Below are 526,275 nucleotides of genomic sequence, written 5' to 3'. Positions count from 1 at the left end.
GGAAACATTTTGGACTTCCAGGCCTTTGTGGAAACTTCCCATGTTTAACACAGACTCAAAAATGTTTGGCACTTTCAGTCACACAGTACAGTGCCTTCAGTCACAAAATCTATTGCAAATAAAACACAATGAATAAGATTGCAAATCCTTCACATATAAGAATTGTATTCCTAATATAGCTATATAACTTTTAATATTTTTGAAGTGCTTCTACAGATATTCTTTCACTTTATGTAATTAGCATTTTTTAAACTCCACTAGGTGCCTGCATACTGTCTTTTGGAGTGTTCTTATCATACTGGTCAAAGTTGTGGCTTGACACCTCTACCCTAGCCCTAAAGTGTGATTCTAGCTTAGCATTTTTCACCTTTTGGTGCCAAAATGCTATTTACTTATATAAGTCATGCATTCGTTCTCTCATTCTCTCATTCAACATGTGATTATTGAATGCCTACTATACTCTAGGTCCTGGGGATAAGAAGTGAAGAAAATATACAAAGATCTCTGTATTCATAAAGATTAAGTTGTGAAATTAATAATAAAAACCCAGACTCATTTATGAAAACTTACTTTCAGAATAAGATTGGACACCAAGAGGAAAAAAAGAAAAAATGTTAAGTCCGTAGCTATTTTCTGGTTTTTCAGAAGAGTTAGAGCGCATTCTTTCCAGAAATTAGAGCTTCTATTATTATAATAAATTGTGAAACTGTAGTAGACGGGCATTGCAAAGAATCAGAGAAACTATAAGCAGTTTATGGCAGCTTGCTGGTCCCATACAGCTAACTGCTTACTTATTAAAATGTGGCTTTGTTTAAAAAAACAATGACAGTCAAATATACCAGAACCAGAAATAACACAAAGAGAACCTAATTAATCCAACCAGTTCCTCAGTGAAATTAGGTGACTATTTTTAGCTTTCAGTTCATTCTCTTTGATTTTAAGCCCACGGATTGTCTCAAACCGCTTAAAGAGGAAAAACATTCAGCAGATGCCTCGATAAAATCGGGGTAAATGATATCACAGTCTTTGTGTCTTCCTGAGATCTCCCACTCTCCCCACCCCCAGACGGAAAGAATCAGCTCGGAAAGGATTCTGCTGGCCCCGCCTTAGAGCATTCTGTGGGTTTACTACTTAGTAGGCAGATCTGACTGCAGCAAAATTGTGAGGGTAGTAAATTCGTCTTTGACAATTCTCACCCCCATTCCTACAATGTTTCCACCTTTCCTGCTTGTTCATCTTCACACCTTTCCTCCCTACCCTCAGCCTTTCCTAGTAAGTCCTCTACTCTGCCTTCTAGGACATGCTCACCCTTGGAAATACCATGGCGTGTTGGGAACTTTATTTCTGCCCGCACCTCCCACCTCTCAACTGCAGTGCCTACTCCCTGATGGCCCAGTTCTCCCAGAAGTAGAGGCACAAAGGCTGCAGAACACTAGTCTTACCAACCAACCATTCCATCACCCAGTAACCCCACGAGTGGTTAGGCCAGTGGGAAATTCAGTTCTAATTTCAGCAGACAGAATCACCCAGCAGAGTAAAAAAGTGCTAATGCTTCTCTGGAAGAAGCCAGCTCCTCCGCTAGCCTTCCAGCTGAAGGTAACAGGTTAACATGGACTATTAAAAAAAAATACCCGGACCTTCCCTGTCCAGTCTGGAAGCTCTTGTAGGGTACTTGGAATTTCTAGCATTCCGTGAGGTAGAAGGAGAGTGGCCAGCTGGGGCAAGGAAGAGTAACATTGTTTTGAAGATCCAAGACGTTGCAGTAGCTTTGATATCTGATACTGAGACCAGCACGGTCAATCTGAGTTGCTAATCCAGCTGGAAAAACTAGATCAACCGGTCACCACAATGTCTACTCCGCAAGTCCTAGAGCTAATGACGATATAGCAGCCACAGTTTGGTTCTTTCAGCTTTAAGCGACTGACTAGATCTGCAGCCAGGACCATCCTTACACATAGTGTGATTTGAGAGAAAAAATCCTTCAAAATAGCTCTGATCTGCAATAGTACTACCTTGCTCCATTCAGTGGATCACTCCACTTTTTGAATTCTGAGATGCTCTGGAAATCAAAAATGAATAAAACATTATTTCTCAGTTTCTGGAGAAACTGTGGTCAGATGACCTCTGTCAAATGCATCTGTGTTCCTGCAATGAAGGAAGGAAAGAAGATAGCAGCCTCTCCCGGGGATGGAAAAATGAAGCAATGTATTAGTGGAGATTCATTTCCTCATTAATTGTCATTAAAGAGGGCAGTTTTAATGGTTGGGAAGAGTGATAAGGTAAAGACCTTAGATCACAGTGAAGGGTGGGGAGACACTTCGCTTACTTCAAAATCATCCACTGCATGTTCCCTGAGGCCTAAGACGGTGTCCAGATCGTTGTTCTATCCCCAAGCTCAGCACTGGAGCCTCTGTAAACGCCCAACAAGGAGGTGCTTACACGACTGCTGAATTTCCAAACTTAAGAAAGGTTTAGAGATTTAGGAAGGAAGGGCCTTAAGAAACCCTGATTGCAGCTGAGCTCCCCATTTTATACACAGGAAATTAAAGCCTAGAAAAGGGAAAGGACTTGACTTGGGTCACTTGGGTAATTAATAGCAGAGTTGGAACTTGGTCTTATTACTTAGATTATTATGCCCCAAATCTTAATTGCAACTTTTCCTTCTTTCTCCACACATTTGTCACATTTCTGTCGGGAATTAAAATAGTTCACATTTATATAATGCTTTTATGGCCATTGTCTATCACCTGGTGTCGTCTGGGTATTGGGATCCACTGATTGGCTAGACCTCAGTCACATGACTACCTGGAGAGGTGGTGACAGAGAAGGGGGTCAGTGGGTGTGGGATAGTCCCTAAGAGAAAGTCACAGAGCTGTTATCAGAATAAGGTGACAGGATTGTGGGCAAGCCTATACAACAGAGGTCAACTAGACAGCCTGTTTATGACAGTTCGTTTTTTAATGATTGTATCCTCTTGGTTATAATTCTATGTCACATAACTATAGTGTACGTTGTTTTGTTTAATGCTAACAAAACTAGTGGTTTGACCCATTTGATAGTGAGAGTCAGAGGTCATTTAAGTTACCTTAAAAAAAAAAAAAAAAGGTTATATCAAGGCTCACATAGACTAAACTAGGACCAGAGACCTTCAGGAAGCTTTGGGACCAGTCTCTGTCTCTCTCTCCGTCTCTCTCTGAATCTCTGCTTCTCTCTACACTTTTGTTCTAGTGTCTTTTCTCCACCAACCAACTTCCTTTCCTTACCCGTAATTTCTGTTCCCTCATGACTTCAGCATGCACGTGACTCATGAGAGCCTCTCTGGTTCCATTTTCTGTTGTTTCTTTTAAGCTATAGCTCCCACCATTAACTAAATATTTTATCTAGGTATTTCTTTCCTATAATTCATGAGGCAAATTGGTTGGCCAACCTTACCTTTTTGTTCAAGAACCAGATTGTTGCCAGTCTATGACTGGCTGCCATTTGGCCGTATCACCAAGACACGGCAGCTATGTATATATGCATATTTTAGCTGATGATAATTTACAAATTCTCAATGAAGTTAATTTTTAATATAAAATTAGTCATTCTGAGAGTTGATCCATTACTTGGCCTTCAGGTCTCTACTAGCTGGGAAGTGTCTGAAGGCTCCCCTGTTTTCCATAAGCCAATCAGCCACATCAACAAAGGCAAAGGCTCTTTAATAGGGTGTATAGTTAATTGTGGGCTCTAACTATTATAAAATTGCCTCCTCATTCTTTTGAGAGATGAAGTTTTTTTCCTACAGCTATGCTGTTCTTTTGCCAATGACTCATTTGTCCGTTTTCTGTCTTGTTAAAAACACGAAGACCTCCACCATCAATAGGATTTCTTAAATCACCACAACTGCTGGTACTAAACATATAAATACAGGTAAAAGGCAGATTGGGACATTGAGATGAAGGTAACAGTAGTATTTTTTCTAAATTGTGCATGTGCCTATAACCCTAAATAGTTCTTTTTCTTTTCTTCCAATAGAAGAATACAATCTTTTTTCCTCCTAGGATAAGAATTAACATCAATTTCATTGATCTTTTAAAATAAAATATCTTTATTTGCACATGTATGTTTTTATGAAAGAAGATGGTTAACATTACACGGATTGTCTAACCTCAGACTTCTGGAAAAAATTGCATAGTTTCCTTTTCAGAATAAAACAACTCAGCTGTCTTTTTATATCTTATTTTTATTTTTTAATTTTTTTGGTGAGGAAGATTGTCACTGAGCTAATGTCTGTGCCAATCTTCTTCTATTTTGTATGTGGGACGCCTCCACAGCAAGGCTTGATGAATGGTGTATAGGTCCGTGCCTAGGATCTGAACCTGCAAACCCCAGGCCACCAAAGTGAGGCGTATGAACTTAACGATTATGCCACCGGGAGGCCCCTGTCTTTTTATTATGCAGACATCATTCTCATTAGAGAAATGCTATTTCTATCTTGAATCTCAAATCTTTAAAACATTTTTATGATGTGTTTGACTAAATGTCTTAAAAGAAAGGGGAACAGCTAAGCATCAATACTAACACAAAATAACAACTTTCCACCCAAACCCTCTAATTTATCACTTTATTTTAACCCTTTGCCTCTTGATGTCCAGCCTCTCCGAGCTTCCACACAAGATTACTGACCATAAAACAGAGTATGATCTGAAGACCACAGATCTTTGAAAAACTTTAGGTATAAAACATTAAGTGAAAAAAAGAACTTATTCGCTGTGCCAAAGGAGAAATATCAACGTTCAGATCACTTCATTCTCAAAGGATAAGCTTGAGAGTTGGCTTTTGAGCTACCTTTTATCAAAATTAAGAAAAAGGAAAAATGACTCAATCTTTATTTGTCCCCAAGGCTCTCAACACTCTCTCCACAGGCATTTATCGTTGAGGTTTCTCTTACAGAATGTATTGCCCTTGAATGATGTCTTTTATTCCTTCTATGAAATACAGCCCTTAAAAGGCGTTTTCATCATAAAATTGTACTGGTGAGAATTTTGCTTTTTTGTCACTTGTGATCCTCTTATAGACTGTGAAATGTAATCTTCCATAAAAAGGAATGTGTTAAATCACTCTGATTTCTATTTCAATGAAAATTACAGTTTGCTCTTAATGGGAATGACTCAGTCAATCAAACTGGAAGCTTAGACATTCTGTCCCTGAATGAAACCTTTTAGAGCATAATTTCTTCTTTCTTCTCTTATACAGAGCCAACCCTCACTTACCTAAAGAACACTGAAGTGGAAGGCACATACTGAAAACAAAAATAAACGTCTATTGAATGCATCCTTCTCTACAAAATGTGATTAACATGAAGTCTCGGTTAAGAAGCCTTTTGAAAGAAATCTATCTCAGACATGCCAATAAAAGATGGCAGAATTCTAGATAAAGATAGCTGATTAGTGGTTAAATGAACAGTGCTGTACTAGAGATTACATCTGATTAAATCAACTCTAACCATTTTTATGGCTGCAGTGGGGCCTCTTGAAGCTGGTGCTATATCGCATATAGGCTTTACCAGAACCTGGAGCAGATAACCACCTATATTGAAAGAAGTTTTTGTGTGTGTGAGACAAGAACCATCTTACAAATTTAAACCTCTCAATAATATTCCACCGGATGTTTAATTGTTTTTTTCTTTTGAGGGAGATTAGCGCTGAGCTAACATCTGCTGCCAATCCTCCTCTTTTTGCTGAGGAAGACTGGCCCTGAGCTAACATCCGTGCCCATCTTCCTCTACTTTGTATGTGAGACGCCTACCACAGCATGGCTTTTGCCAAGCAGCGCCATGCCCGCACCTGGGATCCGAACTGGCGAACCCCGGGCCGCCGAGAAGGGGAACGTGCGAATTTAACTGCTGCGTCACCGGGCCAGCCCCTGATGTTTAACTTTTAATCACACATATAAATCATCTTGATTAAAATTACAAAATACAGATAAGCAAAAAGAAAAGTCTGAATCTACAGGTATGTAGTGTGTTTTTCTTTTCAAGCAGAAATGAGTTCACACTACATGTCAACCTTTGTAACTTGCTTTTGTTGCATAATAATACTGTGAATACATCCCCAGACATTTTAAAATGTGCATTTATATCATTACTTGGATTGACTGCATATTATTTAATTATGTGATGTATAATTAATCATACACAATTATGGCAGGTAAGTATTTGCATCTTGCCATAATGATTTGTATCTGGAAAATATTATAAACAAATCTCTGATGAACATATTTCACCGTGTATCTTTGCACTTTTATCTAACCATTTTCTTAGTATAAACTCCCAGAAGTAGAGTTTCTGGGCCATCTAGAATGCACCTTTTTAATGTTCTTGATACACATTGGTAAATTACTCCCCGGCAACACTATATCCAATCTCTTCCACCAGCGGCACTGACAGCACCTGTCTCTCCACAGCCTCATGTAACAGGTTTGTACGAAAGGATCCTTCACTGGTTTTTTTGGGTGGAACGTAGTAATATGACTCTGCATTTTTATTACATTTTAGGGCTTTCAACAGACTTAAAACTTTTTTCCAAGATTAAAATTGTTTCATTTTTCAGATTATAAAAATAATAGATATTTATTATAAAAAAATGAACATGATAGAAAAGTGTAGGAGAGGAAGTAAAATTTCCCAAAATGTCACCACTTAGAAATAACGCTTGGCTGTTAGGTGAACACCTTTCCAAACATCAATCTGTGCATATTAATATATACAGACAAAGAGACCTTCTTTATTCCTGTGCCTAACTGCTATTTTGAGATAACATGGCTTTGCATCTGTATTCCAAGGGTTTCTTTGATGCTCGTTCCATATGCAGAGTTAAACTAAAGATCAGGACTGCAATTACGGCCTCTCTCTCTCATAGCGTGCAAGAACAGGTCTGGGTGGAGGGAGGAAATCTGTTTACGCTCCACTTTTTTTTATGCGTTCTTTACCTATAATTCAAATTTAGTTATTTATTTTAGGTGAGGAAGATTGTCCCTGAGCTAACATCCATGACAATCTTCCTCTATTTTGTATATGGGACTCTGCCTCCGCACGGCTTGACGAGTGGTGTGTAGGTCCAAGCCAGGGATCCGAACCAGCAAACCCCAGGCCACCAAAGTGGAGCACACGAATTTAACAACTAGGCTACTGGGCTGGTCCCCAGTGCTCCACTTTCTTACGTATGTGTAGACTAGGCCCTGAAAAAAGTTGTGATAATGTGTGAGAAGGTTGGTGATTACCTCAGCATCTTGCTCAAACTTGAAAGGGAAATGGAACAATGCGAATGACTCTAAATTTCCCCTTTTAAAAGAGACGTAGGGTTCCTATGTGAAGTTTGTGGTAAACTCTCCTCAGCAGCTGCCAACACAGACACAATGTTTCCCAAACAATGGCGGCCCAGGTGCGCTCAGCAGGAGGCTCACTTCCTAGCACAGCTGCTTCATGGTGTTTTGATGAATGGAATGTGTTTTGAAAACTGATGTCTTCTAGAACTTCTTTTTGCTGTTAAAAATACAGATATTTAATGCATTATGATCAGTTTTTCTCGTCAAACATGGTTTTGCCAAGACGGTGCTTTTATGGGAAATGCTCTCCGTCCATTGCTGAGGGATTACTATACGTGATATTCAGGGTGAACATTTGTCTTTTTGGCTGCTCATCATCTGGACTCTCTTCCTCTTCTCGAGAGAGTCCCTCAAATGGCAGCGGGGCTTTCTCAGCCAGGACTGACTCTCACTTAGCTCCTTGGTGCTGCTGATCCACCAAGGTATAGCTGGTTCCGCACCCAGCCCCGGAATCAACCACATCACGTCCTTCTCTTGAGACTTTCCCTTCTCTCAGTCACGGAAATATGTCCAGGCCTACCGGTAATTTTTATTCCCTACTGGTGATGGGCGGGGTGGAGAAAGGGAAGACAGAAATTTCTGGACTCTTCTCTGCCCCTCCTACTTAGGAGGTTAGCCGTCTCAAGGCAGACATAACACAGCTCCAGTTCCGGCTTCCAGCTGCTTCAACATTACGGTGTGTGTCTGTGTTAAAGAGGAGGTGATAGGAAGCAGGGTGAGGTGGTTTCTCATTGACGCATAGCGTGTCACTTGCACGAGAGACCCCGGTCCTCTTGACTGTTATATCTTAAACTTATAGCAGAAACCCTGCTGTCATGACACTCCCCAAGACTCAAACTGAGGAAGCTGTGGGGGCAAGACAATTTATGTGTGTGTGTGTGTATAGCTATATTCCGCATATTACATGGTTCGTATTTATTGAGCATGAACTATGTGCCAAGGCCATATATATTATTTCATTTAATCCTCACAGCAACCCTATGAGGTAGTGATCGAATATACTATTTTTGAACTCCATGCTATGGATGAGGAAACCCACTTAGAAAAAGATAAAGTAACTTGACCGAAGTCATGCAATAGGAAGTGGTAGAGTCAAAATTCAAAACCAGGGAGCCTAAACCCAGGCTGAACTCTTAATCATACACTACTTCTTTCCTATAAATATTGCATATTATTGCTGTTATTTTATATTATAGTCTCAATATTATTGGCTCAACAAACTTTTTTAAGTGATGGAATTATTTTTAGATCATCTTTGGTGTACAAGGGACTTTTAAGTACTTTGTATGCAGATAGTCAGGGTTCTAAAACAATAAAATGATAGAATGGAAATACGGTGCAGCTACTCTCTCCAAGGTTTTTTCAGCAGAGAGCTGTTGAACACAGCTAAAAATCTCGTGTAGACTCTGGTCTTCAGTTCTTTCCCTCATTTTTATTCACATTTCCACCAAGAACCTTAGACTCCATGTTTTCATTGGTCTTCCTTTGCTCTCATTTGAAAATGACAGCATTTGTGTATGTCAGTGGTTCTCAAATTTCAGTGTGCCAAAACCACCTGGAGGGCTTGTTAAAAGGGATTGCTGGACCCCCAGCCCCAGAATTTCTGATTCCACGGGTGTGTTTGAGGCCTGAAAATGTGCATTTCCAACAAGTTCCTAGGTGATGTTGATGCTGTTGATCCGGGGACCATACTTCCAGGAACCACTGGGACAGATCAAAGAAGGGTGCTTCAGCTGGAGGCTATCTTTTTAGACAGGCCATGGATTTACTTAAATACTTGTATGGGATCTAGGTATCGGCCTTCAGCTCTGGATTAATTTATCCCTTGACACCAGACTGTGATTTAATGAAATGATCTAAACTTACCTCTCAGTTTTACATTGGGCCTCCAATTACCTTTGTGATCCTGTATTCACTTGTTGGACTCTTCTTATAACCACTAATTGTTAGTGAACACCTATTTGATGCCTGGCATTGTGCTAGATGCTGGGAATGTATGTTGAAGAAAATCAAACACTCTTTGCACCCTCAAGAAGCTTACAGTAAGTAGGAATCAAATCTTAATCAATGAGTAAAATAAACATAAAATTCAACTCTGATAAGTGCTAAGAATGAGAATGCCAGGTCAGCCCGGTGGCGCAGTTGTTAAGTGCGCACATTCCACTTGGGCAGCCTGGGGTTCACCAGTTCGGATCCTGGATGCGGACATGGCACTGCTTGGCAAGCCATGCTGTGGTAGGCATCCCACATATAAAGTAGAGGAAGATGGGCATGGATGTTAGCTCAGGGCCAGTCTTCCTCAGCAAAAAAAAACAAAAAAAAAATGAGGAGGCTTGGCAGCAGATGTTAGCTCAGGGCTAAACTTCCTCAAAAAAAAAAAAAAAAAAAAAAAAGAAGAATGAGAAGGCCATGTGCTCTGTGATCTTAAAGTTGTAGGTTTGGCTTAGTCATAGTCATCAGTGTTTCTTGAGTTGACTCTTAAGCTGAGAGCCGAAGCATGAGAAAAACCCACTAAACCCAATGAAAGATGGTTCAAATGTTGTTTATTTCAAATACTAAATAAACATTACATAGAAAATAATTTTAGCAAGGGGAGAAATGTTCAACTGCAGTACTAAAAGCTCAGGAAGCCCCTGTGGATTGTCGGATGAACTAGAATGTGCGGTACTTTAGTAAACTACGAACCCCCTGATGCTTGTCTTCCAGCCGCCAAATCAAGTTTTAAACAATCATATGAAACTAGTAAAAATTAGTCAGGGTCTTTTTTTTCTAAATGGATATTTGGGAAAATTATTCTCTAGAGTCCGAAAAATGCGCACGCTCTCAGGTCTTCTGGCAGAGATTACTAGTGCAAATGATTCTTATTACTTTCCTCCTCCATTGAGGGAATAAAGAAAATACAAAGCTGAAATACCTTTGACTCACCTGAGCAAACCTGATGTGCTCCTCTGAAGCAGGCCAGCTCTGTTCAAAGTGTCAGTTGAAGACACCGAACACTTTCTCAAGAAAATAATCTTCACTCCCCAAGGCTTATTAAAGAAATCTAAAGAGATTCCCTAGTGTCTGGTAGTAAAATACAGCCTTTAATTTTGATTCCCTTTCTCTTCTATTCCTAGGTATAAACTAAGAAGAATCTGAAAAGTTGAGTTGAAACAATTCCCGTGGCAGCAGGGTGGAAGAGGAAAAAGACCCCAGGGGCATGTGTCATAACAGAGGGAAGGCCCGTTTGCTCAGCAGATCAGATGACTTCTCTGGTGACCCAGCCTTCTATGATTTTTCCCTAGGTCAATTTCAGGAAGAGGTTAGTCATGTGACACTTAGACATATGGGAGTTATTAGGAAAGACCTTTGATAATGACATCATGGAGAAGCTACATTAGCTGCCACGTAGCCAGCCAAATGCCTCTTGCTGTCTCTGAAAGTCGGAAGAATGGCTGAATTTGGCAATTTTTATAAAATGAATATAAAATACTAAAAATGCAAATATCTTTTGAATTTGCAGAATTCAAAATCTCATTTTATAAGAATCTCATTTATAGGAATTTATCTTACACGTATATTTGTATATGTGCCGAAGATGAATACATAGGTGTTTTACTGCAGCATCATTTGTATTGAAGCACAAAGATTGAAAAAAACAAATTCTCCTTTCAACAAAAGATACGCTATATAAATTGTGCTACATCCTTATAAATGGTATACATCACAACTTTTAAAGCATGAGGCCCTTCTACATGTGTATTTGCTATGAAATGAATTTATATAAAATACAAGTAAAAAAAGCAAATTCAGAACAGTATATGTAGAATGTTCTCATTCATATAAGAAAAGGGGGTCTAGAGATAGCCATCCATCTGTCTATATTCTAGCATATTAGTGGCAACAGTTTTCAGTGGTTGCCTCCAGGAAAGGAGGACTGCAGGAGTGAGCATCTGGGATGAGAAGCATTGAAACTTCTTCAAATATGAGCATTTTACTACGTCCATGTGTGTTTCCTATACAATTAATAAGAAAGTTTTGGGGCTGGCCCCGTGGCCGAGTGGTTAAGTTCACACACTCTGCTTTGGTGGCCCAGGGTTTCACTGATTTGGATCCTGGGCATGGACCTGATACTGCTGATCAGAGCCATGCTGAGGTGGCGTCCCACATAGCAGAACCAGTAGGACCTACAACTAGAATATACAACTACCTACTAGGGTGCTTTTGGGAAAAGAAGAAAAAAAAAAGAAAGATTTTTATTTTTGTTTGTTTCGGGGAAAAAAGCCTGACTGTGTGTATAGTTATGCATGGCATAAAGCCGTTTCAGTTAACGATGAACCACATATGCAATGGCTATCCCATAAGATTAATACCATGTAGCCCAGGTGCATAGTAGGCTATACCATCTAGGTTTGTGCAAGTATGCTCTGTGATGTTGGCACAAAGACAAGATCACCTAAGAGCTCATTTCTTAGAACGTATCCCCGTTGTTCAGCAGCACATGGGTGTACTCTCGGTCTACTCCAGCGTGAGCCAGGCTCTTAGAATTCTGCAAGACAGAGGTTACATTAAATGTATCGATAACCCTGGGGTGTTAGTCTCAGGCTGCCATAACAAAATACCACAGACGGGGTGACTGAAACAACAGAAATTTATTTTCTCATAGTTCTGGGGGCTAGATGTCCAAGATGGGGGTGCCAGCAGGGTTGCTTTCTGGTGAGACAGCCATCTTCTTATTGTGTCTTCACCTGGCCTTTCCTCCGTGCATGTGTGGAGAGAGAGAGAGAACTCTTTGGTGTCTCTTCCTCTTCTTATAAGGACACCAGTCCTGTTGGATGAGGGCTCCACCCTTGTGACCTCATTTAAAGTTAGCTACCTCCTCAAAACTCGATCTCCAAATATAGTCATTTGGGGGATTAGGGCTTCAACATATGAATTTTGAGGAGACACACTTCAGTCCATAACACCTGGTAAGTGAATTTTAGAGCACCCACATATTTTCAAATCTGCCTGACCTTTCATGCATCCAAGAGCCCTTGGTCTGTGCTCCTTTCAGCACCAATAGAAGCAGGTGAGGAGGTAAGAACTGGGGCAAGAGATTGTTGGGGAAGAAGTTGGCAGTTAACTCTGGAGCTGACATTGCTTGTGGCCTTCAAGTCCTATCACCAACCCCCATCCCTGCTCCTGCCATCCTAGGTACAAGCACAATCAACTGAAGACATGTGACCACAAACCACCTCTGATTTCACTGCTTCCAGAATGTGCAAGATTATCTACAACAAAGTAATTGAAGAAATAAAGCAACGTCCTGAAAGAGTTCATTGTCTCAATTTTTGAGTGAACTTCCTTTTCCTTTCTCCACTCTGGATCTTTTCTCCACTAAGTGGATCTTAATCCACTTTGGGATTAAGTCAGTAGTTAAGCATACAGTTTGAATATAATGGTTGAGGTCTTTGGCGTCTTCCATTTGAAGATCCTTGGTTTTATCAGAGCATTCTAGCCTGTGAACCATAATGCACTGGAAGTGATCTTGTCCCATATGGTGATGTACAAAGTCTCTGGGGGAGAAAACTTGATCGTCTAAACTGGCCATGTTTTTGCTTACAGTGGTTTCTGAAGCATGCTAAGGATCCCCAGCATGCGTAAGAAATACAAGGAGGTGAAGGATGAGGAAAAAGAGAGGTCAAAGGGAGAGTCAGAGGTCACATGGCAACTCAAGTGGGTGCAATTGGTCCATATAACCCTATGGTGGTTCACCACAGTTTTCCAAATAGAGTCTCAGTGTAGTCTACAAGGGCGCCTGTCTCCCTCTCAGCCTCATGCCCCACATTTCCGCCTCACATTCATGCTCTGGCAATAATTTGCTGCTCTGGTTGCCAAGATCCACCCCTTTCAAACTGACTGGAGAGTCTTTGCCACTTATCAAGCTGTATCTCCAGCCTGAAATTTCTTTTCTGCATGTCTTTGCTTTGATGAGTCTGTCTCATCTTTCGACCCTCAGGGCAAGAGCCGTCACCTCCAGGAAGCCTCTTTTCAGTCCATAGGCTAAATACCTCTCTTATATGCTTCCTCAGCTCTGACCACTTACTCTCTCCTTCTCTCTCGCTTTCTCTCTCTTTCTCTCTTCTCTCTCTCCTCCTCTTTCCTCTCTCTCTCTCCATCTCCTTCTCTCTCTCATATAACTTACTTTTCTATCCTAACCAGCTGGCACAGGGCCTGGCACACAGCAGGTGTTTAAAAAGTGCATATTGAATTGAAAAGTTCAAATTTAATAACACATTTCTTGATGAGTCTGATATCTATTCAGATTGGTCAGAGCTTCTCCTAGGTAAACTGGTGATTGGAGAAGTTTAGATTTGGGACCGCAGGTGGACTTTCTACCTATGACATTATTACTAACTAGGAGTTCAGTGCACAAAGGCGCCTGCCGGCTTGCCTGTCTGCTTTCTGGAAGTAAAACTAAAGAGATGCTTCACACTATGAGCAGGAAGAGAGCAGCTGGAAAGTCAAGAGGTCTTTACCCTGGCATCTGGGTAAACATCCCCTCACTCAATCATTTATTACAGCCTTACCTTGAGGCAGGGCCAGTACTACATGTGGGGGAAACAAGACACAGGCTCTGCTCTCCTGGAATTCAGTCTTGTTTGGCTGATAGATGTGTAAACAAACACAGCTGATCCTTCTCCTCCAGCGTTTAAAGTTTACTGCCTTGCCCAGAAGGCAAATGATAGGTAGTGATTTGCCTTTCTGCTGAGGCCCACGTGTCAGAGCAAATTAACTCTTAGCAGTGAGGGAGCTTAACCAACAATCTAAATCCAACCTATATTGGCTTTAATCTTCTTTATTATTCTCTTCTCAGAATTGAGATTGTAATAACACTTTGTATGTTCCTGAGGGTAGTAAGTTAACGTTTCTACTATACTGCATTTTATAAGGAAATTATGTTCTATCATAATTTTTGAGAATTTGGACATTTGCAAAAGAGAACCATCTCCCTGTAATTATTGTGCATGGTGATAAGCACATATTTAATATGTGAAGGCTGGTCCTAGGGAAGGGGTAGACAGTTAGCTGAGGTTTGTGAGAAAAATAACAAAATAAAGATCCCATTTTCAGCCTGAAAACCATTTCCTCTGTTTTTCCCAAGAAAACTCAGACTCCTAACAAGACTTGGGAATGCAAATATTGGCTCCTAAAGAGATCTTTTTCTCCAGGGTGTGATTTAGGACTAGTCATCCAGCTTTAAAATCTAGGGCACACCTCCTCTCAAGAAATGTATTCTCGACTCTAGAGAATACAAAATGTAACCCAACCTGGCTATTCTAGCAGGCTCTGGTCCCTGGAAGGCTCCATGGTGCAGCTGGGGGAAAAAATATAGGCCAGTTGGCAGCCAGGGCTGAGGGTGGTGAGATTAGGAAGAAGGTACCTGGACCAAGTCCCCAGGCCTTTTCTCTGTTTGAAATGGTTCCTGGTGACAAGGACAGAACAATGGCCTTTAATGACGTCTTACTTTAAGCAAAGCATATATGAGAACATTGTATTTAAATAAAGCACAGATAAGAACATTGTTCTGCACCTTACCAAAAATGCTATTTGACCTAGTGGTTAAGTTCAACATGCTCTGCTTTGTTGGCCTGGAGTTTGGTTCCCAGGTGTGGACCTATACCACTTGTCAGCGGCCATGCTGTGGTGGCGACCCACATACAAAATACAGGAAGATTGGCAAAGGATGTTAGCTCAGGGTGAATCTTACTCAGCAAAAAAAATTTAAAAATTGCCATTTGACCTACTATATCATAGGAACACAAGGAAAATACTTTGTTTTGAATTGTTTCAACTAGGCAATTTGTGAGTATACAGCAAATTGAATATTGAACTTGAGTTATGCAAATTTGGAAAATCTTGCATAAATTGTGGAAGTTAGAATTTTTTCCCTTGACAAATGTAATTTTGTGTATGGCAGCATTCTTCAGTATATGTAACATTTTTAGTGTTTGAGAACTGGCAAACTTGCATAGTTTGATAAAGAATAAGAAAGGGCACCACGAACTTTGGTAAATTCTACTGTTTATAATTAAATCAGTAATCGTTGTTTTCCTTGTGGAACATCCTGTGAACTTGAATAGTCTGAATTCGGTCTAATATGATCTCCTGGCTTAAAAAAAAATTCTCTGTCAATAGTCATTGCATTCAATAGAAGCTAAAGGTTAGATGGATCAAATGAAATGTTGTCTGGGTATTCAGAGTCCATGAATAATTCAAATGGTAAATCTGGTTTTCTTTTTAAAAATTAATACTTTTTAAAATAAAATTTTATTCCTAAAACTGAATGGAGTCAACTTCATGCCTTTTAATGAAGCTTAAAGTGTACATGTTAACAGCCCTGTATTTACCCTGAAAATATGTCAACAACTTATGGAAGTGCTTTGGCTATGAATGAGATTATCTTTTTCAAACAATTTTTGAGTTTACATGTGGATCAGCTGTTTTGACATGATTGATATTTTTCATTGAGTTGACTAATTGCTTAAACCATTTGGCCAAATTGACTTCCTGTTTTGGTATCTAGTAGTTACAACTAAAGAATTCATTAATTAAGTTAACATTTTTTAAAGGGTCTATTAAATACTTAAATATTAGTACCTTTCTAGGCACCATGGGGCACTTCTAATCAACTAGGAAATTGGTCAGTTTGACTAACAATTTCAGAGCATTTCAGAGGTTTATTCAGCAAGCATACCATGACTAATTTTCCCATTTTCTCCCATTGGTACAGAGAGAACAAATAACTCTTTACTGAGACGATGTCTTCCATTGCTAACATGATGGTATTCTACTTCTGAAGAGATGTTAATCCATGTTAAAGTGAATTAATGGGGTAAAAGGGTACATTCAGTATTCAAGTGAGCAGGTACACTGTAGAATAGCACACAAAATCCTGGAGGATTAATTGTATTTGAGAACTCAAGAAATATTTGCTGAGCGTTGAGCATAATAAGACACAATCTGTAACTTTAGTTTCAGTTTAGTAGAGAGAGTTAGAATAAGCATGCCAGTGGGATGGAGACCACAAGGGCCATAGTACAGAAGAAAGGACATTTGATGTAAGGGTATGACTTTGGGCACATTAACTTAAACTCTATGACTTTGTTCTCTTTTAGCTAAAATTGGCTATTAATATCAAATTTACCTTGTTTTAAGACTTCAAAGAAAAAGTATATATGAAAGAATTTTGTATATAATTGAGACCTACAAAAACTTGCTATCATATATACTGCATGCACATGTGTAGGTATCATACCTATATATACATTGCACATATGCATATGTATCATACTATGTATGAACGTAAAGGGAAGGAGAATGTGATGGGATTTGAAAGAGAAGAGAATACCTGATTCCTGGTTGGGGGGATCTGGTAAATTTTCATGGAGGAGGTATGATATGAATTGGACTCAGAAAATTAGACTTCTAAAGATGAAGATGAAGGGCAAAGTTAAGGGAAGATGCTTGAGGCAGGAAGAAAAGCACTTGCAAGTAGAAAGTTTGAGCAGTGGGCATTTGCTTGGGTTTTTGATGCTCAGAAGTATTATAGATTGGTGGAGAAAGCAGACGGTTTGAGTTATTATTTCATGTATCAACATCTTGTTGGAAAATAGTCAAGTGGGAGTCACAGAAAGTGCAGAACATGAAAGAATTAAGGAAACTATAAGTAGAATATTGACCCCTCAAAGGCGTTCTTGTCTTAATCCCCAGAATCTGTGTAACTATGACCTTACATGATAAAAGGCACTTTACAGATGTGATTAATTCAAAAGTCTCGAGGTAGTAAAATTATCCTGGATTACATGGGTGGGTCCAATATAATCATAAGAGTCCTTAAAAAAGTCAAAGAGGGAGGCAGGAATGTCTGAGTCAGAGAGAGATTTGAAGATGCTACCTGCTGGTTTTGAAGATGGAAGAAAAGGCCATGAAGCAAGGAATGCAGGCAGGTTCTAGAGGCTAGAAGAGGCAAGGAAACAAATTCTCCCCTAGACCTTCCAGAAGGAATATAGTCATGCTGATGACTTGATTTTAGCCCATTAAGAGCCATTTTGAAATTCTGACCTCCAACAATAGTTGTTTAAGTCACTAAATTTGTGGTAATCTGTTATGGCAGTGATAGGAAACTAATACAGAAACTAGCAAAAAAAAAGTAGAAGAATGTTGATGGGAGGTTTATGCAGATGAACAAAGCTGCAGATGAGAAAGGCTGATCTCTCATGAGAAAAATTCTGGTAAGAGTTGGTGTTTGGGGCTGGCCCCGGGGCCGAGTGGTTAAGTCTGTGCGCTCTGCTGCAGGCGGCCCAGTGTTTCGTTGGTTCGAATCCTGGGTGCGGACATGACACTGCTCATCAAACCACGCTGAGGCAGCATCCCACATGCTACAACCAGAAGGACCCACAACGAAAAATATACAGCTATGTACTGGGGGGCTTTGGGGAGAAAAAGGAAAAAACAAAATCTTTAAAAAAAAAAGATAAAGAGTTGGTGTTTGAACACCTTTTCTTTAATTTTTACATCCCCTCATTTTCTCTCTTTAAAACACACACACATATTTTTTTTAACCATAAAATTCTTTCATTTTTAACTCCATACCTAAGGCCTTACAAGTTCCCAGCATACTACTACTTATCATTTTTTCCCAGACCCAAAAAGAGGCAAAATAAAGCCCTTTTCTTACTTCCCCTTAGGCCAGTTAAAATACACTGGGATTTTCAAATATAAATTTACAGAAATCTAAGAGAACCCAAAAGAAAAAATATCACCCCATGAAAATACTTGAAAAAGCATAAAAGTGGTGATGCTTTCCTGCATAGTCCTTAGACTTTATATTACCTAATATACTGTTAAATATTAATTCTGAGACCTGGAGACTTCATACCACCTGTCCTCACCTACTACCAGGCTCAAAATATTATTTCTAGATTCTTAGGATGTCCCTCATTCCCTCATTTCATTCTACTCCAAAGACAAAAATAACTTGGTGTTGATTTTGTGGTAATAACTCCAGTTCAACAAAAACTCAGAGTGGAGTGTGCAAGTAGGAGCTAACTGGAGACAACAGTCCATTTGTTGATGAACAAAGGAGTCCTTTTTTGTTGGTAATATTTATATAGAATCCAATATGTCAGAACCAATTTAAACTGTCCTGCCTTCAGAAGTGTTCTTTTTGGGGAGGATTTAAGAAGCATTTTCTCCCCCAAGGAAATATAAAAGAGATACGCATTGATAAAAGTTTCAGAAGAGTCATTTGCCGGATTTGAAGCTGTTGAACACAGCCATGGGCAAACACACAACAACGTCTTCCTTATTGGTTATAGAGATCGACGATTCATCTCCCTTCCTCTCCCCCTCCTGCTTATTTAATTGATGGTCAAATTTTTTATTGCTAAAACTGTGATGGGATAAAATTATGAAGATAGGAGTGTTTGCATATTTCCCCTCTTCTCCAGGCTCCTAATCAGAATCCTATCATTTTTAACCCAGTTTCCCTGCCCTGGGAAGGACTTCTTCCTTGTCCGAGGATTTCTTCTTGCTAATTCAGAAGCTAAATCCATCTATATAATAAGTTATTGAGGAAGAAAAAGAGAAGGAAAAGGAAAGGGAAAAAGTTTGATACTTTGAGGATGGAGAGAGTGTTTTTCTTCCGGAGAGGGGCTTAAGGAGGGCTGAGCTGGAGCAGTTGTGAGGGTGAAAAAGTGAATAAGAGAAGAATTGGGGTTTTAGTAGGTGTTGCTGTGGATGATATGTTTGGATTTCTTTTCATATCGTTCAAGATATTTGAGCAAAGTATGCAATTTATTTTTCATTATTTCTGCCAGTTGAACTGTGTTTTGTAAACATAATACCAATACTAAGCCACATGGGCTCTGGATATATAATTTATTATTCAAAACTATTTCATATGTGTTTACTATGTGCTGGGCCAGGGCAGGATCTGTGTATGCCAAGAGGAGTACGATGGACTCCACTCTCAAGAAGTCAAGTGGTCTACAATAGAGATAGATATATATGCAATGAGTGAAAGAAAGTGCTTCAGGTACCAGATATACCAGTAAAAGATTTTATGTTAGATCCATGTTTTCAAAATATAGCAGCAAGGCGTTTTCAGGGTTGCTGGGAATTGTGGACACCAGGAAGATCCTTACAATTTCAGAGCTGTTTCCTGACTGATCTAGGGAGGTGGCAGTGGAAGAGAGAAGAGAGACAAGAGAGTGGTGAAGAATGGAACCCTGTGCTATTTTCCCCCTGGAAAGACTCTGAGCTGCTAAAAATTTCCTCAGGATATAGTTAAGGTTTGATTTGCAATCTGCATCAGCCAAGAAGGCCAGAGTGATCTCATGATTTTAAAGATGACTCCATCACAGCGAGAGAATCAGAGGACAGTCAGGAGACTTTCCTGCAATACGTAGAGTACAAGATTTCTTAAGGGGAAAAACCTGGAAGTGCGCTATTACATTGCTAAAGACTTACCAGGTGGTTGCTAACTTCCTTCAAAACTGAAACTTGAATGCTCATGCTGACTGCAGATGCTGTCATTGCACAATTAAATGCGCAACGTGCCTACCGTAGCCTACAAGTCTGTGAGTCAGCGAAGCATTCTGTTTGACATGAGGCAGATGATGCAGCACGACTGACGAGGGATGCATTCCATCCCCGTAGATTTAATACAATGGACCAAGATGATCATGGGGAAGGAAGATGAAGCCAAATACATGATCTATTTTTAAAAATTCTGTCTTCTATTTAACATACTTTACTTTTTGTCTTATATATAAGCATGAGAAAGGAAGTATGAGGCGGAATTTGAATCAGGCTTCTCTTTTCAAAGTTGGTCATTACTTTTAAATAAGAGTGTTTCCGTGCCTTGCTTTGCCTGTCAGTGAGGAGAAGGAGAGAGATGTGAGAGGAACAAGACTGATGTTTCCTGAGTGTTCCTTCTGTGCCAGGCACGGTGCTGGGCACTTCACCTGTGATGTCACTGCCTCAGGGCAGCAGGACAGGTAGGGTCAGGAAAGGACTCCAGGAGCAGGCTCCCTGGTTGCTCCTATGACTCTGGGGAAGTGTACTATTCCTAGCAGCCAACGCTCATTGAGCTTTCACCCTGTACTAGACACTGTGTCAAGTGTTTTGCTGATTTTTTTTTTGATCCTCACAACATCCTTACGATAAGGTACTATTATCGCTATTTTGAAGACATAGAGGTAAAGAGAAGTTAAGGGAGGGAGAATGGTGTAAAGATGAAAAGCATCTGGTTCTAGAGTAATACTGCTGGAGTTCGCATCCCAGCTAGACCACTAGTCAGTGCAGGCAAATTATTTAACCTCTCTTGAGACACTTAGAGCAGACTTTGCACGGTGCTTGGCACATAGGAAAAGCTCAGTAAATGTCAGCTTTTATTGTGATTCGGTGAAATGGCAGGTCCCTGTTTGTGAGTTACATTTACTGCTTGGTCTTGAGTAACCAAGAGAGGGAACAGATATCTTGTCTCAAATCAGCCAGTCGCTGTACAGCACCCATTGATATTTCTACATGGCTATTTAGGGCTGTGCGTACCCTCTCTGTTCTGTCTCCACTCCACCAGAGTGTGTGTTCCTCTTTCAGTTCCCCTTTGAGGCTGGGTGAGGATGAGTGGGAAGGGGAGGGGTGCCATGCCCTTTTGATGGCTCTGAAGAGAAAATCAAGGCTGCGGTAATGGGTGTCATGGAGTGCTCCGGCTTGCCCAAGTTAAAGGCCACCAGCATCCTGACAAGGGGAGTGTCACTGACATGCAGCACACCCAACAGAAATAAACCTCATTAACTCAGAATTCTGTTTGGGAGACTCTTTATTTGTGCTGCAGAACTCTGAAGCCCAATGGTAGGGCCCACTAAATAAAGACATCTCTATTTTATAGTACTTACAGGATTCTTTAACTCAAGGTTTGTGAACAGGGCAAAAAGACTGGTTTAAAAAGATGAAACTCTCTCATAATGAAGAATTCATGAAGTATTTATTGATCCCAATAAAGTGATGAATTGGGTTTGTGCTTAAGCTCATTGTCAACACTAGTTCTTAGACTTTTAAAAATTACATTTAATTATCAAACCATCGAAGATTCATAAGAGAAGAAAGCCAGTACAAGGGCAGTTATCTTTCCTTTTTTTTTAAAAAAAAAGAATAGAACATAGAGAAATTCATTCATGCTTCTCCTTATGAATTGCTACTCTTTGTAAGACTCGAATTTTGAAGGAGCTGTCGGTTATGAGGGCTGTGGATGCCAGAGACCTCTTCCAGAACCAGCCCAGGTCCCCGGTCTCTTTGACAGTCTGAAGAGTGAAGTCCCTGGCTTGGCCGCCTCCAGAGCCAGTGAGCTGTGAGAGACCCATCGTCAGTGCACTTCCCCATTTCTGTTTGAAGTTGCTGCTTGTTGCTTTTCCTCAGCCACCGCTTCTCTGAGTCTGACCTCCAGCCTATTGTGATATAGGTTTGGCCTGGCTACATAGAACAGTTCCCATATGGAGACTTAATGATGTTGGGAGGAAAATAGCAACATCGTTGGAGTGGCTTCCATGGATCTTCTTTGGGGATATTTGATTGAGCATCTCCTAGCAACCTGAATGGCTCACAACACAGCATTCGGTGTTTCCTATGTGACTATAGTTAGGTCTGTGTTGAGATCACCATGGTAATCTGTTTAGAAGTATGAAAAGGGCCTGCTTAAGGCCAACTAGTATAAAGAAGGCATATCTCCAGGTTTGGAGCCTATACTGGTATCTGCTCCTTTCTGTTCCCAGTGTGAAAATAAATAAACAAAAATTTTAAATGAGCTGACAAGGATAATCAAATAGTGTCTGCAAAAGTTAAAGAATGACAATTACCCAATAAGTTAGGCTATAAATAATAAAGATTACCTTAATTGCATGTTCTAACATAAAAGATTAGCTTAAAGAATCCTATAAATATAAAAATAATAAAACGAAGTTATATAAAATAGGGTGAGATTACTCCCCAAAGGTCAGAAAAAACATAAATAAAGGATGAAACTAAATGGCTTCTGGACACTGCTGGCAGTGGCTCGTTTGTTTCTAGTACACGGGTGTCCTGGAAGGGATGGAGCATAAGAATGGCTCTTTTCTCTGACTCAGTGTTCCCTCCCTGGGTCCCCTACCCACCTCTGCAACAGACAGGAGGGATTTGAGGAGCATCAGTTTCACTTGTGAGCCAGAGTGAGACAGGAGAGGGATACTCCTGTTCTGTGTGAACAGCAGCGGCAGAGGAGGCCCCCCTGGTGCCCCTTCTCCTCCTACCAGGCTGGTGGAGTCTCGAGAGAGAGACGGCAGGCTGGGAGCGGCCTTTCCCCTCCCTGGGATAATACTGTGGTGTGTGCATGCAGCTCAAGTGGAAGCTCTGCCTTTTCTCCACACTTCTCTGTGCACTCCAGGGCCTCATCCTGCAGGTTGGCAGGAGTTGGAAAAAGCTTACTTCTGCAGGTGCCTTGAGCATTTGCAGAAGCTCCATTGACAGATCTGTCACCTGTGGCATTGAGGCAACTGCCGTCCATTCTTGGAAAAGACAAGAAGATTATCAGTGTGTCAAGGTGAAAAAAGAAACCCAAGTGTATTTACAGCATCACCCTCCCTCCTCCCTCTGGCCTACCGAAGATCCTCTGCTTGTTGCTTGGCTAACACACCGTCAGAATCCTAAGTGGAGATGCCCGAAGGAGCCCAGGTAGGGGATAGATCTCTCTCCCTAGGAGAAGGTATGGGAAGAAAAATCCAGGAAGGAGGAGGAGGTTGGAGGAAAGAATGAAACGTATCAAACATGGAGAGGATTGACAGTCTTGCTGTGTAATGTGTTGTGATGTCCTATTCCTTCCCCAAAGACTGTCTCCCAATGACTTTGTCAACAAACCCCGTAATATTTATTTTTCTTTAAGTCTCAGAAAATAGTCATATTTTAAAACCTATCATTCTAAACATTTTTAAAATAACTAGCAAACATGCTTACTGTGCACCAGGTACTTTCCAAGTGATTTAACAATAATTGAATCCCCATAATTACCCTATGAGGTAGGCACAATTATTTTCCTTACTTTATTATTGAAGAAACAGAGGTATAGAGCAGATAAATTGCTCAAGGTCACTTGGGTAGAAAGTGACAAATCCGAGCCTTAAACTCACAGTCTGGCCCCTGAGTCTGTGCTTGTAGTCATTGTATTATGCTGGTTCTCTTCCTTTTTTACATTGGATTGTTATTAAACATATAAAAATGAATATAGTCTCCTTGCTAAAAAATTTAAATCACTACGAATGAGCCAAACCATCCCTAAACTACTCCCCATCCTCAAATTCTGATTCTTTTCTGCCTCAGAGATAATCATAGCCTTCCAGATCTTTTATCTCCTGTACATTTATATGCATGTGTGTATATGCGTGAGCATATATATGCAGGTAGTGTATATAGGGATATATATGGCTATATATATATGTATGTACGGGTGTATATATATATATACACCCACACATACATGCACATATATATACATACGTATATTTACAATTGTAGAAAATATAGAACATTGTGTGTGTGTGTTTTGTTTTTGTTTCATTTTACTCAACAATGTGTCTTGGAGATCCTCCTAGGTCTACATATATTGCTGCTGCATTTAAACAAATTTTTGCATAATATTCCAGGGTGTAGATATACTGTATTTTATTTAAGCACCTCCCCAGTGGGAGTTGAACTTTTGACCGCCCCCCATCCATTTTATACTCTTTCAAACACAGCTGCAATGGCCATCTCTGTACTTATCGCCTGTGCAAACATATGAGTATTTTTCAAAGATAGATTCTGAAAAATAGACACGCTGGGTCATACACAAAGTATGACTAAAATTTTAGTTGAGTTGCCATTTTTGTGAATAGTAGTAGATACAGGCATTCCTGAGAAATCTATTTTCTGAAAAATCATGCTCCCAAAATAATAGCATTTATGGGAAAATGCACTGGGCCAGACCACTCAAAATCTATGCAGCTTTGTAACCAGAGCACTAACAAAGCCGATAACCTTCTTCTCCTCAGCCAGCCCTGCTCCAGGCCTGACCTTCAACTATTATGATGTAGGTTTGGCTCAGCTGCAGAGAATAATGTCCACCTGAAGACAACTTGGACTACCAGCAAAGGCAGCTCATTGAGGCTAGACGCTGCCCAAAGGAAAAAAAAAATGCACCAAAACACTAGACTGGAAATGCTGGATTATAAGCACTAAGACAATACAGCTGGAAGTGAAGCGCTGAGCCCATGGGGGTGGGATGCCATTAGGGTAGGCACAGGAAGTACGACCTGTCACAAGCCCTAAGCTACCCAAAGATGGAGATGTACCTCTCCAGGAAAGAAGGGGGGATGCGGGAGCTGACTTTAGTTGTTTGCTTGAATAGAGCTGAATAGACTCAGGTCTATGTGCAACAGCTGATCTGAGAACTTTTGTCCTTCTAGAAGGCTATTAATTCTATTTCCACTGTTCCAGGTTTCCTTGCCCAGGAAAAACTATGAATGATGCAACATAACTCCCTCATTATACCGACATTGTTACTCTATTTATCTGTCATGTAGGAGCTAATTTGTGTTATAAAAACATATACTGTAGCTGAACAGATTATTGTTAATCTGCTTTCAAAAGCGTTTATGCCAATGACACTCGCACCAGCCGTGTACCACCTTCACTTTGGGAGTTGGATTATGTTGTTCTTGGACGCATCACTTACGGTACAGGCTCAAGTGGACCTGCTCTAATCAGGCAGCTCTATAGCAACAGGATGATTTATTCGGCCTGTTCTCTCAGAATGATGAAACTTAATTCCTTTGGCCCATCAGATTAATTTAGAGGTCTTAAGGTTTTCTCTTAAATTATCTCCTTTTTTTTAGGTTAAAATTTTCTCTAACTTTCCAAGCTGAAGATGAATCTCTTTAAAAGAAAAGACAAAACAAAGTAAGAACTGAATATTCCTGCCTTTTTTGTGATATTGACTTTATATCGCCAGTGACAGTCTTGATTTATAATAAGATACCATACATTGGCAAAAAATAGGAAAGATATTCCAAATGCCCAATTTTTTTCAAGAAATAATAGAAAGTACAATGCAAGGGGGAAAGCATTATCAGCGTATTTCTAGAGAGGTAGAATTTAATGTATTACAGAGTACATAATACATTATTATATTACAATACATTATTACACTAGAAACTGTTAGTTGTTCCTCAGTGTTATGGGTTGAATTGTGCCCTCTCAAAATTCATATGTTGGAGTCCTACCCCCAGTACCTCAGAATGTAACCTTATTTGGAGATAGGGTTTTTACAGAGACAATCAAGTTAAAGTGAGGTCATTAAAGTGGGCCCTAATCCGATATAACTGGTGTCCTTATAGAAAAGAGACATTTTGGACACAGAGCTGTGCATAAAGGGAAGAAGTTATGAAGAGACTTAGAGAGAAGATGGTTGTCTACAAGCCAAGGAGAGAGGCCTCGAGCAGATTCTTTCCCTCAGCTCTCAGAAAGAACCAAGATTGCTGACATCTTGATTTTGGACTCTAGCCTCCAGAACTGTGAAACAGTAAGTTTTTATTGGTTAAGCCATGCAGTTTGTCATACTTTATCATGGCAGTCATAGAAAACCAACAGATTCAAGAATTAGTTCCAGTGGCGACCTCCAACTAACCATGCCTCCTGGCATCCACACCCTTATCAGTCCCCTCTCCTTAAAGCTGTACTAGACCCGTGACTTGTTTTAATCTGTAGAATGTGATTGAAGTGACATGGGCCAGAGCCCTAGGAAGGTCTGGCACTTAAAGTTTTGCACTTTGGGGAGCCTTAAGTGGCTATTTACGAAGTCTGACTACTGTGCTAGAGGGACACATAGAAAGGCCTTATAGAAAGGGAGAGATCTTTAGTCTACATGGAGAGAGAAAGGTGCAGATGTCCAAACATGTCAGCTGAAGCCAACCTTCCAGCTGTCCCCGCCAAAGTGCCACAGATGTGAGTAAGTCATCTTGGACGTTATAGCTGCAGCCATTGTCTAACTGCAGTTGCATGGGAGATGAGCAGAACTGCCCACTCAATTCACAGAATTGTAAGCGATAATAAAAAGTTCTTGTGTTTAAGCCTCTGAGTATTGGAGTAGTTTGTTACATAGCAATAGATAATTGAAATGTTCCCTTATTCTACAGCAATAGACCCTCCATGAGACCAAGTACTGGCCAATGGGATGTTAGGAAAAATAGTGTGTCCTACTTGTAGAACATGTCCTTAAATCCCTTCCCTCCAATCTGCTCTCTAGAATGTGGACATGGTGGCCATCTTAGACAATAAGTGAGTAGTGTCCTAGAGATAGCTGAACAACAGGATAGCCTCGGCCCCTATCATGTCAGCTCCAGACTATTACATGAGAGAGAAACAAACTCCTTGTTTACTGTTATTTTGAGCTTTAATTACAGCAACTAAACCCATATCTGTGTCAACCTACAGAAACAGAAACCAGTGTAAGAGTCAAAGCATTTATTTGGGATCACAGAATTGCAATTCAGGGAGCATAGATTCAGGTAGAAACTCAAATAGTGCTGATTGCAGGAGAGGGGCTCAGAGTTTTTATGGGAAAAAGGGACAAAGGTGAAGCAGGTTGTATTAAAGAAGAGTTCCCTGGTGCTAGATGAGGTAAGGCTAGAATTGTACTTCATAGATTGGCTTGAGATTCAGTCATGAAGCAAAGGCTAGACTTGTACTTCATTGACTGGTTGAGATTCAGTCATCAACAAAGTCCAATTTCATCGGTCCTTACAAGCAGGATATACTGATTTGTCTATACTGATTTCTTGGAATGTTGGCAGTTTGGTCCAGTTTGGAAGATAAAGAAAACAAGACATGCAAGGCAATTCCTCTGAAACAGCTGCTCTGGCTCTATTTTAATATGGCTCTGCTTATGTCATTTTTCCCGCCTAATTACTACATAAAGGATAATTTATTGATGAAAACACTTTACAATCTTTTCCTCAAAAAGTTTCTCAGTATGTTTTATAGCCTTTTTCTCAGGAGGCTATTTCTCCACACTGCAGTGAATTAGGACAGTGCCTTAAATGAAAAAAAAGGAAAGAAAACACAGGATGAGTACATGGGATCATATACGCATATGTATGACAACATTTCTTCAGATATGACCCTTGGAATATTAGTTCTATATACTCAGGACTTAGTTCTTAGTGTGCCTCGGAAGGAGTTTAGGAAATATGGCAGACCATGTCCACCTTCTATCTAGAGATTTGCAATGCACGTGGACCTTTTAAAATTCTGCAGTACCTAGATGTGTTCAACTCAACTAGAATCCCGTAGAACTCAGTTTGGGAAACAGTCTGATCTGCAAGTAACTAGAGTGGTTTGTGTTGACACCATGTATATTTTAGTGAGGACGAAAACTGGAATCAGTACCCAGAGTCAAAAGAAAAAATCCATACAGGACTAAGTTGTCACTCAGAATGTTTACTGGGTATCTTTGCTTTTCCTTTTAATAGGTCTTTTGGGTTTTCATTTGCTGATTGTGCTTACTTGAAGAATCGGCTAGGCACCTTGAAAGGCGCTCTTCCCAGCCTCTGGACTCTACTGCAAGTCAGCTTCCTCCACTTCCAACACAATAGTCCCAAGGAGATCTTTCCCATTTCCTCAGCTGTCTGTTCCTTCTTCCTTACTTTTTTTCACCTGGAGTTTGTTTTGAAGGAAATTTTTGCTCACTCCCTTCTTTCACGTAATCTAGAAGCCTTGGGCCGACTCCAGTCCACTGCCACACTCTGCCCTGGCTTCTGGTGCCTTAGCCTCGGTGGTGCCATGACCATCTGTGAGCTTATGGAGGGAATTTGATATTCACTGAGTTCTCTTAGCTGTGAGAAGGAACTAAAGCTACCTAGGAGAAACACTGCTGAACGCCCAGATTGGGTTCACCAACCAGGTCTTTGGATCACTGTGTCATCTTGTCTGAACTACACTCTGTACCTTTGCAGAATGAAAGATCAAAAGAGTTACAAGGGCATCTCAGACCTGGAAAGGCTGCAAAGAGGAGTCAAAGATTGATAGCTTAGTCAGAACTGAATTCACATTCCCCGCAGAGCCAGCCAGTTATTCCAGGGTCTTTTTGTTCCTTCCTCTTCGTCTCACTTCTCATTTCCCCTTTTTGATTAATTCCTTCCTTCTGCTTAATGCCTGTTTATGTCTTCCTCATAAAACCACCGAATACAATTATAGGCCTAAGGAAATAAAATCAAGGCCTTTGGAAACTTTCTGTAGCTGGGTCACAACAAAGACTCTCTCCTTGACCAAACTCTAGTCAGGCTTGTCAAAAAGAAAACCACAAGCCCAAAATAGCATCGTGCTAAAGTCCATGATACCAAACCTAGACTTAATGCCTGATCTAGTTACAATTTCAACCTCTGCCAGAAATGGGGTCTTAATTGACCAGTCTAGAATTTTCTGGCCAAGCACTAGTAAGGTAATCTGTTACAGAGGCTCTCTCCATCCCCCAGAGGAAGAAGATGCTAAACTTCTGGCTTTGAAGTGTCACTTTCCTTTCCCCAAAAAGGAAGATGTCCTGGCTCAAAATAACCCTTTCTTTTCTTTTGCTAATGGCTCCATTACCCACCCTTCTTCCTGTAAAACCCTTCCATTTTGCACAACCCATTCTGAGCGCCCTTCTACTTGCTGAATGGGGATGCAACCCAATTCATGAATTGTTTAATAAAGTCAAATGGATCTTCAAATTTACTTGGTTGAACATTGTGTTTTTTAACAGGCTCCTCTGAGCCCTCTTCTCAAGTAAGCCTCAAACTCAGCCTATAAAAACTGCACAGTTCCTGCTCCCACCTCCTCGTCCCCCAGCCCAGCCCCCCAGGCACACACACACTTAGAGACTTGGACAAACACTAGCGCAGTTTCTAACAGCTCAAGGCCACATCCTTAGGATCACTCCTTCCTGCCTTAAAATGCCTGCTTGAGAAAGCTCAAGGCTGCCAGGAGAATTTACTGTTTGTTCCAGCCCAAACTGGTAATATGCAGACAGGCCACCGAACCCTCCATAGAGCAGTTCTGTAGAAAGCTTGCAAAAATAAATCCTTTCTCTGACCCTTTGAGATGTAAATCTTCCACCACCCTGAACTGTCTTCTCAAAGACCTGACAGCCGTCTCTTTGAAGAGCAAACATTCAAGAAGATCATCTCACTCACTCCCAGCCTGGCGGGCACCTTGCTCTGATTTATGTCACTGCCTCCTGTCATAAACATTCAAGAAGTTTGTTTCTCTTCTGGATAAGAGCCACTGAACAAACCCAGATGGCCTCGTCACATAGACCAACCCCCTTCACACCCCACAGTGTCTTTCCTTAGAACATCAGAGCCTTTAAAAGGCCATCTGCCTTTTGTTTCAGCCATGTTGAGTTCAGTTCACACTGGACGCTTCTCCCCAGTGCAGTGGTTATTATTAGATAAAATCCATGCTTCCCGCTCTGACTGGAGTCCAGCTTTCCTTCTCCTTCACAGTCAGTGTTGTTTGCATTTGGCTTTTCCTGATCTCCCCAGGCCCTTAACTTATTCTCATGCCTCCCACGTTTTCATCTTTCTTTTCCACTGAATATTGGAAGTGCAATTGTCAGCCTCTCCTGACAAAGGGCAAACCTGGTTCACACTGATGCACAATAGAAAGTGTGTGGTGGCACCTTGGAGAGGTTATAGCCATCAGCATATTATCCATTTTTTTCTGAATGATTGACTCAAGTGTTGGGTAAGACTTAATAAAAATTCATTTTCTCTGGGCTCTTTTCTTTCTCCTTTCCTCAACCCTTTCTCTTCTTCCTGCTTATCCTTTTTGCATCAGGGCATACCCAGAATGTTACACTGAGGGTCTTAAATTATATTTGATGTATGAAATGAGATGCATTTTCATAACATAGCTCTACTTGTCTAGAGCAAAGCTTCTAACTTTTCCCTGTCCACATCAGTTCAGGAGAGTTGAGGGAAGGCCCAGGGTAGGAACTTCCAGGGACCCTGCTCCATTTGAGATTCAGGGTGAAGCCTAATGTCGTCAGCGGAGGCCAGAGGTGACTGGGTTTCTTGCTGAGTGCTGAGTGAGAACCAGTGACTAGATGTCTTGCCAGCCCTGACGTGGCCCCCTGTGGGAGGGAAGCCCACCGTGATTGCTGAGAACCTGGAGGGTTTGGGTGAGTATCCAGTCACTCCACCTGTAACTCAAGTCAGTGATTGTGGCTCTTGCAGATTTCCTGTCCACACTAACGTGCCCAGGAGTGGCTGTGGTTGTCAAGGACAAGCTACCAGACAGCTACATTCACCAACCAGATCAGCAAAACAGAGATTGAAGAGTGAAGCACCAAGGACAAAATCCAAACTTCCAGGTGGCACAAAGTTCTCCATCCAGAAACCATAAGAACCTCCAGAAAATACTGTGGGACGTTTAACAAAAGTATGTAGTAAACACCGGTAAATGTTAACTATGCTGCAGGTACTGTGTTCAGCACTTCACAAACGTTACCTCATTTAATCCTCTCAGGATCCTCTGTGGGGAGGTTCCATTACTACCTCTATTTATAAAGAAAATGGAGCTGAGGGAAAGTGAGCAACCTGCCCAAGGGCAAACACTTAACAAGTGGCACAGCAAGAACTTGACCTCAGGATATGATCCCTCCCCACCTCTCTGATTTTCTATCTTTACCATGTGGTCCCCTGGTCTCCACCTGAGCTTCTGGCTCTTGCTCCAAAAGCCAAGCACACTCTCCTCTAAGACCTGAGCATATGCTCTTCCCTCTGCCTGGACTCCCCTTCCCTCAGGTAGCACAGTGGGTTTCTCTTTCCCTTTACCCAAGTCTCAGTTCAACTATCACCTTCTCAGCAAGGTCTTCTTTACTCTCCCATCTAGAACGGCATCCCTTGCCCTTATCTATCTTTATCTCCAATATCCTGCCTTATTTTTCCTTTTAGAGATTGTTTTTTGAGCCTGGACCACTGCCCTGAACTCCATGCTGTGATAACCAATTCCATCGCGACATCTCCACTGGGCTGTCGATCAGCCTCCTCAAACTCAATGGAGCCGTGTCCAAAAGCGAGATCAGATCCCCTCCTGCCTTCCCCCAGTTGGTTATTCCTGCAATCTCCCTCATTTCCATTAATGTCAGCTCCATTCTTCCAATCCCTCAGAACAGAACCTTAGAGGCATTTTCACGCCTTTCCTTTTCTCACACCTCCTGCCCAATCAGTCAGCAAATCCTGTGATCTACCTTCAACGTAAATCCTGGCCCCAACCACTTCTCACGCTCTCTACGGCTGCCTCCTGGCCTAGTTACCACTGCTTCTCAGCCAGATTATTGCAATAATCTCCTAACTGATTTCTGCCCTAGGTCTCTTTGGTTTATTGTTAACGGGGCTGTCAGGGCAGGAAAAATCCTCTTTCTTCTGTACTTGTATTCTTATGACTGAACTAATAATAAAATTGACACAAGACCAGATTAACAGGAGAAAAACCCAGTTCAATACATACATATTGGAGATCATAGAGAAATGATGCTTAGAGAGTGAACAGAGCAGGCAGTATATATATCTTTTAAACAAAGAAACAATAAATTTGTGAAGAATTGACAGGACAAAGAAACTTAGGTTTGGGGTATGTAAATAGTGAGGAATTTAAGCAGAGTTTAGGCTTGAGGGTGTAAATTAGCGAGGTTTGTTCCTGCAGGCTTCTCAGCCCTGAATCCCCAGCTCTGGGGATAAGGATGTGGGCAGAGCACCTTTCACAGCAAAGATTGATTTCCTGCTTTCAGAGGGAAGAGAACAGGAGGGTCAGAAAGCCCTTTTTGCTTCTCAAGTAACTTTAATCCAAAATAATCAATACACTATTGTGGGATATTTAGGGGTGGGCCGCCCTAGGCCCTGATGCAGCCAAAGTTATCCTCTTAAAATATTAGTCAGATCATGTTGCTCCTCTGCTCAAAACCTACCAGTAGGTTCCTATCTCACGCAGAGTAAGAGCCAGAGCCCTCACAATGGGCTAGCAGACCCTATACTCCCTGTGTTCCACTGCCTTTCTGACCTCATCTCCTAGAAAACTGGAATAGATAATTACAGTATTTATTGGAAGAATGAATGAATCAAAGGCAGTCATGACAGATCTGCTTGTTCATCTATTTATCAGTCTTTCTCCATGTGAATGTAAACACCACGAGCAGAGACTGGCTCGTATTAGGTACCCAGTAAATATTGATAGGATGGATGATCATCTAGGTGGACTCAGACTATCTGACTTGGAAGCTCATGTGCTTAACCCACTATACAGCACACCAAAAGCACACAGACCTCAGGCTGTCCGATTTCATATACACTCTGAATCCCCTGACCTTTCTCAACCACCGTTTTTTGTCTCTCTGCAGCAATTTGACACTCTATTTGCCTGCTGTTCTCTCTTAAAGGAGATTTCAGAGTTTTATTTTTTTCTTCTATGCTGATGGTTACCAAACCCAGTATTTCAAGTTCCAGACTTGAATTTTCACACAGCTCTGTGATGAGACCTGGTCCTTGAGAACAAAGTAAAAAAACTCATGCCAAATGCAGCCGGTAAATGTTAGTTCCCTTTCCTTTCTCACGACAAAGAAAAGACACACAACGGTTCGGCTTTAAGCCGGGTACAGATGGGGGAGGCGGGAACCCAGGAGTGGGGATGGTTCTCTGGCCAGCGGAACATTTCCGTTTTGTTTTACGCCTGCTCTGTAGGCTTCCTCTTATTTGCATCAACCCTCAGAATGTGGAAGTGAAAATCCCTGCCCTGCCACCCTGTTCCTGCTCAGACGTTCCTACCTCCTATCTCTTCACTGTAGGATTCGGTGCACTTCCTCACTGTAAAGGATCCTCACATGCGCGTTTCGGGGGCTTGTCCTTCTTGAGTGTTTCAGCAGAAGGAGACTTCCAGCCACACTCCTTGCTGGCTCTGTGATGCTGAGCAAGTCACATCATGTTTTTCCTTTTGGTAAAACTGGGTTCCTCATCTGTAGAATGGGTACCTTATTTGCTCTGTCTAGTGTCATGAGGCTCAAGTGATATAATAGGATGAAAGAGTACTTTAAAGATATTGGATGTGTATAATTTTTATCCTATTATAATAAAAGCATTATATAAGAAAATAGAAAAGTGGTTGCCAGTGGCTGGGGGTGGAGGAAACAAGGGGAGGTTAGTAAGAGTGTGCCAACTTTCAGCTATAAGATGAATAAGGCCTGAGGATCTAATGTAAAACATGGTGGCTACGGGTGAAAAAACTGTATTGTATAATTGAAATTTGCTAAGCGAGCGTTCTCTCACACACACAAAAGATAAATATGTGAGGTGATGGATGTGTTAATTAACTAGATGGGGGAATCCTGTCCAATGTAGGCATACATCAAATCACCACTGTGGACACTTTAAACATCTTACAATTTTACGTGTCAATTATACCTCAATAAAGCTAAATTAAAAAATAAAATAAAATAAAGAAAGAAAATATAACAGTTCTAATCCATCACTGTAAATCCTTCTACAGTGTGTGGGACAGTTTGATCTCAGAGATGCAAGTACCTGCCTTGGAGTAAGAAGTTGCACTCTCCCCTCCACCTCAGCCCCTCCAAAGGGCAGATACTATAATTTGAGACTTTTTCCCAAGAGATTTTTAGGACCTTTCTAGAGAAAGAGAAAGGAGTAGCAGTTTTTTCCAATTTGAGCCCTGTTCTGAACTTTCTTTCCACAGCTCAATCTTGCCTCCATTAATTTTTAAAAGTTCTGTGGTGGTCACTGATAAGATGTAATACAATATAGCAACTTTTACAAAATATAATTCAAGGGCCTGCCCTATGGCTGAGTGGTTAAAGTTCCGTGCATGGAAGTGGCCCGGGGTTTGTGGGTTCGGATCCTGGGTGTGGACCTACTCCACTCATCAGCCACGCTGTGGAGTCATCCCACATACAAAATAGAGGAAGACTGGCACAGATGTTAGCTCAGGGCTAATCTTCCCCAAGAGAAAAAAGAGGAGGATTTGCAACAGATGTTAGCTCAGGGTGAATCTTCCTCACACACACAAAAAATAATAATCATAATTCAAAGAAAGAAAAGAACATATCTTAGTTTTTCCTATGCCTGCTGTAACAAATTACCACAAACTTGGTTGTTGAAAATGTCACACGTTTATTCTCTTACAGTTCTGAAGGCCGGAAGTCCAAAATCAGTATCTCTGGGCTTAAGTGACGGTGTCATAGGGCTGTGCTCCTTATGGAAACTCAAAGGGAGAATCCATTTCCTGGCCTTTTCCAGCTTCTGGTGGCTGCTGGCATTTCTTGGCTCAGCACTCCTTCCTCTCTCTTCAAAGCCAGCAATTTAGCATCTTCAAACCTCCTTCTGCTTCTGTCATCATCACACCTCCGTCTTTCTCTTCTATGTCAGATCCTCCTCTGCCTCCCTCTTAGAAGTACACTTGTGATTGCATTTAGAGCCCACTTGGAAATCCAGGATAATCTCCCCATCACAAGATCCTTGATTTAATCACATCTACAAAGACCCCTGTTCAATATAAATATTCACAAGCTCTAGGGATTACGACCTTTGGGTCATAATCAGCTTACCACAGATAGGGTTCCATTGCTTTAAGAAAAAACTTAAAAAACAATTGCACAAAATACTAATAATAGTAATAATAATCATAACAATTACATAGTATATCCTATGTGCCAGACGCTGTGTTTTGGTACCAATGTGTTTGATATGCAGTAGATTCTCTAACTACCTGCAGGTTAGACCAGGTAAGTGAAATGGGGGCCACTGTGTGTTTAAGGCCAAGAATGGAGCTGAGAGCTATTAGCAAAGTGGCAAAGGCTGAAGATGGAACATTGTTTGGTATAGCCAAAGGGAAGGTCATCAAGAGAAAACAGAGTTCCCTATTACTCAAGTGTAGCTGGTGGCAGTTAAATTAAATTCACTGGGAATAAGCAATCACTTAGATAACCAATGATAGAACAGAATTGCCTCTCCAAAACTTGAAGGTTATTTTCCTGAAAACTTCAGTCAAGTTTTCCTAAAACGTAGCCTAAAAATAGTAAGAAATTCTGTGGTTGAGTCACTTAAGGCCTTCTGGGAAAAATAGGACAGAAGAAGCAACCTTGCAGGAACGTATGAATATTATCACATTTTCTAAACTCAAGCAATGGAGGACACGCTAACTAAAGAGACCATTGGTGACATTAAGTACAGCCTAAGTTAAAGAACACTGGAAAATTAACTGCCACGTAGCATCTCCTTCTTGCTAGATACTTTTCAGGATTTCTCCCCCATTTAATTGAGATGGTTATAACTTCATTTTGCATTATTGCAGATAAGGTTCATTTGCATTTCAAGATATGTTTCCTTTCTTTCTGGGTCTGGTTTCCTGCTCAAGTATCCCGTCCCTTCTGATCTGGAGTTGTTTTCTTCTTCTTCTTCGAATAACTCAGATGTTTGTGAAGGAACATTTGCATAATTGAGGAGGTTATTTCTCATACCCCTCTATGCACAAGGTCATGAAAACTTTATCAGAAGAGAGCAGAACATTGCATTCTCGCTCTGTCAGTTCCCCTTAGAAGTTTCAGTTCTTTTCTTTCTGCAGATACAATACAGTCGACATTCATTGAACATTTCCTTGCACCGAGTGTGGGGCTCAGTATTTTCCACAAGTTGTGCTATTTACCCTCACAGTAACACTGTGAGATAGATACTATTATCGCCATTTTAGAGACGGGGACACTAAACCTTAGCCTAAAAAATTTGGTCAAGGTAATACCACCAGTTAGTGGTAGACATAGATTTGAATCCAGGTTGGGCTGACCCTAAATCTTAATTTTATTATTCTGGTAAAATATATATAACATAAATTTACCATTTGAATCACTTTTAAGTGTACAGTTCAGTGGCATTAAGTAAACTCATATTCTTGTGCTTCTCTAGGACTTTTTCATCTTTGCAAACTGGCACTCTGTACCCACTAAAGAATAACTCCCATTTCCCTCTCTCTCCCAGCCCTGGGAAGCCACCGTTCTACTTTGTGTCTCTAAGAGTTTGACTATTCTAAGTACCTCGTGTAAGTGGAGTCATATGGTATTTGTCCTTTTGTATCTGGCTTATTTCATTTCACATAATGTTTTCAAGGCTCACTCACGTTGTGGCATGTGTCAGGATTTCCTTTCTTTTTATGGCTTAGTAATATCCATTGTATGTATATATACACTTTGTTTATCCATTCATCTGTTGACGGACATTTGGGTTGCTTCTCACTTGGCTATTGTGAATAATGCTGCTATTTGTTGCCAATTTTTTTCTTCTTTTTTTTCTTCTCCCTTACGCCCCCCAGTACATAGTCGTGCATTCTAGCTGCAGGTCCTTCTAGTTGTGGCATGTGGGACGCCGCCTCAGCATGGCCTGATGAGTGGTGCCATGTCCACGCCCAGGATCTGACCCGAGAAACCCTGGGCCGCTGAAGCAGAGTGCGTGAACTTAACCACTTGGCCACGGGGCTGGCCCCAATACTGCTGTTGACAAAGTTCCTTCTTTCAATTTAGGGTCCTAAATCTTAAGCACCACCCCAAAAAGCAGCAAGATCAGTGCTCTGAGACTGAAGTTTCCTTTATATAATCTAGAACAAGCCTAACATCACGGGAAAGGAAAGGAAGGAGTGCAGGAAATTTGTTGCCCTCCCCAACAACTTCCCAGTAGAAAAATGGATTCCACTATTATTGACCTGATCATAACCGGAATTAACTGCAGAAATTGTGAAGCAGAAGTCACAGTTCTATTTCCTCTCTTTCACAGTTAAAACAGTTTTCACAGTTTTCATCATTACGGAAAATGCCTCTTTTTAAAAACTGCTCTTTGGTGTAACTTATATGACAATGCTGTGTCAACCACACCAGCTTCCCTTCCTGGCTTTCTCCCTGTCTACCCATGGGAGCTTTTGTTCATGCTGATATCGGCCCAGCTCTGTATCACTGGGAAGGCACGTTGTTCACTCTTCTTCAAGTCATTTTCTATCTTGACAGATCTTAGATCTTCTCAGTAATTAATTAAGAAAATGTAAAAACAAAATTTTCTCTTCTGATTCTTCTCGGTAATGTCTCAGTGTCAAACCTATTCAACATCCCCTCTCTCTCCTTCCTACCTTCAGTGTCTCTTGATGCTACTGGTTCATGATCCCTTGAAGAGGTTGGACAGGAGTCACCAGTGTGTCAGGGTTTGGGGAACCCTCAGGTCTTCAGGGAAAGAACTCTGAAGCCACATCTCCCAAAGCTGCAGTGACAGTGTCTCCAACTCCACCATCCACCTCACCCTCATTGCTTTCCGTCCTGCACCCAGCCCCTTGGTTTTCTGATGACCTGTCACAGGAATGACTCAAAATCCACAGGAATGTGCACCAAAATTCTCATGGTTGAGGGAAAGGTATGCAGAACCTAGAGACGCTAGATGTTCCCAGCTCCTGTCTGCCAGCAGGTAGGTAGTTGTCCCTTATTCAGAACTGTAAGGATAAAAAATCAGGAAATCTGAAACTGAGCTGGAGGAGAGGCAGGGAGTGACGTCGGTAGACCAGAAGAAGAGAACATGAGGCAGATTTTATATCAGGAGTCAGAGTACAAAGCCAGGAGATGGAGGAATCCTGTAGGGAAGGTCGCATAATGAGGGAACTGAGCTATGGCCTTGGCCTGTGATGCCTGAGCCATGGACTAAGGGTCCGGGACAGAACCCAGAACATTACTCCTAGAGTTTTGAAGGGCAGGTGGGAGAAGCTATGGGGGTGCACCTGAAGGTCTCCCCTACGGTAGTTTCAATGTGCCTTTTTAAGCATAAACTCTCTGTGAAGAGAAAAGCCTTCTTAGAAGGATGGGTATTTATTATTCAGTCACTTTTTGTTCTTAAGGAGAACACCTACTGTGGTCAAAATTCATGTATTTACGTACTACGGAATCCATGTTTTGGTATTAGGATCAATGTCCCTCTGAGTTGTCTAGGCAGCAGGAGGAATACCTTGTTATGTGATTCACAGACTAGGAAATTGGAATCTATGTGGATAGACAATTTGGAAATCAAATAAACTTTAAAGGCAGGCTTACCTGACACTTTGGCTGCCTGGTAGGCAGGTATTCTAAAAGCTCCCCCTCCTCCACCCTCCCCGACCAAGCAAAGACCCTCTCCTAACTCTCCTCCACGCATACGAACCTGGCCCATGGTGCAAGGGCAGCTCGGTGCCAACTCTTCTCAGAAAGCAACCTCTGCTGCTCTGGCCCTGGGGGCTTCTCCCCCCCTTTCTCCAAACTCTTGTATGACTGTGGTCTCTCCCACAAGGACACATTCTCATAACTTGTCTTAGACCCATTAGATACCACACATGGAGAAGGATCCTTTTGCTTACTATACTCTTCACACGTTTCAGGTGGTAAGTCTCGTTCCTTGAGAAGACTTCAGTGAAACAGGTTCCTCGTACTGTGTACGCCATGGGTAGGTCCAGTCCAGTGCTGGGCTCAAAACTGGTTCTCAGAAATGACTTGTTGACTTGGAGCTGCATCAGGAAATCAGGAAGTCGTCTCTCGTCATGTCTCGGGGCCATGGTTTGTGGAACCATTCAGAGGGAGGCCACTGCGCGGGCTCAGCAGACCTTGTTTCCCACACTTTCACTTAAGTCCCTCAGTGGTGATTTTCTAAACCTCATAACCGGAAGGGGACATTCAGAACAGGGAAATGTGGGTGTATTAAGGTTTTCCAGAGAAACAGAACCAACAGGATGTATGTGTGTGTGTGGAGACAGAGAGACAGAGAGAGAGAGAGAGAGACTGATTTTAAGGAAATGGCTCACACCATTGTGGAGACTAAATCTCTAGAGCAGGCAGGCTGGAGACTCAGGGAAGAGCGGCAGCCCCAGTCTGAGGGCAGTCTGCTAGCAGGATTCCTTCTTACTCAGGGAGATCAGTCTTTGTTCTGTTCAGGTCTTCAACGGATCCGATGAGGCCCCCTCATGTAATAGAGGGGAATTTACTTTACTCAAAGTCCATGAATTTAAATTTTAGTCTCATCCCCAAAAAATACCCTCACAGAAATATCCAGAATAATGTTTGACCAAATATCTGGGCTCTGTGGCCACAAAATTATCCATCACAGTGGGGATGAGGTGAAGACATTTCCTCTCAAATAGGGGAGCTTCACCACCTGCTGGATTGGTGAGCAAATAGAGGATTTAGTGGACAGATTTCTTAGCAATATTTCCTAAGGAGACTAGAAAACAAATAAAACTAGTTCTTTAAGTGGGAAAAGGTCCAAAGGGAGAGGCGCCGTGCAGGTCCAGGCTGTCGATTTTCACAGGAAGGTGAACAGATGGGAGAACCTTCTGGTGAGAACATAAGGCACCTCTCTCTGGGAGGCCAGAGGCAGCTGTTGAGAGAGCCTCAGAGTCCCCAGGACTCCCCTGGACCCAGCCGCTGGGCTCCTCTGTGGGCCTGCTGCTGCCCCTGGCAGGTCCCCCTGCAGTACCCCTTCCCTCTGGGCATCCAGCCAGAGAAGCAGCCTTGGGCAGAGGTGCCTTGCACCCTGGAGAGCCCAGCTGTCCCACCCCTGCCGCTGAGACGCCGTCCTCCTGGGCTTTCCATCTCCACCCTGGCAGATCCCGTATTTCTCTTTCTCATTCTGAGGACACTCCTACGCTTCTACAAGGCACTGCTCAGTTGCCACCTCCACCATGAGGCTGTGCTGAAGCCTCCAGCTTGCATTCATTTCTCCTCCATGGAATTATCACAGGGCTTACTCTGAACTACAGAAGCCTTACTTCACCAGGCATTATCTACGTACTTGCTGTGTGACTAACGAAATACCACACACTGAGGGACTCACCCACCAGAAATGTACTTTGTCACAACCCTGGGGGCTAGAAGTCCAAGATTAAGTTGCAGGCAGGGATGGTTCTTTCCGAGGCCTCTGTCCAGGCTTGTAGGTGGCCATCTTCTCCCTGTGGCTCCACATCGTCTTCTCTCCGTACACGTCTGTGTCCAAACTTCCTCTTCCTATAAGGACATTAGTCACATTGGCTTAGGTCGACGCTAACGATTTCACCTTAATTTAATCATCTCAGTGATCACCTGTTTCCCAAATCACCTATCTCCCACATAAGGTCTCATTCTGAGGTTAGCAGATTAGGACAACTTCAACGTATGAATTTTTGAGGGCAACACAATTCAGCCCATAACAGTGTGCTTGGGTGACTTGCTCAACAGCCCAGTTTTTTCACCTGCAAAATGGGGATAATAATAATGACTATCCCATAGTGCTTTTGTAAAGATGCAATGAGTTAGCATAGAGCCTGACAGATATTATCATTCAATAAACAGCAGTTACTTTAATAATAATACTTAATGATTATTATTGGTTAAATAAGCCATTTAATAATTTTAAAAATTTCTAAAAATTGAACACTTAGAATCTTCTTCTTAATCATAAGAACATTAGGTTAAAATTGCTGGCTTTGGAATTACACAGACGTGGATTCCTGGCTTCAGTACCTGCTGGCTTTTTGATCAAGAGCAAGGTATTCAATCTGTTTGTCTGTGTCTCGGTTTTTTGATCTGTAAAGTGGGACTATGAAATAATTACCTCATAAAATTGTGTGAAGATCTGTTGAGCTAATGTATAGAAAACATATTAATCATTCAATAAATGGTAGCTCCATCAGTTACATCAAAAGTTAACACACAATGGAATACTACTCAGCCATAAAAAAAGATGAAATCTTGCCATTTGTGACAACATGGGTGGACCTTGAGGGTATTATGCTAACAAAATAAGTCAGATGGAGAAAGCTAAATATCATATGATTGACTAATATGTGGAAGATAACAACAACAAACATATGGTTACAGAGAACAGACTGATGGTTACCAGAGTGGGAGGGGCTTTGAGGGAGGGTAAAGGAGTAAAAGGGGACATTTGTATGGTGATGAATGGAAACTAGACTTTTGAGGGTGAACAGAATGTAGTCTATACACAAATCGAAATGCAATAACATACGCTTGAAATTTATATGATTTTATAAACCAATGTTACCTCAATAAAAAATTGAAAGGAAAAAAAAAGCTAACACAGATGCTAAAAACACAGTGCTTAAAAAAGAGAGAGGCAGGGCTGGCCCCGTGGTGCAGCGGTTAAGTTCGCACATTCTGCTTCAGCAACCCAGGGTTCACTGGTTTAGATCCAGGGTGTGGACCTATGCACTGCTGGGCAAGCCATGCTGTGGCAGGCGTCCCACGTTTAAAGTAGAGGAAATGGGCACAGATGTTAGCTCAGGGCCAGTCTTCCTCAGCAAAAAGATGAGGATTGGCGGCAGATGTTAGCTCAGGGCTAATCTTCCTCAAAAAAAAAAAAAAAAAAAAAAGAGAGAGAGAGGCTTACTACTCCCTCATGTAACAGTCCAAGGTGAGTGAGCCAGACTGGGAAGGAAGGCAACTCTGCATCACAAGGTCATGGTGTCCTAGGTCCCTCCTCCTTTGTTCTCTACCATCTTAGAGTGTTGTCCTCATCTGCACAGCTGAAGTGGGATTGCTGTGGGGTCCATGTTCCAGCCAGTGGGCAGGGGAAAGAAAATCTAGGATAAGTGACTTTCCTTTAAGCAAGTGACACACACATAACTTTTCTCACCTTTGGTAAGAACTTGATCTCATGGCCATAGCTAACTTCCAGGGAAGTTAAGACGTGCAGTCTCTAGCTTGGCAGCCTGTGCTGAGCCAGAGTTACTCTGTTACTATGGAAAAAGGAGAAAATGGATTTGGCGGGGGCAGTGGGGGGCAGGGAGGTGGGAGGTGTGGCAACAAAAGCAATCTGCCACTGTAGCTTACGTATTATTACTGTGTGGCTTACAAACAAAACTGACATACTTTCCAATATCTTAGCACTATGATTATACTATGTGATCCTTGAAGGCAGGGATGTCCCCTATTACTTCAATTCCTCTCATTCCATCTAAAAAGCCAAGCCATCAAGGCATTTTGCTAGTTGTTTTAATAAATACTTGGATTTGGTTGTATGCATCAAGCAACATAGCACTAACGTAGTTATATCTCACACTCAGGTATCCCTCAATTTTTGAAAATGATGTCTTCTAACCATGTTGTCTATAAAGTAAATATTTTTCTAGGTTATTTTCATTACAAACTCTTAAAGGTGTTCCTGAGAGAAGAAACCAATCTAATTAGTAAAGAAAATCTTAGGTCTGTGAAACACTTTGGAAAAGGCTGTGATGTGAAAACTGTGCATTCCTTAATTGAGAACAAGAATGTAAAAACTCACATTTTATATAAAATCATTTTAAAAAGCATTCAGCAATAAAATTTAACAAGTATTCCCCTCTGTCCCCACACAGAGCTGGTATTTTCCATAAGTTTATGCACCTCCTGTTTCTGGCTATGTCTCTGATCACAATTTGTCGGTTTCTTTAACTCTTATTTTTCTGTACACCTCTCCACCAAACTTATTCTGTAGTCACCAACATTGTACCACTCATCCCCTCCTTTTCCTAGTCTACTCTTTTCAGGTGAGTTCATTCATTCTCATACATTTTCTATACGCAGACTCATCTTTTGTATTGAATTCCAGCTTAAAATTTCCAAGTGCCTATCAGACGTCTGAATGTTCTACAGCCAGCTCCAACACAAAAGACATAAAATTGAGTTAACATCTGACCTGTCAGTCTGCTCCTTCTTCTATATTATCTACCTCAGTTAAGAACGTTACCATCCACCCTACACTCCAAGCCAGAAAGTCTGGACTTACGTCTACTCATTCCTACCCTTTGCCCTCCTCCAGCCCCCTCTCTAGAATCTAATGGGTTACCAATGCCAGTCATTTCTAACTTTACAATGTTTTTTGAATTCCTTCCTTTTTCTCCACCTTTCTTATCACTGCCATATGCTTTTTTAAAGTCATTTCTGGCAGTATTATGTTATTGGTTTTAGTCTTTACCTAGCCGCTTTTTAAAATATACATCTGAGCTTGTAACTTCCCTAAAGAAAATTTTTTAATAGTTTTCCAAGGCCATTAGAGGACTGAATAAGTTCTTTGGCAAGAGATTCAGTAGTCCTCACACTCTGGCTTGTCCTTTGCAATCTTATCTCCTTTGTTACCTACTATGCTACCCACAGTCTGATCGTTTGCCTATTTGGCATTTCCCCAAAGTGCTTTTTAAGGTCCTATCTCTGTATCTTTGTTCATACTAGTCCCTCTACTTGGAATATATAGAAAACCTGTAAGTGGAGGGAAACAGGGGTGATCACCATTGTCATCCACAGAACATTCCTTTGGAGGGATGCGTCTGCATTTGGGAATAACGAGGCACAAAACGTTGAATCTTCATGGTGGCGAAAGATATAGATGACGCTGAATATCAGGCGGAGTTTGCAAATCCACACTTTACCATTTTGAACCTTTTAACTTTGGGCAAACTCCTTTATCTCATAGAACCTCAACCAACTAAAATCTGGGAATAGAGAGCATCATTTCAGCTAACAATAATAATGTCCTTCTGGAAGAGATACCATATTAGGTTCTCTGAAGGTTGATGCTAAATGGAAAACAACACAACACAAAACCAAACAAAACCCTCATCCCTACCATGGAGGAGCTTAAAGTTACCCAAATCAGTGTTGGAAGCAGACGGGACTGGTGCTGAGGACACTAACAGCTACAAGGAGCAGCACGGTGTCAGATGACAAAGCAGAAATCAAGCCGGTTCTTGTGCTAATTCTTCCTCTCCATATGCCTCCCTCTTCTTTACAGTAACTAGTTCTTCTGGAAGGCGGCAGAGTGAGCATTTCCCCAGGCAGCAGATGGCTCCCACAGAGCCTCCTTGCTAATGATGAGCAGCATGGGGACATGAGGATGGAGCACTTGGCAGATATCCAGTGAATGATGAAAGCAGCTTCTGTTACACACACTCACAGTATCCTTTAGATATCTGGATGCTATGGAATGGGCTCCAGGGCCAATGAGATCTTTCCCCACATCTGCTCTTCTCCCTAATGCTTAATTTATCTTTTGGTTATAATAAAATGCCTGCTCTAAATTTTTGTCACAAAAGAATTTGTTCACATTAGTCAGAGCATTATTCTAGGGCCTGGAGTATTTGATCAGCCTGAGCATTTTGCAGAACTTAACAAATATATTTGATTGAGGAAATAGATGGAATTGGAATGAGCTCTGGCTAAGTGTGTGCAGAGAAATGTTTTCAGAACATCTGTGAAACTGTGGCTCATGGGCATGGTTCAGATGTTAGCACTAGGAGAAGAAAATTTGGAAGAAATCCTACAAAGGATGGAAATCTTACATATATGGTAGAATTGTCCCAATTTTGCTAGGACTCAGGCTAGGGCTACCTCCACCACTTAACATGCCTCTGGTAACACAGCCTCTGCCCTCAGGCTGCTGCCTGGGTGTACCAGATGTAGAATGCTAGTAATGAATGAGTGACTAAATATTTACCACTATCACTTAGTGAAAACTTCATAGTGAAACTCAAAACTTCATTCGAACGAGCTGATGGTGGAGCAGGGGTGGAAACAAGACCTTGATACAGCTGGTCAGGAGGCTTGAGAAAGCAATCACAAGAGCAGGAAGGGGACGGGAATTCGGAGGATAGTATTTGTGCCTGAGTCTCAGGTGGGAGCCATGGTGAGCAGAAAGGCAAGGGATGGTTTTCACACACAGATTACTGTAGGGCCTTGGGAACCCAGGGCAAGTCTCCTCTGTGATCATGATGACAGAGGGTGGCAGAGGAAGGCATTTTCCCCACATGGGTAGGGCTATTTTAAAGCAGATCATTGCTGGCTCAGTGTGACTTTGGTGGCCAACCTCCGTGATAGAGGAGTGGCATCCTCATTTGACTTTGCCAGCAAAATTGTGGAAGAGAGCCAAGGCAGAGGGAAAGGAAAGAACAAATGATGAGGAGTGGTATACAGTGTTTGTCTGGCGGGTTCTCCCCCTGCCCCAGAGAGGCTTGATGGAGGGGTACAGGAGGCCCCAACCAAATGGATGGGAGTGAACCAGATACACGTGTTATATCAAATTACTAAAATAAAGTGTCCCAAATACCATCAACTTATGTCAAATCCCAAGTCATGACATCACTAGAGAGACTGCTTGCTGGTTTTTTTCCAATTTAATTTGAATGCTGGGAGATTTCATTTGACACAATCCTGTTAGATATCAACAAAGCTTCCACATGCCACTGTAAATATGCTCGTCCAAGAAAAGACTGCAAAGATGCATCTTGTTTTTCTCCTGGATGTTCTTCCAAAGAAAAACCTTTTAAAAGATGAACTTCATATTTTCAGGATTCCGCTTTATATACATATATATGCATATATATTTCTGTCTTATTAGGAAGGATCTTGAGATTAGCTAGATGGATTTTATGTGTGTATCTGCTACCATTTGGACTTCTCAGCGATCCTTGTCAGCAATTTCTAAGCATCCTTTCTTGGTATTATTAAAAATTGTACATTTTTGTAATGCTCTCAAACTCACAGAGCATCTTGACCTAACATCTGAATGTATTTTCTTCTCAGAAGAACATATGGGCTATATTTTATGGAAGGAGAAACTAAGACTCAAGCATCTTCTCAAGGACTAGCTGCTAATGAGACAGCTGCTGCCTAAGCCCAGATCTCCTGGATTTGAGCCTGTATTCTTTCTTCTACACAGAGGGATATTATGCTACCAGTAAACGTTATTCATGAATCATTTCTAAAATGAAATTTTATCCAGATCCTATCAACCAAGTGCATGAGCTGGAAAAAATGATACAGTTCCCTCTCTTTGACATAATTGGGAAAATAGACCAAAAGGCAACCAGCAGGAAGGAAAAACATTCTGAGAATCCTCCGGCTGTAATTTTGGTGTATGTTTCTCAGATAGAAGTTTGCCAATACGTGGCTGGCCGTGTGCAGTCCTGCTCACCGTACTTCGTGTTCTGGCAGCCCAAAGAGAGTGCACGGCACAGGGCTGGCTCTCTCTTTCCATAAACGAGCTGTCTTCTTTTGTCTTTGTCCTCCTCCTCTGAAAGCTGGGCGTGGTGCAGCAAAGCCCAGCTTCCCTGCTGCTACAACAGCAGCATGCCTGATGCTGTTACAGCTATGAGCTGTCACTCTGTACAATGTCACAAGGCAAAGAGGGCATGGCCCACCCGTCCCTCTTAACCACCCCCCAAAACTCTGCCTTTTCTGATTTCTTTTCCCTTTCAGCACCGTTTGTGGTGTGCACTTTAAGTAGATGGCCCTCCTTTAAAAATGTTAGGGTAGCCCCATGATTTCATTTGCCCTCTTTAGACACAAACAACGACCTTTTCTCTTGTTGAATGACAGATTTTGCATGTTTCCCCTAGAATACATTGTCTTTAAAAAACTCTCTTAACTTCCATGTTGTCTTAAGGTGAAAATCTGATGTGGGTAAAAGTATTTGAAATCATGGAGCCTGGTCACTGATCACTTCTGGACTTTAGCAAGCTAACTTCTCCCTTGCTATTTTTGAAGGAATGACTCACTGTCGGTTTAGTAATATGTGAGAACTCCTTCAGGGTCAACAGTGCAGAGCGGGAGAGTTTCCTACCAGTTGGGTGGTTCCCAAGAATAATGCAAGACATTCACTAAGCAAGGCCAGATGCAATCTTCCTGAACACATCATTTCAGTATCAACTGTGCTGTTTCAGTTTCTAACATACAAAAGCAGGTGCCATGTATGTTTACTGGTTAGAGCACCTTTTGTTTTTCTGCCTGTGGATGGCTCGGTTCCCCTAATTTCGTTCCGGTTTATGTAGAGCAAGCCTCACAGTGAGCTCGAGGCCCAGACCTTGCAGTGATCTCCCTCATGGCTTTGGTCTCATGGGTAGGAACTGGGCTTGTCTTCCTCCTGGAGCTGCCGCCCATTTGCTTAAGAGGGGCTGGTCCCTTCGCACAAAGCTGGTGCTATGGAGAGACACACTCAGATGTAGGAAATGGGGGTCCTGTGAGCTTTCCAATCACTTACCTTATGTTAATAACATCTTCACATTTGTGTCTGAAATATATGTTACAAGGCACTTTCAAGTTGCAAAATCTTTTTGATTTCCATAAGAATCCTGTCACCAGCAAGGATTACTATCCAGAGTCCATCAATGGAGAAACTGAGGACCCTAGGAATAAATAATAAGATAAACAAGGACAGAAGTGACATCACTACCGTTTATTGAGTACCTGCTATGTGCTAGGCATGGTAGCAGCTGCTCTACTCACATTATCACTGATGTGGTATCAACCCTGCCAGGTAGTGTCCTTACCCCCATTTTACAGACAAAGAATCTGATGCTCAGGTACTCAGTTAGGTTGTTACTTGCCTCAGGCGACACAGAAAGCACCAGAGCTGGATATAAACCCAAGATCCTCTGGTTCCAAATCTCAGGGTCTTTCTACCACGTTATACTTAAGTGATTTCCTCAAAGTAACCAACGTCTTCCTAGTACAAATCTAGTTTGCCTTCCATTGCAACAAGATATCTCTTTGCAGTATAATTTACCTGTAGTGGTTTTTAAATTCACCCTTGATTGGTATTCTCTTCTGTTTTCCCTTTCTTATACACCTAGATTTTCCTCTCTAAAAGTGTCCAATAAAAAAAACAATGTTTCTTAAGATGGCTTGGTGGCACTTCAGGTTATAGCCTCTCTCTCTCTCTCTCTCTCTTTTTTTTTTTGCTGAGGAAGATTTGCCATGAGATAACATCCATGCCAATATTCCTCTACTTTTTAGTATGTGGGCTGTCAGCACAGCATGGCTGCAAACAGAGTAGTATAGATCTGTGCCCAGCAACTGAACCCATGTGGCCAAAGTGGAGTGCACTGAATTTAACCACTAGGCCATTGGGGCTGGGCCCCTCTTCTTTTTTTTTGAGGCGGAGGACTGGCCCTGAGCTGACATCTGTTGCCAATCTTCCTCTAATTTGTATGTGAGCCACCACCACAGCATGGCCACTGATAGACAAATAGTGTAGGTCTGCATTACGGACTCAAACCGAGGCTGCCGAAGCAAAGCACACTGAACTTAACCACTAGGCCACTGGGGCTGGCCCCATGATATTCTCAAAATAAAAGCAAGTTTAATTGCCTTTTTCAGAAAACAGAAATACTTACTGAACACTACTTATCAGAAATAAGGGGATTGTATTATGAAATATTGTTATCCTAGGCAGGTCTTGGGATTTGGAACACATGCACTGCTATTAATCAGGGCTCTTTCATTGTGACAGCAAATCAACTCAAGATGTCTTCAGCAAAAAGACATTTTTTAGTTCAGATTCCTGAAAGGTCATGAGTAGGTCTTAGGGTTCTGTCTTTCTCCATTTGTCACCTCGGTTTTTCTCTTCATTCTCAGTCAGGCTCTCTCTAATGGTGGTATATTAGTTTGCTAGCACTGTCATAACAAAGTACCACAGACTGGGTGGCTTAAACGACAGAAATTTACCATTTCACAGTTCTAGAGGCTAGAAGTCCAAGATCAAGGTGTTGGCAGGGTTGGTTCCTTCTGAGGGCTGTGAGGGAAGGATCTGTTCCAGGATGCTGTTCCATGCGAGGCCCTTCATTGAGTGAACAGCATGGAGAAAGCCGCGGAGTCATGGAAAAGCATGGCGTGTCTGAGAAGCAGCCAGCAGCCCAGTGCAGTTGGAACAGAGAGTATGTTGAGTCACTTCTCCTTCTCCAGGACTCTGTGGTAGCCTAAGAGGACACCTCCTGTCTTATTTCTGCTGGATCTGGATCTACAGTTCACTGGACTATTATTTACAGTTCTCTATTTTTTGGTTTAATGTAGTTATTGGTCCTCAAATACAGTAAGTGGTTCTCATGGGCCTGAGAATTCTCTAGTTCTGGGGAGAAGCAGAGACTTAAAAATGAGGAACAGAGAAAAATGAGGAGTTTGTGTTTGGGTCTAATTCCTTCTGTGGTCTAAGTTTGGATGTCATAGGGTTACCTTGAAATTTTATTGTGCAAAATTAACTTAATGCGATTGCCTTAATCAAGGCTAGAGTTCATCAATATCTTCACCTTACTCTGAAACAAATCAACACTGTTGAATACTTTAACTTTGATCACTCCCCTCCCAATTTACATCATTTTGTTGTCTTTAAAAGAGTTAACTTAGTGAGGATCTGTAGGTAGTAAATGCTCTCCATATTTATTTATTTGGAAAATGTCCTTATTTAGGCCACAGACTGGGGACCAGGAGGAGATGCTCAAATACAAATTCTGTCTCCCAGCTTGCTTAGAGCCTGATGACATTGCTTATTATCTGGTCTCTCAATACTTCCTTATTCTCTTTCACTAACCCTTTCCGTGAGACTATTATAAGTGCCTTCTATTCCTCCATGCCAAACCTGCTTTTGATCTAACATTTAAGTTAGGACTTTCTTGGAAAATCCTCAAAGAATTGTCCTTTACTTAAAGGATACACCCAAGAGATTGTGTATACAAGATGCTAAGAGTTGATTTACAAGTGATGAAGCCAATTGAAAAATTGGTTCATATAAGCCATAATTTAGATTTCACTACTGGCCTATCATTTTTAAAGTAAACTTTTTATTTTGGGATATTTTTAGATTTACGTAAAAATTGCAAAGATAATAAAAAGTAAGTTCTTATATGCCCCTCACCTGATGTTATCATCTTGCATTACCGAGGTCCATTTATCAAAACTAGGAAATGTACGTTGATATGTCACTGTTAACTAAACTTCACACTTTATTCAGATTTCACTAACTTTTCCATTAATGCCTTTTTCTATTCCAGGATCCCACTGAGAATATCACATTGCATTTAATCAAGTCTCCATACTGTCCTCTCATCTGTGACACCTTCTCAAAGACTGATTTCAGTTTTGCGGAGTACTAGTCAGGTATTTTGCAGAATTTTCCTCAACTTGTCAATTAGACAAATTGTCCAACAAATTATTAGAATGGGGTTATAGATTTTGGGGAAGATTGTTACAGGAATGAATTACCTTTCTTATTATATCATATCAGGAGGTACATTGGTCTTTCATTTTAAAGAATCTATTTTTTCTCGTAAAACCTTGAAGAATCTATTTCTTCTCTTAAAACCTTTAGTTTTTATCTTTCTTCACCTAATGTCTCCTATGCAAATCTGTCCTGATTTGGCTCTGTACAACCCACCTATAAAGATTCTCTAATCCGCTCCACACTTTAGATAATGTTTTTTTCAATCCTGCTCTTTCCTCAAGCTACTCATCTCCCTCTCCATCTTTCCCTCCCTTCCTCTCTCTCTCACGACCACCTCTTTCTCTCACTTCAGAACATCAGTTCACACCCTAACTTACTAGCCATTTGGCTTGAGCTCCTTTCCGGCTTCTGATTTGTTCTCCAGTAATCTATAGTGATCATTAAATCTCATGAAGGAGTAAGAGAAATCAGGAAAGGAGGGAGATTAGAAAAGACTGTATGACATCGTGGAAAAAGCATGGCGTTTAGGCCAGAAGAGTTGAGTCTGAAAGCCAGCTTGTTCTCGTGCCAATTTTCCTTCTTCTTTATATGCACCCTTCTCTCCACCAATACTGAATTAGTTTCTATAACAGACTATACTGTTCCAAACCTCATGCCATTGCATGTGTCCCCATCCCCTTTGCCTGAGATGCTCTTCTTCTTCATCCTTTCTATGATCCTATCATCTGGGAAACTCCAGCTCAACCTTCTGAAGATCTAATGGACAGCATGGTGACTATAGTTAACAATACCCTATTGTATACGTGAACTTTGCTCAGAGAATTGATCTTAAGTGTTCTCACCACACGCAAAGAAGTAACTATGTGAGATGATGGATGTATTAATTAGCTTGATTGTGGTAATCATTTCACAACACATATGTATGTCAAAACATCACATTGTATACCTTAAATATATGCAATTTTCTTTTACTTGTCAGTTATACCCCAATAAACCTGGGGGACAAAAGAATCAATTTTTGAGTATTTCTTAGACCCTCTGGAAGAGTTCATCATCCTCACCTTTGAGTTAGTGACTACCTTGTACGTACCTCTATTATGATATCTAATATATTGTACTGATAAGGTCTAGTTATCTATTTATTGTTTATTTAATGTATCTATACTATTTTGGGTTCTCTGAGGGCAGTTACTATGGCTTATCTCGGTTTCCTTTGTACCCATCACAGGCACATATTTGACACTTAACATTTTTACTCAATATTTAGAGTTGGGTAAGTCAAATAATATCATCCTTAGATAGGTTTATTGTAAAGATCAAATGAGAAAATTGTGGTGGAAGCACTCAGTAAATTTTAAGAAGCTGTGTAAATTTGAGTCATTATAGCCCCCAGTCATCCCACTCTTTCTCCTGTGAATTCCTCCACACCAAATACTTTGTTTTTATCACTCATATGCCACTTACCTTACCGTATCTTGTTTTGAGGGTTGATCACATGTATTAGTTATCTGTTGCCACATAACAAATTATCCTAATATTTAGTGGCTTAAAGCAACAAACATTTATTCTCTCACAGTTTCTGACAGTCAAAAATCCAGGCACGGTTTAGCTGGATCCTCTGCCTCAGGGCCTCTCAGAAGCTGTGATCAAGGTGTGGCTGGGACCGGGGTCTTCTCAAGACTCAGCTATGGGAGTATCCGCTTCCAAGCTCACTCGTTTGGCTGGTGGCAGCCTCAGGTATTTGCAGGCTATTGGGCAGAAACATCAGTTCCTTGCTGCGTGGACCTCTCCATAGGGCCACACACAACATGGCAGCTTGCTTGCCCCAGAGCAGGAGCTAGAGAGAGAGAGAGAGTAAAAGATGGCGAGCAAATATTTATTGGGCACCAAGTATGTGCCAGGCACTGTTCCAGGCTTTGGGGATACAGCAGAAAAGAAAAAAAGATCCCCACCCTGGTGGAACTTAGATTCAAGCTGAAGGGAGATAGACACTAGGGAGAAGAGGTGATGAGTAAACTGTCAGTGTGTTGGAAGATAATAAATAAGTGATTTGGGAGAAAAGAAAGAGCAGGAGAGGGCAGGGGAAGTGGGAGTTGGTGTTGGGGGATTCATTTGCATTATTAAGTAGGATGGTCAGGATAAGCCTTATCAAATCCATGAGTGAAGGCCTGAGGAAGATGAGAGAGTTAGGAAATTAGTGGCCCCCTGCTGTGAGCTACTATCTTTTCAGATATTTCCCCCAGGACCTTCATCACAGCCATGTGAGTGTAACAAAGTCTGGCTTCTTTTCCCCAAAACTAATAGAGAAACGATTTCAAGCCCAAAAGGCAAATACTTACAACAATGCAGGCTCCATAGGGCAGAGGTTTGTGTTCTTCACCACTGGATCCCTGGGGCCTGGCACATAGAAAGTGCTCAATTAACCTTTGTTGAGTAGATGACTAAATGCCCAAAAAATGAACTTTGAGGTCAGGCTTCCTTTCTGGCCCAAAATTTGTAGTTTGGGAAGATTTTCATGAAGGAATAGGGATGCAGAGAAAACAGGTGATGCTCTTAGCTGTGGCTATTGGTCCCCCAAAAGGGAATTAGATTTAATTTGTTCACAGGGCTAAGAAATGAGGTATGATTAGTAAATGTTAAATTGGTCAATGATGATGTGTGCCATCATTTTCTCCTGCTCACTCTTTCTTCCGTGTAGTCGATCCCACAGCTGTCTGGTTATTACTCTGTCTCAATGAGTCTTTGTGCATGCAGGCTGAGCAGGAGGGGTAGCGAAAGCCTGGGGTTGCCTGGTGACTTGGAGTGAGTTATGTCTAATTGGAAGAGAATCAGCAGTCCTACCCTTTATCCCCCAAAGAATGAGGCAATGCTGGGAAGCAATGATTGCCTTGCCCAAGCAGTTTAGAAAGTTCAATGCTGCAATGTTTCCAGGCCTTGCAGAATAGGAAGTGATTATGGGAAGTGAAGTTAAGCTGGCTGACCTCACCTTTTTGGTTTAATTTCGTTCTCACTTGTGTCTTCCCCCGCTTTGCTCTTAATGCTTGATGGTTTTGAATTAAGCATAATCCTTTACCTAAGCCCTTAACATTTCGATGGGTGGGGAGCCCATTACAAAGTTTTACTTCACAATTGAACGAAATTCACACATGTCCAGAGGAGGATTAAAAACAGATCTTGGCTTTGCTCCTGTGATCGCTTTAGTCCACACAGAGCCCACCTCAGAGGGGAGGAAAGAGTGGCCCACTTTTGCTTCCCCATCTTCTGTCTTCTCTGTCTACCTTCAAAGTCTCACTTCTGCTTCTTCCTGGCTGGCCTGGGTTGTCCTTCATTTATTTCAGTTCATCTGGTTTTCCTTTGGAAGTGCCGTCAAGTCACAGGTAGGTAATAAAGGAATGCAGGAAAGGACCTTGAGGTCCAGACTTGCTGCTGTGCAGTTAGCCACACCTTAGCTGAAGTCTAGGTGTTTCTTTGCCTTGTCAAGGATGCCTTTCTTTTATTATTATTATTATTATTTTAAGGAAGATTGTCCCTGAGCTAAGATCTGTTGCCCACCTTCCTCTTTTTGCTTGAGGAAGACTGTTGCTGAGCTAAGATCTGTGCCAATCTTCCTCTATTTTATGTGGGATGCCACCATAGTGTGGCTTGATGAGCAGTGCTAGGTCTGCGCTAGGATCCGAACCTGCAAACCTCAAACCACCTAAGCGAAGGGGGTGAACTTAACCACTATGCCATCAGCTGGCCCCTTTTATTTATTTTTTTAGAATGGGGCAGGGCCCAGGACTGAGGCAGATGTATATCCTTCCACAAGAAGAGGGTGAAAGGGGAGAAAGTCCCCTCCTGGCACACAAGTCTGAATGGATGTAAAATCTCCAACTCTAGTGGGTAGAAGCTCTCTTTAGGTTGCTGCAAGTGCTTGGAGAAAACACTATATTATGGTACAGAATCATACCCTTTGTGAAACCTGGGGCACTAGGTTTGAAGAAAAGCAGAGAAGTAGAGTGAGCACAGAGTTAAAAATCACATGTATTCCCCATCATGGAAAGAGACATAATGTTAACATTTTATTACACTTCCTTCTAGCCCCCTTTTAAATTTTATTTTCATATATTGTAACTGTATAGGACCTAATTCTGTATTCTCTTATTTTCCCAAGGCATAAAACATTTTTCCATTTTTTACAAACTCCACATGAAGTGTTTTTTCCCAAGAGTTGCAAAATAGTCTAGGAAGCATATGGGCCATAATTTACTAACCAATAGTCATAATCTCTGGGGATCAGCAAAATCTTTCTGTAAAGGGCCAGATAGTAAGTATTTTAGGCTTTGTGGGACATATATCTCTTTCTTAATTACTTAACTTTGCCATAGTAGTGCAAAGCAGCCAAAGACAATATATTTAAAAAATGAGTGTGGCTGTGTTCTAATAAAACTTTATTTAAAAAAACAAGCAGTGGGCCACATCTGGCCCACAGACCATAGTTCACTGACTCCTATTCTAAGCTATTACCTTGTGTTAAATTTTGCTATTTTAGATTCTATGATGAACATTGCACTTCCTCACCTAGAATCATTTCCTTAGAAAACATCTGTAGAAGAAAATTGAAGAGAAGGCCAAAGTCTTTGAAAAGACGTTAAAGCTCTTCATCCCTATTGCCAAATTTCTTCCTCAAAGCACACAGTCGTCAGTAAGTCCTGCCAACTTTATCACACTTTTTCCAGTATTTGTTTTATTCATTTCATTCAAAATCATGCTTGGATAAATCACTAAGTTGAAAAAAGGAGACTAAAAACATAACATGAGGAAAAAATTAAAAATTTTAAATAAAAAAATCTTTGTCATTTTGATGGGCAAAAAAAATCAAATTGCATTATTGTTTTAAGCTGCATTTCTTAGAGGCTGTTCCATTTAACTACGTTTAATAAGTTTTAAAGGCAACATTTGAAACTGCTCAAGTACATTGTAAGAGGAATATTTAAATAAATTTTGATATATAAATAACAATGGCATTTTCTGTGGTCATTACCATTTTTTTGTTTGCTTTGTTGTTCTTTTAGGACTGTAGGTGGACAGAATTTAGTGCCAGTTCACAGCAATCTCTAATCATACATTTATGTAAAGCAGCTTCTTTATTTTATTTTATCATATGATTTGCCCCCTTCATCTCTAGTTTCCTGTGGCTGCTGTGACAAGTTAGCACAAACTGAGTGGCTTAAAACAGCAGGAATTTATTCTCTTACAGTTCTGGAGGCCAGAAGTTGGAAACGAGGATCATTGGGCTGAAATCAAGGTGTCCTCAGAGCCACACACTCTCCAGAGGCTGTAAGGAAGCCTCTTCCAGCTTCTGCTGGCTATCTGCATTCCTTGGCTTATGGCCACATTACTCTAATCTTCAAGGCCAGTGTCTTCAAATCTCTCTCTACTCCGTGTGTGGAAAATCTCCCTCTGCCTCCTCTTATAAGGACACTGTGACTGCATTAAGGGTTCACCTGGAGAATCCAGGATAATCTCCCCATCTCAGGATCTTTAACTTAATCACACCTGCAAAGACCCCTTATTCAAAGAAGCTAACATTTACAGGTTCTAGGCACTGAACCTGATATCTTTGGCTGGAGCAGGGTGGGGTGGGGGGCATTTTCCAGCCAGCACAATCTCCCATTTACATTCCTATTCTTGTCCCTGGCTTAGGCACTTCTGCATATTTAATGCATTTTCTTCCAATCCACCTTTCAAACATTTATTTATGTATTTATAGCCTTAAGAAATGTATCATGTGGTTGTGTTTATATTTGTTAACATTTTAAAATTAATATTTTAAAAGTGGCATTGTGCCTTGAAAACCTTCCTGTTTCTTATTTTACCCTCCACCTCCTATTTTTGAGATCTCTCTGGTGTGCGATTGTAGCTCTCATTCTTTTTTGACTGCTGCATGAGTTTTTACCATATGTGCATTCTTCGACCTGTGGAAACGTGGATGACCTCTAACTCTAGCTCAGCTGTAAATTTCTTATATCATTAACTTGTTTGTTTTTACTGAGTGTTTACCATGTGCTGGGACTCACACGAAGCGTGATTTATCCGTTATCCATCCCATTTATCACTTCTAACAGGACTGTTAGATGGCTTTGTTTTTATCTTTTTTTTTTTTTTTTTTTTTTTTTGCGTTAGACAATATTTATTGAATTTTTAATCATAAGGCAAAAAATTGAAAACAGCCAAAATATTCATCGTCACTATATATCATGGAATGTTATGCAATTATAAAATAATATTTTTTTTTTTTTTTTTTTTTTTATTAATGTTATGATAGATTACAACCTTGTGAGATTTCAGTTGTACATTTTTGTTAGTCATGTTGTGGGTACACCACTTCCCCCTCCGTACCCTCCCCCCACCCCCCCTTTTCCCTGGTAACCACCAATCAGATCTGCTTCTCAATATACTAATTTCCACCTATGAGTGGAGTCATATAGAGTTCGTCTTTCTCTGACTGACTTATTTCGCTTAACATAATACCCTCGAGGTCCATCCACATTGTTGTGAATGGGCCAATTTCGTCTTTTTTTATGGCTGAGTAGTATTCCATTGTGTATATATACCACATCTTCTTTATCCAATCATTAGTTTCTGGGCATGTAGGCTGGTTCCACGTCTTGGCTATTGTAAATAATGCTGCAATGAACATAGGGGTGCAACGGACTCTTGAGATATCTGATATCAGGTTCTTAGGATAGATACCCAGTAATGGGATGGCTGGGTCATAGGGTATTTCTATTTTTAACTTTTTGAGAAATCTCCATACTGTTTTCCATAGTGGCTGTACCAGTTTGCATTCCCACCAACAGTGTATGAGGGTTCCTCTTTCTCCACAACCCCTCCAACATTTGTCGTTCTTGGTTTTGGATGTTTTTGCCAATCTAACGGGGGTAAGGTGATATCTTAGTGTAGTTTTGATTTGCATTTCCCTGATGATTAGCGATGATGAACATCTTTTCATGTGTCTATTGGCCATATTCATATCTTCTTTTGAGAAATGTCTGTTCATGTCCTCTGCCCATTTTTTGATCGGGTTGTTTGTTTTTTTGTTGTTAAGCAGTGTGAGTTCTTTGTATATTATGGAGATTAACCCTTTGTCGGATAAGTGGCTTGTAAATATTTTTTCCCAATTAGTGAGCTGTTTTTTTGTTTCAATCCTGTTTTCCCTTGCCTTGAAGAAGCTCTTTAGTCTGATGAAGTCCCATTTGTTTATTCTTTCTATTGTTTCCCTCAACTGAGGAGTTACAGTGTCCGAAAAGATTCTTTTGAAACTGATGTCAAAGAGTGTACTGCCTATATTCTCTTCCAAAAGACTTATTGTCTCAGGCCTAATCTTTAGGTCTTTGATCCATTTTGAGTTTATTTTGGTGTGTGGAGAAAAAGAATGGTCAATTTTCAATCTTTTGCATGTGGCTGTCCAGTTTTCCCAGCACCATTTGTTGAAGAGACTTTCTTTTCTCCATTGTAGGCCCTCTGCTCCTTTGTCGAAGATTAGCTGTCCATAGATGTGTGGTTTTATCTCTGGGCTTTCAATTCTGTTCCATTGATCTGTGGACCTGTTTTTGTACCAGTACCATGCTGTTTTGATCACTGTAGCTTTGTAGTATGTTTTGAAATCGGGGATTGTGATTCCGCCGGCTTTGTTTTTCTTGCTCAGGATTGCTTTAGCAATTCGCGGTCTTTTGTTGCCCCATATGAATTTTAGGATTGTTTGTTCAATTTCTGTGAAGAATGTTCTTGGGATTCTGATTGGGATAGCATTGAATCTGTATATTGCTTTAGGTAGTATGGACATTTTAACTATGTTTATTCTTCCGATCCATGTGCAAGGGATGTCTTTCCATCTCTTTATGTCATCGCCTATTTCTTTCAAGAGAGTCTTGTAGTTTTCATTGTATAGATCCTTCACTTCCTTGGTTAAGTTTATCCCAAGGTATTTTATTCTTTTCGTTGCTATTGTGAATGGGATAGAGTTCTTGAGTTCTTTTTCTGTTAGTTTATTGTTAGTGTATAGAAATGCTACTGATTTATGCACGTTAATTTTATACCCTGCTACTTTGCTGTAGTTGTTGATTATTTCTAATAGTTTTTCTGTGGATTCTTTGGGGTTTTCTATGTATAAGATCATGTCGTCTGCAAACAACGAGAGTTTTACTTCTTCGTTACCTATTTGGATTCCTTTTATTTCTTTTTCCTGCCGAATTGCTCTGGCCAGCACCTCCAGAACTATGTTGAATAGGAGTGGTGAAAGTGGGCACCCTTGTCTTGTTCCTGTCCTCAGAGGGATGGCTTTCAGCTTTTGTCCATTGAGTATGATGTTGGCTGTGGGTCTATCATATATGGCCTTTATTATGTTAAGGTACTTTCCTTCTATACCCATTTTACTGAGGGTTTTTATCATAAATGGGTGTTGGATCTTGTCGAATGCTTTCTCTGCATCTATTGAGATGATCATGTGGTTTTTGGTTTTCATTTTGTTAATGTAGTGTATCACGTTGATTGACTTGCGGATGTTGAACCATCCCTGTGTCCCTGGTATAAATCCCACTTGATCATGGTGTATAATCTTTTTGATGTATTGCTGTAATCGGTTTGCCAAAATTTTGTTGAGGATTTTTGCATCTATGTTCATCAGTGATATCGGCCTGTAGTTCTCCTTCTTTGTGTTGTCCTTGTCAGGTTTGGGGATCAGAGTGATGTTGGCTTCATAGAATGTGTTAGGGAGTTCTCCATCTTTCTCAATTTTCTGGAACAGTTTGAGGAGAATAGGTATTAAGTCTTCTTTGAATGTTTGGTAGAATTCTCCAGAGAAGCCGTCTGGTCCTGGACTCTTGTTTTTGGGGAGGTTTTTGATTACCGTTTCTATTTCCTTACTTGTGATTGGTCTATTCAGATTCTCCATTTCTTCCTGATTCAGTTTGGGGAGATTGTAGGAGTCTAGGAATTTGTCCATTTCTTCCAGGTTGTTCAATTTGTTGGCATATAGTTTTTCATAGTATTCTCTTATGATCTCTTGTATTTCATTGGTATCTGTTGTGATTTCTCCTCTGTCATTCCTGATTTTATTAATTTGCGATTTCTCTCTTCTTTTCTTGGTGAGTCTGGCTAGGGGTTTGTCAATTTTGTTAATTCTTTCGAAGAACCAACTCTTTGTTTCATTGATCCTTTCTATTGTCTTTTTTGTTTCAATATCGTTTATTTCTGCTCTTATTTTTATTATTTCCCTCCTTCTACTGACTCTGGGCCTTGTTTGTTCTTCTTTTTCTAGTTCTGTTAGGTGTCGTTTGAGGTTGCTTACGTGAGCTTTTTCTTGTTTAGTGAGGTGAGCCTGTATTGCGATGAATTTCCCTCTTAGGACTGCTTTTGCTGCATCCCAAATGATTTGGTATGTCGTGTTCTCATTTTCATTTGTCTCCAGATAATATTTGATTTCTTCTTTAATTTCTTCAATGATCCATTGTTTGTTGAGAAGCGTGTTGTTTAGTCTCCACATTTTTGCACCTTTCTCTGCTTTTTTCTTGTAGTTGATTTCTAGTTTAATAGCGTTATGATCAGAAAAGATGCTTGATATTATTTCAACTCTCTTGTATTTATTGATGTTTGCTTTGGTTCCCAAAATATGGTCAATCCTTGAGAATGTTCCATGTGCACTTGAGAAGAATGTGTAACCTGCTGTTTTTGGATGAAGTGTTCTATATATATCTATTAAGTCCATCTGGTCTAATTTTTCATTTAATTCTATTATTTCCTTGTTGATTTTCTGTCTGGATGTTCTGTCCATTGGTGTTAATGGTGTGTTGAGGTCCCCTACTATTATTGTATTGTTGTTGATGTCTTCTTTTAGTTCTATTAAGAGTTGCTTTACAAATTTTGGTGCTCCTGTGTTGGGTGCGTATATATTTATAAGTGTTATGTCTTCTTGGTGGAGAGTCCCTTTTATCATTATATACTGTCCCTCTTTGTCTTTCTTTATCTGTTTTGCTTTGAAATCTACCTTGTCTGATATTAGTATAGCGACACCTGCTTTCTTTTGTTCATTATTAGCTTGGAGTATTGTTCTCCATCCCTTCACTCTGAGTCTGTGTTTGTCTTTGGGGCTGAGGTGTGTTTCCTGGAGGCAGCATATTGTTGGATCTTGTTCTTTGATCCATCCTGCCACTCTGTGTCTTTTGATTGGGGAGTTCAATCCGTTTACATTTAGAGTGATTATTGAGACGTGGTGGCCTACCACTACCATTTTGTGTCTTGTTTTCCGGTTTTCTTCAGTTTCCTTTGTTTCTCGTCCCATGGTTTAATCTGTTCTGATGTAGAGCTGCTACTCTCTGTTGTTGTCCTTCTACTTATCTCCTCTGCTCTTGGTTTTGTAGTCCCTTTCCTTTTTTGGATTTTTCAGGAATGAGGGTTTTCCTGAGGATTTCCTGAAGAGGAGGTTTTGTGGCAATGAACTCCCTTAATTTTTGTTTATCTGGGAAAGTTTTTATTTCTCCATCGTATTTGAAGGATATTTTCGCTGGGTAGAGAATTCTCGGCTGTAGGTTTTTGTCCTTCAGATTATTGAATATATCATTCCACTCTCTTCTAGCCTGTAAAGTTTCTGCTGAGAAATCTGCTGATAGCCTGATGGGGGTTCCTTTGTAGGTTAGTTTCTTTTGCCTGGCTGTCCTTAATATTTTCTCCTTGTCGTTGACTTTTGCTAGCTTCACTACTATATGCCGTGGAGTTGGTCTTCTTGCATTGATAAAGTTTGGAGATCTATTGGCTTCTGTCACCTGAAGATCCATCTCCCTCACCAGATTTGGGAAGTTCTCAGCCATTATTTCTTTGAATAGGTTTTCTGCCCCTTTCTCCTTCTCTTCTCCCTCTGGTATACCTATAATCCTTACGTTGCATCTCCTAATTGTGTCTGATAATTCTCGGAGAGTTTCTTCATTTCTTTTAAGTCTTGCTTCTCTCTCCTCCTCTGCCTGCAACAATTCTATATTGCCATCTTCCAAATTGCTAATTCTTTCCTCCATATTATCGGCCCTACTGTTCAGAGCATCTAGATTTTTCTTAATCTCCTCTATTGTGTTCTTCATTTCCAGTATTTCTGTTTGGTTCTTCTTTATCGTATCAAACTCTTTTGTGACATAGCTCCTGAACTCGTTGAGTTGTCGGTCAGAATTCTCTCTTAACTCAGTGAGTATTTTAATGATGGCTGTTTTGAAGTCATCATCATTTAGGTTATATATCTCATTTTCTTTGGGATTGTTTTCTGTGTATTTGTTACTTTCTTTCTGTTCTGGAGATTTGATGTATTTTTTCATATTGCTTGATGATGTTGATTTGTGCCTCCGCATGGAGATAGAGTTTAGTTGCTCCTTTCACTTGTTTCAGCTGCTGCGGTGGGGGGAGCAGCTGTTTATACTTCACCAACCAGGAACCCTGTCCGTAGTTGCTAACTGGGCCTGGGCCCCTCTTCGTAGCCACAGTGGCCCTTTGGATTCCCTCCTCTGCCGTGGGGGCCGTCACGGGGGGCTTCAGACTGCAGGTGCCTACTGTTGTTGCCCACCTAGATGCGCTCTCTCCTTGGGGTCTGCACCGGTGTTATGGGCTTTTCCAGCGGCCAGGGGTGGGATCACTTTTATTTGTCGCTCGGTTGCTGTCGGCACCCACCAAATCTCACTTGTCCTCTATGGGTCGCAGGAGAGCTATTGGCATCTTCTACAGTCTGTGGTTAGTACACCTAGCTATGCTGCTTTTGCCCTGGGGTCTTCCAGCCTTGTGGCTGGCGGCTGGGTGCCTTCTACTGGTGCTGTGCAGAGGCTTTCCCTAAGGCTTCTGTGAGCCTGTAGGGTTTCCCCCTAGGCTACTAAGCTGGGTCTCTGGAACTCTCTCCAGCCCCAGTCCTCTCCGAGATCTCCGGCAATCCCTAGTCCCACGGGGCGGGCAACGGCAGCTGGGGGACGCCCCGCCCTCTGGGCTTCTGTCCGAGCCTCTGCCGGGAGCTCTGAATGCTCAGCGTGGCCCCTCTGCTACCGGCAGACAGAGAGTTTTGTCTGCTGCCCGGGCGGAGCTCCGGCGCTTCTCCACCGGATCGCCGGACCCGCCTTTGAAAGTTCCCCCGCCCCGGTCCTCTCCGAGATCTCCGGCAATCCCTAGTCCCACGGGGCGGGCAACGGCAGCTGGGGGTCGCCCCGCCCTCTGGGCTTCTGTCCGGGCCTCTGCCGGGAGCTCTGAATGCTCAGCGTGGCCCCTCTGCTACCGGCAGACAGAGAGTTTTGTCTGCTGCCTGGCGGAGCTCCGGCGCTTCCCCACCGGGTCGCCGGACCCGCCTTTGAAAGATCCCCCGCCCCGGTCCTCTCCGAGATCTCCGGCAATCCCTAGTCCCACGGGGCGGGCAACGGCAGCTGAGAGACCTCCGTGCCCACCGTGTCTCTCTCTGGGACCCTCCGGGCGCCCCGAGCACCAGGCCGGGTCTCCCCGCCAATGGCGGGGAGAGACTCTCCCCGCGGGCTCAGGTGTGCAACTCCAAAGTTTCCCTCTGCGTTTAGGAGTAATTGCGGGGGGTTTAAGTAGGGTTCTGGTCACCTGTTTCCACCGTCGCTCCTCTGTTGTGTTCTCGCTCCTGCCCTAGATGTGTGTGGATCCTCTGGGGGCGTCCGTTGGAAGAAAGCCGCTTGCGGGTACTAGGCTGCCCGTCGGGGTCGGAGAGTTTTCACCTATTTCCACATCCTCCCGGAGGAAAGTCCGTCCGCCTTCCGATGTATAGTCGCGTGGGTGTCTCAGACGTCCTGAGATGCTGTCTGGATATCCTTTGTCAAGCGATAAGTGTCCAAATAATTGTAGACTCGAAGGGCGAGAGACAAAGAGGACTACTCACGGCGCCATCTTGGAAGAATCTCCTGTTTTTATCTTTTTAAACGTATCGGGAAACTGAGCAAGAAGGCAGACAAACAACTTTGCTGAGGGTATACAGCTTGTGAGTGGGAATACAGTGTTGAAAAAGGCAGTCCCTATCCCCACGGAATTCCTGGTCAAGCGAGGGAGAAATAGACACATCCTGAAACTCCATGGCAGTGTGGGTGTATAGTCACACACACACACACACACACACATACAAACACACACACACACTGGAGAGCCCATGCCAAGGAATCTGCTTCCTCACGGCAGGCACGATCTGGCCGGAGGTTTGGGCTTCCCATTCCTTGCTCTGGTAGTTTCAGCCCCCTCTGCCCTGACTTTCTACTCTTCCCTCTGAACACATGGCATCAAAACAATTGTCAAGATCCACACATTGTAATCCCCAAACAGCTCTCAAATATACCTGCCCCTCTGTTCCCATACTTGCGCTATTTCCAGTCTTCTTGCCAATACTGTTGCCATGGCCTGGTTTAGCCAGAAAAGGTCACGTTCTTCAAAACCTGATGATGCTTCTGTGCTGCTGACATAACTGAGTAGTGGAGCATTCAAGGCCTTCCATGATCTGGCCCTGATTGACTACCTCTCCCACCCCTCGCTTGCAGATATTCGGTCTTCTTGTTATTTTCTGATTATGTCCTATAATATATTAACTCTAAGTGGCCTTTTTCTATCATCACTATTTATTTAATTCAAATCTATCTTTCAAGTAACAAGCAGTAGCTCTCCCAAAAATCATTTCCTAGTTTTCCCCAGTGAATATTTGCTCTCTTTATGATTTTGAAAATTTAAAGAATGTTTATTCAGTACTTATTCTGTCCAAACACTGTTCTAAAGCGACAATGTTAACTCAATTGTCTTTGTTCAACTCAATGAAGTAGGCATTATTATTTCCCCCATTTTCAGCATGAAGAGACAAAGGCACAGAGAGGTTGAGTAACTTGTCTGAGGCCACACAGCTATACTTAACAGATTTGGGGGTTAATTCTGGCAGTCTGTAGTTACAAAGCTTTTATCTGCTCTGTGTGCTGCTTTCCTCCCCTCTATTCTTGCTTTCTTTCTCTCCTTATTCCCTCCCTCTTTTTCTTTCTTCCTTTCAATAAGCAAATTTATGTGTTCTATATAAGGATAGATCAGTGAATAGAGCAGTTGCCTCACGCATCCATGGAGGGGAGGATGCACAGAAACAAACCAACATGCAAAGAAACAAACAAAACTAAGAGTCATGATTAATCAAGGAAACATCAGGGTGCCGTGATGTGCTTTTCCTTTAGCAAATCTTAGCATTTTAAAACTAAGTCCGTTGTAGAACTTACCACTCTCTTTTTTGAAATGTTCTGGAAGGATTTGCATACCAATCTTACCTGTCTTCATGTGGGTCAAATTCCAAGAAGTGTTGAATTTTTTTCTTCTTTTATATTCAGTATTTTAGGCACAGTGAACACCAAATAGGTATGAGTTAGATCAATGGATTAATGGCAAAGTTTCAGTCAGTGTAGAACCTGCTAGTGATGGCTGTTCATCCTCAGTCCTGGGGCCTGGAACATGGCTCACTCAGCACCTGGCTGGTTGGTCCGGGGGACGCACAGGGACCTCCATCCTCACAGTTGAGCATGAATCTATTGCATTTTGATACATATCTGAGCAAGGTCTAGTACTTGATGGTGAGGCCACGTGTAATGAATTCATGTCAGGATTTACATAAGGAAGGAAGGCTTCTCTGAGATACTGTTCTGGGTACACTTACCTTTTGGGCTTCTTCTAGGATTTTGTGAGTTCTTCAGCATGTCAGGCTGAGCTTAGAGAGAATCTGCAATAAGCAGCACATTTGTTTGAACCCCAGCAAAGCTGGATGGGGCTAAGAAATTATAGCAATTGGCAACATGGCAACAATTAAGTTTCCAGAAGAAAGTAGGCCCTCCTGAGGCCAGAAAGCCAAGTGGTCAAAACAAAGTTCTCCCAGGGTGTAGCATCGCCTTCTAAAATTGGGGGAAATTGCTGAAAAGGCATCAGTGCCCAATGGATGAGAGGCTAACTGAGAGACGTCATCTGCATTTAAAAACGAGATCTCGTGTTTTCAAAGTCTGGAAGCCAGGCCCACCTGAGCATTGTGGCTGCCCTTCTCCATTCGGCCAACTTCTCCCATGTCACCGTTTCAGGTAGTCGACATTCCCTAATGTCTCAGGAGGATGGCCAGTCTTGGCTTGGTTGCATCTTGAAGATTCTCTGCAGGCAAGTTCTGGAAAACTTCAGTTTTCTTCTTCTAGTAAACAGTTTGTGATTCTGTGCTTTGATGTGTGTATGAGAAAATCCATGTGTCAGTTGCACAGAGTTTGTGGAAAGGAAGAAAGCTTGTAAAAAAAAAGTTTATACTCATGTGAAATTGACTTAACTGTGTCCAGTAAATAACAAATCTTCCAGGAGAAAGAAATTGCTTCCCACTTCAAAGTCATCACACCTGCCTCTAAGCACCTCCACTTTAGCCTGAGAGACTGTCAAATTCTGTAAAAGTGTACTTGTCCTGGTCTAAGGCCAGAGACGTGGGTGCCAGGGTCCCTGAGCGCCAGAAAGGATGACCTAACCAGAAGGGATGATCTTTTTCTCCTCTTTTCTCCACTCTCAACCTCTTACTTACCCAAGCCTATGCAAGAATAGCAGATTATGTTTATAAAGACCTCAGCTGGTGAAGGATCTCAGAAATCCATCGAGTTCCAAGTGGATTATATATTTCATTTATAAGCATCATTTACTGGTGTATGTGCAAATCTAGCAAGGTCACAATTCTCTGGTTTTCCTCCTAGATTCTGGGAAATTTTTATTCATCTTGTCCTTCATTGTCCAGGAGAGAGCCCAGTAGAAGGCATGTCTTCAACGACAATTTGTTTAACGAGTATATCAATAAGGAATGCTTTGTTTAACAAGTGGAAATATCTTAGATGTATTTGTTGATTATGAAAGTATGAAAGTTCATTGTAAAAAAAGTCAGCAACTCATAAGTGTATAGAAATCTCTAGCACAATATCTTCTCCCAGAGATAACCACTAATAGGTTTGATGTATATACTTTCACGGTATGTAGTTCAGAAAGAAATGATGAAAGAAAGAAAGAGAGAGAGAGATAGAAAGAGAGAGAGAGAGAGAGAGAAAGATGGACGGGAAAGAAAGACAGAAAGGAAGGAAGGAAGGAAGGAAGGAAGGATTTTGTTCTATAATTGCTTTTTCATTCAATATGTGATGTAGAGAGCATATTTTCAAGCCATATCATTCTTAAAAAGCAGTCCTTAGAACCTTATTATACCTTTATATGTGTACAGCATAATTAAAGTTAACAAAGCCACTATTGTTGGACTCTAGATTGCTTCCAACTTTTACAATGATAAATAATGCTGTAATGAACATCTTTACAAACACATTTTTGCACACTTGCCTAGTTATCATCTTAGAATAAATTTCCAGAAGTAGAATTGCTAGGTCAAGGGTATTTATTTAAATCTTTGATAATTTCAGATTCTCCTCCAGAGAAGGATCCTCCAGAGAATCTGAAATTTCAACTAATTTTCTTTCTTTTTTTTTTGAGGAAGATTAGCCCTGAGCTGACATCTGACACCAATTCTCCTCTTTTTGGAGAGGAAGACTGGTCCTGAGCTAACATCCATGCCCATCATCCTCTACTTTATATGTGGGATGCCTGCAACAGCATGGCTTGCCAAGCAGTGTGTAGGTCTGCACCCAGGATCTGAACCAGTGAATCACGGGCTGCCAAAGTGGAACATGCGAAGTTAACCGCCGTGTCACTGGGCCAGCCCCAACAACTAATTTTACTTTTAACAAATACATATTTAATACATGGCTATTAATAATAAATAACACATTTATTAAAATAATAATTTTAACTTATTTAATGATTTCTGTCAAGGTGTTTCCTCACATCCTCATTAACATTGATAACGAGACATTATCAATCTTAAGACCTTGCCAAGACAGTAGACAAAAAATTATATACCATTGTTTTGATTTGCATTCCCATCATTATTTATGAGACTGAGCATATTTTCATCATTAGTCTTTAGCATTTTTTTCTTCTGTGACTTGCTTGTCTTATCCTTCATACATTTCAAATTTCTGGGTTATTTCTTTAAAAAGTTCTTGATATCACATTTTGCCCAAGAAGCTCCAGGCAGACTGAGTTTTATTAGTCCTAAGAGGTCTCTGTGAGAGATTTGATTTCCCAGGGTGAGGCTGGAACAGCGGCAAAGGGACCGAGGTGTTATCATGGGCATGGGAGTGAATATTGTTAGAGTCATTTGAGAGATGAGATATCTCATATGAGATATATAGTCACAGTATTCACGTTTTTATCCAGTAATTCCAATTCTAGCAAATTTGCCTAAGGAAAAGCTAGGGGGTCAGCCCAGTGGCGTAGTGGTTAAGGTTGCGTGCTCTGCTTCAGTGGCCCGGGGTTTGCCAGTTCAGATCCCAGGTGCAGACCTACACACTGCTCATCAAGCCATGCTGAGAAAGCGTCCCATATACAAAATAGAGGAGGATTGGCACAGATGTTAGCTCAGGAACAATCTTCCTTACCAAAAAAAAGAGAAAAATTAGAAAAGGATAGAAGGATTTATATTCAAGGATGTTCATCACATGCTCCTTTATAAAATAGTGCAAAATTTGAAACAACCCAGATGCCTAAAATATGAAAAGAATTAAGTAAATTTGGTCTGTGTTATTAACATGAGTTTAGCACAGGTTAAGAGATACACAGAATCCAGTCATATCAATTAACTATCAATAAGAATTGTGGTCTAAACAGATGGGAAGAATATGAACATAATTCAGAATAAAATCAGGTGTTGAATGGAGTGAGTAGTTGAATCCAGGTAAGAGGCAGAGAAATCTGGGAGAGAGGTGCAAATTTCTGTCTTTGCAAAGCAGGAAACAGTAATAAGTATGGTATGAACTGAACCAGGGACATGGACTACAAAGGATGAAGCCACTGTTGTGACAGTGACTATGAAAGGAGCTTGGCACGTCCATTGGAGACACCAGCAGTTTTGCTTGCATGTCTCCAGCCCTAGATCTGGTGACCCTGCCCAAACTTTTCGGCCAATGAACAATCTCAGGCTTCAGATATTGTCCTCTGCTCCCCCTCGTCATGGTAACTCCAGTAGGGTCTGCCACAAGATTTACCAAATTTAAGTCACTCATCGAATATGTCAGTTTCTAATCCATCATAATTTATTCACACACCAAGCACCTATTCTGAATTCCGCCCCTTACTCTTGTTCTCCACCTATTGTCTCTCTGCTTCCAAAAGTTAATCCTTTAAGTAAATACAAGATTGTATTAGTCATCAACTGCTGTATAACAAACTATACCCAAACTTAGTGACTTACGTTAATAACATTTAGTTTGCTTACAAATCTGCAAAGGTTTGGCAAGAATAGCTCATCTCTGCTGGGCAGCTTGAAGAATGGGAGCTGAAGTCATCTGAAATCTCGCTCACTTAGATGTCTGGTGCCTAGGCTGGGAAGATAGAACATCCGGGGGTAGATCAGCTGGGGCTCCCCGGGCATCCCCCTCTATCTCTATCCAGTCCCTCCACGTGAGGGCCTCAGGATAGCTTGCCTTCACACTCATTGACTCAGGGCTTCCAACCAGCATGTCCCCAAATAGAAAGCCCAGCAGAGGCTGTATTGTCTTTTATGACCTAGTTTCAGAAGTCATATTAACATCACTTCCAATGCATTTGATCAGTTGAAGCAATTCCAGAAGTTCTGGAGTGGCAAATATCACCTTGTAAATAGAACTGTGGGATAGGATATATATTGTTCCGGTCATCTTTGGAAAATACACTCTGCTCAAAAGTCAAGATAGGTTCATGGAATGGCCAGCATTTTAATTTTTTGATTTTAAAGCATCCCCGTGTATACCAAAGAGTGACAACAGGTTAGAAGCAGTTACTTCTACTAAAAAACTGTAGTCCTTCTACCACTGTGTTTTGGGATGCAGTCTTCTTAAACTGCCAGCAAAGAGCAGATGAACGGTGTGATCAGTCATTAGAGGAGGTTTTAAATGGGGGCTAACAGGTAGCTTTATGGGGGCATCTTCCTCATCCTCCAAATGTTCAAGAAAGGCTTTGCTGTGCATTATGATAAAATCAGCTAATTAGGGATTGTAATCGGTTTATGGAGCCCCAAGGAACTTTGCCTTCCTTGTCTTCCTTTTATGCTTGTCTGGATTGTCAATGCTGTCATTTGAAAGCAGAGGAAATTCAATGCCATCCATTCCTGGACAGCAAGGGCAGGGAAGGGACGCTGCCACATGTGGAGACAGGTTGACACTTAGAACCTGCTTCACCTTGGGCAAGTTACTGCATCTGAGTCTCTCTTTCCTTTGCAAGGATATTGTTAATATTTCTTGAGAGATATTTCTGATTTTTCCTATATATTGAAACAGGTGTACTTCTGAGCAATCGGTTAGGATTTATGTATGGACAATGTGAACTGCATGACTGACCAGGTTTTCCTTTCTTTATACATTAAAACCTAATTTGCATCTCCCCAGCAACTGTATGCGTGTTTTAGATACACTTTTAAATTTGAGTTTCATGCCTAGCTCCATTTTTTACCTTTGGAAAAACTATGAAAGAGTATTTTTTTCCATCCTTATTTTTCTTCTTTTCATTTATATCTTTGTTTCATTAATTACGACATTTTTCTTTCATTACGAAATAAATCACTTATTTATTGAAAGTGAGGCAATAAAAATCATAAAGAAACTATGAAAACCACCCACAATGTGACTAATCTTGATAACATTGTTAAGATTTTAATGTGTGTGTGGATAAATTGGGTTAGGGTGTTGTGTAATTTGCTTCTCTTATTGAGCAACATGTCACATCTCTTTTCCACCTATTTTCTGATCTCTTGTTGTAGTTTATGAGTCTCTTTAAATGCTCTTAAGTCCTTTCTGGAACAACACATGCTGTATACATAAGTAGATAAACAAGCAAACAAACATGTCTCGCCAATCTGCCTGGTAGGTTGTTACGAGGATCAGGGGAGACAAGGAAAACAAAAGTTGTATGTGAGCTGTGAGGCAGGGCACTCAAGAGATGATTTATTCTAGTATCTGCTGCAGTATTTGGTATAATTATATATTTCTATAATTAAATAAATGTTAGTGGTTTTAATTATAAGTGAGCTTTCTGTTCCCATTCCAGCAAAAAGTAAACATGATGGGGAGCCCCCACTTCCCTAGCAAGTCACTCCTTTACAACCACCCAGCTAAACTAAGGTGCTCATAGAGCAATGATTCTTATTGACCGTGGTTGCCAAGGTTACAACTGCTTGTGGTAGTTATATAAAGTAAACCTAGGCCTTAATCATGCGACTTAATGCTTCTGCTCCAAACCTCCCTGTTTGCTTTTTCATCTTCCCTCCATCTCCTGCTGGGTGACTTTGGCAAAAATTACAAAATGTGCTTCTCCTCCTTTCTGTGCTCTGTCCCTCTCTGTTGCTGTTCCCTTTCCTAGTACTCGATCTGTTAGCTATACCTCCCCATCCTAAGACGTAGTCCCACAGGGGCTTGCTTTCAGATTGAAAAAGATCTGCTAACCATATCTACCCCTTCCCTTCTTCCACTTCAGGTGATCAAATGGATTTTAATAGGAAATTACTAGAAATCTCGGGTTCCAAGACTCAAATGAGTGATTCTCTAATGGAGGAATTTCAGGCATAAAATTATATTTAGCTTGGTCACTGAGAAAAGTGTAGTGAAATCTTCCACTATGTTAGTGGAGTTTTATTTTTTCTTTGAAATCCTTCATAAATTTTCCCTTGTGGGCTATGTTGTAGGGTTGTGGCATAAACATTTCTAGCTAACCAAATATCCATTCGCCTACACTTTCCTGGCCTCCTTGCAATTAGGTAAGTTTTTGTTACAAGTTCCAATTAATGGGCTATGAGTCAAGCGCTATGTGTCACTTCTGGGATGAAGCATGTTAGAGCTGGTGTGTGATTCCCCCCAGCAGTTCTTCTTTATCTGACTGAAGATGCTACATGGTTCAGAAAGTGGAGCTACAAGATGGTGAGCCTCTATCACCTAGAGTCTCTGAGTGGTTATTGGAGCAGAGCTCCTCACGAACTCACACTGGACATGTAATGTGAATGAAAAATGAACTTGTGTTGAGCCACTGGAATTTTAGAATTGTTTGTTATTCAACACAGTCTAGTCTATCTTGACCAAAACAAGTGTTTCTTAGTTCATATCTTATATCTTTTGTTGGTTTCTTCTCTTTCTCAGTATGAAATGTTCCGCTTTGTCTTTTTTCCATGTGTCCATGTGTTCGTTGCCAACATATAGAAATACAAGTGATTTTTGTATGCTGATCTTGTATCTTGTGACCTTGCTGAACTCACTTATAAGTTCTACGATTTTTTTGTAGATGCGTTGAGATTTTCTACAGAATGACAGCATCTGCAAATAGAGAGTTTATTTCTTCCTTTTTTACCTCTATGCATTTTATTTCATTTTCTTGATTTATTGCACTGGCTAGAATTTCTAGCGTTATGTTCAAGTTAAATAAGAGTGATGGGAACAAACATTCTTACTTTGCTCCCAGTTTTATGGGGAAAGAATTCAGTTTTTCACCATTAAGTATAATGTTAGCTGTAAGTTCTCTGTAGATGTTTTATCAAGTTGAGGAAGTTCCTTCTGTTCCCATTTTTTTGAGAGTTTTATTTTTTTAATCATGATTGGGTATTAAATTTTGTTAAATCCTTTTTCTGTAGTAATTGATATGATCTCATACTTTTTCTTCTTTAGTCTATTAATATGATAGATCCACATTAATTAGTTGTGGAATGATGAATCATCTTTGCATTCCCAGAATAAATCCTACTTTGTCATAGCGTATAATTCTTTTTATATACTGCTAGATTCTATTTGCCAGTATTTTGTCAAAGACTTTTACAATTATATTCATGAGGGATATTGGTCCATAGTTTTCTTTTTTTGTGTTATTTTTGCCTGGTTTTGGTATCAGGGTAATACTAGCTTCAGAAAATGAATTGAGAGATATTCCTCCCTCTTCTATTTTCTGGAAGAGATTGTGTAGAATTGGTGTTAATTCTTTAAATGTTTCATAAAATTTTCTGCGACATCCTTTTGGCCTAGAGATTTCTTTTAGGGAGAGGTTTTTTTTTTAATTTACAAATTCAATTTCCTTAATAGATATAGTGTTATTCAAATTATCTATTTCATGTTGCTTGAGTTGTGGTAGTTTGTGTTTTTTGAGAAATTGGTTCATTTCATCTAAATTGTCAAATTGATGTGTGTATAGTTGTTGGTAGTATTCCCTTATTATCCTTTAGATGTCTGCAGCATCTGCACTGATAGCCTTCGTTTCATTCTTAATATTGGTAATTTATGTCTTCTTTTTTCTTTGTCTATCTTGCAGGAGTTTTGCTGATTTTATTGATCTTTTCAAAGAACCAAGTTTTTGTTTCATTGATTTTCTCTATTGTTTTTCTGTTTCCAGTTTCATTGATTTCTATTCTAAATTTTAATATTTCCTTCTACTTGCTTTTGGTTCATTTTACTTTTCTTTTTTAGATTATTGAGGTAAAAGCTTAGACTTTTCCTTTGCATGAGGAAGATTGTCTCTGAGCTAACATCTGTGCCAATCTTCTTCTAGTTTTTGTTGTATGTGGGATGCCACCACAGCATGGCTTGATGAGCGGTGTATAGGTCCACACACAGGATCCGAAACCGCAAACCCCAAGATGCCTAAGTGGAGTGCTCAAACTTAACCACTATGCCACTGGGCTGACCCAAGAGCTTAGACTTTTGATTTGAGACTTTTTCTCTTTCATTTTATTTTTTTAATGAAGTAAATTTGGTTTATAACATCATATAAATTTCAGGTGTACATCATTGTATTTCAATTTCTTTATAGACTACATCATATTTACCACCCAAAGACAAATTACCATCCATCACCATACACATGTGCCCAGTCACCCCTTTCACCCTCTTCCTTCCTCCCTTTCCCTCAGGTAACCACCAATCTAATCTCTGTATCTATGTGTTTGTTTGTCGTCGTTGTTGTTTTTAGCTTCTATTTATGAGTGAGATCAGATGGTATTTGACTTTCTTCCTCTGACTATTTCACTTAGCATAATACCCTCAGGGCCCATCCATGTTGTTGTAAATGACAAGATTTTATCTCTTTTTATAGCTGAGTAGTATTCCATTACATATATATACCACATCTTCTTTATCCATCCACCTACTGATGGGCACTTGGGTGGTTTCCAAGTCTTGGCTATCATGAATAATGCTGCAGTGAAGATAGGGGTGCATATATCTTTATGCATTCGTGTTTTCATGTTCTTTCGATAAATACTCAGCAGTGGAGTAGCTGGATCATATGGTAGTTCTATTCTTAACTTTTTGAGGAATCTCCATACTGTTTTCCATAGTGCACCAGTTTGCATTCCCACCAGCAGTGTTTGAGAGTTCCCTTCTCTCTACATCTTCTTCAACACTCGTTATTTCTTGTTTTATTAATTATAGCCATTCTGACAGGTTATATTTCCTTGTAGTTTTGATTTGCATTTCCCTAATAATTAGCAATGTTGAACATCTTTTCATGTGCCTATTGGCCATCTGTATTTATTCTTTGGAAAAATGTCTGTTGAGATCTTTTGCCCATTTTTTAATTGGGTTATTTGTTTTTCTGTTGTTGAGATGTATGAGTTCCTTATGTATCTTGGATATTAACCCCTTATCGGATATATGGTTTGCAAATATCTTCTCCCAATTGCTAGGTTGTCTTCTCATTTTGTTGATGGTTTCCATTGCTGTGCAGAAGCTTTTTAGTTTGATGTAGTCCCATTTGCTTATTTTTTCTATTTCCCCTGCTTGGTCAGACATGCTGTTTGAAAATATACTGCTAAGACTGATGTTGAAGAGTGTACTGCCTATGTTTTCTTCCAGAAGTTTTATGGTTTCAGGTCTTACATTCAAGTCTTTAATCCATTTTGACTTAATTTTTTGTGTATGGTATAAGACAATGGTTTACTTTCATTCTTTTGCATGTGGCTGTCCAGTTTTCCCAACACTATTTATTGAAGAGACCTTTCTTTCTCCATTGTATGTTCTTGGCTCCCTTGTTGAAAATGAGCTGTCCACAGATGTATGGGTTTATTTCTGGCCTCTTGATTCTGTTCCATTCATCTGTGTGTCTGTTTTTGTGCCAGTATCATGCTGTTTTGATTACTAGAGCTTTGTAGTATATTTTGAAATCAAGGAATGTGATACCTCTAGCTTTGTTCTTCTTTCTCAGGATTCCTTTTGCTATTCAGGGTCTTTTGTTGTTCCATGTAAATTTCAGGATTCTTTGTTCTATTTCTGTGAGAAACGTCATTGGAACTTTGATGGGGATTGCATTGAATCTGTTGATAGCTTTAGGAAGTATGGACACTTTAACCATGGTAATTCTTCCAATCTAAGAGCACAGAGTATGTTTCCGTTTCTTTGTGTCTTCAATTTCTTTGAACAATGTTTTGTAGTTTTTAGTGTACAGGTCTTTCACCTCTTTGTTAAATTTATCCCTAGGTATTTTATTCTTTTTTGTTGCAATTATAAATGGGATTGTATTCTTAACTTCTCTTTCTGCTACATCACTGTGAGTGTATAGAAACACAACTGATTTTTGTATGTTGATTTTGTATTCTGCAAATTTACTGTATTCATTTATTATTTCTAATAGTTTTTTGGTGGATTCTTTAGGGTTTTCTATATATAAAATCACATCATCTGCAAATAATGACAGTTTTTCTTCTTCCTTTCCGGTTTGGATCCCTTTTATTTCATTTTCTTGCCTGATTGCTCTGGCTAGGACTTCCAATACTATATTAAATCAGAGTGGTGACAGTGGGCATTCTTGTCTGGTTCCTGTTCTTAGAGGGACAGCTTTCAGTTTTTCTCCATTGAGAATGATATTAGCTGAAGGTTTGTCATATATGACCTTTATTATGTTGAGGTACTTTCCTTCTATACAGAGTTTTTATCATAAATGGATGTTGTATCTTGTCAAATGCTTTCTCTGCATCTATTGAGATGATCATGTGATTTTTCTTCTTCATTTTGTTAAAGTAGTGTATCATGTTGATTGATTTGTAGATGTTGAACTGTCCCTGCATCCCTGGAATGAATCCCACTTGATTATGGTGTATGATCTTTTTAATATATTGTTGCATTCAATTTGCTAGGATTTTGTTGAGGATTTTTGCACTGATGTTCATCAGTGATATTGGTCTGTAATTTTCTTTTTTTGTGTTGTCTTTGTCTGGTTTTGGTATCAGGGTGGTGTTGGCTTCACAGAATGAGGTAGAAAACTTCCCTCCTCTTCAATTTTTTGGAAAAGTTTGAGAAGGATAGGTATTAAGTTTTCTTTGCATGTTTGGTAGAATTCACCAGGGAAGCCATCTGGCCCTGGACTTTTATCTTTTGGGAGGTTTTTGACTACTGTTTTGATCTCCTTACTGGTGATTTGTCTATTCAAATTCTCTATTTCTTCTTGATTCTAGATTCTTCTTGAAGGTTGGATGATTCTAAGAATTTATCCATTTCTTCTAGAATATCCAATTTCTTGGCATATAGCTTTTCATAGTATTTTCTTATAATCTTTTGTATTTCTCAGGTGTCTGTTGTAATTTTCTCCTCTTTCATTTCTGATTTTACTTATTTGAAACTTCTCTCTTTTTTTCTTGGTGAATCTAAGGGTTTGTCCATTTTGTTTATCTTTCAAAGAACCAACTCAGTTTCATTGATTTTTTTCCTATGTTTTTTTAAGTCTCTATTTTGTTTATTTCTTCTCTGATTTTTATTATTTCCTTCCTTTTACTGATTTTGGGGTTTGTTTGTTCTTCTTGTTCTTTTTCTTTGGTGAGAAAGATTGGCCCTGAGCTAACATCTGTTACCAATCTTCCTCTTTTTGCTTGAGGAAGATTGTTGCTGAGCTAACATCCATGCCAATCTTCCTCTACTTTGTATGTGGCTTGTTGAGTGGTGTATTGTTCTGTGCCCAGGATCCAAACCCATGAACCCCAGGCCATCGAAATGGAGTGTGTGAACTCAACCGCTACAACACTGGGCCAGCCCCTGTTTGTTCTTCTTTTTCTAGCTCCTTTAGGTGCACTGTTAGATTGTTTATTTGAAATTTCTCTTGTTTGTTGAGGCAGGCCTGTACTGCTATAAACTTCCCTCTTAGAACCACTTTTGCTATATCCCATGAATTTTGGCATATCATATTTTCATTTTCATTTGTCTCCAGGTATTCTTTGATTTTTCCTTTGATTTATTTGTTTACCTAATATTTGTTCAGTAGCATTTTGTTTAATCTCCACATATTTGTGGCTTTTCCAATTTTCTTCTTGTAATTGATTTCTAGTTTCATACCGTTATGGTCAGAAAAGATGCTTGGCATTATTTCAACCTTCTTAAGTTTACTGAGACTTGTTGGTGACCTAGTATGTGATCTATCCTGGAGAATCTTCCATGTGCATTTGAAAAGAATGCACGTTCTGCAGTTTGGGGATGGAATGTTCTGTATGTATCTACTAAGTCCATCTGGTCTTATGTGTCATTTAAGGCCAATGTTTCCTTATTGATTTTCTGTTTGGATGATCTAGCCATTAGTGTAAGTGGAGTATTAAAGTCCCCTACTATTAGTGTGTTACTGTCTATTTCTCCTTTTATGTCTGTTAATAATTGCTTTATATATTTAGGTGCTCCTATGTCGGGTGTGTAGATATTTACAAGTGTTATATCCTCTTGTCGGATTGTTCCCTTTATCATTACATAGTGCCCTTCCTTGTTTCTTGTTATAGTTTTTGTTTTAAAGTCTATTTTGTCTGATATAAGTATTACTACCCCAGCTTTCCTTTCACTACCATTTGAGTGGAGTATCTTTTTCCATCCCTTCACTTTCAGTTTGTGAGTGTCTTCAGGTCTGAAGTGTGTCTCTTGTATGCAGCATATCTATGGGTCTTGTGTTTTTATTCAATTGTCCACCCTACGCCTTTTGATTGGAGCATTTAGTCCATTGACATTTAAATAGCTATTGATAAGAATGTACTTATTGCCATTTTGTTACTTCTTTCTGGATGTTTTAGTAGTTTTTCTCTGTTTCTTTCTTCTTCTCTTGCTCTCTTCCCTTGAGGTTTGATGGCTTTCTTTAGTATTATGTTTGAGTTCTTTTCTCTTAATTTTCTTATTCCTATTTTTGGTCTTTTCTTTTCTACTTAAAAGTCCTCTTATGGCCAGCCCTGGTGGCTTAGAGGTTAAGTTCAGCTCTGGTTCAGCAGCCTGGGGTTTGGTTCCTGGACACAGACCTACACCACTCATTTGTCAGTGGCCATGCTGTGGTGGCGGTTCACATATAAAAAGAGGAAGATTGGCAGTAGATGTTAGCTCAGGGCAAATCTTCCTCAGTGGAACAAAAAAATAAAAGTCCTTTTAGCATTCTTGTAAGGCTGGTTTTTTCATGCTAAAATTCTTTAGTTTTTGCTTGTCTGGAAAACTCGTTATCTCTCCTTCCATTCTGAATGATAACCTTGCCGGGTATAGTATTCTTGACTGTAGGTTTTTTCCTTTCAGCACTTTAAATATGTTGTGCCACTCCCTTCTAGCCTGTAAGGTTTCTGCTGAGTAGTCAGCTGATAGCCTTATGGGGTTTCCTTTGAATGTAACTGTTGCCTTTCTCTTATACCTTTTAGGATTCTCTCTTTGTCTTTAATTCTTGACATTTTAATTATAATGTTTCTTGGTGTGGGCCTCTTTGGATTTGTCTTGTTTGGAGCTCTCTGTGCTTCCTGTACCTGGATGTCTGTTTCCTTCCTTAGGTTAGGAAAGTTTTCAGCTACTGTTTCTTCAAATAGATTCTCTGTCCCTTTGTTTCTCTCTTCTCTCTCTGGGACACCTATAATACAGATGTTAGTGCACTTGATGTTGTCCCAGAGGTCCCTTAGACTGTCCTTGTTCTTTTTAATTCTGTTGTCTGTTCAGCTTGGGTGATTTCCTCTAGTCTTTCATCCAGCTTTCTGATCCATTCTTCTGTGTCATCTACTCTGCTGTTGATTCTCTCTAGTGAATTTTTCATTTCCGTTATTGTATTCTTCAGTTCTGATTGGTTCTTTTTTATATTTTCCAATTCTTTCTGGAAGTTCTCACTGAGTTCATCCATTCTTCTCCCAATATCAGTGAGCATCCTTATGACTATTAGTTTGTACTCTTTATCAGGTAGGTTATTTATCTCTGTTTTGCTTAGTTCTTTTGCTGAGAATTTGTCCTGTTCCCTTATTTGGAACATATTCCTTTGTCTCCTCATTTTGCCTATTTCTCTGTGCTTACATCTATGTTTTAGGTAGATAAGCTGCATCTCCCAATCTTGGAGAAGTGGCCTTATGTAGGAGATGCCTTATGAGGCCCAGCAATGTGCTTCCTTCTTGACACCAGTTCCAAATGTTCCAGGAGTGTCCCTTGTGTGGGCTACATGTGTCCTTCTGTTGTGGCAAGGTTGCTCTTACTGCAGGTTCATGGGAAGCTAGGTTGTCCCTCTGGCCAGCTAATTGTAAAGCTCAGCTGTGTGTGGCTGCTATGGTTCCTTCAGTCACTTTATTGGGAGGGAGGGGCCCAGGATGGTTGGCTGCAAGGTCTAATAGCATGTTCCTGCTGCAGTTTTTCTGTCAAGTGAGTAGGTCCCCAGTGTGGCTGGTTGCTAGGCTTAGGGGATTGTAATTGCTGTAGGCCTCCAGCCTGCAAGACTGTTGTCAGTCTCTCAGTAGTGCAGCTGGGTGAGGCTGGCCCCAGGTGTGGCAGCATACAATTGTTTAAGGTGTTGGAAGGTGGGGCAGATCCCCTGTATGGTCATTTGAGAAGCAAAGGTCTGCTGCAGCTGACAAACCCCACCACCCAGCAGCCCCACACACCCCATCCATGCAGTCCTGCCCCATGTGCATGCCCTGCCCCACTGAAGCAGACCCACTCGACCTGCTGCAGAGGCCCCACACACTCCACCAATGCAGGCCCAACCCTCATGCATGCCCTGCCCTGCAAAAGTGGATCTACTTGCCGCACTGCAGAGAGGTCCCACATACCCTGTCTATGCAGGCCCACCAGTTGCCTAAGGGCTTGTTGGTAGGTGGGGCCTGTCCCTAGGGCAGGCTGCCTGCTCTGGGTGAGCTGGATTAAATCAGTGCTCTAGTGGGTGGGGCAAACCCCTGTGCTAACATGCCAGGGGAAGAACTCCAATGGCCTCTGCTAGCACCTGTGTCAGCATGCCTGTTCTAGATCACAATAATGGCTGCTGCCAATGTCTCAGTCCCTGAGGAGGTGGTCCCAGCTGCCTTCTCCCTCCCTGAGATGTACCCAGAGCCTATCAAGTGAGTCTTTTTTCACCAAAGAGCTGTGTACCTTTCTTTCTGGTGATTTTGTGTTGCTTTCCAATATGGATGAATTCATGCATGGGCCCTTTAAGAGCAGGCTTTTTTTCCCTCTTACATTCTAGGGGTATTCCCTGTTGTTGTTAATAGCCAGAAAAGCCAGATATGACACTCGTCTCGGTTGTGCTGAGTTCAAAAGCTGCTTATTGTGGCATAGCTCTCCTGCTCAGATGCCCTGCTTCTCCAGGGAAAGCTTCATATCTTAAGATTGCTCCCGGCCATGAAGCACCATGGGTAGAATGTGGCTTTTTCCCTCCCCAGGAGGGTATTTCTGCCTTTTCCACCTCAGTCAGCACTGTCCCTTGTTGTAGTGGTTCTTTTTATCCAGTATCTGGTACTCTCTCAGGGGTAAATTGTTCCAAGGACAGTTGTAAATTTGTTGTGTCTGTGGGAGAAGGTGAATTCAGAGTCCTCCTGTGCTGCCATCTTCCCAGCCTTCTTTTCTAACGTATGCATTTAGTGGTATAAATTTATCTTGCTTTGGATTCATTGGGCTTCTTGACTCTGTGGAACAGTGTTTTCCATCAGCTTTGAAATTTTAATTAATTGTCTCTTCAAATACTGCCTCTGCCTCATTCTTTTCCTCCTTACCCTCTGAGACTCCAATTAAATGCATGCAGTATTCTTTACGTCTCTTACTTTTTCTTCTGTATCAGTAATCTTGTTGTCACTCCATCCTTCATTGTGAACAGTTATTTTCTATTTTCCACTTCACTTATTTTTTTCTTCATCTGCCTCTAATCTGCTGTTAGACCCACCTGCTGAGTTTAAAATTTGGTTATTTTATTTCTTATTTCTAAAAGTTCCATTTGATCCATTTAAAAAAATCTGTTTTGTACTTTAAACCATAGACCTATAAATCTGTTTGTAGTTTCTCTTTCTCTTCAGATGTTATTTTATAAACAAAACTTTAAATTTAGTAAATTTATATAATTCCAAGATTTGAAGTCTTTGCAAAGACTAGTAGTCTGTAGTCTCTGTTTCTGTAGTCTATAGTCTCCACTGGATATCACTTATGACATCTACATTCTTTATGTATCTGGTTATCTTTGACTTAATCTTAGATTTGAAAAATTTATTGGATAAATTATCTGAGGTCTAATAGGAAATTGTTTTTTTCCAGAAAGAATTTACATTTGATTCTGCCAGGTGCTTGGAGAGACTACCTGTTTAAGACAACATAAAAGCAAATTCAAGACTGGAACTTCCCTGGAAAATAAAGGAGATGCAGGAGAGCTTACCTGGGCTGCACTTCTGTGCCGGGACTAGTTGATGTGGGGGCGCAGCCCTTTGCAGTCTAGATTACTATGGCATGAATCTCCTATTAGATTTCCTATTTCATGATGTCTCTGGGCTTTGACTTCTTTCCTCCTCTCTCCAGAAGACCACTGACATGAAAATCCAAGAGTTTGAGGGTGGATAACTACTCTGACAGTGAAAAAAGCTTCTGTCTTTATACTTCTGGGGTCTCTATTACTCTTCTTTGTAGGCCTAGTAATTCCTGACTATCCTGTTAGTTCTTTGATTCTTTTAAGATGTATTATATATATACATATATATATGTGTGTATATATATATATATATAATCTATGTTTATTTATCTTTTATCCCATTTTAAAAATAAGTTTTTACCATAAGCATTGGTCTGAATAACCTAACTCAGTATTTCAGAAAACAGGATGGACTTTATTAAGAGAGTAAATGTCATAAAACCTACACATTGTGGGCAAAGATACTCTCTTTTATTGCTTGCCTTTCTGGCTTCACTTCCTCTGAGGTCAGCAGGAATGGGTTTTCATCTCATCGGAAGTAGTAAATTCTGAAATCCAAGTGTTTTTCTGAGACTATTGTGTGTGTGGTATGGGATAAATGAATAATCAATAGCTACTGTCATTCTATCATTCCTTGTGCCCTTGAGATTCAGAATTCTCATCACAGAAGAAAGGAAAAGCATAGAGGTGTAATAGAGAAGTGGTTAATTAAAAACCTTTGTAGTATTAAACTTGAATTGGAAGTGTCCATGTAAACACATTTTTGAAAAATATGTATATCACTGAAGAGGCACAGAAACAATAACCAAGCCAGTAGCAATAAGTATCATTAGTGCCCAGATTGTTCTTGACATATTATTTCTTAGAGATATGACTGATTCCATGTTTGGGGCAGGAAATGTACAAGATGATTCTGGAACATTTTGTTATACCAGACAGGGAGGAAGTTCTCAAAGACCAGCAATATCATGCAACAATGACTTAGGAGCCAACTCAGACTCTTATGTGTATCATATATTTCTGTCTTGAGGACCTTGCTCTGCTAAGGAGAGGCTGAACTGAGTCAGGAGCTGAGTTTTCCAGGTTCCCTGGTTTAAAGAGAGTACCCAGCTTTGCCAGAATCAACACATAGACATGGTAACCTGCTCTCCATCAGCACAGGAATACTGGAAGATATTTCTCTAGAAAATATGCCTCTCTGATGACCTGTCTCAAATATGTGAAAACTTTTGGTTTATGTCATTTTATCTCTTATTCTTTTCTATCATCTTTTTCTCCTTAGTTTACAGTTAACATTTAAGTGTTTTGCTTACTACATTATTTTTCCCAAATCTCCCAAACAGCCTGGTATATAATACCTAAATCTTAGTAGCTCTAATTCTTGGGTGAAGTGGTTTTCTCTTTTTAGATGAAAAGGGTAAAATAGGTAGGAGTGAGTCGGACAGCTGGCAGGTAGCTGGTCATAGCTTCAATCATTTTTTCTACCAATACATAGTGAAAGCCTACTCTTAGCCAGGTCCTATGCTAGACACTGGGATGCATAGAGAATAGAAATATGATCCCTAATTCCAAGGAACTTGCAAAGAGAATTGATATCAATCTAACAATCACATAAGTGAATCATTAATGCTAAACATTGTTTCGTGCTATGTTTAACACATGGAGTAGACCTAGCATTGGAGCTATGATGGCAAAGTACAAGGTGCTGTGTGAGCATTTAACAGGCTGCCTAACCAAACTGGGTGTGAGAGCTTTTCTCCAAGGGAAAGTGCCTGAGCTGAGAGCCGAATGATGAACAGGTATTAACTGGAAGGGAGAGGAGCTAGAGCACATGAGTGAATGGGAGAGTGATGTAAGATAATTCCGGAGATGTTGTCAGGGGCCAGATCATGCAGAACTTAGAGGTCATGTTAAGGATTCTGTCTTGTACTTGGACTTAATAGAAATGGGAGAGCATTAAAGTATTTTAATTGGGTCAGTGCCTGTGTGCGTGTGTGTGTGTGTGTGTGTGTGTGTAGAGGCTTGTTTTGCTGCTGCATTTAGGTAAAGAATGAAGTGCATGAGCTATCTTGTGAAATGCTATGTGGAGCACGACATTTGTGGTCAATCAATGAGTAGATGATAATCTAAGAACATTTCTTCCACATTACTTTTCAGGAACTCAAGTCGGAGCTAGGATAAGGTATTTCTAGTTTTGCCATTTCTAACCTGCTTTTCAATGGGGGAAATATGGTTTCAATGATACATAGGCCTAAGGGCTCTGTTTTCTGTTATAGTCCAATATACTTTCTCCCTTCTGTGAAACACCCCCTACCAAACCATGTTGGTTGTTGTTGTCTAATCCCCTTTTCCTACTGTACAAGTATTACTGGAGAGAATTCAGATCAGTTCTTCTTCAAAGTTACCCTACAAACAGTGTTCAAAGTGGAATCCAGGCATTTCTATTCTCCAAGGCCCGGGCATCTTTTCCATTTGCTGGTGAACTGAGCCCCCTACTGGGAGAAACAGTTCAATGACATCAATACCAACACAAAGGGCAAGCTTTCTGTAACATTTGGTGTGTGTGTATATATTTGTGGTTCATCCACTCAATGTTAAATATAATTACTGGACACCAGCTAAGAAACTTACTCATTACCTTTGCAATAACTCTGACGTATAGTTATAAATAATTAACTTCTCATTCGGTAACATTTTCCAATTACTCTGGATTAAAGAGTCGTGGTAACAATGAATACAAACCATAAATTTATAGTCTTAAAAAATCTGGAATTGATGTTGAGAAATAATTTGGTCCTGTCTCCTCTTTCAAGAAAAATACCTAATCTCTTCAGGATGCTGAGTTCTTTGTTCAGTTCTTAAAATTTCCAGGTAAGGACACTCCATAATATCACCAAAAATCAATTTCTATGTTTCTAATAATCCATTGGGTTCTTATATTTTATAAAAATAATCTCTTTTAAAATATACTTATTTTGGAATAGTTCTAGATTTACATAAAAGTTACAAAGATATTATAGAGGTCCTGTGTGTCCCTCACCTAGTTTTGCCTATTGTTACCCTCTGACATTACCAAGGTTGATTTGTCACAACTAAGGAATCAACATTGGTACATTACTATTAGCTGAACTCCAGACTTTATTCAGGTTTCACTAGTTCTCCCATAATGTCCTTTTCTGTCCCAGGATCCCATCCCGGGTTCCACGTTACTCTCATCATCACGTCTCCTTAGGCTCCTCTGGTCTCTGACAGTTTCTGTGACTTTGTTTTTGACGATCTTCACAGTCTTTAAGAATACTGATATTACTAGTATTAGCATTTAATAGAAAGTCCCTCCATGTGAATCTGTCTGATGTTTTTCTCATGGTTATAGTGGAGTTATGGGTTTTGGGAGGAAGACCACAGAGGTGGGGTACCACTCTCATCACATTATGTCAAGGGTGCACACCATCAACACGACTTACCGCTGTTGAGGTTAGTGTTGATCACTTGTGAGGTGGTGTTGATTAGATCTCTCCAGTACCCAGTTACTTTTTGTTGTTGTTCTTGGTTTCTTTTTTAAATTTAAATCTCTTTCCTCTCTCTCTCTCTCTCTTTTTTTTCTTGCTGAGGAAGATTAGCCCTGAGCTAACAACTGTGCCAATCCTCCTCCACTTTATATGTGGGTTGCTGCCACAGCATTGCTGACAAGTTGTGTATGTCCATGCCCAGGATCTGAACCCATGAACGCCAGCCGCTGAAGCAGAGTGCACAGAACTTAATTGCTATGCCACAGGGCCGGCCCTCTTTCACCTTATGTTATAGAGATAGAGAAACATGTCAGTTTTCCTTTCAGAAGAGGGAAGGCAGTGTGACATAGTGGTGAAAGACAGCTTTTAGGAGCCAGACAGACTTGGGTTTTTTTGAGCAGTTTTCCACTTACTAGCTGTGTGAGTTTGGGCAAGTTACTTCCTAAGCTTCACTATCAGAATTTGTAAAAATGGAGATAAGTACAGGTTTTCCTTCAACTGTTATGGTGAGGGCCCAATGACGTGATGCACAGAGAGCACTTACCAGGTGCCTGGGGCACTAACACGCAACTGACTCTGACACTCAAGGGTTTGCTATTACTGCTGACTTTAATATGACAGCAGTGATTATAAGCACTATATATTTATTTTAAAGTCAGTGTTGAGTTTATTCTTCAGAGTCGGTAGCAGCAATTCCTCACTATGCACTTCTTTCCATTAACATGCAGGCCTGGACTTGGGGCCTTTGGGCCAAAAGGCTGAGTCTGGGTGGTTCATTCAGTTATGAGTTGAACAATCTTCAGTGAGCAGCTCCTAGGTCCTGAGGATACAGCAGTGAACCAACAGACACAGTGTGGCTGTAGGCCTCCAGCTGGGAGGACAATGCTCAGAGAGAGGAAAATTGGAGAGGCAGGCAAGGCTAGATCACAGGCCAAGTGTAACCTTGCTTATTCCTTCCCGATCTGCAAGCCAAATAATCTCAAGCAACAAAACATTTTATGGATGAAATTCAGCCTCCTGCAAATCCACCATGATAAGGTCAAGGCAGCCCAACCAAAGTCATGATGTCACCTGTTCTCCCTTCCCTCTTTGCTCTTGGGGGCTCTCTATTGGGCTCTGAAATGACTAGAACTGTAGTTTTCAAACTTTAGGGTGCATTAGAATCACCCAGAGGGGTCCTTTCAATGTGTATTTTATATCCTGTACCTGATATTTCCCGTGTTCTGAATCTCTCTGCATCTGACTCTGCAGTCTCTTCCTCACGGTGGTTTGTTTCTTCATGTATTTTGAGATTTTTGATTGTGAGTTTATATTCCTTGGAACTTGGTTTGTGGGGATTTCTTTGTGGCTAGGTCTAAAGAGTATCCTCCAGGGGCTGGATAAAGTTCCATGCCCTCCTCTTCAGTGGCCTGGGTTCGCGGGTTCCGATGGGTGATGAGTGGTGTGTAGGACCAAACCTGGGATCCAAACCTGCAAACCCCGGGCCACTGAAGCAGAGCGTGCAAACGTAACCACTATGCCACCAGGCAGGCCTCTCCATTTTTGATGCTCATTTTCCTCTCTGGCACTTTCTTACAGTTTCTGGCTTCCAAGTATTTCTTTTACTTTTGCACCAGATTAGCTATCCATCTTGAGATTTCTTATATTTTATCCCCATATTTTTAAGTGCTCTGTAGTTTGGAAGGTTTCTCTGGACATCTAGTCTCCCAAAATATATGAAGAAGAAGTCTTTTCTCTATACTTCCTGTCAAGCAAGTCTCAGTAGCATGGCAGGGGCTAGAAGAAAGGCAGGCTGTTGCCTGTGAGCCAGTTTTGGAAAGCATAAAATAATAACTAGTTTTATTTTAAAGGAGTGAATCTAGAAAGTAATAACTCACACTGGGATCTCAAGGCAATGAGGTTTCTTGCATAGCTAAAATTAGACAGCATTCACTGGGGACTCACCTTGTAGGTAGTGTGTGTGTGTGTGTGTGTATTTTTGGACATGTCCCTGCTTCTATACTGTGGTTGCATCCATCCTATTGTGTTTCCAGATTAGAATTGTTCCTGCTCAGGGAGTGTTTCCTAACTATACCAAACTATAAATCAGTATAACAAAGTCCAACTTTCAGTTTTTCTTGCTTTCCATTCCTGAGGTTTCTGAGCAGTCCAGAGATGCCCACCCATTGATGGAAGGAGCACGGTGGAACCCAACAACCTCTAGCAATGGGGTCAGGAAACCGAAGTTCTAGCTCAACTTCTGCCCCTAATTAATGTCCTCCCTTTTCTCCTCCTTGTTTCAAACAAAAGAAAAAGAGGGAAAAAGAAAGTGGTAAGAGGCAAATGGACCACTTTTAATTTTCCCAATTGTAAAGGAAAGTGTATACGTTATTAGATTTACTGGGAGTTTTACTGTTGTAGAAAATATCAGGCCCAGGCCCATGGCAATGAGGTCTTATTCTCTGTTGTGTTTTTACATTCTGTAATTAACTTTTCTGCTCTCACATTTATTTATAGACATTGATGCCATTTCCAAAGCTCTGAATTTTTTTTTTTTTCTTAGAGATTTGAGACCCTTCACTCCCCTTAGATCCATAATATCAATGACAGCTGTGTTGTGTATGTTGCGTATACAGCTCTCATAGCAACCAAGGTCAGTTGCCCGCCAATGAAAGCTGGCTCTGGTTTCTCCTCTGACTATTTAGTAAATGATCCTTAAGAACAAAGACAGCAGGAATGCTAGTGGGAGGCATGGAGGGGGTGGGTGCTTCAGTTAGGGGGGTCATGGCTATGATCAGACCTTCGGAATGTTCCCAAAGGGACAGGATGGGGAATGTCTTCCACAGCAGAAAGGCCTGAGGGGTTTGGGGAGGTTAATTGTTACCTCCAGGGTGCCAGCAAATACATATTCCCACTGGTTGGAAACTTAGGGTGGCATCTGACTGTGGCAGGGCACTGTGACTGCAAATCAATGAAGGGAGATCTAACCACAGTGAGCAGAGGGCTCTCCTGGTCTTTGATGGCACAGTGGAAAGGTCGCTGTCCCTATTCTTCTCATAGCCAGGAACAAAGAATCACACTGAGACCTGAAGGGGAAACTATACCAATGAGTGTGATGAAATAAGAGGTAAACGAATTTCTGTTTTTGGATCACTAAGGATGATGGAACTATTGTTCTAAAACGTCTCATCTATATGAAACCTCTCAATCATCTGAATTTTTCGTCAGTTGGCACTCCCACTCTTCTATGTAATTATCTTAGAACAAAAATAATTCACATCTTCCCCCTTCATCCCTGTTCCACAATCTGGTGCAATGTCTTATTCAACCAAGGCAAGGAGATGAGCATTGGTTTAGAAGGAATTGTGAGACTTAGAAAAGAACTAAACACATTTTTGTCTTTTTTGAATAGCTCCTATACCCCAAACAGGTGTTAACAAAGAATCAGGTGGCCAAGCTGGCTTATTACAAAGCTCTGGTGAGTTTTAAATTTTCCATTCTCAAAGGGACGAATATGCTGCGTGGCTTCTCAAAAGTCCAGAAAGTGGACTGTGTAGGAGGGCAGTCAAAGTGGATGATAAGCCAGCTGGGTAGCCCCCAGTGCTCCCTGGCACATGTGTGACTCTGAGCAGCCCCGAGTGACCTGTTTCCCGGAACATCTCCACTCCAGGTGAAGCAGACACCAGGCTGGTAATGCAACTTGTGCACACTGACCTTTCCCTGATAGAGTAGGAACAGGGACTAGAGAGACAAGGGTCCACGGGGTAGGCAAGATAGAGAGATGGGAGACAAGGTCTAGCAGCTTTTTTTCTAGTTTGAACAGCAACACGTTCCACGCAAGCAGTCTTGTTCAGTGCAGTGTTGAAAAACATGACCCTTGAGAAAGAAGATTCTGTCATCAGTCAGCTTCAGGAAAAGCTGGGTTATATGAAGTTAAATTGGTGACTAAGAAAGGCCTTCTTGAAAGTTTTCAATAGCTAATATCTATTGTACAAAGCCTTATGCCAGCTGAGTTGACCCTGAGACTCTGTGCTGTGATTTCTAACACATCCCAGGATGTGTCCCACAGAACGTGTTTCCCAAATTGGGAAGCCCTGGTCTGGTGGAAGGACTGAGGATGCTGGAGTCAGAAGGGAAGGTTTCCAGATCCTGGATAATGGCTTCACACCCCTATTGTCATTATCAACAATAGGCAGATAAAAATTGCGATAAAGGAAGCATAAACAAAGTTTAACGTGTCTTCTAATGTGGCACAATCATTATTGTTACTAACAATCTGCTTAGATTATCTTCCTATCTACAAATTAAGCATGGACTGGTCCCAAGGGCAAAGTCTCCAGGGCGCAAATGTTTTTCCACTATCAACACAGCAGTTTGTCACTTGAGTAGGAAAGAGCTCCGGGAGGCCACAGCGCTCCACACAGTCTGACTCTTTGCCAGCCGACTGTGTGGAATCCACAGCTCCTGGAGGGGTGCATGGCCAGGTGGAAGGCTTCTGTCATAGGCTGAACTGCACTTGGCATGTCCAACCCCGCCTGCTTCTCCAGGGGACGCATCAGACACAGAGGCTCTCAGCCACACCAAGGGGCCTGCCAGTTTCAAGTAGGTGATAACACTGAATAGGGAGGGGCACCTCTCTCCTTTCCTACCTTCCCAGGCTGGCAGATCCCATCACGTTTATTTCCTTAGCATTCCCTTGCTAATTCAAAGAAATTGCTGTTTAAAATCCTTTAGAGATGTACAAGTAAATATAAAAAGGACCTGGCTGCCCAGCTCATCTGGTGGGCTCCATGGTGTAGCCCTGCTTAGGACAACCTGCCCAAGATGGCTGGGACCACAGTGCTCAGTTCCCACACAACAGCACCTCAAGCTAATTTAGCAACTATTTTTCTCTTGAATTGCTCAAAAGCTTTTAATCACCTCACTTAGAGGAACAAAGCTAAGAGGAGGTCTGGTTCCTGGCACTTGACTTACCTGAGAGAAATAAAGAAACTATCAAATTTCTCGTTCTTTTAACATAATCACGATTTAATGATAAATATCATTGTTTTAAAAATCCATAGTGCCACCTCTGGAACTCAAGATGAGGCAACACAGTTAGGAAATACCGATGACACAAACACAATCGTCCGGTTCCATTTTATTAAAAAAGAAAACCAAACAAAATTTTGCAATGAAATTTCCTGGAATTCACAATCCTTTTCAAATCTTTATAGTTGCAATTTTTTTGTTTAACCAGTACATAAGAACACAATTGCACTTATTTACATTATAGTCTTCTATATAACAAAAATAGCCATGTTGTACGATGGACTGTGTCCAACCATCATCCTTAATGCTTCATCACTAGCCCAGTGTGAGGCAGACCGCTTCTGCTCTCCAAGCACAAACAGAACAGAATAAAGCAAAATAAAAGTCTGGGTCTCCTAAAATAAGACAAATCCCTTTAAAGACAGTTTTTTTTAAACTTCTGTGTATTTCAAGAGAGATATAAAGTGCTTTGGAAGGAGTAAGGTAAGTGCCTGAGGCGAAGAAGAAGAGAAAGAGATTTATACGGGGGGAAAAAAAATAGCTACACAGCCTTAACGAATTATTTAAATAAGCCCGTGACTTTGTACAGATGACGATGTTTGGGTAAAACAGCTACATAATCCACCACTAAACTTTTCAGCAATTAAAAGCTAACCAAAGTCCAAATTAAACGTTACTCATGCAGATGCCCTCAGGAATAACTTTAGTGACTTCATGAGCCAAATAAATCAAGGAAGCTCAGTCTTCTGACCTGAATATGAAGAGGATGTGTAAAGCCATGATGGGACCATCATGTGTATGATCTGCAGACGGGTCGGAAAGACCTCGTCGGGGAGCTAAGTAAAATTCTACCTGTGACATTCATTTTATAATGAAAGCACACAATTCATGTTTAGGCAAGAAAAATAAATCCACCAGATTTTTTTCTTGCTAGTAAGGGAGGTACTGCAGATTGATGTATGACGCCACGTCTGACTATTTCGTAATGGTAGGTTCATTCTTTGTAGCAGAGGTTATTTCCCAATGGAAATAATAATGCACTCTAGACAAAGGGCTAAAATTAATTGGTTTTTTTCTTTTCACATTATTGAACTGGTAATTGCTGGTCATGGTCTGCCGTCTACAAAATCAGGTGCCACATAAATACTGCTTGGAAGGCTCCCCTGGAAACTAGAATAATCATCCTCCCACCTCATGGACATTTGAAAGAACAATATCCACTATTTTTCAGGAAATGAATGGAATGTAACTTTTCATAAGTACAAAATTACTTCAAGTTTTCTAAATACAAGGGACATCCCACTACAAAAATAACAGCCCCTCCCTCCTCCCCCACCCCTACATCTCTTTCTAATTATAAAATGGTACAACCATTTCAGATTACTAATGTGAAAGCAGGAAGTAAATATATTATTATGTACATGTACAAAACACATCAGTATTTCACACCATTTACATTCATATGAAAGAAGTCTGTTTATTGAAGTTCCTTTGCAATTTGACAAGAAGGAAGTTGAGATAAGTTCCAAAACAATCAGCCCTGGCCTCACAACTCTGCACACACATTCCAGCCAGAGGCATCTTCTTTGCAAACAGAGCAATTCAACATTTTGCAGAATAAAGGGCTGCTGACAGTGAGAAGATCTTCCGTGGGGCTCTACTTCAACTTTTCAGAGTTTGACATTCCTTCCTCTTTTGATAAACGTGGACCAAACTGTCAGCTACTGAGGAAATTGTACCATGAAAGGCAAAGAACTAGTTGTTGAGGAAATGGTGACTCCAGTCAAATTAATTGGCTGAAAGAATAATGGTGATTATTCCAGCAGAGGGCACCCTGTCCCCTTACAATAGATCCTGAACAGTAAGTACCATAGATGCCAACCGACGCAGAGTGAAAAGTCCATGTATTAGTGGTCCTTCCCCAAATGTTCTACTATCTATTAGTACAGGCAATAGTTTGGTATGTTCTTCAAAAGAGCAAGACGCAATGTAATTAACTAGTTCTTATACATGAAAATTCTTTGGCTATTTAAAATCTTCACATTCTCAGAACAATATTCAGAGTTCAATAAAGCACTAGATTTGCCTACAACTTTTTGAGGGAAAAGGAGACTAAACACTAGACTTTCAGAGATGGTGTGGTACTAAGGCGACATTTTTTTTTAGATTTCTGGATTTTTCCAGAATGGTAAGGTCAATCACCAGCCCGCAAGAGAAAACCCCTAAGGTTTTACAGTTTCATTTCGACCCGGCAATCCACCTTCACTTTCATTTGTGAGAACATTGGGAGAAAATTAAACTAGTCAAGGGAAGAGAGACGTGTCCACGTGGACAGCGGTCAGTCTTTGGTTTATACAGCACACATGGTCCCCGCATTTCCCTGCTTCTCCAAGCCCTTCGCTTCAGTAAGGACGGCAAGACTACAGACAATCTGCCGAGCAGCGACTCTGGGTGACCCAGGTGGAGCTACCTTCTCCCCAGATTTCCTCCCTCACTCTGTTCAGACCTGCAGACCTCTTAAGAGATGTATATGCTTGCCTTAGCATTATCAACAAATATTTATCAGGTGGCCATAGAGCGAACGGCTCTGAGGTCAGGGCAAACCTCAATAGTAGTGCAAGGATGAGAAGGTCTTTAATCACTGAGATTCCTGAAAAAGCCACTTGACCAGGAAGCACTTGAGGCAGGCATAGTCCAGAGAGTGATCAAGAGAGATGCGAATGACCTCAGAGGTTCTTTGCAGAACAAGCAGGATTTTCAATTAAAGGGCTTGAAAATTAAGGGTCCACATTTAGGATGTGGAATCACTTCTTTAACTTTGGGATGATAATTTAGTGCCATCAAAACATTCAAAGTAGGGGCTGGTCCGTGGCTGAGTGGTTAAGTTCATGTGTTCTGCTTTGGCGGCCCAGGGTTCTGTTGGTTTGGCTCCTGCGTGCGGACATGGCACCGCTCATCAGGCCATGCTGAGGTGGCATCCCACATCCCACAACCAGGGGCACTCACAACTAGAATATACAACTATGTACGGGGGGGGCTTTGGGGAGAAGAAGAGAACCAACAAACAAACAGGTTCAAAGTGGAAGAATATGGCTACTGATACAGGAGTCTTTACAAATTCTTGTTCCTATTACAAAGGGCCTGGAGGTGTGAGATGGGGAGAAAGGTGGGGAAAGGGAAGAGGTAAGTGATGATGAGAAACTCATACCTGCTTGTCAGAATTAATTTATTTTTCAAACAATCTCAACCTTCTTTGCAATCCTAAGTGTTTAACTCATGAGTGTTAAACTCCTTATCCTCCCACAGTGCCCCACCCCCGCCCCCAAAACACAGAAAACCCAGGTCAGCTCTAAACCCAGGGCATGATCATTTATTCGGGAAGAACATCCGTGTTCACATCCTGCCATCCTCTTTTCTGACTCCCTGCAGGTAGTATTCCCACCTCCTTATAACTGCCATCATCAAATGTACTCTGCACTCCCAGCCAGGTAATAGATGGATGAGGGACTTCCATGGCACAGAACAGTGCACAAGGAACCGTGTGTTCCTCACCTTAGAAGGATAGTTTTTTGTGCCTCTTTTACTTCTTAAGGGAGAAGTGGCTTCTCAGATCACTTACCAAGAACAAGCTCTCATGCTACGATGTTAAGAAGCACAGTGGACATTGGATACAGTACAGCCCACAAGTTTTTCCAAGAAATCCTAACCCTGGGGGCCTGTGGTAAACAAGGAAGGTCACACATGCTGTAGGTGGAAGATAAGAGATCTAGACTGTTACCTTGCCATTGTCTGCCTAGGAGACTTTTCTGGCAAGGAAGCCTGAAAAAAAAATAACAATAGCTAGAGGTGGTCGGAGATAAAATTAGTGATAGGAGAAGTGAAAACGAGGCTAGCTTCATTACAGAGGAAGTTAATTTGCCTTTATAGGAAACTGGTTTTCCTCACCAGAAGTGCAAATATAGATACTGCCACACAATAAGAAGAAAAACACCAACAGTAAAAATGATAATCACAATAATAACTCTATAGGTCCAGAGCCACCAACATCTTTTTGTCCTCAAAGATGGTAAAAGAATGTGTGTGTGGGTGCATGTACAAAGAAAGACACAGGTAATCAGAGAAAGCCAGAGATAGACAGAGACAAACACAGACAGAAAAGCAAAAGAAATTTAAGTGACAGCCTAAAAACAATGCTACCAGAAATTGCCTCAGGGGCTCCAGTACCACAGAGGGCTGGGTCCTTGCTCCATAGTGGGAGGGATTCTGTATCCCGGATTTTCTGAAAGAGTTTTGATTTAATGAGATTTCTTTGTTTTAAGTCAAGGTGATGTATTCAATGGATAACTAAATGCCATTTGTTTTTTATCCTCTGCAAGAATTTTCATCTAGACAAAACTCATACATAAGAAAGAATCTTCTATTAAGTGACCTGTCATTATTTCTGGTTCTGAAAGTATGGCAGCCACAAGGATGTCAGAGCACTAACTGAAAAGGCACTGGGTACCGTGGTTTTTGATATGACCAAATCCAGACCCATGAAGGTTCAGGGATGTTTCCAACAGAATGAGCAAAATGCTGAAAACAAAACAAAATAGACAAAAAAAATCTCTTGGATAGAGATTTGCCTCCATGGTTATGATCATTACTACGTGATGTCAGAATAGGTAGGTGCCTTTGTCACTATTAACTTTCTACCTTCTCCAAACTCTACACCTCTTCTTGCCTAGATGACGAGTTGACATTTCAGGGGTGACCAGACTCTAGAGACTAAATCAATCTTCAGATACCGTATTCACGATCAGGGCTCAGTTCCTCCCAAAGGGACCAGCCACACAGGAGGCAGCAATTCCTAGAGGTGACTCTAACTTATTCTGAGGGAATAGAAATGCTCCTTTTCTTGTCCACAGCCTTGGGATGAGGGGGATGCTCACTTCCGAGTTGCGAGGTGGCTGGTGCAGGTGGTCATAATTCACCAAGTAGAGGCCAGACAGTCACAAACTCCAAAGACTTTTTCTCCCTAAGGCCACACAAAGTCTTGTGTTTGGAGTCAATATGTAACTTCCCACTTTTTCCTCGTAAATCCATGTGTTTTAGCTACAGCTGTAGGGCAAGGGGCACTGGGACTGGGAAAAGACCTTCTGCCAACCAGGAAGAGGGACAAGTAGGGGTTGAGGTAAAGTTGACGACCACAGTCTGGAATTCTCTTTGGCTCCTGAGTGCCACATATCAGCCTAAGGGTTTATCACAGAAGCAGGGATAAAATTTTCTTTCAGCACCAAATCAACATGGTTTGTGTGACTTTTAAAAAACAACTGGTCGGAGAAGTAACAGTTAAACAGCAATGGACATCGGTGGTGTGGTGAGAAAGGTCAAGCCGAAATTTCAAAAAGGGTGGCCTGGATATTCACTCATTACAGAACAAAGGGATCTCTGGGCTCTCACTGGGCGACTTGGGTGGAGCCTAGTCCTCCCTGAAGGTAATTAGGTTTCAACCGTTTTTCTTTGTAAGGGTCAGGGAATTTTGAGCGAACACTGGAGAAGCTCTAGACCTGCGCTGTCCAATCGGCAGCCACGAGCCACCTGTGGCTATGAGTGCCGGAGACGCATCTAGTCCAAACTGAGATGTGCTGTGAGTGTAAAACACACGACGGATTTAGAAGACTTAGCACAAGAAAATTGTAAAGTACTTCATTAATACTTTTTACATTAATTACATGTTGAAACGATAATATTGGATTAATAGATCATTAAAATCACCTGTTTCTTTTTACTTTTTTTAACGTGGCCAGTAGAAAATTTAAAATTACTAGTGTGACGTGCATTATAGTTCTATTGGACAGTGCTGGTCTAGACAATCACTACAGAAAAATGCACAACTGCAAATACACATCAAGTCTGCAAATACTTCTAGAGAGCTCCCATACCCTTTGACATGCTCCGTAAACCGCCAGGTCCCCAGGTCAGAGATCTCTCTTTGGGGAGAGGTGGTGAAGAAGGCTATGAGAGAAAGGCTGTTTCCATTTCTTTTGACTCCTGCCATGCCAGTGAAAGCTTTTTTTTTTTTTTTAATTACCAAAGCCACAGGAAAATCCTCCAGAAACAAACCTTTGGTAAGTGAAGAACCTCCTAGGCTTAGGGAATTGCAGCAGAACCTCCTTGGGGTCAGGTCCACGGGCCTCAGATGGACCTCCTGGGCCCCTCATTATCAACGCAGCATCCAATAGGGGCTGCTGTGGCCACAGAGCACATATGCAACCAATTCCTGATTGATCTGGTCACTGGCAGGAAGAGTGAACACTCATCAAACAGAGGACTATGCAATCCAAAAGGCGTTTTCTCTCTGGGTAGGGAATACAATTTGTAGTTCTTTTCCTGTTGAATTATCCTTCTGATCCACTGGACTTAATACCAAAATTTGTTTTGGGCAAAGCTGACTGAAGGAGGAGTAGGCAGTGCAAGCCTATGCTGACGGAGGAAAAGAAACACCTTGAGATTAAGAATTCCACACTGAGAACTGGGATGTTAACGTGTCCAGAGATTGCAAACTCTGTGACTAACAGTGATTTTAAAACAAGGCAAAACTAAACTACTCCTCTTTGGCCTTAAAATTTCAATCATTTAGAGATTCATTCTCAGCAACAGACGAGTACCAAAGCTCAAAAGCAGTTATTATATGTTACATGTCAAGTAACCGCCTCCCCAAGGTATAAAGTCAGCTACATGTCATGGCTATCTGCAATAAGTGGATTCCCCTGGCAAAACGCTCATTAAGGTGGTAAGGGGAGAAGGCACCTTGGGCACCATCTTGTTAAACCCCTTCACTTTTACAGATGGAGCAGCGGAGGCCCAGCAAGCATGTGGCTCATCCAGGCCTCGTGACTCCTGGTTCAGCGCTCTCTTCATTCCTCCCTGGCTGCCTTCCCACGCCGAGACACTGGGTTTCACTACAGGAAGTGGTGGACTCCTAGAGAGATGTGACATTTCTGAAGGCGATAATCATTTTCCTTGCTTTGCTGACTATTTAGAAAGCATCAAATAGGAAACTGCTGAAAGAGGTGGAAAAAGAGCAGCCAGTGGTCTCCCTTGATGTACCTTCCAGGTTTCAGCGGGCCGCAAGGTTTTACGGCAGAACCAGACTCTGCTTTCTGGAGGAGTATTACCATAACAACATAGAAAAGCTTCATCAAATAGGTAAATAACTCAGTGAGAAAAGCTTTCTTTCCTGGTTACCCCCACGCAGCAACATGGCCTTCTCACAGAGGATGAGGTGATCCAAGATTGTCCAGAGAAAAGGATTCACCACCTTAGTCATCACTGCATCTGGAGAGTCTAAATGTATTACAAAATTGCCCACTGAAAAAATAGCACACCTCTGTCATAGTTACAAAAAAAGAATAAAAACATAAACAGGTAAAAACACCGGTGGGTTTTAGCATTCATCTCATACCTCTTTTCCTTTCCCTCTTTGTCTCTGTTGGTCAGGAGAAGCTTGATTTAGCAAATTTCCAGGCCATACCTTTTAGATCATATCATTTACCTCCCTCCTCACTTGGTATCCGGATGCACTTAAGGAGCCCTGGGAAGCAATTTTCTAAGGATTCACCTAAATCCTTCCTTGAGGTCTGGCGAGGTTTAACACAAGTGTGTTGGAATTAAGGTAAAACCTAGGTGGTGTTAACAGCAGCCCTAACTGTGTTGGACACTGGGCTCAAAGATGACTGGATCTTTTCTAAATCCTCCATCTCCTGCAGAAGCCACTTGTGGAGGTAACAAAGGACCGTTCTGGCCCTGGGGAAACCAATACAACAGACATTTCGCTTTCTGAAAGAACATGTGGTGTCTGGTCTTAAAACCAGGCTTGCAGTCCTGGTTACAAGCCCTACAGCCATGAAGAACGGCGTTAATGCTCTGGGGGGCACTTCTGAGTTCAGAATTTCAGCCAAAGACTGCAAGGTCCAGACGAATTGAAGTGCCTCCCTAGAGCTTCCTCTCAAGTCACGAGGGCCCTTAACAGAGCCTGGCAAGTGGAAGCCAGTGTGATGTAGCTGAAAATAACGAGCAGCGGCCTCGGCAGATTCAGAGCTTAGTGTTGGGGTCTCTGGTGGCTGGGATTTTCAAGATCCACTTAAAAGAATTTAGATTCTTAATGAAAGCTGGCCTTAGACTGTTTCAGGGCGCTGAGGCACATCCCAAAGCCATGCACACTTCATGCTGAGAGGTCAAGGCCATTAATCTCACAGATGGAATACAAACCGATCATAGCAGGAACTGGTGCTTCTAAACAGAACTCTATACAAAGCTGGAGGGAAGCAAAGGGAAAACAACAAAGTGGATCTAAAGTAAACTACACACAGTCTTTAAAAAGAAACTGCCAAAGAAATCAAACAACATTCCAAAAACAAGAGAACAAGAACTGGAAAAAAATGGAAATGAAAGCAAGAAGCCCTAAAAGTGTCCTTCAGTCTGTTTTAGGAGCTTCTGAAGTGTGGGTCTACAGGACATGGGAGGGAAAATCAGCTTTCAACTTCCAAGCTGCCAAGGCCGTGGACTGTTCAAAGATTGAGAAACTGCATCCTGATTCACGTGACTTTGGATATTGCTTTTCGTTACCATTCTTGAGCGGAGCACCCTTGGAGTCGCCAAGGTGTTCTAGAGGTGTGTGTGCCCGGTGCAAGTCTTGGGGGCACTCCTCCCTTCCTTCCCCTTGGGTCCTACCATCCCTTTTTCCTGCATTTGCCATTTCAAGATTTCACCTCTTCGCAGTCTTGGTCCGTGGAAAGTTCTACATCAGACAGTCCAACCTCCATTGCCATAATCAGCGAGATGTCAGAATCACTGCTTACGGCTGGCTCCTGCTCACCTGGGAGGAGAAAGCAAAGTTCATGGTGAACACTGAATTATGTCTTGGATGCTGGGTATTTCAATACAATTGTCTTTAATAACATTTCTTTGAAGTCCAAGAGAAGGCATTAGAAAAATTGGCTATTTTGGATAAAAAAATAAAAAATCTAGTTCGAGCTTCATCTCACATTACAGCCCCAAATAAATTCTAAATGGGTCAAAAAGCTAAATGTAAACACAAGACACCAATAAAACTAGAATAAAATATATCTTACAAGTATATATCGAAGTAAGAAAATATATATCTAACATATCTAAGTAGGGCAAGAAATTCTACATGGAAAAGAAATTGAGCAAATCACAGAAGAAAAGATTGATTAATGTGTGTAAAATTTAACAAGTGTTAAAAACATGAAAAATGAGATCAAACGGCATATATCACACTGGAAATATTTGTAAAAACTTCACAGATGCTTGTATTCTTAATATATAGAGAGCTTTTAAATCACTAAGTAAAACTAATAGTCCAACAGAAAAATTATTGTCACTGTTAAATAATTCACAGAAGAATGTAATATAAATGACCAATAAATTTAAAGTAAAAATGAGCTACCCCTTTTTGTTTATGAAATCTTCACTCTTTAAAAAAATAATATTACAGTTAAGGGTACACAGGGGTAGGTACTTTGATCTATTACACTGGGAACTATGAAATTTTCACCCAGTAATTTCATTTCCAGAGTGTATTATAGAGAAATAATCAAAGTTGCAAAAATATTCATTTAAGCATTTTTTATAGCAGTAAAATATTGCAAGTCACAAAGTCCAACCATAAAGAATATCTGAATAAACTATGTTACTTCCAAAGGACAATCTTCTTGTTATAACTTAAAGTGACATTTCCAAAGAATTTGTAGTTACATAAGAAAATGCTCATGGTATACTGTTAAGTGAAAACAGAAGTATTCAAAGCTTTATGTGCAGTGAGTTTGGCAGAGAAAGTTAACTAGAAGCAAGGAAGCCAAAAATTTTAATAAGAGTTTTCTCAAGTTTTGGGATTTATATTCATTTTCTTTTAAGAAGTTTTTTTCAGTTTTACTCCAACCATTCTGCAATGAACAAATATTCAGTCACTCAAGACATGAGTCCCCACTACGTGCTAAGGATTGTGCTAGATGCTAGTGATATAGGTGAGAGCAAGACAATTCCTATCCGCAAGGAGTTTGCTGTCCGGTAGGCAGGCAGACCATTAGCTGGTCAACTACAACACACTAGGATAAGCAATACGCTGGAAAATGTATCCGGTGTTATAGGAGCAGGTAAGAGGGCAATGTAACTATTTGCTGGGTCAAAGAAGATTTCCCATAGGGTGCGATGTTTAAATGGAGTCCTGAAGGATAACTTGTATTTTAGCCAGATGAATGAGAAGGAGGAATCCTTCAAGGACTAGCAATAGCATGTACAGACGTCTGGAGGTCATAGGGAGCCTTGTGCAGATGGACATCAGATTGTATTTAAATATGACTGGAATGTAGAGTCAAGTTAGGGAGTATGAACAGGAAGAATACAGCCTGAGGAGCTCAGCTGCATAAAAGGCAGCTTTAAACCCAAAAGAGCTTGTATGTTCCATTATCCTGCAGAAGAAACTCACAATTAAAAGACCAACAAAATTTCTAACTTCCTGAGGATGGTTATAATGCTAATGGTTCTAACACCTGCTCTGATAATCACTGATACAATTTATTTCATGTTGAGGTTCAGTTAAGGGAAATATATGAGCTTCATGAAGGGCAGTGAATTCTTAAGATGTTTAAAGAGAAACAGAGAACTAACAAAGAGTTATGGCGTTAAGAATCAGTTTTAGAGAAATTCAGTGTTTCACAGGGATATACCCAACCTAAAGACTCAGCTCTACTATATGTTTCCTGGGCCCTTAAGTGCCTGAGGTTCATAGTGATGTAGACAGATCCATGGCTAGAATAAAACTCTGGAAGTAGCTCTCTGAAGATAGCGGTATTTAGTATTTGAAAATGGTGGCATTTAACAAATATTCAATACAACTGGTCATTTAAAAAAAAAGGCTCTATCAAAAAACTGTCAGAACTAAAAACGGGATTCAGTAAAGTTGTAGGATGCAAAATCAATAGACAAAAATCTGTTGCATTTCTACACACTAATAATGAACTATCAGAAAGAGAGATTAAGAAAACAATACCACCTACAACTGCATCAAAAAAAATAAAATACCTAGGAATAAATTTAATCAAGGAGGTGAAAGACTTGCATACTAAAAATTACAAGACATTAATGAAAGAAATTGAAGACACATATAAATGGAAAGATATTCCATGTTCATGGATTGTAAGAATATTATTAAAATGTCCATACTACCCAAAGCAATCTACAGATTCAATGTAATTCTTATCAAACTTCCAATGGCATTCTTCACAGAAATAGAACAAACAATCCTAAAATTTGCATGGAACCACAAAAGATCTTGAGTGGTCAAAGCAACCTTGAGAAAGAAGAACAAAGCTGGAGGCATCACACTCCCTCATTTCAAACTATATTACAAAGCTGTAGTAATTAAAACAGTATGCTATTGGCATAAAAACAGACACACAGATCAATACAACAGAATAGAGACCTTGGAAATAAACCCACGCATATATGACCATTTACTTTATGACAAAGAATATATAATGAATATACAAGAATATACTGTGGGGAAAGGATAATCTCTTCAATAAATGGTGTTGGGAAAACTGGACAGACACATGCAAAAGAATGAAACTGGACTACCAGCTTACACCATAAACAAAAATGAACTCAAAATTGATTAAAGATTTGAACATAAGACTTGAAACCACAAAACTCCTAGAAGAAAACATAGGCAGTAAGCTCCCTGACATAGGTCTTGGTGATGATTTTCTCAATCTGACACCAAAAGCAAAGGAAATAAAAGCAAAAATAAGCAAATGGGACTACATCAAACTGAAGAGCTTCTGCACAGGAAAGAAAACCATCAACAATATGAAAAGGCAACCTACTGAATGGGAGAAAATATTTGCAAATCATATATCTGATAAGGGGTTAATATCTAAAATATATAAAGAACTCATATAACTCAAAGCAAAACAACAATCAGATTAAAAAATGGGCTGAAGATCTAAATAGACATTTTTCCAAAGAAGACACACAGATGGCCAACAGGTACATGAAAAGATGCTCAACACCATTAATCATCAGGAAATGCAAATCAAAACCACAATGAGATATCACCTCACACTTGTTAGAATGGCTATTATCAAAAAGACAAGACATAAGTGTTGGCAAGTAAGCAGAGAAAAGGGAACCCTCCTGCACTGTTGGTGGGAATGTAAATTGGTGCAGCCACTATGGAAAACAGTATGGCAATTCCTCAAAAAATTAAAAATAGAACTATCATATGATCCAGCAATTTCACTTCTGGGTACTTATTTGAAGAAAATGAAGATCTTAACTTGAAAAGATATATGCATCCCCATGTTCACTGCAGCATTATTTACAATAGCCAAGATATGAAAACAACCTAAGTGTCCATCGATGGATGAATGGATAAAGAAACTCTGGTATACATATACAATGGAATATTATTCAGCCATAAAAAGGAAGGACATCTTGCCATTTGCAAGAGCATGGATAGACTTCGAGGGCACTATGCTAAGTGAAATACGTCAGACAGAGAAAGACAAATACTGTATGATCTCACTTACACGTGGAATCTAATTCCCACCCCTGCATCCCACCCAAATAAGTTCATAGATACAGAGAACAGATTGGTGGTTTCCAGAGGTGGGTGGTAGGTGGGGGGGGGGGGAGAGAAATGGGTGAAGGGGATAGTAAAAATTAAAAAAAAAAAAAAGCCCATGGCATTCTTGAGATAGGCTGTGTACTCATAACAGATAGGGAGATAAAAACATCAGATACACTTATTTTTTAAAAAAAGAAATTGTTGATCTGAATCATGGAATCTTGTAATAATAAGGACCTAAATAATTATTGGGAAAATAGTACAAAATTACAGTAAGAAAAGAAAAAAGTGAAATTGGATCCCTGCCTCACACTTGACAACAAAATACATTCTAGGCTGGCTAAATCTCTCTCTCTCTACCTCTACCTGTAGCCCATCGTTATTTTGTGTCTGTGCACTTCTTTCTCATTTATTCTCTTCTCCAGAGCCACCCGCTACCTTCAATCCTTGACCTTGTGGAATTCTTTGATGCAGACTGCAACGGTTCTCCCTTTCCTCATGGCTGCTTTGCACTCGTTTTCTCAGCAGGGCCATGGCTGGCTGCTGTGCAGGCTGTGCTTGTCACCCCTCCAGAGGTGGGTGGACTCACTCTGGAGTCTGAGTGAGCACTGGCCGCTGGATTTGGTCAGGACACAACCTGCACAGCCAGACACAGGGCCTCAGTCTGTTTTTCTGGTCCACTAAGTCACTGATTCGTCATCTATTTTTTTCCAGTTGCCCAAATTTTGTTATTGTCTCTTCTTAGATCTCCCCTGTCCATGTTGGTCTATGCCTCACAAAAACCCCTTTGCTACAGTTTTTGTGGGGTTAATTTAGGGGCGACTCGAAGTAGTTTCATATGTTCAATCCACTCTTTACTCAGTGCTCTCCTTAAGCATCACTTTTACAATGAGAAATGTATTTACTTAAAATTATATTTAGGAGAACTGGGAACCTATCTTACGTTAGGAGATTGAATTCTAGTCTCAGCTATTAGTAACTACAGGTGTTACTTTGTGAGTCACTTTCTCCTCCAGGGCTACGGTTTAATCATCTATAAAATGAGAATTTGGACTAGATACCTTAGAGTCCTTTCCAGTTGTTATAATTTATACATTGATGTGTTGATGCCAAACTAGCACAGTGCCTCCTACATGGCGGGTTCTCAATAAATAATTAGTAGAATTACAACTCAGAAACAACGTTGTTTATCTTTTCTCATAACCCTTCAAGGTGTTGTTTTTTATTTTTGAAATTTTTTCTTAAGCAAAAAGAAGGTCCGCTTATTGCACATTTAGTACAAGTATGCACTTTTGGGAGATTCACTACTTTGGGGTGTAATCAAAGCTGAAATATTTCTATTCCCAGAGACAAAATATGAGGGTTATGTTATAGAGATATAATCTCCATTTCTTCTCTTTTTTTTCCCCCTGCAGCAGTCCATGAACTAATTCAGCTCATAAAAAGCCAAAATTTTCAGCTCACAATTAAACTGTAAGTCAACCAAAGAGCTCATCATGGAGTGATTTTATGACTTTCATAGAGATTTAGTTAAAAAATAGCACAGATAAAGAGCTAACTTAGAGTTCTACAGAGACAGCGCCCTGTACCCGCAGTGGCAGTTTCTCACCTCCACTCCTGGCTTTTCAGCCACCAGCCTCAGCAGATTTCATGGATTCATTCTCACCACGGTGTTTTCTAAACTGGAATGTGTGAATTGAAAGACAAAAGTGCCACGGGGTGGCCCTAACTATGGGCTGCTGTATTCGTGATGCTATTTTGGAAATTGGCTGTCCTACACAGCTCTAGGCAAAGATGAATTCAAACGAATAAAAACATAGATTTACAAAAAATGGTTCAATTTTATGTGACATTGCATCAACCACATCATCTAATCATTTTCCATATCAAAACTTAAAAAAAAAGATCTGAAGACATTTGAAATTATTCTTTACTCTGTCTTCTGTTTTTAATTGAACTTGGTTTGTTCCAGAATTTTTAAAATTCTTTAATCAAGGCAGATGTTTTACTCTGAGGCTACCATAATACAAATGAAAACGTTGTCACTAAAACATTTAGAAGGTTCTCTGTAGGTGGTACTAATTGGAGAGTGTAAAGTAGCTATTAACAATATAAATGTTCACTGAATTTTACCTCTTTCCCTGTAAAAGCTAATATAAAACTAATGCAAAAATAACATTGGCCTCTATTGAACTCTCATAACAACCCTTTGATGTAGGCATTATGATTCTCATTTTACGGATGAAAAAAAAAAAACACTCTTACTCCATTGGGCATAATACCTACTTGACACACTCTTCTCTTGGTCTCCATGCATTGTAAAGACATTGAGAGAATTTAAACAGGGAGTGATATGAGCCACTTAATATTTTAAAGATCATTCTTGCTGCTAAGCGAAGAATAAATTGGCAGGACGAGTGTGTAGGAAATCCAGAGGAAACTACTGCAGCAAAAGAGATGAAACCTGATGGTGGCTTGTGGCAACAGGAATGGAGATAAGGGGCCAAACTGAAGAAATATTTTAGAAGAAGAATATACAGAATAGTGATAGGCCAGACAAGGGTGGCAAAAGAGGAGAAAGTAGAGAATAACTTCCACATTTCTTGAGCAATACAGGTACCATTTACTGAGCTGAAGAAACTAGAAGATGAACAGGTGGGGCTAGATCAAGAATTCCATTTTGCAGATGCTATGTTTGAGATGTCTGTAAGACATCCAAGGGACACGTGGAGTTGGTAGCTAGATACAGGAGTCTGGAGTTTAAGAGAGGCCATGACTGTCAATAAATGTGTGAGGCTTCAGCATAGAGAAGGTTTCTTAAACCATGGGAGTCGATGAGTTTTTCTAGGAAGAGATTGTAGAGTGGGAAGATAACACCAGGGGCAGAGTTCCCAGGAACACCAAAACCTAGAGCCAAAGACTCAAACTGGTGCCCCTGACATGATTTGTTTGGCCCGCACAATGCTTTTTTAAAAATGTGAATTAGTTATCCATATTTAAAAGTCAGGATATTTTACATATAAATCTATATTTGAAATTCATCTTGGAAAAAGAAATATCTGGCAATATATGCCCAATTCCCCATGGAAATCATTGAGGACAGCTGAGGAAGGGCTGCCCCATGTAGCTCAAGGCAAACAGGCTCAAGGCCACCATGGTAGTCAAATAATCTGCTGTACTGGTCCACGTTACTTGGCCTGTGTAGACATTTGAGTTTGAAATCTCATATTTGGAGGGAGGGCATAAGAACAGCAGAGGAGGGTAAGGCCCAAAGAACCTGAAAATGGCCAGAGAATATCCTGTCATTGACTCAATTCTTTCTTTTCTTTTAAATAAATTCTGCTTTTTTATCTCCTTTATAAGCCCTGGCTCACAATTAACGACCCATACCTATTGCTATGAGATACTCACATAATCAACTACTGCGAGTATGACTGAATAGGTTGGGGTAGATTTAAAGACTGATTCCAAGTCATCTAATTCCTGGTCTTGAACCTCTTTATCACAGTAGGTTAAAGAACATCTGATTAGATGGTGAGCAGAAAATAGTGTATTAAATGGATCTTTGTGACCTATTTTGCTGACCTATAGCTACTGTTTTCATATATTCCCACATTTAATTCTAAGTAAAACCCATCAGCAGCATAAGTGTGGTTAGCCAAGAAATCCTAGTGGTGGGATTTGTTTTATTAATTCCATTTAGTTCATAAATTATTCATATCTTTGGTTTATCTCTTTCTTCTTTAATACATAAAATGTTTCCTAAAGAGTCACAGGTTTCCTTTCGTGAAACAGGCGTTGCCGTCGTCGCTCTGCTGTGGTTTGAAATAACTGTCTACAACAGAGGGCCTGGATGATTGTTCGAGTTCCTTCCAATCTGAGAATATAAGATCCTGAGATCTGCTCTGTCTGGTCTTGGGCACACCTGGCCTGTCTTTATCACTTCCCTGGCTCAGGCCATGCCACTGTCAACATTCCCATTTTGGAATCCCACCACACTCCTTCATAAATTGGAGGCACTTGGTAAATATGTGTAGCATTTAAGTTGCATTAAAGTTTCTCTCTGTCCATGTAGGGCTCAAGTTTTGTATTTTATTAGCTAATGACAATATTAATGCTTATTGAGTACTTACCACACACCAGGGACTATCTATGTGCTTGTCTGAGTTACTATTCACAATTAAGCAATGACATAGGAAGAATTATTATTTCTATTTCAGGTGCTAAAACTCAGGCTCAGAGAAAAGGGAACTCTTATACACTGCTGGTGGGAGTGCAAACCAGTGCAGCCACTATGGAAAGAAGTATGGAGATTCCTCAAAAAATTAAGAATAGAACAACCATACAATCCAGCTATTCCACTACTGAGTATCTATCCAAAGAACATGAAAACATGAATGCATGAAGATACACGTACCCCTATGCTCACTGCAGCATTATTCACAATAGCCAAGACTTGGAAGCAACCTAGGTGCCCATGAAGGGATGAATGGATAAAGAAGCTGTGGTATGCATACACAATGGAATACTACTCAGTCTCAAAAAAGCTGAAACCTTGCCATTTGTGACAACATGGATAGACCTTGAGAGCATTATGCTAAGCAAAATAAGTCAGAGGGAGAAAGTCAAATATTGTATGATTTCACTCATAAATAGAAGATAAAAACAGCAACAAACACATAGAGACAGAGATTGGATTGGTAATTACCAGAGGGGAAGGGGGGAAGGAGGAAGACAAAAGGGAAGATTAGGCATATGTATAGGGTGATGGATGGTAATTAGTCTTTGGGTGGTGAACATGATGTAATCTACACAGAAATCAAATGACATACATCCGAAATTTATATAACGTTATAAACCACTATTACCTCAATAAGAAAACAAAATCCAGGCTCAGAAAGGTTAAAAACTTCCTGGGGCTGCCTCATGACATAATGGTTAAGTTTGGCATGCTCTACTTTGGCAGCCTGTGTTCATGGGTTCAGATCCCAGGTGCAGACCTACACCACTCATCAGCCATGCTGTGGCTGCAACCCACATATGAAATGGACGAAGACTGGCACAGATGTTAGCTCAGGGCTAATCTTCCTCAGAAAAAAAAAAACAAATCTTCCTGAGCTTACATGGCAGTAAAATTTGGACCCAGAATTCGAATCTAGGTCTGTCTGACTCCAGAGTCCATGAACTTGACCATATCTATACTTTAGAGTTGAGATTCTTAACCTGAGGATTAGTGGACTTGGAGGGAAGTCCAGGTGCTTAAAATTATGTACATACACATTTGATAGCTATGTGCAGATACGCATTTTTCTGGTGAGAGGGTTGCTTTCATCAGATTCTCACAGGAACTGCAAAAGGCTAAAAACCATTCACTTAGAGATTTTGCATCCTGGATGAGTTGGAGAACACCTTACTGTATGCCACAAGAATGGCCTGGGTTTTTCTTTAATGGATATTTTGGTTTACATTCACTATGCGTTCTTCTAACTTCACATGACACTTTTCATAAGCAGTCACTGCTTTCCTACTTAATTGTTTCTTTATGATTGTCATTCAAAGCTAAAGTAGAAAATTATCCTTCCCAGAATGAGGTTTCATATTTACTCTACTGCCTGTCTTATGAAAGAAGGCACAGAGCAGTAGCAGGCTGGAATAAGTCCTCCTCTGTTAGGAATTAACAAACATTGCCCTCAGGATAAGTGTTCTCTGTGTTGAGAAAAAATAAGGTAGTGACGAATGTAATCCCCCGCTGTCCTGATTCCCCAGGAGGTTTGGTTCACATGCTGGGAGCTGCTCTGCATCCCATAAAAGCTTATTTTTCCCCATGTACTTAAAAAATAAGGTTTGAAAGAAAAACAGCATCCTTCCATCCACTGCTACCGATGCTTATCTTCTTGAAAATAGGACATCATTTCCAATCTCCCTTGTATTATACAAGAGCACCACAGGGGAGATGCTCAATCAGACTAGCTGACTTACGATGTTGTTGTCTTTTCATTTCTTCTCAGAATCGAGGTTTCTTAGGGCTGGGGCACTGCCTGTATAGTCCCTGTCATAATCTTAGTGGGAAAGTTAATTCGACTTCAAACGCTGAGTGTTTTCAATAAAGAAATGTGCTCCTTGCTTTTCTCTTTTTTGCTTAATAAGAATTTCGGAGGAGATAAACTTCTGATTTGGTTTATATTTTCTCTCTCATGAGTGGCTTCTGCTGCGAGAATGGCAGGCCTCTGGGTCACTGTCTTCAGAGGCTGTGCAATAATGTTAACAATAATAGCTAGAGTGTATTGACTCCTTCCTACATGCCAGGCATCGTGCTAAGCAACTTTATATGTTACGTATGTTATCTTCATAACGACGCTCTGAAGTAGGTGTATGATTACCCTAATGATTGCTTCATATTTTACAGGTAAAGTCAACTTGTCAAAGTGAAGAACATAGAAAGGGGCAGAAAGGGAGTCTCAACCCAAGCCAGTGCTGTTGACAGCTGTGCTATTCTGGAATGGCACAACTGCTAGATTTCTATTTGGCTTTTAAGCTGTTATCATAGACGACACTTGGCCAGTTTTGGGAACCAAGCATTCCAGGCTTATAATATACATTCATGTACCATATAACTACATTTCGGTCAATGACGGACCACATATATGATGCTGGTCCCATAAGATTAGTACCATATAGCCTAGGTGTGTAGTAGGCTATACCATCTAGGTTTGTGTAAGCACACTCTATGTTTGCGCAATGACAAAATCACCGAACAACACATTTCTCAGAATATATGCCCATTATTAAGCGATGCAGGACTGTAAATTCATCCATTTGGCCAAGCGATTCCTATAATCATTCAGATAGAACTGGCACTTTTGCCTTTTTAAATTCTTGATCCATAATTATACACATGATGAGCTCAAATCAGGAAAATCTTTTCTCACCTTTCAGATGGGGAAGTTTAAAGCATTGTTTTTATTTGGTTTTGGTAAAGGAGAATTCCCTGGAAGCCTGGATATTAAATTAGATCACTTAGTTATAATTTCACTTTTATTTCTTCATCATTTGTTTTCTTTCCCTGTGACATTTCACCCAGGATGAGAAAGATTTTCTCCAATTTCTCAAATTCTTTAGGATTTCATTAACAGTTCATTCATTAATTCCTTACTTAGTGTCAAAAGGAGAGACAATATGATTTTTGTATTAGTTTTACATTAGCTTTTGCAGGAAAGGAGGCAAAATCTAGTGAACATTTATGTTGTTAATAGCTATTTTACAATCCCCAATTAGTACCACCCACAGAAAACCCTAAGCAGTGAGCTTAATATCTGGTATATAGAAGGCTCTTGATGAACGTGAATATGGTTGAAGTGCAAAAAGAGGGAGAGAAAGCTGCCAGATGAATTTAGAGAGGTAGGCAGACATCTATTTTTGCAATTGTATAAAATTATCTATAGACTTCATTTATTCATTCATCAATTTCTTTAATTGTTCATTTATTTAACAGACATTTACTGAATATCTATTGGGTACACAGCACTGTGGAGGAAATTAAGAACTAAACACAGGTTCTGACTTTAAATTGAACTTGATCTAGCAAAAGAGCTCAGACTTGTATTTACATAGATTTAATGCAAGGTGACATGAAAAAAGAGAGGCATAAATAAAATGCCAAGGAAACAAAAGAGTGGGAAAAATTTCCCCTCCAAATGGGTAACCAAGAGGTTCATGAAGTAGGTTACATGCAAACCAGTGGTGAGATCTGATTAGTATTGGGAAGTATGGAGATGAGGGGAAATGGCATTCCTTTTAGGAGAATCAGCATGACTAGGTGTCATCAGAGAGCGAATGTCAAGACTGCAGATGGTTTGACTTGGTTGTAGCAAAGGATATGGAGAATGACAAGCCATGTGCCAGAGGTAGCCCACAGGTACTATTCCTGCTTCCTGCTCCCTGTGCTCTCCTGCTTCATAGGGAGCTAGAATGCTGGGTACTGCATTTCCCAGACTCCCTTGCCAGCCGGGTTCCTCTTGCCAGGTAGGTCTTGCCAAGGAGATTGGAAGGCAGGAGGAAGAGGGAAGCTATTATACTTCTGGTTCAGGCAGGTCACTGTGGGTTCCAGAAGTGTTGGCATCAGAAGGAGGAAGATCCTGAGTTCCTACTTAGCAGCAGAGCTGGTGGTTTCCCCAGCAGAAGCAAGACCGCTCCAGCTACATCAGAATAGTGGATGCACGCTCAGGAGCTTTGGGTAACACTCTTACTCTTCCAGTCTTCCAAACTTCTTTTTGGTACACCAAATTTATTGAAGCATAATTTACCTACAATAAATTACATCTATTTAAAGTATACGATTTGATAAGCTTTTATGGGTGTGATGGATACATGTACTTGCGCCACCACCACTATTATCCTGATGGTGCTGTTTTGAACTGTTGAAAGTTTGTGTTTCCCCCAAAAGTTTTCTTATGCCCCTTTGTAGTGAATCCTTCTCTCTATCCCTGGCCCCAGGTAACATCAGATCTGTTTTTTTTTTTCTTAAATAACTCTTTATCAGAGTTTTTTAAACATCAGTAGAATTGACATTTAGGGTTGGATAATTCGTTGTCGTGAGGGGAATGTGCTGTGAATTTCAGAATGTTTAGCAGCATTCTTGGTTTCTACCCACTGAATACCAGTAGTATCCCCGCTGTGACAATGAAAAACACCTCCACACGTTGCCGAATGTCCCGAGGGGGAAAATCACCTCCAGTGGAGAATCATGGCTGTAGATTAAGGTGCAGCATTTTCTATAATTTTACATAAATGCAATTCTCCAGTAGGTACTCTTTTGTGTCTGGTTTCTTTCTTTGAGTATACACATTTTGAGATCCTTTCATGATGTTGCATGTGTCAATAGTTCATTCCTTTTATTGCTGAATAGTATCCCAGTGTATGGATACATCACATTTTGCTTATCCATTCACAAGTAGATGAACATTTGAGTTATTTCTTGCATTTAGTTATTGTGAATAAAGCTGCTATGAACATTTGTGTGCAAGTCTTTTCAAGGGCATATGTTTTCATTTCTCTTGGGTAAATACCTAGAAGTGCATTGCTGGGTCCATATGGTAGGTACATGTAACTATATAAGAAACTGCCAAACTTTTTTTTTTGTAGCAAAAAACCACATCACATTAACTTCACTCTTAAAACCACTTCCAAGTGTACAGGATGATATTGTCAACCACAGGCACATTGTTGTACAACAGATCCCCAGAACCCCCACCCTGCATGACTCCTGCAAGATGAGGGTCTGACTTCTTTCTTTTGCATGTGGATTTCTAGTTTTTCCAACACCATTTGTTTAAGAAACTTTCCTCGCCTGTGGTGTAGTCTTGGCACTCTTATCACAGATCATTTGACCATATAAGCAAGGGCTGACTTCTGGGCTCTCTATTCTGTTTCATTGGTCCAGTACTATACTGTTTTGATTATTGTAGCTTTCTAATATATTTTGAAATCAGGAAGTGTGAGGTCTCTAGTTTTGTTCTTTCTCAGGATTTTTTGGCTATTCATGGTCCTTTGAGATCCCATATGAATTTTAAGATTGTATTTTCTATTTCTGCAAGAAATGCCATTGGGACTTTGATAGGAATTACATTGAATCTGTAGATTGCTTTGAGTAGTATGGATGATTTAACAATATTAAATTTTCTACTCCACAAAAATGGGATGTCTTTCCATTTATTTGGGTCTTTTAAATTTCTTCCAGCAATGGTTTTTAGTTTTTAGTGTACAAGTCTTTAATTTCCTTAATTAAGGTTATTCCTAAATATTTTATTATTTTTGATGCTATTGTAGATGAGATTGTTTTCTTAATTTCCTTTTCAGGTTGTTCATTGTTAGTGTATAGAAAAGCAACTTATTTCGTGTGTTGATTTTGTATCCTGCAACTTTGCTGAATTAATTTATTAGTTCTAGCAATTTTTGTTGGAATCTTTAGGATCTTCTACATATTAGATCATGTCATCTGCAAAAAGAGATATTCGAATTCTTTCCTTCTAATCTGGATACATTTATTTTCTTTTCTTGCCTAATTGCTCTGGCTAGGACTTCCACTACTATATTGAATAGAAATGGTGAGAGTGAGCATCCTTACCTTGTTTCTGATCTCAGAGGAAAAGCTTTCAGTTTTTCACTGTTGAAAATGATGTTAACTGCAGGCTTTTCACATATGGCTTTTGTTATACAGAGGTAATTTCCTTCTGTTTCTAGATTGTTGGGTGTTATTATTATGAAAGTGTGCTGAATTTTGTCAAATGCTTTTTCAGCATTGAGATGTTCTTGTTATTTTTGTTCTTTCTTCTATTAATGTGGCGTATTGAATGCTGAGATCTATGACCCATTTCAAGTTAATTTTATGTATGGTACAAGGTAAAGACTGGTTTTCATTTTCCCCCAGCATTTTTATGTCAATTTCTTGTATTAAATTCCCCTATTTAGAAATACCTAGAGTGATTTCCACTCTCCTGACTGGTCTTGCTGAATATAGGCAATAGGGCTGGGAAGATAGGCTGTACTAAAACTGAAGAGGAATTTGAGTCAGGCTAAAGTGTCATGACCTAATTTAACATACATGGATTATATTATGTTTGTGCATAAGAAGTACTTGCTTAGATACATTGCTGAATGATAAACAATCTCAGTTTCATTATCAGTAAAATAGTGATAATAATGCTTTTTTGGTAGCCTGTAGTAACAAAATTTGGTATGTGTGTGTATAGATACACAGACACACAGATACACACACACAGAGCTTCCCTTCACAGTGTGTCTGGTACATGTTACGCCAGGTAACATGCAGCTAGTATTGTATTTAATATATTTACTGGGAACCTGATTTATTCCTCTCCCATTAAACCTCTTGGCTTCCTTCCTTGTCCATTAACGTGCTGAAGAACAAGGGGTGCCCTTTCTTTCCCTGGCCACTACCCTACTGTTTCTGTTCTGTTCTATTTCCTCAGCGTTATTGAATGTAGGCTGATGCATTAACATTTCAGGAAGAGCTCATTTGCCGTGTGACAGCCTTATCCTTACTGCTTGTACAAGTATCACCCTGTTACAAGATAGTCCAACACAAGAGCCAGAAGAAACTAGAGAACAGGGCTCCGATGGAAACACAAAGTCTAGTTTTAAAGGTCAAGTTGCAGAACACAGCAAAGTAGGGAATCCTTTACTTTCCTCTGGAAGGCACTGGGGAGGGGAGGACAGAAGTAGGAACATACTTTCTTATACATACATTTGCAAAAGGAAGAAGCATTTTAAATAGTGAGTCTGCTGAAATGTAAATTCTTAAGAAGAGCATATGCAAATTATAAGGTAAATAACGCTCAACACTAAACTGGAGACTAACCACTGCCATGAATACATTTGGATCTCCATATGCAGGCATCATTTTACATCAACCTGTTCTACTACCATGGTTGATTTAAGATCTTTAATGCAGGGGGCTGGCCCCGTGGCCGAGTGGTTAAGTCTGCACGCTCCACTTTGGCGGCCCAGGGTTTCGCTGGTTTGGATCCTGGGTGCGGACACGGTACCACTTGTCAGGCCATGCTGAGGCGGCGTCCCACATGCCACAACTAGAAGGATTCACAACTAAAATATACAACTATGTACTGGGGGGATTTGGGGAGAAAAGGCAGAAAAAAAAGAGATCTTTAATACAGTTTTTGTTTCTGACCATTCTGACATTTACTTCCCCAGAAAGCACATGGAAAAGCCTGTTTATAAAGTTTCAAGACTTCAAGTCATTTTTAAAGAAGAATCCCTGTTTGCTTCCACCTCTTCCAGTAAGTACTGCATAATTCACCGTTAGCTGGTTTGAGAACAGGTCATGACCTGGTGTTTTGGGGGATGGGGCAGGAGGGGAGGGCTCAAAATGGTGGCATGAATGAGCCCTCAAAAACTGACAGACTCACTCTTAGCTAAAGAAGAGAGGCCTGATGTTTTGACCCAGAGCATAGTTTGATAGCCCCACAACAAATTACTGAAATTCACCTAGATGGATGTGTTAACATGCCTTCCTGGAAAACCTAATGGATTCTCTCTAAAGCATATAATAGCCAAGAGCAGTGCTCCAGTCATGCATGGCATAAAATCATAACCTAACCCATTCCTCTGGCTCACAGAATACAATTTCCAGCTCTTTGTGTTTAGAACAAAAAATGGAATTTGTAATCAGTATTTGGCCATGCAATGGGAATTCCTTGCCATGAGTTTAGGGTGAGAATAAAGCAGACACAAATGAGATAACCTGTTCAACAAGTTGAGGGAACATGGAAGGGCAAAGGGAAGAAGGAGGGACATTAGCCAGGTCAGACATTTGTCCTTCATTCTGCCCCTTGGGGATAGAAACTACTGGTCTTCTAGTCTCTTGTGACTTCTTCTGCTTTGTTTCATAACTAAGCGGATAAAGCTAGGAGAGCCTTACGGTTTACTTAATCACGCGCTCACTTGGTCAATCAAATAAAATGATGGATATAAAGTATTTAGCCCAGTTTCTGGTTCAGAGACACTCTTAATAGAATACAGGCTATCGCGGTGACAATGATAAAGCTGGAGCCACCGTTTATGTTGTTGTTCACAGTTAGATGAACCCATCCCACCCACTTTATAAGTGAGGAGGCAGACCAGGAACCCACAGTCATGTGGTCGAATAGCACATGCTTAATATGTCAGCGTACGAGATTAGGTCTTCTAACTCCTAAAACAGCTCTTTCCAACTGTTTATTTCCCCTTTGTGAGCACATTTTCAAACTTTTTACCAAAACACCATACTCCCTTTTGATAAACATAAAAATCTTATCCCTTCCCATGAAGGTTTTAAATCCACATCCCCTCACAACCTCGCCCTTGAAAATCACTGCTACCTTTCCTGGAGCCCCACCTGCAAGGAAGATTTTGTTGAACTTTAGAGTCAGTATCTTAAAAGATGATTTACATTTTGTTGTTTTCCAGATATAAAATTAAGTTATTACTTATGGGATGTTTTTCCAGATACACTATCCCCTACCATCAATCACCGGTTCAGAAGGTTGAAATCTTTAAATGCTTTATCTGGGTTTGGTAACTTTTTAAAAATCTCATGCTGTTTTGAAGCAGATTTTATTTTTGGTGGGGGTCAACATTAAAAAACACTACAAGAGTGCAGGGAATAATACAGTAAACTAAGCTACTGTGTCTCCATCACCAAGTGTTGGTGCTTATTAACATGTCACCTCCTCAGAGAAGCTGTCCTTGAGTGTCTCACCTAACAGTCTCTGGTCACTCTCTAACCCCTTACCTGACATTATTTTAATTTTATTTTTGATAGTCCCATCCTGACATTATATACCATACTTCTTTTTCTTCTGTCTTGTTTAATAGAAGGTAATCCCCATGAGGTCAGGGACTGACTGCATCACCACAAGCTTCCCCAGCACAGAAAGGAGGGTCTGAGTTATACCAGACTCTGAAGAAACACTCATTGAGTGAATCATGCTATATTCAAGCGTGTCTTTTCAGTAAAAGTAAAAACAACAAATAAAACTACATTAGTTGCCTTTGTACCTTACTTCTAGTTTTATGCCTCCAACAAAGCAATCAGTTTATGATTTGATATGAAGCTTTATAGTACATTTTATACAAACAGCTGTCTGTGCGTATGTATATATGTGTGTGCATGAGGTAATAAATAAATCCATGAACAAGTACTGCTTTGTCTAAGTATTAAATTTCTTTACATAAATGAAACTGCTGTACATGTTACTCTTCAACTTACTTTTTTCTCTCAATCTTGTTTTTCAGATTTAATTATACTCTGTATTTCATTCCTTTTAACCACTGTTAACTAGTCATCTAAAAATATGCTATATTTTATTTGTCTTTTTCCCAAATGAAAGACATTCAGGTTATTTATAGTTTTTTACTAGAATAACAATTTTTCCTTGTTCACATCTTGTGGCAGATTCTGCATAAATGTTAGATTCCTTCTCCTTTCTTCTTTTGTTTTCAGAGCTAAGACTACATGGTCACTTTATTCTCTAGAGAAGAAGCACTTTGAGGAGTTTAATGTAGCTCCTAGATGCTATCATTTGTTTTGGTTTTCCAGAGGATAAATATCAGAATAATAAAAGAAATGAAGAGGTGTCAAGTTTTGTTTTTTTTATTTGAGGAAGATTAGCCCTGAGCTAACATCTGCTGCCAGTCCTCCTCTTTTTGCTGAGGAAGACGGGTCCTGAGCTAACATCCATGCTCATCTTCCTCTACTTTATACGTGGGACGCCTGCCACAGCATGGCTTGCAAAGTGGTGCCATGTTTGCAACCGGGATCTGAACCAGTGAACCCCGGGCCGCCAAAGCGGAACGTGTGCACTTAACCACTGCGCCACTGGGCTGGCCCCTCAAGTATCATTTTTAATCACTGGTCCTAATAAAGATTAATTATAATAACAGCTGGTCACCTGCCTGCACCTACATTGTATTCCATGATTATGGCAGGGGGCAATAAAGGTGGGAGTAACAGCGCTGGTAGAAAATGGTAGACTTAACCCATAAGTCTTTTAACACATTTTCACAACTAAAATTACTGTTATTTTCCCATCATCATCATCCATTACATCTGCTTTCGTTTATAATATTCTTTTACACATGGAGCCTGTTTTACAGCAGGCTGCCTGAATCTCAGAAAGGCTAAGTTACTCTCTCAAGGTCTCCCATGGAGCCAGTAAGTGGCAGACCTGGGATTAGAACCCAGCTCTCCTATTCTGGCTCTGGCGGTTTTCACGGTGCTCCATGAAGTCCTAGAGGTCTGCAGAGGTACCCAGGGGTCCTAGCGGCCTGCTGTGGGAGGAATCCGAGAGGCTCAGCAGTGGTGGATAACGACAGTGATGACGATGAAGGTGACAACAGGAACTGGAACAAGGACACCTGAAACAGTTCTTCCCAAACCATCCATGCATCTCCTCCTCCAGCATTTAGTGTAGCAATATTCAGAGGCAGATGATTAATTAATAGCGCAATGAATCTTTGCTGAAGTCACTTAAACCCTCCCATTCACTTCACTAATCTGATCTTTATTTCCCTGAAAGACAAAACAAAACGGAGCATCTGGTAGAAAAAATTAACTTCATCAAATGCCTCTCCTTAAGGTGACACAACAAGGGAGGGGGAAGGACCTGTCCTTCACTAGATGCTGTGCTGGGCATCTTTCACTAATTAGCTCAAAAATCCAAAGAGTTTAAACTTATCTCTTTACTACATTTGACCTGTACACAAATAATTGGGTTTGAAAAAGGGTTTTGCTACTAAAACTCAAATTAAAGGAAGGATGTAGCCAATTCTGGCCTTCCACACAATGGCAGTTTGCAGCCTGCTCACTCGGTCTCTAGTAAGTGGGTAGGGGCTCTGGGTGACTTGTCCTCCTGGCCTCCGGCAGGTTCCTTCCCACTGGGTTAGGGGTGCGGCCAGACGTCAGAGGGTAGTGCTGCCCACCATGATCCCCCTTTTTCCGAAGAGCACCTGTAATCCACAATATTCCTGACACCTGGTTAACAGCACTGCCTTATTTCATTATTTAACATCCCACCCATGGACGCTTTTTCTCTTAACTAGTGTAGACTGTTAGCTCTCAGAGGGCAGGGGCTTATTTCGCATAGACACTGCCAAACCTCCATCCCCAGTGCTATACAAACAAAAGAAATACAACGGTTATCACTTGAATGTATTGAATAAACGAACAGGAAGATCTGAAGAAATGTTGGTCTTTTAATGGCTAAAAGCATTGGGGAGGGAGCCTCCTGCTCTTCCATTTCAGTGCCATGTGGAGAACACTACACTACGGCACGAGGCAAGCCCATAAAACAGGCCAAGAGAATCAAGATCTAGACCACGCAGTACATAAATTAAGAGATTCATTTATGTATATGGGCCAGGAAACTTATCCCTGCTCTTCCCAACCCCTCCACCTTAGTGGGTATCTCCTAAGACCATTTTTTGGTTTCTTATTTCTCTTTAATGGTTCCATAATTATGCTCAGCACCTCCCTGGGAAGAGGGGCCACTTGTGTGGAATTCTGTCCCTGTTGCTGGCACAGGGGAGGGTGTGGCTTGATAAACTTAAAAATGAGGAGATTTGAGGGGCTGGCCCCGTGGCCGAGTGGTTAAGTTCACGCGCTCCGCTGCAGGTGGCCCAGTGTTTCGTCAGTTCAAATCCTGGGCGCGGACATGGCACGGCTCATCGAGCCACACTGAGGCGGCATCCCACATGCCACAACTAGAAGGACCCATAACTAAGAATATACAACTATGTACCGGGGGGTTTTGGGGAGAAAAAGGAAAAAAAATCTTTAAAAAAAATGAGGAGATTGAAAAGGTACTATTTATACTTGGACTATCATGACAGGGTGAAGAAATACGATAAACACAGAATTAGAAAAATGACTTAAAAACTAGCAATTTTCCAGTATTAAGGATGGAAAATCTAAGACAGAGGCATTTCATCCTAATGTGCTCGAATATGTGTTCAAAAGACCAAACCCCCTGAACAAGCCCATGGGGAATTTCTGGAATTTAATGTTGGGGGTTACGGTCTTAGTATTTCCTGCACCAGTCCAAGAGTGATCACTCCTCTCTCTCGTTTGTAAACTAAGGAGAGCTATACAAATCCCTTATGTAGACAAAGCCTTTAGTAGATCTGGCAAATGAGACATATTTTTAAAAAAACAGCACTTGGCAAAGTAACTTCTACATTGTACGCATCTGTTTTGCATCTGTTAGAATCTAAATTTCTTCAGAGAAGGGGCAATTTCATCCTAGCTCAAAATGGGCACTAATAAATATTATACTAAGTCACTGACATCATTGGCAAAATGGCTTTAATTAATGAAACAGGCTTCTAGATTAACTTCCGGTGAGGTCTTCTAGATATTTGCAGAGTATTTTGCAATATCTTTTCTCCTTAGTTATTCTTCATATGTTTTGTGATCTTTGCATAACGGAAAGTCACTTCAACATGCGGCCCAATGTAGATTCTGAATTTTGATTTTTTAAAGGATCATGCTGCTATTTGGAATGACAATTGATGTTTATAATGAGTCCCCTCACCTCTCTCTCTTTTTTTTTTAACCCCACGGTTGGCCTAAATATTTGTCCAGGACAGAGCTCCTGCCTAGCCCCCGTCAATTACTGCATGCTGTGTTTATTGTTTTGCCAATGTTTCACAGTAGCACACAACCAAAGAACATTTTGAACTTGTATTTTTGAAGAATCTGCAGCCACAAGCATAGAACACATCCCAAATAGGAGATGCTCTATTGCTGGAGAGATCTTACCATGCAGTCTTCAATGTTTATTTTTTTCCTGCTTCTCCTGCTTGCAAATATTTTATATTACTTTGCCACAGAAGAACAGCCACCTGACACCATTTCTAAAGTCTCCTGTAATGTGGGATGCTTTGTCAATAATGGTAAATACGGTGCAGAGTGGTTAAAAATCCATAAATCCCCAAATCACATACAACCCACTCATCTGGTGGTGAGCTGTCTCCATGGATACCAAGGGAGTAGCTTCAATTCTGGGGAACCCCCAGGGAGAGCAGACTCCCTCACCCCCTGGGACCAGGCAAAAAGCAGCAAAGGTCCTCGAGAACTTTACCTTTATAGACCCTGTTCACTGGAGACTAAGTCCCAGGCTGACTTCGGCTTTCTTCCACTTCCCCAAAAAGAAAATCTTCTGGCAAGGGTAAGGGGTGTGGGCAGCATGAGAGCTGGTTGGGATTTCTGAGACTGTTCAAACATTTTCCCCCTCAAAACTTCGATCTAATTACAGAATCAGATGTGAGTATATTTTTCCATTTTATGGCTGCATTTTTTATTTTTTTGCTGCAGAAGATTGGTCCTGAGCTAACATCCGTTGCCAATCTTCATCTATTTTCTATGTGGGCTACTGCCACAGCATAGCTTGATAAGCAGTGTGTAGGTCCATGCCCGGGATCCAAACCCATGAACCCTGGGCCACTGAAGTAGAACACACGAACTTAACCACTAGGCCATTGGGTCAGCCTCTACGGCTGTGTTTTTAGAGATAGGGTTTCTCTAAGAGGGGGGATGCATATTTAGCTGCCGAGAGAACCCTGGAAGTAGAAGATGAGCATATCATAAGCATAGACATACATCAGTGTAGAGGCAAAGACCCAGCAATATGCCTAAGAGGATAAAAACATTATTTGACTCTAAGAAATTCGCTATATCCTTTATGGGAGCTAAGTCACGGCTCCACATGTTCCATAACTGTAACTGCTCGCAAAGATAGAAAAATAAAAACAAAGAAAGATAGAGTTCCAACCATTAGCACCTCCTTTCAAGTATTCAGCTCCCCAAACATATTTTCTACGCTGTATCTTTCGTGGCAGATTACGCCGCTTTGCCGTTGCCAGCTAATTAGTGCTGTGTGGCAGATCTTAGCTGCCAGGAAGCCCATGGAACCATAAAATGTAACCTTGTTGCCTTACCCTTTTTCATTTAGCAGTTCATTTTATGACACTAAAGACCTCTTTGCTCAGTAAAATTATATATCTGAGAAAACCAATGGTGATTCTTTGCAAATTCATCTTTTACTCTACTGGATCAAGGATCTATTTTAGTGTCTCAGGTTGTTAAAGCATTTTCTCTAGAGAAAGCACTTCCTTCTACCAGATGATGCTTCTGGAGTTACTGCTTATGCTCAAGATGTAAGTGAATGCTTACACCACAGGGTGTAGGTCACATACCAGGTCCACAATGTTTCCTGAGCAAAGGAGCAATTATTCTAACAATAAAAAGGCAGTGGCCTCTGCCCACCTAGCCATGTTGGCTGCCAGGATTAAACTCCATCAGGATCACAAACAAGGCAGGACTGAATAAAAATGGACTTGTATCCTCTATGGATTTTCTTTTGAGATTGGGATCCGTGTCACAGGGACCATGTATGCATGGATAGACAGTGTGGGGTCTATGAAGGATCTACCCAAGGACCAAACATGTAACATTGCACTCAAGTGTCCAGCTGGGAGATTCCCAAAGCTAAGGCAACAAGAAATAGGTGAAGTTAGTTGGGTTGAAGAGAATGTTCCAACTCCAGGGCCTCTGAATAAAATTACTATCAGGGATGCAGAGAAAATGTAAATGGCTGGTAGGGAGAAGACAACACTTAGGATGTGTGAGTCGTCTGGGGTCTGTTTTCCTTGGGCAGGCATCCTAGGGGCAGTGACACAAATTTTCAAACTCTGGTTTTAGAAAGAATTGGTAAGAATCTCAATTCTCAGCCCACCTGAAAATTGTGGTCTAGCAGACGTGGGGTGGGGCGCAGGGCTCTGCATTGCAATTACAGCCCCAGTGGGTATTCAGACCACACTCGAGAAACTCCAGTGTGTTGGAAAGAACGTGGACTTTGGAGGGGGTGACCGAGCTCTCACCCCAGCTGCCATTTACTCAAGGTGTGACTTCTGGTGAGGTTCCTTGACTGCTCTCCACTTCAGCATCTTATACATACAAGAGTGATAGTAATTGTAAAGGTTAAATAAAATATGTAAAGAAAGCTCTCTGCAAGGTCCTTGGCACATGGTGTTTGCTTACTAGTGTCTGAGTTCCCTCTACCATTTCCTCTGTAGTTAACAAGAAAGAACGTTTTTTGAATGCTTGTTACAAACTAGGCACTTTTCTAAAGAGTTTTCATTACCTTTAACCCATGAGGTAACTGTTCTTACTACTTCCACTTTACAGAGGAGGAAAGGGAGGCACAGAGAGGTTGAGTAGTTTGCCTAAGGTTACACAGGCAGCGGGTGGCAGGGCTGGGCCTTGACTTAGCTCTCCTGCTGTGAACTTACATTATTTTCAGGGGTATGAATGAGGGACAGGAAATTTCAAGACCTCTCTCTGCTGTCTAATAAAGACCCACCCTTTACTTCCCAGCACCTTTACCATCTGTCATGTCCCCTGATGCCTCACCAGCTGAAGATGATACTCTCATTCAGAGTGAACACAGACACGTACAACTGTGAATTGGCTGTAAAGTGTATTGTTCTGTCGAGGGCACGGGTGCTAGGAATACATGGTACCTAAAATGAGGGGCTGCCTAACTGCTAGAGGCACATTTCCTTTTCCCAGATATTAGAGATCCTTTAGGTCCATCAAAGAAACAAAATGATACATAAATTTGTTTGGGGAGTGGTTCTCTCCCTGATGAGCCAAGTTAGAACTAGAGTTTCATTTCCAGCAGCAATAAATGGAGAATCACAAGCAGAAACTTCAATTATCCCGCTGAAAATGGTTAACTACTGTGACATGAAGTTGATGGCATGAGTCATATGTATGTGTGCACACATGTATGTCATATCAATGTACAGATGTGTATGTGTGTAAAATACTGCTTGAGGTATGTACACATGCTACATATGATGCAGGTTTGAACATGTGTATATGCATATGCGTTTGTGCGTATATGCAGGTACAGTGTTCTTGGCACACGTGCACACACACATGCTTCCACATATGCATGCCTGTGTGTACACACATGTATGTGTTTACTTACCCAACTGCAAGAATCTTCCTCAACTGCATAACAGGGAAGACATGCTTTTTAGTCCACTGTGTTCCCGCTTGAACTTTGATTCCCAAATCCAATTTTCTAATTAACTTCTTATTTAAATAACAGTTGCAGTATTATTATGGTATTATTTTTCCTTAAAAAATTCAGTCCACTGTTCTGGTTGCACAGCAGGAGTTTAAGTGCAGCCAATACTTTCTTGTGCTGACAGCTCTGATGAAGGCATAAGTCTTTATTTATATATACGAATGATTTGACAAAAAAATTTTGATGGAACTTTAGTCCGTAAATCTACTCGTTGTTCCTTCCTGCTGTGAACATTAGTTACGGGTGGGAGTATTAATTGTGGATGCTGTCACTTAACAGGCACACACACACATACAGTGGCACTGCATGATTTTACCAATAGGGATTATTTTCATAAGACCTAACAGGAAATTTGAAACAGTGATCTTCCCTTAGACACCAGTGCATGTGGAGGAAGTACTGATGACCTGAACCTGTCCCTAGCTTTGGGGTCACGGAGCTGTGAACTGCAGAGGACATGCCTTGGCTCAATGGGCTGCCACGACTCAGGTCCTGCCAACTGCCGCCATGAAGGGAAAGAGGCCCAGGATTGCTGCTTCTTGCAACTTTTTCTAGCTAGAAATTCAGATTTGTATGTAAAACTTTACCATATTTAAGTGTTGGCTACTAGTTGAATGTATTTAGAAGCATTCTCAGGGCCAAACCCAACTCATCTGCAGGCATAAGGAGTCACATGTGACATCAGTTTGCTACCTCTGCCTAGAACAATTCCTGGGAATTCCTAGAGATTTAATTCCTAGTGGTTTTGGCTGATGAGCCAAGGCCCTGGGCATTGGTGGTGGTGTGTGCATGGACGTGGATGTGTACATGTGAGAGTGTAGGTACGCGTGTGTATGTGTGTGCATGTATGCATGCATGTGTGCGTGTAGGGAACCTGGCTTGATTCTCAGCCTGGTGTGCTCCACAGGAAGCCTCCAGAATGAGGAGGAAGGACAGTCTTCCTATCATCCTGGCATTCTCAGACTTACCCAGACCAAGTGGAATGTGACCTGACTGGTAATCACCACAGCTGTGTCCCAGATGGAACCATGAGGGAGAGTTTGGTGAAATCACTTAACCACAATATATTTTCTTTTCTCCAGAAGTTTCCCTGCAAATTCTTCCCCCAAAGGGCGGAAGGAAGTGCAGTAAGGACCACCACATAAGTGGTAAGTTAGGTACATCTGTATTTTAAAAGGTCTCCTAGCAGATTTTCTCTTTGGGGATGTGAGACTGAATTGCCACAAACTTGGAGGTTTCTATCAATGGGTACTCTTAAAATTTTTGCTCCAAACTGTTCCCTGAGGTTTAACTTACAAACACAAAAAGAACATCAAGACTTAGTAAATTTGAAATGAGTAATTTTTCCATGGGTATTCGTCTGTAGGTCTGTAAACTCAAAACGCTCTCTAAGATTATTGGTAAGGCCACTGTCTGTGGAGTATAACCAGTACAGAGCCACGTGTAGAAACACATAATTACGACTTTCTAGGAACTGACACTAATGGGTTGTTGACTGATGGATGGGCTGCCTAGTAGTGATGCTGCTAACCTGAGAGGTTTCTCTGTAAATGGTGTTATAAGGACAGCCATTATTTTATATGAGATCATGGTAATAAAGAGTGCAGTTTATAACTCAGTAGCACTCAAATGATCAATTAGTGAAAAAGATAAATAACTAGAAGCAAGCATGCAGTTCTGGCTCAGGAAGTAAAGTAATTACGGTAATTGAAGACGAGCAAGGTAATGTCAGTTTTCATCCCCACAGGCAGATGGTTTAGGATACAAGCTAGAGCTCTCAGGCCTTGGAATCTATCTGTGAAGGGGACTGTGTAGATATTTTTACAATATCAAGACATTTCAGTTGCACCAATGAGTACTTGGGACGTGTCAGTCCAATGTGTGTTCTCATGGGGAGGTGGTGTGTGGAGTGGGGAGAGAGATAACATTCATGATTTATTGAATGCCAGGCACTGAGCCAGCAGCTGCATAGACATCAATTGATTTCACCCTTACAATAAACCTGTGAGGTGGATTTTATTTGGACAATTTTAAAGACGAGGAAATCGAGGCCCAGGGAGGTTAAGTGAGTTGGCCACAGCTACTAAGTCAGTGTCCAGCCAGGACTTGAGCCCAGATCTGTCCAATGCCAAAGTCAGCCAGTTTCCCCCAGCCTATATTATCTCTCTGTAGGGTCACCTTCACTCATCATGGGTTAATATAAAATAATAAAAATAGTGCTGATGGTATAAAACAAAAATGAAGGGCTTCATTTAAGCTGCACTGGTTTCTGGGCTCTTGGTTTTATGATATTTCCCGGGCATCTGCAGAAATTGATGCACAGTCAGGCATTAGAGTCTTTCCCCATCACATTTCCCTTTGCTGTTGTTTCTGCCACTTCGTCTCTCTCCACTGCTTTTAATCCCCTGTTTCTGCTGTGGAGCACAATATCAATAATGATAAATAATAAATCATCAATCCATTTCTACAAGACATTAGTCTCCCTCTTTCCTCGTGATGGGGGACCAGGCTAGCCTTTGTGCTCCTGTCACATGGGAATAGGGTCACAGTGTTGTCCAGAGCAACTGGCTTCTAGGGAGGCTCATTTACTGGTGCCTCAGTTCAGTTTGAATATCCATGCAAGAATATATATATATTCTTTTCATTAGCAGACAAAGTGCAAATATATATTGCAACACAGTCTCTTCCATCTCCTAACTATTGCTATTGTTTGTTTCTTTTAAAATTCAGCATGTTCATTCATTCATTCAACTGATGTTTACTGTCTAACTGTATGCCACGAACTCTGCTGGATTTTGGAACATGAAGATGAAAAGCCAGAGTCCAAACCCTTTAAGGACCTATAAGTTTAGTGGGGTGATAGACAATTTCTTAAGAAATTGTAACAGAATTGAAAGGAGATAATTGCAGGTGAAGGGGCACCAGATTCTGCTTGGAGTAGCACAGAAGACATCTCAGAGAATACAGCAGATGAGATGTGCTTGAAGGGTACGCATGACTTGGAAGGTGGAGGAAGAGGCGTCAGGAACAGTGTGTCTGGAACCACTAGTGGCTTAGAAATGCTTCTGTGTAAAGTGTCAAGTGGGAGTGGTGTAAAATCTGGGAGAGATATGCAGAGGCCAAATGCTTCATGATTTGTTGAGATTAGTCAGCTTCAGATCTGAACTCAGAGGTGATAAAAATGTTTTGATCAAAATGGTGACAAAATCAGATTTCAACAGATGATTACCCAGGAAGCAAGATGAGGACAGACTGGAGGATGGTAAGACTAGAAACAGAGGGAGTGAAATGGCAAAAATCAAGGTTGGAGATGATAAGGTCTTGAATGATAGCAGTGGCAGAGAGAAATGGCACATGGAGACAGATTTAAAAGGCAGAATGAACACGGGTTGGTGACTGCCTTACTGTGGGGGGGCAATAGAGTGGAGTGAATATAGAGTAGCCCCAAGTTATCGGCTTGAGCACTGGGGAGTAATTTCACTATAAAAACTGAAGTCACTAGCTTATAAAGTAAGCCTCTGCATTAGTATATTGCATGTATAATACAAACATGCATGCAAAAAGGAAATAGTCTTAAAAGTTTGGTACTATACACATTTTCTGAAGTCAAGTATTCTGTGCAAGGCCAATATTTTCACTACAGGAAAAAGCACCTTTTTCTGGGGTAGGGGTGGATGCTAATACAAAATGTGTGTATACCGAGTGTAAATGTGTGTATATGTGATTCACATACACTGTGAATCCCGGAACTGGGGTCCAGTGAGAGGGGATTTCTTCTTCAATTTGGGACCAACAACTCTGAAAGTGGTACTTGTACCTTAGTACCTTTACTTGTAAAATGGAAGTAATACCAATTCCAAACAATGTCACAGAGTTTTGTTTTTTTACTACTTCCCTGAGAAAATGAGACAATATATGTGGTATTTACTATAAAAATAAAAAGCAGTATAAAAATGCAACATACATATGTATGTATAAACCTCGGGACTAAATAGCAAAGTGTATTCGCATACACGTAAGTACATAAACACAGCCTTCACACCTACACCACTATCTACTGAAGAAACACAGTGCTTTTTGCTAGTATTATTTGCTCATTGTCTAGCATCAGTATTAAAACATAATAAAGAAGAGCTGCTCTGCCTAGCATTTTGGTTTACATGACTTGCCACCACAGTTATTGTTAAAATCGACACTAAAGGCAGTATCAGAACCAGGTGGGGACTGTTTTAAGAGCCTCTGTGAGCAGAAGTCCATAACGTTCCGAGGACAGGGTCCACTGTGTGTCGGAATCCTAGAAGGAATCTGGGCTATGCTGTGCTGCTCTTCCAGCTGCCTACACCCACTGTCTTCTCAATCATTCATTTTATATGGAGCTGGGCAGATGCTACAGTCTCGTTGTGACCCTCTATAGTCTAAACAATGTGGCAGTAGGGAGAGAGCTCAGGGCAGAGTTCCTTGCTAGGTGGGCTTAGTGGTGCTGGAATAAAGGCAGGAAGGAGGGCTTGTAAGTGAGGATGCAAGAGCTTGATTGTACCTTTCCCAGTGAGACTGAGAAGGGTGCCAAGAGAGGGACTCTAACTTTAATCACAGAGTTATGGAACTGGAAAGGATCTCAGAAATCATCTGCCAGTACAGTGCCTTATTTGACAATTGAGGAAATGAAAGTGCAGAAGGGGTATGTGACTTGCCCAAGGTCACACAGCTAATTGGAGGCCACATCAGGACTCAGGCCCAAATTTCCTGCCTCTGGCTAGTGGTGTTTCCATTGTATCATCTTGCTTCATGTAGCTCCAGTAATGTTTTGGTAGTTATGCTGTTTTTTTTTTCTTTTTCTCTGAACCACTGAATTTCATTTCTGAAACATTTTGGCTTACAGAACCGAGACACTCAATTTTCAGAGCCAATTCTTATGTCATCCAAAAGGCATTTTTGGCTGTTCCTGTTTTCTTAATCTCTGAATGATGGGACTTCCCTATGATTTGCTTTAGAACTGAAATGCAAAGAGAAACATTATCTTATTGACACTGGATACTGCTCAAACTTTGAAAAAGTACTGACCCTCCAATTGTGCTTCCTGCCATCAGCTGTCACCTCCTGCTGAGCTCCATGTTCAGTGTGACAATGTCTGGTAAAATGCGGATCTGCTCAACAGCCCTTTCCTGAGCTCACTCTTGTAACAGCTGCTGAGCCTCAACACGTACAAAAAGTGAGACAGCCTTGGGAGGAATTAATCAAACTGGAGATGGTGCTATCTGTGAGCAACTCAGAGCATCTGAGACAATCTCCCAGCAATGGATGGATTTAGTCTGCTGGCTGAGTTACTTCATTTCAGGAAGACAAGTCTCTTCCGAGTGGATGGTGTGTGTCATGCCCAGGCTGAGTGCTCCAAGCAGCAATATATCTGTAGTCTAAACTGATTAATCCTCTCACAGGCTGTTTGTGAATCTGGATCCTCAATACTCCCTTTCAGAGGCACCAGATGCACAAGAGAGGGAAAAAAACCCTGGGAGTCTGGCCCTGAGTGGGCTCTGTTGGTTTGGCAAGGGCTTTTCATTGGGGAGCAGCATTATCATGGTAAACCTGGTGGCTTGTGGATTGGATAGTTGCCACCTGAGTCACTTGATGTTCAAGGCACGTGCTTATGGGAAAGACTTTTGCTCTTCATAACAGCTGTCCATCTGTTGAAGCTATCACTGAGCTGGTGAGCTGAGGGCTCAGAAACAAGGGAGAGATGTTGTTCCAGGGACCTGGCACATTATGAGGCATGGGAAGGACTGTGGGAGCAGTGTCACAATCTGCAAATGCTCCCTTTTGTATAGAAGTAGTCCGCTATGGCTTAACTATTTCCTGAAGGGGAGACGACAGTGGGGTCTAAAATCTTAAAGGGTTGGCTGATTCTGTTGTCTGCCGCAATGGAATATGCTCACAAATCAAAGCAATTATCTTTCCAGGGCTAATGTGAATCTTATGGGCACCAAGGGAGATCATTCTCTGCTGGTTCCAGCCAGCATATTTATCCACAGTCAAGGGTAGCTGCTTTGCCATTTCAGGCTTTGATGCAAGCCAAAAAAGCAGACGTGGCTACTTACTCTCGTCCTCCCTCATAAACAGTGGAATGCTTTATCTAGATATGTTTATTTCTGGAGGTACCAGTATATTTTGCAGTCACATAAAACCTGGAAATTGCTGCTTTGCACATGTAGCAAAGCGTCGTTGCACATTTGAAGCAGAAATGTGATGTTCGTGCCAACTCTCCCTTTTTCTCTCAGTTGTCTTGACTCAGAGGTTCAAAATCGGGTGCCCTGGGAAGGTCCTGAATACAAGCTCTTTTGTTTTCATGTCCAAGTTGTGGTTGGAGCAGGCCTAGGGGCATTTAAATCTTTTGAATATAAATGTTCTGACCACATCAGTTGCTCCCTAAATAATAAATATAGAACTTGAAAATTACAAGAGTGGATGTCACTTCTGGCCTCATTTTAAGAGAATGTGATTTAGGAATGAAGAATCTCCAGAGAGGTTTATACTGAGTTCCTCAAAGAAGAGAAAACGGGTCACTTCAGACACTACACACAAGTCTCTGAATGAACGCTTTGGAAGTTTGTTCCATAATCAGTCCAGAGCATGGGTCCCTGGAGAGCTCCTGATGAGCGGAGCGATAGCTGTTAACAGCTTTTTTTCTGAAAAGGACTTTTTTCTGGGCTGCAGTTTCAGCTGTGTTTTAATAATTATTTTTGTCTCGTGAGTGGATTTTGAAGAGTATGAGCATATTTTTTCTCAAAAAGGTTGACCTAGCTCTAGTTCTTTGAAAAAAGACCAAAGTTTAGTAGAGATATCAGCTAAGAATGTGGGCCTCCAGGGAAGGTCATCGAGACGTTCAGGAACTGAGTCTCTGGAACTCTCATGGGACTCTTCCTGCCTCAGTTTCCACTGAAGAGACGTGGACAGCAAAGAAGGATGAGACGGCATCTCCCACCTCCACCCGCTGCTCTTGCTCCCGCCCCACTGCCGGATATATAATGTTTATGAAGGGAAACCTGTTCTGTGATTCCTGACCCTATTACCCTTTTTGAGACAATAAAAAGGAGAAAGAGGAAGGTGGGGATATTGGTAAAGAGACTGACCGTGGATACAGTACTGTCATGCTGAATGCCACTCCTACAGCAAAAAGTGTGGGGATGCTCTGCCACCCACGCCCAGTGAGGGGTTACTGCAAGAGAACCCCAAGGGGATTCCGAACTGTGTTTCCTGTAGGTGGGACTCGGAGAGAATTGAGTCAAGCCTTAGAAAAGCTGCAGCTGACTGTGGACGCAGGTCTCCTTCATGCCTGGCTGGAGTCTGGAAATAGGAGAAGGATGGCCTGTGAGGGGTAAGAGGCTGGAGACAGCTGCTGTACTGGAAAGGACTGTCAAGGCAGGGGATGTGTGAGTGTCCCAGAGGTGGCCACAAGGGAGAGCGAGCAGGAGCAGGACTGGGCTCAACTTGGGCCCTATCCAAAAGGACCTCTTGGAGGGTAGGGGCACTTCAGACGACAGAGGCTACAAGTGGAGGGCTGGATGCACAGGGGCTGCAGGCGGCCTTGTGTGTAAGCGACAGAGAGCCCTCTGTCCTGAGTCACAGGAATTATAAGGGAAAGGGCCCTGCAGAAAAACAATTCTTTTGTCTGTGTTTGGAACCTAACGGGACTCAGAACTGTCAGTTAATTAAGTGTGAGCAGAAAATTCCTGCTGGAATTTTCATCCAGGGGCAGGGGAATATTACAACCACTTAACACAGTTGTGGCAGTGCAGCAAAAAGAAAGATGCATTTTGAATACATCAAAACTCATGTTTGCTCAACACATTAGATGCACTATACTTCCCTCAAGGATCAGAGTTGACAGGAAGTTTCCCAGAGGAAACCCACCCCACATTTCACTTCAACTGGCCAAGTTTTAGCCTACATACTAATTCACGTGTACCGCTTCCTTCTGTCAAGTTTGAAGACCAGATCTCCTGGCCGAACACATTATGCCATGTGCTCCTCAGAATGTATTGGGGCAGATTTGAGATATCATGATTCCATCCATCTCCACATCCCTTTCCGGCCCCCAGCTCACCGGATCCCTCCACCCTCTACCCTATGGGCCCACTGTTGGTTCCTTCTAGTTTGAGGTGGAAGGGGTGGCAAGTGGGTAATGATCTAGAGGCAGGACCGGAGGCCTTGCGTAATGATTCAACAAAGGAAATGGATGGTGGTGTCAACAACTTCCTTCAAAAAGAAAGGGGAGGTTTCAGACCCTCTTGAGAAGATGGAGAGTGGCACTGTATGTTTTTGTGAAGGAGTAACAGAATCTTCTTTTGTCTCTTTCTCTAGCTCCTGTCTGGAGTCTCTGAACACAAAAGACTGTTTGTTTAGCTGTATTTTCCTTTGGTCCCGAGGAACTTTTTTCCCTGCTGAAGCAAATCCAACCATCTGCAGCCCGGGCTTGGGGAGCCAGGAGACAAAGTGTATTTTTGGTGCAGTCAAGCATGCAGATAACAACTCGTGAGGGACGCTTGGACATTCTTACAAATGACCCCTCGCATGGAGGTGGAAGGCAAACACTGTGTGATTTGAGACTGCCAAGCGAGGTTATAAAAGGTGGAATGTCAGAAACATTAAAGATATGCAGACAAGAACGTCTTTCTCTCCAAATGTCAGACTTGCAACAAGTTTGGAGTTCCTTTGCTTTGTAAATGCTTTTCCTTTTTTTTTCCTCCTGGGAGCTGAAGATGATCCTTCAATGCCAGATTTTTCCATCTCCACTCTACAGGCAATCTGTTCTGCACCTTCCCCTTGAGTGCTGAAATGACTTTTATGTGCATTGGATCAACCATACACCAACATTATTTGACGGGAAAGAAAGAAGAGAGGTAGAGATGAGAATGCAAATAGGAATGAACAAATTTTTGATTTTTCAGAGATTTAGAAAAAACGAAAGAAAAGAATAAATAAAAAAATGAGAAGGGAGCGAGCAACTGTGTTCATTTTCTCCCCTTGTTCATCCTCTGAGCATAAGGAAGCTAAGTATGGGGCTCTGGAGAAAGACGGTCCTTTGAATTCCAGCACCACCTGTCACTAGCTTATGACCCTGGGTCAGTTACTTTTTTTTTTTGAGGAAGATTAGCCCTGAGCTAACTACTGCCAATCCTCCTCTCTCTTTTTGCTGAGGAAGACTGGTGCTGAGCTAACAACCATGCTCATCTTCCTCTACTTTATATGTGGGATGCCTACCACAGCATGGCTTTTGCCAAGCAGTGCCATGTCTGCACCTGGGATCTGAACCGGTGAACCCTGGGCCGCCAAGAAGTGGAACATGCAAACTTAACCACTGTGCCACTGGGCCGGACCCTGGGTCAGTTACTTTAATCTCTCTCTGCCTCTGTTTCTGCATCAGTAAAATGAGGATAAAAATAATATTTACCTCAGAGGGTTGTTGTGAGCTAATATATGTAAATGGCATAAAAAGGTGCCTGGTATATACTTGATACTATGTATTGGTTAACTATTATTATTTCCTCATTTTCTAGTAATTGTCTAGGTCTGTAGAGATGTGAGGCAGGAAAGGATAATGTAAAGAAAAGTCAGGTCCAACCTCCACTGGGTTATTTGTGATTTGTAGCAATATTGTATCCCAATGACACTTATTTCTCCATCCACATTCTTTTAGACGGCATCATCGAGTTGGTTACAATAACGTTGATGAGAACTTGAATCTTTCTCTTATTTATTCACGCATCTGTATTTGTTCATTTATTGATTATTTGAGTTAGGGCACTAGGCAATTTACAAACCTGTAGAGAGCAGAGAATTTTCCCCTTAAGGCATCTACAGCCATTTGGTTAATGGCATAAACCATTAACATCTAATCAGAATGATTATGTTCGGAATATTCTGTTAAATCCCAATAAATAAAGCTAATCAGAATTCAGAGGTCTAGGAAAAATATTTTGTGAGAAAAATTCAGTTTCTGTACTAAGAGACTGATATCTCTAGCCATATTCATACATGCCATCAGTCTTCAGACTACAGCTGTGGTCTCATGCCTCCCGCCTCTTCATCTTTATCAATATCTTCTTTTGAAATTACCTGGCATTTTCCCTTCTGTTGTAAACAGAAGCCCCTGCTTTGAGCTCCAACTGAACCCTTTCACTCAAGTCCTTCAGTAAACATCCCCATGACGCCTGCTATGACCTAAACACTCTGTCTATTTTAGGCAAAAAACAGTTTAGGGATTGTGAATTATATGGATACAGACCATAATTTTCTATTTCATTTTTAGATACATATATATATTTTCTTGGTGAGGAAGATTGGTCTTGAGCTAACATCTGTTGCCAATCTTCCTCTTTTTTGCTTGAGGAAGATTGTCACTGAGCTAATATCCATGCCAGTCTTCCTCTATTTTATGTGGGATGCCACCACAGTGTGGCTTGACGAGTGGTGCTATGTCTGCACCTGGGATCTGAACCTGCAAACCCTGGGACACTGAGGTGGAGCATGTGAACTTAACCACTATGCCACGGAGCAGGCCCCAAAAGCTATTATTAAAATGAACTTTACCCATTTACTTTTTTTTTAGTGTGGGTATAGAAAATTTTAAATTACATATGTGGCTTGCATTATATTAACATTAGACATAGACAGTACCACCCTAGACCTTTAAAACAAAGGGGTGGAAATCTATCTTTAAGGACTTTTAATGTCTAACGGTCAAAGTTTGAATATTGAGGTCCTTATGCCTCTGAAAGTCAAATTTTCAAAGTTAAAACTCTTACCTACCCAAAACTAATAAACCTTGCGCTGACAGACACTTACCTTACCAGCAAGTTCCACTTGAAGCTACTTTGTCGAGGTCCTATGAAAGTTCTATTGTTGCAATACTCAACTTCCAACCCCTATGGTATTGTTTCAACTATATCATAGAGGATTATCAGGAAATATACCAAAATGTTAAGATTGATTACTTCTAGAAGTGGGGTACTGAGCGATTTTTGAATTTTTTAATTCTTTTCTTCATCTTTCAATCTTTCAACAATGAGGACTGTTGTTTCATCATGAGAAAAATGCATATCTTTGAATTTCAGCATGAATAACTTTATAAATTCTATAACACAAATATGTAAAAAAAGAAAAAAAAGGAGGCCAACTTAAAAGGAAATATCCCAAAATGGTTTAATCTGCTTGTCTATATTTCCAAATTTTCTATAGTGAATAGGTTATGTGTATCAAGGGAAAAAATATACCTTAGTTAAAAATTGCAATATCCACCCACCCTTTGAACCTTCAACCTAAATTAATTTGTAGGCTGATTTTCTTAGAATTTTTGAAGCTTTTATCTCTACTGTATTAGACTGAAGAGAAGATGCTTTAGGATTTAGCTTCAATTTTGATGCCAATTTTAATATTTTTATTAAATTTTTTTAGTAACAATTTATTAATCAGTTTATTTAATAACAGCTATTTTAATATTTTTATAGCCACCATCAAACAGGACAGTATTTAGTTAGAGTCTATGCAGGAGAAGGCAGAGAACCCCAAAAGATATATTAATGTGCCAGTGTCAGGAGTTTAGGTTGTACTGCAAAGATGCCCATCCAAATGGGTGCCATTTACAGCCGAGACCTGCAGAAACAATGAGAGCACCCTCCTGCATGCAGCCCAGACCAGCTCACCCAGCCATGCACACACTCAAGAGGGCTCAAGGGCGTGCACGCACACACATGCACATGCAGGCACACACACACAGCACAGTGAGTGGCTTTGGACCCTATTCCCCTCCCGCTGAGAATACCTTGCAGTTGCTTTTCTCAGCTGCCCTCCCCTCTCAGAGGCCAAACCCACCACCTTACCCCCATCAAGTACCACGGGGTACCTGCAGTGCTGTGGCGGGTGTACCCCAGTCTCTGTGTGGGCAGGCAAGACAGAGCCAGGTCTGCTGGCTGCCCTGCTGGCTCTGGAAAGAGTTGGGCTTCTAAAGGCCTGTCAGGTATGACTGTTTAGCCTGGCAGTGTTAGACTCATTTAATTTCTTTTCTTCTTGAGGAAAAGTGTCTTTTTCCAATTGCCACGAGGCAACAGCCCTTTAGACTATGGCACTTAAAAGCTCAGCAGAACTTACTGTTGGTAGTATAGATGACTTCTCCCTCCTGTGGGGTGGAATCTGTATCCTGGACCACCTGCAAGGCTCCCACAGTCCGGACAGCAGGGTCCAAAGTGACCGAACTTTCATTTACGGTTGTGTCGCTGGCGCCTGTGATCTGGTTGGTTGGCGGACCTCCCAGAGATCCCTCGAAGTCGGTGGGCAAGTCGTCCATGCAGTCAGCATTGGGCTGCCAGAAGTAGAAAAGGATCTATTCTTAGTGTATGTCATCAAGTTAGAGATGAAGTGTCTACAGCCTAAATATTTTGTCTTGATGGAAAACCAAGTTATTTACTGTTTTCTTTCTGAACCACTTTATTTAAAAATATTCCACATGTAGTTTCTGTAATTAACATGAAAACATCTCCCCAAATTTTCTTTCCAAAGGTTCTGTTTCGATCTAATCCACAGTTTTAATTCCAGGAATAGCAATATCCAAATGTTAATATAATTACTCAAGGGGAATAACATTTATTTATAATGATAGTCCTTCCTTATATATAATGTCTACACCGCATATAGGAAGTAGTTGACAGCCTGATAATTATCCCCAAAGACCCATGCATTGTTTGCAAATACAGCGATGACATGAGATGTGGATAGAATCTGACTCATTGTGAACTGTTAATCAGAGATATACACATACACACAAACCCACATACACACAAGCACAGAATGAGGCTATTTAGTTGTTGTTAAACATAAGCCAGAAAAAAACAGCTGTAGAAGAAAGCCCTATTTACCTAACATGCAATTGATCACACAGTTGTCAACTCCTCTAAATTAAAAGCTTAGAATCATAAAACTAGGGTGAGACAATCTAGTTTAATTATCCACTCGTTGCAAGACTCTTTCCCTTCGATATCCCTGACAGCTCCATTTGAACAACATAGAAATGGGAGCTCTTTGCTTTGCAAGGCAGCCTGTGTTGACCAGCTTTGGTAGACTATTCTATCGTTGGCCAGTTTTGCAAGTTTTACTCTTTGTCTTAGTTCTGCTGTTTGAAGTGATACTGAATATATTTATACCTCTTCCACAAACAACTTTTAAAATGACTTTTAGTTGTTATGCCTCTGCCCAAACTCATAAAAATTATTTTTAAAAGTTGGCGGTAGAGAGATATGGTCTTGAGAAATACTCAAAATAGATATTAAATATTTTTGCTCGGGTCTGAACATCAACATTGCCTTGAGTGATAACAATTACTACATGGTTTTGTACTCCCAAGGGATAAGGAGGAGGATGGGGAGGATTAGATGAAGAGAATTTGGGCTGACACTGATTAACATCACAACGGCTAAAAAGTTCAAAGTTCACTAAAAGAGAGACTCTATAACTCGTGGACTCATTGGGATCGCAAAGCAAGAAATCCAAAGAGCTGGACTCGTGTCCTGGCTTTTCTGCTCTTAAACCAGTCTCCTGAGCTCCACACCTGTATTTGGAAATCTCCATCATCCCACAAATCCTCAAATTCAGCTCATTTCCTTTTCTCTGTATTGCTTCTTCTTTTGCCTTCTCTTTCTCTATAGGAAGAGTGCCAATTCATTGAAACTCAAGCTGTCAAAAGTCAATTCACTGAATGACCGATCCACCAAATTTACTGATTGTGATACTGGACATGAGCAGATGTGTTACTAACATTTCTCTCCCCATTACCAGACTCCCTTCAGTTTCTTCCCCCGTAATATTCCATTCTCTACTTTCTCACCAGAGCATTCTTTTGTCAAAACACAGGTATGATTCTCCTTTTCTCCTAAAGGACAAATTACAATCTCCTTAGCATAGCAAAACTGACACTCTACAGCCTCGCCCCAGCCGACTCTTTTGGCCTCACCTCGGCCTTTGGAAACACACAGAATACACCATCTATTCCCTATCTTAGTGCTTTAGCTTATGCTGTTTGCCTGCTCGGGATGACATTTGTCCCAATCATCCCTATCACCTTTCCCATCCCAGGTTCTCAATCCAACTCTGGTGAACTCCTAAGCACCCCACAATTCCCAAGCCAGATGTCACTTTTTCTAAGTAGCGGTCCCTCCCTGGTGGTCATCTTTGATACTCTAATACTTTATTTGTGCTTCTCCAGCTCTGTTATGGTTATTACTATTTGTCTCACTCTACTAGTCCACAAGCTTTTTTTTCTTTCCAGTTTTACTGAGAAATAATTGACATGCAAAATTATATTAATTTAAGGTATACAACATAATGGTTTGATATATGTGTATACTGCACATTAGTTAACATCCATCACTTAACATAATTACAATTTTTTTTCTTGATAAGAACTTGAAGATCTAATCTCTTGGCAATTCAAATATATAATTCAGTATTGTTAACTATACTTACCATGCTGTACATTACACCCCCAGGACTTGCTTATCTTATAATTGGAATTTTGTACCTTTTGACCCCCTTCACCCATTTTGTCCACCCCCAGCCTCCGCCTCTGGCAACCACCAATCTGTTCTCTGTTTCTCTGAGTTCAGTTTTAGATCCCACATATAAGTGAGACACGAGCTTTGTAAAGTGAAGCAACTACAGTCTATTGATCTTGAATTCCAAGCCCTCACACAGTACGTGACAATTATTAGGTGCTCAGTAAGTGTTGATATGAAAATTTCTATCTGAGTCTCAGTTTACTGCTTTGAAAACTTAGGAATGTTAGTATCTTCCCTAGACCAATTAAGGGAGGATTTGAGAAAACACTTTAAAAACTGTCAAGTTCTGTGCAAAGGTAAGGCATGCTATTCAAGGGTGGCAGAATATGCCACCCCAAAATATGCTACATTGGCATAAGGATTATTTGGAGCTGAAGACAACTGAGAAGAAGCAGATAAAGAAATGCTCTCTGCCCTCTTCTATTGGCCTAAAAGCAGGATATAAATTTGTAAAGGTCTCCCCCACTGCTTGTCCGAGGAAAAGGAGAACATTTTTATAACCAGAGACTGCAAGTTGATGCCGAAATGGATCCGTGCAAACAAACCTTACTAACATGCCCTTATCTGCCATTAGTTCCCCCCATATGCTTATCTTCCCATAATTTGCTGCCCTAGGAACTCCAAGCCCTTTTCTCCTCTCTTGACACTCTCTAAAACTTTATTGGTCTTTTCTTAAGATGCTATATAAGCCCAAGTCCTGACCACTCCTTTGAGTTACTCATTGTGAAGTGCTCCCATGTATATGTGCGATGCATGTGTTAATAAACTCCTGTTCGATTTTCTTTTGGTAATCTGTCTTTTATGAGTTTAATGTACAGGGCTCCAGCTGGACAACCCATGAAAGCAGAAGGAAAAATAATTTTTTTTCCCTCCTCTACACGATGTGAAGATGCTTATAAGCAAAACCAATTGCGTGTGAGCTATCAGGGGGAAGATTTCACAACGAGGATACTGTACTGCTTGTTCTTTCAGCCATAAGCATCTGAGCGCAATCAGAGATGCACTAATGATGGACACTTTTCCAAGTGTTAACTTTGCTTGTTGATATTGTTCCTTTCTTTCTTTTCTTTTTAAAAAAAGTATTTTATTAGTTTTGATGCAGGGTGTTTGCTTTTACTTTGCAGACTAGTAGGAACAGTATTCTATCTTTAACAGAGAGGGAAAGAGAAAGAACTATTAAGCTCAGGGAGACTGTGAATGGTAGCAGGAATGAATAATTTGGTTTAGATAGGATATTTAATAGACCATCCTTACAGAACCTCACAGTTTACATCCACTCTAAATAGTTCATCAAATAGAACAATATTTTGAAAAGAAACCCAATTTATATACCTCTAAGAGAAATTATAGTCATAATGTTTAGTAAAAGATGTCAAATATCATCTGCAAGTGCACACAGTATAGGTATTCAAATTCAAGTTAGCATGGGGAAGGTCCTCAAAAAAATCCAACCGCTAAATAGTTAGGGACTTGTGAATATACTAGTTACACTGGATATTCTATGCAGTAACAATCATCCTATTCATACTAGGATAAGAGCGACAGGAGCAGGTGTTTGCTGGGATATGAAAGGCCCCAGTCACATGGTGCCTTATAGGAGTACTCACTGAAACCTGTGTTCTGTCATCCTACAAAGAAACGTCTAGACTTGACTGCAGAGAAACAGGGTGAAGCACTGTAATGGAGATAAAGGGATGAAAACACTTCTGACAATAAAGGACTTTTTTCTCCCCTTTTAGTTCAGGATTTTATTTCTCTTGGCAAAATATAATGAAAAAAGATCCCACTGTATTGGGAATTTCATGATCCGTGAGCTGTGCTCTCATTCTTTAGCTCATTTTAGAGAAATCCACTTACAAAATGAAAACGTCCCCAGCTCTTAGCTTTCAACTTATATTTATTTGCCTTATAGCACAGGCAAGCACAAGGACACTCAGTTAAAAACAACAAAAACAAACAGAAAAACCTCACCACCTGTATTTGGACAATCTAGTGGATCAGGATTACCACTAAGTCGCTGGTGAGTGGACGCTGTTCAAAGGAGGATCAGGGTGAATTTCATAAATAGGATTCTGTGACTGCAGCCTTCAGCCTCTGAAGGCCTACAATGCCACCGACATTTATTGAGCACTTAGCGTGAGTAAGGGATATACACATAAGGACCAACAGGCACCAATTATCAGAGAGATTGACAGGCTCTTTTCAATTTTCTTTGATTAAGAAGAAATGGAATACAAGGAGTTTAGGAAAATTGTAAAATAATTTCTTTATGCTACACAAAAAAGGTCTCAGCTAGCTAGAGAAGTGTTTTGTAGTTGAGAAGCTGTGAGCTTGTCCAATGACATGGAAAGTTCTAAGAATGGAGTGAAGACTTCATCTCTCTGGTGTAATTTAGGCATGGTGCTACCCCACAGCAAAGGATGGAGTAGAAGAACATTCCATTCCTCTCAGATCCAGCCTTGAGTATCATACTCTAGGACAAAGCCAGAAAAGCCCCAGGAATGGATGGAGGGTAGCCATATGCCTTGGTGCTTCGTGAGAAGTAGCCCCCTCCGTATGCCTTCTCCTTTACAGAGGACGTTCTGTTCTCTGGGGTGAGCTTGGATGTATGTCATGTTCCTGTTTGGCTGGCCCTTAAGAATCCTTGACAAAATCCAGAAGATGCTACTGATGTTTATTTTTCTGGAAGTCAAGTGTGCTAAATAAAATCTTATCCAGACATAGTAGGCATCAATCCACGGCCAGAATGCCCAACTGCTAAAAGTCAGAATATTATTGGTTTTGGAAATAAATCAAAAGGCCACCCAATAATTCTATTTTAAAAACAATTAATAGCTGTATTCTCAACTCATTTACAACTAGCTTCTGGAGAAGTTATACCTCCCCAGGGAAAGTCTGGAGTCAAGTGCTATTAGGACAAAATTTAACCACTGGGGGTGGTTTGGTTTCATTGTCTTGACCAAGAAGCACCGGGATCGACACTTAGGAGCTTTGAAAATATCCTGAGCAATAGGAACTAGGTGAGATGATGTGACTGCCTACTTTTGAGTATTTTAAAGATTTTGGAGACCAAAGACACACATACACACATGCAGGCACACAAGTACATACATTTCCCCTTTCCCTTGTAAGAACCAATTACAGCCAGAAATGTGCAAAGTGCAAACAGTGAGTTCAATTTCCTAAGTCACCAGTATCTGGTAGAGATGTTGGGTCTTTACTAATGTTTCATGTTCACTGCAGTTGATTTTCACCTTGAATGCATCATGCATTTACAAGTCTGGTCTGAAAATTTAATGCATTGCCTTTCAAATCTAGCTCAGAGCTCTGCGTTGTCACACCAGTTGATCTGTGTTTTGTGTATCAACTGTGAAAATCAGCATACAGCTGGCATGGAGACAGCTGGTAAGGGTAGGTAATTCAGCCAATGCATGACCTTATAATGCTTCAGGTGTGCCCTCTCCAACAGAAACACTCTGATAGTCCTAGGACAATTAGCCTTTTGGCATTAAAGAAAACCTTTGATATCTGATCTGATCCTTCCTTCTTCAGTGACATCTTGGGATTATTAACATTCTCTTTACTCTCTGCCATTAGTAGCGAGGAGTGACAACAGGGAGGCTGCAACAAAGTGGTGGGGGAAGGAGAGAGGCTGCTCTCTGGATCCTCTTTGTCTAGCTTCTTTTAGACAGCGCCTGTGTTTTTCTCACATCTCTCTGTGTAGCCCTTGGATTCAGTGGCCTGGCTTACTTCCTGCCCTCCCCACAGCAGCTGGTGTCACACCAGCCACCAGTTTGTAGGCTTCACTTGATATGGTCCTGGGAAAGTCTTCCTGGGGCATCAAGCCAGACAGCTGGTGGGATTCTCTCTGCACTGGGGAAGAGACTAAATTTTATAAAACATATAACTAAGGGTATCAGCTTGATGGAAGCGCTAGAATTAAGTGGCTCTGGCTCTGGTTTCCCGCTCACTCAAGTTTTCCACAGAGATCTGAGTGCAGCAGAGGCTCTGAGCCAGATTCCCAGCAACTATCTTTCCCTCCCATTGTTGGGAAAAGCTCCTTTCCTCTGAGAGCTCGGTGATTTGGGGGCAACATCAGAAAGTGTGGCATGCACATCTCCTTGATGACAGTGCAGGGGTAATGACACGAGAGGTATCAATGTTGGTCAGAGGTAAACCACTGGTTGGTCAGGCCTCTGCTAGAGTCCCACCTGTACTCACAATCTGCAGCCCAGATGAGAAGCCCACGAGCTGCATAAGCAGCATGTCAACTCACAGACAAATAAAATGGATATGGTGAGAGGGTTATGATGTTCTCAGATTGAGAAAAAGTGAGAGAAGTGTTTTCAGACATGGGAATTCTCTTGGGGCCTCTTCAGATGACACCATTGCTTTGGGGTTGAGGGGACACAGAAAATCCAGGGTTGATGTTTTCTTCCTCCTTTGTGAGTAATGCAGAAAGACAGACATTACGATGCTGTAGGCTGTGCTGTGCTTACCGGGATCCCTAGGGCTTTAAGAATGTTCATCTTGCACATGGGACAGGTGCGATGATCTAGAAGCCAGGGGTCAACACAGGACTTGTGGAAAAGATGCCTGCAATGAGAACCATACATCTTAGAGCGGCGGTAACTGCAGAGACTACCTAGTCTACTACAGCCCAGAGACTTGTCCGAGGTCACTTGACTGCTCAATGGCAGAGCCGAGACTTGAACCTCTATCTCCTAACCTCCTGGGCCAACTTCCTGTTATACCCTGTGGTGATGTCAAAATTTGTCTGTATCCCAGGAGTGTCCTATAGGATACATAACTGAGTCTTCCAAGCTTCAGAAAATGGAGAGAATGTAGAAACTGGGAGATTTTTCTCTTTTCCAATAGGAAGAATGTTTAATGGAAAGAATGCAAGTAGAGACACCTGTATAGACTTTTCAGGATAACTTGACAGAAGCTACTTGTAAATAAATCCCAAGTGTCTTTTCCCACAGTCAGAAGACAACTGCAAAGTAAAGACTCATTTCCATTAATACTTGGGGGTCTAACACAAAAGGGCAGAAGAACTCCTGGAAGCATTTAACACTACAAATGACATTTTAAGTTGTTACGGCCGGAAGGTTGTCAAATCAGAAGCCAAGTGAAAGGTACTGTATCCTTTTCTGATGTGCTCCACTCTACTGCCATGCTCAAGTGCCAGCCATTAGGAGCCTTCATCTGAGGGGCAGGAGGAGGGGCCCATTTAGAAGGTGTAGGATGCCTCCTAACCGAACTTTCTCTCAAGTTGGCTCGCAAGATCCCCTTCAGTGGTATCAGGGAGTCAGAAGCTTTTCTTCTCACTCACAAGACTCCATACCACATGCAGAAGCAGCCAGAATTTCCTGCCTGGGGCAAGAAGAGAGAGAACTGTCTGTCTTCAGTATGAAGCCTTTTTTAGGACATTCCATCCATGCCTGACTCCTGCACTATTCCTGGAAAACTTCCACTCCCCTCTCACACTTTCGTCTTCTTTTGTTCTAACAGTTATCTTTGTCTTAGAGGGCTTTAGTCTCAAATGCTGAAAAAGGACCCCCAAATCAGAGAAGGGTACGGGAAGTGCCACCTTTTAAACTGAAATTGAAAAGAACTCATGTGCCAAGGATGGATTAGCTGTAAACAGGGTATGACCAGATCGGGGATTAGAAAAAGGAGAGGAGAAACCTGGGTGTGTCGTTATGTTTCCAGATTATGGTTTGGAAAGCCTGCAGATTTACTGCTTGGAAAGCATATATCGCATTCATTCATTCCTTCATCCACACATTCATCCAACAAGTAGTATATGCCAAAAGAATCCTGCTCGACACTGGGAATGAGCATGATAGTGAGTTGGCTCCTTCCTTAGGGAGTATAACAGGAGAGGTAGACATTAATAAAATAATATAAATAAACTACTTAATGTCAACAGTGCTAAGTACCACGTTAGAAGAACAGGGAGCTTGAGGGGGCTTGTAACTGGCAGATTTATCCTAGTTTGGGTACGCAGGGAAGGTTTCCCTGACGAAGTGCCAAAACTAAGGCCTGAGGGCTCCACAGACATTATCCACATGAAGGGGAGAGGAGAATAAGAAGGGTATTCTAGGCACAACGACTGGCTCGTACAAAAGCCCTCAGCTGAGCAGAAAGAAGGCCAGTCCCAGGGCAGCAGGCGGTGTGAAGGAGAGGCTGACAATGGATGAAGCCACCTCCTGCCGCTGCCAAAAGCAACATGGACCTCCCCATGCTCAGGCTCTACCCTCAGGAAACAAGTTCCTCATTTGAACTTGCTCACCAACTGGTATTCCTCCTGGGAAGGGAGTCAAATATTCGGGTCCCTTTGACCGTTCCTGGGAGGGAGGCCTCTGTTGTATTTCCTGCACATACGCTGGAGTCAGAATGACAGTAGACCCAACCATTAGCTGTTTTAGCTTAAATAAGTCACTTGATAGCCCCAAGTCTCAGTTGCCTCATCTGTAAGATGCAGCTGTTATCTACTCACGCAGATATGCCTTGCCTGAGTCTCCAACCCACAGAAGCCAGCGGTTAGTCACTAACACCCCCAGTTATTTCTATGCGCTGGTCATTCTGACATCTCCTCTATGATGGTTAATTTTATGTGTCAACTTGGCTAGGCTATAGCACCTAGTTATTCAATCAAACAGTAATCTAGGGGTATTTTGTAGAGGTAGTTAATATCTACAATCAGTTGACTTTAAATAAAGGAAATTATCCTAAATAATCTGGATGGGCCTTATCCAATCAGCTGAAAGACCTTCAGAGCAAACCAGGGATTTCACGGAGGAAGAAGAAATTCTACCTCAAGACAGCAGCATCAGCTCCTGCTCAGTTTCCAGCCTGTAAGCCTGCTCTACAGGTTTCAGTATTGCCAGCCCCTATAATCACATAAGCCAATTTCTTGAAAAATTGATGGCTTGAAAAATATATACATATACTTATATATATATATATATATATATAAATAGTGGGATGCATATATCCACTGGTTCTGTTTCTCTGGAGAACCCTGACTGATACCTCCTCCATTAGAATATAAGCTCCATGAAAGCAAAATCCTTGTTTGCCTAATTCACTGTTTGTATCCTATCACCTACTACAGTCCCTGGCACACAGATGATGCTCAAGAAATATCAGCTACATGAATGGAGAGTCATCAAATGACCTATACCCCTGACTGCCTGCACGTGGTCAAATCCCACAGACTCACTCTTTCTAAGTCTCTTTCACATTCATAGCTTCTTTTCATCTCCCAATGCCACCCCCTCATTCATACTCTCGTTAATTTTTTTTCTGTATTACTGTAATAACATCTAACTTCTCTCCAGCTACCAGTCTTTTCCTGTGCTTTTCATCCCACTCATCCTTGCCATATTTATCTTCCTAAAATAAAGTACTAGTTACGTCACCCCTTGTTCCATTCTGTTCTGTGCTAGGAGCTGGGTACAAAGATGAATAAGACAAGGTCCCTCTCTTCCAGGCAGTACCATAGTTCAGTCGTTCCTTGTGAAGGACAACGTAAAGGCCACTGAAAGGCCACACTCATGGATCCATCGTTTTCCAGCTGTTTGATCTTAGGCAAGTCTCAGTTTTCCAAGATTCAGTTCTTTATCTGTGAAATTTCATCTTTGCTAGTGAATGAGTCTGTGTGTGTGTGTGTGTGTGTGTGTGTGTGTGTGACTGAGAAAGAGAAAGAGAGAGAGAGAGACAGAATAAATAATGCCTACAGTTTAAGACATAAGCACTGGCCCTCCTTAATTATAAGCTACCACTAATTTTATTAACACCACTGTATTGCATCTTGGTTTTTTTGATGCAGGTTACTACTCTCATTTCTACTCTTTAGAATAACCTTTCTAATGTTGAAAGCAAAAAACTGCAAATTTAAAAAAATCAAAGGAAGAACTAAGGGCAAAAAAAAAAATAAAGTGTTGAAATGACATGTAGGGTGATCATGCTGATGATTAACTAACATTGATTTATTTCCAGCACCATATTTCTTGTGCTGATCATCGAACATGAAGACTATATCCATATAATTAGGATTGCGAAACAATTTTTCTCCTCCCAAATGGAAAGAAAAATAAAAGTCACTAGACTAAATAAATAAAGGAGTAGGGAAAAAATCTGGAGTTTAGTAAACATCTCTAAGGCAGAGTCAGTCTCAACGTATCCCATTTGTACAATTTGCGGCACAGCACTGTCCCTCCACGAGTTTGAAAAAAGGCTGCATGAGAAAGCACATCCAGATGAACAAGAGGACAACATCTCTCTCCTCACAAGCCTGGCAAGCTGGAAATACCACAGAGGGTCAACAAAACTCTTCTCCTTGCTTACTCACCAAAGGGAAGCAAACATTTTAGGAAGAGTTCTTCAAACACCCGACAAAAGATGACATCGACAATGGCATAATATTGCCAAGATGATTATAAATAATAATTCTCACATTTTTTAGCAGTAATGACAAAGCCAGTTAAATTCATTTCTGTATCTATTGATTCTTGTTTTCTGTTGTCCTTTCATCTACATGGGTGACTCTTTCCCCAATTAAATGACATTATTTTTCCTACCTGGAAGAGGAAGGGGCTATTTTGGCTTTTGCCTCTCACTCCCTTTTTCAGGCTTTCTCAGATCCTGCCACCCTGCCATTGACATTAGGATCCTGTGGCTTTCCTTTTGGCACCAATGCAAGCTGTTTCATTCTCCACGGTGAGACAGTTATCAAAGAATGTGAGTCACTCAGGGACCTAGAATGCCATTCTTCCAGGGAGCATTAACTATTGAAATAAGATATATCCTGTGCTTTGTTGGGTAGCTGAAATGTTTCTTCAGAGCCTCTGAATCTTATTTGCAAAGTTATCAAAGAAGTAAGACTGTGTTTTAAATTAATAAACACTAATTTCATTTAATTAATAAACATCTGCTGGTTATTGAATGACTACTATGTACCAGGCCTGTTATAAGCATTATTAATTCACGACCTATGAGGTAGGAATTATTATTCCTATTTTATGGAGGAGGAAGCAGAAACTCATTAAAGGAAATTATCCAAAGAGCTAGTAAGCTGCAGAGCTCAGACTCAAACGCAGTCCTACAGTCAGTGTTTTTACCCAATTCTACACTCCACCACCCTGCCTTCCCTCACAGAACTATCACGGACAAGGAGGGAAGGAGTTGGAGCAACTCAAATTTTTATTCTTTCCCAATGTATTTTTGTGCTCCAGCTTCAAGGAGGCAATATCTTAGGTACAGAGGTTGGGATCGGGCAAAACCAAAGGGAAAAGTGATCTCCCTTAAGCATATTCACTTGGCTACGGAAGGGAAAAGCATTCAAATATTGGCCTCGTCAGGCCTATACTTAGATATCAGCCTGCTTGATTTGTGTAGAGGATAACACTGGCCTCGAAATGCTTTGGACTCCCCCATTCTCCACTGCCCAACAGATCTGGGAAATGTTGAGTTGGCAGCTCCATCACCTTTCCACAAAATTTTCAAATTTGTATCACGAAGTGCCCCGAAATGTAATATTTACTTTTTTTCACAAGGCTCTTCTTTTTTTAAATTTTTTTTTTAATTTTCCTTTTTCTCCCCAAAGCCCCCCAATACATAGTTGTGCATTTTTAGTTGTGGGTCCTTCTAGTTCTGGCATGTGGGATGCCGCCGCAGCGTGGCCTGATGAGCGGTGCCATGTCTGCGCCCAGGATTCGAACTGGCGAAACCCTGGGCCGCAGAAGCGGAGCGTGCAAACTTATTAACTGCTTGGCCACGAGGCCGGCCCCTACAAGGCTCTTCTTGACTTGGTCTGGTTTCTCTTTCCTGCCTTGGCTTTCTAAAACACAATACGATATCGCTCCAGACTGGAAATGCTTCAGCTGCTCCCCACTGCCTAAAGCACAAAGTCAAAATGCCTGATCACAGCACACAAAGAAGGCCCCTTCATTCTTGCCCTTCTCACCTCATCTGCTATGCCCCTATGTCGACCCCACACTCTCACCATAACTCTGAACACCCTTCTCACATTTTTTTTTTTTGTCCTGGCAAATCTTGCTCATGTTTGAAGTCACAGTTCAGATGTCCCTTCTCTTCCCTAAACATCCCGTCCCTTTTCTCCAAACTCTGCCAAGGAGAGTGTCTTTTCATTTTCTTCCTACTGCGTTTCCCCACATGTGTCGCAGCAGCCTCCGGGTTTAGGGTCTGAAGACCGCTTCTTAGCTTTGTAACCTCAGGCAAGTAATTTAATTTGCCTGTGGCTTAGTTTTCTCTTCTGTAAGTATTTTACAGCAATGTCCTTTAATTGTCATGACAACCCTCTGAAGCAATACTGTTTGGGATAACCCTTCAGAGGGTTGTTATGACAATTTTAAAGGACAAAGGGCATAAAACACTTAGAATACTACCTGGCACATAAGAAGCTAGAGTTTCATGGTGGTGGTGTTTTTTTGTTTTGTATGGGTGAAATTAAAAGTATTTTAATAATTGGTACAGCCCAAGCACAGACCAATAAGAATGCATGCCAGCCATAAACAATGAGCACAGCCCCACAGGCTCAGTATTCACCTGGTTTACTGTTCTGGGTCCCGAGTGAGTTTGTGACACCTTGGAGGGCAGAGACAAATTGTTTCTATCTCCAAAACCTAGAAGAGTACCTGGAATAGGATATGCTCTCAGAAATGTTTGCTGAAAAAATGAATCCTGTAAGTCCATCTTCCCTAAATTATTATTTAATTAACCGTAATTTAGTTCCTCTTCCTTGCAAGTGAGCTGTCTATGGTAGAGATTACTCTGGAAGCATTTTTCTTAATTTTTTATAGACTCTAAGAAATGAAAGAATTCTGCCTTCTTCTGGAGGCCAACAGTTCCTAATGAGGAAAACCCATGCACTGCCTAGAATGCCTGGCAGACATCCCACAGGCTCACAAAACAGGGCCACTCCATCTATGCAAGTCTCACTTTGGGAACTTTGATTTATGGATACGAGCACAGGCATAACTTCGTTAGAATGACCAAAATGGGCAGTGGTGATGGCACTTACAAAATGTTGGTGGAGCCTGGACAGTGTAATGAATGTTGCGTAGGAAAAACATATTCCATTCCTACCCAGAGGACAAAAGAGATCTAAATTGCTCTTATTGATTTTCTTAAGTAGGATTCTATTTGTCTAGCTGCTCCTAAAATCAGGTGAATTCAATGAGAACTTCACCAGCATCTTGATTGCCATGGCTTTGAAAAACACCCGGAAATCATCAGCTTTTTCTGTGTATCATCTTTGTCTGGCCCAGATACCTTGCCTGTGGTCAGTAACGAGCAACCAGGCATTCAATGTGTCATGAAATTTCTCTACATTTTCTACTGTGCTGTATTATGCAAACCAGTGCCCATTAATGAGAAAAGTGGTCAGTGGTTGGTGTTGACATAGTGGTACTTTGGTATAGTAAGGAAGGTGATTTTCTTTGTTATACATGAGGAAGTCTGAAAAGGAGTATTTTGATATATTGTTAAAGATTCCAAAGTTGATACCACGATTTCTAACTACTAGAAATGCTAAGTTCTGAGGAAAAGTAGGAAAATTGACACAGAATAACAAGTTCATTAATATGTGGTAGTTACGTAGCACCACTCCATGCAGAGCATTGTGCTGGCATTGGGGTACAAAGATGAATCAGGCATGCATCCTGTTGGTGAGCTGTTTTTAACATAAAACTGACAGGCTGATAGGAAGATTCACAGTCCATACTGTGTAGAGATTAAAAGCTCCGGCTTGGCAATAAGGCAGCTTTCATTTTAAATCTTGGCTGCCACACCTGGGAAAACCTCTTAACCCCTCTGAACCTTAGTTCCTTCATTTATAAAATAAGGATAATAGTAGTATTTATCTGAGATGTTCATCACTATTGTTCATCCAATATGTCAGCTCTTTACGGAAAGATGGGAAGATCATGCGCTTTCCTGGTGGTAGCTATGGCCATGTGACTAATTCTGGCCAGTAAGTTATAAAGAGAAATAACTGATTTCACTTCAGACCATGGCATTTAAATCCTTGCCTGTCAATGAACAATGTTTGTGATGGCAACTGCTTTGTCAGCCTGACTGGCATGAGCAGACTCTCCCTGATGACACACAATGGACACAAAACATAGGTAAGAAATCTTTGTTGTAGTTAACCACTTAGAATTGGAGTTTTTTTTGTTACTGCAGCAAAGCCTAGCCTATCCTGACTAGTCAAGTACCTTACAGGATTGTTGTAAGGATTAAATACTTGTTTGTAAAGTGCTTAGTTAGTAAGTGTTCAGTGGATTAATAGTGACAGTGACTCTTTTAAATGATGTTAGTACAACATGTAAAGTGACAGATAAATAAATAGATATACAAAAAACAGCCACAGAAATCAGGGGAGGGAACAGCTACATTGTGAGGAAATTGGAAACTAGAGGACGGGAAGAACTTTGAAGTGTGGAGATTGGAGGAAAGAAATCCAAGGAGCAGGAATTTACTTGAGTAAAGGCATAGCTGCAATGTCATGAGATGTATAAGAAACTCAGTTGGGTTGAAATATAGACGATTTTAAAAGTAAAAGCAGGAAATAGAGCTGGAAAGCATGGGTCCAAATCAGCATTCTGAAACAATCTGGATGGACTGAGTAGAAAAGAGGTATGAACAGTGAGGAAAATAACCATGGACCTGAGCCAGGCTTTCCCTCATTCCTGGTGATGACGAATTTCTCGTCATTAAGTTATTTCCATCTATGCCGTCTCATCTTTCCACGTCTCCTATACAGAAAGTCCTTGCAGGGGTGAGGATGTGCTGTTTGGGGGTTTGGTGTGGATCAGGCCGGTTAAGCAGACACCAGCCCCTCCCTACCATAAACTATCCAAGCGGCCCAGTGCCTCACTGTCGGTGATTCTGCTATTCGGCTTCGTCTAAAGTGGCTGGACCAAGTGTAAGAAACTGCATTGCCCTGATTTCCCCTATTTAGATTATGTAAACATCATTTTTGAAAAAAAGAAAGAAGAAAAAGAAGAAAAGGAAAGGGAAAAAGAGCTGTCACACAGAACCAGTAGTAACCATATTCTGGCTATTGTTATAAACATAATTACTTTGTTTTGGCAAACTAATAGGCTATGCTAGCAGTTTTACCTGATGAAACAAAGAAAAAAAAAAGAATGCAATCAAGTAAAGTACTGCCCACCTTACTAGCACAAGCACTGCCTTTCTCTGAAAAAGACTGATCTGCTTTCAGGCCCACAATAATAAGCTTGGAATCGTTGAGGAGAAAGTACAATCCTTAAAGCTGGGCTAGATTTGATTTGGTTTCCTTGGAGTTCTTAGACATTTGCTTCAGAGCAAGATGGGGGTTTCTGAGGCAGATTTTTAGCCAAAATCATACTCTCAGAGAGTAGAATATACAGCAGAACACCCTCATGGGGCAGGGTGAAGGTACAGCTAAGGCCTCAAGTCCGTGGCCCGTGGTACAGTGGAAAAAGTGTTGGCTTAGAAATCAGAAAACCTGGCTTTGCTTTGGGCTCTGTGATCAACCTCTCTGAATTAAGGTTTTCTTTTAGTAAATAAAGGGATGATAACGGTCCTGCCCTACCTAGATTATAGGCTATTGTGAGATGCAAATTAGACATTATATGTAAAAGAGCTGTGTAAACAGTAAAGCGCTTTGCAAAGTTAAAGTATTATAATGAACAACCATTTTATTTCACCCAGTTGTCCACAGCATTGGGTTTAAATAGCATTAAAGAAAAATCAATAAAACTTAAGAAACTAAGAAACTGCATCAGATCCTCTCGCTACTAAACTCAATTGTTCTTTTTTAGCTACTGTGGAAGCAATCGACCCTTTGGGAATGCAAGTTACAAAGGAATTGCAGAATCCTCATTTGAGAGCGTGTCTCACTCCTTTGGGTTCTGGTAGCGGGAGGCTCTGTGCTTAAAACTTGACCCTGGTCTAATTATATCGTTTGGCTGGGGCAGCAAAGCTGGTTGGCATTTGTCCCGTGTGTCTAGTTGATTAATATAACTGGGGACCACGACATTTGCAATCAGAATGCCATATTTAACAAGGTTATTATAGTTCAAGATTTCTTTCCTAAGGCGGTATTGGCTCTGTTGAAAATATAACAGAAAATAAACACATCAGACATCATTGACCAGCAATGCAATCTCCTTTCATGTCTCCTTCCTTTAATCTCTTCGATTAAATGATCCCTAGTTTTTAGCAGTGCACACATACAAATCCAAAATAATCAAAGAAACATTAGAAAACACTGTCTGCAAACTCTGAACTTAAATTTTATATAATTTTGACTAATGTACAAAGTGAACTATTTTTTTAAAAAAGTCCACAGCATAGCTCCTTTGATACTTTAAATTTTTTTCTGTTATTTTAAATGAAGGTATAACATACAGTAAAAGGCACAAATCTTAAGCAAGCTAGATTTCTTGAGAATGTATGTATTTATGCACACGCTACCCAGATGAAGATATATACTGTTTCCATCCCCTCAAGGAGTTCTCTCCTGCTCCTTATTAGTCAACACCCACTCCCTGCCATGTATCCACCATTATGTCTTCTGTTCCCATAGATTAGCTTTGCCTGTGTTTGAACTTCATGTAAATGGAATCGTAAAGTATCTGTTCTTTTTCTGCCAGGCTTCTTTTGCTCAAACTAGTGTTTTGCAGATTCATCTGTGCTTGATGAATATCAATAGCTTGTTACTTTTTATTGCTGAGTAGTATTCCATTGTATAAATGTATCCCAATTTGTTTATAGATTTTTCTGTTGCTAGACATTTAGGTTGTTTTCAATTTTTTGATTGTTATGAATAAATGTGCTATGACCATTCTTGTACAAGTCTTTCTGTGAATGTATGCATTCATTTCTTGCGTATACACCCAAGAGTGGAATCACTAGGTTAGAGGAGAGTACGTGTTTAACTTTAGTAGAAACTGTCAAACAAATTTCTAAAGCAGTCATGCTATTTTAAACTCCTACCACACTACGTAACTTTTAATTTGGCAGATTGCATAAAATTATGTTCCTGAACGAAAGAGTTTTTAAAAGAATGATTTTCATAAACATTGACTATTGAGTGGGATGCCTTACACCAAAATAAATTTCAGATACATTTGAAAAAATGTACTTGATCAGTTATTTTATTTCTTGATAGGGAAGGATTAAAGAGGGAGAGAGAAAAATAAAAATATAAATTTTATAACAACGTTTTCCCATTAATCAAAATGCATCATAAAAACAAAAGCATTTAAATGAGAAAAAGCATTATTTAACAAAAATATGAAAACAAAATACTTAAAATAGTTAATATCACATTTTATGATTTCTAGGCCATACCATTTTCCCCCCACATTTTAACATCTCTGCAATTAGGAAGCACCTTACAACCAATGATAATTTATATTAGATATGATATATGAAGAGCTTATGTTAGCCAACAGTAATATCTCAGAGAAATCAAAGACATGGCGATTAAAATTAAGTGCTACCTTTATATTTGGCTATCAGATGGGAAAGATGTTCAAAATGGTACCACTTCATGGCTCCAAAAGGACACTAATATAAACACTCTCACATTCTGCAAGGGTAATGTAAATTGTTACCACCTCTCCTGAAAGCGGTTTGACAAAACTTATCAAGATCCTTTGAACTCACTTTTGACAAAGTAAGTTCACTTTTAGGAATATATCCTAAGGAATAAATACAGAAAAAAAAATAAACAATTAAGGTCATGACTTTATAATAATGAAAACTGGAAGCACACTAATTACTGAACAATAGGGATCAGTTAAGTAAACTCCAAGAATGGACTATTATGTAACCACCAAAATATTTTAAAATAATTTCTAAAGTTATAGGAAAATGCTTACCCTTTAATGTCAAATGAGAAAATAGAATAAAGATTGTACCAATGGCCTGACTCTACAATGTTTAACAATATACATGTGATGTTTATATACATGCATTATACAAATTAAGTATACCAATATCAACAATGACTATTTCTAGGTGGCGAGATTATTATTATTATTATTATTTATTGAGGTCATAATAGTTTAAAAAATTGTGAAATTTCAGTTGGACATTATTATTTGTCCATCACTATATAAGTGCACCTCTTCCCCCTGGTAACCACTGGACTGTTCTCTTTGTCTGTGTGTTTGTTTATCTTCTGCATATGAGTGAAACCATGTGTTGTTTGTCTAGCTTATTTCCCTTAACATAATACTCTCAAGGTCCATCCATGTTGTTGCAAATGGGACGATTTTGTCATTTTTTATGGCTGAGTAATTCTCTATAGTATATACATACCACATCTTCTTTATCCAATCATCAGTCAATGGGCACTTGAGTTGCTTCCACATCTTGGCTATTGTGGATAATGCGTCAATGAACACAGGGGTGCATAAGTCTCTTTGAATTGTTGATTTCAAGTTCTTTGGATAAATACCCAGCACTGGGATGGCTGGGTCATGGTTATTTCTATTTGTAATTTTTTGAGAAATCTCCATATTGTTTTCCATAGTGGCTGTACCAGTTTGCATTCCCACCAGCAGTGTATGAGTGTTCCCTTTTCTCCAAAACCTCTCCAACATTTGTTATTTTTTGTCTTGGTGATTATAGCCATTCTAATGGGTATAAGGTGATATCTTAGTCTAGTTTTGATTTGGATTTCCCTGATGATTACTGATGTTCAGCATCTTTTCATGGGCCTATTGGCCATCTGTATATCTTCTTTGGAGAGATGTCAATTCACATCCTCTGCCCATTTTTTTGGTTGGGTTGTTTGTTTTTTTTGTTGTTCAAGTATGTGAGTTCTTTATATATTATGGAGATTAACCCCTTGTTTGAAAATATTTTCTCCCAGTTGGTGGGTTGTCTTTTCATTTTGATTCTGGTTTCCTTTGCCTTGCAGAAGCTCTTCACTCTGATGAGGTCCCATTTGTTTATTTTTTTTTTGTTTCCCATGTCTGAGTAGACATGGTATTCAAAAAGATCCTTTTAAGATTGATGTCAAAGAGCGTACTGCCTATATTTTCTTCTAGAAGTTTTATGGTTTCATGTCTTACCATCAAGTCTTTGATCTATTTTCAGTTAATTTTTGTGTATGGTGAAAGATAATGGTGTGCTTTCATTCTTTTGCATGTGGTTGTCCAGTTTTCCCAACACCACTTATTGAAGAGACATTCCTTTCTCCATTGTGTGTTCGTAGCATCTTTGATGAAGATCAGCTGCCTGTAGATGTGTGGTTTTATTTCTGGGCTTTCAATTCCATTCCATTGATCTATGTGTCTGTTTTTGTACCAGTACCATGCTGTTTTGATTACCATAGCTTTGTAGTATATTTTGAATTCAGGGATTAAGATGGCTCCGGCTTTGTTCTTTTTTCTCAGTATTGCTTTAGCTATTCAGAATCTTTTGTTGCCCCCTATGAATTTTAGGATTCTTTGTTCTATTTCCATGAAGAATATCATTGGGATTCTAATTGGGATTGCATTGAACCTGTAGATTGCTTTACATAGTATGGACATTTTAACTAAGTTTATTCTTCCAATCCATGTGCAAGGAATATCTTTCCATTTCTTTATGTCATCATCAGTTTCTTTCAGCAACGTCTTATAGTTTTCACTGTATAGGTCTTTCACCTCCCTGGTTAAATTTATTCCTAGGTATTTTACTCTTTTTGTTGCCATTGTAAACAGGATCGTATTCTTGAGTTCTCTTTCTGTTAGTTATGAGAGTACAGAAACGCAACTGATTTTTGTAAGTTGATTTTGTACCCTGCAACTTTGCTGTAGTTCTTGATTATTTCTAATAGTTTTCCAATGGATTCTTTAGGGTTTTCTCTATATAGAATCATCTTGTCTGCAAACAGTGAGAGTTTCACTTCTTCATTGCCTATCTGGATTCCTTTTATTTCTTTTTCTTGTCTAATTGCTCTGGCCAAAGCCTCCAGTACTATGTTGAATAAGAGTTGTGAGAGTGGGCACTAGTGTCTTGTTCTTGTTCTTAGATGGACAGCTTTCAGCTTTTTCCCATTAAGTATGATGTCAGCTGTGGGTTTGCAATTTAAGGGCTTTATTATGTTGAGATACTTTCCTTTCATACACATTTTATTGAGAGTTTTTATCATAAATCGCTGTTGGATCTTGTCAAATGCTTTCTCTGCATCTATCGAGATGATCATGTGGTTTTTATTCCTCATCCTGTTGATGTGGTGTACCATATTGATTGATTTGCAGATGTTGAACCATCCCTGTGTCCCTGGTATAAATCCAACTTGATCATGGTGTACGATGTTTTTATTGTATTGCTGTATTTGGTTTGCCAATATTTCGTTGAGATTTTTGCCTCTATGTTCATCAGTGATCTTGACCTGTAATTTTCCTTCTTTGTGTTGTCCTTGTCTGACTTTGGTAGCAGGGTGATGTTGGCCTCATAGAATGTGTTAGGAAGTGCTCTGTCTTGCTCAATTTTTTTGAATACTTTGAGAGGCATAGATATTAAATCCTCTTGGAATGTTTGGTAGAATTCTCCAGAGAAGTTGTCTGGTCCTGGACTTTTATTTTTTGGGAAGTTTTTGATTACTGTTTCAATCTCTTTACTAGCGATTGGTGTATTCAGATTACCTATATCTTCTTGATTTAATTTTGGGAGGCTGTATGAGTCTAAGAATTTATCCACTTTTTCTAGATTGCCCAATCTGTTGGCATTAGTTTTTCATAGTATTCTCTTACAATCTTTTGTATTTCTGTAGTATTTGTTGTAATTTCTCCTCCTTCATCCCTAATTTTATTTTTTGAGGCTTCTCTCTTTTTTTCTTACTGAGCCTGGCTAAAGTTTTGTCAATATTGTTTATCTTCTCAAAGAATCAGCTCTGTTTCATTGATCCATTTTCCACTGTATTTTTCGTTTTAATTTCATTTATTTCTGCTCCAATTTTTATTATTTCCCTCCTTCTGCTGCCTTTGGGTTTTGTTTGTTCTTCTTTTTCTAGTTTTGTTAGGTGTAGTTTGAGACTACTTATTTGAGATTTCTCTTGTTTGTTAAGGTGGCAATGAATTTCCCTCTTAGAGCAATTTTGCTGCATCCCATATGAGTTGGTATGATGTGTTTTAATTTTCATTTGTCTCCAGATATTTTTTGATTTCTCCTTTAATTTCTTCAGTGATCCATTGCTTGTTCAGTACCATGTGGTTTAGTCTCCATATCTTTGTCCCTTTCCCAGCTTTTTTCTTACAGTTGATTTCTAGTTTCACTGCATTATGGTTGGAAAAGATGCTCAATATTATTTCAATCTTCTTAAATTTATTGAGGCTTGCCTTCTTTGCCAACATATGGTCTATCCTTGAGAATGTTCCATGCACACTTAAGAAGAATGCATAGTCTGTTGTTTTGCAATGGAGTATTCTACATTTATCTATTAAGTCCAACTGGTCTAGTTTTTCATTTAATTTCACTATTTCCTTGTTGACTTTCTGTCTGCATGATCTATCCATTGATGTAGGTGGGGTGTCAAGGTCCTTGACTATTATTGTGTTGTTGTTAATATCTCCTTTTAGGTTTGTTAATCGTTGCTTTATGTACTTTGGTGCTCCTATGTTGGGTACATAAGTATTTATAAGTCCTATGTCTTCCTGGTGGAGTGTCCATTTTATCATTATATACTTCCCCTCTTTGTCTCTCTTTACCTGTTTTATCTTGAAGCCTACTTTGTCAGATATAAGTAAGACAACACTTCCTTTCTTTTGTTTGCCATTAGCTTGGAGTATCATCTTCCATCCCTTCACTCTGTCCCCATGTTTGTCTTTAGAGCTGATATCTGTTTCCTGGAGGCAGCATTTTGTTTTATCTTGTTTTTTAATCCATCCCTCCACTTTATGTCTTTTGACTGGAGAATTCAGTCCATTTACACTTAGAGTGATTTTTGATGTATGAGGGCTTAATGCTGCCATTTTCTCGCTCATCTTCTGGTTCTTTGCATTTCCTTTGTTTGTCATCCTGTGTATTTCAGACTACCCATTCAATTAGGTAGTTTTCTATGATGGGTTTCTTAGTTTTCTCCTTAACATTTTTGTCTCTGTTGTAATTTTTGTTTAGTGGTTACCATGAGGTTTCTATAAAAAATCTTGTAGATGAGATAGTCCATTTTCTGATAGCCTCTTACTTCCTTAGACTAAGCAGATTCCATCCCTGCCCTCTCTCCCTTCTAAGTTGTTATTGTCACATCTTATTCCACCTTGTGTTGTGAGTTTGTGCTTAAAATGACAAGATTATATTTATTTTTGGTGTTTTCCTTCCCTGTATCTTTAATGTTATAATCAAGTGTTTGCTAACCTGTTCTGATGGCAAGACACAATTTTATGATTTTGTCTACCTATTTATTTCCTTGCTCACGGCTGTGTAACCCCTTTCCTTTTTTTTTCAGCTATCAGGGCCTTCTTGAGGATTTCTTGTAGGGGGGTTCTTGTGGCAATGAACTCTCTGAGCTTTTGTTTATCTGGGAAAGTTTTTATTTCTCAGTCATATCTGAAGGATTTTTTGCTGGATAGAGTATTCTTGGCTGTAAGTTTTTGCGTTTTAGAACTTTGAATGTATCATTTCATTCTCTCCTAGCTTGTAAGACTTCTGCTGAGAAATCTGCTGAAAGCCTGATAGGGGTTCCTTTGAAGGTTATTTTCTTCTGCCTTGCTGGGCTTAATATTTTTTCTTTGTCATTGACTTTTGACATCTTTACTACTATATGCCTTGCAGAAGGTCTTTTTACATTGATATAGTTAGAAGATCTATTGGCTTCTTTCACTCCTATTAACAGCTCCTTCTCCAGGTTTGGGAAGTTCTCAGCTATCATTTCTTTGGACAAGCTTTCTCTTCCATTCTCCTCTTCTCCCTCTGGAATACCTAAAATCATTATGTTGCATTTCCAAGTTGAGCTGGATATTTCTCAAAGAATTTCTTCATTTCTTTTTAGTCTTAGTTCTCTCTCTTCCTCCATGTGAACCAATTCTATATTTCTGTCCTCAAGATTACTGATACGTTCCTCCATAATATCAGCTCTATTGATCAGGGAATCCATACTTTTCTTAATCTCATCCATTTCATTTTTCATCCCTAATATTTCAGATTGGATCTTCTTTATAGTTTCAATCTCTTTTGTGAAGAAGTTCCTGATTTCATCAAACTATCTATCTATATTTTCTTGCAACTCATTGAGTATTTTTATGATAGTTATTTTGAATTCTCTGTCATTTAGATTATAGATTTCTGTGCCTTCAGGATTGATTTATGGGTACTTGCCATTTTTCTTCTGGGCTGGAGATTTAATGTATTTTTTCATATAGCTTAATGGTGTGTATTTGTGTCTCCACATAGTGGTAATGCATAGTCATCGCTTCCACCTGCCGCCACTGGGTGGGTGTCAAAGCTGTGTATTCTCAGCCTGCTGCAATCTGTGGCTCAGCTCTCAGCCACTGCTTTTCTGGATCAGCAGAATTGGGGCATCGGGTGGGGGGAGGGGCACTTTCTTTCATCTGCATGATCCTGGAGGCTTCTCACTCTGTCCTTGCTACCTGCTCTCCCAGGGTGCTAGCTTGCTGAAGACACTCTCGTGATAGCTAGTCACCTCTGTGTGGGGCTTTCCTTTGTGCTGTGAGGGACCTCAGAGAGCAATGGCATTCCCATGGAGGGCCACCTCCCTCCCCCCTTTCCTCTCTGAGCCACAGTCCTGGGGTTGCAGCTGTTAAGGATGTAGACGAGATTCCCTTGCCTCCTTCCACTTCCTCCAGGGGTGCAGCACCTCCACCTTCAGATGTATGGCTGCATGGGTCTCTCAGATGTCTTTTGTGTTGTGTGGATGTTCTCTGTTGGCATACGAATGTTCTTTTCATTGTATCTTAGAGGAGAGAGCTTAAGGGGAGAGCTCACTCTGCCATGATGCTGATGTCACTCTGAGATTATTATTTTTATTGACTTCATACGTTTCTCTATTTTCAAGATTTCCCACAATTAGTAATGAAACCTTGAAAGTTGTTTTTAAAATCACATCTATAAACAAACAGGCATAAACAGAATGCCCAATAATCTAATTCGCATAATGTTGGCATGAAAGAATATGTCAAACCTTAGGAGAATCAGCCAACATTCATCACTCTTTTTCAAAAAAAAAAAGGAACTTGGAAAAAAATCTGTTCCTAATCAAGCCTGTTCCATATAACAGGCACAGCAGGGTGAAGTCAGGACAGACCATTCCTGCCTGGCTGGAAAACAGCCCTTTGTTTTCTACTTCACAAGTTGCAGGACTCATAGTTGAATCTTGATCACATTACAGCGCTTTGTAAACTTTTTTACCTGTAAAGAGTTTAGAATTTTCTCTCCACACAGACATTCAGTTCATTTGACTCAGCTTAAAATCAGACTGGTCCCTAGGGTTACCAATCTTAAGGGGTTAGTGTCTATTTTTAGTGCTTTCAGTAAAACTTGTGATTCTTTGAGTTCGCAAACATTAAAACGGTGTCCATATTTATATCAGGTTATAATTCTTCATGTTATATTGTTTGTTATGATCATGTCATGTCTGGCAGGGAGAGTGAATGAGAGTCCCTTTTCCCCCCAAAAAGGGACTTCACAGATGAACATCAGAGTCCAAATGTGATGTTGCCTTGGGTTATCATTAAAGGATCCAAGACATGGATCCCACATCAGAGCTTCAGGAGAAGCTGAGGAGGCTATGAAATGCCCAGATGGGTTTGGTTGGAAACATCCAATGAGAACAAGAAATCTTCCTGGGACACATTAAACAATCAGCTTTCCAGGGTGGCACAAGGGATGCAAACCACTGTTAGGAAGGCATTTTTGGTGTAGGCGCTGTGTTCTCACCTACATTGCTCAGTAAATCCCATTAATACAATTTTAAGGAGTCTTGGCCTTGGCAGGCAAGCTACTCTGGAAGCCTTAAGCTATGTGCTTGTTCAGAGGGGTTTAAAACAGATCCCTCTACTGTTTGCCATGTATATAGTAGTATATGTATATATTTATAGTCGATGTCTCCCAGAACTGCTTCTGCAGTAGAGGAAAATGTCACCTGTCCTTGAGGACAAGAGTTTATGGATTGTAGTATTTGAGAAGTCAATTAATCATTAGGCCCATGTTAAAAATATACATCAGTCACATCAAGTAAGAAAGGAAAGTAGCTGGCTGACTGACTGGTGAGATGGACAGGGATGATTTATGAGCATCTAGTCAATTGTAGACACATGTTATAAAACAGACCTTCAAAGAATTCATCGAAATTAGTAGACCAAATTTAGACTCTGACTTTTCAACAGCCCGCAAAAAATTCCTTTTCCAAATCTCCAAGCCTATCCCTTTGAGGTTTTATCTGACTCAGATACTGAAATGTCATTATAAATTCCTTTGCCAGTTAGGGTATCTATTGTGCCAGTTTTCACAGGCACGCCTCATTTGTCCTTTCACTATTAATTTGTACTGTAAGAGTAACCACTTACTCTGTTTTTGATTTTTAGTCTGGCATATTATTGTGTTTAAATCTCCATTTCATCTCTTTCAACACAAATGCTATCAGTCATGGTCTGATCTTTGTGAAAGCATAGCCTTAAGTTTCAAAGGAAAAAAAAAAGGAAATGGTATGATATTTTCTAGGTCCTGAATTACAAAGGGGAGCTCTTAAATTGATACAATTGAAATTTAGCCTCATTCCTAAAACAGAGGGAAGAGAAAGAGGAAGGATAGCATAGTATTTACATATGGAATCAAACAATGATCTATCCAAAATGGAACTTTTCCTAAATGACCCAGTTATGAGAGTGTTCTGGGGCTGGATAACTCAGAAGAATGTCTTAAAAAGATAAGCCAAAGCAGGCCCTTAAGTGTTTTTTTGAGTGATAAAGAAAATCTATTACAGTGCTTGAGATTTGTTTCTTCTGTTATGGTTTTTGAGTGAAACCGTGTTCTAGCTGCTGGATTTTTTCTATTGTTTAGAATCCAAATGGAAAGATATGAGCACATTTTAAATGCAAACAAATACGCATGCATCCAACAATTACCAACTTATTCTGGCAGCCATTTTCAACTATTCCAAATGCTGACTCATCCTGGGTTTACCTCTTGAATCTCTCCTGACTAGGTCCATCTCTCTACATCCCCAGTGCCAACACTCCAATTCAGGTGGCCAGCATTTCTTATTTGGACTTTGCAATAGTTTTCTAACTCCAGTTAGACCCTTTGGAGCCATGCTTCACACCACTGCCAGCATGCTGTGCACGCAGCACAAGCCAAACCCCTCAAGAGGACCCTAGAACCTGGCTATAATCCAGGTTCCTCAGCCAGGCACTCAAGTCCTAAATGATCTGGGCCAGTTTACCTCTCCACCATTATCCTGACATGTGCATGACACTCGGACAACTCTGGGTTACTACTAGTTATCTCTGCTTCAGATATTCTTCTTAGCTCTGACTAGAAAACTCCTTCAGCACAACTTTATGGAAAATTAGGCAATTTGAATTCATAACCTTAGAAACAAGGAGACGATCTGCAAAGTGAACTAAGCTCTACATGCATAGCTATTCATCACAGCCTTACTTACAATAGCAAAAACAAGTGTGCATGGGGGAGGAAAAACATGAATGTGCAAAAATAGTCAAATAAATTACGGTATCTGGAATATTATATATCAATTGAAAATGATGTTGACAAAGTTTTAAAAACATGGAAGATGTCTATTCTAGAAAGGACTTAAGGTGCCTTAGGAGATGCAGATATCCAAAAAGGATGCCATCAAAGCAAAAGAAGAAAGAAAAATAAGAATGGAGACATAAAACAGAGTCAGGCATGAAGCTAAAAAATGCCTTTTGGCTATGAGTGGGCCAAAAATTTGTCTCTTAGCTTTCTATCAACAAACATAGAAGAAAATCTGGAGAGTATCACATTTCAGGATCCACAGTATAAAAACATTCCCTTGCTTGGAAGTCATGCAGTTGAATTGCATACATGAACTGCTCTGGGGAGACCCCATGAAGAAGTCAGAGTACAAAATCCTAACAAGGGACACAATGTCAAGTTCCCCAAATTGCGTCTTAGAGTAATCTCTGATAAAAGCCATGGCAGTTGCATTAGCCAACTCAATGCTCCTGCAGGGAAATAATATGACATAATGCAAATTTTTAGTTTTCTGTGAATTTACCTTGTTACTAAAGTATATTTTACAGAAATAGAAGGACTGAATTATATTTCAATTAATCTTCCCAAAGAATAATTTTTTTTAGTCATACTTCTCATACGCTTAATGAATTTAAAGTTGTACTTGCCGAAAAAGTACCTGGAGTCCAGCTAATCTAGCTGGATAATTAAAAATAGACTTATTAGAATGAATAATTAAGGAGCAGGAGTAGAAGCAGAGAGATTAGTGAGAAGGCCACTGCAGGAAGTCAGGAAAGAATTGATGGTGGTAATGATATTAGTGACGGTAACAGGAATAGTGATAGCTTTAATAATAAGAGTAATATCATACTAGTATCATAATTACAGCAATAATAATAATACTAGAAATAGGTAGAATTATCATTCTCTGTCAGGTTTTGAATTGAATACGTAAAAACCAATTTTTAGTTAGCCAACTTAAATTAGATTCTTGGATCACAATCTAAGTTCCTGCACTGACATTTTCTTCTGTTAATAAAAGTCAAGCTTAAACTAAAAACAAAACATACAAAAAACTCCAGACTGGGGGAATGGAGAGTTATTGTTTAATGGCTACAGAGTTTTAGCTTGGGAAGATGAAGTTCTGGAGATGGATGTTGGTGATGGTTGCACAACAATGCAAAGGCACTTCATGCCAGTGAATTGTCAACTTAAAAATGGTTCAAATGGTCAATTTTATGTACTGTATATTTTACCACACACACATAAACAGACTTCCAGAACTATCTGATCTAACAGATAACCTTGCTCAGGACAAAACTAGCATCCTGTTATGAAGAGTGAGGGGCCCAGCAAGCTGTGGATCTGCAGAACCGCTCACTGACCTCAACTCAGATGCTGCTCGGAGCAACCACGGCATCGTTCTCCTTCAAACATTGTTTGGAAGCTGCTTCAGAGCTTGGACACTAAATAGTTTGAGTGCAACACTTTGCAACCAGAGCTATTTCTGGTGTTACTTTTCTGATAGGTGTTATTAGTTGTTTCCTTTATCCAACCATCTTTGCCTGCTCCAAGATAGAAAGACCTCAGTAAAAGTACAGGCAGCCTTGACAATGATGCCTCCTACAGTATGCTCCAGGAAACACTGCTGACAAAATGTGACCACATGAGGCAATTTGTTGTGTGGGGATTTTATTTATGAACAAGTTAAGGGTTGGGGGCACATCTACCAAAGATACAAAGTTGAGTTTGAGAGGATGTTATTTGTAATCCAACTGTTGTGATAATAATAAGCTAGTAGGATACACTGCGTCTATGGCCACGATTACACAATCAAATTATATTGTCTATATATAAGAAACTGCTTTTCTCTGTCTGCTCTAGTGGGGGGCGGATAGTGAAATGCCAACAGCTCATGAATCCATTATAAAGAAATAAGCTGAAGGGAATCAGGACACATTCCTGTTTTACTTCAGCGGAAAATTCTGACTGGCTTGTGAAAAGACCCTGACTCTCGAGGAGTGGGTTCTACATAAGTGCAACATCCCAGGGTCTTTGGTTGGTTTATTCAACTTAGGCTTTGATGAGCTTCTGGCTACAGAGTCAGAGGCTGAAGGAGGGTCAAAATGAGCCACCAATAATCTACTGTTTCTAGCAAAATCTAACATTCTTATAATGTTAAATGAAAAGAGCAGGATATTAAATGTTGACAGCAGTATCTCAAACTTACAAAAATAGGCATAGAAAATAAAAGAAAGGAAATATATAAAAATGTTAGTAGTAGTTACCTGCTTGAGGAAGTTAGGTAGATAATTACATATTTATTCACTTTACAAATTTCCTATAACGAAGATAAAATGGGCAAAACAAACCATTGTTAGAAAATAATGAAGACCTTTCTTTTTTTCTCTGGAGCTTTTCTTAACTCTGTGCCTGGTACTAGTTCCTCCAAATTTTGCATTCATTTTGCTATTATTGTTGCACATGTCACTCTGTGTGGTGATTACTTATTTAAATTCTCGTCTCTCCTCCACTAGATCCATTTCCTTTAGAGCAAGGATCAAGCCATTTAGCTTTCATCTTTGGTACTTCACACTATTCTTGGCACACAGTTGCTATAAAATGAACATTTGTTGTTTCAAATGAAGCATTTAGTTACTAAAAAGTTTATGGCAAGGGTCTGCTTGTTACCAAGAAGCTTTTTAATTTTTCCTAAATTGTGGAGAAGAGTTTGCAAAATCAAAGGAAAAGACAATAGCAGAAACTAATATCCTCCCAAACAAGTAACAATGCTTTAGTGATAAAAGCACTTTTAGAGATAGGAAAGAATTTTACGTGTGCATAGGGAAAGGATGCATACATGGTTTTGTTTTAAAAGAAATGACAAATGAGGACTTTTGCCCTGCCCAAGGAATTCATATTTTTTGAGCATGAGCATTTGAAATTGGGTAGTTAAACAGACTGAAATGAATAACCATTGAAGAATAGGATGGATACCATAGGATAAAAGCCATGGAAGAATCAGAGAGCCCCACTTACTCTCTAGGCAAGAGAAGACAAGACAACCTCAATAAAATATCTTTTTGTGGCTGAATATCATAATCACAAATACTAACCTGAATCACAAAAATCAGCCTCAAAATATAGTATAATGTATATTTCAGCATATGTATGCTGTAGCAACAGCAAAGTTCCTTGGAAAATACCTTAGTGATATATTAGGATCAAATCCAAACCACGAAAGTTAGACCTGACTGACCCTGAGGTGTTTGGTGTCCTGCTGTGGGTCTCTCCCTCACGTTAAATGTGCAAGCCCAGCTCACTCCATGGGAAGCCCTGCCTGCATGTACTAGAGAAGGGCCCAGAGGAAGAAAGACTGAGCAGGAAGAAATGGTTGGTGTGTATGTGCATGACTGAACTTTCATAATCACCATGACTACAAATAAGGAGAGGAAATCATTTACTAATTCTTCTTAATTTGTGCAAAAAGAGATGAGCAAGAGAATGATTTTGAAAATGTCACGGTTCAAGAGTATCCCTGGGTGATTTGGAATGAAACCTTCAAAGGCAATAACAGGGAAGAGATGCACCCAGCATGTCAGGAGTTAGGAGGCCACAAAAAAGAGGATGAGAGAATGAAAACAATAAACTTGAACAGTTTTTGAAACAGTTTTTACTCAAAGGAGATGCAAAGAATTCTGAGGATGAGTCAGCCTGGAAATAATGGGAAACAGGGTCTATGAAGTTCACAGGAGCAAAGGCTTAATAATACCCCAGAGGAAATTAGCTAGCAAAAAGCAAATGCCAGTGGATTTGTTTGATAACATCCATTAGTGCAAACTGTCTGGCAGAAGCCAGCAACAGGCATACAAATATCTTGAATTCAAAGTCAGCATGGAACAAAATGTATGAGTCTTCAAAGACCAGATACGTGTGGCCAGTCTAAGATCAGACAGCCATTAACTGTAACCCTGTTTTGTAATGTTCAATGTCTTCTGTTATTTAAAGCAGGACCCACAATAAGGCATTAAATGCAGATGGACAGTAAGGAGTTTGAAGCCAAAAGAATCAGGGAATGAGCTGAGAACCAAATAATGATGCAAAAAGGAAGAGCTGGAGGTAAAATTGAACTGGCCTAGGGCAAGCGGTAGTATAAATAAAATTAAACTTCCTCAAGTTTTATTTTGTTGTGGTAAATATTAAAATGCTATTTTTTCTTGGTTACTATTGCCCAAAAATAATACTATAAAAGGAGAGCTGGAATAATATATCATGAAAAATCTAAATACAGCTAAAGCAATGCAATTTGTCATAATTAAGAATCGAAATCAGCCAAATGTTCCACAACAGAGGCATAGTGAATCAAATTGTGGTCCATCTACGGCCTGGATATTATGCAGCCTTTAACAATTATATGTAGTAACATGGAATAGACTCATGACAGATCTAAAGGAAGAAGCTATTTTATACAGCACGAATTACAGAGCTAAAGTAATGCTATACATAGTTTTAAAAACAGATTTTCTTAATTCATTTGGATTCTCAGGGAAAAGTTGCTACTTAACTTTAATTTGTATTGGATATTTTTTATTAGTAGCACCCTCATAGGGCTCTAAACAATCTCCAAGTAGCAAAGAAAAGGAAAGCACTTTCCTTGCTTATAACCATGAGGCTTTATAAAACCCTTAATAAAATACAACAGAGGTGAAAGATGCTACCCTGAGAGGCTCTCTGTGGCTCACATACTGCCATTCTTGGCCAGTGTTTCTAGAAGTCACTAAGTAAATACCAAGTGTAATGTCTAGAGATAAAGCTGGGTACCTGAGCCGTTACTGTAGATTTTCTTGTTTACCTAGAGGGGTGACTCAGGGGTCACTAGGATTTGTGAGCCTGTTTTGCAGAAGAAAGAGAATGCCTTCAGGAAGGCTGTAATCACTGGATAACTAGCCCCCAGCTGCCGTTGATGCCCAGAAGTCAGATTGTCCAAGGGCTTTTCTGGAGTGAATGATTACCCCTTTATTACTAGGAAACTCCTCCTGCCATGCCCCTTAGCTCTATAAAACTCCCCTGCTATCTGCTCTTGTTAAGGCAGATTTGAGAGAACCCATCCTCCTACCTTCTCATTTTGGCCAATTCGAATTAAACCTTTTTCCATCTCCAAGCACTCAGTGATTGGTTTACTGCACATTGGGCACGTGTACTTGAGTTAAGAGGCTTGGGATCAGAGAGAGAATTTATAAATAGTACCGCCATGTGAAGGACACTACCAAGCCTTTATGTGTCTTGACTTATAATTCTGTCTTAGAGACAGTCAAGCACCTGTAAAACAAGGAAAGCGAATTCTACCTGAAGCACTTTCCTCAGGCCCCTTTTCCTAATGATCAATTTGCCTAAGAGCATTTCAAGTAAGATCCATTCCCCTTGGGAGTTTCTTCATCCATTGGAGTATTTTTTTTGTCACTTCTTTGTCATTTTGGGCCTTTTAAACTAATACTTTATTTCTTTTGTATTTCCAATAAATAGTTCTTATAGTTGTATTGTTTTATAAATGAATGGATTGTTTTATATCTGTGTATTTTTTTCCACTTTATTGACTTAAACACTCTAGGAATTTTTGAAGCTAATCTTTCTAAGTCAAGCAACTTTCTGCAGGGATAATTTAAATTTTAAGATACTTCACAGATGCAAAAGCACCAGAAAAAAGGTTTTCAATGATAGGAGGACAGCTTTTATATGACTTTAAAATATTTGATTTTATTGCAGTATTTAAACTTAATTATATAAAAAGAATTCAGATGCCCTAACAGTGAATTTCATTAGGAAGAGGGATCAGGGTTATAAGAGATACCAAGGGAGTTTTTTCAACAGTTTTGGAGTGACTGTCTCTTCGTGTTAGTGGAAAAAAAAAAAAGGGAAATGGAATCTGCCTTTGGCTTCCTACGCACTCCTGACCATATTCTGATTGTCGATCCCTTCATGATTATTCATAAAATATTTTTAAGAGTTTACTAATTTAATTAAGACAGCACTTGTAAAAGTGAGAATGGATTCTGAATATCACAGATCTGTTGTTAAAGAAAACTCAGACTGGGAGCCACATCATCCAATTCTGTATCATGACGCTCCAGTTCACAGACGTATCCTTCCTTTGGTGCAAAGAGGATCCGAAAAATATTTCTCCTTTCACGAGACAAAATGCTTTCAAGGAGAAAGTTTACACCAGAAGAACCAGCTTTTCTGTCGTTTGATATTTAAACACGGAAACGTTTGGTCAGACTGACTGTGCAGGGCCAGGCTGAGCAGGTCTGAGCCGGCGAGACCAGCAGGCCCTCTCCACACGGGCCCCCTCAAAAGCAGGCAACCTAGTGACTCACCGGCAGGGCAAGATCCGGACAACGTCGTTGGGTTTGTACCCTTCAATGCAAACTGCACAGTTGTCAAAATCTGGCTCTGTTTCCTGCAACAGAGAAAGCACAATGAGCTTACTTTTATAGCTTTAATTCTGTGTAAATGCCCAAAGAACGGGCCAAAGGAGAGCTTGCCTGGAGCAAGGCTTTCAATAGTCTAGGTGCCAGTTTTCTTAATCAATAATTTAGCGCATATTGGCTTAATTTCCATTCCTTCCAACCTCTACTCTTTGTATTGGGTGCCACTGCTAGTACTTTTGTAAGGAAATAATTTTTTAATGTACCATGACTCATAATGCTATTTGTTATAATTAGAGGTTACATATCAAAATCTTGAGGATGAGAAATAATATTTATGGAGAATTGTCAGAATGATATTTAATCTATCCATTCCTCATGAATCTAGTGCATAGAACTCTAAAGTAGTAATTCTAATTTTTTTTTCAACTACAGAAATCTCTTTTAATCCCCCATAATGCACTATTTATGCAATAGTCCTCCTTCTTTTACTATTCTTTGAGGGGGAAAAAAGTAATGAAAACAATGTACTTTGAATTTAGTAATGCTTTTAAATGAATTTTATCCTATTTAGCTCAATAGTATTTTACATAGTTGAAAAAGAGCAGCACATAATTAGCAAGACGAATCAATTATTCAGACTACAGGCAACACCTGCTACGCATGTAGAGTTGAGAATCCCTTACAACGCCTCCAGAAGCCCCAAATCCATGCACTGTAATCCACTGCTCTAAAATTTCTCTTGGGGAAAAATTCTTTTTCCTAGGGAGAAGAGAGACCCTTACAGGCCTGCAGGCCTAGACTACATTGCTTTGTTGTTCCTCCTCAAGATATGCTTCTCCTTTTGGTTTTATGTCATCACTCTGCAGCCAGGGAGGCTGTTGCATTGACTTCAGGGTTGTAGACACTAGATTTTAGAGAGATCGAATATGCTTTTCGCATTTACTGTAGACTTATGTGGAGTATATCACTCAGAACATAACACTGTCTTCCTTGCAAGGATTCATGGAAAACCTTTCTCAGGTCATAATACCAGCAGCAACCATTTTATTTTTGTCTTGTGGGACACTGGAGTAAGGTAATTAGATATTGTTTGAATATTAACTATTGTTTCCTTCTTTGCATTGGCTGCTAGAAAGCCCTAATCTAAATTTGGGACCACTTTACGTTATTCACTTCAGGTGATGTATTTGCATATTAATTTCAGCCTGGCTTCATCTATGTCTTTTACACTTACTTCTCAATTTCTTATATTTTCTATCCAACTATTTAATTTTCCTACTGTATGCATTTTATAAACTTCTTTAAATTATAGTTAATGAAGACAGGTATAATAACAGATGCCTATAGGAGAACTTTTAGCATGCATTCCTCCTTTCCCATCCTTCCCTCTCTTTTATCCTAGAGCATCTACGAATAGCTCCTCACTAAAAAGAAAAGAGGCTGTTACCTTATCACCCTTCTTGATGGTCCTGACCTGGAGCTTGCTGATCGCTTTCTTGGCTGCATCTCCCAGGCGGCGCTGAAAAACCAAAAGCTGCTTGTTAGTGATAAAGCTGTATAATTCTTGACTTTGTTTCTGATGGCATTTAATACACTAGGAGAGTTACCTCTGAAATCATGCTCGAGTGGCATGAATGTTAAAGATGATGGCTGGGAGAGATGGGGCAGTGATATCTGCGCAAAGTGGCTCTATTATTTGAGGTCTGTTAAAGAGCTTTGCCACTGAGAGAAGCTTTTCATGTCCAATGTTAAGCAAGTGACATTATGACATGGAAAGATCCTGCCGGAGAGCAACTCCAGCACAAGTTAGTCTAAGCTGACTAGCAAAATACATAAATAAAAGGCTTAGTAATTTGCCACTCTAGCCACTTAATTTGTGCCACGGAGATAGCCAATATGGAGCAGTTGGAATAAACTTCATCTCCTCTTTTTCACAATCAGAGGTTAGTGCTGTGGATTCCTTTCAATTTGGAATTTTAAGCAATTTCCTTTGCTTACATAGACCCCACCTAGGTTTCTGTTTGATCTGTACTACTCTATTCTACCACATTCTTACATGCCAATTTCATCTCCTTTGTGTATGTTTGCATACACAAAGTGTGTGAGTGTGCATGTAGGAAAATACATAAAACACACATGTTCAGTTTAACAAATAATTATGAAGCAAACATTCAGGTAACCACCATCACTCATGTCAAGAGATAATATATTATGCACTCCTTTTTTTTTAATAGCGAAAATTACTACCATAATGAGCCCTGCAAGAAGGCAATGACAGAGCAATGAGGAAGAGTGGGAGAGGCAGAGGAGTGGGAGAGGGAGAGGATGGGGAGAGAAATAAGCTTTAATCTGTCAAGGAAAGAAATGGTATGCTTGTGAGTTTTCCACCTGTTGTATCTCCTTTTTAGGTACGTATACTTCAGGTCTGCAATAGATGTGTATTTGCAGCAGTGAAACATTTGAAGAACTAAGATAAATAGAACAAACATTTAAACAGACTAATCCTTTGCTTTCACTAAGTTTGTTCCTTTTGGAAATAACACTCAGGTTTCTTACTTTTCTTTAAAATTGTGAACATATGCTAGTGAACAGTTAGTATATCCTAGGTACTATGATAAAGCTTTATATGCAATATTACCTTCATCTTTACAACAACCCTATAGAAAAATACTATTTTATAGGATGAATTAAGACTTATAAAGCTAAAGTAAATCGTTTAATATCATCGGGGTAGTGACAGGTCAGTCAGAGTCTGAATACAATTAAGTCTGACTTTAAAGCCAAAGCTAAACTACCACTCTCATTATTCACCAATCACCCAATCAGCCAGTCAACTAACCAACCAGCATCTGCCCAGTCAGCCAGCCAACTAATCAATCACCCAGACAGCCAATCAACTACATTTGGCCACCCAGCCAATCGATCAGTATCTGGCCAGCCAGCCAGCCAGCCAACTAACAAGACAACCAACCAATCAACATCTGGCCAGCCAGATAACCAGTCAACCAGCCATTCAGCCAACACACTAACCAACCTGCTGGCCAACCAATCAAAATCTATTAAGTAGCTATCATGTGGTACTTCCCTAAGCATATAGCAGTGAAAATAAATAAGCAGAAGAGACGTCCTCCTTGTTAATTCATTTTTCTCTTTGCTAGTTCATCCTTAGTTTCTAAAATAATTACTGGCATTTTCCACAGAAGAGTAAGCTTTGGCTGTTTCCTAAAAGGAGACCTACATATGCTTGAGATTTACGCAGAATTCCATGAGTAGCTAGCAAACTAAGGTAGTAGGGAAAACGGGAAGAGTCTATAACGATAAATACCAAGAGGGAACATGAGACTGAGAAGGAGAGAAAAGACCTGAGGTGAACTAAACATGACGGAACTCTCTTTCTTCTCCTCTTCCTCCAGTTATTGCATAATCATCCTTTGGTCTCAACTCAAGCCACTTCTTCAAGGAGCCCTTCCTCCATGTCTCCCAGAAGAGAAGATCACACTAGTCTAGACTTTCCCAGCACCTTGTCCCCCGCTTCACAGCATCATCACAACAATTGCAATTTTATATTTGTTTTTACGATCAATCTGTTACATTTCTCTCATGTAAGCTCCCTGAGGGCAGGACTGTATTTCTGCTGTCCCACTGTGTCCCCAGCACCTAGAACAAAGCTGCCTTCACTGACACTCAATCATTCAACACACGTTTGGGATCACTTATTTTGTCCCAGGCCCAGCTCTAGGTTTCGAAGAAAATGACAGTGAAAAAACGCACAAAAATTCTTGCCCTCTGTAGCTTACTAACTAGCGGAAACTCCAAAACTGGTTGAGGAGTGAATAAAATCTTAAACCAAGAGAATTTTTTAAAAATCTAGCCAGTTAATGAGAAAATTTACGGACAAACTATAAGCAATATGTGTAGTGAGGCAGGCAAAGCTGCGGTCCTGGCCTTGGCAAAACCAGCCAGTCTCAACTAAGACCTGCTTTTCACTGAAGAAGCCTGGAGCAAGAATTGAAAGGCATTGAGAAAAGACTACTAGTGACCAGGAGTAAATGCAATAAACCTGCAGAATATCACATTTAGAATTAAAAATCTGGTCCCCAAATAAGGAAATGCTGATTGTTTTTATTTTTAAGTCAACAGTTCAGATATTTATGCAGTTGTATTTCAATAGTATTATATAAAATTTGGCCCCAATTCAATCACTTCAATTGTTCCCTACTCTCAAAGGCTAAGCAGAGCGATTAAGTGGCAAAAATAATTTTTAAACTATGATCATATATTACACTCAAAGGAAGACCAACATTTTTTTCTTAAGGAGGTGAACCAGAAATAATGTTTTCAAAAGTTAATTTCACTTTAAACAATTCTTTAGCAAACGAAATATGCCCTTCGTAAATGTGAGCATGTAAGGTAAGTTCAAAGACTACTTTAAATTTCTGCCACGTATTTAACTTTACTTTTGGTTATACCTGAATAAAAATGGAATGTCTTTTTAAAAAATCCCCTTTCTCTCTTTTGGAAAAAAGCCCTTTCCATGTTCTTTTAAAGGAAAATGCAAGCTGCCTTTATATATATATAAATGGTGTGTCTACTCAGGAAATATAAAGCAAGCTGATGTTAAGGTATCAGGGATTACGGCTAACAGCAGAGGTCATGGTTAGGGAATTAGAAAGAGGGATTCCATTACTGGCATTCTGCTGACTGAGGGCTGAGAGAGGTTAAAGGAGTTCAGTGGAGGATAAAGTCATTTGGGAGATGGGCTTCCCAAATTAGCAGAATTAACAGATGGAGAAATGGGAATAAAAAATAAGACGATAAATTACTCTTAACATCAAGTCTATGAGGGCTTCTTCCCTAGAAGCCCTGAGAAATCAAAGGATTCATGAAGGCAGGAAGACATGTTTTCCTTAATCATTCTGATAATTGGCATAATGGCATTCCAGCCCTTTCCCTTTCCTATGAGGTTCCTTGAGACAAACTTCCTTTTGCATGTTATTAAGAGAGAATGCACATATACCTCTTTCGAGGAAGAAAAGGATAGCATTTTGGCAGGGGCTGATGAAGGACACGAACGTCTCCCCTACCAGGGAAAGAACAGATGTTCTAAATACCTGGAGAATACAGAATAATCAGCTTCTGAGATATATATGATACATGTGGGTCCATGGAATACTGGATTTTTTTTTCTGCAGGAGTTCTGGATTAACAATAAAGGGAAAAGTAGTATAAAGTTTCCAAAAATGCTATGATCATTTGCATGTAGTCAAATTTTGGCAGTATATGCATGTCTCTGTTTTTAAGTGACATGAAAATCACATACAGAATTGTTGACCTTTGAATTTTAAAAAGTCCCACTTTCAACAATTTTCAAACTAGTATTATTGGATTTCCAAAACGCAAACTAAAGAGATAATGAGTAAAACATAAACATTCTTAATAAGATGGCCCAAATAAGGTAGTCGTTGCTTTTGTAGTTGATCTCTTCTGTCTTTAGGTTTTCAAAAGCACCAAGTATAAAAGAGAGGGAAAACTGAGTCTTGGATGTAGCCTGAATAGAGAATCTCGGGACTGGAACAAAACAGACTCTTTCCTTTGTAGTTCTCAGAAATGCAGAGTAATGTGACACTAGTGGAAGACACAGAACCCACCTCAGGTTTGTATAGGCCTTTTGTTTCACGCGGGGATTCCTCCCACTTCTCTAGGGTGCTCTTATGAATTTTCTCTAACCCAACCAGACCCAAACAATACTATACTTTTCACTAAAGATTGCCAGGAATTGGGCCATCTTGGTAATTAGATTCATCCATCAATTTTACCTAAACAGGTATAAGAAAATATTTACCAAGGTTACTGATTCCTTGACAACAGTGAAGATAAACAGCTTCATGGAAAATAAATACAGAGCCATTTATTAAAACAATAAAGTCCCTTATAAATGCCAACAAGGATGGCAAACAATGACAGACTCCAATTCAACCCAAGACTTATAAATGAGTTATCTCCTAAATATTTAAGAAACTGAGAAAAATAAGACACTTTCCTCTTCCCCTCCTCTGTGTTATAAAGAGAAATGCAGTGAAAGTGATAAAAAACTAGGAATAAGGATGCCAAAACACAGTATCAAAATTGAGTTTATGTTCCCCCTATGTCATTGGATTGGATAATTCTGTATCATATTTGCCCTTTTCCTGACAGCTGTATTTTATAATCATGATTATCATCATCACCACCACCAAGTGGGAAATAACTAAGTGTTCTTATGCTCTAGGTGAAGGGAGGACACTGTAACCATAAACAGAGTTGGTCCCAGTCGTCTGGAACCTCATGTGGCCAGGGATGACTCAGACACTCCCTCACTTGCTCTAATACATAATAATGATCCTTCCAGGCCTGGTTGATAAGTTGGAAATCATTGCACAGCCAGTCCAATCAATTTTTTTGACGTAGAGCACCACTCCATGAATCTAGAAAAATGGAGACAAGAATGAGAGTGACTATCCTGAAAACCATGGTGACCTCATAAAGTGAAGACTTGTGGTAGGGGAGAAGGCCATGGCTCGGAAGTTAGAAGATCCAACTTTTAGTCCTATTTCTGTCACTATCTAACTGTGTGAATTTGGCCAAGTCGCTTAAACATTCTGGGCCTTAGTTTCCCTTAATAGTAAAATCAGGGATGTAGGGTCATGTCATTTGAAGCTTTACCGGCTCATGATTTTCATGTACGCAGAACAGAACCAGGAGGCAAAGATTCTTTGAGACCTGAATTACCTAAAAAAAGCAAATCAATGGCTAATTACTTCACTGAATACTTCATGGATACAATGAACACTGTGCCTTTCTGTCCCCTTGAGGGCTTCGAACTTTCTCCAGAGCAACATCAGGGACCGTTTTGGTTCTTGCGCTTTAGGAGACAGAAGCATCTTTGCCTGCAGGCCTTCCCTTGATGGCTGACACTTGGTATATTCCTGTCCTTTCCCTTTCTCTTTCACTGTGAAGTTTAGGTTTGTTTTAAATTCCATTACTTCTCTTGTTTCAACATAACTTCAGCACCGATATGTGCAAATGAAATCAAATGGACATGGGCCATGTACATGCAAATAATCAGGAAAGGTATTCCCAGGGAAAGGCAACTCTTTCAAGAAACCTTGTTGAATGTCATTACCAGGCCTCACATAAAACAAAACAAAACAGGTCTGGTTTTCTCGGATTAGTCTCAAAGGTAATATTGTATATGAAAAACAGAACCTCACAATTTATCTGATCTGCCTATATTTGAAGTACCCACCATCTACTGGGTATCATGGTTTTCAGGACAGAGACCCAGTCCTTGTGTCTGAGAGAGGATGTCCTAGGAGACAGTGAGACAACATCCCAGAGCATCATCTGCCATGGCAGGAATGCTGCTTGCTGGCTTGGCTTTGCCATCCTGTAGGGCTTCTATAAGCAGGATAAGAATTAGTGAATGGTAGCAAACGTGGCACATCTGGGAAATGAGGGACACAGGGCTCTTTAACCTCTTGGTGAGGAGGGGAAGACTACCCATAGTGCCTATTGGTGTTCACGATCAGGAGTCTGTCATGTATCTGCCTCCCCCACAAAGTTCAAAAAGAGGTCACTAGATGAGAAGTCATTAAGTGGGTAGAGTGAATATGAATACTTAGCATCCTCTGTGAAGCCCCCTGAGGTGGGAAATCTTAAACTAGATACTGGAAAGGACTTAACAATCAATCCTTACTTCTAACGCAAAAAAGGGCCAACATTCCAATAGTAGAATGGTGTGGAGTTCCTGTGTTTACTGCTCTGACTGAGGTGGGGTTGGCGGCCCTCCCCAGGGGCTAGGTCTCCCCAGTATCTCAATACTCTTGAGGTGGATTGGCCTAGTGGAAACCACTTTGACTTGAAATCACCAACCTGGTTGTATGTCCTTGAAAAAAATCACTTAACATTTCTCTCTCTCAAACTTATTACATCTAAGGTCCCTTTAAGTTCCAAAAACTATGATTCCGAGTTCAGGAAGTCAGCATTCTCAAATGCATAAGTAGAATTATGGCCAGGTGTCTTCTACCTCCTAGTTCTTACAAGTGTGGTTTCCCACCCGCAGCCCTTCTGGGAACAGGGGTTCTCAGGGCTGAGAGGTATCCAGGTTCTGCAGTGTAGAAGTCCACCCTGGTGACATCAATGGGCTATTTTCTTAAAGTACTCATCCAGGGACATCATGAAGACTTGTGAGGAGAGAAAGAGAGATGTGTCATAGTATTTATAGGTCACCTTGACCTGTGTTAAATGGCCAGCAAAATGTTTTTCCTAATCATTATAGGGCCTTTCCATCTCAGAAAAGCGGGTTGTGGCTCGCAACTGCTCTTCCCATTCCATCTCGGTGCCTTTACTAGTGTCCTGCTGCCTTCACAGGTGTAAGTGTGATAGAAAAGCCTCCTTCACCTAAGTACCATTCCCTCAGCTTCCTCTCCTGACCCACCTTGCTCTGCTCTGGCTGCTCTGCTCCTATCTTTATGATTCAGATCTGGTTCCTGACTCCAAATGCTCATATGCTCTTACCACACTGGATTGTCCTCTTGCCTCATGACCCTGCCTTGCCCAAGACCCTGATTCTTCTTTGCTCCAAAATCACAGTTAGATACAAACCCTATTCACTTTTAAGTGGTCCCAGCTCTGACACCCCAGCTTTGACAGTATTCTAGACCCTCACCTACTAAGCTGCCTAGGGGAGTCAGATTTAGATCTCGGTTTATGTCTGATTATGCAACAGAATATTCTGGACTTGGTCAGAGGTGAGACTCCACTGGGCTGGAATGTGACATAAAAAGCAGCCCCCAAAAGGTCCTTTGTGTGCTCTGGGCCAACTTGTATCCTAACTGATATGAGATGCTTCACCAGGCTCTTACATGTCACAGAGCTTGCTCAGAAATGGGAAACAGGAGTCTAGCCACCTCCTTCAGCTCTGCAGAGAGATAGCTGGAAACAATCAATCGCTGGACTCAGGCACACACAGACTGGCTGACAGATAAGGGTCCCCAAAGGAGGCTGGCCTGGAAGATAAGATGACAGGACTATATGAAAGACAAGCATCACTAGTAAAGAAGGTTGCTGCAGAGCAGTGGATCCTGAGCAGAGGAGCAGTGGATCCAGATGGGCGAGAGGCTGTGCTTGGTCTCTGCAAACCAGCCTCCTTGTTTTACCTTCCTCAGAGTGCCTGCACACATGGGGAAGGTGAGGTCTGAGGCAAGGAGGGAACAGTTTCAAGTAGTGATAAGAACTGAGAAGAAAATAGAATACATAAAATGATGTGATAGAGGGAGACTGGGGCGTGAGGCCACATCAGCGCATCCCAGGCTGTCTTCAGACCTCTTCTGGGACACCTACTCTCTAGGGGAGCTCACCTTGTCCTGGCCATTTAAATGGCACCGCACATTGATGATTCCCATATTTCTATCTCTGGCTCTTCTCTCCTGTCCTCCAGACCTGCATACTGAAATACCTACCTGACATCTCTGTTTATATATCTAACAAGTTTCTAGAATTTATCATTTCCAGACCCAAATTCTGGATTCCCCAGCCCCTCAGGATCTCTTCTTCTGTCATTCCCATTTCAGTTAATGCTGTGAGAACTGACCTAATAGCATCCTTGATTCTTCTCCTTCTCTCACACATATGGTAACCATATGATTTATCCAAACTGGAACACTTGTGAGAGTAAAATAATGAGTTATTAATAATTTGGCTGGTATACCAGGTATAAACTAGGACATATTCTTTATATTCTATATTTAACCCACAAGATTTTAAAATACTGTCCTAATCTAATCCCTCCTGAGCTTCTCCACCTTACTTACTCTGGTCCATAGCCATCACCTGTCATGTGACCACTATATAGCTCTCCAACTGGGCTCCTATTTGTTTTATGTGCATTGCCTGCTGATGTCACTACAATAAAAGCTATGTGAAGGGAAAGTCCTTGTCTATGTTATAAATGTGGAAAATAACTTTTCTTATGCATAGACACAGAAACTTCTGGAAGCATGGAAAGGGAAGTGTTAAGAGTTGCTGCCTCTGCAGAGAGTTGGAGGAAGGGAAGTTGACAAAGGAAGTTTGAGGTGGGAAGAAAACTTACTTTTAAAGGCACACCCTTTTATTTTGTCTTTTTTTTTTCTGTGTGCATACACTATTGTTGTTAATTAAAAAACACTGCTGCATGAGAAATTATTCTCCAAGAAAGCCAATTTTTTCTCTGTAGTCTATTTATATGCCTTCCTTTTCCCAAAACTCTGGAGAAAAGATGAAAAAAAGATTCCATTTTGTTTCACACTGTGTCACCTGAGCTAAAAAGCCCATATCTAGACTTAACTCCGTATGAGTTATATAAGAAATGAGCTATTTAATTTTTTGGGGGAAATACAATTTTCTAAGAATTGTTTTATCCATTAAGGTTGTCTCTTTAACAACTCTCTAACTATCTGTCACACATATTTTCTCATTTGACCCTCACGTCAAGCCTGTGGAGCTGACACATGACCATTCTCACTTGACACGTGAGGAAATCTAGGCACAGAAAGGTGAAGTAACATAGTAACAGAGAAAAGTGAAGGTCACACCACTAGGAATTGCCAGAGCAAAGATTTGAATCCAGTCCTGCATGACTCCAGAGCTGGTGCCTGTAACTATTATCTTGCACTAGGTTTATCTTGGTGTAGTCGCTTTAGGACACACAGCACACCAGCCAAATCTCCTTCTCCACTTTCAGTTGCACCCCTTATTCTCCACGTCACCATCCAAAAGACCTTGCTGTGAGGTTACTAATGTAAAGAGCATCTAGCAAATCTTACTCCATGGGAAACTGCATTGGAATGATCTTCTCCAGGCATAGTGTGACATGAAAGGGCTGGTGATCATGTAAGATGATGGTGACCTTCCTTTAATTGTGATCTGCACAAAGCCAAGCAGAGACTGAGGTGCTCATCTGGCTAATTCAAGTTCAGTCACTCTTTTCCATACCTGAATGGTTGGATACTTCACCAATGTAACATTAGCACCTTTGATCGTCCATCGCTGTGAGCCTACATCTAACCTGAGATGTTCACTCTTTCTGAAGGACTGATAAGGCTTTAATAAAAATAAATGACTTATGTTAACCCGATGCTTATTATAGTTACAGCTTGCACAGCTGTAACTTTCTGTTGAATGGAATGGAGCATTGTCCATCAAAAGAGAAATATTTTTCTAAGAGAAATAATATGTTATTCCTCCCATCAGAGGGCTAAAAGTATAGTGTGTGTTTAGATCAGGAAACAGTGCTAACTTTTAACATGATCCTAATTCACTGAGTGACCCTGAGGGTAACATCTTTAATTCAAGGAAAGTTCATAAAATGGGAGCAGAATAAAAACTTAACTCTATGAACCACTTCTATACTATCCACTTCCAATTTGCTTTTCACATACATCACAGAGTATGCATGTGCTAGAGAGACATGCAAGCTACACCCACCTGCACAAAGGGAATTAGCAACTGAAATAATTACTCAACTAATTCAAGCTTAAAATTTCATTTTGCCTCAACTGCCCAATGATTGCTTGGATTGTCTACAGACTCAAAAACATAGGGATATCATTTCTATATATCATGATCAGACTAGCTGAGTATCTTAGCAATAACTGATATATATATGTATAGTTTCTTCATATGTAACCCTTAGGAACCAGTGGAACTCAACATATTACTTCTATATCTATCTTCACTGCTTTGTGTCTAACTGGTAGTAAGTATCCACTTAGGTTCCAGAATATTCAATGAAAGTGACAAAGTTGGATTTGTAAGTGGTCGTCAAGGGATATATATAATAGTAATAATGGATACCATTCATTGAGAGCTTAAAAAGAGTTCAGAGGCTTTAAAAAATAATATACATTAACCCATTTAATTCTCACTATAACCATAAGAGGAAGGTATGTTAGAGTCATCCTTTTAAAACAAACAACAACTCAGACCTTACTGGTTTATGGAAAATTTTTACTAATACTTTAACAATCAGCTAATTCCAGGGCTATTTATATTGCTCTAGAGCTGGGCCGTCCAATAGGACTTTCTGTGATGATGGAAATGTCCTATATATGCACTGCCATGTGGTAGCCTCTAGAAATGTGGCTAGTGTGACTGACGAACAGAATTTTAAATTTTGCTTTATTACAATTCATTTAAATGGAAATAGTCACACATGGTTAGTGATTATTATGATGGACACCACAGCTCTAGACTATAGAAAATGGAGGAAAATTTGTAAATTCTTCTTATAAAGCCAGTATAATGATTACCTAAAAATGATAAAAATGTAAGCTAAGTACAAATCTCACATGTGAATATTAAGGTAAAAAATAAATAATATACTAAATAAAGTACTAACAAATACAATCCAGCATATGTTAGAGGAATAATACATACTGGGAATTCAGGATGATTCAATATTGGGAAATCCATTAATATAATCCACTTTCATTAATAGATCAAAGGAGAAAACTCAGACCACAGCTCTTGAAAAGGTATTTGTTAAAATTAAACATTCATTCTTGATTAAAAACTCTGAATAAAATAGAACTCAGTTTACATTTACATAACATGATAAAATATATCTCTCAACCTAGAAGACTGCACGAGAAAAATAACGAAATGGAGAACTGAGAAAAACAACTCCATTAAATTCAGGATGTTCCCACTAAACAGTGAATGAAGGAGGATATGTGCACTATTACTTTAGTTGATCCTGGAGGTACAAGCCAATGAATTAGATAATAGGAAAAAATAGGAGGTTGAAAGTTTGGAAGAAGTAAATTATCACATTAATTTTACATTAATAATCCTGATAAACTAATATAAACAATCACAAATACTACAATGTGGTGGTTAAGATCATGGACTCTGAAGCCCTGCTGCCTGGTCCAATTGCTAGCTCTGTTAGTAACTAGCTATGTGACCTTGAGCAAGTTATTTAACCTCTGTTTCCTCCTCTGTAAAATGGGAACAATAAAATTATCTACTATAGGGTTACTAAGAGGATTAAGAATGGAAATAAATATAAAGCTCTTACAAAATGCCTACATATGACAAATACTATATAATATTACTATTATTAAAGTAATAATAACATTGCTCTTATTATTAAAGTAATAATAATAGGAATATTATAATAATTCAAATTATAAGCTATAAAATCCATAAATTATAAAATTACATATATAAATTATAAATATGTACAAAATTAACATACAAAAATCAAACCCCTTCCTATACGACAAAGGAGATTTCACGGGTCAGCCCCATGGCATAGTGGTTAAGTTTGCCATGCTCTGCTTCAGGGGCCTGGGTTTCCAGGTTCGGATTCCAGGTGTGAACCTACACGACTCGTTACACATACTGAGGCAGCAACCCATATACAAAATAGAGGAAGACTGGCACTATGTTAGCTCAGGGCAAAGCTTCCTTAACAACAACAACCAAAAAAAAAAAAAAAGAAAAGAAAAGAAAAAAGGAGATTTCATTTATAATAGCAACACAATGATTAAATACCTAGGAATAAACATAAGAAGAGTGTGCAAGATTAAATAATATTTCAAAATGCTACTAAGGGACCAAACGAATAGCTGAATAAAAGGAAAATATTGACCATATTTGGATAGGAAGATTCAACATGAAAAGGTTATAAATTCCTTCTACATTATTCTATAAATTAGAAAACTAGATACAAGTGATTCTAAATTTATATAAAAATAGACACACAAAAAAGTGAAGATAGAGCAATAAAGTAAGATTAGCACAGATACGAGACATATTACAGTGCTCAAGTACTCAAAATGGTATGTTACCAGAGTATGAATAGACAGGTTAAAGGTACAGTTTAGAGAGCACAGAAATAGAACCAAATACACATGGGTATTTAATATATTCTAAATGGGGCTACTGCATATGAGGGGGAAAAGATTACCCAATAAATACCAGTTACAAAAATAGGTAGGCCATCTGAAAAAGAAAATGTTGGCTCTCTACTTGGTTCTTTACACTGAAATAAACTCTGTATGGATTAAAGATTTAATCACAAAAGTGAAATAAAAAAAGTAGTGGATGAAAACATGAGAGAATGTTGTTCTGTAGTCTTAGGCTGTAGAAGATATTATTATTATATTAAACTCAGGAGCTATATAAAAAGATTGATAAATTCAGTTACAGAAAACTCCAGAATTTCTGCATGACAAAAAGCACCACACATAAATCAAACACAGTGAAAAGTTGGGAGGAAAAAATGGAATCCTTTATCACAAAACAGGTTACCTGCTTTAACTAATAAAGAACGATATACATCAATAAGAAAATGACCAACAACTCAACTGAAAAGTGGCCAAATAATGTAAGCAGATACTTTATAGAAAAAAATTTACGTTTTCTATTTAACTTGAAAAGATATTGAACATTACTCATGACAAGAAAAATGTGATACCATTTTTTACTTATCAAATTGCACACAACAAAAAGCTGTAACAATCTTTTGGTGAGAATTTGGGGAAACAGTAATTGCTTATTATTGTGTATATTATTGTGTATATTAGTATGAACAGTGTTATACTAATATACTGATGTTGTATACATTAGTATAAACAGTATTAGTATATTGTTGGTTAATGTATAAATTGGTTCAACCTTTTTGACAGACAATTTGCCAGTAAGTTTAAAATACACATACCATCGCCCTAGTTATTAAACCTCCAGAATTTACCTTATAGATATACTCACAAATGTGCTCAGTGTCACACACACACACACACATATATATATATATATTTTTTTTTTTTTGGTAAGAGAAAACATGTCCATTAATAGGAGCTGATTTCATAAGTGTGACATATGCCGAAAATGAAATGTTATACAGTCATTGGATTGAGGGTTGATATGAATTAATCTCCAAGATGAAGTGAGAAATAAGGGCACAGAGTTAAGTGTGCTATCACATCTGTTTAGAAACACACACACACACACACACATTTGTAAGCATATAAAATATCCCTGAAAGAAGATATTCTAGAGAGAGGAACTGAATAACTGAGGGACAGTCAGGAGAAGGCAATTACTTTTCACTGTATACCATTTTATACCATGTGTATACATTATCTGTTTCAAAATTAATTGCTTTTTAAAATAGCTTTTTTTTATCTCCTTTTCTTCTTCTGTTCACAAGGAGGAAATCCTGGCTCTTCCCAAATTATGTTGACACTGTTAGCATAAACTCAGCTCACTTATCTTTTCTCTCTTTATTATGTGCCTAAATAAATAACTGTCCAAAAAATGAGCAAAAGAAACATAGGACAAAGCACCTCTACTTTATAGAACAATACTAGTAAAACATTAAAATATGTGGATTTGGAAAAGATCTGAAAAACTATACAGCAAATGTTAAGAGCATTTATCTTGAGTGGGGATATAAGAGGTAATTTTGGTTTTATCTTGGTATTTTCTGTGATTTCCAAAGTTTATACAATAATATGTACTACTTTTGTAATAATTTTTTTTAAACTTGTTGCTACTCACCTGGTTCCTGTCCCTGGCATTTGCATATCGAAACCTCTGGATATAATAAAAGACCAGCCATGCGAGGGAAATGATCATCAGGACAATGAAGGAGATGGAGACAAACACAACCGAAGTGCGGCTCACGTATTTCTGCAAGTTCCGGGTTCCGATGGTGATGTACATCGTCACAGTGATGTTTCTCTCCAGCAAGCTTACTATCTCCTTCCCTTTTGGCTCAGGGATCATTATTGCCACGATGTCTTCTACACCTATTGTGAGAGCGGTAGGCAGGGTCAGGGGGTAAGAGAGAGGGAGAAAATCACAATGAAATGTCTGGACAAAGTAACATGCAAGCAAACAATGACACTACTTTTGACAATTCTATGCCAGATCTCATAGCCAGGTCTAATTCTAAGATCGAACAGCCAGAAATGGAGTTAGATTTTCTCTTTCTTTAGCTACCTTGGGTTGGTGCTGTCTTGTATATGAGAAAAGAGCCTAAACTGAACCCAGGATTTTGGTACCAGCAATGTCATGATCATGCTCTCACCAGCTCTCTTAGGGGTTGTTGACCCTGGTCTGGTAAACGCAGACCCTTCCCAACTAGCCCAGTTTACAGTTCTAGGTTGCATTTCACAGATCCCCAGAGGAGGAGAAAAGGCACTTTGTACCTCATGGCCAAAGGATAAAAATGCCCAGTTTTTTTGTTTGTTTGTTTGTTTTTAGAAGAAGATTAGCCCTGAGCTAACTGCTGCCAATCCTCCTCTTTCTTCTGAGGAAGACTGGCCCTGAGCTAACATCTGTGCCCATCTTCCTCTACTTTATATGTGGGATGCCTGCCACAGCACGGCTTGCCAAGTGGTGCCATGTGGGCATCCGAACTGGCGAACCCCTGGCCACCGAAGTGGAATGTGCGCACTTAACTGCTGTGCCACCGGGCCGGCCCCAAAATGTCCAGTTTTATGCCATCTGTCTGCGAGCTCTCTCTCTTTCCCCCACACAGACACTAGGAATATTCAATTACAGATCTCTACTTATTATTTCCAAGGCAATTTTCTCCCACAATGAGTATCCAAAGCAACCCCCCAAAAAGGTTTCTTAATGAGCTCTACTATTATTTGCCAACATAAAAAAGCTTACCTAACCTAATTCAAGGTAAACACCCTCACACACCTTGTGTATCCTCACACCAAACCAAGGGAAAATGGAGGCTGTACAGAGAATTCCAGGAGTGTTTTTCCTCCACTCTCCAATACTCTCACCACAATGCCCCTGTTACTGAATAGTTTGAAGCAAAAGTGGTAACTTTCTTGGGTCTGAGTTATCTAGGTCATTGCCCCTATTCTTCATGACACTATGTAAAGAACAGCCTCTCACTTCTAGGGCCTCTAAAGGGGATCTTTAGTAAGGATATGATACCAGGTGCAAATAAACCAAGTCGACACGTCATTGTGGCTGACACATGGACTAGAATACTGATTTCACTAGGAGAGGTTCTTAGGGGTCACCCCAATTCACGCCTGCAAAGCTCTTCATGGGCCAGCCTTCCACATGGAAACAGCCCACTACCTGGAGTCACTACAAATGAAAGAGAGTAAATTTGCAATTACTATGTTGTAGATTCAGGACAAAACTAAACACCACTATAGCTGCTTAAAGCTGGCTTTATTCACATGCTGAGGTCAGTCAGCTGGATGGAACTACCAGATTACATTTGCTCAGAGTGTTACAAGTCTCTTAGAAGCTACTTAGGGCCTTCACTTGAGATCAACCTTGATCTCTATGTAGGTTTTCAATCCTAAATTCCCTGATGGTACTTCACGTAGGCTGAATAAATACTTTAAAAGCTAACTACATACAAAGGTGTATGTGCTACCTCAATGACATACTTCTAAAAATCCCTAAAACCCTTGCATTGACTCAATTGTAAAATCATAAAGCCACGTGGTGTTTAGATGTGGCTGTTATTTCTGGGAATTACCGAAACTGATGGCTTGAATTTCAACTTTGCAGAATTTACTGACAATTCCAATGCTCCTTTTCTTTTCATGTTTACTTTGGCTAATGGCTGCATGTGGTCTGAGGTTTTGTGAGGGATTAAGGCTGCTGGCAGGTTTTTGTCTCTACAGAAATATGATCTTCTTTGTACTGGACTAATCTGGCCTGGTGAGGCTCAGCCCAGTACTGTAACCACTTTATAGATATTTAAGTACTGGTAGAATCATAATTTTTCATTTATTTCCTTATTTATATTTTTTAATCATATCTATTGAGGCTCTAATAAGATTTTTTTTAACGAGGGAATCTTGGGGTTATTTAAAGACTTTGTATGCACAGTCTTGCACAGGTTTTACATTTTTTAGTAGTCAAATTTTATTAATACACAGCTTTACGGCTTCCAGTTTTCATACTCTGCTTAGGAAGCTCTCCACCAAAGATGATAGAAATATTCCTCTAAAACTGCTTTTTAAACCTTATAGTTTTACTTTTTACATTTAAATCTTGAACAATTTAAATGTGATTTAACAACAACACAACATTTATGGAGCTCTTATAATGTGATGGACAGAGAGGAAACAGACAGGATGCAATTTATTTTTCCCCTAAATTCTAGACATATTTGGGGCTACTTTTGGATTTTGTTTGATTGTAAGGTTGGCCTATTTTTTGCTGAATCTATATCAAGCTATTTTAGCTGTGTAGCTTTTAACATACTTACTATCTGGTAGCCTAACTCTTCCCTTCCTCATTTCTCCCTACAATTTTCCATTTAACTACTTATATGGAGACCATGGAGCCTGTAGTGAAGGGTCTGGGACTGCCAAGTTTGTTTCAAACCCCAGCTCAACATTTTAAAAATAGGCAACCAAATTTTGGATATCCACAAAGTTTTCAAGTACTCATCATCCGTTTTCAGGGACCTGAGAAAACATTTTCTCTTCCCGTAGGGTAAAGCATAATTTAAAGCATTTATTTTAAACTTAAGTGCTTAGTTACACTACTTGTGTTGTTTGTAGCACTACTGTGCCTTCATGAGACATGACACCCACTTAGAAAGACACACAGTGAACACGGCAGTGGGCAAGTCTATTCATCCAGACTTAACTGTATTCTTCTTCAGTATTCATAATGAACTTCTTGGGCTGATGATGGTAAAAAATTGATGAGATTCTGGGATATTTCTCCATGCCCCTTAGGCTATGTATTGTGCATGGTGAAAAGAGATACTGAGGGTATGCATTCATCTCAATAGAAATAGTCATTGAGAACTTCGATACTTAATATGTCCAAAAATGGTACCAAGTGAAGTGGATTTGGGTGAATGATCTGACCAATCTGATCAATGCAGAAAATCCAGGGCAAAAGCTACTTATAGGATCTAATCTGTTCAAATGATACACGTGCCCCAATGTGAGTTATCAGACCATTCCCTGATCTTTGCTTCATGTCGGAACATGCAGCTACTGTCAGGAAGAAGCCAGCAGATTCTCCCCAGGTATATGGAGTGCAATTGCTTCTGAGGGTAACTGTGAGAGAGGGACGGGGGGAACAGGGCTGAGGATAGAGCACTGGAAGTCCAGCTGAGGAATCTCCTCAGAGTTAAATGCCGCCCTGAGTATCTAATCTATGATACACTAGAGGCTCTGAGACTCAGGGATAAGTTAACAAATAGCATGCTTTGTATGGGTAAAATCTACAAAGAGCCCCTGATATTTGGGCAATTTCATGCTTACTGTGATGCTTAGCCACTCTAATACTGAGTGCCTCTTTGCAAAATTATGTCAGCCTATCATCTCTTTTCCTCTGAAAGGTACTTTATATTTCTGAGTGATCACTGTTATATAATCATTGTATATTCTGGAAAAGCTCTTCAGCCCTGTGAGAGAATGTATGACCAGCACACACAAGACCCAGTTGCCAGACAAACAACAGGAGCACCCTTTATTTTCAGTGCTTCCTTTTCCCAGGAGATGCTCAATTGCCACTATTTAATTTGGCATATGCAGATAAGTAAGGAATCAAAACAAAGGTTCAGAAAGCCAAAGAACGCTTAATAACCAGGAAATTCTTTACTTACAAATTCAAAACCAGGTTTTGTAAGCATTGCATTAATAGAACGTCTAGATCACCAGCAGAATGCTACCCAGTTTACAGAGCTGGCAGCCCCATTCCTCCCTGTGCATCGTGGAGGGTGATAATGTGCCTCCTAGGTTCATGTGAACAAAAATCCTTTTTCAATTCTCTGCATCCTATTTCTCCCCTAATCTTTACTTTAGTCTCACTGATAGCCCTTTAGAATTTAGGCAATAATAAGAAAAGGCCACAGGTTCCATTTGCAGATAGTTTCTATTTATACACTTCATGTCTACTTTTTTCTCCCCACAGTCAGCTCCCGATTATCATCTACTTTCAAGTGAGATAATGTATGTGAAATCACTTTTAAAACTGCAAAGTATAAATGTAAAGTATTACCACTTTCTGCATTAATTTAGAACATTTTTAATAAATACAGATGCAAAAGTCCTAAATCATTCACAAATAGACTCCAACAATATAGTAAAAAAATCTTCATGACCAAGTGGGATGTATCCTAGGAAGGTAAGGGCGATGCAACATTAGAAAATATATTAATGCTTTTTAGTACATTAACAAATTAAAGGAATAAAGCATATGCTTATCTTGCGGAGCTAGCTGTCCTCCAACATCTGGTCTCTTCCATCTACACTATTAGTGTTTCAGCTGGGCACAAGCTGTCCAGCGAAAAATGCCAATCCTCAGCCTCCCTTGCAGCTAGATGTGGCTAAGTGATTAATATCTGGCCATGGAGATGTGAGTAGAGATGATGTTTGCCACTCTAGGGTCTTACCCATAAAAGCACTGAGCATGTGCACCCCAGATCCTGTTTCTTTTCTCCAACTTCAAATAGAGAGAGATGGAGCAGGCAGCTTCTTAGAGAAGTCATATGTTTAGGACGGCACCCCATTCCTGACTCTTATTAAGAGAAATATAAGGAAATTTCCTTAATGTGATGAAGAGTATCTTCCAGAAATAGTACACTAAATGGAGGGGAAAAAACATCAGAAATTTTCTAATTCAAATCATGAATAAGACAAGGATGAGCCAACATTTAAAGCAGATAATTCTAAATGCTGGTACAAAGAGACATAGAAATTAAAGAGAGTGGTAAATCTTGAAAGGAAGAGGGCAAACTGTCATTATTTGGGGGATCACACGGCCACCTAAAAAAGCCAAGACGACTTAGCTATTAAAATGAGAAGAATGTTCAGTAAAATACAAGATTCAAGATCAACATACAAAAATGAAGAGCTTTTCTATACACCAGTAATACCTAACCAGAATATGCAATGGAAAAAATGATCTTTACATATAGCAGCAGAAATCATAAAATATTAAGGATAAACCCAATAGACACTGGCCCTATGTGAAAAAAACTATACAATCAAGTTTCTCTGAAAGACATAAAAAATTTCTGAAGCAGGGGCTGGCCCCGTGGCCGAGTGGTTAAGTTCGCGCGCTCCGCTGCAGGCGGCCCAGTGTTTCCTTAGTTCGAATCCTGGGTGCGGACATGGCACTGCTCATCAGACCACGCTGAGGCAGCGTCCCACATGCCACAACTAGAAGAAACCACAACAAAGAATACACAACTATGTACCGGGGGGGCTTTGGGGAGAAAAAGGAAAAAATAAAATCTTAAAAAAAAAAAAAAAAATTTTCTGAAGCAAATTTCATTTTAACCCAAGGATTATTTACATATTATGTATTTAGTTTCCAAGCATACACGATTTTTAAAGTTACCCATTTGTAATTATTATTATTTTGTTGTTGCTGCATTATGTTCAAGGAACATAGCCTCTGGATATTGATACTTAATCATCTCATACATTTTTAAGGGGTAAATGTTCCATTTGTATCCAGAAACGTATTCAAAACCATTCATTGCTGGGTACACATCTCTCTTTAATTAAGCTTATTAATTGTATTCAGATCTTCCACATCTTGGCTTACTTTTGTTTGCTTGATTGCCTGAAAGGGATGTGTCAAAACGTCTCATCCAACTTTTGCTGTTTTCTCTGAAGTTCTGTCAGTTGCTGCTCCACATTTTGAGTTTGTATAGTTAACTGCATATGTCTTCACGATGCTTCTATCTGCTTACACTATTGTTGCTGTGGAGAGGTCTAATGTCATCATGATCCTTGTTCTCTGGAAGTGATCTGCTCTTTCTCTTTGTAAACTTTTGGAGTTATATTTGAGAATAATCTTTGATGTTCTCAAATGTCACTGTTTATTTATGAGTATTGATCAGTTTGGTAGCACACAAACACTTTCAATCTGAGGAATTTCATTTTTTAACTCTAAAACATTTGTCTTTATATTTATTCAAATATTTCCTTCTATATTTTTCTCTCCTGTGATTCCTATTATCCTGTTGGTGGTACTTACTCTTTCATTCACCATATTTTGCATACTTTTCCCCCTTCTCAATTAACAAACTTTATATTTTTAAATAATTTAGAGTAATAAGTGGCAAAAAGAGTACGTAGAAGTCCCATACACCTGTCTCCCAACTTCCTCCAACGGTGGCATCTTACATATTAAAGTGCATTATCAAAATAGGAAATTGATTGGCATAAAATAATTAACTAGATTACAGGACTTACTCAGCTTCACCAGTTTTGGCATGTACAGGTTTTTATAAAGTCTTTGCGTAAAATTCTATGACATTTTATCACACACAGAGAGTCATAGAACCACTACCACAATATGGAAATATTCCATCACCACAAAGGAATCCTCCTCTTCTCTCTTTCCCTAACCCATGATGTCCACTTGTCTATTCTCCATCTCTATAATTTTGTCATTTCTGGCATGTTATCTAAATGGAATCATACAGTATGCAACCCTTTGAAATTGGCTTTTTTCACTCAGCATAATGCCCTTGACATCCATCCAAGCTATTGTGTGTATTAGTAATTCACTCCCTTTTATTTCTGAGTAGTATTCTATGGTACGGAGTGTGGTATACCACAGTTTAACTATTCACCCATTGATGTACATATGGGTTGTTTCCAGTTTTTTGGCTATTAAGAATAAAGCTGCTATGAACATTACTGTACAACTTTTTGTGTGAATATAAATTTTCATCTCTCTGTGATCAATGCCAAAGAGTGCAATTGTCACAATGTATGGTAGCTGCATGTTTGGTTTTTAAAAGAAATTACCAAACTGTTTTCCAGAGCGGCTGTATCACTTACATTCCCATTGGCGATATATGAGTGATCCAGTTTCTCGACATCCTTGTCAGCATTTAGAATTATCACTATTTTTCACTTTAGTCATTCTAATAGGTATACAGTGGTATTTCGTTGTGTCTTTTATAATTTCTCTTTATCCATTATGTCTGACTTGTGGCAGAGTTTCTCAAGCTGACCTCCCAGCTCCTGAATTGATCTTTAGCTGTATACACTCTGTATTTTATCCCATTTATAGTGTTCTTTATTAAATGATATTTTTCATACTAAATGTCCCCACCCCCTTTTTTAACAACTCCTAGCTCCTGCTGCATAGACTCTTCCCTTACTTAATGTTTGTGGTCCACGTTTTCAGTTATTCTTTCTCCGCTGCTACCTACTCATACTGTACTTTCTTTGATAATGTAATACTCCTCAGTTGTCTCCTTACCTCCACCTGCGAGCTCATGTTTCCCTAGTGGAATCAGCTACTCTGCCTGGTCATGTTTTTGGGGAAAACCAAGGCGGGACCCCGGTTTTGTTCCTCCAGCAGATTAAGGAGAGATGTGAATAAGCTCAGTGGGCTCCAAGCACCACCGAACCACCAGCGACTCATCCCATTCAGACAGGGTCTCTGCAACATTACAGATGGCTTGCCCTCCTCCTAGATGGCCTCATCCCATTTACCTGAGGCACTGAAGTTCAGGCCTCCTAAGTCAAGAATTATCTCCCAGATCCTTAGAGCCACACTCCTTTGTGCATCATCTAATCCAACCCAACTTCCTACCCACATCCTGTTTCTCAAACTCTTCCTCTACGACTCTCAGAACTTTAAGTCTCTGGTCAACAAATTCCCTAGGAGATTCCATCTCTTCTTGGAACGAACACTTCACCCCTTTGATCCCTCACTTCCTTGGTTTGATTGATCTGGCTGCCCTATGAGGACACTACTCTCTCTGTACTATGGTTAAGGGGTAAATTTCTTTTCTTTTTAAATTTTTATTAAACCACACTCCGGATATCTCAGAGCCCGAAGGTGGTTTGGTGTCCATACTCCATATTGCTACTGCCAGACCATCACTCCTAGCCCCATCCCACCCTCCCTTAAAACCACTTATCTTTTGAGATTCTACCTGGATTTACAACCCTCTTTCTGCCCTCCTTGCTTCATCTACCAACCTCCTGTTCATCTCCTTTATCACCCTCTTTAGCTCCTAGCTCATAATATTCATCCTTCTTTGACTAAAACTTTAGTATTCACAAGGATAACACACCCAATACTCTGGCCTGTGGGTTGTGTGCTCTCTTTTTCTCCACTGACCTTTTCTTCCAGTCCTTCTCACACACACATTCCCACCGGCTTACCCTGGACCTGTCACAACCAGAAACTTCACCATCTCTGAAATCTCAATTTCAAGATGTCACTTTGCCAACAGCACTTCCTCTTCATCTAGCTCTCTTTGCTTTTCCTTCCCACCTAATAACCAAACCTCTACTTTCTTAACATCCTTCAGCCCTCTCCTGGCTCCACTTCTCTCCTTACCCAGCCGAGATCACATGCTCCATGGTTATAAGGACTCCTCTAAAAACACTCTTAGCTCTCTTGTTCTTCTATTTCTCCACAGAGCATGCCCTACAAAATTCATTTTTTTAAATGCCTCCAATTCTTGTGAACACTGCTGAGAGAAAAATCTCACAAGTCATCTGTTTTCACTTTAAATTTATGATCCCTTTCCTCAAATGAATACTGAATGTTGGCTGTTCTACTCTATTTTGGACCCACTCTCCCTGTGTCCAAATGATGACCTCATATCTTTACAGCTCTCCTCAAACCTCTGTACCCTCTTCCCACTCACATTCTCAATTAGTGATCTTACTGCAGGAGCCACTGAGAAAAATTACCCATCAGACGGCAATATCCTGACTATTACTAAATGAGGTAATTCACAGTGAAGCACTTAGCAAAAGCCATGATATAGATGTTCAGTTTCGTTAGTATCATTACGGTTTTACCACTGCCAAATATACAAATGGTACTGCCTCTGCCTCACCCTTCTCTTGGTACAATGCAGGACATGTGCCCTCTGCTACAGAGGCCTAATCCTATCAGTGAAATGTGCCCTCAATGTGTCACAGTCACTTGGGCAGGTGTGGGCAGGGCACACAGGACTTTTATTCAAATTATGATGAAAGTAAATGCCCTCTTTTCCTGCTGGTCTTAAACAGCTGGGAGGCAAAGCTGTGGCAGCCTAGTACTGTCTTAGTCTGGACAATAAACGTGGTTTCAGGGGACAAAAACAAATTCACAATAGGACTAATTTAGGAGTGTGAAAATTTATCATTCAGGAACCAAACTGATAACTTGCAGTGCAAACCGACCGACATGTTTCTCCAGAAGACCTCTAGACTCAAAATATTAAAGGCTCATCTGAACTGTCAGATAAAACTGATTAATCTGTGCTCCCCCAATGCTTTGCTGAAAACTGGAAGTATGTCCAATGCTAGTCAAGTGCATTTGAATTATACAACAGATCCCTTAAGTGGAGACTTGTCATTACAGTCAGAGGCAGACACTCAATAACAACTAAGTTTCATAAGGTCAAAAAACCTTTAAAGCACATGATAATGATAGCCAATTTTATTTTCCTTAGAATGGCTATAGTAACTTAGTTAACTTACTGATGCGGATTCGTCAGCTACACTTGAGATGATCAATGACACATTTTTTCCTAATTTACAAGTGTGTAGAATTTTCTATGAATTTGTGATAACTGTAGGGGGAGTTACAAATATAAAATAAGGTATTTTACTGATAGTCCCACCTGTAGCATTTTCTTAGAACATATTCAGTAAATTGGACTCAAAAATAGTTTTTGTAAGGATTTTAAATGGTTAAAAATATCATAGAATCCATGCTGAAACAAACAAATCATAGAATACTAAATTGATTTACAATAATTCAGCTTTTATTAGAGCAAATAAGCATGCCTAAAGAACCTTCTGGTTATATATAATATGCTTTAAATTCTAGTTTTAGTTTGGACAAAAGCCAATAAATATGTAAGTATAAGGAGCAGACTAACGGAATCACAGGGAGAGAAGACTAGGAGACACCAAAGTTCTCCAGCATTCCCTTCTTCCTAATAATCTAGTAAATGAAGTTCAACAGCAGAATCACTTATCATAACTTGTAGCTGAGTGACCTTGGAAGATTTACTAAAGCTTTAAGCTTCAGGTTCATTATCTCCAAAACTCTAATAGTAAATGTACTTAGTCAATTAAATGAGATAATGCATACAAAGAACTCAGAACACAGTAAGGGATCAATAAATACCAAGTTACTATTACCATTGACATCATCGAACAATTATTTAAAACAACCCAGACAGTATAAAACTTGCATTTAGACCAAAAAGGTAGGGTAGGGGTGGGAAGGAGTTCAAGAACCTTGGTTTCCACTGGGATCTGGGAACAGAGGCTGAGCTTCTGGACAATCGAGAGCACAGGCACCCCTCCACACAGCTGGGGACCATGAGGGCCATGCTGAGCAAGTTGCCATTTCTGCAACATGAAAGGGTTAACTTTCTACTCACATTGGTCAATTAAAGGAAACTCTGAGGCAGATAAATAGAAAATCAGTCTTCAAAGAAATAAACAAATGTAGCTGGGTTAGCAATTAACGGCCCAAATCACATTGCTATCTTAAGAAAAATAAAAACTGTATAATTTTTAGTTTGAAACAGTCACATAATCAAAGCAAACATGGATTCGTGTTTTGCTCTGCTTTGAACTACTGGGGGAAAAATCACATCAATTATTCTCCACTAAACTATTTTTAACAACGCATGGGAAGAATTTAGGATTACAATGAAAAACAATCACAATACCTTGGATCTAATGAACTTTTAGATATTTCTGGCGTACTATTCGGTATTGCATAGAACAGGGAAATATACGTGGAGCAACTCTTCTCACAAGTTTTGCTTATTTGTTTGGCAGAAGTGACCTGGAATTCCCAATTTACTGCATAATTATTAAATGCCTCATTACTTTACTTGATTCATCTCTATGTCTTTTTAGCATTCACCAAAGTTGTCTCTGATAGTCTTTGAAAACTAGAAATGAGATCTCCCTTTATTTCTTTTATATATATAGTTTTTTCATCAAGATAAAAGAAACCTTGTCCTTCTCTTATTGGGTAAATATTTATTAGATGCATTAAAATCTCTCAGCAGGTTCTCAAATGTCAGCTATTCATTATCTTTTCAACAAATATTTATTAAGCAATTACTATGCACTAGGCACTGTGCTAGGCAGTGGAGATATAAATATGAATAAGACATTCCTCTACTCACAGAACTCACCGACTAGTAGGGAAAGACAAACAAATAAACAAATAAATGATTTAAACTCAGTACTAACAGTATTCTGACACTGTCCACCATTTGTCACTAGAGCTAGTATATGGAAAGCACAATTATTGGGGCTAGGGGTCATGAGAAATGAGTTCAACATACAACTCATCTAATTCCTGTTTATTTGACCTTGGACAAGTTACACAACTTGACAGAAGAGTAGTTTGCTTCTCTATAAGGTACGTAATAATATATAAGCAAATAATTGACCTATCGGCTCTACAGGTAATCTGGTCCTAGGAATAAAATGTGCAGATACACACACTAAATGTTGCAAATGTAAAGTTCTGGTGTTAAGCCAGTTCCTAGCACAATGCCTCACACAGACTGGATTTGACAAACATTTGTTAATTCAAAGGGTACATTGTAACATCACCTATTCTCATATTTATCATCCTATTTTAGCACATTTTATTAAATTTTAATAACTACTTCATTCATAAGAGTATGTATGAATAAAGATAATAATAATAATAAAACACATAACAACTCAGCTTAGGAAAAAAAAGTGTGCAGTGGCTTTAAAGCTCCTGATATGGCCATGTACTTTCTCTCTCCCCACCCCCTCTGCTGCTAAAGTTTGTATTAATCATTCTCTTCTTTCTCTTTACAGCTTAACATATATTGTACCACTAGAAATATACATTGTTTAGTTTTGCATGTCTCAATCTTTATATAAATGAAAAATGTTGTATGGATTCTTACATGGCTTGCTCTTTTTTGGTAAAGCTTTATGATTTGGTATTCATTCATGTTAAAGCATACTGCTATAATTTACTCATTTTCATTCATTATAGTCTCAGTTCTCATTTTAAGGGGAATGGTTTTAATGACTCCAATGAGAGTATGAAGTTTACCGTAGAAACTTTTTGTCAAGTTAAGAAAATTCACTTCTGTTCCTAGCTTGCTAGACTTTTTAAATAATTTATATAGAATTTTTCTAATGTTTTCTGTATCCTCTGAGATTAAAATATAGTTTTTCTCTGTGGTAAATAACATCAGGAGATGATGAACTAAAATCACATTCCCAGAATAAATTCAACTTTATCACAATGAGTTCTTTATCTATTGCCAAATAGTTGGTGTATATTTTCTTTAGGATTTTTACATCCTTAGACTGGCATACAAATTTCCTTCCTTCTCTGACCTGTATAGTGTTGGTATTGGTTTCACCAGAACTCTGTTTATGAAAAGTCCAGAATGAAAAATCCCTTTCTTAAGGGCAATTAAAGTTTACTATTTTGGTTTCTAGAAGCTGGAAATCCCCACATAGCTTCTCTATGGTAAGATGACATGGATTATGAATTCAAGAAATAATATTAAGGTCAGTGAAAAGATCAACTATTAATATTTTGAGAGAATACAGCAAAAGTGGGATACAACTTGGTGATATACCTTGGTGGATAGTAAACAGTCTTCTCAAAGATCAGAGCTCAAGCTCCAGAGAAGTGGAAAACACTGCATATCCTTTGGCAGACTCAAATTCTAGTAACTAGTTGTGATGAACATTGTTATTAAATGTTTTTAAAGTAACATATAAGTGAACGAAGTCTCTAAGCCTCCTTGGTCTTTACGCTCTCCATCAGTAGTTCTCACAGCAGGGGGAATTGGGTGCATTTTATCAGGATCTCAGGTCCAGGAAGGAGAGAAGAGTTTGGCAATTGAGTGTGTATTTTGAAAAACTCCACAGATCTGAAATATCTCTGGACCTCTCTGTCCTTTGTTGGATACATTCTACACTACAAGTCAAAGAGTTTATAGCAGATGCTGTCCGTTACCCATCCACGTCCCCTAACTAGCTCAGACCATTTTAGGGCACACTGTCCTTTCAACTATTAGCATCTGGACTTCTTTGCTTAAATGGCCTTCCTTGACCACTAGATATTCCCATTTGTGTGAGAAGGGAGGAATTACTGCCACCTGAGAGCAGTCCTGAGGAAGCTGGTGCGCAAATACCTCAGCTCCCTCCTCCCTGTGCTGGTGTAATTCTGAGGCACTTCCCACACCATTTCCCAGAGCTCCCCAGTGGGATGACGCTTCAGTCACTCACAGTGGTACCTTGCTTAATAACGCACTCTTTATTGGCTCCTTTCCTTCCCTGTCACATTCTTCCATTCCCAAAATGGTATTTCCTGGAAAAATAAATGGCTTGAACTTGAATCCTTGTCTCATGCCTGCTTCTAGGGCAACCCAAACTAGGACTGTGCCAAAAATTATTTCTCTTCTTTTCTTTCTGTAGTTCTCTGATGTCCTAAATACTAGCTATAACAGCTCCTGCCTTAGTGACACACACTGCTTCTTAAATATCACTCTCTAATAGATTTACAAATAGAAGGAAAATATCAAAGGCAAAAACATGAACTTCTCCCCACAAATTTTTTATTTTTTAAAGATTGGCACCTGAGATAACAACCATTGCCAATTTTTTTTCTTTCTTTCTGCTTTTTCTCCCCAAATTCCCCCAGTACATAGTTGTATATTTTAGTTGTGGGTCCTTCTAGTTGTGGCACGTGGGACGCCACCTTAGCATGGCCTGATGAGTGGTGCCACGTCCACACCCAGGATCCGAACCAGAGAAACCCTGGGCCGCCGCAGTGGAGCATGCAAACTTAACCACTCAGCCATGGGGCCAGCCCTCCCACAAATTTTTTTAACTAAAAAAAAACATCACTCAGCAAATGTAGCTCTAGAATCTTTTCTTTTATGCCTTCTGATGCCCAACTGTCCTGAGGATAGTTGCAGTCACATATAGCTACTGCAAACCACCCAATGAAACCACCTATCTGAAGAGAGAGCCAAATATCTTTCTCTCCCATCTCTGCCTTTAGGGGAGAATATTCTTTGGATATTGAGATGATAGCACTCACTGAAATTACTGAACATATCAGTCATTCTATAAAGCTTGCTATCTAATATGGGAACCCTGAGCCACATGTTGCTATTGAGTACTTGAAAAGTAGCTAGTATGACTAAGGGACTGAATTTTTAACTGTAGTTAATTTAAATTTAAATTTTAAAACTGTTATTAGGTTCAATTATTAGAAAACTTTTAGGTATGTCTGAAACAACTTGGGTATGAGAATCTATCTTTCAAGGCTAAATTTTATAAAATCTAAATATAGATCAAGTATGTCTGATGAAAACTTAGCATCTGAACTGAGATGTGCTGAAGTGTAAAATACTCATGGGAATTTGAAGAACTAGCATAAAAAATGTGAGTGGTAATTATTAATATTTGACATTAATAAGATACTCTTACATTAATTAGACATTGAAATGACAATATTTGGATATATTGGGTTATATAAAAATATTAAATTTAATTTCTCTTCTTTTTCCTTTTTTAAAAAATGTGGCTACTAGAAAATTTAAAATTACATATGTGGTTCACATTATAATCCTATCAGAGAGCACTGTTCAGTCATTATATCCACAACTTTTATTTGCTAGCCTCGTGGGTAAAATCATTGCTGTATAAAAAGATTAAGACAAGGAAATAATACTCTCTGTTCTTAAGAGTTGACATTTTAAAAGGAATGTCACAGATTTGGTATTAATATTGAAGCCAAACTTAAGAGTAAAATAAAAAGCAAAGGCATATATAACTTGCTCTTGGAGAGTAGCTGTTCTCTTACATGAATAGGTTACTGATATTAAAGTAAATTACAGAACGTGATTTAAGAAACAATGTTACCCTCTTTAAAAGCCTACGAAACATGCTCTGCCAGAACAATGAAGTAAATACTCTGCCAATGTCAGCTTTCCAGACTTGAATGGAATAATAGAATCAGGCATTTAGGTCCTAGAAGGAGGTTTCATCATCTACCTGGACATCATATTCTCCTTTATTTTACAGGTAAGGAAATATGGTCTAGCCAGCTTAGGTGACTGGTTTAAGGTTAGAAACGATTTTGCTCTTTCTCAAAGACAAGATGCCATTAATTCTCAAATATAATTTATGCTGCTATTTAATCCAGCAAAAACATATTTAATGCAAATACTGTCCACTGTAGAGCCAGGTAGTGTGTTACAATCATGCATTTCTTTTTAAAGGAAGAGGATTTTTTTTTTTTTAAAGTGAGGAAGATCAGCCCTGAGCTAACATCTGTTGTCAATCATCCTTTTTCTTTTCCTCCCCAAAACCCCAGTACATAATTGTACATCCTAGTTGTAAATCATTCTAGTTCTTCTATGTGAGACACCACCACAGCAGGGCTTGATGAGCAGTGTGTAGATCCACACCTAGGATCTGAACCAGCGAACCCTGGGCCACCAAAGCAGAGCACATGAACTTAACCACTCAGCCATGGGACCGGCCCCACAATTAGGCATCTTTTCTTCATTTTTCCTGAGGTTAATAACTGCATCATTCTTCCATTTGCCTGGTTTTCCAAGTTTCCATTGTTATTTTCCCCCCAAATGCTACTATCTCTGCCATATGCTCACCAACAACACTTTCTATGTTCCCCAAACACATTAGTTCCACTTGTCTTTAGACTAGGACACTTCTATCCTGGAACCCACTGTTCTGCTCCCATATGGACTGAACTCCTTGAAACTCAATATGCGGCATCATCTAGGGGTTTACCTTACATGGTAATCCAATGATGGGGAAATTTTACTTTACTTCGCTCTTTTTCTTTAAAATCAACTTTAAGACTGTCTCTTACTCACATTTTGCAGACATATATTAAATAACAGCAAAACAGTACCGCCAACACCACAAGCAACCAAACACTCCACACACTGAAAATATCGATTGGTAGTATTTATGAATATTTACAATAGAAAAGAGTGTCCTTATTGAAGCATTTCGGTTGTCCCTCCAGCAAATGCTACCTCAAGCCACAGAGGTTTAGCCCCATTGTTGCCCAAACCTGGTTGTTTCCAAAATGGCCCTAGGGTCTGGAGTACACAGGTGCTGGCGTCAGCGATGTTTCCAGGGTTACTTTGTGTTTAACTCCTAACCATCTAGCTCATCATTGTTGGAAAATAGGATCGAGAGGTTTCTATGCCAAGGTAACGTGGATCCAGCTAGAATTTAAAGACAGAGCTTTATTACTGTGGTGGCGGTGATGGCATCTGTGTCTGCTTATCTCATCTGCTCATCCAAGGAAAGTATCAATTTTACACTGACCCCTGGAGAGATTCCTGGTGTGGACAGAGCTATGAAAAACTGTTGCAAAACCAGAGCACTCTCCTTCTGGGAGCCACCTAGAGCCCACCTGCCAAGTCCAATCCCCCTATTTTGCAAAAGAAAACTGAGGCCTAGAGACTTACCCAAGACAAAAGGAGGTTGGTGGCAGCTTATAGGTGGGTTTTAAAAACATTTAGAAAGATGAAGGTAACTGACTGCTAATAGTTAAATTATGATCTTACAGATGGATGTTGTCATTTTCTATAGGCTAAGCTTCCTAGAAGAAGCAAAATCATTTAAATATTCATATCAATAATTCTAACTCAGGCATTTAAACTGTAATATTATAACAACTAAAGGTGTAAATTGAAGCACCAAGTCACAACCTTACTACCTTTTTTTTTTTTACCACATGAAACACAAACCTTGAAGACTTATTAATTATTTACCATCTGGCTTTGGAGAGGATACTTTACTTTACTTCGCTCTTTTTCTTTAAAATCAACTTTAAGACTGTCTCTTACTCACATTTTGCAGACATATATTAAATAACAGCAAAACAGTACCGCCAACACCACAAGCAACCAAACACTCCACACACTGAAAATATCGATTGAAGCAAACTATAGGTAAATGCTGACAGTTAGGCTGGTTCCAGAAAGACCCAGTCAATCACAGGTTGCTAAACAGAGAAATTAAGCACATTTTTACTTCTTGTTCAGAGAAAGAGCCTTGCCAAAGTCCTTAGACACGGGACTGAAGTCGCTGACTTATTTGTTTAAAGGGACAGGGGCCAGTAACCACATCACTCCCCACCCCCACCAACCCCATAAAAAGTTAAGAACCAATGAAAAAATGAAAAAAATTGTTCTTCCTTTCTTTTGGACCTGGTTTTTAGCATTTGTTCAAATTTTCCAAATTATAGCTAGGTTATTCTAGACAACCCTGCTAATGCACAGTAATTCTATAATTTACATTCACTGGCTAACACATGCCCACAGACTGCATTCTAAACAACAAGGAGCTAAGGCCTCTTCTGACACCCATGGCAGGCTTTCCATGTGCTGCCTTCACAGCCAATGCAGAGTGTTCATTATATGGTGCTAATTGCTCCCCTTTGCTTATTCTAGAAATTACTACTTGTTTTCTCTTTTGTAAACAACTCCAAAGTGAAACAAAATGGTAGCTTTCTTTACCACATTAACATCTTTCATTTGGAAAATCATTTGCAAATATTAGTTTCTGAAGCCTCAGAATTATTCCAACAGATTGGAACCGTAAAACTTCATTTCCTCACTAGAAACATACCACTCTGAATGTCAAGATTTCACCCTTAAATAAGATTCTAATTAAGGCAAAAGACAGTTACATATTTGGGTTGCTGAGCAACCAATAAAGCATCCTTCCAAATTTGAAGCAAATAAGTATATTCTAACTGAAATTTAAGAACAATAATTTATATGGGAATAATATTAATTAAAGGATAAATTTAGAGAGCAAAGAAAAGCTTGGTTGATTTTTCCCAGCATAATGTTAGGGTAATTATGCAAAATGTGGGAAGACTGGAATCATGTTAATACTCTTATCTTCAGATAGTCCAATTAATGGGGTCATTCAAGAACTAAAATTATGTATTATTAATTATGCATTATTATTAATTAAACTATGCATTATTTCAAGAAGTAAAATTCCTAAAATAATACAAAATGTCTTCTGAAAATACATACAATATAGTAAACCTGGCTTCTTCGTAGGAAGAAGGAATTTTATTAATAATATGAAAAATTCTTCAAGTTCTCAATTCCTTGTCATAAAAGAATGTACAGTAATTATTCCAACTTGAGTTCTCGTTATTTAAAACTTTAGTTTACTTCAGTATAATTTTATGCACCTTATCCTCAGCCTGCAGAATTTCCATCTGAATACCTAGGAATTTTCAGACAAACTTGCTAGGAATAATGAGATGAGTTAACTAGGGACTGGAAAGAAAAAAAGGGAGGCAAAGCCAGAGGTTGAGCAGGAGAACCTGATCTTCAGGGCAAGCTTGGGAGACTAAAGGGGAGGCTACGGCAGGGTCAGCTTGGCCTTGGCCTGGTTCCTGAGGCTGTGAGCAGGAGAGGAGCTCAGGTCTGCACAAAGGCAGCCAAGGGAAGAGCCATAGTGTGCTCCACCTTCAACTCTGTGAGTGAAGCTTTACTGGGTGTGACAAGGCTCTCTGACCCTGGTACACCCTAGTGGGATGGAGACATTCAGAAATATCTGTTTCAAAAGGTGAGCTGGGCATGTGAATGAGCAAGCCTCCTCCTGCTCCCCGACTCCAGGGACAACCACGGAAGTTAGCCATCCTACATGGAGAGGGGGTCTGCTTCTTGTCTGGGAAAAGAGCTGGGCTATGGTGGAGCATCAAGGGTTCCGAGGCTGTCAGGGCTGGTGCAGAAGAGGCCAACTGAGATCTAACATCAATGACAGGAGTCAAGGGATGCCCCCTGGAGCAGAGCAGCAGGTGACCAGGAACAGTGGCATCCATCCTGCTCCCCAGGATCCCTGAGGGACAGAGAGAGCAGGGAGATGATGCTCTCAGGTGTGATGCGTCCCACTTCCGGGTGTCAAAATCAGTCTTGGTGGCTGTGTTAGTTTTCTATTGCTGCTGTGATAAGTTACCACAAACTCAATGGCTTAAAACAATATTAGTTTATCATCTTACAGTTTTGGAGATCAGAAGTTTTAAATGGTTGTCACTGGGCTAAAATCAAAGTCTCAGCAGGGCTGTGTTCTTTCTGGATGCTCTAAAGGAGAATCTGTTTCCCTGGCTTTTCCAGCTTCTAGAGGCTTGTGGCCACATCACTCCAACCTCTGCTTCCTTCATCACAACTTCTCTCTCTCTGACCCCCCGCGGCCTCCCTTTTATAGGGATCTTTATAATTATATTGGATAATCTAGGATAATTTCTTCATCTCACGATCATTAACTTAATCACGTCTGCAAAGTCCCTTTTGTCCTGTAGGACAACATATTTACAGGTTCTGGAGATTAGGACATGGACATCTTTGGGGGGGGGGGCTTTATTCTGCCCATCAGTGAAGGTGGCAGTAGGATGTATTTCTGGAACAGGTCTCTCAGGGGCACGCCACTGGAGTCAGATCTTCGCTGATCATAGTGAAAGCCCCTGATTTTCCCAGCTGTTTATATGGCCTGGAGAAGTAAGATTGTTTATAATTTCCCTAAGGTCTTCATCCTGCTTGAATAGATTGACTTCAGCCAGGGGCTGATTTCAAAAAATGTTCAAGTCACTATTTCTCAGAGCTGAGAAAGATAGTTACTCCCTGTCTCCCCTCTATCCCCTTTCCCTGCTAGCTCCTACCCTCCACCCCCTCTCCCCCAAACCCCAAATACCAGCACATGGGCAGGCATTCAGCCATTAGCAAGATCCTGGGGAGAGAATTCTAAGTAAGGCAACGACACTCATCGTAAAACACTGGCCAGAAAGGATACAGGCCTGGTCCATGTCGGCATAAAAAAAAAGTTGCATGTGAGGGTGTTGTTTGCATAACAGTGATAATTTGCCTCCTAGGGACTAAAAATAGCTGCCACGAGCATCTGAGTATGTAAGAGCTTTCCAAATTCTTACATACTCCATCTCAGCTCCCTCAAGACCTTTGCAAGCCACACGGAGACATGCATGCTTCCACTCCCTCTAAGAGAACTGCTCGTGGAAAGGATAAAAACAAGAGCCAGCAGATTAACTATGTTTGGAGTGGAAACCCAAGGTCATGCCTGCTTTGAAACAGCCCAGCCAAATCCTGAAAGATTTTGAAGAGGGTGAACTACTGAAAGCTGTAGCCAGATTAACATCTCCCGACACTAGGAGTTACCAGGTTGTTCTGAGAGCAAAGGCCCGAAGGATCTAACAGGGGAGGCTGCTTGAGGACCCGGTTGATCTGTATACAGATCAGACCAAGGGCACAAGCTGAAGGTGAGAATAAAACTGAGCAGGAGGGTTATTTATAATAAATACTGCTATTGGATGTGGGGCTGTTGCTCCAACATGCACACACTTGCGTGCGCGCGCGCACACACACACACACACTGATGCCACTGCCTATTTAACCAGCCCTAACCACCTGAAGCCAGAAGCTAATAATGAACAGTGAGTGACCTCATTGTGGTGGCTGGCCGCACAACACAAACCACACTTAGAAGGCATCAAGAGCAAAAGTAAGGTCTGAGAGTGAGGAAATCGAGGCTATGAAAAAAATGAAAAAGGTTTTCTGTATTTCCTGAAGACCGGCAGCCCTGAAGGGCAAAATGATTCATTTGCTGGGCTCACTGGAGCAGAAGGCAGGGGGATTTTTCACTCAAGGTTGTCACCCATCTGGTTTTTACCTGGATCATCTGGATGGAAGTTTATATTCAATCAATCTACAGCTCTTCACTGAGTGCTCAGCACTACCAAATGCGAAGAGAGAGCATGAGAGAGTGGAAAGTAAACTTGATTTGCAATAGTTAAAAGTGATTTAAAGCCCTGCCTTTACCATTTCATAGCTGTGTGACTTGGGTATTTAATCCCACTGTGTCTGTTTCTCCATCTCTATGATAAAATAATAATAATTATTACTACATAATATATATTAATTATATATTACAATTATACATTAATAATTTACATAAACTTGAGAAATTTTTATTATTATTGCTCTGGCTATTTCAAAAGGTTGATGAAAGAATAAAATATGAATGTAAAAATTCTTATTAATGTTATAAAACTTATATACTACTATTAAAGAAGCAAGGTAAATTTGGTTTCTGGTTAGTGAAATGATATGCATGGAAGAATTATTTCAAGAGAAAAATTGTATTTAGTCAAGTGTTACAGAGTCTTGTAGTCAATTAGATTTCCTGATTCCATGTACTAAATGTTCATTGTGTGGTACAGATCAAGAATAAAAGTGAGAAAGCAGTAGTCAGGAAAAATTTCATGGAAGAGAAGAGTTTGAGCTGGAATAAGGAGGCAGAAAGGAGCTGGAAGAACATTCCAGAATGTGAGACATTCATGAGCCAATACACAAAGTACAAAGTAAATCTGCATAGTTTCCCTGCTTCCAGCAAACTGTCACATTTCTGACACACTTAAAACCCTCTCCTACAAACCGTAATGGGGAACAATATGGTGATCTCCACCAAAACATAAAATGCATGTACCTTTCAACACAGCACTTGCGCTTTTAGGAACTTATCCTACAGATATATGTACAGACATATGTGAATAATATTTATGAAGATATTCGTTGCAGCCCATTATACACTTGATAGAAATATAATTTAAAATCTGGAAATATAACCTAAAAGACCATCAATAGGAGACTGGTTAGAAGACTGTGGTATATCCAAAACGAAAGGACCTGGGCGCCCACTTCTGAAAAAACTGGCCATGGAAACCCTATGAATAGCAGCTCAGCATTGTCTGATACCGTGCCGGAAGGTGAGAGGCCGGCACAGAAAGACTGGGCAGGGTTCCACTCTCCTGTGTACAGAGTCACTAGGAGTCAGAATCAGCATGATGACAACAATAACAAAAGTATGTAGTAGGCTCCATATGCACTGATTTTGAATAATTGTCAAGATTTACTGTTAAGTAAAAAAAAGTAAAGTCTAGAACTGTGCCTACAATATGCTACCATTTGTGTAAAAAGAAAAAAAAGGACTATGTACAGATTGCTGTCAATGCACTGACTACCTGTATAAAAGTAAAGAAGTGACTAGTAACCTATTAGGATAGAGGAGTGAGGGAGATGCACTTGTCACTATATAACCCTTTTGAATTCCGTTATCACACTCATTATTACCTATTCAAAAATTACTTTAGAAGTATCATCTGGTGGCCCTATGCTTTCAAAGACTCAAAATAAATTTGCACCCCCTGACTTCAATTTAGGAAGCCCTGATAAACAATGTTCCCTGAAGAGCCTCTAATTGAAATTGCTTCCAGGTAGATAAGAATGCAAAATAAAGTTGCCCAACATAGAGTCCAGTCCAGTTCCCTGTGGACTTTAATTAATGTTTGGGTACTGTTATGGACTGAACTGTGTCCCCTCAAAGTCATATGTTGAAGCCCTCACCCCCAATATGACTGTATTTGTAGAGAGAGCCTTTAAGGAGGTAATTAAGGTTAATGAGGTCATAAGGCAGCTAATTTTTGACAAGGAAGCCAAGAACATACAATGGAGAAAGGAAAGTCTCTTCAATAAACGGTGTTGGGACAGCCACATGCAAAAGTATGAAAGTAGACCATTATCTTATACTATATTCAAAAATTAACTCAAAATGGATTAAAGACTTGAATGTAAGACCTGAAACCATAAAATTTCTAGAATAAAACTCTTCTAGACTCTTTGACATTAGTCTTAGCAGCGTCTTTTTGAATACCATGTCTATGTCGAATACCATCTATGTCAAATACCAATTCCCTTGTCTCACCAGGCAAGGAAACAAAAGAAAAAAATAAACAAATGGGACTACATCAAACTAAAAAGCTTCTGCACAGCAAAGGAAACCATCCACAAAACGAAGAGACAATCTAGCAATTGGGAGAAGATATTTGCAAACCACATATCTGATAAGGCATTAATATCCAATATGCAAAGAACTCGTACATCTCAACAACAAAAAAAGTTAAACAACCCAACTAAAAAAATGGGCAAAAGATCCGAACAATTTTCCAAAGAAAAGATGGCCAATAGGCACATGAAAAGATGTTCAACATTACTTATTATTAGGGAAATGCAAATCAAAACTACAATGAGATATCACCTCATGCCCCTCAGACTGGCTATAATTAACAAGACAAGAAACAAGCGTTGGAGAGGATGTGGAGAAAGAGAACTCTCCTACATCGCTGGCAGGAATGTAAACTGGGGCAGCCAGTATGGAAAACAGTACAGAGACTCCCCAAAAAATTAAGAATAGAATTACCATACAATCCAGCTATTCTTCTTCTGAGTATTTATCCAAAGAACATAAAAACACGAATGTGTAAAGATATATGCACCCCTACATTCATTGCAGCATTATTCACAATAGCCAAGACTTGGAAACAATCTAAGAGCCCATCAAGGGACAAATGGATAAAGAAGATGTGGTATGTGTACATATATATATATATATATATGGAATACTACTCAGCTATAAAGAAATTTGAAATCTTGCCATTTGCAACAACATGGATGGACCTTGAGGGTACTATGCTAAGTGAAATAAGTCAGAGGGAGAAAGTCAAATACTGTACTATTTCACTCACAAGTAGAAGATAAAAACAACAGCAACAAATAAACACAAAGATACAGAAATTAGACTGGTGGTCACCAGAGGGGAAGAGAGGAGGGAGGAGGGCAAAAAGGGTGATAGGGCACATGTGTACGGTGATGGATGGTAATTGGTCTTTGGGTGGTGAACATGACGTAGTCTACACAGAAGTCAAAATATAATAATGTACATCTGAAATTTACATAATGTTATAAACCAATGTTAGCTCAATTTAAAAAAAATGGGGGCAGGCCCTGTGGTGTAGAGGTTAAGTTTGGAGTGCTCTGCTTCAGTGGCCTGGGTTCACAGGTTCAGATCCCAGGTGTGGACCTAACACTCCTGGAAGAGAGCTCTCACCAGAAACCAACCCTACTGGCACCTTGATCTTGGATTCCTAGCCTCCAGAGCCATGAGAAAATAAAATTCTGTTGTTTAAGCCACCCAGTCTGTGGTATTTTGTTATGACAGCCCCAGCTGACTCAGACAGGTAACATCATGGACTCCTGCGGAGGAGGGCAGTGCTCCAGCCTTTAAGTCTGTGCTAGCAGTCATCCAGCCAGCGGTAAGTTGAGCTCAAGCGGTAACTACAATGCATGGCCTCCAGAGGAGCACTGCCGGAACACGATAACACACCACGAGGTAAAACTGAAAGAACGTGTGCGAGTAGCCCAGGGTCCTGGTTCCTGGGCTGCCCCCCTGCCTGTGGCCTTGAACTATCAGCCTCTGTAGGATTTATCTCCAGAATCTCTAAGTTCCTTCCAGCCAGTGGGTTCCAGGATCTCTGACACACAGACAGCAAAATATGCCACTGCCAAGAGTCAAGTTCACTTCCAAAAATAGTGCAGCTCATATTTGTGACAGATAAACAGCAGCCTGTAACCTAGGACTTCCCAATCAGGGAGAGCACATCTACCTCAGATCTCAGAGGCTCCTGCAGCCGGCTGCTGCAGACACAGAATCTTCCTCACTCCCTCCGAGTTTTGCTGGCATTCTCAAGGTAGGGAAGGCAGAACACGTTCTACTCTGAGAATTCACTACTCTGAAAATCCACCTTTCAGAAACCCTCACACTCCAAAAAGGGGCAGTGAAGTAGCATTCCACCTCACAGACAAAACTATGACAATTCCTGTTGTTATCAAAGTAAGAGAGGTGGTGTTAAGCCAAACAACTAAAAGACACGTTTCTCAGGTATCATTCATACCAAAGAAGGAAGTGACTCTGCTGATGGGCTGATCCAACACTTGAAAGACCCAGGAATACTCTTGTGGTTGAAACTTAACATCACATCATTGTGAAATAGCAATATTGGGAAATATTCACCTCACTGAAGTGCTGATGTTTGTTTTGGTTTTTCTTTTTTTTTTTCCAGTCTAAGGTTTTAATTCCTATTATCAAGGGTATACATGATGCAGTACACCTAGGAACATATATCCTTACAGTTTGGGCATGGAATAACTCTTTAACAACAATGAGGTTAGGGGAACGGCGATGTTTGTTATAAACGCTTGGGACATGGTGTTTCAAGAGAAAATATGACCCAGGATTGTGGGTGACAATTTCACACTATTGAACTCATCCTGAACTTTGGACAGAACACATTTCCATTGTATTTATTCCCAGCAAAGCTGAATAAAGAGCTTTATCAGATCAGGAGTTGAAATGGACTTGAAACCCAGTTTTGAAAGGCAAGCAAACCTCTTCGAGGAATCAGTTTCGAGAAAGTCTGCCTCCAAATGTCTCCTAGTAGATAGTTCTGAAAGTATGGCAAAATTTTATCCACTTAAGTAGTTCAAAAACAAGAATGATATGATATTTAAGCACAAATTCATAAATATATTCTAGATTCCTTGGGTCAGTATATATAAAGAAGATTCCCGGTTATAGTTTTTAATCCTGGAAGATGTCTAGAACTCTAGATGTAAGAGCGGTTTTATCCCTTGAATTGTTATTACATACTGTAAGTACACAAGACATATTAGTTTACAAATAAATATATTCAATTTTGGGAAATATCCAACTGCCATGCAAATGGTAGACTAATAACTCAGAACATTAAAGTAAATGCAATTAAATTTTCATGCACAAATCAAAGATGTTAAAAAATATATCAACTTAAAGATAAAGATAATTACCTACATTGATTTAAAATTTTTGACTTTGTTCTTGCCACACACTTAGGTCAAGAAAAAGATAATGGGATTTGTTAAAAACTTGCCTCCTACATCCCAAATGAGTTGTTGCCTAAAAGCTTATATTTCAACATAGATTTTGTTTGGGAGGTTTCATAAATGTTAACTCCTTGAGACAGGCACCCTTATTCAAAAGTTATTTCAACTTGCCAGAATTACAGATGGTACCAAATATAAATAAGTATAACAACACGGAACCTTTTCACCTGAGTTTTACAAGTCTTATGTCATAATAACTATCAGAATGACTCATTCAGTACTAATTTATCCTGGCCTCTTGAAAATTGCTACATAGAAAAAGAACCAAATAAATTAGCCTAACTTAACTTGTAATTGAATAATTATGTTGGAAAAATATTTGAGATAAACAGACTTAAACCTTTAAGATACAGGACAGATATTTCTCATATCTGTATTTGATCAGGTTCACGGAAACCTTTCAAAACATTACAGTCCCACTATGCCTATGGTTGTAAAAATGCAACATATCTTTAAAAGTATAATTAGAAATCCCTCAAAATGAACTGAATTCTGTGTTACTCCACCAAAGCCTCTCTCTCTGAATATCTTTCTCTGTGTCTTTTCTCTAGATAACATTTTATTTATACTTGTCTCTTTGACCATCTTCTGTCTTCTCAAATTTCCCCAATTCTTGCCCATTCTTGTAATAATCCTTTTCATTTGTCTTCTCTACTCCCTGCTCACCTGTCTTTTCAGTTTCAGTAATTATTCAATAGAGAGTTGTGTTTCTATTCTTAATTGTAAAAGAAGATGAAAGGAATAGTTTATGTAATCTCCTAGGAGGATTAAAGATAAAACCAAATTTAATGATAGTTTTTCTTAGTTTCCTTTTTATAATCTTTCATCAATTCTTTTTCTTTACTTTACAGAATATATTTTCCTCCCTCTGGTTTAAGACAATATCCAAAGTCACTGAAAAGGTATTTATATTAAATGTAAGCAAAAGAGTAAATATATTGAATAGAAGAAATAAATATAGAGTTATCGGAATTAAAGAGTATTCTTTTCTTATTGGAAAAGACTTTCTTGAAAACTCAGGATGTTTTAAAGGCATGATTCAAAATTCTAAAGATAACATCAATAATTGAAATCTATTTGAATTTTGTTAAATAATTTATACATGCTTATTCTCAAAAAGAATTTTAATCAGTTTACAAAAAAACACACACAATTTTTCCTTCAATTCACTCATTTTTCTACTTTCATACTAATGAAAACATTTGTGAAATGATAGTTTTGATGTGACTGATGAGTTCATGTCTAAATCTATACGTGCACATGTCTCCATCTATAATATTGATCCACACATCACCTGAAATCATTTCATGGTATGAGATCCTACATTAGTTTGAGGAAATACAATATTTCAGTTCTCCTTAAAGAAAATAATTTTATTAAAGATTATTATACAGTCAAAGCAGCATTATTTGAAGAGTTATGAGTATTAGAAATGCTTTTCACCAGTGTTCCTTGAACTTTTTTATTGTCAAAGTCACATGCACAACTGTCTTTATTGTATATTTGATTAAGCTCACACCGGGACAGGTTATCTGACTCCTATCACAGTTCTATCAACAGCCTCTCATTCTAAGAACAGACCTATGATGTCAGCCCGTAATCCGTCTCCCACCCCCACCTTCTTCTTCTGTCTTAAACCATGCCACACTGAATGATTAAGAGCTTGGGTCAAAATGATGTGGTTACATAAACACCCACTATTTCTGTCTTATGGAAATGCTTCCCCTGTGAGTTACTCAATATGTTTCTTAGCTCAGAGAATGCATCTCCTCCCTGGGCTTCTATTGAAAATAATATCGTTGAGCCTAATCCCACTGACAAACTACTAAACCTTTTAAGCAGGACTGCTGCATGCACCATGTGACATAACCCCGATTGAAACAGTACTAGCAGCTTATAAGGAAGCCAGATGTAATGCAGAGGTGAAGAGCTGCAGAGGGAAGGCTGGGCAAAGAAACCTGAGTTCTTGTTCTAGTCCGAGCTCTGCCACCCTGGGCAACTTGGCTTCCTGCTCTGAGCCACCTTTTCTCAATGAGGAAATCAGCTTTCATTACTACAAAGGGCTTGACTTTTAAGCTCTGCAAGGAGCACTCTCTCAATTCTAAAAGGGAATTAGTATTCATCATTGTACACCTGATGCCTACAGCACTGCCTGACACAGAGTAGGTGCTTAAAAGATATTTGTTGAAAGAATGAACTAAGTGGCAGGCTTAACACCATTACTCTTAAGTGATTGTCACTAATTTAGAAGACTGAGGTTCTCTTTCTGCTGTGATAGAGATATATTCTTGAGCAGACACAAAATTACTGATTATTTATTGGGTCAAGTATAAGAAGTAAAAATGAACAATTAGGAAAGGACTGAATTTTGAGAGGCAACGAGAGAAAGGCCCATGGGAATATTTTTAGGGAGTAAATACACCATACCAAACAGTACTGCAACGGGTGCTGGCTTTCAGAATTAATTGATACCACAGAAAATTACTTGTACCATATGCTGTAACTCTCTCAGGAGACTTTGGAGAGGGACCTAGGCAGTACCCTCCACCCCCCCACACCCCTCCCCCCCAACACATTGATATTGGACTGAACTAAAACCCATGCAAACTCCAGGACCAACTGTTCACTGAAGTTTGCTGAGGGGAGTGATGGCATAGGGAGTGAGGGAAAGAAGGCAGATGACCTTGCCCATTGCCTTTTTCTACTTCAGTAACATCCGGCATATTCTAATCCCCAAAATTCCCTCAATCTCCAACACTCATGCACAGCCTGTCTGTTCTCCCTGTCTCTTCTCCCCACAACCCCTCAAACCTAAGAGATGGGGAGGAAGGTCATGAGTGCATCTGCTGACCACGTGGGGAAAAGAGAGGCGCTGCTAGATTGACTTTTCCTCCTTTCGGCAGAGTGGGGAGGCCTGCTGAGGACCACAGGTGATGGCAGTAAACGAGCGGTCAATCACTAGGGCCTTGAGACAGAAGGAAACCTGTCCTACAAGGTTCTTGGTGACCTTATGCAGCCTCTACAGGTAAGGATTTCAGCCCCACTTCTGTCCAGCGCTCTATTTCCTCTCTGTTCCCCTTCCAGGTCTTTCCTCACTCTCACTTTCCTTCTTCCCAGCCCTAGCTCTGAGTGAGGCCTTGATTTAGTCCATCAGAAAACCACGAGCTGCTTAGATCTCAGAAGGGCCTGCAAAGAAGGAAAGCCCAGCAATGTTAGGGGAGGAAAGAGTTCTTCTAGTGAGTGGAACGAGTGGGATTGTGTGGGTCCCAAACCAACTAGGATTCTGAATTCAGTTTCTCAAAGATCCTTATACCTGCAGCAGTTCTGTACTATTTTCAGTTCACTCAACAAATACCTATCGAATATTTATAATGTGCCGCTCTGGGGCTATAATGATGGTGAACAAAAAGATACATGTTCCCTACTTGAAGTTTAGTGAAAGAGACAGATAACTAATTTAAAAAAAATCTCTCCCCATAAACATGCAATTACAAACTGTGATAACTACCAAGAAGGAAAGGAGTACAATTCTCTGGAATGTTCGACAAAGGAGCTTGATGTAGGGCTAAGGGTCAGGAAAGGCTTTCCAGAAGAAGTGACGCTAAAGCTGAGCTCTGAAGAAGAGGAGATTTCTCAGCAGAAGTGGAGATGGGAGCAGAAGGAAAACGAGGAGGCAGGAAATTATAATCCCCTTGCACTTCAGAGTCTATAATTTTCTACATTATCTTATTCAGATGTGGCTAATAGAATTATGTCTGAAAACTTTCTAAAAGGCAGTTCTTCACGAGACTACTCTGTTAAGGTAAGAGGTTACAGACCTAGGTGAGTATGAAGACAGGATTCTGATCAGTGACCCTTGTGTCATCAGTTCTACGTCTTGTAATAACTCTTTTTTGTATTTTGTAAACACAAAATTGTCCTTGCTAGATTATTTTTTAAACAAGTTGTCTTTGAGACATATGGACTTGAAAAGTCATTGCCCTTGTAATATAACCATTAATCCCAGTTGTTACAAGAAATTGCTTTCTACCTGGTATTTAACAGAAGAGCTTCAAAATTCAACTCTTCTCCCTCTAGGCCTGAATGAATTGATAGATCAGTGACCACAACAGATGACTTCCTTTTTAAAAAAAATAAAAGCTCAAGTGAGGGGTCTTTGTTCCAAGAAACAGCATAGGCAAAGGCCCTGTGGCAAGAAAGAGCACAGAACTTTCAGAGTACTGGAGGGAAATGGGAAGATTAGGAGGTAACGTCGACAGGGCTTGTAGGGACATGAGGTATGAGGGAGGGGTTGGTACCAAGAATCACCCCAAGATTTCTGATCTACAAACCTAGACAGATGGTGGAGCCATTTTTTGAGTTGGGGCAACATGGAAGAAATCCAAATTGGGGAGAGAAGATATGTTTTGGATATGCTGAGTCTGAGACGATTTTGAGAAATCCAAATGGAGATACTGAGTGGATGAGACATGTGGCTACATCAAGCTACAGCAAAAAGGGTGTTAACCAACTCACCTTACGAATTAATTTTGGGAACACAACCCATTTGTAACTTGAGTACATCATGTTCAATGATAGATGGACACATTTTACTTTGTTACATCTTAAATATTTTGAGTGAACAGAATTTTTTTCTAATGGCACTTTATTCCTGGAATTTGCTATAATCTGAATTTCCTTTTTTTTTAAAGATTTTATTTTTTTCCTTTTTCTCCCCAAAGCCCACCGGTACATAGTTGCATATTCTTTGTTGTGGGTCCTTCTAGTTGTGGCATGTGGGACGCTGCCTCAGCATGGTTTGATGAGCAGTGCCATGTCCGCACCCAGGATTCGAACCAACAAAACACTGGGCTGCCTGCAGCGGAGCACACAAACTTAACCACTCAGCCACGGGGCCAGCCCCTATAATTTGAATTTCTAATTTTCAGAACTAGAATGAAGAGGAAGAAGGAAGGAGACATATACACATTTCTTCATTCTTGGTGCATTTTTCTTTTGTCTCTGAATGAGTCTCTGTGTGGCAGCAGAAACAACGGACCAACATGATCCCTGGTAAAGTGACGTCTGGCAACAGGAGGTGTGGAAGGGAATACAGGGAAAACCAGAGACAAATGTCAAGTTCCTTTATATTTAATCCTCTCAGTAATACATGATGGAACTGGCCATGGTTGATTAGGCAATAGAAGCTTGTTTGTTTTAGTTGACATTTGGAAATTTGAAGCGGGGGCTCAACTAAAATTCTTATCTATTTCCCAGGGATGAGGAGATGTGTTGGCAAAGCACAGACTCTGGATTTCCAGCTGTGATGTTCACTCACACCCAACAGTCTATTTAAATAGCATGTAATTCCTAAATACTAAGAAGTGCTTTGGAGATTAATAAATCCCTTTTTTTTTTGGCAGTTGTCTTACATCCATATGTTTAAGTTTCAGAATTATACTTGAGTATGAAACATAGGAGAACAAACCAAATTTAGATATTTCTTCTTTTAAAGCAAAATGGACAGACACTTAAGTTTATACTGTACTGAGAATAGTGTTGGTCTAAAATATGGAAGTTTATAAAGAAAACTACAGATGTGTGAGAAAGTTAATTCTTAATGGGGAAAAAGAGTTCTATGTAGTAGGCTAGCTCCTACAAGGCATTCCAAAAATTCCAACCTTTGCTTGTTATATGCTTTATTGCTTTTTGCTGTTCAGTGTAAAATATTAATTTCCAAAGGTTAGAATGGAAGGAGGCACTAACCAATCCCCACCTCTTCTTTATAGTCTCTCTCTCCAACAGCCCATTGGTTCATATCCACGCATATGAAACAAACGAGCTGGAAGGCAGCCCGGGCTCATCCTTGTTTCAACACTGAACAGAGATTTATTGAACACTATGCTTACCCATGCGGGGGAATGGTGTAGTGGGAGTGACAGTCTTCTGTAAGGACTCTGAAAACACTCCTCCCAGAAAGTGAAAGGCCACCAGGCAGAGATTCGGGGGACTTAAGTTCATGTCTTGGCTCTGCCCTCATTAAATGCATGACTTTGGCCTAATGAGCAAATGTCCTCTGAAACGTATCTTCTTTCTCTCTAATGAATGGTGAGTGGACGGCACAGATAACCTTCAAAATTTGTCAGGTCTGGGGCAGCACCGTGGCCGAGTGGTTAAGTTCGCACGCTCTGCTGCAGGCAGCCCAGTGTTTCATTGGTTCGAATCCTGGGTGCGGACATGGCACTACTCATCAAGCCACGCTGAGGCAGCGTCCCACATGCCACAACTAGAAGGACCCACAACTAAGAATATACAACTATGTACCGGGGGGCTTTGTATAAGAATATACAACTATGTACCGGGGGGCTTTGGGGAGAAAAAGAAAAAAAAATAAAATCTTTAAAAAAAAATTATCGGGTCTATAGTCATATTTTTCTACGTTTCAATCAATTTTTTGCAACCTCAGTCCTCCCAATCATCTTGGGTACTTGAAAGGCAGTCTGATTTGTTCATGTATTTACTTTTCTTATTTTTAAAAATAAAACTAGATATTGAATTAGAATTTCCCAACTATTTCACAAAAATAAAGACCTAGAGGTTTTATTTGATCAAAGGCAGATTCAAAAGTTGATATGGTCCCTACTCCTTGGTGTGAGTAATAGGATTAACAGAAGGGAACTTTGTTTATATTTCTCTCTTGCCATCTAGGGCTTAGAAAGTATAATGCGAGATAAAATCAGGTGGGAATGTGAGAATGCTCTTTCTGTTAAGCTGCCAGAGGGTTGATTTTACAGGTTATAGTTGATTTGATACAAACTCAGGCCTGGCTAATTCTAAATCACATCTTCCTTCCCATATATACAACTTTGCCTCCAGGAGAGCCAGTTAGAGACTGGAAATTCCCTGAATTATTAAAGGGAAAACAGCGTTCTATTACCTATGTATCCCTATTTCTTAACACAAAGCCTTGCACACAGTAGGTGCTCAATGATTAATGTGGGAAGACTATGGGGTAAGAGAATTCCATTGCCAAAGCTCTAGACTTACATCATTTAATTTGTGGACTGCTATACTGGATCAATTACAACTCTTTTATCTGATAGAGGTCTTTGAATATGTTGACCAAAATAACCACATGTTCATCTGGGTATTTAGAATGTTTGATATTCTGATTCTTGGTAGTTTAGCTGTAGAGCCTCCAGGATTTTTGTGGGGGGTGTGTGTGTGAATGTACGTGTCTGGCTGATCCTGGAGAGATATATAATCACCATCTCCATTCCTACCTCAGAACAGTAGGCATCCCTGCAAGAAGGATTCTTCAAGTGTTTGTGAGCCTATGTCCATTTTCAGTTGCCCGAGGGAAGTGAGTGAAGGCTCTAAGTGAAGGGGAAACCCTGAGCAATGAAGATGTGAATAAGAAATAGGGAGATGATGTAGCTCCGATTCTCCAACACAAATTCCAGGAGCACTTAGCAATCACGACTGATTCCAGATGTACTGAAAGGTCCTTATCCACTAGGTAAGCACTCCCATTCTAAGATAAATATACTCTTTCTCTAGCTCTCTATCTGCCTTGGAGTTACAGATCTTTGAATTAGTACTTAATTAAAGAAGTGAATTTCACTATGTATTTAAAAATTCTGTTAGTATCATTTCAATTTTTTTTTGGATAATTTATCCTCCTTTGCACAGTGTCTAAGTCATCTGCTAATTTTTAATTGGGTTGACTGTCTTTTCCTTACTGAGTGGTAGGCGTTCTTTATTCTAAATATGTCTTTTTTATGGGATATACGTATTACAAATGTCTTCCATCATGTGGATGTCTTTTCAGTCTCTTAATGGAGTCTTTTAATGAACACACATTCTTAATATAACGAAGTCCAGTTTATCAATCTTTTTATGGTTAGTGCTTTTTAATTCCTATTTGGGAAATCTTTGTTTATCCCAAAGTTATAGTCACCTACGCTTTTTTCTAAAAGTTTGATTGTTTTAGCTATCACATTTAGATTTGTGATCTATCTTAATTTTTTTATATGGCATGAAGAAGGGTTCAAAGATCCTTTCGTTCCAGATGGATAACTAATTGATCCAGCACTATTTACTTAAAAGACCATCCCCTCTCCTCTGTATTGCAATGGAGACGGTTCAGATTAAGTGATCCTGTATGTTGTGGTCCAATTCTGGACTCTCTTCGCTGTGCCATTGCTCTGTCTGTCTATCCCTGCATCAACACCACACTGTCTTAATTACTAGGACTTTATTTTAAGTCTTGATATCTGCTAATATAAGTCCTTCTACTTTGCTCTTCTTCAATATTGCCTTGGGTATCCTAATCCTTTTGCATTTTCATATAAATTTAACATCAGTTTGTCAATTTACATACATACACACACAAATGGATGATCTGCTTTGGGTTTAATTGGATTTTACAATATCTATAGACCAATTCTGAGAGAATTATAATCGTTAATTAGGGAGAAATTCAAACCACAGCAGGATACCATGCCACATCCAACAAAAACAGCTGACATTTATAAAAGGGAAAAAAACTCTGATAGTACCAAATGCTGTTGAGGATGTGGAGCAACTGAAAGTCTCTTACAGGGCTGGTGGGACACGAATTGATCCAATCCCTTTGGAAAAATATTTGACAATACCTACCAAAGCTAAAAAGGTGCTTGAACTTCCCCCAGTGACTCCACTCCAATCTTTCACATTATTCTACGCTATCCCATCCTTCTCTTGAGTGTGGAATGCCTGCCTCTCTATACTGTGTGGTTTAAAGCATGAGTCCCAGAGTCAGACTGCTTGTCTTTAGGTTCTAGCGCCAACTTACTGGCTGAGCGATACTGGGTAAGTTACTTAACCCAATGTGTCTCATGTGGACAAAATGATTAGCATGTTTGCATATCACTTATTATGAGTCTATTACTTACTGACCTCACAGGGCTGTTGTGCTGGGAGGATTACTGATATAAGCCACACAGGAACAGTGCCTGGCAGCTAGTAAGGGCTCAATAATTGTAAGCTGCTATTATTATTTTTCTACCTATTGTAATCTTATCTAAATTTCAATGCCTACCTAGGTCAAATTGCACCTCCTCCATGAAATTATTTTGCAGACAAAGAGGAGGGAGGTATTAATTCTGAAAGACATTCAGTCTCTCTCCCTCCACACTTTAATCTTCTATTTTCAAATTCATCATATTTGGCTTTGATGGTGGATTGTTCTGTTGGCGTTGGCCCCTCCAGACTCTGAGTATCCTGAGGTGGAAATTTCAGCTCACCACAGAGTCTCTAGATTTTCGCCTGATGCTCTGTTCAATACATCTTGGTCACACTGAATTGAACTGAATCAGGGAAGGGCACTGCTGGGTGACTTTGAGTAATAATGTTACTGGATATGTCTGCTTTCCAAGAAGCTTGTCATTTTGAATTGCTTGTAAACAAATGGCTGGATTCAATGGACAGTTTCTTTGTGATCTAAGAGCAAGGCGACAAGCAGTTGTGCTAAGATCCAGGAAAGTGGCTTGAACAGAGCATGAAAACACTTGGGCTGACTGGGACAAGTAGTTGGGGAAAAATCTGCCTTTATTATGAAAATGTGAACTTGAAGAAGATATTTCCAAATATGATCTTAAAAGCAGTAACTGCCTTAGGGGGGATATTATGATACTTGCATTTCTAAAGGAGAATTGGATTTTCACACACTGGGCTCAATCTTGAGTTTGTGGCTGGAAAGTCTTGGGTTTTTAATCCTAGAGTTCTGATTTACTCAGGCTGGATTTAAAGATCAATTTGTGCAAAAAGCTTTAATTTATTTTGCATTGAGTCTTATTTACAAAAACCTCTGAAGCACTTCAGGCAAAGAAATTCTCTCTCTCAGGCTGCTTACTTTGCAGGTCCCCAGGCAGGAGTAGCAACAGGGACCCCATACCATGTGCATAAATATTTACAAGGTATACAAAGTAATAAAGTGCTGAACAAAACGTTCTATCCTCCCACCTTCATGAGGACCTGGAAGCCAGATTCAAATTTAGAATCCTCAGGCTCCTCATAGTTCCACAATGGTTCATGGTGGCAGAGGGCTTCTCGTTCTCTTCCCATCAGCTGTCCCTGATCTTGGGGGCTTCCTGAGCAGATGTGGACGGCCCAGCCCATATGTCCAAGTTCCAGCCACACATGCCCACAAAGAGCCGCCCTTTGGGGCCAGGGGAGTCCACAGAAGCAGCATGGTCTATCCTCCAGAAGATGGATCTAGGCAAACGGGGTGCTGGGGCCCTGAAAGTGGGAGTTCCGGGGGCCGGGGTATCTAGCGTGGTCCTGAAGGGAAGGAGGGCTGTGGCCTGGTTTGGGCCCCTCCCTTGCATTATGGGGAGAGAGATGACTTGAAGAGCAAAACAAGGTTTTCTAAAGTAAGAGGCCCTCTTGCTTGAGTCTAAGAGCAATACTGAGGATACTTAAATAGTATGCATTAATCATGGAATATTTTTAGCTCGGGGTATTCTTAAACTGTATTTATATGACCCAGTGGCATTCTTAATCACCAATATTATAGTATTAAACAAAATTCTGGTGTTCTCTCTTCTCCCCAACAATGAAAAGCCTTAAACTTTAAAGAGTCTGTTGTAACACTGAAATATAAATAGTTACCAGAGAGCAAGAATTTTACTTGGGCTTCTTTCCCACCATAATTCTGAAAGCCATAATTCCTGGTATCATTTCTACCTCATTAAGACTAATTCAGTGGCCAGCCCAGTGGTGAAGCAGTTAAGTTCACACATTCTACTTCGGCGGCCCGGGGTTCACCAGTTCAGATCCCGGGTGCGGACATGGCACTGCTTGGCAAAAGCCATGCTGTGGTAGGCGTCCCATGTATAAAGTAGAGGAAGATGGGCATGGATGTTAGCTCAGGGCCAGTATTCCTCAGCAAAAAGAGGAGGATTGGCAGCAGTTAGCTCCGGGCTAATCTTCCTCACAAAAAGAAAAACAAAAAACAAAGGACTAATTCAAAGAAAAAGAAAACTGGATTTTCTTTAAAACCAGGCCATGATGGGCCATTGTGGCTGAGTGACAGATGGGCTGTCATTGGTAAAGGCTCATCAGAAACTCTCTTCCCTGGATTGAATTGAGTCGTCTATCTCAACTCCAGATTCTGCCCCTCAGAGGGTCTACTCTTCTCTCAGAAACACAAATGTTAGAATACCAGACTGATTTACTTATTTTGAGAAAAACAAAAGCTACAATACACTATCCTAGGTACCTCCCTGTCTAGACGACATGCCTAAATAATTCACAAATAAGCTTTGAAGTCAAATAGATTTGATTCCCATTCTAGCTCTGTCATCTTTTCATTGTGTGACATGGACTTGGGTAACACCATATAGTCCACCAGTTGTGAGGATTAAATGGAATCATTTCTATTAAAGGACTTCGCACAGTGTGGAAATGTTCAATAAACGTTCGTTATCTTCTTTTCTATTTCTCTCCACTGCATTCAACTCAAATTTTTAACTCATCACAAAAGTAAATCGATAATAATAAATTAGAATATAACTAACTTTCATTCACTTGATGATTCTAAATTCTCTATTAGGACATGTAAAATCAAATTTCAGATTTACATACACAAAAATCTTCTTAGAGAGAGAAGAATTTTGGAAGCTTATCAAGGGATGTAGCTGGTGGTTCTGAAGAACAAAGAACATTCTTGATATTAAATCGAGCTCTCAGACTTCACATGCTAAGGCTATAGCTGCATTCCGGTTAACCTCATTCTTTGAGTACAGCTACTCTTTTTAGAAATTACTTTTTCACTAATCACTGCCAGTCATATTGAAGTTATTGTGAAATAAAGGATCTTTTCTTTCCAAAAGCCGCAATTCAAATCATAACACGGGGCCTTACAAAGAGCTATGAAAGCTCCTGAGGCGGCTGCATCTCCTGGAAAACTGCTGGGAAGCTGCCTGCAAACAAGGGCAGAGATGCGCCAGTCCTGGGCAGCCAGGGGGAGCTGCCAGTCCTGACCTGGCTGGTACACTAGAAGAACCTGGCTGTGAAGCCACTCGAATTCAATTTCCTTGTCCCTTAATGCAATTGCTGGTTACGGATCAGTAAACAAACTGGCTTTCCCTCCCTCCAGCTCTTGCTTTGTAATATTACAGAACTTTAAGTTTGTGTGTGTGCGCTATCTCAGCAAAATGCAAAGATTCACATGAAACATGAAGAATATGTATACACATCTACACAAAAAAGTGTGCTGCTTTTTCTTTTCATGTGTAAAAGACACACCAGCTTCTTTACTGAAGAAAACAACTCAAAGCTGCTTGTCCCAGATACACCAATGTTATATTTAAAGGAAATTGTGCGGGAACATGTGAATTTCTGGTGTTTTTGTCTGCAAACAACTCTCTGTCTCATTAGGCATAACTCCCCGCTAAGCACTGCAGTGGAAGCTCCAGGAAAAAAAACCACCTTTTAAAAGAAATAAAAGTCCTTGCCATTAGCAGCATACTAAAGTCACATTTAAAATATTTCTAAGAACATATGAAAAATATCACAATATAATCAGAGTTTCTGGGTTCTTTTTCATTCAAAGTGAATTCTGAGGAGTCTGAGCTACAGCTGAGCTGTGACAGGTGCTGTGAATTCAGCAGTTGTCAAGTACACAGATGCTATGACACATAGAGAAGCGAATAACCAGGACAATACAGAACCCCGATGGGCCTTGCAATTGGGAGAAAAGTTTAAGGATGCTAAGAAGAGAAAGGCTGCAATGTATAGTATAATATGCTTTGGTGAGTTAAATTAAAAAAACACACTTTTAAAAAATGACATAACTTCAGAAGGAGAATACTTGAATCTTCAAAGACAAACCTGGTAAAAATGTAAAGACATCCTTTCTAAATGCCCCCTTTGGAAAGCCTTCTTGCTTTCTTAACCCAGGTGTCTCCCTCTCCAGCCGGGCCTCTCTGCTCACTCCAGGGACACACTTGGCTCGGTCCTCCTCAGATGTCCCTTTAGATGCTGCTGGCCCCGCCCACCAATCCCTGGGCTGTCCTTCCACTCCCAGGCAGGCCTGTTGCTCCCATGTTTTTTTCTCCTAGTTCTTGACAATCCAGCTCTCTAACTATTCCAATTCCTGTTTCTGCACCTCCTGTTTTCTTGAGGGACTTGGTTAAACTCCCTACTCTGGCGTTTGATGTCAATTGACCTTCCTTGACTCTCGGCTCTGCAGGGTCTTTTTATTTGTACACAGATTTAAATTTTTAATTTGATTTGGAGTAGGCTATATAGCGTGGTGCTTAAGCACTTGACCTCTGATGTGCTTCTTGGCTTTGAGTTCTGGCTCCAACATTTTTCCAAGCTGCGTAACTTTAAGCAAGTTACTTAACTTCTTTGAGTTTCAGTTTCCTCCTCATAACAGGGAGAATACCATTACCTAACTCATAGGGTTATTGTGAAGAATAAATTAGTGAATACATACAAAAGTACTTCGAACGGTGCTAGCGACAGAGTAAACAATGAATAATTATTGGCTATTATTTTGGCATCAACAGGATCTTGGGACATGAGGTGTTTTGTCCACCATCTTCCGCCTCCAAAGGCAGGTGGTCCAGACCCTGCTATCCCACCATCTCCACCACAAGAGGAGAACCACGGAGTTCTCCACTAGTGGATCTTGTGCGTCTTCCTCCCACCTTCAACCGTCAATATGCTGCCCAGGACCGGGAGAGGTAAGAGAGGGAAGTAATGTTAACTGAGTACCTGCCATGTGCCAAGCTGGGCTAGGTGCATTCATACTCCTTATCTCGCGTAATTTTTGTAAGAGTCCTAGGAACCCAAAAGCAACCAACAGCCGTTCTCTAAATCTTAATTGAAAACAAACTACCTGTAAAAAGACCTCTTTGAGACAATTGGGGAAATTAGAGTACGAATTTTCCAGAGGACACTAAGTGTCAGAGAACACTAAGGAATTTTTAAAATTTTGTTAAATGCAAAAATGTCATGGTGGTGGCACATGTCTTAAAATGTGCTTATTAGCCAGAGATCCATACTGAAGTCACTACAGGGGAAATTACATGATGACTGGGATGGCCAATAAAATATTCCACCACACTTCCACCCCACGAGGGTATGTGGTGGGTAGATGGTACAATATTGGTAGTATTTTGATAATTTTTGAAGCTCTATGATGGAAACATTGTGTACTCCTCTTTCTATATTTGTTGCATGTTTGGAAACTTCTATAATAAGACATTTTTTTAAAAAAGTATCTTATTTACAAATGAGGAAACTGAGGCCCCTAAGGGTTAAGTAACTTGCCTAAGGTCACAGAGCCAGTACTGAGTTCTTTTGAGTTGATGCCAACCACATTCCCAAGAGTAGCTCTTCTAAGCTTTCTATGCGGTCCTTCTCTTTACATCAGAATTTCTCTTTATCTTCAAGATTCAGAGAATCTTGCTCTTTCTTCATTTCAGTTTCTGAGGAAGTTTTCCTTTTTTCCAATGCAATCTCTCCCCAAGTCTCAGCCTAGAAACAACCTGAATTCTTAATTCCACTATTCTTGATTCCAACACTGTTAATGTGACCTCCCCACTGTTTCTCTCCTCTCTTTTCAAGGTCTCCCCATCATAAAACCACCTTCTGACAACGGACCCTCTGCCCACTTTAGTTCATTGCCTTCTGCTTGCATCCTTCCCCGACACCTGCTGTTTGCTCAGCTCTGTACAATGAGTTTCCTGCCCCTACCACACAAAACAATGGGCTTCTCAAAGGTGAAAACATAACATAATTTCCAAACCATTTGGACATTTCTCAGTTTTCATCCTGCTTAATATCGCTACAGCTGAATACCAGTCTACTCCTGCTTAAAACTCTTTTCACAGTGCTTTTCTGGCCCCTGGGCTGTCTTGGTTCTCATCCTCATCTCTGACTGCTTCTCTGGACCCCCTCCACCCTTGTCTCCAGGGGTTCTTCCAGACTCTGTTGTGAGCCCAGTTCTGTTCCCTTTGAAAACCCCCTCTACTGTCAATGCCTCCACAATCACCTTGAGGTGAATCCCGCGTCTCCATCCCAGTTACCGTCTTTTCCTGGAGGTCACAAAATCTCACAGTTGAAAGAAATTTTAGAAATCAACTAACTGATCTCTTTATCCCACGTATGGGATACTAAGTAAAACAAGTCAACATATGCAGACATGCTTTGTAAACTGTAAAGTACCATGAGAATGTCAAGTTCAACATAATCTAGTCCTGTATTTCAAGTGCTTGCTAGACATCTCCACATGATTGTTATTCAAGCCTCTTGGACTTAAAATGCCCCCAGTGGAATTTATCATCTTTCTCAAAAATCAGCTTCTTTTCCTAATATTCTTACTCCTATGAAGAGCACTGCTATTATTTTAGTTACAGGCTTAAGATCTTGGGATCATCTTAGACATTTTTTTTCAATTAATAGAATTTTGTTTTTGCTGAGGAAGATTAGCCCTGAGCTAACAACCGTGCCAATCTTCCTCCACTTTATATGTGAGTCGTTGCCACAGCATGGTTCACAAGTGGTGCAGTTCCATGCCCAGGATCCAGGCCTGTGAACCCGGGTCACTGAAGTGGAGCACGCTGAACTTAACCACTATGCCGCCAGGCTGGCCCCTAATAGAAATGTTTCTAAGGGCAGTTTTAAGTTCACTGCAAAGCTGAGCAGAAAGTACAGTGTTCTCACATACCTTTCACCACTGCCCCTCCACTCCCCAGGCCTCTTCCAACATCAGCCTCCATCACAGGAGTACATTTGTTACAAATGATGAACCTCCACTAACATGTAATTATTAGCCAAAGTCCACAGTTTACATTAGGGTTCACTGTTTGCGTTGTACATTCTATGGGTTTTGACACAAGGATAATGACACATATGCACCATTATAGTATCATACAGAGTAATTTCACAGCCTTAAAAACCTTCTGTGCTCACCTATTCATCCCTCCCTCTAAACCTCTGGCAACCACTGATTTTTTACTGTCTCCATAGTTTTCCCTTTTCCAGGATGTCATAGTTGGAATCATACAGTATGTAGTCTTTTCAGATTCACTTCTTTCATTTAGCAATATGCACTTAAGGCTCCTCTGTGCCTTTTTGTGGCATGATAGCTCATTTCTCATTAGTGCTGAATAATATTCCATTGTTTGAATGCAACACAGTTTATTTATCCATTCACCTACTGAAGGACATCATGGTTGCTTCCAAATTTTAGCAATTGTGAATAAAACTATCATAAATATTTGTGTGCAGATTTCAGACTTTTCTTTTTCCTTAAAGATTGGCACCTGAGCTAACAACTGTTGCCAATCTTCTTTCCGCCCCCCCCCCCTTTTCTCCCCAAATCTCCCCAGTACATAGTTGTATATTTTAGCTGTGGGTCCTTCTAGTTGTGGCATGTGGGACACCGCCTCAGCGTGGCCTAATGAGTGGTGCCATGTCCACGCCCAGGATCCGAACTGGCAAAACTCTGGGCCACCAAAGTGCAGCATGTGAACTTAACCACTCAGCCACGGGGCCAGCCCTAGACTCTTTTTTAAATCCTCTATAAACCTTACATCCAATAATAATAACAGTTTAACTTTAGGGTTTACATACACTTAAAATATACTATCTCATTTGATGCAGGTATTATAATTTCCTAACCACCAATAGGAAATATGCTTAAAGATGAGAAGGGCTCATCCAAAGCCATGTAGTGTTAGCAGACATGGAAGTGGAGACGGAAAAGTAAGGACTTGAGCCCCAGCTTTTCTCCTTTAAACATCAATCTAGTCCCTCTAAGTTGCCAAACCCTAATATTCTGTGTTTTGAATCTACTCTTTCCTTTTCATGTCCTCTACCACCAGTGCGGCTCAGAAAGGACTCTCTTGCATGGATGCTCACAATGCTCTCCTATTTGGCTACACTTCTGGTCTTCCAGAGCCCCTTGTTTAACTTCACCCCCTTACATACATTATACAGTGTCTAAATATACCACCCTCGCCTCCCAGCTTGGGAAACCTCAGTGTGTCTTCGTTGCCTAGTGAATCAAGTCCAAGTGTCTCACCCTGGCTCTTGGAGCCCTCCAGCCTGAACGCTTATGCCTCCCTCCAGTCCCTGCATATTTTCTGTATCATAAGGAGTCAAAATAACACCCCTGGCCCTACCTGCCTTCCTCTAAATCTCTACTCCAGGCCTTTGCCATGCAGGGCCTCCTCCATCACCTTCACTGGCTGGCTGCAGCACTGGGGTTCAGAGACAAGGAGCACAGACAGGAGGTCGCCTAGAAAGGGTTCCCAGCCGTCCACTTCCTGCCAGTGTCATCATAAAAGGATTTAGGGGAAGAAAAGATGCCACAAGTCACTTTCCCAGCATTCTGCAGACGTATTCATGCATAAAAGTTTTTAAAAAGAAGGAAAAATAAACCCCCCACTAAAACTACTGACCCCATTTTTTCTGACTCAAAAGAAATAAAGTGGAAAGAATTGTAAATTCTCTGAAATACTGCACATGACTTTTTCCTAGGAGTTGTCCCAGTTATACAGTACTGCTGGGTTTATTCTTCCTATTTATCTATAGTTACCAAAAAAAATCCTTTAAAGGCAAACTTACAGCAAAGAAACACATATAAAAGGGACTTTATCCAAAGAATATTAGAAGAAATGCATTGCAATGAATACAATGAGTTCAGGATATCCTGAAACATCATTTCTGTCTCTGTATAGACCACATTCACATTTTAATCTTGTTTACAAAAAAGACATAAACTCTTGGATCTCAGAATGTAAATAAAATCAGTGGTCTAGAATAAAAAGATCCATCTCAAATGTAAAATATCTTATAATCATGGAGAAAATAATTTTAGGCATTTGTGGCTGATGCCATTCTAGTTCTATGTAATTGATTTAAAACTATTTTCTCCAGGTATTAAAAAGAGCTTTTTTAAAGTATCACTGTCATTCTTTATAAGAGTCTTTGAATGAAAGACTATATTTAGGTCTTCTTAGATGAAGAAAATCAACAATCAGATCTCTTTCACTTTAGTGGAAATTTTACTGTTAAGAAAATCTCAGAACAAAATATAGTGTTTTAAGGTGACTTCTCCAGTGAGCTGTTTTCAGGATTAGAAATATGTGCTAAATTTTCATAATCATTACCATCACCTCTCACACCCCGCCACTGCCAAATTCCCCAGCATATGTTTAAGAACTAAACTGAGATTTAAATATCTGCCATCTGGAAGCGCCTATGAAAACCTTTCCACATTTCCAAGTCTGGTAAGAGCAAATGTCTCTTTCATGTGTCTTTAACGCTAACCAATTCAAATGGTTTTCTGAACATGGTATTTCAATTATAGAAGGTTCCAGCAGCAAGGTTATTTCTTTGGTCCTTTGATGGACTCTCTCAAGTTGATAGAGAAGAGAACTATAAATACATAAACTGAATACTTTAGCATTTTATGGTTAGGCTCTAAAGTCAGTTTGTAAGTCAAAACCAGCCTGGCAAACCCCTTGAATCACCCATAGAGTACAATATAAACGGTTGGTTTGTGTAGACCGTATCACCTGCTTGGCAATTTTATCACCCCTAACTCATGGGTCGTCAGTGCTTCTCTCGGCCCTTGGTTTTTCAGTTTATTCCACAAAGCACTCTCTTCACCTTGGCTACTGGAGATTTTTCTTGGCTTGCTGATTTGTTTTCATTTTATTTTGTTTTGTTGGTCACGGGCAAGAAAAATCCTTAAAATCTTTCATACATACATCTTGTAGTTTTCTCTGTGTGAGGATTGCCTGCTTCATGGTCCATGGTGTACTCTCACTGACTCTAGTCAGTGGGAATATTTAAAGATATTTTTCTCTTCTCCCCGCTCCAACCTTCCCCAGGAAGTTTCCTTTGGAGAATTTATTCGCACATGTGATGCAACTCCACATTCTAAGGTAATGCCACTGTAAAAGGTGGTATACGCTGCACAAGGACATTGGGCTGAGGGGCAAATGTGTGCTGGGATCCAGCCTAATCTCTGCTGGCCAAGCTAGTGCCCAGGGAGCTGGGCCTGCTCATGGAATTTTTTGAATTCTCCCAAAAGCAACTAAATGTCCTGACTCTAGAAAACATTCTTCCTTTGTTTGGCTTGTTGGTAATACCTCTTCCTACTGCTGTGGGGACCAAGAGGCTGTGGACATCTTTACCCCAATCTTTCTAAACAGTCAGGAGAATATGGCAAACTCAGTGAACCATGGCCGACCATACAATTCCTATCTACGCAGCTCTGCCGGTCAATGACAGTCAGGCTAAAGCTAGAGCATGTGTTGTTTCATGATGTGGATTTTCTTTAGAAGCCTTTTGTGATCTAAGCTGTTTCATTTGATTAGATTATCGAGTAAGATCCATGGCGGGTTGAAGATGAGATCCTGGCTAGACTAGACCCTCCCCCCAGCCATGAAAATAAACACACACTGTGGCTAAGCTGCCCTGAACAGATAAAACACTTCCTCATCCTCTCTAGTTCAGCTGCACGCTCCAGCAAAGCATAGCCACCTTGCTCACAAACACGACTGAGGGGCATCAGAAATCTAACAGATCAGGAGGAGATGGAGGAAAAGAGGCATAATCACTGCATGTGGCCCTCCACGTGGCTTTTGGGACCTTTTGTTCCTCTAACAATGCAGGTAAATGGACAATTCCTGCCTGCAAACTGGAACACTAACCACATGGATGGAATCAAGACATCTGATAAAAGTTACAGATAATTCCACTTCAAAGATGGCTATGCTTTCCATTTCCGAATGTTTTAATCATTTGGTCCATATGCCTGTCTCCCCAGCATAGGCCCTTGGGGAAACAGATGTGTTCCGTTGTGTTACAGGTAAAAGCCCAACATGTGGGAATTAGGCTATCAGTAACACCCCATGGCAAAGCCCCTCTGTCCCTGGTGCCCCACGCAAATAACCCACGCACGGGAGAAACTGTGGGTGAAATGAACTTTGTGGCAGTAGGACTCAAAAGGGAAAACATGAGACCTTCAAAGAACCACACAGCTTGCTAACTCCCCCTGCAACCAGTAACATAGGAGAATTTACACTGCAACGCATTCTCCATCCTCCTCTGAGCAGAATCCTGGGAAAGCAGCTGCAGTGACAACACCTGGAGGCCCAGCAAATGTGCTAAGATATCGGTGCCAATTTAAGAGAATAAGGGGTGACAGGAAAGAAAGGCCTCTTTACACGGGCAAAAACAGTCTCTGGAGAGTCAGTTGGTACATGGTTTGGAAGCAAGGCTTGTGATCCCTCGGCACCAGGCTTTGTTCTGCAGGCTGGTAGAACAGCAGCTCTCTGGACGCCTCAGATCTTTCAGCTTTAGATCTTTCAGGAGTTTACTCCCCCACCATCACTTAGAAAAAGAACATATGGACTTTGTTAGAGGGCCTATTGTGGAATGTATAGCGACAAAGGCAAAATATGGCACATTACTGGCTTAACGGCTATGTACAGATGGGAGTGAGATGATGCCTGTGGAATCTTTCATTTGGTTGGCTGACTTTGTCAGTTACAGCTCATTTCTCAACCTAAAGGCAAAATACCATTCAGTGACCAGGCAAGTTTAAGAATCCTGGTATGAAACAAATACTTTGAGGCTATGGTATTACCTACATTCTAGCACCCTGTTTTTCACTCTGTATACCCAAACGATGAATGGATGAAAGCTGACGTAGGGAAGCAGATTGGCTGAAATGTTAGAGAAAAACCAGTATCAACTTGAGAATTTTTTATTGCATTTTTGAGATTCCTTTTCTTAAGTGCTTTCTATTATATATTGTATCAAAACTTTTCTAGGGGCTGCCCTGTGGCCAAGTGGTTAAGTTCGCATGCTCTGCTTTGTGGCCCAGGGTTTCCTCAGTTTGGATCCTGGGAGTGGACATGGCACCGCTCATTAGGCCCTGCTGAGGTGGCATCCCACATGCCACAACTAGAAGGACCCACATCTAAAATATACAACTATGTACTGGGGGTACTTGGAGAGAAAAAGCAGAAAAAACCCCAAAAAACCCTTTTCTAATCACCTAAACAAAATGTGATAAAAACACAGTAATACTGAAGATGGGTGTGTTGTTTTACTCAAGCAATTGTCAAAACCATTTATCTAAACTCATTTTTCCCCAACTGCTTTCCATCTAAATTCACCACATTGCAGTGAACTAAATCCTATTCTCTCACCTCATACGCCTTTAAATATAAGAATCTGATCTATAGTAGGTCCAGTATGGAAAGTGTTTGTAGGTATTGTGGAACACATCATGTACTAAGTTTAGGAATAACAGGAGACAATTTGACTTAGGTGCCTTCCTTTATTCAACCGGTATTTATTGTGTACCTACAATGTACTCTAGTACTGGCCAAGAGAAACAAGGGAATCACAAATAAAATTTAAATTTTCTAGTAGTCATATTAAAAAAAAGTGAAATTAATTTTAATATGTTTTATTTAACTCAATACATCAAAATTTCATTTCAATATTTTATCGATGGAAAAATTGAGATATTTTACATTCTTTTATTATACTTAGTCGTGACAATCTAGTTTGTATTTTACACCTTCAGCATATCTCAATTCATCATGCACATTTCAAGTGCCCCACAGCCATACAGAGTGAGCAGCTACCAAGTTACACAGCACATCTTCAGACAAACAGAGCAATGACCAACCACCTCTGTGGTGTCAGGCCCCCTGTACTTGTCTGCTCCATTCTCTCTCTGCCAGAATGTTCTTATACTTTATCCATACATCCATTTACTCATTTAACATGTATTAAACCTTAGTTTATGGCAATACAGCAGAATAGTTAGCCTGTAAACCCACCTCTTATAAAACCCTAAGAAATGCTTGCTAAAACATAACATATTCTTTGCAATGCGTAGCTAGTATTGTAGGAATATATGGAAAATTTCCAGAGGCAAAAACTAAACAGGGCTGGAGGTGGTGGTACATAGGCTGCCAATGAATTGGTTCTAGGCAACTGAGAAGTTTGGCACATACCAAAAAATGAGTTGGAGCTGGGATCCATCTCTAGCAATGGGACCAGAGAATGGTATTCTCTTGGTGAAACTTGAATCAGGAAAAAACATCTCCCTCAGTCACAGGGGAAGACAACAAGCTTAAGTGGAGAGAAAAATCTCTCTTAAAACTCCTATCTTTTGGTTTCTCCCCACTTAAGCTTAGGGTTCAAATTTAAACTAACACGTATGTTCCAGTAACTCCTAGAAATACTACTGGGTGCTTGGCAGAAACAAACACAAAACATCTCAGTGGGGGGATACCTTCATCCCAGGGCACACCAGGTTATAAGTGGCTAAGCTCTACCAAACACAAGCTCGCAATTCCAAATTATAAACCAAATGAGAAAACAATGCATCCTGGGCAAGAGTTAACTGACAGAACAAAAAGCAGGATTAGAGCTCCTCAAGAAATTCTGATAAGAGAAATATCAAAGGGAGCTTGTAAAATAAATAGACCCCAAATATTAAAGCCATAAAAGAAGTCAGCGAAAACATGAGAAAAGAACAAAGATCATGAAAAAAGACCAGGCAGATTAAAACAAATAACCAAATTGTAGTTGAAATGATAAATACTGTCATTCAATTAAAAAAAAACCTCAATAATTGGGTTAAATAGTTATTCAGACCCAGTTTCAAGAGAGGGTTAGTGAACCAGAAGAAATGATCTGCAATTCCATAACTAGACAAACTATCATTTAAGAATTATGTTGAAATAAAGGCATTTTTGACAAAGACTTAAAGCTGACCACTAAAAGACCCTTACGAAAAAAAAAGGTATTAAAATACATTCTTTAGGAAGAAGGAAACTGAACCCAGAAGGAAGGAATGGTAAATAAAGAAATTGGTAAAAATGGTATATGGTATTGGTAAAAAGAAAACTTGGTAAAGAATTGGTATATGTAAGCAAGCATCAATTATTTAAAATACGTTTAATAACTATAATAGTAGAATAATTTATTTGATGATATAAGAAAAAGTAGACCTAAAAAACAATAATAAGAGAGGGAAATGACTGGAGTTAATGTTCTAAGTTTCTTGTAAGAACAGGAAACTTATTAGCTCTATAATTTGTCATTTATGCATTTAAAAATTTTAAGGGTAAAATAAAAAACTGAACTACTTTTTTATCTTTAAAATATGGAGAGAAGAAAGAGGGGACAAAGTAAATCCAACCATAACATTGTGTGTCAGGCACTGCGCTCTACACTGGAATTCTCAGAATGGATAAAACAATCATCAAGGAAAAAATCATACAGCTGATGAACAAGAAAAACAAGGAAATATTTATGATACATTGAGAGAAGATACAAAGTGAGAGTATGTTGATTTATTCTGTATAGAACATTCGGGGAAGAATTAACAAGGAATCCTAGAGTAGCACTGTCCCACAGGAATATCATATGAGATACACATCAAGTGTGCAGTAGTCCCACGTGGCTAGCGGTGATCACATCAGAACACAGAGGTCTACAGCAGCAGCTTCCAACTTGATGTTCTGTGCATCAGTGTGCCCAAGGATATTTAGCAGGGGTGCACAATCTATTTTCTGTGTTCAGTTGAGGTGGTAAATTGTAGGATGGACAAAATTAAACAAGCGTCTAAGCAGCAGTTTCTGAGAGCCTTCAATACATGTATACTCCCAAGAGGGAATGTGGTATTCAGTATAATCTTTCACGAATCTATTTGCTCATGTTGTACTTTTTGTCTACAGCACATCTGATAATGTCCCTCAGAAAAATCCGCCGTGGAACATCAGTGTGAGACACTCTGGTTTCAGTCATAGGCAAAACTCAAAGGAACTGGCAAGACGTAAAGTCGGAAAAACAGGCAAATGTCAGATCAGAATCTTCTCTGGTAGGCTAAATTTGGATCTCACAATAATAAGCAACACGAGGCTCTGAAGACATTTGAGGAGCAGGAGCCAGGAGTAAAGCCTCTGGGTGTCAGATGTGGCCAGGAAAAGCCATGGCGTGCTATGGCTGCCACTTTCTGGACCAGAATGGAGAGGGGGCTCTGATTTTACTATGGGCATGGTTGATAGCTGGATGCTTTCCTCCAGTTAAACACAGGTGAGGCTACCTTCCCTTGTCAGCTGATCACACAATTGTGCCTCCTCAGTGGGCCTGCCAACTGAGAGGAGAGGAGAAAAAAAATAATCCCCAAATTGTAGTGAACTCGGGATATGATGAGGTTTTCCCTGATCCTAGAACCAGCGTGGTTCAAAAGAAACTAGAGCATGCTCATAAGCCATGCTTCTAATTCTCCGGAATGACAAAATTCCCTGGAATACATGGTTTATAATTCAGATAAGAGCCCTGTTATATAGTTGACTTTAGTTTTTTTCTGAAAAATACATTTTATTTTTTGAATAGGTCATATATTCACATTGTTGAAATTACACACACACACACACACACACACACACACTCTCTCTCTCTCTCTCTCTCTCTCTCTTACACAATGAAATGCCTCAAGTCTCCTCATCTTCTACCTAGCTCCCACCACCTCTGTAGCTGAGACTGGATAACAGATGTATAAACCTACTTCTCCGTGTTGGCATACAGACTACAATTCTCAGCTCCCCTTGCAATTAGATATTGTCGTGTGATTAAGTCTGGGTCAGAGGAATATATGTCGCTTCCCTGCCTGGCCCACAATAAGCCCCTGCATTCATCCTCCCTTCCCTTTTCCCATCTGCTGGCTGAATGTTGACACCTAGAACAACACTGAAAGCCATGTAATTAGGAAGGAGAAGCCTCTATCAGCCTTGGCCCCTGAATCACTGAATGCAGCAGAGCACTCCTCCCTGCTCCCATTGTACGGACCGTATGGATATATTCCAATTGCTTTAACCAGTCTCACTCATGGACATTTGGATTAGACACTGCTTTTTAATCTTCCCTATGCTAGCACTCTTAAAGACCTTTAGATAGTTAATGAGCTTAGAATATTTTTTTTATCCAATCTTCCTTGATGAAGATATACATCTAATGTAGAGTAAATTTGACAGGAACTTAAAGCTAGAATATAACAAATGATGGATTGCAAGGCTGAGAATACTCTGCTACTGATGGACACACTGTTGAAATCTCACTTTGGATACTAAGTACACAGTGTTGGGACAAGCCGGAACCCAAAAATCCCTCTGTAGAATTAATCATATTACTGCGGGAGCAGTACACAACTGCTCTATTCAAATGTTACTGATGTCACATGAAAAAAAGGCCGATGGGTTCACATTTGGCATTCATTAAGAGGTAGTGCTGGAATTAGTCAGAATCCTCGATGATTAATCTTTGATATGCAAGGCCACAAATGGCGTTCAGTCACTTAGCCAGATGTTTCTTATGGACCCTTCTGAAAGACTGGAGCATGTCTCAGAAACCATTTGCTTAGTCATTTAACTAGAGTGTTTGCTTTTGCCAACAGCTTGACAGTTTAAAAAACAATAAAAGCCTTTTCCCCATTGGAAAATTTTGGAATTTTGCCATAAGCATTACATACAGTGCTCTTAGGAAATTCCAGCTTTATGGCTCTTTAGACAAATGGAGTATGAATTTTATTGTCAGTAAAGAACACCAAAAAACAAAGTAATAAAAGAAAGCAACAATGCAGCACCATGCTCTTTAATATCTTTCTTTAAAATTAAATATCGATTATGATTTTGCATTTTATTTTCAAACAAGAGCTGCTGAGTATTTGTGGCTCTGGACTTAGGTATTGGTGCTGGATCATGGGGAAAATGAAATGCTTCTTAAATTTAAAACACTATAGAAATCCCAAAGGTAATCTTGACACTTCACTTTATTTCATATGCTTTCCAATAGTGAAAATATCATTTCAAATTTAAAAAATCCTTGTCAGTAAAGCTCATATCCTAAAAGGTAACCAATTATATTTTGGGCTTTCATTGATCCAAGACACTAATTTAGGAAGGATTCAGAAATTGGCAATCAAAAGTAACATTAATATTCACCAAAACCAACATCATTTATTAAAATATGCCATAATCACTAACGATGACTCGCTTTCTTTGTGAATACCTAGGAAGCATTTGATTCTGATAATGGGTGGCCCAGATATTTTCACAGCAATTCTTGTAGTCACCCAAGAGCTAGCTGCATTTTAATGGAGAAGCAGACTCTATACAACTGGTGAACATACTGCTATTCCCTGGGTATGAAAGGTTCTGCAGAAACCATAGAATGTACTTATTTCCTTGAGAAAAAAAAATAGGCAAGCATTTTCCCTGGATTCTATCCTGGTTACTTAGCATGTCATTTCCTTGATGATTTATAGAAGCAGGTTCTATGCCCATGTCATTCCAAGTGACTTCCAGATTGTTCCTCCTGGTGTAGCTTATATTTTCTCAAGTACCATGGGAGAGGCTATACAATCAATACAAACCAGACATCGTTCACAAACTCAGGATCATGCACACCAGACTTATGGCAAAACAGCCTCTCGGCACCTCCTCCTTCAAGTCTTGTTCAGTTTATGGAGAACTTAAATCAGAGTCCTCTTTAACACTTAACACAATAGGTACAGTTACAACAAAGAGTAAGTTTTTTATTAAAGCTTTAGTGCACAGAAAAGTTTAAAAACATTGCCCTTAGTATTGTTACTAGTTTTATAGAAGTTGGATAACTTTAACACAGCACAGAACTGGACTTCATGGTCAGTAATTATCTGGGCAGGAGAAATTACTGGTCAACAAACAGCAGAACAGCCAAAGATAATTCCTTCACAAATGATGGCATCAAATGTTAAATCTAGTCTAATCGATCAACAGAGTAAAAAGGCAAACTACAGAATGGGAGCAAATATTTGAAAATCAAATATCTGATAAGGACTTAATATCCAGAATATATAAAGAAGTACAATTCAATAACAAAAAAATAACCCAATTAAAAAATGGGCAAAGAACTTGAATAGACATTTCCTTAAAGATAATATGGAAATAGCCAACAACCATAGGAAAAGACGCTCAACATTACTAACCATTAGAGAAATGCAAATCAAAACCACAATGAGATATCACCTCACATCCACCAGGATGGTGATTATAAAAACAACAACAACAAAACTCCCAGAAAGTAACAAGTGTTTGTGAGTATATGGAGACGTTGGAATCTTTGTGCACTGATGGCAGGAATATAAAATGGTGCAGCTACTATGGAAAACTGAGTGGCAGATACTCAAAAAATTAAAAATAGAATTATCATATGATTCCACAATCCCAATTCTGGGTATATATCCAAAAGAAACGAAAGCAGGATATTGAAGAGATATCTGCACACCCCCGTTCATAGCAGTATTACTCACAATAGCCAAGAGGTACAAGCAACCCAAGTATCCAGTGACAGATGAATGGATGAATACAGTGTGGTGTATCCAGACAATGAAATACTATGCAGCCTTAAAAAGGAAGGAAATCTGTCACATGCTACAACATGAATGAAACTTGAGGACATTATGCTAAGTGAAGTAAGCCAGTCATAAGAAGACAAGTACTGTGTGATAGCACTTATATGAAGTATCTAAAGTAGTTAATTCATAGGAACATAGAGTAGAATGGTAGTTGCTAGGCGCTGCAGGGAGGGGAGAAAGGGAGTTACTGTTTAAGTGGTACAGAGTTCTAGTTTTGCAAGATAAAGTTCTAGGGATCTGTTGCAAAACAAGGTAAGTATACCTAATGCTACTCAACTATACACTTAAAAATGGTAAGATGGTAAATTTTATGTATTTTTTACCACAATTATAAACTTTAAAAAGTCATAAACAAAACACAGTCCTTTTGCCTAGTCTAAGAAACCAGTTATGAAAACTCTATTAGTATCCTATGGCTCCCAGAGGCAGTGCTGGTTGCTTTTCATCTGATCAAAGCAACTTGAAGGTAAGGAAAGCTATCTTTTACTTTCACCAGCTCTCCACAATTGAACTCAAAAAGCCATAGTTCCAACAATTTTTTTTTTTTTGAGGAAGATTAGCTTTGAGCTAACATCTGCCGCCAATCCTCCTCTTTTTGCTGAGGAAGAGTGGCCCTGAGCTAACATCTGTGCCCATCTTCCTCTACTTTATATGTGGGACGCCTGCCACACAGCATGGCTGGATAAGCAGTGCGTGGGTCCGCACCCAGGATCCGCAATGGTGAAGTCCGGGACGCTGAAGCGGAATGTGCGAACCCTACTTCGGCGCCACCAGGCCAGCCCCTCCAACATGTTTTAATAGCTTTGAGGTAGTTAAGTACTCTTCTTTCCAAAGCCAAGTGAACAATAAAGGGACACAACTAAAATTCGCTAAGAGTGTGAAACCTAAATGTTCTCATCAATCAATCTATCAACAAAAATAAATGAGGTGATGGATGTTAATCAACTAGATGGGGGAATCCTTTTACAATGTGCATGTGTATCAAGTCACCAAGACATACACTTCAAATACCTTACAATTTTGTGTGTCAATTAGACCTCAGTAAAACTGAAAGTTTCTTAAAAAGGGACATAACAAACTGTTTACTTCAGATTAAGTGTTCGCTCTGGCTCTGGGGGATGGAGGAAGGGGCACCTGTCCTTATGTTATGAGTCCTCTTGGTGCCTCTTGGCTTTCTGCTGCTGCTAACTGGTTCACCCCACAGCCTTCAACGTCACCAACAGGGGGGTAATTTACTCTAAGAAGAATGCTGTGGAATGCTTAGCAGATAAGTGGAGAAGAGGACACAGAAGTTAATTCTACATTCAATATCAATAGGAAAAAGTATATGTACTCCCTGAGCCCCAAGTGGTGAAGTAAATCTAAATCCCATAAAATGGCTACTACTGCTTCAGGAGACAATACTAGTTTTCAGAACATGGCATAAGGTAGTGACCCTCATTAATTACTCAAGACTATGTCCTCACGCTGACTCAGCTCCTTCATAAGACTGTTAAGTGTAAGTACACATATACTCCTAATGAACAATATATGGCATTCGGTGGTATGCAACTGAAACTTTAGTGCCCAAAAAGAAAGATTATAAAAATTATAAAGAAATATATATTAAATATAAATATTAAATACAAATTTACCTGTAAACCAATTTAATTAAAATACAAATTAGATTTAATATGAAAACAATATATTTGGTGTGTACTAAGAAAAGAAGATACTTAAAAAATAATGTCACTTCATTTAACAAACATTCTTTAGTGTCTGTTACATGCCAAACACTGTACTAACCACTCGGCAAGGCCCAGGGGACAAGGGAAGTGAAATAACACAATCCGAAATGGCAGCCAAAGGAAGACCTTCATCTCAGCGTCGTATTTAACAGTGTCTTAAAAGATAAAAGGACTGTCAATAGGGCTAGAAAGAATAAGAATTGAGGCCAGTTGAAAGTTAGGACTAAGAGAATATCATAAATAACGCAGTAAAAGTACATAAATGTGAAGTATGTATGGAGGATGCTAAAGATCTATGGCAAAAGCCTAACGAGCAGGAACAAATATAGCAGCCCTTTCCACTTTAGCAGTATTTTACCTTAAATTTTGCATGTGGGGCTGTGTTTGTCTTGTTCATTGCTGTGTTTTATATGTTTCTGGTGTATACGAGGTGCTTAAAAAGATTTGTTGAATGAATGAACAAAAGATGAGGCTAGAAAGACAGTCAAGGGGCCAGATCGTGACTGCCTTCAATGGCTAGGCTTAGCATTTGCATTTTTTTTTATTGTAGTAAAAAAAAACAAGTAACATAAAATTCACTATCTTAACCATTTTCAAGCGTACAATTCAGTAGTGTTAAGTTTATTCACATTGTGATGTAACATCTCTAGAACCGTTTCATTTTGGCAAACTGAAAGTCTATACTCATTGGACAACTCCCCATTTAGTACCTGGATTGTGATCTGTAGGCTCTACCACGCCTCTGAAAGTTTTTGAGAAAGACTCCAGCATTTTGGGAAGTAACCTGTAAGTAACGCTAAGGGCGTGTTAGAGAATGGGTTACACGAACGGATAACCGTCAGGTGGTTACTGAACTTCTACAGTGAATTGGCACATTCTACATTCCTGTTTTGTTTAGGAAAATCCCAATTGCAACGTATTTGTTAGAATTGTTGATATATAAATTTATCTGAAAAATATCAATAATGCTTTCTCATGTTGCATTTAATTTAAAAAATATTCAAAATAATATCTTAATATCAAACAGCACAGCACAGCTCAAGATAAACATATTCTTAATTGAATCTACTTATCTTACTTAAAAGACCTGTAGCTCAAAAATGCATCAAGTCACGGACTGCTGGTTTGAACGTTTCCAACAAGCACTCTATTCTCAATCAGTCTGAGCTCCAGGTTTTCCCTCTCTCATGCTCCTGGCATTGACCTAGAATTTCGCATAGATCCATCAGCAATTCATTTATTTCTCGCATGCTATTCTCTAACAAGACATAAGAAGAAATACATATAGAGGCGGGTTGTAGAAGAAAATTATAGACTTGTTGGCTGTTCTTATTGACTTTAATGGACACAGTATTCTATTTCTTTAAAAAAATGTGATATTCCACTTAAGGTTTTTTGTTTGCTTTTTCTTAATTAAGTAAGATCACTTTTGCTCAACATCTCCCTATTAAATCGTCCCTAAGCTTTTTAGAAAGCATAAAATGTAGCGCCCATATATTTATTTCATATCACTCAAAGAGCCAGTGTAAATTAAACTACCCTAACTTTAATACATCATAATATATAAAGACTTAAGAATCCAATAAACAATGTTCATGGGGAAAAACTTTAATTTGATGTGAGGATAAGCTAATAATAACAAATTTCATTAAGAGAATTTGGAAGAAGACAGAAAACAAACATAATCTGCTGAGAACATTAGATCTATATTTTCTTCTGAAGGAAATGGAATAGTTCAAGAAGACTTGGAATTTCCAAATTACTTTGAAGGCGTTTTAGTCCCAGTTTCCCAATAAAATAATATAATTTATTTTCTTTTTTTCATCATGTAAACAGAAGCCTGAACCATTTTTGCAACAAACTGTTGGATCAAAAAAGCATTTTTCCCAAGATAGAAAGTTAAGGAGCTCAATGCCAGGGACTAAATTATTCCCAGCTGTAAAAGTTGATTTCGTTTTTCTAGGCAAAGCTCGTAGTAGCTGAATTCAATGCTATTTGTATAATATTCAAGAAAAGACAATCAAAGGAAGGTTAACAATGCAAATCATTTAGTGGGCACCATTTACACACACTTATAGAATTAAGCAGAGTCATAAAAAATTTTTTTAAGTTCCCACCTAGATATATCTGTTAGAGGAATTTAGATTTTAAACAGCTAACATGCACAATCATATATACTAACATGTTTAAATACAAATAATTGTTTATTTGCCAAGTTAAAGTACTTATAGTTTAGAGAATTTAAATGACACGTAAAATAATTATAACACATGCAGAGAAGGGAGACTCTATTCTGTACCCTCACCTAAAAACCTGGGGCAACAGGTTAGTCACATCTGATCCTATTTGCACGTGTACCCCATGGTGCTCCAGGTGAAGAGAATGCTTGGTTGATTTTCAGGTCCCAGAATAATACTCCTAAACAAAGAGGGAAGATAAAGACTTCCCTTAATCTTAGGAAAAGTGCTGGTGACAGCTGGGGTGCATGCTATACTCTGGGACCCTCCTCAGAACATGGTCTTCGGCGGTACCACTAAATATCTTCCACTCTGTCCAGAGGACTTAGTCCAAGAAATGAAGAAAGAAGGCTCACAAATTAATGGAGCTGGCAATTTCTTTTGGTGCTATGGTCTGAATCTTCATCTTCCCCAAATACACATATTGGAATCCAAACGCCCAATGTGATGGTGTTATATGGTGGTGCCTTTGGGAGGTGCTTAAGTCATGAGGGTAGAGCCCTTAAGAATGGGATTAGTACCCTTATAATAGAGATCCCACAGAGCTCCCCAGCCCCTTCCACCAAGTGAGGATATAAAGAGAAGTCTGTGACCCAGAAGAGGGCCCGCATCTGGCCATGCTGGCACCCTGATCTCGGACTTCCAGCCTCCAGAACTGTGAGAATTAAATTTCTGTTGTTTATAATTTACCCAGTCTACTGTATATTGTTATGGCAGCCTGAATGGACTGATATTTGGGGGCCTAATCATAACTTTAAAAAATAATTTCTTTCCCATTTTGAAGCCATAAGAGCAGAGAAATGACTTGGAACAGTCAGACGTGGCAAGAGGCATCTGGAGAAGCACTGACAATGGCCACAGAAGCAGAAAGAATTAACACAGAGGTCATCTTTACTCACTACAGGCTGAGGGTCTCAAGTAAGGCCCCCAACACCGGAAAAGGGAGAACACAACCAGAAGTACGACATGAGCAACAGCCTCACAGAGGACAGCCAGGCCCTTGGGGAGAAAGGAGGCGGCTCTAGGTGGCGGTCTGAAGGTCTAACATGGATGACAGACTCAGAGTTTAGGAGGTCAAGGTCCCCCGTAAGCAGTACTCAAGACACTGTCTGCCCTTGGGAAGGATGCAAAAGTCCAAGTTGTGTTTGTGGCGGGTGGGGAATAAAGTGCGGGAAATAACATTTTCAGAAAACAGAGTAAAGGTCCTAGGAAATATCACTGCGTTGCCACTCGTGGTTGGGAACAGGTATTGGAGGAGGACAGATCTTAAGAGTTTCTTTAGTGAAAAGAAGGTGAAATCCAAACAGGAAACACAACATTCTAGACATTGGGATGGAGTCAGAGATCATGAGACCAGTTTAACTGGTTAAAGTTAGCAGGAAAGAGAGGGACAGTAAGAGGAGACAGGGATAGAGCAAGAAAGAGGAGGGGTGGGGATGGAGGGAGACAGAGGGAGGGGGAGGGCACACAGAGTACACAGATTCATTTCAATAAAAGACCTACTTTTAGGAACTGGGTTATGGCAAAAGAAGAATTATACTGTCAAATGAATGTACTGTAAACGAATCCTTTGCAATAGTTCCTAAATGTGCAGACACACACTTACCCTCACAATCACACACATGTGAACTGTACAGAACACAATTAGGCAACCAATGAGGTTTGTCAAATATCAAGCTACTCGAGAAAATGAAGAAGTAAGGATCAACTAAATGTGGCCCAGAATAGGTCTTTTCTTACTAAATTATAGAATACACACATGCACACATACATACATTTGATCAAACGTTAACATTTTAATCGCTAGAAATGACAAACAAAGTGTGTACCACTCTGGCTCAACAAAGAAGAGAGGAGAAATCAAAATGGTAACAATTTTAGTGGGGATGAAGCATTTAGAGATGGAAATAATAATATGCTTCTAACTTTCTCTTTTATGTATATTTTTTCTGAGTCATGATAAAGTAAATGCAATACAAACATCGGCCTACAAATAGAGTGACCATATAATTTATAGTCCAAATCAAGGCACTTCTGAAAGCAAAAGAGGAGGCAATTAATAATTCCACCAGAACAACAGGCAGAAACCGGGAGAGTGCTGGACAATCAGGAGTCTGGTCCTCTATGCATGGTATTAAGTGACACTTATATCAGTGGCTTTCTACCTATGAACAGCAAACCCTGGTTGTGGGGGGCACAGAGGTACAATCACAAGTACAGAAATCTAAATGCCCAATAAGGAGAGACAATAGATGGACTCATAATATACACATTTATATATGTAGTATTCATTTTCAAATGGCTATAGACAGTACTATGTTTCACAATATTTAAGTACATTTCAATATTATAAAATTTGTGATAGATTTTGATCATTATGCCTTTTCTCAGTCAATGGCTCCAAAAAATACCAACAGCAACACGTGTCCGGCTGAGAAAACTTAACTTTGAAAAGTGCGAGAACTGAACTTTTTGGTTACTATTATCCAAAGTATTTACCAAACTCTTTAGTAAATGCTGGCTATATAAATATTCATCTATCGAAAAAAATTCATAGCACCTGCTACAGAGTACTAAGTCTACAGCTAAAAATCTGAATGTGGTTGCTATCCTTGAAAAGCTCAGAGCCCAGTTAGTGAGATAGATACTCAAACAAATAATTACTACCTATTATGGTACGTGCTGTAATATAAGTACAAGCAAGTCCTATGGACATCTTATCAAAACCGACAGGGGCCGGCCTGGTGGCTCAGTGGTTAAGTTCGCACGTTCTGCCTCCGTGGCATGGGGTTCGCCCGTTCGGATCCCGGGTGCGGACATGGCACCCCCGGGCAAAAAAAAAAAAAAAAAAAAGCCATGCTGTGGTAGGCATCCCATGTATAAAGTAGAAGAAGATGGGCATGGTTGTTAGCTCAGGGCCAGTCTTCCTTAGCAAAAAGAGGAGGATTGGCATAGTTAGTTCAGGGCTAATCTTCCTCAAAAAATAAAATAAAAGAAGAAACTGACAAATCACAACATGCCATGGCAATGGCCATATGATGTATAAACACAGGGCTCTGAGGTCAGAGAGGGTGGACTGACCAACTGGGGAGCAGTGAGGAAAATCAAGGTGAGGGACACCTCAATGATGAGGAAGAGTGAAAGTATACCACGCAAACGAAAGAGGACAGAGGAATAGCACAAAGGAACTGCATGCAGCAATAATATTCTCACTTAAACCCAAACTACAAAAAATTATACTTCTCGGGCAAATACAGAGCTGTCCCTGGCCAAAAGACTATAAAATACAGTTTGAAAACCTCTGACCAAGTGCAAAATTTCTCAAATATATTTTGTCTGTGGCCCATTTTGGCTTAAAAAAATTTCCATGGGTTACTTTTGCTTGCCACTGGGAAGAAAAATTAAGGAAAAGAAAACCATCCCAGACTTAATAGAAAGTATACTACCACTTTTGATGATATGCTGGTAAGATGATACTTGCTTTGAATCAAATATAACATAAAAAATATAAAAGAATTGAATTGTTTTCAAGTGTACATTATATTATGCGAATGAATATTATAAGTAACACAAGACTAAGCCTTGCGCCATCTGCAGAGCCACCATGTACTAAATCTAAAGGACCAATTACTTGGTAAATGCATTTTATTCTTAGGAAGTGACAGGCCCTAGAGAAAATATAAGATCCAACTTGTTTTCCAAGAATGCTTCATGAAACTGTATCTTGATAACTAAAGAATCATAATCGTAGGTCTTGACAGGGCCAATACTAGAAAGCTACTTTCTCTATGAAAAGCTAATAATTCAAGAACATGGAATCATCAGTAAAACATTAAAACATGTATTTATTGGACATGATCTGGCAGTTAATATTTGCGGCTCACTTGCCTATAATAATGTGAGGGGAAAAAATCAATAAAACCCAACAACTTCTAGTAAATCAGAGAAATTCGATTAACGGTGTGTTGAAGGGAACATTTTGCATTTATTTGGAGAGTGTCAGTCTTATTGCATAAAATGTGAGCCTCATTTCATCTAAAGAATTAGATTGCCCAAGACAAACAAAATTTAAAATCAATGAGATTAGATAAAGGGCAAGTCAACACCTCAAGGTCTCTCTACTTTGCCATCAAACACCGTGACATTATTATGAAGGAACAAACTATTCCAAAGGTCTGAGGCATTTGAAAAATCTGGGTACTTTCTAAAATTTCAACTAGTTTAATTCAAGTTGGTTCTCCTTCCTTGATGCTCTGTCTACGCAAGATGAGATGAGTCTGAAAAAATGCAGTTTGGCTCCATTAACGCATCCATAATTTTTCACTATGTCCTAAAGAAAACAAATCCTAAAACTGCTAGGAAAATAAAAGATACCAGCAATTGTCATCAGTACCAAACAGAAAATACCAGAATATATAAATTGAACACTAAAAATCAGAGGTAACTGGTCATTTCTATTGTAGGTAGCGATTCTCATCTCCCACATAGAGGTTCTACTTCATTTTCTGATATTCACATATTCATCCTCCCTCCCTCTCCACATCTTTCCCTTCCCTCCATGCTGGGGTGGGAGTGGTGGTGGTGGTGCTCGTGGTGGTCTCTGTCCTTTCTTCCTTACATCCACATCAAATGCACACAATTAAGCACCCTCAGGGACATTTCTGGAGTCCTTGAACCGTGTCTTCAGCAAACCTTTCCAGGTAAACTGAGAGAAGAATTAAATATTTCAAAGAAAACTTCATAGATGTATGACAGTCTTTTTAAAGATTCAAAATGTGTTTCAGTGATCAAGTCATTTGGGAAAAATGCTCTGACTTTTTTTATTGAAAATATAATCTGAGTATCAATATGTAGAAAAATATTCAAATATAATTTCTTTGTGGGCAGTGAGCCTACAAATAAATAAGACAGACTCATTTGGAAAGGAAAACTGGAAATCTTCCCAAGAGACAGGTAGGTAATTAGCAAAGAGTAGAGTGGATGCTTTAAGACACAAAACATGGTGTGTTTGTGAAGGAGGGGGGCACATCATGCAGAGAACTCACCTTGGAGTCTGATAAAGGCAAGATGCCAGTCTACACATAGATGACAGCAAAGAAGAGTTTCTGGAAGGAGTTTACCTATCAATAAGGCAATGGGTCACTCTTTCTTTATGCAAGAATTCATAAAACATTCACTCCTACAAAATGGCTGAGCAAAAACATTTGTTCTAGAATGCTCAGTAACATTAGAAGGAGGAGGACTGACTCTGGGTATACCCTGTCAAGTGCACACGATACATGAGTTTTAACATCTTGTCTAGAGAAGTTCTACGTAGAGAGACTAAAAGGATATAAATACTTTCTTCTTATAAATATGCTCCTGGCATCTGAGTCGAGGTTTGGATTTCTATTCTCCTGTATTGTTAGCCAGAATAGCCTATGGGTATACATGGAGAATTAAACCATTTTAGGAAGCAAGGAAAGTTGGGGTTTGGCATAAGGGGAAGGAAGCTAGTTTGACAGGGATGGCTAAGCAGGTCAATGGCTGGCTGGCTCCATTACCAGCCAGTTTCTGAATCTAGGGAATACAATGATTTGATTGGTAATCATTCCTTTCTGTATTATGGAAGAGAGTTAAAGAGGTCATCCTTCAAGAAAAAGGATATGTGGAAGTAAAAATAATACTCAGGATTCATGGACCACAACCTTGACTTCAGACCCCAAAATAGATAATCTCCCCACCCCCAATACACATACAAGACAGTATTAAGGTTAACTGGAAGGATCTCAGAGAATCCAAAGCAACTAACATTTATGAAGCACTTAGGTTCTTTATATTTTCTCATTTAACCCTCATAACATCCTTGTAGGGTACATAGTAGGGTTGAAGTGAATGTATTCTATTGACAGCTACCAAGATTTCCTTTTCTTCTTTATGTAAATTAAATACACACATGCAAAGTAACCCTACATATTTTAAAGGATCCTTGCATATTTAAGGTGATATATTGAACACATTAGAGAGGATGCCTTTTGGAAGAGGGAAAAAGTACACATACATACAATGTTAGCAAAATGCCTTATTTTTAAATTTAAATATTTAACAAAACTATATCCTTCAAGCAACATGTATAATGACAATCTTGATCACTTAGTTGCCCATAAGCAGATCTGAGACATTTAGTGACATCTCCTAGCAACAAATTCTATACATGAGCACTAACCAAAGGCTCAAAATGTTGGTCTTTTTAAAGGAATTCTAGGTCTACATCCAAATCCTGGTAAGGGAGAAGAAATCACCAATTTCATGTAATCTAATCATTAATATGAGAAAAATGAATACATAAAATTTCAATGGCTATTCTCATTCTTTTAATCTCCACTAAATATTTATATAAAATGATTATTTGATAGTTGAAAAAGGAAATGACAGAAAAAAATCTCGCCTTGAGCTGGAAAATATTGTTTCTGCATCCAGGGGTAGACGATCAAAGAGGGTTAAAGCCATTTCAGATAAGAAGCCTCCCTCACCTAGTTCAAATTTAGCATAGCTAGAAACTAGCACTGAAAGCCAATCCCTCACACATGTTTTTGGGACTTTTTTCAGATAAAGGCAGGTTGTGAAATGTTGAAACAGGGAACACTCACACAAGCCTGAGAAGGTCTGGACTGGACTTCAAAGCTCTGTGAAAAACATGGCACATCTTACTGGAGCATCAGTTAAGGTCAATATTTGCTTTGGTTTGGGAATAGGAGTAATCTGGTGACATATTAATATATTTATTTACAGCCATTGTTTATGGAGCATTCACCAGGTGCCAGGGCACTAAGCTAAGTATTTTACAAGCATTCTCTCTTTTAATTCTCTTTTAACGACCCTAGGAAGTGTATCCCAATAGAATTCCCACTGTATAGCTAAGAAAACTGGCAGTTTTGAGAGGTTAAGAAATGTGTGCAAAGGGATTTGCCTAAAAAGTGTTGGTTTCAGCAATGGAAGCCATGTTGTGAATCATTAAGGTCTACTAAAACTCCCAACATTAATGTGTTGGAGTAGAAAACAACAATTTTAAGTCAAAATGGAAGACTTAACAGAAACATCTTGTTAAATGGAGGGGAACATCAGCCCTTCATTCTCCAACATGCAGAGGCACATGTCAGAGAAATTTGATGAGCATTGCCAAAATAATTTTCATCTTGTTTTCTGCTGTGAAAGACTTATCCTGAGCTAACATCTGTTGCCAATCTTTTTCTTTTTTTCCTTCCTCCCCAAAGCCCCAGTACATAGCTGTATATTCTAGTTGCAAATCCTTCTAGATCTTCTGTGTGAGCCATTGCCACAGCATGGCTACTGACAGACGAGTAGTGTGGTTCTGCACCCAGGACCCAAACCCAGGCTGCCAAAGCGGAGTGTGCTGAACCTCAACCACTAGGCCATCAGGGCTGGCTCAAAATAATTTTCTTAAATACAGCAAACCCTAAATTAAACTCAATGAACACTTACTAGGGTCCTACTCTATTCAACACACTCTGCTTTGGATTCTGGATTATAAACGTTTATAAGTCAGATCCCTGGTTTCAAGCAATTATGCTAACGTATTAACCTACAAAGTTTTTTGATCCATTTTTACTTATGAACACATCCTTATCAGTTACTATAATCACTTTTAGACAAACGATCCTAGTAAATGGTTCTTTTCATCCTTCAGTATAGATAACTTTGCGATATATTTTATAAGAAATTGAAATTCAGGCCTAGCATACTACTTGGACAATGTCTCCACATGAGAGGTCAAATTGAAATAAATTATAAACGTAAAGAAAAAATGATTTAATAGGAAAGCCAAAGAGAAGGGTCTATTTATCTAGGGGGAAATATAAGAAATGGATAGAAATGAGAATGTTTTACAATTACAGAAGTGCTGGAATTAATTATGATGGGATTCAGCACAACAGGCAAAAGGTTGTCTAAGATCAGCTTGGTTGGACCGCTGGTACAATTTTGTCTCTCTTTCTTATAACCTTGGATGGGGGATGGGAGAACGCAGTTTCTCCAAAGCTTTCCAATTTTGTCTCCTACCTAAATAGATACTAAGACTCCTCTTAAAATAGAATGCATTCTATTCTGTTAGTCACATTCATGACTGGACTAGACTACATTCTTTGGTTGCCAAAGCTTGGGACAAGTTATATAAACTTGTCATTGGAGCATTCTAGGAAATACACAACCACAAGTCTGGGAGGAAGTTGCCGAGTAGACTTTGCTTTCATACAACTGTTATTTACTGACACCCACCAGGGCCAAAATTGAAGTTCGCACTTCATGAGTCATTGGTTCCATATCTTTGGAAGCATGATGTATGAAGAATTTTTTTTACTCTGCTGATTGCTTCCTCAGCTTCTGAACATCTGTGTGGTTCTGTTCCCATGACCATTTTTATTTTGGTTTTTTGCCAGCTGAAGATTAATTCAAATCAAAAGGCAATTCAAAATGCTCAGTTTTCCCCACATTTATTCCACTGGAGACGGAATTATTGCCAGATAGTACGTCACACGGCCTCACAATTACTGGGCCAAGGTAAGAGGAGGTATGTTTGCCATTCCGCAAAAACAGATGTAAGGATAAAAGAAGATGTCTTGCTTGTTTCACCTTATTTGCAGTATATTTTTAGATTACATCATTTTCTTTGCCTTTTAAATCTTAACATTTGCCCTAGACACCAATAAAACACTGAAAGAAACCAAAAGCACTCAACTCAGTGGTGAAGTCCAGTCCAGACCTTCCAGGCTCATGAGAGCACTGTGTGCGTGTGTCCCTGCTTTAATATTTCACAGCTTGCCTACATCTAAAAAAAGTTCAAAAAACAAGTGTGAGGGATTGGCTTTTTAAGGTTGCTAGTTTTTACATGTGTTAAAATGCTGTGACATATTCTGAACAGGTCAAGTGCCTTCAACCTTTCTTGCTGAAGGAATTTTGATCCCTTCCTGCACCTTGAGTCTCTCCCATCAAGGGGATTTCCATTCGTAGCAAAGAATGGCAGAGGCTGGTCCAGATCAAGGATCCAGGCTTGTGTAACTCTGAGCATGTTCCCACAACTGATCAAAGACAGACGCACACACAGATGGTGACTCACAAGATAAATAAATAAATTCAAGTAATATATCAGTGGATATTGGTTATAAATCATTATGCCTTGAAAAACAGAAAATGGGGGCCAAGTATTTTTTTGAATGTCTCCCAAACAAAAGATCCTGTCAAATTAAGCTAAAATAGACACCAGAAACTTCTTTATGCAATTGACTCTGTTCTTGAACCACATGCACAAAATTTTCCAGGGATCACAGTCACAAACAACTAAACCTAAGTACTGGTGGACCCTGAAAAGGGCCTCATCAACGCTTGTTTGGTAAAGGTTCTCAGACTCTCTCCATTCCTTCTTCTGTTAAAATTCTATATTATTTTTTCATCAATGAATGAAATGTATCATATTTCTACAGCATGTAAGTTTTTTCACTTGCTTCTCAAAGGTGGTCAAAGCTGTCGCTTACAATGCAGAATGACCCAGACAGGCCCCCTACCAGTGATACGGCAGTTAACTAAAGGAGAAGTGAATGGAAAGATGAGAATATGCTGCTGGAGAAACACATCTGTGAGTATGCTACTAAGGTATCATGGAGAGGATCAGGAAAAAACCAAAACCAAGAAGGGTTGTGACTCATTTTCTATAGGGACTTCACTAAGATCTACCCTACACCCTACCTTCACTTTGCTCAGTGTGTCATATAAAGCCACATTTCCATTCCATGGAAAACAAAGTCTTGAACCAGTGAAATACTTGCTGCCATAAAACACCATCACCTGGCTGAGAATGTGTGGGGAAGAACTGGCAGGGTAAGTCACAGCAACTGCTACACAGTAAACTAAAAGAAGCTGCTGTAAGTACACTGAAGTGCAAAGTCTCCATTCAGTTATGTTCTGAAGGAACGTTACAAATATGCTACCCGTCAGTGGACCACTGGGGGACAAAGCCCACAAGAAGACTCATCTTGGCACGCAGTCATCCAGGATGGGTCAGAACCGTATGTGAGTAAGAACTGGATGTTGAAATTATGCAATGAAGCAGGAGGTATCTTTCATGTGGATAGCTATGGGGAAGCCATCTACATATACCAAGAGGACTGAAATCAATATAATTCTTCTTTCATTTCTCACTCTCTCTTCTGATAAAATCTAAGAACAGCAGTAACAGACTTCCAAAATAAGAGCAGCATCAGGCCTGCTTTGCAGTCACAGGCAGGGCCAGGCCAATTATTCACGGTTGGCACCTACTCTGAGTGACAAGTATTATGAAACATTGTTAATATTAGTTGTGCCACAACTAAGGGATGGAAAATACCTTAGAAATAGGAAGTAAAGGAGAGAATAAGGAGAAGCTCGGTATTTCAGGGGTTTCTATTTTGCTAACAGTGAAAATGAAATTATAAAGTCTATCAATAAGTACTGGAGATAATTGAAAAGGTAGCCAACACAATTAAGGATGAGGACATCAGTCCTAAAAAACTTAAGATATAGGATCTAGATAGAAAAAAAATGGCACACTCAAGAGAGGAAGATGATAAAAATAAGAGCTATAAGGATAACAGAATTAAGACCAAAAAGCTTAACGGAAGAGAAAAAAATGTGACAACACCTGTAACAATTAAAGGGTTAATTTATAGTAAAATAAAGAACACTTTAAAATGTTTTTAAAAATTAAGATATCTTAAATATGTAGATGTAAGGCCACCCTCAAAACCCCAATGGATAAGTGGGTAAGAGATTCAGGTATTTACTTAAAGAGGAAATATAGAAAGTGGAAAAAAAAACCCCATAAAATGTTGCTAATAATTAAAGAAATATAAAAGAAGGGAATTACACCAGCAAATATTCCAGGAAAACTTTTTTTTTTAATAATAAAAGTCTTTGGAGTTGGAGTGGGGAAAATAAGTAAACTCATTCATTGCTGACAACGTTATAAATAGCAATATCTAGAGAGATGTTTGCCAATGAGGAAACAAATATGTTCAGGGGCCGGCCCCATGGCCGAGTGGTTAAGTTCGCGTGCTCCACTTCGGCAGCCCAGGGTTTCGCGGGTTCAGATCCTGGGCGTGGACGTGGCACAGCTCATCAAGCCATGCTGAGGCGGCATCCCACATGCCACAACTAGAAGGACCCACAACTATGTACCGGGGGGCGCTTTGGGGAGAAAAAGGAAAAATAAAACCTTAAAAAAAACACACACACAAAAAACCCCACCAAATATGTTAAGTGACTCCATTGTCATAAATTTATCTAGGGATATAATTGCTTAAATATGTATGATGCTTACAATAAAAACCAACTATAAACAACTTAAATGACCCTTATTGGGGGAAGAGCCAAGTATATCAGAGTATATTGAAATAATCGAATATTATGCTGTTACTAAAAGGATAAATCTATAAAGAAATGTGGAGATTTACAAAAACATTAAGAAAAAGTAGAAATGTATATGTAAATACACACACATGTGTATACTGAAGTTACATGAGTTACTCTTAAATTTATAAATGTTGAATATTATGCTACCATTAAAAAGATAAATATGATTAAGAAATATGAAGTATTTATAAAAATATTAAAAGTAGAAAGATACATATGTACACATGTAATTATATACATATGCATACATATTGCAGTTACATAAAAACTACTTACATGTTTGAAACAAAAATCAGAAGGGAGCACAAGGAATGAAACTGGTTGTAATGTTTGGAATTTTTATTATGTCTAAATATTTTTCTAATTACAATTTAATTTTCTTTTTTATTATATAAGTAGTTTTAAGAGAAACAGCTCTTCAAACCTAAAGAAAAGTATTTTCCAGCTGACATATTCTAGATCATAAGATCTAGATGTTTATAGATGTAGACCTCTCAGAAAGGGAATTAGGGGAGTTTATAACTTTATTAAAGGTCACTGATATTTGGCCTGTATAAGAATCCCTCTCAGTGAGGGCTGGCCTGGTGGTGCAGTGGTTAAGACCGGATCCCCGGTGTGGACATGGCACTGCTTATTAAGCCATGCTGTGGTAGGCGTCCCACGTATAAAGTAGAGGAAGATGGGCATAGATGTTAGCTCAGGGCCAGTCTTCCTCAGCAAAAAGAGGATGATTGGCAGCAGATGTTAGCTCAGGGCTAATCTTCCTGAAAAAAAAGAATCCCTCTCAGCAAGAAAATACTCAAGAAAAAACTTAGCCCTTATCATTTTCTTTTCTCTTTAGAAATATGTGACCCTAAAATTGATGAATATACTATTTAACGGTGGTACGTAGTGAGTAATGTCTACGCACAGAAACGTTTCTTTTGACTGGCAATGAGCAAAATTATGTGTGCAATTCATAATTACACATATACACACACATACTATATAAACATATATACTATGTACACACACACACACACATATGTTCACAGAGTGACAATCATTTAAGTTAAATAAGCATGGTTCGATAATGGAGTGTGTCGTGGGGAGAGCTTTCCTGAACGCAGCAGAGCTCCGAGTTCGTTCCTCTCCCTGCCATAACCACACTGGCTTTGGGTTGGTTTCCTGAACAATGGAACAAGTCCTGCCTCAGGGGCTTTGATTTTGCTCTTCTTTCCACCTGGAACACTATTTTCCCATATATTCATATGGCTCAGCCAGAGGTTATATGCAACATATTCAACAACTGACACACTTCTGGCAAATGCCCAATTAGTCTAAACATCTGACCAATTGGAAGGATGCTGGAAGTAAAACCCATAAGGCTATCCAGGTGGCCAGCCTTGGTGCCCTCGCTTTCTACAGATCAGGGCTTGTATATCACCTCTTTGAGGAGCCATTCTCTGACAGCCCTATCTAAAATAGCGTCCCTGTCACTATCTCATGACTCCACCTTCTTTTTTTCTTTTTATCCTGAAGCATTTATCATTACTTGACTGTATATTATAGATTTGTCAAACCTTCTATTGTCTATATTCCTCACTAGCATGTAAGTCCCACGAGGGCAGAGACCTTGCCTGCTCTTCTCAAGGCAGCCTGCGACTCCCGCTTAATAAATCCAACGGTCAGTTCTTCCTTCTCATCTTTGAGTCTTTGAGCTATCATTCGCCGTTGATCACTGCTTCTTCTTTGAACTCTTCTTCTCTGAAGTTCTAGAACATCAAAAGTGTGCCTAACTTTCCTTCTGCTTTTCTGACTGCTCCTTCTCAATCTCCCTGACCTCTCAGGGTTGGTGGAAGCAGCCTGGGCTCAGATCCTTGCTGTTCTCAGCTAGAATCACAGCTGTAAAGAACACCTGTATGTGGATGACTCCTGACTTTCTATCTTCAGCCTGAAACTCTCTCCTGAACTCCAGACTTATTTATCCAACCGCCTGCTGGACATCTCCCCTGGATCTCTAACTGGCATCTCAATCTTAACTTGTCTCAAACGGAACTCCTTGCTTGCCCCCCAACATTTTCCTCCTAAATTCCTCCCTAGCTGAGTTCATACAAGTTTTGCTAATGGGTCAGACCAAAAACTTCAATCTCATCTTCGATGCTACTCTTTTCCTCATGTCCCACCTATGGTCTGTTAACAAAATGTGTTGATTCATCCTTCAAGAGATACTCAGAATCTTATTGTTTCTCCTCACCTCTGTTTCCACCATCCTGGTCTGAGCTGGCATCATCTCTTGTATGGATTATTGCAAAAGCCTCTTAACTACTCCCTGCTTCTCTCCTTGCTCTTTTCAATTTGTGACAGCACCAGAGTCAGGATAATCTGGTTAAAACATAAGTCAGATCATGTCATTCCCTTACTCAAAACCCTCCAAGGGCTTCCATGTCACCTAGATGTGCTAATTATGACCTAAAGGCTTATTATAACCTGGCCCCTTGTTATCTCTCTGACCTCATCTATCACTGCTCTCTCCTTTCCTTCATGCCCCTCCAGGCACACTGGGCTCCCCTCTGTGCCTCAAACAAGTCCGGAATGCTGCTGTCTCAGGGCCTTTGTGCTTCTTTCTTCCACCTGGAATGCTCTTCTCCAGACATGCACCTGCATGGCTCCTTCAGATTACTCAAAGCCACTTACTTAGTGAAGTCTTACCTGGCCAGTATACCTAAAATTTAAACTTTTCTAGACTAATCACTTATGTAATATCTACTCTGACCAGTTTTCCAGTGCTTCCAGTTTAAAGCATTTTAATGGGAGGCAATGAGGCTAGAGGAGAAAGCACAGGCCGGATCATGAGAGCCCTAGTGAGACAGGCGAAGTCTGACCTTTCCCAGAAGTCGGTGAGGAGCCAGCAGGGGCTGTTAAGCCGGGCTCTGATGTCATCACAGTTGCCTTTTAAAACGATTATTTTGGAAGTGCTGTTTTTTGGTTTTTTTAAACAAAGCATAGGGATTATCAAACTATGGCATGATAAGGAGACCAACAGAGTTTTCTTGGAGGCTTGAAGCAAACCTCAAATTTTCCTTAGTCAAATTGCTTCCAATTCTATTTGTTATCTGTAACAACCTTACACTTGAGTGGTTACATTTACTGAGTCCATTTCATAGGAACTGACCAACTTCAAGTTCTTGAATCACTTGGGATTTCACGTCAACTTTCCCCATAAGGCTCAAAGTTGCAAATATTCAGCTGTCAGAAACCCCCAAATAAAGCAAGATTTCATAGTAACAGGAAAACCTTTAAATATTAAACAGTGCAATAAAATTATAAGTGACATGAGCCCAACTGTGGCCTGCAGGGAGGCAGTCTATTTCCCCTGTAAAGGAACAGATTCTACTCAATTCTAGCAAATTGTTGCCAGACTTTTCCATTTTTCAAGAAAAGCCAAAATTCAGATGTTTATACGAAATCTCCCAAGTTTTGAAACATTCAAATGAAATCAAATCTTTCCATGATCACGTTCGACTCCAGCTGTGGCAGTTTTCACCATCTGAGGGGTGGTTCTGGAGTCTGTGATATCCTCTCAGCCACTTACTTGTTTAACTGCTCTATGCCTCAGTTTCCTTAACTGTAAAACTCAGATAATAATAACAATACCTATTTAATAAGGTTGCAGTTAGGAATAAGTTAAACAATAAATAGTGCTTTACCTAGTGCATATCATATAGTAAGTGCTCCAAAAAAGTTACTATGCTCATGGTCAGTTTACCTCTGAATATGAACACTTGGCATCTGCCCACTTAAAACTACTTAAGTTTCTGAGTCATTGACGATATTTCCTGATACACATTCAATGCAGATTCCTATCCTGAGGGCTGTGCAAATAGGCAAGGAACATAAGGAGGGTGCCTGCCTCGTCAATAAAACCAGAATGAGGACTCAGGGTAAATATGCATTAAGCTGACTTAAAGACAAGCACTAAAATTCATAAAATGAACCAATAGATCTTAGCAAGACCATAAATAAAGCTGAGAACCTTAAAACAAGACAGTAATAAGAGCTGGTGGATTATAAGGCAGGGCACGCTGTAGGTTGAGGCCCCACCGAGTAGTTTCCTCAGGAAAATAAGTGTTTAGGCAGGTTTCAAAAGAGGACAAGAGACGATATTTAAATCAGTGGATATAATGGGAAAGAAAAGCGATTAGGATGTTAAGGAAGACATCATGGAAGTCATCAAAGTGTGGAAAGTCTTCATATTAGACAGATTTCCCTGGCTAGAGTGGGGCTCTGGAAAGGGAATAAGGGCCCGAAGCATTTGGCTATGAGGAGTGGTCATGAGAAGAGATTAAATCTGTCGACAGTGATAAAATGAAAAAAGAAAAGGAGATAAATGGTCCAGCCTCATTTCCTCTGCTAAAGCTGCCCCTTCAAAATGCTCTCTCCCTCCAAAGGATGATCTGTTTAAAACGTCATCCCTTTCACATCACACTGAAAGCCCTCTCCCACCAGGGAGCATGAAAACTCCGCAGGTGCCTGGTCTCTGAGACAATGGAGATGCTCTAGATTTATCTACACTGTTTTTCTTCACTCCTTTTAAAAATTGCACATTTGCTGTAAAAACCACATAATGACATTTAAGGGAAATATTTCAAATGAATAAAATTACTTTTAATTCCCAAAGCTAACACAATTTTTTTCATTTTTATATTTTCCTGTCTCATTTATGTAAGTCTACAGATTAGTCAGGTTATTATAATTGTTGTGTATTTTCAATTCCATTATCTCTTTTGTTCATTTACCATGTATCCAAATGTCCCCCAGGTTTCCACAGTCATCATTATGACTTAAATGTCTGCATAAGAGTTCATCAAGTTAATGCCCTAATTTAATAAAATATCAGGCATTCAAATAATGCTTGGTCTTTTCTATCACAGAAAATGCTACAATATGCACCATTTTGCCCAAAGTTAATGTTTTTAATGCTGTTGGACAATTACCTTGGGATAAATTCCAAAGGGTGGGATGACTGGACCAAAAGGTATGAACATTTGTATTTCCCTTTAATCTACATAGATAAAGATGAGCATGAATGGATTATAAAGCTATGATAAGAGAATTGGGATCTTTGGATGCATAACCAAAGACACTTTGCCTGGATCATTATTTATACCAACTCACACTTCAGTTCTAAAAATGCTCCGTGACCTCATAAGAGTTGACCACACTAGAAATTGGCTGTTTAATAGAGTACAACTGAATGTCAAGACACGTCTTTTTTCCCCATTAATGTTAATTCCCCCTACAAAGTTAATGTGCTGATAGTAGAGACATAAGTAGTGACCTTCTCTCTTTGGATAAATTGGTGAGGAGAGATGTGATAGTGAATCTGCAGGCCTTGAAATCTAATAAACAAGAATTATCCAATACTGAGAAATATGAGTCAGGCATCGCTCTGAACTGTATTAGGCACTAATACAATAAAAGGATGAGGTGAGTGCACATATCAAATTGAAACTATAAATCATACAGAGTGCCAGAGAAACTGTTAAAGCAAATGTGATAATGAAGAATAAAATTGAGTTTAAAAAACATGTGACATTTCATAAAACACGATTACTTTAAAATACACGCAAAAAAGAAATGTCAATGTTATTATTATTGAAGAGCATAATTAAAGGGAAACGACTTTGGCCATAGTTCTCAGCTGAGCAGTTGGTAATAAAAAATGGTTTGGGAGTAGTGGTATGTTTTCATAAAGATAGAGTGCCTTGGGAATAATTACTAAATCTAGCTTCATGCAGGAAATGTGAAATCAAGATCGGTTAGTTTTTTGGTTAATCTCATCAGAATGAAAGAACCAGTGCTGGGAGTTTTGTAACTTCATTTCACCATGTGGAGTAATAAAATACTATTTATTGCCAGGTGCTAGGCACACTGAGATCATGCCTCTATGGTGAAAACGAGCAGATCACAGAATGAGAGCAGAGATCAGCTCTGCTTCAGTTGGCCAACCACTCCACGAACTGGTTAGAAGGTAGCCTCTTTAGATATGCAGCAAGCCCCAAGGACCACTCAACTTAATGGTTGCATTGTGTTTGCCAGCTTAGAGGCTGGGTGGCAGCCTGTCTCCATGTGGTCCTCAGGTAACACAATCAGCTGTGGCTCAGGACACTGGTTTCTTGGTTTTATGTCAAACTACTTTCAAGGGAAGTTGTATGTCCAAGGTTATGTAATGCTATACAATTCCACTTCCAAGAGAGTGGTGGTTTAGATGCTCTGAAAGGTCTCCTCAAATATAAAACAACTAGCATTAAAAAGTTATATTGCATTGCTGAACTCAAAAGGATGTAAGAGAAATTTCCAAGGTGAAAATAAACAAAAAATACCTAGGGGCTTGAAAAAGTGGTGTTTTCCTCAGAGCAAATGCTATTGTCAGTGTTACAAGGGGGGACTGGGATGTGAGGCAGTACCAAAGTGGTAGAGGCGGGCCAGAGAGTCCTTGATTAAGCCTGAGATACTGGGTAGAGGCGAAAGTGGTCCTAAGTCAGAAAGTCCCGATGATGAACCCAAAGTCTCTGGAGAAAAGCATCCTCAACTTAGATCTTCTAGTTTTTCACAGTTTAACATCAACTAAATCTGAACTCCATCATGAATGACAGTTAGCAGAAAACAAACAACAGACTTAGACAACAAGGACTTCATATAGTGGAATAAAAAATAGCTATGGAATGTTGAAACAATAAAAATTGAATCACAAAAATAATCAAGCAACAGGAGATAATAAAAATGATTAGGAGATTGAAAAATGCAACCTTTAGGAAAAAAAATAATAACTATTAGGGGTTGGTCCCATGGTCTAGTAGCTAAGTTTGGCATACTCTGCTTCAGTGGCCCAGGTTTGGTTCCCAGGCATGGCTCTACACCTCTCATCTGCAGCCATGCTGTCGTGGCAACCCATATACAAAATGGAGGAAGCTGGCACAGATGTTAGCTCAAGGTGAAACTTCCTCAGCAAAACAAACAAACAAATAAAAACTATTGAAATAAAAATACTCTGTTGATGGTTTAATCCAGAGTATACCAGGAAAAATACTTATTGCCACTTACCATCTGGGTCCAATGGATTCTTTCATTGCTTATACTTAATTTTAATAAATTTTAAAAAAAATCTACAGAAGAGTAAAGTGATAAAAGGATTCAATGCACCCATATGATAGTTTCAAGAGAGAATGAGTTTTATTCCATTAAAAATTAGTAAATTTTCTCTTTGTTTTTCAACAGACCTCTAAGATATAATGAGTCATGAGGTATCAAATCTTAAAAACAGTTAAAACTACTCATAAAATAAAGTCAAATGCTGCACTTGGGTACAATGGGTCCTAAGGATTAAGTAACCATTTAAACACAGCTGAAGACAGTTAGTGAACAGAATGACAGATCAGAAGAAATTACCCAGAATGCAGCACAGAGACCTGCAGATAGAAAATATGCAAAAGAGGCTAAGAGATATGGAGGGCAGAGAATGAATGAGAGTCTCAAAAGGAGAAACTAGAAGGAAGAGAGGCAACATGTGCAGGTATAGTGTCTGAAGATTTTCCTCTTCTGATAAAAAAAAAAGTCCAGAGATAAAGGAAACACACTTTTTTAAATGACCCAAGAATTCACACTCCAAAAAGTGTTTTACCCATAGACCCCATGCACAGATGCACATTTTGAAGAAAACACGGGGTGTATCTTAAGGTCAGCATTTACTAAATGCCTATATTTCGGAACTGGTCTAGGCACTAATTTGCCAGAGCAGTTCATTATAATAAAAGTATTCCTCTCTTTACACAATGCAATTGTTGACCTGAAGTTTTGCATAAATTATTGTTTATTGAATCATACTTTTAAGGTAGTGTAGTATATTGCTATTTTTTAAATATCCTATTATATAGCCCCTGATAAAAAGGGAACTTTCTATAAAACAAATATTAAGAAATTGTGATTTTTCACACACTATATATTTTCTAGAAACAAGCTGTAAACACGCATCTGTGAGAGTAGCTATTTTTACAGTTGTTGTTAACATCAATTTCAAAATAATACCTAACCTGCTCAGGGCCCTAAAATAGAAGGGTGTGGGCTGGTGAGAGCGACAGGGCTGAACAGTCAGCACTGACATCTTTGCTAGCTCTTCCAAGGTCTTTTTATACTTTAAAGAGTCTTAGGTGGTTTCTCCTCTCCTTCCTCCTCCGCCTGAGGCCTTTGTAGCACATTTAAAAAACAAGCAACAGAAGGAAGAACCAATGACCTTGCATTCCGTTTCCTTCCCTACACCTAATCCTCAACTCCTTAGTAGCCAAAGGTACCAGGGAGGAAAAAAAGCCTTTCCTTCGCCTCAGCTCCCCAGCTTCCCATCAGAGATCCCAAGTCTCAGAACCAGGGCTTATTAAAGGCTTCTTGGCCTGCCTTCCTTTCCCTTATTTCTCATATATGCTTGCACCCTTTTGACGATCACAGAACACAGGGCCCTGGGTTTGAGGAAAGAAGAAAATCTACCTATGCAAAATGCAGAACTGGATTTTTTAAAAAAACTTGTGCATGATTCACAATAGTGTATTTGCTTCAAAACGAAGGGCTGAGCTAAATCTTGACTATCCAAATACTAGCTGTGTGCTCTTGGGTAAGTTATTGAACCTCTCTGGGTTTCAATTCCATCATCTAAAAACGGAAATGAAAATAGTACCCATCTCACAAGGATTTTGTGAAGTACATCATTAAGTCCATTGTACCCAATTTTAGCTTTTGAGATTCATTTTGAAACATTAAATACTTAGAACAGTGCCTAGTATCTGGTAGGCATTCAGTAAATATTAATTCTTGTTTTTAAAAAAGTGATATTTAGGGGCCAGCCCCACAGCCGAGTGGTTAGGTTCATGCATTCTGCTTCGGTGGCCCAGGGTTCACTGGTTCAGATCCTGGGCAGGGACCAACGCACTGCTCATTGGGCCATGCTGTGGCAGCGTCCCACAGAGGAACTAGAATGGCTTACAACTAGGATATACAACTATGCAGTGGGGCTTTGGGAAGAAAAAAAGAAGGGCAATAGATGTTAGCTCAGGGCCAATCGTCCCAACCAAACAAAAAAAAGGAAAAAAAAAGTTATATTTATATAATTATATCTAAATTATATTTTACAGAATTAAAATTATATGTACAATCATGTATTACATATAAATACAATTTTTAAATACTTTAGATAAAGTCTGGAAGGATATAACCAAAAAGGTTCACAGTGGTTATTTCTGAGTGGGGAGGTTAGGGTTGATTCCTTCCTCCCATTACTTACCTGATTTTATTTGTCTGCAGTTGATATGTATTACCAATATACTCATAAACAGAAAAAATTCACTAAAAATCATGAATAATTAAAAGACTACCTTTGGTTTCCCCAAATATAAAGATGTTGAAAAAACGCTATATTTCCTTATGTGACCAGACTACCCTAGCTATTATAAATACACCCAGTATTCTGAAATATTTTATAAAAACTGCCCTTTTAGAAAACATTATTCTTGCAAAAACACAACACAATTTCTTTGGCCAACATGTGGTGGCTCATATCAACACGAGATTTTCCAAAATGCTTATTGGCTCTAGAGAAAATGTAATTGAACTATATTCCTTAAGTTTCAATACATTTGATGGTATTGCTGTTATGCTCTTTATCAGAACATCAACAACAGAAAATAGTATTTTGTTTGCCAATGTGGAATTTGCAGTTTAATTCTATACATGAAAGAAATCAACATATCACAACTACTGATGTAGTTGTCAAAATTAAGCAGGGATGAAGGGAATACCTTGCCCAATTGGATGCTCTGAGAGCCAAAGTGGGTTATTTAATTTGAAAATAATACAGGATTAGCTATCTCAACTGTTCAGATTTCCCAGTTGGGTGTTTCTAGCCACTCAGACATGACAATGGTGGCAAAAGAAACAGATTACAGTTGCTAATCAAGAGTCACAAGGGGACAGATGATGGAAAACAGGAGATCGCTGAAAACTTTCTATTTGGTTTTTGAATGAAGCTGTGATTCGTTTGGCAAATTTATTGTCATAATTCTGGGAGTATGCAGTTCAGTAACGTACAGAGAAATCGAAAGAAGTTGGTCAGTATTCAATTTCTTTTTTTACATCCATAAAGCACATAATTCACACTATGGTAATTAAGAGCATCATGCTTTGCTTACTTTCCACGGGTGAGCTTTAATGTTAGAAAAGAACCTGGAGAAAGTCTGCTTGATTGGCACATCTCTGATCCTTTAAAACACAGTGAGTGCTCATAAAAGCCCTGCTGGAGAGTCACTAAGAGCTCCCGCAGCCCCCACCTCCACTCTGCAGACAGACCTTTTCCTGCTGACCCCTCCCCCGGCCTCCCAGTGGACTTCCCTGTGTCCTCAAAGCCGCTCACCTCTACTACATGCATCAGCAGTCCCTTTGACAGAGCACCTGTTTTCTGGTGTCTGCCCTCCTCAGTGTCACACAGCAAACCTGGGCAAGAGCCAAACACCCCACCGTTCACATCCTGCCCCATCAACAGGACCATACTCCTTTGCTCGCAAAGTGGTGGGTGTGAAGACTAAACTTCACTGTGTAGGACATAATAACTGAACGTGATTCTCTCTAATTAAATACATCACTTATTCTTTAACAAAATTGAAATAATTATCTTTAAGCAACAATGTGAAGCCACTATGACTATAATCCCATGAGCTACCTGATGAAAACAAATCTATGCACAAAATAAAAAGTAAGTATTATTGGGGCTGGCCCGGTGGTACAGCAGTTAAGCGTGCACATTCCGCTTTGGTGGCCAGGGGTTCACTGGTTTGGATCCCGGGTGCAGACATGGCACTGCTTGTCAAGCCATGCTGTGGCAGGCGTCTCACATATAAAGTAGAGGAAGATGGGCACAGATGTTAGCTCAGGGCCAGCCTTCCTCAGCAAAAAGAGGAGGATTGGCAGCAGATATTAGTTCAGGGCTAATCTTCCTCAAAAAAAAAAAAAAAAAGGAAGTATTATCAAGAAAACGTGGGCATACAATTTGTATTCTGATCTTGATTTTTAAATGGATACATTCCTATTAAGATGACTGAATATCTATTTTATTTTTTTCATATTTAGAAGACGTATTCCTAATGGAAATCTTTAATAACAGGTTTCTTATAAAATTACTACACATTCATTGGAAATGTTTGGAAAATACACAAAGGAAGAAGAAAGGGAGAAAGGGGAGAAGTAGAGGGAAGAGGAGGAGGAAGAGAAAAATCCTTACCCTAATCTCACCATCCAGGGACAACACTGTGAATATTGGAGTGGCTTTTAAAAACTGAGAATATGATATACCCTCTGATTTTCAGTCTGCCTTTTCCCACAAAATAAAGTGCAAACATTTTGGACAATACATAATCACTGGCATGGTGTTTAACAGCTGCACAGTATTCCCTCCTGTCAGGCAGTACTATGTCATGGTGTGAAGAACATGGGTCCGGAGCCACCCTGGCCCACGTCTCAATCCAGCCTCCACTGGTCGCTAGCAGCGTCACTAAAACTATCCTATGCCTCAATTTCCTCATCTTCAAAGTGGGGAAAAACCAATAACTACTTTATAGAATTGTGAAGATTAAATAAAATGTTGTGCACAGCACCTGGTATACAGTAAAGTACTTAATAAACGTTAACCATTAGGTTTTCCCATCTGCCAGTCACCCCACTTCTAGACTGTGTAAGTTTCTTGAAGATAGCAACTGTGTTTTTATGGGCCCTGAGGTCCCAGTGCTTGTCACAGAGTCAATACAAGATTAAAGTGTGTAGAATGACAGAATGAATGAATGGCTGGCTGGCTCACTGACTCTGTTAACTGGCAGGTTAGGTTTTAGACAACAGTATAATGCCATTAAACACCTGCGAGTACTGTAATCTCGTGCCCTGCAGAACGTGGTGAGTTTGGTTGCCTTAGACTTCTTCACAAAGCTCTGAGGGAGATAGGAGACATCATCTTGCCCCTACTCTGGATTGTGCAGCTTCTTGCGCTCTCTCCACTTTAAACCCATGAGCATCCTTGTGCTCCAAAGTCTGCTCTGCAGTCCCCATTCCTTCTTAGAGGTCCCTTCTCACTGGGATTGTGCTGACCACCACTAACACAGCCAGGGCGCCAGACATTTAGCCAAATCATTTATTCCTTAGCCTCTGCACCTATATTCTATGATCCTTGGATCCTTTCCAGGCACAAATTTGAATGATTTGGGTTTTGCATCATTTCCACAAAGTCCAAATATACTAAGTTAAAAAAAATACTGTCAATTGATCATCAAATGGAAAGTTCTCTTGCCGATTTGTTTCCAACCATGGAGTCATACTTTTTTAATCTAGCAATATGCGTGCTTTCATTGAGTTTAACAGTTTTACCCCAGGGCCCAGTTTTCTTGCATCTTTCTTTAGAATTCATTCCAGTTGCAGTTTCATATTTTTTGTAGTAACTCGTTTCTAACATTTTAAGTTTCTGTCGAATATTATCAATTATTCATTAAGGATTCTGGTTGGAATTTTAGCCTTAGCTGCACAGGCAAAGTAAGACGGAAAGTTAAGATAATTTACCTGAAAATCTAAGATATAAAGAATGTATTTAGGGGAAATTCAAAAGATAACAAAAAGTTATCTTTTATCCATGTAGACAACGTTAACAATCTTTAGTGTTTGTATTTCTGGTTTCTACTATTCTCAGTCAATTCTTAGTTTGCAGGGAAGAAAAGCATTTGGTTAAAATTAAAATTCATCACAAAACTTGACTTTTATTAAATATTACAAAACTCTGAATATATGTTCGCTGTGTGAAGAGGTAGCTCTACTCTCTCCAAATGAGTTATTTGATTGTAAGATGAAAAAGGAAATAACAATCTGGACTTAGAAAAAAGATTTTATGAAAGCTTCCATGGCCATCATACCTTTGTACATAAAGCTATTTCTTTAAAATAGAGTCTCAAAAATTCAATTAGTAGGACAAATATGATTTTTCAAGTTTTTAATAAAAGTAAGCAAATTGCTTTTCTGAAAGAGTGTGCCACCTTACATTTCCACCAGTCACAGGTCTAAGTGCTGGTTTGGGGCTGACATTGTTTATTTTGATTCTTCAAGAAAGACTTGACAAAACTGGGGCTATGAGTAAAAATGAACTAACTTGAGAACATACTATGCACAAGTTATGATGCTAGACTCTAGGGATAGAAAAATAAGTACAATATTCTTTGCTTTGCAGATGTTACAGACTCTCACAGTTTAGAATGTGTATGCCTATGTGTGTATGTGTCCCTGTGTTTGTGCACATGTTTATCTGTCATGGTTGGTGGGTCTGTGATTACAAAAACTGAGTAACCAATAGTCATACTCTTTATTCTAGTTGAAGGTTTTGGCCTTTCCTGCTCATTAAACTATAAGAACCATTTTGTAGTGAATCAATGACAAAAAGTCCTAAGCAACTGACTGGTGGCTCCATAAACAGATTTCATCAAAGTTTAACAACAGACTCCCCTGAATAAACCAAACCATTTCCTTTTATTCTTTCTTTGTACTTTTTAAATTCACACTACTCTGCCTACTATATAGTAGGCACTTGGAAAATCTTAACCATTATTGGCTATGTATGTTTCTACTTTGGCCTACAGGTTGTACATACTATGAGGTCAAGGGATATGACTAGACTGTCCTGTACATGGCTTTCCTCCATCAAAAAAAGCTAATTAGTTGTATTTCCATTATATTCATATTTAAAAAAAACAATAACACAAAATAAAAGATAAAACCAAAAATAGTAACATGGTGGTGGTGGGTGGGGGTAGAGAGTGAATGTCAGTGAAGTGAGAGGTAGGTCTCTCAAGTGTTATTTGTTGAATTAAAGGTAACGCGGAGGGTGTGACACTGTGATGTGGCTTTATAAGCTACAAGTCTAATAGCCTAACAATTCTTAAATAAGTTCTATGTCTATCACAAGGCTAATGTCTCCAGATCAACTTACTTCTCCGGTTTCAGCAGTGAACTCTTGCATCCTGGGTTACTGCTGTCTAAGGTGAGGGACATTCAGACTAGGGATCAGTGTGTGAGAGGCAGAGGCAGGGAAGGACAGGGACAGAGAGAAACATAGAACCTAAAGGAATTCCCTGAGACTACTGACATTTGAATGTTTCTGACCCCGCTCAAAATACGGGAAAAAAAGCTACTAAAAATATTGGAAACAAAAACAGTTCCTAGAATTAAACATAGGAAAAAAAACCCTTGTTTGTAATATATTTCAAGCTTTCTGTACCAGCAGCTATTAGATAATACTTAAGAGAAGCTGCCTAGCAAAAGGCAAACTTTAAAAGGCAATAAATTAGCGTGCATCCCCTCTAAGAAGAAATTCATTATAATTCACTCTTCGAAGATAGACTGGACTCAGTAATTTAATAATAATATTTATGCTCATGAGGTCAAACACTGGAAAAACTGGCCCTGACATCCTCAAGACCGCTGGGGTGTGAGACCAATGTTCACCTCTCTTTGTCTATCAAACTCCAGTTCCTTCAACATGTATGCCCCCCATCTAACAACACAAAGCCATACAACTTGCACACGGCCCGCCAGATAGAGATGATGTGGAACTAGCATATCCATCTCTATCCTGACGTTGAAATCGGCTGGAATCCTCTATCTTTATACAGTAACCTCAGAAAAGGTTTTCTTTCCTGGAGCTGCTCGTGTTAAAATAACACACTGCAGGCATTCTCTCTGCGTGGGTAGGTTCATCTTCCCAATCTTTTCATTGTGATCCTCTTCTAACCCTTCTCAACGTTATTTGATTCATCCAATCCAAGTGCGTTCAATCTGGAAAGGGATGAATCAGCATGAACTTCCTCCTCCTACTGTTAAATTATTTCTCCTCATGACCCTTCTCCTCTGGATGCAACAATAGTAGAGTAAGGGGCAACTGTTAAAAGCTATCATCTGTTCAGTCAGCATATGTGCGAAAAAAAATTAATCCATTTCTCAGTCATTTTAGCACTCTACAAATTACACTTTAAATTTCAGAAGTATGTATCTCCATAATCTGTAAGGTCAGTATATTCGTTGCAGCCATATCAAGGTTTCCTTTCCATGGAGAAGGGATCAAAAGGGATCAGTGAACTGTGAACAAATGAGCAAATGGTAGCTCAGACTTTGAAGCCTAATCTAAAAAAAGGATACCAACACCAACTTTATGAAATTTTCTAGTTAGTGGACACTTCCAAAATATTTTAGACACAAATACACATATGTCTTGATACTAAAGCAATTCTCCATTTCAATAATTTACATGAAATTTTTTTTATTTTAATCAAGTATACATGTTCTAAATTATTCTAAGCAAAGAGTTATAGCACCTTAGTAAGCATTTTGCTATGACAGTTTATGAAACTAAAAGATCTTTGTAATATGAAGACATATAAAACCACAGAGGCCAGTCCCGTGGCCCAGTGGTTAAGTTTGCATGCTGCGCTTCAGTGGCCAAGGGTTTCACTGATTCGGATCCTGGGTGCAGACATGGCACCACTTGTCAAGCTATGTTGGGGTGGCATCCCACATGCCACAGCTAGAAGAACCTACAACTAAAAATACACAACTATGCCAGAGGGCTTTGGGGAGAGAAAGGAAAAATAAAATTTTTAAAAACAAAAAAAAGACACACAAAACCACAAAACATAAATAATGTAAAGTACTTGGTTGACTACTAATGTAAATTAGTGTAAAGTCGGAATTATTAATACTGACTACCCACAATATACCATGTATGTTTTTAAAGAACTTCAGATTAATTACTTGCAAATAAACCACAGCTTGCCTAGTTTAGTTTCATGTGGAATTGCTTTAATAACATAATAAGAAATTCTAACAACAGATTATCTTATTCGTAAAAGAACATATATAGAGTGATGGAGGTTGTCTTAAAAGTTATGTTTTTCCAAAAGTTTGAAGTGATCCTTAAGCTATTAGCATTCTAAGTCAAATTTTTTTCAGAGAAAAAACTGGTCAGCCCCATCCGAAGCACCAGAAATAGATGGGCTTCACTGCAGCTCCAGTAGAGTCCAAATAGATCAGCTTTATTGCAGCTCTTGCAATGAGTTGCCAAGTTATTTCTGGGATTCACCAAGTCAAAGTCTGTGGCTGAGTATGTCTATATGGGAGAAACAACCTGACCAATACAGAAGAACCAGAAAGTTCTAGACTAAGCATTTACTGGTCTTGACATGATCAAAACCACGGAGTGGGGGCACTTTGATTAAACTCCCAGCGTATTATCTCTCCGCTGTTGAGGAAAACATTCCTTGATCCTAATGATCTACATTGGTTTTCTTTTTTTTAAGATTTTATTTTTTTTTCCTTTTTCTCCCCAAAGCCCCCCGGTACATAGTTGTATATTCTTAGTTGTGGGTCCTTCTAGTTGTGGCATGTGGGACGCTGCCCCAATGTGGCTTGATGAGCAGTGCCATGTCCGCGCCCAGGATTTGAACTGACGAAACACTGGGCCGCCTGCAGCAGAGCACGCGAACCCAACCACTCGGCCACGGGGCCAGCCCCAACATTGGGTTTCTTGATCAGTCAATATCACCAAGTAATTATTTAGTTATTTGCCAAATGATTTGACTATAAATTACTAAAAGGTAGTCTTTTAGACTACTTTTCAGTTTTGATTCTTGTTTTCAAGGTCAGAGAGAATAATTTCTCATAAAGCCTTTTTATGCGAAGAAGGAAATTGTTTCAAAAAGCCCAGAGAAAAAGCCAAATAAAAGAGTTTTGCAATCATCTAAGGATACAGTAAAAATTAAGGATCTCTGTAGAAAAATTCACATATAAAATATTTTCCTTCCACTGGGATAGAGTCAAGATGCATTCTTCTAAGTGAACTAAATTGACTTCTATCGCTTGAACTATTTGGCAAGTTTTAGCACTGAGATCAAACAAACACAAAATATTTCCCAGGTTATTACCGGTGAATTTTGTTTTTCAAAAAATGGAATGAGAAAATGCAGTAGTGTTTCCAGTTTAATTCTTAAGAATTGAAGACCTCAAATATTTTTGCATTATGGACAAGAAAAAAGGAAAAAGGAAGAAAATAAAGGCAGGCAATGAGAGAGGAAGTAAGGGAGAGAGGGAGGAAGAAAATTTATTGCTGGAAAAAGCACGAAACATTTGGTCTATAGTTTAATTAATTTAAAATATGGCACAAATCTAAATATGGGGTTTCTGAGTGTGATAACATTCTCCTGTGAAAATACAACATCCTATGGCTCTTGAAAGGACATGTGTTAAGAGGCACAGGGATAATTTTGTGGGTAACAGAGCCACCTACACAGTTTTAGGAAGTACAGACGTTTCGACCGAAAGAGATCATGATAGGAGCTCTTGTTCTTTCAGAATGAAGGCTATTTATTCACCACTATTAAAATCTTCACAGCACTGCATTTGTACAGTCCCAAAGATGGAAAGCCATCATGTCAGGGCTGGCACTGTTGAGTCCTGGTAGCACTTAACTTTTTTCTTCATGGGAGAAAAAAAAAAATCAAATACAAATGAGAGATTCTGCCATAATTTCAAGCAACTTCTAGGGCAGTGCTATTCAAACTTCAATGTACGTGTGAGGCACCAGGGGTCTTATTAAATCGCAGATTCTGATTCAGGAGGTCGGGGGCTGCTGCGAGAACACACCGTGAACAGCAAGATTCCAGGGTATTAGCACTGAGGAGCTTTTCCGCCCACAACCGAGCAACAGTGTCACAGGAGCTGCTGCAACAGGTCAAGTGTTTCATATTTTGAAAGGGACAGATAAATGTGCTTTATATTATCAAAGGATGAAATTTTTTGCTATCCACTGATCACTTCTTAAAAACAGAAACCATTGTCATGAACCTCAATTGCGGCTGAAGGTCTCCGCTGTCATTACAGGTGGCCATATGCTAAGGGAGCCATACTGAGTACAGAACAACGAAGATCCTAATGTCTGTTTCTGTAGGGTTTTGTGGTTCAGGTATGTGTGTTTTCAGTGGGACAAAAAGGAAAAGAAGACTCACATATGTATTTAAAATTTCTCTTTACTAAGTTGCCTTTATCGAACATTCTAACTATATAACATCAAGTGATAAAACATCTGTACGCCATCAACTAGTGAATAAAAAAGGCAATCACAAATATAATTACATTTTAAAATAGTTTTTGTAGAAACATTTGAGGAGTGAATTACAAAATAGACAGATATGAAAAGTACACATTTAATTTACCATCCTGTCCAAAGCTAACATCAGTTCTCAGTCTTATTTTCACTCGATGCACCACTATAACCCACGAACACGACAGCATCATATCCAGTCTGGTTCCCTCTTGCATTAGCTGCATCACCTTCAAGAATCACAGCCCCAGAGCAAAAAGAGCTTCAATATTTAAAACAATGTGAGATAATTGTTTTTGAATCACTATACTTTCTACCCTGGAATTTCCCCCTTATGTTTTTATTTGTCACCATCATCCACCATGCTTGGTAAGCCATCACAAAGGACTATCCCACACCAGTTCCACTATCTGTGATTCCTCAGGAATCAGGGCACTGTACTGGGCACGGTACTGCTGCTGGCTCAGCGGGGATGTCAATCACAGCTACTGTGGCACAGCTAGGGACACAGTACCCAGGAGAAGAGAGGAGGAGGAAGAGGAAGTAACTGAAGTGGAAACAGCCTTGGATAGAGAGGGAAAAGGCCTCTCCATGGCAGCAGCTAGTCTTTTCCAGCTTCCTGGGAAGACCATGGAATGTGGCAAGGACCATCCCAGAGACAAGAACAAAGGGGCAAGCTTGAGATCGGACTGGGCAGCATCCCCTTAGCTCTCCTCCTCACCTCTGTTTCCAATCCAAAACAAGGTCAAAGTTCTCATACAGGCCTCCTCCCTGAGGTAAAATGTCAGATGATCAACCCTTACCTTACCTGCTATCTGAGATCTTCGTGCCTCAGTTTCTTAATTTTTATAACATAGGAATAATGCCTCCCAACCCCCAGTTCATGGGGGCATGCAGAATAAAATGAGATAACATGAATAGAAAATACTTAGCAAAGAGAAAGGACTATGTTATTCATTAGTAATTATTACTCACAATATTTATTACTGTTTTTTAAATTTATTACCTGGATTGTTACTCGGATCTACGTAGTCAACTAAAATATTGTGCTCAGTGAAAAAGCCTGGGGAAAAATGGTAGGAAAGTCTAGTTTTTTAATTTAAACTCTATGTAATTCTTGTTTTTTGTCTGACCAGCCAGGCTTGGTGGTCATCTCTACATCCTAGCTCCATGGAAGATCGGAGATGCTGGTAAAATGGTAGCTTTAGTGAAGACACAATGGATGAATAGGGTCGTCCAGGCTAAAAGAGGGCAGGGCAGGGGTCATGGGAAAAGGACTAGAGGCTGGGTGGAGCCTGACCACCCAGTGTTCAGCTCAGGCAGATGCAGCACCAGGCTGTGGAGGAGGGCAGGGTGAAGATTCTGGAAGTGGAAGATTATTTGGGACTCTCTCCATCCTGGGTTTCTACAGCAAGTAGAAGAATCTGGTAGCTTGAAGGCAGTGAGGGAAGGCACAGTCCATATGTAGGGACCACAGTACAATTCAATATAATTATTGATCTTGAACTTTGAGAATATGCTATTTTAAAAATAACACATGATGAACAAAATCTATTAGTTAGTGGCTGATATTAGGCAATATCCTTCAAGTAGAGAGTTGGGTTTTGGCACCATGCAAATCACAATCACAATGGCGAGCATGCAAGTCTGGCCTAGCTGGTTGTGTAGCATTACTGCAGACTGTTAATAAGAGAGCACAGGTGTGTCCAGCAACTAGAAAAAGGAGAATCCCAAAAGAAAGAATGTGAATGAGTGACTCCAGGATTATTCTTGACAGAGAGTTGGATGCCTGTATCAGTCAGAGTCATGTCTGAAAAACAGAAACCACACTAAGTATTCAAACAAAGGAAACTGGTTCACAAAGAAAAGCTGACAAGTAAACAGGGAAGGTTGAGGCAACCTAGAGATTAGCATCAGGAGCAAGTTCTACCACTCCTGGAACTGGAGAGATAAAAAGACAGAGTATGTTACTAAAGCCCAGAGACTGGGGATGACCTGTGGGATCTAGACCAAAAGATGAGGCTGCTCATTGGAGCGCAGTCACAAAGCAGGTCAAACCATTCCTGAGATGCCACTCAAAGCAGGATGAGAGAGAAATATCCGGGCTTCTCCACTCCCCAGTCTCCTATTAGTGCCTCCCATTGCCAAATCTTCCCAGAAACCAGCTGGCAAGGGAACTTGGAATGCTCCCTGGGATACAGGGAAGGGCAGGGGATGGTTCCAAGAGCAAACTGGCAGATGATGGAGACTAAGACTTTAGTCATTAGGATTAATCCAGTTAGTTAACCCCTTGCATTGACCTTATGAACATCAAACAACCTAAATATCCTTTGTTTAGCGAAGCGATTATTCACTAACCAGCACATAAAGTATTCCATTTCCATTGGCAGCTAAATTTCTGACTGTAAATTAACAAACTGGAAGTCTTCTGTCTTAAATATAGTCTCCTATCAGTTTTGTTAGTGTAATTCAACCTCCCTGAATGAAAATCAAAATCTTGGTCCCAGGAACTGAATCCAGACCAAAGCTGTCCAACTAGGGGAAGCTCCGATTCCAGGGCTGAATCGAGAATAAGGGTGGGCAGACTTTTTCTGGAGAGTTAGAAGGTAAGTATTTTAGGCTTTGTGGGCCATGTGCTCTGTTGCAACTATTTACCTCTGCACTATAACAGCTCTAGACAATATCTAAACAAATGAGCGGGCTGTGTTCCAATAAAACTTTATTTACAAAAATGGGTAGTGGGCCAAACTTGGTCCTTAGACAGAGCCATAGTCTACTGACCCCTGGTGTAGACCAATGTGAACCAAGTAAAGGAAGCCCATCTTGAAGTAACTCTCAAAACTCAGCAATAAATAGCTAAAAATTTGAAGGTAGGGCCATCGTTGTTTACTACCTGGAATTATACCCTTTAATCTCAGTCTAATAATCAAAGATTCAAAATGTTACTATTTTCCCCCTGAATTGCTGCTTTATATTGTAAATCACTTAGAAAATCTCTTTAGTTTGCCTCTAATGCAATTTTTATATTCATGATGAGTTTTGACTTATTGCTTTTCTATATAATTTGACTTGCATCTAATTAAAATAGGACTTTAAAGAATTTTCCATTGGGTTTTTCAAAACATTTTCATTCCGAGTACTTAAAAAAAAAATCTGCTGTCATTTCTTACTTTTCCTTATGTGAGGTTTGGTGGGAAAAATCTCTAGTATAGTAACTTTTTCTTTTAGAAAAATATTTTTCTAGATCTGATTGAAAAGTTGGTGATACCATCCAGTCAGTTGTTTTGATGAAAATGTATGAGGACATAATATTCATGAAAAGATTATATATATTTTATAAAATCGCAAACAGGAACCACCCTTCAAAGATTTCTTTGAAGTTTTCTAAAATTGCATAAAATAAGCTGGCATGCGTAGGTTAAATCATTTCTAGCCCTTTCCAGACCTTGAAAGTTTCGCTGTAACACCTTTTGCCATTTGCTCCAAATTCACTTCTCCTCTCTACCCTTCTTGATTTAGGCCTACTTCTCATTTCTATATTAAAACTGTTTTAAAAAAAAATAGCACATAACTGTATCGGTCATATTGTTTTTCTTTTTATTTGCTCTTAAAACAAATGCTTAGTATAATATCAGGCTATAGATTCTAAGATACAAGCAAATCTGATCTGATTTCACCTTTATTCAGAGTTGGGCTCCCCACCCTCACAGTATGCATTTTTCTGTCAAGGCTTCAAACTGGGCTTTTTATTCTTTATTTATTATTCCTCCTGCAAAATTCAGCAACTTCATGCAGGCGGACCCTGACTGACTGTTCGTGACCTCCCTTACACCATCAGCTTTGAAACTTTTCTTTTGTCAGATGGGCATGGCCAGCCCTCTTGAGGTCTTTGCTCATCTCTGAATTAAAAAGAAAAATACGCTGCCCATAAAACACAAATATCATTCACAAAAAGAGTTCTTATAGTAAACACTAAATAAGATTTATTTTTTACTTTAAATTTTACTTTTGTTTAAATATTTAATACATTCATATGGCAGTGAACAGCATTTCCTTCCTTTGTTCAAGAATCCTTTGGAGGAAGACAGCTCTGTCTAATTCAACCCTCCAGTCACCTGATTTCATTGGAATTACTGCTCTTGCCTCCCAGACCCCAACATGTTCATCTAAGGGGTACAGCTTGAGAAGCAGCAGCCCAGGACCCTGGAAAAGTCACCTGGTCTAGAGCTGTGGCATTCTTTAACTGCACTCGCTATGCTTCCTTCTGACTATATTGAGAGAGACGAGGGCAAAGAGGAGGCTAGAGATCAGTTATGCCCATTGAAAACAAGAGGGGACCCAAGAGAAAACATACGTCCTCATAAAAACCTGCACATGAAAGTTTATAGCAACCCTATTTATAATCACTTCAAACTCAAATGTTCTCCTCTGGCACATCCATACAGAGAAATACTACCCAGGAGCAAACTACTGAGACATGCAACAACAGGGATGGAGCTCAAATACGCTGTGTTCAGTAGAAGCAGACAGATGCAAAAGGCTGCACACTGTAGGATCTCATTCTTATGACTTCCTGGAAAAGACAAAACCATGGGGACGGAGAGCAAAGCTGTGGTTGCCTGGGGATGGGAGTCGGGGGAAGATTCGACCACAAACAGGCAGCACAAGAGAATTCTGGGAGGCAATAAAACTGTTCTGTTCCTTGATTGCAGTGGTAGCACATGACTCTTGTCAAAATTCATAAAATTATACACATAAAAAAAGTGAATTTTACTGTATGTGAATTTTTTAAAATGTCAAAAAATTCTTTAAGAAAAAAAAAAGAGAAGGGAGAGACTCCTGATTGTGGAAGCAATAACAAAGCCCATGAAGACTAAATTCCAACATTATTTAAGAATTTGAGGAAGATTGTAGTCTTCTTTTCCTTATGTCCTCCTCCCTGGGTGTGACCAGTCAGCCTGGCGCCCTCACCACATGTCAGGATTCAGCGCTTGCAGAGGTTCTGCCTACCCTGGCCTCAAGCCCTGTTGAAGACACCAGCTGTCCACCCTCTGAGGCTGGAGACCTGGCCAGGGACGAGCTCTGCTTGGGGCTTTGTCCTCTGACTACTGAGGTTAAGCTGTTTCTCTAATCTAAATTATGGAGTCTTTGATTTTTCTTGCAGCAGCTTTAAAACCAAACAAACAAAAACCCAGCAGCTGTTGCTTGCATCAGTCTCAGATTTTGGTCAGGAAAAAAAATGAATCATTTTTTTCCTTGAAACCTAAGCGTCCCCAGGGAAGCACAATAGTGTGCTCTCAATTTTTCATAGAATGTGATCATGCTCTGAAACCGAGAAGGATGCACAAGTGGCATAAATCGATTCTCTGAGAATTTACCCTGTTCCAAAATGAGACCCAATACAATGGTGAGATGCTTGTGCTGGACCATTCCCTGGGTCAGTGGGGTAAATGGTGAAGTGTGACAGGGTTGCCCTAGGTCAACGTGGACTTCAATCTCCTCTCCGAAACCTCACAAGTTAAAATCTCAGAAGACCTTGGGGGATGTTTGAAAAGGTATACTGGAGGGGAGGGCCGACATTTTCAAAGCTTCGCTGCCTTGCAAGGGAAACAATTTCACTCTATCCCATACTGAAACTCTTACTAGGCTTGCTTTCAAAATCAGAAAAGACTGTGTCTATAAATAGTTTTAAAAGGAGTTTAAGATTAAAGATAGGTTCATAAAATGTCTCTTCCATTTCAAATGCAAAATATCTCAGCACGACTCAGCGATGGCATAGGGTGAGATAGTGTTATTTAATGAAGAGTTATTTTGTTTTATCACCTTTATCAGTTCTTTCAGGTTCAACAGAGATAATTTGTTAATAGATGTGCCTAATTCCTTGCAAAAAGCCGTAAGGAGTTCTTAGCTGCTGTGATGCATTCTTAGCGTAGCGACTGCTTTGAGAGGTCAACTCTTGGCCAAAAATGGCTTTCTGCTTTCCCCAACCCCAGCTACTTGCATTCAACACATCCTATCATACTTTCAACGATCAAATTAAGCCTTGCTTTGTTCTGAAAAACACTAGGCCACTAAAACTCCTAAGAAAGCCAGGAGGCGGCTTGGATTTTTTTCCTTTCTTATTTCTACTTTCATTCATTTTCATTCTTTGAGGAGAATGTATACAGTTATCAATTGCTAGAGTAAGACCGTCTGGGCCCAAGTTCCAGTTCTACCACATAATATCATGTCACCTTGGGCAAGTTACTTAACCTCTCTGAGCTTCAATTTCCTCATTTGAAAAATGGGATGGTAAGTAAGAGTACTTATCATGTAAGATCTTTTTTTTTTTTAAAAGAGTTAATATATGTCAAGTGCTTAGAACAACGCTTGGCACATAGTAAGTACCATAAAAGTATAAGTAGCTATTGTTGTTATTAAGTCAACATCTGCTGAGCACCACATAAAGCAGTGGGAAGACAATCATTTGGCGAGTCAGACAGACCTGACTTTAAATACTACCATGTGCTAGCTTCATGTCCTCTGAGCCGCATCTGTACAATGGGGCCAATAATGCCTCCTGATGGGACTGTTAGACACAGATTTAATGCCTGGCATTTAGCAGGTATCCTGCTTCTAGGTGATAGCAGCCAGAACCGTAGGCTCTAGAGAGAAACCCTGTGAGACCCTGGGCAAACTGCTAACCTCTCTGAGGTCCAGTTCCCTTATAAGACAATGGCAGTAAAAGTAGTACTGAGTTCACAGCACAGCTGTGATGACTACATGAAACAAGGCACATCAAGCCCAGTCAGGACTCAACACACATTGTTCAAAATTACAGGACAGGCACTCCTCTCAAAAAGCCAGTGTGTATTATACAGGAAACTGGAAAATATATTCCTAATTCAAAAAAGACAAATTTAAGTAAGATTTTAGACAGACAAACAATGAAAAAGTACCCCTCCCTTGAAAAACACCTCTTCCCGGGGAAGGCAGATTAATTGGCTGGAACAGGAAGATTAACCTGCAGCGGAATGCTAAATCTCTCCATCATCTCTCATGAAATCCCACCACCTCTTCTCAGGCATCTCTGAAATCCGTCCTTTCCCCTCCCCCTTAACCACTAAGTTCCTGGTCAGTCTATTACTATTTTGTTTGGTTTTGCAGCAAAAGACAAATACAAAACAGAACCTCTGGTTCATCCTCAAATTTGAAATTGCCTGTGTGCATTCTGGCCCCTTTGCCATCTTCACCCAATCCACTACTAGCTGCTACTATCAACTTAAATTTTCATTTCTCATTGTCAAAATGTGGCACTGTCACTGCTTGAACCATGCCTTCTCATTCTTAATCAGCTTCATTTTATATTCCTTACTTACCTCCAACACGTCCTCTTTTCACAACACCTAGGAAAAGTTCTGTTCTGTGTAATATCAACTAATCTGAAATCGCATTTTTTTTCCTTTTCTGCATGGAAACGAATTCTACTTGTGTGAGAAAGGGCAAGGGGAAAATGGGTCAGCTGTTACATTCTAAGCTTAGCTCTGTGGAGGGCTTCAGAATTAGTCCTCTGAACAGGCTGACAGCGATGGGAGATACTAAGATGCTGGAGCTGCACAGGCCCAGCAGGGAAAGTCAGACTGCAGCGAAGGTACAGCGAGGCTGTGACAGGAAGTCAATAGGAATCCGTCAGAAGTTAGGGGCACTGCCACAAGGGTGGAACAGTCCTCGGGCCACATGTGAGAAGTCTGATTACCAAGAAGATCTGCTCGTATGACTCTGGTTGAGTGACCTGTTTGCTAGACCACAAATCCAGTGTGGCTGTCACCACTGAGAAGCAGCAGGATTTCTAAAATATTAACCCTTGGATAAGTGGCCATCCTATAGCACAGCACTGCTAACACAACATCCTAAGTCACAAGCATCCGGATCATCTGCTGCTCTGTCTCCAGTTTTCAACACTGTGAGCCCTAAGGGTACAGACACTTTCAGATGCAAGCAGCCATTTCTGCTGTAACATTTTTAGTCCTCAAATTCTAGAAAGGCAGGCTAGGGCTAAGGACCTATCAGCATTTGGGGAATTCCATTTCATTTCACAAATAGCCCTATTAGTCATTCAAATAAATGATATTTCGATGTTAGTTGAGCTGTTATTTTGAGCCAGGTAAATTTTCTCTACCTTCTTCCTGTGTCTTCTCTGAGCTCCCTCTTAACTTCATCTGCCAAGTAACTCATTCTAAGCAGGGAGAGAGCACAGAAGAGGGCTTCTCGTGTCTCTTGATAGAGAGCAGGAAATAAATGAGACTAAAGGAAACCCACACTGCCCCAGATGAAAGCACCCAAGGCCCATTGCTCCGATCGGACAGAGACAAGCAACCAGCATTGTCAACCAAATCTTAGCAAGGGAGGGATTTTTCATGTTCCATTTTTAGCAACTTTAGATTTATGAAGCTTCTCCACTAAAAGAGTTAAATTTTGATCTTCCAAAATTTACTAGGAAAAAACCCCTAAATACCACTTAAAAACATAATGTAGAAAAACAGAAGCAAGTCATAATAGAGGTCTGTGAGGTTCAAGATCTTTTAGAACAAAGTAAAAATAACTGAATTATTCATGTGTGTGAGAGAGAATGTATCTACATAGATTTAGAGCAAGAGAATAGATCGATAGAATCTTCTAAGACCGATTATTCCTTTAGAGATAGGCAACTTTCATGTGTGTTCAAAGAACCACTTAAACGGATTCCTTCAATAATGTTTGCATACGCCCCCATTGAATATCAAGGGACTAGAAAAGCTTTTAGTTTTCTTTCACACTTCTACTCCCTGTGGAGAATTTTGTTTAATTTTCAAAACCATAAACTGTTCCACTGGTGCCCCAGGGTTCTCAGAACTTTATGGTCACTCTGCATTCAATACTGTTTCACTGTCGAAGTATAATTATGTGTTTATACCAAAGAAACCAAAATGCAGCTTGCTTCTCAAAAGCATGCTCCAGCTTTGCAGCTTAGGCTAATTGTTTACTCCCAATACACAGGCCAGAGGCACCAGTGCAACACGATCATTTGAGCTCCCGGTTCCTCTGCTGTTCTGAACTCTTTAGAGAAAAGGGACTAGAATAATCCAAAGTAGTTATACATGTTATTGACCACATTCCCTGAAGGTTCGTTAAAAAAAAAGTCTAAAAGCAATGTGCTTAATAATTGAGGGATTAAATAGTGATTCGTGCATCCCCACTGCTCCGTTGGATGACATTATGGGCCATGTTTCCTGGAAACAACATAACTTTGAAACCACTGCACAGAGTAATTGAGAGATTCAATTCAATTCTTGTTCAACTGTCATATGCACCATTATTGGTTTTTCTAGAATTTTGCTTTTTTTCTTAATTTTTCTGTCTGGGAAAGATTAACCCTGAGCTAACATCTGTTGCCAATCTTCGTTGTTTTTTCTGCCTTCCCAAAGCCCCACTATATAGTTGTATATCCTAGTTGTATGTCCTTCTGGTTCTTCTGTGTGAGCCACCACCACAGCATGGGTACTGACAGACAAGTCCACACCTGGGAACTGAACCTGGGCTGCTGAAGCAGAGTGTGCCAAACTTTAAGCACCAGATCATCAGGGCTGGCTCTAGAATTTTCTGATTATTCTGGTCTTCATGTCCTGAAATGGATGATTTTGGGGGCAGCTCTCCTTGTGCTCCTGATCCTGACTTTCTACCTTCTCGCCTCTCCCTCTCTCAGTGAAAGAGGAGAAAACGTGCCTAGTGGAGCAGGCACAGAGCAGTGCAATGGAGCATGGCACTGGAGCAATGCAAAGTCAAGAAACATCAGGTAAAATTACTTTTAAATAGTTTGTTAGCTACATTTGCAAATATCATGCTCAGTATGGTTTTCCTCAATCTTCAGGTAAAGATCTCTCTATAAAAAGCAATGGGTACAATAGTCAATCTGAAAAAACAAAACAAAACACAGTAATACAACATTTCCTTTGTGTTTCCAAACCTTTTTAGACCCCCTACAGATACCTGTCATATAGTCTAAGAAAAAGCTTACCCTATGTTTTCTTTTTTTTTTCTGCTGAGGAAGATTTACCCTGAGCTAACATCCGTGCTAATCTTCCTCTTTTTAGCTTGTGGCTGCCAGCACAGCATGGCCACTAACCGTGCAGTGTAGGTACACACCTAGGAACGGAACCCGGGCCGCTGAAGTGGACCGTGCTGAACTTAACCACTAGCCCGCTGAGGCTGGCCCCTATGTTTTCTGACTTTTAAGACATGCTTCAGTAAAAGGCATACTCCTAAAGAATCATCAGAAAGGTTCATGAAAGATGGTGAATCCTATAACAGTCCTACAAAATTCCCCTTCATGCCATAGGGTGACTTCTCAACAACCCAAGAAGTACAGAGAAACAACTAATTCTTTAGAATTTATATGACTAGGAAATGAGATCCTTAGATACTGACTTTTTCTACCATAAGCACGAAAAACATCAACCATACTCAAAAAACAAATCCAACGAGACACTGAAAATGCTTTGTGTTCAAGGCCACAATATTGATCCCAAATTAGGCCCTTTCTTTCTTGCCCTCCTCCTCTTTCTTTTCCACTTTAGCTTACAACTATTAACAGGTTTAATTTACATGTTGGTGGTGTTGGTCTTAGTGAGGAATTTTGGCTCTGCCTTGTCTGGAAGTCACAGGAGGTGCTGAACAGAACTGAGATAGCATTATGAAAGACATGTAAGTGTATGAAGGGATCAGCGAGGACCCTGATGAGGAGGAAACCTATGTCACAGGAGGAGAGCCCTGTTACACATCTCTATTTGTTCCTTCTTTTTTGCCCAAAGGCATAGCAACACTGAGAACAGGCAAAAAGTTGGTTGTGGAGTCCCCTCTTCCTCTGTGACAGAGTATGTACACACAATTCACATGTATATGCACAAAGTTGCATAGTACAAACCACTCACATGACTCTCGATATCTTTCTAGGCATTTATGAAAGCCACAAAGGCAACTGACTAAAGCTTTACTAAAATATGTATAAATGAAGACTGAGCAAAGATTAAAAATATGTTCTTTGGAATTGTAGTGGAAATTCAAAAGATTTTATAAGTGCCCCATCCCAAACTTTGCACATACATACCTAATTTCTAACTCTTAAAAAGTATAATAATGGGGAATGGGTTAGATTGCTCCTAATTTGAATCACATTTAAGTAGAATGCATATTTAAATAGAATGCACTTATTTCATTTATAGGCCTGAATCAGAAACATATGACGAAAAATGACAGCCCAGCACTCCTGAAAGTTTACCACTTAATGACTTCAGCTTAGCAGATAACTGTTTGCATGACCTGAAGTACTTTTACTGTCTCCTAAATAACTTAAAAGAATATTAACATTCCTCTGGGCTTGTAGCAAGGCTATAGATTCTGAAACATCTGCTCAAGTAATACATCCAAAAGACAAAGAATATCAAGAAAGAATGTCAAAGAAATGGTTATAATTTGTCTCCAAGAAACAAAACCAAATAGAGTTTTACCCTTTAAAAGAGGGAACTTGCTGTTAGAACAAATAGATTAATTCAACACAGAGCTAAATACCAGGGATACAGCATTTTGAAAATAAGCCCAATGTCTACTCTAACTATAACAAAATCTCTTAAATTTTCCAATTATGGAAACAAAATGGACCTTAAAAATAACAGAGAAGCACTTTTGCTTTTCCCGCCAAGTCTGGCCTTGGCAGTCTGTGGATTAAGTTGGTACTAAAGAATGCTTAGGCTTTTAACCGGCAGAAAAGAGGGTCATGGACAATTCTAGTATAGAGGTAGCATGAACCAGAGTGTAGACTCAGGAATAGGCCTGAGGCAGAGAGGTGAAATGACTGACTGGGTGAAAGAAAGATTAATTTTGGCAGAATTTGGGTTGGACAATGTGGTAGATCATATTTTATAAATATGCCATCGCAAGATCTCCCATCCCATAAGTTCTTCTCACAATGTGACCTTGACACTCCTCTCATTGAAAGGTGGGATCTACAGCCCTTCTCCTGGAACCTAGCTGGAGAGATCTTTGTGACCCCCTCCACTAACAGAGTATTACAGGAATTCTGCAACTTCCAAGGCTAGAGTATACAAATGCCTTGCTCTCGTGATTTCCACTCTTGGGGCCTGCCACCATGCTGGGAGCAATTCCAAACTAGTCCAAGTGGATGAACTACATGCAGAAGCCATATGTAGGTGCTCCGGTTGACAGCCCAGAGAAGGTCTCCACAGAGAGTCAGCATCAACTGTCAGACACATGAATAAAGACTGTGCCAAACTGCCTCAGCCATCAAGTGCTCCCCAGCTTTTGCGTCTTCTCAGCTGAGAGCCCAGACATGGGGGATCAGAGCCATGCCATTCGCTCTGTGCTCTGTCCAAACTCCTGACCCACAGAACCTGAGCATAAAAATGGTAGTTTTATGTCACTTAAGTTCTGAGGTGGTTGGTTACACAGAAATAGTAACTGGAACAAATACTTGTTGTGAGGTAAGTAACAGAACTCACATATGACCAAACTAAGAGGTGTAACAGGAAGTCACAGGAGATTTTCAAGCAAAGAGGTTTTGCAGTTAAGAGTTTAAGACATTAGAGAGGATAAGTTAGTAAGAAGAAAACTATTTTAAAAAATTCTAACTTTGGCCTGGTCTAATGCCATTTCAGTATAAGAGAATGAAAGAGAAGGAGAGAAGATATATTTAGTTGGGAGAGTCAGTAAGTTTGATGGTAATGGAGTGTGAAAGATAAAGGAGTGAGAGGAGGCACACACTTCTCCCAGGTGTCACTGGCAAGCAGGACAAACAGAAAGGACAGCCAGTTACCAGGAGGCGGGAGAAGAAAGACAGTGTCTGTTTTAGACTCAAAAAATCTCATGCAATGGTAGAGCACCCAGGAGGACAGTCTCTTTAAGCAGCTTGGAATAAAGGGCTAAAATCTAAGTGAAAAGATAAGTTCAGATCTACACATCATCTATACAAAGGGGATAGTTTAAAGTGTAAAACAGAATTGCTCTGTGAAAGGAAAGAGAATATAGAAACAAAAGACGGCCAAACATTCAAGATTTGATCTTGGATTTTCCAGCCTCCAGAACTCTGAGAAATAAATTTCTGTCATTTAAATCACCGATCTATGATATTTTGTTACAGCAGCCCAAGCTGACTAATACACTCCCTGATCCAGATAATTCTTTAATGTCTTCCTCCAAACCTCACCCCCACCAAGCAGGCTTTGTCCAGGCCATGAACAAATGCCTATCCTAACATGACTAAGAACATAAGGAGACACCATCAACGTCACCAAGAAATTTAAATTACCAATAGAAATATTTACAGTAAGAAATGACCCATTATTTTTTATTAAAATATTCTTTATTTAGTAAATTCAACTGTATCTAAATTTTAATTACGTAAATTTGATTTACACAAAAAGTACTTATGGAAGTTATTTGGGAAGAGCTGCATAGGTTAACACATCTGCAAAGTACAGAGAAAGACGGAAGTATAAATGGGAATACCTGGACTGGAGCCTGTGCTAAGTGGAGAAACGGGACACGCAGTGGGCATGTCGGGGTATGACTCAGGCTTCCTAAGAGAGGTTTGGCTTCTAACACTATTTGCCATCTTGACTGCTCTCTGCAAGACAGACATTGGCAACAAAACTAAAACAGACCAGTACCTGCTAGAAATGGTCAATAAATCCAGGGACATGAACTAGAACCAGAGGACTTGGAGGTAGAAGGGTCCTTTGAGGTCACTTATTGCAAACCACTTGGTTTGTAGATGAAACAGTTCAGGCAAGAATCTCTCTGGACCTTTTAACCCTCCCCTCCTCTTACAACATCCCTCAGCATGCCCACTAAAGTTAGCAGGAGGGAGAAACCTTTCTCTCATGACCCTCCAGATTTTCATTCATTCATTCACTCATGCATTCAATCCTGCATTCATTCAACATTCAACAAAGACATAAGAAGTACTAAGTGCCAGGCGAGTGCAAAGTGATTTACATAAAAGAGGAATAAAGTACAGTTCATAGTGACATGAAATCCATTATATGGTAGGAAACATTGATGTTATAAAATGTAACAAGCACAAAAACGGGGCTTCTTATTCCTGACACAAAGCAGTGATGACAAAAACAGCAAAACAATAAGAAAAACAATGACAAGCATAATTCCAAAATTTTGAAAAATGTAAATCTTTACTGAATTCTGAGAGGTAGCAGAGAGGTAACTATGCTATTTGTTGTTAGTGCTGTCAGAATCGACTCCTAGCGACCCTGTGCACAGCAGGGCAGAGCCCTGTCTGGTTTTCTGCGCCATCCTCTCACCTTCCAGTGCTATATCAGACAATGCTCTGCTGCCGTTCATAGGGTTTTCACGGCCAATTTTTTCAGAGGTAGGTGGCCAGGTCCTTTTTCCTAGTCTGTCTTAATGTGGAAACTGCACTGAAACCTGTCTACCCCGGGTGACCCTGCTGGTATTTGAAATACTGATGGCATAGCTTTCAGCACCACAGCAACATGCAGCCATCACAGTCTGACAACCAACAGACAAGAGGTGTGGTTCCCTGACCGGAAAATGAACCTGGGCGGGTGTGGTAAGTGTGCTGAATCTTAACCACTAGACCACCAGGGCTGGCTAATTACACTATATAACCAAAAAATTTTTCTAAAAATCGTCTTGTGACCTTGTAGGGGATTGAACCGTGGCTCCTGAAACAAAAATGCCCAAGTCTTAACCCCTGGAACCTGTGAATATGACCTTAATTGGGCAAAGAGTCTTTGCAGATGTAATTAAGGAGATTGAGATGACAAACGTCCTTGGAAAGGCAGAGAGATATGTGGGACTTAGACACATAGGGGAGAAGTTCAGGTGAAGACCGAGGCAAAGACTGGAGTGATGCGGCCCCAGCCCAGGAATGCCTGGAGCTGCCGGAAGCTGGAAGGGGCAAGGAAGGATCCTTGCCTGGACCCCTCAAAGGGAGCATGTCCCTGCTGACACCTGGACCTCAGATTTCTAGCTTCCATATCTTTGAAAGAATAAACAGAATAATTTTATTTTTTATAAATAGAATAGAAAGAATAATTCCTGCTGTTTTAAGCTATCTAGCTGCGGTAATTTGTTATGGCAACCCTAGGAAACTAACACGACTTCGTTCTCTCCAGAGGCCCATTACTCATTACAACTACTCGTCACAAAATCGTTTTTTTTCCTTCCAAAACTCTAGCCAACCTGGGTCTCATCACTTGTCCTTAGCTCCTTTCCATTCTTCCATATTCTTTTCTCCACCAGGTCCATGCTCTCTGTACATATAAACTCAGTAAAATGTGGCAGATTTTCTCTATCCTTCAAATTATTTATTTTGCTTCATCTACTTATTTCTAACGAACATATGCTAAAACCTCCTACTCTGAGTGTGGATTCCTGAGTTTCATCCTGAGCTACTAGGTTTTCTTTATTTAGAATCTGTAGTGCGGGTAACAGCAGAAATTCATGATGATAATATCTCAGTGGATTGTTCCTGTTAGTAATAAGTAGTATTTCTCTTTATCGCTACCAATGCTTTCGCCTCCATTCTTATTTTATTCAATATTACTATTATTGTTAAGGCCAGCTTGCTTTCAGTTAGTAGGGGTGTGTGTATGTGTGTGTACAAAAGCAGTGTACTGACATTAACTTAATTAGTACTATAGATGAACTACACACAAATATATTTACATACCCGTTTAGTTAGGTCTACTTTCCAGTTTCGTAAGTAAAGGCATATACTTAAATAAATGGCTAAGTCAGATGTGTACAGTTTATAGTACTTAATGTCAATGCATCCCTTTTGATGTCCCACTGAAACACAGAATAACTCCTTCAGGTATTGAAGGGAGAAAACTATACGAGGTGGCACAGCTGACACCGTTCTCTATCCTGGAGAACAGAAATAAACTACCACACTATGTATTTGAAATAAAAGCGACACCTCCCTGTTAACAATAATACTGTCATCAGCCCAACCGAACGGGGCATGACTAAGGAGTTTGCACTTTAGAAAACTTTTCCTTTCCTTTCTCTTTTCTCTACATTGCATACTTTTTCTACTGTGCCTTGTTACCTCCACCTTTCCCTCTTCCTATTTGTCTACTCCCTTTTTCATCCTAAGAGGCTAATTATCTATTTCTACCTTAAAAATGTAATTTCCTCTTCCTATCTCCCTTTCTCTTTTTCCCCCATCTCTTTTAACTTGCAATACTATGAAATCACATTTGCTTTGAAACACTGGTTGTACAGTAACTAATAAATGATGTTTTATAGTCCCTGCTCTTAATTTAAAAGTCAGCCAAGCTTTTATATATTTTAAAAACCGAAAAGCATAATGCACTATTTTTTCTTCCATATAGCTCTTGCTTAATTTCTTATTGTGGGTCAGTGACTCTCACTAGAGAAAATGCTCCTCACCCAACACTTACTCGTTGGACTATAAGAATATCTCTGTAATGATAGCAGTTATATCTTTTATGACAACTGTCTCACAGGTATTTTTTTATCAACAGGAAAAAGTAGATGCGTACAGGATTAATTCTGAATTTCTCAGGTTGGTATGCAAAGTTGTCTCTGTTGGACCCCAGCAGAGGAGGGCAACGCCCTTCCTAGAGGGGAGCAGTGTGGGTTATTGGAAGGACATGGGCTCTGAAGCACACGAAGCAGGTGTGCATACGAGCTTTGCCACTCACTAGCTGGGTACTAATCTTTCTCAGCTTCCATTTACTCATCTATAAACTGGGATATCAAAAACGACTTTTCAGTGGATTGTAAGAGTCAAATATGTTACTTAATGTCCATAAAGTAGCTGACACACAGTAGGCATTCATTGCATCTTAGCCAGTCCTGTTATCTGTCCCACTGCCATACCCACTGTGTGCTGAAACTCATCTGAGCAAACCAGCCTCCTGATTTCTGCTTCTCTTTCCACCACAGGAAAAGGGAGGAACAGACTAAAATCAGCTTATCAGAATGAACACAATTTAGGGAAGTTTAAAGCCAATTCGAAGCAGAAACTGGGCTTGAAAGAATCTGAACTGTTTGTATAATTAATATTAGAACATTGCTCTGATGACTTAAACTAATGGGTTTTCTTGCTTTATAATTACTGATAAAACCTTAGGAAGAATTTGCTTGAGAACCTGCATTTAAAAAATGAAATAAAGAAAACCAATTACATGGGAAATTCAACTACATCTTTTTTCGTTTTATGTTGGTGTCCTGTGAATTCTGGCAGCTTTGGAGGAATCAAGAATTGCTATAATATCACCTCAGAGACATAAGGCGCAAAAACACTTTGCTTTTCTTTTACACACACATACACACACACAGGTCGAAGGGAAGGAGGAGGGAGAGAGGGGTGGGAAATAAGAGGGTAGGGGAGAGGGAGAATATCAATATATACACGCTGACTAGGCTTTTATGCTGGTCACCAGTAAAATGTGAGTATACGTCCAGAATCAATTTTTTCAACTTCCAGGGAAAAAACTCTTCCAACATGTTCTATAATTCTGAGATAGAAGAGGAAAACCAGATCTCAGCTTCTGATATTTTACATAGCTGCCTACAGAGTCCCTGTGAAGCACTCAGACGCACTCTCTCGCTGACCAGCCTCTGTAAAGACTCTTCTCTAGGAAGGCCACCTGTCCAGTGGGGGGTTCTGCAGCCTGGGGGCCCTCAGAAACATAAAGGAAGAAAAACTAGTTGCTACTTATTTTGCTGCCTGGTTTGCATGGTGGAACCCTCAAGGCAGAAGAAATCTGAAGTGCTGGATGCAGGGGCGCATGGTTAATGAGCTCTGCTACCAGGAGATTTGGCAAGCTCTATCTCAGTCCCAGGAGGATAAGAGCTACCACTGCATCTAAAAGAGGAGAAAGCACAGGCCAGGGACATGGCTGTAAGATTCTTTAAACTTAGTTAAGGGCCTGGGTGCCTTGTTGAGAGAGCATCAAAGAGAGAGCCTGGATTCCCAGCCAATGGAGGAGAGGGGAATATGAGTAAGAGAGTGGGTGGAAACAGCTCTAAAAGGAAAAGAAGACAGGCTGAAAACTTATGGTTTATGGCAAGAAAACAAAAGTGATTGGGGAAAAGTCTTTTGGGGACTAAAGAGTAAAAAGAACCTTCTAATTTTCTAACAACTCCCTATATTTCCGACCTACCAGCACAAGGCCTATTGGGTAGATGTCCCCGCAAATGCACAATGAGGAGGCATCTTGTAATCATGTATGAAGGTACAGAAGACCACTGAGAGTGCCCCCTACACTATGAGAAATAGATAGAATCTGTTTTTCTCTAATCTTGAGAGACTTACTACTTGGCATTTTACTCAGGACACCTGAAGGTGAGTCCACAGCATCATGTCATAGAGCTCTTTTCTCTGCCCTGCCTTAATGTTTGTCATCAGTAACTTAAGTAGGCACATGGTCACCACTGCAATCAAATGTATAGATGACAAGAAGCTAGGAGACAAGGTCACTAGTTGTCCCCAGTATCTTCCTTCAATAGACTTTGATCTTTAGCTGGGCACATGGTCACTGTGGATAAAGTCAGCATGTTCCAGCTTCCTTTGAAGCTTGATGCTGACCTAAGCGTAAATGACAGTCTTAACACGTGACTTCTGAGTGGTCCTAGAGAGCAGCCTGAGCAGCCCTAGAATATGCGTGGAAGATGGTGATGCTCCAATATTTAAGAGAAGCCTGGCTCCCTGAAGATCATGAAGCTGCTGGAATAACCCTGGATATTACAAATCTATATTTCATTTCCATGAGACGGAAGCTTCTACCTGGTTTAAAGCCTGTGTTACTTTGGATTTTCTCTCTTCTATTTGCAGCTACACCTAACATTAAAAGATTAATAGCTAATATGATGGATAACTGAATCAGGATATAAAAAGGCATCAAATTTTAAGTAGCAGAAAAAAATGGGCTGATCTAACGAAATGAAATTTAATGGGATAAATGGAAAAAAATTACTTCTACATTTATTGATGCACAAAACCAATCATAGAAGGATAGGCTAGGGAAGCACGTCTTAGTGGCACACTTAGAAAGCAATTTTAGAGGCTTATTACCCCAACACAAGACAATTGTGATGGGGCAGCCCAAAGAGCCAATGTGTCCTTAACTTACACACATAAAAACATAATACCTAGGTACTGGGTTAATGACCTCAGATGGCTACAGAGTCTTTAAGTGAAGGAAGCCGGTCAGGAAGAGAAAATGAACTGGTGAACACATGCCCTGTCTTTGGACAGAGCCACTGCTCAGCTCTCAGTGGTGGTTTCTTTTTAGGAATGAGGGCCCAGGGTTACCAGATTTTCTGATTTTTTCCCAAAAGAATCTGGAAATGCGCATTTTGATGTGACATCTCCATTTTTTCTAAACATTAGTTATTAATTTAAAATTTTTAAATAAAACTACAGATGCCAAAAAGAGCCATACCCTCATGGGAGGCCTATTGGCTGCCTGTTTTCAGGCAACCTTCCAGATGACAGGAAACGACAGCCCCATTCTATCCAACTTAGGTGAGTCCACACCTGAAATAGGATATTTTGGGGGGCACTAACCTTAAGGAGAAACTGCAAGAAGGAATAGTGGTATATCAGTGAGGGTAAAGGAGGTCTGGCTTCTGGAGCTAGCAAGGCCAGGGTTAGAATCCCAGCTCTACTCCTTTCTAGGAATGTGCCTCAGGCAACTTCCCTGGCCTCTGTAGGACCCAGTTTTCTTATATGTAAAATAGGCAATAGTCATAATAACCCACTCCATCAGGATGGATGTGAGGATTAAATGAGCTAATGTGTTCAAAGAGCTCAACCCATGCACGACACATTTCAAACAAGACAGGAATTGAGAAAACTTGAAAATACGTTTTATAAGGAACTGTAGGAACTTGAGCTTCCTTCAGATTAGAAAAAAGATCAAACGGCAAGACACTTGTCTTCAAATGTCTGAATATGTGGGAGTGGCTTAGCCAGCCTTATTTAGGAGGTTCAAGGGCAGGACTGGAAAGAAACCGTGGGTGAAAATTAAAGGGAGACAAATTTAAATAGTGTAAAAGAAAGAATCAAAAGTTAAGTAGACTTTGCTGTCTCCAAATACAGTATGTTAGTTTCCTTTCACTGGAGGAAATTAAACCTCATTAAACAGCCACTGGGCAGATCCAGCAGAAAGAGGTTCAAGTATTGGCCTGGGGCGGGTGTAGGAACCAGATAAACTAAATGACATGCAGGTCCCTTCCAACCCCGAGATGTCTGTGATGCTCTTACACAGCAGCAAATACATTCAATTTCTTAGATGCCCTTTAAGACAGACCCACTAAATCGTATGGAACAACCTACTAACATAAAAAGGAATGACAAGAACAAGAGAAGAATTCAGATATGCCAGAAAGGAATCACCACCAAGGATTCCGCTAATCTGTGCCAACACACAAACACATACACACAAAATATTCAAGGCCAGCAGACCTGACTGCAATCTTAGCAAGTATATTGACTTAATTCCAGGCTAGTGTGATTGCAAAAGCTCACAAATCTAATATTTTATTTTGGTTGGCATTAAGGAAAAGGGAAATAAATGTGACATCTTAAGGAAATTTGTATTCATCACTTTTTTCTTTAGGCCATTGATATCAGAAATGTTTATTCTTAGCATCATTTATTAAAAATAACACCATACATTTATGGAGTACATGATGATTTATGATTACATTCAAAGAGACACATTATCTTGTTCTTTTTCTTATAATACATCATGAGGCAGGTTGAGCAGAGATCATATTTCCATTTTACAGACCAGAAAATTGGGCCCTGGAGGGTATAAAGTGAGGAAGCGGCAATGCAGGGTCTTCTAATTTCAAATTCCATCTTCTTCCCAATATACTGTATTGTATCTTTAAAGGGCCAAATAACTTTTTTTCTTTTTGAGAAGAGTAGAGGCATACATATTGCACATAGATAAACAGAAAAACATCTGGTTTATCCATTCCTGTACTGCATGGGTAAAGAAACTAATTCTAGCATAATACACCTAAAAATACTGGATGAAATATTTTAAAACACCTCTTGTAAAAGAAATGAGTTGGAGCAAAAGGCCAGAAACAACAAGAAGGTATGATTGACACAGGTAAACTAGCACTGAAGGTTCACCGTCCTGAGGGCCTCTACTACCCTGGTGGCCACCAGAGTTTATGAACCACACCTATGGGGGAAAGAAGACAAAGTCTGGGGTCCAGGAGGATGGGAGGACAAAAAGGGCGATTCCTGGGTAAAGCTGGGATCCCTGATGGGCAGCCCTGAAACGGATGAACTAGGGAAAAAACCACAAACCCTCCCCTGTAGGAGAGTCTTCTGTTTGGGCCTTGGATCTGAGTGTGATAGAAAAAGAAAAAAGAAAATCTCCCTTGGGTATTCCTCACCCTAAACACACATTTACACAGGTAGGACCTGAATTCACCCTCCTGGGTGACCCATAACACACCTCACCCTCCAAATTATTTTAAAGTGGCCTTGGGTTAGCACATCGAGGCTTTTGGTAGATGGAAATCCATAGTCTCGCAGAAGGAGAACTCTATAAACACACGCCTCAAAAGATTCTCACGGACAAAGCTCGAAGAAACAAACTCACAGTCAAATTCACTAAACACATGAAAACATAAGCCTCCACAACCAAGACTGGGAAACAACAAAGTATAGAAGCAGATATGCAAGGCCTGCAGATATTAACAGACGATAAAATTAACGAGTTTATTATTTTAAAGAGAGTGAAAGAGGAGATTGAAAACATGAAACATTAAGAGACTATAAAAATTGAGTAAACAGATTGGAACAAAAACAACAAGCAAACTTGCAGCAATGAAAAATATAATTGAAGGTCCATGCTCAGCTTCCGTAGACAATTACAGACACAGCTAAAGAGACAATTAGTGAGCTAGGAGACAGGGCTGAAATATCACACAGAATGCAGAGAGGAGAAACATAAAAAGAGGTTCAGAGACACGCAAGATAAAATAAAAATACTCAACATTCACTATGTGGTGCATCAGAAGCACATAGATAGATGCGTGGAGAGGCAACATTCTAAGATAGTAATTAAGGATTTCCTAGATAATGAGATCCATGCCCACACATCTCACAGTGAAACTGAAGAACACTCAATACATAGGGAAGATACTGAAAGCAGCCAGAGAGAAAAGACAATTCTACCAAGTAATGACCAGTAACTATGAGCTGCTCTCTCAACAGCAACAATGAAAGCTAAAAGACAATAGAATATTATCTTTAAAATACTAGGAGAAAGTAGCATCAATATAGAATATGACCAGACATCAGCAAACTTCCTGTAAGGGGCCAAATAGTAAATATTTTAGGTTTTGCAGGCCAGTCTCTGTCAAATATTCTTTTTGTTATTGTTTTGGGGTTTTTTTTCAACACTTTAAAAATATAAAAATCATGCTTAGCACAGGGCTGTGCAAAAACAGGTCTCCTACCAGATTTGGCCACAGTTTGCCAGCCCCTGGAAGAAACAACAAAGCTATCTGTCAGAAGGAAATAAAGACATTGCCCAGAGACTCTCAGCAAGGAAACTTTAAAAGGATGTACTTTAGGAAGATGCAAATGACACTAAAAAGTCTGAGGTGCAAGAAGAAATAATGAGCAACCATTGATAAACATCTGTGAAAATCCAGAAAAACATTAGATACATTTTTCCCTATATATAACATATGCAATAAAAAGTACATAGAACTCAAATAACAGAAAACGAGTTTCTGCATAGGATTTAGAAAGCTGGAAAGAGTGCCGCCAAGTGTGGGCTGACGTGTCAGTCGGGAAGAGCCAGGGGCCCCAAATACAGAGGGTTTGCACTCAGTAGTAAGTTCTTGTCCATGAGCCTCCACCGAGTTCTCTCCAGGAAGGCCAGGCGCAGGGCAGGAGGCCCAAGTGGGCTCCCTTCTCAGTACAGGCACCGAGAAAGGGATGAATAGCCTCTCCCAGAAAGGGGCAAAATCCACTTCTCACCTAGACCCTTCTCTCATAGGGAATAAAAGCCTTAATTAAAAACAAAACCATGGGGCCGGCCCCGTGGCCGAATGGTTAAGTTCGTGCGCTCCACTTTGGCAGCCCAGGGTATCGCCGGTTCGGATCCTGGGCGCAGACATGGCACATTGAGGCAGCGTCCCACATGCCACAACTAGAAGGACCTACAACTAAAAATATATATATAACTATGTACTGGGGGGATTTAGGGAGAAAAAACAGAAAAAAAAACAAAAGAAGAGTGGCAACACTTACTAGCTCAGGTGCCAATCTTTTAAAAAAAAAAAAAAGCCAAAACAACTCAAATGTCCATCAACAAAAGAACTGATAAAATTGATAAATAAATCACAGCATACTGATGCAATGGAATATCCTACATGCTTTAAAATGGATGAATCTCCAAAACATAATTCTGAGGGAAAAATCAGATAGAAAATGATTCCACTTATGTAAAGTTAGCCTATTTTATAAAGTTGTACAAAATTTGTATGTAAAGTTTACAAAAATTAAGTTGATACATACACACATTTTTATATAGTGTGTAAGTATCTGTTTATTTTTAAGATGTGTAAGGATGAAACAACAAAGCAAAGGAACAATTTAAGAACTTCAGGACAGTGGCTGCCTCTGGGCCGGAGAGAGCTACGCAATCCTGGAGGGGCACCCAGGGGCTTCTGAAAGTGCTATTCATGACTAATCTTGTTATACTAGTTAATCTCATATACTGAGTTAAGTTAGCATACTGGGCGCCTGGAATATGTTTTCTTTGCTGTTATCCATCATTACTCTTTAACTTTACATATATGTTACATGCACTGTTATACATATATGATATACCTTGTAATTAAAATAAAAGTTCTGTGCAGATATGCACGCAACAGTTCACAGCAGTCCCCTCTGTGGTGGGGCAGGGTGGAGGGGAGGGTTAACGGCCACCTTTACTTCTTGCTCAATGTCCTTCTGTTTCTGGGTTTGTTTCGGGTTTTTGGGTAAACACAAGGAGTAGTGTACACTCACACTTTGTTGTTTTTTTGTAACACGAAAGCTAATTTTTAGGGTCTAAAACAATGAATTATACTCATTTTAAGATTATTTTCTGCTTGAAAGGATGAACTGGCGGTTTCTACAGCTTTCATTTTTCTAAGCTGCAAAAAGTCATGTAATCAATTTAAAAATAAAGATTCCATATTTAAAGATACTTTAAAGTTTTCTTTGTCATATTTGTTCACTTCAGAAGAGATGGCATTTGAATTTACTGTGATCAAATAATCCTTTTATTTTTATTCTGGGCAAAGTAACATGGTGATTTCTAAGACTGCATATTTCTTTACACAGACAAGCGATCTTGCAGTCCTGATTAGCCAAGTGGAGAAAGTACTCTGAACGCTTGGCTGAAATTCCAAGAAACTTCAAGAATCAGTGTTGTATTTCTTTTATCCCTAAATGACTTCAAAATTCCTCTGTTTGATTAACAAAGGCCAATAACCAAAGTGAGAAGATCTTTATGCGGGACTCAATGCTCTCTAATGCTCTTTCCAGGTCTAAAAATCTTTTGGGCTTCCTTTAAATGCAGTCGTGTCCTCAGCAACTAGAAAATGTGATGCAATTAGACTCTCTTCATGTGGTTTTATCAGAGACAGCAGGCGGAATATAAAACCATTATTTATCAAAGCAGACCATAATCTCCAAATTGTGTTGTTTGGGAATCTTTTACTTCTCCCCAAATAGAATGTGAGTCCCATAGAACAAGGGACCTTGTGTGTACATCTTAGTATTGCCAGAGCCTAGTTCAGGGCCAGGAACATCCTGGGTACTGATAGCAGTTGAATGCATTTGCTTGCTTTACAGCTCAGAAAATGAATTTCTTTCAGCCATCCACTCATATGTTACACAAACTTTTATTTAGTGCCAACTCTGAGGCAATATGATAGTAGATACTGAAATTACAAATGTGATTAACACACTTTTATGCCTTTAGGAGATTAAGTCTACACCAAAATACAGTTTGGAATTATATCTACCAGAAACAACAGGGATAAAACTCACAAACATAATATTGAGTGAAAGATGCCAGACACAAAAGAGTACATTCTGTACGATTCTGTTTATATAAAGTTCGAAAACAGGCAATACTATGGAATACTAAGCTATGGAATTTGAAGTAGGGAAGAGGTTACCCCTGAGAGGACCAGTGATGGGCAGGGGGCATGGCGGGAGCTACTGGAGTTAGCGTTTTGTTTCTTAATCTGGGTGTGATCACTTTTTGGAAATCCATCAGGCAGTATATTTATGATATGGTCACTTTTATATATGCATGTTTTAAAGTGCATATATAAAAAAGCATATGGCTTGTATAAGTGGATTTCTCTTACTGTCCATACTGTTCAACACATTCTAACAGTTTCCCAATCTTGTTCTAACTCAGATGCCACCTCCTGCAGTGTCTCTACTGAGCCCCAAGCCCGAATGAATTTTTCCCCCCTCAGAAGTGCCATAGCATTTTGTTTATACATCTCCCTTACTTTAACTTTAAGCACTGTGTTAAAATGTGAAACAATGTTTAACTCACACCAACTATCACAGTGCTTTGGATATATTAGGTACTCAACGATTCTTAAACAAATAAACACTTAGCATTCTATTCCCTGAACTGCTCCGCATGGCCTCTCCCTGTGCTTCTGGGTGCTCTTTCAGCTGTCCTTTTATTCAGCACAACATCTACTGAACAATCTGTGGGAACCTACTCTAAATGCGATGTCGATAAACTTGAAATCCCTTCTACTGATGGCTTGGAAACATTAAAAAGAAAATATCATTGTTCTTTCATTCTAATGATAAGAGTAATTTAAAAAATCCAAAACAAAGAAAAATAAGTTACCAGTAATTTACTATACACATTGTCATATAACTTGATCTTTACGCTTTTAACACCATACACCTTTTCCCGTCTGCACAAGCAGTTCTCACTGGAGTTCAGACATTCTGGAACAACGGTTTGGCATAATGGCTGCATGCTGAAAGAATGTATCCTATGTTGCTTCATCAACTCTCCTTCTATGGACATCTGGGCTATTTTAAACCTTTTACTTTTAAAAACAACAAGCATCTTTATAAAATTATCCATTCACAATAACTACATAAGAGTAAATCCCTAGAGATTTATTTTCTGTGTGAAAAGTATACACGTTACAAAGGATTTTGTCGGGTACACATTGTCAAATGTGAATGCTGCAATGTGTAGGTTTCTTCAATAGCAAATTCCACATTTCATCGATTCATTGTTTTCCCTTTTAATATTTTTGAAATCAGAATACTCCTTATCACCTATGACATAATCACTGTCAGCCAGGTAGCTGTCGGGACACGGTTAACATTGTGTCATTTTGTAACACCTCAGCCAGAAAACCACATAAAGACCCTTTCAGGAAGGGACATAAGTGCTGACTACTGTCTGAAAACATTCTGATACCTTCTTTAAGATTAAGAAAGTGCCAACAATGAATTTGCAGAATGGGTTTCAATGGCTTGGGAAAAAATCCCAGCGGAATAAGCAGAGGTCTCTTTTATGAAATGCTGCATCCTCAAACCTCCGGGTGGCACAGATACCACAGTGTGAAAAAACACGGATGTTGACACTCTAGGTTGAAAAGTGATTCAGAAGTGTCGCATTCATGGTGAAAGTTTTAGCAAGTAACCAACTAGAACAATTTATTTTGTTTACATTTTCTCCTTATGTACGCATAGGAATGATTCATGGTTAAAATCTATACCTCAACAAGCATAAAGAATACCATACAATAACTAACAAAAGTCTAAATAAGATAGTATTGTATCACAGTTTACTTGACGGCATTTTTTCTTTCTTAATAATACATGAAATAATGTTGGGCCTTAGCAGTGATGGCAACTTAAATTCCACGAAAGGGAATTAGTGTCCTGAGTTCTAGCCAAGACTAGGTATTGTACTTTTTTCTTAATCTTTGCCAATTTTATAGAAAAATGATGTTTTAACTTGTATATCTTTGATTACTAATTAGAATACGCTTTTCCCCCCATTTTCTTGACCATTTATAGTCCCTTTAGTAAACTGCCTGTTTTTATTTTGTTGCACATTTTTCTATTAAGATGTTTATTATTTCTCACTGGTTTTTGTGGTAGTTCTTTATAAATTAAAAATATTAGACCTTTGCCTGATACACCACGCAAACATTTTTCTCAGATTATCCATCATTTTAACTCCCTTAATGGTGTTTTGGGCAGTTCAGAGACCTTTTCAGCTAGTGAGAGATGTCAGCCAATTTCAGATTTGATCAAATTTACCAGTCTCTTTCAGAAACCTCCCTCATGAAAAGCCCTCGCAGACAGGAGAAAATCACATACAGATAAATGTCACCCAGCTAGAAATAACTCCAATTAGCATCAGCATACATTCAAAACTACAAGACACTAGAAACCTGGAGCCAGTTTCCTGTCTTTGATCACATTTTTCCTTCAAAGACGGAGATTTTAGGTCCTTCCAGACCAGCATTCACTTTGGGTTACTTCACAGCTGCTCACAGCTGGAAATGTGATCAGCAGCGGCAGCACAAAGCCTGTCTGATAAGAAATAGCTTCAGACCACGGCCACTCCTCAGAACTTTCCAGCTTTAAGCCTCTGGCCTCATCAGTGCCCAGGCCTCCTAATGCTACAGCAGGTCAGACATCCCTGGTCCATCTCCAGCACACAAGTACAGCCGGGCCCCTGCAATGCTCAAAGTGTAGCCTGCCGGCTGGCATGGTGCCATTGCCATGTACCAGGAGTCAGGAGTCACAGGTCCTAACCTTAGCTTTGCCTCTAACTAGAGGTGTGACCTTGGAGAAACGATTTCACCTTTCTGGGTCTCAGTTTGCTCCTTTTTAAGATAGAAGCAGTTGGAATCCTGGATTTCCAGGGTCTTTTCCAAGAGAGCTTCTGGTTCTATGACACATCCCTAACTCAACTCTCCTTATTTCTGCCCCAATAATAAAAACAACCACAATAATAAAACTCAAGTGTGTCTTTCTCCAAAGGTGCTCTTCTTAAACATTTTGCTATACTGCCTCTTCTATCAACAGAGAGCAGTTTGATCTGTGTTTTCCTTCCTCATTTCACAAGGACTGGGCTGACTTGAAAGTCAAGGTTAGAAACCTCAAAACGTTTTTAGACTTCTGACCCACTCAACCTCAGCCAACACAGACTGCCTCTAACGCATGTCAAAAATGTTTCCAGTTGTTTTGAACAATCACAAGGATGAAGTTCTTCCAGTACTTTCTTAAAAAATCTGTTCTATAACTACCTAACTCTAGTAGAAGTTTTTTTTTTTTCTGAAGTGTAGCCTTTTGGGGATTCCTCCCCTTCCCCCTGTCTCCATCCCTCATTTTTGCCCTTCTTATAGAATTATACTGAAAATTAATCCTAAGATTTATTATTTATAGTTTTAATATGATTTTGTGCTATGATCACACTTATCATTATTGCTGGTATAAAAGGGGGAAAAATATTACTTTCCAAAGAGTTGGCACTAGAATTATTCTTAAAATGGGGAGTATCTTTGATTGGGGCAGGAGATGAAAGAACTCAAGAGCAGAGCATCCGCTGCCTCCAGAGCTTCAGGGAAGGGGGGGAAACTGCTCCGCAGCAAACCAGGAGAGAAAGGTATTGTTCAGGAGCTGGCAGCTGTAGAAGAAAGAAGAAAGGGAGGAGAAAGGAGCTAGGGAAAAATGTAATTGGCTTCTGCATGGGAGAAGGACGGAGAGAAACTTCTGGTGAGTGACGGTCAAATTCTTACACAGCCACCATGGAAACTTTACTCCGACCTTGTTTCTTACACCAAAAATGAAGGGGAGGGGGCTCCGAAGAAGTCTGCTGAGAAACCACATGAGAAAGTGGAAGGGCCAGTAAGATTATTTTGACTTCTGAGGCAAGATCTATTTCAGGGGAGCAGATGGAAAAATCAGGAACCAGAGATGCCAGTTTGATCACAGGGTTATACCAGAGAGTGACTCAACACGATGGCAAAGAGCAGGATGTATCACTCACCCACATCACTGAGTTAAAAAAAAAAAAAAAAAACTTTCAAGAACAAGAATATCTAAAATGCAATAGTGAACTATACAATATGTGATGCGACTTCAGATTTTCAGTAAAATCCTGTATACTAAAATAAGGTTGTGATTTTGTGTCTGTGGTATGTGTTTTAGTAGGGCCTTAGTTTGGGGTTGGGGGACAGAGAGTGTGTGTGTATTTTTGTGCATGTGGGTGTGTGTGTGTGTCCAAAAGATGATTAGGTGTGGATCAATGTGGTGTGAATCAGGGACAACAGCAAAGGTCTCATGATAATCGTGAAAATATATGCTCCCTGGAAAGCTCAAGAAATCTCCGAGAAGGATTTAAACTTTTATAGGGCATAGAATGAAGATTCAAATCAATATAATGTAGACCTCAGGGGACTAGGAGTCCCCAAATGGTATCTGGGTTTTACTTCTTTCCCAAATACTATTTGCATAACTCCATAGTGTGCTAATTATGTTCTACTCTTTATATATTTATGAACATCTTAAAGTTCTTTCAAAATCATTTCTAAGGAAAACAGTAATTTCCATAAAGAATTAAATATGTAACCCTCTCTTGGAAGAACAGGGTGAGAGATTGTCATCTCTAACTAGAGACAGAATTCTGGAATAGATTCCAGAGTCCTTCCACTAAGGGAAAGGAGTAATTTTTTCTGCCATCACATCCAAAGTGACTATCACAAATACTGCATATCTACTATTAGATAAGTCACCGCATCAGGGATGTTCAACCCTTCACATTGCAAACTGACCCAATACCGGGCAAAGTCAACACAGGGACATGATTTGATTGCACCTTTTCCCTTTTTGACATTTACCAGCCTCAACGATATCTAACCTGGGAGTCATCAAATTGAGGGTACCGCGCCAGGATGCAAGCTAGGGAACTAGATATATTTATGATAAGCTTTCAAGTATATCCACAGAAGGTGTATTAGGAAAACCACATTTTAGCTTTTTCTTCAAAACATTTCTCCACCATCACTATATCAATGCTGTTAACATGTAGAAAAAAACATTAATTAGGATTTCACTGCTTAGTTCACCCTTCCAAAAAAAATTACAGTGGCCAACAAACACAGAATGTAAGAAACAAGAAAGAAAAGCAAAAACCCATATATTAGATATAACTGCTCCCTGATCCTTTCCTTTCTCAAAGGCCATGAACACTGTCGCCTTTCAGCGCAAGTTCTCAGCCATTTAGCCCCCTTCTAACTTCCCTGACAACACCAGGGAGCAGTCGGAGGTTTGCTGTTTTCATATTAAAAGAGAAGTAGACAGTGTCACATTCGCCCCACAGTTAGGAAATTCCTACATAAGTGGTATTGTTCACAAGAATAACTCCATCCACAAGCCACTCTGTAGCGGTCCTGTTTTCCAGGCTCAGCTGGACCTCAGCACAGTGATTGCAACAACAGAAGAACTTGCCATGGCTTGGAGGCCTGCTGATAATTCACGAGGAAGGGCCTTTTACCTTCTGCATTTGTAAAGCCATGGTTGAGAAAATTTATCTTATACCATGGAACGAACTGTACATCGTTTACTAAGCAGTTGTCTTAAGAAAAATAAATAATTGAATAAGTAAAAATAAAAAACTATAGATAATTCAGAGAGTGATTCTGGCATACTACAGTGCTTCCAGAGCCTGGAGAGACCAGGGTGGTCATGGCTTCCAGTCCACAGCTTTTCCTTCTTGTCCTGATTCTCACTTCCATTTCTGAGATTTCAAAATGAAGATCCCAATTGCATAATCTTTATCTCATCCTCCTCTATGGTTTGGAGATTAAAGTACAGAGCCTTTCTCCTTCACTGTGCAGGTTCCACCAATTGTACGCAGATTGCTCTAGATTCTGGATCCCATTTGCTAGTTCACAAGAGCTAAAACTGCTGGAGACCCTTCTCCAACGTGAACACAAGGCCCTCTGCCTCCGATAAAAACTATAAATGCCTCGGCACAATCCAGGGACAGTGTTGGAGATCCTGCTGGCTTTAGCTCAGGAAAGACTAGCCTCCGAGTTGTGAAGACTCTCCTTTGCCCAGAAGCCCTTCTGTGTGAGCTTCTATCAGCAAACATGTCGGCAGCAGCTATCAGCCTGCTCCCTAACTACTGGGTACCGGGGAGATTATACAGGGTCATAACCTTGACACTGTGGGCATTTTTACAGAGTAGAGAAAAAACCACGGTGAATCACTGGGATATCACCTAAGACCTAAGCTTTGAAATCCGTTGTGACCTTTCACACACCTACACGGGCATGTAATAAAACAAAAGTTTTGCAAAACAATAGCTACCCATATCACTTGCAGTGAATTGTAATATTTTTCTCTTATTTCATTTTTAAGAGTGTTGTATAATCGGGGGCTGGCCCCGTGGCCGAGTGGTTAAGTTCGCGCGCTCCGCTGCAGGCGGCCCAGCGTTTCGTTAGTTCGAATCCTGGGCGCGGACATGGCACTGCTCATCAGACCATGCTGAGGCAGCGTCCCACATGCCACAACTAGAAGAACCCACAATGAAGAATACACAACTATGTACCGGGGGGAGGGGGGGGGCTTTGGGGAGAAAAAGGAAAAAATAAAAAATCTTTAAAAAAAAAAAAAAAGAGTGTTGTATAATCTTCTAAATATATATTTTTTGAGTTGCAGTTACAAAAACAGCCAATATAAAAGGTTAATGAAACAGGTGGAATAAAATTAAGTTGATCTATTTACAGGAAATCTGAGAAACACTAGTGTGGAAGTTTTAGATGTCACGTTCTGTTCCCTTAGGCACTAAGATGATTCCATTTATACAAAATTCCAAACACAAAGGTCTAGGGACATCCATTGAGTTTTTATTAAAGGAGAAGGCAGTAAGACTGCAGGGGGGAAAAAGTAGTATTTCACTTCAACTCTGAATAAACCCATAATTTAACAAGGTTACACTGCAATGGGGAAACAACGGACAGTGTGTGTTCTAATCAGGGATTGTAAATGGAAGCAAGAGGTGATGTGGTCTGGGGGCAAAGGAGGAAAGGAGGCAAAGTGAAGTGTTTTGGTTCAAGCACATAATTTAATTGGCTCACCCCTGAAGCCAAAGGAGAATGTTCGGTGGCTGCTGATCAGAGTGCAAAGAGGAGAACAGAGACTCCTGCAGTTCAGGCCAGAGGTCAAGATCCAACTAAGTATCTGCGCATTCTTATTACATGGGTCCCAGGCAGAACCACAAGAGCTTTCTTCCCAATTGCTTATAACAGCTACATCACTCAGCAACATTCTCAGGGCTGAAACCTTGTCTCCTACCTGTTTGGAATCATCTCCAACAAAGCTAATGGCAGTCAGAGACGAGTAGCAACTAGGCAGGGGAAGAGCTATGACATCTTTCCATTCTTTAAGAGAGAGGAGAGTTAATTAAAAGATTGCAAGGTTCCAATAACTAGATTTCACCTTTAGATCTCCCCATATATTAAAAATGATATAGTCGAGCTTGTGCAAAACATTGTTTCCCCCTTCTGAAGCCTTCAATAAATACTCTGTATAACACTAACATTTTGATGGTTTCATTCAATGTCCAAAATCCAAATCGTTGCAGATAGAAGAGGAACCTAAATGGTCAACCTCTTTTTGCAAAAAAAAAAAAAAAAAAAGTAGTAATGGTTGCTGAAACGCCAGTATCTGCAATGGCATAAACAATGACCATTCAACTAATGAAGATTCTACAGCATCAGGTTGTACCTTTGTAAGTTTCGAAAGGATGTCTAGGTTGAACTCATTCTAGTAAGGTCTAAATAGAAATTTGGGCACTTCCAGCACCATCATAGTAATCTCTCTCTACCCCCTCCCCTAGATCCCCCCCACTGCACACACACACCACATACACATGCGTGCGTGCACACACACCCCTCTACCTCTATACTCCAACTGCAGTTCCCAGACATTATTTATCCCCATCAAGATTTGGCATCCAAACATTAATATGATGGCTATGCTTTGCTCTCATTTTTATAATTCCAACCTTGCACGCCTATTGTTTAGAAGGTTAAGTTAAATTTAGAGTCTTCTGAATTCTATATATTCTATACAACACAACCATTAACAAATTTCTTTCTGGAGATTTAAATGCCAGGATTAGCAATGGCAGTACCAAAATTATACCCACAGATAAATAGGAATAGGCCTCTGGTAATGCTTTTGTAAATTAAAGTATTTCATCTGATTGGCCCATTTACCTAAAATTATTATTTGCCCTTGGGTTAATCTAGAGAAAACTCTCAAATTAAGAGCCAGTATGTTAACTGGATGCGAACTTTGATATCATCTAGTCCAAGTGCATCATTACACATCAAATCCAACAGGCTCAGCCTCTTGACCTCCTAGCACCATCAACTAGCATTGTTATGTACCTCTTTACTGAAATTTCCTCATTCGTAGGTTTCCATAATTTTAGTTTTTTTGGCTTTCCTCTAACCAAAAACTTCCTTTGCACTACCAGTCCCCAAAATGCTGTCTCTTTCTCCCCCTCTATTCTCACCTCACACCTCCTTTGGTGTTGGCCCCATCTATCCATCCTCATAGTTTCAACTATCAGGACTATTTTAGTGGTGCCAACATCTTATGTGTCCAACCTCAGTGATCTCAAATGCAACATGCCCAACACTGAATCCAAATTTTCCTTCCAAAGCTTTTCTTTTTCTTGTATTCGTTTGTTATAATGTCTCATTCACGCATCCAAAACGTCACTTTTCAGTCCACCCTCAAATTCAGACATCAATTTCTAGAAATTATTTCTGCATCTCCAGACTATTGTTATCAGCCTCATAAATAACATTTTCTAAAACCAATGTCTCCTATGCAATGAAAAACAGTTATTTTATCTATCTTAGCGTTCAACATTCCTAGAAATCAAGGGTGACATCAGTTTAACGTGATCTATACAGCATTATGATATTAGGTATTAGCACGTAGAAATACTATATTACAGAGAAAAACTATAGGCTTTGATTAAAATAGGTGTGAATAATCCTAGCATCACATATTACTTTGCTTTAATAGCAAATGATTTTATAGCGCTTATTACATGTATAAATGCTTTACGTACATTTACCCATTTAATTCCCAAAAGAATTCCACGAAATAGGTCCTATTATTATTATTCTCATTTTATATACATGGAAACTGAAGCAGGGAGGGTGGCTATCTTGTCCCAGGTAGCAAAGCTTTCATGAGGCAGAGCTGGGATTAGTGTCTGCACAGTCCGGTTGTCATCTGGCTCTACCTACCTAACCATACAGCCCACCTAAATAATGATGTGACAGGCTAGCACCATGCCTAACCTACTGTAAATTCCTGACCAATTTTAGTTTCATTTTGTACATAACGGTGCTTGGGTGATGATGATACATGCAAGTGGTCATGAGGTCTGCTCCAGCATCTCCTGACAATACTCCCCTGCCACACGGACTCCATGAAAAGGGAATTTTATCTGTATGGCATATTATCCTGCTTTCCACATGAGCAGAATTTCCAAGACAACTAGAAAAGATCAAACCATTTTAACCATCTATTGATTTATCCATTCATATGGGATATATATATATGTTTTTCTCTTTTGCTGAACTGTTAAAATGTCATTATACGGGGCTTGAGGCAAAGGCAGAGAGTTCGCCAATTTTGTTCTTTCAGATCTTTTGGCCGTCTTTTGACAGCTCCCAGTATGTCAATGACATTTTCTACCACAATCAGCGTGGTTCACATTGTATTAGCTTGTTCCACTTCTCCCTCCCCTCTGCTAATCTCGGAAGCACTGCTCCGACAGCGAAGTTCATACAGTTTCCTCTTCAGCATCACATCTAGGGAGGAACGGTGTGAAACACTCTCCAAATATAGCTCACATCTCTCCAGCACTCTCGGCTTGTGCCTGCTTCAGACCTCAGGAGTACGTCTGCTTACAACTATTGGAGTAGTCCAGACTTCTTCACAGTTCTTCCAACTGGGTTAATTCTTAACATACCCTAGTTGGTACCAGCATGGTTTTGTTTTCTTAAGTTTCTTCTAGCTTAATATTGTTTTCTATTTCAATAAATTCTATGTCTCTCCATTGTCAGCTACACAGGGGTTCTTAGATTATGCACTGGTGCATTATCAATATTTTATAATCATATATTTAATAGTAATTTATTTAGCACTTAGCATGTGCCAGGTTCTACACTAAGTGCTTTACATGCATTCTCAAAAAATTCTCACAACTTATGGCATATTGTATTTCAGCAACTCTACGAAGATTTTTTCTTTTTCTTTGTTTTTTTTGGTGACGTAGACTGGCCCTGAGCTAATATCTGTTACCAATCTTCCTCTTTTTTTTCTTTTTCTCCCCAAACCCCAGTACATGGTTGTATATCTTAGCTGTAAGTCCTTCTAGTTCTTCTATGTGGGATGCTGCCACAGCGTGGCTTGATGAGCAGGCAGTGTGTAGGTCCACACCCAGTATCCAAATTGGTGAACCCAAAGCAGGGCAGTCAAACTTAACCACTACACCACCGGGCCAGCCCTGAAGACTGTTTTTTTAAACATTTTAACATCTCTGAAACCAAGATGCTTCTTAGAATCAATACCATGTCAAAGTTGTGATTTCTTTTCTCAGGGTAGGCAAAATATTGTAAAATCAGTGGCATTTTAGATTCAATGAAATTTGGTAAGTACCATATTTATCACCATTTTAAAGTTGAAAACACTGAAGGCTCAACATGTTAACAAGTTAACATGTCAAAAAGCTAAATAAATACGTATTTTGAGAGAAGGAACTTTGACTTATCTTCCTTTTAACAGTTAATTGCAGCACAAAGACAGGGCGTCCATCCCATTATATGTGACCACAGCTCAGGCTCTGGAATTTCACTGGGGCTCAAGTCTCAATTCTGCAACTAAATTAAGAATGTGATTTGGGGCACGCTGCTTAAACTTATTAACTTCACCTGTAGTCAGAGTAACAATCCTGACTCCAGAGGGTCTTTGAGATGATTAAGTGAGATAATCTATGTGAAAACTCATAGCACAATGAGACACACAGTGGTCAGTGAAAGACAGTGATGATAATTTCACAAACTATAATAAGGGGAAAAAAAGGAACTGATTAGATCTGTTTTGCTATTTGCCCACAAGCAAATTTTACTCCAAATTATATAATACCAGTGGCATGATTCTCATTGTTCCTATTGTACCAAGAACATTTTGTATGGTATAAATTCCAGTTCCAAACTTGCTGAGAGGTCTACTACCTATTTTAGCTAGTACCCTGCAGTCACTTCAATTGTATAAAACATATTCTGAGCATATGCTTTCTTTGTGGAAGGTCCTGTTCTTTGAACTAGGGGGGACAAAGGAATCAAGGATAAATAAGGAATTACCCGGCCCTCTAGTCACTTTAAATCTAACAATGGGTATGCACAAACGTAAGACTCATGGCAAAATATGGTAAATGCTTTAAAACAAGTACAGATAAAAAGTCTTTCAGAGAGGGGCTGGCCCTGTGGCCAAGTGGTTAAGTTCGCGCGCTCTGCTGCAGGCGGCCCCGTGCTTTGTTGGTTCGAATCCTGGGGGCAGACATGGCACTGCTCATCAAACCACGCTGAGGCAGCATGCCACAACTAGAAGGACCCACAACGAAGAATACACAACTATGTATCGGGGGGCTTTGGGGAGAAAAAGGAAAAATAAAATCTTTTTTTTAAAAAAAAAAAAAAAAGTCTTTCAGAGAACAAGTAAGGAGGAGTTCACATCTAGAAAGGAGCATAAGGAAATTCCTCAGAAAAGAAGTAGCATTTAAGATGGGTTTGAGGGCAAGACAAGAGATGGCAGGTCCTAGGGCAATCCTAGGAACAGAACTGCATAACCAAAAATAAATAGGCTGATTTCTTCTTCTACCTATGCTGGAACTGACTGTAACAGAATAATCTTCCATTAACAACAATAAAAGGTGGATTAAAAAAGACAACAGGGCTGGCCCAGTGGCGCATCGGTTAAGTGCACACGTTCTGCTTCAGAGGCCCAGGGTACTCTGGTTTGAATCCCGGGTGCGGACACGGCAAGGCTTGGCAAGTGATGCTGTGGCAGGCATCCCACATATAAAAAGTAGAGGAAGATGGCCATGGATGTTAGCTCAGGGCCAGCCTTCCTCAGCAAAAAGAGGAGGATTGGCAGCAGATGTTAGCTCAGGGCTAATCTTCCTCAAAAAAAAACAAAAAAAACAAACAAAAGAGGACAAATAGCTTTGTAAGATTCTGACAGTAATCAAGGCAACAAGGACATGAGGAGCCAAGATCCTAGAAAGAAGGAAAATACACTGACATGAGCCCAACATTTGCTTTTTTTTTTTTCTGCCTCAGGGAATTTGCCAATTTGGGTCTCAAACCATTAGTGATCAAACAGAAAGCAGCACCTTGGGGCTTGTTGCAGTCTTACTGGGTTGGGGAGAAAAAAAATTGGAGTTCACAGCTACCAAAGTTGCTAGGATTTGAGAAATCAAGCATCAGGATAAAAAGGAACCACAGAGTAGTGAGAACTTTCTGCAAGCAATTTCCTCTTGAGACCTTTGATGACTCCTATGCCGCTCATTATCAGGGCAAAATGCTTTGAAACCAATCAGAAAGCGGCTGTTAAGAAGTTAAAAAGCTAAACAGCTATTTCTACAATCTCAGAGTAAGGGAGGGCAAAAACAGCTGTTTGGGATCCATCAAGGAGGAAGTTCCCTGGTAAATAATCTGGAGGGCCATGCCCCAGGAGTAAGGACAGATGGGAAATTAACCAGCACACACACAACCTACAACATACAGGACAATAAAAAATTATCGGGCTGAAAATGCCAAGAGTGCCAAGGTCAAGAATTCTGCCCCAGAGGAAACGGTCCCTCCATCATTCACAGATAACACCCAAGGGCTTTTCCCTCCCAACTATACGTAGCACTTGCTATGTGGTCTCCAGCAAGGCAATAAGCAGTTGGAGCTTCATGTTTTTCAAGGATAAAATAAAATGATGAATTCATACTTTTAGCAATAAAATAAGATGATTAAACTTGATGATATCTAAAATCTTTCCTTTCAGGAAGAGTCTGTTTTTATTTTGTGGTTAATTTACAAATAATACAAGTAGTATCTGGGTAATTTTGATAATACAGAGAGAAAAAAATACAAATCCATCAACCTACAGGCAGACGTAAGCACACCTTGTGAAGGTCTTTTTGGGCTAGCTGCACGTGGGGAGATCTGTGCACGGGGTAAAACAATGTATGTATGTTAAGAAAATATTTTAGGGAATACTAATACTAATAAGAATCTTACAAGTGAAAGTACTAGGATTTACGTTAAAATAAGCAACAAAAAGGGGCTGGCCCCGTGGCCGAGTGGTTAAGTTCGCGCGCTGCGCTGCAGGCGGCCCAGTGTTTCGTTGGTTCGAATCCTGGGCGCGGACGTGGCACTGCTCATCAAACCACGCTGAGGCAGCGTCCCATATGCCACAACTAGAAGGACCCACAACGAAGAATATACAACTATGTACTGGGGGGCTTTGGGGAGAAAAAGGAAAAAATAAAATAAAATAAAAATAAAGATAAGCAACAAAAAGGAACACTAAAAATTAACAAATGAATTACCAAGCATGAGGACTCACAAATGCAATTAAAGAACACCTTATTTAAAATCAAGGGTGTAGCAATTAAATAAGCAAGAAAAACTGTTCCGGGATTAGAGGAATCAGGCATCATCCAAATTCAATTAAAATTCCAAACTACGTACTATATATACACGTATACACACACATACTTTTAATTCCCCCAATGACAGTAACAACGTCATTCTTTTATTTTGACTTTGAAATACTTTTCGGGTAAATGGGATTTGGTTTTGGTTTGCAAATGTTAACAGTAATTACAAATTTAGGAAAAGCACAGCAGGATAAATGTGAAGGGAAGAATTTATTCATAAAAGTAGAAATAACATTTAGTGGTAGATCCTTTTCCTTTAACAGCATTAATAAACAGGGGCCTGACTCAACTCTCTAAGAACATCATCATTTTTAACTAATGGGAATAAATCACTCTGAGAACTATAACTATTCTTTAAGCCAAAAGATACAGGCAAGGACTATAACCTACCAAAGATATTACCATATCCACAGGGGGCAAGGTTTGGCTTGTGAAATAATTGAATCCATAGTAATTTACACCTTATACTTTAATAAGAAATATTTCTCATGCAAAAGAATTGTATTGCTGCAAATACACAATAAATTTAATAACAATGGAAAATTACTGTTACCTAATCCTTATGGGAAACAGTGTTTTCTGACAGTTTATCATCTTTGAAGTTTTTTTCACCTATAAAAAAATACTTTGAAACATAAAAATTAGTAGAAAGTTAAAGAAATCCTACAAGCCTCACAATAGGTGAAATTTATATATATCTGGATTAAAATATTAGCGTTGCTTACGTCCATCTGTGATTTGGGGCAAGTTTCCAACTCACAGGGTCTGTGAAAGGAGTAAAGGGTGACAGACACCTAAGGCAGTGCCTGGAGCCTTATGTGTTCAGAATGAGTGTCAGTTCTCTTCCTTCTAACATTTATTCAATCCAGCAAAGATTTGCTGAGTTCCTCTAACGAACAAGGTGATGAATTTAAACTTGGAACCACAAGAGGTGCTTTGCAGAAAGGATGTCTTGGTTTATTCAAAAAAGGAGAGACTTTTCCTCAGTAGTCTGCCAGGGGAAGAGATGAAAGGGAATGTGAGAAACCGAAGTCAGCGACTATTTAGAATGGCCAATGCGCCCGTCACATAGTGGCAGCTGACAGGCTCCCCAGCTGTCATTTAGTCATCTCAGTTGAAGCTCTTTTGTCAGAGCTCCCCAGGCCCTGGTCTCAGGGGAACTGGTGTCAGGACTGCTGTATAGCCCCAAGCTCACGAACACCAAGGCATAGTCTGACTCTATCCATCACCAAGTTGCTAGACAACCAGGCACTGGCAGGTGGAGAGGGTTATGTCACACTCACTTGCATTGGAACCCTGCTGCCCTATGACCTTGGCAACTGAACACAAACAAGTTTTGAATGACGCTGGGTTCCTCGTGTCTCAGCTTTTTCTCAGCCTGGAGCATGTTAAATAATGGCAAACACTGTACACTTACGTTACGGATGACTCGCTACCTGGTGTTGAGATAATACCTTACTCAAACTGTCTGCCAGCTACAGAAGGGCGGTGTGTCTGCTTCACCAGAAATTCCCATTCCTCTGAAAAAGATGGATGAAATCTGGAGCTGAGACTCACCCAGAGGCACAGGACAGTGGAATGAACGCTCCATGGCAGTGACCCCCCAATCAGTCTCCCTGCGTGACAACACATCTCTTTTAGCAACACAGTGGTTACCAAACAAGCCAGACGAGGTAATGGCCTGTTTCAGGGCTATTGTTCCTTTGAAAAATACTGCCCCATTTCAGTTACCAAAATCAATCAATCAAGGGCCAAAGTTTGAGCTGTTTTTCTGTTTTCTTAAATTGTTCTAGCATAAATGTGATGAACGGCAAACAGGAAACAGCAGAATATATCTGCACGAGTCAGTGAACCGCAATTGTTTTAACATAACACTCACAGCATGCACTGTTCCAGTGTCTTCACCTGCTCATAAATTGCATTTTAATGCCAAAATACCACTTATTCTGGAGTGCACAAACTGTACTGTAGTAATTATGTGCCACCTTTTCAAAAACTAAATATAAAAATAGTGAGCAGGCTCATGGTTCAGCTATGGTTCTAAATGAATTCTAATTAGCTTCTCTAAAGAAAATGGCTTTTTTTCCCCTCTTACGGACAACATAATGTATTTTTCACAGAATGACTAAATTAATAAAATACAAAAGTCTTCCAATGAGTAATAAGCTGGGATATACTTAATATAGTATGTCAGTAGAAAAGAGAAAGTTGATTATTTGCAGAGAGCAGTAAGCCAAATTACAAGAGTCAATTTAGTTTTACCAAAGAGAATAAGACTTTCTAATTTAAAACAATCGAGTGAATGGTGTCTCAAGATAGTCACAAAGGTCAAGCGGATGAAAGAGACTAATGACTTCCTAATCTACAGAACTTGGACTGCAATAAAGCATCACTTCATGCTTTTTTCTGAGCACGGCCCTGTGAGAGGGATAGTTACTCACCTGCATAAGTTTAGTGTTGCGGGGGATTAGAATTGGCCACCTCAAAATATATCTCTTTGGCTTGATTATTTTTAAGAACAAAAGATTCTGAAAGAAACTCTGACCCTCCCCCTAACCGCCCAAAAGGATTTAAGATAGAAGGCCTGTTTCAGGAAGGAGCTAATACCATACCATAACTATAGCATAATGTAAAACAGGTGTGATAGACAAAAAGGCACCAGCAAACCCATTTTTATCAAAGTTCTGTCTCTTGGATCACATGGTCTATAGATGGCCCAGCAAACGCTTGTTTAACAAATGTTTGTATTTCCATCTCCCATGTAAATTGTCTTCCTCCCCTCTAAGTCCAAAACCACCACCCCAAACATCCTCCTTTGTCTTTAGCTAAAGACGTATTTAAGGTGGTGGCTTTGGCCTTTCTGGAGAGTTACTCAGTTTTCCTGGGTTTCTCTCATGTATACATGTTATCAAATTTTGTTTGATTTTCTCCTATTATTCTGTCTCATGTCAATTATAATTCTTAGACCAGCCAGAAGGACCTAGGGAATAGAGGAATTCTATTCCTCCCTACCATGTTTGCAAGGTGAACTTTATAGATGATTATTTCCTTTAACCACTTGGTCTAAACTCCAGGTACCTCCCACCAGGTAAATGGCATAAAGATGGGGCATGACTAATCAGAACAACTATTACCACAGATGGGGAAACATTCACGAAACCTGTGCCAGTTACCAGGCTAAGGGGCTGCACACACAAACCACCTTCACTGAGGAAGCTCACAGTCTGGCAAGAGAGACAGCCAGGTAAGGAATTAATCTCAATAAAATGGAATAACTGGCATACGATAAATGCATTTATGAAAGGAAGGAAGAACAAAGTAATGATATAGTATATATATATATATTCTTTAAAAATGAACTATTAAACTGATAAAGATACCACCTAATTGCTTCAAACTCTCATAGTTCTTCAGAGCTAAAATGTAAAGGCATGCAAATATACGGGCGATTAAGTTCATTCTACAGCCAACTTCCATTGCTGCAACAAACAATTGTTTTAATTACTCTTCTCTTATTCTGATTTAGGGAAAACTTGAGCTTTCTCTCATTGCCCCAAGGTCACAACTTGGCATATCTCACTGGTCATTTGTCATTTGCTATTTCTTTCATTTGGAGAAATCCTGACATCCTCCTTCCTGTTCTATTAACTTCAGATTCTTCTGGAATGAAGCAATGTGTGCAAAGATAAACATACTCATGCATAAACTCTATAGGTAGGATTTACTATGAACCTAGTAACACTCAGGTCCCCTTGAAGTATCAAGTCTACCACATGCCCAGCTCACAGTGAAAACATCCGGGCAGCACTATGTCCAGCTACTTCTTTCGGATTTCTTTCTGTGTTTGATAACAGCTGACTCCAAAGGGCATTTCTATTCCATTATCTGTAACAAGTCCCCTTGCAGACCTCCAAACAAAGCTCCTCAGAGCCTAGAAGCACTTGGTTGCAGGTATTGGAGAGTAGGCATCCAGGTCTCAGAAACACCAGTAGGACAGCAGGAGAAGATCTCAGGAAATAAGGACTGGCTTCCTGCTCCAGACCTCCCTACGTTCCCAAAGGGAAGCCAAAAGAGAAAGGGCTCAGGGCACCACCCTTTCCCTAGTCGCTATTCTCAGCAGCTGGAAAGGGCCTATCACAAGTTACTTTATCAAGGGTTGAGTTCAGGTTGGAGAGTAGATGAATCCCTTAGCACTGGCCCAGCAAGAATAGCTCTGCTGTGCACAACATAAGGAATGAAGTTTGCAATCACTCAAATTAAATCTTGCCTTCAATGTAAGGCAAATAAAGTGTATGTAGCAGGAAGTCATTACTTCGTCCCTTAAGTGAGCAAGGCACCTGAGAATTACGGATGGGTACAGACGCTACCATTCATTTATCTATTCACATTTTTTATATTTACTGGATGGCTTTTATGTGCCAGGCTCTAGGAATAGAGCTGTTAACAAGACAAGAACCTTGCCCTTGTGGAACTTATATTCTCATAGGGGAGACAGACAGTAATCAAATAAATGAATGAATGAAATTAAACAATTTTAAGTAGTGACAAATGCTATAATGAAAAATAAGGGAGAACAAGGGAAGAGAGAATGAGCAGCAAATGAAGTTATTTACTCTCTGATGAAGGGAGCAACTGAGCAGAGTCAGGAATGACGTGAAGGAGTGAGCCACATAAGTATCTGGGGGAAATTTGCAAAAGTTCAGAGTGTTGACTAGTAACTCTCTCTGCTCACTTGAGTAATAAAACCCCATGATTCTACAATGCTACCAAGTTGTATTCTGCTGGAAAATATTTCCATCAGAGTACAGGTGGCATAAGAGCAAGGTGAATTTGAAAAATAGTGAGTTAGTTAAATAAGGGGGCAACAGATAAAAGGCTATCAGATATTCTTGTTTGGGAGTCATTCTCAGATATTTCAGAAGCATAAAGAGATGGTTTGCTGTGTGAAAAAATAATGATTCTATCCAAAAACTGGAGGAAAGACGGTTCCAAAGGCCGGGAGGTAGCAGCAAATTTGGCATATTCGAGGACCAGCAAGAGGGGCTGGAAAAGAGCGAGTGAGGGGAAGCATGGTGGGAAAATAGACTGGACATGAAGCAGGGGCCAAACCAGGTCAGACTCTGGGAGCCACAGCAAGAACTTTGACCTGGTTCCAAGCATGATGCTAAGCCCCTGGAAGATCTGAGCAGGGAAGTGATGTCCTTTACTTTTTAAAAGTTCATTCTGTCTACTGCATGGGGAGCAGACCACAGGGGGCAGGAAGAGAAGCTGGACATCAGCTGCACACCTGCAGTCAGCAGCAGTCCATGCAGACCATGATAGCTGGGACTCAGCTGGTGATAAGAGAGGTAGCAAGATGTAGCCACATTCTGAATGCTTTCTTTAGACAATAATTACAGCTAACATTTATTAAGTGCTCAGAGTTGCCCCTTTACTGCATTATGTAGTATAAGAGTTCACAAGAGCTCTGACGGATAACACAAGGCTCATTTACAAAGGAAGAGTCAAAGGCTTAGGTTAGTCACTTGCTTCTTGAGCTTCCAGGCCCTCTCTGCCCAGCAAGACCTCCAATTCTTGGCGGCTCCTCTTCCGCTGCACTCACATCCTAGAATGGTGGAATCTCACTCTCACCAACTGAATGACTTCTAATTTCTATCTCCAATACTAAATTGCTTCATGTCCCCCTAGGCAGGTGACTATCATGGGTCCAGACCCAGGTCAATTGTGTACCAGAATTGTCTTTTTCACCACCACCCTATACTGCCTCCCAAACTGGGTAACGACAAGCATGATGGGCAAAATGGGGTACTTCCTACTTGGTAAAAATACCATGGTATCTCTACCTCTTATGCCAGAAGTCTATGATCAGGATAATAAACATTTAGCATATCAGTGAAATTTCACCCAACTTAAGATGTCTAATCATTTCTGACTTCTTATTGTACTCTTTCTGTTTTGCATAAGTATGCATGCTTTCCTGTACTTGCTATGTTTGCCATTTGTTTGTCTTGCTGGTTTCCCAAATCTGGCTATTATCAGCGAATCACTAATTCATATCTTGAGGTAATACTTAACTGTGCATACCATCATAGTTTTAATCATTATACTTAGGAAATTAAAAAAATCTTTTTTTCATGTAGGATTTTGATATCGTCAAAGGAAAAAGCACTATTTCCTTAAATAATTAATCAAGAACCATGGGATATAAGAAGCTGAGAGACAATTCAGATTCATCCAGTGTGGTGGCTGTCCACCCTGGCTGCACATGAGGATCATCTGGAGAGTCCCTTCCCCCCACCAGACCAATTACATCAGAATCTCCCTGCAGGTGGGACCTGGGCAGCTGTCATTTTTAAACCCCCCAGGTGAGTCTAATGTGCAGCCAGGGTGGAGAATCACCCATCTAAACCAAGTTCCCCTCCAGGAGCCTCCTGCTCATCATTCTCAAATAAAAGAAAATGATACCCAGAGGGGGCAAGTGACTTGCCAACGGTAGGGCCAACGTGAGGTAGAACCACAACTGAAATCCGGTTCCTAACTCCCTGTTCAATTTGCTTTTAACATCCCCAAGAAATAGATGAATGTAAGGGAACAGCAGGGGTTTCACCGGTTGTAACCCTGATGATTCTATCACCAAGGCTTCATTTCTTCTGATTCTCCACCTTCTGTCTTGCCCCAGCTGCCAAACTCGTCTAGCTTGGAGCAAAATGACAGAGAAAATTGTGCTAGGACCCCACAGCAGCAGCCCCATCAGCAGTATCAATAGCTGACAGATGTCCCTTCTCCTTCAAAGGAGAGCCATACTAGTGAGTGAGCATCTCTCTGAAGATATCACGAAACGGGCTATTAAAAAACCCTCCTCTACAGCTACGCACGAATAGCCCTTGACTAACCAGTGCCATATTCAGAAACTTGACCTATGAAAGTAATCATGGATATGCATCCATTTTTAGGTACATAGGATGGTTACAGCAGCATTGTTTATGCGGGGGAAAAGTAGAAACGTCAAGGAAATGTCAAAATGCACCCTTAAACTCAAAAAAGCTACGAAAACATACATAATATAGTCCCGATTTGGTAGGTAAATATGTATCCACATGTTGAAAAAATTCTAGAGTTGAGTAGTTGAGTTAGTGATGGTTATCTTCTCTTTTTAAATGTTCCATATTTTCAAAATATTTCATACAGCATGTTTTTTATTTAAAAAGATATATATACATACATATGCACACACACACACATATATATATAAAATTGCTGGACAATAAACACATGTGCATAATTATATTTGGTTACAATTTTTTTGATACCTTGTGTTCTTCTGCTTGTTACCAGTATGTCTTTTTCCCCTCAGACCAAGGACATGAACCAGGCACCCCCTTCACAGCACATTCTACAAAATGACTAAACATTTTAATGGGAGACTCAAATTAGAATCTCTCTGACTTCATTTATCTAAGTCAAAAGCTAAGAAAATTTTTTTTAGTGTCAGAATATTTTTTCATGAAATAGAGACTAACATATTAACACAGTCCATCTTTCCACTCTCCAGGTTATTTAACAGATCTTAATATTTACTGAGCACTTTCCATGCATCAGGGATTCTTCGAGGCTTTGGGAACTTTACCATGAATAAAAAATGTCTAAAAGCTCTGCTTCTAGTGGTGCTTACACCCTGGTGGGAGGAGACAGATAATAAATGTGTTAATGATATGTAAAATGAAGCAGGGAGGGGGCAGGGCGTGCTGGGGATGGGGAGTGGGGGAGGGACGCTGCTATTTTAAAGAGAGCAGCCAGGGAATGCCTGAGTGATGAGGTCACAGAAGAGAAGGGACCAGAGAGAGGCAGCCAGTCCTGTGAGGATCTGGGAGGAAGAACATTCCAAGGATGTTCTTGATAAATAAAGGGGAAAATTCTCTTCCACTCTTCTTTGGGTCATTTGGAATTATATTCCTGACCGTAGGTGTAGTCAGTTCACGGCAACAGAATGGCCAGATGAATATCTTCTGTAGAAGGTAGGGACTGGGAAAAAGAAATATTTGAAGGAAAAAATAGGCATTTGTGTATGTACACTGACAACACCTCTGAAAACCCTCAAATCTTTGTCTTTTCAATAGTGCTTAAATGGACTGTGTGTGTAAAACACCATTTATGATGGAGAGATACCAAGCTGAATTGGTTAAGAAACAAAACATTTCCTGGATTTTACCTAATACATGTACTCATTATACATCTTTGCCTGGAAACAACATGAATAAGCCATACATTTAATACAAAAACTTCTAAAATTTTTAAAAGCATTCTGAAATAAAATTTATACACTAAATAGGAAAAAGCTTAACAATCCAATACATAAGTTTTAATTTTATGACAAATGATGCTTATTTCTACTGAAAAAGATTTTCTAAATACCCCTGTTATAGAATAGACCAGACTTTTTAATGATACTTATAGAAATCAATTTATAACCAATGCTTTTGAAGCAATAAAAGAAATTTAATTTTCCTCTTTTATACAGAAAAAAATAAGAACTAGATCTAAGCATAATCATTAATATTATGACTTCAATCTATAAAGCACACTCATCCTACAATAAGTGAAACTGCCAAGTGATTAATTCCTCAAAGTTCAGAAGATTACATTATGCCTACAGACAAGGTTTCCATTTAATAGAACCACTACAATTGCATCTTAGTAGAGGAACCACACCACACAGCACAAGCCTTAGCTCTCTGGGTTTTGTATTACCAACAAAATCCTCCAGAGCTGAGATAACCTGAATAGGATTTGAATTTCATTTTTTAATTCAAATTTGCATCTCTCAATTTACATTACCAAACACAAAGAATTCCCGCATCACTTCAGCCACTCAGTAATAAGGGAAGATACTCCTCAAAGTATATCCAGGATGAAGTATCTCTTCTGGGGATAAACTGAAGACTCTCAGGGGCTCCCTAAACACCAAATGCTTTATATACGAAGTTTCATGTCCAGAAACGCAGCAATAATGGTTAAGCTCCTTCTTTTCAAAAGTTGAGACTGGTTTCTAAACAAATTAATGTGGCATCAGAAGCATAACTACTTCTTCCTAAAAAACTAGAAGAATGAGTTATAAAGCCCCAGGTTCTTTCTAAACCTTTCCAGATTTCATGGTCATAAAATTCCTTCCTTTTGAGAAGCCAGGGGATTTTGAAGAACAGAGGCATCAGGAGAGATGAGGATGGAATTCTTACTAAGGATTAAAAGGTAGAAGGTAGGATTTCTTCCAAATCCCCCAGTTATCTATATCTATGGCCTGAAATGAGTAAACAAGCCATACGGTTTCTTGAAATGCCCAGGCCATATTAAGTTACGCTGCCAATAACGTTATTTAACACTGATGCTGAATTATGGCTTTTAATAACAGTCTAGAATTCCTGGCTATTGGATATCTGTCCACCAGTAGAGAGACAAGTAAAGATGTACAGTTTAGCACCAAATAAATAAATAGATAAAAACTCAGTGGGGCGGGTAAGGTTGTTTTGGCCTGGGAGATTAAGACCAAGCATAAATGATAGCTTTTCCGTATGTATCTTAAGAGAAAAATGGAAGTGTGAACTGAGGCTCTTAAGAAATGGTTCTTAGGGGGCTGGCTCTGTGGCCGAGTGGTTAAGTTCGCGCGCTCCGCTGCGGCGGCCCATGGTTTGGATCCTGGGCGTGGACATGGCACCACTCATCAGGCTACGTTGAGGCAGCGTCCCACATCCCACAACTAGAAGGACCTGCAACTAAGATATACAACTGTCTATGCGGGGGGGGGGGGGGGGGGGGGGGGGGTTGGGAAGATAAATCAGAAAAAAAAAATATTGGCATCAGTTGTTAGGCCAGGTGCCAATCTTAAATAAATAAATAAATGGTTCTTAAATATCTAAATGATAGAGAATCATGGACTCTCAGGCTTGGGAAGGCCCTTCAGACATCACCCATTGGAACCCCGTGCGTGCATCCTGCGCTCAGCAATTTGGTAACACTCCTGTTCACTTGCCATGCGAACGCAAGAGAGAGCTTCACCTCCCTGGAAACGTCTTCCGTTTCTCAACAGTTCTGTCCTTACGAATTTTTTCCCTTGACTAAACCAAGTCTCCTTTCTGTAACTTGACCTCACTAACCCTAGTTTGACTCCATAATCCCCAAATACATAAGCCCTGGGGTTGAGGCAGGGTCATAAATGAGTGGAGCAGGCCAACAGCCAGACCTTAAGGAATGGCAACCTAGGCCAACTAATGGGCAACACTGCTCTGCTCCGACCGCCTGCTGCCAGGCAGGAACACAGGCCCTTGTCCGAGTTTCTGATGAGAAGCCAGAAATCTGAATTTTAGTAAAAATATCCTGATTTTTGAAGATATAAGGAATAAACTGTGGAGTTCAAACAGCTCTTAGAGATCAACTAATCCAAACCTCTCATTTTCTAAGTGAGAAAGCTGAGGTCCAGAATAGAAAAAGTCACTGCCCCAAAGCCAAATGATTCATCAGACGTAGATCCGGAGGAGGAGAGCCCCACACGCAGGTCCCATTTCTCCCATCACAAAAAATGCCGTCTGTAAGTCAACAGCGCGCTTGGCCTATAGACTTGTTAAGGAATTCTGAAATCGGAATCAGCTTCGGATCATTTCCTGATTCAAGTGATCACCGTCCACATCTAGTTTTTATGGCATCCCTTCAAATCGAGAGGGTCTATGGAGCAGGAGGTACAAACACAGACTCAGGAGACAGACCACCTGGGTTTGCAAGCCCAGCACTACCCCTTAATACCTGCATGGCCAGGTCACCCCCCCCCCCCCGCCTACGCCTCAGTTTCCTTGTCTGCGAAACAGGCATAATAAGAGTACCTATCTCAGCATTGTTGTGAGAATTAAATGAACTAGTACACTTAACGTACTTCCAACATGCCTGACGCAGAGTAAGTGCTACGTGGGCAATTTTATTACTAACCAAAGAAAGAACTTAAAGGAAAATGTAAAACAAAACTGCCCTTAAATATTCTAGAAAAATATGAGTCCTGCAAAGAAAAAAATTCTAGCAGCTAGTTCTAAAGCAAAGGTGGATTTAGCAATTAAAGTAACGGCCATAAATGTAGCAAGAACCCATGAATTAAACTCTTAGTACCCATCTACATAGACTAGAGCCTAAGTTTCCAACCTGGGCCGTATACTCCATCCTGGGCTCCTCCTCACCGAGGGCCGAGATTACTCTTTTGAGAGTTACTGCAAACATCTCCTCCCTTCCTCCATCTCTAAGTCACTAACAGGGCAGCAGTCTCCCAAGAGCTCTTCCCAGACAGCTGGATTTTAGTTTCCTTTCCCTTTAACGACGTGCCAGCAATAGACAAAAAGAAAGCAAATGCACTCTTCAAAAAAGGAAAAAAAGAAAATTTATCATTTCTTCAACATCATAACTGCCTCCGTATCTTATAGACCCACCATGTTTATCATATAGGTCCCAATTTAAGCCAAGAGAAAGCACAAATACAACAGGAGAATCCTAAAATGTTCACCAACCATCAGAGGGAGCTAGAACACCCTGTCTCAAATCACAGAAACCACAGACAGAAACTGCCACGACTGCTCTGGCCTCTAAAGCATGAGGGGGGAAAGCAAGAGCTGATTCTCAAGGCTGCCAGGGCCTCCGTGAGCCCCGGGGTTCTGATGATCCAGTTTGTGGCTCCTGTGTGTCACTAGGTACAATGCTCACAAAGGTTAACATTTATTGATGTCTACGTGCCAGCTACAGATGTAAGCAGTGTCCATGTATAACTCACTTAATCCACGTAAAAACAAAGTGAGGTAGATACTATTATCCCCATCTCACCAGTGACGCCCTGAGAGGCTGGGTAACTTGCTCAAAGGTCCACAGTGAGAAAACAGCAGAGCCAGGACGCATACTCAAGTGGCTGGCTCTAGGGGCTACATTCCTAATTAACACCTTCCCCAAACTGACTCTAGAAATTTCTGATATCACTTTGCTCAGAGTATACTACAAGGAGGTTCACAGGTATCTGACAGGCTCCAAGGAGATAATCTAGGTCTCACTGTCTTTACCTGCACCTGAAAGTTTGCTTCTGGGGCCATCACCAGGCAGAGGCTGCATTCCTCCACAGGTTTTGACTCTGGGCCCCGCTGCTGCTCTTTCCCAAGGCAAACCCGGGCAGAAGCGCTCTAAAACACTAAAGCTTTCCTCACATCCTTTTACAGAAGACATGTAAAATCTCTGGTCCATGGGCTTTTTCTTTTTTTTTTTTTTTAATTGGAGGGGGTGAATCTCTTTTCTCTATTAATCCCTTTCTCTCTTCCCTAGGTCAAAAAGTGTATGAGCTGAAATAACAAATAAAGGCTAGCAAGGAGAAAAGGAGCAAAACAAAAAGCAAAGAAAGAATTAAGATATGTTGGGGTTGGCCCAGTGACGCAGCAGTTAATTTCCCACGTCCCACTTCGGCAGCCCAAGGTTCATTGGTTTGGATCCTGGATGTGGACCTAGGCACCACGTGTCAAGCCATGCTGTGGCAGGCATCCCACATATAAAGTAGAGGAAGATGGGCGTGGATGTTAGCTCAGGGCCAGTCTTCCTCAGCAAAAAGAGGAGGATTGGCAGCAGATGTTAGCTCAGGGATAATCTTCCTCAAAAGAAAAATAAATAAAAAGAAAGAATTAAGATATGCTAATAAGTAACTATTAGTCATCAGGGAAATGCAAATTAAAACCACAATGAAAATACCACTTCACAACTACTGTGACGGCCAAAATAAAAAAAATAGTCAATAACAAGTGTTGATGAGGATGTGGAGAAACTGGAAGGCTCATACACTGCTGGTGGGAATGTGAAATGGTGGAGTTGCTTTGGAAAACAATCTTTTCCTCAGTTTTGAGGCAGTTCCTCAAAAACGTTAAACCATAGATTTGCCATGTGACCCAGACATTCCACTCCTAGGTATATACCCAGGAGAAATGTCCACAGAAAAACTTGTACATGAATGTCCACAGCAGCATTATTCATAATAAGTAAAAAGTGTAAAGAACCTATATGTCCACTAATTGATGAATATATAAACTGTAATGTGTACATACAATGAAATATTTGGCAACAAAAAGGAATGCAGAACTGATATATGCTACAACACTGATAGACCTTGAAAACACTACCCTAAGTGGAAGAAGCCAGTCACAAAAAAACACATATTACATGATTCCATCCACATGAAATGTCCAGAATAGGCAAATATACAGAAAAAAAAAAAAAAGTAGATTAGTGGTTAATTAGGGCTGGGGGCTTGGAGAGTAATGAGGAGTAACTGCTAATGGGCACAGGGTTTCTTTTTGAATTAGTGGTGAGGAATGTACAACTTTGTCAGTATAGTAAAAGCCATTAAATTGGATATTTCAAGTGAGTGGATTATATGATGTGAATTATCTCAATAAAGCTGTCACATTTAAGAAAAGATTTAAAAAACTGGTTACAAAGTAAAACTACTAGTCTGTCTCAGGAGAATCTGTGTCTTTGCAAATGAGAAACCATAATTGCAGAAGTGGCAGAAATCCAAAATCATTTAAGCAGGAAAGGAAAAAAGTATCAGAAAGAAAGGCTATATGGAAAGGGGAAGGGGGAATGGTTTCTATTTAACTACATTTCAAGATAGTGGATGTGGGGGTCACGCCATGCCAAATGCACAGATATTACATGATGGGTTGCATAACTCTAAATTCAGACCCTCTCCTCACCTAAAAGCCATCATTTCCAAAAATAAAGGATCTAGAGGAGAGGTGAGATTAAAAAAAAAAAAAATGCAAAGGCTGACGTTAACTTTTTTGGAGCTTCTGAATTAAAAAATTCACAAACGTAAGGATCTGCTGGTATATTGCATCCCAAGTTCACAAAATAAGAATATCTGATTAGATCTAAAACGCACACTTGTTTCCTAAGATTAATTTAGAAATCTGACTCAAACCTAACTAGAAAAAGTAAAACCTTCAAGTTCTGGAGCTAAGTGTCAAGACACTGACAGCCAGACCAGTGCTGGCACTGTTTGAGATTCAGGCAGAATTTAAGAGGAAGGAGAAGAGTTCGCCAAGCTACCCGGTCACGTATCTCCTTATAGTGAGACGTTAGCAGAAATCAATGCAATCTCTGACTAAAGTGAATACAGTCTCCTAATGTGGCAGTATGTCAAATGATAATGTGGAAGTTTCATGGCTTATTGGCAGATGCAGCATTAACACATTTCTGGAAACAGAACAATTAGAGAGTAGAGAATTTCCTTTACATTTTTTAGTCTTTAACTTTCAAAGGATTACTAAGCCCTTTACACCCACTATGTCTTAATCAAGCATCGTGTGGAAAATCAGCTCACTGGTTTCTTTAAAAACAGGCGAGCCATTAATTGATCCAATATGTTGGCAGTTTGGGAGAACCTTTTCAGACAGGAACAAATGACGCCTCTTTGTGCGCAAAGAAGCCAAGCTTAAGATTTCATGCAAATGCACAAAGAAACATTTAAAGAATCCCGCAAAGTCAGCTAACAATCTTCTGGGAGTCTAAAGAACAAAAAAACCTCTTTCACTGCGCCCCCGCCCCATCAAGGTCTAGCTATTAAATATGTTTATTTAAAGAAACTTTACATGACTTGAAGTGCTCTTCCACAGTCCCCTAAATCCTTGAATCTCATAAAGTGTAAGTAGTGCTCCTATGACTCAAGGTCAAAGTACAATCTTTTCCCCTACAAAACTGTTGAGCTCAAGAAAGTATCTCAAATGTTCCCAAATGCTCTATCATAACTTTTCGAAGTTAACTGTCTCTCCTCCCCTTCATTATGAACACACTGCATCTTTCTGGCCCATATGTTAGAAGTATTGAATTTTCCCCACCCCACCTGTTTGTATTAAGGTTCACAATTTCCTTGTCTAAAACAGCTGTTGTTAATTCCCAGCGGCAAACCAACTGTATGGGTTTTTTCACTAAGAGGTGACATGAGCTCTCAGAATGAAAACTTGTCCCCAAAGAAGGCACCCCTCTCTGCAAATGTAGCCAAAGCTTGGTGTTCCATTTCAGTAGTGTAATTGTTTAATTTCTTGAAAAGCCAGATATAATAATGTTTCTGATTAGGTGACTCCAGTCAGAAAACGCATCTGTCATTTCCTTGCCCTCCTTCTCCCTCTGGATGCCACCGCCTCAACCCAGGCACCCTTCTGGGGAAGGAGGAGCCACTTCTCAAGCACACAGAAACAAGCAGCAACCCTGGACCCAAGGAGTGCAGTCGGCTAAAACTAGCTGCTTACATTGACAAGCCTGGAGAGGAATTTTGATTGTTCCTACCACGGAAGCACTGCTATGTCAGGCAAATGGATAAAGAGCGAGTTTTAGGGCAATAATGTATTTCTGGTCCTGGCACCCTGTGATCATTAAGAAAAGCTTATTCTTTCTATCCTGAAATCCTCTCCTTCTCGCCAGAAAGAAAACCTTCAGCATATTGAACCTTCCCATCAAGCAAAGGAGAATGCAGTGCTGGAAAAGTAGGCATAACTTTATGACCACCATGCTCTTCTTGGCTTGTTGAGGATTGTTATTTACCATCGTGCCCGCCTGTCAGCTTCTCCGGATGACAGCTTGGCGGAGCACAGGATTCTCAATATTATTTACGACGACGTGCGTCAACCGGACGGAGGGGGGTGGACCTCAATCTCCCACGAAGGACTGAAACCTGACTTAAGGAGCGAGTTCGCAGCAGTGAGCTGCCAGCACCAGTAACTCTACCCTGATACACAAACGCCCGCATCAGGAGTACACCCGAGTACAGAGCTGAGTTATCAGATCTACCGCTTCCAAACAGGTGCGGAGCCGGTCACTAACCCAGAACGACATCCGCGCCCCGCCCCACGAACCCTCCCTTCCAACATCCTCCTCGGAAAAGTTAGCCCACCTCGGCGAACCCTCGTCCGAGCGGCGCTATGCTAAGCGGAACACACTCTCTGATCCCTTCCAGTACAGTTAGTCCTCTCTTCTCTGCAAACCCTACGAAGTGACGCACAGCAAAACTTAATAGGTCCGGAGAACAGAGACGCGTCTTTTCGCACAGCACCAACTACCCAGAAAGGAGCGACGAGGCCGGCGCGGGATCCTTCTCGGTGCCTCCATCCCCTCCGACTCCCCTCCCCAGCGCCCGCCCCACACCCGCCCGGGCGGCTCACCTGCATGGGGCATGGTGATGGTCTCGTTGGTGTTGGAGCCCACGTTGAAGATGACCACAGCGGAGGCGTTCTGCAGGAACGCGTTCCGGATCTTATCCCTGTACGTGCAGTTGCCCTTGGGGATGAGGGCTATCCAGTTCTTGCCGTGGGCCGGGGCGGCGAACTTGGTGTTGGGGTCGCAGGCCAGGCGGTCATGGGCCGAGCTGGCCATGACCACCTCCCCGCGGGCGTCCTGCTTGGGCGAGTGCTCCCCGTAGCGCCCGCACTCGGTCTTCTCGGTGTGCAGCTCGGTGCCGCCGCCGCCGCCCGCCGCCCCGGTCCCGGGGTCCAGCGCGGGCTCGGCGTAAGTGATGTTCACGAAGGCGGTGTACCATTCCTCCTTCTCGGCCACGGTGAAGTCCAGGCAGAGCAGATGCACGAAACAAAAGGAAAGCAGCCATGTTGAGAGAGCCAGACTGCGGCACGCTTGGATGAGAGACATTGCCATCTTTATCCGCCGGGGCCCCCTCCCCGCCCCCCGCGCCCTCCCCCGGCCCCGTCCCTCCTCCCCAGCCCTAGCCAACCCCCGGCCGGCCGCTTCTCCTCCTCCTCCTCCTCCTCCGGCTTACTCCCGGGCCCGAGGGGCCGCGGCCGGGACACGCAGTCGCCGCGGAGACCGGATTCCGGGCGAGCGGATGGTGCCGGCCCCTTCCCCTTTCAGCCGGAGCGCGGCGGCTGCATTTCGCTTACGGGCCCCGGAGGGGCGCAGGAGGAGGGGGCGCTCTGCGCTTGCCGAGGAGTCCAGCTGCCCAACGTCCTGCTCCTTCGCCCGGCTTCTCCTTCTCTCATAGGGGTGACACGGGGGCCAGGAGCGTGCGGGGTGGCGGCGCTGCGCCCTCCAGCCCCGGCGGGCGCGGGCGCCGCTGCTCGAAGCCCGGGGTGCTGCCGAGGGTGTCCCGGCCGCCGCCGCCGAGCGCTCGGGCGAGCGAGTCCGGCTGCAGGCGAGGCGGCCGCTACTGCTGAGCGCCGCTTCCTCGGGCTGCGGGCGCTGCGCTCTTCGCTTCGCCGGGTGGCTGCGCCGGGCACACGCTTGCTGCGGGAGGGGCCGGCTCGGGGGTAGTGGGAGCGAGCGGCCAGAGAGGAGTACGCCGTCTGTGTGTGTGTGTGTCTGTATATGTTTGTGTGTGTGTATAATGTGTGCGTGCAAGGAGGAGCTTAGTGTGATGTCAAAGATTCTGGGCTTCGCTTGCCACGCTCCCTGGGTTTCTCCTTGTGGGCAGCAGCGCCCCCTGCTGGGTCTCAAATTCAACCCAATCTGCGATTTGGTCCAGGCGGAGGCAAAAGGGGAAGCGACCCCTTGACCTGAGAGTACAGGAACAACTTCCTGCGCCTTAAATATAGCGAAATGTCCGTGCCTCTCGTAAACAACCTTCCAATTTGCAGGAGGAACTGCAGTGAACTCCCTAATTACCCATTCTAGGGACAAAAGATAGAGCCAGCTGGTCGCGAGGTCCTTCCAGCACCACACCTGCGATATCTAGGGCAGTGACTATCAAATTTAAGTGTGCATCAGTATCACCTGGGGGTTGTTAAAACTCAAACTGATGGGCCCAGCCACGGAGTTTCTGATTCAGTCCATCTGGGGTAGGGCTCCAGAATATGCCTTTCTAATAAGTTCCCACTTGAAGCTGATCTAGGGACCACTCTGTTAGGGTGAGTGTAGGAATAGGCTGCTTTTCTCCCATCTGAAAGCAAACACGTGACATTTGTTTTCTTATAGGATGAGTGTTTTCTAACTATAAGAAACTGGGTGAGATATTTCTTCACTGTGTTTATTCTGGTTGTCATGACTGGTAACAGGACTCGGCATCAATAGGCAAGGGAGGTTTGTTTGGGTTATTATTGTTTATAGTGTGTTCTCCAGTTGTGCATAGAGATCACAACTAGTCAGCAGAGAATACAGCCCCTCTCGAGTAGTGTTCTTAAAACTGACACAGCACAATTCATTACCAATTAAATGTTTTGAGTCGTTGTTAGCCTTCTACACCAACGGTTTCTTTGGCTTGAGATACCTGCCATATAAAGACTCTAAAATAATTTCCGTGATGGTTCTCAGTCACTCACATTGTACTTCACACCTGGCACTCTTTCAGGGGACCCAGGACCCAGTTCAGGAGGGAAACGAAAGTCCACCTTTTCCCCAGGACCTTAGTATCACCTTAGTTTATGGCTTTTTGTTAATGACTGCCCAAGAACACAACTTCTCTTTTTCCAGCACCACTATAAACAGCTGTTGGTTGTTAGGGGAGAGCAAAGAATCCCAGCTATACCCGAATTAGAAGCAGGCACGAGAACTACTTAGGAGAATTTGTCTCTATGGTATTTGATGTGCTGGCTTTGTGTGTTTTCCTAACTTATTCATTTGAGAAAATAGGCTTCTAGGCAATTGGGACAGTGCTTTTTATAGTGCCAAATGCCAAACAGGCAAAAGTGGAGACTGTTTGGCTGCTGGTTCCTGAACCACCAGAGATCTGAAGGAGGAGTCGTTTGGCTAAAAACCCCCAGCCAGGTTCTGTACAGATGCCTTAGCAAACCAAGGTAGTTCCCCAAACCTCTATCTCTTAGTGATTTTTCTCCAGCTACAAAACTTAGAGGATCTGTGTTATTAAGAATGCATGACTACCCGTACCCTTTCTTTCCCTTGGAAAAGTTAGAGGCTGAAGAGATGGCAGGATCAAGGAGACGGCATCCTGCTGGGAGATTGATTAATTACAGGAGCTTTAGGCAAATAAAGAAAATAGTGAATATAATGGGAGCCAGATTTTTTAGTGTTGGAGAAGGAATTTGACAAATATGGAAAGAAAGAAAGCTATAAAGAACCTGGAGGTGTTGGATTATATTAAAAATGAGTGAGAAATCATTAAAATATGTATGTATGTGTTTGCATCCATATAAAAATGCATGTAAGCTATCTTCATTCAGTAGCTAGAAGCAATGGACACATCAGATAGCCAGAAGATCTTGGTTTCTAAGTACCACCCTCCGTTAAAAGGAACCAGGGCTGATTTTAGGGCTTGGGCTGGGAAAGTGGGCTTGGAAGCTCTTGTAGGGAAGTGCTCAAAGCAGGATGGGAACATGTTGAAAGGACACGTGAGCCTGCTGAAAGGAGCTCCCATTGGCCAACTCTGGGACAATTTGAACATCAAAATAAATCATCATCGTAATTGATTACAACCTGTTAGATAAAATAGGATTCCGTGAGTCCATGCTAATATAAATGAATAAATAAATGAATGGGGAAAAGGGACAGCTCCCCTTATGGAAGAATGCCAACTAATAAGATTGATGGAAATCAATCATCACTCTGGTGGATGGGTGTTTGATGTGAAGCAGGATGTTAGCCTAGTCTTAAAGTATCTTGTGAAAAAGATTGATTGATTACAAGGAGGAAAATGGTGAATTTATTGATGAGACCCTGAAAGACACCAAAGGGACCAGGTGATCAAGATGAGCATCACCATTCATGGAATGAGTCACATCATGTGCCTTCTGATGTGATGTGCTGAAAAGAGCACAGCATCTTTTCTGTCACATTCCTGCCAAGAATGCTCAGCCTGAGTCTGGATACGAGGGAACGTTGGATGGACCCAGGGTGAGAGGCGTCCTACAAAATGAAAGGTCTTCTTTAAAATTCTTAAGCTTAGGAGAGACAGAGATAGATAGAAGAACTCATTGATTCAAGCTGAAGGAGACTTAAGAGAAATGACACTAAATGCAACAAATGATCCTGGACTGGCTCCTGTACCAGACGGGAAAATAAACAGTTGGCAAAAATTGAATGAAGTCTGTGGATTGGATTGCAGTGTATTCTCAATGATGATTGCTTGATTTGGACAACTATATTGTAACTATGGAGAAGAATGTCCTTGCGTGGTTATATGTACACCAAACTATTTAGGAGTGATGAGGCATTCTCTCTGCATCTTGCTCTTAAATGGTTCAGAAAAAAATATTGATAATCTCTAAGATCTTGGTTTCCACTAGCCACTATTTTGGAGAAGCTGAAATCCAATTCATGATAAAATAAATAGTCAAAAGTCCGTTTTTGGGTGTGGGAGGTTATTAATCTGTTTCCAGCTTTGTGCTGCTAATGATTCTCGTCCAGCACGACCACACCTTTTTGTCCAGTAGTACTACTTGAACCATTGAGCTGGGTAGACCATAGGGAATAAAATAGATAAGGTTCTTGCTTTCGTGGAGTTTACATTCCGGGGTGAGAGAAACAGAAAATTTTCAAGTTTTAGATTAGTCCAGGTAAGAACAAGTGCAGTAGAGTGAAGGAGGGTGACCTATTTTTGTATAGGTGCAATTTTACACCTATACAAAATCAGGATCAGCTGCTCTGATGAGGTGACTTTTGAACAGGATCCTGAAAGAAGTGAGGGATCCATGTGCCTATTTGGGGGACCAGCTGTACCAGGAAGACGGAGCCATAAGTACAATGGCCCTGAGGCAAGATTGTATTTGATGTACTTGAAGAACAGTGGAGAAACCATTGAGGATGAAGAAGAATGAGAGAAAGAAAGAGGGAAGGAGATGAGGTCAGGGAGATGAGAGGTGAGTCACATGGGGCCTTGTAGTCCAGGGTAAGAACACTTTGGATTTTATTCTGAGTGAGAGGAAAAACCTTCAGAGAGTTTTAAGCAGGTAAGTGACATAGTCTGACCTGTTTTAAAGTTTATTCTAACTCTATTTTAGCAAGTAAGGAAACAAGGAGAATAATCAGGAGCTATAACCATAATGGAGGAAACAGAGGACAGTGGCTTGTGCCAGGAAAGTGGCAATGAACATGGTGAGAAGGGACTGGATCCTCAACATATTTTGAAGATAGAATAAACAGGATTCTCTGGTACATTTGAAATGGGATAGGAAAGAAGGAGAGAGTTCTCGAAGGACTCTACAGTTTGGAGTCTAAGCAACTGGCAGAATGGAGTTGTCATTTTCTGACATGAAGAAGATTGCAGGAGGAGCTGGTTGGGATAAGAATCAAGAGTTTTGAATATGTTATATTCAAGATGCCTAGAGACATCCAAATGGCAATTTCATGTACTTTGCCTCAGCACAGAGTTCCAGAAGGAAGATGACTGGATCCAAGCACGTGAACAGTTTCCAAGTTATTGACACATGCGGGATGGGCAAATTATTTTTCCAAACGTTGGCCTCCCTTAATACACCATGCCCTAGAGTAATAGTCTTTGAAATATCACCAGAAGACAGCTTAGTAGTGAGACCTGCCTGAAGAGGGACTCTCTCTACCCAAGCAGCCCGGGCCAGATAGAATAAGTAGATTTGCCCAGGGCTCTTTGGTGTAGGGAGGTATTCTTGTTTCCATAAAGGGTAGAAGTGAATTTGACTTAAATGCATGCAACATATATGTGTCTGAGTCAGAAACGAAGAGGAGCCCCAGCAGGGAATGACATGTTCCATTTCTCCAAATGTCAGCAAGTTCGACTTCCCTTACGAAGCTCTCAGCGTTGACATGCTTTAGCCTCTTGCCGGTAATGTGCACTGCGTGTTCAAGGGGAATTCTACCACTGACTTTTAGAAAATGAATTAAAACATTTGAAAATAAAATCCCTCCTACATATATATATATCTTCATGGCTTAATCAAAGTTTAATGTGGAGAAGTTTCAGTATGCAGGACTTGAGCCATAATGTGTTTTTAATTTTACATTGATTGATTGCAATTTTTTAAAATTAATGCCTGTTTGATTCTTCAGTGCAGGTCCTTTCTTCACAATACGCTCCTAAATAACTATCCCCATGACTGAAAAGGAGGAAAACTCTTCGAAAATATATTCCACGTGTCTGCGAAGGGGGAAGAATCTTCAAAATATAAAATAGGAGGTTCACGTGGCCTTACATATAAGGGCTGGCATTATTATTTTAAAAATTAATTTCCTATGCGGTAACAGCCTGTGGTATTTAGTTTCCTGTGGCCCATCCTAAGGACATTTCCCTCTTCTTCTTCCATATTTGCTTGGAGGGGAAGTGCAATGTGCTCGAGTCGGGGAGTGGGAGCTTCGGCGGCAGACAGACCAGGATTAGAATCACGGTCCTGCCACATGGACAGTTTTCACAGTACCAAGCTGCAATTTTCTCTTTAAAACTGGAGTGATTACACCCCCTCCCAGGACTGCTGGAAGATTCTAAAGGGCAACGTATGTCGGGCACATAAAAGAGTGAGAGAGACTCCAAGGAGAGGTCAGGACAAGAAGAGTAGGAGAAAACAGTCTAGAAATTTTAATGTCCAAAAAAATGTAAAGAAAGTCAGTTTATGTATGTATGTATATATGGTTGCCTAGTTTGTGTTAGGTCCTGTGCTGGATGCTAAGGAATAGACAGGGCTCTCCTCTCAAGGAGTTTAGAATCTAGTTTTAGAGATGGATATAATCATCTAAGGGAATTGTGAAGGTAGAGTGGATAATTTTTCAAACACACAATAAGAAGAATTCAGTGAGAGCAAATAATTCTACATAGAAATGGTGAACTACAGGGATGATGGAACCAGGCTGATCCTGTAACACATGTAACACGGATAACCGTACAGAGCACCAGGCTTGCAGAGCTCCTCCAGGAGGGCCCTCCTACTCCTGCTTATATTCCAAGCATCTGCTGCAATGCCTGGCCCACGGAAAACATCAATAGATGCATTGAATAATGAATAGGAATGAAGAGCTGCAAGTTTTGAGCACTTAGTATATATGCAGGCACTAGTCTACGCACTTCACGTAGACTGTCTTATTTCATTCTCAGGATGAATTTATGGGTCAGTATCATCAGTCTCATGACACAAATGAGGAAGCAGAGACTGAAAGTGCCTGAGGTCATGCAACTGGCAAGTACAAGAATGGGGCTTTTTTTACTGGAAGTTTGGCTCCAGGTGATGGTCTTGAAGGCTATCCTATTGCATTGCTATTCTCTTTGTCTTAGATATTCGCCATCTTGATCGTTGACTGGACTCAGATTTGTAAGTTCACTTCTTTGCCTCTTGCTAACTCTTTTGTTCATGTCAGCGCTCATGCTGTCACTTTTACCTCATTTGTGCTTTCTTGGCTGCTTACCATACTACTGATGGTGGGCTGTTATTGCTTCTCTGAGACCAGGTACTAGCTGTACAGGCAAAGAAGAACTGTCAAGAGTCCAACAGTGCCTGTAACTTCTGCTGCAGATACTGCAGATGGAAATGGAAGGTCGTAGAAAAGTGTTTCTGGAGAGTGTACATGAAACTAATGATATTCATTTCTTTGCTCTTTATTCCCTTACTAACTTCTCAAATTTCAGAACAATAGGATACTCTGCTAAAAATAACTGTTTTTTCTTCTTTGCTCCTTTGAATTATCAAATGACTTCTACTTATTTTCATCTTTGATACAATTTTGACATTTAATTTGGGCTTCTTTGCCCTTCTCATTAACCAGAACCCTTCTAAACAACTTTATGTCATGAAATTTTTTAAGAGACAAGATCTGGAAAGTCATCCTAGAAAAACTCACTTGGGACTTGAGCCAAAACAAAAAACTTTTTCACCACAATGTATCTGTTTCCTTTTTCTTTTTATTATTTTCTCACGATTATTCAAATTTTGTTCTAAATTATTACTTTTCATTGGGTATATTTTTAAAAAACTGGCTTCTTTGCTTTCTCTGTCCTTATTAAGATCTTCTTGTCCCCTTTCACCAGAAAGCTGGGCTGAAGGAGGATGTAGCTACAGGCCAAGACGTTCAGAGAATTGCATGCAGACTGACCGTAGCTGCTGTTAGATGTGAGAAGCTTTAAACTATACTTTGTCAAAATTACCAGAGGGGAGAGAAGCCAGGCTCTCTTCTTGCCCTTTATAGCTGGCTGTTTAGAAGGATGCTTTAATGAATGATTTCCCTTTTAGGATGAAGCCCATTCCCACAGGGCTGGTAAACAGCAATTAGCACAATTGAAGGACACAGCCTTAGGACTGAAAGGCACAGGTGTCGGGATTTTAATCTCGGCTCTGTGCCTAATTTGCTATTTAGGTCAAGACTGTAGGATGACTAATCACTCATTTTGGCGGACTTTACTTTTGATGCTAATTCCTCAACATCCAGTGAGCTGTAGTCACACAGACCCCCTCGCAAGACTAGGGCATTACTGTATTTCCATTGAGTGATTCTCTCACCCCATAGTAAGGTCACTGAGAAGGAACAGGGATAGAAAATAACATTTTTAAATTTTTTCCCATAAGCCGGACCCTGTGCTATTTTTCCTATAAGTGTCTAGTCTGAATTCTTGCCACAGTGCTACAAATAACTAATGTGAATGCTCAGACCAGTTCCTCTCAAGTCTATTTTCTCTAAAAGGAAGGTGTTAGAATTGATGATTTCTACAGACCTCTCCAATTCTAATGTTCTGGGGATTTAATGATGCTCTTAAACAGGTCACACACAATTATATATTTCCTTTTCTGTTATTGTTGCTGTTAGGCTTGACTCTGTTAGGGTCTTCAAATGGATCTGTCGAACTTACTAGGAATTTCTGGTTGGGGAAACTAGCCACTCAATAATCTTGACAGAACAGCCCTCCTCTCTCTGGAAATGCTTCCCTCTTTGACTGAGTATGATAAGAATGAAACTTTGAAGAAAGTGACACCAGTGTGGCCAACCAGTTCATCCAGTTCCACCATGGAGAGCATTGGGGTGACAAGAGTCAAGAAGAGTTCCCACTCACATCTATTATTCTTATTATTGTTATTATTTTTATTTTATCAAAAATCTCACCACTGAGCGGATCAATTTTACTTTAAATTTATGCTGTAAACCTGACATTGGCACCTCCAGGCAGTGCGACCATATTTCTCTAGCAGCTTCACTTTCTCACTCTCCTTTGAATATTTTGTATCTTTCCTCTCGTCACACCTTCTACACACTCTTTAGTGTTTTAGTCTTAGCTTACAGTCTCACCTCATATTTGAAAAAGGAAGGCTTCAGAATCAAATTCCTCATCTTCCCACCACCTGATGGAAAAGCAACCTACTTGTAGCCCATTTTATCTGCCCTATTATTTAGATGAAGAAAACACCCTCCAGCCTATGGCAGCCAACTCTTCTGCTTTTGCTCAGAATCTTGTCAGCTCTTGCCTTTTTGAGAACTTAGCTTTTAGAATTATCCCTGCCCTCTTTCACATCATTAGTCACTTCCTTTTAACTGGAGTACCAAATCAGCATAAAAACGTGCTCCAGTATCACCTAAAAGAAACCTTTCCTACTCTTCCAGCTACCACCTCATTTCCTCTTTCTTTTTATAGCAAAACTTTTCAAAAGCGTTGGCTATTGTAGCTGTCACCCCATTCCAACCTCCAGCCACCATATTCTGTCCTCCCCCTAAACCACTCACTGAAAGATCTCCGGTCTCCAGTGACCGCTGCTTTGCCAAATCCAATGAAAACATTTCTGTCCTCAGCAACACTTGACATGGTTGGCCATGGCCTTGTGCTTGGAATGCTCACCTCTCTTGATTTCCTCAGAACTCCTCTTTTGGCTCCTCAGTCCAACATGTAAATGTTGGGTTCCCTAGGGCTTTGCACCTAAGAGTTCCTAAGGACCCCAAAGGTTGCTGTGGCCCTTTTTTTTCATTTTGTACTCTATGTAGGTGATCTATCTGTTTCTGGTTTTAGGTATCTCCACTTTGAACTGATGATTCCTGGATCTATTTTTTCAGAGCCCCAGACTCACTTATCCTGTTGCCTAATTTACATATCCCTATTGAAGATTTATGGATATCACAAAATTGACATATCAGACTGAGCTCCTAATTCTTCCCATCCTTATGGTCATCCTCTAGTAAAGCACACCATCACCCACTCAGGTACTCAAGTCAGGAGTTGTTCTTGATTCCTCCCTTTTCCTCACCACAGCCCCCCACCCACCCAAATGTCCAACCCATCAGCCAGTTCTCTTAATTCAATCTTCAAAATAAATCTCAAACCTACTCTCTCCTCTCCATCTCCCCTGTTACCACTTTAATCCAGTCTGCTGACCCACCCATCAAGATGAATATAGTAGTCTCCTAACTGGACTCAGGGCTTCCCTCCTCCATGGGACTCAACACAGCAATTAAAGTGAATTTAAAATGTAAATCTGATTGAGTTAGCCATCCCCCACCTTATTAAATGATCCCATGACTTTTTTGGTCTGCCTCTGCCTTTTCTTCATGCTGGTACTGTCCCCTCAACACCTCAGCCACATTTCTTTTAGATCCTCAAATGTAGTAATCTCTAGTCCCACTGTCCTTTTGCACATGCTATTCCCTGTGTCTAGAATGCTCTTTTCCTCACTGTTCACAGGGTTAATGCTTCTTCCTTTACTTTTAAACGTCGTTTTCTCAGAACTATTTCCCCTGACCACTCTCCTAGAAAAAAAAGCCCCCTTCAATTATTATCTTTCTTATGACTTAAGGGAAAAATAAAGTATGTGGGAGGGAAACCAAAAATCCTCACCATATTGGACATATGTGGGACTTATCCTTTTGTTAAGAAGTATAACCATTATTTGACTAGGTAAGACTTTATAATTCGTAATTTGACATGCATCTGCTCAACAGCCATTGTTCCAAAAATGTAATTCTGATCCGTATGGCACATATTTGACCAGCCTTTCCAATCCACTTGCCAGCAGCTATGCCACACTGGTAACAATGGTGCTTTGTTGAGGCATTCTACAATTGGCAAGTGTCATTCTCTACACAGTTGCTTTGGAGTCTGGTTCTCAGTGATTCTTTGCTTTTGAAGAGCCCAGGCCAGTTGCTTAGGGATAAGCATGAATGCTATGCAGAGGATTGCTTCCATATGTGACTTTGCGGCTGATGAGCTCAATTTGCTAGTTGATGTCCATTACTGCTTTTAGGAGCAGGAATATACTTGGACACCAGAAAGTTTAGGACAGGGATGATTCCTTCCTTCAGTGAGAAAAGAAAAGGATAGGATAATTATATATACAATCTCTTCATCAGAGGAAGTGTAGGAAAGGGGTACTTATTTACCTTGGACAATATTTTCTAGAGGGCTATGTAGTTGTTTCCTAAATACTAGAAATAAGTGTCATGAAAGCGGAGGCCCTATCTGTATTCCTAAGGCTTAGAAAAGGCTGGCATATAGGAGGTTCTCAATAAACATGTATGGAAGGACAGAAAGGAAGAAAGGACAGGCAAGCTAATTAATCAAGATAACCCCAGTAACGAGAAATGCTACTTCAGTTAAGAATTTATATTTGATAATAGAATGTTTATGTCTATAGGACAGAGCAACACATCCTTTGGCCTGAACTTTAAGTATGGAAATTTTTCTAAGGTCTAGATTGAAATGCAGTCCTGGTCATTTAAGACATTCATTTCACATTTGTATTGTACCTGTTCCAGAAAAACAATTGGTAGGAGTTTACAGAATCAAATATAATAGAAAGTAGGCCAATTAAGAATAAAAAGGAAAACTAAATCAATTAAAAAGAGTAGAAATTAAAATGTGACTAGCCTAAGAATATATTAATTACTGTTCTTGAGTGCTGCCTTTAAACAAAATTTCCTAATAGGGCATAAAAGGCAACCTATTGGATTAAATAGTTTTTTGTTTGATAAAAGAATGAAGACAGTTTCTCTTTAGATATATATTTTTTCCTTATAACTGATTTCAGTATATCACATTCATTGTGATTATTGTTGTAGCATGATAATCAACGTCTCTAACTATATTTTTGCAAAAAGCACAATGATGTTCAAATGGGCGTTTCTACATTGACCCTTTATAAGATTCAAAAGAAAGCATTAAAATATAATGCAATGGAGACATTTCCAGGGAGCACATAAGTGGAGATAATAAAAGCACCTACAAAATGAGAGGCTAAAATTCACTTATGTAAAGTGCATAGCACAGTGATTTCCTTATGGCAAACACTAAGTAAATATTAACTCTTACTGCCACTGCTGCTATTACAACTACTTACCAGGCACTAAAGGAGGACTCCACACGTGTAATGATCTATAGTAGAAACTATCCTTGTGCTATTAAAGCCAATAGCTGGCAAGGACCCACGACTAGAGAGGAAACAGAAATAGATAATCATATACACATATACACACATGTGTGCGTGTTTGTGTGTGTATCTAACTTTCTAGCTAGCTATAGGAGCCATTTTGGAGATTTCTAAAAATTTAGATTCAGATATAGGTATTTGGTCATACTTAGTGAGAGTGTAAAATCTGGGTAATTTTCAGATTTTGAGTCACTTTACCCTTAATTCTTAATTATCAACTCACTTCCTCAGATTTATTAGTGATGACAGTCATGGGAGAGAGGACGGTTAAATCATTTCATTTAAGTCCAGATCTCAGAGGTAGGAGTAAATCAATATTCTCAACCCTGGCTACACATAAGAATCACATAGGAAGATTTGTGTTTTTGTATAAACCTGCAGAGATTTGGGTTCGGTTGATCTAGAGTGGGACTTTGACAATGGTAATTTTAGAAGCAACTGAGGTGTTTCTAAGGTGTGGCCAGGTTGAGTACCATAGATAATTTGGAAATTGGGGATAATTTGGAAAATTTGGGGGAAAGGTGACATTTTAAAAAAATACTAATGAATAATAACTCTTATACCTCAATTCTCACAGTCAGTGTTCATAATTAGCTAAATAATTTCCTGAACTTTCCCTAAATTAGGTGTTTTCTATAAGTTTTTTAATGGCAAATAAAACTGTATAGAATTTAAATAGTTTACAAAATATTAAGGTGACAAAAAAAATTGATCTCTGAAGAAATAAGTACAAATAGAGTTAGAAATATTTTCATTTAACATGAGTAAGATGAAACTAATAAAAATATGCAAAATGCAGAATATTATGAAGCCTAGCTTAATATGAGGCAGCTAATAAAGAACTATAAAGCTATTATAAAGACAATTTTAGAATAAAGGAACTCAGACTATAGTCTGTTAGCCATGTATAGCCATATATGACTAAAATATACATGTATCATTGCCAGTTAACAGGAGTGAGCGCGTGGATGTTTGTGTGTGAACCTACACGTGCACATGTGTGTGTTCTTGTGGATAGTATAGTTGACCATTTATCACAGAGTAACTTCTGTGGGTTAGCCAATGATTTACAGCCTATTTCAACTTTTGCTATACATGGCGTAGCTACACTAAATTGAATAATCTTTAAAAGCAGGTATTACAAGAAAAAAAAATCTTATTTTCTGGTGCATAGACAAAAAAGAAAAGACAGAAATTGTATCAATTGCACAGCCCATCTATTTACCCAAGACAGAAGTCTGTCGCGAGTCAGGGCCTACTTGGATGACCGTATCTGATGGAAGATCCAGCTCTCAGGTTCAGGCATGGTTCAGGTTCCCGACTTTGGAGATTTTGAGGAGTCGAGTTGTATCTCAGGGTATCACTGTGTCAGGACAGATGTAACATCAACCACAGCTGCCTCAGTATGTGCCTGGGGGTCAGACACTTTCAGTGTCCCACTGCCTTCTACCTACTGCTCACTGGGACATGACCAGCATCTCACTGGTCCCTTTTCCTGATACATCAGAAGGGAGAACTTAGCTTTGCTGGTTAAATCTTTCTAGGACTTATGTAAAGTGCATAGCAACCAACAATGGAATTTTCTGCTTTATATTTCTTAGGGTAAATATGACACATTTAATAAATTAGAAAAAGAGTTGATCCTGTTGATTAAGCCAAAGTAATTTATAAATTCACATCACATTGTGAATCCAAATAATAGAGATTTGACCCCATTTTCCTGGGGAGAAAAAACATCTTCAGGTGAAACATTCCTTACACAGATTGAAACCTTCTTTAATATTTTTTATCCCAACCCTCAATATTACATGATCACAAAAAAAAATTATTTCTTAATTCAAGAAATGTTCACTACATCATTCACAGGATTGTAATTTCATTCTTTAGGAAAAGGAGTCCACGAGGGAATATGATCACATAGTATGAATCAACTATCCTTAAAGCATAAGTTAGGCCATCTTTTCCTCATTTATGAAACTGAGCTCCCCCTGGGAGTACTTAGGAATTATTTGCAATAACTTCTGTAATTACCAGCAATCTGGCTCATAGAAAAATCTGTTGAGGGTGTAATTCAAGGGTAAAAAAATTCAACATTTGGGATGAGACTGTACACTGCTCCCCATACAAAGTTGCCATTGAACATTAGCCAATGTTTGGAGCACTGTTAGATATGAAACCCACAAACAGCCCTGCTGGCACCCATCTTGTAGGTCCTACATCACACACAAGGCAACTTTGTTATTATACCAAGAGAACTATACAGTCTGTTGGAGGTTTAAGGTATCGATAAATAAAACCCTTTTCCCGCTCCCAAGATTAGAACAAATTGAAATATAGACAAGGATTCAGACAGATGGAGCCAATATATTTGTTTTATTACCAATAAAAGCTCTTTGGAGAATGTGACAGTATTTTTTTATGATAAATAATGCTGGTTTGTCAACAAACCAACCCTAAATCTCAGTGGTTTAATACAACTAAAGTTTATTTCTCGTTCATGTGAAGTCCAATAGGGATGTTCTTGCTTGGCAGGCAGCCATCAACATGCTCATTCAATAACCTTTCCCAATGTGGCTCCATCATCACCTAGGGCTTTAGAGTGTTCTGCTGAAGTCTCTACATCTGGCCAACAGACAACAGACTGGGAAGAGAGAGTGTGAATGATTGCACAGGAGATTTTCGTGTGCCAGGACCGGATGTGGTACACATTAGTTCAACTCCCATTCCCTTGCCTAGAACTCAGTCACATGGTTTCACCTAACACTCAGATTGGGAAAGTTGGGAAATTTAGTCTAGCTCTACATCCATAAGGTAGAAGAAATGGATTTTGGTGAAAACATAGCAATCTTGGCCAAAATAACTAGATCTCAGGCCTGCTAATATTTCCTCCCTGGATTAAGCAGACTTACCCCTGAAAAAGAACAGAATATCCCTGCAGAATAGAATCTGCCTCACTGAGTTTTTAGCACAGCTAGAGAGAGGCTCAGTGTGCACTCTGTCTGCAGGTAGCAGATTCTAGAGAGAGGAGAGCAAAGAGTTGATTGGACCCTACTAATTCTCCCAATCTCATCAATCAGAGAAAGGGCGAAGAGAGAATCCAGGAGTGCTGCTCTAGGAAAATCATCCCCTTGGAAACATGATCCTCTACTCTACGCCAACCTCCCTTACACAGCTGCCTGAGTAATCCTGTTGAACACAAGTCAGTCAGTGTCACTCCTCTGCTGAGAAGCTTTCCAAGGCGTTCCATCTCACTTGAGGTAAAAGGCAAAGATTTTAGAATGGCCAAATGGCCCTTTCGACACTCTCTCCAGCAGTGCACAATGGTGGTTGGAAAAAGGCGTGCATTCTATCGCCTCCTAAGCACGTGACGCCATTTGGCCATGAGCTGGCTCCCCTGCTCAACATCCCTCCATCCCTGTCTCCCTGGCCCCTTTAACATCATCTTTGCTCACTCCACTCCACTTGCACCCATCTTCTTGCTGTTCCCTGGACAAGAGACATTTGTTCTGACTTCAAGGCCTCTGCATTGGCTTTCCCTTTGGAAAGTTATTCTCCAAGGTATCTACGTGTCTCACCCCCTCACCTTCTTCAAATTTTGTTCAGATCTCTCTGTTAAAAATGGACACTCTTCCTCTTATATTACTCACTTGCTTTCCTAGTCTTTTTCTCCAACTAATCTCCATTTAACATAATACAGTTGACTTGCTTATTGTCTGTCTTTCTCTCTCTCTCACCTACTAGAATGTAAATTCTGAGAGGTCAGGAATTTTCATCTACATTCTTTACTGCTGTAACTCCAGAACCTGGATTAGTTCCTGGAATAAGTAGATACTCAATAAACAACTCTGGAATGAATAAATGAATCAGGTATATTAATTTTTTTGTATTATTTGATTTGTAAATGTTTTTTATAATTGCATAAGAATTATAAGAATAAATCTAGTTTTATGTTTTTACCTATTTAAGTAATGTTATTATAAAAGTAATTCAAGTCAACACTGGGAGCTAAAGAAACGTTTTTCTTTAAAAGAGGTTTACATAATTATTACACTTTACTCTTTGAAATACACTATTCTAGCTAGGTTGATAGTAATCTGGAAGAATCAGAAAACTGCAAGTATATTAGAATTAGGAGGAAACAAATATTATCTAATCTAACATTTTACCTTAAAATAAAATATATCAGTTCTGGCATTGTGGGAGTTTTGTGTTTTTTTTTAATTCTTCTGTGGCTTTTTGTTTGCCAGGTTTTCTGAGTTTTATGGTCAAGGAAATGATGTTCTTGATCTTTATGACATTTGTATTTACAAATAATTTTAAATTCCCTGAGAAAGGCAATGTGTTTCCGTGATAAAATAAAATTCTTCACAGAAAGTTTCTTTAGTATACAGCTTCAACTTTCATTCAGAAACGAAAAGCTGTTCTAATGGACTTAACACATATTGTTGGGAAATTTTTAATTCTTGGAAAAATTCATGATGTAAGTCTGCCATGTGTTCTTTGTCAAACCAAAGAAAATACATAGTTTAATAACAGTGATAAAATTGTCATTTACTCACTTTTAACAATGGGTTTTATGCAATCTATTAATCCCTCTGAAGCGATTTGGTAAATGTTGCTATGAATCATTAGAAATACAGGAAGATTTGAGCTGTAAAGTTTTATTAGGGAATTATATTAAGCCACAGGGATTCTTCAGTGGGTAAGACAATGCCAGGATGAAATGCACTGAAGAATTCAGTTACACTGCCTGTGTTCCTGAAGGGTGGATTAAACACCCACACTGTGGAATTTTGCCCAGTCATATGAAAAGAAAACATGAGAATCCTTCTCAAAGTTATTGGATTTTGAGATGAACATAGCTAAATAATTAGTGCTAGGAGGGGATATACCACCCTCTTGAAAAAATGAAAAGGGAATATCTGAATATTATTTCCACCCGTGACATGTCTCTGTTACTTTAATATAACACATCGCAAATCACAAAGTGCCATCCATTTATGTACTTGCTTTGTATTATTTATTTGTATTAAAAAAGCTGAAATTTAGTCACAGGAAGCATTGCCCCCAATTTCACTGAAGTGGGTAGTGGGTCTCACTATGAATTATGTAATAAGGTCCTCCCAACCCTTCTGTTTACTTTACCCTCATTCTTAGGACCAACTCTGAATTTTATCCTGCCCCAGAAGATGTTTGAGATAGACTAACCACTTCTGGGGGATAACTATGTTTTTTTATGTGGATAAACTTCACTTCATGGTGCACCTTTACGTAATATCTTGTGATGAAAATAATATTAAATTAGCCTGTGAAAACAATCCTAGGCAGCGTCTTTGAATAACTGAAAGCATATCCCCAGGAATCATGCACAACATCTTAATTATACACTTTGCTTGCAATATGCATAATTATGTTCTTCATTCCCTGCCTCAAGCTGAGAAAGGTTTTTAATTCCTCCAAGTGCTGAGGGTTTACAGTCATTAAAGATGTCAAAGCACTTTTTGGAGAAGTTGGTGGGGACGGTACCGGCGCAACACAAGGTTGACATAAGGGAAGCTATAATGTAGAAAAAAACCCATATTGTAACTTTGAATGACCTCTGATTAACTAACCCAGACGGATATGCACCCTCCAGGAGAAATACGTGCTCTGTAGATTTTACTGCCTCTCCCAGCTGCAATAAGTTGATAACTTTGTTCTTTTGAGTTCCTTAGGAATGTGATGACCCCTAGGCAGAGAGTCGATGCTGATAGCCATCATCAATGACAAGTGAAAGATCAGGGTATAGGGCGTTCCTCTGGTCTTTGATGCATATCCAGTAAAATAAAACATTATCAGGAGCTAAAATCAGATGCCTGCTCCAAGCCAGGGATCAGATGGATGCCCCCAACTCGGGGACCAGCGGTCTCCCCAACCTGGAGATCAGCCCTCTATGTAACTGGCCTGTGGTCTTTGTTCTCTAAGATGGTTCTTTCAGACATTAGTCAGCCATCTTCCCCCTTGCTAGCAAGCTGTAATAAAACCCTTTCTCTCCTACCACCTTGCCTCTTGGTGTTTGGCATATCTCGTGGCAGGCAGAGGGAGTTAATATAGTGTAATGGGCTGGAATGTGTCCCCCCAGAATTCAATTATTGGAGTCCTAACCCCAGTACCTAAGAATGTGACTGTATTTGGAAATAGGGTCTTTAAAGAGGTAATTAAATTAAAATGAGGCCATTAGGATGGGCCCTAATCTGACTGGTATTTGAAGAAGAGGAAATTTGGACACAGACAGGAAAGACTGTGTGAAGGCACAGGGAAGATGGCCATCTATAAACCAGGGAGAGAGTCCTCAGAAGAAACCAACCTTGCCAACACCTTGATCTTAGAATTCCAGCCCCCACAACTGTGAGAAAATAAAATCTATTGTTTAAAGCTACCATCTCTGTTATGATAGCCCTAGCAAACTAATGTACATAGTAAAGCAATAATGATAGAAAATCTTCAGTTGAGCATTCACTTATCCAAGTAGAAAGAAGATAGAGAATGAGTGGATGACATGGTAGGTTAAGAACGGTCCAGAGGGATGTAGGGTCTCCATTACTTATTTTCCTATTTGTTTCCCAACTGGATTGTGATGTTGCTTACAGCAGAGATAATGTCTAATTTGTCTTTGAACCCCCTGCTCTTTGTACACACAGTAGGTGCTCATGCACACCTAATAAATAACCCGGTAGTTATTAGGGGAGGTGTGCAGCAATGAGCACACACTATGGTATAAGTTATGGTTAAGAGAGCAGGGTCTGGGGGCCAGCCTGCTGGCGTAGCAGTTAAGTTTGCATGCTCCGCTTCAGCGGCTGGGGGTGCACTGGTTCCGATCCTGGGCATGGACCTTGTGCATCGCTTATTAAGCCATGCTGTGGCAGACATCCCACGTATAAAGTAGAGGAAGATGGGCAAAGATTTTTAGCTCAGGGCCAATCTTCCTCAGCAAAAAGAGGAGGATTGGTAGCAGATGTTAGTTCAGGGCTAATCTTCCTTAAAAAAAAAAAAAAGAGAGCAGGCCCTGGAGTGAGATTGCCCAAAGATGAATCCCAGATCTGCCACCTATGAGTAGTCTGTTCTTGGGCAAGTTTCTTCATCTCTCTATGCCTCCATTTCCTCATGAGTAAAACAGAGATTATAATTATACCTCCTCATCAGTTTGCTGTATTAGATGAGTACCTACATGTAAATGCACTTAGAATGGTCCCAGGCACATAAAACACACCCGTTAAGTCTTTGCTATTAAATTAGACGTTTCAAGAATGTCTGGATACTGTGTCATGGGGAAGCTCTGCCTTACTAGTTGGCGTAGAGCAGGGTGATAGTGCTATCAGTTCTTGGCCAAATTCCAACTTCTGTCCTTCCCACATAAGTAGTCAAATCCTCCCCACCCAGGGGAGAGGAACTGGCTTTTATAAAGCTAAGGAGGACCTTTACTGCCCACATAATAAAAGAGCGAGGTCATCCTTCCCTTCCTTAGCCAGCTGTGTAGCTCAACACTGGTGTCAATAGGGTTGCTATGGCAGGCTGTTTTCACCTTTTATTGGTAATGACTATGTTTGGATTAGAAGGGTAAATATTGGTGGATTGGGAAAGGGCTGGGAAAAGTCAGAGAATGCACGTAGTCACAAATAAGCGGAGGCCAAAATCTCTGCCTCGTTTGACCTCCTTGCAATCCTGATGTGTATCTAGAAGAGAGACTATGCCCACATGCTGCAGAAAAACGTAAACAGTTGTGTTTAAAATGCAGACCATAGTCTTGAGTGCAAAAGGGACATAAATTAACAGATGAATGTAATTTCGGGAAAGCTTGTGTGAGAAGGTGAGCTCTTGGTAAGGTGTGATGGATGAAAGGATTTAAATTGATAGAAACAAGGAAAAGAAGGAAACCCTTATTCAACAAGAACCTATGTTTCAGATGCAATATCTCATTTATCCTATTAACAAGACTAAAGGTGAGGAGAGGCAACTACCTCTAAGCCTGGCTCACAGTGACAGGAGATAGGAACTGTGTGCCTGTTTTCAAAAATAAATGCTGGGTGATGTCATTCTCCATCAAACAGATATTTTACCAACACCTTCTCCTTCATAAAGATTGCTCTTCTGTCTGAACTCCTTTTGTTCCATTCATATGAAAATTATGGTATGCATTATATTTAATTATAACTCTCTGAGCATATCCTGTAGATAATTAAAAGAAAGGAACCCATCAAGGTCCAGGCATTTCCAAGCCTAGAAGCTTCAGAGAGTGGCAACACCTTGTGGAATACATAAGGATGCCTTCAGCCACAAGAATTCCCAACTAAAAATGGCTTAAAAAACAATGGGCTTAGTATCACACAAGAAGTCCAGTGGTAGATGGTTCTGAGGTTGGTGAAGCCCACGTGCGACGTTGTCGTCAAGGACTCACCTTCTCTCTGCTCTGCACCTTCAGGGTATTATCAATGTCTCCTCTCACAGTTATAGACAACTGTAGAAGTTCAGGGTCACATGCAAACACAACAACACCCTCTCAAAAATGGAGAGGGAAAGTTACTTCCTATAAACCCTTTTTAAATAGCAATAAAAATCTTTCCCAGTATGGCTATGCATGCTGTTGTCCACAAGAAGAATTCAGATCCCATTGACCTGGATTGGGTCCTATAACCATGGCCAAATCTAGTCACTGAGAAGGAGAATAGAAGTATGATTGACTTAGCCACTAGTGATGGCTATAAGAGTACATAAGGGGTGAACTCCAGAACAACCCTAGGGCTCTGCCAGTAAGGGAGAACAGGGAAGAAAGCGCAAATCACTGGTGTGCACCCCACTGAATTCACGTGGTCTAGGGGGACTTCATGTTTCTTTTTTCCAATCTGTTTGGAGTTGACTTCATAGTTTAGCTTCAGAAGGCAATCTACTTCTCCTCTTCTTGGGTCTGAAATGCTCCATTGCCCATTCCTGTATTGATCCTCTATATCTTGACTTTATTGGCATGTTTAAAAAACTCTAAGGAAGGAACCATACATGATAATAACATATACCATCTCCTATTCGCAACGAGCATTATGGTATAAAGAGCGCTTCTACGTATAGTTTCATTGTTACTCAAAACAGTGCTGAGAGAAGAACAAGGCTCAGGTGAGTCTGAAGCTGTCTTGTCCAGAGTCAAACAGCTTTTCCTTTATGGCATTTGCTCTTACGGCTCAGGTCTTTCGACTCTTCGCCCTGTGCTCCATCCCTCCTAATGCTCAGAACAGTGCCAAGAACATAATGAACACTCAATACATATTTGCTAAATAAATGGATTAACATTTAAAATCTGGAAAAGTGTGCACGCCATTTCTGTCATTTTTTTCCCCAAGAGTTTGAGGAAAAATAAAGCACTACAACAAGACAGCCACTAGAGGTCACTATTATTCCACAAAAGGAGAATTTGTTCTTTCACAAAGAACAGCCTGATCCTGTCTTAAGGTCCCAAGTGAAATGATGACGGTTGTTGTTACATAACTCCAGGCTTTAGAAATTACAACTATAGAAAGCTCATGCTTATCGTATTTAGTGTTAACATTTACCAAACATTCTGCTGAACTGACATAGCCAATTTTTTCTGTGACATTTCTCCTTATTTATAATTACCGTTACTTCTTTACAGTGTAAAGTCGGTGGGATTATTTCATTAAAACAAAAGGATCTTTCTTCAAAGTTGGTTTTTCCCTCATTGTTATGTTCTCAAGGAAGAACATATTTCCTGTGGGTATAATTTGAGAGACATTTAGAACTCAAACCCTCTTTTTTACCTGGGCCATCCTCAAAATTCATTCATAGATATCTGAAATTTCATCATTAGCGCTTCATTCCTTTTTGTGAAGTTTGCCTCCCTGTTTTGAGGGCCTGTGCTCCCGAATGGAACTTCCCAAACTGGTGTTCTTCAAAATATGTACGGCATGAAACATGCCGTAAACAGGAGGTTCCTCCTTCAAGTCAGTTCAGGAAATGCAGCCAACGACAGAGCCCCCATTTGGAGCTGCAAAACCACATTAGCACTTTAAACGGAGAGAACTCAACAGCAAAGAAACAGTTGGTATTACTTTGTTTGACAAGCTCTTTCCAAATCTTTTGACCAGAGGTCAGCGAACTTCTGTGAAGGGTCAGATACGGAAATCTCTTCTCTTTGGCTTTGTGGGTCATCCAGGGTGAAGTTGGAACTTCTCAAATCTGCCATTGTGGCACGAAAACAGATAATATAGAGACCAATGAGCATGGCTATGCTCCCATAAAGCTTTGCTTATAGACACTGAAATTTGAATTTCATATAATTTTCTCATGTCATGAAATATTACTAATATATTGATTCTCGCCCCCCCCCAGTCATTAAAAATTTAAAAACTCACAGCTGTACAAGTTTTGTATGGAGCTTGTAATGTGCACCAAAAGAGGCAGTGGACCAGTTTTGGGAGATGGGCCAGAATTTGCCGGCCCTGCTTTAGATCACAAGCCCTTTCTCATTACCCTGTTTATTTTTTATATGGCATCTCTTAAGATTGAGGGGACAAATGAATACAGTTTGGAAAAGAGTAATATCTAACGTTTGTGAATCGGTTTTTCAACCTAATGGTCTGCTTGATGACTTCAGATATTAATAGGCGGAAAGGGAAACAGGAGAGATGAAGGTCTCTTTGGATGGGGAGTCACAAGAGGGCACAACTACAGACAATCCCCTCTCTAACTGCCCACGCCACTGCTTTACTTAATGCTGGTCCAGTGCACTGGTGTGTAGAGAAGCCTCATTAAGTCCTGTCATTTCCCGGCCAAGGCTCTCAAGAGCTGGTGTGCCTTCTCCATCTTTGTCTTCCCATTCAGGTCCACACGACATCACATAGTTAGGTAGCGGAGCCTCCAAATGGAAGCACCTTGATGGGCATTTTGCCTGTTTTCAGTTTTTAATATTGTAAACAGTGCTATAATCCATTGGTTATATTCCTAGATCTCTTTTTAGATGTATTGCTTCCTTAAATAAATGACCCAGGATATATATGGTGACAATTGAAGTATCTATATGTAATTCAAGAAGAACTATGATTTTATCTGTATTTCTGGACCGATGACATTCTACCCCCTGTTTGCTAAGATAGTAATTGATAGTGATCTGGGCAGTGGTACTAAAGGAGAGTAGGGAAGACAAAATGATCCAGACTCACCCTTCTATTCATCTACCTATTTCAGAGGCTTAAGTACAGAAGTAAAAGGTAAGGGCAGAAAGACATACAAGGATTTGATCACTAATTCCTCCAGTAAAGCTGTACCACATTGGAGGAAACAATATTAAGTCCAGTAACAGAGTTTTAATTTTTTGAACTATACCTTGTAAATTAAAAGAAGAATAAACACGTCTAGTAGAAGAATGTGACCTTCTAGAACGGCACTCTAGAAATGTGAGGTCAAAGCAGATGAGGATAACTTTGAAAGATGAGCAGAAAAAGGCAGATATCCTACATTTGGGGGTGTCAAGGTAGCAGACACTGTGGGGGTAGCTTTGATGGCAGCCTCAGGGATCCTAAGGTCTCTCAATGTTTTCAGGTCTTCAGCCTTTGAAAATTATTGCAACTCTTTCTAACTTCTGGTTCGTTTACTTGACATTTCAGACATAGTCAAATACCAATTGTTGGTTTTTAACTCCCAAACTACTTTCATGTGTTACAATCTGCAACAATTGTGAAAATTTTGCAACAGTCCTTGGTTGTGTATCTTCCTTGTTTCCAGATGTTCTAAAGCTTTGATTCTGGAATCTAAGTGCCAGATCGGCAGGACCAGCATCACCTGGCAACTTGTTAGAAACGCAAATTGTCAGGCCTCGCCTGGACCCATGGAGCTGGTCCAGCATTCTGTGTTTTCATAAACCGTCCAGATTATCCTGATGTATGCTAAAATTTGAAAAACCGCTGTTCTATAGCCACTAGTCAGAACATACTGCTGTAAGATAAGGAAAAGAAAGTCTGAAAGCTATCATGGATTATTTGGCTAAGGCAAATCAACCGTACAAGAATAGGTATGGAAAGGAAGCCTGCAGGAAGAGGAATTAGAAACCTGCATTACAGGGGAGATGCTGGTTGGATTCTGAGGAATTTTATCCCAAACGTCACATAATTGTATAAATCTAAAAGTATATAACTTCGATGTCTTTTCAAAGAAGAATAAAAGGAATAATTGTAAAACTTTACAAATAATCTAAAAACGCATTATCTCATGGAAAAACAGAAAATAAAATTAAAGAATTTCTCAAAAAATATTTCTTAGATAATTTTTTAATGGTTATAATTTGGTAAAGAATCAGAGTAACTCATTTAGGAGGAGAAACAAAGTATTCACGTGTTGACTGGCAGAAAAAGGTCCAAGAATTACGATAAAAAGGTTAATGTTTAATTTAAAAGGAGAAAGTCTGGCACCAGATTCAGGACAGGACAAGACTGAGCTTGGAGACACTTCAAACTAAATTTCCCCCATTCTCAGCAATATCCTCATCTTCTTCTCAGTGATCTATATTCAGATTTGGATCAATGTTATCTAAGATATTAAATTTAACTCTCTGTTTATTATTTTACTCATTTTCACCTGTTAGGTCTAAACTTTGCTTTGTTGCAATATTTCCCCTTCATTTCTTTTTGATATTTATAAAGGCAATTATAGTTCTGGTACCTCTACAAGAATGATTTAGCTTATTATACTCATGAGTCATTTAATACATTTTTCTAATCTCTATGACCGCAAAGGTCCTCACCTTCTAAAAATTCCACAACTCTAAAACTTCTAATTTGTACTGTAGTCTAGAAACCCCCAGAAGAAAAATAAAAGAGATGAATGAATTTGTTCAGAAAAGTATTTCAGAAAGAAGAATCCCAGCATTAATATTTATTTTGCAGTAAACTAAACGTGAATCTATATTTAGGGATGGTTCACTGCTCATATAATTAAGCTAATTTTACAGAACTATGGAATCACAAGTCTGCAAATGAAAAGAAATAGAGATCCTGAATCAAATTTAGAGTTAATGAGCCTTTTCAGACTTCATCATGTTAAACAATATATTCCATTATTATAAATATTTGTAACAGTTATGAGTCAGATGATATACAATACAAAGATGAATGTACTTTGGACCAAGTAGCCTGTAATTTCTCAGTTATTTTGAGGAACTTTATCATATAGATGACATTTATTGCATGTCTTGGGGCACCTGTAGATGATTTTTTATTGTGACATGAATCACCAGATAATGCTTGAATGGCTGAAGGTTGCCTCTAGATTATCAGAGCTGTCAAAATCCATTTTTATACAACAGATTGAAAAAATAATAAAAAATAACTCCCTTAATTCACGCTTGTTATTTCTATTATGGTTATAAAGCTTCTATTCTGCTTAGGAAAGTGAAAACTTCAAGATTAATTTCTGTCTCTGCAAAGGAGAGTCTAACACCAAAACAGTCAAAAATGATCCTGATTATTTTTCCCAAGATAAGATCATAACTTTTAATTTCCAAAATTGTACATCCGTTATAGTGAGGGTCCTGGGTAGGCTTCCATACAGAGTTACTAACCCAGTAAATAATCTCTTTTTGGAAATGGCCACAGGAAACAAATGGCGAATCACCTGAAACATCAATTGGCTTCAGAATGTTCCAGAAAATAACAGAACATTCCCTCTTGCTAGAACCTCATTGTTGAGTGCGGAGGTCAGAAGGATAGCAGTGTCTCTGCTCTGACTTCCTCCACCCAGTTGGTAAGTGTGTGTCCAAGTTATGAAGCATCAAGTCTGATTTTTAGTCCATAACACTTATGAATTTATATTATGTATCGAGCACTATGACAGAAGCTGAGAATACAAAGAAGAAAAAGATACAATCCTTCTTTAAGAAAGCAACAATCTCCTGGAGGAGACAAAAATATAACTTTAATACAATCTTGTAAATGTTATAAGTTCATACACCTTCTGTTTAGGAAGCAAGGAGAAAGAGCTTCCCACAAAGACCGGCTTGTGGGAGGGAGGCTTTGAAGAGGGAAGACTCCCTTCCTCCATCCAGCCTGGTCTGAGGAGAGGGATGTTCTCACTAAGTAGCAGGACCAGGACTCCATGCTAGGTCTTCTCATGCTTTCCAGTGCCTTTTCCTGTAACGACAATGCCTCTTGGGGAAGATTATCCTTCTTTACGGCGGTCTACCCAAGGACTGGCCCATAGAGTGGAATCTCCTTATTGGTGAATTCAGGAAAATGTGTTTGATGAGAGAGAGAGAGAGAGAGGTGGGGCTTTTCACTGCCTGCCAGTGAGTGAGCAGCGATGGGAAACTTGAATCTGCTCTTCCCTCAATTAGTCTCGGTTCCCCACGGGCCTCTCAGGGCTGCTTTAAGCCCTTCTCTGAGCACAGGGATGGATGTAGACTTTTGAGGCTCCACTTAGTCTTAAATCAAACTTATTAAAAAGTATCCACATCCCACGTTAAATATGATTTACATATAACTATAAAAGAACTGAACTGAGTCGCAGTTGACTAGCTGACAAAATTTTATTTTGTAGCTATTTAATTTAACAGTATTAAGTTATTTCCCCATATTCTGGAGGCAATAATTTTCTTCTGGTTTCAGAGACCTCCCTATGTCCTTTGAAAAGCTTGTCCTGATGGGCATTGTGCCTACATACTCAGATGCCTCTGTTTCTGTGATCACCAAGCTCTGCTTAGAGTGAATTAAAATACTTCTATCGCTGTATAATACTGTATACACTATTTTACACCTAGACAGAAGATCAATGTTTTAATTAGCTATTGCCACAATAACGTTCTCTAACAAAGAACCACAAAATCTCAGTGGCATATGACAATAGGCTTTTATTTTTCGCTCATGAGTTTGCTCATCAGCTCTCTTCAGTGCACTTCTCATCTTCTTCCTAGGACCATGAACTAGCTGTGCTAGCACGTGCTTCTCATGGTCATGGCAGAGGTGTGAGAGGGCAAGCGAAGACTCATGAGATCTCTTAAGACCTAGACTGGAACTGGCACAGTCATGTCTGTCTACATTTCATTAGTGAAAGCAGGTCACACAGCCAAGCCTAGAGTCAAGAGGCAGAGAAATACACTCTCTCCACGCTGGGACTGTGTGGCAAGAGTGTGGATGTGGATAGAGGTGAAAAAGTGAGGCTGATAACTCAATCCACTAAGTGACCCTCCTCCCCCACGCAGGGTTTGCTATGCTCTCTATGAGTGATGGAAAGGATTTTTAAAGATATGGACACACTGGTTGACCTTAAAACCTATCCCCTGTATGAGATGACCTAACTGTACCTCCACCAGCTGGTGAGCCATGTGCTCATGATGCCAAGTCACCTAGGTGAACTGCCAGGGTTGGAGCTGCCTTCCTTTAGGCCCGAGATAACTACACTCCTTGGGCATTACTTACACTCAGGTCAAAAGCTCGATTTATGAAAATCAAGATAATCATTTTACATTGAAACAAAATGTTACTGAGGTCATGGTTTCCAAGAGAAGAGCTACCTCCACCAGCTCATTGCATTGAGACAATCCAATGACTCTTCCTTTGTACTAGATGTTAGGTGTTTTGTCTGGAATGGCCCAATTTCCTTATAAGGCTATCCTTTGTCTTCAACTAACCCTTGATGCGTTATTGTGTGGTAGTTTCACAGTGATGGCTTACATACTTGCTTTATAGTGAGTGTCTTTTTTGCATTTTTGATTATATGCTTATTTATTTTCATTATACATATGCTAATGTTTATTATAAAAAATTCAAATACGTAGATAAGCAAAAAGAGTAAAGCACTGAGTACTTTAGAAACATCATTTCAAACATTTCCCACAGCAACCCTGCAGGACTGATATTATTTGGCCCATTTGACAGAAGAGGAAACTGAAGAACAGTGAGTTCAAGGAATTTGGCTAAGTTGGCATAGCTGGTAAACGGCTTTGGAAGGAAAACAGAGCCTCAGAATGAGCTAACTTTTCCATCGGGTCATTGGCAAGTACTGCTTTGTTCACTTATAAACAGACTACAATTTATACACTCAATTTAACAAGAAAGCACAAAGCAGGTAAAAATCTAATGAAAAAGAACATTTACCACACAAGACTATGGATTATATTTTTAGTATCTTCAAGGAACCTAATGTATAAATATTTCCTTGTCTTTTATCTTGATAATGAGCAAAATAGCTCAAGTGCCTGTATGCTCAACATTTTCATGTCACTAACTCAAAGCTTTTAAGTCTTTCAGGTGTTCTCTACCAAACACGCTCATGTCTGCTGGTTTTATTTTAAGTGAAGGATTAATAAAAAAAATTTAACATATAAAATGTATAATTCTACAGTATCACCACTAACAATCTAGTTACATATGGAACTAGGAATATCATGCAAGGGGTCGGATCCTGGACTTACGTGGTGTATAATCCTATGAAAAGGAAGATTCCAGTGCTCACTTTAAAGTGTGTTTCTAATTCCCTCCAGCCAACCCACCATAGTGATGGGAAAATCCAGTCTTGGCTTTTTGCTGCTTCATCCTGATATATCCTAATCCCAAGTTCTTGTTTCCACTGAGGTTAGTGGGGTCTGGCAGCATGCCAGAATTACAGAGGCCATACATGGGTGCAGGAATGTAACCTTGATCTCCCCCGCCCTCCCTTTGTCTCTCAGGATATAGCCTTGAATGTACATGAACATTAGGGCAGAAACTAAGGCACAAGACATTCCATTGCCCTAGAGTGTCAAACTTTCCTAGGAAGCCAATTTTTCTTTAAGAGAATTTCTGCATTCTAGATACATGCCCTGACATTCTCTTTTCTGGGTATATTATTTCTCATACTCAGTTCTTGTTTGGTTGTCTCTGACATTATAAAGAAAATTGATGAAATAGAATAAATTAAGAGCCCTGGTGCTTTATCATCTTAACGGTTTGGTTCATCTAATTGGCACCATGGGGAGACCACGATAACTTCTTTAGAGTGAAGGGTTTTTGTTTGTTGTTTTTGTTTACTTTTACATTCTATTTACCATAAAGAATCTCATACTGTTGTGGTGCTCTATAAATAGTGATATAACTGCGAATACGGCAATTAAAGTTGTGGGTTGAACACTTTTCCAATTAAACTGCAATATTCTGTCCCGAGATAGCTATAGAACTGACAAATCCGGTCAATTTGATTAGAAGGAAGCAAACTAAAAATCTTTAAATTTCATTATAAATCCTAGAATATTTATAATATTGAAAAGAAGAACTTAGGAAGATAGTAGAAATTCTGTTTTTGGAGGTGTCTGAAATAGAATTTCCTTATTTGGGAGGATTAGGGCTGGACCTTAGACAGAATATTTTCTCAATGTCTGTTGCAACCTGTGCGTGAGAGAGAGAGAGAGTGTAAGTGCACGCATGCACACTCTATTTTCTACAGAGCTGAATTAGCAATGTTAACATATTAGAGGCTTTCTATCTAATTTGAGGTTCACAGCTGTACCAAGATTAAAAATGATAATTTTCTAAATGAGTAGTGGAAGAGTAATCTTTGTGCTTCAAATTCAAGGGGGTTAATTTTCTCTTACATTCTCTCTGTTTTTTTCCATGTGAGAGATGTGTCCGAAAGAACAAATTCTGGAGAAATTCTAGGGCAATAGAGTGGGGACCACTTCTCAATTGCTCAAAATGACCAGCTGAGAGGCCCGCTTGCCATTCACCTACTATCTTTAGCTTAAAGAAGATGACAGAGTTGATTGGGGGAGGGGGGAGGGTGCAAATGGCAAGAAAATGGAGGTACAGACAAAGCTTTGTACTGACAAGGCCTGGGGCAGATCCATTCATGTGAATGCTAATTTATGTTCTCCAACTGCTGCTTCCTCTTCTATTTTTTTTTGGTGAGGAAGATTGGCCTTGAGTTAACTTCTGTCATCAATCTTTCTCTTTTTGCTTGAGGAAGATTGTCGCTGAGCTAACATCTGTGCCAATCCTCCTCTATTTTGTATGTGGAATGCCGCCACAGCATGACTTGATGAGTGGTGCATATGTCTGTTGCTGAGATCTGAGCCTGCAAACCCTGGGCTGCCAAAGCAGAGCATATGAACTTAACCACTATGCCACTGGGCTGCCCCCAATTAAGTATTCCTTCAAAGTTAGGTATTCCTACCTGGAATGCTGGTCCCGCTCTTCCTCTAACACCGAGTCATGTCTCAGATCTCAGCTCAATGCCACTTTCTCCAGGAAATCTTATTTGACCTCTAAATTAGGATCCTCTTTTATTTTTCTCTCTTGGTACCCTGCTGCTTTCCTTCAGAGGAGTATATGTACAGACACATATGTATAGGAAAATAATGTAAAATTATATATTAACATTATATTTTAAGATCTCTTACTCATGAAAAGTTTCTCTGCCACATTCGAGCCCCTGCTCTAGCAGGGCAGGTATCATATTTGGACAGGGTAGCCCCATTTGGTAGACAGCCAATCAATATTTCCTGAGTGACTAAATCAGTCCATCTTGCCTCACTTTCTCATTGAAATTTGTGAGGGTCCGTGTCTTCATTTCAAATTAACCGTCAGTCAGCATTATTCCTTAATCGCTTAAGAATTTCCTAGTTCTTCCTTTGTTGCCAAGATGATTTAATATTTAAAGGAGATCAATAGAGATTTGTTTTGTAAAGAAAAGAGTCATTTGGTTGTATAAATATTCCATATTCTTTTAAAGGTTAAATTTATGTTCTCACAAAATACTCCCGTTTACGGGGATTTTCACTGCTGCAGCAGTGTCTTTTCACATCTGCTTAAACCCACCCGTATTTCAGTAAAGGGCACTTTCACCTTCTGCCTCTCTCACAACCCAGTTTAATGGGATTTGGAGAGATTTGTTTCCTGTTTCCTTGTGATGGCCACAGGCAGTGACTGTCCTGTAACCTCTAGATGCGCGATACCTGTCAGGCCAGAGCGCTGGAGACTCTGCTATATCCCTAGGCGGTGCAAAGCCCCAGGGGAAAGATGAGGCAGATTAATTAGCACTAATTACTCTAGAGCCAGAACATCTCCTCTTAGTATGAGAAAACGTAATGAAATCCACTGTACAGGAGGAGAGCCAAGATGGCGCCATGAGTAGTCCTCTTTGCCTCTCGCCCTTCGAGTGTACAATTATTTGGACACTTATTGCTTGACAAAGGATATCCAGACAGCATCTCAGGATGTCTGAGACACCCACGCGACTATACATCGGAAGGCGGATGGACTTTCCTCCGGGAGGATGTGGAAATAGGTGAAAACTCTCCGACCCCGATGGGCAGCCTAGCACCTGCAAGCGGCTTTCTTCCAACGGACGCCCCCAGAGGATCCACACACATCTAGGGCAGGAGTGAGAACACAACAGAGGAGCGACGGTGGAAACAGGTGACCAGAACCCTACCTAAACCCCCCGCAATTACTCCTAAACGCAGAGGGAAACTTTGGAGTTGCACACCTGAGCCCGCGGGGAGAGTCTCTCCCCGCCATTGGCGGGGAGACCCAGCCTGGTGCTCGGGGCGCCCGGAGGGTCCCAGAGAGAGACACAGAGGGCACGGAGGTCTCCCAGCTGCCGTTGCCCGCCCCGTGGGACTAGGGATTGCCGGAGATCTCGGAGAGGACCGGGGCTGGGGGAACTTTCAAAGGCCGGTTCGGCGACCCGGAGGGGAAGCGCCGGAGCTCCGCCCAGGCAGCAGACAAAACTCTCTGTCTGCCGTTAGCAGAGGGGCCACGCCCAGCCTTCAGGGCTCCCGGCAGAGGCCCGGAGAGAACCCCAGAGGGCGGGGCGACCCCCAGCTGCCGTTGCCCGCCCCGTGGGACTAGGGATTGCCAGAGATCTCGGAGAGGACCGGGGCGGGGGAACTTTCAAAGGCCGGTTCGGCGACCCGGAGGGGAAGCGCCGGAGCTCGCCAGGCAGCAGACAAAACTCTCTGTCTGCCATTAGCAGAGGGGCCACGCTGAGCATTCACGGCTCCGGGAGAGGCCCGGAGAGAATCCCAGAGGGCGGGGCGACCCCCAGCTGCCGTTGCCCACCCCGTGAGGCTAGGGATTGCCGGAGATCTCGGAGAGGACTGGGGCTGGAGAGAGTTCCAGAGACCCAGCTTAGTAGCCTAGGGGGAAACCCTACAGGCTCACAGCAGCCTTAGGGAAAGCCTCTGCACAGCACCAGTAGAAGGCACCCAGCCGCCAGCCACAAGGCTGGAAGACCCCAGGGCAAAAGCAGCATAGCTAGGTGTACTAACCACAGACTGTAGAAGATGCCAATAGCTCTCCTGCGACCCATAGAGGACAAGTGAGATTTGGTGGGTGCCGACAGCAACCGAGCGACAAATATAAGTGATCCCACTCCTGGCCGCTGGAAAAGCCCATAACACCGTTGCAGACCCCAAGGAGAGAGCGCATCTAGGTGGGCAACAACAGTAGGCACCTGCAGCCTGAAGCCCCCCTGTGACGGCCCGCACGGAAGAGGAGGGAATCCAAAGGGCCACTGTGGCTACGAAGAGGGGCCCAGGCCCAGTTAGCAACTACGGACAGGGTTCCTGGTTGGTGAAGTATAAACAGCTGCTCCCCCCACCGCAGCAGCTGAAACAAGTGAAAGGAGCAACTAAACTCTATCTCCATGCGGAGGCACAAATCAACATCATCCAACAATATGAAAAAATACATTAAATCTCCAGAACAGAAAGAAAGTAACAAATACACAGAAAACAATCCCAAAGAAAATGAGATATATAACCTAAATGATGATGACTTCAAAACAGCCATCATTAGGATTCTCAATGAGTTAAGAGAGAATTCTGACCGACAACTCAACGAGTTCAGGAGCTATGTCACAAAAGAGTTTGATACGATAAAGAAGAACCAAACAGAAATATTGGAAATGAAGAACACAATAGAGGAGATTAAGAAAAATCTAGATGCTCTGAACAGTAGGGCCGATAATATGGAGGAAAGAATTAGCAATTTGGAAGATGGCAATATAGAATTGTTGCAGGCAGAGGAGGAGAGAGAAGCAAGACTTAAAAGAAATGAAGAAACTCTCCGAGAATTATCAGACACAATTAGGAGATGCAACGTAAGGATTATAGGTATACCAGAGGGAGAAGAGAAGGAGAAAGGGGCAGAAAACCTATTCAAAGAAATAATGGCTGAGAACTTCCCAAATCTGGTGAGGGAGATGGATCTTCAGCTGACAGAAGCCAATAGATCTCCAAACTTTATCAATGCAAGAAGACCAACTCCACGGCATATAGTAGTGAAGCTAGCAAAAGTCAACGACAAGGAGAAAATATTAAGGACAGCCAGGCAAAAGAAACTAACCTACAAAGGAACCCCCATCAGGCTATCAGCAGATTTCTCAGCAGAAACTTTACAGGCTAGAAGAGAGTGGAATGATATATTCAAAAATCTGAAGGACAAAAATCTACAGCCGAGAATTCTCTACCCAGCGAAAATATCCTTCAAATACGATGGAGAAATAAAAACTTTCCCAGACAAACAAAAATTAAGGGAGTTCATTGCCACAAAACCTCCTCTTCAGGAAATCCTCAGGAAAACCCTCATTCCTGAAAAATCCAAAAAAGGAAAGGGGCTACAAAACCAAGAGCAGAGGAGATAAGTAGAAGGACAACAACAGAGAGTAGCAGCTCTACATCAGAACAGATTAAACCATGGGACGAGAAACAAAGGAAACTGAAGAAAACCGGAAAACAAGACACAAAATGGTAGTGGTAGGCCCCCACGTCTCAATAATCACTCTAAATGTAAATGGATTGAACTCCCCAATCAAAAGACACAGAGTGGCAGGATGGATCAAAGAACAAGATCCAACAATATGCTGCCTCCAGGAAACAAACCTCAGCCCCAAAGACAAACACAGACTCAGAGTGAAGGGATGGAGAACAATACTCCAAGCTAATAATGAACAAAAGAAAGCAGGTGTCGCTATACTAATATCAGACAAGGTAGATTTCAAAACAAAACAGATAAAGAAAGATAAAGAGGGACAGTATATAATGATAAAAGGGACTCTCCACCAAGAAGACATAACACTTATAAATATATACGCACCCAACACAGGAGCACCAAAATTTGTAAAGCAACTCTTAATAGAACTAAAAGAAGACATCAACAACAATACAATAATAGTAGGGGACCTCAACACACCATTAACACCAATGGACAGAACATCCAGACAGAAAATCAACAAGGAAATAATAGAATTAAATGAAAAATTAGACCAGATGGACTTAATAGATATATATAGAACACTTCATCCAAAAACAGCAGGTTACACATTCTTCTCAAGTGCACATGGAACATTCTCAAGGATTGACCATATTTTGGGAACCAAAGCAAACATCAATAAATACAAGAGAGTTGAAATAATATCAAGCATCTTTTCTGATCATAACGCTATTAAACTAGAAATCAACTACAAGAAAAAAGCAGAGAAAGGTGCAAAAATGTGGAGACTAAACAACACGCTTCTCAACAAACAATGGATCATTGAAGAAATTAAAGAAGAAATCAAATATTATCTGGAGACAAATGAAAATGAGAACACGACATACCAAATCATTTGGGATGCAGCAAAAGCAGTCCTAAGAGGGAAATTCATCACAATACAGGCTCACCTCACTAAATAAGAAAAAGCTCACGTAAGCAACCTCAAACGACACCTAACAGAACTAGAAAAAGAAGAACAAACAAAGCCCAGAGTCAGTAGAAGGAGGGAAATAATAAAAATAAGAGCAGAAATAAACGATATTGAAACAAAAAGACGATAGAAAGGATCAATGAAACAAAGAGTTGGTTCTTCGAAAGAATTAACAAAATTGACAAACCCCTAGCCAGACTCACCAAGAAAAGAAGAGAGAAATCGCAAATTAATAAAATCAGGAATGACAGAGGAGAAATCACAACAGATACCAATGAAATACAAGAGATCATAAGAGAATACTATGAAAAACTGTATGCCAACAAATTGAACAACCTGGAAGAAATGGACAAATTCCTAGACTCCTACAATCTCCCCAAACTGAATCAGGAAGAAATGGAGAATCTGAATAGACCAATCACAAGTAAGGAAATAGAAACGGTAATCAAAAACCTCCCCAAAAACAAGAGTCCAGGACCAGACGGCTTCTCTGGAGAATTCTACCAAACATTCAAAGAAGACTTAATACCTATTCTCCTCAAACTGTTCCAGAAAATTGAGAAAGATGGAGAACTCCCTAACACATTCTATGAAGCCAACATCACTCTGATCCCCAAACCTGACAAGGACAACACAAAGAAGGAGAACTACAGGCCGATATCACTGATGAACATAGATGCAAAAATCCTCAACAAAATTTTGGCAAACCGATTACAGCAATACATCAAAAAGATTATACACCATGATCAAGTGGGATTTATACCAGGGACACAGGGATGGTTCAACATCCGCAAGTCAATCAACGTGATACACTACATCAACAAAATGAAAAACAAAAACCACATGATCATCTCAATAGATGCAGAGAAAGCATTCGACAAGATCCAACACCCATTTATGATAAAAACCCTCAGTAAAATGGGTATAGAAGGAAAGTACCTCAACATAATAAAGGCCATATATGATAGACCCACAGCCAACATCATACTCAATGGACAAAAGCTGAAAACCATCCCTCTGAGGACAGGAACAAGACAAGGGTGCCCACTTTCACCACTCCTATTCAACATAGTACTGGAGGTGCTGGCCAGAGCAATTCGGAAGGAAAAAGAAATAAAAGGAATCCAAATAGGTAATGAAGAAGTAAAACTCTCGTTGTTTGCAGACGACATGATCTTATACATAGAAAACCCCAAAGAATCCACAGAAAAACTATTAGAAATAATCAACAACTACAGCAAAGTAGCAGGGTATAAAATTAACGTGCATAAATCAGTAGCATTTCTATACACTAACAATAAACTAACAGAAAAAGAACTCAAGAACTCTATCCCATTCACAATCGCAACGAAAAGAATAAAATACCTGGGGATAAACTTAACCAAGGAAGTGAAGGATCTATACAATGAAAACTACAAGACTTTCTTGAAAGAAATAGGCGATGACATAAAGAGATGGAAAAACATTCCTTGTACATGGATTGGAAGAATAAACATAGTTAAAATGTCCATACTACCTAAAGCAATATACAGATTCAATGCTATCCCAATCAGAATCCCAAGAACATTCTTCACAGAAATTGAACAAACAATCCTAAAATTCATATGGGGGAACAAAAGACCGCGAATTGCTAAAGCAATCCTGAGCAAGAAAAACAAAGCCGGCGGAATCACAATCCCCGATTTCAAAACATACTACAAAGCTACAGTGATCAAAACAGCATGGTACTGGTACAAAAACAGGTCCACAGATCAATGGAACAGAATTGAAAGCCCAGAGATAAAACCACACATCTATGGACAGCTAATCTTCGACAAAGGAGCAGAGGGCCTACAATGGAGAAAAGAAAGTCTCTTCAACAAATGGTGCTGGGAAAACTGGACAGCTACATGCAAAAGATTGAAAATTGACCATTCTTTTTCACCACACACCAAAATAAACTCAAAATGGATCAAAGACCTAAAGATTAGGCCTGAGACAATAAGTCTTTTGGAAGAGAATATAGGCAGTACACTCTTTGACATCAGTTTCAAAAGAATCTTTTCGGACACTGTAACTCCTCAGTTGAGGGAAACAATAGAAAGAATAAACAAATGGGACTTCATCAGACTAAAGAGCTTCTTCAAGGCAAGGGAAAACAGAATTGAAACAAAAAAACAGCTCACTAATTGGGAAAAAATATTTACAAGCCACTTATCCGACAAAGGGTTAATCTCCATAATATACAAAGAACTCACACTGCTTAACAACAAAAAAACAAACAACCCGATCAAAAAATGGGCAGAGGACATGAACAGACATTTCTCAAAAGAAGATATGAATATGGCCAATAGACACATGAAAAGATGTTCATCATCGCTAATCATCAGGGAAATGCAAATCAAAACTACTCTAAGATATCATCTTACCCCCGTTAGATTGGCAAAAACATCCAAAACCAAGAACGACAAATGTTGGAGAGGTTGTGGAGAAAGAGGAACCCTCATACACTGTTGGTGGGAATGCAAACTGGTACAGCCACTATGGAAAACAGTATGGAGATTTCTCAAAAAGTTAAAAATAGAAATACCCTATGACCCAGCCATACCATTACTGGGTATCTATCCTAAGAACCTGATAACAGATATCTCAAGAGTCCGTTGCACCCCTATGTTCATCGCAGCTTTATTTACAATAGCCAAGACGTGGAACCAGCCTACATGCCCAGAAACTGATGACTGGATAAAGAAGATGTGGTATATATACACAATGGAATACTACTCAGCCATAAAAAAAGACGAAATTGGCCCATTCACAACAACGTGGATGGACCTCGAGGGCATTATGTTAAGCGAAATAAGCCAGTCAGAGAAAGACGAACTCTATATGACTCCACTCATAGGTGGAAATTAGTATATTGAGAAGGAGATCTGATTGGTGGTTACCAGGGAAAAGGGGGGGTGGGGGGAGGGTACGAAGGGGGAAGTGGTGTACCCACAACATGACTAACAAAAATGTGCAACTGAAATCTCACAAGCTTGTAATCTATCATAACATTAATAAAATATATATATATATATAAAAAAAAGAAATCCACTGTACAGTTTGCTCAACTGGTCACAAAGGCGGGGTTCTGTAGTCCAAATGCAGACACTGACACTCTTTACTGGGAAACAAAGCACAGCTGCGTCAACAAGGCATAAACCTTGGGTTGGCTCCACTGTCATCTCTGGTGACCATCCAATTTGTCTTTTCCCTCTTATTCACGAGTATCTCCAATAATTCGATATTCTTTTAGAATGTGTTGTGCTCGAAATAGCGGGCTATCTGCTAGTTGTTTAAATCGTGGGAGATGACTTTTCTCACATAACAGGATGTCTGGATGTTGGTGGTTGCTGACATTTGTTCAGTGGCTCACAAAGTCCAGGACTTGGGTTTGCGTCTCTGTGATCCTTCGGGTCCCGCCCACACGGCTGTCAGAGGACTGACGCTGCTGTCAGAGCTCCTGCTCACCCGCCCAGGTGAGGGCCAGGCAGCGGCAGAAGTTGACTCCTCATTCCTCTCTCTCTCAGCCAGGAGAGAGGAACCTTGCTCATAAGCTTCCCAGCTTCCTTTACTTCCTTTTACATTTCATTGGCCAGAGCTGTGTTGCTACATGGCTGCTCTAGGTGGAAAAAACAAGAGTAATAGGTTTTTCCAACCCTTATAATAGGTAACGGAAAATGGAGAAGGGGTTGGAAACGGTTTTTGAATAGGCACAGAAAAGGGTCTGGGTAGACCTGAAACGCTGCTCCACCCTTTGCAGTCTCATTTATTACAGGACCCAAACTGCATTCTCGGTGGTGACATTGTCCTCATACCTTAAGATGCTCCTCCTTGTTTGTCTGGTGCCAGAATAAGAAAATATTCGGCACAGAATCAGCAAGTCATACATGTGTATGTCAGATTAAGCATATCAGCAGAACATGTACTATTGTTAAAAGATTACATTTTTATTTTTATTTTGAAACGTTTTCCTTCCCCCTGCCCCCACTAGGGTATTGTTTTCTTTTTTCTGTGGACTTTTCTTGGGTCCTGCAATTCCTACAGTAATAAATGTAGAGACGTTTACACCAGGTTGCAGTGAATGTGTTATTTATATAAATGTGTAAGATCAGTACTTTCATGATTTGGGATTCAAGAGAAGCGTTATGGTGAACTTCTCTGTATTTATTATTTTTTGAAAAGGTAATAGGAGATAGAAGCTCACTCACCCCTAGCATTTCTGAAGCACAGAGTTTAATCAAAAATCTGTCCAGGCCAGAAATGTTATCATGTTCTAGTAACTCACCACTCAATCACAGCCTTTTAGGTTTATTCATCAACCCTTAGCACAGAATCTGTCACTGAATTGCTACCTGTGACCTCCGGTATCGTAAGTCACTGGCTGCCCTGAGGGGCAAGTGGGTTCACATTTCATTTCACCAAAAATGAAAAGAAAAAAGGGACAAAGCTTCTTGGTAATTGTTAGTTATTCAGTACGTAATGCTATAAAGCTACCTCTTGTGCTAACCTTTCACATGAAAGAAAATAGAATCTGTATAATCTCCCTATAATTGTAATTAGGTGCAGAAATTGATTGACCTGAACTATTTAAAGTTTTTTCATCTGTATGTAATTAATAATAAATGAATTCTACACACCAAACAATTTCTTTTGAAATTCATTTATTTGATAGTCTTCATTTGACCTCTTTGAAAATACCCTGCCACTCTGCTTTTGGTTTGCTCCTCTGATTGGCCATGGGCAATCACTCCTGCATAGAAATTCTTACTGACTCACTCCATGATGCTTGCTCTTTTGCATGCAAATGTTCTTTATATGGTTTTTGTTTTTGCTGTCATCAGATGTCCATGCGAAACGATCTAAAAATATGAAGACTGCACTTATCCAAACAGCGTTCTCTGTTTAAATAAAATATACAGCAAAGTTAATCAGACACATACTTAATGATGTGTATAATTGTTATCATGCTGCATGGTAATTAGGCATAATGCTAAGCTACTCATGTCATAGCGATGGGGAGTATATTTATATAGACAGATCCAGCATTTTTATGACAAGCAGAGGGAAAAAGTTGAAAGGTGGGGGGAACCAGGATAGGGCTGTAGTTTGTGGAAAGCTTCTCCTCTATCACATGAAGACTGAATATTTACCTGTTTTCTCTGATCTCTATCAGATCTGACCTTAAAGAAAGTCACCTAGCATCTCAGGCTCTTTCTTATGTTGATTTTCCCAGGATTTGGATGGACTGGAGCATCAATTGGCACTGGGGCTTCTTAAGCACGTAGATGTGGGTCTCCCATGTTGATCATTTTGGAAAGAAAAGAAACTGACTAGAGGACTAAAATATCCAACAACTCTCAATAGAACAAGTAAAAAAGAAATGTTTTCTATGTATAACTGTCTTGGCATAAGACCCCAAGAAGCAGTGGCCCTTTGTCGTCACATGTAGAGAAGACAGAGAATTTTTATCCTTTCCTTAAAAGGCTATGCATTACCATCTGGGGTGTGGAAAACACTTCATAAACCTGGGCGACCATAGGGAAGATCTCCTAATTACTCACTCAGTAGGGATGGTGGGCAGAATTGGCCCAAAGATTCCCGCCCCCTGGTGTACATGCCTTGTGTAACCTCCTTCCCTCAAGTGAGGGCAAAACCTGGGAATTAGGTTATGTTATAAGGCAAAGGTGAGGAAATTTTGAGATGTAATTAAGATCCCTAATCAGTTGACTTTGAGTTAATCTAAAGAGAGATTATACTGGGTCAGCGTGACCTTATCAGATGAGGCCTAAAAGGAAGAGTTTCCTGCTGGCTTTGAAGAAGTGAGCTGCCATGTTTTGAGATGGTCATATGGCTAGGACCTGAGGCACCACTAGGAGCTGAGAGCATCTACCGCTACAACAGGAGACTAAATTTTTTTTTTTTTTAAAGATTTTATTTTTTCCTTTTTCTCCCCAAAGCCCCCCGGTACATAGTTGTATATTCTTCGTTGTGGGTCCTTCTAGTTGTGGCATGTGAGACGCTGCCTTAGCGTGGTCTGATGAGCAGTGCCATGTCCGCGCCCAGGATTCGAACCAACGAAACACTGGGCCGCCTGCAACAGAGCGCACAGACTTAACCACTCAGCCACGGGGCCAGCCCCAACAGGAGACTAAATTTTGCCAACAACCTGAACAAGCCTGGAAGAACTCCTTGAGCTCCACATGAGAGAGAGCACAGCCCTGCAGACACCAGGATTGCAACCCTGTGAGACTCTGAGCAGAGGACCCAGTTAAGCTATGCTTGGATCTCTGATCTATAGAAACTGTGAAAAAATAAATGAGTGTTGTTTTAGGCCATTAAGTTTGTTCTGCAGGTATAGAAAACTAACACTGTTGGCTTTATCCATTCATATATTTAACAAATATTTATTGAACACTTACTGTCTTTCCTTATCCTGTTAATCTGGTCTGCATTTCTTTATGCAGAAAAAAATTACATCTCCTTGTATTTCGTATAACTGATCTAATTTTCGTGAGCCTTCACCAGCTGAAGTATGTGACAGAGAAAAACTTAAACTTGTCAGTTAAAATCGTTTCAGTTCCTTCTAATTTTACACATTCTCATTTCATGTAAGTGTTCAGCCAGTTTGAAGCCCAACTCCATCACGAGCATTTAAACACCTTATACCTGTTCCCATCCCACTTCCTAAGTGGACCTCTTGGTTCCACTGAGAACTTACCATCTCTCTGCATACTTATGGTGGTGGAGGGGAGATGGGTCCTTACGTCCATGCAGTGACCTCTGGTCTCTCACTGGTCTCAGCTGTGAAGTGCTTGGCCTGGGCTGCTCTCTAGGGGGTATCCACTAAGCCAGGACTCGTCCCATCACTGATAGTTCTGCTGGTATCTGCTGCTGGTCTGTGGCTGCTGTAGGTCAAGGTCATGTCTCTCTTCACCTAGTCTGGGCTTCAGGTACTTCCTGACATAGGCTCACTCTGCTCCTCCTCTGAGACCCTCCATATGTCCCAGATTTGGATGTCCCATCTCAACCTTTTGCCCTTGTAGATCCAATGGCAGAACTTTTGGTTCTAACTCAGCATTTATCTACATCTCCCCCAACTCCAAAAGGCATGTGGAAACTTCTGTGTTTCGTCCTCCCTGAGACAACTAAAATTTAGCCTTCCCTCTGCCAGATCACAATATGTGATGAATTTCTTTTTGTTTGAGCCCCTGATCCCGGTCTCTCCCCGCCCCCACCTATACCACTGCAAAGATGGAAGGGACTCTCTTTCAAGAATCCTAGATGTAAAGAAAAGCAAAGCTCCCTACCCTCAGTGTTCCCATAGACTTATCTATCGCATTTCCCCCAATCTGGAGTAAAGTCTAACGAAGACAGATTTAGACACACATATCTCATCCCTGCCTCCCCTCCCTCAAACTCTTCCTTTTACTACAATCCCTAGATGCTGAAAGGAGCTAATTTTTATTTCTCCTTTCTATTCTCCCAGGAAGACCCTGAGTACCCTTGAGCCAGGAAGAGAAGGCTTTGGGCTCCCTAATTTCTTAGCCATAATGGAGGATAGTGAGTGGTAGAGAAAGACAGGTTGGTCAATAAGTATGTCTAAACTGAAAGGTCTTTAAAAAATAGTATACCCAGTTATAATCCCCCTGTAATAAATGTCCCCAGTCTCAGGGGATATTTACTCTTATTTAGGGATCATTTCTCCCTCTTCCCAAATGACAAGAGCCAAATCTTTGCCTTGAATCTACTTTCTGATTTGCCCCAGTCCCCAGGTCCTCCAAGGATGGCTGGGTAAAACTGGGGACAGGTCTCCTCCTGTGTGAAGGGACAGATTTTAGACCCAAGGAAACCCATGCTTTCCCAATACTGGCCCTTTCAGGGACCCAGGACAGGTGGGTGGGTAGGGCTTCCCTTGAGCAAAGGTGAATCTCAGGGGCTCTTACTTAGCTGGGGATGAAGTGTTTCCCGTGTTCAAGGACAGCAGGCTATGCTTTTTGGAGGGTTGCCACCTCCAAACCCCATTCACCTCCATGTTCTCTTTGGCCTTGGTTCTGTGACCCAGAGGGAAAAGGGTGACAGCCCGGTTAATGTCCTTGAGAACAGAATGCCTTCACTCTCTATCTTTGTGGATTTCTTGAGCAACGTTTGCTTTGTATTTATCAGCTGTGGAGACATTTTCTGGCCTCAATATAGATCTGGAGTCTGATCTCTTTCTTGAGAGTGTAATTTTTGAAATATCTCCTGGGCCTGAGTTGCTGGAATAAGACTTCACCTTTCCTTATAAGGCTCAGTCCCTTCAAAGAGCTAGGGCCTTACTCCCCTCCCCACACACTCCTTCATTTCTTTAACCTGCTAATTGTCTGTGGTTGCCTGCAAACATAATTTTTCTCACTGTCAAGATGGTTCAACTCTCAAATTCTCCTCTGGGTGTTTGTTACCTGTCAGCTGCCCAAATATGTGATCCCCACAGGTTCTTCTGGGGCTCAAATGGGCTCCTCACGCAGCAAACTTGCAGGTTTTTTTCACTCTGATGTGGAAAGAAAATATAGCTTATTTAATTTGTCTATAAGTGGCTCCTTTTCCTCATAGGCCTAAACTTTGTATGATGCAATCATTTGAACAGCCCTTTTAGATAGTATTCAATCTAAAATAAAACGAAAATAAAAATGCACATTTCTTAATATTCCACATAGCTCCTGTCCAAAGGGCATCTGTGTATTTGGAGGCAGGTATAGCTTGACGATGGAGAGGAGATGGCAAGCTTGGATCCATATGGTGCTTCATCAATAATAAATGCAACAGCAATAAATACAACATTTATAATACACGTAAATAATATTTTATATAATATATCCATGTATAATACACAATAGCTATATCTTTCGGTCTATATCTATCTAATCATCCATCCATCCATCTACATATACAATGCTTTGTATTATAACAAAGCACGTAAAGAATGTCCTGACAAGGATGCTCCACGGCCTCGTGCCTCCTGAGAGCTCACAGTTCATCTCTGGGCACACTCCAGGTGCGTGCTCCTGCAGCCTAAGGGCAACATATCCCCACCCATTGTCTTACTCAGCTTGCCCAGGCCTAGACATCTTTCCTGTGGCCTTAGCCCTGTCTCAGTTCTCACTGGCTTTGTGGACACTCCTGCCTCCTTCTGTCCTTACTCCGCATCCCCAGATCCCTACAAGCCAGATGGGAGCATGGACTGGGCTGCTTCTTCCCTTTCTGGTCAAGATTTCCACAACGTCCTAACTGCTTCCTCTCCTGGGCAGCAGGGATCTCAATCCTAAGTGCTCAGTTCTTGGTTTGCTAAAGGATTTAGAAAAGACTAACTTCCTTCGAGCCCTTTGCCTTACTGCAAAAACCTTCTTTTGAATATTAGGAAATGGAAATTAATTCTTTAATTCTCCCTCTGTTCCTAATGTAATAACTGTAACGTCTTCTCCCCACTTCTGGCACGCAGTTGCTTGCCTCGGGCCAGATACAGAGAAAGTCAGGTGTGTACACAGAAACGCAGGAGAGGAAAACTCATTAATATTCTTAGGCTGTTACTTAAGTACGCACAGTGTTCAATGGTGAATAAAATGGAACAATCTCTGCTTCTTGGAGGATGCAGCCTAGTGAGGGAGACAGATATCATACAAATAAGCACATAATGCTAGTGTGTAGTTAGCGCTTTGGTAGGAGAGTGAGTGCCTGGAGTTGACAGGGGTGCGAAGCATCAGGAAAGGCCCCTCTGAGAAAGACACAGAGACCTGAGGCTGAATAGACGTTGGTCAGGCAGAGCCTAGAGGAGAGAACATTCCAGGTGGAGGGAACAATGTGTGGGATGGTTCTAAGGTGAGAGGGATGAGAGAAGATCAACAATAGCTTCCTTCCCATCTCACGCAGAGCGGAAGCCAAAGTCCTCCCACCACCTACAACACTCTGCCGTGCATAAGCCCTCATTACCTTTCCGACCTAATTCTATGGTGTCCTTTTATCTCTCTGACCTCATCCCTACTTCTTTCCTCTTTACACCCTCTGGAATAGCCACACTTGCCCCTTTGCTGTTCCTCAGGCACTCCAGGCAAGTTCCTACCTCAGGGCCTTTGCACTTGCTGTTTTCTCTGGCTGAAGTCTCTTCTGCAGGGTAGCTGCAGGGATCACTTCTCACATTCTTCCAGTTTTTACTCAGGATGCAACCTCTCCTTAACACCTGCCTTGGCCACCTTATCTAAAAACGTCAGTTCCTCCTGCTTTGACATTTTATGTCACCCTTCCCTGCTTTTAGTTTTCTTCTTGGCACTTATCATTGTCTAATGAACTATATATTTTATTCCTGCATCTTATTATTTATTGTCTGTCCTGCTCATTATGTAATGTAAGCTGTGAGGGCAGGGATTTTTGTCAGTTTTATTCACTACTCTATCTTAGCAATTAGAATAGTGCCTGGCACATAGTGAGTGTTCAATAAATATTTGTTGAATGAATAAACAAGTAATTGACACATCTGTTTAGTTTTTGGTTCACTTGGTTTGTTTTCTTCCCTTCCTATGGTGTTTACTCTGCCTCAGTCCGCCCGTGTCCTTTTACAGGCTTAGCCCACTCTGCCTCATCTTAGTCTCTTTGCTTCAGATTCCCTGACAGTCTGACACATCTCCTGGGATTTTAGCTGGTGATTCAAATTTTGTTCCTTCCTTCGGGCCCTTCATGATTATTTGTGGGTCCTATAGCACCACTGTGTGCCAGGCACTGTCCTGGGCCCTGCAGTATGGTGATGAGGAAGACAGTATCCCTATCTTCATGGAGCTTAGATTATAAGCAAAAATTTTTTTCCCAGAGATTCTATCTTTGGACAAATCCATCACCTCTACCTCTCTTCTGCCTCCACCTGCCACAGGGCAACAGAAACAGCAGCAGCCTGCCCGGTGGGGCGTCTCACTGTTGAAGTCACCAAATGTGGTACAATGGAGCTGGATGTAGGTGAAATGAGAGATGAACCTGTCTGATAGACATCTTCCAGAGGGATGCCGAGATGCCTGGGCTGTACCCGCTGAGGGAATTATTCAGCTGGCAGGGTGCAGGCAGGTGAATTCCCTAGTCTGGATAAATCAAGCTGGCCACTCAATTTCCCAATACTGTTTAACTTCCTCATTACATGATAAGGAGGATTCTTTTATTCTAAATTTGTTCTTAGATAAATTAGAATGGCCACTGAGGAAGAATGGCTACATCTGTGTAGGCCATAAAAAGCAATGAAGCATCGTCATTCAGATTCCCATAACCACATGGTTTTACAAAACCTGATTGCTCACATTTGGACATGCCATTTGAAACACACATATTGTACACTCTGAACGTCACACTTACAGTGTGGCAAATGCCTACAGAAAATTAACTGGAAAACCTGACAGGTGCCCATAGCTGGCACTAATGCCTTTCTATAGGGGGCTCTGATGTATTGCCATCATTGTGATGAATGAAATCAGAGATATGGTATTACACACATTCAAAATATTGAAAGATAGCTGAAAGTATGCTGGGGAGAATTCATTTTCATTAGCATAGTCTGGCTGATGAAAAAGGATTAGAAGCTTTATATATATGTATTTAGTTATTTAGATGTTATGTTTTAATGAATGTACACTATTTTCACACATAACTCAATCTTAGTAGCTAATATCATTTTCATATTTTAGATTGGACCACATAGAATTTTAATTTAATGAATGCCAGGTATTTTCCAGAATAACGTCAAATTTTAGTACTGAAACCAAGTTAACATGAGAGACTCCATGTCTAACCACGCCCCCCACCACCCCTGGGCAAAAGATTTAAGACCTTTGCACAAACTATTCCTTTTTTCCCTGATAAGAAAATAACTAATGTTTTCTTAGATTGCTTAGGAATGTCATAGTCAGCAGATCTGGAACTTTTCTACAGAAAGGTGCCTGAAGTTTATTACAGGGAAACTGATGCCCAGAGGATATCAAGAAGCTGAAGCTTCCCAGACCCCAACTCCTTCCTGGTGCCAGAATCCACCATTCCTCACCCAAGGCAGACAACCAAGGATGCTCACCTGCGGATTCCCTTATCTTGCCATCCCCCTTCTTGCAAGCAGCCTCATGAGGCCAAATACAGACTGGTGACAAGGCATCAGCCAGCAAGGCCACAGGCTCCCCTCCCTATAAGCAGTTGCATTCCTCGCAACCTTTAGAAACCTCTGCCTCCCATCTTTCGAGGAGATGAATTTGAGAGCTTACTCTCATCTCCTGGCTGACAGTACCCAAAATAAACTCCTTTCCTTGCCATAAGTCTGGAGTTCCAGTTTTTATTTTGGCCTGTCTTGTGTGACAGGTAAAAAGACCCTTTGTTTGCGGCTGGTAACAGTATAATTATAAATAAAGAATCATAGACCATTTTTAGGTCCATTGGACAAAAATGACCGCTACCACACTGCCTATTGTGGTATGGTAACTACAAGCTCCCGTCAGGGTAAGGACGGGATCCTCTTCATGCTTGCTTATCCTCATACAACACCAGAGCATCAAGGAGAGCCTCACACACATAAGAGATTCAGTACGAGTAGAATTAATCTAAGAGCTGGCATGCACACTGTTTGGCTTAGAGAAGCACAATTCACATGAAAGGTAGCAGTAAGCATGGACTCCGGAGTCAGACTTGGTTTCAGATCCCAAACCTGCTACTTCCTTGACCCTGAGCCTCGGTTCCCTGCTCTATAAAATGAGGATAATAGTAGTACCAACCTCGCAGGGTGCTGGTGAGGATTAAATGAGTTAGTTAAAACACATAAAGCATTTAGAACAGTGCTGGGCATATGAGAAGAGCACAATAATATGACCTTCTATTATATAAGCACAAGTATTGAAAAAGAAAATAGATATAGGACTAAGACACACTTTCCCACTGCTTTACCCCTACACGTCCTCTTTCCAGACACATGCACACACATGCACATTCGCACACACATAAACCCCTCATAAAAATGAAGAGAAGAGAGATTCCTTCACAAGCCGCCAGGAAAAACACTAATTCTCTTGGGGGAATCCTGATGTAGCCTCTGCTCCTTTAAATGAACCCAGCCTGCCCTTGTAAGCCTGAGCTGGGATTATGTAAAGCCCCCGTGGGGCCTTCCAGCTCTCTCTCTGGAATAATTCCAGGTCACTTTCCCTCTGCCAGTAGTGCTGATCCTTGATCTTAGAGTGATGAATAATCTTTCCAGATATTAATTTATGTGGCTTTCTCCTTTTTCTTTCTTTTTCCTCCTTCTCTGTCTTTCTCCCTCCCTTGCCCCATTCAAGCTGACCCTTGACTCAGCTCTACTGGCTTCAGTGACTGGTGGGATGGGGTTAGGATGGAAAACACTAGAAACCTGCAAAGTGTCCTGACCTCCTTCGTGCAAAATCTAAGCCCATGGGATAATTAGAGGGTTTGAAAAGCTGGTAGAAAGGTTAAGTGAATTTTTGAGGGTAGAACGGTTTATAAGAAACACAGGGGAGAAAGATTTCCTGCAATTTTTTGAAAGGTTCTATTGGATTGCGACAGGGTTTACAACCTGAGGGTTTTACCAGCAGAAGAGACCTGAACACTGTTCCCTGACAAAGTCCCAAACATGTGATGTGACTCGAGGAGGATTGACTGCACAGTACGCTGGGAAGCTGGACTCATAGAACCTCATTAAAGATTTCCACGTGCAAAGATCGGGTTGGAAGTGATAAAGGGCTGGCAGTAAACAGACACGTGGGTAAAGATTATGGGATTCTCCAAGTAATCTGTGTGGACAGCAGATCGAAATCCAGAGGGCCTCTTCCCTATGCCTTGGACATGTAGAAGTCTCTGGGAAAGTAGCAAATGCCTGTGTGTGGAGAAACCCCAAGAAATGACAGATCCACTTTCCCACCTGCCTGGTGGCCTGGGGCTCAAAATAGGAATTAACTTGATGTATACAAAATAAACACGCTGATGGCTCATACCTTCAGCAGTCCTTAACTTTCTCTGCCAACAAAACCCCAACCCCCTTTAGGGTGTTTACATCTCCTCCATTTGAGGACACTTGATGGAATTGCCGATCGAGTCTCCCTATAGCAAAGAGGGGAAGGCACAAGACCCACATCAAACCAGTTAGGCTCCCTCTTTTAGGACCTTGATTCTTGAGAGGAGTGATGCAGACACAGTCTGCCCTCTGTGCCCACGGTTCTGCATTTAACCAACCGCAGGTGCAAAGGCCTACGACAGTTGCATCTGTACTGAACACGTGCAGTCTTTTTTCCTTGTCACCATTCTTTAAACAGTACAGTATAACAACTATTTACATAGGATTTACAGTGTATGAGGTATTATAAGTAATCTAAAGAGGATTTGAAGTATATGGGAGGATGTGCGTAGGTTATACGCGAATACTACACCATTTTATATAAGGGGCTTGAGCAACTGTGTGGGGGGTGAGGGAGGGTCCTGGAACCAATCCCCCTGGATACCGGGGGAAGACTGTACCAAAGAACTGTTGGATCTGACTGATGCCGATTTTAGTAGTAATCAGTTCCTGCTACCTAGATTCTCAGAGCGGCCCCATGTTCTGCCCTTTGCAAGTCCACTTCTTCAGGTTTGCCTTTGATTCTAAGAACTGCTTCTTGTACTTCCACTATAATCCTCTTCAAGATAGAAAGGGTTTTGGTAGAAATACAAAGGTAGAAATAATTGGCATTTCTTGTTACAACTCCTAAAACTGACGTTTCTAGTAACTGTTATAGCATCCCACTGTCCATAGCTTTGGATGGAGGAACTGGTGAGGAATTGCAGTTGTAGTCGGCCTTGGCTTCCTGCCGAGATATGCATTTTGATGTCTCCTTTGGCTTCATACACTGACCCCTCTAGTAAGAGGTGACCTGCTCTTTCCTCTGTCTCAGCCCCAGTGACTGACTTCCCACTTCCCCTCTCCCAGAATCTGCTTCACAAGTAAGAGAACCAGAGAGGTGTCTGGCTGATCCAAAATTTCCTGATCAATAGAAGATGGTCTACCCTCCTCAGTGAGTCCCAGTATGAGCTTTGTTTCATTAATATCCAGATTTCAAAACGTTAGCATGAACGGATCTTGTTCTGATCAGTGGCTGATAGCAAGAGCTGGATTAAGTTTTGTCCCAAAGACAAAGTCTTTTAACAATTTTTATTTTACTCTTTCATGTCATTTCCTTTTATCTGAGTTGCAGCTTTTGTTTGCTGTGCAAACACCATGCTAACATTTTTATGTATCAAAAATTATTCATCTCAAAATATTAGTGAATTCACAACTGCAACTCAGTCTTTAATATCTTCATTTATTTTTCATCAAAAATTTACTTTGAACATATGTGTTGTTTTGAAGCATTCAACAATAAATTTAATTTTACATGTTAGATACATATTTTACTGATTTTGCATTTTCATTTTCTCCCTTTTTTCCAATTAAAATTTTAATACATAATATAAGAGAGGATAAAGACTAAAAGACATTCAGTGTATAATTTAAAAATTCTTAACATTTTGTTTTCCAACTTATTATATTGTAGGACAAACCATTTTCAGAATAATAAAATGAAGCTAACATTTTCTTGTATTCTCTCTCTAAATTTACTTTTATCAAATCTTTTTGATTTTCTATTTTCTAAAGTCAAGTGATCGCATATTGAGAAATGATCTAAACAAGAAATGACCTAAGCTCAACACATAGTAAATGCTTAACTAAATATTTATTGAATAAGTGAACAGGGCAATTTGATTTGTTTTCATTCACTACCGACTATCTTTCAGAGCATTAAACTACTCTTCTTCATTTGTCCCTTCTCACACATCACAAGGGATTAACTCACAGATTTTTCTCTTGTATCTGTTTCCGTCATGTTCATACAGAAGTGCTCTCAGCTTGTCTGAAGGGTTCCCACTGGGTGAGATCCATTCATTACGTAAAGTTTAGCTGAGCACCTGTTACGTGTTGGACACTGGGTTGACATGGAAGTCAACACACCATCCCTTCCTTCAAGGGGTTTGAGGGAGTTGAAAACTAAACAGATGATAAGAGCAAAACTGGTAAGTGTGCTTAGTGGTATATTCAGAGGGCCATGAGCAAACAGAAATAAAAGTGCATCTCAAAGTCTTCTGGGGTTAGGAAAAAACTCACAGAAGATGAGCTCAGAGATTTCAAATACATGTCAAATAGTCAATAAGTTTTCTTGCTCTTTTTGGAGCTAAGAACATCTCAAGCATACTGCTCTCTGCCTTCAAAATAAATTCTCTCAGATAGCACTAAAGTAGAACAATTAGATAGCTTGACAAAAAGCAGGGTTGCACAACATCAAATGCACAACTCATAAAAGAAAAAAAAGATAAATTAGACTTCATCAAAATTAAAAACTTTTGCTCTGCAAAAGAGAATGAAAGACAAGTTACAGACTGGGAGAAAATATTTGTAAATCACATATCTTACAAGATTCTTATATCTAGAAGGTACAAAGAACTCTCAAAACTCAACAATAAGAAAACAAACCACCCAATAAAAAACGAGCAAAAGATCTGAACAGATACTTCACCAAAGAAGAAATATGGATAGCAATAAATACATACAAAGGTGCTCAATATCATTAATCATTTAGAGAATGCAAATTAAAACATGAGCTATCGCTCCCTACCTATTAAAATGGCTAAAATAAAAAATCTCCAAAATACCAAGTGCTAGTTAGGACACAGAGCAACTGAAACTCTCATACATTGCTGGTGGGATTGCAAAACTGTACAGCCACTTTGGAAAACAGTTTTTCAGTTTCTTATAAAGTTAAACACACCTACCATGTGACCCAGTAATCTACTTTTTATCCAGGAGAATAAAAACATATATTTACATAAAATCCTTTACATGAATGTTTGTAGCATTGATTCATAATGTCTAAAAGTTGGAGACTATCCAATGTCCTTCCACCCATGAATGGATACACCAACTGTGATGCATTCACATAAGGGAACATTACTCAGCAATAGGAAAAAAACACGCTACTGATAGACTCAATAATGTGGATGAATCTCAAATGCAGTTTGCTAAGTGAAAGAAGCCAGTTCTAAAAGGATACATAATGTATGATTTCATTTATATGACATTCTAGAAAAGGAAAAACCATACGGACAGAGAACACATCAGTGGTTGCCAGGGGTTGAGGATGGGTAGAGGGTTGACTACAAAAGGGCAGCACAAAAGAAATTTTCAGGATGACGGAGCTGTTCTGTATCCTGACTGTGGTGGTAAATATGTTTTTGTTAAAACCATAGAACTGTACATAAAGAATGATTTTTACTGTATATAAATTTTAAAAATTGAAAAAAAAGTAGGGTTTTTACCTTCCAGTTTTTCGCCCAAAATTATAAATATAGAGATAAAAACAAATTCTACTTTTAGTATAATTCCTTCAATATTAATAGAGGGTAAAACATAGTACAGATTATTTAGTTATATGGATGTACATATAGAGCTTGACATTCGAGTGCTAAATCCATAGATGTGGGTCAACTATTTGAAGTATAAAATGATTAACAGAGAAAATTAATTTTTAAAACACTAAATTTCTGATGAGGCCCTAGTGCAAAAATCCGTGAAAATGAACATTAAGGGTAACCCATTTGAAGGTAAAAAGGCCCCATCAAGAAATATCGGCAAATAATGAGAGAGTAAATCTTGGTATTCGGATTTAAAGGAGCACCTTTGTTTTTCAGTTCTGGCTTAACCACTGCCCCTGAAACAAATTGAAAAAAAAAAATGTAGGGACCTAAAAGTTCCAGTACCAGGTGTACCAGGAATTCCCAACAAATCGGATCTATCAAGTATTTCAGTGGTCGTACTAGCCAGGACTCAGCAGGTTGCAAACGACAGAGACCCAACCTCAGATAAACAGAAGGATAACTTACTGGCTGACAGAACACAGAAGATGAAAGAAAAAGGTGTAGGAATCTGAGATAATATGAGAGGGCACATTATCACTTTAAACTCACATGAATCCGAAACCTCACTCTATCAAACTTTGCCAATAATTTCAAAGATACAAGTAATTGTGATGCACAGATAAAGTAATGAAATGCAGGTCCACACATCTTTTCTTACCACCTCTGGATGCATTCTGGTTCAGATTAGCACACGAATTCTATAAGTCATGTACGGGGCTACATTACTCACACAAAAGGATGCTGTTCGGTTATGAAACATCTCTGTTTTGTACCCAAATAGTTACACAGCTTACGTAAGATTTTCTGAGAAGCTATGCCCGGTAAATCTATAGATTCCAGATTTGTTTATTATAAGTGATGCTACATAGACCAGGAAGATCCTTCTAAAGACGTTACACAGAGGAAGATTCTCCTCCCCGTGAATATTATTGGTATGTTTGCCAGAAGGTCAGTGTTGACAAGGAATTTGCCCAGCTCACCTTTCTCATTCCTCCTCTGGAGGTGCCACTGCCCCACCGCCCGCATGAAAGTGGGAGGAGGGGTGCAGCTCCACTGCTATTTCCTTCTGGGAGCCGAAGCCTTGAGGACGTCTTAAATCAGAGACTCAGCCTCACGAAGAGGTTTTTTTTGCTCTCTCTTTCATCTTCCCTCTTTCTCAGTCTCTGCTTGGCTTCATTTTGTAGATAGGGTCTTTCCTTACAGTTTGGAAGATAGCTGCCAACAGCTTGATCTTAGAAATGCCAGTAGGAACGATTAGTTTTTGTTTTTTTCCCTCTTAGACAACTAGAAAAAAAGGGAGACGGTCCCTGCTTCAGTGATGTATCATCTCTGGGTTAGGGAGCTCAAGTCCCGAACTGAGTGGAACCAGGGGAGCAAGGTCTGTTATTTAGGAAGAGGAGTTGGAAAACTTCCTGGGCAGATAAAAAGAATAGCCGAGACCCCACCGAAACATAGGAATCATCCCTGTCTCAAACACAACCAAGTTTAGTCAGAACTGTAGGATTTGGTTAATAAATGCATTCTTAATGATACTTTTGATACTTAATGATACTTTTATCCATGTTTTACTAGGTGTGAGTTTAAAGTAAGACTTTTAAATACAGAATGATTGTTTTTCAAATTAGGTTCTTTCAGGAGGCCATACTGTTCTTTAAAACATTCTGCAAATATTTAAGAGATTTTCATAAATTTGTGTGAAAATACTTTCAAAATAAGTTTGAGTTACACAAGAAAATTATTCTCCTTCCCTTTATAACAATATATTCAATTTAATTGTCTACAGTTGAATGTTTTATCATTAGCATTTGTCTTAACAAGAGAAAACTCTGAAAGTTATTAAGTATATTGTGACAGAAAAATAATTCAAAAGTCTTTAGAGGTCAGACCACTCCCAAATTAATAAACAATGATGTTTTACTTGCAGCTGTAAACTATTCCATAAAATGGAATACTGGCTGTAGAGAATAAATTCGTAAAACAAGAATATGCTGTTTGGCATGTATTTAAAAATAGGATTCATGTCCTTTTTGGAAATGCTGTAAGATTTATTTCCAATTCTGACTATATGACCACTCAGCTGGATCTGTTTTCAGCAGTATTTTTTTTTTTAATAAAAAGGATCATGGTACTTTTATGCAGACAAAAGTACATGATTACAATGAAAACTGGGGACTCTGATCATTCCGTGTGATTGATTGAGAACTGATTACATCCTAGTCACTATTTCCTCCTCCTCTAGCCTTTGGATAGACAAGGATCTCTTCCATTCAATTTACTTGAGAACCAAACGTGCCAGGTCTGGAAAGGTTGTTCTCAATCTTCCTGAAACTTTCAGGGTCTTTTTTTGTATCTTTGTGAGTTTGCCTGGGAGCATCTTCAAGGGATTTTTGGATTTGTTTTGTTTTTGCTTTTGCCAACAGTGATGCTTGGGTTCTGAGAAATACCTTGGGATGGAGAAAAGACTCATTGAAAAGGAAAGGTGTGGCTTTGGGCAGATCAACCACCACCACCACCAGCACCACCAGTCTGCTCAGCCTCTTCTAAGCTTCTAATTATGAGAGTAATAGAAATATGCTCTCCAAAGTCCAGTGAAGAAAAAGTAGTTTTTCTCTAGACCTTCTTAGAGGGGTAATGTTTCTGTTAAGAATTTTGGAAGGATGAGTAGAGCTCAGCAGGAGGGCAGAGGAATGTGGGGAGAAAAGAACTCCAAGCCAAAGTGCCCGGGTGTAAAATGCAAACGTTCAGGAACCGGAGGCAGCTTACTGTGGACAAAGACCAGCAGTCTCAGGCCAGGAAACATCCTGGTTTGTGAAGAAATCTGGACGTCCCTCTAGAAATTATGAGGTCCATTGGAAATAGAGAAGCAATTGGTGCAGACTGCAGTTTGGAAGCACCCGTCTTGCTGCAGCTAGAGGAGGGACGCAGGCCGATGTGACGAGAAGCAGGGACGATGGTTGGCCAGCCATTTTCCTTGGGAGAATAGGTGAAAGGCCGCAGCTCCTGCAGGAGCAGTGAGAATGGAAAAGGGAGGAGACACACAGGAGCTATTACTGACAACTTCAGATCTCCTGGATGTGAGGACTGGGAAAGGGAGGTGTTCTTCCTGCTGCATCCAGAAAGATCCTTGCAGAAAGTAATTATGATAAACCACTGACCTTGTTTAAAAGGCATTCACTGACTCCCTGTTGTTTTTAGACAAAAAACCAAATTCCTTATCTGTTCACTTTTGCATCTCTAGTACTGAATATATAGTAGACGATAAGCACAATTATTCTCCATTGCATCTCCTTCTTCTTGTTCGATGAATGTGTGCCATTTAAAGTGATCTGTATTTTCCCCTGAGGGTGGAAAGAGATTTTAAAGGAGATAAACTGAGGCCACTGTGAGTAGCAGAGCTGTAAACAACTCTTGTGTGTCAGCTTGTCCAAATAAGATGATTAGGATAAAATTCTCACTAGACTATAAATTGTAATACAAATATAAAGATTATGATTCTGTTCTTTTGCACATTTGATACTTGCTGAGTTGGTCCTCAGTCTTTGGTAGAATATTAATAAATGTTTTTCGGGTCAGAGATATGAATGTTCTAATCTCAGGTGACTGTATGCTAAGACTATTTATTATTTTAAAGGACCTTTTTCATACAAGCAAAACCCAGGAGCATTTCAAAGTGTAGAATTTTGGCAAGGCCATCAGATATATTCCTATAAATGCATGCCTTGAGGTCTTTTTCTGAATGTAGTAACCCATTTGGGATAAACATTCTTAAAATGATCTCACATCAAATAAATATTGACATGAATTTTAAGGTCATTTGACACACGACCAGAATATTAACAGGAGGCTAAATCTGATGCTTTTTTTTTTAAACCAATAAGTAGAATTGCAATTCATTACATTTATTTTATAATATAAATCTCTAGAATTAAGAAACCATTTTGAATCTCGGTGGCCCCATCATACCCTAAGTGGCTAAGAAAGATATACAGTCTCTTCACGTACAATGCTTGTAAAGTGTTTTTCATATCCCATTTTTTTCTATAATGCTCAGAAACCAAAGGACCTGAGATGATAAAAGAGACAATTCTTTCAAGCTATTATTTACCTCTGTATATTTCATTTTTGCCTTTCTGGACTATGCTTTGTAGGTAACAAAGGAAACAAAGAGAACGAGAATTGGGTCTGGGAGGGCAAAATCAGAGAGGAAAAATAGATTCTTATTATCGAGATAGATGATGGATTTATGGAGGCAGGACAAAAGGTTCAGTCATTCTTCTAATTAATATTTTTGTTCCAGATCAAAGCACAAATATGTTTCAGGGTTTGTGTGTGAGGGGATATTCATTATGATGAGAAATATTTCTTCTTGGGAGCCAAATAGCAGGGAACATATCTCATTTCACTATAAAGCTAGACATAAATTTTATTTATCTGACAAGAGAACTGGTGATGTCTTCATATCCCACAGAGTAACCTCTTAATTTCTATGTTGCAGGGAGCAAGCCCAAATTCCCCATCCATCTCAAATCAGGTTTTTGGCAAAAATTGTTTTTTTAGAAATTACTATGTCTCAAACTTTTGGTCATCTGTGTGTGTATGTGAATGTGTTTGTGTGTTGAAAAGGAGGATGTTCAATGAAAAAGAATTAACATGTGTAATTGCTGGAGAAGGGAAGAAGTGGACCTTGCATCTTAATTTTTAAAGATGAAATCATTAAGGTAATAACTTGAAAAGATGATGCACTCTTTTTCCAGGTCCATTCGTGACCACTCTTTGAGTACTTGCTCTCTAAAGTCACCTTGGGTCTGCCTTATTGTTGTTGCTTTCCTTGCATTGGTGGTTCCTTCCATTTCTCCCTCTTTTATTCCTACTAAAAGGAGTGTCAAAAAATACCAAAATGTCAAGTTAAAGAAGATTGTCACAGTCAAGACAGATCATAAGCATTCAAGTGAGGATGTCACATGAAGAAGATATAATAAATAACATTCAAAGTTTTAGATGGTGTGGTAGGCAGAGTGGCACCCTCAGAGGTGACATGCCCTAATCCTGGGAACATGTGAATATGTTATGTGACCTGGCAAAAGGGGCTTTGCAGTATAATTAAATATATATTGAGCTAAGGAGTTTATCCTGGATTTTCTGGATGGGCACAGCAGAGCACCTTCTCCGGCTAGAGTCAGAGAGATGAAACAGAATGAGAAATGTTGGAGAGACTCAGCTCCATGAGTCTGTTGCTGGAGGGGACCACATGGAAAGCCTGAGAACAAATATGGGCACTTCTAAGAGCAAATACCAGCCTCTGGATGATGGCCAGCACGGGCACAAGGACGTCAGTCCTACAATCACAAGGAACTGAAGTAAATGAGCTTGGAAAAGCTGAATGAGCTTGGAAAAGAATTCTTCCCCACAGCCTCCACCAAGGAATATAGCCCTGCTGACACCCTAATTTTGGCCTTGTGAAACCTTAACCAGAGTACTCAGTTTAAGCCCGCCCAGAGTTCTGATCTACAGAAGCCGTGAGATGAAAAAACTTGTGTTGTGTTAAGTCACTAAGTTTGTAGTAACTTGTTATGGCAGCAGTAGAAAACTAACGCATATGGATACAGATTCCAATGGAATCTTTAGTTCTATTTTTACTGTTAAAGTTTTGATAATGAAAGGGGGGAAAATAAAACCAATTTAGAGTAGCTTTTCCTCAAAATTTACCTTCTTTTTTCAGGCAGGTTCAGTCAGGACAAAAGAAACCACTGCAGGTATTTCAAGCAGGAAGGATAATAAGCACTCTAAGAAAAGCACAAAACAAAACATAAACAAGTATTGAGGAAGTGGAAATGAGGAAAAACATCTCTCATGAAACCTGGAAATTGAAGAAACCAGAAGAAACCACCACTGTGATTTCAGCTATCTGTGGCGCCGAAATGAGTATTCTCAGCAGAATGTCTGGAAGCGGTTGGCAAAACTTCATTTCTGCTGTCTGCCTGCCTTGCTCAGCTGGAGGGATAATAATGGCTTCTGCCTCTCTTGTGCATTCCAAATCTCACATGACTGCCTCTCGCTGGTGGAGTCTAACCCAGGACCCAGGCTTCCAGCCCCTGCAATGCAGAGAAGAGCACAGCAGAAACATGGCTGTGAGTGGCTGGCACGTTGCTGTACTTTATTGTTTCTACTGCATCAATACCCACTCGTGGAAAAATGAAGTGAAAAAAAAAAAAAAAAGAAAAGAAGGCAGGAAGAGGAAGGGAACACCATCCACCAAAGCACTTGATGATATAAGATTCAGACACTTGCAAAGTGAAATTGTAAAACAGCCTCAATTCTTCCTTGCAAGCTCCCTTGGATGAGTGCCTTCATTCCAGGACTCAGGATATTTCTTCTGCACTCACACAATGTAGAATCATGGAAAATTAGAGACCATTTACTTCAATTTTCTCCTTTTAAATGAAAGAAATGAGGAATCTATAGAGGTTGCTGAATAGTTCAAGTCAAGATAGCTAGTTAGTGACTAAACAAGGTCAAGGTCTTTTGAAGTCTTTCTAGTCTCCCAACTTAGCGTCAAAGTCTATGAAGTGTCAGGGACTTGTTTTGCCTGACTTGCAGGCTAACAAGTTAGCTTGTTACTGTTTTATGGATGCTGGCAGAAGACACAAGACTATTGGGACTGGGACAAAAGACTTTAGTACTCATGCCACAGCAATTGCCAGAGTGTCAGCACAGACGTATTGATTCCCTTGATGCTCAAATTTCATAGAAGCGATGCAGAGCGGCCACCTGGATGCTATGCATGCAGTAGGTTTGCATCATAGCCAGAGAACAATAAGCTTGAGGAATTCACTGCTTCTTTAGCAAGTGGAAGCAAGGCTGCTCTTTGTCCATTGAGACATGCTACCTCAGTCCTCAAGGTTGCTAACTGCAAACATAACCCTGAGAAATGGCTCTGCTAAACGGCCAGCGTTCTTGGCACACCAGCAAGAATGTGTGGCTGAGAGTCCAGAGCAAATTGCCTCTTCCAACACCCACAAACATCGCAAGTCCTGAGAGGACACACAGGCAATTCTTCACACGTATAAGTTAAAATATTTAATGTTTGCTACATGCAAAATAATATATATGTAAATATTCTTTTTCTGAAATTTATCCACAATTCTGCATAGTGTTAGAATTTGTTCATTTTCACTATCATGTAACATTGCATTGGGCGAATACATAATAATTTATTAATCCATTCTCCTGTTGAACATTTGAGTTGATTGCAGTATTTTGCTATTATGCTTCTACAAATATTCTTGCATATATTTCCGGTACAAATGTGCCAAAGTTTCTTTAGAGGATTTGACTAGGTGTGAAACTACCTGATTATTAATGTGGCTGAAAATAACTGCTTACATTTATTCACAGTTTCTGTTTTCCTGTCTCTGAATTGCCTGTTCATATCTTTTATCCACTTTTCTTTTGGGTTGTTTGTCTTTTTAAATTTATTTTTAAGAGTTCATGATTTCATCACTGATTCGTGGTTAAAATGAAATGTCTTATTTGTAGAAAGGAACATTTTTAATCCACCCCCTGCTGCCAAAAAAAAAGTATCCATTAAAACCGATAATTTCAAACATCATTTTAATAGCAATATGATAACAGCATTCTCTTTAAAAATCAGAAATGAGACACAGATGCTCTTTATCATGGCTTGCTTTCAACATTGTACTGGAAGTCCTACCCAGCTCATTAAGGCAAGAAAACAAAATAAAAGATGTAAGGAGCTGGAAAGATAGAAAGAAAAAGGTCATTAATCACAGATAATATAATTGTCTACTTAGAAAAGCCAAAATTATTCAAAGAAAAATTATTATGAATAGTAAGAGAATTTATAAGTCATCTGGGTACATTTAGAATCACAAATGAGTGATGAGTGAAATGTTTTTCTGCAACTAATGAGATGACAATGTACTTTTTTCATCTTTAAGCTGTTCATGTGATGAATCACATTCGTAGATTTTTTTTTAAGTATTAGACCCTTTCTGTGTGTATTTGTTCTTTTTCTGTTGTGATCTCATGCCTGGTGGATTTTAATCTGTAGACAACCTGGAGGTCTAAGTTGGCAATTCTTTCCCCCAGCGAGTATTTATATTTACTTCTTGTTGAAGTCGGGGACACCACTGAGCTGGGGCCACTTTAGCTGCCTTCAAGGACCCAGGTTGGAACCTGAGCCTCTGATGGAGCTCCTTGAACTGGTTGCTGGCAAGAAGCTTAGTCTCATGTGTTTCATGCCAATGTTTGTTTGGGCCCTCAGACAAACACCCCTTACATATTAGCTTATTTTTTAATGCCCTGGCTGTAGCTCCAGCTTTTGTTTTCAGGGAAAGGGAGGTGATGGTGTTAGAGATTTTCCTTCCTTCCTGTGAGCTCAGCAATGCGTTAAAAATTATGTTACAAGCAGGATCTAGTTGTTTTGTACTGGAAGGGATTTTTAAATAACACTGTTTTCTATTTTGACCCACTTTTTTTTCCAATCCATCCTTATAGCTTTCAAATTTCCTGTCTTGTGGAATATCAGAAATCAAGATGCGGCTGAAACTGCTAGTGTCTTACTTAATACCCATTATCCTTTTCTCCCTTAATAACAGAACCTCAATTTTACTCAGGGTTGCAATGGGTCCAGCTGAAAAACTACATTTGCCAGTCTTTCTGGCAGCTAGGTGTGCTCATGTGATTCAATTCTGGTCGATTATCAGAATCCAAAGTCATTTGGTTGGGCTTTCGTGAAAGCTGGTTGACAAAGGTTGACTCAGTTGTGGGTTCTTTTGCCTTTTTCCCCTTCCTCAATTTTCCTGCCTATAAGGTTGCTTGGTGGTGATGACCTTCGAGAGCTTGGCCAAAAGAATCCCAAAGACTTTGGTAGCAAAGTTCCCGAGCCACTGTAGCTGTTCTGGACTTCTTGTAACATGGGAGAAAAAGAAACTATCTTGTTGGATCCACCATTATTTGGGATTTCAGTTACATGCAGCTGAATGCAGTTCCAACTGATGTATTTTGTATCTGATTTTGATGTAATTTTGAATTGTTGTCTTAACATCTTTAAGTAGCAGGCTTTAGAAAAAGAATCACTGTAACAAATCACATTTATTTTATATGTTTGGTTATTTAAAGTGTTTTGCTTTATCATGGTTAATTATGGAAGCAGCTGGAGATTAGATGCATCTATGCTTTTTATTTCAAGAAATCTTTATTGAAGCTATAATTTGATATTATTCAAAGAAAAACGAAACTATAATTTGTCAATAGTTATCTGATATTAGATATTTATCATGATTAACACATTTTACACTCCTAGTTAGAAAATGATCTGACTCCATTTGTAATAATGCCTTGTTATTTCCTCCAAGTACAACCATTAATGTACTTCTACTCTTATCACATTGAGTCTCTTTTAACGGCATTGAAGGTTATCTATACATTATTCTTCCACTAGTTCCCAAGTAGAAGATAATATAATCAACTCTCCCTTTAACTATTTCATTGTTTTATCATCTTAATTTTTTTTCTGGATGTCTGTTAACTATTGTCAAACAGATGGCTGTATTTGATAAAAAATCACATTCTATGTTCAAAATTAACAGTAAATGACTTTTTGGGTTTGGAAGGTAGGGTTGTTTGACTTTGCTGTATAATCTTTATTCTTAATATTTTAATCAATTTTTAAAAACTCATTCCATCTGATGCTCCACACTCAGGCAGAGTTGTAACAATGATCACTCCTAAAGAGAAGGGAAGACATTAACCGGAGAGGAAACTTGAAACAAGTGGCTGCTTTGCCCATTTGAGTTGAGCCTTTGCAGTATAGCCTCTAACTACCTAATCTGATTTAAATGTCTCAGTCAGTGCACCCAGAGTCCCCAGTGCTGCAAAGACAGTACCTCAGTGAATGCTCTGGAAGACCCAGTGGAGACCTTTGGAAGCCTCAGGTCTCAAGGAGCAGAAGGCAGGACTAATGGAGGAGCCAGGGCTAAAACAAGGCGTAGGGACTGCGGGGCCCTTAGAGCTAGGTAGCCAGAGAGGAAGGAACTCCACACTTTACGGTCTCCAGTGTGTAGGCTGCCGTGCTAAGAGTTTTACTCAGAGCACATGCTTAATCCTCGCGGTGAGCCTGGCAAGAAGGGGCTTAGGGACTGCCGGCCAGGGATGTCAAACTTTAGGGCTGTTCTGGAGCCTCTTTAGCTTTCTCAGATTTGCTGTTCTTATTTCACTATAGAATACAGTGGGGAAAGTCTTAAAATCAAACAAACGAACAAACGCTTGAAGGTGGGGTTGTAGTTAGGAATCCTCTTGTGGTGCTTTTTATTTTTATTTTTTCCCACTCTACTAAGAGATGAAGGTGAAGCGGGGAATTATCCCTACCATCTTCCTCTATGTGGTAAGACTTTTTTTTTTTTCCTGAGGAAGATTCTCCCCGAGCTAACATCTGTTGCCAATCTTCCTCTTTTTGAATGTGAGGGGCCTCCAGAACATGGCCACTGACAGACGAGTGGTGTAGGTCTGCACCTGGGATCCACACATGGGCCTCTGAAGTGGAGAGTGTATGTGGCAAGATTTTTTTTTCAACCTTGTTTTTGTACTGAAGGTGTTGACCTCTGTGGGTCTCAACTTTATGCAAGAGTCTCCACCCCAACATCCCAGACTTCTTGGTCACAGCGCCCTGTCTCCAGTGACATGTTATTCACTAGAATCCAAGTTCTAGGTCACTGGGATTTTTCAGATGGTCTCAGGCAAATGCCAGCTCTGGTGCTTGCTTACTTTCTGAATTCCCACTTTCTCATTCCTCCTACTCTCCTTGAATTTCTGTTACTTTCCAGTCAGTTTAGTCACGCACTGTAAAAGTTTTTTATTTGTTTGCTTTTGTTTTGTTTTATCCAGAATTTTGTGTGTTCTATTCTTACAGAGTTTCTCCAGACATCTTGCCAGAAATAGATATCTGGATTTTATTGAGGAAATGAGCTTGACAGATGATTTGGAGGTCATGTTACAAAGGCTTAATGATTAGATTGATGGTAGGAGAGATGCGAGCATCTGAGTTGACTCTCAGATTTCTGGCTTGAACAGATGGACCAGTGCCCTGTGTTCACTGAGTTAAGACGTCAATAAAGAGGCATCAGTTTTTGGGGAAAGATGCTGAATTCAGTTTTGAATAGAAATCATTTGTCATGACTGATACAATTAACTTTCAGCTTTTTTATTTGTAAAGTGGAGACAATATCTACTTTACAACAGAGTTTTTATGGGCATTAACTATTATAATGAATATGAAAATCTTAGTAACCTATAAGGGACTATACAGGCATTAGATACTTAGAAACCCTGCCTCTCCCTGCAAAGCTAATTGGTCAGACAAAGACAGTATTTAGAGCCCTCCTCATAATAAAATGGGCCAGTGGATAATAAGAGTATGATAACCAGTGAAAAAAGAAGAAATAAGTTGCTATATAGTTATAAACACTGTAAGGCTTTTCCAAAGCACACAAATCATTTGTTAAGGACCATGTATTAGCCTACCTAAAAAATAGGATGCTTTAGGGGCTGGCCCCGTGGCCGAGTGGTTAAGTTCGCGCGCTCCGCTGCAGGCGGCCCAGTGTTTCGTTAGTTCGAATCCTGGGCGCGGACATGGCACTGCTCATCAGACCACGCTGAGGCAGCGTCCCACATGCCACAACTAGAAGGACCCACAACGAAGAATACACAACTATGTACCAGGGGGCTTTGGGGAGGAAAAGGAAAAAATAAAATCTTAAAAAAAAAAAAAAAAAAAAAAAAAAAAATAGGATGCTTTAAAAGAACTGAGGTGGAATCAATCATGCAGTTATTTCATGAATCACAGTTATTTCCCTCCTGATTCTTAAGGATAGTGAAATACACAAAAGGTGGACAACATACGTGCTTGGATTTGGAAAGTGATTTTCTGAGCCAGAAAATAAATTTTTGTTTGCAGAATTAAAATGAAAGGAAGCCAAACCGAAAAGCCTTTAAATGGGAAGGTTAAGGAGTCCTGCAGTTCAGAGGTCCCCAAACTGTCTACTCCAGCACAATAATGTGCTGCAAATGAGTGGCAAGTATGCCTAGACCTCGGCTCTTGAGTTGGGGACCAGAAATAAGAAAGCCCTCTTGCTTCTAGAAACAATGAGTATGAGAGATACCTGTTATGAAAATGCAAAGAATACTTTTTTCAGGAAGATAAATGAATAGGGATTTTACCTGCCCACCACCAAAAAAAGAAAAATGAAAAAAAGCAAATAAAAAGGGGAAAAATCATAAAGACAGTTACCTCTGGCAACAAACAGACCTGTTCTGTTTACCTCTGTGTGCCCTGTGAATGTTATTTCCTATTGATGCCACAGCAAGGAAATGTTTAGGAAGAACTGTTATTGATGGCTTCTTTTAAAACTTTCATTCAGATTTTCTGCTTCTATTTTTAATTCATAGTCTTTTAAAAAAACTTGTAGCAAAATATTGCATACGTATGACATCAATCATAAATTTGCAGACTGATTAATGGTCACAGTTTGAACACAGTTGTCACAGATAGAATATTTCCAGTACTCCAGAAACCCTACTTGTGACCCATTCCAGTCACTACCTTCTCCCGAAGGTAACCACTGTACTGACCTCTAACCCCATGAGTTTAGACTATTTTTTAACTTTATATAAACAGAATTAAAGTGAACTTTTCTTTCATAGCTGACTTCTTTTTCATCCTGGCTTCTTTTGCTTAATATTACTTTTTTGAAATTCATCCATATTGTTGTAGTTTGTCCGTTTTTGTTGGTGTACGATACTTTGTTATATGAATAAGTCATGATACATTTATCCATTCTTCTATTGAGGGACATTTGGGTTGTTTCCAGTTTTGGGGCTATTGTGAATAGTGCTACTATAAACATCCTTTTACATGTATTTTAGTGAATACAGGTATGCATTTAGCACCTGATGCTAAATAATTTTCAAAGAGGTAGTCTCAATTTACACTCCCCCAAACTGAACGAGAGTTCCAGTTGCTCCACATTTTTGTCAACACTTGGTATTGTCACTCTTTTAAATTTTAGCCATTTTGGTAGATGTTGTTGTGGTATTACATAAGTTTTTTAATTAGTATTGTTCTGAAAACTAAAAGTACAGCTAATACTTCACATCAAACATCTCTTCCCTTTTCCTCACCAGAAACAATCGAAATCTGAAGTTAATATCATTGCTATGGGCATCCAGGTAATTTTACCATATATATTCATAAATGATGTATACCATTGCTTTCTGTTTTACAATTTTACATAAATAGTATTTCAATTAGATTTTTCTTTAACATAATTTTTTTTGGATTACCCATGGTGATACTTAGAGAGTAAGTTTGTGAATTTTAATTGCTGTATAAATAGCACATAGTTTATTTCTTTCCCTAATAAAAGACAGGTTGTTCAAAAATTTTTGCTATTATAACCAGTTCTACAGGTTTAACAACTTATGCTTCCACTAGAATTGCTTAAAATCTGTTTCTCCACCTTTCTCCAATTTTTTGAATTGTCAGGCCTTTTAATTTTGGCCTATCTGATGGGTGTGAAAAGGTATTCCACTGTGGTATTGATTTGGATGCTTTTAATGCTATTTAGATTTGCTCTTCCATTAAATCTCCTGTTTATATCTTTTGCCTGTAGTTCTTTTGGGTTGTCTGTGATTTTCTCACTGAATGGTGGCTCTTGATTTGTTCTGCATAGAGATCTTTTGTTAGTTTCATGGGTGTCACACTCATCCCCCTAGGTTTTGGTTTGCCTTTTCACTTTGTTTATGGTGTCTTTGCTCATGCTGAAGCTTTAATTTATAATTTAGTTACATGTGTTATTTGTTTTCTTTAATTTTTTGTTTTTTGTGTCTTAAGAAATCATTCACACCACAATACCATAAAAGCATTCTCTTATATTTTCTTATGATAGTTTTATATTTTTGCTTTGTATATGTAGGTCTTTAATCCATCCGGAACTTGTTTTCACGTATGCTGTTAAATAGGGATCTAATTTTATTTTCTGCCATATGGATATCCAATAGTCTCCACCCCATTTAGTGAATAATACGTCTCTTCTCACTGATGCTAATGCAACCTATACCGTTTACAAAGCCTCCAAACATATGTGAGTTTGTATCTAGGATTTCTATTCAGTTACTTTTGTATTTGCCAACATCTGACTCTATACAACACTGTTTTAGTCACTGGAGCTTTATAAGAAATAAAAGTGTCCTTCTCCTGCTTCTGTTTAAAATGATCTGAGCTATTTATGGCTGTGTACTCATCCATATAAATTTCAGGATCAGTTAATTAAATTCCATTAAAAAATCCCTGTCAAGATTTGATTTGAATTGAATTGAATTTAGAGAAGATTTCAGTCTTTCATAGTTTCCATATCCCAAACTGTTTATTAGAGTTTTGTTGTTTCATACAGATAATGTTTTAGATTTACCCTATATATTCAATGAATTGATTACACACTATCGCTTTTTGCATCCCCCTCCTTCCTTCAGAATTCCATTTTCATCTTCCTGAAGTACACTCTTTGCAATTCTTTCAGTTTACAGAGGGTCTATAAATGGTAAAGATTCTTTGTCTGAACACTTCTTTATTTTGCCATCAATCTTTGGTGTGAACACTGGGAGGCACTACTTAGATCCCTGTTCAGAAATGAGGAAATGCAGGATTTATTCCCCGAGCTGCTGGGAGTTCAGCAAGCTGACACGATTCAGCTGTCAGTCCCCTTTGGGAGTAGTCTAACCCAAGGTTACTTTGCTTCCTTTGTCAGCCCACATCCAACAGCTGACGTCATAGGTGTGTACAGACTGTGCCTGCTTGCCTCACCTCTGAAGGGACATCCCAGATTTGAAGTCGAGGCCTTCACTGAGACTATATTGCAGGCCCATACTTCCCTCTGTCCAACCTGCCACTATCCCTTCCGCAGGTGCTGTTCTCAAAGCATTCCCTAATAAACTCTCCATCCTCATCTCTGACTCAGAGTGTGCTTCCAGAGAAGCCAGCCTGAGATAGTGATGTCAGGGATGAGTCAAGAGAGTAGAAGCTATTTTAGGATTTTTGACTTGAATCATTGGCCACCTGACTGTCAGTGAGAACCTCCACGTTGGTAATAGATGTAGGACAGATAGACCTTGGCACAAGCTATCAGTGCAATAGGTAGAACTTTCATTAGTAGTGAACTGGGATGTATTCTAATGGAAGGTAATATACTAGTGGGAGCAATGTGTCAGGCATTTAAGAAATATGAGGGAAACAGTAATCTTAAGGACAGGGGAATTGGCTGTTGCTAAGTAAAATTGATTCTTTGGGGAAAGCAAAAAGCTAAGAATGGTTGATGGCCATTAAAAATCTCAGAGTAAAATTCAGAAGGCTTCTCTGGTAGCAAATAAAGAGGCTTTTATCTCCTGCAGTGGGAGGGAAGAAAAAGCTGAGGAGCCGGCTCAACGCTTAATCATAAATGTGGCTGATCTCCAAAGGAGATTAATAACCATGCAGCCCAGCGAGGTCAGCTAACCCAAGGTCAGAATGCTGAATAGGAAAGAAAATCTGTGATGCAAAGGGCTGGGTTGTGACACCTGAAAATCTTAAATCCCCAGATTCTCCTGAATCTCCTGAGTCTGAACATGCTCTAATATTCATGATTAATGGCTAGTACGCTCTCCTCCCCTTGCTTAAACATGGAGAGGCCTCCTCCTTGTAGTACAACCTGTGGATCCCTTCAGGATCCATCCCAGCTTCCCTCCTGGCTACTGGGTCAATAACGTGGCTTTCTTTACAATGTTTCCTGGCACAATTATTGTAATCAGTGGCAAGGGCAGAGTGGCAGTGAGGGAGAGGGGTCTCACCTTCAGAAGATCAGAGAGATGGATAACAGAATATGGTGTCCCCAGGAGCAAAATGGATGAGCAGCCAACAAGGATACTGCTGAGTCTGTACAACTAAAGGAAATCAAGGGAAGGCACGATCAGCAGCCTGAGAGCAATACTCTAATAATGAGCTACAATTCTTTGTCCAGTTTTTACGTCTAAGCCAGTTTTTGGATCTGGAAACCATCAACAGAGAAAAGGTGATTCCCATGAGGAAGGCCCTGAAATATTCATAAAAAGTGTACAGTGTAATAATGCCCCCAGTCCTTCCCCAGAGTGTTCTTTGCAATTTCCCTGGATAGCAATATGTCGGGAAAATGAGAAGAGCAAAATATTTCTCAATGGAATGGCAGATACAGGAATTCACCTGCCTTCCAGGAAGGTTTACATTAGAGAGATTTGCTAAACTGTAAAATAGTATCACGCTTCCCTGTTTTTTGTTTGGGAAAATATAGCTATTTTTCATATAAATCAGTTATTTATAGGAACATGTAATAGATTTATGAGTATAACTTTTAATGAATTAATAAATACTTTAAATTTTATGTTTTAATTTTTTATATGGTAAATATCAAAAGATACCATCCACATAAACAAAAGCTTGCTAGGGTCTTCAATTTTTAAGAGTTTTAAGGGATCCTTAGGTCAAAAAGTTTAAGAACTGCTGCAAAAGACAATACCACAAGCCAAACCATCTGCACAACCTTGGGGCAAGTTGTATAGCCTCTGCTCAAGTCTCCTCATGTGTAAAATTAGGAGTTAACACTTATACATGTAAAGTAATTAGAATGCTAAGAGCACAAAATGAAATATAGCCATTATTTTATTTTCTCTGTGAGATAGGAAGTGATAATATCTGGTGAAATTGACGGAGGAAGGGATGGAAGGTTGAGGAAAGGGGAGAAGCTTTGATAAAGCCATGTGGAGAATGGGAATGATAGATCTGATTAGGAAAATCTAGGAGGATTGAAGGGAAATTTTGAGAGATTTGTGGAGGTTGGTGACTTTGGATCTAGCGTAAAATCATGATTGTGCAATATTTTTTCCTTAACACTCAGAAGGCCAGTGTAGGAAAGAAAACACAAGCTGTTGAATTTACAGAGTTGGGAATGTTCCAGTTGGTTTAATCAGAAAGAAAATAAGGCAAATTGTGATTGACGTAATGAACTGTTTTATAAATTGAGGGAAAAAAAGAAGGGAAGAAGCAGAGAGATGATCCATAGGGAGAAAATAGAAGGGGCAAGAGATTTGAAATCTTCGTTAGCAGGGAAAATTGAGTAAGAGAGTTGGTAAGATAGCAGGCTGGATAGTTGGTTTGAATTCTGGAAGTCAGTGGTGGAGTAGATCCACTTGATGACAAGACCTGGAGTATGGTCCTGAGAATGGGCGCCGGTAGGTAAGTGGAGTGGAGGTGATGGCTACTGGAGATGAAAAAATCAAGAACCCACCAGAACGGATCTTCCATTTGGATGTTAATGTGACTCTGGGTGATGGCAGAAGTTGGAAGTCAGGCTTCAAAATTTTCCATCAATAAGGAGTGGATAAAAAATAGCAACAATGAAGGATTAAAAGCAGTAAGGCTACATAGAAAGGAGGAACAATCATCTGAGCGAGGCGCTGGGGAGCACTTCTAATCAAGAGACAAAGAAGCGCGAGAAAATGAGCACCCTTCATTGCAGAGAAGTTTAAAGCAAGCAGTCTTTGCAGGGCAGAGGATGTTAGGTTTCAGTGAACAACAGGCAGAACTCGCACTAGAGGCCAGAACGTGGGAGAATTTGTTCATAAAAGATTGGAACTCCAAAGGGCACAGTGGCGGTAGGAGAAAAAAGAGGGTAGTACAGAACTCGCCAGGCAACTAAAGGCGCAGTTCGGCCGGCAAACACGAAAAGTGGGTTGTGAGGCACAAAAGATGCAGATAGCGGAAAGTTTCCAATATAATTAGGCAAGAATTTTTCTGTTTGCGGTAACTGATCCACTACCAAGTTTGCGAGTTCATTTCCCTCTTCCTTTCAGATTTTTCTCTTCCTTTACATTTCCCCTTTTCTGAAAAAATTAAATTGAGGGGGCTCCCGCGTCCCCTTTCCCCCTTCCGTTCCCCCATTTTTCCTCTTCTCTCTGGCACCCTCTTCCTTCCTGGATCAGGTCTCCTGCCCAGGATTGGGAGCTCCGCCCCCCGCAGGAGTGGGCGGGACCGGGGCGGGGCGAACAGAAGTGGGCGGGCCCTTGTCTGTCGACGTGCTGCCGTAAGGACGCTGTTGACGTAAGAGGACATCCGGTGCGGCTCTTTAGGGTCCGAAACTGCTTCTGTCTGCCCTGCTCGGCTCTTAGTGGCTTCTTCCCCGGAGCCGAGGTCCCCAAGTTGGATCTGCTGCTGCGGCGGGCCGGCCTCGCAACGTTCCCTGTCCCTCTGTCCCCGGAGTGAGCCCGACCTCCCCGCGAGGGTGAGCGAGGTCGGCCGGGCGCGCGAGGGAGGGTGTCCCGCGGGCGGGTGACGGTTGTCGGCTCCCCGAGCCGCGTGGCACCTCCGCCGGGGCTCCTCTGGTCGCCGCCCTCCGCCCGCTGGGTCCCCCGGCTGCAGGCTTTCCCTCCAAAGCCGCAGTGACCCTGTGCCCGTTTCCTCCTTTGGTGACATGGGTCATGTCCTGAAGAAGTCCGAGAGTTCCTGGAGAAGGGCTTAAATTCCTAGCAGGCTGAGAAAAAGAATTCACTCTTAAGTTTCCAAAACAACTGGGGGAAAAAAAAAATTGAGGCTCAGCTCTCTGAGCGGATTCACCCCTGGGGACGCAGAAGATCCATCCCGATGAGCACCCCGTGATGATTTTCTGAACTCCTTTGGCCAAGGCAGTACAGGTTTTTTTCACCCTGTAGAGTTGGTCATTTTAAATGCTGGAAGGGTGACCTGGTGGGATTGGACGTTCCTTAAGTAACCAAACCTCCTGGCTTAATTTTTAACTCACAACTTCCCATCACTTAGTTTTTGATTGAACGTTCTAACGTGAGTTGAAACCCAAAGTAGGAAACTTTATGAGTGACCTTCAAGTATTGTTTCAAATACAAGGTGGTGCATGATTTTGCTGTATTGTAATATGCCCTTTTGGGTGAGGTGTGCTTTCTTGGAACTTTCTCCATGTGTCGTGGACACGGTTTGGTTTCTTTGAGTAAGAATGTTTTTGTCTTCAGGGAGGTCATGTGTCGTAGTCACCAGGGAGACTTGATCCTGTCCTTGGAGGTTTAGAGTTTGTAGATCTTGAGTAGGGCCTGGAAGTCTAAATCTGTATTTTTAGGAACATCTACAGTTGGATTTTGAGAATCACTCTTAGAAAAGACCGGGAAATTTTAGATTCGTATTTCAGAGCAAGCGCATAGACTCGTTTATTCGTGTATCTCTTTGTTTATTGAGTGCTTGATATACGCCAACCAGGGCTGGGAGGCAAACATTGTCCAGGAAGACAGGGCTGGAATCCTCAGCGAACTTAGAGTCTTCAGTCAGATTGGATGAAAAGCCAAATAAAAATGTGTTATTTAGTAAAAATCTTGTTTTTCTAAATGTGGTAGTTCCTTTAACTAAGTGATGAAAGCTGGTGTAAAACCCTTATTTTGGTATGTATTGTAAATATGTACTCTTAAACATAAATTTGAACCCTGTTAAAGTTATATATTCACTGCTTGTAGAGAGAAGGGGGGCTCTCAGAGTCAAAGCAAGATAATACCTTTAGGATCTTTTCAGAGAGAATGGTTTGGCTTTGTGGTCAGTGTTGTCATTTGACTTCACTATTAGATGGTCGATTTAGATATCGCATAGGAGAAACAAGACTTGTTATGTATACTTCATGTCTTGGCAGCATCAGGTCATCTGATTATAAAGCCCAAAAAAGTCATATAAACTAGGTAACTAATTGACTTTTTTTTTAGGATTGACACCTGAGCTAACATCTGTTGCCAATCTTTGTTTCTTTTTCCCTTCTTCCCAAAGCGCCCCCAATACATATTTGTATATTCTAGTTGCAGGTCCTTCTAGTTCTGCTATGTGGGATGCTGTCTCAGCATGGCTTGATGAGCTGTGCTATGTCCGCGCCCAGGATCCAAACCTGTGAAACCCTGGGCTGCTGAAGCAGAGCACGCCAACTTAACCACTCAGCCAAGGGGCTGGCTCCACTAATATACTTTTGAATAATATCTTGTTAATGATATATGCATAATAGTTTTTTAAATTAGGTACAGAGTAATTTTTAAAGACTCCTTAACATCAGAGGAATTTTTTTTCTCAGTGGAGAAAGATGTTTGATGTTTACATTTTTTAGAATTGTTTGGTAGTGCAAATACGTGCCTTGTTTTAAAAGTTGTCTATTTTATTTGGGATAGTGTGTGCTTAATGTTTCATAAAGGCTTAAAATGTACTTAACTGTCAAAATGACGGATGAGTTTAAAATTTAATGAGAATAAGAGCACTTCATTTTACTATTTCTTAGTTTATATAAAATAGCAAATGCAACCAGGCAATTACATCTTTTCTCTTCTCTTGCGTAGAAAGAGGGGGAAATGCCTAAAAAGAAGACTGGGGCGAGGAAGAAGGCAGAGAATCGCCGGGAACGTGAAAAACAACTCAGAGCTTCGAGAAGCACCATAGATTTAGCCAAACACCCGTGCAATGCTTCAATGGTAACGGCCTTTTTTGATGGCAATTGATAGTTGAAAAACTACATAGCATTTATATGAAAAACATCTGAATAAAATTTCAGTGAATACAGTGTTGCTGCATATATTTAATTGAATTTGAAATCTGTGGTAGAGGCATGTCCATTGTTTTCTTTAACACTGAGTAGCCATGATTCTTGTTTGGCTTTATGTTAATTATAAAACCCAGCATATTACCTTGGCTGCTGTTGGTGATAGACGTTGAACAAGCATACGTGCTAGGAACTGTGTGATGTCTTCCAGCTTCTCTACCCTTATATACCTTAACTCAATTTGTCCTATTAGTTGGAGCCTTTTCATCATTTTCTTTTAGCAATTCTTTACTCATTTGATTTCTCTTTTCTCAGCTTTCCACTTTTCCCAACATCTCTTTTGATTTCCTGTTGTGCTACCTTATTTCCCTGCACTGAGTCAGTCGGTTAGTCCTCGTGATTTCTGGGCTTCTTTGGTCAAAGTTGTAAAAAAGCAAAGATTATTGTATCATCATTACCCCTTTCCTTTCTTTGACCATGTTTTTCTGAGTGGCCCCACATTTCCCTATTTCCATTCCTCTCTGCTTTTTCTATTCCCACTACTTCTCTTTCTTCTTTTGTTTCATCAAACACATACCGAATACTTAAATATGACTTAATTCTGCAAACATTTATTGTGTATCTAGTCTGTGCCAGGTCCTATTTTAGGCACTGTGGGTATGCATAGATAAATGACACAGTCTGTTTCCACAAGCTTATAGTTGTTTTGTGTTTTACTTAAGACTTGTTTGTTTATAAATGACAAATCCAACTTGAACTGTAGGGAGAAATAGAGTTTATCGAGTGAATAATGGACTCACTTGCATAGTTAGGAAGGGCAAAGATGTAGCTGGGATGCAGGGACAGCTGGAATCTGGAGTAACCTTATAGTTCCATCTTTTACTTTTGTTTCTTTTTTGCTTATCATTTCCGTTTTCTCAGGTTGTCTCGCTCCATTTGTTTGGGTTTGTAGGCATTGGCAGCTCACATGTCTCACATCACATATTGTTGCCCTCAGAGAGGGAAGGAACTCTGATAGTTTGGACTTGGGTGGGTGCCTATCCCAGGGCAAATGTTTGTGGTCGGGGAGCAGGATTACATAGCACAGATAGGACAGTGGGGACTCCCTTCTGTGTGTCAGGGTCATTTATAGAGAAGAGGGGTATAGGGCAGACAAAACAAGAAATAACTCACTTACATATAAAGACGGCTAGACTTTGGTAAGTGTTGCAGTAAAGGTGCAATTAGGACTAAGGTACATTAGGACTGAGAGGTGCTAAAGTTGAGTGTGCGGATGGGGTACAGTTCACAGAGCGTGTGGAATCATCACCAGAACGTCCAACAGGTAAAGGTTAGGAGGAGGGACTTTTCAGGGGAAAGTATTAGAATAAGTAAGACATGGAAAGAGCGAGTACAAGACATATTTTGAGAATAGCTGACAAATAGTGACTCGGATCTGAGGAGACTAGGCCAGCGAGGTTTAAAAAGTGGGTGGGGACCAGATTGTTGAGAACTTTTAATAGCATGTTTAGGATTCTGAATTTTCCGTGAACTTCATCATATTGTGTTCTCTACTGTTGCTTGTGTCCATTCTGTATTATTTGTCTGATTCCTTAAAATTAAAAAAAAAAAGGAAAAAACAAACTAATGCTGTATTTAGCCTCTTTTGTGAAAATGCCACTTCTTTCTCTAGTGTAATAAACCCATGAGCATACCTTTGTTATTAAAGTATGTGTAGGTGCTTGTATATGTGGGTGAAGATGGAGGGTTTGGGAAAGTGTCACTTAAATTTTAACGTGAAAAACAGGATAGTCTTTATGATGCAAGTAAATCTGCAATCTTCAGCCAGTATTAAATTAGTGTTATGTTTTTATATTTTACAGGAATGTGACAAGTGTCAGAGGTAAATTTTTATTTATTTCTTTTTCTATCTATATGTAGTAATATAGACCCTCTGACCGTTTATCTGATATTGACTGTATTTTAAAATTTTATTTTACATGACAAGACGGCAGAAGAATAGAGCATTTTGCTATTTTTGTAATTCTGTACAGAAGTTACCAATTTGTGCACAGTGTGGTAAGTATATGATAACTAAGGACACATACCTTTTCTTTTATCAAAAATTTGTTTGGCAGTTAACCAGTTTGAACCTGTGGGTTTATCATTATTGTTTACAATAATGTTATGCTTTACCATTAATAAAATAGCATAAAATGTTATTTGGCCTACCAGCATACTGTCCAGTCTTGATTTTGTTTCTTTGATGTAATCCTGGAAAAGAGTTAAGATACAGTTTAGATATAGGTTACCAACACGTTGCTTTAAACATTAAAAGATCAGATTTCAGACTAATAACATTTGTGATCCTGAATATTTAATTGTAATACCTTAGTCTTGTTGATACCCATTTGTTTACTTCTCTAAATTTTGATTCCTGCTGAGATTGCCTGCATTACTGCAGTGTGTTAGATAGACCATTGAGAATAATTTTGTTCCATATTTACCTGGTGCCAGTTTTTGTGATCAGCTGTTTTTCCGTTTGGCACTTAGCATGTAGTTCTTGAGTTTCCTCACATATGTTCCCAAGTGATTGCGATAGAGTTCCTAAGCCGTGTGCTCAGTTCCCAAGTATAAGTGGAAACTTTTATTCAGAGTAAATGATCATTCTGAGTAAAACTAAATGGTAGTTCATAGAACAAGATTGGTGTTTCCCAAATATTCTTCCACAGAATATTTGAGATATTAATAGATATGTTTAAAAACGATGCATACATTTGAGAAACGCTGCAAGTCTCATCCCCTCCTTTCCATCTGGGAGATTTCTATTATATATTTATATGTTAAAGGTTCTGAAGACACCCAGTAAAGAAACTTGAGTAATTTCATTCACTCCACATTTACTCCCTAAACTTCTATTTGAACAAACAGCCCCTTTGGTTATGGAGTAATAGTTTCAGGTGGAACACAGTTTAGAATATGCTCATTTAGGTGTGTTTACATGTGATAACATTGCAGACAGTTAGAACTGTTTAGGGCTACATCCCTGAATGTTTCTAGTATAATTTTAGCATTCAAAGATGTCTTTTGGGTTTAAATTTTTTTCTTTTTTGAGGAAGATTAGCCCTGAGCTAACTGCTGCCAATCCTCCTCTTTTTGCTAAGGAAGTCTGGCCCCGAGCTAACATCCATGCCCATCTTCCTCTACTTTATATGTGGGACGCCTTCCACATCATGGCTTGCCAAGCGGTGCCATGTCCATACCCAGGATCCGAACCAGCGAACCCCAGGCGGCCGAAGCGGAACGTGTGCACTTAACTGCTGTGCCACCGGGCCGGCCCCTGGGTTTATAATTAATGAAAAAGAGAATACTGGCCTAGATAGACCACTCATCTGCCAGTTTTTATATCCTTATTTTACAAAGGGCAAATGAACATAGAGTGAGAAAATAGATTACGAAGGTAGTTAAGTTCGTGTTAGGACCTTCCCATCTTTTCTGTGTGTCTGGGCTTGAATTTTGTAGTGCTACACAAGGATGCATTTCCCACCTACTGATTCTTGTACTTAGTGTTAGACATGGAACAGTTGGGTAGCTGCTGCCTCTCATTTCCAGTTTTTCTTTCTTCCCATTTCCTGTTGTCTAGCTTTGTTCCTCAGATATTGAAGATAATGGAAAATTGAGCATCTTCTGTTTCTTTCGTGTTCCACTTTGTGGAGCCTGAGATGTGTGATTAATATGTCACCATTAATCTTCACATAGTATGTGATAAGTGAATTTCCTGATAGCATTTCTGGTTGGTGATTTGCTGCTTGATGAGAGCTTTTGTGGCCGCATTGTGATTTTAGCTCTGTCACTGTATTGCTGACTTTTGTGCTTACTTGGGCACTATTTGAAAATTCTTTTGGAAGAATGTTTACTTTGGGCCTATGTTTGTAAATTTTTACATATGGATAAACTTAAACAATGAACCAGATAAGTTGTATAATCATGTTTGGTTTGGTTTGAGGTGTTCTGTGGAAACAAATAAGCAATAGCTTCAAACCAGACTTATTCTTTATAAAATGTAAAATTCATCTTAAAGCATAGCTTTTTAAAATCTATTTTAATTCATCTGAAAAGTCACAAGATTTCAAACTGCTATAATGACCATTTCTGTCTGTTGGTTGTCATACTGTGGCGGCTGTGTGTTGCTGTGATGCTGAAAGCTGTGCCGCCTATGGTATTTCAGACCAGCAGGGTCAGCCATGGTGGACAGGTTTCAGCAGAGCTTCCAGAGTAAGACAGACTAGGAAGAAGGACCTGGCCACCCACTTCTGAAAAAATTGGCCATGAAAACCCTATAAATAGCAGTGGAGCATTGTCTGATACGGTGCTGGAAGGTGAGAGGATGGTGCAAAAAGACCCGGCAGGATTCAGCTCTGCTGTGCGCAGGGTCACTAGGACTCGGAATCAACTTGACAGCACTAACAACAAATAATGATCATTAGATAACAAAGCATGAGCTGCAATTTCTGATATTAGTACGAACGTGAATTAGCATATAATTCGTTTTTAGACATTTACTAATAAATTTCTGATCTCAAAAGATCTGACTCAGGTAATGAGATCTCAGTTATATCCATTTCTGTTTTTAGTTACATAAGTGGTAGACAGTGCTGATTTCTATCCATTTATTTTCAAATTATTTCTGTAGTAACTTAGGCTAGATAAAAAGAGGAATTAGTGAATACTTGCATGTACTACTTTTCAGGACTAATAGTGCAAATTTGTTTCTTTACTAGGGAAGACAAAATGCATGATGAAGTCTTCAGATTGTGTCATAAAGCATGCTGGTGTGTACAGTACTGGCCTTGCAATGGTGGTAAGCTTCCTGTCCTCATCTCTTAGAATAGGAGGTTTCTAAGGATAAGAAAAAGTCACTCTGACCAATGGTTTTTTTTTTCTAGATAGCATTGCTTTGTCCCTTGGCTCAGTCAGTCTGGAATTATGTGGATTTTCTGTGGCATGTTCTTTGTATGATTTTTCTTTATTACCCACTTGTTTTTGACTGCTTCCTTTTTTCTTATTAGCAAACATATAAGGAATGGAAACTTATTTAATGTTGACTTAAACAGAAATTCATTTGTCAATAGTACCTTTCTAATGTACCTTACTTAGACTTCATAGGATATTGTGTATTATGCCTAAAGCCCTGTTTAACCAAAGTTCAAGCTTTTGGTGAAATAAGCAACCTAGTTCCAAAAGAACCTGGGATTAGTAGTTTTTTTAAAGCTTTACATTTCAAATAAGAGTACATACTTAACCCAGAGTTATACATAATTTCTTCATTACATGTAGAATTTTCTAAGGAAGTTTATTGTTTTAAATAAAAAACACAATTGCATTGTATGATGCATTTTGTTGTCTTTTTCGCTGAAAAAATGTTATCCTTTTAACCAGTTTTATTGTATTCTGTTGTGTAATTTTCTGCTCAGGTCCAAATTTCAGTCCACGAGGAAAGCAATACTATTTTTACATCCAGCAGAATATGTTATTTATAGTAACTTTCAAAGAACATATAATTTTCTATCATGAGACTGACCTTTATATGTTTCATATGTGCATGTCTTGTAAAAGCAAGGAGTTAGAATTATTCATAATCATCTTGTGAATTCCTCTTTATTTTAAATATAGAATTGTCAATGTTATCTTTATTCAAAAACCGTTGGAATCTTCCTCGGTAGCTTGTTATGTCTAAATTTATCAAATACTTTTTAAAGAATTCACTGAGTTGTATGAGTGTGAATGATCTCTTCTTATATAAAGGAAACATTTAAGTAGAATCATTCATCATTAGCTGTAAATTGTAGAAAATGGTTTTCTGGAAATCTCTTTGCCTGTTGAGATTCCCTCTCCCTTCACTCTTCTGCACCTGCTTTGCCCTGGGAGCCTGACCTTTGCGTGTGGACTGGATCAATGGCTTTCTCACCTTATGACTTCCCTTTGGGTTCAGCCAGTGGGGGTTACTGGCAGGAGACCTGAAGCTGGGAGGAAATTACAGTCTGGCTGTTTGTTCTCCCAGCTCGCTCCCTACCTGGATTGTCCTGGTTTGGATGTGGATTGGCCACAAGTCCTCTCCACATGGCCAGGTAATCCTCTCCACGTGGCTCTCTCCTGGGGTTCTGGTAACTCCGTCCCCTCCTCTTGTTTCAGGTGCAGGGATGGTAACTGCGTCATCTCTCAATGTTTTTCTAAGCCCTTCCCTGTCGTTTGTAAATCATTTCTTTTAACTCCTGGGTTACCTCGTTTAGTGTGCCATCTCTTTGTTGCTAGAATCCTGAGTGATCCAAGAGATATATTTGAGGATTTGCTGTCTACACTCATATTCCATTTTTATCAGCCAGAGAACATCCTGTTTGCTCTTTACTCCTTTTGTTACGGAGTCTTGAGTAGTAGAATGCTGAATTGAGATGCAGGAGACCTGGGTTTAAATCTCAGCTCTGCTGTACTGTGGCCCTGCGATTCGGACTTAGTCTTGGGCCCCTGTTCCTCATCTGTAAAGGGAAGACCATCTAGTCCCATGTCCTTAAGAGTCTTCCTAGCTTTTAATGTTCTGTAGATGCCATTGTGTTATTGAAAGGTATAGTCTTACCATCTTATCTTGATACGGAATTGGAGAGTCTTACCCTGTCATTTAGTTCTGTGAATTTTACTGTAATTTTTTTCGTGAAGAAATATAATAATGATTTAATGCATAAATTGCTTTAAAAGAGGCTGGTAGAAGTTTAATATTTTCTCTCAGTTATTCTAGAAGGCTATGTGATGATTATTTTATAAATTACACGGATAATGAGGAATTTTCTTAAGTCAGAAGTATTAGTATTTGAAAAAGTTCACTTTAGTTAGCAGAATTACTATAGACAAGAATGCTTAAACTGTGGACTCCACACTTCATTTGAATTAGAATTCAGTTTGAAGGTAACACTTCCAGTTTCTTGACTGACTTTAATCATTATTAATAGGGGAAGTATTTAGTTTCCCCCTTGCCTCTTTTTCTTTTGATTTATAGCTAAGATGTTTATGTTGTAAATAGCTGTTGGTAAAGTAGTTTGATTTTCAGAGAACCTGCTTTGATTTTTGCTTAGAGTAAACAGTACGATTTTTTCTTTGCTGAAGCCACCCACTAGCACTGAGGGTTGATAAATTGCTAAATGTATACAATTTTGATGGTTGCCATTGGTTAAGTAATGATTGCAGCCCGTAGAGTGACAGAGATGAATTTGTCATGTCCCTCGGTTGCAGGGTGCCATATGTGACTTCTGTGAGGCTTGGGTTTGCCATGGTAGGAAGTGTCTCAGCACCCATGCCTGTGCCTGCCCTCTCACCGATGCCGAGTGTGTGGAGTGTGAACGAGGTGTCTGGGACCATGGTGAGTAACTGCTTGGAAGCAGTGAACTTTGCTGTAAGTGACGGCTGGCTTTGAAACAGTCTGGATCCTCTTTTTCAGATTTTTTTAAGGATACTGTTAATTCTAACTGCTGGCACAGTTTTGGTTATCAATTTAGTTGGGAAAGGCATTTATATTAGCAGTAATAGTCAATGCTGGGATTGTTTATCTAAGCAGATGGGGCAGGGGGTTACCGGCAAGCATTGTGAGTATTGTATGAATAGCTGGGGCATAGTGGGAGTTCACTGCTTTATGTTTCAATTTGGCAGGTTTCATTGTAGCGTTTAGCAGAATGAAAATTGCTGTGACATTTTGGTGTAAATCTGAAATAACTTACCATCTTTTCTGAGCAGTTTTATAGATATGAGTTTTTTTTAATTAAAGTGCATCATATTTACATTTGTGGGTTTTGTTCTTTAATCCAATAGGAGGCAGAATATTCAGTTGTTCTTTTTGCCATAACTTTCTCTGTGAAGATGATCAATTTGAACATCAAGCCAGCTGCCAGGTTTTAGAGGCAGAAACATTTAAATGTAAGTTTTTGTGTTAGATATTCTTTATACCCAAGATTCTTAATGGTATAAGTGTTAAACTTAATGAAAAAGGAATCTGGTTTTTCCTGCAGCCTCTTATGGACTCTGTTTAACTCAATATCTATTTTCTGTTTCTAGAAAAAATTCAGCACACATAGTCCATTTTTTCCAATAGGTGGCATTTTGGTTGGGTTAATTCTTCATTTTGTGGGGTTGATCAGGCATTATAGGACTTGTAGCATTCCTGTTCCTGAGTACTAAATGTCATTTTCACCTGGAAGTTGTTATAACAACTGCTCCCTGGCCCAGCACACACGCACCCAAATGCCCCCAAGTAGGTGATACCACCCCTAATTTGTTCCCGCTTGTTGGTTCCAGTGATTCCTGGACGGAAGTAGGCATCAGAAACACCTGGGCAGGTTTTTTAAAAATACAGGTGCCCAGGCCTCATCCCTGGAGATTCTGTCTTTAAGTCTGTGGTGAGTGCCAGGAATGCGTATTTAACCTTCACACGTAATTCTCATGTATCTTCCAGTGTGAGAACCAGTGTTACTGACTGGGTTGATGTATCATATTTACAGATAGCTTGCGTTTTATTTCTACTCTGTTGATTCTCAAAAACTCAAATTTTGGAGTTAAATACTACTTCACTTCTACTTACTGGCTATATGATTTTGGGAAAATCACGAAATCTTTCTAAACCTGAGTTTCTTTATCTATTAAAAGAAGATGCTAATTTCTTTTTCAAAGAGTTAATTAAAATGAGAATCCATATAAAGTGTTATTATAGTCCCTGGCACTTAGAGAGCCCTTGTGAAATAGTAGGTACCATCATAGGTAAGACTAAATTCCCCAGATACTCACTTCCTTGAATTTGGTTTTTGTTCTGGTATGAAATGCTAATTTTTGTATTTAGCTATAAATTTAAAGTTGGTAACTTATCAATCTAAGATATATATATTATATCTTGCAATATATGTAGATAGATATATAATTCTTGCAATATTATATAGAAATTCTGAAAGGGTAAAGGAACATCTCTATACAGCATTTTTGAGTCATTCTTAGGCTTCTGCAGAAAGAATAATGTAAAATTTGAATTGTTTTATTTGGGGCTTGAGAGCTTTGTGTATTTTATAGCATGCGAACCCCAAAGACAGGCAGCTGTGAGTGATAAGGCTATAGTTCCATCAAGAAGTTTTAGTGATTCGGTAAAAAAGGCAAAGGGAAAAATATGAACACAGAGTAATTGACAGGATTTTAAGATAAATTCTATCACCATGTCTTTGATACCTGATATTAAACTCATTCTCACTGCAGACTCACAGGTTTCCTTGGCTAGTGTAATTTACCCTCTTTCTTTACCTTTTTTCAGTGCTTTATTTTTTCTGTGTCATTCTTCCTTCATCAGTTGCTATCCAATGCTTGAAACGTTTTCTCTGAAATTCTGTCCTAATCATAACCCGTGAACCCCAAAGATAGTTTGTTTACACCCCTTAATTGGTCATATGTCATCATTTATAGATTTGACCTTACAACTATGAATTGCAGTATTTAGAAATTCTTTAAAATGCTTATTTACTGGGCCCAGCCCCTTGGCCAAATGGTTAAGTTCGCATGCTCTGCTTTGGCAGCCTGGCATTTGCCGATTTGGATCCTGGGCGCAGATCTGTGCACCGCTCGTCAAGCCATGCTGTGGGCGCCATCCAACAGGGAGAACTAGAATGACCTCCGCTGGGATATAGTGTTGGGTACTGGGACTTTGGGGAGGAAAAAAAAGAGGAAGATTGGCAATAGATGTTCGCTCAGGGCCAATCTTCCTCACACACACACAAAGTTATTTACCTACATAATTGGTGAAATGGATGTTAAAAGGGAGAAAAAGCCCTACATGTGTTTCCTCTGCCTTTATTTATTTATTTGTTTTTTTGAGGAAGATCAGCCCTGAGCTAACTGCTGCCAATCCTCCTCTTTTTGGTGAGGAAGACTGGCCCTGAGCTAACATCCGTGCCCATCTTCCTCTACTTTATATGTGGGATGCCTACCACAGCATGGCTTGCCAAGAGGTGTCATGTCTGCACCCGGGATCCGAACCTGCGAACCCCTGCCGCCAAAGCTGAACGTGCGAACTTAAGGCTGCGCCACTGGGTGGCCCCTCCCTTTATTTTTTTAAATAATTAAAATGGTCTTCTAATTTAAAATGGCTTGTTGTCAGCAGGCTTTGATGCATTCCCGACTTGCTTTCTTTTAAAATACTCTGAAGACATGGAGATAGACTTAAAAAGAAAACCATTTCCCAATCTAAAACTAGGAAAGTCAAGCTATTTTTAGAATCTGGGAGAAGTGCATTCTTTATATAAGTCCAAGATTGTAACTCTTGGGGGGAGACATCATCAGGCAGTGAACTGAGTGCGTATGTGTGGGGTTGAGGGATTGGGGAGAGAGGACTGGCCGTGGCACTCTCCCTCCCGCTTTGAGTTCCCAGAGGTGAAGGTGCAGGTGGGGAGACAACACCAGTTTGTTGGGATCATGTCTCTGGCATGTCAGGTTCAGGCGGTGGGTGAGGGGAAGACTCCTTATCAGAAATGCCTGTTGACCCTGGGAAATGGGCTTGGGAGCTTTGTACGTTCACTGTGTGTCCTGGCTCTGGATTTGAAAGAGATTTATAGTATTTTGGTTAAATCTATCTTTCTTTAGATTGAATGAAGAGTGAGCCTAGAAACTCTCTGGGCGCATCTTCAAGTAGAAATGATTGCGGTTTCTGATTTTGTCCTTCACAGACTGAAATAGCTATTATTGGAATAATTTGGTATGCTTATGTGTGCCTAATCTATAGTAAGTACTCAGTTGATTTTAACTTCTATTATTAGCATGTAGGACAAGTAATACAAATCCAGTCAAATTATTGGCATTCCTGGGAAGAAAGCAGGATAGGTGGACAGAAGCAATAATGATACACCTAACTGAGAACATCATCTCTTGAGTTTAAAAAAAATCTTCCCTGTTCACATTGAAAACGTTCCTCATGAATCAGGCAAACTTAAGTAAAAGAATCCGCAAATTAGAAACGTCTGGTCAAATATTTGAATTACAAAGAGAGGCTTCCTTTTATTTGTTTTCCTTTCTGTTTTTTTAAGACCTCTAAGTGAATTGAAAGTTAATAATTTATATTCAGCTTTATCAGGATAAGGCTTAGTTTATTTTCTCTGTCTATACCTCTGTTACTTATTTTTTTCTTCCGTTTTTTGGTACATTCAGTATGTGCCAGACCTTCTGGCTTTTCCAGTGTATTTGCACTTAAATTTAGAATCTTCCTCATCAGTCATAGATAATGATTAATATGGCTTACCGACTGAAGTAGGGATAAAATATTTTGGGATTTTTTTCATCTATTTTACTGCCCACTTCAACATTATTTTTTTTCAGTCACCTTTTTCCAACCAAAGCATTCTATTCTCTTATCAGAAGTTATGCAAAAATGACAATAGCTTGCATCACCAGGAAAGAATATGTATTAATGGAGATAATTATTCCTTTTAAAATTTAACTATTATTTGATTAAGGGAAGAGCTTCAGCCAGTGTCATGGAAAAAATGGTATTTCACCATTCCGGTTTTCTAAATGTAGTTTAATGACGTTTCCATCTCCTAGATCTGGAGAAGTAGAAGGAGAGTGGAGACTAATTAGAGCCAAAATAGTGGAAGAATGTTGGGTGTGTGTAGTTGTTGGTTTCCTTCCTTCTGGTTGGGGATTCCATCTCAATTTTGTGTATCCTCTAAGTTATATTATGAGACAGAAAAAAAATGTTAATAATTGATCTGACATAGTATATCAAGTACAAATCTGTGGAAAATAGTGTTTTCGTTCCAAATTTGAATGTGGACTTTACGTATTTTCCCCCACAGGTGTTTCATGCAATCGGCTTGGTCAGCATTCCTGTCTCCGTTGTAAGGTATACTTGTGAATTTTCTATTTTTAGATTTTGTTTTTCATCCCCTACTCCTCCGCCTGCCCTTGGATTATTTATAGCTGTAATTGATCTACCAGGGTCCTGAAACATTAGGTAGTTTAATTCTTTTATTTTAGAGATTGTGTAATTGAATTGAGAAAGCCAAAGTGGCTTTCCAAAGGTCATCCAGTTGGCTTGTCTTAGAGTTGACACTAGTGCACGTGTCTTCTGAATCTCAGCTCAGTGTTTTTACACCTCACTTTTATGGAGAACATTCTGACCAAAATGGTGGAGGTATAGTTTACCTAACGTCAAAATGCACTTGCTTAGGAGAGTTTGAGTGAAATGGAGATTTTCATAATGTTCTATTTCCTTAGACCTTGTTTGCTGCATTTCTGTTTGTCAGAGATCACTAAACAGATGCAGCTGACTCACTTCCTCTCAGAGGCATTTCTCTGGTTCTTACATCTTAACCCTATCTCTCATTTCTCTCCCATCTCTGCTCCAGTTTTACCAAATGGCTTTCAGGTCTTGTGTGTGCTGTTCGCTCTGCCTTAGATCCCTCTTGCATCCGTGCTTACCCTGCTGCAGCCCCCTTCTGCTTCAGATCTCAGCTAAGACTTCCTGTCTCCCGGGCACCCTCTCCTGAATCCCACATCTGCTTTAGCGTGCCTCCTCTGCACTTCCCTTCCAATGCATAGTGTCTTGTAATGGCCTCTGCCCTTGTCTGTGTCCCCATTCAGACTGTATACTCCGTGAAGGTAGATAGGCTGGTCACCATTATGTTGTCAGGGGCTTTGTGAATACTCATATATTTAGGAATGAATAAGTGTGTCTACGTGTCGTACCCTGTGTGTAGTTTCTGCCTTGTGATAGGTCATAGTTCAGAGGAGTCCTTGCAAAGACTCTTTCCTTTAAGACATTCAAGTCAGGAGTGTGGCCAGTCCCAAAAAACTCTTAATTTCTTCCCTAACAAAACTTTTATCTTTAAATTTCCTTGAAATATGGAATGATGTCTTTGTATATTTTTTGAATTATTGATTTGTTTACTTATTTTTACTTCTCCTCTGTAGGCTTGTTTCTGTGATGATCATACAAGGAGCAAGGTGTTTAAGCAAGAAAAAGGAAAACAGCCTCCCTGCCCAAAATGTGGACATGAAACTCAGGAAACTAAGGATCTTAGCATGTCAAGTAAGGCTCTTCTTAAAATACCACTGGAGTGATTTTGTTTTCGTGCTTAGACAGGATTTCTCTCTGTTTTTCACTTTCTATTTTTGTTTTTGCCTCTTCCTCCTATTTGAAAAGATTCATGCATTCTCTTAAGCAAGTGGAATTTTACAGCCTTTGAAAATTTGTGGGTAAAATTTCTCAATTTAAGTTAGGAAATATACCATCATTCATTTTGATATTTGGCATTTGCTTCAGTTAATGACATAGTGAGTACTGAAATTTAAGACCGAAAAGAGTGATTTTTCTGTTTTTGCTGAGGCTTCCTTTTTAAATAATTGAGTAGTTATAAATCCTTAATATTCAAGTGCTAGTAGTCTTCAGTACTCAGAAGTTGGGGTTCAATCTGAAGCCATTCCTAGGTGTGTGGTATTTGCGCAGCTATGCTTATTATGTGATACATCACTACTATAGGAAGTTGTTTTGTGGCTTTTACAGAAGTTTTCTATGAAGGAATAAGACTACTACAAGCACGCTTATAGTAATGCAGTCATGATTTTGTTAGAGAATTTGATTCTTTACCAAACATATCAGAAGGGAACCATAATTCTAAATGATTGACAGTACTTTGTTTAATCAAAGATATAGCTGTACAATGAGGTGAGACTGATGATTTTGCTAATTTTTTGCACTGAACTTTGTGTTGCTACTAAGGCAGAAGAAATGAATGGCTTTGTCTTCTAGGACATCTGAATTATAAAACAGCTCTCAGGAAAAATGTAATGACATATGAAATCAACTGTTCTCTGATTTGAAAATAAGCATTTAATTGATCAATCAAACGAAGGGCATTTGAGTTTTTAACATGCCTTATTTAACTTATGTTCGGAGAGTACTGTGGTTCTTACTTTGTTTTCCAGCTTTTTCTCGGTTTAATAAAATAACACTGTCATCTTTATTATTTGTTATATATGGTGTGTATGTAGACCCCACTCTGAGGAGGACAGAACTGATTGTTGTTTTTAAGGTCTCCTGTGTTTCCAGTTAAATATTAAGTGGGGAAATTAGGAAAATGTGGCTTACTTTTTCATTTGGGAGTAAGAAGCAGCCGATCAAGTGTATGTAATTTTAAATATTGTAGAGGAGAGTGAGGGTGTAGAGAAGTGGAACTGACGAGTGCCGTGTACATATCTGTCTTTTGTAGCGCGCTCCCTGAAATTTGGTAGGCAGACCGGAGGTGAAGAGGGAGATGGAGCTTCTGGGTATGATGCCTATTGGAAGAACCTTTCCTCTGAGAAGTATGGTGATAACAGCTACCATGATGAGGAAGAGGATGAGTATGAAGCAGAGGATGATGAAGAGGAGGAAGATGAAGGTGGAAAGGATTCAGATGCTGAGTCGTCAGATTTGTTCACTAATTTGAATTTAGGAAGGACCTATGCCAGTGGCTATGCTCACTATGAGGAGCAGGAGAGCTAGGGGAGCTGCTTGCCCCTGTGACCTTGTCTGAGAGGAGCAGGGATGTGTGTGCTTGATGGAGTGTGTGTGGGTGTGCAAAAGTACTGTTACTTAGACTTGTGCAAAAGACTCGTCACACTTACTAGGGCATAGCATTTTTATAGGAATTGATAATCAGGCTTATAGCATAAGAAAAATGAATTTCAAATGTAGGATGTTTGTTGATCCAAGCAATTGAAGCATCATGGATTAGATTTTTACTGATTTCAGTAATCTAGTAGGTTTTGCCAATTAGATACATATACAGGATAAAGGAATAGGATGGTAATATATTTGTTTGAATTAAATTGCTGTTTTTATTAAAAAAACTGCTTATAAATTCATTCTGTCTGATTTTGTACAATGAATGGGTAAAATGAATTATTGTATTTTTCCTTGTATGTCCACAGGATAAAAGTCAGATGCTATATGCTAAATTTTCATTAACTATTCATGTTATCTTAAGTAGTCATGATATGTATGTTTTAGCAATTGACTCATTCCTTTCCTCACAGTGTCTGTCCTGAACAGTATGTATTATTAATGCCTAATCTATAGACAAAGGTGGCTACATAGCTGTTTTTCAGAGACACAGAAACAGCATTATTACACAGATGCTTTACCCAGGAAATTTCATTTCTCTTGAATAAATCTAGTATTTCACTTATATACTTTTGATGTTTAATTTATTGTTCTCATTTCTTTTAAACTTATTTTGGAAAGCATTCCAATATTTTAATATAAATTTTGCTTCATTTTTTTGTCTAATATGCGAAATAGGTAGCAGAGATTAATAGTGTGGTGGACACAAAGTTATGCAGCCAGACCCCATCATTCATGGTAGGTGGGAAATGGACAGTTACTGGCACAAGTTCCAGGTGTTACAACTTATGCTGGCAATGAATTGGATGGTGTGGTAGAAAGGAATGCATTATTGGACAGGCTGGCATTTGAGAAGTATGGAGAAAATTGGCGCTATGAGGATAACAGGGTTTGATGGCTATTGCCAAGCTGTTCTTATTCTATGGAAACATAATGAACAGCTGAGGGCAATAACAGGCAATGGAAAGCCAGGCATGAAAGCCAGAGGGCCTCTGGATGCATACGAGAAAGCTTTCGTCTCTTGCAGCAGGTGGGCTGAGAAAGCTGAGGATAAAGCCCAGGATAATAGTCTGAATAGATAAACTTCAAAGACAGTTGCCCATCAACGCGGGTCTATTATGAAAGGTCAAAGAACAGTTTGGGAAAACCTGGGACACTGACAAATGAGATGGAGACAACTGAATGGATGCTGCTGAACACTGTTACTCCCCAGACTCCTGAACTTTCTGAGCCTGCTGCCATAGCCCAGTGCTCTTAAGCCCTCCCTGACACCACTCCCAAGCTCGGTGACAATGCAGAGGTCTCGCCCGAGGCAACATGTGCTCACTTCTGGAGTTGCCCTATCCCTAGGCCACTAGGCCTAGAATTAGGGTTAAGTAACTATATTTAGGGTTAAGCAAAACTCAGTTTAAGAGAAGACAGAAGAAACAGGCTATATCCCAAAGGAGCTGCAAGAATTGGCCAGTATATACTGGGAGGAGCTGGAGAGGTTGCTTGAGACAGGCATCTGAAGGTGTTGATCAAGAGGGTCAGAACGTGAGATTACGGGGGCGGTGTGATAGCAGCATCTGCATTGAGTCCTTGGGTTATAGGATAAGAGCTACCTGAAATTAACAAGATTTAACACCCTGGCTAGGATCCCGGGAGATGGTGTGAACTCACTACCAGGATGGCTTCTAGAAACGTGGAAAAAGCAATGGCCAATTCTGAGCAAAGTTCAAGTGCCAGTATTACTGTGGCAGATGGAAAGGATTAAAAGATTGAGGGAAGTGGATATGCTGGAACAGATAGATTATCTTTAGGTGGAAGATCCATCAGATGATTTTGTTCCATGGGAAGGCCCAGCGAACAAACCTCTTAACAAGGTCATGTAGACATATGCTGATAACAGGGCCGCAAGGGTCGCTAAAAAGTTTAGTGATAATCCTAGGCTACTGCTGACCATAGAGACAAACTATTACATTATTTAGCTTGCTGAGGGCAATGGGTGATAAGACCCCGAAATAATAGTGGCCAAGTGGTAGCGCCTAATTGCCAAAAATCAGGGGGTCACAATTATCATAATGACAAGATGGGAGTGGTTAGCCAAGGGCGCCTGGCCTGCAGAGAGTTATGGAGAAGTTAACAGAATACAGCATCCTTAGGGGCAAAAGAAAATGGGCAGCCAATGAGTCCTACTCATTTTGTACCATTAGACAAAATCAAGGATGGGTAACATGGAGGCTGAAGGGTGGTCATCCCAGTAAAAAGTTATGCACAGTCCTGCAAGTAGATGTTTGTTACCCCTTTTTTCTCTGGTGGAATGTGAGTGGAACCCAGGTGATTCACTTGGGTTTTCTGGGTGTTCCTTTGCCTACTTGTGGCCATAATGGACACGGCAAACCACCCAAGCCTGTGAAGGGCATGGTGCCTAGAGCCCTGGGGGATAAATGTCTGAGTCACGCGGCCAGGTAAGCAGCTGGGACAAACAGAGGAGCAGCGTTCAGGTAGCTTGAGGGTCTGCCTCAGCTGCAGAGCTGCCTTGGCTGGATCAAGGCCTTCTCAGGGCAAAGCATGCACCTGGTGACCAAGTAACTGGTTTGGCTATTTTGGCTCACTGCTGCCCATCTATGACAAATAGCTATTAAGCTAATATCCCTGTACAGAATCTAGTAGCTGACACTTAATATCATGGGGCAAATATATTTTCCTCCTTTTCATTTGGTCATGGTTTGGCAAACTCTTTGCTGGAATATCATAATGATGTGTGTAAGGGTGACCTTCGTAAGTCACCTACAAACTTCTGCTTGTGCAGAATGCATTAGTCCATTTCAGAAAGTGAATAGACCGTATAGCATGCACACCCGTGTCTTACAGAATGACCCTGGTTACTTATTTGCCTAATGGGAACAATTCAAAGGATGAAACTTAATATATTAAATCTTTAATCATATTTTGTGTGATCAGACAGAGATAGTACAATGATAAATTAGATATACTGAAGCATTATTATTAAGGAATCAGAGTTAAAACATAATGTATATAAAGGCCAGAGTGTTTCTGATAATGAATCTTTGTGGAAAGTCAAAAGAATATGCAAACTGCAAATTGCTAATTTTCTCATACTACATTGAGAAGTCTAGCTGCAGGTCTGCCCAGACTCTCAGCTCTTTCTCTTCCACTCAGGGCATCTGCTGGGCTCCACCTGGGTTCCCCTTCTGGGCGGTGTGACCTGCAGAATCTCTTAAGGCAGTAAGTTGGGCCAATTGTAAGGCTCCTCTTCTTTGTTTCTCATCTCTTAGGGATCACTATCCCTTTCATTATCTCACGTCTTGTGTCTTAAAACTGCTATTTTATATATTTTTTCTCCTCTCTCCCCCTTTCTTCCAGGAAGGAGAGTAAATCTGGTCCCTTCTACTCCGTTCTACCTGAGCTGCAGTCACAATCTAGATATATTTTACTACATAGAAACTAGTCTTTTAGAGCTGACTCATCTTTGAGATATTATTTTCCATCCATGTTTATAAGGATTCTTTTAGTGTTTTTAACCCACCAGAGAAAAAAGGGGCAACAAACATCTACTTGCAGGACTGTGCATAACTATTCCTAATTCTAACTCAGTTATATTAGTAATCTGGCCTTAAAAAAATCTTGTCAGTGATTTTCCATCAGTAAAATAAGAATAATTCTTATTACCAACTTTATACTTGGGTGATGTAAGTTTTGGAAATTGTATTTATTTGCAGGTTTAATGAAAAGACATGTCTTTACTTGTCAGGAGAAATGGCAAATAGCAATCCTTGATTTATTTTAAAAAAATTTATAAGTTAGATTTCCATATTTAGAGAAGTCTGAAGGGTAACTTGACGAGAATCCTGGAGTTTTGATGGATGTCTTGGGGAGCATTTTATTCTTATTAATTTCTATGCCCTAAAAAAGTTAAGCATCTTTGGCTCCATGGTGACTGAGAGGAAGGGATTAAGAGCAGCATTCTACAGATCCTTAGTTCCTTAGAGATTTACAAGTTAGGAAGAACCCTAAGTATCGCTTAGTTTAGCTCTCCACCCTATTCAGGAGTCTGCTGTAGATCATGAAGTTTATCCAAACTGTTTAAAAACTGTGCTTTTTTTTTTTTAGAACTGCATATAGTTGTGTCTATCTTCACAGGAAATGAACACTATTATTCAGAATAAAATTTGTTAACTTAATCATATGTACCTGAGGCTTAAATAGAAGGATCATGAGATCCTGACTCATGGATAGATTTTTAGATTTTTGGCGGCATTAAAAATCTATCTTAGTGTGGTAGGCAGAATAATAGCTTCCCAAAGATGTCCGTCTTAATCCCAGGAAACTGTGACGATGTTTCGTTGCATTGCAAAGAGGAATTAAGGCAGCAGATGGAAATAAGTTTGCTAACCAGCTGATCTTAAAATAGGGAGGTTATTTTGGGTTATCTGGATGGGCCTAATTTAGTCACAAAGGTTCTTAAACGTGGAAGAGAGAGGCAGAAGAAAAGGTCACAGTGATGTGATATCAGAAGGACTTGAGTCTCTCTCGCTGGCTTTGAGGATGGAGGAAAGAGACCATGAGCCAAGCAATATGGGCAGCCTCTGGAAGACGGAAAAAGCAAGGAAATGGTTTGTCCCCTGGAGCCTCCAGAAAGAAACACAGCCCCATCAGCATCTTGATTGTAGCCCAGTGAGACCTGTCTTGGACTCCTAACCTGCAGAACTGCAAGATAATAAATTTGCATTGCTTTAAGCCATTAAATTTGTGGTAATTTAGCAGCAATAGGAAACTAACAGACTGATTTAGCTCCGAAACCTTAAATGAGAGTGTTAACACTTTGGCGTGTTGCATGTGATGACAGGATCAAATGTTTTCACATAGAATAGTTATTATTTCCAAATGAAATTTAAATGCCTCAGAGTTTCCTGTAAAGTAATTGATAGCTAAACCATAAATCAGGTGAAGAAATTTATAGCAATACAATTCCTCCAAAAGAGGAAGTAGAGGGTGGAAAACACAAAATCTTCCACATGTTAGCACATTGTCTGATAGTGTTCACATTAACGAAGAAATTGAAAACTGACTGATGAAGCTCTGTACTCTTTAGGATACTGTCACCAGGCTGCAATGAAAACAAAAGATGCTAAATTATTGATACTGACAGTCATCATGGTTGTTGTATTTGGTCTTTGGAGTTCTTTGTTCAATACTGCCTATGAGCTTTTTGTAGACCAATGAGGATTAAGTCATTAAGGAAATCTCAAAACAAACTCATTCTAAACACTGGAGAAGTAAGATTTCATCACAGTACAACTTCCTTGGGCTACGTGTACATGAAGAATTCCACACTTGAATTAATATAAGAAAATGTACAGAGAGAGAAGAAATGTTCTGTGACTGTTTTTCATATCTGAGACCTTGCACAGCCCCGAAAATGCAATTGCGGAGTCCCATGAGTCCATGGATGTACCAGTTAAAAGACCATAGCTCTTTTTGTGCAAAACCTGTGTGCTAAACACAGGCATAAAAAGCAGAGTAAAGATAGCAACAGATTCTCTAAATAGCCTGTGTAACTGTAAAGCAACACATAATTCTTATATCGTTAATGCCAGGAAATAACTACAGTATAGTAGAATCACAATTATAAATATACAGGGCTTGCACATGCGCGCACACACACACAGACATACTCTGCATTTTAAAGTGAGCTTTACATGTTACTGGTGTAACATCTCTATAAATTTGTTTATTCCTTATTATACAAATTTAGTATAAAAGTTCCTTTATTTCTTGATTCTAACCTTAGATATCAAGTTTTTCTTAGCCTCCAAGAGAAGGAAACGGTGTTTAAAAAACAGTGAAAGCAAGGTTCATTTAGTCTCTACAGTTTTAACTTTGAGTATCTGGCATCAATACTATCTAACCCCATGAGGGTATAATTTACCTTATGAGCTCATCAAATTATCTGACTTTGCTGAAAGTATCTCTATCTTTAAAAAGAAATGATGTATTTAATGCTACCAGACAATCAGGAAAAAAAAGAGGAGTAATGTTTAGTGGAGCTTTATTTGCTTGGAAACTCTTTTTCTTGGATAAAAGAAAAGTTTAAAGAAAATATTTTTTCTCTGAATTTCAGTCTGGAATGCCACCAGGCCCCTCATCAGCTTTGAACTTGAGTCTAAAGAAAACATTTGATCTTCTTTGTCTTTCAACTTGACAAAATGTCCTTCTTCTTTGAAATCCCCTTTCTGTTTCATATGTGCTTGTCAATGTGTTTTGGAAATACGAAGCTCTTGGGGGTAACGGCTGAGTCTTTTTTGTTTAACCTTTGAACACCCTCCTATGTGTCTACTCCATCCAATTGGCATTCCAAAAGTATTGCTCATTAAAATCTTATTCTTCCTATAGTGTTTTGGAAATAAGAGTAGGTGTTGGATTTAACTTCTTCACTTAGAGGCTTTAAATGAAAAAAAAACACTCAAAGGTAAACATTTCATTCCTTTCAACAAGTATTTCATGAGGCCCTTTGCATGGCAATAATTAGTGATCATTGAAAGATTAACTGACATAGCCAGTATGATCAAGCTTTGTGGCTGATACATAAGAAACTTAAAAGTGGTTTATGGATTCAAAAGATTTATGCTCTTTTTTTTTTTAAAGATTGGCACCTGAGCTAACAACTGCTGCCAATCTTTTTCTTTTTTTCCGCTTTTTCTCCCCAAATCCTCCCAGTACATGGTTGTATATTTTAGTTGTGGGTCCTTCTAGTTGTGGCATGTGGGACGCTGCCTCAACGTGGCTTGATGAGCGGTGCCATGTCTGCGCCCAGAATCCGAACTGGTGAAACCCTGGGCCGCTGAAGCGGAGCGCGCAAACTTCACCACTTGGCCATGGGGCTGGCCCCAAGATTTATGCTCTTATCGGGACAAGAAACCATAACTGTTGCCAAACGATGTTACTCTGTCAAATGACCAAAGAGCACCAGATTCCAGCCCTAAAATAGCTACACCTTATTGAATGAAATACGTTTACAGAGAAAAAGGCAAAGTTGTACTTTGTTATCAGGTGGAGATTTTGCTTTAATCCTATGCCAAACCCCTGTGACCTAGGCTGAACCCCATGGAAAAACTCTTCCTTCCTTAAATGCTACCAGCCTGAAATGCCCACTTGATGTCTCTCTTTCATATACGTAGAGTGTGTAGATAGGGGTGAAGAGAAGCCAAAATAGACACCAAAAGATCACGATAGAGAACAATACAGGAAAGAAATATAATCTATTAAAGTGTGTCATGTGTCTAAATATAATAACAAGGATAGCCCCATGTAATTCTAAGTGATCTTCCCTGACTCAGAGGTTACCTTTCAGTAGCAAGCCTCTGCTGTTGCCTTAATTTTTGTTGAAATAAAATATAAGCAAGAATATTCTGATTTTATTTCAAACAACTTAGTCCAGCTTTTGCTTTGGCAGAAAGCCCATACCAACTGAAAACTCGCCATTAGGAAGAATGTATTAGCTGCTAAGATAGCCATTAATAAGTAAGAATGTGTAATCATGTATAGTTCAGGTAAATGCATTTGCATAACACCTTAGTCTATGTCTCGAATCATAAACCATTCAATGATAAAATCAGATATTTTCCCCCGGCATTTGTAATTTACTCACTTTTCATTTTAAAAAGGCACTTATTTTGGCTGGCATTCAGAGAATTCTTGACTCCTCCACATGTTGATGTCTTCTGATACCTGAGGGCAAGACTGCCCTGACCTCCATTTATATTTCAACCATGAGCCAAATCTGGACATAGACATCACTGCCCCAGCAGAGCACACTGCTATATTAGCAAATTATATCATACAGATACTATTTTTTTTTTCCTGAGGAAGACTAGCCCTGAGCTAACATCTGTTGCCAATCTTCCTCCGCTTTCTATGTGGGTTGCTGCCACAGCATGGCTGACGAGTGGTATAGGTCCACGCCTGGGAACCGAACTGGTGACCCCAGGCCACCAGAGTGGAGCATGATGAAGTTTAACCACTAGGCCATGGGGCTAGCCCCAAGACACTATTTTCAAGGATAGCTAAAGAGAGTATTGTTCTTAACTCTCTAAAGAGAGTTTTGTTCTTATGGGAAGAAAAGGGAAACCAACATGACTGGCAGAGAGTGAGAAGGGCCTGGCACTCACAGGAAGAGGAAGAACTGGATCCCCACAGGGCTCCCTGATCCAGAAGGAGGGCTGCTGGGTGACCCTTGAAGCCTGCAGCAGAAATGGTTGGTGGAGCCAAAGGCACACAGGCAGCTTTGGGTAGCAGGAGCCAATAGAGTCTGTGATGTCACCCCTTCATCCATTCTTCTTAAAGCCATTTTGGCTTCTGCCCTACCCCACTGCCCACTTCTCAGAGACTGCTTTCATAAGTGTACCAGTGACCTCCGTGCACCACATCCAAGGATCAGCGCTCTATTATCTTACCTAGCCTATCCTCAGTATTTATGCGGATGGCTACTATCTTTCCCCTCAAACCTCTGCCCTTTGGTTTCCACCATCTCACCTCTTCCAGGTTCCCTCCTACCTCACTGGCTGCTCCTCAGTCTCCTCTGCTAGCTTTGCCTCCTTTCTCCACTTTAAATCCTGTATCCAGATGTAATGAAACCTGTAGCTGGACACATTCTACCTATAGGATCTTATCCAGTCCCAAAGCCTTAATTTTATCTTCCAAATATAAGATAACTTCGAACATAAAGTATTTCCCAATTTTCCCAGAGAAAAGATCAAAGAAAAAGTTTTTAAAATCTTAACAATACATACACTTTTAGGGATATAGATAAACCAGCTAAATAAATGTTTACTTGGTAATTTAACTGCACATATTAACAATCACATTCCATAAAATAATGGATTAATGTAGAGACATGACTCGTTTCATTCTCACATTTCATGAAATAATTACATGCAAAATCTTCACTTGTGGCCTTTGACATCAGTCTCGACATCACTAGAGCTACTTTCAAATCATTGAATACAGTTTTCCTGAATACATCCATCTTCACTTCTGTTTTGGTTTTTCAAATTTAGTACTTTTGGAATTGTGTATGACATTATAACTGGAAACTTTATCCCATTAGGTGTATTTGTACAACATTAGGGCAGCTATATTTTCATTTGTCTTATGGATGCGTATTCATGATTTCCATAATGTGATTGCTATCTTTAAGTAATTTCAATAGGTTTGTTATAAGGACACCCAACACTAATGACTGTGAGATCATATCTTCCATAGTACTAGTATGATCTGTGTTTCATTTCTATGCCTCCATTGTGTGTAAGATGGCTTCCATCAGCACCCGAAGCTAGAGTTAATTGAAGTCTTCGTGCCTGTGTTTTATCTAAAAACTACTTTAATTTTCAAATAGAGTTATCTGCTAATCTGTGTTTTTGATATCCTTGAGATTTGTTTGTTGTTTTCTTTGCACAGAAATAGGGTTTATTTCTGTTTTAAAAATCTAATATTTAATATATTGAAGTTATCATAGTATGTTTCTCAAAGTTCAGCTTACAAATCTCTACATTCTATCTAAATATAGAGCAAATTTTAACAATCTTTTTTAAGGGACTTTTGAAAAATATTTGTTTTTCTTTACAAGCCTGGTTAACAAAACATCTTCAAGTATTTTAAGCTGTATTTATAAATTTAACCTATTTGATTTCATTTTTAGTTAATTCAATTATCTGCCTTTAAAAGGTAAACGTTTCCAAGTACTAAAAAAATTGTATAAATCTAACAAAATAAACTTAAACATAGGTTAAACTCAAGTTCTTGTAAATGTTCGAATACTGTAACGCCATAAGAGTTAAACTCCAAATTCCAAAGCATCAATTATTCAGTTATGGATTTTAAGTGGTCACTCAAATAGGTTAACTTGTAATCATTACAACCACATATATCACCAAATATGCACAGATTCCTTCTTAACAGAAAAATGGTAATACTCTGGTCTTGATTTTCTAATCTTCTTAAACTTAATTTCATATCTTACTAGGACTGAAAAATAAGTGTTTTTTTAGGAAGACAGTTACCGAGGTTGTTTGACAGGCATTCTTAGCTGGGTTTGTGAACTAGCCGAAACCAGTTAGTTATTTTTGGTAAATGTTTATTGTCACTTGCAGTTAATAAATAGGTGAAAATGAGCTCCTCCCCACAACCAGGGAATAATGTAAACAAGTGACAGACTAGATTCTACCTGCCACTCCAACGTCTTTTAGTGAGTAATCACTTCACCGTTATGTAACCTGTTTCTGTGAGCCTCTTGAAGTCATAGCTCTCTGTTGTTTCTGATGCTCAAAAGCCTCTTATATGAAAGACTTACTACCTAAGGCAAATTCAGCAATACTCTTGTGTCAGGATTTGGCCAGTCATCTATTGGAGACAGTCAACGAAGAGTTTTCAGAACTGGAAGCTGGACAGAAGATCATTTAGGGATCCAGCCTAGGGTGCTATACCCAAACGTATAGGTTCAGGGTTCTGGATGTTCATTCCTTCAAATTTGAGGGAATGTCTTTGTAAGATTCTAAACAATCTAAACAACATTCTAAATAACTCTAATTTTATCTTGGTATTACTAATTTTTGCAATGAGAAGCCCATTTCTTATATGCATGGTATGACTTACCAAGGCTCCAGCTATTGCTAAGAGCTAAACACAGTTGAAGTGCATTTATTAGCCGCCCAAAGAATGTGAACTTTCCAATTAAATGCTTGCTAACTACACCTGAAATGTGAATTCCTGATGTAGGCAACTGGCCTCCCCTAGATGTAGACTGAAGCATAAATTCGTATCACACTGGTTATAGTCAACAATATTAAATAAATTAGACATAAATACACTGGTAAAAGATGCATACTTATTAAGGAAGACAATTACCATCCTAGTTAACTGAGTTTACACACAACCAGAGATCACAGTCATGAAACTAACTGGATTCTTGTCACTACAATGGGATACATTTAACTTTATTTATAGTTGCTATATCAATGACTCTATGTATTGAAATAGATAGATAGCCTTATTATTTGGATTCATATTAGACATGCTGAATAACTCTTTTTTCTACTCATAGAAGTTAGCAGGTCCTACTCAGCTTGATCACTTGACTGGATTTTTCATTGTTTTGGCTCTTTGGGATCATAAGGAATAGAAATATGTTTTCTCTTTAACTTTAATGATCTGCGAATTTGATGGAATCCTTTGTTCTTACATATAACCTCAGGATCCTCAAGTTCTTATGGCTATCTCCATTCATTGAATTCTACATATTTCTCATGGCTTTCTCTGACTTCTGATAACAATTCATAAAGTCAGTCTACTGATATAACTGTTATTATGCCCCATCCTGTGAGATATTCAAGTAAGAATTCTTTCTCTTCTGAGCTATCATTTTAGGAAGAAAACATACCGTATTATATTTAGGTATATATGGTATATGTCAATAACCTCCTAATCTATATCTCTAATCCTAATCACTTTCCTGAATTCTAGAGTTGTCTCCAACCATTTACTAGACTTTTCCACATAAATGATAATAAATATCTCAAGCATTCTTGGACAAAAATCAAACTATTGAATTTTGCACCCCACCTCCTCAATCTCTTCCTTCCTGTGTCTTTCTCATGTCGGTACAAAAGCTCCAACATTCATTCATGTCCTCAGGCCAAAAATCTATGAGTTATTACTGATTCCGCTCTTTCTCTTTTCCATTCTTCCCACCTGACCCACCCTCATCATCAAGCTTTGCCTCTGCCTATAAAACAGACCCTGATTCACCCTTGCCCAATTCACCATCATCTCTCAATATGACAATTTCAATGTCCTGGAACTGCTCTTGCTGCCCCACTCTTGCCCCTCTAACACCCCTTCTTCATGCAGTGATTTTGTTCAAATTGAAATTAGATCTTTCTCCTCTGCCCAAAACTCTCTAAAATTTTCTTACCACACTTAGAATAAAATCCAAACTCCTTGCCTTCTCTTACAATATAGAACCCTTGCAGATTCTGACCTCAGCTCCTAGTCCCTTCCTTACCCACTAGACTGCAACCAGAGAGCTTTTCTTTTTCTCAAACTCACTGAGCTAATTTCTGCCACGTCACAGGACCTTTGTAAGAAGACTGATTCTTTTTGAATAATTAGAATTTCAGTGTAAATTTTACTCCTTTAGATAAACATCTCTTGCCCACCTAATCTAAAGTAGTCCCTAGTTACTATCATTTCACACTATTTTAATTTTATCGATTGCGCTTATCAATATTTACATTTTTCATGTTCACCATTTGTCTTCTCTAGCAGTATTTGCAGATCATGTTTATTTTCTTCCTTACTATATTGCCAGGGCTTATGGGATGTGATAGGCACTCAGTGCTCGTCTTTAAAACAATAAACATTCAGAATATAACCGAGGTCTCAAAATGTCTATTGAAGATCTCTGTCTGCATATCCCACAGGCATCTCATCATTCAACTCCATGATTGTTCTTTCTCCTGAAGCCCCTGTGGTGAAGACCAGCAATCAACTGTCAATGTGGTTTCTTTTGATGCCCTCATGGGTGGCTTACAGACCCAGAAAAAATTGTTCAGAAGCTACATCTTCTTTAATATTTGATATTTTGTCTAGCCTACAAATGTACTAGTTATTATATTAATATGGTAATTTTAATCACTTACATTTGTTTTAACCAGTTGCATACATTTCTTTAAACATTCTAAACTGTGCATGTAAATATCCGTTATATTAGAGTTCTTTCAAAAGTACTTCATTTGACTCACAGACGAATAAAACCTTCCCAAGTAGTTAATCACTTCTTGTAAATCTAGTAAATTAAACTTATATGTATGCTGAATCTTACATTCTCTAAAATGTTTCAGTACTGTTTATAAACCCAGTAAGATTGCAATTTAAAACCACAAGCCTATGTCAACAATCATTTATACATTTTGTATTGGAAATACAAAATTACAAAGAGGAAAAATTCCCTTAAACCTAAAATATCCCATATGCACAGAGTTTTTTGCTCACACAAAAATATTAATATTACAGATTTTATTTACTTCATAATTTTGATACATAGTTAAACTCTTCCTGGGGTTGAGAATATAATTATTTCATCTAATACAATTTTGGCGTTACCACTCCAAATGATTTAATGATTTGCAGGATTCCCTTCTCAGCTGGCTGAGGTTGTGTACAATAGGCAGTTTGGGCTGGATACAAGGTCTTACACTACTAATATGCAAGGGGAAGTTTTGTTTTTTATGCCACCACCTGTCAGCCTAGCTTTCCAGTTGTGATGTTAATTCCTCCAGGTGGGCTGGACTTGAAGTCTGTTCCCTCGTCCCGAGTTACACATTACCTGCTTCTCACATCTGATGAATCTGCAAACCCCTCACAAGATTTTCAGCTGATTTTCTTCTTGGCGCTAATTGGATTTTTTCTCCCTTTGCCTTGTAAGATATTTAATTGTCATCCTATTGGATTCTGCATATGTTGTAAATATTTTTCTCACTTAGTTTTTGTAATTTCAAGACCATATTAATGACATCAACCCAAGGCAGAAATGTGAAAGCAAATCTGCCTTTTTCATCAGCCTTCCCCGTATCAAAACCATCACCTCTCTTGACTCGATCATTGGTCTCAAATTCATTCCATTCTCATTCTCACTGTCTTTGCCTTAGTTCAGGTTGTGATTTTTTCTCACTTGGACTCTTGTTTTTCTCCGCAATCTTCCAATTTCGCTCTGCATTTCACACATTTGCTAAAGTGATTTTTCTTAAATGCAAATCAGCTCATATTACTGTGCTTAAAAATCTTTTCACAGTTGCAAGTACCCTTGAGAATTAGGTTTAAACTATTTTCTCACCCATCCATTCATAGTCCATTCATTCTTCCATCCATCCTCTATCCATCAAACAAATAGTTCCTACTCACTCCTGGGCATCCCATTATCTCTGTCCTATTTCTATCTGTAAAACCTTATCTATGCTTAAATTTTTCTACTTTCTACTCTTCCACTTAAATTTGACCCACGCTACAAACGGCCTTCAGGTAGACTGACCCATGTGCAGTTCTCAAACATGCTTTGACTTCTCATATCTTGTTGGTTTTGCTCCAAAAGTTCCCTCTGTCTAGAATTCCTTCCCTTCCTCAGTCACTGGATTACCTTGTATCCATTTTTCAAATTTTAACTCCAGCGCCACTTTCTCTAAAGATGTCTTCTGTCTTCCTAAATGAGGATTAGTTGTAATTTTTCTATGCTTCCATATACCCTTACACACACACACACACACACACATACATATATTAGCATTAATTACAGTATCATCAGTCATGATTTTATTGTACATCTCTTCAAATTCATTGAGTTTTTATCTCTATATTTCCAGAGAATAGAACAAATTAGGCAGTCTAAAAAAATTTGTAATGGGTGAATGAATAAGTAAATAAATAAATGAGTGAATAAAAGATGCCCATCTTGCAGAATGTGTTTGGTCACGAACCACTCTTAGGGATTATCTTTGACTGGGACTTGACAGATCAAGAATTTCCTCTTCAGCTGAGGAGTCAGGTTGGGTCTGAATCTCTCATTTGAACAATATGTAGTCTGCAAAGTCCTGACGGAGAACATGTATTTCTTGACAGTATCTAGCACAGGGGCCAAGGGAAGGAGACTACGTTCTTCTTTATCATTCATACCCATTCAAAGAGCCTCTTTTTTTAAAAAAAAATCTTTTTTATTTAAAAACAAAAATACTTTTAGAAAACCACACAAATCAAATATGTAGATTAACGGATTATTATAACCCAAACAATCATTTCAAGAAGTAGCGCTTTTCTATCCACTCCAGAAAACCATGCCAGGTATCCCATTCTAATTGCAACTTGCTCCCACCCCCCAAAGTAGCCATTACCATCACGTTTACAGTAATACTTTATGTTTTTAAAAGTAACTTGATTATCTCAATGCATACCTAGACACTCTAGTTTAGCTATGCCTTTTAATCTACAGTTTCCTCTTCTACCCCTGTCATTTGCTGATAACTTATCTGTCGAAGAATGCAGAGATTCATACAGTCCGGATTTTTCTGATTTCATACTCTCGGTGAGGCTCCATGTATTTTTATGTCCTGATGTTTCCTGAAATTGGCAGCTGGATCCAAAGGCTTGATCAGACTCACATTTGATCTCTAGACTATCAGTGGGTTTTTTCTTCTCTCACCAGGGAACACATGCTATCTGGTTGTCTCTCTTTTGGAGATGTTAGCAGCTATTAATATATGTCGCCTTGATCCATTAATTCATTGGAAGTTGCAGTTCCTTTTCTTTTATTTACTTGAATAATTTCCTAAAGAGACACTTCCTTCCTCTCCTATAGGTTACCCAGTGGTGCAGTCCATGTAAGAAATGTATAATAAATGCTTTATTCTTTTCCTTCATTTTCTAGTTTTCAAAACAAATAGTTGATTTTCTGTTACTCTTTGATACTGACCAATTAGTTAATTTCTTTGTTTAAAATATCATTATGAACTTTTGGATTTAAGCATGTTATAGGTTTTAATCTATTGTGTTATTTATTCTTTTGGAACCTCAAAGTAACCCATCTTGGGTCAGCAGGAGCTCTTCAACTCGACTCCTGAGTCCTTTGGCCAGGATCCTACTTTTCTTTGATAGGTTTCTTGCTATGTGGAATGATAAGCTGTTCCAGGCTTGTCTAGTACATCTAAATACTAGACTAAATACTATATCTAAAATATCCAGTTCTCCAAGAGACCTTCTCCCAGTGAGAAATGATTTTTCAAAACCACACTTTAGGTGCTAGAGATGGTTTGCTACTGGAGTGATCACTGTTTCTGGCCAAAAAGGCCTCTTTTTTTAAGAGCCAAATCCTAAGAGTACTCAGTTTGTTATCCCAGGTGATGGAGTTAGAAGATTTGGGATAAATTATTTTCCTTTACTTTAAATTCCTTCAGTTAACTGAGAGTGGGTAGAAAATTTACATTTCATTTTTGTTTACTTTTAAAATATGAATGCATTTAGCAACATTGTGCTGCAGACTTCTATCTTCATGGTCATTACCAACCTGTGCAGGTCAGAGGCTATTAAGATCAGAGAGAATTTCATGAATAACATAGCCCTGGGTTATCTCAGAGGCTGTCTTAAAACTTGTAGAGCTGTGGTCCTGAGCAAATTTTTTCTGGAAGCCTCAGGGCAATGCTTCCTCAATAAGAACTCTAATATAAATTTGAATCAAGCAAACATATACTGTGCAAAAGAGAGCTAGTGTTTGGTTTATTACTGTGTGAATACAAACAAAAATGACAGAATTAACAATTCTTTTCACAATTATTTCACCATTTATATGGTTTTTACTCAATAAATTTATTTAAAAAAATAAAATTTCTCATTTGAAAGAAACTTAACTTCTCATTTCTTACACAACTGTTATGTCCTTGAGGCAAGTATAATTAAATATTCAGATAAGAATCTTTTTCTTAGTAATAGTCTGCACCTTGGCTTGAGTCATGTTGATTTTCAACTGATATTTGTTGAATGAGTACTTATAACTATGATTTATTAAGTTCCTACTAAATGCTGAGTACTTCATACATTTTTTTTCCTTTCTGTTATCCTTACAATAACCCTGAAATGTATGTAGTAATTTCTCCTTTTATAGATTAGAAGATGGGCAATGGTATATTTGAAGAAACATAGCTAGCAATCTTTGCTGTGAGAATTTGACCTAGTGCTGTCTGATTTGAGTCCTTGTTTTTACCTGCTTTACCGTATAGCTGGCCTGGCTTTGACTACACAGAGAAGAAGTTGCATTTCTTGTCCTAAGTAGAACATGAATGGATCTTGTAGACAATTTGTTATCAATATTTCTTCTACCTCCTTGGTGCTATTGATGGGAATGAAAAATAGTTGTAAAATTTCAATGAATTATGAGAGGGATAGATCTTCACATTCTAAGTGGCTAATAGCTTCAAATTAAAAGCAGTTAACACATATTATTTTGTTTCTATCAAATCCTGGGCACTGTGGGAGATTCAAAATGAAAAAGGCACAGTGCTTGTTCTTTAAAAACATTACAACCTAATGAGAAGATAGATATGTACATAAATAATATAACAATGTTTCCTTGCTCTCAGAAACTTCAGGCAAAAATTGTTGGCTGAGGCTGAGAAGGCTGTCTGCCTGGATTAGAAGGATGTGTATCCTGGGGTTTGCGGGAAGGAAAAGGGTTGGTGACCTAGAAGGATCTTGACAGAATCGACTTAGGTAATTTGAGGCTGGGACAGCAGTGTGAATGAAGGAGAAAGATTTCTTCTATTGGAAGGAATGAAGCATTCAGAGAGTTCAGAGAGGTGCCCTGGTCCTAAAATTGTCCCAGGGAGGAAAATTGCCACAATCATGGTGCTGGAGCCTACATTGTCACCCATGTTTGTCTCTACTCCTGAAATTTCAGACTCTTTCCTCCATCTCACTCTCAGCAGACAAACTTGCCTCTACTTTATAGAGAAAAAGAAATCTTATATTTTAATATAAAACATACAAACCTACATGTATATGTACCCATCTGCTCCTCCTTTCTCTCATGGAAATAAAAAAAGTTGTCTCATCTAAGATTAATTCCTCCACCTGCTTTAAATCCAATTTCCTCCCCTCCCCACCACCAATCCTCACATGAATTCCTTTTTTATTTTTTCCTTTCAACCTCCCTCTCTCAGCTGCATTCTTCTCACTGACTTTAAAGAGCCCAATTCTTTCCTATTTACGCATTCCAAATCAAAGACTAAACTTCAGTAGATTCTTGATCCCTGTCCAGCTGCACCCTATTTCCCTCCTGCTCTGCTCTTCAGAAGCAAATTACTGGAAATAGTCGTCTACCCTTCTGTCTGAATGTCCTCATACCCAGCTTTCTCATTTCTGGACTCCCCATGCATCTCTCCACCAAAATAACTTTCCTTAAGGTCACCAATGACTTCATTTTTGCTAAGCCCTGTTGATGTTTTTCATTCTTATCGGTACTAGTCAAGGTAGTTAATGCAAACCTGCACAACAAACCCCTAAATATCAGCAGCATAACTATAATAAGCATTTCTTTCTCACAAATGCACAGTCTGACACTGGTCAGATGGCCCCTTCTATCTTGTGGCTATGGCGTGTTGAATATATAACTGTTCTAGTTATGTAGTGTTGCTTAACAAACTGCTCAAAACTTTCACGGCTTAAAAGAATGGGCACATTCCTTTTGTTCATGAGGCTGTAATTTAGAAAGGGATTTATAGATACAGTTTTTCTCGGCTCCACTCAGTATCCCCTGGAATAGCTCCAAGGCTGAGGGCTGGACTCACTCAAAGATGCCCTCTCTCATATGTCTGGAGGTTGGTGCTGGCTGCTGGCTGGGACCGCACTGGGCTGTTGCTGGAACACTGACACATGGCCTGACCAGGTGGTTGCTTGGCTTCCTCACAGCATGATGTCTTGGGCAGGCATCCCAAGAAAGTGAAAGGCAAAAGCTGAATCCTCTTTTCTGACCTACTGCTGGAAGTCACGCAGCATCACTCCCACCACTTTCCCTTTAGAGGCGAGTCGCTGAGGCTGGCCACCACGCCAGTTGACCTGACTCCTTAGCAGCATTGATGCTTTAACTCTGCTTCCATATGAAACTTTCTTTTTCCTTCATTGTTACGACTTCACGTCGCCTAGCCTTACTTCCACGTTTTTGCTCTTACGACAAAACCCCAAATCCATGACTTAGTCTGGTCTCATGTACTTCTCCACTCTTCTCTTGTACTATGTTCTCCTTTGATTTTTCTGTGCCAGCCACATGAGCTGGTTTTAGTCTCTTAACTAGGTCACATTCCCTTGCACGGTGGGGTCTCTACCCAGGCTGTTTCCTCTTTCTGGAATCCTCTTTCCTTGGTTCTTGTGTATCTTTTTCAGGTAGCTTTTCTTAACCTTCAAAATTAGTTCAAATCTGTCTATTGTACCCTCTAAAGAAGCATATGTGTCCTCCTTCAAAGCATTGATATCAGTTCTCAATTTTGATTATTTTTTTCTCATTTATTGTCTGTCCTCATCTCTACGATAAAGGCTCAGTAAAACTGGTCTATCAGTTTTACTTACCAAATTATTGCTCCTGTCACCTAGCACAGTATCTGGCACATAATAAATATTTGTTGAATAAATGAATGTATCACTCATCCTAAGAATCTTGGGTAACAAGAAATATAGTCCCTTTATCTTTTATCAATCGTTCTCAAGTATGGAAATGTGTGTGTGTGTGTGTGTGTGTGTGTCTAGGATCTTGACATTTACTCTGCAGGGTCAGATATGCTTACCATCCTGCAATGAAAAGAACAGTTCATACAATGGAGAATTACCCCACACTACACACCAAAAGTGCCTCTCCCCCACTTTTTTTTTTTTTTGAGGAAGACTGACCCTGAGCTAACATCCGTGCCTATCTTCCTCTATTTTACATGTGGGACACCTATCACAGCATGGCTTGCCAAGTGGTGCCATGTCTGCACCCAGATCTGAACCAGGAACCCCGGCTGCCACAGCGGAACATGCGCACTTAACTGCTGCGCCACACCACCGGGCTGGCCTCACCCCTGCTTTGAGAAATGGTAAACCGGTGTTTTAACTGACCTTCCTAGCTGTCCTTCTGTATTAGAAAGAGAAAATAGCAAAGCCTCGCAGAGATGAAGGGAAGTGCTTTAGCACTAAGTTTCTCCACCTCATCTTCTCCACTCTGTGGAATACCACTTTCCAGATCTCATTTAAGAGTATGAACATGGTAGAGAGTTGTGTCTGCTTGACCTTGCAGACTGTGGAGGCCTGAGTACCTTTAGCAAGCAAGCCCCCTGGGCCTCTGAAATCTAATAGAGTTGCCTTGGTGCACTGGCAAGGGGACAAGTTCACTGGCTCTGAGGGCCAGTACTTCATCTCTGAGTATAGCAAAGAGTGAGCAACAGACGTGCATCAGATCAGCTCTTTTTAATTTAGTTGTTATGATGGAGGTGACAGAGTGGACAGGATGAAAAGTTCATATATCATAATGCATATGGAGGAAACTTAAATGCATATTACTAAGTGAAAGAAGCCAATCTGAGAAGCCTACATACCATATGATTCCAACTTTAGGACATTTTGGAAAAGGGAAAACTATGGAGACAGTAAAAAGATCAGTGATTGCCAAGGGGTGGCAGGAGGAGATGAATAGGCAGAGCACAGAGGATTTTTAGGTCAGTGAAAATATTCTGTATGATATTGTAATGATGGATATATGGCATTATACATTTATGCAAACCCGCTGAATGTAGAACATCAAGAATGAACTCTTAGGTAAGCTATGGACTTTGGGTGATCATGATGGGTCAATGAAGGTTCATCCTTGGCAACAAATGTACCACTCTGGTGAGTGATGTTGAGAATGGGGGAGGCTATGCATGTGTGGGGCAGGGGGTATATGAGAAATCTCTGACCTTCTCTCTCAATTTTGTTGTAAACCTAAAACTGTCCTAAAAAAATGAAATCTTAAAAAAATGCTTATAACATAATCAATTGTAATGGGATGAAGTTAAATATTGGATGAACTTTTTTCCTGCCCCAAGGTATTAACTCTGAAGATGTAGGATTGCCATGGAGAGAATGACTGTATTAGTTATCTATTGCTGCATAACAAATTGCCCAAACGCTAGTGCCTTAAATATAAACATTCACTATCTCTCAGTTTCTGTGAGTCAGGAATCCTGGAATGGCTCAGTTGGGTGGTTTTAACTGAGTGTTTCTCATGAATTTGCAGTCAGATGTCAGCTGGGGCTGCAGCCATCTGAAGGCTTGACTGGGGCTGAAGGATCCACGTCAAAGCTGTCTCACTTATATGGCTCGCAAGTTGGTGCTGACTGTTGGTGAGAGGCCACAGTTCCCTTCCACATGGACCTCTCCATGGGGCTCCTTAAGTGTCCTCTGAATTTCACCTAAGCTAACACTTCAAAAGACCAAGTGAAGAGTGCAATTCTTGCATTCTATGGTCACACGGGATGCCTGTATTCAATGTGAGAGAAGTCTTCACATGAAGGCATAAATAACAAAAGGTACGGGTCACTGGGGTCATCTTTGAGGGTGGCCACCACAGTGACTTATCCAATTCTCCAAGGCTGAATTGGACAGGTCTGGTTATTGGTGTAGGAATTGCTTGAGGTTCTGCACTAGAGTCCAAACTGGTCTGATGACTTTGGATACAAGAGGGAAAATGGGAGTGTGATAAGCAGAATTATGGCCCCCAGTCCCCAGAACTTGTGAATATCTTAACTTACACAGCACGAGTGACTTTACAGATGTGATTAAGTTATGGATCTTGAGATAGAGTGTGTATCCTGGATTATACAGATGGGCCCAATGTAAACTCAAAAGTCCTTATCCAAGGGAGGCAGGGGAGACAGAGAGGTGGCAAGACAAGCTTAGTTTCGAGTGATGCAGGACTATGAGCTAAAGAATACAGGCTCTAGAAGCTGAAAGTCAAGGAGCAGATTTAGCCCTAGAGCCCTCGGAAGAAATGCAACCCTGTAGACACCTTTATTTTAGGCCTATAAGACCCATTTCAGACTTTGCCCCTCCATAACTAAGATAATACATTTCTTTTGCTTTAAGGGCTGAAGTTTACGATAATTTTGTTCCAACAGCAATAGGAAACTAATGCTTGGAGTGAGAAGGAGGATACATTTTTGAGGGGGAAAGTGGGATGTTTTTTCAACTGGTTCCCCTTCTGAAAGTTACAAGGCTATCAGCTGTAAATTCTGTGCAAGAAGAACAGTCAACATTTTCCCCACCGAGTGAATATTCACCGAGCATCCAGGCTTGTGGTCTTGATGTTATTATGACAGAGGTGACAGAGCAGACAGGATGAAAAGTTCACATATCATAATGCACATGGAGGAAACTTAAATGCATATTACTAAGTGAAAGAAGCCAATCTGAGAAGGCTACATACCGTATGATTCCAACTGTATGACATTTTGGAAAAGGCAAAACTATGGAGACAGTAAAAAGATCAGCGATTGCCGAGGGGTGGCAGGAGGAGATGAATAGGAGGAGGAATGAGAAAAAATATTGGGGAGGGAGGGTATGGGAGTCCAGCGAGTCTGAAAGTGAAAAGAGTTCTTTTTTCCAAGAGAAAAGACGGCAGAGTTGTCTGAGTGCAAAGGCCCTGAGGAGAGGAGTCACAGAGGACGGATGGGACTGGAAGCTGCCCATTGCTGGCATGAGGCAAAGAGGTGCAGGAGCCAGAAATTGTAGCCAAGTCTCACAAGGGACTTCCAGTGCCCAGAAAACTTACTTGAGATTAGGCCGGGTCCAAAAAATAGATTGAAATTTGAACATGGTGAGGATGACACCTTTGACTCCAAAATGAAGCTGTCTTAATTATCAAAAATGACTGAAAAACTATGGAACCACATTGAGATGCACACAGGGTTTCCACAGAGCTGACTTGGGACAAATTCCTGGCACATTAAAATATTTTTGTGCATGCACCTCAGTAAGGTGAGAGGCTTCAGCTGAGGTAGTTCTAGAGCCATTCGTTTCAACACTGAATCACATTGTGGCAGTGAAAGTAATGATAACCCACCAATGAGGGACACACCCTGGTGTCAGAGGCTAAATTTTCTATGTTAATAAACATTCTTAAGTCTCAGTGGTGCTGTGCCTCTCTTGACCAGAGCTGTGAACCCTGGGTAAATTACAGGGCTGTGTATGCTGCCTCCCAGATGATGGGAATGGTTGCAAAGCATGGGGCACCATAATAAGCCTCTAAGGACTGTTATCCTGTTAAATCAGGAAGGAAATGGAGGAAAATGAACATCCAAATGCTTCTCGTCGAGAAGAAATTGTATGTTGTGTTGTGGCAAAAGATGTACAAAAGAAAGATGATAAGATTGAGAGTAGAAGGAAGTGAGGTTTGATTTGAATCTCCCTTTGGGATATTTGTTTTAAAATTTTCAGCTGTTTATATAGATGGAATTGAGCAAGGCTTTCTCAGAATTTAACAAACAACCCATTTCCCTGTTATTCTTTTAAAACTGCTTAAAAGTGTGAGATTAAAAATTTTTCGTATGATCTCTCTTGTGAAGCAGAGCCTTTAAAATTATATAATGTTTACCTTTTAACAATGAATTGCAAACAGTAGATTAATCAGAGCTTTCATGTTTTATGCAGCCCTTTAAAAAATGTGGGTAATTTTCTGACGAGATTATTTAGATTTTGATAAGCCTTCTACATTTCAGCTTATGCATATTTATTCAAGCTTTAAAAATACATAATAAGATATGAACCAGCCCTAAGCCATATGCTTCAGTGTCTCAACTTGTACAAAGTCCAAGGGCGAAGGCTGGGGTCCTGACACATGAGAGGTGTGTGGCAGAGGGGGCATGACCTGGGTTTTGTAGTCAGAGAGACCTGAGTTCACGCTTAAATCTTTGATTCAGTCTCACCCTGACTGTGTGGACTTGGCGAGCTATGACATCTCTTTGAAGACACAGATCCTCAGCTATAAAGCAAGTGCAACCCTTCACGCTTGTATGGGATTCAATGTTATACATGAGATGTCTATTTTGTCTCTTTTCATTTGCACTTTAGAAGTTTGTATACATATGTAGAGACAGAAGGATGAGGATATGCAAACCTAAATGCTTGACACCTGCAAAGTTTTATGTGTCATATTATATATGAAAGGGTGTCCTTGTTTTTTTTTAATGTAGGTTCTTGCAAATTAACACATAGTTACTTTATTTTCTTATTGAGGTATAATTAACATACAACATTGTATTAACTTCAGGTATACAACATAATAATTCAATATTTGTATACATTGTGAAATGATCACCAGAATGTCTAGTTAACATCTGTTACCACACATAGTTACAGAATTTTTTTTCTTGTGATGAGAACTTTTAAGATCTACTCTCTTAGCAACTTTCAAATACACAATACAGTATTATTAACTATAGTACATTACTATCACCAGGACTTATTTATTTTATAACTAGAGGTTTGTACCTTTTGACTCCCTTCACTCATTTCACCACCCCCACCACTGGTCTCTGGTAACCACCAATTTGTTCTCTAATATACCATTATTTCTAAATTTAAATAGTACATTACATTTTATTATAAGTGCATTATTATTCTTTGTAAGTCTCTGGAAAAAATTGTATATACGTAGGGCATAATATATAAGGTGTGTAAAAAATGTAAGGGAGAGCATGTGAGTATGAATATAAAAGAGTAACTTTAATTATAATTATGGTAAGTTACAGTTATAAAAACAATTAATTCAGCAAAAGTTCTTTTGAAAATGTATTGTGTATCAGGCATTGTCCTAAGCATCGTGGATAAAGTAGTAAATAACATATACACTATATTTATGCTCATGAAACTTTCATTTTACAAACAGAAATTTTAGGGTTATCAGGAAAACTGAAGTTAGAATTTGAAAAAGCATGAAATCTAATAAAATAAGATCAGTAAAATGGGATTCTGTTCTGAAGAAAGGACTCAGTCTACTTCTTAGAGAAGGACAGTGTAAAGTCAAGTAAGGCAGAGCTATGGTAGGACTAAGTAACTCCTACCTTACTGCATCTCCTTTAGCACAGTCTTAGGCTATACTAACAGTTCAATCTAGAAGATGATACGTGTTAAACACCTGGCAATGCTAAGCATGGGTAGGAAAGTACGCTAGTTTTCTCTAAAGAATATAGTCTGTATGGGGGTAAGATAATTACTGAAGACAATTTATGGTATATATTCCATAAGAGAGTGACAATCAAACAAACAATAAAATAGTAGCAATAACAATAAGCCAGATATGAGTTTAAAAAGAGGGAGAGATCCAATTTGATTTAATTGGAAATGACTTGCTGGAGCCGGGTGGCAAATGTGACAGACCTTGAAGAACAGGTAGGGGTCACTCACATAGAGATGGTAGTGAGAGCATTCTAACAGAAGACTGAGCCCTCTACATAGGAATCCAGGGTCCCGTTGGAGAACAGAAATAGCTTCACTGAGTTCTTCATTGAGTTGAAACACATATATAAAAAACATATATATTTCTGACCAGCTTGACTGTCCACTTTAATTACCAAAATATTTGGGACCTCACATTTTAAAAAGAATGTGAATGTAATAGAAACTATTTCAAGAATGATGAGAGAGTTGGAAATGTCACTTGAGGAAGGGCTGAAAGAGTATTCAATTTATCCCGAGAAAAGAAGCCTAGAGGACACAATGGAAATGGAGTTTAAACATGCAGAGTTGTCTTGTGGAACTGAGCAGAACTAGAGTCAAAGGTTAGTGGAGGTTACTGTTGTCAAATTTCAACTGTATTTGGAAATGTTCAAACAAATCTGGACGACCTTTGCATAGGAAAATTGTTCCTCACTGGATTGGTGGGTGTATTAGATAAAGCCCAAGTCTTTTCTGACATCAGGAGTCTACAGTCTTATTTGCGGTTGTGATTCCATCACTTAAAAATATGTTTGGCGTTACTTGCAGTAAGATGAGCATAGTAGCATTATTTTTAAGTGCAGGAAAAAGCTTGAGAACGTATCTCTTGCTTTGCTTCTCAGCACACATTTGCCCTCTGTGTACCTGCTGCTTCTAAATCCATGTGGTCCGGGAATGGTGACCCCACTCCAGATCTAGAGGTGATGCACATGATCCAGACTGAGACAATCAGACTCTCCAATTGCCCTGACCACCGTGATTGCCTCAGGGATGGGCACATGACCCATTCAAGCCGAAACAATGCAACAAGATTTTGAGTAGGATTTCTGGGAAGGCTCACCTCTCTTCCGTGCTGGACGTAATGCTGAGAAGGCATAGGGCCTGGAGCTGCCACCATTATCTACCATGTGGAGCACGAGACAGAAGCCACACATGGGAGGTCAGAAACCAGTGACAGAAAATGAGTCTCAGTGACATTCCTTGAATCCTCAAGCTCACCATGTTTGAAGCCAAACAGAGATACTTCTGGACTTTTCAGATTACATAAATTAAGATATTTCATTTTTAAATCTGCTTGTGAAGGGTTGTCCATCACTTGTAACCCAGGGCTCCCAATTGATGCAGAGTTAATGGTGTGACAATTTAAGAATGTAAAATAAAGTTTGGCGTATCTACTTGATAGCTAGCAGGTAGTCACTAAATTTTATACTTGCAAATACTATGTAACAACATGTAAAGAGACAGGATACAAAGTACAGATGATCTTCATTATTCATGGGTTCCATATTTGCAAATTTGCCTACTTGCTAAAATTTATTTGTAATCTCCAAATCAATGCCCACAGCTCTTTTGTGACCCTTCACGGCCACGTGCAGAGTAGAGAACAATCTGAGTTCCTTGATGCACATATTCCCAGTTGAGGTTGAACAAGATGATGCCCTGCCATCTTGTTTCGGCTCTCTTACTATAAGTACGTGCTCTTTTTGCCACGTATTTAGTGACATGGTTTCCACATTTGTGTGTTTTTGTTGGTGATTTCCCTGTTTCAAATGGCCCCGAGTGTACTGCTGAAGTGCTGTCTAGTGTTCCCCAGCACAAGAAGGCTGTGATGTGCCTCATGCAGAAAACGAATGCGTTAGATAAACTTGGTTCAGGCATGAGTTATAGTGCTGTTGGTTGTGATTTCAGTGTTAATGAATCAACAATGTATATTAAATAAAGTATTTTTAAACATAAATACACATAAAACAAGGTTATGTATGATTGGTTGATGAAAATGTTGTAAGCAGAGGCTCACAGGAACCGAACCTTGTATTTCCCCGACGAGCAATGGTTTAGTGTTTGCTAATTCAGTGTTTACTGTAACCTGCTAGAACATAATTACCATCAATAACTAAAAGCGACTATATGTAAAAAGCACATTCAGGGGCCGGCCCCATGGCCGAGTGGTTAAGTTCGCACACTCCGCTTTGGTGGCTCAGGGTTTTGCTGGTTTGGATCCTGGGCATGGACATGGCACCGGTCATCAGGCCATGTTGAAGTGGCGTCCCACATGCCACAACTAGAAGGACCCACAACTAAAATGCAACTACAACTGTGTACTGGAGGGACTGGGGAGAAAAAGCAGGGGAAAAAAAAAGAAGATTGGCAACAGTTGTTAGCTCAGGTGCCAATCTTTAAAAAAAAAAGTACATTCAAAAGGAAAATTTTGGAAAAAAGATGAATCAGAAGAACAGTGGTTGAGCGAAGAGTAATGGGAATGTGAATTTTTTCATCTTTTCCCTAATTTTCAAATGTTTAAAAATAAGATAATAGCACTATGGTGAAAAACATATTGTACATTTAAAAAATACCACATAAATTAAGAAAACCAGCCAAACAACCTCCAAAAACACTTTGGGCATTCTATTTAGAGTCAGTTTAAAGCAATATATTAAAATTAATTTATTACTTTAAGATCTCACTTCATTTAAAAACACACATCCACAGCCCCACCCACACACAAATATTTGTTTTGGTATAACAGCTTGAATTGTCCACTTAAATCACCAGATTTGGCTCTTAATGATTTTTTCCCGCAAATCAAATTTATATGTAAGAAATATGCCAAAGCCCTAAATGTATAGATTATAATAATCCCAGCATTGAGAAGGATGCTGGGGTCTATTTCATTCAGCCTCCTATTCAATATAAATGTTCTCTTTACATTACCTACTATCCCAGGAAAGCATTCAATTTTTTTTTTGTTAAAGATCGGCACATGAGCTAACATCTATTGCCAATCTTTTTTTTTCTTCTTCTTCTTCTCCCCAAAGCTCCCCAGTACATAGTTGTATATTCTAGTTGCAGGTCCTTCTGGTTGTGCTATGTGAGATGCCACCTCAGCATGGGCTGATGAGCGGTGACATGTCCATGCCTGGGATCCGAACCGCTGAAACCCTGGGCCGTGGAAGCAGAGAGTGCGAAGTTAACCACTCGGCCATGGGGCCAGCCCCAGCATTCAATTTTTAAAATGTTCTCTATAAAGAAAGTTTAATACCAAATAATACCTATTTGGTAGTTATAACTATTATGAATATTTCTTATATTTATCCATATTCCTATTATAATCTGTTCTTTCCAACTACAGAGGATAAATCGAATCCTCTTTTTACAACATAGCTCTTGAAATATTGCAAGAGAACCATCATGTTATTCCAGTGATTTTTCTTTTCTAGGTTAAGTGTCCCCAGGAACTTTATCCAGGCTTCATAAGAGTATTTCTCTAAACTCTTTGCTGTCCTGCTCACTCTCCTCTCCATGAACTCCAGCTTATCAATGCCCTTCTTAACATGGTGAAATCAGAACTGAGGAAAATGCAGGATTTTCAGGCCCAGTAATAAATACCACTGCTCCCACTGCGCTTGACATTTTCAAAAGAGGAAATCCAAAATGAGGCTGAGAAATTGTGACTTCTGAATGAGTACACTGTCTCACAGTGTGACTACTGCAAGGGGATAGCACTCATTGTGATGAATAGGATTAGTATATATATTAAAATAAGAATCAATTTATTGACACAGCTCATGTTTCTTGTGTTTTAAGTCTTTTATCTCTATTTTCTAGTTCTTTCTCTAATTTTCACTAATGATAAGTTTAAAGAAATTATTCCATTTTGATCCCATTCAACCTTTTATTTTTAGGTTCTACTTTGCCCTTTTTTATATTTTTGAGGAAGATTAGCCCTGAGCTAACATCCGCTGCCAATCCTCCTCCTTTTTCTGAAGAAGATTGGCCCTGAGCTAACATCCGTGCCCATCTTCCTCTACTTTATACGTGAGATGCTTGCCACAGCATGGCTTGACGAGTGGTGAGTAGGTCAGCACCTGGGATCTGAACCTGCGAACCCTGGGCCACTGAAGCAGAATATGTGAACTGAACCACTGTGCCACTGGGCTGGCCCCCTCTTTCTCTTTTTTTTCCTCCCTAAAGTCCCAGTACGTAGTTGTATATCCTTGTCGCAGGTCATTCTAATTCTTCCATGTGGGATGCTGCCACAGCATGGCCTGAGGAGTGGTGTGTATGTCTATATCCAGCATCCCAACCGACGAGTCCTCGGCCACCCGAGAGGAGCACGTGAACTTACATACTTGGCCACAGGGCTGGCCCCCTGCTTTGCCCATTTTTATGGAAGATATAGATTTCTTTAACAATGTTGTTTACATAAGCTACTATCAAAAATTTTTTCCAATTCTTCGAGGTATTTTTGTCACAGAATATAGTAAAAATGTTTGCTTCTAGGTTTGTTACCCTTTGTTTTCACACCATGTTGTTATTTCACACACATATTGGCAATGCTTTCATCTGTTAAACCTACTGATTATATTGCAATTTTTAAATCCCCTAAGACTACTCACTGAATAATAGAAGCAACCAATTGTAGGACACTGGATGATACAGAGGAATATGTAAAGAGTTTTATTGTTGCTGTTAATTACACTGTAAAAAATCTCTGTGCTTCCAGTTAGCCCTAGTGGTAAAATTATACATTTTAGATTTTTCTAACAAATGGTCTTATTGTTGAATAAGGCATCTGTCCCAATAAATGTCTAAAATTGTCATATATTTTATCAAAATCATGACAATTTTGGATTTAGGAATAGAAACATGAACACTGTTTTACATTTTTATGTCCATACACTTTTCAACTTAATCATTCCTTAGTTTGCTTTAATAAATGAGGATAATTTTACCTATTAAATTCATTCAAAATAAATATCTCCCAATTTCTTTTCTCTTACCTGCCTTGATATTAAGTATAAAGCAATCCTATCTTTTACGTAAATATTCATTCGAGGGGCTAGCCCAGTGGCGCAGTGGTTAAGTTCAGAGGTTCCACTTCGGCGGCCCGGGGTTTGCTGGTTCGGATCCTGGGTGTAGACCTGGCACCGCTTGTCAGGCCATTCTGTAGCAGGTGTCTCATATATAAAGTAGAGGCACTGTTGTTAGCTCAGGGCCAGTCTCCCACAGTAAAAAGAGGAGGATTGGCAGCAGATGTTAGCTCAGGGCTAATCTTCCTCAAAAAACAATTCATTCTATCATTATTAATTTACCTATCTGCTTTGTTTATATTTCCATGACAATTCACATTCCATAATTCCACATAAATTTCTTGGTAAAGAACAGACTAGGACAGACTAAATAGGCTTGGGTGGGGAACACGTAGCTTGACATCTAGAAGGGAAATTTGGTTCATTTGATTTTCCATAGTGTGGAAGATATTTGGGTTGTTCACCAGTGTTTCTGGTTCTACTCTTTCCAGGCACATGAGGTTGGGGCGTAGGGATGGGAAAGGGATTGTATTTCCATGCCCCTTTGGGGTTTGGTGTGAACTTGTGATTCACTTTAGCAAGTAAAATGTGAATAGAGGTGTTACATCGTGCTTTGGTGCCGAAGTACTTGACACCCATATGAGACTGCCCAGTGTACCCCTTCCATGCTTTGTGATCGTGGGTGTCATGAGTGCTGATTTGTAAACAGGATCTCGTACAGAGGGCAAGGAGACAGGAGAAGGAGGCAGACCATTCCAGATGGTTAGATGGCAGTTTTAATAAGCAAGGGAGCTTACTAATGGGGCTTGTCTTTGGTAGCTGCAAGAAGCACAGATCTTCACACCACCTGCCAAAATCTTAAAAGTTTATATACAGCCTTACCTGGGTTCAGTCACGCACACGGTCCAGACGGTTGCAACAACACCTTACTTGCTCAAAGCTGTATCTTTCAGAACGGCTCCCACTGTGGGAATGGTGGGCAGAGCGTACACTCCAAGGACAGGCGAGGGCATGAGGAGCCTCTGATGGCCTGGGGCCAGCTCACTGGTCAACTGGTGGTCACATTCTCTTGATGACCTCCCCAACAATGAGATCAAGGCAGCCAGGAAAGCCAGGACCGTGCCTCGAGGACAGACAGCGGAGAACTTCAGGTGAGTGACAAACGCTTTAGTTGTGTGAAGCCCTTGATATTATGGTTATGTTACCATAGAATAAACTAGCCAATCCTGACTGATATACACAGATAACATTTTTGTTCTTAATCAGGTTGTACCTTAACTGACATTCACTCTAAGTTTCCTCTCCTACGTATCTTGGGATGATTTTTGATAACCAATTATCTTTTTTTTCTGTGGAGTATGAAGCTTTGGAGACTTTTTGCTTGGACCATCTCAAATGAAATGCACTAGACATACTGTCTGGGTACAATGCTTTCTGATGCATTTGTGCTGGCTTGAACAAGAGAGTTTCTTGATGCCTCAGAAGGACATTTTCCTATTTGTTTGATTTTATGGGCGAACACAGTACACTACAGAAACAGTAAATGGGATGCTAACCAGCTAGCAAAAAAGGACTTTGGAACTGCTGAAAAAATTGAAGGCCGTTAGGAAATAGCATGCTTGTCTAACCTTGATAGAAATGATAGAGGCTTTGACATTCTCTCTTCTATGGAAGTCTTTGTTCTTGAATAAATAAGATGAGTGAAGAAGTACTCATTTTTATGTAGAAACTTCCTTAAAATTCTTTCTCTTGGTGTTTATTTTACGCCATTATAATCTTTGTATTAAAGTGGGCTCTGCAAGGAAGAACTCAAGATACTTTATGGTGGAGGAGGGGACGCAGCAGTTCATGTAACTTGAATTCTTATTATGTCTTTGGAAATCTTAGTCTGGCATTGCTCAGCAAGAAACGGATAATTTATGACGGAAAATCAGGGGCATTTGAGAATTTTGAAAAAAAAAATAATCCGTTTATAAGATACATTTAATCCATTTATAAAATACGCTCATCCAGAGCATATTCATTTACAGCCTCAATGAGGTTTGAAGGGATCCAACAAAGAATGTGGTTGCAGTGCCAGGTCTCCAATGCAGAGTGCTGGGCCCGTCCGTGACCTGTGGGTGGTGTCATTATATATTGCGATCACCACGATGGCACCTGCTCATTAGGAATTCATTGAGTGCTCATGTGGCTGTAATGTACTTCCATTTGTATTCTGAAACAATTTAGTGCTGAGGACTTAAAAGTAATTTAAAGCAAAAAAGTCATTTTATCAGTCTTGTGTGGAGCTCTTGTTTTGACTCGAGGCAAATTAACGTGAAGATTATTGTAACATGTTAAACAGATTTAATTGTTCATTGATCAAACAGTAACTCTGAAATACACATACTCTTGAGATGTACTATTTCCTCAAATTTTGTAGGTGTGAAAAAGTGTTATTTTTCTAGTTAGACTGAGTGACAAAGACAAAGGAATATGAACATTGAAATATATGTAAAGCTTGTTAACTCCTGTTTTTTGGATGTGAAGTTACTTTGGTTTAGGAATAGAGGGTATATTATGTATGTAAGGTTTGCTCACAAAATTATAGTTTCTTCTACATTAATTCAAACAACGCTGACTTTACAGAATAGTTTTTTGCTTAATTTAACGAGTTTAAAATGATTCTAAAAGATGCTACAAGCTGTTGAACTTGGGAAGTTAGTATCTTTTCATATTTTTGCCAAGCTGTGTGAAGCCATCAAAAGTTGAGAACAGACATCTTCAAAGTAATAGCAAAACATGGAAAATGACGATGAGAACTGGGCTTTTTGTGAACTCTACTGTGTTACACAATAGAGAAAGCACTTATTTCCAGGAAAGAGGTTGAAAGAAAAAAAAGAGGAGAAATCCCTTCTCTCTCAAAATTGCTGCATGCAAATGTGGCCACATGGAACTGCTCTAATAGTCTTTTTTTTTTTTTTTTTTTTGGTGAGGGAGATTGGCCCTGAGCTAAAATCTGTGCGAATCTTCCTCTATTTTGTATGTGGGATGCCACCACAGCATGGCTTGATGGGCAGCGTGTATGTCCACACCCAGGATCCGAACCTGTGAACCCTTGGCTGTCAAAGTAGAGTGCAAGAACCCAACCACTACACAACCACACCAGCCTCTAAATAGTCTTCTTTTATGAATGGTCTTATCAATAGACTCTGCTTCCTCATCTTAGCATTTTTAATAATTTCAAAATACAGAAGTTTTCTCAGATTAAGAAAAGCCTCTCAACTCTTTCTTTCTTGCTTTTATGCATTTATAAATATAAACTTAGATTTCATATGTTATAAAAGAATCCAGAGAAAGTGAGAATGTGAATCAAAGGCAGTTTTATATAAAAAACAGTCCAGTCAACTGATTATGTGAGGGGCTAGAACTGGTAATATTGGGAAAACATCAGAAAAATCCTAAGTGTGGAATTGCAAACCTTTGGAAGAGACCATTGTGATAATCTAGCACGATCTCCTCATCTTACAGGTGAGGAAACTGAAACTTAGTTACAAATTAATAAATTATTTTTTACCATCAAGATCTGAGAGAAAGAAGAGAGCTTAGGAATGACACTAATAGGCACAGTATAACAATTTGAATATTTATTTGATACTATAACTCCAAATACTCCAACAGAAGCATTTTAAAGTCTTATAAATATTTCAGATTGTCTTATACTTAGTTTGCAAGGTTACCCTAAAGGTAACCAGATTCCCGAGTTAACGTTGAGGATTCAAACAAGCATGCAGCTTGTTCACCCATCTATTTATTGCAAATTATCTTTTGAGAACAAATGGAGGACTAGGTACTGTTCTAGAAGCTCAGGATGTATCAGTGCTTATATAAACAAAAAGCTCTGCCTTTGGAGCGGGGAGACAGATGATAAATAATCAACATAATAAATTAAGTTGGAGCTAGAAGGTGATTGTGCTATGGGAGAAAATAGAGCAGACAGATGGGAATCGCAAGGAGGGGTGGGACTCGTGTGAAAGCCAGTTAAATCTCTAAATATGGTGCTCAAGGTGGGACGTGTAGAAGGTGACATTTGAGCGAAGCTCTGAAGGCAGAGAGGGCATTAGATAAGTGGAAATCTGGTGGAAAAGTATTCAAGAGAAAGGGAACAGCTGGCACAAATTTCTAAGGTGAGATTGCACTAGGTGTATTAGAGAAACAGTGAGAAAATCAGTGTGGGTGGAGTAAGAAATGGGGATTGAAGGAGGAGAGATTGCTGGAAGTTCAGACCATGAGGGGCTGTGTAAAGCATTTGGCTCACTCTGAGTAAAATAAGGAAGCATTAGAGAGCTTTCGTGGAAGAGTGGCATAATCTGAAGCAATGTTTTTAAAAGATCATTTGGGCTGTGTTGATGAGCAGCTAATCTTTATATGGAGCTTTATCTTCATACATAGGCTTCCTCAAAATCTCTTTTTTTTGGGCTCTTTTGTTATCTTCTTCCTCTGTAACCAGCACTTTCCCTTGATATGAAAGACTTGGAGTGTTTTATCTCTTCTCAGTTCAAGACTCCTCCTGTTCCCAGGCCTGCAAAGCTTTGGTGACCTGCTCTGCTGTGTTCTCTGCACCTGACCGACTCCTGGCTTTGTTCGTCATGGGTGGACCTCTCTAGTTTCTTTTCCCACGTGGTGCATCGTTTTTAGCCATCCAAGGCATCACCAGCTCTAAGAATAGCTACTATATCTCCGAGATTCCCATGCACGTGCCTATGGCTTTGGGAAAATTAAAAACAAAATCTTCTGCCATCTTCTCCTTTTCAACCTTTTATAGTTGTTTTTCTCAGTCACATCATCACATAAGTTAAAATTTTTTCACTTCTGGGAGACTGTGTTCATTTTAACAGAAAAACGACTGTTTCCAGTGGTGTGTCCTCTAAAATATACCTAAGTCCCATTCCAGGATGTGGGTCTTTTCTAAAGATTTTTTTTTTTTTTTTAAAGATTTTTTTTTTTCCTTTTTCTCCCCAAAGCCCCCCGGTACATAGTTGTGTATTCTTCGTTGTGGGTTCTTCTAGTTGTGGCATGTGGGACGCTGCCTCAGCGTGGTCTGATGAGCAGCGCCATGTCCGCGCCCAGGATTCGAACTGACAAAACACTGGCCCGCCTGCAGCGGAGCGCGCGAACTTAACCACTCGGCCACGGAGCCAGCCCCTTTTCTAAAGATTTTTAACTAAACCCTCAGGAGGGAGATATACCACATATAACATAGCAAAACTTCCTGAAAATTCCTCCTTCTCCAAGTTCTATAATTACAGCAGCTGCTTGGTACTCATCTCTGTATTTCCTCTTTTCCCTCTTTTCTCTTTCTTTGTCTCTCTCTGTCTTCCACTCTCTCTCCCTGTGTCTCTTTCCGGGATCATATTTTTTCCTCCTCTGCATCGCACTAGATAGGGTCTATGTAGAGAAATCCAACTCTCTCTCACCTCTCCAATTGGTCCTCACCTCTACCTCTGTGCAGCAAAACAAAGCATCTTTCCCAGGGTCTATTCTCTTTAGAAAGTGGGAGGAAGGTGAGATTATAAACATTTAGAATTTAATATGTTTTGTTCTGGTCCCATAATTTTTGTTTTTCTAATTCTAAAAGCAGCATATTTTCAATGTAAACCATAGCAAAAAGAGACACAAAAAGCCAAAAAAAGAGAGAATATTTATAATCCTGCCACCCAGGGATAACTTTAATATATTTTCTACATCTTTCGAGAACTTTTGTGTGTGTGTGTATGTATTTTTTAACAAAAATGTGTTCCTTCTATGCCTAGATTTGTAATCTTCTTATTTCACTTAATATATCATGACCAAACCCATGTCAATAAATATTTCTTTATAACAATGTTTTAATGACAATGATATCCCATTATATAAATGTGCTATTGTTTATTTAATCATCATCATACATGTAGATATTCAGATGGTATTATAGGTAATGTTTCCCCATATGTTTAATTTTTCTTTAGAGTAAATGGCTAAAATTGATATTTTAGGTCACAAGGTATTCTTGTCTTTATATTTTTTGGTGTATATTGCCACATTGTACTGACATTGATGATACCAATTCTTCCATTCTCATCACTACTCTCTCAGGCTACCTCCCCTGCTCGAAAACACTCACCAATAGGGGATATTATTTTTTAAAAAAATCATTGCAAAAAAAAAACATCATTGCAAACAGTAACATACTGCAAACAAGTTGTAGGTTATCATTGTTTTATTTTTTTATTGCTTTGATCATTAATGGCAATAAAGGTGTGTCAACACCCTGAGATTTCAACTTGGACATCCGTCTTTCTCCAGGAAAGAGTTTCTGACCCCTCCATTCTGGGTTGGCCCAGTATCTTCCCATAGAACTCTGTGCTTTGAGTGCCTTATTCTGATCACCAGTTTGCTTCTCTTTCTACTTTACTAAACTTAAGATCCATGAGGTCAGGGATCTTGCTGTCTTGCTCATCACATGCCAGTGACTGGCACATCATAGTTTCTAAACAAGAAGTTGTTAACAAAATCCCGGAAACCATGATTTTTAATAATTATTGGCTAGTATCTTCTTTCCCTTGTTAATGAAAATATATTTAACTTAACCACTTTGACAACAAAACAGTGACCTTTTTTTCTAATTTCCAGAGATTAGAAACATACATGCACATATTAACCCTGGTGAATGAACGAATGGATGGATGAATGAATGGAAGCTCTTTCCATTGTCTGTTCTATTTCTAGTCCCTTGAAATCTACCTAGCTGGCTGAGAACATATGCCTAAACTCTAGATTGAAAGTTGACTTAAAAATAAACCAAAACAAAGCAAAAACACAGGCAAAGAAGAAACTAAATGAAGGGTGTTTGATACCACAAAATGGATCATATTCTACTTTATAAGGTAATTCAAAATTGGAGTTCTACCCATGACTGGGTTTCCAGTTAATCCTTGGTTTTTCAAGTTATCTAGATACTACTTGTGGTCTGGAAGTCCTGTCCTAAATGAATAATGGGTAAAGGATGTCTGTATTGAAACTCCAGATCTTAACCTTTTTCTACTATATATACACCAGAAATTTTCAACTGAGTTTCTACCAAATTTTGTTCTAAGCCTCAGATGATTGATTATTTTATTAATATACATTTCAAATTAATTTTTGTATATAAGAATGTTATTTGGCTTAGCTAAATTAAAAATTTATTAATATTCAGACATTAATAAAGAGGTAAAGGATGTTAGTAATTTTAATATAACCATTGGGAAACCAGAGAGGTGGTCTTGGTAAAAGCCAGTTGAAATGAGTTTTGATTATTTGGACATCTAAGTTCAACTAATGGAAACTAAGTAGGAAGGGGACAGATTTAGGAAAAGATTCATAGTTATCTCTTAATTACTGGTAAAGCCACTACAAAAGGATATCTGGTTTTGTGAAAGCAGTAAAAACAATCTTTTATTAAAATTATATTTTTAAACATGATGAAGGTATATTGGGGATTGGGAGTTGAATGCAAAGTACTAAAGAGAAGAGCTTGAAATAACTTAAAAATAATGTTTTTATTTATTCCTACTCCTAAGTTACAGGCTCCTCAATGGCAAAGGTTCATGCCTAGAATGGCTATAAATAGCACAACTTCATGCTGGGTGGTTTGTTCAAGAGAGGTGGCTCTGCTCTCCTGGACATGTTTATTTTTCAAATTGACAAAGAGTAAAAGATCTTTTCTGACATTTTGCCTTGGGGGACTGGATTAAAGGTATGCCCTTGATGTTTGGTACATTTAATTAAATGTTTGGCTTGAGTTTATAAGGAACTTCTATTTATTTTAGTCAGTTCAGATTGCAATCAATATTAAAAATTCCATTAGATATTGTTGACATTAGATAAAAAAAAGTTTATCTAACAGGATAAAGCCTCTCTGTTACTAAATTTTCACTCTGCTTTGATGTACTTTTTATTTGGTAAAAGTTTTAATCTCATCATCTCTTAGTGGTTTCCTGATTTTGTAGTTTATGACTCATATAATGCTATTTAATCAGACTAATAAACTCAAGCTCATGCCCACTAAAATCTCAGCATAAACAGATTTGAATGAATGTGTTGTCTTGTCAGCACATTGCTTTCTTTGTGCAATTGCTCATATAGTTATTGTCCATTTTATTCTGTAACCTTTGAGGAGATGAGAAGAATGTCTGTGAAACTTGATTTTAATAGTTTTTAATAACATGTGAAGCCAGACTAGATTAAATAATGACAATAATAGTCATATTAATAATAATATTAACAATTAAATACAAAACCCCGTTCATTTTATACCTATTCTCTACCTGGCCCTGTGCTAAGAGTTGTATATGTATTATCTCTACAAGATAGGTATTATTTTCTCCATTTTACACGTGATTAATTGAGATTTCAGATGATTAAATAATTTCCTGAAGATTCAGAATTATTAAATGTTGGAAGCAAACATTTACTCCAAAGATCATAAGACCATAGTCCCCCCTTATCCATGGTCTCACTTTTGATGTTTTTAGTGACGTGTGGTCAACCACGGTCTGAAAATATTAAAAGGAAAATTCCAGAAAATTCCACTGTTCTGAGCAGTGTGATGAAATCCAGCACAGTCCTGCTCTGTCCTGCCTGGGACGTGAATCATCTGTTTGTCCAGTGTATCTATGCTGTATCACACCCTGCCTGTTAGGGACTCAGTAGCCAGCTGCCTCCGTTATCAGATCCATTGTTGTGATATTGCAGTGCCTGTGTTCAAGTAACCCTTAGTTTACTTAGTAATGGTTCCACAGTGCAAGAGTAGTCATGCTGGCTATTGGGATACGCCAAAGAGAAGTTGTAAAGTGCTTCCTTTAAGTGAAAAGGTGAAAGCTCTCCACTTAATAGGGAAAATATAAAAATTGTATGCTGGTTGCTAAGATCTATGGTAACTCATAGTACAGTATACTGTTATAATTGCTTATTTTATTATTAAGTGTTGTTAATCTCTTACTGTGCCTCATTTGTAAATTAAACTTTATCATAGGTATGTATGTATAGGAAAAATCATAGTATGTATAGGGTTCAGTACTGTCCCTGGGGGTCCTGGAACGTATCTCCTGTGTATAAGGGAGGGCTACTGTATTCTATTACATATGTTGTTACTGATCGTTGAATGACGTCTATACCATTAGGTGTTTTGTGTTTTACTGTATTCCTATCATGATAGAGCAGTGATTCTCAGACTTTAATGTGAAGATCTAGTTAAAATGCAGACTCTGAGGGCCGGCCAGGTAGCGCAGTGGTTAAATTCGCATGTTCTGCTTTGGCGGCCAGGGGTTTGCTGGTTCAGATCCCGGGTATGGACGTGGCACCACTTGGCAAGCCATGCTGTGGTAGGTGTCCTGCATATAAAGTGGAGGAGGATGGGCATGGATGTTAGCTCAGGACCACTCTTCCTCAGCAAAAAGAGGAGGATCGGCAGCAGTGTTTGCTCAGGGCTACTCTTCCTCAAAAAATAAATAAATAAATAAATAAAAATAACTTCCTAAATCTCTTTGGGGATGGCCGGGTGGTGCAGTGGTTAAGTGCACACGTTCCGCTTCGGAGACCTGGGGTTGGCTGGGTCAGATCCTGGGTGCTGACGTGGCACAGCTTGGCAAGCCATGCTGTGGTAGGCGTCCCACATATAAAGTAGAGGAAGATGGGCACGGATGTTAGCTCAGGGCCAGTCTTCCTCAGCAAAAAGAGGAGGATTGACATCAGTTAGCTCAGGGCTAATCTTCCTTAAAAAAAAAAAAGCAGACTCTGATTCAGTGGGTTTGGGGTTGGGGTCTGAGATCCTGCATTGCCAACCAGGTCCCAGGTGATGTCAGTATTGCTGCCCTGTGGACCACCACTCTGGGTAGCAAGCTCCAGAGCAGAGATGCCCTTCACGGTGGGGAAGGAATGTTGGGACACATTCTCATCAGACCTTCATTGGAAGCATTTAGAAGAAGTTTTCAACCTACAGAGTTTTCTTTTTTTGGAGGAATCTCATATGCCCTTCTCTGCCTTCTGAAATCAGTGCTGAAGAGAGCCACGAGTGCTGATGGGGGTGCTTGCTACATCCCTCAGATGTTTTGGGATAGAAAAGAATTGAAAATGACTGACCCAGCCAGTTCAGAAGCTGCAATGCTAAAAGCCAGTTTGAGGCTGAGGTGACAGCGTTGATGCTCAGGCAGAGGAGAAAGGAAACATAAAGAGAGGGAACTGAGTTAGAGAAAGAAGAGAGGTGGGAGGAGAAAGGTGAGAGAAATTGGAGGAAAATAGGCAATTGCATATGGCAGCGAGTGGTAGGATGGCACCAGAAGATTGCCAGAAAGAGCCAGTCTCATATCACTACAGAGCATAATTTGAGGAAGCGCCTCATCTTAAAAATACCACTTTCTTCATTTTGTCACGGGGCCTCGGATTATAGATTTGATTCAGAGCAACCTCTAAGCTGGTACAATATGTCAATTAGCCTCCCCTATCCACTAGCAATTTCAGGGTAAATATTTTGACCTGGGTAAAAAACAGTCTTTCACCTTCATTTTAATCTGTGACGTAACTGTTCCAGAGCGATCTCGTCTTTATAATCTGCTTAATGTGTTTGTGTAATTGGACAGAGTGAAATGAAATGGGGGTAGTCAAATTCCATTAGTTACTTTGTCCCTGAGAAGTGTGTTGTGTGCACGTGTGCATGTTAACACACGCACGTGTGTGCACAAACACGTACACGTCACTTTTCATCTTGTATCAGTGGACTGTTGCAAAATGAAAGCTACCTTTTTTTTTTAGTTGTGTTTTAAACAAATACAGGCATTGCATTTATAATTCCTTGTTTGCAAAGACAAGTAGGTGAAAATGCCTTGTCCCGGTTATGGAGGTAGATGACAGATGAAAATATAGAGGGCACTGGGTAGCTTATGAAATACAAATGTTATTGGAAGTTTGTTATTGCTTCTGCAAACACTCCATAAAGTAATGCCTTACGGGAGATTCTGCTAATAAAGATCGTAACAAGGGCAACTTTGGGTCAAAAATACCATTACTTGAACATAATAATAAAGACATGAACCCACATTTTGACAGTCACTGCAGAGGTTCTCATTTCAAAATGTGACAAGCCGACAGCAACTGTCCCAAACTTTTTTGATCCAAGCCTTCTCAAGTTATCTCCTGGTAATGTGCTCTCATATGGAACAGCTAATTAAAACACTGAAACTCACTGAAACAACCAGTGAGGATTTTATGTTACTGTATCTCTGACGAGAGTTTTCTAATCTTTGCAAATGTGTTAACTCTCAACAACTCCTTGGTATGTATGGTTCCATCTGGATGGAATCTGTGCAATCTATCTCAAAATTTTAAAGAGTTTTCCCAGATTATTGACTCATTAATTTCTATGTTTTCAACCTGCAATCTATGCCAGTTTCCTCCTTGAGAAATTGCAAGAATTTGTTTTTTCAGCCTGGAAGTTTATATGAGAAGTACACAGAATTTTAGTCCCAGTTATTTCACTATTGATTGTTGCCCTGCACCTTATGACTTTGTGGAGAAAACTAGCAGGAGTGACAAAAGACAGTTTGCAGCATTTATTGATATTTACAGAACCTTTGACTTCATGGTCAGTAAACATTATGGTCTAAGCTTCACGAACTTCTAACTGAACGTGAGTTACTCATGCTTCTCCAGGAGCTGCATCTTAATAGCGTTAGCTAGTTAGGATCAGGCCTGAACCTCTCATGAAGGATCAGAGATTGATTTAGTACCCTTTTCTTCTAAATTTGATTCTAAATGACTTGCTTTGGGGTCAGTTGGATGCATGTCCACCACTATACAGAATTAAAAATATGAGTACTCTATCATCTTCTGTATAGATGGTGGCAAAGTTTGATTTCTACCAAACCATAAAGGACTTAAGATGCAACCAGTTTTTCCACTGCACTATAGTGTCTGAAAAAATGCTTTTGAGATAAACTATTTTAGAGTTTGAATCACGTTTTTTGGGTGTATGTACTCCAGAATATATACTTTGTTTTTATCTGTCAGCTCTATATTGCTTGTATTGCTGGTCATCTTATGAAGTCCATCCATCACATTGCATTCTCTGTAAGGATAAAATTTCCTGACCAGGTTTATTATTTGACTTAAATTATAAATTTTGTCCTAATGGATTGAATTATCATAATTTTAAACTATTATGGTTGTGTACTCTTTAATTCTATCCTTGAGTGGTAAAAGATAATCAATTCTGGTTTAGTAATAGTCTATTAAACACATAAAAATTAGGGTGAAGTTAGCCTATTACTATTAGCTACTAGTGTAAATTATTGGCTAGTTAGTGTTATTACTGATTTTATTCATAGTTTTCTGCCTTAATAGCTATAAACAATTTTATTTAAAATTCCTTAATTTGAAAAATTCCATTTGGGATGTTTTCTATGACGTTTTCCTCATTTTTCTAGAGAATATGTTCGTCAGAAGAAATTCAGGAGCTTATATTTCTGCACTAATATTGGGCCTGGCCAAAGTTTTCCATTTAAATAGCGATTAATTTTTTCTTTCTGCCCCAATATGAAAATGGGAGAGCAGTTCTTTTGCTCTGATTAAACAAGGGCAATTTAATTCTTAAAACAAACAAACAAGCATTCCTATGAACTTGGAGAACTTCAATTCATTGTGCCATTACTGATGAGTAAAATATATATGAAATAAGAGATATAAGCCAGTAAGCTCCCATTATAAATAGCTAAGTCTGAATTGGATCTTCATAAAACATTTCTGACTTTTTTCTCACTTCTTACAAAAAAGAAATCATCTTCCCCTGTGCTTTCCTATAATTATTTCAAAGATATGTATTCGCTCAAAATAAAGGCATATGGAATCAGAAAGCCATAACTTTTAAATCTTTAATTGAAATAAGAAAGCATTATCTTTTAAAATAAATATCATAATGTCAATGTGGACCATTAAAGAAACTTCTTTGGGTTTTAAAGCAGTAATTTGGGAATGGCAGCCCAGCTTCTCGAGCAAGCTACCACAAAGGGACAAGTGATTTTCCTAAAGCCTTTACAATGCTCTAAGCCGGTTTTGATCCACGCCAGAAGCTGAGGGACAGGTTTCTCTGTGAGCCCAGTTCTGTCTCAGGGGCATGGGAACTGGAGAAAGCATAAAACACAATCTCAGTTCCAAAGGAGTTTCCAACTGCAGTGGAAAGTCAGGATCAACACACACACAAAGATTTTATACAACCCGGGTCCACTTTAGGAAAAAGAATAAAAAGCTACAAATACCAAATTGGGAGCAAAAGTGAGCACTTACAACCAGAAAAGAAAATTCTGATGAATTACTGGAACTTTGGCTACCTAGGTGCCTTTCTTCGGAGAACTTTCTAAGCAGTTTACCAGGACTACTTACATGGAAGTGCTTCCTGAGTGCAGCCAGGCTCTCCCGCCCTCCCTGAAACATTCTGCAGCTCCAGAGATTCCCAGCTCTCATGGAGGCCTGCGCCAGTGAGGGGCTCTGGGGTCTCAGCTTCCCCGTGCATCTGATTCTGCATACACCTGGTTTTTAAATGGCCATTAAGAAAACTAAAAGACACCAGTAGCACCAAGGAATGTGGTAAACATTCAGAAAATACTGTATTTGGAATTCTTTTTGCATCCGTCTATTTTTAAACCTGAAGAGTGAAGGTGTAGAATGAAGAGGCTGGACAATTTTTCTTCTTTGCAATGTCTACCACTTGGGTCTCCAGTGCAATGAGGTGATTCAGAGCAGGAGGAGGCTCATGTGGATGTTGATTTCCTTAGCCAAGAATAAGCACCCCTTTGGGCATCCAGGAATGTAGCAGACCAGGCAGAGCGGGTCTTCCCCTCATATATAAAGTTGAACTCTCCAAATAGACTCCAATGGAGTTTACCTATTTCTTATTTCCCATGGACCCCATATGTGAAATCCCTACATTTATTCCTTCATCTGGTATTTGCTTTTTTTCTCTCTCTCTCTCTTTTTGTTTTCCTGAGGAAGATTCGCCCTGAGCTAACATCTGTTGCCAATCTTCCTTTTTTCTTGAGCAAGACTTGCCCTAAACTAACATGTGTGCCAACCTTCCTCTATTTTGTATGTGGGTCACTGTCAGAGCATTGCTCCTGGCGAGTGGTGTAGGTCCATGTCTGGGAAGTGAACCCAGGCCGCCTAAAGGAGCATGCCAAACTTAACCACTAGGCCATGGGACCGGGCCCATCTGGTATTTATTAAGCACCTTTTATATGCCACATACTGCTTTCCCTGCTGGAACTGAGTAATGCAGACAACAGAGGAAGTCACCTCTCTTACAAAGACACAGATATATCATGTGTCATGTGGTGAGTGCCAAAAGGAAAAATAGAGGACAAAGGATGACAAGGTCTAGGGGAAACAAGGAGAGCTTCTCTTTAAGGTGACAATCAAATGAAAGCATAAGCAGGAGCCTATGGTGGAAGAGCATTCCAGTCAAAGGGATCAGAAAGCACAGAGGCCTGAGGATGGGCTACACTCAGGATGTCAGAAGTACAGTGAGGAGGCCCCTGTGGCTGGGCTGGAGAGGGGGAAGAGAAGAGGCCAAGAGGTTAGAGAGGTAGCTAGGAACAAGACTATGTAGGGCCTTGTAGGTCATGATCAGGAACTGGGAGGGGCTGAACAGAGGGGTAACATGATCTGCCCCGGGCTTCAAAAGGGTCACACTGACTGCTGTGTAGGAGCAAGGAGCCCAGCGAGGAGGCCAGGACTAGAGTCCAGGTGAGAGAGAGTGGAAGCTTAGAGGAGGGTTTGGCTAGTTGGGAATGTTAAGAATTGATTGGATTCTGCGTTCTCTGACATAGTGCCTGGAATCCCAGCTCCAAGGAGACTTACAAATTTTCCAGGAGGTTAATTGAAGGAACCCCACTGTCTGCTACACTAGTATTTATCCAAGCGCAGTGTAGGCCAGCTGCACCAGAAGCCCCTGTGGCTTCTGTTAAAATGAAGATTTCCTGGCTTTGCCCCAGACCTCTATGGAATCTCTGGCAAAGAGGCCCAGGAATATGAGATTTTAACAACTCTTCTTGTGATTCCTACCCAGGAGAAACTTTGCATCACTGCCTGGGCCTTACAGAAGAGTTGAGCCCTTACGACGGCTCGCGCTTTGTGAGACATTTCCAGCCCACACTTTAAACCCCCGAAGGCTGGAATTGAGGACATATTGTGACTTTAATAGTGACAATTATCAAAGCTCATTGTTTTTGCCTAAACTCTTCATATGGGCTGCCTCCAGCAAGCTGTCACGTTTCAGCCTTATCAGGGGTTTCACAAAACTTTCTGTCATTTTCAGATTGATTTTCATAATACTGAACCTTCTGGGTAAACTTGATTTTTCACTTTAGGTAAGAGATTATAAATACTAACAAATGGACTTAGAATTTTCTGAAGTGTGTATCTATATGAGCCCAGTGTGAAGCCGTATGTTTAAGAGATGAGAAAGGAGATCTGGCAGAGCTCTCTTTCGGCTATTTCCCTTCCTTATATGTTAGTAAGGAATCCTCCCTATTACAAACTTGACTTCCAAACTAGAAAATGATACTTTGAGATGAGGCAGTGAGAAATGAAGCATGAAATAATAGCTACTAATTTTTGTGTGTGTTTCTTGCTTCTTTTCTCTTTCCTGCCTTTATCGCTTCATACTTAATTATTTTTACAGATAAGAGAGAATATTAACTCTGTTTACTCTAAAGTCTTTTGCCATTGTACGCACTTGTGTTGTAGTCAGAATATGACCATCATTTTGTATTCTGTGTTTTTCCATAGTGTCATACACACAGGATGTGTATTATGTTAGTCCCTGAAATTACAATTCTTAATGGCTTTATAGTGAAGCTTTGTAATACTGTGGTGTACTTCATATAAACATTTCTTACCACTCACCACTAGTATGTGAGTTTTTCCAGTTTCACATTATATACAATGAAATATGACACTGTTCTAAACATCTTTATATAAATGACCTTATTTTCTTTGGGGCTATTTTCTTAAAAAATTTTCCCAAATCTATGATTACTAGACTAACATATAATAAGAATTTTTTTTTAAAAACCTGTAACCTTGCCAGATTGTTTCCCAGAAAACTTGAATTGATATTCCAGGCCATGCCATGGGTAATATTTCCTCTTCATCATAGCAATATAAAATTTAAGCACTTTTAATTTTTGCCAGTTTAATAGATGGAACTTCCCCTATTATTTAAATCTTTTCATCTTTTCTGTGGTTAAAATAGGATACAGTACTTATAAAATTGGGACATGAATTTAGGGCAGAGTCAGAGTGACAGCTTTCCTACAAATGGCTCTCTGGCTCATCAATGTTACTGTTCAGTCTCTTTGGCCCATTTTGCAAGACATCCTGACCAAATGAAAGTTCTGGATACTCGGTGATCCTGTTGCTTTGTAGAGAAGTTCTGCTGCTGGGCAGAAGAGGGCACTGTTTGTTTGTACCAAGGCGGAACAAACCTGTCTGACCCATTTAGGGAGAATGATCGCTGCCAGAAACAGCCCTTCACACTGGGGTCCGAGTACCACTGTGGTGGAGGCCGCAGCTCCATCCATGCCTGACAAAACCTGTTAAGCGTGCAGTTTGCTATTATTCACTTTGCTCTACGGAGTTTTAGCTGCCTAGAGGGAGACCACCGGAGTCACTTACATTGCTGACACCAAGGCCTTGGCACCCAGGCCAGTGCCTATGGCAAGATGGAGTAGGTTTGCCCCAGAAGACACCAGCCCCGCTTTGATACCTGCAAGGCTCTGGGAAACCACGAGGTTAATTAGAGTTTGATGAGTTGTGAAGGCCAGGAATTTGGAGAGGCTGGAATAGCATCTAGACTGGGAGCGTAAGGACCTTTTTGTTAAAATTGGGAAGTGCTACCCAAGATGTTCAGGCCCGTCATATTTCTGCATTTCTTCTTTTTTATCCTTCCTTTAAAAAAGCCACATAGGAAATGGACAAGTGCATTATTATTACAAAAGCTTACATTAGAGTGCTGAGCAATCCTTAAACCCGGCCCTCTGCCTCCTTGCTCCACTCACACTGCCTTCCTTGAAGGCCACCGCTGATCATAGTTTGAGAATTTTGTGGGCGTTTACACACACAGGTTCACATACACGTGTATCCTTTTTCTAAAAAAGTGGATTCTTACCATACATACTATCCTGAAATTAGTTACTTTTTCACTTAACCATAAGACTTACCACTGTTTTCCTAGGAGTTCAAACAGGTCTACTTTATTCTGCATAACGACCTATAATATGAATTACCATGAATTAATTAACCATTATACTAACGGGAGTCATTTGCTTTGTTTTCAATTTTTCACTATTACAAATAAAGCAAAGCTAATGTCCTTGTGTTTATAATTTTGTGCACAGACTTAGGTGTTTCTGTGCAATGAATGCTAGATGTAAAATTGCAGGGTCAAATTTTATGTGCATTCAAAATTTTAATAGATATGGTCATATTGCCCTCCAAATGGGAGCATATAACTTCTTCAGGCTATTGATATGTGCAGTTTTCAGACTGTTTGACAGCACTAAACAGAAGAAAGTCTTGAAAGAATTTTGAGGGCTGGCCCGGTGGTGCAGCAGTTAAGTTCGCACATTCGGCTTCTCGGCGGCCCGGGGTTCACCAGTTCGGATCCCGGGTGTGGACACGGCACTGCTTGGCAAACACCATGCTGTGGTAGGCATCCCACATATAAAGTAGAGGAAGATGGGCATGGATGTGAGCTCAGGGCCAGTCTTCCTTAGCAAAAAGAGGAGGATTGGCAGTAGTTAGCTCAGGGCTAATCTTCCTCAAAAAAAAAAAGAAAAGAAAGAATTTCATAGGCCCAAATTTGAGTGTGCCCTTAGATTACTCTATTTGCACAGTTGCATTTGCTTAACTCCAATTAGATCATTATAAAATCTTTCCTAAATGAGATTCTTGGGGCTGGCATGAAGACCTTGCAAGCTGTGATGGCCCTCTGTCATGTTTTTCTCAGATCTGGACAGAGGATTAGGATAAAGGAAAGAGCAAAGTGTCTTCTTGAGCTCCAGGAGAGGTGGGGGAATGCTCGACCCACTCGGGAGGGTCATGGACAGCATGTCTTACTGGAGATTCTTTGTAACTGATTCAGCTCTCAATCTCCTTTTGTCCCTGGACTGTCTACTCTGCCCTTAGACTCGATTGTGTTACCCCTCTGCTTAAAACTTTCCAATGGGTCCCCCATGTAATTGGAATAAAATACAAAGTCCCCACTTTGTCTCATTAGGCCCTTCTCTACTCTGATGGGCTCTTCTATACTCTGACCTCTGGCCCTGTGACCTCATCTCCTACTCTGCCCTCTTGGTCCTCTCTGCTCCACCCACACTGGTCTTATTCTGGCCTGAAACACACCAAGCTGAGGGGGGCTTGAAGTAGATGCCCCGGAGGACTCTGAAATGTGCTCTCTGCCTTGTGTGGCCTGATAAAGTTAAAAGGAACTACACTGGGTCTGTTGGGGTCAGGAATTTTAAAGAACAATATAAGGGCTGTCAAAGTGTTCATGTGGTAGAGTGGAGAGTACGTTACAGGTGGCATGCTGGTGTTTCCCTGGACCAGATGTGGGCTGGAGGGGAGAGAGTTCACCTTGGAACTTACAAGGAGGCAAGGAAGCCTTTGAAGAAAGAGGCTGGTGTGGACTACAGGATGCAAAGCAACCGCGGAGAGTTCAACACCAGGAAAACTTCAGGGGAGAGGTGTCCCAACATGGAAATCTCTGAGAGACCATAAAAGAGCCTCATTTAGCAAAGAGACAGCTCAACATCTGCCGATCCAACAGGGACTTCATTTTAACCATCTGCCAGTCCTCAAAAGTCCAAAGAAACCTCCCAGCCACATCGGAATTTTGCCGGCTCCCCATCACTTCTCACTCCCTCTTCCTTTCATCTCCCACCCCAGCTTGGTGCAAGTAGAATAAATTGTAGGGGCAGGAGAGCAGAGGGAGGAAGAGCAGGAGGACCAGACCCACTGGCCACCCTCCATCGCCCTGACCATATGACCTCAGGGAAGGGAGAAGATTAAAGTTAGGATAAATTGAGAAATTCAGATACGTGACATCCCTAAGACTGGAGAGTCAAATGACTGAATTGAGACTGTGTTTGACACAAAAGTGAGCAAAGGCTCTATCATCTGAGAGTTCCTGAGAAGTCAGAGACTGGTCGAGATCTTCACTCAGACACAGAGTGCTCCAGCTGCATGGCGTGTAAAGCATGGTTCCCAATCTTGGCTCAAACATGCTGCCACCAGGGGAGCTTTCAAAAATCCCAAGGCCCAGGCCATGCCCCAACCAAACAAATTAAAATATTTGAGGGTGGGACTCAGGCATCAGAATTTTTAAAGTTCCCCACATGATTTCAGTGTGCAACCAAACAGTGAGAGACAAAACTAAAGTTGCATTTTGATCACAATCAAAAGACTGTTCCCTACACTGGAAACACTTTGTTCGCGTGTTAATTCCAAGGCCTTTATAATCTTTGAAGTTCTTCAAGAGCTGATGCACAAATTACAGATTTAAAAGGAGATTTTAAATTTTAAAAATATTTACGTCATCTGTTACCTAACTCTACAAACGATACTTTTAAATTTTTTTTTAAATGTAGAGATAAGGGCTTATAATAATCAAGAATCTAAATTATGCTTTACATGGAGTTATGAGAAGGCCATCTACAGCCCAAGTTGTTAAAGTTCAAAAATGCTTGAGGACTTGATAAATATGCTATAATGTGATGAGTTCTTTATTAAGTTTTTGACCGGACATACTCTAATTTACTGATATACATCCAGCTTGATAAAAGATTTGAATACCACTGGGCTTCAGGAGCATTGCAGAAAGTTTTGGTTGGGTTTAGCTGTCTTACTTCAATACTGAAAGGAAGAGCCTTGGAGAAAATTGCACCATGGCAGAAAAGGGCAAGAGCCACACTTGTGGTTTTTGTTTTCATACAAACTTTCTCCCTCATGGTGTTTGCTGATTCCTAAAAGCTGAGTGTTGGACTGACTGCCTCAGAATCACATTGGGAGCCTGTTGAAAATATCAACTCCCTGGCCCAAGCCCAGACTTCCAGAACCAGCCTTTCCGGGAGTGAAGCGTGGGCAGCAAATATTTTAACAAGTGCGCCCAGGTGGTTCTGAGGCCCAGCCAAGTTTGGGCAGCACTGGCAAATGCCAGCTGATAATGAGACCTTGGACTAAGTATAAAAGGTGTAGTGGAGAGAGATAAGTCCTCAATTAGGGAACAAACTACTAGCTGTTAAACAAAATTATTGTGACTGTGGACTGTGTTTTCACAGAGGTCACTGCCTGGAGTGCCAACTGAAAGATTCCTTAGTGCATATTTTAAGTTATTTTAGGAGCCTTGGGAGGATTTCCTGTATTTTCAGTGGGGTGGGAGTGAGGGTCACGTGGAGAGTTTTCTCAGAAGTTTTCTTCATCTGGTTGTATGTTGAAATAATTAGTTAGGAAAATAGGAAAGAGAAGAATCCTGGTCTCTCATGTGGGCTCAGCCTTCTTAGGGGGCAGGAACTCCCTTCATGTCTTTCAAGAAGTTTTTATCATCTTCTTCTCAATGAAGCACAGAGAAAGAGGAATAGACTTAGAGGCCAGGTAGTTAGGAAATAAAATCTTGGTGCTGCAACCTAGTAGCTGTGTGCATTTAGCCAAGTTCCATAACCTCTCTGAGCATCGGTGAACTCATTAGTCAAGAGGGGGTTAACTCGTCACTGTGAGGATTAAAAGAGTTAACACAGTTAAGCATGCATTCCACCAATACTTATAGAGGCACTTTATAGAGTACCTTCTATAAATTGATGTCCCTGGCTCCTGGGATACAGCAGATGCTCACTGAGTGATAGTTAGAGATTAAAGAATGGCCCAGGGGCTGGCCCCCTGGCTGAGTGGTTGGGTTCATGCGCTGTGCTTGGGCGGCCCAGGGTTTCACCGGTTCAGATCCTGGGCACCAACATGGCACCGCTCATCAGGCCATGTTGAGGTGGGTCCCACATAGCACAACCAGAGGCACTCACAACTAGAATCTACAACTATGTACCGGGGGCTTTGGGGAGAAGAAGAAGAAGAAAAAAAAAAAAGATTGGCAACAGATGTTAGTGCAGGTGCCAATCTTTAAAATAAAAACAAACAGAAAAAGAATGAATGGCTCAGTCAATAAATGTTATGGGATCTCAAATTTATTAGAAGTACTAAAATATTTCCAGAAATGTTCTAAGATAGGGAAAATTGTGGTTACCAGAAGTCATCTCAGGGAATATTTTACGCGATTGGGAGAAATTCTTTCATAAGCTGCCTGTAATGGGAGTGGAGAGGAGAAGTGTGGGTGTTGATGGGTGACATCATGCATCCTTCTTTGCCTGAGACAGTCTCTGTTGATGCCTGTTGTAGTAGCACCCCATTTTACACTCAGAAGTGTCCCAGGTTGGAAGCTAAATCGTATGGGCATCCTTCTTAAGGATCACGCTCTAGTAGCATTCACCGGCCACTGAACCACCTCTTGGGGGAGAGAGTTCACTGTGGCACTTTCGTGGTCCTAAGCAGAGCATGCAAGCCTGGGGCCAGAGCAGAACTGCTTGGATCCTCAAGGGGAGGCGGAGCATTGCCCCTGGCACCTCCCCCAACTTGGTACTCACCCCTCCTTCTGAATACACATTGAACTAAATAGTAGTTTGAAGAAGCACTAATGGGCCCATGGCTCAGGCTAGACCAGATAGGACTACACACACTTACCATCTCAGCGATGAGGTGGGGGAATCATTTATTAGGAAGAGAAATGGGCTAAACAACAGGAAGCCCAAACTTTAGTCTTCATCACTATTTATCCTATGTCTGACTCATTTTTCTCGGTCATTTCTAGCTGTTGTCATTGTACAAGATGCTAACAGGCTATTGCTAACTTCTGATCAGCCATATGCTGGAAATGAGATCATTAAATTTGATAATTAAGTTCAAAATAAAAATAAGTCTTGAGTGATGACCCAGCGGTCTCTCCTGTGAGTTATGGAGAATACATTCTAGGACATCTTTTGGCAGCTCTAGGGTTGCTCTACTCCTTTCCTTATTTCAAGAATTTTCCAAATCCTTTAGACTACTAGGTAAGTGTGCTGTGGCTATATTGGTCAGGCATGGCTGTGGTTTAAAAAGTTACACTATGTTCTGCCAGAGAACCGGGGACGTAGGCATGTGGCCTCTCCTTTTTTCTGTCTATGCCCACTCCCTTGATAATCTCTTCTGGTCCCATGGCTTTCATGTCATCTCCATGTGGATGACTCACAAATTTACTCCCTCAGTATTGGCCTCTTTCCTGAACTCCAGACTTGTATACACAGATGCATGTGTTTCTACTTAGGATTATATTAAGCTAAAGGACCTTCAAAGATTTTCCTGCTGGCTAGCCCAATTTTTCTCTTTGGGTGGGCTCTGGGCCCTTTCTAGTGTCATTAATCTGTGTGTTATTCATATTTTGGTGTGAGAAGTGTCTGGGAGCTAATATAAAGGGAGATATGTTTTGTGGAAACTCCGATTTGCTGCTCTGAGTAAGCAGAGACCATAAATCCCTTCTATCGTCGGGACTGGCCTTGTTGGTGTGATGTGGGTTGGTACTGCTGCCTTGGGCAAAGAGTGTAGCACTCCTTTTGCTGTGTTTATGTCTGGCAAAATCTGTCTTCCCTAGGTTTACAGAACTTTCAGAAGGCAGCAATGGATTAATTTGGATGAGGGGCCCAGGGGCCTCTTGAAAGGGAAGAGACTGAGTAATCTACAGGTCAGTAAACATTTTCTGTAAAGGGCCAGATAGTAAATATTTTAGACTTACAGGCCATATGGTCTCTGTCACAATAACTTAAGAAACATTTTTGCTGTTATGATGCCAAAGCAGTTATAAACAATACTTAAGTGAGTAAGCATGGCTGTGCTCCAGTAAGACTTTATTTATGGTCAAATAAAGATACTTTATTTGAAATTCATATAAATTTTCCCATGTCATGAAATATTCTTCTTCTTTTGATATACATTTTTTAACCATTTAAAAATAATTTTTATCTTGTGGGTCATATGGAAGCAGACAGTGGGCCAGAACTGGCCCACCTTTAGTTTGTTGACCATTGCTCTAATCTTTGATTAGCAAGATAGAAGATAGCCTAAGGGTTCCATTGGTTCAGGGAGGGACTTATTCCAGCACACAGGAAGTGGTGTTGTGCTTTGAGAAACATTGGCCATTGCTCATGTATGAGAGAGAACTGTAACCTGGGGTCTAGGTTTGGGGCAACCAAACTTCTGGGCTATGCAGGGGTTTGGCATCATTGACATGACCACAGCATTAGATGCCCACCCTCTGGGTTGTGGAGGTCCAGTGACCAGAAGGCCGTGGTCTGATCAGGCATCCTGTTGTCTCTTTCTGCTGGGCATTTGAAAGATTGGCTAACCCCTTTTGAAACCAGTGAGCTTCCAGGATCTATGTACAATTTGGGATGGGACTGGAGAGAATTCTCCAGAGAGTGTTACTGGGCTTCTTGCCAACGTGGTTACATAGGGTCAAGCCAACACTATTTGTAACCCAAGCTGGTGGAGAGTATCAATGCCTATTGTACTTAACTTAGTTCTTTTTAGTCCCCAGAGTCCTGTAGCATGGCACTGCCTGAGAGCTCACTAAATACTTGGTGAATTGAAGTTTATAGAATAAGCCACTGCCCACTCCTTTGACAATATTTTTTCAAAACTTTCTGAGATTAAAAGGAAAGGGACAAATATATATTGAGCTATCATGTTCAGGCATAGTGCTATGGGCCATCACATAGATTATCTACTTTCATCCTCCCCAGGAAGTAGACATCTTTATTTACAGATCATAAGTAACCTGTCCAATGTCTTACAGCTAAAAGGGGTGAAGTCCAGTTTTTGGAACTCAGGCCTGTCTGGCTTTTTTTTACCTCCATTACATTCCAGTAGATGAATGTCACCCATTCTTTGTACAACGTAGGAGGAAAAGTATACTGAGGTGTTGACATACATCATTTTTAAACCCCCTCTCTGTCATTAAAACTCAAATAAAAATTCATCTCCCTTATATCTGGCTATTTTTCTACTCTGACCACTTACATATTTAGTTTGTAGGCTTTAATAAGATACTTTAAAATAGAATGTATATCCTTTTATAAGGGCAAGTTCTATCTTCCTAGCTGTCTGAAATTTCTCCCAGAGCATCACAGACTCTTAGGTTTGGGGTAAACTAGGAGGACCCCACCCCTGGTGTCACTTAAACACCTTTCCTTTAAGTTCAAACACTTGAAAGCATATAATGCCTCTCGTCTCCCTTTTCATGAATGAATCACTCTCACTACCTTTAACTGTTGCTCATAGACAAGACTGCTGACATTTAGACCCCTCAGGTTTCCCTTCCCTTTCTCTCCCTTCTTCCTTGTCCTCTCTTCCACAGTGTCTTGGCCAGGGGGAGGGGAGTGCATCATAGGGGGAAGTGGCCATGTAATTATAGGTGTGCTGATTGTTCTCTCATTTAGGAGCTAGAGAGAAGATATCGTCTAGACCGATTGGCCCGACTCTACCCTTTTTTCGTGGAGTGCAGTGGTGTAATGTGTAGCGTACCTGGACTGTCTGGACTGGTCTACACTGGAGACTTGATCTTGTGTCTTGTACTCAGGTAAGATATGCAGGTAAGATCCACCAATACTAAGCATCTGTGTGTAACAGTCCTAGAGGGGTATTGCATAACAGACTTTACAAGAACCGCTAAAGAATTTTTCGAGAACATTAGAATAGTACTCTTTCCAGAGAAAGAAAGTGCCTATTTATGTGCACTTATATATGACAAACTATGAAGGAAACACGGGGGGTTGAGATACCAGTTTCTGATTTCTCCTCACTAAGAAACTAGCGATAACACCTCCTTCAACAGTATGGCTAAGGACCTACTTTTTAGCTGGTGTGAATCCTTGCAACGTTTTGCACTGTTTTTGTCACACGTGATACGATTTTACTTTATGGACCTTATAAATGAACGTGAGTAGTTTTAAGTTTCTGATTGTCCACATCATCCTTTCTCTTGCATCTGTTTTCACTTTCCAGGAATCTTTTGAATGAGAGTACCTTTTCATTTTTTGCATTCTAAGAATGGGAGAGTTTAAAGCACTTTCGGCGCCAGGAATAGAAATGTAAAATAGACCTTACATTTGCACAGCCATGTGGTGCTTCCTATGAATCGACACTATGACCTCCCCAGCTGCAGTGGCTCAGAACCGCGAATCAGCTTCCTCTTTCCATTTATGGTGGAGGTGATGGCAACCCATGGGAAACACCAGGCAGAGGGCTTGACACTTGGTTAGAGCTCAGCAGGTACTAGTTGAATCAAACCCTCACCAGTTCTCCCACAGAACCCTGGGAAAGCACAGACAAAGGGTATGAGGCTCCACACAGGGGATGCTGCATGTGCACGCAGACTGGGCATTAATTTTGGGCCTGGCAAGGGCGGTGCTGCAAATGCTATCGTGCCTACATGTGTTCAGGTGGCCTGTCCTCCCCATCTACCTAGAGGTCAGTTTAAGGAAATAGAGAGACAAAAATGGAATGTATCTCCAGAAATGGTAGGATTCTAATGAAAAACCAATTAAAGCAGACAGATGGCCAACATACACTTCCAACTTTCTTTAGAATATTTAGAGGAGTTATTTTTGTTGCATGTGGAGCAACGCCGGACAGCAGGTGTTAGTCACCATCATTTAGAGTGTGTCTAATGGAGCCTTAGGTAGGGAAGCAAGAATACTGACATTTTATTTTGTCATTTTCCTATTAAGATGTCAAACATCCTTTTTCAACAGCATTTTTAATGATTTCAGGGGACAATTTATCAGTTCTCATCTCTGAGCTGCTGACACACTCACTCAGAACAGAATATCTATTTCAAGTCTTTATAAACCAAATGTTTCAAGGAAAGAATATCAGGTATGTTATTCTTTTCGAATTGGAAGATTTAAGTGAAATACAGGTCTCGTTTGCTGTTTATTACAAAGAATAGAATTGAGGTTAGATTGCCTAATTGCAAATCAGAGCTCCAGGGAGCAAGTCCCAGCTGTGCAACTGAATAGCAGTGAGAGCCAGATAAAGTCATTTTGGTTTCTTGGAACATTATTTTCCCACTGGAAAAGTGAGTCCTTGGGAAAGACAGTATAAACATCATGAGAGAGAAGAACATACAGTGGAAGAAAATTTTGGCAGAATTTTGTTAAATTCTGACAGTCTTACCAGTAAATTCTATGACCCTTTAAACTATTGAGTACCTCATTGAAGAACTTCAGAGAGAAAGTTTATATAAAGAAGAAAGAAATGAATGGAATTAAGAGAGGAAAAAGGAATAAGAAAGCATAAAAGTAATTAGAGATATAATTGGAGGAGTTTTAAGGTACGATTTTTTTCCCCAAGATACAAATATTGAACAAATATAAACCAAATTAAGAGAAGAGGAGGATTTGACTCGTTGAGGGAAAGAGGACAAGATCATACAGGGTTAATTCAGGACCAAAAATCCCGAGGATAAGATCTTAGGGATAAATTAGCAAGTAACTTGTTTAAGATTTATGCAGTTGAAGAGCTGATTGCAAAATGAGCTGGATGACTGAAAATATTTTTGTGATGCTTTTCCTACAAATGACAGAGCTTTAGGAATAGAAAGTGTTTTTGAAACAAATATCTGGAAGGAAATATAGGACTCTTCTTAGCTTAATTTTTGCTAACAACTCTAAGCAATTCAATTTGTACCTACGTGTGTAACAATTACTGAGAAATGAAATTACTACTGGGAAAATATAGCCCCTACTTAAGGAGATGTTGCAAATTTCTAAGTTAAGCATTGGTGGAAAATAAAATAAGTAGCAACCTTTTTCAAATTATACACCTAAATGCAAAATCACATATTTCTGGTAAAATATTGGCACTTATTTTCAATATAATAAGCACTTGTGAGCACCCACTATGAGTACCAAGAATACCAAGAGCAGTACTCCAAATATTTACTGAAATAAAGCACTGAATATTGTAGCAATAGTTCTAGAAATATGCTCCATCTCCCATTATTATGGTACATCACAGGTTATTCTCTAATAAGCTTAAGATTTCCTCAATGTGCCTTATTTTGCAATCAAAGAGATATTCCTCCTTTACTATCACACATTAATATCTCCACCTAAATATTTTGGTCTTCTCTTTAGATGTCTCATTGAATAACGCTTGAACAACTCATTTTTGTATTTTTATATGGAAGAGATAACGGAATATAAAGACTAGGATGTGAAAGTCGTCTTTGGCAATGGTGACCTCTTTATTATGGTCTGGCCACAATTATTGAATAATATTTGAGGACAGTGAACCAATTAGTAATCAGAGAATGTTAGAGCTAGAAGGATCTAGGGAGTTCATCTATCTTAAATATATTACTTTACAGACTCAATTCCCCCACACAATAGGAACTTATTGATTCTGCATCAGCACTGGGCTGGCTGCTGGGATCCAAACATGGAAAAATGTAGGTTAGAAGAGGCCCAGTGGTGTATCCAAGGTCACGTGTTATATTAGATACCTCCTCTTTGACCCACTCTCCACATTCTCCATTCTGCTATATATCCTTGGGTGCTGATCTTTAGGGACATTATATCAATAAGATTTTTAGTCTTCTGGCTTCTAGTTGAGATTAGCCTATGCGAAACACAGCCCAGAGAGTAAGAAGGATGGTAAGGTCAGGGTATTTATCCTCCTGGTTGCTTCCCTTTGGGATTGCTACGAGCTGGCTGCATCCTTGGACTGTCAGGGAGCCCTCTCCACACGGTTCTCCCTCTCCAGGTTCTGGTAACTGCTCCCTCTCATTGCTCCTCAGGCTATGGGTGGTGGAGGCACTTCACAGTTGCTAAGCTCTGGCTCTACATCATCCCTTGTGGTTTCCCTGTATCCTGCCCAGATCTTTGTAAATAGTTCCTTAATTAAACTCCCCTTAAATGGCCTGATTTTAGCATGTCATCTGTTTTCTGCTGAGACCATGAGGGATATATAACCTGTAGAATGATTTTCAGTTTACTTGATTTATAATGTCCCTTGAGATGTTTGTAAGCCAATTTTTATTTAAGGTTCACAAAGTTTTAATTGTTGACAAAACTTAGTCATTTTTAAGCCATTGGTAGATGAGGGAATTGCACTGGGGACTAGATGGCAGAGTCAACACGGTGGCACTGAAAGCTTACCTTCAATTTTCTCAAGTTGGTATTTAAATAATTGGTGGCTCAATTACATTCTTTGATTCTGAATTCTATCAAGTGGATTTCTATTTGGTGATAGATAAACCTATTCAATCTCTCTACTATACTAGTTACAGGAAAGGGCAAGTCATGTTTTGACTGAATTGTTACCAAGTTTGATTGACAAAGCAACAAAATTGAGACAGTGGTGGTCTAGTCCTGTGAAATAAGGGGTGACTTCAGAGGTCTGAGGAGACCTTGACATCTGCCATCCCCACCCTCAGTCCTCTAAAATGCTGTTAACCACTGCCTTATGGTTAAAATCCTCCAATAGCAGAGCCTGTTCTTGACCTTAAGATTTTGCCATTTAATCCCCACCCCATGTTTTATATTTTTGATAACACATTTTACATTCTGTTTATTTTATGCATCCCTTAACTAATTCTTGTAATTTTAGTTGATTTTACCACTTTTGTTCTTTGACCTTCACACCTGCTTTGTAAGTGATTGATCCACTATTTTCATTATATATTTACCTTTTCCAGTGAGATTTTTGCGTTTGTAAATTTTCTTATTAATTAATACCATTTTTTTTCAGCTTAAAGAAGTCCCTTTAACATTTCTCATAGATTCAATTTAGTGGTGATCAATTCCTTTAGCTTTTAACTGGAAAACACTTTTTTTTTTTTTTTTTTTTTAGGAAGATTAGCCCTGAGCTAACTACTGCCAGTCCTCCTCTTTTTTGCTGAGGTAGCCTGGCCCTGAGCTAACATCGTGCCCATCTTCCTCTACTTTATACGTGGGACACCTACCACAGCATGGTGTGCCAAGCGGTGCCATGTCCGCACACGGGATCAGAATCGGCGAACCCCGGGCCACTGAGAAGCGGAAAGTGCGAACTTAATCACTGTGCCACCGGGCCGGCCCCTAACTGGAAAACTCTTAATCTGTCCTTCAAATCTGAATGATAACCTTGCTGAGTAGAGCATTCTTGGTTGGTAGTTTTTTCCTCTCAGCACTTTGAATATGTTGTGCCACTTCCTTCTAGTCTGTAAGATTTCTGCTGAAAAATCTGCTGATAGCCTATGGGGTTTCCCTTGTACGTAACACTTTGTTTTTCTCTTGCTGCTTTTAGGATTCTCTCTTTATCTGTAACTTTTACCATTTTAACTTTAAAGTGTCTTGGTGTGGGTCTCTTTGGGTTCATGTTATTTGAAACTTTCTGGGCTTCTTGGATCTGGATGTCTATTTCCTTCCCCACACTGGGGAAGTTTTCAGCCATTATTTTTTCAAATAATTTTTCTGGCCCTTTCTCTCTCTCCTCTTTTTCTGGAATCCCTATAATGTGAATGTTATTCTGCTTGATATTGTCCCAAAAGTCCTTTAAGGTATCTTCACTTTTCTTACTTTTTTTCTTTTGACTTTTATTCTGCTTTATCTGGATGATTTCCATCACTTTGTCTTTCAGGTTGCTGATTTGTTCTTCTACTTCATCCAGTCTGCTGTGAAAACCTTTTAGTGGATTTTTCAGTTCAGTTATAACTTTTGTTTTGTACTTTCTTATACTTTCTATCTCTTTGTTGAAGATTTCACTGTGTTCATCTATTCTTCTCTTGAGTTCAGTAAGCATGTTTATGACCATTAGTTTGAACTCCTTATCTGGTAGATTGCTTATTTCCATTTTGTTTCATTCTTTTTCTGAGGTTTTGTCTTGTTTATTTAGAACATATTCCTCTGTCTCCTCATTTCGTCTTGCTCTCTGTGCTTATTTCTATGTATTAGGCAGATCAGCTACTTCTCCCAGTCTTGAAGGAGAGGCCTTATATAAGAGATGTCTTGTGGGGTTCAGAAGTGCAATCCCCCCTGCCCACTACAGCCAGGAACTCAAGGGGTGTCCTGTCTGTGTGCACCCTCCTGTTGTGGTGGGGCTGTGTCTGTGGCCAGAGGATGGGCAGGGCCAGTGTCTGGACTAGCTGAAGCGTGTGCCCATAGCTGCTGCAAATCATTGGTGAACAGGGCTGGCCCCTGAACTGGCTGTGAGGCATGGCCAAGTTCGCTGCAGCTCTTTGGTGGACAAGGTTATTGCCCTGCCCAGCTGTGAGGCTCGACTGAGGTTCAGGGATTGGCAGGATCCCAGTAAGGTGTGCCCACTGGTGCTAGCAGGTTAGACAGAGAATTCCAAAATGGTACCTGCCAGTGCTGGCATTAGCAAGATAGAGTGTGACTACAAAAATGCCTCCTGCCAGTATCTCAGTCCCCAAGGAGAGTCCCAACTGGTTCCTGCCTCTCTGGCAGAGGCTTATGATTAGTAAGTGAGTCTCCTTTACCTATAATCTTTGTGCTTTTCCAACTGGTGTTTTTGGACTGGTTTCTGGGTCAAGTGAGCCTGTGCATGAACCCTTTAAGAACAGGTTTTCCATTCCCTATAGTTCTATAGTTTTCCTGGACATAATCCTCCTTGGCTTTTAAATCCTGATGTTTGGTGGGCTCATCTCACCTATGCAGGATCTAAGTGTTGGGTTGCCTGATGTCGACCTTGAATTCCTTGCTCCTCGAAAGTTTCTGTACCTTTGAGATCCCTCCTGATTGTTGATCATTGTGGCTGAGGTGTGGTTTTCTCCTTGGTGAGACTATTTCTTTGCCTTTGCTGCCCATCTTGATGCTGTCCTTTTATATTTTCTTGTGGAGGCTCTGTTCGTTCAGTTTTCAGGTCCTTTTCAGAGGCGATTGTTCCATATGTAGTTGTTATGGCCATGGGAGAAGATGAGTTCAGGATCTTCCTATGCCACCATCTTAAACCCTCTCTCTTGAGCTTAAGACTTTGGTTCTTGTTCAAATCGTACTTTGAATTGCAGATTGAGAGTCATAACACTTTAAACTATTGATGATTAAAAATGACCCCAGGTGAAAGTGTTTTGGATCTTTCTAGAAAGTTTCGATTTGGGAACAGAGAGAGATTTGAAGGGTTTGGATCCTAGAATTGGTGTGTAAGCAAGAGAGGAGGGCAGTGGGAACAGAGAAGACACACTTTGATGTGGGGGGAAAATGTGTAATATAAATTTTCCAGACTTGGGAATAAGAAAGAGTTTAAGAAAAAGTTGAGAAAACTAGTTCTCAGTTTCAGAACCAGATGCAAGGGATAAGAATTGGGAAAACAGTGAAAAGCTCTTTGAGCTAATTGCCCCGTTTTATTGGTCCTGGCCTTTGGCATTGCACATGAATATATATCACAGTTGTGGTGGATAGGACTCAGTGAAGAGTTAATGCTAGTATCTATTGACTACTTACCATATGCTAGGCAGCGTTTTAAGTATTTATATTTACTGACTCATTTGAACCTCATAACAATTCCATGAGGAAGATGCTGCCATTCATCCCTATATTAGTTTTCTAGGGCTGTCATAACAAAGTACCACCAGCTGAAGTACCACCAAGTGGCTTAAACAACAGAGATTTATTGTCTCATAGAATGGCAGCTAGAAGTTCAAAATGAAGGTATTAGCAAGGTTGGTTCCTTCTGAGGGCTTTGAAGGAGAATCTGTTCTGGGGCTCTCCTAGCTTCTGGTAGCCTTAGACATTTCTTGACTTGCAGATACCCTTCTCTCTATGTCATACTCTCTTTCTTCTATACATTCCTTAATACGGTCTTCCTTCTTTATATTCTTTCATACTGTCTTCCTTCTATATATGCCTAACTCAATGTCCCAATTTCTCATTTTTATAACGACACTAGCCATATTGGATTGGGGCCCACCTCATTTTAACTTGATCATCTGCGAAGACCCTATTTCCAAATAAGTTCACATTCACAGGTACTGGAGGTTAGGATGTCAACATCTATCTGGGGGACATAATTCAACCCAAAACAGTACCCATTGTAAAGACGAATAAACTGAGGCACAGAGAAGTCAGCTAAGTTGCCCACCACCACTGAGAAAGTAAGTGGTACTGGCAGAGTCAGAGCTCCTAACCATAACGCTATATTACTTCTCATAAAAGCAGCCCTGATGCAGAAAGACTGGATTACAGTACAACAAAATTATTGCTAGGGTGGTATGTGATTGAAAGGTTTTGCCATCTTCTATTCTGGAGCAATAGTGGGCATGATCTAAGCTTTATAAATTGATTTTAATTGAGATTTACATTAGCACTATCTAAAGCTATGTCTGTTTGAGGAGACTGGGTGGCAGGCATGGGAGAAGAACAGGACAATTCCTTGGACAAGATAATCTGCTCCTTAAGTCGAAACTTCAGATGAAGGTAAAATGAAAGAAAATTGTTCCTTCACACCTCCTGGGTTATAATTGAAATATGCTTTTTATATAGTGAAATGTACATGTCCTAAGTATACAGTTTGATGCATATTGATGAGTGTATACACCTGCACGTTAACTATGGGATTGAAGGTCTGTCACGTTGTTTTGCATCCTAACCAGCAGTAGAAGTCCTCAGTGAGAGAGGATTTTGAACACTTGTCTGATTTCTCATTTTATAGAAGTGATGAGGTGAAGTGGTGCGTAACCAGGCCTAACTTTATTTTCGTTGATTTTCATTATCTAAAAGTGTTGTTCTCCTTTCTTCCCACATTTTTTTGATTCACTCTCATCAATCATCTTAATCTTTTTACTGCTTTTGATTGGGGTTTGTGCCTAATTGGAGACGATTCCTTAGGCACCTGCCTTGATCCATTCAGTCCACAGCCTGATAAGGGTGTTTGAAGGATTACAGTGGCCAATTTTTTTCTACTATTGGTATAAAAACGGTAGGATTTAGAAACCTAAAGAGGAGCTTAAAGCAAGATGTAGAAAGGAAGATCTAACGGAGCAGCTTGTGTGTAGAGCAGTATGGCTACACCTGCTGTTTGCCAACCCTCTGCCCGCGCCTTTCTCTCCTCTTATGTCACAACTTGGTATGGAGGGAGAGACACATGCTGCTGATCTTGACAGCAGCTTCCTGACCTCTGAGGACAGCCTGAAGCTTGAAGGAGCCTCTGAGGGGTGTGGTATCAGTGCTAATGGTGGAGGTGGGGTGTGAATTTCGCCACTTCGACTTTCTTTGTCCTTCTCTGTGTTCCTACAAGAATAATGGAATTCCAGCAAGCAATAGTTTAGAGAAGCATTCAAGATCATGTAGAAAATCTCTGGAAAACAATTGAATTAATTGTTCCTTAAGATTGCTTCCAACTCTGTGATTCTAGAATTCATTTTTCAAATAAAAAGTTGAGGTCCCAAGAAGTAAGTGACTTAAAAATAATATGCCAATAGTTGGTGCAGAGCCAGGACTGCATGATTCGTGTCGCCAACTTTGGTACACCCGTCGTGAAATGCATAAGCCCCCAAAGCCAGTTCTCAGTAAGACTCTGTATTCCTTCCATCTCACTTTTAGGCTTTTGATTTTTACTCAAACTCTACGACCTTTCAAGCTTACCAACTGAGGGTTGACTATGCCCCTGTCAAGGGTGGAGGTGAATGTGGCAGCACTCAGCACACTGCTCCTCTCTCACTGGCATGGCCACTGTGATCCCAATGAAATAATGGCTCACGAGACCCATGGCCCACACACATCACCACCTGATGCACCTCAAAATGCTGATGTGGGAAGCAACTTTCCAGCTGATAACTTTGCTGTTGTAACTAAAAGTAGGAAACAAGAAGAGAAACAGTGTTGAATTAAAAGTTCCGACTTGTTTTGGATACCAAGCCAAGAGCTGTGGTGTCTCAGGTTTTACAAGTGCTCTGTCAATCATAGAGGGACAGGTGGAATCTATAGTACTCTGTGCTGCAGAGGAGGTTATAATTGGGCAGGCTACTTCCCCTCCCCTTTTCTGTTTCCTCCTTCAGAGCTCAGCTAGCAGTGTGGAGCTCTGAAATGATGCTTGTCTAGTCACAATGTGAAGACAGTTCCCTTGTCTGTCTTAGTTTTCCCCTGGTCAGTATTTATATTTACCAAAAGAAGAGAATACACTGTAGTAAGTGGAAGGCTCATAAAAATATGGCGAAGACAGCAGGATGCGGCATGAGGTCAACTTGGGCAGCATGAGATGTAGCAGAGGCTGCATAATTGCCAACGGCCATTCTCTGAGGTCAAGGACCCCATTCTGGCCCAGATCTTTCCTTCTTTCCTGCAGCACCTAACACAAAGCTCTCACCTCCTAGGTCCTCTTAGTCCTTCTGTTAACTTAGTCCCACTGCTGTTAAGTGACTTACCTTCTCGGCCAGCCCCTGCTCTATCACAAGATCAAATCAGCAAGAGAAGGAGCAATTCTCCTCTCAGCTTCCCTGCCAAGGCGTCAGGAAATTTTGTCCGGGTGCTGCTACAGAAAGGTTAAAGAAAAGACCGTGCATTTAATCAATTTCCTAAATTTATCCTTTAAGTTTGTGTAAGTATATGGTAACTAGCAATGATTTATCCTAACACATCTTCACATGAATTCCAAAACATTTTCTAAGCCATACTCCATCAATCCTCCAAGCGGTTTTTAACACGGATAGGAAAATGAACATGTTTTCTATGACTCATAAACAATATGGCTGCACTTAATAAACCCAATTGTATACAGATTGTGATGATGATTCCTCAGCCCTACCAAAGTCAGAGAAGTGAGTTCACGCTGGGGGAAGCACTCACTGGGTCAAAAGCAGTATGCAAATACAAGAGTGTCAATGGCTGTGTCCCATACCCAGTGCCTCATAAACATTAAACATATATTGAGGAATTTGTGGTTCCTTACGCAATTTCTTCAATACATTTTTAAAAAGTCTTTCTTATCTTTTAAAGGACAAAAGCATTACATATAACTGTAAATTTAAAATGTACACAAGTGTATAAAAGAAAATATAAAAGTCTCTTTCATTATCACCCTCTTTCTCACTCCTCGGCAGTAAGAACTGGTAACAATTTGTGTATACTTGCAAACACTTTTTCCTACATTTATAAATATATATTTACAAAATATAAAGCCTATATATTATTTTGCAAATCATTTCTATCGCTTAGTAACGCATGTTGTGGTATTATAAAATATATAAATCTAAGTCATGTTTTTTAATTGCCACATACATTTTTTTCAATCTAAAAGATTTTTAACCCATCCCTTACGGATGATCACTTATGTAGTTTCCAACTATTTTCTTAGTGCAAACAATGCTACCATAAAGAATTCTGTGAACAGAAATGCTGCAATAAATATTCCCATAGCATTGTTTGTTATAAAAAAATAATTGTTACAATTCTCCTTGGAGAAGGTAAGTGTGTCTTTAGTAAAAATTCTTGTATTGAATTGCTTTCAAAGGGTATTTCCATGCATCAGTTAGCTATTTTTGTATAACAGCTTAAGACAACCATTTATTATTATTCACAAGATGACATATTAGCGGTTCTTCTTGGCTACACTGAGTCACATGTCTATTGTCAGATGGGGGCAGGCAGTGCTGTTGATCTTGTTGGGGCTTTCCCACATATTTGGGGGTTGATTAGCCCTTGGCTAGTCTGGATAGCCTCAGCATTTCTCCTAAAGCCTAGCCAAAGCATGTTCCCATGGCAAGACAGAGGTCGATAAGAGGAAATAGAAATATTCAACCATTTCTTTAAGCCAAGTGTCAAGTTTGCTACCATCCCCCTGCCCAAAGCAAGCTACATGACCAAGCCTGGAGTATATAGGAGGACATTAGCAAAGGTGTGAAAATTAGGATCATTTTCCCGATCAATTTCTGTACATGCTTAAAAAGTTTAAAAATATTGCCAAATTGCCCACCCAACAAACCAGGATTTAACTAATTTTTATTACTATTAATGGTGTATAAGAAGATTTTGGCCACAAAATTCAGTCTTTTGTGTGAAAGATTAGGAAAACAGCACCATTTTACTTCCACAAACTTTGTCCCTTCCTTCTGATTTCTGCTATTATGTTCTAGGACTACTGACCAACTTCATCATGTTTATTGTTTTTTTTCTATTGTATAGTTTTTCTTAAAAATTTATGACATTTACATTTTTTTATAACTCTGATTTTTAACTTCAGAGCAACTATAATAGTTCTTATTTGCCTTAGTTATAATTAAAAGGGAATTGATGTGTATTCTGTTAATCTTTTCATAAAGCAGCTTTCACACTCCCAAGCTCTATGTTTTAAACTACATCTTGGTTGGATGAAACTTTGTTAGGTAGTTTTTAAATACATTGTCACTGGTGCTGTATTTTCTGAGATCATTCACCTCTAACAATCACTTTCTGTTGCTTTTATACATGAATGAGCTGAGGATAAATTCTTGGGTCACATATTTCCCCTTATTTATCTACTCTCTTCTGGAATTGACTATTCTTCGTGAGATCTTTGAGATAAATAATTTTTTTACTCATTCATTCACTTTACACGTATTTATTGAGCTTCTACTACATGCCAGGCACTATTCCAGGTACTGAGACTATGGAACTAACAACACACAAATATCCCTGCTCTCCTACAACTTAAATTCTAGTGGGAGGACATAGATAATAAACAAAATGAATAAGAAAATAATTATCTGTATGGTATAGATAAACAAATAAGTGAATATAAGTAAAACAAGAAAAGGGGAGATATAGTGCGCCAGAGTGAAAGTTATCTTTAAATAGAGTAGTCAGGGAAAGGGTCCACGAGAAGGTGACATATGAAGGAGATGAGTGAGAAAGACTTGCAGATATTTGGGGCAAGAACATTCCAGGCAGAGTAAATAGCAAGTGCAAAGGCCCTGAGGTGAGCATGTCTGGAATATTTGAGGAATAACAAAGAGGCCTGTTTTACTGGAGCAGAGCAAGTGAGGTGAAGAATAGAAGAGATGAGGTCAGAATACTAACTGAAGGTAAGAGAAAGTTGGACCTTGTAGATAATTTTAAGAATTTAATCTACATCAGATTGAGATGTAAAAACACTAAATGGATTTGAACAGAGAAGTGACAAGGTCTCACTTAATGATTTAACAAAAATATTCTGGCTGCTTGTAGGTGACTTTTTATTTGTTGCTGTTTGTTTGGTTTTCTCTCATGGATATTCAGAGAAAACTTCAAAATTTTTTTATCCTTGAAGCATGAAAACTTTCTCAGTATATGCTATTAGTCATGGTGGCTTTATATTATTTCCTGTAACATATTATATCCTTTTAACTAAAAACTTTGGTTCTTTCTTTAGTTTGGGAGTTTTCTTCTGTAATATCTTTTAATGTCTTTTCCATTTTATTTACTCTGTTTCATATTTCAGGGGCACCATTTATTGAATTTCTAGGGCTTGCTTTCCTGCTGCCATTTTTGTTTTAAATACTTTCTTATCTGTGCTTCCTCTGTATTTGGTATGATTTTCCCGAAACTGTCCCCCACATCACACAGCAATTTTTCTCTCAATTTTATCTCTTCTTGTTTCAGATTTATTTATTAATTCTTACCTGTCCATGGTCTTAAACTTTTTTCATTATCCTTCCATTCAATATTTTTTTCTTTTTGAAGTTTTTTTGTTTTTAAAGATTATCCCTGAGCTAACATCTGCCACCAATCCTCCTCTTTTTTTGCTGAGGAAGACTGGCCTTGAGCTAACATCTGCGCCCATCTTCCTCTACTTTATATGTAGGACGCCTACCACAGCATGGCTTGACAAGTGCTACATAGGTCTGCACCCAGGATCCAGACTGGCGAATCCCAGGCTGCTGAAACGGAACTTGCCAACTTAAAGGCTGCACCACTGGGCTGGCCCCCCCTTCAATAATGTTTTATTCTATTATTTTATCTCCTCTCTGACACTGTTTTTCATAAATAATTTTTTTATTGTCTATCATAGTGTAAAGTTGAAAAGTCTCTGTAATTTCTTGGAGCATTACTTATTCTAGAATAGGTATTTAAAAAAAATATTCCGTGTCCCTCTTCATTTTTCAGTTTTCCCCACTTTAGTATTTTTGCACTGTTGACGAGCTTTTGTTTTCAGGCCTTTCATTTTTGAAAGCGGATTGTGCTCTCTAGTCCTTCTCATTGCCCCAAATAGTCCGAATGTATTACCCTTTGCTCCTTTCCTTTATATCTGGGACCTTTTTGCATACTTACCTTGTAATGTGAGCTTGAGGCAAGGTACTGATGTTTAACATTCTCTTCTTCTGTTTCTCAGGGTGGGGAGATAGTTGCTGGAAAGACCACTTACCTACAAGGGACCTCAATTATGCTTCTGCTTCTTTCTCCATCCGTTACATTAAAGGACATTCTGGGGGCATTTCTACATGGTGAAGGGTGCTTTTAGGTTTCAGATTGCTTCCCACCTCAGGGGGAGTGCATTTGCTAGGTGAGTTTGGTGGTCCATCTGGCTTCTAGGAATTGCTCTTTAATCTGCAGCAGTGGAGAAGAGTGTCTAGAACATTCCACATTTCTCCCCTCTGCAGTTCCTATACCTTCAAGTTGAGTTTTTCCAAGTTGGGGGTCTCAGTGAAGTTTACTGAGTTTATTCTACTCTTTTTCTCCTCTGCTGCCCTCTTTTTCCAGGAGTCAGGAGAAGTCATTACCATGTTAGTTCTCAGAGCCCCTTTTCAGTCTGAATTGTTCTCTTGCTGGGTGAGACTTTTAAAGGATTGTTTGAGTTAAGCTTCCTTTACTTGTTTCACTACTGATAATATCTTATTTTTTCATGCTTGTGTTTTTAAAGAAAAATTTTGGAGGATAGTGTTATGTGGATCTATGTCTCACTGCCCTCTGTCTCTGGAAGTTGCTTATATGTATTTAACTTCTTGAAAAGTTCTCATAAAACTTTCTTTCATGGCTAGTTTAAAAACCAGTCACTATTCTAGTCTTTGTTATGTCTATCCAAGCCCTACGACACCCTATACATAGGAGGGACTGGGATTGTGTATAGTCATCACTAAGTTCTTCCAGGCAATGGGATTCTCCAACCAGCTTGTATCATTTCTCTTAATTTTTTTTTCATCTCTGACCCAAATATATACTGAAAAGTAATTGGATAGAGGGTTCAGTTTCTTTCTTTCTGAATTCCTTCAATTTCAAAACCTATTTTTATTTTAGCTGTAATAAAAAACAAGGAACCTGGCTGGGATTGTCTAGCAAATAGTGTCCTGAGGTATATGTATTTGTTTCCTAGGGCTGTCGTAACAAATTGCCACAAACAAAAATTTATTCTCCCAATTCTGGAGATTAGAACTCCAAAATCAAGTTGTCACCTGGGCCATCCTCTCTCTGAAGACTTGAGAGAGGAATCTTTCCTTGCCTCCTCCTAGCTTCTGGCAGTTGCTGGCAATCCTGGCACTCCTTGGCTTGCAGCTGCATCACTCAATCTCATTATCACATGGTCTTCTTCCCTCTGTGTCTCTGTGTGTCCTCTCCTCTTATAAGGTCCTTACTAGTCCATCCTAACCCAGTAAGGCCTCATCTTAACTTAGGTAGCTGCATCTGCAATGACCCTATTTCCAAATAAGGTCACATTCTGAGGTTCTATGTGGACATGGAGTTTTGGGGGGAGACTATTCAACCTAATATAGTAGGGATTGCAGCAATTAATGTATAGAGAGTGAACCCCTCAGGAATAAGAAGAACAAAAGTCTTGGTATTTGAGTAGTGTACCAGTGAAGGAAGAAATAATGGTTTGTCGTCTTTATACAACCCACTACCCAGTGTAACTCCAAGGCTTGACTCTGGGGTGTCTCCAGATGTGGAGCATAATTGGGGATTCATCAGAGAAGAATCAAGAGAGGCACTATCGGAGAAAAGACCTTCACTCTCACAACAGCCCGTCTATTTCTTAGAGTAGAAAAGTGAGAGATTAGATCTTGACGCAGAAGACTATCTACAAAGTGGGAGCTGGCCTGTAGAACATACGCAAAGAAACTAAAATAGTTGGATATTGGCTTGAACAGTGTCTTTTCAACTTCTCTCCATCCATAGCCCCAGGTGCAGAACTGCATTTGTCTTTCTTCTGGCAGAGGAAGCCTGGTCTTCAGTTCTTATGTGGACCTGACTTGGGAGGAGGTAGGGTAATGAAATGGGAGAGAAACACAGTGATGAGGAGGATGGGGACACTAGCACTTGAAATTCTATCTTCAGAAAAAATAGGCATTCGAGATTGGCAGCTTAGTCACTATCCTCTTGTCCTGATCCCTCTAATCATCCACGCCAGTGTAGAAAAGGATATGGAATCCCATGACTCTTTGTTTGAGCTTAGAGTTCTTTTTAAGCTCCAGAGCTGCTGAGAAAACTCTACCAAGTAGGGGAAAACTATTTACTCAGTTGTCTTGTTTACATAAATAAGTTGATTATATTTGAAAAATAAAGTACATGGTTGGCGAGTGAGAACTTCTTAGTCACTTGAATTTCAAAAGCCTCCTGATTAGGAAAGAATAATTCAGGCATTAAAAACTACTTTCTTTATTTCAATTGCCTTTTATTATTTGCCTGAGGCTTGACCATAAAGATACAATATAAATCTAATAAAGCACAGGGTTATGCTCAGGCACCAAATAGGTGATTTCAGTGATTTGAGGTAAAGAACCTGCTTCTGGACCGAGTCTCACGTGGTGGGCCTCCCTCCTTGTTTGCGCTTTACAAGTAGAAAGAAGGTGAAAGCCCAACCAAACACTCTCAGTTACCAAGGAAACACAGCATTTTCTGTTGAATGGAGGAGAAACACTTGAACTCTCCAGTCTTGTTGACTCACTACCAGTCAATACCAATGATTCTGAATAAATGCTTTACCAAACTATAGGGCCCTGTTGTCTTTTGCAAAGATTAGAACTTGACACAGGGTAAAAATCCGATACTTACTGATTATCTCTTTGAGAATGTGGTCTTGTCACTACGTTTTTTATGCAATTGGGTGGTTTTACTCTCTGAGCGTTCTCCCCTCTGCACTGCTTAAATGAACGCCTACAGGGTATGGAATGTGTTTGGGTACAGAGTGACTCAGACTAGACCATTCAAAAATACACAATTTGAGTCTTATTCTTCCAGCTTCTGAGCAGCTAATAGTTTAGAGGCAAGCTTAAAACGATGACCCCCTATAGATGAGCCTTTCCTAATTAATTGGCTTCGCATAGTCTCCAAAGGTAGCTTTGCTTGCTATTCTTATGTGATGAGAAGATACTCCTTGGCTGTATGAACAACAGAAGTCAGCAAGAAGACCTCCTACTCATCCTCGAGGATCATGTATTCTAAGCATCAGGAAGAGAGCTTGAGTTGAGCTTGGGCATCCTGTAAAAGCACACTGTTTCATCTTCAAATAAGATTCAGTCTGAAACCTCCTCTGAAGGAAAGATGATCACTCTCCAACTACATTTTCATCAAGCTTTGATTTAGCAACAGATAATTAGGCGAGAGTTGTTAGGGGACATTGCAAGCTTGTAAAACGTTGAGATTCTTCCTTAAGAAGTGAAAAAAAAAGACTTGAAGCATTAGAAAAGCTTTCTTTAATATTTATCTGGCCTCTGGTATAGTGCTGAGCATATGTTAGACACTCAATAAATAGTTATTCAATGATTGATTGGCTCTGGGACTACTACACTAGAATGTCATTAGGAATGAATGATCATTGAGAAAGGTGATAAAAATTAAAAGAAGAATGAAAATAATTTGAATAAAAATGAGGTCTATGCTTTAGATGAATTAATAAGAAAATTCGTGTACATATCCTTAAAAATATTGTGATATTTTCCAATACTCAAGACTCCTAATTACTTCTATGGATATGAATGGCTAGAATGTTTGTCACCTGACTGATCGTCAGAATTGATTTGGTTGATTTCCCTGGATAGTCTCTTTTTTTTCTTCATTGATCTAAATACCCTCTGGAAGCTGAGCTCACAGATGAAAAATGTGTCCTTACCAGACTGACAGAGAAGAATGTTCTTGGGTCTGGGGTTCCTCTCTTCTTTGCATCATTTAGTGAGAATCTCTTAAAACTCGAAGGGTGCAGGTAGGGAGAAAGTAGGAGCACGGTCACTGAGAAAATCTGGGCATTGGGTTTGTCCAGGTCTGTACTAGCTTCATTTTACAGCTTCTTCGTTATATTGTTTCCTTTTCCTTTCCTTGCTGCTTTTCTAAAATTGTCAGTTTACTGGATGACCTGGAGACTTTATCAGTATTGCCTAGTTCTTCCTGAATCTTTCGAACACGTTTAGCTGTCAATCTACAATGATACTAAATTGTATCCTGAGGCAAACTTAGAGTCTCCTGGTTTATAATGTTGTTGTTGACAAGATTGTGACATGTAAGTTCAAGACAGACGTGGCCCTGTGTGTGTAGATACTCCTTATGGAGAACACAAGACATCTGCTTGGAGGCGGAGAGGGAAACCTTCATGCTGCTGAATCAAACTAGAAAATCTGTAGTGACTACAATCTTGTTTGTTTTTTGTCTTACCTTCTAAAATTTCAAGATGTGTTAACATTTTAGCTAACATATATAAAATGTCAGTTCTGGTGGTCTAGTGGTTAAAATTTGGCATTCTCACAGCTGTGACCTGGGTCTTTTTTCTGGTCAGGGAACCACACCCCCCATCTGTTGGTTGTCATCCTGTGGTGGCTGCGTGTTGCTGTGATGCTGACAGCTATGTCACCAGTATTTCATGTACCAGCAGGTCACCCATGATGGACAGATTTAAGCAGAGTTTCTGGACTAAGACAGACTAAGAAGAAGGACTTGGCCACCCACTTCCACATAAATTGGCCAATTGCGAATAGCAGTGGAGCGTTGCCTGATATAGCACCAGAAGTTGAGAGGATGGAGCAAAAAGACCAGGCAGGGTTCTGCTCTGCTGTGCACACAGTCACAAGGAGTTGAAATTGACTCCACAGAACTAACAACAGCAAATTATAAAATGTGCTTAGTAATGTATTTTACATTGTCTAAAATCTAAAAAGAGCTGGAGGAACCGTGTGGTGAAATGATGGCTGAGAGGTGAGTGAGAGAACTGTGCTGATGTAGGCCTGACACTGGAAGAACAGAGAGAATCAACTAATTGTCTAGCACTTCTTATTCCAGGCTCCATGCGTGTGTTTTAAATAGGGTATCGCATTTAATCCACGGAACAACTCTTTTAGGTTTTAAGTTAACATTACAATGAGGTTGAACCAAATGAAATTGCCATTTTTGTAAGAAAAAAATAATTACCTATTGGTGATTTCAAATGGCTCAATCTAAGATTTTTTTTATAGAGGAAAAAAGCTGATGTGTAGAGAGATTACATCATTTCCCCAAAACATCCGCTTTCAAACCCGGGTGTTATGACTCAGATCCATTCTTATTCCGCTGTACTGGGCTGTCTTCCAAAGAGTCTGAGTCCTTACGTCTCTGTTGATGGTGGAGAAACCATTTAATATGTCTGCACCGTGGTTTCCATACCCGCAATGGTCTATTAATTCTACCCACTTACTTGATAGATTTGTAATTAGGATCAGATAAACTTCTACGTAAAACTGTTTGAGGAATTTGTCCTAGAAACTTCTTATCATTTTCCTGTTTTTCAGTCTATGAATGTGGCCAAAAGATATAACATCAACCAAAATGGAAAACATAACTGTTCTTAATATAAACTATATCTTTATAGTCTCTCCCATAAAATCTCTCAGATTTCTTATAGTTGGGAAAAATGATCTTTTACTATAGAAAAAGAATTTTGTAGTTTGGAAATATTTTGCACTTAGCCTACTTTGAAAAGATTAAAAGTGTAAAAATGTTATTGACTGACTTCTTAGGGGTAGTTAAATACATTTGTTCAAAGAAAAGAGAGAAGAAACTTTACTGGAATGTTCAGGAAGTTTAGTAACTTTAGGCACCTGTGACACCTTGTACTGCTTTTCTTACACATAGTAAATACTCAATAAATATTAAATCAGTATAAAAAGTACAGGAGAGAGAATGAGAGATTTTTAAAAACCCTTTTATTATAAATTGCAGGATTACTGGTATCAGAACGCTTTTCTAGACCTCTGAATTTCTAAAGATTATCTGAAGCATCCAGTAACAGGAGCTGTTTGAATATAAATGAGGTAATTTGTGTTACTTGACTGTATGTGTAGGGTCCACATGTAAATGTATTCTTTTTCTGTTGAGTGTGCCTACAGCAAGTATGTGCAGGAGCTCTACTCGATGCTCATGAAACTGGCAACAAGACAGACACATTCTTGCCTTCATCCAGCTCACAATGTACTCTGGTATTCTAGAGGCTCTGCCTGGTGAATTGATTTCATGGAAATTTGAGTAGTTTCTTTGAGCAGAGCTTAAACAGGATGAAAGAAGGACAGTTGTCATTGGGTTATAGTTAAGGAACATCTACTGGAACAGGAAATTGTTTGGATGTTTTGGGGACATACACTCAATGCTTAGCTGATGAAAATCACACCGTTTACGTGCCCAGCTCCCTCCTCCTGGAAGGGAGAACTCAGAGAATCTAGGAGTGTGTGCTACATAAAAGGAGGCACCTGAGCAGGGATGAGAAGACGGTAGCTTTAGGTATGGATCACCAGCCATTGCTTCTCTGTCCTCAACCTCTCTAATCCTGGGAGTTTCTACAGACCTAAATTTGCCCAGATTTTCAGCAGAACATTCTGTAGTGAACTGAAAAGCTTAGCACAGACGCTAAGTGCCTCTTGCATGTTAATCATATATAAAGGCTTCTCGTGGCATAAAAGAGTTGGTATACTCATAAAGGTGAGCAATTTTCTGCTCAGTGTATGATCTTCTACCCACTAAGACTATACTTAATAATAGATTTGATATAGAAGGGATTATTAACAAGTCTTCTATTTCTAATTAGAAGGATTTGGGTTATAACAAAGTCTAGGAACACAAGCCTGAGTACATTACCCAATATTGGACAGGTGCTTGAGAACACATGAATGTGATGAGTTTGTGAAATGGGCTGGAGATTACGTTATATTGTGCAGTTAGAACCAGAGCATCCATCAAGGTGAAGGCCGGTGTCTGGGATGTGATCCAGAATATTCCCAAGTAGTGGCCAGAGCCAAGTCAACGCTGTTCACATGCTATCTGTGCATATGCTCTAAGTGAATCCAAGTCCTGATTTTGCCACTTTATAAAAATAACCACCGAGCAAACTTGGTGAGATTCACTGTTCAAATGACACCTGAAGATTTTCCTTTAGGGCTGCAAGGATCGGTAGCAGCCATTATGTGTTTCTGTGGTGTGCACACATGTGCCTTCATATACAGAATAACATAAAGTTACATTGCTTAAATTAAATTTGCAAATACCGTAACTATTAATGATTTATCTCAGCTCATCTTTCCTGAGGTTTCATAGCCCTCAAAATAGCATTACTAAGAAAATTTTTAATTTTTTTAAAATTGAGGTTCATGAAGTATAAGACTAGATTCATTTAGCCAGGTTTTTTCTTTTTTTTTTGCCCTACGTAGAGGTTGATAGTAGACTATTGTATAAAGTAATTCTTCTGGAGAATACCCCGCAGAGGGGATGATTTCGGTGGGAACTTACTGTGGGGAAAGCAAGGGAAGAAGTCAGAGTGGAAATAGCATGAATATTGGGGGTGCTGATTCACCCATGCAAAACTCTCAAAGTGATACGCCCTTTCTTTCCTGACATGGTTCTATTCGTATTCTTCATAAGGAAAGTCTTTATACACCAATCTAGAAGTCGGAGTAAAATTGCTGTCTGAACTTGAGCTTGTTCAGATCCTGCTTCTGCCCCTCCTTTGGGGTACGACTTGGACCAGTATGAATACGTAGGCTTGGGAAGTATATGTGGGGGTAGAGATATCAGTTAGTTTATGATTGCGAGATTTAGCAAATAGAAATACAGGACAACCAGTTCAAAACAACGAATGCTTCCTTAAGTATGAGTATGTCCCAAACATTGCATGAGACATATGCATACTAAAAATATATTTGTTGTTTACCTGCATTTCAAGTTTAATGGGGCCCCCTGCATTTTACCTGGCACTGCTTATTTAGTTAGAACTTTAGTGGAGGATGCTCCCATTTAACGGCTCCACAGTTTTGTATGGACGTTTGTTGGTGCTGCTGTTCTGCACAGTGATGTTTGATTGACCCCCGTTAGATACTCAAATGTAAAGGAAAAGGAGGTGTGCACTCAGCACCCTGGGCCCGGAGTTCCACAGGGATTTTTGTGCCTTGTCAAAGACCCTTCCTCTTAAGACCCCCGTGGTATGCAGAGAAGGTAGCCCAGTCGGCAGTGGGCATGTTTGCATTGACCCAGGAGGCATCCAAGAGGAAAGGAATTAAGATTCTCCAATGCTAGTTACTGGAAGTTTCTATTCAACTAAAGCCTGAGTAATGGGTAAGATAGTCCTGACTGATACCTTCTTGCAGCTGAAGACCCAGGATCTCAGAAGGGAACTATCATCAGGGCAAGGGAGACTGGGCTGGTGGCCTAGATCACCCACAGAATTGTTGTCCAGCATGTGCCACGGTCTGAAAGCCCGCTCATCTATTTCTCCTGGCAGAAGGTGTGCTATGGAAGTGACAGTAAATATGTGAGGACTCATCTTCGGAGGCCAAGGTGCTTGATTCTTTGTGAATGCAGCACCAGAGAGACTAAAACTATTTTTGATACAAGTACTCCTGTGGCCGGGGCAGATCTTAGGTCAGCAGTGCCAGCCTCACCAGAATGGACAAAGACGCCAGCTTATCAAAACTGTGTTCTAGTTTGGTGAGCTCAGGTTTCAAACGGCACCCACCATGCAGCATCTCACTCAACTCCCATCCTTGTATGCTCACTCCCCAGGCTGGGTCCTACTTATTTGCTTGATTTCTTTTCCCCTCAAGTGTTCATTCTTTTAGAAGCTCATCTCCCCTTGCAATTTGGTTAGATCGCCTCTCTTTTGTCTCAGTTGAGCAAACATGTTGGAATGCTTTACTAATTCTTTTCCCTGGAGGCGACTTGGCCTTAGTATACCAATAAAAACTAGGGAGGGGGGAAATGATGGTTGGGGGAGGGTGTATGTGAGTGTGTGTGATGTGGGGAGGCACCCTGATCTTAGCCTCACCCCTGTATATTTAAAGTGCTAGTGCCCGGCACATTGAGATAGCCAATAAATGTTAGTTTCCTTTCACCTCTCTATTAACAGCTACGCTGGAACCAGCCAGCTAGTTTTTTACCTAGGCAGAGAGGAGAGGTCCGGAAGAAAGAGGTAGGAGAGATTTTCTTTGCTTCCAAGGGAATTGTCAGTGTCTTCCTGGGAAGAAAGGGGAGAATCTGCCAGGCAAGTGTGATATGACAGTATAAACTGCTAAGTACCTGGAGACTTTACTCAGATTTTAAAAATTCTGGAGACCTTGCTTTTTCCTTCAACAAGATAAGCAATTTAGACTAAATCAGTGGTTTGTAATCCTGGGTGCACACAAAGATCATCTGGCAAGAGTGTAGCAAAATACACCCTGACTCATGTCAGGATGACCATTTTGTTCCTACACAAATCTGCATCTTTATTGTTCTGAAATCAATGCTATAAACATAATTCAAAACAAAATTTTCAGTATTCAGTCTTGGAAGAGGTGTTGGTCAAGGTCCATTATGCGTAACTGGAAAACTTCCTTTTAGAAAGGGGGAAAAATGTACTATGAGAAGTCTTTCATATGAGTGAAAATGTACCCTTTGGAGTTTTCCTTTCCTGTCTCATTAGCTTGTATACATGTGGGAATCAAAAGGTTTGCATTTTCCTCATAACAGTTCTTGCTATGACATTTGATGACTTTTTGCCACTCAACAAATTAATCAAATAGAGCAGGCCAAGCACAATCTTCATCATAGTTACTAAGATTGGCAAGGACTGTTCTCCTGAATTCTGATACATTGTACCATTTATCATCCAAACCAGAATTCTTAAAGCATAAAAGGGAGAGCCAAAAATAATGAACAGGCATAATCCTTCCATAAAAGGTGTCAAATGGAACTTTTCCAGGGAAACTGGTGTCTACTTTCTCCCTATACATGCTTGGAAATTCTGACTTAATGGGTCTGAGTGGTGTTTCCAAAGCCCTCCAGGTGATTCTGATGAGCAAAGTGCTTGTGAACCACTGGAATCTTCTTGAAGTTCTTTGCACTATGTCTAGTAGGGCCTCATGTCTCTCATACCTTGAAGCCAAGAGTGAACTATCTGTGAGTTTCTAAATTCTGGGTATTTGTGTTTTGTCCTTAGTTGGCATTATTCACTGCTTTTTCTGAGCCCTCTACCTTTTCTCTTTCCTTTCTGTGAGTATACAGACCCGAGGGGGGCGGAGTAAAAGGAAAAATCTTGAGGCCCATTTTGCTTATATTTCCCTTAGGAGAAACTTAATTTTAAAGCAGTCTCTCTGGAACCATGATCTACCACAGAGAAAGCAGATTACAAAATTATTATGCCCTCTGGGAAGAAGGTGTTTACTCATTCCCGAATTCAGGTCATATTAGTGGACAGAGATGAACGGCACATCCAATTAAGGTGAGCACTAGGAATCGCGTGTGAAGCATTGCTCTGACAATTACTGACCGCTGCATCCCAGCATCTCCGGCTTGCCCAGGGAACACACTGAACAGTAAGCTCTTGCAAATGAGAGAAAATCACATTTATTACTTAGCTCAATTTGTTAAGGGAGATATCTTATTTTGCTCTTTATTGTCCTCTTATAAGAAACTGAACTAACTTAAAAAACTCTGAAAATGATGTGTCAGTCAGAGTATCCATGCCATGTCTGTGGTCTCCGAAGGGGTGCTCCTTAGTCGTCCATGCGTCACATCATGTGATCCCAATTATCCACTCAGAAGTTATTGGATAAGGGTAGGCAAGTGAAACCAGAGCAGCCACAGGCACAGCAGAAAAGGTGACATGAGCCAATACAATTTCCTTTCTCTAGAACATCAGCTAAGAAAGAGAGGGTGGTTAACAGGTTGAGGAGGAGCAGAATTTTAAGGTTGTAATGTAAGAAAGTGAGGGTTGCTTGCAACCCAGTGATGTGAGGGATCAGAAATGAAGAGAAAGCAGATACAGTGCTGCTGAAGTGTGATGTGAGCATCAATGCTGGTTTGTGTGCTATTATTTACCACTCTGTGACAAGCAAAGAGAAGGAGAAAAAGCTAAGCTTTTAGATTGTATAGCAATGTAACATTACTGTGACATCCAAATGTGCGATTTTGTGTTTTATAAGAGTTTTGGTCCCTGATGAATTGGGGATTGGTGGGGGGAAGTGTTCCTTAACCACAGACAGTTTGAGAAGCATTGCATTAGAAGCAGGGGATAAAGGTGTAGGAAAAAGGAACCACTGGGAGAAGCAGAGTCATATTAGTGGCTGAGTTTTAATGAAGATTCATGAGTTGCTGTTGCTGAAGCTGTTACTGAACCAGGTTTGTTTTTGCTTGCCAACCAGAAAGCCAAGCACCGAGATGACGAGATTGCAGCAGAGAGATAGTTTAATCACAAGGCGGCCATATGAGGAAGCAAGAGGATGAGTCTCAAATTCACTTCCCCAAAAATAGGGACTCAGGGATATTTATGGGATAGGGGGCAAGGTGGTCTGAAGTGTGGAGATAGGTGATTGAAGGTGAGGAAAGTTGAAGTAATTGATGATCTGTGCAAGCGTAGTCAGACTTCATGCCTCTTCAAAGGACCCATGTTCACAAAATTGTGGCATTAGCATGACCTGAGGGTGGAGTTTTTAGACTCTTGATGTCAAATGTCGCTCACTGGACATCGGTGCAGGCCCAGTTGATGGGTTGGTGGTCTCAACTGGCCTGGAGTGGACAAAGGGGTTCTAATTCCTGAAAACAGCTCACACACCCATTACCATGGTGACCCAGGCTCCAGGGAGATGTTATCTATAGGTGTCTAGTGGGAGTCAGAGAGCATATTGCCTAAACAGCACAGTTAACAATGGGTGGGTAAACAGCTAAAAGCCATAATCAGTAATTGCAAAAAAGAAAAAAGCCTTTAGTTCCTAGCTACTTAATCATCAATGGCTAACTTTGCCCGTTTCAAAGCTTGTCGAGCCACGTTGAGTGTCAAACCTTCCCACTATCCTCTCCTGTTCTTCCTGGGGTCTGGTTTATGGACTATCTGACATTTGAGTGAGTTTCTGTTCCTTGCAACCATGGAACCAAAAAACATAAGTGAAAGCAAAGAAAGGAAACATCTATAGAATTGTGTTGGGAGTTCTAATTTATTACATAATAGGAATGTCTTTAGATTTTTTTTCTTTTTGCATACTGATTGTCATCCCATTTTAAATTAGAAATGTGGGATTTAACAATTTATTTATTTAGTGATAGAAGTGTTGTATGGACTGGTGACCCCAAGAGGAAGCCAGCTAGACAGCAAGGAGGAAATATATGGCTCAGGAGAGAAAAAATCCATCCATCATAAAAAAGGAGGCTGGCACTGTCATTCAGGGCATAACATGAGTTTGTACTTGATCCTGCCCTGACACTGACCCCTGCAGGCCTCTGTCTCCTGGTTAGGATTGTAAAACTGAACAAAACGTAACACCCAATAATTCTTCAGAGAATTCCTTCCTCTTTGCTTGCCAATGAAAGGGTGGATGGAGTGTATGGAGGGCTAGGAGTTTTTCTCCTGATCCAGAGACACAAATGCAGGGGACACAGAGGAGATCCAGGGAGTTATGGTGAAGAGATCTGATTTCACCGTGTTATTGGTGCTCAAGAGCAGGTTAGCCTCGAGTGTGGGGAACCTGCAGAAAGTGGGCCAAGGGTTTGCCCAGCAACATGGTGGGGTGGTTGGGAAAGGTTCACCATGGCAGAGATGAGTGATTGTGGGGTACAATCTTGAAAGATACTGAAGGTCACATCTGAAGCTCAAGGATGCCAGAGATGCAGGTAGCAGCACAAATTACAGATGAGGCAATTGTACACTCCTCCTACATCTTTGAACCCAAAAACCTGGGACTTTCATAAAGATCCAAGTAGGAAGAAGGACTGGCATCCTGTTGTTTTGCAGGCAGTATTCTCGATCCATTGGAGCCACAAATGTTGTAGTGCAGGAAGCAGCTGAATCACATCTCTGATTTATTTGGAGGGCAGTGGAATACACAGACTCAGCCAGAAAGAAAGGAGTTGGGGAGGTCTTAGCTGTGGGTGTGAGGATAAAGTGAGGAAGGTAGATCGGGGCATCAATAATTGAGGACTGCAGATGCCAGACTCAGGAGCCTGAATTTACCCTGTAGGCCATCAGGAGCCACTAAAGAGTACTATAAAGGGGAATAATGTAGTGGGAGGACAATTATACAACACGGATTTAGGTTGATCCTAGAGTGGTGTGCAGGAGGATTAATGCAAGGGGATCTAGCGTGAAGTCTTGTAGAACTAATGGAAGCCTTAATCAGGGGCATGAAAGAGGGAATGCTAAGGAATGGATGTGAGAGACATTAAGAAAACAAATACTTATAAGGTTGGGGATTGATTACATACCTATTTGGTAACTTAGTCACTTTAATCTCCCGTATTTACTTTAATTGTTATCCACAACATATATTAAGCTACAATTTGATTAGTCAATATAAAGAATGAGTTAAATAGACCTCCACACATCCTTCAAGAGCTCCTAATGCAAATAGGCAATCACATAAAAATATGCAAGAAACAAATGCTGTAAAATCTCCTTGATTAAAAAAATAACAATTGGGAAAAGGGTCAGATTAATATAGTAGGTATTCTGAGTTACAAAATGTTTTAAAAAACACAGTTTTATTACTGTCACGTTTATGTAGAACTAGGTGCTCTATGTTAACATTACACAAAACAGGTTTTGTTTTAATTAAAAACTAAGACTTTTATAATTAATATTATTTTTCATATGTGGTGTTCTTCTAAAAAATAATTTTTAATCATAATTTGGTAACACTAAATTTGTCCAGTCCATTAAGGACAACTTTGAATAAGTTTGGTCTGAATTAAAGAGGGCCTTTAAAAATATGTAATTATATTTTATGCAACTATGGAAAATAGGAATGCAAAGACTAGTATAGAACTGTGGGAATAAGATATAAACATTCCAATGGTCTACCAAACCTTCTGGGTAGAGATTCTGGAGGAGAAAGAATTCAAGGAGTTCTTCCCATAGGAGGAGAAGAATACTTATAGGCTTGAGTCCTTGGCTCCTACACAGTGGTGTAAGTGGCTCTCTGGGGGCTGTGATAAGGCAGGGCATTGAATCTGAAAGTTGAATCAGGTATTTGTGGTCTCTGTTAAAGAAGGACAGATACGGCAATCTCCTATAGGGTATAATTTTAAAGATGATAGGAGGGCTGCTTTCTAAAACATTTCCCCTACCAAAAGGTGTTGCTATCTGCAGTTCCAAAATGAGAGACAACTTCTTTAAGTTTCTTTTTTTCCAAGGCTCATAGAACTAATTCTGAGGTGGTTAACACTAAACTCTCAGTAAGTTGCTTGTGACTTATTAGGCGCTTCCTTCCTGTTTGTAGAGAAGCGGACTGGGGAGAGTACCCTGAAGAGAGACATGAGGACATCTGAAAGGAGGAAAAATGTCCTGCAAGGGGAGAAGAGGCTCACTAACAACGTGCCCAGCTTCAGAGTTTGAACCTTTGATGGCAATTGTTTTACTTATCAGACTTTCAACCCTTCCTGATTGTCAAGTGCAGCTAGTAGCTCAGTGATTTATACTGAAGATGATAAGGTGAAGCTCAGATGTTACAGATTTCCTATACTATATGTAATCTTCTAAATCTTTTGTACTGTATATAATCACACCAGTTCCCTTAAAATTGTGACCTGAACATGAGAAAACCTGAAAAAGTCAACTGTCCTGAACTGGCTCTGAACATGTTCGTATGAAACAGAATCATAACCTACCGTCTTTTAGATCCAAAAACTTTGCTCCTCTTAGGTGAAGATTGATCTTGAGTGACTTAATGCTCTATGTGAGGTAATTATTTAAAGAATTCATTCTTGTCACAAAATAGCACTTTTTAAATATAATAATAGTACATATTTATCATAAAAATATCAAAAATATAAGACAATGAAAGAAATAAATATGAATTGCACCATCCAGAGGTAACAACAGTTAGCATTTCCTTTTCACCATAGTGTGTGTGAGTGTGTGTGTATCCAAAGAACACCATATCTTTGGACATTTGAGTCAAACTGGCAAGAAATTAGAAGGAAGTTGGATTATTCTCTCCTTGTCCCATAAGTTCTCCAAGATCACAGGTAGATAAGCTAACTATTTTGGTTCCAAAGAATCAGCAACTGGGACTGAAAAACAGACGAATAAACAAAACCCTGACCAGTCAAGATGTGAAATGATTGTGCGGTCCATGATCTTCTGCAAGCTGGAAGCATGCTGGAGATCTGCTCATATGCTAAGGAGGGCGTTTCTCAATGATCTCTTCAGATCTGATCAAGGAAGATAACGGGAGAAGAAGGACATCCCAGAATGGACTCAAGAGCCATGGAGAACAAGACAGTGGACTTATGAGCTACTCTTAGGGAGCAGAACTGGTACCCAATCAAGGAGAATTCACCAGCTTCAGAGTCTGGAGCCTTCACAACATATGCCCAGAGGATGTCAGAGTTGTTATGGACTGAAGTCTGCTGCCTTCTTCCCACTATTCTCCTTTTTAAATGGGAGCATTAATGGCTACAATTCTGGCTGACTTCCACCCCTTGTGTATTAACTATGTGTGGGTTAGATAACTTATAATTTACTTCCTAGGCTTCCAGCTCAAGAGGAGAGCCACAGCTGCACACATGTGGACACATTCATAAGATTCTAAACTTTGACCATGTTGACTCTCTTGAGAGAGGAGATGAATCTGTCTTGGAAGGAAGGAAGTACATATTTGGGACCAAAATGGAGAACTGTGGTAGGTTGTATTATTGTCCTTAAATATTCCTTGTTTCCCTGGGGGAGGATTATATTGCCCCATTCCATATACATCAGGCTTGGCCACATTACTTGCTTTGGACAAGAAAATACGAGTATAAATGAGAAGCCATTCATGCTTCTGTCTCTCCCCCTACCATTTCAGAAAATGGTTCTTCATCAGTCAATGTTCCAGGACAAAAAAGACCTCTAATAGATTGGATCATAGGCTATGAAGGATAGGTAATATGATCAAGAAAGAAACTTGTCTTATTGCATGCTCCTAAGACTATGGGCTCATTTGTTATTGCTGTATAACTTAGCTAAGCTGATCTTTCTTTCCCTCTATATTTTGACTTTTAAAAGCAAAATTTTGATCATATTGCCCATACAGTTTTCCATCCTGTATTTTTCTCCTAACTTCATTGTGAAACACTTAGAAATATCTAGCAGTGGTTGTCAAAATGTAAAGAAAAATAGTTTTCTATTCTTAAAATCAACTGAAAAATTAGGTACATGGGAATGTATAGACAGAGGTGCTCTGAACAAGATGTTGACAGTCATTTGGGGGTTTTCTCCTCACTTTTGTCAGGTCATATCTTAGATGGTTGAATTTATATCATAGCTTCATGAGTTAATTGAACTTAGTCTAATTTAAAAGAATAGTAAAACTCTGGCTGGTTTTCAAAGCACCTCTGACCTCTGATGTTCTTTTATCATTTCTCTTCTAATAATTAAGACTTTACCACCCACAATGGTGGACGGCACAGAGAGTTTGAACATTCCTTTTTCCATTTCTTATTGTTTCCCTATTTCTTTTTCTCTTTCTTTAATTAGAGAGAGTCTTATTGACTTAATGGGAATAAAGAAGAAAATATATTCACAAAAATAGATGAAGCATACATGCCTTAAAAGAAAATCTGTCATATGGTTTACAATTGTTTCTTATATTTATTTTTTAACTTTACATTAACAAGGCTGACTTTCCCATGGCCTTGGAACAAGGCCCTTGCTTTCCAGGAAAAGCAATTCAAATAGAGCTATTTTATGGCAATTAGATGTCTTAGAGAAAAGCTTTTAACAACTCAGAGCCTGTCAAACGAGAAGACGTTATCTAAGTGTCTTTGAAAGAAGATTTTAATTTCGTTATTACTTATCCATTTGGGAAAATAAAGCTCATCGGAGAAATGCCATTATTGTGTGTATTAACATTTTAAATTTGCACAAACAGTTCTGTCATACCTTCCCTGAGCTCCATCAAGACAAAGGTTGAGAACTGGGAATTATTATTTAAAGAAGAATTAATCATGCGGCCGGCCCAGTGGCTCAGTGGTTAAGTTTGCACATTCTGCATTGGCGGCCTGGGGTTCACCGGTTTGGGTCCCGGGTGCGGACATGGCACCGCTTTTCAAGCCACGCTGTGGCACGCGTCCCACATACAAAATAGAGGAAGATGGGCATGGATGTCAGCTCAGGGCCAGTCTTCCTCAGCAAAAAGAGGAGGATTTGCAGCAAATGTTAGCTCAGGGCTACTCTTCCTCCAAAAAAGAAGAAGAATCAATCAGAAACATATCTGAATTACATGTCTTCAGAATATAGTTCAATCAATTAATTGCTCGTTCAAAAATAATTTTTTTTACTTTTACTTTTTAGGCACCTATATCATGTATATCAGCATGGACAGATATAATAAAAAATATAATATAAATAGAAACAGCTTAATGTAAGTCAATCTCTTTCCAATAATTTCAGGACAAGTAAGTGAATTTTGATTTTTTTGTTACAGTAACTCTTCATTCCAAACTGTTGGTGATTCTAGGTGTCTCTTGACTGGCTCCAAAAGGCATATTATTTTGGCTTTGCATTTAATTTTATAAAAAAATGATTTTTAGCTTCATAATAAACTAAACGCTTCATTTCCAAGGGAATCTATCAAAGAAGATGGTAGATATCTATGTTTCAGTTCCTAAAACTTCCTTTAGATGTCTCTGTTTCACATCTCATCAGAATCAATACAGCAGGCCACTGGGAAAGACAGTGCCTGGAGCTGGCTTCCTAACCAGCTGAATTTGTCCTTTAAGGACAAACAGGGCTCTTTGAAAAGAGAAGTTGACAGAGTTAGTAAAAAAAAAAAAATTATGGATGATGGCATGCAGACACATCATTAGTACTTCATAATATTCATAAGCCAAAAAATCATCTATATTGCTGAGATGTCCTTTTCTACTTAGCCTGCAGGCAATTCTGTTGCATAATGCAATTTTAATACTATTTGGTTTTGTAGTACAACCTGAGTTTTCGTTAGAGGATATGCATTCAAGCCGAAATGACAAAAATTAGATCTACAGATTTCTTTATTCTATGGCTAGTCTTTTTAAATGATAGAAAATATTGAAATGACTCTGCTTCATTACATATGTGTGCACATGTCTCTTAGAAATCTAAACATGCTAGGCTATGGTGATATGTTTGGGAAGGAAAAAAAGACATCTGAAAATGTTATTAAACTTGTAGTTAAATATGATGGATTAAATACATACACTTTACCTTCCTTCTCTACCAAATCTCGACTAAAATGACATTAAAAGAATTAAAAAAGGCATGATCTAAAGGACAAGGAGAACACGAGAAGAAATTTTTTAAAAAGTCACCAAAAGTTTGGCAGCTAGCAGAGCAGAGTGGAAAAAGTTAAAAGCTAACTGCCTGCAGATGGGGGACAAGAAGCAGGCCGTAAGACTCCAGAAGGCACCTTTCTGAAGGGAAAAGTTGGAGATAAAATTGAGAGGTGTGCGAGGCTGGCCCATGGCACAGCAGTTAAGTGCGCACGTTCTGCTTCAGTGGCCCAGGGTTTGCCAGCTCAGATCCCGGGTGCAGACATGGCACCGCTTGGCAAGCCATGCTGTGGTAGGCGTCCCACATATAAAGTAGAGGAAGATGGGCACGATGTTAGCTCAGGGCCAGTCTTCCTCAAAAAAAAAAAAAAATGAGAGGTGTGATGGAAGGTTTGTATAAGGACCACGTCCTGCCTTACAGTGCTTCCCACAATGCTGACGAGCCTAGCAACCACTCCTTCCCCGACCTCTGTAGAAGACAGGAGGTTTGCTTCCTGGGAAAATCAAACCTAAGAAAGTTTGGATTTGGGTACGTCAGAAATCTTAGAATGAAAGAAGAGATGCTATGCTGATAAGAGAGGACTTAAAGGAAACTCTAAATACTACGCACTGATAAATCTTAGTCTTCTCTCCTCAACATGCAGAATGTGGGCACTGGTGACTTAGATTTCTTTCTGTAGTACTTGATCGGCACTAGAAAAAAAAAAAACCTACATTTTTTGAGATTTTTGGGTCCTGATCACGGTACAATGAGGTCCACCAATTGGGATGTTCTGCTATTCAAACAGAGTTATCATCGTGGATATATCCAAGGACCATGAGACACGTGAAGGAGCATCTCATATGAAAGTCGGAAACAAGAACAAGATGAAAAGAACTCAGAAGAAAGAACAGCAGTGTAGACGCAGAAGGAAAAAGTGATAAGACAAGGAATCATTAATATTCTTGGGGGCTAAGGGAATATATTTTACTCTTGAAGCAATAACAGGAAGCTGTAAAAAGTTGAGAGCATAAGAAAGTTATAGGAAGTAAAAACATTTTTAGCAGAAGTAGAAAATTTAATGTGAGTATTAAAGTTAAAGTGAGCATTCTTCTAAAAAGTTAGAACAAAAAGAGAGAGATAGAGGCTGGCCCCGTGGTGTAGTGGTTATGTTTGGCATGCTCCCCTTCGGTTGCCCAGGTTTGTGGGTTCAGATCCCAGGCACGGACCTACATCACTCATCAGCCATGCTGTAGTGGCAGTCTACATACAAAATAGAGGAAGATTGACATAGATGTTAGCTCAGGGTTAATCTTCCTCAAGCAAAAAAAGGACGAAGATTGGCAATGAATGTTAGCTCAGGGTGAATCTTCCTCAGCAAAAAAAAAAAAGTAAAAAAGAGAGAGAAAAATAGGAAAAAATATTTTAAAAATTATTGGACCAATCATGGGCAAAGCATTCAATAATTAGGTCTTTGAGAAAGAGAACAAAAAGCGGAGAAAGGGAGGTAAAAACCTTAAATAATGCAAGAAAACTTCCAAATATTGAAAGCTGCGAATTTCTAGGTTGAAAGAGTCCTCCAAGTGTTCAGAAATGAATGATAAAAAAATGACATCAATGCATAACATCATGACATTTCAGAACCCTAAGGATCCAAAGAAGATCCTCAAAGCAGCCAGAGAGAAATAACAGGTCACATTAGGAGGATGGTAATCAGACAGTGGAGCAGTCCCTTCCAAATCCTGAGGAAAAGTGAATTGCAACCTAGAATTCCATACTCAGCCAGGTTATCCATCAACTGTGAATGTAGAATAATACTTTTAGATATGTGGGATCTCAAAAAATGGGTCTTCTGCATATTCTTTCTCAGGACACTCTAGAGAATGTGCTCCACTGGAAAGAGGGATCCAACACAAAGGGAGAAAGTCCATGGATCTGGGTAAAAGGGGCTCTAAAACAGGAGCCAGATGAAGGGAGCATCTAGATGGTGGTGAAGGGAAGTCCCAACGTGAGAGGTGTATAACAGATCTGAGAAGAAGCAGTCTGGATTAGAAAAATGAGCCCGGAGGCCTTCAAGAGGTGTGCTTCCAAAGGAAAAGCAGAACTGATATCTTACCTGGTGTTGTGTATTTGACAGCTGAAAATGATGCTTCCCATAAGCCCAAATCAAAGATGTAATCAAAACAATGTATATATGTGCATATATATATATATATATTTTTCCTTTGGTGAAGAAGATTGTCCCTGAGCTAACATATATTCCTACCTTCCTCTATTTTGTAGGTAGGATGCCACCACAGCATGGCTTGATGAGTGGTGTGTAGGTCTGTGCTTGGGATCCCAAACCACAAACCAAAGAGGAGTGCGTGAAGTTAACCACTCTGCCACCAGGCCAGCCCCCAAAACAGTATTTCTGTCTTCCACTGTCCCTTTACAATTTTTCAAGGGTCACTTTCCCCCCTTTCTTCTGAACAAATTGTCCAGAAGTTCACATAGTTCATCAGCTCACTCTTAGAGAATAAAAACCTCTTGAAGCAGAAATTGGCTGGTTGTTCACCAAGCCCGTGAGTAAGCTTTCTTCTTCTTCCTTTGCATGAAGATAGATTGCATTTCTCAGCCTCTCTTGGAGTTAGATGTGGCCATGCTACTGGGTTCTAGCCAACGGAGTGTAAGAGGAAATGATGTACAACCCTTTGGGGCCTGGCTCATAAAAATTCCTGATACAAGATGCCTCATGTTCTTTCCTCTTCTAGCAGATTCATGCAGAAATGAACTCGGTGGCCTAGGAAGCTATACAGTCATAACGGTGGAGCCATAAAGTGGAAGGAGACTGGGTCTCTGAATCACATTTTGGTGCTTGCGAGCATAGCCATCTGCCAATCGAGAAGAGACACTCCATTTTGGCAAGAAATAAATTTCTATTGTCATGCCACATCAAAATATTTAGTGAAACTGTCCTCTGGAGACTTGGAAGGGATACCATGTTTCTACTCAACTTATAACTTCGGGGAAGGCTTGGAAAAAGTCAGAGTGATGAGTATTACCATGTGCTTTCAGCAAAGACTGATGAGAAGGAGATGAACTCAGGAAAGAATTGGTCATTTGAAAGCATAAATGAAAGCGAAGAGAGAAAGACCAGAAATTGGGACTTTCAATCTCAAATATATTATCAACAAGTAAATTAGAATATCTGGTCCCAGACTATAACTAAAGCCATGCATTTGGTTTAACGTCTTATGTCCACCCTCCATCTGAGGTGCCCAGCTACTTTCAGTGGGAGAGGGGCAGGTGATTTTTTATCCGTCCTGTCCACTAACCTGCCCCCTGCAAGCTGTCATTACTGATACTATGGGGTATGGGAATGGAGCTCAGTGGGAGGAAGGAGAATTTCATACTAACCTTGATTCTGTTGTAAGATGGGCAGATGTTTGGAGCCAATTTTTCTCTCAGGGCTGCTCGGTGGTTCTGCGGGGGCTCCTCCTGCTGGGCTCATCTGGCTGCAACATCTGCAGTGTGGACGTGCCCCTCTCGCTGTCCACTCAACCCAGGGTGTAGGCAACAACCTTCTACCATCTCTTCCTCATCCAGAGAGTCCTCTTGGGTAGGGCTGAAAATTGCCCTAGGCTAGCTCTCTGTGTGAGGTCCTCATGGTATCAACTAGAAATACTTTACTCCACTGCCCAACAGCTCGCCAACTGCCCCTCCTGCCTTCCGGTTAATCTGTCAGATCCTAGTCCTTCTGTACCTCCACTGCAGGGAACACATCTCAAGCTCTCCAGGTTGTCCCAGTGAAGCCCTTTTTGCAAACAGTAGCATCCTATCCTTTCCCCTTGGAGAAGGTGAACCTCACAGCCTAGCAGTGCACACACACTTCTTCATAAATCATATCATCGCCTCCAATCTCTTGACTCTTTTTATATCCTCCTGTGGTTTTCGAACTGCCTGACTGGTTCTGTAATATCTCCTTTAAAAATCTGCGTTTTGGCTTGATGCTTCTTTTTGTAATTTCATGTTTAATATATTGCTGTGACTTAGCTGAAATTTCCCATTTAACATCCTGTTACACTGTATTAGAAAAAGTTTCATACCTCAGTTGGAAGAATGGGGGAAAATTAGTTATAGGCACAAAGAAACCAATTATATAATAGCAATGTTGAAAATTAAGCAATTTTAAATTCCACATAAAACAAAAAGTTGTATAAGAAGGGAAACTAACTGCCTTCTCTCCACCCCACCTCCCACCCGCACTATGGCAAGCTACTGCTCACCATGCAGGGAATGCGAGTGATGCGCATGGGCCATCTTAGTCCTGAAAATATTCTTTGCAGATCAATTTCCTGTACTAGAAAGAAGCATGCAGGTGATGGATTTGAAAGGTGGCTTTTCCCACATCAGATTGCCCATTCCAAAATATTAAAAACAGCTAAATAAAATGCATTTCTTTGTATAATTTGGTATCTTTCTTTAAAAGAAAATTTAGGCCTGGTCAATGGACTCTTTGTCCATCCCATTTCTAAAGCTAGAAACCTCCATTTCTTTCCTTCCCTCTCGCTCATTCTTCCTGACCTCTAATCATTCCCCAAGTACAGTCAATCCTGTGCTGGTTCCATGGCTGACATCCTAAAATGCTGAAATTAGGAATGGTGTGGCCAAGTTGTCACCTTAATCCTGAAATATATTATAAACCAAATGTGGGAAGAAAATGAGCATGGTCGCAAACAAGAAGGGGCTACATCTGTAAAGCTTCCCCACTCTTTTCATCTGCAGAAAATGCTTGTTTTGTAGGTTAGGATTTTCTTTCCGTCAGAGCAAAGGATCACTGTTACCGCTTTTCTCAGCTCAGACAGGCAGAGTCATTTGTCCCATATTCTGAGACTATGCCACTGTGAATAGCATGTCCCATGCCGTATTGTAGTTGGTGTGTTAAATGGCATCTTTCTTACTGTAAGAGAACTCCTTAAGGTTAAGGATCTTACTCACTTTCGTGTCCCCATGTCTAAGAACAATGCCTGGAACAAAGGACTTAAGAAATGTTGAATGAGTGAATAAATGATTGAATGAATAAAAGAGAGGAAACTAGGATTAACTCAAATATGATTTACTTTTGTCAACATTTTGAATCTTATTGTAATTGTTTATATGTGTCTGTCTCCTCCTAGCGACAGTGAGACCCAGAGGGTGTGAATCCTGTCTTACTGATTCCAGCAGCTGGAATGATAAGCATGGTGCCCAGTGTCGAAATGTAATAGTTGCTAGTTAATGTTTGTAAAATGAAGAAATGAATGCACTAATTTATGAGATGTGCAACAACGAGCAGCCTGTGTAGTCCGTGTCTCGTGCATTCATCATACCAACTCTTGTCCTTATTTTTAGGAACTCAAATCTGTAGTTGAAATCCAAAAAGAAATTAGCTTCACGTGTCACTTCCCCTCTACTACCACATTCATCACCTTCTAAACCACCAATTTTGTTTTTTAAGACAATAATATTTGCTTTTTCTTTTCTTTTTTTTAGGTTGCCAGATATCGAATGAAGACTACGTTTACAAATGCAGTTAGGATAAGCCTTTTACAGAACTGGATAAGGATAAGGATAAGAAAAGGATAAGCCTTTTACAGAACTTTGTAGAACCAGTTTCTTTGTCTAGTCAATGCTGTTGGTATTGGATGATTTAATGAAAATGCCTGAGGCTTACAGATAAAAGGACTATGGAACAAAGTTATTACATGGGAATCCTTCCTGAATAATATTTATTGCAGAATGTCCCTGGCACTAAGTAAAAATAGATAAAATATTAGCATTTTCAAAACCCTAATCTTATGTCCACACAAGTGCCTTGCTCTTATTTTAACTCGGGCTTAACACTGCTTGACATCAGAAGAAGTACACCCAATCCTCATTTTTGGGCAAGAAGAACAAATCGCTCTTCCTTGTTCACAAGACAGATGGAGCATCCAAAGATCAGCTCTCTATTGGGAACTCGGAAACCACTCACTCCCAGGCCTACCGTCTGCTTCTCTGTACAAAAGACAAAAACCACTAGGAGGATCAATTTTTAAAATCAGACTGTTATGGGTAGTTGAAAATTTAATTTGCCCCCAACAGAAAAGAAAAAGGAAGCCTGCAAAGCAGGAATAAAGGAAAATTTTTAACATATTAAAACTGGCTATATCTGTCATGCTCAATTGTGCAACAGAGCAAAATGAGATGAGCATATTAGTGGCAGTTGAGAAAAATGGCTTTTCAAATTCAGTTTTTTATGAGGGTAATTTAGTAAGAGTAGTATAAGAGTCGTTAAGTACGAAATACCATAAACGTCAATGTGAGTTGCATTCTGCTTTTGTTTGGCTCACGGAGTGACATAGCATACCTTAAATCTGATGAAGATGCTCTTTTGGAAACTATAAAGAGAGAGGCATTAACACAGACTGAGAGTGGCACTAGATTCCCGGGGAATAGGGCTCCTAAAACAACCTTTGCCTGTCTTGTTGAGGAGATGGGAAGAGCTAAGAGGAAGCCTGTGCTTCCAACCCATGAGTGGTGTAAAATCAAGAAGAACCTTCTTGTGAGCCAGCCACCCACCTCCTACTGGGAACACAAGAGGAATGCAGGCAGGAGCAGTGAGCTTGTGGAGGATGATTTCAAGCAGGGAGGCAGGCGCGAGGAATGAAGAATCCTCAGGCTGTGACAGAAGGAAATGCAAGCCCAAACGCAGGTGTTGGCTCAGACTCCTAGAGGATTACTTCGGTTATTGTGTTGAGATGGGATGAAAAGGGAAAATCGTCTCCTACTCCCTTGCCTCAGCCAGCCTGAAAAATTATGGAGTGTGAAGTGTAATCCCTTGTAAATATTGGTTTGAAGGTCTCACCAACTCTAGAGAGTATAAAAACCAAGAAAATACACTATAAATCGAAGATCTCAATGGGAAAGTATACTTTTATGAGTCCACGTTTATTGAATATTTGCTGAGCTGAGGACAGTATGACAAATTTGACCTCTGTCCAGATACTTCGTATTTTGGACTCGCTGAAGTTCATTTTAGTTTCATCACAGGCCTTGCCCTCAGAAAAAAAGACTCAGTCCTTCCTACTTGCTGTACACTAGCATCCTCCTCGTTCTTTACCAATATTTCTCCAACCCTGCATAAAAAGATGTGGCCACACCATCTAATCTGATCTCGTCACAACTTTTTCGTGTAAATTTTCTTTTTTAGCCATTTGGTTCCTCTGAAAATTGGCCAGTGTTGTCTCCCCTCCAAGTTTTTGCTTCTCAGTGTGTCTTCATCTGCACTTCCAATTGTCCCTCAAATTTTAGCAACATTGAGCTGAGCCTCTAAAGTTTTCTAAAGTTTGGGTCGGGTCATCTTTCTCCAGTCTTTCTCAGCTCTCCAGCTTACACGGATGGCCCCTTTCTCTAAATCTGTAACCTCCACTCTGACCTCTGAGACAGCCATATCTGCCCTGGAGGTTTTCTCAAGGACATTCTGATTTCCTTGACTGTAGATTCCATTGTATCCAACATAGAATTTTGTTTGCTTTTATGAAATTTTATGTGTTGTGTGGCAGCATCTGTGCTGTGTTATGTGTGTGTGTGTTTGAGTGTGTGCACATGCACACTAGGAGAGGGAACGGAAGGTTCCATTTTTCCCTACTCTCATTCCAAGTTGCACGTGTTTATCCACTCTTTCATCCATGCTTGACGGAAACATCAGTGAACAATGACTACTAACCCCCTTGTCACATCAGAGGCTATAGTGGGCAGACACCCTCCTGTCTTGCACCATTTCTCTCTGTTTCTCCTCTGCTTGAACAACCTCGGTTCAGAGATGGGGTGGACATAGCTGGCTCAGTGGTTGCATGAGATCTGTAGGATGGCCTCTATACTCAATCAGTGTCAGGCATTCTAAGATGAGCTTGGGCAAAGGAAGAATCTCCAGTTTGGAAAACAGAAGATGGTAACTCCCCATTCCTCTATTTAAGGAGGCAGAATCCGTTTAAACATCATATCCTCTTGTTTATGGTCTCATTTTCACTTATTCATTCATTTATTCAATTATTTACTTACTACTTGATCTGTCATATATTAAGATCTACTCTGTGTGAATAAATTTAGTCAGGAGGTGTAGCGGTTATCTATTGCCATCATAATGCTGCATAGCAAAAAAATCATAAAACCTCAGTAGCATACAACAATACATATTTATTTAATTCATCAGTCTGTGAACCAAATGGGCATTTTTTCTTGTCTGAGCCAGACTTGACTGATCTCAGCTGAGCTTACTCATTTCATTTATCCGTCATCAGCAGGCAGTTTGACTGGGGACCAGCAAGTCTAGGAAGGCCTTGGCTGGGACAGATGAGACAGCTTGGATCTCTTTCTTGTGGTCTCTCATCCTCCAGCACATTAGTGTGGCCTTGATCACATGATGGTGAGAATCTAAGACAACAATGTGGGTGAACAAGACCTTTTAAGATGTAGAAATGGCACAAAGTCACTTCTGTCATAGTCTATTGGCCAAAAGTGGGTCAAAAAGACTCAGAATCAAGGTAAGGGTGGAGTGAATAGGAAATAAACTCCATCTCTTTAAGAGAGGAGCTGCAAAGTCACATTGCAAAGGACGTGGATTCAGGGATGCCATTTGGGCCGCCCATGTAACCAATCTACCACAAGGAGACCGAGAGGCAAACCTCCAGTTGGAATATAAGGACTACAAAAGGAATATGTGTACAATGGTCAGGGAAAATTTTTTAGAGTGTTCTTCTACCTTGAATAAATCATTTTTAAAGGAACAAGAGGAAGAAGGATGTAGGAAAGAAGCCAATAAACTATTTCTGCCCTTCTTTTCTCCCCCTTTTCCACAATACTCACAAAGGCACTTACTATGGGAGATCTTGGTGGCATTCAAAATTTGCCTGGGGCAGCCACCCCAAAGCAGTGGGACTGAATCCTTTTGGAAGTCAGATCCTGTCTGCAGAGGTGATGTGAATGCATTTATTGTTTCTGTAGCAAAGAAGATGCTATTTGGAAACTAAGCTCTTGTTGAATACTTCAGATGCTTTCCTGGGTCTTCAGGGAAGTCTTCTCTGGGTTACTTTTTGTTTTTGAAGTCAGTAATGGACTCTAAGCTTCATTTCAGTTTCTCATTCTGCATTTGTCACTTGATCTCATTAGACTCCTGGGTCTCACTTGTATATCTGATTTAGACTTCTGTCAACTCTCAAGGCAGAGATGACTGCCTGTTGTATTTTACAGAATTTAGCAAATGCTAGTTGTGGGTTTAAATCAATGAGTCTTGCACTTTCTCATCCTGCAATTCAGAACTTTCAGCATCATACCAACAGCCTATCAAAGAGTCAATTGCTGTTTATCTTCGGGTGCTGTTACAGGAAAAGAACCAATTAGAACTTCTCAACTGCAGTCCCCTTGGACATGGCTATAGCCCTTAGCAAAGGCAAATGAGGAGGTGAAGGAAGTGACTGCATGGTTGAGGGAACTAGTTAACCCTGAAGAGGTGTTCTAAACACTTGAGTCACAATCTGCCTGTCCTTTTTTGAACTCCCAACAGTATCCTGTTCTCAGAAGAAATAGCAAATTGAAATGGATCTGGCTCTAAGGGTCTCATGCTACTGGAATGGTGTTGCAGCAGGATTTTCTTTAGAAATATTTAAGAATAAAGTAGACAAACTCACATTTTCTAGACTAGATGGGTTCTGTGATACCATGTACCATAAAACGTTTTTTGAGATTATCAATTTTCCTTATTTCTTTGCTTTTGACACACTCGTCTTGGTTTAAGTCTACTTTCTTAACAAAGGGTGTGTGTGAATTTGTGTCTACACATACACATGGTGCTCAGATTGAGAAATAAATCTGAAATACATTTTGAAAACCTCAAGTTCAAACCCTTTATTTTACAGGTGACTAAACAAAATTAGACAGGAGAAAAAATATCTTGCACAATATCTAGCTAGTTATTAGTTGTGTGTGAGGGGTGTTCTGACTCTCAGTGCATTCAAATTGCATAATTTATAGAAATCTTGTTTTATGCATGGAATGGCTTAGAAATGGTGGAGGCATCACCCAGAAACTTGTACTATAGTACAAGTTGGAAGTAATGCTACGTACCGACCAAGTGCAGAGAGGCGTATGACATAGATGCAGAGCCAGCTGAAAGAGGAGGCACAGCATGTGCTATCTACATGACATAATTTAGACCATAAGTAAATCTTCCCAGTCCAAAAATATTCCCACTATTACTACAGTGGCCATCCTTTCCAGTTTGCCTAGGATAATCCTGTTTTATCCCTGTTGTCCTGGCGTGATTAACTTTTACTTTAAAACATCTCCCTGTTTAGACAATACATTATTCAGTCACACTAGCTATCAAGAAAGTGGGAGAGACACCATTACTTTATGTCATATAGGGTTTTCAATTTCCAAAATCCCTTACACTCATTTAATAGAAATATTATTTAGAGGTCCAAAACATCAAAGAAGCTTATCATCTACTGAAAACAATTAGCAAGACAGGACTTGATGAATGTGAGGGAAATAATGAAAGAGAGTCTTTGAAAGGGAAGTCACAAGACCACCAAAGACAAACTCCTCCCACCTTCCCTGGTGCCAGAGCCAATGTCCAGTGTGAAGACTGGTCACCTGGCAGATGGCATGGGGCCAACAGAATGTTTATTGCTCGCCTGATTTAATAAAGAGACAAATCCCCCCTCGTTCTCTAAGCTGCAAAAGCCAATAGAAGTCTTAGAGTATTACCAAGGCCTAAGGAAATTGTTTTCCTTTAAAACATTCCATCAATGCTTTAATTGATTGTTTAATAGTTGCTCTTTTAAAATAATTTCATAAGTATTCAAAGATTTAATTTATTCATCAGGTTGCCCCCTCCATCCTCATCTTTCCTTACAACTTTTGTTGCAGAACTTGTGCATTTCTGTAGAAACTGTAGAGCTTCTCACACTCCACCTGTTTAACATGCACCTCTGTCCTGTGTATCTCTTGTACATGGGCAGCTGGGTCCAAAAGCCTGATTGGACTATAGGTGGCGGTGTACTCTTTCATCAGGAGGCAAATACTGTCGGGTTGACTGTCATTTTGTGATGTTAGCAGCCGTTTATGCTTGTTGCCTAATTCAGGGATCAGCAAACGTTTTGAGTTCAGCTATGTCCTTACTGGATCTGTCCACTTTGGAAAGAGGGGTGTTGAAGTCTCCAACTATAATAGTGGATTCATATTTCTCCTTGCAGTTCTATTAGTTTTTACCTCATGTATTTGGATGTTCTGTTGTTTGGTGAATAGACATTAAAGATTATTATGTCTTCTTGGAGAATCGACTCATTTATCATTATGTTATGCCTCTCTTTATCCTGATAATTTTGCTTGCTCTGAAGTCTGCACTGTCTGAAATTGATATAGCTACTTCCACTTTCTTTTGCTTAGCATTAGCATGACATGTCTTTCTCCATTCATTTAGTTTTAATCTATAGATCTTCTTTGACTTACGATGGTGTTACATCCCGATAAACCCATTGTAAGTTAAAAATATTGTAAGTGGAAAATGCATTTAATACACCTAACCTACCAAAAAACAAAGTTCAGCCTAGTCTAGCTTACACACACTCAGTACACTTACGCTAGTCTACAGTTGGGCAAAATCATCTAACACAAAACCTATTTTATAACAAAGTGTTGAAGATCTTATGTAATTTATTGAATACTGTACTGAAAGTGAAAAACAGAATGGTTGGACGGCTACAGAATGGTTGTAAGTATGTTGGCTTTTTACCCTCATGATCATGTGGCTGGCTGGGATCTGTGGCACACCTCCACTGCCCAGCACCATGAGACAGTATCGTAGCACATATCACTAGCCTGGGAAAGATCAAAATTCAAAATGCAAAGCATGGTTTCTGCTGAATGTGTAATGCTTTTGCACCATTGTAAATTTGAAAAATTGTTAAGTTGAACCATCATAAGTTGGGAACCATTTGGCTATGTGTCTTTAAAGTGGGTTTCTTATAGAGAACATACAGTTGGGTCTTACTTTTTGATCCACTCTTGACAATCTCTGTCTTTCAATTGGTGTGTTTAGACCACTGACATTTATTTATTTATTATTTTTTTAATCAAGACTCCTTTTGCATTTATTTATTTATTTGAACAGTTTTATTGAGATACAATGCACATGTTACACAATGGACCCCTTTAAAGTTTACAGTTCAATGGTTGTGGTATATTTACAGATACATGCAATCATCACCACAGGCAATTCTAGAACATTTCCATCACCTCAAAAGAAACTTCTCTCCCGTTTAGCTATCACTCTGCTAACTTCCATCCTCCTCCTCCCAGCTCCAGTCCCAGGCAATCATTAATCTACTTTCCGTTTCTACAGATTTCCCTATTCTGTCCTTTCATGTGAATGGATTATATAATACGTAGACCACTGACAGTTAAAGTGATCATTCATATAGTTGGATTAATATCTACCATATTTGTTGCTGTTTTCTATTTGTCGCCCTTGTTCCTGGTTTTGTCTTCCACACTTTTTCTGCCATCTGTGGTTTTAACTGAGCACTTTATGTGATTCTGTTTTTCTCTCCTTGTTTAGTAGGTAAGTTATACTTCTTTTCTTACTTTTTTTAGTGTTTGCACTAGCATTTGCAGTATACATTTACAACTAATCCAAGTCCACTTTCAAATAACAAATAAAATGCTTCGTCGGTATTTTAACCTCCTTATAACTACAAAATAATCCTAATTCCTTCATCTCTTGTATCATTGCCGTCATTCATTTCACTCATGCATAAGCATACATAAATATATATATGTGCATACATAATTAATACAATGTGCTGCTACTGTTTTGAGCAAAGCATTATCTGATAGATCAATTGAGAGTAAGAAAAATACAAGCTTTTGTTCTCCCTTCACTTATTGCTTCTCCAATGCTCTTCCTTTTGTTACGTAGACTTGAGTTTCTGACATATATCATTATCATTCTTCCTGAAGAACTTCGCTCAACATTTTCTGCAAGGCAGATCTATTGGCAACAGATCCCCTCAATTTTTGTTTGTCTGAGAAAGACTTTATTTCTCCTACATTTTTGAAGGTTTAATTTCACAGGGTACAGAATTCTAGGTTGGTGGTTTTTCTTCTCTCAACACTTTAAATATTTCTCTCTCTACTCTTTTCTTGTTTGTATGGTTTCTGAGGAGAAGTTGGATGTAATTCTTACCTTTGCTCCTCTATCGGTAAGGTGTTTTTCCCTCTGGCTTTCTCAAGATTATTTCTTTATCTGTGAATGTGATATGCCTAGATGTAGTTTACTGTTGTTGTTGTCGTTTTTCATTTATCCTGCTCAGAATTCTCTGAGCTTCCTGGACCTGTGGTTTGGTGTTTGACTTTATTTTGGGTCAATTCTGTCATTATTTTTCAATTATTTCTTCTCTTCCTTTCTCTCTTCTCAGTGTGGTATTCCTGTGCTTACGTTATAGCTTTTGTAGTTGTCCCACAGTTCTTGGATACTCTGTTGCATTTTTTGACTTTTTTCTCTTTGCTTTTTCATTTTGCAAGTTTCTATTCGATACATCCTTGAGCTCAGCGATTCTGTCCTCAGCCATGTGCAGTTTACTAGCGAGCCTATCACAGGCATTCTTCATTTCTCTTATAGTGCTTTTATCTCAGCATTCCTTTCTGATTCTTTCTTAGAATCACCTCTCTGCTTACACTGTTTATTAGTTCTTATATTCTGTTTACTTCATTTGTGAAAGCCCTTATCATGTTGATTATAGTTGTTTTAAATTCCCGGTTTGATAATTTCCAACATCGTGCCATATCTGAGCCTGCTTCTGATGCTTACTCTGTCTCTTCAAATTGTGTTTTGCTTTTTAGCGTTTTTTATAATTTTTCTTTATAGTCATACACGATATACCGGGTAAAAGAAACTGCTGTAAATAGGCCTTCAGTAACGTGGTGGTTAGATGTGGGGGCAGGGGAAACATTCTATAGGCCTATGATTAGGTTTCAGTCTTTTGTGAGTCTATGGTTCTGAACTATGAACTTCATATGTGGGTCGCAGTCGCCCCTTGTGTTAGGTAGGATAGGCTGCTTAGTGTTGGCTGGTGTGGGTATTTCCCTTTTCTCAGTTAGGTTAGGCTCTGATAAAAAGTCCCAATAGTTTAGGCTCTGGTGAAATAGTTTCTCCCAAGTGCAGACTTTGTTAAGAAGAACAGAATGCTCTGGTGTATTTGAAAATGGTTCTCTTTCCCCTTTTCCTGCCAGAAGCACCTGGGGATTTTTCTCTGATATTCACTGTAAGAACCTGGCCTAGCTCCTGGAGGAGGGTCCCCCTGTAACTGGGCCCTGCTGAAGTTTTTAACTCTCAGATTTGTCCACTCAGAGCCCTGACAATTCATCAGTTACAGTTCAGGTTCCTATCCAGGACCTGGTTCCCGCAGCGGCTCCTGCTTGGGAGTTTCTGCTCCAGAAAGTTGTCATTCTCCGTATTGCCTATCTTTCACTCCAATTTTGGGGGCAGCAGTTTACCTTGTGATCATTTCTCTGACAGCTCTAAGAAGGGTTGTTGATTTTTCAGTTCGTTCAGGTTTTTACTTGTCGTTAGGACAGAGTGATGACTGCCAAGCTCCTTACATGCCAGACTGGAAACCGGAAGTCCATTCCCTTCCTTTTAACGCTCATTTAATCTTAGGTCTAAATAAGCATATATTTAATAATCATCTCCATTCCACTCTACCAGTTTCAGTTGTCTGAAGATTTGTCTCTAAGAGATGTCTCCGAATAAGCACATGGAGCCAAAATCCTCTTAGCTCTTACATATTGATAACACTTTGACCTTTTATTTTGAAAAGTAAATTTTGCTAATTAAAAATCCTTAGATTGCATCTTCTTTTCTATAGCATCTTAAATGTATCTCCATTTTCTTCGGGCATATCACATTGCTGACAAAAGGTTTATGGGCAACTATGGCTGGCAGATTCTAGGTGATCGCCAATAATTTCTTTCTCTTGCTGTTCATGCCTTGTTTAGTCCTCTCCTCTTGAGCGTGGGTAGAACCTATGACTTGTTTCTAACCAATAGGATATGGCAAACGTAATGGGATAAGGTCACATTTCATCAGATTCCACTTTGGCAGATTGAAGCAAGAGTCTTTCCTTTGCTGGCTTTGAAGAAGTAAGTTCTTATGTTGTGAGAGGGCCTATGGAGATGGCTACATGGCAAGAAACTGTAGGCAGCATCTAGGAGCTGAGAGAGGCCCCTATCCAACAGCCAGCAAGAAAATGGGGACTTCGATTATACAACCACAAGGAAATGAATTCTGTTAACAGCCTGAAGGAGTTTGAGAACATTTCTTCCCCCACTCAAACCTCCAAGCTTAGCCTATACGTTGATTACAGCCTTGTGAGACCCTGTGTAGAGCACCCGGTTAAGCTATGGAGCAGAGAAGCCAGAGGGCATGGTTGGACACCTGAGCAGAGGGAAGCCAGTTTCGGGGGGAACAGAAGCCTAGAGGAGAGAAGAGTGACAGTACCAGAGTGGCTAGATAAGCTTGTGTTTTGGTCAATGGAAAAGGATGACAGGACCATAGTGTGGAATTAATTAGACGAGGGATTGGCAAACTTTTTTCTGTAAAGGGCCAGATAGTAAATATTTTAGGCTTCTGGGCTATATGGTCTTGGTCACAACTATTCAACTTTGCTGTTGTAGTTCAAAAGCAGCCACAGGCAATACATACATAAATGGGCATGTCTGTGTTCCAATAAAACTTTATTGATAAAAACAAGAGGTGGGTCAGATTTGGCCAATGGACTGTAGTTTGCTGAGCCCTGTGTTATACTCAAGATGCCGAAAGGAATTTCTTTTTAAAAAGATATTTATGGGAAATTGCAAACATATACAAAGTAACCAGAAGAGTTTAATAAATTCCCATGTATCATCATCCAGTCAACATAATAAAGAATCTTCTGTTATTTTTTAATCAATACTTTAATCTACCCTGACAATTATATTTGATAGATTTTTTGGGTAAAAACTACATATACTGAAATTCACAAATCTTAGCTATACAATTTTAAGAAATAGATACACGTATAGCTCACTCCCCCATTATGTGTGTCCATAGAACTTTAGAAGAAGTTGTTTTTAAGAAGTTATGTTACAGCGAATACCCTGTGTGGCCTAGAGACTCCAAGGTGGCAGTCAACCACAGCCTTTTGTCTAATTTCTCAATAAAAAGTTGATGACAATGTGTTAGAATGTATCTACACATATCCTGGCTTAGAATTTAAGATAGAAACAGCTATTGTTGGTAGTTGAACCAAGGTCTCTCAGAGTAGCCCCCTATAGCCTTGATCAAAAGCTTCTGAAGCAATTGGAGTTCCATTTGACATGCAAGAGTTTGCCTCTTTTGTTTGGTTCATGTAACAGCTTTCATTTTGTCAAGGACTTGAATATTAGGCTCAGATTTGGCCTACCTGCTGACTGCTTCAAAGGTATCAATGTTGCCCTGCTTCCCCTTATTAAAGATCGGCCCAATTAGAGGCAGGCGAATTCTTCATTTGATTTTCTCAATTTCACTGAAAAAGTTAGGATAAGAACCAAGTAAAATAACCCAAATCCTAGTTCTCTTTCCATTATATCAAATAGATGTAGATTAAATACACAGTCATCCATTTAGAAGGAATAAAGGATGTTTAGTGCCTTGGGGTAGTAAACATTCTCTAATGAGATGATACTATTAAAACGTCTCCTGCCCTCTGGCCTACTGAAGTCCTGACCATACCCTTTATGGACATAGAAGAGGTGAGGAAGCTTGACATACTCAGTTGGGCAAAGGAGATGAAAGGGTGGAGGCTCAGTAAGAATCTCAGCAGAGGCAGAGAGAAAGGGAAGGATGCCTGCTTGCCCCATCCCCTCCCAGGCTCTCTTATAATGAAGTCTCTGTCCCAACATCCACTAACTAGAAAGCATTGTAATTTGCATCACAGGGGGAAGTTGATGTCAAGTACTTACTCTCCTAATAAGGAAGTTAGAACAGAAGAGCCCCAAAACTTTAGTCTTGGAGAATTCTCATTTAGTAGCTTGGGGAAGGCGAACTAGAGAGAAATGTCTGCATACGTATACTTTTACTCCCATAGTCATTGTGTAGTGTAGAAGCCTTCATGGAAATTGCCTGCCTCCTCCATGCTCAATTTCCAGAATTTTGACAGAGATGAATTGAATATTATTTGAAATGCTTTTATAAAGACAAAATGAAATCTGGTCAACTAAAACTAAAGGAAAAAATGCTCGAGGAAACTTGTCCCTCTTCAGTAAATATTCAATGACACATCTCTAGTCTCATTAATCACTACCAAAAAAGAATTAATATTTTACTTTATTTTTAAGTTTGCATCATTTCAAAATCCCAACAGTGACTTGATTATTTAAATAATTTTATCTAATTGAGGCTAATTTTTAATAAGCCTCTCAAGTTTTCATGACAGGCTCCTGAATCAGCCAGTGATTTTATAAATTTTTATTGTTAAATTTGATAAAGATTGGTTTATGTATTCCTCTGATAATATATTTGCAACAAAATGTCAAATAAAGCTAAATAAAACTAAAAATTAGTTTGATTTACTTTTGATATTTGCGTATAACTGTAACAGATACTATCAATCCCGCCACATCCTGTGTTATAACTATTTCACTGTACTCAGCTTACTTCCATCTGCTAGTATCAGCATTTATGTGCCTGAAGGTTTTTTCAGAACCACATAAGCCAACTCTACCATGTGCATGACAGGCCAAGGGGACCATTGCTGCAGAATTAATATTTCCCAAATTGAAGAGTAAACCTCAACCGATGACTCGGGAATTTCGGCATAAACATTCCAGTTCCCACGTCACTATCACAGGGTACTTTTGAGGCAGGTGTTTTACATCATTTCCCAGTCATTGTGGTAGTGATTCAATAAGGCATCCAATCAGGGTTGCCTTCCCTTCAGTGTTAGATGCTAAAATGTCCACTGAGATGCCCCTTTAGAAAGGAAAGACCCGTTACCACAGCTGCAGGGAATGCCGCTAGTGGACAGTCCTCAGCTATCAGCCCCATTTGAGGATTTTCCAGCTCCCTTTAGCTGGGAAAAAACTTCTTTAAGGACATACCTCTGTTGCAGGGAAGTTTGCATCCAAAGATTGATTTATGCAAGGGTAGAAAAACCTGACTTTCTCAGCCCAATTTGGCACTATTTTGAGGGGCTATCCCAGCTCTAGAATTACTGCAGGCTTGACTGAGGCTTCACCTTGGGACTGCATTACAGCCCAGTGTTTCCCTCTGCCCAGTCCTGCTTCCTTCACTTGCCTTCCATAGGTGTAGGTCCCAAGGGCACTCCCAAATAACCTTCAGCATACTAGTCTCCATCTGAGTCTGCTTCCTGAGGACGCCAGTCAGTGACACCTTCTTTGTGTCACTTTTCCACTCGCCTATTTCTATCTCCAAAATTAACTGCTTGCACTCAAATTCTTGTTTCGCTTCTGCTTCTAAAGACACTCGTCATGAAAGTAGTCCTAGAGGTCAGACCCTCAGGATAGGATTCTGAAATTGGATTATTTTTTCCAGCCGGAAGGCAACTAGGACCCCATTGCTGGTGGTGAATGGAATGGTGATACCCCTGTCATGCTGTAGCATCACAATTTCCAAGGCTTTCCCCTCTATGCTGCTGGGATGGCTCTTACAAGGTGGTATAGGAGGAATGGAATGCAGTTGCTCACGTGATATATCTAATATTTGAAACACATGGTTACTATGATAATTAAAGACCTGTGGAATTGATATTAAGCACAATCAATGTCCTGAAGGAAGAAAGTGACAGACTCAAGTCAGTCTACCAACAGTTTGCAAATTGTGAGAGCTAGAAGGCCTTTATGACAGTCTTTGAGGGGACTCTGATCTTTTGCAGTTGGAGAGAAAATTGAAATGAAAATTAGATCCGTGGCCTGATTATAAGAACAGCAGAAATAGAAATACAGAGAAGGTTTCATTTCCAGTTCTCTTATTCTAGAGCCAAGGCTCTTGATAGGGAAGGAGTGAGATATGAGACCTGGAATCAGATCATCTACATGGATGTGCTTGACTGAGAACCCCGGTTCCCACAGTCCCCTGAATGTTCTGGGCCTGAAAAAGGGGCCTCTTCCCCTTACTACAGACTAAAAGTCTCTACTTGTTTACAGAAGAAGATGCAGAGGACTTAGCTGCCTCAGATGTCTCTCAATGATATTTTGTCTTTTCAATACTTGCCTCCTCTCCTTTCCCATTATGGTTTATAGGCCAAAAAATAGGGTCAAGTCTTAGCATGGCCTGACTGGAGATGTACTCTTCCTTCCTCATGGGAAACAAAGGAATTAATTGCCAGCAAAACTATAAGATCTGGCATATGTGTATTAATGAATCTTGGAAGGAATAATTAAGATGATGGATAGGGGTGATAGTGGTGTAGAATATAAGGCTTATAAGGGAGAGTTTATTAAAACAGGGTCATCTCCCAACTCTGTATTTAATATTCTGGTAATGACATCTGGATCTGGTCCTAATACAGTGTTGGTTCTGGATTGCTTCTGGAAACTTGGGGTGGGAGGGATGATGGCATATGGTAAGTGAGGGAGAGGTGCAGGAACTGCTTTGGCAGAGTATTAAGGTGTGAGGGTAGAGATGGAGCTAAACATGAGGACAATAGAACAGAATTCCCTCTTCGATTCTGATCTAGTTACTGTCAAAGCTGAGCTTGCTATATGGCTCTATCCCTCCAGACCAGCCAGCTACATGGGGGCAGATTGATGATATTGTATTCCTTCTAAGAAGAAGTACATACCTCTAAGAAGGCACACTTTGTCTTTCCGGGTATGATACACATTTTGAGTATGGGTATGCTTGCAGTACCTTAGCCAATACTGCTCTCTGAAGGCTCAAATTGCATCTAATTTATTATTATGGAATCTCATGTAACATCCCTCAGACCAAAGGATTCACTTTATGACACAAGGCATGGGTCACTAGGCTCATTATCTCAAAGTTCTAACACATATTGCATCATTTGGAAGTTGCTGGATCAACAGAACTTTGGAATAGCTTCTTGTAGGCACAGCTAAGAAGCCATCTAAAAGATAACATCTGTGGCGTTGGGTGTTATCTTTGGCATGCCAAAGAGTGATAGTAGGGATGCTCCACCAGGTCCTAGCAGTAAGGAGATGTATTGGCTCTAGAGAATTTAAAAACAATAATCAACCTGACTAAGAGATGGCCTAGTTTTTATTATCACAGTGTTTAGGCAATTCTAAACAATGTCAGTGATAAAATATTCCTTCCTTTTGCTGGAATGAAACATTTCCACCATCTCCCCAATCCTTTGGGACAGTACTGGGTGTCATCCTTACAGATGGACAGTTTGGACAAAAGGCAAAATGCGTGAGGTCAGGAATCAAAGGGTAGAAGTAGGAGTGGTTCTGCTTACCGTTACTCATAGTAATCCACTTGCGTGATTTGGCTTCCCATCACTGCAACTTCAGATTCTGTTGGTCTAGAGATCCTGATGTCAAGTGAAAAGATGTTTCTACCAGAGTATACAGTAAGAAGTAAGCTAAAATTTAACTACCAGCTAGTCACTTTGGGGTCCTCAGGCCAACTGACCAGCAATTGCTGGAGTAATTGACAATAATCAAGAGGACATAGGGTTGCTGTTCCTTAAGTGGGAAGGTCAAAGTAGTTCTAAAAATCAGGAGATCTACTAGGACTTCTACTTGATGCTTACATGTCCAGTAATAGATGTAAATACGCCTTTGCAGAAACGATGGGCTGACAGGGAGTGGCAACCATGATCTCAGACCACTCAGGAATAAAGTTCTGGGTTACCCTATCAGGCAAGCAATGTAGATCAGCAGAAGTACCAATCAAAGGGGAGGGCAGAAAGATGTAATATCATAGTCAGTTGCAGCACTAGGAATGTAGCTTATCCTGCTAACCTTCCTGATTTTGCTAATCTTGTTTGTTTAGACATTCTGAATAATCACCACATTGAAGAACACTAACTGGTAGGAAGGAATTTAACATGGGCATGGATGTAACTGCACAGTGCAAGGGGTGGACTGTTGGAGGCATTGTCAATGCCCCATGCATATCTTTTGGATGTTCACGATTTCAGTATATTTGAGTGGACTTCCAACTGTTAGTGTTTGCATCTGTGCATGAAGGCTTTTTGCAGAATCACTGAAGGCTGCTCCGTCCTTGTGTGTGGCAGACTGGAATCACCGTGGATGTAGTACCCCACTCTTTGGGAGCAGCCTCAATCAATGTCTCTGAGGAGTTCATGTACAGATCGCCCAGTCCCCATGCCGCTTCGGTGAGATATTCTGAGACATGTATTTTACCGCATTTCTTAGAGTTTCCTTGCAGAATGAAGCTCCAGGAAACCACGGTAGTTGCTGGCTTAAAAATGTTGTCTTACTAGCTTTCTTCCCTGTGCAGTTTTTTTTATTCCTAAGTGGTGTTCCCTGTACGTTTCAAATAAATAACCAAATCCTTGTCTTAGGATCTGTTTCTGTGGAAACCTCAACAACAACAATAATATTCAAATAAATTCTCTGAATTTTTTTTTTAACTTTGGGCCCAGGCAGACTGTGTGGACTTCTGTTAGTGACCATTTCTCTCTGGGCTTTAATGTTCTTCATCTGATAAATGCAGATACTAATAAGGTCTACCTCACTGGATGATTATCAGTATTAAGTTAATATTTGTAAAGCATTTAGAACATTACCTGACACACATGTTATTTGTTAAAATTAAATAATATTTAAAGTTTTCTTTTTTCTTTGGAGGACGTCCTGGGAAGATTTATCTTTAACACTAGTTTTTTTTTCTGAAGATTTTAGGGAGGGATATTTTCTGGCTACATTAAATGATTGGCTTTCCTGAACCATGCAGATTTTTGTTAGAAATAACTTGATATGTGTACTAACAAAAATAAATCCAGATAATTTTTTTGCTGAGTCATGAAAAAAATATAGCATGGTTTCTATTTCATGTGCAAATTATCAAATAAATGAGTGAATTATAGAATTTAAGACTGGCTTCCTCATGCCTTGTTGGATAGATCTTTAATTTACTACTGTGGATCCAAGTTATTTAAAATTTCACAGCCAGTTTAAACGTGCTGTGAACACCAGCAGGTGCTTTTATTGCTGTGCTTCTACAGATCCAAGATGGAAGTGGCCCTCAAGGCGTAAAAGTATCTTTGCATGTTGTAGGCATAAGAAGCTTTAAAATGCGTGGTTTGGAAAACTTTCCCTGGCAGGTGATAGAATTCTACATGCCAATAGTCTTAGAAGGCTTGGGTAAGAGCCTTTAATTAGAAGTTTCCCTTTTCTAGAGCAGAAAGATAATAGATGCAATTTCATAACGCTAGTTGTAGAGTTACAGGAACTGTCTGAAATACAATACAGGGAAATCTCTGTCCTCGTTTACACGCAGCCCCAGACATAAAATCTGCTGTTGTAAACTCAGGTTTAACTCCTCTGACTTCAGCTGATAGTTGATGAGGTGGTTGACTTCAGTGTGATAGGTCAGGCTTGGTTTAATTTATTGTGTGACCCAGCTTGCTGGAACAGAGGAAAGTTCATTTGACTTGTTTTGGTTGCCTCTTGACAAGGTTTCCTGACTTCATTCCTAGCCAAGCATCTGAGCCACTTTCTTTCCCCAGTTGTTTTCAAGCATGCTGCACTGACAGCTTATCAATACGTCTTTTTCTTCTTTTCCAGACCTACTGCTACTTCATTCTATGACTAAATGGAAGCATCAAGCTACATGAGGACTTTCTCCCGTTTCCACTGTCCTTTTCCCTCAGCACTGGATCTCCTGGGACCTCACTGAAGGCTAGTGATAACCTCCATTTACATATGGATGTTATGACCATGGTGTGTCTTGCCAAGCTTTAATTAAATTTTTTTCTGATTTTTGAAAGCAGCATAGACTTAAAAAAAAAATCCCTAAGACACTGTGAAATATGGGATGTAAAAATGGAAAGTCATCCCTTATTCTTTCCACCAAGAAGAAGTTTTGGGTGTGTATGTTATTAGAGATCTTTCCCTATGAAAATATTTTAAAAGGAATTCTACTACATATTCTCTTTTGCAACTTGAATTGCCCATCATGGTTCTATATAATATGTACAAAGTTATGAAATTTGTTACTCCCTGAGACTGTGTGGGTTAGTTCATTTATCCTTTACTGGGCTTCTTCATTTGTGTTACTCTTTCCCCTTAAAAATATGTTCACTAATTTTCGGTAACAAGAGGACATGTAGTTTCAGTAAGGGGATTTCTTCATTGAATTCTAGACTAAGACATAGTGCTAAAAAAAAATACACACACACACACACACAGAGTCAGTATTAAAATATTTAATAATAGATTCAGTATAGGTGTTGACCAATCAAAACAGCTGTCAGTGGGGCTGGCCTGGTGGCGCAGCGGTTAAGTTTGCACATTCTGCTTTGGTGGTCTGGGGTTCGCTGGTTCGGATCGTGGGTGCAGACCTACGCACCACTTGTCAAGTCATGCTGTGGCAGGCATCCCACATATAAAATAGAGGAAGATGGGCACGGATGTTAGCTCAGGGCCAGTCTTGCTCAGCAAAAAAGAGGAGGATTGGCAGCAGATGTTAGCTCAGGGCTAACCTTCCTCAAAACAAACAAACAAACAAACAAACAAACAAAAAACAGATAACAACCGTAAGACACTTATCCTCTACAATGACTAAAAATTATTAATCGCTACACGAACATAAGAGAGAAAAACTTTTTACAATTTAAATGAAAGTTAACTACCCAAAGGTAATATCTGGCTTCATTAACTTCTCAATTTTTTCCATTATAACTTATCCTAATCCTATTCTTCTCTCTTTTTAGGCCTTTGCTAGACATGTAGCTCTTGTATTTAGCTTCATCCTCATGCTCAATTTGGTTCGCAAACCAAAACTCTTCAAATTCCAGTCAATTGATTTTTCTTTTTGAGAATTTTGCCATTTTCCCTGGGACAGTGGTTTTCAATAGCTTGCTATTTTTCCTCACAGGGGACATTGGAAATGTTTGGAGACATTTTCCATTGTCACAGCTAGGGAAGGGACATTCTACTGGGTTGAAAACCTTGTTTTAGGATGAGGGTGCCAGCTCACTGCCTCCAAGCCGATCCCCAGGTAGTTTTTAAACTTTGTACACATGCAACCACAATCACAGAAGATTTATGCTTGATCCCTCACTTTCTTTTTCTCCTCAAGATAATTGAGTTGAGTAGCTGCTTTGAAAACCTCTAGCAATGGCTAGGGAGTGATTGATTCCCCCACCTCAAGCCCATGTTGAAGTCCCAACCCCCAGTACCTCAGAATGTGACCTTATTTGGAAATAGGGTCATTGCAGATGTAATTAGTTAAGATGAGGTCATTAGGGTGGGCCCTAACCCAATATCACTGAGGAAATTTGAAGAGAGGGACACACACACGCATACACACACAGGAAAGACACCATGTGAAAATGAGGGCAGAGATCTGAGTGGTGTTTCCACAAGTCAAGGAACACCAAAGATTGCCAGTAAGCAGTGAGGAGCCAGGAGAGAGGCATGGAGCAAATGCTTTCCCACAGCCCTCGAAGGAACCAACCCTGCTGACTCCTTGATTTTGGACTTCTAGACTCCAGGACTGTGAGACAATGCATTTCTGTTGTTCAAACCACTCAGTTTGTAGCATTTTGTTAAAGCAGCCCCAGTAAACACACTATTTCCTGCTGGGTTAGGTTTCATTTAAAAAGGGCTACTTAAATTATATATTAAAGATAGAAATGTAAAGAAATAAAGACTGAGGATTTTAACTCATTGTTTTTCTTATATAGCTCTTTTTCTCTCTCTGTTCTAAATTATTGTGTTAGGAGTTGTTTTCTCTCAATACCGTCTTAATCTTTCTCGTCTTCCATTTTTACCACTCAGTCTGTGCTTCCAAGGCTGTCACTTCAACGCCTACTACTCAGACCTGACAAATCAACTCTTCCTTTCCAGCCTATTTATTTTCCTTCAATTAAGAAACCTCATTGTTTTTAGTATGCCATATTTTCCCCCGTACACTCTTTGACAATATATTTTGAAACACCACATGGCATGTTTGTGACTGCTTTTCATTTCCAGCCATCATCCTACCCACTTGCTTTCATTTATCATTTATTTCAAACCCCATCTTTT

At 39.9% G+C, this 526,275-nt stretch overlaps 2 protein-coding genes and 4 long non-coding RNA genes across 13 annotated transcripts; 2 read left to right on the top strand and 4 right to left on the bottom strand.

The window, feature by feature from the left end:
• Window positions 1–89,783: 89,783 nt before the first annotated feature.
• Window positions 89,784–328,004, bottom strand: RNF150 (ring finger protein 150). 4 transcript variants are annotated; one of them, XM_070258567.1, is made up of 8 exons: window positions 327,533–328,004; window positions 326,804–327,182; window positions 184,299–184,549; window positions 170,161–170,232; window positions 168,660–168,742; window positions 142,092–142,188; window positions 135,134–135,344; window positions 89,784–98,546 (listed from the first exon to the last, which is right to left on the bottom strand). In XM_070258567.1, the coding sequence occupies exons 1-8, from the start codon at window positions 327,629–327,631 to the stop codon at window positions 98,428–98,430; spliced, it is 1,311 nt and encodes a 436-aa protein (XP_070114668.1). In that variant the 5' UTR covers window positions 327,632–328,004; the 3' UTR covers window positions 89,784–98,427. The 4 variants fall into 4 exon arrangements, with proteins under 4 accessions (XP_070114668.1, XP_001502278.1, XP_023492279.1 ...); XM_023636511.2 differs by lacking the exon at window positions 89,784–98,546 and adding an exon at window positions 126,864–131,825 and having other exon boundaries at window positions 327,412–327,944; XM_001502228.5 differs by lacking the exon at window positions 327,533–328,004 and having other exon boundaries at window positions 326,804–327,327.
• A 39,521-nt stretch (window positions 328,005–367,525) lies between these two features.
• On the bottom strand, window positions 367,526–380,442 carry LOC111770368 (uncharacterized). Its single transcript, XR_011435075.1, has 4 exons — window positions 380,071–380,442; window positions 370,054–370,142; window positions 368,334–368,520; window positions 367,526–367,706 (listed from the first exon to the last, which is right to left on the bottom strand). It is a non-coding gene; the product is annotated as an uncharacterized lncRNA (long non-coding RNA).
• A 4,354-nt stretch (window positions 380,443–384,796) lies between these two features.
• Window positions 384,797–397,176, bottom strand: LOC138921996 (uncharacterized). The gene is made up of 3 exons (XR_011435076.1): window positions 396,457–397,176; window positions 394,988–395,080; window positions 384,797–385,182 (listed from the first exon to the last, which is right to left on the bottom strand). It is a non-coding gene; the product is annotated as an uncharacterized lncRNA (long non-coding RNA).
• A 39-nt stretch (window positions 397,177–397,215) lies between these two features.
• On the top strand, window positions 397,216–414,953 carry ZNF330 (zinc finger protein 330). 3 transcript variants are annotated; one of them, XM_001502220.6, is made up of 10 exons: window positions 397,216–397,449; window positions 399,536–399,667; window positions 401,598–401,617; window positions 401,723–401,793; window positions 404,496–404,575; window positions 406,996–407,122; window positions 407,569–407,673; window positions 411,579–411,625; window positions 412,696–412,813; window positions 413,994–414,953. In XM_001502220.6, exons 2-10 carry the CDS (start codon window positions 399,548–399,550, stop codon window positions 414,266–414,268), a joined length of 963 nt encoding a protein of 320 aa, XP_001502270.1. In that variant the 5' UTR covers window positions 397,216–397,449; window positions 399,536–399,547; the 3' UTR covers window positions 414,269–414,953. The 3 variants fall into 3 exon arrangements, with proteins under 3 accessions (XP_001502270.1, XP_023492277.1, XP_014593461.1); XM_023636509.2 differs by having other exon boundaries at window positions 397,246–397,458; XM_014737975.3 differs by having other exon boundaries at window positions 397,297–397,858.
• Window positions 414,954–451,853: 36,900 nt separating this feature from the next.
• Window positions 451,854–510,883, top strand: LOC102150924 (uncharacterized). Of its 2 annotated transcripts, XR_289915.3 has the most exons (4): window positions 451,874–451,996; window positions 467,015–467,104; window positions 468,858–468,997; window positions 506,503–510,883. It is a non-coding gene; the product is annotated as an uncharacterized lncRNA (long non-coding RNA). The 2 variants fall into 2 exon arrangements; XR_011435070.1 differs by lacking the exon at window positions 467,015–467,104 and having other exon boundaries at window positions 451,854–451,996.
• Window positions 509,168–521,011, bottom strand: LOC138921994 (uncharacterized). 2 transcript variants are annotated; one of them, XR_011435074.1, is made up of 4 exons: window positions 520,872–521,006; window positions 517,494–517,595; window positions 509,869–510,365; window positions 509,168–509,424 (listed from the first exon to the last, which is right to left on the bottom strand). It is a non-coding gene; the product is annotated as an uncharacterized lncRNA (long non-coding RNA). The 2 variants fall into 2 exon arrangements; XR_011435072.1 differs by lacking the exons at window positions 509,869–510,365; window positions 517,494–517,595 and having other exon boundaries at window positions 520,872–521,011.
• Between the last annotated feature and the right edge of the window lie 5,264 nt (window positions 521,012–526,275).

The sequence above is a fragment of the Equus caballus genome, chromosome 2 (assembly GCF_041296265.1).
Source record: "Equus caballus isolate H_3958 breed thoroughbred chromosome 2, TB-T2T, whole genome shotgun sequence".
NCBI classification, from domain to species: domain Eukaryota; kingdom Metazoa; phylum Chordata; class Mammalia; order Perissodactyla; family Equidae; genus Equus; species Equus caballus.
This window is presented reverse-complemented; position numbering and strand designations above follow the sequence as displayed.

Coding starts and splice junctions, on each gene's coding strand:
- ZNF330 (XM_001502220.6), top strand. CDS start 399,548: ATGCCTAAAAAGAAGACTGGGGCGAGGAAGAAGGCAGAGAATCGCCGG. Junction 404,576..406,995: donor GTACTGGCCTTGCAATGGTG/GTAAGCTTCCTG, acceptor CCTCGGTTGCAG/GGTGCCATATGTGACTTCTG. Junction 411,626..412,695: donor ATTCCTGTCTCCGTTGTAAG/GTATACTTGTGA, acceptor TCTCCTCTGTAG/GCTTGTTTCTGTGATGATCA.
- RNF150 (XM_005607830.4), bottom strand. CDS start 327,290: ATGGCAATGTCTCTCATCCAAGCGTGCCGCAGTCTGGCTCTCTCAACA. Junction 135,345..142,091: donor TTAAAGCCCTAGGGATCCCG/GTAAGCACAGCA, acceptor TACTTCTGGCAG/CCCAATGCTGACTGCATGGA. Junction 131,826..135,133: donor AGTCATCTATACTACCAACA/GTAAGTTCTGCT, acceptor TGCACATAAAAG/TCATTTCAGCACTCAAGGGG.